The sequence below is a fragment of the Rhipicephalus sanguineus genome, chromosome 4 (genome assembly GCF_013339695.2).
Source record: "Rhipicephalus sanguineus isolate Rsan-2018 chromosome 4, BIME_Rsan_1.4, whole genome shotgun sequence".
Lineage (NCBI taxonomy): Eukaryota > Metazoa > Arthropoda > Arachnida > Ixodida > Ixodidae > Rhipicephalus > Rhipicephalus sanguineus.
Genome location: NC_051179.1, coordinates 59,692,154 through 60,188,960, shown reverse-complemented (window position 1 = coordinate 60,188,960; position 496,807 = coordinate 59,692,154). Strand labels below are relative to the sequence as shown.

The 496,807-nt window shown below is 46.0% G+C and overlaps 5 protein-coding genes across 7 annotated transcripts; 1 reads left to right on the top strand and 4 right to left on the bottom strand.

The window, feature by feature from the left end:
- The first annotated feature begins 13,092 nt into the window (after nt 1-13,092).
- Nucleotides 13,093-234,003, top strand: LOC119390066 (uncharacterized). Of its 3 annotated transcripts, XR_007415763.1 has the most exons (10): nt 63,218-64,123; nt 173,406-174,776; nt 187,248-187,704; nt 205,049-205,296; nt 210,291-210,445; nt 212,904-212,932; nt 213,394-216,230; nt 218,834-218,953; nt 228,170-233,253; nt 233,286-234,003. XR_007415763.1 is itself a non-coding variant. In XM_049414630.1 (9 exons), exons 2-9 carry the CDS (start codon nt 173,496-173,498, stop codon nt 228,218-228,220), a joined length of 5,178 nt encoding a protein of 1,725 aa, XP_049270587.1. In that variant the 5' UTR covers nt 13,093-13,135; nt 173,406-173,495; the 3' UTR covers nt 228,221-234,003. The 3 variants fall into 3 exon arrangements, 2 of the variants coding, with proteins under 2 accessions (XP_049270587.1, XP_037513528.1); XM_049414630.1 differs by lacking the exon at nt 63,218-64,123 and adding an exon at nt 13,093-13,135 and having other exon boundaries at nt 228,170-234,003; XM_037657600.2 differs by having other exon boundaries at nt 228,170-234,003.
- Nucleotides 234,004-235,000: 997 nt separating this feature from the next.
- On the bottom strand, nt 235,001-278,153 carry LOC119391235 (cytochrome P450 3A41). Its single transcript, XM_049414632.1, has 14 exons — nt 278,029-278,153; nt 276,544-276,640; nt 264,602-264,654; nt 261,548-261,644; nt 260,091-260,210; nt 257,472-257,560; nt 252,915-253,060; nt 251,645-251,760; nt 250,650-250,725; nt 246,706-246,863; nt 238,814-238,902; nt 237,607-237,744; nt 236,631-236,793; nt 235,001-235,129 (listed from the first exon to the last, which is right to left on the bottom strand). Exons 1-14 carry the CDS (start codon nt 278,079-278,081, stop codon nt 235,034-235,036), a joined length of 1,491 nt encoding a protein of 496 aa, XP_049270589.1. The 5' UTR covers nt 278,082-278,153; the 3' UTR covers nt 235,001-235,033.
- A 20,834-nt stretch (nt 278,154-298,987) lies between these two features.
- On the bottom strand, nt 298,988-324,418 carry LOC119390063 (cytochrome P450 3A41). Its single transcript, XM_049415202.1, has 14 exons — nt 324,286-324,418; nt 321,532-321,628; nt 321,014-321,066; nt 319,576-319,672; nt 317,980-318,099; nt 317,793-317,881; nt 317,299-317,444; nt 312,486-312,601; nt 310,511-310,586; nt 309,138-309,418; nt 308,063-308,151; nt 305,926-306,063; nt 304,836-304,998; nt 298,988-299,164 (listed from the first exon to the last, which is right to left on the bottom strand). Exons 1-14 carry the CDS (start codon nt 324,336-324,338, stop codon nt 299,039-299,041), a joined length of 1,644 nt encoding a protein of 547 aa, XP_049271159.1. The 5' UTR covers nt 324,339-324,418; the 3' UTR covers nt 298,988-299,038.
- Nucleotides 324,419-362,598: 38,180 nt separating this feature from the next.
- Nucleotides 362,599-419,575, bottom strand: LOC119391234 (uncharacterized). The gene is made up of 28 exons (XM_049415201.1): nt 419,478-419,575; nt 415,690-415,786; nt 414,559-414,611; nt 413,295-413,391; nt 410,945-411,064; nt 410,007-410,095; nt 409,034-409,179; nt 407,584-407,699; nt 405,818-405,908; nt 404,920-405,077; nt 403,512-403,600; nt 401,293-401,430; nt 400,422-400,584; nt 399,029-399,101; nt 395,124-395,298; nt 390,755-390,851; nt 389,934-389,986; nt 387,827-387,923; nt 386,746-386,865; nt 385,256-385,344; nt 382,198-382,343; nt 379,604-379,719; nt 378,384-378,474; nt 377,152-377,309; nt 375,859-375,947; nt 375,113-375,250; nt 367,471-367,633; nt 362,599-362,770 (listed from the first exon to the last, which is right to left on the bottom strand). Exons 1-28 carry the CDS (start codon nt 419,528-419,530, stop codon nt 362,669-362,671), a joined length of 3,117 nt encoding a protein of 1,038 aa, XP_049271158.1. The 5' UTR covers nt 419,531-419,575; the 3' UTR covers nt 362,599-362,668.
- Nucleotides 419,576-424,433: 4,858 nt separating this feature from the next.
- On the bottom strand, nt 424,434-450,174 carry LOC119390062 (cytochrome P450 3A41). The gene is made up of 14 exons (XM_037657593.2): nt 449,911-450,174; nt 447,572-447,668; nt 447,143-447,195; nt 446,496-446,592; nt 446,061-446,180; nt 443,178-443,266; nt 438,130-438,275; nt 434,270-434,385; nt 433,573-433,663; nt 432,250-432,407; nt 430,569-430,657; nt 429,353-429,490; nt 428,066-428,228; nt 424,434-424,810 (listed from the first exon to the last, which is right to left on the bottom strand). Exons 1-14 carry the CDS (start codon nt 449,961-449,963, stop codon nt 424,709-424,711), a joined length of 1,512 nt encoding a protein of 503 aa, XP_037513521.1. The 5' UTR covers nt 449,964-450,174; the 3' UTR covers nt 424,434-424,708.
- Nucleotides 450,175-496,807: the final 46,633 nt, after the last annotated feature.

The window sequence follows — 496,807 nt, the reverse complement described above, 5'->3', positions numbered from 1 at the left end:
CGTCAGAAGGTGACGTCTCGCATGGTGATGATTTTTAGTGTTGCCCCGGCGCCGCGGGACGCCGATGGTTAATTTTCGCATTTAATGAAGCATCTAAGGCTTTCGCCTTAATAATTATTGGAAGAATTGCATCTGCGAAACCGCAACTGTGCAGCATTCTTTGCGTCATACCAGGCGCCTCGCAGCAGGTAGGTTTTCGTCGGGTCATTTTCCTTAAAAATTATGGGTGTGCCAATATTTGAGTTTCGAATTCGAATCGAATAATACCTAATCGAATAATTCAATTCGACTTTCGAATAGCCAGTATTCGAAGTTTCGAATAATTCGACAGGACGAATATCTAAAGCGCGACGCAAGTCAAAGGTGGAACATAGTTAGGGTGGGGTGGCTAAAACTAACGCAAACGTCGTTACAGTAGGTCTTTCGTTGAAACTTTCACCGATATCCTGGTTCAAAAGCGAGCGCATGTTTATGTTAAAGGAGATTATGTCATCACCGCACGTAAAAAAAAAAGACACATGAGAAAACTGCCAAACGCTTCACAACTTCCCTTCAGAAACGAAGGCACGGAGTTCTTGCGATGCAGTTCGGTCGCGTAAGCCGCAAGCGCCGTAAAACATCCCGACTTTGGCCTACGAAACCCTCGGTGACTGGTTTCACTTGCGAAAACTAGTTCATGCTGTGCAATCACCACGCCCGCACCACACCACTCGCTCAGAAAATCCCATCGTTCTGGTGCGCAGTTAAAACGCTGCTGGGAATTGGCACCCGAAGATTTTTGGTCCCGGATCACCCATGATGATGAAGCACAACATTACCGTTGTCAGATGAGCTGTGTTGCGCGAGCGCTGGAAAAAAAAAATCACAGCATGTCCACGGGGTGAATGATAATGAGTGGGGCGAAGCTCCGGAGAGAGTCATCGGTAAACCGTGAAACTCTTCCGTGAAATTCGCCCAGTACATCATATAAAGAGTGCGAAACATCGTGTATATATTAAACATCAAACTTTTATTGTACTGTTGGTTTACGTGGTCCCTTCATTATCACCGCTTTGTGATCGGTGAAATGCAGAGAAAGTGTCCTCTCCCGAGCGAAAGAGCGCGCCAAGAGCGAGCGCCTTTTACGATCGCAGGCATCCAATGACATGCGCCATTCGCATTATACAAGCGCCATCTGTCATCTTTAAACATTAACTCTAAGAAATAGATGAAACGCCATCTAGTAAGCAATTCATTAAACTAGAGCTCTAAGAAGTACATGAAACGCCATCTAGTGAGCAATTCATTAAACTAGAGCTGGCTACACACATACATACATACATACTACTACTACAGAGTAGGGAACGGCCCACACTCTTCGCCCCTAAAAAAAACCTAGCTACCGTGCTCCCCTCTGTTAGCCGTTAGAAGGACAGGAGTTCCGCTGTTGACTGGAATGGTGGCTCTTATATCAACATGTATGCGCGCCGGGCCCGTAGGCGGGGGGGGGGGGGGGGGGGGGGCGAAATTTTGGTGAAGTATGTGTTTTTACGAAAAATAAATAATAAAAATAGGTGTTTTTCTCAAAAAGTCGAGGTTTTGAGCAAGTGCCCCCCCCCCCCCCGAAAAAAATTCCTGGCTACGGGCCTGATGCGCGCCCGTTAAAGCTGAAAAAAACAAAACTCCCAAACAAGTGCGTAATGCAGCTGCCACCGTCTATCTTATTTACACGTTTGGTGTAAATAAGTTCCGGGCACTGCTACCGTTTTCAACTGCAGGAAATACCGTAACATCACATCGAGAGAGCCTGCAGCCAGGACATGTGGCGTTTCTTGCAGCTTGTGTTTCTGCATGACAGTTGTGTTTCGGTAGCAGTCACTCGAGTCACGGTAGCGTTATGTACTCGAGGACATCAGATTTCATCTCTTTGTTCTTTCTTTTAATTGTCAATAAAATCTTCTGTATTCGATTCGATATTCAACATTTTTGGCCACCATTCGGCACTATTCGATTCGAATTCGATTCGAGATGAAATTTCATTATTCGCACACCCCTATTAAAAATGATTGGGTTCACGTGATGGAATCTAGCAGCGTATGCTTTCCGGCGCGATATGTAAATGATCTACCCATTGGTCCATAGGCATATTGTTCTATGCTTTCATTTTTAAATATCCGTTCATTTTTTGGCGTTGTGTCTCTCGTCACAACGCCAGCTATAGTGCTTTGAAACTATGGGCGACTCTGTCATACGTGAACGAACAGCAAAATTAAGTTATTTATGCAAAAGCGAGAGAACCTGTCTTCTTAATTTTCTATACCGTTCCCCAATGGCATGTAGCTGGAGCAATGATTGCTATGTGACAATACATTGCCTTCGGGATTGGCCTACATTAACCAGGCCTTCCCCGGCGGCAGCTGAAGTTCAGGATCAGTTGAAGTCGTGACGAGGCATACTGTAACGTTATGCTTAGAAGCATATTAAGTCATACGGAACACTGTGGCAGACGCCGTCATATATGCTGTCCTCATATCCTTGCTGCTGTCGTCACACACGCGCTCGCAATGCATACAAAATTGCCAGTTTAAGACAAATTCATTCATTCATTAATTAATTAATTAATTCATTCATTCATTCATTCATTCATTCATTCATTCATTCAAACAAGCACGAAGCAGACACATAAAGTTATACGAAGACGTAATCTTTATATGTCAGTTTCGTCCTGGTTTTTGATCCGCGCTGCCATAAGCTCACCAGTTCGTCTTAAGCGTTCATTCATAGTCTTCCTTTTGCGTGGCTCTGTGCTTGTGGTCACCGTTATTACCATTAAATTTGCGATGACCCCTAAAGGTGCCATGGAGGCATTCGAATGGAAGTTGGTGTACTCTGGACGCCCAGGCTGCCGCAGGGACAAAGGAGCACCGATGTCCGCAGCACCGACTTCGAGCTCAGCTGCTTCTGCAGAGGATGCGTTGGGATGCGCACTCAAAGCGACGAGCGGGCGGCCGTAAATGAGCTCGCGGCGTGCGCCGCGTGTCCGGTGACCCATTCTTTTCCTCAACAAGTTTCCGATGCCCGTATGGCGGGGCAAACAATTAACGACCGGAAGTAATCAGGACTGAGAAGAAGCCAGAAGAAAAGAACAGCACGTACGTACACATATATTCGAGATGGGAAGGGGACAGTGGCCGTCGTCCGAGATGACAAGCAGAGGGAGACGCTATCTTCTGTCTTGCGTTCCCCTTCCCTCCAATGACAGTTGCTAAAGCATCGATTTCCGCATTCCGAGTGGTCCGAGTACTGTTAGTCAATCCTTTCTTGCATCCGTCATGCGGAACGAGGATGGATGGATGAACAACTTTATTGTAGTCCTTCGGTACGCGCGATGAGCGCGCAGCGGGCAGGAAAATTTTGAAGAGTTGTGGCTGGAGTTGTACACATGTTTCAAACACCTGGAGAGACACTAAACTAAAACAACAAATCAATTTAGATTGACAAATAATCATTTGGGAACACTACTATCGCTAATTTCATCATCGTATGTTTATAAAGCAAGACAAAATGAAATTTAGACTTCCATATTTGAATTTCGCACCAAAACCTCTGCACATGACTCTCAGCGTGAGGTCACGAATTTCAATGTTCTTTTTTAATTTAATTTAGCCACATTGGCTCAACAAAATATTTTAAAACTTTTCTGGTCCCCTTACACGTTGGTGGTCGTGGTGGCGGTGGTGATGTTGCAGCGGGCGAGGTTAGCCTGGCATACGCAGCCGGCAATTTTTTCCGCCTAAGCCTCTCATGACTTGATAGTTGTGTCACCAGAACAATGTAATACTTTCATTTTTATAGATTAAAGGGGTGGTGCCATCAAATTTCGAGGCTATAACAAGCCTGTTGCGGGTTTCCTCTGTATGCAAGGACACTCCACACGAAGGGCCGGACAGAGCAAACGTTTAGAATATATTTTAATTCACTTCCAAAGTTTACCTAAATGCTCATTCTCCCGATCGAAACCCATCGCTAGCGCGCCAACTCTGACGTAGATCTATAGGAGGGACAACGAAAGTTGTAGTGACGTCACGCCAGATCTGCTGTAGTTACGTGAGTGACCTCCGGGCCTCCGCCAGCTCCGCAACGTACGTACCGGCTGTAGCGAACTAGAATATATTCTAGTTCACTATAGTACCGGAAAGGCATCGGTTGCTACATCACTCGCCGAGTTTCGATCACTTCCTGGCTAAGTGCATCAGAACCTTGTGTGGTCACGTGACCAAGCCTCCTACACTTCTACGTCACTGCCCAACCTCGGCGCCCAGAAACCGAAAGCGAAAGTTGTCGACATCCAAAGGTGGTATTAAATTATTTAGCGAGAATACATGAATCTTGATGCGTGCGTCATGCTTCCTGGAGCTATAGGAAACGCTTACAGCAAAGAACGCGCAAGCGACAAATTTTGTGGCACCACCCCTTTAAGAACTATGTTTAGGCCCTAGCAGACACAGTCAAGGTCTATAACGTCACAGCGAGATTATGCGGGAACTTCAAGGTGGCGACGTCGCCACTTGCATTTCTTTCTTTAGCGTGTTCTCGCTTTTGGTATTGTGAAAAAGTAATTAATTGTTGTTATATTTAGTCTGTTTTTAAGTATTTTTCAGTATACTTCGGTCCTCTTGAAAAGGCGAGAGAGGACAATTTTTGTTGTAGCCTAATTACATTTCGGAGTATATTGTACGTATTATTTGAAATACATGGAGCAAAAAAATGTAATCCCCTAGCAAGAGTGCACGAGATCGACCCACCTCGCTGTTACAGGCACAGTTCTTATTGGCACTATTTAGGCATGAGTCGGTTGTAACGATGCATAGACTCATACGCGTGCCTAGGTTTTCGTATGCATACGAGATAGCTTGAGAACGTCCCCACTGCCTAACGCTTTAGTACAACTAATTTTTAGGACCCGGCTGCTTGTTGGTACAGTGGTTACGGTGCTCGGCTACTGACCCGAACGTCGCGGGTTCGATCCCGGCCGCGTCCATCGGATTATCGATTAAGGCGGAAACGCTAGAGGCCCGTCTATTTATATTTAGGTGCAGGTTAAGGGACCCTGCAGCGCTCTTTCAGCATAATCAGAAAACGCTGCCGATCGGTAGTCGAGGCTCCTTAGAACACGAGTTTTAGTTTAGCGCGCGCAACGGCCTTGCGCACGCAACGGGTGAGAGAGAGCAAGACTGCGCATGCGCTGAACCTAAGAGAGATGCGTGCGTTAGCGCGCGCAAGAAATGCGCACGCTAGATCTCGGCGCTTACGTTGCGTCCGCTACGGCCGTTGCGTACCTTACGGGCGCTTCTCTCGCGAGATCTCGACCGGTCGAGACAAGCAAAATGGCTGCGTCCGACAGCAGCACAGAGGAGGTCGTGCACAAGCGGCACGGCGGTCATGGCAGCGAATAAATCCCGCGTCCATTTCGGAATTGCCCTCGATTTGGAGCTCCTTGCCTACGTGAGTAGCTTGAATCCGTTCGCGGACCCAGTGCAGTGGACAGTGATCGCTGCAAAGATGTAGGAGATATTCGATGTCGTCGAGACTGCAGTCGCCCTTCAAAAGCCACCGCTCTCGGTTTGTGAGCATCAAATCGTCTATCTCTTCCCATGAAATAGTGGCCAAAAGGCGCTGATTCGAAAGGATGCTGGAAGGCATTTTTCCTCCCTCGCTGCTGCTCGCCTCGTAGAAGTCGTACCAACCGTCACCGTTCACCACAGATCACCTCAACAAAATTTGCGCCATCGTAAAATCTTGCCTTGTCTCGTGCCTTGACTTGTGTCAACTATGATCGGATATTGTACTTTATTTCTTAGCCACTAGATGGCGCAGAAAAATACGCCGAAACGAAGGCGCTGACGCCTAGACGCAGTCCACGTTTCGGTTGTTGCGTACGGTAAACTAAAAATGTAGGAGACAGCCTCAACTCTAACGTACGCAGCGCGCAGGCCGTTGCGTACGTACAGGTTTGCGCGCGCTAAACTAAAACTCTCTATTATAGCGAAGCCCGCTGCCTGGAATTTAAACTTAATGCTGAAAGTGAGCTAAAAATCGCTCCCTCTACAAATGATGCCATATACTCAAATGACCGCGCCATATACCGAAATTCACGGCCATTGGCTGATTTGAGCATCGTTGGCTGCATAGTTACTGCGCCCGCCGCGGGAGGCCGCTCCGTGCCCACGCGCGCTCTCGCGTTCTCACTGATTGTTAGCCGCGCGTTCAAAGAAAAAAGAAGTGCTCAAGGCAATGACACGCGCGTCACGTCACTTCTTTCCCCCGTTCCATCCCTCCCTGCTTAGCTTCCAGCGTGTTCGTCGGGACGAGAGAAGAGAGAAAGCAATTAAACCATGCGACAAATCTCTGTAACTCCACACGTACTTGACGGATTCTTAAATTGTCTCAGGGATTCGTGAGACAATCAACTTTTTTCGTGAATTCATTCGATGGTTACTTGGAAAAGGGTTGTAGGCCCCTTTAAAGGGCCTCGGCCGGGTGGTCGAAATTTCCGGAGCCGTCCACTACGGCGTGCCTCATAACCATATCGTGGTTTTGGCACACAAAACCCCAGACGTTGTTATGAGTCTGAGTTGCGGGAACCCCGGCTCGCCGCCTGAGACCGTGATGACCAGTCAGGCGGGGGACGCATGCAGCCGGGGCAAACCTCCACGCGGAACACAACGAGGCCGCCCGCCTTGGGCAAAGAAGGAACTATATTCATCGTTAACTATACAGAAATAAATATTTATTCCGCTTTCCTCTCGCTTTATCTTATCATGTCCTTGCGAACGCATGCCTGTGCTACTCCCGGAGGTCTCTGATAGTTCGGTGTCACGTTTTTTTTTCTTTTTTTTTTCTCTTTTCTTCGTATATCCGATACCTCAGTACCTGACACCCTACTGTAGTTCCTTGACGCAAAGAATGCGCAAACGTGCTGGAAGTCTTTCAAGTAAAAAACAGTGAAGTCTCCTAATTGTCTACTCACTGCCGGCGCGGAAGAACGCAAAGTGTTTAGTGCCAAGGCTCTGTCGCTATGCGTGCGTCCGCCACGGAGGCTTGTTCCGGCTCTCCCTCTCTCTCTCTCTCCCCCCCCCCCTCTCTCTCTCTCTCCCTGTCTTTGTGAAATGCATATAGCGGTGATTGATGGAGAAGCCCTCCTTCCGCGTTCACCCGTCACCACGCGCGTGTGTAACTCCGGTCGGTGTGGCGACGCTAGCAATTTCACTCATAATTGCCCTCGAAGAACAAAAGCTGCCGTGTACCTTCTCTGTAACCCTGCGAGCATCGCCTCTCGCACATTTCAGCTGATTCCTGGGCTTTCTGTGTAGAAGCAGAAATGCTTTTCTTTTTCTTTTGTAATTTTTCTTCAAACATCGGGGTAGGTTTCATTTTCACGCTAACTGGGCGCATTCATTTCACAGCGGGTGTAATCTTGGCTTTTATGTTCGCACTAGCTGTGGGGAGCCGTGTGCGTTAACGAGCTGCACAGCCTGAAAGAGCGCGCACGTCCGAGATGTCTGAAGTTGGCCGAGATGTATAGTTAGTGCAGGTATAACCGTTTTTTTTTTGTTTGTTTGTTTTTACTGAACTGACAGTATTTGAAAGATAGTAAGTGCAAAAGGCACGGGAGGTCAATCAGTACAAAATGATAACATCTGTCAGGCCGCAGATTAAAGAACAACTGCTCTTATGCTAGAGTGAACGAAAAAAGGGATTTTTAAAGGCTCGTTTATCATTGTTAGACACAACATTAAAGGGACACTAAAGAGAAACAATGAATCGGTTTAGATCGATAAATTGTGCTCTAAGAACTCTAATGTCGTTAATTTCGCCATTATAGGTTTACTAATACAGGATAAAATCAAGTTCAATGTTTCATCTTTAAATTGCACGCCGAAATCTCCCCGCGTGACGCCACCGATTTCAAAGTGTATTTATCGTATCTTGGTGCCACTGGCTCAACAAAATTACCCCAAACTTGGCATGTTAAGTCTGTGGCCCCCTCAGAGGACGATGTACTTCATTTTTGCCGATTAGGAGCTACGTAGTCCTTAGTAGGCGCCGTCAAAACATGTGACGTCACGGCGAATGGTGCGGAAACTTCAAGGTGGCGTCGCCGCCCACATTTTGTTTTTGCTTGTTTTCTCGCTCACTAAGCGTCTTCTCGCAGCAAGCGTGGTGTTTTTGGTATCGTGAAAGAGTACTTTACTAATATGAGAAAATATCGTTTTGCTCTTTGGTGTCCCTTTAAGGAGAACTAACAGACAGTCAAGCCAATGAAAATATGGCGGATGTTATTGTAGTAATTGATTGGTATATAAATGAGAAGAAATGAAAGAGGACGAAAAAATAACTTGCGCCCGGCAGGGACCGAACCTGCGACCTTCAAATAACGCGTCTGATGCTCAACCACTTGAGCTGTGGTAACGGTCATCCTCACGCCCACTTTATGGGGTATATGTGTGCATTCAAACCTGGGAGTGTTCACCAGCGCCGCTCGTGGCAATGAGCCTTGGCTTGATTGTCGGTTAGTTGTCTAACAAAAAAGAACGAGCCTTTAAAATTCCCCTTGTTTCGTTCATTCATAGCAAGGGCATGGCCGCTACATAAAAAAACAGGTGCGGCCTGCTGCGTGGCGCCGAAACGGCGTCCGGGGCCTAGTTCTCCTTGCGCCCGCTCTGGCGCCACCACACCGGTCCAGCTGTTCACGGAGAGCCGCGTTTGTACGCGCGATACTTAGTCCAATCAGGCCGTAGATTACGCGTTTTATAGCTGCACATTACAGGTTGAATATTGAAGTCGTTATTAGAAATGCCGATTACCCCACATACGTGAACAGTTTGCCCTAGGACTACCAATATTTGTAGAGTGGGCCTCAGTACTCTTCATGAAGGTTGCCCGCTTTACTCACCTGAAATTAAAAGAAGTTCTCGTTATTACGAATTATGCTGAGTATATTTACGCGTTTCTTCAAGACGAAGTAGTGCGTGATGCAGGCACTCAGGAGGGTGGCCGCCTTTTCTTCCGAAATTTGACTTTTCCTCTGTCTCTCTATAACAAGCGCGGCAGGTTAGTAAAGGTGCATGACATGAAATCAGTAGCACGTAAAGAAACGGCGGCAAAATAAGATACACAGAACTGATAAGCGCTTGTTCTGTGTACGCTTCTTCCTTTTGTCTTCCGTTTTTTTTTTCTTGCGCAAGATCTAATGTGGTTTGGCAGGCCTGATCTACAGGAAAGCTACGTTCTGTGCTCGGTTCTGAGGCCGACTGTGGAACGAACGCTTCGATCTCGTCTATCACAGGGTGCGAGGAACTTTTGATCTTAGGGCTTTCTCCTGAGCTTTCACAGTCACCTGCCCCAACTATTGCGTCATCAGCTGCATTCATTCGCCGTCGTTTTCTGGGCTGCGCGTTCTTTTTTTGCATGTAGTGCGGATAACCGGGAAACACAGTCGGGAACGCAGTCGGAAGCTAAATCCTAATCTTCGTGTTCTTTTTATAGTCATCCTCAGTGAAATTTAATGAACATACCAGTGACCTGTCGCTTGGCTCCCACTTACTTGCTTTTTCTGGTGGCCCTTGGCGAGAAATATTCTTCAGCCACGCTTCGCGACGCTGCAGATCGCTAGGGAATTCGTGGTACTTCATAGTAGCGTCTCTTCTCGCGTTTGAATTGCACAGCGGCACACAACAGCTTCGCGGCATCTCACCGCTGAAAAAAACCGTCCGCCACAGACGCGCACACCAAATAAACGCACTCAGGCGTAAGAAACATGAGGAAAGCTACTCACACACACGATCACACAAAAAAGCACACGAACAACGCATAAATTCCGAGCCGACCACGTTGTAGCACCACGGCCGCTCCATAATGGTAGCACCATGGTAGCACGAACTGGCCTCTGCTTTGCGGACCGCGCTAGTGGCGTCCTCACCAAAAACTGCGGCCGCAACTGTGAACTCGACCGGGACGCGCTTGCCCATTGACGGCGACGCGACACAGCAGGCCGCACCTGTTTTTTTTATGTAGCGGCCGTGGCAAGGGTCTCGTTCAGGCAGACTTAATGCCTTCAGGTAGTATGCGAGATATTATTGGTCAGCTGCCCGCTAGTAAAAGTTACACCCTTTCCCGCTAAAGGGGACCATGAGGCGATGCGAAGCCGGAGCACTTGCACGATCGCGTTCCGTTGGCGTTCTTTGGGCATGCCACCGACCTCGCGTCGTGGAACACGAAGAGGAACGCTACGCGCGTCTTGTCTTCACTCTAGCATGGCCGTTAATTCTCACAGGGCGAGCGGGGAACGCGGTCGGCAGGCGTGCGAGGGGGGCAGCGTAGTAGAGGAGAGAGAGAGGGGGAGGGGAAGTGGAGAGGGGGAAATGGGGAGGGGAATTGGAGAGGGAAGTGGAGAGGGTACGCGCATGCGCAGTAAGGGTGGTCACGCCGCACACCACCACCACCACCACCGGATTGAACTCCGCGATAAGATACTTCGCATCTAAAAGATCACGTGCTACGTGACGCCAGCAGGCAGAAAAAAGGGGGTTCCACACTCGCCGTCAAGGCTACGAGCGGCGCTGATTAACACTCCCACGTTGAAATGCACGTATATGCCCAATAATGTGGACGGAGGTATGACCGCAGCCGTAGCTCAATTGTTATATAGAGCATAGGACGAGTTATTCGAAGGTTGTAGGTTCGGTTCCTGCTGGCGGCAACTTATGTTTTCGTCCACTTTAGTTTCTTCTCATTTATATCACAATCACTACAAATAACATCCCCTATACATTCCTTGGCTTAATTGTCTGTTATTTCTCCTTAAGCTAGAGCGGTTTCACGTGTAAGTCGATGCATATGACTACTGTATAACCATTGTATGACTGTAGACTGTGGCTGGTAAATTTTCTGTAGCACTAATAAGCAAGCACCCTAATAATGGTTGTCAAAACCATTCATGTAAATAAGTGGCTTAAGGTGCTGTTCACGGTGTTCCTTCTGTGACTAGTCTTCTGGGAGGGCGGAGGGGATCCATGCACTAAAATTTATCGGAGAACCACCGAATGACATCGGCGTCCCCTGAGAAGTAAGTATCCGCAAGAATGTTGAAATTTTCAGCGAACCAGAAAAATATCGGCTATCACTGATAGGCTTAAACATACGGAGAGAAAAACATTGATCAGTGCATAAAAGAAAATAGAACGGAGACAGTTTATGGGGCTTAACGTCGCAGAGCGACTCAGGCTATGAGAGAGAGGAGAGAGAGGAGAGGTTGAGGAAAGGAAAAGGCGCAACTTCTGCAACCCTAATTGGGAGCACGGAGAAACGACGCATTGGAGGTCACCGGACAATTTCGACCACCTGGTGTCCTTTAAAGTGCACTGAAATCGCACAGTACACGTGGGCCTCTAGCAAAAGTAAATACAACGGAAAATAAACAGAGCACGACACGTGGTTCTATGCCTTATTATTCGCCATCTTTGCGGCGGTTTCTTATTAATCGCACAGCGGCAGTTTCTCCGGCTACTGGGAGAGAAGGAACCTGGTATGTTGTTCGCAGCAGAAAACACAAGCATGAAAGTGAACATTTTCCCGTCCGTCGCAATGCGAGCGGTCCGACCCAGCCGGAACGTCCTTCTGAAAGTAAAGGCCAGCGCCCTCTCATACGCGATAGCTTTGCCAATCGTTTTGCTACGACCATGACACTGAGCAGCACCTCATCCACTGCCTCTGCGTCATTTTGTATCTCCTTTTAGCTTCACGTCGCTTTTCTTCCTTTATTTACACACATGCTCACAGGGCTTTCAAAAAAACGAAGTTCTTCATTGCCCCCCCCCCCCTTCTTTTTTTGTCCCGCCTCTGCACCGTACCGGCAGGCATCTCTTCCGGCATGGAGCTGGCATGCGTGGCTCGTGCCTGGCGTTCCGCGGGTCTGAGCACAAAAGTGACAGACGCCCCCCTAGCAGCGTGGTTGTCGGCGTGCACAGTGTTTTTCAACACGCCGCGCGGCTATTTAGGAGGCCGGGCGGTGGGTCGCCTTGACATTGCGGTTGTGGGCCCTTCCATACACACGAGGCGGGCAGGGCGTCGCCAGACGCCCACGTAGGTTTCGAAAGGCGAAGTTAGGGGAAAAAAAAAGTCCTTCTTTTTTTCCTTTTCTTTCTTTCTCTTCCGTCACAAGTGGCGATGGTGCTTCAAGCGTCGCTCCTCGCAGATGTATCGCGCTCGCGGCGTGTTCTTTTAGGAAAGCCGTGCTTGTAACGGAACAGGCATCCCTGTACACCCGCTATCTTTTTTTTTTTTTCTCGCGAACAAAAGTGGCTAGAGAGTCAAATAAATTTAAACAAACGACGACCATCTGCACTCGGCACAATGCGAGCGATAAACAGAGCGGCTGCCTTCGACCACGCTGGGAGCTGCGGAAACCCAAGAAGACAGTGAGTGAAAGTAAACCTAGAAATAGAGGACCGAAAGATATATTACTACCCTATTTCGCTTTCCCTCTTTTTCTTACTACTCTACTCTTCTTCCGTAGTGGCCTTGTAAACTGGAAGCGCTGTACGCTCAGGACTTCTACTTTCGGCAGCCGTCCAGCCGCGAAGATGCCTATGTACCGCTCGCCTAGCCCCCGCTGCTGACCTCGTACGTGTGTGATGCGCTCGGAAGAGTCTTTTACGCAGGCCAAGCGGGCGTGCTGGTCGTGTGCGGCCCTCACGGTTTCCCACCATCACGGCCAGGATTCCTGGAAGTAACGTAACACCGAGGCGTCCACCCTAAACCCCGCGTGCTCGCAAGGGCGAATGAAACCGACATACGAGAGCGCAGCCTCGCGTAGGCTGACGCGCTTGCGTATTGGTTTGTTTTGAACACGTGACGGTTTCCACGCCTTCTGAAGGAAGCATCGGTGGCGCGAAGACGAGGATCTGCGCAGTGGAGCCGTAAACAGTGAGAGGAGACCAACTCAGGCCGGTGCAGGATCTTGTCAAGGACGGCGGTAAACCGACGGCTTAGTTTTGAGTTCCTGGCCTAGTGTTGTCAAACTGGTGTTGACGTGCGGACCGGCTGTGTTCCAAAGTTCCAACCCGTTACTCCCACGTTCGTCGCGAGAGAAATGGTGAGTTGATAACTGCTATGCGCATACGCAATGCTCAGTCGTTACGGTTGTTTGAATTTAGCGAGTGTCCCCGCAGCGACGTCTTGGTAGTGCTAAATTAGACACGGTCACGCGTTAAAGTGCCGTGTGACCACAGTAAGAGCAGTCCGCGCAGAAGTAGATTTGTTGTACTGTGTTCAGGAAAATGGCTTGATCATGCTCACGAATAACCTTTAGCTTTACACTGAATAACTTAGCCCAATGAGGTGGCAGCTCGTGTTAGCAATTGGCCCTGCATCGTAGGCTAAGGGCAACGGATTAAAAAAAGTAGTGTAAACCCGAACATTTATTTTCAGGCACATTATGCTGACAGCAGACTTGTCTTTTTTTTTTTTGTCAGAAGCGCTGCAAACAGCATATATTAAATACGTATGTTTCTTTACAGAATTGACGACTACATAGGCTACATAGACTACACATTAAAACCTATGTACATTTTTTTCTTTTTTTGCAGAATAAAGCAACAACTCAGACACGCACATTTTCAGTGGCACATGTGATATTAATCGAATCCCTGTATATGACTGTCTCAAAGTAATGACAAAATATAAAAGAAACCGAGCCGAAGTTAGTGTGCACGCCAAAATACTTATGGGCAAGATTTTGTTTCTTGGAAAGGCTCCTGGGTTCATTCACTTGTCAGGCTACTCGGGTAAACTCGCAATCACACCGTTCGTTTTTTGTGATTTTTATTCTAATCTAGGTCATTATTTATCTATTGTGATTAATTTTGCAGTTCCTTGTTCCCACATAAGCATGCGTATCGCACAACTTCACTACAAGCGCGCTTCATGCAATATCTCTCGTTCGACGAATCGTGGATATGCAGTGTCTAGCGTTACGAGTCCCCACGGCGGTATGCCTTGGTTGGATGTTTAGCACTTAGGTTAATCCTAAGTTAAAATTAATCCATGTAGAGTCCCCAACAAAGGCGTGCCTCATAGTAATACCACTTTACCGAGAACCAAAGCTCCATAAATGTGCGTGTGTGTGTGTGTGCGCGCGCGCGCGCGCGTTTGTGTGTATCCCACCCAGTGTGGGTACGTTCGATTCAGTCTTGCAAAGCTCTAGCGTGAACTAAGAATACACAGCTCAATTCTGGAGGGGGTCCAGACCTTCAAGCTAAGCATGTCGAAAGAATCGCCTCAAGGGTGCGAAGTTTGAGCGTAGAAAAAAAAATTAGGTAACCTTAATGTTCCATTAAGCGTCGTTACATGCGCTAGTTTTAGTCGACATGGGTAGCCTTCACGATAACATTTAATCGTTGACTTCCATAGTTTCAGTGTACTCCTAGCTGCTCATCCCCCTGCGTGGCCTTCGCAATCAACTCCGAGAGCGCGACACAGTCAGCATCTGTTAGTACCGTAAAACTTTAGTACTCCGATTGTGTCATCAAATCGAACCACCGTGTGCTCTAATTTTTGATTAAACAACGCGTAGGTGAACGAAGGACGAAAAAAGGAGTGCACAGGATATTCACAGGACATGCGGTGTTCTCCGGCCCGCGGCGAGAGGTAACATGTTCGTCTTGAACCGTGAGTGGTTGATGCTAAGCTCACAACCTCCTCGGCTTGAGCAGCTTGCGACAGCCACTAAGCCAACGTGGTTGGTCAGAAAACACAGATAAATTACCAGAAGAAGAGGCGGAAGATGATATAGATGAACGACGAGGAAGAGGGTGAGAACGAGTCACATTAGATGACGGAGTCAACAGGCTCGGCAGGTGTGGCCGCGTGACGACGCGCAACGACAGCGAATAGCGAGGCGCGCGGTGGCGCGGCGGGTGCTTTTTGCGTCGCATCTCGCGCACCACAATAGGTCGCGTACAGTTCCGTGCTGGCTCTTTTATAGTGTAAAGTTTCACCTGCTCCTCTTGCGAAATACCGGGCGCGATAAACAAGCTCCCGGCAGCCCGTGGAGGCTCCGTTCGGTTAGCGCTCCCACGACCAAACAACAGCGCCACTTTATACCGTGTGCCAGCCTGCAGCTATGCACCTGTGGCGGAAGTTTCGCTTTACAAGAAGATCGGGTTCACAGGTGCAGTACTGCTCTTTTCTGTATGTCTTTCCTCCTCCACCCGACTGACGGCGTGAGCGTTACTGGTTGAAATGATGCACCTACGCCACTGTGAGAACGATCTCGACTTATCGCCACGGATGAATGAGCTGACGTGCGAACAACGACACGACGTTACTCGAATTGCGGCACGCCATATGGTTGCGCGGTTAAAATTGGACACCTAGTTATAGTAAGCGTCAAAGCTGGACGTGTGAGTCTGGCAGTGAAATGTATACGTTGCTTTGTCTATAGCTTTGGAAGCGTGGAGGTGTACGGAAAAGGAGAGAGAGGCAGAGAACATGACGTCAGGCCACCAGCGCGCGTCGGTAAGTTGAAGGGACACTAAAGAGCAAAACGATTTTTCTCGTATTAGTAAAGAAGTCTTTCACGATGCCAAAAACACCACGCTTGCTGCGAGAAGACGCTCAGTGAGCGAGAAAATGCGCAAGAACAAAATGTGTGTGGCGACGCCACCTAAAAGTCTCCGCAGCATTCACCGTGACGTCACATGTTTTGACGGCGCCTACTAGGGACTACATAGTTCTCAATCGGTGAAAATGAAGTGCATTCTCCTCTGAGGGGACCATAGATGTACCATGCCAAGTTTGGGGTAATTTTGTTGAGCCAGTGGCACCAAAATACGATAAATACACTTTGAAATCGGTGGCGTCACGCGGGGAGATTTCAGCGCGAAATTTAAAAATGAATCTTTGAACTTGATGTCCTCCTGTATTAATAAACCTATGATGGCGAAATCAACGACATTAGAGTTCTCAGAATATAATTTATTGATGTAAACCAATTCGTTTTTTCTCTTTAGTGTCCCTTTAATCCGCAATCCTTCCGGCCCATCGGCGCCCGCCTGAGCCACCCCGATCGGCATTCTCCTCTCCCTTTATGCTCTCTCAACGCTTGCTGGGCAACTAGACACTACCGCTGTCCGACCACGTGGCGAAGGCTTACTTACCGCGATCCTTTCCCTTTTTTTTCTACCAACTGTTTTAATAGATATGCTTGCAAGGTAGCAAGGCAGTAACCCCCTCCCACCTCCTTCCTGTATCACCGTTCATCCATGGGCAGAAGCCTATGCTAACCTAGTTCACCTCCCTGCATTTCCCTCATTCTTATCTCCCCCTCTCTCTCTCACGGCATTGGCGTCATGTTGGCTACATTGATGATGATAATGATCTTTATTCGCACCTTCTGATGTAGTCGGAGGTTCCCATACGACCGGGAACCAGCCAGGCCTGCAGAGAGAATGTTACTAACAGCGCAAAAAAGGACGAAGGACCAGGAAGAATCACAGACAAGCGCTGTTTGCGCTTGTCCTTTTTTGCGCTGTTAGTGACATTATGGATCACCAACTTGCCCAACGAATCGCTCTCAGAGAAGTAGAGATCAGGAGCCGGAGCTGATAACAAGAACGTTTATTTACATGACTATTTGGTAGCGTGTTTTTGGAGCGTCTCGACGCTCGCGTTGTAAAGCCTTGGTCTTCCCCAGATTCCTTGTTAGAGAAAACTATTGAGTCCAGGACAGTACAATCAACACGTTGTCTTAATCTCCGACCCCAAAGGGGAAAGGTCAACCACCATCCCCTTCCCACCTCAGGAAAGAGGAAAGCGGAGCGCCCGGCTCGACGAGCGGCGCACACAAGACACAATAGGGTACCACACACACAGTGAAGGGGTCGCGGCAGCGTAAATTCGTGAAAACTGGATGTGCAGTCAGGGGCAGTCGTTCCTTTCCTTGATAGCGTGCCGGCGCAGCCGATGGCCAGCTCCCGGCCGGGTCACAAACCCACAAAAGCACCGCGGAGTGTGGGAAAGGTTCCCGATGAGGGATTTCAGACGCTCGGCTAATTGTCCGGTGCATCTCGCAGAACGTTCGACAAAGCAGTGCACAAGTGACCGCTTCTTCCGAGCACCCTTGACAGCAAATAGTTCACTTCCAGGCCGTAAAACCGTCAAACTTGGCCGAGTGTGTCCAAGGCGCTTGACGAGGTGCACTGACAGCCTTGAAGGGTTCAGGACACGACTGCTGTGTTGTCGCCGCATCAGGTGCTCTTCGGGGAACGTTGACGATGAAGAACGCAGAGAAGGTGCCGCCAAATCATTCCCACGGCCCAGCGGCGCCAAGCCGTGAAAGCCGATCATAACACTCCTTTGAAACGGGATGTCGCCCAGTAGTCATCGAGCCGTTTCGTTGCAATCATGTATTTCTCCATCGTGGAACAATACAGGTGCACATAATAATATAGGTCTTTAGAAGTGTTACTCCTGCAAGAAATTAAAATATAAAGATCCTTTTCTTTTCGGAAAATCAAGTAAGAGTATTCGCAAATAAAGCTGCAGTCACTATATACTATATAGAATACATTTAGACTCTATAAAAAAAAGGTGACTTTCGTAGAACTTTCTGCATCCAATTGCGCGATTATGTGATATAGACAGGACATTAATATGGCTCATTAACATACTCAGACAGAATGCAGTTTGGACATAGTTGAACGTTTTGTAATACTAAAATGTGCACTAAATTTGGAAAACGACGCCGATTACCTATGTCTTAGTGTTCCAACAGCACATGTTTAAAAGCCATGCTAATCATTGAGAACTTTTGCCTGGGGATTCCCTGATTTTGCGTCGTTCCAAGCGTTATGTCTTTGTATACTCGTTTAGAGATATTACTATATAAGTGCCTTCTCATAATATATAATATAGTTTTAAGGGGTGTAGTCTACGTTTACTTTTCGTTCAGCTCTACTTTTGAAAAATAAGTTCATAAATTTTGTGCGGAAGTGCATTTGATATTAATGTTTATATTTTCAAATCTCCACTTCGAAACAGTGTCGATAAGTGCAAGCTAGCGCGTCAGTAGAAGTACGGACGCTATTGCACAAGTCTTGACACATTAGATGTAACACGGTTGCGAACGCTCTCCAGCTGAAGTAGAAAATGTGATGTCGTGAAATTGCTTTCGAGTATATGTAGTCTTGCGCAAAGGAGCAGTGGTTCTTTCTATAACACATTGTTTATGATATGCATGATGCGCCAGCAGGAGCCCTTTTGTTTATCGCTACTTCATCTTAAAGGGGTACTGACACGTTTTTTCGAAGGCGAGTTTACTCTGCCATACAAATCTCCTGTATGCAGAGACGGCTCTGAGCAAGTGTGAAGCTCAGCAAATGCTGATAAGATATTTTATTTTGATATTAAAGTCAATTTTTAATATGGCTCACCCACCGACATCGGCACTAGGTTGGCGTCAGGCTACAGTACTAATTCTGGTCACTGCACGCGGCAGTCCGGCTAGTTGTGATGACGTCAGATGCCAAAAATTCCAAGATGTATCCACTTGTGCGTCACCAAAACATTCAAAATGGCTGCTTGTGAGTCACCAACGGAGCCGCGGACGGTGCGGAGCTGCCGTGCAAACGCCACTATATATTGTGCGAGCACGTGACGAGAAGCTCATACCGTGCTGTGACGTCAGGGTACAGTTGGAACCGAAACTAGCTTTTACAAACATACTGCAATTACTTTTTCAGGGTGCGCTCGCGCTTAGCAGTACCTTTTCTAGGCTCTTGAGGTCTTTGCGTTTCATTTGACGCAAAAAAAAAAAAAAACTGAAAATGTTTGTGTCAGTACTCCTTTAAAAGCCCTAAGCAATAGTGCTTCACGATCCTGCAATCTTTCGCGAGACTACAATCAGCAGTAGCTGCATTTTACGATACAAACATGAAATGCGAGAAGTGTGATGTGACTCGAGAATATTTGTTCCATAGAAAATGATAATGATCTGGGATCTTGCCTGTCAAAAGCACGATATCATTATGAGACACACCGTAGCGTAGATGTCCGGAAATTTAGACCACCTGAGGTCCCTTAATGGGCACCTTAATAAAAGTGCACGGGCCTCTAGCATTTTCGCCTCCATCGAAAATGCGAACGCCGCGGCCGGAATCGAACTTCTTCCGTAGAACGACGCGTTGGAAGGGTAGACATTAGGACAATACTAGAACTGCTATAAATTTTTCGGATATAGTTGTTCTAGGGAAGCTTAAGACTAAGCAGTGTGATTGGCAAGGAAAATTTATTTACGTAACATTAAGAAAAAAAAGTCAGTTTCGCCGCAACGGCCAAGCAATGAATACGATAGCAACAAATTGGAATGTAACGAGAAGAACGGGAAGAAGCTCTAAATTTCTAGCGCGTCGCTCAAGTGCTAAGGACGCTAGAAAACAACACACACAGAACGAGCGCGAACTATCAAGCGTCACAGCTCGACACTTAAAGCGCGCTGCTCAAACATAAAGAAGGACGCGTGAAACGAACGCACAGGTATACAAAGGACGAGCGCGAACTAACAACTGTCACAGTTGTTACTTATTTCTGTTTGAACAGAGCGATCCTTTCGCAAACGCGGCCGCTGCAGCGAGCGAAGTGACCTTCGTACGCTCTGCAACTTCCGCGTGGACATCGCGGTGAAAGCACAAGACATACAATCCCAGAGGACTGCATACGGTTAGTTAGGGTGATGCCATCGAATTAGGAAACATGCAGGCGTACTATGGAGCCGCATCGCGCAGCACGAGCTAAGTGGAAATCTTTGGGAGAGGCCGTTTGTGCTGCATTGTACCTAAATATAGGTTGATTATGATTCTAATGGCAATGATTAAGTGTAGTTTTACGAATATAGTTCTGACGCAGACTCAGGGGTGGCGCCAGGATTATTTTACTGGGGGGGAGGGGGGAGCATTCACGACAAGTGAGTTCCTTCAGGGGGGCAGGGAGGCTGGGAACATATTGGGGGGGGGGGGGGGGGGGGGGCAGGCGGGAATTTTGGGGGGGCTCCAGCCCCCCCATACCCCCTACTGGCGCCGCACCTGCGCTCTGCGCAGACTTGTTTCTCGCTTAACCAGGAGGACTACGTGATATCGAGAGGTTTTCAGTGGCACGAGCATTGTGTGACACTGTCGTTTCCGGCTTTCTGAATATTGAGAAAAAGTCTTTAAGAATAGAGAGCTATCGTTCTAATCTCGTTCAAGTTAGCAGATATGTTGGATACATATGATATCGGAGCGTGAGTTTAGTTAAGATAAGCGCTTATTAAGTGCGAGGATAAGAAATTAAAATTCGTTGATTGAGTTCATTGAAAGATCGTAAGCAGCTGGGATCGTTGCTACGTCTGGCGCAGTGTTGGCGGTAACGCGTTACAGGTAACGGCGTTACCGGTAACGCGTTACTTTTTTCAGTAACTTAGTAACGTACTCGTTACTATTTCGGAACCGTAACGGGTAACGTACTTTCGTTACCATTTTTTGGTAACGTGAGGTGTGACGTTACTCGTTACTTTTCATTCCAATTATCCTCGCAGTCTTACACAAAATTCATTCGTGTTGTAGGAGCGCCTTTCTCGGAGCTCGCCCCGACGTGATTTTGTTGCTGCTGCGGACTGCTGTCGGCCCGCCAAGCGTTGGCAAATCGACCCCGCGCGTGGTCCTTTTCTTGCGCAGGGTAAATTGCAGTGGGGAGCAAATTCCCGAAATTTATTAAATAGATCTGCTACAGTTTCGGCTACCTTGGTATCGAGGTTCAAGCTGTCGTTGATTATCAATGAAGCAAAGCGTATAATGCGGTCCTCGTAACCGTCAAAACCGAACTGTCGAGATCTGCTCGGCTTGTGGACATCAAGACTCAGTGCGAGCTCCAGCACAAAGGAGGATGGCTTCTTCGGAAATGCCTTCTGAACGTAATCGCCAACTAAAGATGAGCGACTGTCTCCGTACCTTTGATGCCGCATGGCATCGTTATGAGCGGGCTCAAGGAAAACTTTTCGCGCGCTCACCAGCTCTTCCTTAAAGTGAATACAGGAGTACCACATAGTGCACCCGTCGAGCTCCTATTTAGCGTAGGTGCGGACGTATTCGCTAATATACGAGTCAAGCTGTCCGACTAAAGCTTTGAAACGCAACAGTTGCTTATATTCAGCAGTTTTTCAATACAATAGGAAACTGTTCCTGCAATACTCTAGCACTGCTTACAAACTTCGTATTCAAAATTAGCTTTGCTTCTTGCTACTTGCAACTGCGCTTACGTTTCTGGTTATTGAAATCCTGAGCCAGCGAGGCTGACATTGAACACTTTCACATACGCAGTCGCAATATTTGAGGCAATTATACAGGTCATATGGGAACAAAAATCTTGTTTATGTGCGGAAATATTTTGCCCCAGATTTATTCCATTTAAGCATTCCTATGCTACAAAACCTGCGCATTTTTTTTCGCAGTAGAAGCAAGCCGTCATAATTACTGCAGCCTTGTTCAGTGGAGTTTTCATTGCGGAGACCATTGATGATGAAGTCGATCCCTTTGTGTCTAATGAACCATTCCGAAAAATAGCTTCCCCGTGTGCCACAGGGTTAGAAGCCACCACATGTGACAGGTAACTTTAGGCCATTATAGTATACTGCGAAGAATCGGCAGATTTGTGCAAATTGTTCTCGTTTAATCAGTATTGCGGGTAAAATTTTGCTTGGGCGACAGCTTTAATGTTACATGTGAATAGGACTTTTATAAAGTTGCTATTTTAGGTTATTGAGGCGATGACGCACTGATTAATATTTCTGACTATGGTGTAACGACAGAAGTAACGTCCGTTACTTTTTTTCGGTAACGGTAACGGTAACGCGTTAATTTTTTTATGGGTAACGCAGGTCGGTAACGCGTTCCTTTTTCTTTAGCGTAACGAGTAACGTATTTAGTTACTTTTTTTCGGTAACGCATACAACACTGGCCTGGCGGAGCAGATCTCCACCACGCGCTTTTTTCTGCCTGGCCTCTGAGATCAGCTTCGGCAGTGCGACGTGCGAGTGCCACTACCAGACACCTTAGCCATGAATTAGGGCTCCCTCCAGATTTTTTGCTTGTTTTTGAACAAAGAGAAATCCGGAAGCCTTTTGGTGCGACGTGGTACGAAATACTCACTTAAGGAATCACGGAAGCAGTGTAAATGCTGCGACGTTGCGGTAAATGTACAGATATGCGTTTTCTGAAGTACCTACGCAATCGGCAGGAAATTAGGGCAGCGGTTTCAACTACGCGCCCGTGCGAGCGTTTTCGCTTTTCCACGTACCTTCCATAGCATAAATACTCTACGTATTTTTTTTTCTGACTGACTCAGGCAATTAGTCTTTCTTCTTCACTCTCACTATGCGCTTATAGCACAATAACAAGCAGGGTTTTCAGCAGTGCGCAAGATTTCTAACCGTAAACGAACCGGTATCGAGCGCAGACGCCGCGCACAAGTTTCAGGTGTAAACAAAAGCTAAATAAAGCTGCGGAGTGCTTGAAAAAAAAAAGAAAAAGAGCGCAACAGCTGTTATGGTGTAGCATGATATTCGAGCCAGCCATTCTGATGACTAACCAATGGAAAAGATTTGCATTTCGATATTTTTCTTCCTCTCGGCGCTCGGGGTCCTTGTTTACGACCTCTTTATTTATTTATTTATTTTCCGCGAACGGAGCCAGCGTTTGATATAGATTTATGCCTCATACGCGGCCCCGCTGCGCAAACAGCGAAGCCGAGCGCAGTTGTTGCAAAACGCGTCTGCTGGTCGCGAAGAAGCGCGAATGATCAGACGCAGCTGCTGTTGGCACGAACAATGGCCATCTTCGGTGCACAGCTCGTTGGGAGGGGAATAACAGACGGCAAAACAAGCGAAGAAGAAAATGCGTTGGGAAGGAAGAAATATTACGCGCCTCGTAACCTTTACCCGGGCGCACCTCCTCCACTCTTCGCCGAAGAAGTATTGTTGACGTGTATATAGCGGCACATGCTCTAGTGCGCCGCAAAGCCGCCTAGGGTGCCGACTTGTTGCGACTGCCATCCATGGGAGCGGTAGCCATTGAAAAGCTCACCGCTGGTCCACGTGAGGCGAGGTCTCCGCGTTCGACGGTGTATACAGTGATCTCTTTCCCGGGAATACGGAATGTACGGAGCTTTGTTTATCATTTGGTGCGAGGGGCGGCCGTCTCTTGCCCTCATTATGTGGGAATGTATGCATAGGCCACCGAACGTAACCTCGCCTCTGCATGGAACTGGCCTTGCTCGGTCAGCCTTGAGAGGCCGTCCTCGCTCGAGGTGACTTGTAGACCCAGAAGGGTCTGGATCAGGCTGAGCGTACAGCAACTGCCACTGGAACCCTGGACTAGGGGGCCTCCCTTGCCGCTTCCTTATCAGTCCTATTTATTAAATAAAGATTTTCACTCAATCAGTCGCAGACTGATTTGGTCCTTTCTGCGCATCCACGGACCCACCAGTCATTCCATAGTCTTAAATATCCTTTGGTGAGGACAGCCCAAGGTCAGATTCTCATATTACTCTTTGTAATAAAGCTTGTTATGCATTGTGCCTCCTCATACCTTATAAAGACGACTCCTATTCGCCACATAAGAAATGCTTGACTCCAGAGAAGCTTTCCATATGGAGGTCGCAGTTGCAGTCTGCAAGGATGGCGCAGCTAAAGAAGGTCCAGTGTGCCTTGTTATCTGCGCATATATTGAGCATATGGTCACGGGGTCGTGACGTGGACGAAGGCAGCAGTCAGTCGGCTTGTTCAAGACTAAACTTTTCATTTGGGCGAACATATGTCCGGTAAACGAGAAGTAAAACCACAAGCGATACACGCTTACACTGATAGCGGAGGACAGAGCGTCGGCCGTCGACAGTCTGATCTGCAGTAAGGCGCGTCGGCATTTATACATGCGGTATCGAAAATTCAAGCCTCATCGCTGGTAGCCGCGTTAGTTCCAGAATAATCTCAGCTGTTCGCGTTTGCGCGCTCAAGCCTGTACGAAGATTCTAAAATAAGCTTGAAGGTTCCCAGACATGGCGCGATTTGTGCAAGGCAGCGGCTACGCTTGCAAGGGACTAGTTGCATAAAGAGAAGCGCACGTGCAATATCGTCCTTACCGACCATGACATACACAAGACAATCAACGCACTTTCGTGGTCCCTCGGAATAATATGAGCCGCGCAGTTGACATGGTCTTCTTTCTTGCACGTGTTGACGTCCTCTCGCCATCCTGTCTGCGTCAAGTCCATTCCAACAGGCTCCATGCCTGTATGGTGGCCAAATGGCTGTGCCGTGCAGAAAACTTTGTTAAATAGAAGGCCTTAAGTGTCTCGTCATTAATGATGTCACAGTAAACACGATATCATTGATGACATACGTCACTAATGATGTCGTGCTGTGACGTCACAGTGTTACGTAATAATGATGTCACAGATTGCAGAAATTTATGACGTCATCACATGGCATATCGTCGCTTGGTAAAAAGTGGGGCGATGCCGAGGGTCACGTAGCGCCACGTGAAGTGCAGAAAGCTTGCAATGCGCATCCGTAGCCAGCTGGATGTTGTATGCGCTTGGACAGTGGGAATGTGCACGCAGTAGGCCAGCGGCGATACAGTAGCAGCATCATACGACTGGTATAGCCATTAGTGTTTTTTTGAAAAAACAAAAAAAGAACACGAAATAACAAGAGCGACGGGCCGTAGCAAGCGCCTCACCTGTGGGCGGAAAACTCAGCTGTATGAAATACGTTTGGGCTTGCATAACGTGCTACAACAAAGTGCAATTTTAAGACATCGTTTGTGCGGTCTTGCCTATTGTGTCAGGGGCGTAGCCAGGGGGGGGGGTTGGGGGGTTCAAACCCCCCCCGAAATTTTTCAGTTTTGCTTGCGTATATGTACTCGCACACATACAAACGCACGCACGAACATACATAAAGTATGGTTGAACCCCCCCCCCCCCCCCGAAAAAAATTTCTGGCTACGCCCCTGTATTGTGTACACGTGTTGATTTAGCGATTTCCTCATTCTCCGCTATGTTTCGACTGCAAGGGCGCCGGGTCATCGCATCACTAAACTATAGGGAATTCGCCAGAGGTAATCTTTATCCGTGTCTGCAATAGTGCGGCGACTGAACTAGGTTTTTGTTGCCGTAGCAAGTACATGAGCGTTCGTGGCACACTTCGGCCGTCGACGCTGGCGTCGGCGTTGCCGTGATGCCCTGCTATCGACGGAGCATTCGTGGCCACAGTGCTAAGGACTAGAAAGTGTCCAGTGACGCGAGAGCATTGCAGTTCAACAGGGACGAGATGAGCATACCATCACTTTGCTCTCTGATAGGCTTCACCGAAGTCATGGCAACGCTGTTGTTTCCTTTGCCGGACATGAGCGTTGTGCGCACACACACTATGGTCCTGCTGATGAGCGGGCATCTGAATACCGCACCGGGCTCAGAGTCGACGTAAGTATATATGATCGTTCCTTTTCGCACCGAACAACTCTCATCTCGGAATATTCTGGCTGCGACACTTCTAAAGACGCTACTATGACTACTTCGCCGTTTTAGCGTTCTGAATCTCGTTCCACGCAAAGCTCAACCTTGCTATCCCTCTCAGAGTTTCGCCGACAGGTGATATTGAGTATTCTTTGAAAGCTGTGGGCATCATAACGCATAGGCTGTAGGCTTTCTGAATTGAATTTAAATTTATTTCGCTACATAAGTACACTGATGTACATAAGCAGTGAGGATGGCTGTACACAAACTGCATAGCGGCAGCTTGACTGGTCCCACTTCCCAGTGAACAACGGGCAGCAACAGGCAAGCACTGTGATTAGCAAGAGAACTGTACTGTAAGTCACGTTAAGCGCCTCAGCTTGGTGCGTTCCCCCATTTTCTTTATTTGTACCTTATAATGAGAAGTGCAGCCTTTAATGCATAATTAATTTGTACATGGCTGCAAAAGCGAACCTTTCTCCTAGCCAGCGCAGTGTGTGTGCGTGTGTTCATAATTTGTCCTTATCGCTTCGTTCGTCCGAATCCAGGAGCTTGTAGCAATAACAAATTTATCTATATAACGTCACATCGCGCACAAATGGATGCACTCACAATAGCGACACATCCCTGACCAGCACAACAACATTTTCTTGCACACCTATGCAGATAAAAGCAATGTAGTACCTGTATTTAATAACGGTGCCATAATACCGCTTCGAGCAGAGAAGAATTCCTGGAGATCAACGAAAAACACTTCTGCTGCGAAGCACTACTTAAAATAGATAAGTCATTCCAAGGTGATGCTGAAGGCCGAATCCATTACATAGATTTATCCGATGCCGTTTACCCTTACAAGTCCTTCAATGCAGCACGCTAAACACGGTGTTTTTGTTTAAAGCATTTAGAAGCTATAAAAATAGACCAATATGTGTCTTGCTGTATGCAAAATTCAGTTCATGTCAGTAAGGTACACTTTATAGGTGGCGTCCTGAGCGATAGTTCATCGCCTACTATTTGCGTTCCTATTGTAAGAGACACCGAAAAAGTGTCATTATGCGACTGCATGTGTTCCAGCTGCGTTCGTGCGCCTGCTCTTGTTTAAGGATGTGCTTTCAACGATGCCTATAGTTTGCCGCCTGACGACTTTCCATTACGACAGCCATGAGAGAACAAGCCAACCGGCGCATAATACGCATTGTTCAATTTTGTGCTAGCTGATTTGCAACAGTCCTTGTCATGTGATACCAAAAAGCAGCGTGCAGCTGCATTTTACCGCCTTGCGACAAAATAGCATCTGTGGTAACTGCATAGTTCCATAAGCCGGTTGCTGAAATCTCTTGCGTATTTCCGGAGTGTATTTACCTAAAAGCATTGTGCGGCCATAGGCTTGCAATATAATTCCTGAGGAAGAATAATAGAAATTGCCCCCCCCCCCCCTCTGTTTTTTTTTTGAGGGGCCACGGCGTCCGACAGCTGTGAACAGTGTCGGGAGAACTGCGCATAGTCATGCTTCTTTGTATCACAGCTGTGTGACGTCAGCAGCCCTATTCGCTACTAATATGAACAATGCGGGCTAGGAGAAAAAGGAAAACATCTAGGCGGTGTTATCACTGACATGACAAATTAGGGGCAGGAAAGGGAGTTTTGGCTTAACGTATACAACAAGTGGACGGAACGCACAGAAACGATTCACTCGTAACAGAGCGCTCTGTTGCGTATGGAGTCGAAATTTGTGTCGAGTCGAATCGTTGTGCTATCCAACTACAGTTATGCTATATCAACGCGACCAGTCTTCAACCTAAGCGAGTTTTGGTTGTTCTGGCATGGATCGGCATCCACGTAAGGGTAGAAACCTGTCGTCATTAAACAAACAATATAACATATAGTTTCTTTTAGTACACTATAGGGCAATGATATGCAATTATCTAATGAGGGACCGAGCTACCGCCCGGGGCAGCCTGCAGTAACGACTGCATCAGCTGCTCAACTGCAGGTCACGGACTCGGTCCCTTCTTGCTATTTACTGCTTCATAAAATGCAAAAAAAGTAAGATTCGCTGAAACTAGGGCTGACTATGGTGGTCTAGTGGTTATATGCTCGACTGCTGACCCGAAGATCGTGGGATCGAATCACGGCCTCGGCGGCCGCATTTTCGATGGCGGTGAAAATGCTTGAGGTCCGTGTACTTAGAGTTACATACACGTTAAAGGACCCCAGGTGTTGAAATATCCGGAGCCCTCCACGACGGCGTCCCTCATCATCATATCGTGGTTTTGGGAGATTAAACCCCAACAATTATGATTCTTTCTTTCTTTCTTTCTTTCTTTCCTTCTTTCTTTCTTTCTTTCTTTCTTTCTTTCTTTCTTTCTTTCTTTCTTTCTTTCTTTCTTTCTTTCTTTCTTTCTTTCTTTCGCATTGAGCAATGCATCCTGCAAACTGTTTCCTTCCTCCATGCCGAGAAGTGAACCTTCATGTGCTTATGGCAGCGCCACACTTCAGTTGCTACTGGCAACAACGACTGTCATGCGTTCATATCCAGGCAACAATTAAACGTGGCGACGTGAAACGACAGGTTACCTTTATAGACAGTCAGATTGCCATATCCGAAAGGGCGGATCACCGACAAGCCTACGATCAAGAGATAATCAATTATTGGTAAACGGCGCATACAAAACACGTATGTGACCGGCGCACCTTAGACGGCCGCATCTTTGTATGCTGGCCGGCGCCGGGATTTTCGCATATGACGCCGAACCCCGTGAGTTCTAAAATATTCACTTCAAACTCCAATTTTGCGGAATCAGGAGCTCGTTAAATAACCCCAGGTGGTCGAATTTAACCTGCAGTCCCCTTCTATATCATCGCGTGATCAGATTCCACTGTTAGCTTCGTGCTAATCAACTGTTGACACTTCTGGCTGCTAGAATTGTCGCCATAATGTGCGATCGGCGAATGAAAAACTTACTTTGAAAAATATGTATAGAAAGCTTTACAACAGCCTCCATTAAAATAAAAAGCAAGAAACAGGCAAATGACGCACCCTCCGCAGGTTTCGGAGAGTGACTGCATATACGTGGCACGACAGGCATGTGCGCAATCCTGGCTTAAATATTTAAGCTCCGGGCTACTGTTCCTCACGACAGATGTTGGATCCCACGAGCGGTCGTGCACTTCTTTGTTTCACTACTGGCGGACTTCGCCCTCTTGTATAGGGATCAAGCTCAAAACTCGAGGTGTGTTGTAGTCAAAGCTCTAGGTGATGAGATTGCGTCAAAGCGTGCAAGTTTGTAAGAGATATGTAGTGTAAAACTTCACTATGATAAATGAGTAAGTGTAAAGTCTTTGGTGCCGTACGGCGCGAGCAGCTGGGGAGACTTTACAATCCAAGTGCAGTTGTCACGTTTAGAGACTTGGTGCTAAGTTCAGACCTAGTTTTTTACGACAGTGCATTGTTCGAACTATGTCCTGCCTTTGTCCCAATCTGCTCTAAAATCTGCGGCCGGTGTTGGTTCATTGTTGCAGTTGTTACGAAGAATAGATGAACCTTGGACGCGAGTATACAATACGTGCGTGCTACAGAGGTCTCGAGAAGATGCTTGTTCTATATACCAAGCCAAAAGATGGAAACGAACCTTCGAACGTATACGGGCCCAATAATAACCGGGTGCTATTCCGCCTAGGTGGTACAGTGCATGGTTAGGGTGCTCGGCTGCTGACCCGAATGTCGCGGTATATATCGAAGCCCGGCCGGGGTGGGCGCATTTCGATATAGGCGAAATGCTACAGGCCCGTGTACTGTGTGATGTCAGTGCACGTTAGCGAACACGAGATGGTCGAAATTTCCGGAGCCCTCCACTACGGCGTGCCTTATAACCATATAGTGGTTTCGGCACGTAAAACCCCAGAAATTAATTTTATTACGGGGTACTTAACTAGCACTTGCATGGGGAGGCCTTTCGTGTAATAGTTCACAGCCTCGCTCACGTGACCCTGGATTGTAGACAAAGCACATGCATGAGCATGTGTGAGGATGGAGAAATGACCCGAACGCTGGCCTGAGTGTTTGTTCGAAACACGCGGACAAAAAGAGCGTCAGGGGGGAGCCTGTCCAAACAATGCACCAGAAGAATAAGCCTTCAGTTTACGGGAAACAACTTGTTCCGGCACTTCTTTTGTCTTGTCTCTGTTGTTTCCGAGCGTTATAGCGCCGTGAATACATTGCAGGCCGTTCAATTGACCGTACTCTTGCGCAGTTATGTCCCCGCACACTTCGCAAAGGTAAGGTGCAGGCTCAAGGGTATAGGTGGATGACGCGCAGTTTGGAAGTGTGTCCAATCCCATGTTGCGGCGTGGTCCAGAACAAGAATTTGATTCCGGCATGAAAATGTGCCTCGCTGCGCCAAGAATCACGGTAAACAATTTGTTCATTCCCGTTTATTTCTCCTTCTTTTTGTTGTTCTTTTTTTTTTCAGCAAAGGTGTTCCTCGTTCGCTTGTATCTGCATTACAATGGCCAATGTAAAGGGCGTTAGGCAGACAGCAGAGCTTTTTTTTTCTCATTACTCATTATAGCATTTAATATCTTCTGATAGATATACGATTTTGAAGCGATTTTCAAGCGCCGTTTCATCAAATGGACTGACAGCCGATTGTTACGATGGCCGCTCATCTAGTGGGTCGGAGAGCTTACCGGGTAGTGTCCACTCATACAGTTGCAACGCAAGAGAGATAAACCATCGAACAATTAATTTTCCGAATAGAGGAAACCCGTGAGTTTAACATGTTCAGCAGATTAACGCTTGTGAAACTACATTCTGATCGGTGACTGTCATAATAGACTATCCAGGAAGTTATTCTCACAATCGATTGGATTCCGGGTCACCACTCAGCGCGACGCAACACAACTGTCCACGAAGTGGCTCAGCAGGCATCTAAACAGAACATTTAAGGCGATGTTATCCTCATGGACACCACACCCTAACAGCATTGTAGAGAGAAAGAAGAGATCGACCTCCTCGTTGCCCTGGTAGAACACTTTTTTTTATTATTGCGATAGCAATTATATGGACAGTCTCGGCTGAAAAATGTCCGTCCCCGTCGCCGTCATTCACCGTATATGTATATGTATGTATATATTGTAAGCACATTTATCGTACTTCATCGTTCTCACTTGTACATCAATTCCGACAATATATAGAAATGCCACAAAGAAAAATAACTAAGAAATTCTTTCCGACGCGCGGAATCGAACGGGCGACCTCTCGCTTTGCAGCCCGCCGCGTTAGACGTTAGGCCACGACAGCACCGTCTCTCAGCCTGCTAACGGCGAGCTATTTATATACACCATGTAATTCAGCACGCTTTCTTAGTGGCCACATAGATGTCACGACGTGTGCGCGTGTGGTGCGCTTTAAGGATCGTCGCCCCGCCCCTGCGAACGCAGTTGCTGTTCGCTCTACAGGGCGTCGTCGCTTTCGTGCGCTTATCGGCGGCCGGTGGGGTGCTTCGCTTCGCTCGCTGCAGCGGCAGCGTTTGCGAAAGGAGCGCGCTGTTCAAACAGAAATAAGTAACAACTGTGACAATTAGTTCGCGCTTGTCTTGTGTGTACCTGTTCGTTCGTTTCGTGCGTCCTGCTTTATGTTTGAGCAGTGCGCTTCAAGTGTCAAGCTGTGACGCGTTAGTTCGCGCTCGTCCTGTGTGCGTTCTTTTCGTGCGTCCTTTGGGCTCGAGCGACGCGCTGGCAATTTCGAACTGCTTTCCGTTCTTCGCGTTACATTACAATTTATTGCTATCGCAATCATTGCTTCGCCGTTGCGGCGAAACACTGACTTTTTTTGTTACGTGCTCACGAGCAGCCGCGCCTTACGCCAGCTTTTTCGCGCGTCTTGTGCGCGGCATTGCATGTCCCGCGGCAGATTCAAAATCCTCCCGGGGACACGGTGTGGTCGCTTGCCTCCAGTAGGTACAGCCGATGAGCCGTGCGCCGGGCTTGTTGGCCGTTTGGGTAGGAGAGTTCGAAATCTCTCTCCATGCCGTCCTTGCCTGGATACGATCTGTTGACACTCTGCTGAGTTTTACTACGATCACAACAAGGGCCGTTTTTGGCGCCGTAGTTGTCCGCCGCCGCCGCCGGTGTCCGTAACTGCTATCGAGCGAAATAAGAAAAAAAGAAACGAAATTAGAACAAATATGCAGGATGGAAAGGAGTTCGAGCCTGGGCCAGTATTCTATCTCAGAGACATGCCGGTGCTTGAAACTGCTTTGCAAAAAGACCCTATACAGGCTCCATGTCCGGAAGGAACCACATTAACATATGTAATGTAGCGTGGTATAAGAGTAAAATGGCGTCACACAACGCGAATTCTGTAACCAGGCGTCACAAAATACGAATTGCGCAACGAGTGGGTTGTAGAATGCTTCCAACCCATTACAAAGGGCTCTGAAATAATTCTTCTTCGTCATCAGCCACAGCATCAACAACGTGCACATAATGCGTTACAGTGTTTAGCGGGTGCCACGGTTCTCCGCAGATTGACGAAAAATGGCATAGTGGCTGATTCCCTATTTCACAAAAATTATGATGATTTATAGCGCAAGTTCCTCGCAACTGCACTTGTATTGGTTGCCAAGGAAGCCCACAAGGCCCCCATGATCTACTCTCTCTCTCTCACGTTAACGTATCTTATGTACCTTGGTGGGAGAGTGAAGTAACGACCGGGCGTCACACAATGCGAATTACGTAACTATCGTTTAAAGCTTGCAACCCATTACAAAGGGATCAGCCATAATTCATTGTCATCAGCTGTCGCATCAATAAAGTGCACATTATGCCTTACGGATGGTACCGCGCTTCTCCGCAGAATGACGAATAATGGCGTAGTGGGTGCTTCCCGACTTCACAAAAATTATGATTTGTGGCGTATTGGGTACGTTGCTAGTGTAGTTGTATTAGTAGCCACAAGAGGGTTTATAACAGGCTCTAGAAATGCTGCTCATCCAGCTTTCACTGTGACTGTACTGCGTCTTCCGCGCAGGCCTGGCGGTTTTTTTTTTTTTTTTTATTGCAGTACCGGCACGCTGTCATTCTGGAGAATCATAATGTCGCCAACGTGCAGTCGGAACGAAGATGGATGGCACTGATGAGCGGAGCACAGGCGAAGCAAATATTCTGTCTTCCTGATTTTCCACAATCGTAGCAGAAGCTCGTGGTCGCACTCCACACGCCTTCTCAGTTATTAGGTGCGATGGTGTCAGCGCCCGTGCACCCTCGGTGTCCTCGCAGAGTTGCGTTAGAGGGCGGTCATGTACTGTCACGCCTCGATGATCTGCAGATGTCGATGAGAGGCAACGTGTAACACGAAGTGCAGAAAGCACAAGAAGTTCTGATGCCGTCTTCCATACGTCGTCGACGTCGGGTGGAAGAGGCTGCTCCCAATAGATGCCTTTATCGAGCATGTCGTCCAAAGACGGTTCACCGTATTCGTGCGATGAGGCATCGAACACGGCGCGGACCTTTGTAGTCACGACCTCACCTCTGACTACCGCATGACGAGGCAGGTAGTAGACGGTCTGTCCAAGGGGTGCAGAACGGCACTACTCGCTCTGCATGGCCTTCATTAAAGCACTCGCTCATGGTGGCATGTTACTCCTTCAGAACTTCTGGATGATGCTCGAATCGCTGAAGCTGACGCTTGAGCCTGGTTTCAGCCTCGGCTGGTTGGCTTCGATGACGGCAGAACCAACCGGTGCACGCGCGTTCATCGCGGACCGAAGCCTGCGGATGGCTTTCACCATCTTCCCGTGGTAATTCAGAGCGCCCATAATTTCTTCGTCAAACTCCTCACCGTCAAGGGCGTCGGCGATCTGTTGCGAAGTCTGTCGCGAAGCCCGTCAATGAGGTCCTGCAAGTCGGCGGAGGACGGTAAAGTGCTTTGCAGGAGGATCTCGCTGGCCTCGGAAAGGAGTCGGGTAGTTGTACCTAAGTGCGCCTCGATGCCTATGCGTAACTTGTCCATCCTCGGTACGGTAACGGTGCGGAGGATGTCGGCCTTCTCCCGGGTTTTCGGCACCAATAATGTAGACAGAGAAGAGTTTGTTTGTTTGTTTTTCCTTCAGCACTATGGCACATACCCATTCCGTGGGATTGGCCAAGGAATCGTAGTTTAAAATTTAGAAGTTAATTTGAACAATGTTGAATCATAAAAAAGATTAAGAAAAAAGGAAATATTAGGTAATATATCAAATAAATACTGCAATTACATTACTATGCAATTTTGCTAGTAGACCAGACTGCCGTATTAATCTGATCAGAAAATTTTCGCATAAATTTGATAGATTTTAGCGCATTTTTATTTGCGAATAGTTGACGTCACGATTAAAACGGCGTACGTTTAGTAGCTTGGATGAAATTACACACCGCTCTAAAAGCATCCCTGTGGCAATATCCCAAACCGGAGGCACCGAAGATTAGCACAATTTCTGCAGTTAAGTTTAGGTCTATCTTTACCGACACCGTCCTTGTGCTGGTAGAACACTTTCTTTTCTTTTATTGCGTGCTCACGAGCAGCCCCGCCTTACGCCCGCTTCTTCGTGCGTCTTGTGCGCGGCATTGCATTTCCTGCCAACGGTTTCCCGCGGCATATTCGACAAGCACTACTAGCCGCGAGGACGAGTATCACGGAAAGCCTTGCGATCTTTATTTGCATCATGCGCTGTATGTTTGTCAATATCCCTGTCTGCTCTGGAAGAAACGTGGCCGTTCAGTTAGCTGTATTGGTTTAATATACGCTAAAATACAGAGTGATTACAAAGTTGCTTGCTAGTGGTTCGAAGTAATGTGTACTTATGTATCAAGCTGTCCTAATTACTCGGTGTCTTCAGTTACCTCTTCCCCAGTGCAGCGTAGCAAACCGGATATTTATCTTCTGGTTAACATGCCTGCCTTTCCTCCTCATATTTATCTCATTTTTCTCTCCCTCTACACTTCGGATGGGTGACACACGCGTTTTACTATGTTATAGTGTTTGTGAAATCGATGGCTATAAAGCGTGCATAGGGAGAATGCTCCAGATTCGACAATCAGCGATTCCTCACGGAGGCATTGAATGCGACATTGACATTTTTGTGATCCCGCACGATTAACGCTCATTGCATCGTGGAGCAAAAAATAAACTAAACAACAAAAGCTCGCTCCACATCATCAGACCTTCCTCAGGGAGGCCGAACGGTCACCCCGGAGATGGACCTGCGTATGTCCCCTTGATGTTCTAAATGGCGAAGTGCACGAGATAGCAGGGCCTTTTAGTACGTCGCGTTCGGTGCTTGAGCCGGTAGTGAATACAAGGCAGGTATTCGTGCCGCTCACGAATGTTCGCGCTCCAACTCCCGAGATAGTCGGACTCTGTTGATGGCTGCTATCTGCTTATCTAATCGACTATTTCCTGTTGCTCTTCGCTGACTTTCTCTACGAAGATCTGTAAGGTGTTCAACGTACCTCGAGTGCGCGCTATCGCTTATGCTTATAAGAATGTGAACGTCTATAGAATGTACGCAAGAGACAAAGTATGGAAACATGGCCGCACAGGTTTACTTTGCCTTGTTCGTTTTGTCTGATGCACAGAAAATTAAGGTGATAGTGATTGTTATGTACCGAACCGTTGCACACCTGGGCCAGTACTCGCCAAACGTTCTTGAGCCTGCTAAATTTTGGTAAGGCAAAAAAGCAACCAATCAGAAAACGTTTGTAATTCTTGCAATTTTTCCATGCGGTATGCTTTGATTTGTAAGTAGCTCATATTAGAACGCAGCTCTTAGGCGCCCGTTCCTGCGTGGAGCGGCGTCGCCGTCGCCGTCACCATCACCGTTGCCGTCGTTGGCGTAACCGATAAACATGAAGAATAACCAGGATCGAATGCGATTTGAATCCGGGTCCTCTTCGTGGCGTTCAAGTATTCCACCACAGAGCCACGCTGGTGCTTGAAACTCACTTGCAAAAAGACCCTATACAGGTGTCATGTCGGGCAAGGAATCGCGTTAACTTATGTAATGTAGCGTGGCACAAGAGTAAAATAACAACCAGTCATCACGCAATGCGAATTGCGCAACGAGTGTGTGGTTTAATGCATCCCAACTACTGGAAAGTGCCATAATTCTTCATCATCGTCAGCCACATGCAGCATCAATAAAGTGCACATAACACCTTACAGATGTGTAGCGCTTACCTCGCTTATCCGGAGAAAGACGAATAATGGCGTAGTGTGTGCTGTCCTACTTCACAAAAACTATGATTTATGGCGTAGTCGATGCCTTGCGTACAGCCGAAACTTCAGACACAGTTGGCCTTGCCCCAACACGAAGCTGCGCTCAGAATTCGCGTTAGGCAGTATCGTGATCGTCGGTGAATTTGTTCTCTTTCTCTTCTGGATGTGTGTGTATTGTTTTGTGAATATGCTTCCTTTTATTTTCAAGTTGCGCCTTCTGCAATAATGCCCTCGTGGCGCTGCAGGCACCACTATAAATTTGCATGAATAAATAAACGACCAAAAACCATCGTGAATTTGGCGTGGAATTCTGCGCATGGAACTTTATTTAGAAGATGCTCACAGTTTGACTCATAATGCCTGTAAGTATATAGCGTCACCTGCGGTATAGCTTGACTGAACAGGCTGGAAAAAAACTATGGGAATCGAAACTGTATGTCGAACGCAACTCCACTTCAACGCTGTTGTGGACTCAAGCGTAGCGGGCACCCTCGAGTCCACAAGTGTGCGGCTCAAGTGACAAGTATCACACAACATTTGGCTTGGCGAGTGGTTTTCACTCGTTGGCTATGAGAGGCAGACTCCCCTGGAAGACCGGCAAGGTGCTCACCACATCGAAAGCCAATGTGTTCACAGGCATGCTTTACAAAGATGCCAAACACGAAGAACATATCTTTCAGGTTCTGGTTGCCGTGTTCTTGTGACCATCCCAGTTTAGGGTCGTTAATCCTTTGAAGTTAAGGCACCAGCCTACTACGCGAAGTTAACAAAAGTAACTACTCCATCAATGTAGAGATATTTCGTTTTCTGTCCTTATACTATTTGCTTACATAAAGCAGAGATGGTCAAACCGTCAAGCTTATAGATCTCTCTGTAGAGCAGAAACGAAGAACGCTATGCGTTAACGGCCATGGAGTCTCTGCAGCAGGGGTGCAACCATAAATTCTTTCGGGAAATGGATGGGCGAGGGGGTGTTCAACCATTTCCTATGAATGTTTGTGCGTGCGTTGTATGTGTGTGTATATATACACATGCAACATTTTGAAAAAATGCGGGAGATTTCACCCCCCCCCCCTCCGAAAGTTGGCAGCACAGCACTTGTTGTAAGCAGCACTCATGTCCTGCCATTTATCGTTTAATTAAAATAAGCAAGATATGTCATTAAAGTGTGAAATTCCACGCCGCTGCTCTCTTGCTTAACGCGTGCATCTATTCTGTTCCCGTTTCTGGTTTCCATTTGGATTGAAAATGAGGCCACTATTTTTTTTTGTTCTTTATACTTTAGTGGGCGCCCTTTTAGCGGCGATCTGCTCACCTACTCAAAACCAGCGGCGCTCGGCTGTCGAGCCTATATGCCATGCGCCGCATGAATTTCAAGTTGCGAACATGCTTGGCAATTGCGAAAGCGGACATTACATGGAATGTTAGTTTGCCGGCTCATGGAATGTTAGTTTGCCGGCTCACAATTCTAGGCAGCTGCCCTGTTTTGTTTGAGGCTGTCTCCGGGAGCATTTGCCCTTTTCAAAACCCTGGTTGTTCCCTACTCCGAACGCTGTAGCATATGTCGCCTCGGTCCTGGAATGTCATCTCGCGTGAGTAGAGGCTGCCGGTGGCTACGTATAAATGCTTTGAACAATAAAGCAACAAATATATCTGGTCTAATATATTGTTACGAGTCAGAAACGCCGCCCTCCAAGCTATATTCCGATTAAATGTTCCGTAACGCTGTTGTGAAACAACGCATTAGTATCGTTTATGACTCCACGTGTACGTTTTTTTTTCTGTCAGCAGACAGCGCTGCTTTCTCTTGAAAGGTTATTTCGAAAGTCGCCCGTTTCGCACACTTATACGGCATATTGCCCGACGCCTTCTCAACTCTGACATTTGTACATGTTGTCGACTCGGCAATTTTCGAAGTGGCGTTATGAAAACTGTCGCAATTTCCGTACTTGGAAGTTTGCTGCATGGGAGGGTGTGTTCTTTGCTGGGCTTCGCACACTGGGAAAAGACACACCCCCTATGTATGAGCGTGCCGCCTTTCATGTCGTTTTTCTAGGCACTTCAATCTAGCCTGAAGTAGTAGCGGAATGTTACTGCTGCTGTTCGTGTCTGAAGTGGCATGCTTTGAATGGATGTCACCCCTAAATATGGTCTTCACAAGACCCGACTTACGAATAGGTCAGCGTGCACGACGTCACCGTTAAGGATATTCGCGGTAATATCACAGATCGCGTTTGACACTCTTAATTTTCATGTCACCCGGCTTCGTTAGCCTGCGCAGAGTATGCGAGGCACTCCTGTTCACAGCGTCAACGGTTGGGACGAGCTTTCATATCGCTCATTTCATACAGCGCATGCTTTCTACAAATAAAGAGACGGCTTGCCTGTTGAGGACGCGCAGATTGTTGGCAGGCTCATGCGACATGTACAAGGGTCAGCGCTCAAACAAGAGTTTTAGGGTGTACACTCTCGCGGTGGAAGACGCCTTTGCATTCTCAATTAGGCCTTACGACCCAAGAATGTATTCAATACGGCATTCGAGGAATGTTCACCTGAGGCGACGTACAATGCTGTATCCTCGCTGTCACTGGAAGCGCGCGCCAATTTCGTTGAAGCGCTGCCGGTGGAACACTGCGAGCCGGGAGTGTTGTTGGATGACTCTGGCTCTATCACTTCAAGACGGGCTCTGCTGATTCTCGTGTCTTGCCACGACGAAATGTGAAAGAAAAAGTGCGTGAGGTCTAAGGCATGTTGTTGTTTCAGTCGTTAACCTATGAGACTAAGCATCATTCTATAGTGATCGTCGTCCTCCGGAACTCACTTGGTACTCACAACAACTGGTACTTTCAGGAATCAGTTTCTGAAAGCAGCATTGATACAGAAGCGCCAGACACAATTCACGGCTCTGGCCTTCCTAGTAACTAGCTATCAATTAGATATCCGCTTATGAGATTGCGAAACAATTGGAAGGGATGAGCCCGCCAGACAAGCCTTTCAGACCTGATGAACTTAGCTGTCATATCCGACGCCTGTCATCCAGTATTTGCAATGGGCTTCGAATTTCACTATGTCTGCAGCTTTCGCCCACAAACTTCCTAAAACAATTGTTGAAGGAGGGCGTGCCAAGCTACCTTCTTGAAACAAAATTTTCGTACCCAGCGATATATATATTTAGTGAATTTACTTTAGTTTGAAAGTTTAGGGGAGTTGGCGGAGCTACCTCACGTTCCGTCGCGCCGAACACCCTAGGAGGGAATAAAAAATGCTAAAGGACATATATGCGAGTGTTTCATTGTATTTATACGCACACTCTCCTCTCCTGCTTGTCACGTCACGCACACTGCCACCTGCTAGTACCACCAGCTGTCAAAGAAGTCGGTGATGAGAGCGAAGTGTACGGAGGCGCCTCTTTCCAAACTCTGGCGCCGATGCTTTTGATCTGTGCTGAAGGTCAGGGGACTCGAACTCAACGCCTTCATTGACTAAAGGTCGACGGTCCTTGCAGAACGGGACAATATGTCGCCGCTTTGAGTGATGACCGTCTGACTGATAAAAATAGAAAGCTCAAGATACAATAATATTTTTGTTCTTCTGGCCAAGCTTAAGGGCATGCAGTGCAGTCGTTAACATAAACGCGACAATCGGTATCGCTGTTTTGGTTCATCGCTGTTTTGTTTTGTCGAATAATCTAAGTGATGTAACTTTTTAAAAATATAATTTGCGTTGAGAGACCAGCACCAAAAGCTCTTAATTCCGTTTTAGATGACAATGCGAGGCAGCGCAGGGATCGATCAAACACACAACAAATAAGCAAGCAAGCCAAATAAAGCTTACCGAAATACAAAAAAAGACTCGTACAATCGAGGAAGAATTTAAGACAGAACAAAAAAGGGCGTCACTCGCAAATTACTTTATTCTCAGAACACCAGCGACACATATCAGCGACAGCTTTCCGTAAAAAATAAACTTTTCAGCACATTTTTCCGCGCAATGCGGTTCCAGCAAGTGTGAGCCTGGGTTTTCCGGTGTATCCGTTCTTGGAAAGAGTAATGATACCCTTGCGCGTGAAACCATGGAAGCATACTACAGTGAAAAGAAGAGAGATATCTGTGTTAGTGACACATCTGTTCTGCGTGGTGGTGAATTTAGTTTCTTCGAATTTTTTTCGATTAAGTCGTTTTTGTCATTCTTATCGCGTGCATTTTGACGAGCATGTGAGGAGACGTGCGCGCGCATGGTTGCTACGGCTATATATGCCGCTGATGTTCTGAGAATAAAGTCAGTTACGAGTGACGCCCTTTGCTGTTCTGCCTTAAATTCTTCCTCGATGGTACACGTCTTTTTTGTATTTCAGTAAGCATGTACCAACTAGCCCAACAACAAGTTTTACTAAGCAAATAAGGAAAGTCCCCCCTCCCTCCACCCCCCGCCACAAAAGAAAGAAGAAGAAAGGGAACGCAAAGTACGTGCAATGCAAGTAAACAAAGTAAAAATGAGGGTAATACAGGGCGCCCAGTTATATTCAAAGGAATCGCGGCAGCAACAGAAGAGAAACAAATACAGAGACGTGCTAGTGATTTCAACACATCTTGACAGTTGCACAAACATAACACGAAGCTTGCTTCGCAAAACTTCGTATTATGTTTGCTCAGCAAAGCCTTGCTGGTATCTGTATACAGAGCACAAGCTGTGAAGCCGCGGCGCCCCCGGCGACGTAGATATGTCTCGCTACGCGCTGCAAAGAAGCATAACTGGTTGCGAACACAAACATATAACACATGCAATGACAGTATAAAGGCCCTGAGCATGAAACACACTGACAATAGAACTTGACGGTAGCGAGTGACGTTTGTATAGAACAGGTATCAGTGTGACCGCACAGCTAACATTATAGAATGTATACGAGCTTCATGTTGTTATGCAATGGGCCTTGACCCGCTGTTGTGCAAGCTGTATTCACACGACACACAAAATCGCGATCTGAGACCGCGTATTGCGTGTCACGTGACCATACGTCACCCGTTCCCGCGGCGCTCCTTCGGTCCGGACGAAGAGATTCGCGAAGCGACGAAGACCAAAATCACAGTTGGAATCTTTGGCGAGAAATACCGAAATCGTCCTCTGGCGCGTGAATTCTCCGCTGTCCGTGTGAATTAGAGTTGTAGAGCGATCCGAATCACGTCGCATATCACGTGACTCATTCGTCCGTGATCACGTTCGTCGGGTGAACACAACTATAGCGGGTCAAATGCGGTTGCAGCGGCCGCATTTTCATGGGGGCCAGATGCAACAAGCGTCCAAGTACGGTGCATTGGGTGGACGTTAAATGACACCTAGCGGTCAAAGTTAAACCGATAATATTATTGTGTTTTAGGCGCCATAATCACGTCATGATTATGAGGCACGCTGTAGTGGATGGCTCCGGAAATGCATCTGGTGTTCTTGCATGTGTACCGACTTCGCACAGTGCTCGGGTCTCTAGTATTTCGCCTTCATTGAAATGCGACCGCTGCGGCCGGGACCGAACCCGCGACCTTCGGGTCAGGAGCCGAGCACCGTAACCACTGTGCCACCAAGTCGGGCCACAAAAAAAAAAAAAAAGAGAAAGAAATGTAACGCGAAGTCCTCGATATGGTGTGTGTCATACTGATAACGCCATTCTGCCTCGTAAAACCCGATAATTAATTTTGATAAACAAAAAAAAAAAAAGCGGGCGGCACGGTAGAAGGTATCAGAACCAGAGCTCGAGGACAAATTAATATTAAGGAGGAAATGTAGCAATGAGGTCAGTGTGTCAGGGCAGGTAGCCTCACTTTTCTCTTCAATTCGAAAGCCTGTGAAGAAGGGTGAGGCAGCTGATACCTTGACAACGCTGCGAGACAGCCTTTTTACGTGTTATTGAAACATTTTGAGTCAACCCTCCCGCAAGGCGAGCCCGCTGACTTTTGTCACGAGGCACATATCTGCGAAAATAGCCCGTAAAAAAAGCAGTAAAGCAAAATTGCGCATACATTGGGTAAGGAGGCCGCACATCAACGCTAACAAATCACTCGTTCCTCCTGCATTAAAACACCACGCTAACATACAGAATGAATCCATCGCGCCTGGCACATCCCACAGTTTCCAAATTTCTTTTTTAAGACGAAAGAAAACGCCAGACTGGTGGGGTGGGAGGGGGGGATATGTTATTATCAGACACAGTGAGCTTACATAGGAACGCATTGGGATGATAATCATTCGGGAATAAGAGATGAGCAAGTCGGTGTTGAAAGGTAATGGCTCGGATTGATGTTCGCATTTTGAAAATGAGACTTCTGCAAGAGTTTGCGAAATTATTCGAAAGCGTTTTCGCCTGTAAGTTTATACCGATCAGAAGAAAAAAACGTCTTTTATAACTAAATGAAATACACCAGAGTTTCACAAACAGGACAATATGATCTTGCTTATGAAACGAGAGGTAGAATAGTCTCATTTATTTCCACACGATCCTACATTAGCTTACACTCTGACATAGAGTCGGCGTCGAAAGGTTAGAGAAGGCTTGGTCGGATAAAAACTTTGAATTACCCAGCGAATTGCGACTGTGTTCGGTCGAACGGTCCAGCACATGTCAGCGCCTTTTATAACAGTCCGGAAATCGGCGGTGGTATACAGGGACGATGGCGACATCATCACCGGCATCGAGGAGAAGAATTTCTAAATTTCCGCTTACTCTAAACGCCGGCTTTTTGGACAATTCCGGGCAGTGGGAGGGCACGATTAACAAGGAGCAAGGACGCAAAAAGAAAAAAAAATATCATGGGAGCTTCGCCCTCGCGGTGCCAAGCCTGAAGGAAGAGGCTGCAGCTGGATGGCCTTCCTTGTTCCTCTTTATTTTTTCCTTTCTTTCTTCTCTTTCTTTCTCTTTCTCTCTGTTCCTTGTATCTCTTTTTTGTATCTGTTTCTTTCTATTTCTTTCTATTTCTTTCTTTCTCTATCTATCTATTTCTTTCTTTCTGTCATGCTCTCTGTTTTTTTCTATCTCCTTTTCGTGTCTGTTTCTTTGTATCTCTTCCTCTTTCTTTCTAACGCTTTATTTCTCTCTCTCTCTCTCCCTCTGTCTATGTTTTTTGGTCTTTTTGTCTTTTTATGTTTTTATCCCCCATATTTCTCTCTACTTTTCTCTTCCTCTTTATTTCTGTCGTTTTCTTTTTCTCTTTCTTTCTCTCCCTCTTTTTCGCGTGTTCGTTTTCGTTTAACGATCGCACCTGCTGTACACGGTAGTGGGGCTTGCCCAACCCCTGTGGCGCATACCCACCTGGTGAGTTTTGCACGACGGAGCACAAGTTACTGACAGCTTAAACAGCTTCCATGTTAAAACGTACTGAAAGCAGCATTTAGTCGAATTCGATTGCATCTATATATTTCAAATATTATGTCTTTGGAGCGTGCTCATTAGAAAATTGTGTTGGGGATGCTCGCTCCGCTGTTGAAAAAATTCTGATTCAACCCAGACGGTTTCGATCTAAATTATAAAGTAACCATTACTAGTTTACATGAAGTATTCAATTTTTCTTTTCAAGAGCCATTCAATTCACCTAAGTCAGTTTTTGTCAAACTCCGTTTCTCCGGTGTGGGTGTGAACCAGTCACGTAGGATTTCAACTCCAACTTCAACAGGAACCAGCGAAGGTAGTGCGTAGGAAATGCTTCCCTTGAAAAGAAAATAACTACATCATCACTACACATGCGCTGTGCGCCTGTACACCTGTAGCGGTACACAACCAGCACAACTCTTTAGTAGAATTCACAGCAGAGAGCCTTATGTGGTCTTCAGCGTATTGCGAGTTCATTCCACGACCTGTCTCATCGGTGCGTTCACCGAGCGTTGCATTCGCCCGTCGACAGCGAGACAGTATGTTTACGCCATCGCGCCCATGTTATGACAGCTACGAGATGGGGCACGGTGCCACGAATCTGACGACAGCAGCCAGGCTTCGGATGTTCTGCGTACTTAACATATTCATTTGAATGGAGGGTAGCCGCGCGTTCAGCTATGTGCGCTGCCGGTCCCTGTGCCTTCCGCGCGGTGTGTCGTAGGATGCTCGCTGAATGCAGACGAGTTATTCGAAATGCGGACTGTGTTGTGCGATTGGAACGTGTCGCCGTGGCGGAAAATGTGCTTTCCGCATCTGAGTAATATTATCGCGACGATGGCGACAAGATAATGACGATCCTCGTCCATCATGTATAGCTTGCATTCACACCAGAATGCGTCCTATGTACGCAAAAACTCCTAGCGCGTATGAGCTGCAGGAATTGGGCAAGCCCCACTGGTCACCGCTGGCCTGCTAAAAATGAAAAAAGTCACGCGCGGGCAAAAACTTACGGGCAACGGAAATTGGGCAAATCCCAGCACTCAGTAGTACTCCACTAAAACATGAATAAGGTAACAGTGACATTGGCAGAGGGTTCATGAACACCCCACTCCAATCCCGGTATAAAATCCCAGCTGCATCCCCGCTCCGCTGGGCTGTTGTAACATCGCATTTCCTTACCTCCTTCTCATTTCCTTACCTCCGTGGTCGCCGCTGTTTCCTTTTAAGGTCTTAAGAGGCGACGGCGGCGGCAGCACCAGAACAGTGCTCTGTGACTGACGAATGTGTTTCCATTGACAGATTTATGGGACGGGGAGGCGGAGACTCGGTGGAGAGGGGCAGGGGAGGGGGCCGTCTTTTCGGGGCGCGAACATGAGGCGAAGATGCACCCGGGATGGAGCCAGTTGCGATCAGATGATTCAAAACGCAAGGCTGGGTTTTTCTTGAACGCTGCAGCCCCCTTTGTATTCCCCACCTAAGCAGTTTTAGAGCGCCTCTTTCTTTTGTTCTTTACATTAATAAACAGTTTACCATCGAAGACGTTCCACTTCTGTTTTTACGCGACAGGACTGTTTCTATGGTACACTAATACAACGTGCAGAGCAGCTTCTCTTCTGGGAAGATACTCCCAGACTGTGTGGCTGCTCGTGCAGAAAAGCAGAACGAGGAAGTTTAAGGAATACTCATGGAACATTTATGGTATATTATTTATAAAGGAAAAAAAAAACCATCTGCAGTGAACAGACTGGCAAGCCAAAGGAAGCGTAAAGGGAATTACTTGTAGATATTCACTGAAGTGAAGTGACTTATGAGATTGAGAAAGAGGGAAATTAAACTGAGAAGCAACAAGCTACCGGTGAGAGGCGAATCCGCAACCTGCTCGTGCGGTGCAATACATGCACGGCGGCGGCTGCTGCTTGCTCGTCTGCTTTCACGGGTTTTTATATTCGCGCAACCCTAAATGTGTCAGCCAACGCCACTTGTGGCCATCGCGGTGAATGTGGAACATCCATTCTTTCCCGATAGCGACGCGGAGTACATATTCAGGAGCAGGCATCTGACTTATAGGCCCTCACATACAGTCCTAGAAAGGCATCAAATTTGTCTAACTTGCCGCATTTAAGCGAACAGAACTTTCCCCATGATAAAAAGCCGGCAGATCCCACGCATTGTGGAATCGATGTAATGCGAAGCAGCCAGCAAAGAGCTGCATACATCATCTTGTATGTCATTGAGGAAAATGCGTGTCATGGTTTTCATGTTAACTCCTATTATTTATGTTCGTCACACAGTAACGTCGCGCAATACCAACTTCGGGGTCGATCAAGCTAGAGAAACGGCCGCCAGCGCACCATGAGCGTGGCACGTGTCATGATTTTCATGTTAACTCGTGTTATTTATGTTCGTCACACAGTCACGTCGCAAGATACCAATTTTGGTGTATATCAAGCTAGCGAAACGGCCGACAGCGCTCCATGAGCGTGGCACGCAAGTCATGCTGTACATGACATACGTGTCATGACTTTCATGTTAACTCGTGTTTTTATGTTCGTCACACAGTCACGTCGCGCAAAACCAATTCCCGGGTAGATCAAGCTAGCGAAACGGCCGCCAGCGCGCCATGATCGTGGCACGTAAGTCATGCTGTACATGACATGCGTGTCATTATTTTCATGTTCACTCGTGTTATTATGTTCGTCACATAGTCACGTCACGCAATACCAATTTCGGGGTAGATCAAGCTAGCGAAACTGCCGCCAGCGCCCCATGAGCGTGGCACGTAAGTCATGCTGTACGTGACATGCGTGTCATGATTTCCATGTTAACTCGTGTTTTCATGTTCACCACACAGTCACGTCGCGCAATACCAATTTAGGGGTAGAGCAAGCTAGCGAAATGGCCGCCAGAGCTCCATGAGCGTGGCACGTAAGTCATGCTGTACATGACATGCGTGTCATGATTTTCATGTTAACTCGTGTTATTTATGTTCGTTACACAGTCACGTCACAAGATACCAATTTTGGTGTATATAAATCTAGCGAAACCGCCGCCAGCGCCCCATGAGCGTGGCACGTAAGTCATGCTGTACATGACATGCGTGTCATGATTTTCATGTTAACTCGTGTTATTTATGTTCGTTACTCAGTCACGTCGCGTAATACCAATTTCGGGGTAGATCAAGCTAGCGAAGCCGCCGCCAGCGCCCCATGAGCGTGGCACGTAAGTCATGCTGTGCATGACATGCGAGTCATGATTGTCAAGTTAACTCGTGTTATTTGTGTTCGTTACACAGTCACGTCACGCAATACCAATTTCGGGGTAGGTCAAGCTAGCGAAACCGCCGCCAGCGCCCCATGAGCGTGGCACGTAAGTCATGCTGTACATGACATCTGTGTCATGATTTTCATGTTAACTCGTGTTATTTATGTTCGTTAAACAGTCACGTCACAAGATACCAATTTTGGTGCATATAAATCTAGCGAAACTGCCGCCAGCGCCCCATGAGCGTGGCACGTAAGTCATGCTGTACGTGACATGCGTGTCATGATTTTCATGTTAACTCGTATTTTCATGTTCGCCACACAGTCACGTCGCGCAATACCAATTTAGGGGTAGAGCAAGCTAGCGGAATGGCCGCCAGAGCTCCATGAGCGTGGCACGTAAGTCATGCTGTACATGACATGCGTGTCATGATTTTCATGTTAACTCGTGTTATTTATGTTCGTTACACAGTCACGTCACAAGATACCAATTTTGGTGTATATAAATCTAGCGAAACCGCCGCCAGCGCCCCATGAGCGTGGCACGTAAGTCATGCTGTACATGACATGCGTGTCATGATTTTCATGTTAACTCGTGTTATTTATGTTCGTTACACAGTCACGTCGCGTAATACCAATTTCGGGGTAGATCAAGCTAGCGAAGCCGCCGCCAGCGCCCCATGAGCGTGGCACGTAAGTCATGCTGTGCATGACATGCGAGTCATGATTGTCAAGTTAACTCGTGTTATTTGTGTTCGTTACACAGTCACGTCACGCAATACCGATTTCGGGGTAGGTCAAGCTAGCGAAACCGCCGCCAGCGCCCCATGAGCGTGGCACGTAAGTCATGCTGTACATGACATGCGTGTCATGATTTTCATGTTAACTCGTGTTATTTATGTTCGTTAAACAGTCACGTCACAAGATACCAATTTTGGTGCATATAAATCTAGCGAAACCGCCGCCAGCGCCCCATGAGCGTGGCACAGAAGTCATGCTGTACATGACATGCGTGTCATGATTTTCATGTTAACTCGAGTTTTTATGTTCGTCACACAGTCACGTCGCGCAATACCAATTTCGGGGTAGATCAAGCTAGCGAAACTGCCGCCAGCGCTTCATGAGCGTGGCACGTAAGTCATGCTGTACATGACATGCGTGTCATGATTTTCATGTTAACTCGTGTTATTTATGTTCGTCACACAGTCACGTCGCGAGATACCAATTTTGGTGTATATCAAACTAGCGAAACGGCCGCCAGCGCACCATGAGCGTGGCATGTAAATCATGCTGTACATGACATGCGTGTCATGATTTTCATGTTATGACTCGTCATTTATGTTCGTCATACAGTCATGTTACGCCATACCGATTTTGGTGCACATTGGAGGAACCAAGCGACCAGGAGAGCACAAAGTCGTAGGCGGCTAGATAGATAGATAGATAGATAGATAGATAGATAGATAGATAGATAGATAGATAGATAGATAGATAGATAGATAGATACGCTCAAAGTCGCAGAAGTTCGCTAAGCAATGCTTCGCATTTAATACCCCAGAGGCGCTGGCAGACACTACAAAGTTACATACACGTAAACATTCCATAACGTGGACGGGGGAGGTAGCCGTCACAGTTGCATCGAACGCTTAATGCGTACGTTGTGTCTTAGGCTACCGCCAATGCAAGTTTCTTCTGTAGAGAGAAAGCTCTACCACTCCATGTCTCTCAATGTCATTCATCGCGTCGCAATGACCTTGTGCCGCCGGAGCGCAAGTGTGGCAGGCGTGACGTCACGCCACGTGATCCGCTGCTGGAGAGTCGTCTCATCTGCGCTTGCTCGGAGCCTTGCCGCTGTGGTACCACGTGACCAAGCGAAAGTTTAAGGGGCCTCTGAACCACCCAGAGGCCGAAATTCAGTTGTGACGTTACAGCTGCGCACGAATCTACAGAGAACGATAGCGGAGTTACACGCGTTCCATAATCTAAACGCGGTCCTTGCTCGTTTCGCTCTTTCCTTCGCTACTCTGCTTTCGTCGGCTCGTCTCTCCACCTCTCCGAGTGCACCTCCTCGCCGTGCGAGAGGAAAAAGGAGAGAGCACGCACACACCCGAGGCTTGTGATAAGTAGGTCTGGAATCCATTTTTTCTTCTTTCACTTTCGGTGCCCCTTCATCTTACAACTACTGAACGTCAATTAAAAACAACAAATGAGGCTTCCTGCTCCTCCCATGGCTTCGCTTTGCGTTGGCTTCGGACGATTGTGTAACGGAAACGAGCGCCTATATCGATTCTCCCTCTTCTCGGATGTATGTGAAAGAAACTGGACACTGTGATGACGTCAGTTTTACGCATTACCAGACTAGGCAGGCGTAAACTTTTAACAATGTTGGTAGACAGCTATAGCTTTACAAAGAACATGTCTGCCCACTGGTGCTTGAGCAATCGAGAGAACGAATTCGCAGCTGCGGACGCAGAAATCAGCGTTGAGCTTTGTGGCTAAACCTTTGTTGCTACAGGTTAAACCTAAATGAATTCCGTGCGTTGGTTGCGTATTGTTCCGCGGCATTGCCCGAATGCTGTCCATATGTGTATATTGCGCAGTCGCAGTGACATCACTGTACGTGTGATTTCGCAAGCATATATGCCTTGCTGCCAGCGTGGAGATTTATGAACTGGTTTTGAAATCGTAACTGTGCAGCTGCCATCGGGCGTCTGTTTATGGCAGCGCCATTTTGCCAGCGAGTGTAAAGCTTCTCGGGCTTGGTTGATGTGCTTTTCGGCGGCCGCCATGATTCAACAACAGTTGGCGCTTCATCGCTGAGAGTGGTATAGACGGGGCCGGATACTTGCGTTCTCGCAGCTAAAAGGAAAGTACAAGGACCGAGATGCCGCGAAAAAATAATTATATAAAGGATGACCGCAGAAATAAGCGATAGTATATGCTGATGCAGAATACGAGTTCACTTCGCAGAACGAGGATCAATTTTCTCTTTTTATAAAAATATTTTTCCTTTCTTTTTTTGCTTCGAGCCTTTCTTTATTCCCGTCACTGTTCGTTCTATAAATCGCAAAACTAAATCATGTTAGCTTCATCAGAGTGACTGAAAGTGATGGCGCAGTCATTATTTTTTCAAGTTGCCGCATCATATTTTAATTTTTTAATTATTCAGTTTTGATCCTTAAATTAAGTATAAAGATTTTTAGAGTTATCTTTAATTTCTGATCATTCATTCTCATTCCTTGATAAAAGCAAATGTGAATTACAGACCGGAAGTGCATTAAGAGAACGGAAGTGGAAACCGGAAGTTAGCTTATGACCAGGAGTGCCTTACCGAAAGTCGACTGTGTTGGCAACCTCACGAATTTTGTAGTCTCCTTTATTTATCGTTTGTTCGTGTAGTTTTCGTGCTAATTATTTCGTCAGAAATGGGGCATGACCATCATCACAGCCCGTTGCAGAGTGTTGGTGGAAGGGACACAGCAAGACAACTACAAAAAAAAAAAAGGAAAGGAAATACTCATCAGGGAAATACATTGGCGTAACCTACAAGTTAAACAACCGCAAATGAGGTTTACAAGACTCAATAGTGTCGGTGGCTGCAAAGGCGTTTCTTTAGGCATACTAGTAATTTATTTTCCCGTGCGGCAAGCCGAACGCCGCCGTTCTGCAGAACGCACGTCATTTCTCGTTAGGAAGAGTAACGCGGTCAAGCACGAGCTACTGTTTTGTCCCGCCGTTGCAGTATAATAATTAATGTCGGGGTTTTACGTCCCAAAACCACAATATGGTGGGTGGAAACGTAAGCATGTTGGTAGCACATAATGAATGTAAGAACAGCGCAACACACGACGACTGGCGAATGAAACACACACAGCGCTGTGTGTGCGTGTTATTCGCCAGTCCTTGTCTGTTGCGCTCTTCTCACATTCACCGTATGGTTTTGATAGACGCCGTAGTGGAGGGCTCCGGCAATTTCGACCACCTGGGGTTCTTAACGGGCACCTAAATCAAAGCTCACTGACGTCTAACACTTCGACTCCTTCGAAATGCGGCCCCCGCGGCCGGGATTCGATCCTGCGACCTGGGGGTCATCCGTGAAACTCCATAACCACTATAGGCCACCGCGGCGGGTTATCCCGCCGTCGTAGCAGCAATAGCGCTACCATTGTACGGCAATATTATCACCACCACCATCATCAGCCTCTTTTATGACAGGAGAGAGAGATACAACTTTATTCAGTGAAAATTGATTTCTCGCGGAAGAGGTGATATTGAGGCGGTGTCTGACGGCCACCTCTTCAGCTCTTTTCACTGCCCTGAGTTGTCTCTCTCCAGGCTGGCGTTGCGGAGGATCTCGCGTTCCAAGGCGTTGCGTGAGGGAGTGGTCACATCTTTAAGTGGCAGGACGAACGCCAGTCTCCCAGTCGTGATGGTAGAGTGCTACTAAGAACCATAGGTCGGCAAACTCACTCTTGAGTCGACTCACTCAGACTTACATTGAGCCGTGGGTCAGAGTCTGAGTGAGTCCGGTGAGTAATGTTTTCGTGAGTTTGAGTCCGAGTGAGTCCTCTTGAGAAAAATTTTAGTGACTGTGAGTCCTAGTGAGTCCGGATGAGGTAAATTTTGGCGAGTCTGAGTCCGAGTGAACCCTAAGGGCAAAATTATTTCATGAGTGAGTTTGAGTGAGCTCCACATTTTTTTGCCAATTTATGCTAATAAGTCAGACTTTAGAAGAACACAGGACAAGGCGCCTCTCCCAATCTTCTTCCGGCCACCCTGTCGTCCTGCGCTGAAGAAGCTGATTTCATTTTATGCCTGCAAATTCGATTAATTTTATCACAGCGTTAAACCCTCTGCCATCCTCGGTTACGTCTCCCATCTCTTGGTATTCATTCCTTCGCCCTAACTGACCATCGGTCATTTGTCCTTTCGTGCTGCCACGTACATTTCTCCTGTCGTGGCCTCATTTCTAACTTCATTCCCAAGGCACAAGTAGCCCAGAAAAATGCGACCTACGGCCTACGAACTCTATTATTTAAGCTCTCTAGTCTCCGGACACAAGAAGCAATAAAAAATAAAGATAAACGTAAGAACGGCAGGTGTCTACCAACGGAAACACGGAACATTAATGGAGAGTGCTCATTTTGCCTTGTCTACCAGGAGTCCATCGTGAACGAGTGTGCGTTTTTTTTTTCGCTTTTTTTTTCTTACTGCAGCCATTTATTTTTTAATCTTTCTCTTTTCTCCGTTAAAAACGCTGGGGTGAGCAAGCAACTGTAGTCGTGTTTCTCGGGTCCTCTAGAAAAAAGAACGGAAGATTGATCTTGCCAGTAGCGTGCAGTGTCTAGGGAACGTGTTCTTTGGATCGAGGAAGGAGGGGGTAACTATCGCGAGCCCCTTCGCACGCAACAACATCCAACAGCAATTACTACAAGTTAAAGGAAAAAGCCATACAATTTGGAGCGGAGTATTTTTGATGAAGGTGGCGCGGCACCACCGGATTACCAGGGCGAGCTCTTTAAACGTATTTGGCGTGTTCCTTTCGCGTTGCATGACTAGGCACGCCCACCTGAGAAATGACGTCGCGCGTGCCGTTGCTAGTCTAAAGCCCCAACCACTGGCACGCGTATGCACGCGTATGCACGCGCCTAGGCGTCAAATGCGCCTCTCGGCGTCGGTCGCGGAGGGCTGTACGCGTCCATACGCCTCGAGGCGCGCGGGGTCAAGACGACTTTGATATTTACGGCTACGTCACCACGCGTACGGCGCGCCAACCAATCAGAGGCCGGCATGGGCCGGCGGCGCCAACCAATCAGAGGCCGCGATACCTCTGAGTGCTATGCCTAATGGCCGCCGCTTCGAAGGCACCTCCGAGTGCAGGGCAAGCACGGAAACTACGGTCGCAAACGCTCCTGAGTGACCGCGTCGTCATCCAGTACGTCGACGACACAGCGAACGACCGCGAGTGCTACCAGTGGGACGCTGTTTCGTGCCGAGTTCGAGCGACACCGACAAATCCAGCGAATGCTTCCCGGCTGCCCTTGCCCCGGTTTTGAGTGCCATCGTCGACCGAGTGAAAACGTCGTACCTACTACTGCGGCATGTCGCTGCTCCTGTGCTCTGATCTGTGTGTATCTGCGCTCGGACACTCGGAACGGGTGTAAACATGCTTCGGAGGTTTGAAGTCCTCAGCGTGAGCCCTCGCCTACCACGAAGTCAATTCAGAGCGGTCTTGAGTGCGATCGTCGACCGAGTGAAAACATCGTACCAACTACTGCAGCATGTCGCTGCTCCTGTGCTCTGATCTGTGTGTATCTGCGCTCGGAACGGGTGTAAACATGCTTCGGAGGTTTGAAGTCCTCAGCGTGAGCCCTCGCCTACCGCGAAGTCAATTCAGAGCGGTGTCGTCTGCATCAGCGTAGGCCTCTACCGTCGAGTTCGTGTGAACCAGTTCATGTGAGGAAGTTTGGTTGAAGGAAATTGATGTTAGTTGTTTCCGTCGACACATAGACGCTATATATGACGCTAAGGACTTCGCGTGGCGCTTACGCAGGAGTTTTTAACCGCAGTGTGTTTGTTTTCAACATCGCCATTCGCCTCATCATTGCCGAAAGCGAACATCGCACTTGCCAACGCATTTCGGTGATGTGACAACGTACATGAGGAGGATTTGCGGATTTTACGACGCTGAAACATTGGTTGACTTCGGCGCAAATCGTTTGCGTGTGTTGCCAAGCTAACAACAAGCGTGCGCTTGTTGGTAGCAGTGTGACGTGTTTTCGTGCCGGGTACCAGCGACGCCGACACATTAAGCTGTCAGCGGTCTCATTTACATTCATGTATAAAATAGAAGCTCGAACGTGAGCGAGTGGGGTGATCGAAAAAGAAAGTTGCATGATTAAGTGCTGCTTGTGTTGCCTGCTATTTCACATCTTGAATCTTGGTCTGCTTCTCTGCCGTGCAACTACACCTTAGCACATGCCCAGTTGCACATGCCTTGTTTTGCAGGTTGTCTATTCTGACACACATTCTTCCTAGTCTAGTCTGATACTCATAGACGGAAGAATGTGAACAATGGCGCTTCTCCATCGTTTTACAGTTTACTTAAATATAACACATGTTTTGTTTACAGCTGGACAGCTAATTTGCTAAAAAGCTTGTAAGTGACAAGCACCTCCATTGAAATCTGAGGTGCACAATGACACGATAGTAAGAAGAGAAGAGCATGACATCACACGTATGTGCAGAAGGAATGAAAGTGCAATATTACTGTGCTGCTCTTTGTTTAGAAGGAATTCAAACGGTGCCTCACTGGAACCTCACACACTTGTGACACCATTCTAAACTGCGCACATATTTATCTCTTCCTCCAGACTGAATCCAGCTGAAATAATTATTTGATGGTTTCAAATGCAAAATCCTTGGATGTATTGCAAGGACTATTTCATTTCTGTTCAGTTCTTTGTATATGCACTAACTTAGACTATGCATGCACTTAAGCATAATTGAAATATGAAGACATTCATTCAGTTTAGCTATGTTAGACAACTTGCCAAAGACATTTATACAGTGCTCTGGTGCAATCCTATGAGCGAAATCTGTTGTATCATGAAGTTTCAGGCACAATTTATTATGTTAGAGGGTATTTTGACTACTGATGACGTGCAAAGGCCTTCTACGCAGTGCTTGGTTCCAATCTTATGACCGATATCTGTCGCATCGTGAAGTTTCAGGCATGATTTATTATATTAGAGGGTGCTTTGACTACTGACGACTTCCAAAGGCCTTCTACACAGTGCTTGGTTCCAATCTTATGACCGATATCTGTCGCATCGTGAAGTTTCAGGCACGGTTTATTATATTAGAGGGTATTTGACTACTGACGACGTCCAAAGGCCTTCTACACAGTGCTTGGTTCCAATCTTATGACCGATATCTGTCGCATCGTGAAGTTTCAGGCACTATTTATTCTATTAGAGGGTATTTTGACTACTGATGACGTCCAAAGGCCTTCTACACAGTGCTTGGTTCCAATCTTATGACCGATATCTGTCGCATCGTGAAGTTTCAGGCATGATTTATTATATTAGAGGGTATTTTGACTACTGACGACGTCCAAAGGCCTTCTACACAGTGCTTGGTTCCAATCTTATTACCGATATCTGTCGCATCATGAAGTTTCAGGCACGATTTATTATGTTAGAGGGTATTTTGACTACTGACGACGTCCAAAGGACTTCTACACAGTGCTTGGTTCCAATCTTATGACTGATATCTGTCACATCATGAAGTTTCAGGCACGATTTATTATGTTAGAGGGTATTTTGACTACTGACGACGTCCAAAGGCCTTCTACACAGTGCTTGGTTCCAATCTTATGACCGATATCTGTCACATCATGAAGTACCAGGTGTGGTTTGTTGCGCTAGAGGATATTTCGACTACACACAACGTGCAAAAACCAGTGCTCGGTTCCAATCTTATGGCCGATATCTGTCGCATCGTGAAGTTTCAGGCATGATTTATTATATTAGAGGGTATTTTGACTACTGACGACGTCCAAAGGCCTTCTACACAGTGCTTGGTTCCAATCTTATGACCGATATCTGTCACATCATGAAGTACCAGGTGTGGTTTGTTGCGCTAGAGGATATTTCGACTACACACAACGTGCAAAAACCAGTGCTCGGTTCCAATCTTATGGCCGATATCTGTCGCATCGTGAAGTTTCAGGCACGGTTTATTATATTAGAGGGTATTTTGACTACTGACGACGTCCAAAGGCCTTCTACACAGTGCTTGGTTCCAATCTTATTACCGATATCTGTCGCATCATGAAGTTTCAGGCATGATTTATTATGTTAGAGGGTATTTTGACTACTGACGACGTCCAAAGGACTACTACACAGTGCTTGGTTCCAATCTTATGACCGATATCTGTCGCATCATGAAGTTTCAGGCACGATTTATTATGTTAGAGGGTATTTTGACTACTGACGACGTCCAAAGGACTTCTACACAGTGCTTGGTTCCAATCTTATGACTGATATCTGTCACATCATGAAGTTTCAGGCACGATTTATTATGTTAGAGGGTATTTTGACTACTGACGACGTCCAAAGGCCTTCTACACAGTGCTTGGTTCCAATCTTATGACCGATATCTGTCACATCATGAAGTACCAGGTGTGGTTTGTTGCGCTAGAGGATATTTCGACTACACACAACGTGCAAAAACCAGTGCTCGGTTCCAATCTTATGGCCGATATCTGTCGCATCGTGAAGTTTCAGGCATGATTTATTATATTAGAGGGTATTTTGACTACTGACGACGTCCAAAGGCCTTCTACACAGTGCTTGGTTCCAATCTTATGACCGATATCTGTCACATCATGAAGTACCAGGTGTGGTTTGTTGCGCTAGAGGATATTTCGACTACACACAACGTGCAAAAACCAGTGCTCGGTTCCAATCTTATGGCCGATATCTGTCGCATCGTGAAGTTTCAGGCACGGTTTATTATATTAGAGGGTATTTTGACTACTGACGACGTCCAAAGGCCTTCTACACAGTGCTTGGTTCCAATCTTATTACCGATATCTGTCGCATCATGAAGTTTCAGGCATGATTTATTATGTTAGAGGGTATTTTGACTACTGACGACGTCCAAAGGACTACTACACAGTGCTTGGTTCCAATCTTATGACCGATATCTGTCACATCATGAAGTTTCAGGCACGATTTATTATGTTAGAGGGTATTTTGACTACTGACGACGTCCAAAGGACTTCTACACAGTGCTTGGTTCCAATCTTATGACCGATATCTGTCACATCATGAAGTTTCAGGCACGATTTATTATGTTAGAGGGTATTTTGACTACTGACGACGTCCAAAGGCCTTCTACACAGTGCTTGGTTCCAATCTTATGACCGATATCTGTCACATCATGAAGTACCAGGTGTGGTTTGTTGCGCTAGAGGATATTTCGACTACACACAACGTGCAAAAACCAGTGCTCGGTTCCAATCTTATGGCCGATATCTGTCGCATCGTGAAGTTTCAGGCATGATTTATTATATTAGAGGGTATTTTGACTACTGACGACGTCCAAAGGCCTTCTACACAGTGCTTGGTTCCAATCTTATGACAGATATTTGTCGCATCATGAAGTACCAGGTGTGGTTTGTTGCGCTAGAGGATATTTCGACTACACACAACGTGCAAAAACCAGTGCTCGGTTCCAATGTTATGGCCGATATCTGTCACATCATGAAATGTCAGGTGTGGTTTGTTGCGATATTTAGACTACAGACAACGTCCAAAAGCCTTCTACACAGTGCACAGCTGCAATCACAATCTTGACATAACCCATTTTTTTGTGCACACTAACATGTTCAAATACAGTTTTTTCTGATATTTACGAACACTGAAATGATGTACCTGGTTCCGCTCGTGAAATGAATGTATCTTATTTTTGGAGGCACTTGTATGATATTAGTGTTCTATTTCTCTCATTTTTTACCCAGTTGCACTCAACAGGTGGCGATATCTGCTTTTGTTGAAGCAGTTATTGCGATATTACTGTATACATTCTTTCCTTTTGTATTCATGTACACCACTCCTGCAGTAGCCCTGCATTGGGCTGCAATATTTGAAAATAAATAAATAGACTGTTTAATTATGAACTCGATGCATATTTTGTGGTGAACAGTGCATATTCATTTATTAGAAAACAAGAAAGTCAGGCCATACTTGCAGTGCTACAGTTTACATGCATTTTGTTGCTAGACGGGACATAAGTAACTGTGAGTTTCCAGTAATGTTGGTTTCTTGTTTCCATGCTACTGAAAAAAATTTGAGTTAGTATGTATGCTTGCTCCAGGATTCGAACTTCTCAATGTTGGCCCATGTAAATAAACTGTAACTCATATTAGGCAGCTAGAATATTAGTCACGGTGACACCCGTGGTACGCGGCAGGGGCGTAGCCAAGGGGGGGGGGGGGGTTCAACCTCCCCCCCCCCGAAATTTTTGAATTTTGCTTGCGCATATATACACGCACACATACAAACGCACGCACGAACATACATAATGTATAGTTGAACACACCCCGCCGAAAAAAATTTCTGGCTACGCCCCTGGTACGCGGGAAAGCCGTCTTTTTGTTAATATGAAAAGTATTAGTCGTTATGCGGCGAATTTTTAGGGCACCTCGTTTGGACTTTGCAGCAAACGTCTATTTCCTTTTTTTTTCGTAACTAAAGTACGTGCCAAGAAACGACGTCAAGCCCACCGACGGTGCGGGCGACGCCGCTCCCGTCTGCTTCTTGGAGCAGAACCATTTTCATGAACAGGATGATTATATTCGTGTTGGGCACTAATAGCATGGCCGTGAACAGGCGTCAAGAAGGCGATCGCACAAGCGTTGGCGATCTCGCAAGCATCGTTGGCTGCGTCCCGTGATGCAGACGTGAACTTAGCAGCGCACGCGCCGATGTCGATTACTTGTGCATACCGTGGTTGTTACTTTGGTCATTGCGATATTAATTACTTCTTAAATAGTCAAAACAGTGGTGGGTGAAGCACAATCAATATTTTAACGACAGTCTAATTCGCTTCGATTGACAACGCACCGTTCTAGGCTGTACATGGACAGTTTTAAACAAAAAGATCAGGCAACACTGTGCCTCTGCCGAAAGCGAGCGTCGGCCGGCGCGGTCGACGCTTGCCAGTGGTTGCGCGCCCTTTTCCTCCACGGGGCGCGCCGCGACGCATTTGGCGCGTAGGCGCGTGGAACGCGTGCCGGCGCTTGCCAGTGGTTGGTACTTAACAGCGAAGAGTGCGCGTGTGTGATAGCCCTGTGAAATTGGAAGCATACGCACAATTTTCCACGCCATAGCCAGCCCAGCATGACACCTGCGTAATACTCACGGATTGAAATGTGAAAATGTAGCGCTAATTAATGCGTGGGCTTTCGTTTCCAGCGCCGACAGTTCGTGTCCTGTCGACTTAGTTTAGACCGGAACACTTACATCGCTGCCAACATTATGTTTAGAGGTCAGATTTTCAGCGATGTCGCGTGGTTATCACAAGCGAATGCTTATAGCAGTCGTTATACTGAAAAAAAAAAAAACAAGGATGTCGCGCTTCAATTCGTGAGTACTGTACGCTATCCGCAATGGCAGAAACTTGAGCGAGCATTAAAAAAAAAAAAAAGGAAGATTGGGGCAGCTAAGCACTAGCGGTGCGAAGACTGAGGAAACAATGGATCTGGCGGCCTTCCCCGCCTCCTCATCCTCACATAACTCCTTCTCACCCTCACTTTCCTTTTCTACCCTTCTGCTATACTATACTGTACTATACTATACTATACTATACTATACTATACTATACTATACCATACTATACTATACTATACTATACTATACTATACGTGACTATGCTGCACTTTACCACCTCCCCTCCTCGTTTCCGACCTCCTCACCCTATCATCAGTCCTCCCCGTCCTCACTTCCCTTTCCCATTCCCTTGCTAAACTATACCATACAAGGCTATGCAATGCTTCACCTTCCCCCTCCTTCTTTCCTTCCTACTCACACTCACTACCCTTTCCCACACCTGTGCTATACTATACTATGCATGGCTATGCTATGCTAGGAGCTGCTTGGCACATAGCCGATTTCTGTGGCGCGTACCCGCCCACTTTTGTGCGAAAGCACGCGAGGGTTTGGCAAGCTTAAACAGCTCCGCTGTCAAAGGCCCTGCCACACTTCTTCAGCGTGGTCAGCAAGCGCTGCCGATCGGTAGTCGAGGCTCCTGAAAACATGTGAGCTTAACGTTATAGCGCAGAACACGGCTTGGGATTTGCAATTAAATCTCAAAGTCAGCTAGAAATCCCTTGCCGTTCTCTCGACAGATGATGGCATAAACACAAAGTCCACGGCCATTGACTGATTTCAGTGTCGAGAGCTGCAAAGTTACCGCGACCGCCGCGGGATGCCGCGACGTGCCCCCGCGCACGCTCGTGATTATACTGAAAGTAAGCCGCGAGGTCGGAGAAAAAAAAACAAAAAAAAACTACTGAAGGTCATGACGCGCGCTGGACGAACGGGTCCATCTTCTTGTCCCCTTGTCACCCCCCCCCCCCCCTGTGTAGCTTTCAACGCGCCTGCTGATACGAAAGGAGAGAGAGAGGTTATAGCATGCGACAAATCTCTGCAGTTCCGCTCGTACTTAACGGATTCTAAAAGTTTTTGCACAGTCGATTCGTGAGGCAATAGGCTCTTTTAATGAAGCCATTCGATGAATACTTGGAAAAGGTGACGTGGTGCTAGAGGCCTAGTCAGGTGACGTTTTTTTTAAAGTCACCTTTTGCTGCAAGCACCATGACAATCTTGTATTGTTGCACAAATAAAAAAGAAAGCGTTGCAGCGTCCCTTTAATATAGGATAATGAAATACGGCTCTATAGTCGTGTCTCCGGCGTTGCTGAAACCAGTAACTCGAATTAATTAAGTCAATGATTTCGCGAAAACTTTGCCCTTCTCGTTTCGAACAGCTCCTTGAATTTTGTTTTGTATGAATGAGCCTTCAACATCTTCAATGTGCATTCGTCATGCGAAATTGTTGTATGGTGATAACTGGAAAGTCTCATTTACAGTACGCTATACTGTTAGTATAGCGTAAATATATAGTCAGGACGTGAGGGATAGGAACAGCTCAAAATATCGAAGGAAAGCGCGTCGTGGTCCTGCTGACGGGAGTGCGGGTACGTCGTTTTTTATCTATGAATGAGTCTGCACCAATGCTTGCACACTCGTGGGAAACCTCTAAGTTGTGCCATTAGGGCCATCATGTCGTCATGCTTTGGCGGGGTGCGGTATACTGCAAGGAAGACACTGACGTTTAAGCGTTTTCACTTGTTCTTTTTTCCTTTTTTGGTGTTCCTATATTTTTATGGGAGAGGGATTGTACTGTCGATATTGATGAGCATGCCCGACACGGTACTTACCCTTGGGTCCAAAGCGGACTATAGTCGAATGCAACTTTAGAAGCCCGCAACATTTCCTCCTCAAAGGCGGAAGTCACACAAACCTACACCAATGGGCGCGCACTCTAGACTGACGTCATGAGCCGGACGGCCGGTGACTCCGCCTTAGGAGAACATATCCGAGTGCATGAGCGGGACTACTTCTTTAGTCGCGGAGGCGGTCGGCTGCCGCGCTTCGATCATCTGGGCTTCTCCGGAAGTTGTATCTGACTATAGTCACCATCTCTTGGAATCCAGTCAGTTACCCTTAATGACCACCGGTTATCCTACCGACGTGCTACGTGCCCGGCCCATATCCATTTCTTCTTCTTGATTTCAACTATGATATCCTTAACCCCCGTTTGCTCCCTCACCCACTCTGCTCTCTTCCTGTCTCTTAAGGTTACACCTATCATTTTCCTTTCCATCGCTCGCTGCGTCGTCCTCAATTAAAGTTGAACCCTCTTTGTGAGTCTCCAGGTTTCTGCTCCGTAGGTAAGTACCGGTAAGATGCAGCTGTTATATACCTTCCTCTTGAGGGACAGTGGTAGACTACCATTATGATTTGATAATGCTTGCCGAATGAGCCCCATCCCATCCTTATTCTTCTAGTTATTTCAGTCTCATGGTTCGGCTCCGCGGTTACTACCTGTCCTAAGTAGACGTACTCCTTTACAACTTCCAGTGTCTCGCCACCTATCGCAAAGCGTTGTTCTCTGCCAAGATTGTTCCACATTACTTTAGTTTTATTCCACATTACTTCCACATTACGTTACTTCCACATTCCACATTACTTTAGTCTCCCAAGAGATGGCAAACGCGTGAGGGGGAGACAGAAAATTAGGTGGGTAGATGAGATTAAGAAGTTTGTAGGTATAACGTGGCAGCAGAAAGCACAGGACAGGGTTGATTGGCGGAACATGGGAGAGGCCTTTGCCCTGCAGTGGGCGTACACTGGCTGATGATGATGATGATAGTCACCATCAAGTGTGGTTGCTGTTGGTTATTTGCACAGTCATTAATACTCCACCTGTACCCTTGTCCAGGGTTCTGATCTAAAGCTAGCCGCTATGTATCGTGGGATAAAAACCGAGTGGGCAGTGTTCCCAGCGCTATCCTTGTCCAAGTCCTGTGAATGTGAATGTTTGTTTTGTCAAGTGCTCTATATAAAGCTGCGTTATTTTCGCATTTTGTGGTGCAGTCCCGCACGCGACCCTGACTTCACGCATTTCTTTCGCTTCCCCCTTTCTCTCTCTCGTCCTTCTATTCCCATTGCCCAATCCATCCCCATACTGTAGAGAAGCCAACCGGAAGCACTTCAGGTCAACCTCCCTGCCTTCTACCTTTATGTTTCTGTTTCCTTCCTTTATAGCACCATCTCCAGTCTTCACCGTTACTTATTCGCCAAGCACGAAAATCCATCGTTAAGGCGGGAGCCAACGGATGGAAACGCAATGTGAGGACATGTCGAACAGGGGAAATCGCTTCAGACAGGCTGGCCAACCTGTCTGAGGCACCTTCCCCCGTTTGTTCAACCTGTCCGTGCTTACCCATACACCTCATTTCGGTAGAGCGCACCAGTGGAGCAACTAGCTTAGTCTTTAGTTCGACCTGGTATTGAACGTACTTCAACGAAGAAGCGGAGGAGAAGCAACTACGAACGAGAGCCAACAAAATTTTAATTGCGAAGTCGGAGACCAGTTCTCATGTGCATTGCTTGCAACGCAGACTGATTTGGCGAGTGATGAGGGCAGTCTTGGGGCTTTTTAACTAATTGGCGAGCCCTCGGATCATATATATGTTGTCAGGGTCAGAAGCTCTATCAAGGTTCGAAGTCTTGCTCTTATTAATTAAAAATGTTGGTGAAAGCTTTCATACAACCACGCTTTATTTTAGTGCGCCCGAACCCTTTCTAATTAAAATCACCTCCTTTCCTCCTGTAATGAGATGCCCGTAACATCCAGCGAACTCAGCATTCCCTCACCGTCAATAATTAAAGCAGCAAATGCACGAGGCGCTATGTTGCGCATTTGATTTGTTCAAGGTATTTACAGCAAAGCTCTTTTGGTTGCGCTACCTCTCTTCATTAGAGCCCTAGTTCAGGTGGCCGACTCTTTTTTATGCCTACCGTTTTCTTTTCTCTCTACGGTTCGTGCCATTATCGCCTCATTACAACTGAAGCGCGTAGTCTCGCATTTCTTTGTTTACGTTCATTATCCATACAAGAAGTGGGCGCCCACTCTATATTGCGCGAGCGAGAAAGAGAGGAGAGAGAAACAACCTTTATTGAAATGAGGTCCCTTCGAGGACCTCAGGGGACGAACTCCGCGCGTTGATTTCTCCGTCCGACTCGGTTCCCGACTCTGCCTCGGCGGCTTGTCCCCACGGGCACCAAAATACCTGCCGCAACTCGGTCCACGCAGCCGTTCGATTATTCCTTTCCCTTCGTCGCCGAGTGGCACGTGCTTTTTTCCCCCTCGCGTACCGACGCTGGCGGCGGCGCTCCGCGGCGCGACCCGCTGAACCTCGGGCCGAGCGCGAAGAGCGAGGAGCGCGCGCGCTGACGCCGAGCGAACTGCGGAACGCCGACAGGGGCCGATCGGCTTTTAAACCCACGGGGCAGAGCCGCATTGGCTGGCGCCGGAGCTGACGTCGACGCGACGGCAGCCCGAGCGGCCCGAGCGCGAGCGCACGCACGCACGTACACACCTTGCTCGCATCGCCTGCCGCCGGCGCGTTGGCTGTCGCGTCTGCTGGTTCCGCGCGCGCGAGCCGCGCGACGCAGCACAGCCTCCCAGTGCGTGTGATACATGCCGTAGCCATAGCCGACGGCGCGGGCTGTACCGTTTTCTTTTTCTCCTCACCGCCGACCTCTCGCGCCGTTATCTTGCAAGAAGGAACAAGAGGAGGAGAGGAGGCGCGGGGCCCGAACCTTCCCTTCCCCCTTTGTGTGCGCCGCTCGTTGCTGCTGCATCGCGTCATCGTCGCCGCATCGACGTGGAACGAACGAGTCGGACCGCCGAGCCGTCCACCGGCCGACTTTTTATCCCCCTTGCTAGCGAACGAAACCAAGGCGACGAGGATTCTTTTTTCTTTTTTCTACGACGACACGCACGATCTTCGAGACAAGACTCGAGTCGTTTCCGCTCCGCAGCATATCCACGTGCTTGTGTCGCGTCGCGTCGCATTCGACCTCGTCGTCGATTCGACACGCCTCGACGCCTTCTCGTCGGTGCTGACTCCGAGACCGAACCATCGGCGATTGTGTGAGCCGGCGAGTATTCTGCAAAACGGTGGTTTGGGTTGTGCGTGGCTTCGTCGGCGTGTATACGTCTCAAGAAGACGCACCGAGTGATTATTGTGTTTTGCAACGACTTCGAAGACACGGCTCTGTGCGACGCAAGTGCGCGTGTGCGTTTGTGCGTGCGAATCGTGATATTTGCATATGCTTTCGGCGTTGTGTTGTTACCGCACTGGTGACTAGACGCGTGATAACGCAAGAGTCGGCAGTGAACTCCATGTGTTGTGAGCCGTTTCGGGAGGGATTGGCTGATAGAAAGAACCAGGACAAGCACGTCATTGGCAAGAAGAGCAAGAAACCAGCAAAAAAAGAGAAGAGGCCGAAGGAAGCACGTCCAGGTATGCGCACTCAGTGATGTTACACGCGCAGAAAACGCGCCGTTTGCTGTTTCCACAACGTGTAGCCTGTATGCGGCGTGAAACACGACGCGCAGCGCCTTTGGGTCGGCTGTATCTTCATTACAACGCACGATGCCTTGCTTGCAAGCTAGCAAGCGGCAGCAGCAGCAAGGCTTGTTCGCATCTTCGCGAGCCCAGCTGTTGCTGCATTGTCTCTTTTTCTCCGCCATCTGTCTTACTCGTCTTTATTTCTCTCTCTATGTTACTCTTTCTCTTGTTTTTTCTCGCGCGCCCTGTTTTTCTTTCCGTTGTCTTGTTCCGGGAATGCGGCAAAGCGAGTACTGCCGGCATTTCGCTCGGGTCAGCCAGTGCGCCGATAAAAGCATCGTCGCGATCGGCGCTGGCTGCGCATTATAAGATGCATACCCTCGACTCTCACACTTCTAGGGGCGTCTGAAGCCAAGACGTGTTTTCTTCTTTCTTCTATATATAGACGGCGTTTGTGACACAGCTGCGTCTCCTATCGCAACGAGCTCGACTAGGCAGACGCTTAACACTCGCTTAGTCGGAAAACTTGACGCGTGTTCGCGGGCCGCCCAGTTTATACAAGCATGCGCTGTTTCTTTTAGAGCCAGCGTGCCGATAGCAAGCCGCGTTTGCTCTCCGTTCAACTCGTCTCGTTCGTGTGACCCTGGTATATAGACCTGTGCCAACCTATCATTATAGGCTAAATAACAACGTTATGATTCAGTTTCAGTTGATACCCCTAGTTTCTGTGTGTTCCTTATGAACTTACTTTGCGATTGCCGTGAACGTCGGCTTTTGGCAGCCGTCGGCTACTCCGTGAAAGCTTGTTTCACCGCAGTGATTCAGCCGTCGCTGGCGCTCCGTATAGTTCCACGTACTCTCAACGATGGCGCCATGCTTCTCGTGATAAGGAGGGTGAGATGTCGAAGTGCATTGGCTACTCGGACGAGTGTTGGCCGATTACATTGTCGCAGGCCACACGCATTTGAAAATCTGCCACCACCGTTCGCGGTCAATCCCGCCACGAACGCATACCGCGCGCGTGAAGGAAAGAGAAAACGCGTCGCGGGAGCGACAGAAGATAGGAAACATGGCGCTTTCCTACTTGCCGACTGACCGTCCTTTCAGGGCCAAAGCACTATGTCGTCGATATACTTTTATACTTACGTATACTCGTTTTTTTTTTCTTCTTTCCCTCCTCCTGTTACGATGCTCGAGGCAATCGCGCGTAGGCTCTTCAGAGTGCGGCCCCTCGAAAAGGGCGCAAATGCGCGCGGCGGCGGAACACTGCTATCGGCGCCAGTTGTTTTCCGTCCCGAGTACACGGTTCGAGTGGCTGCCACGATTGCTCTTTCTCGTGGCTGCGATTGGGACGTTCCCGTTATTTTCTCTCGCAATCTCTGCTGCACGCAGATAAGCCGCGCTTATCGATTCCTTCCCCGCAGTGACTGCCTGCACTCCGTGGCGCGTCCTCGGGGCTTGTACTCTGGATAGGGAAGGGGGGGAAGGGGCTGCGATATTTAAGAAGCACGAACCGCACCGACACAGATTGTGGAGAGCGTCCATACCTTCAAGAAGGGTTTCGAGTTCCTCCTGCGACACTCGGATTCGGAATTTTCTTCATCAGCGCCTCCTTCGTGATGTTATCACGTTGTGATTCATCCAGTCCCTACCTGTTCGTTGCTGCATTTCTTTGTATCTCTTTGAAAACGGCAGTCTTCGTTATTTTAATGACGCCAGGAGGACATCAGCCAACCTTTAAGCCGCCGTGGTAGCTTGGAACGAATGAACGGTTTTACTTCTGATAAACTATGCAGAAAATCGGAGCGAAGCTAAAGGCCGAACGTCCTGACGACTATTCGCTACGAGGTGACATCAGTGACGCAGACACAAGGAAAAAAAAATCGAATTCGGGAAACAGTGCTATTCAGTGCACCTTGGTACAAATAAAGGATCAGCAAAACTATATAAACATACCCAAATGAATATGTGTCGGCAACAACGACATGTAAGGTGTGCAGCTAACATCGAGGGCGCGGGTTCGACTCTCAGCCTCAGCGGCCGCATTTCGATGGGAGGCAAAATGCATAAACACCCGCGTACTTAGACTTAAGCGCACGTTGAAGAACCCCAGGTGGTTAGATTGAATCCTGAGTCCCACACTAATGGCGTACCTCCCGATCATATCTTTGTTTCTGCGCGTGAAATCCCATAATTACACTTGCAGCGGTGTTTTCTGTATGCGTGTGTGCAGACGAAAATGTGATGACGAAGATTGCCATTACTCCTTAGCATGCAATCGCTCTCGCCATCAGTGCTCAGCGAAAAAAAACAGCATCGGTTATTGCTCAGTGGTTAGCGCTTACAGTAGCACTGGTTGTAGCCACTATTACTTAGGGGTCATTAGCCGGGTGGTTATGGCTAGAGTTACTGTATATGCTACCTTTAGGTAGCAGAGTTGCGCATCTGTCTTCCAAACGCCGCTAGCGACCATGCGTTGCGGAGAAGCTGACGCTCAGGCCAATTTTGGTATTTCTCGATGGCGCCGCTGCAGCGAACTGGATTGACAGTAGTCATTCACAGTAATGTTAATCACCGGTCTTCCACACGTCAACATGTCGAACGGTGACCCCGTAGGCATGTCGCCTGCAAAAACGGAGCGCGTGTTCACCGCATAGCTGTGGTTGCTAGCCAGACCTATGCGCAAATCTGCTACCTAAAGGTAGCATATACAGTGACTCTAGTTATGGCCTATAAGCAATACAGTCGCTGTACTCAACTAGTGGCTGTATGACCTCTTTCCTTGAACGATAGTTTGTCGATTCGTTTTTCTACGGTGGCGGTGGCCACATACTTGTGCAAAGGGCAATGAAAAAAGCGTTCGTGTACAGTACTCGCGTATTGAAACGCGATGATTTAGGGCTATAAGTAAGGCGCGTACTTTAGTTTCCAGCGTCTGCAGTTCGTGTCATATCGCTGTAATTTTTACTCGGAACACTTACGTCAGAGCCAACATTAACTTTAGCGATCAAATTTGCAGCAGCATGACGCGGTTACCACGATAAATTGCTAAGAAGAAAAGAGAAGCAACGATGTGGCGTTTCAGTCCGTGAGTACTGTATACATTACTGTGCAGTGGCAGCACATTGAACAAAGCTTAGTAATCGAAGTGAAATGGGACCCCTGCAGTATGGAATATTTTAGAGCGTTTACTATACTTCTCCAGGTTAGATCAGTGAATCGCCAAATCGTTGTCGTGGTTAGGCCCAGTGGCTCATCGTTCACTATAATGATGGGTCTCTGACCTTCTTATTATTTTTCTTTGTTTTTTTTTCGATCAGAACTTGCGATCTTCTGGAATTGGTATATGTGAAGTGTAGTGCTTAGAATGTTATATTGATTTCGGACGACATCACATATGTTCGGTCTTTATTTTTTTTCTCTTGTTCTGAATCCCTGTGCTTATTCTGGGCCGTGTTTGTACAAGACGGTGCCGGCCGTGCGGGCGTGTTTTGAAATCGTTATCGGAGCGCCGGCCCGGGTTCTCCGTTTCCTCCGAAGCATTTCGCAAGGCCCTTCAAAAACATAACTCGCAGAATCTCGATGAATGCCCTCTTCTCCTGCTTTCGGCGACGTCGTGCGTGGCCGCTACTTGCATAAAGAACCCATACGAGAAAATTGAAAAATGGCAATGAAACAGGTCAACAAAAAAATACAAAGGGCGAGAAGGATAGAGGGCAGAGATGGCAAAATCATACTTAAAAGTAGTTAGCTTACATTACTAATTACATTTACCTGAATTTCTTTAAATGTAAGTACCGTCCGGTACCTTTTATTGCATTTAGAACACTTCAGGCAGGCAGCCTGGTCACGAGCTGAGAGTCCTCGGCGGTGCAACTTCGCTCTCCTCGTCTTCGCTCGCTCGAGTAAAAAGCTGATATGTAATACTTCCCCCCTCTGGTGACTCTTATTAACACTTCTAAGTCAATTCCATGTTGACACGATCAAATGTTAGCCACACTGGCGCTTTCAGAATACGACCATAGCGACTGCATGCCACCCGTTCAAAAATGTATGTAGACAATCTATAGACTGTCTAAAAGTGGGTTTTGGTTATCTATAGATTGTTTAACTCCATTTTGTAAGGGCGTACAGTCTGGAACGGATTGTGACCCTTGTGTGGGCTGCGTTTTTTTTCCGGCCTCCTTTCTTCAATGGGCGAATCTGCGTACACATAGGAGACGAGTCAAGGGCTTTCTCGTTACAGCACCGTTACTTTAGAAAAGTAATGAAATTACTATGAAGTTACTTTAACAAAAGTTATTCGAGCAACGTCATTCAAGGCTTCGAGTTGGAATGCTACGCGGCTTTTCTGTGGGCTTGCCTCGCTCCCACGCTTGAGGTTCGGCACTCAGATTAACTTGTCTTTGTTACTTTTCTTTCATTCGTTTGTTCAATGTTTTATTCCATAAGTGAAGCCGACACGCTGCACTTTAGTCAAATGTAATTGTAAACGTATAAGTAATTTTCTTTAAATTACTCGCTTGAAGTGATTGATTACATTACTATATTACCAGCCTACGAAAGTACCCCGTGTTATCACTAATTTCAGCAGAATAACTTAATTACTGTGATGTCATTACTGTAATTTCATTACTAACAAGTCTGTTAGAGAGTATGCTCTTCATGTTTCTTACACTATAAAACGGTTTCGCGCCCTTTAGCGAATCATCTATAGCGAATAACGACAATTTTCTGGCTTGCTTGCGCTTCCTTTCTTGAAAGCTCTGTGCTCGCCACGTTTCTGTCACGAACACTACGCCACGCTGATAGCGAGCACGACCTTCGTGACCTGGAAGTGCGGGACGCGTGGCGATAACGTTGGGAAAGTGCACGCGAGATTGTTACCGCGATTATTGTTGTGTGACAGAAAAACGGTCGCAGATACGCCGTTTAAGCATGTAGCTGCATAATACGAAAAATATATTACCGTTTCGTAACATATTTTCATAGTCTTCGGTAATAAGAACACACAAAATTAAGAATTTAATTAAACTACAAAACAGTATCTCGAAAAAGTTTATAACTAAACGCTTCACTATAAAAAAGACCATGGATCACGAAACAAACAAGACAATGTAAATATCGTTCTGAAGAAGGTGCACCAACACGGAAGTTTCCCATGAGTATATTGCTAATATTCAGGAACGACGGGCTTCGGATGTCGAGTGATCTACTGAAGGTTTTCGCATTTATAAACAAATGGCGTGGTGAATATTAAGTGGAGCCAGTTTCGTAAAGATGCGAGACCCTTTACATTGTTTTACACAGGCATGCAATATATGCCATTCTAAAATAGACGTCTGGTGCACTACGGAGCTTGTAAATTGCGAAACAGTTGCCATTCCACTTCTCGAGCGCACGATCGGGATAACATCAATAAAACAAAGAAAAGAAAACTAGCGTACTCTTAGCGACGTAATTTCCGTGACGGAAATGACGTCGGCAACTTTCATGGAGCCTGAGCGCGGAGCTTCAGCGCAAATTCTTTCAAAAGCATGCAAGCATGAATATATTCCCGAGTAACGTACTTCAACTAGGCAACAATTTGTTTAATAGCTTGTCTAAAGAAATGAATTTTATTAGATGACGGAGTGAGGACTATGGTCATCGCTAAGGAATTGTGTGTTTGCTCAAGTGCGGCTTATGCGGCGCTCATGCGGCTGACTGGTTCGGAACACTCCTCAGGTCCGACGTGGGCAAATTTCTATGGAGACTCTAATAAAGTATGTTTGAAGTTTGCTATAGACTTTTTCAAGATACTCTGCCACCTGTTTTTTTTTTTTTTGCACTTCACCTACATCGCCGTAAGCATTGCGTAGGGGAGGTACACATGGGTAATAACACAGTTAACAATCGATGTAATAGTTTACCACAACGACAACGATACACAAGATCTTTTTAAGAAAAAAACACTCGAATAACAGTGAATTACACAGATTATAAAACAATGACACGTCATACCTTTTAAACACCTAAACGCTTCGAGGCAACAATCATTCTTATTGGCATTGGTATTGTGGGCATTGTTAGAGGGAAGAAAAAAGGTTTCATTATCAGTTTCATTAACGATGTCAGGCAATTTTTGTATTTCTCGATGGCGCCGCTGCAGCGAAACTGGATTGACAGTAGTCATTCACAGTAATGTTAATCACCGGTTCCCTCACCGTATTCACCGGTTATTCGAACAGAAACAGTTAACAAGTTATTAACTAGAATAGTATAAATTCGCGCACAAAACAAAGCGACTTACGCGGCACTGTCAAATCATGCGGACCCTGCGTAGCCGGAGGAATCGGGAAACGGAAGCAGTGAAGTATGGAGTGAAGGAGGAGGGGCGCCTCTAAGCGGACGTCAGTTTGTGTGTGCCAGTGTCCTATGCGCCTCTGTTTCGGCACTGCTCTAGTCGTGGAAGCGTTGTGCGCAGTCCTTGCCCTTTCGGTCGTCATGTAATGCGTACGAAGGCTACAGATGCCTGAAGATGTCGTCACGACCGCGAGGCCTGTCGACCGTTGCGTACGGAAAGACGAGTACAAGCTTTTAACTACACTCCATTGAACCGCATTCGCACATGCACTGTTCAGGGTGTACGCCTGAAGGAAATAATCTGTACAAATATATTGTGAAGGCAACGTCTATGGTCGTCAGAGCCCTTTTTATTCTAATGAGCCTGAGTCCCACTACCCAGGCCCAAGCGGTGATGATGAGTAATTATAGATGAGAAGATCAAGCGCGTGAATAATGCTGCACGTTGAAAAATTAATGTGCCTGTTCTCGAAATCTTTTGGGTATTTACAGTTTAAAGAACCGTGCATTTCCTTATAACAGTGTACGCTTAGTCACTGCGGTGCTTTTTTTTTTTTTTCGCATCGCGCGCGGAACTGAAAAAAAATGTTTGAAATATCTGTCTCCTGTGCTTCGCAATGATATTTGAATCTACCTTCAGTCCCGTTTAGAGGACGAAAAGATGAGCAGGGGATGTCGCTGAAGCCAACGTTTCGGCAAGTGGTCTTGTCTTCAGGGCAGCAAGGCAGTTGATGCCTTGAAGAAGACGAGACCGCTTGTCAAAACGTTGGTTTCAGTGACGCCCCGTGTTCAAAGATTTTTTCATCTCTTCAAGGCTTCATTTTATCCTAAACTTCTACCTTCTTTAGTTCTTTTGTCACGAGACGAATAGTACAGCCGGTGCCAGTGTAGACGTAAAATACATCTCTCTTAAACATATCGGTAATAAGATAGGTTCTACATTATCGAAGATTTTTGCGCAAACGTTACAAAAAGTGACTGGGAACAGAGCAAGAGCACACAAACGGCCCATATGAGCGCAAATATGAGTGTTCCCAGTCACTTTTTGTAAAGTTTGCGCAAAAATCTTCGATAATGTTTAACCAACTAGCCCACTGCCAAGTTTTTCTTAAGATAGGCTCTCCGATTTTTCATATTTATGGGCTTTGGGCAAAAGAAACGATAACGTGATCCAAAAGAGCCAGATCTGTCGGTGGGCTCTCATTCATATACGAATCTCCGCCAAATCCTGCCGTCACACTTCGGGCTAGCCCTGCTCGAGTCCCAGCTCGCTCACTTTGCGTGTTGATGGAGACGCGCACAAGCATTGACGTTCAATAACTCACATCCCGTTCACATAGGTATTCACCGCCCTCGCGAATGAAAAGGCGTATTCTCGCGCGTCACGCTTTTTCTCGGTGCCGTTGCTCCCAGTGACGTCTGCTTTGCTGCCATGTCGACAACCTGCAAAGCTTTTGTCCATGGAATTCCTACGCATTCATCTTCCCTAGAGACTGCACTCCACCTCGGGATGAAGAATATTCCGAGAATGAATGATGCTCGTGTTGGCATGTTGCTAACTTCCGGCAGTTAGAGGAAAACGCGCTCGTTTTTAGTGGTGGCTGGAACAGCACACAACTCCGGCGCTTTCTTGACCACGTTGTAGGATACTGACGTTTTCAATATTCGGTCATGCATAACATTTCTGTGCTGTTCCAATCACGCAATGGATTATGGAAGAACGGCAAAAAAGAAAGAAAAAGAATGAGAGGTCTTTCATTTTGTGAAATAGAAGACTAGCGAAGCTGTTTGTTTTCTTTAAGTATTTTTAAATTTTTTTCTCGTGCTAGGCCATTTCCCATACCAACGTCATACGGCACCCCCTTGATATTATACTGGCCACTGGCCATGAGTCAAGTGGCGTATGCACATGCATAAGCGTGCGCAGGGTTCCCCTTCAGGGGGGGGCGAAGGTTCGTCGCAGCGCCCCCCTCCCTATTATGTCAATGTATGCGGCTGCCTTGCGCCCTCTTCTCGCCCCCCCTACAATGTATAGGGCTGACTTGCGCCCCCCCTTCTCGCCCCCTTGCCCCCCCCCCCCCCCCCTGCGCACGCCTATGTGCAACATGACGGAAGGCTTGGCGACACCAGACTTTCGTCGACATTAATTTTTTGGGAGGCCGCGTCGGTACAGGTAAATACGCGTAGCCGTTCGTTGGTGAAATCGATGCACACTCTATAAGCAACGAGTCGCCACTTGTACCGCACACCGGCAGTTGCTCGGGGCAGTCCGATGACTTCACGATTACAGTCAAGCTGAAATATGGAAGTCGCCGATCACGCACGCCGGAGATGGTGGAAATGGTTGTCCGGCGAACCAGAGGACGATCACAGACACCGACATGGGTAGTCAAACGGATTCCCAACCAACTGCCGCTGAAATCTGGCCGAGGCTTCCCGGGTAGCGCTTTGCCGACGGGCATTTTCGGCTTCGTGATACTGAGGATCCTGGCGGGCAAAGGGTTTTGCGCTTAGCGTTGTTGGCCCGACCTTGGTTAGTCATTGTAGCCCGGGGGCGCGGGCACGCCATGGGGACAATTGTTTGTCGACGCAGTCGCACAATATCATAGATCCTAGCCATTCACAGATTCGCTGTAAAATTAATAGCTACCAACTCCGAGCTTCACGCTTGCGAGCTGGTTTGATTGATTGATTGATTTGAATTGTGGTTCCTGATGCCCCGTTTGTAATGGCGGTCCTAAACCTTACAACGCCGCTAAGAGGACAACGAAGCTTTTTAAGCACAACACTGCAGTCGACTCTGCAACCTGTGGCCGGTGTTGCGTCAGCGGTGTACAAAGGCACCGTCGATGTCTTGAAGCACGTTATGCCTGCTTCACAGTGCCGTCTGAGGGGCGCGCTTTCTAGGCCAGCAAATACGAACCAGCCAGCTCAGCAACGCGTTAGATTAGGTTCACGTGACATAACACTGCTTGCTTAGGTTAGGCGGTTCACTGGTTCACTTGACATAAGAAAAAACATGCTTGCTTAGGCTAAGCATTCTTTTTCGACGAACGAAATTCAACAGCTGGCGCGTTCCTCTGTGCAGCTGAAAGATACACACAAGAATCTAAGCATTATGGTCTTAAAGTCTGCCACAACGCTATACGCCTGTATGATTTCTTTTTTTACGTACCAGGAACAGCGTGACGATGTGTTGGCTTACTTGACATAATGAGAGCGCTGACCTAAACGCGCAATAAAACCCGGGAATACTGCTCACGGATGGGGGCTTACGTTATCGACAACATGACCAGCACACAACAATTGACCCATAGGGACACGATAAGCGGTGGCCGATGAGAATCACAAAAGCTTATCGTATGAAGTGGTGACGCTTGTTCGTCTCTCGTACTGTAGCGCAGCATGAAGCCGCCCTTGCTGCGACCAGCGAGAGCATGAATAGTGTCTGTGCGGGTGATACGCGTAACATTTTATTAGCTGATAAGACTTATCTCGGGCCCTATGGATCCGCATAGACCTCGAGTTGATGTCACCTCTTCGGAAAGCAGTGGCGTTGCGAGATTAGAGCGACCGGGCAGCCCTTTGACTTGTGCCATGTATTTCGAGTACTGTACTTGTGGTGGTCGCTGGTACACACGCACAGACACACCTAGTGGTAAGAGAGTGAAATTTTCTTGTAGTTTCAAGAGGGCTCTTGTTCTCTGGAAATGACGTCGTCCTCTGTTGGCTCGCTGGTGCTTCATTTTCCAATAACTTGGAGAAACCACTGCAAAGGCAAAAGATGAAAAACGATTCCTTCGGCTTTTGGTTACATTTTTGCATTTTCATTCCGATTACAATTAAACGGACAGTCCAGACAAATTGTCGCAGTCGCCGTGCTGTTCCGTTTAAAGTCCAACACGATGGTATTCGAACGCGATGCGCGAGCCCTTGTGCTGCTGTGGGTGGCAGGTGACTTCATGTGCGCTCTGTTCCAGTATGTGGAGTGTTGAAAGAAGAGAGATGTAAAGTTTTTTGAAACCCCCTTGGTTTGCAAACATTGTTGGTTACAAGGAAGGTGGGGGCAGGGGGTGGGGGCAACGGGGGTATTCAAAGATGAAAGGTTCCCTATCCTGTAGCAGAAAAAGATGCGTTCCCATTCAAAACACACTTCTCGCGCATTCCAGAATGTTGGGCGCGAGACAACTTGTCGACGCAACTTCCTTAAACGAATAATTGGAGGTACACTGTCGCATTATTATTCTAAACATCACCACCATTCAGGCAGCTAGGCATTTCTGGGATTGTTTGTCACATGACTACGATCGCTGACTCATAATGCGATCAAGGAGCTTTACGCACTGCATTCCTTACACGGAGTGAGGTGTCCCCGCCTTAAATGAGAAATCAGGATCAGAGAAGCATTCTGATCATTGCCTAAACAATGCATACCTTCATAGTTCACCCACGCTCTCCACACCCGGACGTCAATAAACAAGCTACGCACGCTACGCCACGGGGTAGAGAACACTCGAAAACTAGGAAGAGGTGTTTGGCGGTAGTAACGGTGCTGCTACCGAATAGTGACAAGGATTTAGGCTGCTAGTCTGCGGCGTAGAGTATCTTGGTAGAGAAATAATTTTTCCCGCGCATGCGCAGCACATTTCCGCAAACGACACGTTTACTTGCGTGAACACAAGAAGGAAGTTCTCCCTCCTGGCATAGCCCCATTTCCGGAAGGCATTTGAGAACTCTTCGCCTCTTTCGCTGCGGAAACGCAGGTACTAGCGTACTGAGCTACTGGCCTTCTTTCCCACCGCGAACTACATTGACAGGGATGGCGACGACATCCAATGCGGTAAGTATATAAACGTAGTTATCTATTTTTTTGGCACTGCGGGGCCCATTGATTTCTCAGCGCGACGGCTTTCGCGATATGTGGGCTATATAACGTGAACTACAAGAAATGTTCACCTGACCGACCGCGAGGCTATTACGTCGAACTCCAGCCAGAATACCGTCAAGTTGGTCAGCGAGTCACCTACAGTGAGTGAAATTTGCATCCCGTGCTGCTATCGAAGTTCTGGCGCGAACCTTATGGTTACGGTATTTTAAATGTAAATTGTTATTATCCTCCTCGCCATTTGAATAGAAAAGAATACTCGACAGCTTTAGTGGCATATTCTGGAGTCGAATAGCAGTATTCGACCCCTAAAATAATAATAATAATAAGGTGGAAAAAAGAATAGCGCGTTTAACTGAAATTCATTCTTCCTTGCTGACGCCTCGAGGCCCCCGTGGAAAGCTGGGTACTGTTTAAATCAGTACCGGGATACTAAGGTTTTCGTTTATGCCACTAGCGTTTTAGTTTAGAGCAACTAGACTGTTAACCTCGGTTGCGCTTTGTAGTTTTCGGAGTATTCGTAGTTTCTGCTTGTCAGTTTTTGTTGTTTAAGTTGTTTTATTATTAACGATATTTTGGCCGAATCGAAAGCGACCTTTGGATAAAGGATGGGCGCGGAGGCGACTGTACTTTGTCGCGGAAAAAGCGCCCTCACAGAGATAGTTAATAACGTTGAAACATGAAAGCGTCGCAGGGGAATTAGCTCCGCGACTGCTGCGGGGATTGCTACAAATAATCTGATGGGGTTTCCGAGACCGTTAATTGCGGGCGTGCTCTATCCTTCTCTGGGTGCGCGCTTTTCTGGAAGACACGTACGCTTCATCAGTGTACTAAGCATTACATTGGTGCTCGTGTTCTTGCAGACATTGAACTACCGCCTATGCAACTTTCCAACGAAGTCTCCATGGATGCCGCCGTGATCCCCTCTGGGCTGTAGTAAATATGCGTTACCACCCAGAAGTGCACTGCGTAGGCAGCGATGTCTGTCTTTGTACTCTCGCGCAACGTCCAGAAAGGAGGGGCTCCCACTCTCATTGAAACGTTCTATATGGAGTTCGCGTACTCCAATAACTTATCAGGAGGCCGCCACTGAAATCGACAGCAAGATAACTATGCGATTTTGCAGCCGCACACGCTATGCAAAACACGCTGTGCAAGCGAGATCGAAGCAGTTCATTGTCATGGACAGGCAAACGAGGGCGACGTCATATGGCAGGGCTCCAGACTGCGTACTCTAGGAGGACTAATAATAATAACAAACTGCTGGCGTTTTACCTGCCAGAATCGCGATAGGATTATAAGGCACGACGTATTGAGGGACTCCGAATTAATTTCGACCATCCGGGGTTCTTTAACATGCATCTAAATCTCAGCACATGTGTGTTCTAAGCATATTGCCCCCATCGAAACGCGGCCGCCATGCTCGGGGTTCGAACCCACGTACATGAGCGCTATACAAGATGGAGCTTTTAGCTATTGTACAGATGACAAATGTCGTAACCACTGAGCAAGATAGCGCCGCTTTCACTCAACGTTAGAGCCCTCGACAACTGATGTGCCCGTGTGTGGACCAGTCGCCAGCTCTTATTCTAGCCTGCTGGCGTCACGCGCGCGCTTGTCCTCTTGGTATCATGAGCGAGTTAAAAAGGGCCAGGAAAAGCTGCACAGGAGCATGCGGTTGTTTTCTGTATTATCTGACGTAGTTTAGGGGCAAAGGAAGAAATTCTTTTACGTACGAAAATGTGTAATTCGTATGATGTCTGCGTAAAAAGCTGAATGATCTCAAAAAGCTATGTTTGGCAAATAGTTTTGCTTACTTCATGAACAACGGTGGTCGCTAGTCGACGTGCGTATTTTTATTTATTATTCATTTATTTATTTATCTTGCGACCTTCGTCTGCACTGAAGCAATCCACGTGAATCGAGAAAAGGGCTGTGGTTTCTGTATTATGAAGGGTAGTCTAGGGGTTGAAAAAAAATTCTTTTGTATACGGGAATAGCTCGTATGAAGTCTGCGTAAAAGGCTGAATGATCTCAAAAAGCTATATTTGGGAGATAGTTTCTTCATGAAGGTTGCTAGTCGAGGTGACCATTTTTATTATTTATTTCCCGACTTCCGTGGTCACTGAAGCAATCCGCGTGCATCGAGAAACGGGCTGTGGTGTCAGTATTATCAAGGGTAGTTAAGGGGCGAAGAAATTCTTTTATATACAGGAATATGAAGCTCGTGTGAACTTTGCGGAAAAAGGCTGAATGATCTCAAATAGCAACGTGTCGGAGAGAGTTCTCTTTGCTTTATAAACTACGGCGGTTGCGAGCTCGTCGACGTTTATTTATTTATTTATTTATTTTTATTATTTTTTTTTGCGGACGTGGTCTGCAGTGTCGCGAGGTTCGTGAAATCACAAAACGGCCTGCTTACGCCAGTGACGGACCGAAATTCGGAGAACGTCGCGTAGCGTATGTGTACGAACACTGAAAATGAGGAATTTCTGGGGTGTTGCACCCGTTTTATTTCTTATTTTGCACCTTGCGACAGGCGTCATTCATACCGTCCCTTGTACTCTTCACGCTCTGCGCGTCGTTCGCAGCGGTCCTTCTTCGCCCGACTGTGTCAGTCAGTGCTACTTCATGATAGTTACTTGGCGTATTCATTGAAGAAGCCGCCCTAAATGGCACCGAAAACAGAGAAGTGCACACGATTCTAACATTTATTCGTCGAAAGTTAAAGTCATAAAGCTTGAATGAGCACATGTATGGAGGATAAAAGTTGACATGGGTTCCAGAAAATTGCTGGCGAAATCTTTTTTTTTCCGTGGAAAATATTGTAAAAATATATTGGACTGACGCACAGATGGACGGACGGATCATCATCTAGATTAGAAAGGCGAACAGTGTTATGCTGGGCCATTCATCATCCACGCTTAAAGTTCCCCTAAACAACTTTGAGTTCACAGACGGGAGAGCGCACTTTCTTTCTTGGTATTACTACCCTTCCTACAGGCGCTATATTTTCCTCGCCAGTAATTTCTTCATAAAACACGCTGAATTTGCCACTGATATCCGTCGTATGTGGACTAGTCGAGAGCTTATTTTCTCATAAGGTCACGTAAACAGACCGTTGGCGTCACGAATTCTGTCGAAAAGACGAGAAACGTTCGGAAAAAAAGCAGCGCGCTCGCTCTTTGCGTTTTAGAAGGTTGTTTAGGGGCCCTTTAAGGAAGCGTAATGTTGAAGTTATGAGGCGGCGCGCTGACCTGAGGGATTGACTGCTTTGTCAAATTTAAATAAACTTTTGTTCAACTCAAGTTAGAACAATATGGTGCAAAATAATATGAGGCATGCTTGCCTTGACAACCACCTTAAATGGTTAACAACGTCCCTTAAAATCTTGTTTCGTGCTCCACGTGGTTATCTATGTTGCAATTGCGGGTGGCGGCACATATTTGCAATGACAGACTGCTCAAACAAGCGAGAACTGCGAACATGAGAGATCTTTTCGAACTAAGTTTCTTCAGTACGAATAGAAAATACACAGTCAAGAAGCACGAAGAAGCCAACAAAAAGCCAAGGGGTAAACAAGTGCCACAACACAAAGCCGCGATTTTGTTTCAATGGAGTCCAACAACTGAATAAAGAAAAAAGCCATTACTACACTGAAAGATCTTCGGAAACGGTCACACTTTCTTCTGCGTGCATCGTGTCATCTAGCCGCCGGTGAAATCTCGGCCGAAGACCTTCCGCGAATGGGGACATTCACGTGGAGAGCACCAACACTACGAGCGTGCAGTGAACATTTCTTCTGAGTCCTTACCAGTCTGTTGCGCGTGGCCTGTGCCGACTACTCCAGCGGAGGGGACCACGCTGTCCTATCGAATCATCTCTCCACAGGAAAACGAAGTTAGACTGACTAGTAAACTGTACGTCTGGATCATACAATTTGTCAGCCTTATCGCATGCTGGGAAGTTCGTAGAATCGGCAAGTACACAGAAATGGAGCTGTGGTAGCGACGGTGACATGTCGGAGTTTTCTTACGAGATCTGTGCGGCCGTGACTGTCGATGGTCTCCTAAGCCCTAACCACACGTACTCATCACAACGCGTCAGCGCGTGGCGTGTAGACTCGGCGCCGCGTCGCGTTTCTATGTTGGGAGAGGGCGCGCATAGCGTGAGGGTAGGCCACGCGCTGATGCGTTGTAACGTGTGGTTAGGGCTTGTAGTACGCATGGTTTGCATAGGCGTGGGCGCGCAGGGTTCTCCATTAGGGGTAGCGAAGTCTCTCCGCGGAGCACCCCCTCCCCACCCACATTGGTCGTGTCCGAAAGAACAAAAGCTTCGCATTGGAAGCAAGCATTGCCAGAAGTGTACAGTGAGAAGCTCGTTTGCTTCTTCAGGAAATTATTCACTTATCATTATCATTAACAGAACGGATCAGAACCATGCACGCCTCGCGCTTCGCAAGGCGTGCATTAGTTCTGATAGCTTGTGTTGTTGCCCTTGAAGCGTATTAATACTTTCACGACTCTGTGCCGCAACACTTGCACCCTGCCCACCAGGGATTTGCTGACCTTCGGCTCGCTGTCGTGGTTGGCGACTCCGGCAAGCAATGATAACGCATGCCACGCAGTCTTTCTACACGGAAGATGTCCGCGTACACGCGTGATGGTTTTCCCATGAAACTCGTTATCAGCGGCCGCGCCGTTCCGTCCTTCGCTTATATATAGTCACGCGAAAGTTATAGCCTGCGGAAACGGAAGAGTGGCGTTCGGTACGTCGGAGTCACCAGTGCACACTGTATGTCGCTGTTATTCTGCCTTACCGGGAGACATAGTTTCCCACATATTTACTAAAGGGAACTGTGATGCTGCAATCGTTCAGCCACCATGGGAATGATGGGTAGTACATGAATTTGCATAGTCTACGTGCTTGCGGCTTGGAACTCACTTGTGTGTTTGTTTATGCTTGTGTTAATTGGCTTTTGTTTCGGATAAAAGAATGACTCGTTGTGAAACTCGTGAGCTGATTTGAATTAGTCAGCCTGAAAGCTGTCAAGGTGGTGAAGTGAGACTGCTGAACATTCGGTGAACTCCGTCTTGCGACAAGGCGGCTGCAGGCACGGAGAGCCACACGGAGCCGAAAGAACGGAGCTTAGGCAAATCCATGTACTACCCATCATCTTCATGCTGACTGAAGCGCCATGCGCCGCAGCTCCCATAGACATAGAGCCAGATTTCCTTCCAGTGTATTATTATGAAACTCAGTGCCGGGAGAGTCCGAAGGTGTCAGCATAATTCGGCTTCGTGTTGTAGTGGCTATATTATGTGCGTGCCCCGGTTTGGTTCCTTAATGCAGTCGGACCGCAACAGGGCCATAAGTTAGTTCGTTATATACGATATTCGTTGTAACAGTATACATAGAAATCGGCTATAACTCATCGGTGCTCTTGCTCGCCCAATTATCCTAGATACAAAAAGGCATTATTATAGGCTTCAAACCCACTATAAACGAAGTAATCCTTACCCGACTCCTTGTGCCATTTCAAACCAATAGATTTTAGGTGGCGCAACCAGTCAAATGCAGTTTTCTTAGCTGCATGGCCAGTTTCCAGAAATTCTAACCACATTCCGACTAAATGAATACCACATTATCACATTAAAACCACAATACAACCACATTAAAACGACCACATTAAAATTAATGTGGTCACGCGCGGGCATGCGCATGCGCACACACACACACACACACACACCACACCACACACACACGCACACACACGCGCACACACACGCGCACACACACACACACACACACACACACACACACACACACACACACACACACACACACACACACACACACACACACACACACACACACACACACACACACACACACACACACACACACACACACACACACACACACACACACACACAAGCGCGCGCACGTAGCACAAGCGTACTCATTACTCACCGCAGGGGTGCTGGTACGCATAATTGTGTTCTCGTATGTACAAGTTTGCATCCTCACATAGCTTGTTGTCTGGAGGGTGGGAAGAACGCAATACTGATGTAGGCACTACACGAGAGATGGTCAGCTGTGCCCGTTCCCACCGCTGGGAATTAAGTGCGTATAGTTCAACCTTTCGAACGCCATTTAAGCGACTCACGCAGCGCATCTCTTTATACGCCAGCCGCGGGTAACGAGTTCCGTCGTCAAAATTTCCGTGAGAGGACTGAGATGGGAGCTTCGTTCTGGCGAGGCAACTTACATTTAAATAGATGCAAATGCGGCTTTTGGAGCCGCCATCTCAACGCTGGGCACTTTAGCTCGCCATGTATAAGCACCCTTGTGCATCTCGTTTGAATTTCTTTATTCAATATTAAATATTCATCTGTACACTCTGCGGCTGCCACTGAAGAAGGCGCGGTCGATGCAGTGGCGAAATTGCAAAGTTTGTCGTGCTGTTGAAAGTGCTTTTGTCGTGTACCTGTAGGTACGCGACGAATTTAATAGCAGTCTTTGGCATTAGTTGTGCTGCTGTTGCGAAGCAAGACGGTAGTCTGCGACAGCATTAGCTTGTCTTGACTCGTCTGAAAAAGCACTTGCCTTATCGCGAAAATTGCGACAAGCGAAGGTTGGCGTGTCTGACGGCACTACCCTTCTTTCTTCTTTCTTTCTTTCTTTCTTTCTTTCTTTCTTTCTTTCTTTCTTTCTTGAACACGTCTGTGTACTGTGCGTATTGGATGCAATAGTGAATTATTGTAGGTGATGATAATTCGTCCAGTGCCTGACACTGTGTCCTTGCATCTCTGGGCGCCAGTATTAAGGCCGCCAGTGTCCTGGCGCCTTAACTCCTGAGTTTACGTTAACGTTCACGCCAGAAGTTACACAAACGGGGCGTCTCCTCAGCTCAAAAATTTGCATAGATTTTTCACAATTTGTTTATTCTCCCATCATGGACAGCACAATCCGAGCCGTTTATGAAAACACAGCACGAAGCTCATCCAAGCTGTTCTCCATAACCCACTTAACTGTGACACTTTTTTAGGTGTTGCGTATGCATATCTTTGTGCAACTCGAGATATATGATCGTTAGAAAATAAACACGCTATCTCTATGTGCATCGTCCGCCTTCCACCGGACATAATGCAAGTGCACAGCTAGATCGGACATTTGTGTTGACCCATGTTTTTCTTTGCAATGATCATTTCATTCGCTAACCAACAAAGTCCTTTCCGATGACAAGGACCGTATGTCGGTCTTTGTCGTTGTGTTCAGTGCATACTACATCGACTGAGAAGGAAAAATAATGGGACACGCCTTTCAGCCGTCTTAAGCGAATGCATTAGGGACCCTGTGAGTTTTGATGTGAGCACACAGTACGTCACCGTTATGGTCACATGAGCGGACCCGGTTTCGTTGCAAAAAGCACTCGAGGATTCACATTGAACGACCGCATCGTTTCCTCCTTGACCGCGCCTTTCGCTCTCGCGTGTGATAGCATCGGAGAAATTGCAAATGCGCTGAACAACAAGATGGCTTGCCAGACTGCTGTTTTGATAAAATAGATCGGTGGATTGGAGAGGGGGAGGGGGAGTGGAGGTGTGTGGAGAGGGTTTGCGCATGCGCAGTAAGGGTGGTCACGCCGCACACCACCGGTTGAACTCCGCCATAAGATGCTTCGCATCTAAAAAAAAAAAACATGGCTGATCCCTCTATCATAGGAAACGGTATAACACGAAAGCAAAACGTGTCTTCACAGACGTAGTTGAGCGTTTGTTGTATACATTGTTTCGCCCCGAGGGCGAAGCAAGTGAATGCTACAGCAACAAATTGTCACGCGAAGAACGGCAAGCAGCTCGAAACTTGTAACGCGCTGCTCAAGCAGAAAGGACGCACGGAATGAACATACACAGGATGAGCGCGAACTAATTGTCACGGCTCGACAGTTAAAGCGCGCTGGTCAAATACAAAGGAGGACGCACGAAACGAGCGCACAATTATACACAGGATGAGCACGAACTGTGACAGTTGTACCTTATTTGTTTGTGAGCAGCGCGCTCCTTTCGCAAAAAGCGGCCGCTGCAGTGAGCGAAGTGACATTCGTGCTCTCTGTAACTTCAACGCACGCTTGCCGTGAGAGCGCAAGACGTACATACCATCGCCATCTCAAATAAGCGCGCGCGCTCCAGCGACCACGCCCTGTAGACGCGGACGCTCATCTCAACGCGTGGAGCGACGACCTTTAAAGCGCGCCCTTCGAGCCCTTTGCGCCATCTCGCTAGTGATAATGAAAACACGCTGATGTACCACCGATCTCTGAGTACCGCTACCGGCAAATGGTGTATATAAATAGCACGCAGTTAGTATGACGAAATCGTTTCGCGCTGCGCGCTGGGGATCAAGGGGTCGTGAGTTCGACTCTCGGTGACGGAACTTTTCCTTCTAGTTTTTTCTTTGCCATATGTTAGTCTTTATATTTTACAACGTCATATCCGTGACGGAAATGTGTCAGCGGAGCCGTGGTGGACCCCGGCATAAAACACTTTCGTGTTAAAAAGAAATGTGTTGCACCTAGTGCTTGACGTCTAGCAAGCCGGGACCTCAGGTTAGTGTTGTGGGTATCGAAGTTATTGTTTACTCAGCAAGATAGGTGCGCATGCAAAGTTTATTTTGGAATCAAGAGATATGACGCGTCGCATCACGCCAGGCCGCTCAGATGCCATTTTGTCCTATATCTGCGCAGTCATTTATTATTCAAACATGTTTCCGTGTCTCTTTCTTGCAAGCTTTTTTTTTTTTCTTCGTTAAGTTTCTGTACGGGCCCACGGAAAGCAAATTAAGAACTGCATAAAATCCCCTAAGAAGGAGGACAGCTCGGACAGCTCTTACGAAACCATATAAACATGTTCCTCGGGAATATGTTACCGTTTCTTTTTTGTTTTGTTTTTCCCCCGCTTCCAAAAAGATTATCTCATCATGGCTGAAAAAATATCGCGAAGAAGAGAATAATGCCCTGTACGTGCGGTTGAAATTTCAAAAATTTACTTTTATTTCTAGGCTTTATATCTTCTTCGAATGTCGCGAAGCTAGCTGGAACAAGCAGCTGCCTTATTTTGACCTTTACGCGCATTGTACTTACAGGTGTTCTTTGGCGTCAATATAGTAATAGAAAAAGCTAACCGAGAAATTTTCTTAGAAACAATGCAATGTATAGCGTCATTGCATTGACGTATCTATGTTGCTCATTAGCATTTGATATAGCTTGCTGACGCTTTGGTGAACAAAAAATTTAAGTAAAAAAAAAAAACAGGGAAGTTTCGTTGCCACGTGGCTCTGGTGTGGTTGAACGCCACGAATGAGAAACTGATATAGTGATACAGTGACTGACAGCGTCACTCGAATGGCGGCCCGTGTAGCAACAAATATAGCGCACTTTTAAGAGACGGCGTGGCGGAAAGCTGCAGATCAGCGTTAACCATCTGATGTATTTACTTTCTATTTAAAGCACAAACAAAGGTTCATATATCAGCATTTGTGGGTCGTGGGGCAACTAACGGTGTTGTGACTGATATCTTTTTAGAGGGAGATTCGACGGTATGACCTATGCGTGAGTCACCTGTATTTGCAAGCGCGATATCGTGTGAGGGACGGCATTCGCTTCTTTTGTTGGAACGGCGTTACTGCATAATTTATTGCCGCGACGGACAAGTAGACTTCGACTCACGAATGCAGATCCGTGCACTACGTATACGTGTCTTACAAAGAAGCGGGCCTTTGCACGTGCTTATCATTAACGCTTTCTTTGTCTACAGCGGCCGCATCCTTCTTCGGCCTAATATGCAGTCGTAGAAGTGATTCTAGACAGTAAGGAGTCTCAGGAAGCTTCATAAGTACTACTCAGATGATCTACAGGATGGTTGCGAGGTATATAAGGAGCTAAGACTTGAAGACTTTATTGATGTTGTTTACAATAAAGTTCATGTAAATTAACGACACTGATTAGACCCATAGCCATAGGCCAGTAGGCGGTAACGGATTAGCGACGATCGAATAATAACAAATGCGCCTGAAGAGCTAAATTCTCTTGAACAGCTAAATACTTGCTGGAGCCAACGTTTCCGATAAGTGGTCTTGTCTCCTTCGAGGCAGCAAGAAGACAAGGCCACTTGCCGAAACGTCGGCTCCAGGGACACCACCGGTTCAAGAATATTAGTATCTTCGAGTATCCATCTTCTAAACTGTAGCCTTGTTGAAATAAGCCTCATAGGATATCCTTACGAGGTCGTACAGTATCGCAGAAGAACCACATGCGCCGCACTCCGTGATCGTCATCTCTCGGCGTTTCACTTTAAAATGTTCGTTATCTGTCAATTTATTCCTCCCATTCCCCTATTTCGCGCGTTGATTGATTCTTTTATTAGTTCGCCGTCCCTTCTTTTCCATGTTTATTTCTACTTGCATATGCGTTGACTATAATATCATTGGTCTAGGAGTGCGAATGTTCTCTTACTCTCGTACGTTTAGCGTCAAAAGTCTATTCCGCCGGGAACTGGACGGCGAAGCGTGGAACCGGAAAAAAAATCTCTCTACCCTCGCGAAGCAAGAATCGACGTCGCGGCGACATCGGCAAACTATATATCCGCTCGCTGCGCTCTCTGAGTCACGCGACACAGCTTGAATTCGTTGCCTCTGCTCGCAGACGTCATCGCAGAGATTGACGCAGATCTGGCGTTTACAGCTGAAGTCCAAGGACGCGCTCTGAGAAGCTTCGCGGAGAAAACGGCAACGCGAATGCCGCGAACGGCCGTTAAGGGAGAACACGAAAACATTGGCGAAACGTGGCAGTTTTCGCGTGGAGGCATCCTATCAATAAACCAGTTTTGCTTCACACAGTGAGCTTTATACGACTAGGAGGTGGGAAAACGTGGCGGTCCGTGAGTGCGCAGAAACTATCGTCATCAGGAACGGGTATGTGCCGCAGAAAATGGGCAAGCCCCACTAGTGACCACTGGTCCACTAAAAATGAAGAAGCAGTGCTAGCATACACTACCTCGAAGGGTCTCCGCGCTTGCGCTACTTTCTCGCCAGGTTTTGCCAGCACATATAGCTGGGGATGATACCCGCTGCAGCATGATCCTTTAGGTGTTCCTAATATCCTTTAGCACTTTCGTGACCGCGGAAAAATCGGTAGTTTTTAGCTAGTCTAGGAAATATTTTTTCCCTGCCAAAGAATTATAATTGATCCTAAAGTGTAAGGTATCAAATGATGGAGGAAGAATGGGTCTTTCCAACAGTATTAATTTCAAGCAACGGTTTTATTTCTAATAAAATAAAAAAAATTATCAAACAAGGAAAAATGCATCAAAAAGAAGGAAGATTCATAAAAACATCAATGCTACTCTGCAAAGGGTTAAACATTTAAAAAAATCGAAATATACGTTTTGAACGCATAGCCCTCGTAGAATAATAGTGGCAATATAAGCTCTGTAAGTACAAAGATTATTTACATAAATACAAGAATATAGGCACTAGTGCCAATCATGCCACCGCGCGATGCAGGTTCTCGACGCGGTGAAACAAAGGCTGGCTGCGCATGTTTTGGGAAAAAAAAATTTTTTTGTTCAGCTTTCCTATCATAGTTTGCAGTTCTGGTATTTTTCAATTTTCCTGTGTATTTGTTGAAATGAACAGTGTAGCCTGTTCCAAATCTGCAAAAATCCATAATTGTACTATCATTTGACCTCTTTCTCGCTCATATACTGCCGAATACCATACCGACCTTCACATTTCACCATTTTCTCATTCACTGAAAGGTTCCGACGGGGTTAAAAGATAGCGTAGAAAAATGTTCATGTGTTGCAATAGAGAAGACACGTGGTGAAGATTCTCGTGGGATGCGACGGTCGTCTTCTTCAGATCAGAGACACTCAAGAACCCTTGAACCTTTTCCGTGGCATCACTGACGGTTGACGAAGGCTTGGAAATACGTGTCGTCGACCCCCAACACCAATGCAAGCGCGGGACTTCAACTATTACCATGTACACATGGAGCGAGACGAACTTGCTCATCTTCTCTTCAGTAACCTCCCTCCAGGATCCGTCCCTCTCACTGTATGTGGCTTTTCGAAAGTATGCATTCACGCATACTTATCTGTGTGGTTGCATGTCTTTCTGACGACTTCTGCGGTAAAAAACAACATGAAGACGCCGCCGCGCAGCGCACCGGAGCGTTTGGGTCAAAGTCCGCTCCGCGCCGTCCTTCGCGAAGAGAACTGCGCTCTTTCTGCAGCCGGCGCCAAATGCTCCCGCCCGAATGAAGTTAACACCTTGCAGATAAGAGCTGTTAGGTTTAGAACACGCCGGATACGTTTACATCGACGCGCGGCAGCGATAAACGACCCGAGGAGAAGACGACACTTACCGGCGGATAGCTGCCTGATGTTCCGGGGAGGTTTTGACGCACTTTCGCCGTCCGTACGACTTCGCCTGGCGAATCGAAGTCGTCTTCGTGTCTGTGCTGCTACCATCATCCAGAGATTCCCGCTCATATTAATCGGAATCCGTCGAAATTCGCCGTTTCTGTCGAGCACCCGCGAGCGGCGTCGACGCGAAGTCTGAAACAACGAGGCGCTCACCTACCCGACTGCGAACGAGCTTTAAAAATCTCCCCGCGGTGGAAAAAACAAACTCGCAAACAAAACTGATAAAAAACATGTTATTTTATGCTTTGTATTGCGTTAGCTGTCCAGAACCGCTCAGAGAGTGCCAAAACTTCATCTGAAGTCATCGATAACATACTATCGATGGGAATAGGCGCGGTCACGAAAGTGTTAGGCTAACGTCACCAAAGGCAACGGTATCTCTTAAATGCGGTGATAGAGAAATAAAGAGCTACAACGAAAGACACTTACTCTCTAGATCCCAGTTCGTGGTAAACACTACGGTCGCACGTTTCACTTTCGCTGGCTAACCGCGTGTACGGCTTGCTTGGGCGGTGATTTCTTGTTTCTGTTTTTTTTTTTACCTTCTTGTGAGGGTGTTCTATTGGCCAGAATTGGCTCGAATCAAATACGACTGCCCAAAGAAAAATGACCTTTGAATACGTAATATTTTTTAAGCCTTTCCTAATATGTAAAAAAAAAAAAGAACATACACGTATGCTTTGCGCAACACATTTATTAGAACAATGGAGTTCTGCATCGTTTCCGGCATGCATGTAATTATAGACGCAACTACGCTCTTATCTTTATCCCGACGCACATTTGTCCCGAGGACAATGCATGGCATGCACGTATCTATTGCGCACGGGCTGTGAGGCCTCTGTTGCGTCCTGTACGGAAGGCGTTGTTTCGTGATTTCTCCTCGTCATGCACACACTGATCACGCCTGGGCGTCGCTTTGGTTGCGGACAACGGCTTGCAGTAGGAGACGGCAGCGTTTCCGACTGCAAGCCTGGGTGTGCCCATCGTGACTACATAAGCGCGGCAGCACGTGATGCCCTTGAAAGCGCACAAGGCCTCTCGGACTTGCATATGCTCACTGTCAGGCGTACTTATCAGTCACATTCCCAACACGCTGAAAATGCGTACATGTTCACTCAGAGACCGCACCTACTCAAGCTCGCTTAGTTTCAGACCGACGCTGAGGGCCTGCTTGAGTATGAGCCCGAGGCAATCGACTCTTGGTTGACACAGCCACATGCATTCTAGAGAGAGAGAGAAAAGAGAGAGAGAGAGAAGTGGCAAAACGCGTAAAACAGGCTATGCATGCCTTGAGGAAGCTGCGTGCGTCTGAGCGTGGCGTGAGTGTGATAAGGCACGAAGCGGCGTTAGCTGATATTCCGACGTGCGGGCTGATGTAAACATACGTTCTTTCAATGCTTGTACGCTAGGACACGGTAGCTCTCTCTTCTTTTAGCCGCTCTCGCATTGCCTAACGTGCTCGATCGGCAGCATGGCTATACAGTATTAAGGGCCAACGATTCGTCACCTCGCGTTGAGATATGTAACGAATGGACTGCTGCCAACAGAGATTCTTTTTACCTCACAGGAATCCTCCGAAGAAAGCATTCAGGGGGCGATGTGTTGCAGCTCTCGGGTGGCAAACGACAGCAAAGGTCGCACGATACGGGCTTTGCCTCCTTGCACACGTGTGGGGACAACACAACGGCGATGTCTACTTCCTCGTGCGGCGTGCGACTTGACTTTACGGACGATAATCGCCGGCGTTAGCTCTTGCAGCGTTGGCAAGCCGGGCAATGCGCGAGCGTTTCGATGCGCGCGCTCGCGGGCGTTCAAGGGTGGCTAGGTGGGCCTTCCCGCCCCCTGTTAGATATCTAGATTTCGTTGCATGTACGTGTTACGGTTGTGGAGCCTCAGACACATGCGCTCGTAAATGTGCGAAGAAAAACTGTTAACTGTAAGGCGCTGCTACAGTGCCCTATAATACCGCGGAGTTGGTTTACTTGGCGCGATATCTACTCATTTCTTGAAGCTTGCGAAAACGACCGTTAGTAAGTTAAAGGGACCCTGAAACAGCCGGACAATTTTTTCACGAACCCACTAAGCCGATAGCGTGGGCCCTTCGGCCACTGACAGACCTATGCAAGCGTTCCGCGTAAAGTGCGTACGCATAAAATTTATTACGTGTTACATTTTAAACGTGCGCGTCGCTTGCAATCACAGTGCGGAGTTTGCAGCCGCTCGTGTTTCGGGACGTCACTCGTGTAACCAATCTGGTTGGCTCGTTGACATTTGTACGCGAGAGAAGAGAGGAAATAAACTTTATTGAAACGAAATGGGAGTGGGAATGGAGGTAATGGTGTGCTAGAGTTTTGGCTCCCTGGGTCCCCAGCCTAGTCCCCCCGTCCAGCATGGCTACAGTGCATGGCTACCGGCGGAGAACACATAAACGGCCGGAGTTGACGCGGCACATGGCGGCGCAGAGATCAACTAGACAAACACTGAGCTGGCCTTCGCGAATTACGGCGCGCCGGCCGAGGATCGCGGAAGGCTGAGATACAGTGAGCTGAAATTTCTAGCTCACTTTAGCTGTGCGTAGCGCCGACCGCTCGACGAAAAAATTCGAGCAGAAAAAGCAAGGCTTGAGAGGAAGGGAACCTTTAATCGCCCGTGGCTTCATCGATACAAGGTGATTACATTACGGCGCGAATGTGTTGCTCTAGTTGTTGCCTAACTACATCACGAAGTCCAAGTACCTACATCGTAGCCTACTACATATATAATTTCCAAAAACTGTACCAACCCTTTAATATGTTTCCCTTTGCTCTTAAACCTTCATGTTCTGGCCATGCCCGAGTTGAATGCGAACGGCGAGGGTAATAATCTCGAAATCAAATCTTAAAGGTACTTCATCAGTAGTGCGTATTTTGTTACGTTCCATTTTTCATCCCATTGCTTTCATATCATGGCTCGCTGCGATTGGTCATTGACAGAGAATTAAAGGCGATGCCGGTGCCTAGAGCCATTCACGAAAGGCGAAAAAGCACGTCAAGGGTGATAGGTCGCTGCTGAGCACGGCCTCAGAGCACTTATGATTCGAGACACATGGATAGCTTGTGGTTTGAATTCAGCATGCTGATTGGCCCGCGGCAACAGGCGACACGACAAGGCTAAGGATACATGCGTACATGTTTGGGAACTCTTCATAAGTCATACGCTTTCTTATGCCTTCACCTAAGACGACTAGAAGGCGAATGCAATCTTTCCTATCAGTCTTTTTCCTATCAGTCGACTAGTCGCTTTTCAGTGCTCTGGCGACGCGCCTTGCATTTGCTTTGTACAGGGCTAACGGCGTGACACACATTCGCGCGTTTATGTCTGAGTGCTGAGCTTTTAGCCCTGAAAGCGATCAAAGGACATTTCCCACCTTCGTGCAGGAATCCCGACGGATATCCGACTTCAATTCCGCTCACGCGGCTGCTGCAACTTCCGTTGTTGACTTGCAGCTCTCTGTCTTTTCTCTTCCTACCTTTCTCTCAGGAGCTTCACGTGGCAGGCCACATGTGTCCGCTCCGTCTGTTTACAACGGACGGAGTGCCAAGGTATTTCTTTCAGCTTCTCTCTATAAATTGCTCCGGCTTCAGGCAGCCCAAAGTTAGGCTTGGGTGGTCTTGTTCTTAAATCAATATCCTGCGTTCTATACATATGCTTCGTTTCAGCCTGGGTTTGTATTCACGTAAAGAAAAAAAAAACGAATCATTTACGCCGTAGATGTTCGTAACACCAAACTTCATTAAGTCATTGTACAAATAGTCTACTTATGAACGAACCGGCTTTGTGAGTACGCAGGGCCGCAGTGCCCTCTAATACACGCAGATTTCTTGAATTCACAAACATCATTGCTTCTAAGCGCTCTTTTCTATTCTGTAGTCGACTTCGCTAACAATAAATGGTCAATATGTAAGCCAATGTTCCCCTGAACTAAATTCTATTTCGTACTTGCGCGCCATCCACTGAATACGGTCGAGTTTATCCATTTACAGTTTAACGCTCAGTACAGTATAGATGACATCCTTGGCAAGGAATGGTCATTACCGCTAACAGAACTCACAATGCACATACGTCGATGACGCACTGAGTCGTGTTTACATAGCCGCGCTGAAGTTTTGGACAGATTCTATGCACTTGGTACACACAGTATGGCAGACATGCGGACGTCTGTGCATCTCTTGCTGTAGATTATCTGCTAAGGCGTTGAGCCGCTGAGCTGGAGGACGCGAGTTCGATTCCCAGCCACGCCGGCCGCATTTCGATGGGGGCGAAATGCAGAAAGTATTCAGGTGCTTAGATTTAGGTCCACGTTAATAATAATAATAATAATAATAATAATAATAATAATAATAATAATAAAATAATAATAATAATAATAATAATATAATAATAATAATAATAATAATAATATATAAATAATAATAATAATAATAATAATCCTATTCTATGTCCGCAGCACGAAGGCTGCGGACATAGGGGGGCCTGTGATCTCCAGTTTACTATATCTTGTGCGAGTTGATTCCGGCTCTTTCCTGCGAATTTCCTGATTTCATCACCACCCTAACTGGCTGCCGCCGTTGGCTGCGTTTCCATTCCTTGGTATCCATTCTGTCGCTTTGAGCACCGGTTGTCAATACTGCGCATAAGGCCCAGGTCCACTTCTCTCACTTAATATCAACTCGAATATCGGCCACCTCCGTTTCTTTTCTGAATCATTCTGTGTTCTTCCGATCTCCTAATGTTGCGCCAATCATTTTCAGTTACATTTAGCGCTGCGCTGCCCTGAACTTATTCTCGAGTTTCTTTGTTATTCCTCAGGTTTCAAGCCAGAATTTTAGTACTGGCAATATGAAGTGGCTGTGTACTCTAAGTTGGCGGTAATGAGTGGGGAATGTCTACCGTATGCGCACCAGCCTCCCTTATACTTCGGTGAACATCCTTTACATGAGTAGGCTGTTGCGTAATTAATTGACCTACAACAAACTTGCACATAAATTATAAATACTGGTTGCTAATATTGAACTCTTGTTCTTTCGCCAGGCTCTTCAGCTGCACGTTAATAATCCCCAAATGGTCAGATTTAATCCGGAGACCCTGACTACAGCGTGCTTCGCAATCACATCGTAGTTTGGGCACGTAAAACCCCAGAAATTAATTAATTAGTTTTCACAGTCTGCGTGGCTACGAATCGCACATGTTATGCTGCAGTTTGCCTCCTGCTTTTAAAAGTAGGAAGCCCAGCTGGGGGAGGGGGTAAGTTGAGGGGAGGGGGTGGCAGAGGGTCCGATCGTCAATCTGCCCAACGGTGCTATTTTGGACATTGTCAAATTCCGCCATGGTGTCGAATTTCGCCATTGGTCAAGTATGATTGGCCTGGAGGGCTGCTGCGACCTCTCCGATTGGCTTAAAGTGCCGCCATTACGAAGTTTGACAAGATGGCGAAATTCAGCAGTGTCTTGTCCAGGATGGCACCCCCTTACCTTTACTCAGTCGTACTTGTCCTGTGATTGTATTAAGTGCAGGGTTATGACCACGCTAGGATTTTGACGATAACGGCGGCCGAGAATGCCTAATGTTGCATTCCAAGAACTGTTTACTCCTCACCGTTGTCCCCGGAAAGTCGGGTACTAAAGGCAGGCCGTTGTGAGATGCACGTCATCGCTCCATTTTCATTTCTGCGCTTATTGCGAAGCTTGTAGCTTGTTTCCTTTCGGAGACAACCAACTGGAGGGGGGAGGGGGGTAGCGCTGCGGTGAAATATGGCTCTCTCTGGTGCCATTTACCGACTTATCCGTTGATAAACGTCACAAAAAAAAAAAAGAAAACAGCGCGCCATTGGAAACATGAATGCAGCCGAATGCAGCCGTTGAAACCCTATCGAATCTTGTTTTTCGTGCGACTGCGACAGGTGGGCGATCGAATGAACTTCACTTCTTCTTTTCTTTTTCTTTAGAGTGCTATCGCATTCCGTGCTGTAAGTATAAAACGTCAACCCATGCGGAGACCGTGGATGGTGATTCGAAAAATATGGTTTCTCAGCCTCTTGAAAACTGCTTGAAAGTTTTTTGTTTGACTACTTGAACGCTTATTCGTGCAGGCAATAGGGCCTGTCGTTCCGGTCTTAAGCGGCACACTTAACCGTAGAAGCGTGCCGTAGAAACGAAAATTTAGAAAAAGAACGGGTGGAACCAGGGTAACGCACACGTGCACAATGTAAAAAAAAAGACAAGAAAAGAAAAAAAACGACCTGCCACAATTTATATCCTGCTGTCCATCTCTACAGTCTCCTTCTTTTTTTTTTTTTTTTTCTTGCGTTGAGAGTAGTAGTGAGTCGAATAATAAAAGAAAATCATCGTGAACAAAAACCGATGCTATAAGATTATTTGCTCTAGAAGCTACACGGGCACGAACGATGAACGGGTTATGATATAATTATTAATCTGTGGCGTTTTACGTCCCAAAACCACGATATGATTATGAGAGACGCCGTATAGTAGAGGGCTCCGGAAATTTCGACCACCTGGCGAGTTCTTTAAGGTGAATCTAAATCTAAGCACACGGGCCTCTAGCAGTTTGCCTCCATCGAAATGCAGCCGCCACGGCCGGGATTCGATTCCGCGACCTTCTGGTCTGCAGTCGAGCACCATGACCACTACACCACCGCGGCGGGTGAACGGAATATAGTGAAAGAAAACACGATAAAATGTTGAAGGAAATACTTCGGAATAGGATATAGTAAAACGAAGGTGGTGTATAAGAGAAAAGTGTGTAACTTTGTTGAGGGCGCAAAAAAGAAATGCACAAACACAAACAATGCGGAAGAGAGAGAGTTGTCTCATTGAAACAAAGTAATCATGATAAAAGACGGTAGGCATGCAAACACGGACGAAAGAGAGAAGTCTGGACAACTTCTTCTCCTGACTTCTCTCTTTTGTCCGTGTTTGCATGCCTACCGTCTTTTGTCGTGAATCTCTACCAACTAGCTCAGTTTTTTGTCATTCTAAACGTACCATTCAGAGGCGGCATTCCATTATTCCCTCGAAAGAGCAAATGGGTTTTGGCAGAAAGAGTTGCGGCACCGGTTTACCGCTCCTCCGTGCTGCGACATTTAATTGTGCCTACTGGACGGACCGAAACAAATAATAGCTGAAGGCGCGCTTGTGCGCGTGAAAATATCACGCGTGCTAGTAAAAGGTTTACATAGGTTTACACTGTTTGCAAAAGGTAGGAGTAGACGACCGAGGCACATAGATAATTGTTGCTGCAGTCAAAACAGAGCTAATTACCGGAGTCATCCTTGATAAGTGCAGCATGTAATGATAGTTTCTTTAACAAAGAGAACGTCCATATTTGCGGTGTCGAGATGCGAACAATCTAAATGTCATTCCTGTTGAATGAAGACAACGCCTTGCGAAAAAGAAAGAAAGAAAGAGAGAAGGAAGGAAAGAAAAAAAAGAAAGAAAGAAATAAATACAGCTTTTGTTTGTCCGTCTTCAAAAGGTAGACAGACGGACAGCTTAAGTATACATACACTGATTCTACGAAGAGTCCCAGCTGACAAGCTTACGCATTTACGAAGGTATTAACAAAAACACGGCGTAAATGTCATTCACGACCTCTACTCATTACCAATTCTTAAGACAAGGAACTAAACGACGACGGAGAGTGAATAAGCTGTTTCGGTAATGGTGTGTCATCTGGTGGCTTTTCTTTCCGCTCTTGTCCTCTTGAACCGTGCTCACAAAAATCGGGTATTGTCTGTGTAAGCTATGGGAGCGGGCTAGTTCGTAGTTCTTATTTAAATGGTCCAGCGTGAGAATCGGACACGGTGTACAACGAAGCGTCTTTGTCCTTGTCGCTTCTTTATAACCCTGTCCGATTTTTGCGCTGATTAACCTTTTGAACTCGTGCTCGCCAACATTGACGGGGAGTTTTCGTTGTTAGCCGTACAGTGACACAGAAGACACAGCGACGCGGCGCATCGATTGAGTATGCGGAGAGCATGGTCAACCTGGGAAGTCCGTTTGGCGGTGCTCTGCTAACTGTCAAAGAGAAGTCTCGCATCAACTCTTTTGTAGCACAAAGCTACAATTATATCCATGCAGATTTCTCAGAAAGAAAAAGCTTCTTGGTTGACGAAAAATTCGTCCTAGCCCGCGGTTCGAACCCGGGACCAAGGTCTTTCTTTCTCGATGCGGTTCTCTCCCAATTGAGCTAACCAAGGGGCCAGCAATTGGCAGCGCGATAGCGAAGTAATCGAGAAGTACCAATCAGAGCGCGTTTATCTGTCTAGAAGTCTACTCTATCGTGCATTAAATACTTAAGGGACACTTCATATGACTTTAGGTCGATATTGTTATTCTCTAAGAACTCGATTGTCATGAGTCGGTAAAAAAATCGCGTATGCTGTAACATACGCCGTCAAAGTATTAGACATAGCGATCAGTTGGTAAGCATACCTGAAGGAGGTGCGGTCGCCTTGAGGTTGCATTGATTTTTTTCGTTATCACTCACGTGTTCAAGTGATAAAGGATATAATTAAGGGAATCTCTCACAGTGACCAGTACAGTGATTGTAAATATAGGCTTCTTCACTAACACACTGCGTTGTTTTAGATGACTTGAATCCTAATCTCGTCAGCTTCAGCAGCCACTCATCGAAGCAGTATAGGCTGCTACGAATTGCGCGCGGCACTAGCGCTTTAAAATAGGTTTACTTGAAGCGCATCGAGAAGAATGTGCATCCGTTGTCCCAGTCCTTGTATGTGAAATGACATGCGTAACGTGAAGAGAGAAGGCCGCGCTGATTATTACGCGCTAAGTGAGTCTACTTAATTGTCGAGCTGAGATCGAGGAGAAACTGAGTCATGGAGGTTGTTAAATGCACAGCTGAAACAAAAGATGATTCATTATTTAACAGAATGAATTCCAAATAAGGATGTCAGTAGACCAGGTGGCGTGATGACATTGGTAAATTAGCATGCATAGCTTGGATTGTGCTGACATAGAGAGAACGATAATTAGAAATAACTTGAAATAACTTTCGTGTTGCGTGGAGCGTAGAATATAGTTATGACCATGCTAATGATGATGTAAGTGGCATCAATCACGTTCGACATTTGAGTCGAAGCTTTGTTTCACTGGATTGATATCCAGGCGTGCTACAGCTCGACTGCCGAAAGCGGCTGTACTTGCTGCGTACACGACACTGGCGGCCAATGGTATTAAATCAGCTTATTGTCGAACGAGGCAGTTATTCGGCTAATGTTTCAATAGCGACTTACAGTATGAGCGCCTGCAAATAGCACGGGGAAATAACGCATGAACTTATGCGAAAGTCTTGCATGGCACACTCGATGCGTGGACTATATACTTAAGATAAGGGCGACAAAAAGGATTCATACAAACACTCATCGTTTCGGTTAAACAAACTAGCGACCTTCAACATCGCCCCGTATAATGCGAGTTGACAGCCATCTCCGTTGTTCAAGTGAGTGTTCAATTTATTTATTTATTTTCGTGCGTACGCCTCATGGCATAGGTAGCGCTGATTGCTGTTCTCATCATCAACGGCCTGGCTATACGCCCACTGCAGGGCAAAGGCCTCTCCCATGTTCCACCAGTAAACCCGGTTCTGTGCTTTCTGCTGCCGCGTTATACCCGCAAACTTCTTAATCTCATCTGTCCATCTAATTTTTTGTCTCCCCCTCGCGCGTTTGCCTTCTCTTGGAATCCAGTCAGTTACTCTTAATCATCAGCGGTTATGGTGCCTACGGGCTACATGCCCTGCCCATGTCGATTTCTTATTGATTCCGACTAAGATGTTCTTTTTACACGTTTGTTTCCTGACCCACTCTGCTCTCTTCTTGTCCCTTAAGGTTACACCTATCATTTTCTTTTCCATCGCTCGCTGCGTCGTCAGTTTATGTTGAACCCTGTTTGTAAGCCTCCAGGTTTTTACGCCGTAGGTAAGTACCGGTAAGATGCAGCTGTTATATTCCTTCCTCTCGAGCAGGGCTGGGCAAAGATACTTTGAAATTGTATCGCGATACGATACAAGATACTCAGGCGAGAAGTATTGGAGATACAGATTCAAGATACTGCCACAATAATTGTATCCGATGCGATACTTGGCAATTGTATCTTAAGATACTTCGATACATTCTCAAATTTGTTATTATAGATCCATATAATGTATCAGCAAACGCCTATACACGAAAATGTCTTGTTGTAAATTTCTTGAATGTGACCTATTTTGTTTCACATGAATGAAATGTCTGTTAGTATCTCAAAACTTTTGCCCTTCTTGCTCGAAGTGCATTAGTTGCCTTCCAAAACAACTTGTTGGGGCTTGTTTTAGCTTCTTCTCAGGACAACTCTTTCATACACTTCGCTGTTAGCGGTTCTTGCTTTTCATTTTTGCAATTGATGGAAGTCGCTGCTCAACTTGCCGCCCAGCTAGCGGGTTGCCATATAATCACAATAACGTCAGTAAGAAGCCTTCGCACGACGGCGCAGATACCGGTGTGGACGTTTACCTTGTTTGCACAATACCGTATATTCGGACAGGTGTACAGCAGCAACAACGCTGGTAGACTTTTTTTTTTTGGGGGGGGGGGCGCATGGCGTATACGGGGTTTGAGACCATACGCTAGGGGCCCGGCCGGCACACATGACCGTCTCCGTCCCATTTTTTTATTGCGATAGCAATTATATGGACAGTCTCGGCTGGATTTTGCCGCCGCCGTCGCCGCCGTCATGCACCGAACATGTATATGTATATATATATATATATATATATATATATATATATATATATATATAAAAGCCCCAAAGAAAAATAATTCAGAAAAATGCTTCCGAAGCGCGGAATCGAACCAGGGACCTCTTCCCCCGCAGCGAGTGGCGCGAGCCACTACGCCACGAAACGCAGATCCTCCACGTAGGTAACGGCGAGCGTTATATACACACCCTTTACCGCTGGACGGACTCAGAGACGGCTGCGCTTATAAGCGTTTTTCATTACCAGCGAGATGGCGTTAGGAGCGCGACAGGCGCGTTTAAAAGTCGTCGGCGAGCTCGCTCGCTTCTTATACTTGCGCAGGGAGAACCTTGCCCTTCCGCTGTCTGCTCGCGCGGTTTTCTTGTGCTGAGGGAAGAGGGATGTTTCACGCTTTCACCGTGATGTCCGCGCTCTTGTTACGGAGCGTACGAAAGCCACTCGAGCTCAAGGGACGCCGCTAAACGAACAAACAGAAGATGAGCACGAACTATCAAGTGTCACAGCTCGACACTTGAAGCACGCTAGTTTCCTTCGCTGCTTCGGCCGCCTTTGCAACAGGAGCGCTGTTCAAACTGAGAGTATCCATTGGTGAGCCTCACTTCATATAGCATTAGTTTCTTGCTATCGCATTCGTTGCTTCGGCCTTGAGGCGAAACTGTGACTTTTTTATTTTCTAAATAAGTATGTCAGTGAGCTACACATAAGGATTTGTTTAATGAGGAACATGTGTTCACCATGTGCTGAAACATAACCATGAAGCAAAAGCTCTATGTTTCCATCCGCGTCCAGATTTCACTCGTTGTATACATCGGCATCGATGTTTCTCGAATCCCGACTCCAAATCCCCTTCAGAAATGACCTTTATATGAGATACGGGAGAGGCTTCCTTTCAAATGGCAACGTCATTTTGTTCAAACTCTCTCCGACCCCACCATCTTCACTGTCCCAGCCCTTGGAGATAAATTTCGTGACTGCGGCCCACCGGCTATAGGCTGAGTTTGAGACCCCTGGTGTATACGTAGATGACGTAAAACAGCAATGAATTTTCATGTTCTACTCAGCTGCTAGTGTAAGGGATTCTTTGTTTATACACTCACTCACGTGCAATCTTTTAGCATTTTTTCTTCAACGAGAGAACATGTGCAACACAGAAATGTCTCAGACGTATTGTATAGTTGCACAAAGCGTCGCAGGAAACCGCCGCTATTCGCGCTATTGCCACTTACAGCTCCCATTACGTGGCGATTAGTAATAAGAAAAATATTTATGGCCTAAAACAGGAAAATAAATATAAGTAAAATATAGAGGTGGCTGTGTATCAAACATTCACATTGAATGAGTACAGACGGCGTCCTTAATAGCTATGAGCATGAAGTATTGTCAGCTTACCTGTTGAGACCATAGAAAACTCATTGCCTATGGAACATTGCCTGAAACGGCTCGTTGAGACGCTGATGAGCAAAACGGAGCATTCAGTAAAACAACGTTTCTCGAATCCCCTAACATCTTTAAGATGGCTCCTTATGATTTCCATTATTATAATGCAAACTCAATTTCGCTATTTTCTTAAGCGGTAAGCAGAATATTTTGTACTCTAAACTCAAGGCACGCCTACGTAATTATATAATTGCTTACAAGATCGCCTTGGCAACGTGTAAATGTGTAAAGAGTAGTAGAAATAAAGCAGACAGAAGAATAAAGCAGAAATCTTATTTTGGGAGCGCGTTACAAAAGACATATACTGCAGTGACCAGACCGGAAAAACAGTGCACAGCCCTAGGTAATCTATGTGATGCAAAATGACAGCTAAGGAAGCACTTGTGCTAATAATCAAATTATGATGTCATAAATTTTTGAATAAATGTAGGTGGAAGTGAAAAATATGGTACGCCAAGTTATTTTCTGTTAGGTAAACGCTTGCTCTATTAGATCTAGCATCAGTACCAGTGGTGCTAAAGTTGTTGGAATCTTATTTGCATATATGTTAATTCATTGCATGCAAGTCAAACTTACATGCACGAGACCCTTCTAATCGCTGATATGTAAAATCCATGCGACACAAAGCAACCCCCTTCTCGCACGCATCACATTTCATTACGGAGCAAGACTCAAGAGAATCTTCAATGACGACACTGTAACAACATCAGAATTTGCGCGATAGACGCCGCACGCAGTGGAGTACGTGGCGCAGGACAGTGGCTAAGAGCAAGTGTCGCGGCATTGGCGCAACTAAAAAGAAAATAAATCGAGAAAACGAAAGGTAGGTGGGCTGGGCGTAGACGTTCGCGCGCTTGTCTTCTGATCTTCTACCCTCACTGGATGACTCTGGCGTAAATAAAATAACGTCACTGCCCTTAGACTTATCTTATTCAGATGGCTTAGTGGCACCAGTACCAGCTTGAGAAGCGGAGCTCTGCCAGTGATTATTGTGTCGCATGGTTGTGTTGCGATAGAAGTATCTTGTATCTTAAGATACACGATACATTGTCGAATGTATCGAAAATACAGATACAGATACTCGTCTTTCGAGACGTATCGCGATACAGATACAAGATACCCAAAAAGTATCTAAGATAGTATCTAAGATACATGTATCTTCGATACTGCCCAGCACTGCTCTCGAGTGATAGTGGTAAAATACCATTCATAAATTGAGACTGCTTGCCGAATGTGCTCCATACCATCCTTATTCTCCTAGTTACTTCGGTCTCATGGTTCGGCTCTCAGGCACGTAGGCAAAGGAGGGCCAGCCCCCCCCCCCCCCCCCCGAAATTCCTCCAGCCTTCTATATTCCCGGGCAACTTCTTTTTTTCTTTTTGCCATGGAAAGACTTTCTTTCAAAAAATTAGGCCTTTTTCCCCCTCCCCGAAAAAAAATCCTGGCTACGTGCATGGTTCGGCTTTGCGGTTACTACCTGTCCTAAGTAGTCGTATTCTTTTACAAATTCCAGTGCCTCGCTGCCTATCGCAAGGCGCTGTTCTCTTCCGAGGCTGTTGAACATTACTTTAGTCTTGTGTATATTAATTTTCAGACCTACCGTTCTGCTTTCCCCGTTCAATTCCGTAATCATGAGTTTTTTTTTTTATTCGCGTTAGTTTGCCCTGCGGCATCAATAAGTTGGAATTCGTCCCCTGAGTTACCCATCAATGCAATGTCATCAGCGAATTGCAGGTTACTAAGGTACTCTCCATTAACACGTATTACTAAGTCTTCCCAGTCTAGGGCCGTGAAAATCTCCTGTAAGCACGCGGTGAATAGCATTGGGGAGATCGTGTCTCCCTGCCTTACACTCTTCTTTATTGGGATTTTGTCGCTTTCTTTATCGGGGGACTATGGTGGCTGTGGTGGCTCATGAAACAAAACAAAACAAAAATTCTCATGAAACTCTAAATCTTCGAAACCTCCGGTCGTTAGCTTCTCCAGGATGCAACGCTTATTAATACTATCGTATCGAAGACGTCATCCGAAATAAGGTGGTTGCAGTGCCAATACTATTCAATGTGAAAGACCGAAGTGCATCCGGAACGCAAGCTATGTTTTGCTATTAGACAAAGTACACAAGATTACTTCGTTTTTTGTTCTCAGTTCGTATATCCTATAACTCTGTTACGTGTCTTCCGGCATTATGAAAGTGTGTGAATCAGCATAACGCCAAGCCTTGTATCCCCACACGGTGATGCGTTTGACTATTGTAAAGAGATAAACCTCCTAGGTCGATTCCACGAAAGATAAAAAAAACGGTGTATATTTGATGTTTCCGATTTTCCTGATAATTTTGTATGTTGTGCACATATGACTGCACAGCACGAAATTGCAGTTCGTTTTCAAATAAAAATTTTTGTCATCACAGGAAAATTCGACAAGGGTCGCCGGTTGACGACGACCATTTTACGAAGAGTGCGTTTTCGTAAATTCGCGATCATGCTGGCAGCTACTGAAGCTATATATTACAAATATCTTTCTTTTTAGCGGAAGTAGAAGTAAAGAGGAAATAGCTGGTATGATTTCATGGAATTCTGAGCAAATTATGTATTTTTAAAAATTCACGAAAAACGCTGCGTTTTTGAAAATCAGTCAAATTTGGGACGCTATGGCTACTTCTGTGAACATCTCAGCTTGTTCATATTTGCAGTATGAATAGGCCTTTATGTGAATAATGAACCTCTGCATTTGTATTTCTCTAATAATTTTCAAAGTAGTATATTTTCATGCTCGAAACACCAAAAAGAGAAAAGTGCTCCTCGATTAAAAAATCTATAATAAAAAAAAACCCAATCTCAATTTTGTTCAGTCCCCCAAAATGTTCTCAAAGGACTGCAGAATGATATGAAAAAACATGTTGCATCATTTTTATTAGCACAAAAGCAGAAAATGTCAAACATTGTGTTTCCAGAGCGTTGTGGACTGCGTGAAGGACATCTCTAGTAACAAGAAAATACAGTAACACGTCTTTTTTCTTCTCTGAGCTTCGCTAAACAACAGTAATGATCTATTGTCGGAAAGTGGGAACTGTTTTGTAAAGAAAAAAAGATCGTTCCAATTAAATGCATTTGCGTGGTTTGCGACTTCACGCCAGTGTTAGACATCCCTCAGTCCACAGTAGGCACTTTCAGTTGTAGCCTCCTTTTCTTTCATCTGTTTCAGTTGAGTATAATTCATATCTTGAGTGCTAAAGAACGCATTCCCTCCATGCGTCTCTAATGATGATGTGCTGTGCCAGAATTGAGAGATTGGTATAAAAGCCAAGGTCTCTTCATGAATGGAAATGAATTTCTGGAGAGCGGTCGCCAAGACGTGTGGTTTTTGTTGGCCCAAATGTGTACGTTGTCAAACCTTATGTGATCAATGCAGAGTTTAAAAAGAATCGATTACGTGAAGATTGCTGGCAGCAGTTTTGGCCACGTACAAAACACGTTTTGTTTGTATTGCATCTGCTTTGTTTTGCATCTCCTTGTATCTCTTGAAGGAGTGCTGGCAGATCTGGTCTCCCTCTTGAATTGAGCGCGCATCCTACTTCATGACCCTCCGCAAAAGAGACTCGATACGATATCTTCTACATAACGAAAATTCCGCTGCGGCGGAATTTTCTTTTTGTGCACCATGAGGCAGTCCGTACAAAATCTCGGTCATGGCTATAACGCCTACCCGTAGCCACCTTCAGAGCGTAGGACAGTGATCGCATCAAGGTGAAGCACAATTTGGATGCTTAACTTCTATCTCAGGTGGTGTTTGGCTGACTGGCACAGCCGTGCTCGTTGCTGTCGTCTGCTCAGGCGGGCGTCTACGCGCCGCCCTTTGCACCTGTCCGCCTAACGCATGATACTCCGTTTACACGAGTGCTTGTAGCGCGGGCCACTCGATCCGCCACACGATCCGCACGGTGCGGATCCAGAGACCGGGCGGGAGAGTGACGAGCGGTGAAAAATGTATCGTGTAACCAACGCAATCGACACCCCAGCATTTTCTCGTGCAGAGCGACAAAGCCTGGCAAACAATGTGTGGCTGCTGTGCTTAGGTTGCACTGCGGTACTCGCCGTTCACCACTGTCGCTATTTGCGATTTCTCACATTCTTACAATGCATGATCGACTCAGCTACACAAATTTCGCGTTTAGCTTCGTTGCTTTTATATAGGTAAGCGCATTTACTTAAAAAAATTATCCAGAGGAATGAAAATGTCCGTGCTGCCCGTCGACGAGGAATATAAGTGGTGTCGCAAATGCATTTAATCGAAACGATCTTTTTTTCTTTACAAAACAGTTCCCACTTTCCGACAATAGATCATTACTGTTGTTTAGCGAAGCACAGACAAGAAAAAAGACGTGTTACTGTATTTTCTTGTTACTAGAGATGTCCTTCACGCAGTAGCCACCACGCTCTGGAAACACAATGTTTGACATTTTCTGCTTTTGTCCTAATAAAAATGATGCAACATGTTTTTTCATAATATCATTCTGCAGTCCTTTGAGAACATTTTGGGGGACTTTGAACAAAATTGAAATTGGTTTTTTTTTATTATAGATTTTTGAATCGAGGAGCACTTTTCTCTTTTTGGTGTTTCGAGCATGAAAATTTACTACTTTGAAAATTATTAAAGAAATACAAATGCAGAGGTTCATTATTCACATAGAGGCCTATTCATGCTGCAAATATGAACAAGCTGAGATGTTCACAGAAGTAGCCATAGCGTCCCAAATTTGACTGATCTTCAAAAACGCAGCGTTTTTCGTGAATTTTTAAAAATACATAATTTACTCAGAATTCCATGAAATGATAAGAGCTATTTCCTCTTTACTTCTACTTCCGCTAAAAAGAAAGATATTTGTAATATATAGCTTCAGTAGCTGCCAGCATGATCGCGAATTTACGAAAACGCACTCTTCGTAAACTGGTCGTCGTCAACCGTCGACACTTGTCGAATTTTCCTGTTATGAAAAAAATTTTTATTTGAAAACGAACAGCGATTCGTGCTGTGCAGTCATATGTGCACAACATACAAAATTATCAGGAAAATCGGAAACATCAAATATACACACTTTTTTGATCTTTCGTGGAATCGACCCCTATTGAATAGGGAAAGAGACTGATGTGCTGTTCTTTATCAAAGCTAAAGATATTTTTGCCTTGCTTACGGCTTGTCATACCACTACATGTGTTCAGTGAGAGAGAGAGAGAGAGCGAAGAGAGGTATGCCTGTCGGTGCACCAGGCATGCATTACCAGATGGGTATGACGAACATTGAAGTCATATAGACAGTGCTCAACAAATGCAGAACATGTACGATACACACCGCAACACTGAACATACTGAAGTATCTCAGTGAGAAGAGTGTCTCTAAGGATCCGCGAAAATTCCTTCATTGCGTGAGATGCACAGACAGTGGCAGTTCATGAGCCCAGAACGTGTCTTAGCTTACAAGGTGACTTTTCTTGGGGAATTTTCCGTTGCGACATTATGAGGGGCTCTTCCTAGAATTTAAATTATGTTCCACAAGAGCGGACTAAGTCGCCCATGTGTTCCGGTACGTTACACACGGGACACAGTGGCGACCTATATTTTGTTTGGTTTCAAATAGAGACAGGGTGTTCAGTGCTGGCGCCAAGTAGCCTCATGAGGTGTAGGCATGTGCGATCGCGCCTGTCTGAGGCCGCGCAGCATGAAACACTTGTAGTGTCGATCATTTTATTGCTTTCGATAGAAGAATACCGTAAAGGTGATGAGATATTTGTAATTGAGAATCACATTTGCTAAAGTTCGTTTCATTATGTTGCGTAAGCACTGTGTGTAACGTTCCTTTGCGCTATCCGTCACACTGATTCCACGCAGTTTGAACACACGTTTAATTTCTTCTGTTTCACTCACGGCGAAGAATAGGTGATTTATATATGTATGTCAGCCTTGTTACCATAGTTCCCAAAATCTAATATCGCGTGATATGAACTACAAGCCACACGACATATTCCTGGCAGTTTATTATGCACGTGGGCGATGTTCTACATATATGCAAGGAGGATGCGCGGTTACTTTGATCATGAACACGGGACTACATCGTCTAAATTACACCGTAGTCTAATATAGATGAAAGCGAAAGTGCAATGCCATCTCGACCGCTGATACGGAAGCACTACTTCACCGTTTGTTGGCATACACACAAACCCACATACGCGAAAATCGATTTACCGGGAGCTCGCCACGTGTCGCTAATGCTCGCAAGGACCGCATTTGCGTTTCCGCTCAACTTCCGTCCTCAGGTCACGCCACTGGCGATTGATTACATTCTGTATTGTGTTCTTTAGGGTTCTGGTCGGTGTTTACGTAAAGTTATGGACAGGATGGACTTTCTCCTGTAGCTCACGTTGTCAACAGACCATTTCATTGTATGGTCTGTGGACAACGAACATGTACGAACTCTACAATGAACATGTAGAGTCAGTGTCCGAAGTTCAGTGTCCTCGAGGCACACACACAAAAAAGGCTTAATATTCCCGCTGCTTCATTTCATTTCCGGCCTTTTCTCAAACGGGCTAGCACCGTTTACTGGGCAGTTCGACCGAATGCACTCACAAATTGCTGGAAAATTCAAGGTTTTTTTCGGACTTAGTGGCCTCTAAGCTTTTGACGCCGACTGCACGTTGAACTTACGTGATCACGAGCAACACACAAGGGTCGCCGCCATGACGGACACGCCCGAACGGTCGCGTGCGCAGCGAGGCCGAACTCGCGTTGCACAAACGCATTCCTTCTGCATGCGCATAACGGCGATTTGTTTACCCCTGGCGGGCGGCCTCGGTGCGAGTTAGTTGCGATGCTATAGCTTCAGGTGTGATCCGCAAGGGTGCTAAGCGCTCTACTACATCACTGGCACGGCTCTTTCCGAAGTACGACGCGGCAGCCGCGAGTGCCAGTGGAAAATCTCTGACCTTTCCCGCAAGCTGCACGCCACTGCGATCGTGTTACTGACACCGGAAGTTGGCGAAGTGAGGCGACAACGATCGGAACAATGTTGCAAGAGCACCTCTAGATATGCACGCAAATGACTGCGGTAAACGATTTGAAGTGACGCCTCCCGTTCGTGAGAAAGCGCTAATCGGTGTAGTACCTCTTGGTAGCCGATGCTATCGCTTGTTAATTTAGGGACTTTCTGGTGTACTAATTCACGAAATTACTGCGCTGTATTTAATAACGTGATTGTTATAGAATATAGGGGTAGACTATCTGTGTCAGGCACGTAGCCAGGATTTTTTTTCGAGGGGGGGGGGGGAGGGGGGCATGGCCTAATTATTCGAAAGAAAGTATTTTCATGGCAAAAAGAAAAAAAATTGCCCGGGAACATAAAAGGCTGGACGAATTTCGGGGGGGGGGGGTCCTTGCCTACGTGCCTAATCTGTGTATTAAAGTGAATTGGTAGGAAAATGAATGACGTTTTTTCTTTCTTTTCGGGGGAGACGACTCCATGCATGGCAGTTACTTTCCCTCGTCGCGAAATAAAGCAGAGCAAAAATCACATCTGCGTATGATACGCGTTTGCGCATTTCTATCGAAGTTCTACAAAATTAATTTATTGCTTTCTTGTGCCACTTTCAAAGTTTAAGTGGACCACTCTCTTGTTGCCGCACAGCAAAAATAGTCGATGGATGGGACTGCGCAGAAACTATTTGCTATGAGAAACTTCCCCGTAGAATAGTAAAACTTATTTACGCTTTTCAGTGGCCCATTAATAGAATATATTTACTACACGCTATAACGAGAGGGAATACCTACCGGTGAACTGCGGAGGGCGTATCCGACTATCGTGTAACGTGAACGCAGTACACCTGGGATAACGTTATACACGCTATGCTTAAGGAGACCCGGAAAGAACATTTTCAACACAGTAAACAAGTCTGCTTGGTCTTTGCACAAAGCAGTGAAGGACGTGTGTGCGAAACCGTCTACCTCTGCAGATGACATAGAGTCTTCTGCATATCACAAAGACGGGAAAGTACTTAGCCGATTTATTACAAACTGCTACGTATATGTAAACATGACTATGTCCAGATCATTAGTATTTTACACGTTCCGACTGAAGTTTTTGCTTCTCGTGGACGACGTTATCTCACCATTGATCCGGTGGTTCGGAGCAATGCGATTACGCTTTACTAACGATGCCCGAGATCTGGCGGCGCAGAGCAAGAATCACGTCTCCAAATCTCGGAGGCCATACCATTAGCATGGTTCATTTCGGATAAACCTTCCTGCCTTTCTCATCTCATGCAGCTTTCTATATTTGAACGCAATAGTGAGGGCACCGTGTTTTTAACCGTTCAGCCTGGGGCATGGTGACAGAGCTTGGATCTTGCGAAGAACGGTCGAGGCGTGGTCAATCAAGCCGTAAAGTTCACCAATGTGACAATCCGGCCATGTTGGTAGTCGCTTTTTAAGAAAGGCCAAAGCGCAAGGAAAATTCTAAAAAGACAGGGTGTGCAAACACGGACACAAGGAAGAAGTCAGGACACCACAAAGGCGTTTGTGGTGTCCTGACTTCTTTCTTGTGTCCGTGTTTGCACGCCCTGTCTTTTTAGAATGAATACTTACCAACTAGCTCAGCTCTCTGTTATTCTACGCAAGGAAAATACGGACGAAAAAAAAAGCACACATACACAAACACGCACATGCAATCAAGCAGCCTCGACAGAGCAGGGCCAAGAGAGCGTTAGAAAGCTTTATGTTGCCAAGTTGCTTTTCCTTGCAGATTAGAGAGCAGTTATTGTGTCTTCCCTATTAGCGGTTCACTATCACTTGTTGCAATTATCAACTGGACGTGGGGCGTCGCCGTATTTTCTCGAACGATCGCACCACTCCTGCAGCCCTGCATTTACGCGATTATATCTCCTATGTAATAGGAATTTTGCTTACACAAAACTCGTCTGATAATACGTAGACATAATCCTAACGTATTAGTGTTCTGATAATACTTTCAGAGGGCGGTCACGTCACCAATCGATCGCATGCGCGCCTACCTTGGCTAGATGAACTGCGTATTAATAACCCGCATGTTTCTCGGCTGTGCAGCGGTAGTCATCTACGTAGATTTACTACGGACTTCCCCGTGACTCAGGGTGAACTCAGATCTAGGCGGTGATACATAAGTTACTTGCGCGCTCATAAATATATTTATTGCTCTGCCATTCATCCACGATATTTCTCGTCTTTCCTGATCGCTCGGTTATATTTCGCAATTGAAATGTTAATTTCTGACTTTCATTTATCGAACGCTTCGCAGTCTCCTTGTGCGATTTGTAATGACATGAAATAATAGAAGTAATACGATAAAAAAATATTCTAGTCTACAACAATCTTTAAAACTTATTGATTGTATTCATTGCTTTAATGGTGCAGCAGATAGTGATGCAACTAATCGATTCTAAATGCGCTGGGATGCACATCTGGCAGCTAAAGGATAAACAGCTGAATTTAAACCCAGCTGCGTCCTGGTCGCTTAGCTGTCACGCTTTAACCGTGCCCTATTTAAGACTAGTTATGTCATGCAGTGAGCAACAATATAAAGATTTATGAAGGCGGGGCAGATAGAAAAAAAAATCTGGCATAATCCATCTGCAATGGCTGCCGATTTTAGGCGACAGTAAGATATTATTTCAAGTACAGCGAGTGCCAACGACTGAGCGACTCCAAGGAGATTATTATGTTACTGGGCCTCCACAGTACGTAGAGGTCTAGAATGGCGACGCGCTATGTGCTGATACTAATGCACGTCCCGTTTGAGAGTACTTCTTCTAAGCTATGTGTTCATTGGTGGAAGCACAAGGGGTCCAACGAAACGTACCTAATTGGCTTCAAGTAGAAAGCCTTTCACAGATGAAGCAGTTTTAGAAAGCCTGCAGTTACTCTCGCGTAGAGTTTGTTCTTTTCGTTGTACTTATGTTTGTCATTGTAACAAGAATGTACATAGGCAATAAAGAGAGAAGAAAACGCATTCCTGGCCCCCGAGTAAGCATGCTTGCCCGGCACGCGGAGTGCACGGTTTCGATTTGGTTGGTTGGTTGGTTTGTGGAATCTAACGTCCCAAAGCGACTCAGCCTATGAGAGACGCCGCAGTGTAGTGCTCTATATAATTTTGACCAGCTGAGGATTTTTAACATGCACTGAAATCGCACAGTACGTTGGCCTCTATCATTTCGCCTCCATCGAATTTCGACCGCCGCGACCCGGGTTCGATTTGCGTTGTGGCCAACGGTTGTTTTTCCCGTTTTTCTCATGCTGCGGACGTTTACCGTTTCCTGATCATGACTTGTGCCGTAGCCAGAGTGGAAATGTAGAAGGGGGGGGGGGGTTGAACTCCCCCCTTTCTTTTTCCCAACGAAATAAATTACTGGCAACCTCCCTTATTCAGACAGAGAAGTACAATTGACGACCGAGTACTCGGCGATGTAGCCCAAGCATGTTGTCGCATAAAAAAAAAAAAGAGCTTGAAGGTATTGATGGGAGATATAATTAATTTATCTTTCTTTCTGCAGCTCGCAGTGAGAGTTAAGGGGCCGTTAGTCGCTGCTTTATGTTGTCATGTGTGATATTGTTTCATAAACTCCTCATCTCCTTTTGTATGGCATCAATAATGCTAAACATAGGTAACTACAGGAATGAGTCAGCGTAGCATCACGTGCCCCGGCTTTACATTAGTAACTTAAACGTCGTGCTCGTTCTGTTAAACTCTTTCCTGTGTTCTTTGTAGTTTGCCCTTCGTAGCTTCTTACTACCGTAAGTGCATCGCCAAGCCAACATGAACCAACTAGCCTTTTTCTTCGCATTACTAACTTAAAACCCACTGCCAAATTGATCACTGACTCAAGGAGATGTATTGGGTGTACCTTTCTGGAACTTCTTTGCATTGCTGACGCCTGTCGCGCCATCGACTTTCAGTGGCTCGATTAGGTTGATGTCTGCTGGATGTCTGGGACGCGCGTGCGGTTTAGGTTTATAAACACGTCCATTAAGCTTTGCCTCGGGGAACCCTTTGCCCGATAGAACAACACATTATCGCGAATAAACCCCGCGGCGGTTTACCGTTCCGTTCGCGAGGCTGAAAGCCATTTCACAACGCAAATAGGCCCACTGCTTTCGCCTCGACTGTTGGATGCTGGAGCGCCGTTGTAGTGAAATCAATGCGTTTTGAGCGTTGGTACATTTATGATGCACGAAACCATCACTGCTTTATCGCGTGGGCCTATCTTTCGAGTAATTTCCTCGGTGGATTCGTACGGTGAACGGCGTTAGCGCAAGAATACGACCTTCCCCCTCGTCAATTTTCGATGACAAAGCAGCGCGACGCATTTGGCCTGATACATTAGTTATACACGGTAAGCCTCTACCCGTCGTAACGCCGCTTCTGCATCATTAACGTCGATATCTTCGCTGGATTCCACGGTGCTTGCACGGTGAGTCGCTAACGCCTATACTCCTTATGAAAACGAAATGGTTTTGAGAACAGAGATAAATATGCAGACATATATTAGCGCACTTTCTGACGGTCTTGTGTCGGCGCACCGTTTTAGGTTCTTGTAGTATTCTTGTAGCTAAGTGCACCGCCTTAGATACAGTGAAAAAAGAAAAATTAAGGCAACTTCGGACTAGTGTTGCCAAGCCTGAAGGAAGTGCGAAGCTGGGCAGCCTTCTTTGTTTCTCGTCGGTTTTCTCTTTCTTTCCTACTTTCTTTCTTTTTCTCTTTTTCCGTTTTTTTCTGTCTTTGTTTCTCTCCTTATTTCTATTTATTTCAATTTTCCTTCCTATTTTTTTCATTTCTTTCTCCCTCTTTCTATTTCTCGCTTTCTTCCTCTTTTTCTTCTATTTTTATACGTGGCTTTGCCTGCGTTACGCCAGGCGACGACAGCATACGACAGCCCATGCCCCTAAAGTGCTCCGCGCTTAAAATGACTTCCACCAATAATAGATGGCAAAGTTAACTGCGGTGAGGCGCTCGACACTGCACGCGGTATTGAAAGGAAATCAGACGGTTGTCGCTTCGGATATGTGTCCCACTATGAGAAGGAATTATAAAGGATGTATCCGGAGAGGAATTATAAGCGCCTCAAACTGAGAGGAAACCCACTGTTTCCTCTGTGGTTGAGCCGCGATCGTCGGCAGTCCTCGCACGATTTCATCCGCACTTAGAACATACGACGCCCGAAGCGATGTTATCGATTTTGGATTTTATACGGAACCTCACGGCGACTCCGACGGCGACGGCGGGAATGCGGCCGATGTGTCCGTTCAGTTGCTACAGCAAATCGCGTTTTCTCATAGACGAATGATGCCATTCGCTAACGTAGCAGTTTTGTCGACCTGGACGTTCTGATTATTCTTCACGTGGCTAAACACTCACCGCTTCTCGCAGTAGTTCTTGCCCAGTGAACACGTTTTCGGAAAGAAGAAACAGCGGTCGGCTTGGTTCCTAGCAGTGCGTTTAGCTCCGTTAGTCTACACAAACTTCTCTGTGAATGTGACTTGAGAGCTTTTCCCGCTGAGCGAAGATGTAGTGGACATACTGGATCTACCTAAAAAACAAAGAAAGAAAGCTGCCGCGCTGTCTGCATTTTTTTTTTCATATATATGCTGCGCCGAAGTTGCATTTTCTCACGGTGAGCGAAACAATGTATTGCGAACAACCACGCGCGCTGTTAATCGAATGCTAGCTGGAAAACACGACGTTCAGGAAAAGTAATGAAGGTGCGTGTATGCTGTGTACAGAGGGGACCACATATTCGCTCCCCAACTTAGTACATTACATCTCTTTGTTGCTCAGTATGAGCCTCGCCGGAAAAGTGAACTGCCCAAGAATAACTGTCAACCCCAAGCCACGAGTTTCTATTTGCTCCACATAAAAGCGTGGGCTTATGAACACTACACTAATACCCCTTCTTTTCATTTGTAACGTCCACGTGCGTCAAGTTCCAGTCGATATGCTCTGGGTATATTCATTCCGTGACCTAGTTTTACGGTCAGGTTTATCATATGCGCATATATTAACGAAGGCAGTCGATATGTTTTTCCGGTACAGCGAAAAACCTTCATCCCGGTGCAGTAATGTTTGTTGCCGGAAATAGAAATGTCTCGAGTTTCCTACAGATGAAAGCGATGAAACACGCCACATAATCAACCGGTATCTTCTCGCACCTGTTGTTTTGTGTTTAGACGAAAAGGCGATTCCTCGACTCGGATCGCATTGGCCTCACCGGTGGGGACAGCTATATTTCACCTGCAAGAAGACCTGTAACATCTGAAAACAGATGCATAGAAGTCTTGCTCAGTGCATGGCATCGTCTTTGCTGCAGGAGTCACACGCTGACGTGTCAACCATTCCGATGCGGAATGAGTATTGCTTCGTGTATGCAACCCCCAACGAGAGGCGGCGTAGCAACGTCTCAGTGGAACAAGAAATTTGTGATGGCAGTTGCAGCTTGAAAGAAGGATCAAGTTTATATAGGCGACACTTTCAAAATCTTCGAGATGACCGACAAGCGTTTGCTATGATCGAATCGGAACATATAGTTGTCTTGCAATGTCATTTCTTGACAGTGGGATCGGAACCATGAACTCGAGTATGTTCATGAGCGAACCGGGCAGCCTCATCGGTGACGTCACTACAGTATATGACCAATAATACCGTCATATGGTAGTGTCAACTGAAACATTACGGCACGGTCTTTCTCGCAGGCCTCATATTAACAATTTCTTATCTACTGTACCAATGCATTCTTATCCGCTTCGATCGCGAGCCCTGTTGCATAGGGCAAACTGCAAAAATCAGATGGGCTGCCTTTGAGCCGCAGATTATGATCTGTTGCTTGTTGTGTTTCGTGATAGCTTCGACAGTAGCAAGCTTTGTAGCCACAGACGTATGCTAACAATGAACTTTAATTATGTCTGGCACACCCGATACAACAACAGAACCTGCCGAGATAGTAGACGAGACCAATCCATGAGCATAATAGATGTGCCCCTGAGGCATAGCAAACATGTGCGAGTGGTGCCATGGTTACGCAGTGTAACATTCACTGAATGACAAATCGCATTAGATCCCTTGAAATCAGTTATTCTTGTCAGTATCGCTGCGAAGCTTTGCCTCAGCTGAGGAACACATTGAAACTTGTGGTACTTAGTCCAATTCAGGAAAGCATGTACGTGAATCTTCAATGCGGTGTTCCTCCGTGAATATTATCTTTCTGGACGAAAGTCGTAGAATAATGCTGCTTATATCCTTCAACACGTTCACACTAACAACATGTTCACAATGTATTGCTGTACCGCGACATGGAGAGGAAAGACAAAAGAGAGGGAATACATGTGTTATAGTAAGACATAACAAGGGAGGCCAGGGATAGGGGCGGCGCCAAGGGGGGCGGGGGGTGGCCACCCCCTAAAATTGTCGTCTGCCCCCCTCCCCTCTCCCCCTTCTTTTGAGCAGACAGCTAAAACACAACGCATAAGACCTCCGCCCCCCCCCACCCCCCATTTTCTCGAGGGAAGTGACTTATCATGTGTACACTCCCAGTAAAAAAATCCTGGCGCCGCCCTTTTGCAGGGATGCTAACTTGAAGCAAAAGGAGAGCTTTAGTACCTTGCAACGGGCGAGGAGCACAGGAAAATAAATATGAAGGAAGAGGGCAAGAGCAAAGGGAGATGCGCTGTGGGCGTACAACACGCAGACAGCGCGACAGAGCGAATTACATTAGCGCAGGGCCGCAGTTTTTGAGGCTTGCATTCGTCTCCAAGCGCGCTTTAGAGCTTCGATCCAAAAACGGCCACCCACATCTTTGAGGGATGCATCTACTCGCTCCTTTTGCCGAGCTCGCCGTATCTATCGATCGTGGCATTTAAGTGTGATGCACGGTCGGGACAAGGAAAACATTCGCGCGCGCAGCTCCCTTATGCGCAGTTGATGGCACAATGCGGACGCGTAAAATTAATTCTCGGCAAAGAACCGCTCCGCCACCGTGGGCGCCTAGGGTTTATAGACACGAGCCCGCATGTATACGCGATGCTCCGAGTGCAAAGTAAACGCCGCGAGCCGGTTGGCAAACGCATTCCGGCTCGTCGGAGATCTAATGCATAAACATTATGCCCTCCGGTGGGATTCGGCATTGACAAACACGATGGGTCGAGCGGACGCATTAATTGCATTGTGCGGGTGCGCTGCATGCAGTTCGAGGAGTGTGCTTCGATCGCGCGCAACATAGCCGAGGTGTCATCATCGCTTGACAAAAAGGCTGTATGGAACGGTGGACCCGATTGATCCCCCGACACGTTCTCGTGAAAAGACGAGAACCAGTGGGCCGTGTGCAGCTTAAAAAAAAAGGTCGAAGGGTTTGCAGCCAATATGTTCTTCGTAAAAGGTCTTCCCAGAAGGTCTCTCGGTGACCGCTCCTTCGCACGTCGCAATTCTATCGCAATGCGTCCGTCCGTCCGCTCCTTTGTCGCGTCGAAATCCCTTCTTTTGAGGCAGCAGCAAATGTCGTGCATGAGAAAGATCGCTGCGCTGTCGCAAGGATTCTGTCGAAAAGTAGGGAATGAACAATCTGTAGAGGTGGAGGACTTAGCTTGAGATTAGTATTGCTGAACGCGTGAAACTGTGTGCTGGTCGAGCATTTCAAGGCACGAGTGCGAATTTACACGAGTCCGAGCAGCGGGGTTGTTGCGTGGTCTCCGACCACTTAGATGCCAATGGCCGAGCATTTCTTTCTTTCTTTCTTTCTTTCTTTCTTTCTTTCTTTCTTTCTTTCTTTCTTTCTTTCTTTCTTTCTTTCTTTCTTTCTTTCTTTCTTTCTTTCTTTCTTTCTTTCTTTCTTTCTTTCTTTCTTTCTTTCTTTCTTTCTTTCTGTTGACACTGACTGTGTAAAGCCTGGAAGCTTGCCATTACAAACTCGGTCCCGAAACGTCGGGCTCTCTATGAACTTGGCTGGAGCCATTTAAACCTCCTAAATCTTCCACCTAAGCCAGACATGTTTCTGTCGAAATGTTTACATTTAAGTTAAGAAAACAATGTCAGCTCCGCCCGCATCCACCGAGGCCCCTCCCACAGAGAATTTGCATAAATGCTCCATCCAATAGCGCTTACTCATTTTCGTCACGTCAAGCAGTCCTAGAGCGATTCAGATAATTGACTTTCCCATACAGACGTTTGCGTCGCTGGTTTTAGGTCGGCAACTTGAACGTTCTGGTAAATTTCATCAAGAATTCTGACATCACTGCTCTGCAGTACGTATTGCTTTAGGCAGCAACGACGAACCTTTAACTACTGATATGCATCTTATTCACATTAACTTTGATATAGTACTTACGGTCTGAGTGGAAACCAGCTAGCACGACTGTCTTTCACATGTGTAGGGCGCAGGCGCGCCACGGTTCGGTGGATGGAGCTGCCATTTTTTTCTTAGGCTGTAACGTAGCCAGGATTTTTTTTTTTTTCGCGGGGTTAAAGGCCTAATTGTTCGGAAGAAAGTTTAGCACCGTCATCCCAGAATAATGCGCTTCCATTGATGAGAGGTAGATGATTTATTTACCGGAGAGGTAGATAAATCACTCGGACATGGAGTGCTGTGTGCGAATATTCACCTCGCGAAAGTCATCGTAGAAATCTCGTGTTTAGATTTTCTTTCCGTTGCCTTCAGTGCACTTGCCGCCGAGATTCAATTGAAGTGAAGGATGAACTTCACAAGGACTCTGATGTGAAAGAGAGGAAGGGGCGCGTGAGGAATTCTGGGTGATTATAATGAGGACTAACGAAACCGCGTATGCGTCCGTAACGCAATTGAGATACATGAGGAGTACCCACATAACACCGTGTAGTGTATTCATACATCTTTATTTAGCACACCCCGGCACAGTGGCTTCACTAATAAGTGGTTGTTCTAGTCCACCGCCAGGGTTCGTCTTTGTTATTAAAAGATAAGGGTGCATTTCATTGTTTCTAATAAAGCAGTTGGGAACTTGCGCCCGGCGTGTCCATTTCTTTCTTTGTTCGTGTGTGTGCTGCGCAGCCAGTCATGACTTCATTCGTAGCTTTCGTTGTGCCGCTCTAGATGAGTGAGTTTAGGTAACGCGCGGTTTTTCACTGCGCTAGTTTTACAACGATATAGTGACCACGATCACGTCTGCGTTCAGTCGCATACGTCATCGTGGTCACTAGGCTACATTCATTTAACTCATGCACCCGCGCTCTGAAGCAAGCATAAATAGTCCTGGACACAATTGTCTCCGGGGCGGCGCAGCCAGCGCAGGGGCTGCGGATTTGATTACGACAGAGCTGATGCCGATCCAGCAATGGCGGCAAGCATGCGATAAGGACAGGCCGGGCGCTGTATTCGTGGTTGTTCGGTGCACGCCACGACTGCAGCCCCCAGCTAAAGACGGCTGTCCCACTACAAGCGATGAACATTCTGGTTTATAACATACTCTTCCGCAGTCCGCCGCGGTGGTATTAGTGGTTACGGTGCTCGGCTGCTACCCGAAAGTCGTGGGTTTGATCCCGGCCGCGGCGCTCGCATTTCGATTGCGGCGAAATGCTTGAGGACCGTGTACTGAGCGATCCGCTATACGGCGTGCCTCATTATCATATTCTGGTTTAGGCACGTAAATGCTAACATATTATGAATGCCTCTCCCAGATCGACGTCTCAAGCCCCGCCCTTTGAGAAAATACCCTTTCGCACTGTTCCACTGTATAGCATTCGCCGCTCAGCGCTTACCCTACCCCCTTCGGCGCCATGTTCCTTTGTGTGTGGGTAATTGGATTGTGAAAGCGCGTTGAAGGCGCTTTTGACGCCACGTTTACCCAGTGGGAGAGGGCGCTAAGGACACGTGGTCTTGCGAAAGATTGGGCAACGCTGCCGATAAAACTGGTGCCATACTCGCCCTAGGTAGATTTCGTAAAAAAGGAAGCATGTTTGTTCTCCTGTGGTCTGGGACAAGAGGCGCGCATCGAGTGCCTCGATAAATTTAATCTTCTTGAAACAAAGGGCGCTTATCGGTGCGTCCCTTATCTGCGCGCGTACAACGAGCAAGAACGTTTAGTTTTATCGGGTCGGTTTATCTGCGGTACATAGACTTTGCTCGCCCGACCTAGAACAAGGCTATCAGTGTTGGAAGCGGATTTCGCCACGAGTCGTCCGCTCATTCGTACACGACAAGCGACGTATATAACATGCGGCTCCTGTGCCGTCGACGCACTCTTCGGTCCTAGATTCTGTAAATGGAAACTACTCGTACAGGCAAAATAAACTCTCTATTTTTATTTCAACAGGAGTATCAGGTTGCAATACGAATTCAACTGTGTAGTAGGAACGTCCTATACTTTATAGAAAGCAAAAAAAAAAAGAAAAAAAAAAGATAAGACACATTCAGTTTTCGATTTCGGTCGATATATGCCGAGAAAAACCTTTATTATAGAGTGCTCGATACATAGAGCTACGCCCATCGCGGCTGCTTCGGCGACGTCTTTGGAAAGCACTCGAATAAATTGTGCGAGATTTCGTGCGAGCCGCGTTTCCTCAAGGACTTTTTTCTTTTCTTTCCCTCCTCTGTAACTCATGCATGAAGGGACGTTATCGGACAGCACTTGGCTCGACAGTCTTTCCCCATGGCTCTTTAGCAGTCGCTGGTACAGAAGGCGTCGTCAACTGTTTGCCGGCCACTTGCATGATGAACGCGCAATGTATCACGCGTCCGAATCGTCTCGTCCGCGAAAGTCAAAATACGGATGACCAATGCCGAAAAAGAAAATGCATGCGCAGGCGCGTTGCGTGCAGTGTTCCCCGTGTAGCTTATCTTCCACCTTTGGCTCTTATCGAAAGAATCAGATCAAGTGATGACGCACGTGTCGGATATACTCCCGATAGCGCGACGACGCGTGTATATACCTCTTGGAGTGATGTCCTCGAAGTTCTCGTTTTACTTGCCGATATATATATATATATATATATATATATATATATATATATATATATATATATATATATATATATATATATAAGAAAAAAAACTCACAGGGTCACTTATGCATTTGCCTAAGACGACTCGAAGGCGAAAGCCATCTTCTTCCTTTTCTTTTCAGTCAATGTATTGCTCCTCATCCAACCCCCTACGAAAGCTTTCTGCAACTAACATCATAGTTACGTCATGATGACGTCTTAAATTTTATCGATATAAGACGCAATGGTGACGTCATCAGGTGATGATGATTTTCTTTTTTTTTTGCATCACGATCGTGTTAACGCCGCCGATGCCGATTTTTGCGTTTGATGAAGCATCTAAGGCTTTCGCCTTATGAACCTTACTTACATGCCCGGCTTCAAGACACTAGCTGAAAGCCGCTCTTGCACGGAACAATACCTGGATGCTTCCACCTTCCCCCACCCCCCACCCCGTTGAAACCATCCCACACGCATCAATAGAGACGTCATGGCGTCAGTGCTGATTGCAGCACAGCAGTGCCGCCTTTGTCTGCAGTACAGTGACACCCAACTCAACTACTGCCGGCATTTCCACCGGTGCGACGCTTTGAAAAACAAAGCCGTACAACGTCGCTTCAGTTTCACTCTCAATAGTCGCTGACAATTTAGACAGTCACGTAACGGTTGCTTCTACGCAGTTACGTTTTGTTATGGCACTGAGTTTTCCCTGTCGAGCTTAACCCTCGTCCGCTACCGCTGCGTGGCAGGAACAGTGCATTTTCCCGGTGTCGAGTGAAAGTAGCCATCAGGGCATTGTAACTGCTGCGTGGGTTTCGCTGCGCTTGAAAAAGGCCACTGTTCCTGCGCTCACAGTAGTCCCCAGTGAACAAACGTTTCCGAGCAAAAACCTTCGGGAAAAGTCACCGTGAAAAGGTGACTTGCATTTAATATAACGTAACGCTTGTTGTAAGACGAACGCGCAATTCTTCCAAGTTAATTCACGCGTGTTCGTGGCGCAGCTAGTACGCATTGTCGTTTGAGAGAAATTGCAACTAGAAGAGGTTCGAGCAGTGTGCATTTAATACTTAGCGGTTTGAAATAAACAACTTTTTGTCGAGAACGCGATACGATCGAATAGCCTGTTATTTGAATTTTGTTTTTTGTCTTGCTAGCGTAATTGGAAGAAAGAAGGTGGTGCAGTTTTCTTGTGTCTCTGGATCTTGAATGTAGTTTTCTCTAGGTAATGTATATTGCCGTTCACTCTGCCACGACAATGATATTCTTCGTGCCAGATATCCTCATGCAGTGATTCCACTCCTGCGCCAACTGCGCCAAAGTTCGCCAAATTGTATTTACTGCGCCATCCTGATAATATCGACAAAAATTGCGCCAAACTGCGCCAAAGTCTCGGGTTTGGTGGCATCTGTCACCGGCAATCGCACCGCCGGCGCGTCAGAACATGTGCAGCTTGATCTTGGGGCTTCCAAAGTCGCAACCATGGACCAAGAATTATTCCGCTGAATAAATAGCGCTCGCGCGTGCGTCCCGAGTAAGCCACGATGCCATGCACGGTGCCGACGCAGCTTCTGTTCTGCAAGTCGGCTCGACAGTATTGTCGAGCCGACAAGTCGGCTCGACAAATTCGAATTTTTCGCTTGCTTTTATAAAAATGTCATCTCATTAATAACAGCATATCTCCTGGTCGGAGCAGCCGCAAATGCGCAGCTGTCAGTAACGGGCCCGTCGCTGACGGCCCACAGTGAAGGGGCTACGCCATGTTACTCGTCCGCCCCTCGCTTTCGAGGTTCAATAGCTGACGGTTAAAAAAACTCAGTTTCGCTTAAGGGCGAAGCAATGAAGGCGATACCAACAAATTGTATTGTTAAACGAAGTAAGGCAAGTAGCTAACTCTTTTGGATCCGTTCTCGCGTAACTCAACAAAACGCTGGTTTAAGGAAAAAATGGCCGCTCCAGGAACCGAAGCGTTTTCGTGCTCTCAGTTCTCTAAACGCAAGGTAAGCGTTGAGAGCACAGCAAATTTACGAGGCGTCTCCTGATGCCTCGAGATAGCGCGCGCGCAAGCGACTACGCCCTTCGAACGATGCGCCCCCCCCCCCGCTCCCCTGGCGTCCCTTCATGCTCCTTACGAAAGACGGGCGGGGCGTCTCCTCTCTGTTTGATGAGCAATAGACGGCAGGCCCGCATGCGGGAAGATGTTATCTCACGCGCTCTCCGTGCAACGGAGAGAGACGGCCGGCTAGTTTAATCTCCGCTTCAGCCGCGCTCGTCGCCAGCGCTCGCGAGCTTTTACTTGCGGCTAGAATGAGCATGGTGATGTTATTAATTTGGACTTTACACGGAAAATTACGGCAACGGTGACGGCAAAAATCCGCCGAGAGTGTCCATATAATTGCTATCACAATAATTTTTTTTTTAATTGAGGAGCTGTGAAGTGGATGATAAGCGAAGTTGCTTCGCGCATGGCACAGAGGTGACATGGTGGAGGACAGTTTGGTATGTAAGGCCAGCTTGTTAACGGCCAGGCTGTTAACGTTCAATCCGCAATATTAATGCGAAAGCCTTAGATGCTTTATCAAACACAAAAATTGACCGTCGGCGGCGCTCGATTGATGCAAAAAATAATCATCATGTGATGTCATCATCACGTCATAGATCGTCAAAACTTGTGACGTCATCATGGCGTCATATATCGTGATGTCACATGACGATGTCATCACATGGCATCGCCGTTTTACACTGCTTCCGTGATCGGTGCGCCGATCATGGAGCTAGCGCAAAACCAGGTGAGGTGCAGAAAGCTTGCAGAGAGGGAGGGGGAGGATCAACACAACGATCGAGAAGAAAAAGAACCTGGCTTTCGCCTTTGAGTCGTCTTAGGGGAATGCATTAGGGACAGTGTGACTCTGGCATTGAGGCACTGTTGTACGTCACGGCGTTTCTCTACCACGTCTTCTGATAACCACGTAGATGTGTTTAGAGTGTTATTTCATAAATTGCAATTTTATTGATCATGTAGTTTGTTTATTTGCTAGTGTCGAAAATAATCGCCGAAGAGGTTAATTCAGAACACTCAACTGCATGAGCCCTCTTAATTTCATTAGCGAGTAAAGTATGGAGTTCTCCTGAGATGATTTTTTCCATCAGATTTGCGATGAATCGAAATATTTCTAGCCTTCGTAAGAGCCCCATAACAATATTCAGCTGCTTGAATGTTAATGCAATACACTTCTGTAGTACACTCCAGGATGTAAAATTTGCTGCTCCAGAGTGTTCCCAGATGCAGAATTATCTGCTCCAAAGTGCTCCAAGATGAAAACTTTTGCTGCTCCAAAGTGCTCCAAAACGGAAATTTTGCTGCTCCAAAAATTGCTCCAGATCAGAAGTCCTCGGTAGCATCACTGGTGAGTATAAATGCAGTTAGCAAATGGCTCGTCGCGGAAGCACTCATAGGTGATGACGCATGCTGTCGACGTCTTTCGTAGTCTCCTATAAGCGGTTATCACACGACCTGCGAAGATGAAAAAGGTATTATTATAGGAAATGCCGCAGAACATTCTATCAACATTGTAAAATTACTTCTGCGCTTGCAAAAGGAAACAGGTGATTCAGTTTAAGAAGACGTCTACAGGCTTTATTTTGTTGCAATCAAGAATGCAGCACACAAGTACTCCACGAATAGTTCCGTGGAACGTATCTAAAGCCCTTGCGCCACCCGCTTGCGGGAAGGGAAGCGCTTTAAAACTAAAGCGCTAAAAACGCATTAGAACTAAATGCGTTTTAAAACAATTTTGATAAACGAATGACACAAAGTGACGGTTTGCTAGAGCAATTATACGGAAGTATAATGTACGACCTTCCATTTCAGCATTTTGGATGTCAAGGAAACATATTAATGTCAATGAGCTGTAGTCATGAAAATATCTGAGCCTGAGGCGCGAACCACGCATTCACGCGGAGAAGTGCCACGAAACGCAGCGACGCGTGTTTCCTGGTGCTTTTTTCTCCTGGTTTGCGCCAGCCGTTCAAATAATAAAGAGGATTCTTTTTTCACTTTGATAAGACCAGCTGTAATTTAGATATGCATTCACTCTGCTCCGTGTTTGCGGGACCGACTTGAAAAAGAAGCCATAACGAAGACGCGACTTCGGTTTAATAACTTGGGTTTATAACACGACGTTGCTGACGTTTATGAAGGCCCAAGAATAACCGACGATCATACAGCTTTGTTCTAAACAACTACTAAAATGGAGCATCGCAAATTTTTTCATGAAATCGTAATGACGCTCTGTATAACATTTTCGTGCGACTATCTCTGGTCGTTAGCGATGCGCCACACGTGGAATAATAAGCACTCGTCGCCCCTTTTTATTCCAGCCGAATTGAATTGTCCGCGCTCCGTTCCGCTGCTCCTCGTTAGCATGTTGAGTCTCTCAAGCTGCAGCAAGAACTGGTGGATGCTTGAACGCATAGAGTGAGCCAATTTGTTATTTTGCCTTTAGTATATAGAGGTATCACCAAACATGGTAGCAGCGTATGAGAGTGAGCTTCCACGAAGGGTGTATGGTGTCTGGACACTTTGAAATTTAAAACACCGTTCTTATCGCCCGGTACAGCGATAGAAGTTCCTAATGGCACTTTGTGATACGACTGTAGAAAGGTCAGTATATAAATGGCAGCATTTTGATTTCGTGATCCGAGTGCACAGTTGAAATACTGATGGCTGTTTCCCATCAGGAAGCAATATGTGACATTAGTTCTCCTGGTGCACCTAATGTATCTCATTTTGTTGTAACTTATGTGCTCTTTATGCGCATCACTTGAGTTCTTATGTGGGAACAAGGTTCTCTGTATGGAAATTGCGTGTATACAGCTTCCCTGTTCGACGAATTCAGGACGTCTGTCTGATACAGCGAACACAGTTGATGAGGTACTCACGAACTATTGGTGTACCCTGTGATATCTACGGTCGATCTGCCGACGATGTTTTTGCCGATGAAAACATTCATGATAATGACCCTCAGCTGATGCAGCGAACGTTGACATCCCTTTTAGTGCTAGCCGTTCGTTTCAGCAGCGGCCTCGCACGAAACGATGTGGCCCCCTTTATCAACATGTTCAAACTGTAAGGCAATCACTTTTTGCATGTTGTAGCTAGATCTATCTACTACGTTATGGATATGAACTTTACTAGAACCAACTTTGGTTCAAGTTCGGTTCTAGTAACGTTGATGAAGAACGACACTTGCCTGGATTGGATCGTTGCAGAAATTTGCGCGTGAATATGGACGCAAGAGGCTCACGCGACGCCCGGCGCGCTGCGCTTACGAAGCTACTTTACGAACACTCCCACGCGCTTCAAGATGGCTCCTAATGGTCAACATATCATCACGTTCTGCATTGAGAGACCGTAAAAATTGCAGGCGTGTATAAGCAGCGGCGAGCATTTTGCGCTCTGCGTTTGCTGCACGCTATCTATCATGGCGCTCTATCGGCAATTATCTCGTGAAGCACGGTCATCACTTCCAGCGTGGCTATTGTTTTCCTCAGGTCGCCAGTTTCGCGAAGATATCCTATCGTTCGCATTGTTAGGAGCGTGATTTACTCAGACACGCTGTGCTTACCTGACCGAGATAACTAACGATAACTCCTCCGCCCGCGTAGGAGGGCTGTGCTGATTGGAGCAAATGTTGACAGGCAGAAAGGAAACACCTTTTTTTTATCACTTGTTAGCTCTAGATATCACGTGCGTGATTGTTCAATCACGTACTGATTGGATTGTGGGCGTTATGAGTTTCTGCGGCTGAGTCAGAACGCAGTTGTTGCACACCCCCTCAACTTGATAAACATCGTTGAGGGCAGATAACATTGTTGTACTGCGTACCACTTATACCTAATGCTTCCTGCTGTTGTTTCTCTCATTCAATATACTAAGTACGAAATGAATGTCCCTGTTGTCGCCACTCGCTGGTGACAACATATTGATTATACTCTGCCATTATGTAAGATAAATTAAGAAGAGAGCTACGGGAATCATACATAGTTCGCCCTTGCTAAGTGTCAGTATTTCAGGCATGACATGGAGGGGGGTGGGCACGTGCCTCTTTATAAATATTGCGCTTCCGTAAGGAGGAGGAGGAGACGGGCACGAGAGATGGTGAAGGGCCGCGGCCACCTGGAATAAGGAGGCCGCCCACCTTGGGCGCACAGTGCGCTTGCTATATCAATAAGTGTTTATTCTGTCTCTCTATCTGCCGAAAGGGGCCTAACATAAAACGACACTCGAAAATACCCGGCTGCCAAACCTGCAATTTTAAGGCCAAAGGCGTACCTCTCCCAAATCATCGACAACAGCAACGAAAGAAATATACTGCTGGCTACGTCACTGGTCAGTATTGCTTTGTGTTTAGTATTGCTGTAATCGTGCGCCCATTGTAGCGGAACTAGCACTTTCCGTGGGGCGTAGCGTAAGCACGGAATATTAACACATGAGGAGACAGATTACGTGACCGATAGGTTAGCCATGCTGTCGTATGTGTAGCCTCCGATATTTTTTGTAAGGACGCGACTGGATGTGACGGGCTGTAAAAGGGTTCGGAATCTTTGAAATAAGAGTACTCGGTTTGTGCCCAGTGTTATTTCCTCTTGAAAATTGTTTTTCTTTCCGTTTGCCGGTTGGTTGGTCTAGGTCGGTGTTACTAGAGGAAAGAGCGATAATGAGTTTATTTTTATTTGCCCTGGCTCTACGCTTCAAGTGAAAAAAAATAATAAAAAATCCGTGAACATCAAAAACCTGTAATGATGTTCTATTCGGTGTGCCCTCTTTGTTATGTTTCAGAGTGTCCTTCCCTGACTTGTCCTTATTGATGTATATGTTATGCATTCTGTGTGATGTTAGGGCCATCTTGACGGCGTTTCTAGGCTGTCTGATGCCCAGACATTGTGTATGTGTCGGAGAGAAGGCCGCTTGGCGATCATCCACGTGACCCTAATGATAATGACGACGATCGAGAAAGTGTCCGTGACGATGGTGGAAAGAATGATGGGTGTTATGGTGGCGATGATGCTGTGATGCATTAATAGCGATAATCATGCTTATGATGTTGTGATCTCTTCGAGCGTGTCTTCATTCAGACGTCCTCGCATTGTCATTCAAAGTTTTCGACAGGTGGTCTGCACCGAGCTGTTTTCGCATTTAGGTTCAGTCGACGGTGCCATTCTTGAAATGATGTGGGATATGTGACTTCCAAGAATACAGGCTTTTGGGCTAATTGGCTCGGTACATTCAATAGAGCCATAGCGCTGAAAACACAGGGACTAACTAAGAGGACAGGACGCGTCCTGTCCTCTTCCTTGGTCCCTGTGTATTCTGCGCTAGGGCTTCATTGGATATGTGAAGTCTTACCTCCGGAAATTCGCGTTCTCGCTCACATCGGATAAACTTAGTTGGTAAGTAGGCGCGGAGAGTCTTTGATGTCTTGCTCGCGAGCACTACAGGACACATGTTTAAATACCGGTCGCGGTGACCTCATTCCAGTGGGGGCGCTGCAACTCATCATCACACGTGCGCCCTGCTTTGAGTACAGTTATAGTAAATAAACTTGAGACGATGCCAAATAATACCGAACAATAAACCAGGTGTTGCAGTCGTAAAGTGCGCGACACTTGCCAAATGGCGAAGAACCGAGGTCGTTATTTTTTTTATATCGCGCGCTGTTTCGGTCAACGCACAGTGCCCTGCATCTGTGTTCATATTTATTCGTGACTTTTCGGCATTAACGATGCGGGAGTCGTCGGCGCTGTCATCTTTATTCGTTCTTTTTTCTGTGACACTAAGCGCGCAAGAACGAACAAAGGTATAAGAGGGCGGCTTGACTTCTTGCGCTATATACAGGTGCGAATCAAAACGTGACTCAGACCCCGCGAGTTCAAATATATAGGCTGAGTTTGGGTACACACGCGTTCTACGCTATGCTGTTTCTTTAGAATGCACGCGCGGATTAGTCACCACTGTACTCATCAGGCATGATTGTGTTCGGCTAAGGTAACGCAGCCCTCCCTGTTGGTCGGGCGCTGAAACAAAGGCTACGTTCTCGTCAAACAATAGAGTTTTCTATGAAAGAATAACGGATCTGTCTCCTTACGCGGGAATGATGACACGTCATACTGTGCCGACGCAGTTGATGTCTCTGCTGAAGCGGAAGAGGTTATGCTCGTTTGCGAGAGTGCCTTTCAAACATCTTTTTATTCATCGAGCTTAGAGTATTACTGATTGATTGATGCCGTGCGTCGCATAGACAGTCCGTTACAGTTTATTCGTGCTGTCTGTATTGAAAAAATTAGGGCAGCTAGGCACTAGTCGTGCGATAACTGAGGAAACAGCGAAGATGGTGACGTTCCCCTGCTGCTTTCCCTCCTCCTAACCCTTACTTCTCTTTCTCACTCCTTGATGTCAGTGGCGAAGGCAGAAACATTTTTTTTAAAATGCGAAGCATTTCTTAGCGAACTTCTGCGACTTTGAGCGTATCTATCTATCTATCTATCTATCTATCTATCTATCTATCTATCTATCTATCTATCTATCTATCTATCTATCTATCTATCTATCTATCTATCTATCTATCTATCTATCTATCTATCTATCTATCTATCTATCTATCTATCTATCTATCTATCTATCTATCTATCTATCTATCTATCTATCTAGCCGCCTACGACTTTATGCTCTCCTGGTCGCTTGGTTCATCGAATGTGCACCAAAATTGGTATGGTGTAACATGACTGTATGACGAACATAAATGACAAGTCATAACATGAAAATCATGACACGCATATCATGTACAGCATGATTTACATGCTACGCTCATGGTGCGCTGGCGGCCGTTTCGCTTGTTTGATATACACCAAAATTGGTATCCTGCGACGTGACCGTGTAACGAACATAAATAACACGAGATAACATGAAAATCACGACACGCATGTCATGTACAGCATGACTTACGTGGCACGCTCATGAGGCGCTGTCGGCGGTTTCGCTAGCTTGATCTACCCCGAAATTGGTATTGCGTGACGTTACTGTGTAACGAACACAAATAACACGAGTTAACATGAAAATCATGACACGCATGTCATGTACAGCATGACTTACGCGCCACGCTCATGGGGCGCTGGCGGCGGTTTCGCTAGCTTGATCTACCCCGAAATTGGTATTGCGTGACGTTACTGTGTAACGAACACAAATAATACGAGTTAACATGAAAATCATGACACGCATGTCATGTACAGCATGACTTACGTGCCACGCTCATGGGGCGCTGGCGGCGGTTTCGCTAGCTTGATCTACCCCGAAATTGGTATTGCGTGACGTTACTGTGTAACGAACACAAATAATACGAGTTAACATGAAAATCATGACACGCATGTAATGTACAGCATGACTTACGTGCCACGCTCATGGGGCGCTGGCGGCGGTTTCGCTAGCTTGATCTACCCCGAAATTGGTATCTTGCGACGTGACCGTGTAGCGAACATAAATAACACGAGATAACATGAAAATCATGACACGCGTGTCATGTACAGCATGACTTACGTGGCACGCTCAAGAGGCACTGGCGGCGGTTTCGATAGCTTGATCTACCCCGAAATTGGTATTGCGTGACGTTACTGTATAACGAACACAAATAACACGAGTTAACATGAAAATCATGACACGCATGTCATGTACAGCATGACTTACGTGCCACGCTCATGGGGCGCTGGCGGCGGTTTCGCTAGCTTGATCTACCCCGAAATTGGTATTGCGTGACGTTACTGTGTAACGAACACAAATAATACGAGTTAACATGAAAATCATGACACGCATGTCATGTACAGCATGACTTACTTGCCACGCTCATGGGGCGCTGGCGGCGGTTTCGATAGCTTGATCTACCCCGAAATTGGTATTGCGTGACGTTACTGTGTAACGAACACAAATAACACGAGTTAACATGAAAATCATGACACGCATGTCATGTACAGCATGACTTACGTGGCACGCTCATGAGGCGCTGGCGGCCGTTTCGCTAGATTTATATACACCAAAATTGGTATCTTGTGACGTGACTGTGTAACGAACATAAATAACACGAGTTAACATGAAAATCATGACACGCATGTCATGTACAGCATGACTTACGTGCCACGCTCATGGGGCGCTGGCGGCGGGTTCGATAGCTTGATCTACCCCGAAATTGGTATTGCGTGACGTTACTGTGTAACGAACACAAATAACACGAGTTAACATGAAAATCATGACACGCATGTCATGTACACCATGACTTACGTGCCACGCTCATGGGGCGCTGGCGGCGGTTTCGCTAGATTTATATACACCAAAATTGGTATCTTGTGGCGTGACTGTGTGACGAACATAAAAACACGAGTTAACATGACAATCATGACTCGCATGTCATGTACAGCATGACTTACGTGCCACGCTCATGGGGCGCTGGCGGTGGCTTCGCTAGCTTGATCTACCCCGAAATTGGTATTACGCGACGTGACTGTGTAACGAACAGAAATAACACAAGTTAATATGAAAATCATGACACGCATGTCATGTACAGCATGACTTACGTGCCACGCTCATGGGGCGCTGGCGGCGGTTTCGCTAGATTTATATACACCAAAATTGGTATCTTGTGACGTGACTGTGTGACGAACATAAAAACACGAGTTAACATGACAATCATGACTCGCATGTCATGTACAGCATGACTTACGTGCCACGCTCATGGGGCGCTGGCGGCGGCTTCGCTAGCTTGCTCTACCCCGAAATTGGTATTGCGCGACGTGACTGTGTGACGAACATAAAAGCACGAGTTAACATGAAAATCATGACACGCATGTCACGTACAGCATGACTTATGTGCCACGCTCATGGGGCGCTGGCGGCCGTTTCCCTTGCTTGATCTACCCCGAAATTGGTATTGCGTGGCGTGACTATGTGACGAACATAATAACACGAGTTAACATGAGAATAATGACACGCATGTCATGCACAGCATGACTTACGTGCCACGATCATGGCGCGCTGGCGGCCATTTCGCTAGCTTGATCTACCCCGGAATTGGTTTTGCTCGACATGACTATGTGACGAACATAAAAACACGAGTTAACATGAAAATCATGACACGCATGTCATGTACAGCATGACTTACGTGCCACGCTCATGGGGTGCTGGCGGCCGTTTCGCTAGCTTGATATACACTAAAATTGGTATCTTGCGACGTGACCGTGTGAGGAACATAAATAACACGAGTTAACATGAAAGTCATGACACGTATGTCATGTATAGCATGACTTACGTGCCACGCTCATGGGGTGCTGGCGGCCGTTTCTCTAGCTTGATTGACCCCGAAGCTGGTATTGCGCGACGTTACTGTGTGACGAACATAAATAATAGGAATTAACACGAAAACCATGACACGCATTTTCCTCAATGACATACAAGACGATGTATGCAGCTCTTTGCTGGCTGCTTCGCATTACATCGATTCCCACAATGCGTGGGATCTGCCGGCTTTTTTCTATTGGGGGCGGAGGGCGGGACCTGCTTGATCCGACAGGGGGGTCTTTGCAGATGTGTGGTCGAGTGTCATTTAGATGTGAAGTATCTAAATCGGAGTTCAATCCGGTGGTGGTGGTGTGCGGCGTGACCACCCTTACTGCGCGTGCGCATACCCTCTGCCTTCCCCTTTCCTCTCCCCCTCTTCGCTTCCCCTCCTCTCTCCCCTTTCCCTCTCCGCCTCACCTCTTCCCCCCTTTCACTTCCCCTCTCCCCTCCCCCTTTCCACTCTTCCTCTGAAACGCGGGCTAGACGTGCCGAAATTCTCTCCTGCGCAACGCCGCGATGAGCACCAGCGCATGCGCGTCCCCTCCCCCCCTCTCGCACGCCTGCCGACTGCGTTCCGCGCTCGCCCTGTGAGAATTAACGCCAACGGAACGCGATCGTGCAAGTGCTCCGGCTTCGCATCTCCTCATGGTCCCCTTTAGCTGGAAATGGTGTAATTTTTGTGCTCTCTATCTTACGGGAAAAAAAAAAATTCAGGGAGGGGGGGGTGCACGGGCCCGGTGTGCCACCCCCTGCCTACGCCATTGCTGGATATACTATACTATACAAGACTATGCTATGCTTTACCCTCTCCGCTCCTCCTTTCTCTCCTCCTCGCCCTCAATTCCCTTTCCAACCCCCTTGCTATACTGTATATGCATGGCTATGTAGTGTAGGAACTTTTTTGTTTAGTTTTTTTGCGAACACTATGCATGTAAGGCCCAGCTAAAACAGCTCCACTGCATGGTAATATACACTGTCATGGCAGCGATATATTTTACCGTGCACCTAGACGACCAGTCCTTGCGCGATTCCCTACCCGTGATGCGACCGCGGCAATGTCTAGAGTGTGCATAGGCGTAGCCAGAGGAGGGGCTGAAAGCCCCCGCCCTACCCCCTCCCTCCCTTGCACACACACACATTTGCATACGTGTAGGCGGGTGGGACCAGTCCCCCACTTCTGCCGAAATAAAATCCTGGCTACGCTCCTGGCCTAGAAGAACCATATCCACTTGGTTAGCCGCTTATGCTATCGACAGCGACACCTTGGATGAATGATGTAGTCGTACCCAAGCGTGTTATTGAATTGTCTTAATTCTTAGAATAACATTGTGGCCAGATTACGCTATCGTGTTGATACCCCAACCTCTAGTACGTGACGTTTACATCACTGACTTTCGAATGTATTTATATCGCTCGCTTCTATGAATAAACGCTTTTCGTTACCAGACTGCCGGCCCGCTCACATTGTAGCAGCGGTGCCCAGTTGAAATGTGGACGACGCCGTCCCCGAAGACGCCGCTATCACTGACAATGCTACCAGCTCCATCGACACTGCTGCCGGCGCCGAATCCCATGGATACATCATACGACGCCCGGCTTGGCTGGAGAAGGTGGAAGAGTGATTTTGAACTGTTTGCCACAGCTACTCTGTTGACCAGGCAGCTAAGTGATGTGCAGGCCGTAACATACCTGTTGAGCATAGGCGAAGAAGGCAGTGACTCTTTCATTTGATGCTAGTCAGTCGGGCGTAGGGGCTATGCTCATGCAAGTAAAGGGACTTTACATGCAAGATGACCATCCCGCTCCCTTTTCGTCCAGATCTCGCACAGAAGCACAGCAACGCTATGCGCAGATTGAGAAGGAGACGCTGGCAATAGTTCATGGATGAACAAAGTTTCATATGTTTTCAGCCAGGCAGACGTGATCGTCGAAAAAGATCACCGGCCCTTAATAACAGTATTGAGCAAGCCCCTGCATTAATGCCCACTTCGTTTGCAATGCATGCGCCTCAGTTTGCAACGTTATGCTGAACTAAATGAAGAAATCGAAATATTTCAAGTGAGTGCTCTTGACCATGTTTCAGCGCCGGAGCAACGCCTGAAAACCCTGCGTACCGCTACAAACGAGGATCAGGCACTAGTTATTATCCGCGAATACGCAGAAACAGTGTGGCCGGACAACAAGCAGAGAATTCCCGAGCCGGCAAGACCGTATTCCGTATTGGACCAACAAGGAAGAAGTTCACGCTCAAGGCGGGCTAGTCTTCTGCAGCAACAAGGTAATTGTGCCGAAATCGAAACGGGCAGAGATAATGCACCTCCTTCACGCGGCACACGCTGGAGCAGAGAAGACGAATGCAAGATCCAGCAGCGTAATGTTTTGGCCAAGTACGTCTGCAGATATCAAACAGTTTTCCATGTCCTGCAAAATATGCAGAATACACCAAACGCGGAACCAGAAGATGCCCCTTCTGAGCCATGAAGTTCCGGCCCAACCGTGGGAGAGTGTAGGCGTGGATCTTTTTCACTACGGTGGCCGAGAGTTTGCTGTTATGGTTGGCCTCTATTCCTTTTTTTTTCTAAACCCGAGAGCTTCGCCACACGACAGCTAATGCACTGAAAAACTTGGTCTGCACAAGTGTTTTCTGTGCGTGGGCTGCCACAAGAACTGTACAGTGACAACGGACCGCCCTTCAGTAGCAGCGAGTTTAAAGAATTTTTAAGCAAGCTAGACATTTGTACATATCACACCAAGCCTGTACCACCTGCGTTATAACGGCATGACAGAAAGAGCGGTTCAGGAGGCAAAGAAACGGCTAAAGTGCTCCCTCCGAACGCCTGATTTTCAAACTGCGTTGCTTGAATGGCGTAATACCCTCAGAGATCATGTTCTGAGGTCTCCTGTGCAGGGGCTGATTGGACGACAGACGCGAACCCTGCTGCCGGTACCAACAGAGCACCTGCAACCGGAAGCAGTACCAAGCAAGGATGTTCACGACCGGCTTCAGGTGATCCGGCGTCAGCAAAAGGCTTCCTACGACCGGTGACGCCAGGACAACATGTAACGACGTACGAACCCTCCAGAGGACCTGGAGTCCAGCTATGGTACTAAGGCCAGCCGAGACGCTTATAGGTCTCTGATTGTTAAAGACCCAAGACGGCCGCGAAATGCGTTGCACGCGAGAGCACCTGCGGGAAGCAGCACCTGAGCCAGGGCCTGAATCAACATTACCGCGTTCTCCCGAATTCAGTGGCTTCCCTAAGCCGGGTGCGCTACTTCGTCGCGCCCTGCTGGACCTAATAAAAGTTGTTTTCATTCATTCATTCATTCATTCATTCATTCATTCATTCATTCATTCATTCATTCATTCATTCATTCATTCATTCATTCATTCCATGTGGGACAACAGCAGCTACGCCGAAGTACAACACCACGTCACGAACCCTGTCGATACCCGTTGCCAGATCGAACTTCTAGACTGTGTCAACATTAAAGGGGAGATGTGGCCAGATTACTCTATCATCCTGGTGTCCCAACCACTAACACGTGACGTTCACGTCACTGACTTTGTAACGTATTTGTATTGCTCGCTTCTATGAATAAATTCTTTTCGTTACCGAACTGCCAGACCGCTCTCAAGCAGAAAGCTGAGCTAGATGGTACGTATTTATGTTAAAATACTATGCTTGCAAACACGGACAAGTGAGGTCAACACCGCAAATGGCGTTTGTGGTGTCTTAACTTCTCTCTTGTGTCCATGTTGGCACGCCCAGTCTTGTAACATGAATTGTCCTAGTTCGTCAGCAGATTCTTATATAGGTGGAGTAATGTAATGAAGAATTTCATTCGTCCGTTTTCTGGTCAAACGGTCGGTTTAACCGGTTGGTGATGGTAGTGACGTGGCAACATCACAACCTGGTGGTGAGTCAGTTAGCCATTGACTCACTTAGTTGAGCGCACCTTTGTTAAAATACATTTTTTCTAGAAAATATTCGCACCTTCATATATCGCCGACTACCCATTTTCACAGAAAATTTCGAAAAAGTCAAGCCCATGTATGCAAAAAAAAAGTCGCATAATACCGCAGTTAGGGTGATCTCGTGTAATTCAACGAATAAAGAAACTCCGCCCCCCCCCCCACCCCCTCGCCACGGTGGTCTAGTGGTTATGGCGTTCGACTGCTCACCCGAAGGTCGCGGGATCGAATACCGGCCGCGGCGGCTGCATTTTCGATGGAGGCTAAAATGTTTGAGGCCCGTGTACTTAGATTTAGGTGCACGTTAAAGAACCCAAGGTGGTCGAAATTTCCGGAGCCCTCCACTATGGCGTCTCTCACAATCATATTGTGGTTTTGGGACGTTAAACTCCAGATATTATTATTATTAAGAAACACCCACCAGCACGAAATCCAAAGCAACATTAAAATTGAGAAGAGAGAGAGAGAAAGGTTAAGTGAAAGACAAGAAGTACATTCACACGGGCAGGGGATATTTTGACACACAATTCTGCAAGTGCAAGGTTAAGTTACATTGTACGCACAAAGCTTTCACTATAGTGAAAGAGCCTTGATTTACTGTAACGATGGTGGGCATGCAATCCTGGTAACTTGTTCTCATGTTGTTACAATGCACATTCTGTCGCTGTGTAAGGAAGTTATGCGGCAAATGAATGTGTTGTCTGTAGGTTACGCTGTCCCTGGTGAAGCCATGATGAACGGCGTACTTCGATAGCGCAGCTGACTTTCAACTGGATAGCTTGAAAGATCGTCTTACAAAAGAACAACGATCTGTCTGCTCTCTGGCTACAGATAATGCGCCGTGGAGGACAGCAAAAGAAACGAGATCTGTGCTGTCTTCGTGTATGGAGACACCGAGATCGATAACGTTCCTTGAGCGCGCATTTGTGCAAATTTGCCTTTGTGCAGGTGAGGAAGCCGAGCGACAGGTTTAGGCAAGAGAGTGATGAAAGTTATGGCTCATCGCCGAATTGTCATCGCTCATCACTGAGCTTCGAGCCCGCGTAGTAATGTCAGCTGCCTCTCACTAAAAAGTTTCTCGCGGCGCAGAGTTGCACTGACCAAACATATGAAGTTGACCATAATTCTTCGTCGCATAACTTTTTTGCCGCTTGAGGAAAGATAAGAACAATTGAGACAGGCGCTGATCAAACATGTTTAGTGAGACGTCAGCTCCATGTATAGGTGAACTATCATCCCAACCATTGCCTTCGTATGGCTGTGTAGCGGCCTTCTGCGAAAAACGAGCACCTTTGGGGATTATGACACTGGAGTGACGGTGGATCCTCGAAAGCCTGGGTCCGTGAGTTTCTCCGTTTCACATTTTTTGTTCGTATTTAATAAAGAATTAATTCGCTCGCAACATGATCTGACTAAGCTGCCGTTTACGTGTTTCCATAATCACGCGAGGACTTCTGACCCTCGGTAAAGTTCCTTATGCATATTAACGAGATTGAGCGATCTAAACCCATATCGTTTTTCTATTTGCTGTTTCACGATCTTTTATGTATTGTGCAATATCGAACGCGTGCCAGACAACGAATCGTGTGCCTCTAGCGAGGAAAATTATTCTGGCGTTCCATCGATTCTGAAATGGACACAAATGAGGGATCCGAAACATTTACTTCGAGAACTAATGTTCAATTTATGCTTTGCTCGTCGGCATAATAGCTTCATTCTTTGCCTGTACTTCTTTCATTTCAGGCCTTAATTCTAAGGTGGTGGTTTTATGTGCTACAAAAGTGCCCCGTTTTATTATGCTGGCCGTCGTAATGCTTCTAACATTGCTTGGTCACCGAAAGCACCGCGCTCGATAACTCTATTTTTAGCTTACAGCCATCTGATTGATTGCCAGGAGTGCCTTCGAATGAGACATCGAAATGGCTTTCTACTCGTCAGCCACTGCGCGTGCTTATCGCCAATCCCGTGAGCACGTATTCATTACCTCAGAGGTACTCCTAACTGGTAATCCATATTTTCTGGGTCGACTCTTTAGAGAAAAAAAGATAATGACCTGCATATTTGTTTACGTCTAGTGCGTATGTAGACGTATTAGTAAGGGCACTGAGAAACAACTCGCTGTATGCATGACATTACTGTTATAATACTAGGAATCCTTTCATTGGTTACCTTCCTGAATACATTAAAGATCATATTAGAAAGCTCACGTTTCCGGAATCGATCGCGTGCAACCAGCTGAAAGTCACTCGAAAGCTGGTGGTATTTATCAAGGAATGGAACAATCATATTTGAATGCCATATACGGGATTACAAGAGATCTTTAACCAGAGCGTTGTGGTTGTGGTTGGGATTGTTGTCGTTGTCGTTGGTGGTGATATATATGATTGATATGCAGGCCTACACGCACCGTTTTGTTCCTCAAAGCAGTCCTTATTATTGAGTTAGCAGCTATATGGACAGTCTCGGTGGATTTTTGCCGCCGCCGTCATGTTACGTATAAAGCGCGAATCGATAACATCGCCCCGTGCATCGTATGTTCTACGCATGAGTGCTAGGAACGAACGCAGCTGAAGTAGAGATGAAACTAGCGAAACTAGCCGGCCATCTCCGTCGCACGAAGGGCGCATTCGATAATATCGCTCGACGTGCAAGACTTGCCGTCGATTCCTCCTCAAGCAGAGAGGGAACGCCCTGCCCTTCTTTCGTTGGGTGAAGGAGCATGAAAGAAGTGGGGGCGGGGTAGCGAGATAGCGCGCTCGCGTCTGGCGAGCGCGCTATCTCGACAGACATCACTAAACGCCTGGCATACCCTTAGAAGAGCGTTTTGTAGAGTTACGCGATATCGGATCAAGAAGAGTTAGCTGCTAGCCTTACTTCGTATAACATTTCAATTTGTTCTATCGCATTCATTGCTTCGCCCTTGCGGCGACACTGTGATTTATTATTATTATTATTATTATTATTATTATTATTATTATTATTATTATTATTATTATTATTATTATTATTATTATTATTATTATTATTATTATTATTATTGTTATTATTATTATTTACGTGCCCTTGGTTTTCCACGAGTTTGTCGCTCGAGTTTTGCAAAATTAGGTGGAGCAGGGATTCAGCAGAAGCTGTCGCTTGATTAAAAAAAAATACTGAATTGTGTGTCAGATGGTTGTATACGAAGTGCCCACGTGACGTGCGCTACGTTATATAACCATTGAGCCACACGTACTTGCTTCTAATCCACAATAAGTTTTTAACGTCAACCTTATTTTTTTTTCTCACGTTTATGTCTCCCCTTAATCCTTCCCCAGTGCGGCTAGCAAACAGAATACAGGCAACCCCTTCGCCTTTCGCGTCTCATTGATTTCCCTCTCTCCCTCCTTCTTTGATCTTACCACTTCTTCGTTCGTGACGTTTAGCTTAATCAATTAATGAAACGCGTGTTTGCGTCAGTTAACCGATAACTTGCAACTAGATTATCGTCACCATGGAACCAACTGCTGCTCGGATTACACTGGTTCCCACAACTCGTGGTAGCTACACTTTTTTAAAATAAATGTCTTTGTCACTCGGGGCTTAAACTGCGCGAGACAGTGAAATAAAAGAAAATGCCTTTTTGCCGAGGAATGGCTGTTTTTATTCTTATTACCATTACCGTTTCTGCGTGGTTCCTTATTATGAATGTATGGGACTGGCAAAACGTCATAGTAAAGAAAGAAAGACAGGTAACGTTAATAATTTCGCGAAGTAAATGGGCCGAATTATCGATCATTAGCGATGTCGGTTTCCGCATTATCATTTATGCACCAGGAAGTTATTCAAATTTCCTATTGCCTAAAAAAAAAGACAGGTTGTGAATATCGTAAAAGAAAGAAAAATCAGTAACGTTGTGCGGGAGTGCACCTGCGAAGCCGTGCCACGCATGCGTTCGAGCCAAAGCGGCTCTTGTGGTTCAGTAACTGCACCTGCGGTTAGGACATCCATAACAGCTGCTGGTGCTGCTGGAGTTAGTGTCGCTTGCCCCGTTCGCTATGTAATGTCGAAGCTTTCGAAGCTGGTATCGCTAGTGCCGCCAGACAGCGACACTCACGCCATCTGCTGTAGGTTATAAATAGAAGTCTGTTTTGCTGTTAGGGGGAAGTCGGTTTGCTCGTACTCGCCGGCGCCCCCTCCCATGAGCATCTCTGCAAAGATGTCGCACGCATATGCATGGCTGTCCAGGTTGACCACCAAGCGCAGAGGGTCATTGGGGCCAGCTGTGCATTTTGTCACGAAAAATATTGGTTGCGTGTGTAGAAACACGAGCTTTTTTTGGTAAACTGACCTGCGCTGGACGATTACAGTGATGATACTGAAAATTAGAGCGAAATCGCGGTCGTGTGACGTCAGGTTTTATCGGGTCGAATCGCGTTGCGCCGGGTGGAATCGGGTCGGGTCGGTCGGTCTTATCGTGCCAATTGGAAGGAAGGAAGGAAGGAAGGAAGGAAGGAAGGAAGGAAGGAAGGAGGAAGGAAGGAAGGAAGGAAGAAGAAGGAAGGAAGGAAGGAAGGAGGAGGAAGGAAGGAAGGAAGGAAGGAAGGAAGGAAGGAAGGAAGGAAGGAAGGAAGAAGGAAGGAAGGAAGGAAGAAGGAAGGAAGGAAGGAAGGAAGGAAGGAAGGAAGGAAGGAAGGAAGGAAGGAAGTAAGGAAGGAAAGGAAGGAAGGAAGGGAAGGAAGGAAGGAAGGAAGGAAGAGGAAGGAAGGAAGGAAGGAAGGCGGAAGGAAGAAGGACGGAGGAAGGAAGGAAGGAAGGAGGAAGGAAGGAAGGAAGGAAGGAAACGAGTAAGGAAGGAAGGAAGGAAGGAGGAAGGAAGGAAGGAAGGAAGGAAGGAAGGAAGGAAGGAAGGAAGAGGAAGGAAGGAAGAAGGAAGGAAGAGGAAACGGAAGGAAGGAGGAAGGAAGGAAGGAAGGAAGGAAGGAAGGCAGGAAGGAAGGAAGGAAGGAAGATAGGAAGGAAGGAAGGAAGGAAGGAAGGAAGGAAGGAAGGAAGGAAGGAAGGAAGGAAGGAAGGAGAAAAGGAAGGAAGGAAGGGAAGGAAGGAAGGAAGGAAGGAAGAAGGAAGAAGAAGGAAAGGAAGGAAGGAAGGAAGGAAGGAAGGAAGGAAGGAATGAAGGAAGGAAGGAAGGAAGGAAGGAACAAGCGGAAAGACAGGGAGGTTACCCAGTTCTTATACCGGCAGGCGTGTCAATTGGTGTTGTCGCGTTAGTAACGATATCGAAGGAAATTCATAAAATGTTGACATCGTATTTGACCACTATCAGTGCTTTACGCGAGAAGTTAAGTGGAGTATGACGAGTCAGTTTACTGTATCAGCTTCGAGCATTCTGTGATTGAACGTTTTGTCACCAGATGCCGCGATCACACATCCCTTCAAGAACCGCCTTAGCTGAAGATCTAAACTCTGCATTTCTTGTGGTACGTAATGGTGATTTCGAGCGGGTTGGCCAAAAGGCTGAAACGTTTTAAAAAGACTTTCAGCTAGTTCTTCCTTCTTAGCTCTCACAAGAGTTGCGGCCCGAATAAAACTTGACTGACCAATGACACTTTGAGGGTGCCGTTTGGGTGGAGCAATAGGCGGCAACCCTTCTCGGAATAGTGTCAATTGCAGCCTTTCAACCACCTCGTTTCGAGGCGTGAAGTTGCAGCCGAGAAAAGAAGTAACATAACTGCACGTGTAGAATGACTGTTTTATTTGTATGCCGCCACAATGGATCCCTGACATTTAATTGCTTTCGTACACGACGTCTTGTTTTCTCTCGGACTCATTTACTACGATCGATTGAGAGAGCGTGTGCCAGTGTCTTCAAAGCCGCTTACTGCTTTCTAGCAAGAATTATGTCCACGCCTAATGGTGTGAGCCTGTTATAAAGCTCTGCGCTAACGGGTCACGTCTCGCAGAAAAGTATTCCGTACCACCGCATTCGCACGCCTCTCGCTACTAAATTGTGGCCTGTACAATACATCCACGAGACCTTTCGTATAAAACTGTTCATTAAGGTTCGTGTACGGATGTTGGAATGCGAGCCACTAATGCCTAGTATACTTACATGTCTTGCATTACGGCATTCGTCTATGGACCACGCAGGAAAGGTTTGTTTGCCGCCTGTCTCGGTATTGAACGTGTGTCCCTAAAACGCCCGAAAGAAAAAAGAGAAGAACTAAAAATAGGTGCTGACAAGCAGTGTATTGGCACAGGTTATGTGCGAGCTGAAAGGGCTCATGTTTGCAAACGGTCATAGTGATGACACTACTTCTGTTACGGCTGTGGAACGCAGAATGAGCGTACGAAAGGCATATCTTTAAAAAAAAAATTGGGAGGCTTTCCTCTATCGGGAAAAAAGAAAGGCAGGAAAAGCTTGGCGTTTGTGTGCCCCACGTACTACTTAGAGTAACGGAGAGCTGAGCTAGTTGGTAAGCATTCATTCTAAAAAGACAATGCGTGCAAACACGGACACAAGAAAGAAGTCACGACACCGCACATGTTGTTAGTCCGCGTTTATGGTGTCGTGACTTCTTTCTTGTGTCCGTGTTTGCACGCCCTGTCTTTTTAGAATCTCCTGCTACTTATCTATCTATCTATCTATCTATCTATCTATCTATCTATCTATCTATCTATCTATCTATCTATCTATCTATCTATCTATCTATCTATCTATCTATCTATCTATCTATCTATCTATCTATCTATCTATCTATCTATCTATCTATCTATCTATCTATCTATCTATCTATCTATCACTGGCGGTAGCGAAACGGCTCTAATTGGTTGTGGGCGTGTGTGGGCGTGGCGCGAGGGCGCGCCTACGCAGTTGGCACCACGTCTAATGACTCACGTTCCGGCGCCGGCACCGGAACGTAAGGTCCTGTGTTCATATCCAGGCAACACTGAACTGTGGCTACGTGAAATAACAAGTGACGTCGATAAAAGATCAGATTGCCATATCAGAAACGACTGATCGCCGACAAGCCCAGGAGTGAGACAACATCAATTAGTGGAAAACGACGCATACAAATACATTTGTGGCCGGCGCACTCTCGTGAACCGCATTCCTGTACGCTCAAGGCGTCGAGTGTTTTCGCGTACAACGCCGTCACCGAAATCTGCAACTCATAACAAGCTTCGCTTGAAAGAGAGAGAGAGAGAAACACCTACTGCTAAAGTCAAAGGGAACGGTGCACATTTAGTACTTCAGGTTGTAAAGCAACGACCCACCTCCCCCCCCCCCCTCCTCCCTTTGTACGCACACACCCATTCTTCCGACCACAATGAGTAATCAGTTAAAATAAGAAACGTAGCACGTGCGAAACGGCATAACAAAAAGAAAGTGGGGGCGAGTTCTTGACGCCACTGCACCTTGGCGACTATTTCAATTGATGCACTTGTCGCACCTGAAGCGAATCAATTTTTACGAGGACAAAGGGAGGCGCGGCTCATAGATCACGCGTGATTTTTATATGTATATATATATATATATATATATATATATATATATATATATATATATATATATATATATATATATATATATATATATATATATATATAGTAGGCGTTTCTTTTTGCCTGGTGACGCAGCAAGCACACCGGTGGCTAAGAGAAGCTGGCACATTGATCGCGCATGGAGAAAGCGTCCTTGTCCGTCGAGAAGGGGGTCATTTGAAGAAAAAAAAGAAAACCATATATCGACCGGAGGTGCGTCATGTACGCGCACCATATTCTGTTCTCCTCTCGCATTCGCAAGTTCGTTCTGTTTGTGCACCGTCCACTAGCGGCGTGAGGCAAGGCAATGACTCGTCACTTCGCGAGGTTCGCACGCAGAGGTGTCGCGCGCTGGTGTCCGGACCACGCACCCGTGAAGTGGCTGCGGTGTTGAATCGATTGCGGGGTTTTTTGCGTGATGGCGTGCCGTCACTTGGTTGGTGCTCGTTGAGGAAGAGCTGAGTCGTTCGTCCAAACTTGGGTGCTGCGTTGGCACGCCAGCGAACTAAAGCGAAACAAGAAGCGGCTTGTACATTTCCTTTCTCCTCGCAACCGCTCAACGGGTTCTCGTATTCCATTTCATTTGTCGACGCGTGTGAAGAATTTAATTTCCGTATTTATACAGCTGTGGCGTCGCTAATGCGAATGTGCCCAGTATGCATTCTCGTGTGTAAGTTATTTCGGCACCACCACGCCTTATAAACAGGAACTGTGTTGATCCTCGAATCAGTACAAGTCAGGAGAAGTTCTCTCTTTTTTTTTTTAAAATTCTTGTCCGCTTGTTCATCGTTTGTTCGCAACAATGAGAGACAGAAACGTAGGCCGTCCCGCGAAACTTAATTTGCGAGTGAGTCATTCATCGTTCTTAATGTATGCTAACGAGCAGATGAGCTCTGCGCTTATTTTCTCGGTGCTAGTCGGAACTATTCTGCATAAAAACAATACCAGTTCATTCGTGATAATTAAAGTGCGTGTGCTGTCAAACGCGTGAAAATTCCTTGTTATTCCTTGTCCCTTGTTATTTTGTCGTTCCAATAGCGTTCGAAATATCGAACGAGCATTTCACAACGTTCCTCTTTAGCGTGTTTGTGAAATGTTTCGTGGAGTTCTCGTTGCATGTGAAAAAATGGTTACATTTGTAGGTTTCCAGATGTAGGCATTGTGAAACTTTAAGGAGTCGGCGATGAGGCTTGGAATATACAAATGAAAGCTGCGGTCGAAAAAATGCGCATGCATTAAACATTATTCTGAGTCCTGTCGTCTTAGTATATTCGTAACGTGTTCAAATGGTCGAAAGCATGGTGTTGTAAATATGTTTCTGGTATACTGTGCAGCGGATATATTTAAACTGTGTATTAAAATCCAGTAACGCCTAGGTAATCAGCGCTAACGACAGAATATGGTCTCTTTTTATGGGGAGTGCTTGTATCGCGTTCTGCTTGTTGGTAGTGCAGAAAAAAAAAAAAAAAAACTGATTTAGTCACAGGACAATTTTAAATGCGAAGCATTTCTTAGCGAACCTTTGACACTTCAAGCGTTTCTATCTACGTATCTATCTATCTATCTAGTCGCCTGCGTCTGGGTGCTCTCACGATCGCCTCCTTAACTTGGTGTAGACCAAAGTTGGCACGGGAGGGTTAGAGGATTTGACGAATATGACTGTCGGGTCATGACCTGATTAACGTGAAAATCCTGTCGCGTAAGTCGTCAAAGCCTTTTCTCCAGACACGCGTGGCACATACCCGTTTACCACGGTCCTTGGTGTACGGGTATGCGCCACAGGTGATTGACAGTTTATATCTACCCAGGAACGGCGAGAACAGACATTGGTAATTTAAATGCGAGAGCGTTAAGAAAAACCGACATCGGCAGCGTTGCCCCAACGAATGGAAAGAATGAAAATTACTACCTAGCAGGAATCGAACCCAAGTATTCTGCGTGGCAATCGGGTATTCTACCACTGAGCCACACCAGGTCTATAAACTAGTTTGGAAAAACAGCCTATGCAGGCGTGATGTCGGTGCAACGTCAATTGTGGTTGTGGTGCTGGCTATCTAATTTCACAAGAAAACAATTAACACTACATACCAGGGGCTTAGCCAAGGGGGGGTTGGGGGGTTCAAACCCCCCCCCCCCCCCCCGAAATCTTTTAATTTGGCTTGCGTATATAGGCACGCACACATACAAACGCACGCACGAACATACATAAAGTATGGTTGAACCCCCCCACAAAAAAATTTCTGGCTACGCCCCTGCTACATACGTACTCCTACGATACAGGCGTCATATCAGATTAACATCTGTGGTTCCAGCGTTGGTTCTGCTTTTATAGCAGTCTAATAAACATTACATTTGTATTCCTATGATTCAGCAAGCTATATTGAACCATTGCTCGACCCGGAGGAATACATTAACGAAAGTTACTTATGATATTCACATGATTGCACCATAAAGTGCACTTAGTTTCGATAATACTGACGTGTTTACTCTAACGTCAGGGCTCATGTTACGTCGCACTATAAGTACCCTCTAAACGTCGATGTGCCTGGGAAGCTCACGATGTGCACACGGCTACTACACTTACAAAAACACGTCGATCCACCTCGTACGGTTGGGTCAAAGCTAAAAAATACATCATAGAAGCACTCGCTGACTGCTTCGCATGTAACCGATTCCTAGAACGCGTGGGATCTGCCGATTTTTTTTTCACAAAGCGTACATTAAGGGCATGCTCTTCAGGAAATATTAGCTGGCCTGCTCTTTTCTGCGCGCTTGCCTTTTAGCATGTAGTGTTCTGAATTTCTATGGGACTACTTGTAGGGAACCGCACCGGCTCTGCTTCCTGAAAGAAGCGCCGCATTAACGAAACATGAGAAGGCACAGAAGCAGAGGACAGGTTAATGGCGCTACCCCCTTCTGAATGAATTTCCAAGAAGCCCACTTTTATGCAGCAGTGAATGGGACACGCGACGAAGGGCGGCCTCGTTTCGTCACGCAGTTCACAGCGAGTCGTTTTGTATAGTCCGCTCCGTCTGAGCAATGTTCCGCTACGTGTACGGTAGCGAATTCTGAATTGCTTGATGCGGCTGCGCTTTCGCAGGTACGAGGATATACAATCTCACATTCGCTTCGTTTCGTCTTTCCTATACAGTCGCGCTTATATTGAGCGAGATAGCAGCTGACCTGCAGAAGCTGCTATCTCGCTCAAGTATTCCAGAGGGCAAGAACGGCTCCGCTCAAGTATTCCAGGGGGCAAGAATGCCGCAGAAAAGCCCCCCGGCTACTCTAAAGTAACCTTGACCCCTCCCCAATGCGACTGCGCGGCACAGCAGGTTGCTCAGGAACAATAGGCTGTACAACGGCTGTCTATTCCTAATCATGCTTCTGAGCAGGAGCAGGCCATCGCGTTTCGCTTCTGCGTTTGAAGAAGCTTCACGGCTTCGTTGTTTGTTCAACGGACGTCGCGGACGTACTACGAACTGCCTCTCCATGTGCCAATTCTTGTTCCAATTCCAATGTTCCAATTACATTATTCCAATTCTACTGTGCACCTAGAACGTCGTCCTCACGTCTTAAATATTTGAAGCTGGGTGTGCGTGTTTGGGGGGGTTTACGTTTCCTCTGCGCGGCACCGGTGAGGCAATGGACGTACTGCGCGTGTTTTGCCCGCTCTCAGCCTCATAAGTTCTGCAGGGTTTCAATCCTGACAAATTCTTTCCTTCATTTATTCATTCATTTCATCTCTCTTTCTCTTATTGCATTCTACACCCATCTCAGTGACGCTTAGCCACGATCCCTCATGGATTGCAGAAAGTAGCGTCGTTTTTCTGTCACGGTAATTACCAATAACCACGCGAAGCTTCATGCATTTCCGCTATTGGAGTAGTATTCGGGCAAGCTAGGGGATGACCTGCATTCTGAAAATGGCCCACCTTGACATCTGCAATTCATTGTGTTATGTAACCTTGGTACAGCACAATATTCCGATGCGGAAAACATCTGCAGTGACAGCTTCGTGCGTGTCCATGGATGAAATGAGTATTATCGAATCAGCTTGAATGTGGCTTCGTCAATGTCATCGATAATGGCGTTGACAACAAAGTGCCTTTGTTGATGAAAGTTCTGTCTTTCAGCTTTCGATTATTCAGCATTTCGTTTTAGAACGTACAGACGCGGCCACTGCTAGAGGCAGGGTTGCCAATGGTGGCTACTTTTCGCCAAATTGGCGAATTTGGGAGGCCCGTGGCGACGTAAAATTATGAATGGCGACATGGCGAACTTTTGGCGATTTTCGGCTTAGGTCTCCACTGAGTTATGCATCCTAAGCTCAGTGTCTCCCCAACGAATGAGTGGCAACATTCTCTGTATTTTTTCTTGGTTTTAGACCCACGAGTAGAATGTGCACATTACGCGTCATTCGGTATGTCCGTCCTGTAACTCGTGGGAATCTCCTCAATTCTTTTAGATGCAGGAGGTACTGGAACGCCCGCCAGCGACATTCTAGCAAAGTGTAAGTCAGAGGGCTGGCTGCCTTGCGTACCGCGAGGCGGCGGTGTTTGACTATAAGTTTATGGCTTTCGGTGCTTTCAGCTTATCTAAAGTTTCGCTTCTGAAGGGGCTAGGCGATGGGTCGGCCGCGTGTTCCGACCATTTGTTCCGCCAAAGCTCCAACTTTTCTGAATAGCTTGGTGACTCATTCACTGCTGCAGTACCCCCAATTCAGCTCGTAAAGACTATTTTGGAATAGCGAAGAGAGACGGATACGCGGCTATTTGTGCAATAAAAAATGTGAGCGTGTGCAATGAAAACAATGGCTATATGACATTTTGCAGTGTCTACCTGTTCATTATTAACGCATCGGACGCGTGTAGATATAAGTGACTATAAGAAAGGGTCGGTGGCGTCCGGTATCATATTAGTTCACAATGAAAAGGTGTAAGGCTCACTAACGATCGGTTCCTGTAAGATTCTGTCGTGTTACCTTCAATAAACCTTTTAATCCTTTTAATTCATTTAAGGGTGCGTAAAGCTGTCTACAAACAACGCTTTCACGGTTTTCGCCCAAGGTTTACCACGCTTTTACCTTTGAAACGAGCGGACAGGTATGGAAGGATGTCATGAGCTCTTCATTCGTTCACGCTTGCGTCACCACGCACATCTTGCGGCTAGTAGGAGAAGTAGCACCATGCACTCCCATGGTGAAGCGGGCGATACGACTGGCATTGAGAAACGTCAATATAATTTAAGGTTTTTGGGTGGTACTGTATTCTACGGGGCTATACGTGAGTGGAACATTTTATTACTAGGTATGCCGCACATATCTAGAATGGCGACTTTCTTGGCGAAATTTGTAAAAAAATGGCGACTTTTGGCGACTTTTGGCTTGTCGTTTGGCGACATTTACTCGAAAGACAGTGGCAACCCTGGCTAGAGGTAACACGGTGCGCGTGGCCGCGCTCCTCGGACCACCAAGCGGGCGCCGCGCGAAGTTTTGCGGCGCAAGCGCAATCAGCGCCAGAGGCGGAGTCAGCTAACTCCGCCTCTGGCGCTGATTGCGCGCCGCAGTACTTCGCGCGGCGCCTGTCGTGGTGCTCGGCGCAGCGCGCCACCCGCTCCGAGTTACCTCTAAGAATGGCCGCGCCTGTACATTCACTTTGATTGTATCCCATGGTAGGGCAGTCCCACAGGAAATGTCTGCGGCGGCCGCCTTTTGGTGCTCCAGGTTGCGAATTGGTTCACAGTTTTTGCAATAATAGATCGTGTTTTGGGCGCAAGGAAAACAAAAGATGATATTGTCGGAATCAAATAAGATTACCGTAGGAGCTGTGCCCGCTGATGTCCATAGGAACACGTACGTCAGACGAGACAGTATATATTAGCGGAGGAACGCCCCGCAGTGCCACCACCGACTACAATATATAAACCTTCACACTCCACAGAGCTTTTGCGACACACGAAAGAGCTTGAAGTTCAGTGACGATCTAATGTGTGCGTACGATGAAAACAAACAAACAAACAAACAAACAAACAAACAAACAAACAAACAAACAAACAAACAAACAAACACGAACGAACGAGTTAATAAATATCATGTTCTTTTAAACGGCAGAAAGGGATAAAAATTGAACTTATTTACGGCATGCTCTTGAAGGCTTATATTCGTTGCAGTTAACATATTTAGGCATCATGTAGTTCCGTCGTTCCTTAATTCCCCAATGAAGGAAGTAGGTAGCCGGCACACTTCAAAAGAATAGTACAGATCAGTATGCGCACATGCCGACTCGTCATATTGGTGGTTTTCTGTGTTTAATTAAGAGTGCCATTTCTGCTAGATTTGTGTTGCGAAAACGCCTCCCGACATCATAATGAGCCAAGTCGAGCGATGTCTTAGTTTTCGTGAAACGGCAATCTGAAATAGGCCTCGAGAGAAAAAAAAATTGATTATCCGGTATTAAAAAGCAAATAAACGAACAAGAAGTACGTGCTGTGTAGCGTGCAGAGGATCATATTGCGCCGCGACTATGAAAGCGTACTTTTTTTTCGCTCAACTCCTCGCAAACCACAAATTAAATTGACTGCAAAAAGTGGTTGATTGCGCCTTGCGTCGCACGCCAGCTGCAGTTGCGCTGCAGCGATCCGGCCATACAGGTCCCATTTTCTTGTTTGTCTTCCCTCTCAAAGATGGCGCCACGCGACCCACCAAATCTGTCTATTCAGGTTATGTGCTGCCCACAGCGCCATCTGCTGCTTAGCGACGCGGTTCCGACCAATGCGCGGCAGCTGGATGCGCGCGCCTGATTCCATTGCGTAGAGCACGTGTGAAACAGCGGGAGGCTGCGAATCAAAACACAATTCGATCACGGATATACGTGTAAAAGGTAAGCCGATAAACCATAATCATCGAGAGACGGCTAAAGGATTTTATAATCCTTATAATTCACCTCGGAAGCGCTGTCTCACAGCAGCTCTAACGCTGGATTAGGTTCGCGGGTAATCCCGCTTGTACTGCTCTCTCTCTCCACCTATCTCCTTACCAGAAGCGTAGCGCTTTAAATTTTTTTTTTCTTTTTTGAGAGGGGGGGGTCCAACCATAATTTATGTATGTTCGTGCTTGTATGTACACACATTCAAAATTGAAAATTTTCGGGGGGGGGGAGGGGTTTAAACCCCCTCGCCCACCCTGGCTACGCCTGTGCCCCTTCCCCTTTCCCATGTCCAGCGTAACCAACCAGAACTACTACTTGTTAGCGTACCTGTCTTTCTGTACGTCTCTTATGTATCTCTATTGCCTTCACCGCAGTGCGTTGTGCACATGACTTATTCTAACGCCGCACGATTTTCCTTTCATTGTAATTTCAAGTAACGCTAGTACTGCGGCGTTGCTTAAGTGCTACGAGACGAGGGAGAAGGAGAAAGGAAGCCCGTTGGTATAAACATTTGTGAACAAGAAATGATCACTATTCTTCTTCTCTCCTTATTCGCTTATTTCTCAGGCAACATGACTGTATACTAGCGCCATATTTTGCAATGTAAACGGGATTCCAATAGCACTATGTAAGTGGGGCGCGTAGTAGTGTTCATACGCCGACGCAGCTTAACAGTCAAAGATTTCATAGGAATTGAATGGCGTACAGTTGTGACCCTCAAGAAGATAATTACGTTATAAACTACGCAATTGGCCGTGAAATCGTATTGAAAAGAACTTACGATGAGCGACTTACGGACAATTTGGTGAAGAAATACTGATACGTTCGCACATAATCTTTCGTCTTGCTTCTGTTTTGTCGCTGTACTGATCGTACAATTTTTCAAATTTCTTCAATTCTTGCGTACCGCGATTTCCATCACCACCATTTTCAACGCACTTCGAAAAGTACCTCTTTCCCGCGAGAAAAAAAAAAAAAGCTATCAACAATGCTTTGTAAAAGGAAAGCGCATGGGTAAAAAAAGAAACAAACACAAAGAGACAACAGAGAACGTCGACTGATTTGCTGCGGCATAACGTAGCGGATGCAGGGACGCCGTAGAGGAAACCAGAACGCTCAACCTGCGTTAACTCCGCCTATAGCACAGATGTCGAGTATGGGCACCGCACATGTATATCGTGCTTACGTGGCCAGCGAGTATAGTGTACAGGTAGAGATTTGTTTTCTGGAGCGCCAGTTTTGCGAATGTGGCTGTGACAGCTGCAGTGGGGACGTGGACGAATCGCACCGGAAGTGGTGATAATTAAACGTCTCTCTCTCTCTCTCTCTCGCGCTATTTTTATGCGCACAGACTAGGATTTAAAAAAAAAGAAAGGAGGGAGGGAGGAGGAGTTTTTGGATTGTGGGGGAGGAGGTTGCTGCGAATGGTGGAGAGAGAAGCTACATAACGGCGACTGAACACGCTCGCACGAAGCGATCGGCCTGTGATACGCGTGCCGTTGTAGGCCACTGTGAAAAACATGGAAGGCGAAAAAACGGCGACCGTATTCGGAGGCGATGGTCTTGCTTTTACAGAATTGTTAATAATAATAATAAACGTAATTATTATTATTTATGGAGTTTTACGTACCAAAGTCACCGTATGATTACAATTTCATGTTCTTGGAAGTGCACCTAAAACGAAGCACACGGGCCTCTAGCATATTGCCTACATCAAAATGCGACCGCCGCGACTGGGATCGAACCCGTGCCTTTGGGGGTCAGTACACGAGCACCGTAACCAGTATGCGACCACGGAGGCCACTCGTATAGAATTTTTCATAAGAGCACGCCAGCCAACCCTGATGCTTGAAATAATAGTGTCAAAAGATGCTACTCATTAGCATGAATACACTTCCGAACGAAAAGCTTCGTGAACATTACCCTACCGGTGGTGCAGCGCGAATTCTTTGTGTTTGAAGAAAACATAAAAAAAAGGATTCGTTTCATTTTCTTAGCCTCGGTGCAAGCTCTCGAAAAGATATTGGCTGCAAAGTATGACGCGTTCTAATCTCAGGCACACCGTTAATTAGCATTGTTGCCAAATCGCTTGCTCTTCCACGGATGCTCTCTCGTTACATGCTGTTCCTACGTATGAAATGGAGAGGAGGATACAGAGGATAATTTCTGAAACCCTTGGTTCGTAAACGCTCTTCGCCAATGGTTGCCTGCCTCCTTTAATAACATTCTGACGTAGCGAGAAAATAGACTGCAGAAGACGATGACGGTGGTCTCTCGGCCGAGAGGCAAAGCTTCAGCCACATATTTCTGGTCAATCACTTCTACTACATTTCACCTGGACATAAGCACCGATGCAGTGTGACAGTCTTGGTGGAAATGCCCCGTCGCTGACGACGCAACACGGCTATTTACCAGCTACTTCATCGCTGACACCGGTGGCCATCAGCTGCCTACCGCTAATGACGGAAGCCTCCAATGATGAAGACGAAACCTGGACTATAGCAGCTTCAACACGAACCCTTTGGTATCAGTTCCGGCAGCGGCCAGTTCCCGGCGGCGCTAGAACCTCGCACTTTCAGGGGCAGAATCGCTGAACCATGAACAAATGGCACTGCCACCAATACGTGTACATGACCAGCTACTATACCACTAAGACGGAGTAACAGAGCATTTTCATTGTCGTGTTTCTGTTGACCGACATGGCGCTCGTGTGGTTTAACTATGAGGATGTCCTCAGAATTTAAGATCGCTATGTCCGCAATCAAAATGTCTCGACAACCTCTTAGCATGAAAGAGCTCAAGGTCAAAGTGACACGTGTAGTAGCACAGCCGGAACTCTGAAAAATGCATGGTTAATCTTCGCATGTTGTAGGAAGGAATCGTTGGTCGCAAGCTGCACGAATTCATGGAGGGCGTTCAAAGATTATTCTTCGACAAGGAGTGCAACAGCTGCCGGCGTAATACCGTGCGTCACGGCTACACTTTTAAACCTAATTTCTGCCAGGTTACGAACGTAGCCACTGCTGCAAGCATACAGGACTGCCCATTGATTCAGTGCCACATCGGCTGTGGACATGTCGCGCGAAGTAAGCTTAGCCATGCGTCCATCCTCAGTCGACACGCAAAAATACCAACGGCCTGGAATATGTCGAGGGCGCACAGCATCTTTACTGTATTACGCCAGCTCCTCATTCCATAGCTGCGACTAGTGTCGAGCACCACCTCGCCTGGACGCCACGGAGGATGCAACGTAATTACCGCAAGGAAACTAGTCACGGCCACACTGCCGGATATCCGCGCAGTTGCTCCACAACATTCGCGGTATCAAAGACAAGATCTTATCGCCGCCATGCAGCATCACAGTAAGCCCGTGTGAGGCTGCGATGCCGGGCAAAAGCCTCCGCTAGGTTACTTCTGCGTTGCCACAGGGCCATATTTTTTTTTCTATTCGTGTGTTTCACGGCTTACAGGTGGCGCTGCGCGTCTTACAACATGACGCCCAACTAGATTACCACGCCGAGCCGTGCTTCTGCGGAAGCTGAAAACTCGCTGCCGCTGGAGCGTTCTTGTTTTCCCCTGAGCTGTAGATGCCACTTCGCGACACGATGAGAGCACTGAACCCCTTATCCATCGTGGCTGTCTTCTCCTATGTCGGCGACAGAAAGCGCTCACTGCCCGATGCGAAATCGCAGTGCAGTTATTTACACGCCACTAAAGCCGATCCGATCATTATGAAACGGCGCCACAGAAATACACTCTAAACGGCGAGACAGACGGTGCGATTTTCCATGCGATGCGACGTCCGACACGGCGGTGGGGATACCGGAATGGTGACCTTTCATAGCATCGGACAGCCACCATTCCCTCTCCCCCACTGCCACGTCGGCCGGCACATCGCATGGAAAATCGTACCGTCTGTCTCGCGCTTAAGAGAATGATGAGAAGAACGACCACGCTCAAGAAACGCCGCACGCGTCCACTGCCAGCATGGAGGATATGGCTGCCAACGATAATCGAGATGGTGCTTCCGCTTTGCGCCGCATGGGGGCCAGGGGCGTAGTCAGGGGGGGGGGGGTTGGGGGATCAAATTCTCGCCCCCCCCCCCGAAAATTTTTAGTTTTGCTTGCGTATATATACACGCGCACATAAAACGCACGCACGAACATACATAAAGTATGGTTGAACCCCCCCCCCCCCCCGAAAAAAATTTCTGGCTACGCCCCTGATGGGGGCGCGTCAATCTGTGAAACACGCGTATATTTGTTGGTGCCGGCAGAAAGGTTTGTGAAGTTCGCGTGCGGGGCTTAAACCAGTTCTGAAAAGTGGGCGCCAAGGTAGCACTGAGCTCGGTTTTGTTTTCATTGACTGGCGCGAACTCCTATATTAACGCGCTTACGCGCACCCTATTCCTCTTAAAGGGGCCCTGCAACACTTTTCCAGCACGGTCAGGAAACGCTGCCGATAGGTAGTCGTGGCTCCCGAGAACACGAGAGTCAAACGTTATAGCGCAGCACGCGGCCTGAGATTTACAATAAATTCTCAACGTCAGCTAAAAATTGCTTCCTCTTCTCTCGACAAATGATGCTATATACTCAAAATCACTGCGTCATTGACTCAAGTTGCACGCCATTGGCTGATTTGAACATGGCGCACTCGGTAGTTACTTCGGCTGCCGCGGGAGGCCGCCACTTGCCCGCGCGCACGCGCGATCGCAAGAAAAAAAAATTCCTCACAGTCACGAGGCGCGCGCGGCGTACCTTCTTTCCCCGTGCCATCCCTCCCTGCTTAGCTTCCAGCGCTTTCATGACCAGGATTTGGGGACATATGCACCTACCGCCATCCCTCGTCGGTGACTGCGGTGGCCTGGCGTAACTGAATGGGAAATATGCGAAAAAAATTCTATATGACGAAAAAGTTAGTTGTCAAAAACGACTCCCGGTTCTATACAGTAGAGACTTATTGAGCATTCTGTTAAAATTACAGTGTCGCACCACATACCGCGTGGCTTCCCGGAGTGTTTAAAATTTTACAATGGGGCCCCATGTGTTTCCAATGGGCAGGTGTTCAATTGTACTGGGAAGCCACGCGTTATGTAGTGCAATACTGCAATTTTACTAAAACGTTCTAGTAGGTCTCTACTGTATAGAACCCCGAGTCGTTTTCGATAGCTTACTTTTTTCAAGAGATATGATCTTTTTTCGCCCATTTCCCATTCACTTATGGCAGGACGCCGTTGCTACCGCCAAGAGATGGCGCCACGCATAAATGTCCCCAAATCCTGGGAATGTGTCGGGACGAGAGAAGAGAGAAAGCAATTACAGCGAGCGACAAATCTTTAACTCCGCTCGTACTGGACGGATTCTACAATTTTTTGCGGCGGTCGATTCTTGAGGCAGTAAGCCCCTTTAGGGATGCCATGGCTACTTGGAAAAGTGTTTCAGGGCCCCTTTAAAAAGACAGTGAAGAAAGAAAGACTGTCAGGGTGCTTTCGGTACTGAGGCGTGACCAGAATCTGCTCTTTGAGAACAAAATCTTCGTCTTAATAATACTCAGGCTTTTTATCACTACAAGATAAAGTACCGAGGACAAGTAGTTGCATGTACAACAGCTGGAAAACTTTTAATCACGATAGTGGGCACCAATCGATTGTCTTCACCTGTTGTGGGCAAAAGAACCACAGACCCTGTTTAGTGCTCTTTCCGTATAATGAACTTGGCTGATGGGGATTTCTATTAATTACTCGAAAATGAAGGCTACTTGCTGCGTTATGAAAGAGATAATGTGCCGTATATTTCCTTTCTGCAGCTTAAACCGATGCTTCATTTTGATGGAGCCGTATTCTGCAGTTTCACTTTCCGGTTGGATCTGTGACAAGGCTGTGCTCTATTTATACCTAGCGCACTGCTTTGTTTTCTTATTTTTGTTTCTCTGGCTCTTGGACCAGTCGCTATATGAAGCACGCTGTAATAAGTGCGTGCGTCACATGTGTCCCAGTGCCAGCATACAATGCACAACTACCGGCATATACTATCAATGCAATGCAGTCTGCTACGCTATAGGCGTGATGCCTTTTGTTTGTGCGTTCGGTTCAGTTTTAATTCATACCCATTGACACGAAGGAAAGATTGGTAATAATAAATATACGATGATATACGACGCAAGTTGTTTTGTCGGACTTCCACGAATCAGAGCCGGTCGCAGCTTGAAAACGTCCGTAATTGTTTCAGCTTCGCAGGTGTTTGAAGAGGAATGTCACTTTTGCCTGATAGCGGCTGTCACCTGACTGAACGTATTTACGGACCGACTCCGCGGCGCAGAAATGTGAACAGCACAAATGAAACTCGAGGAATTACGCGTCGGATGCGCCGTTCCAAGGTTGACTCGCGCGTGCTAAAATGCGCCATAGTTTGGTGCAGCGTGTACCGAAATGGCTCATGCATGCCGAAGTACTGTGGTCGTACATTGTCGGAGTTCACATGAATATATGTTTCTCGGCGCTCGCGTAGGGTTGGAACGCCGTTGGTTGAATAAGACTACACAGAATGCTACCGAAATGCGAAGCTATAGAAACAATGCAGGCGACCAGGCAACGGTACTTGGACCGACTATGGTATTTTCCGTCATAGCAGGGGGTGTTTAGCAGCATGTGCTCATTCATTCAGTCCCAACCCCGTCGACATTGATCGGAGATTGCACTTGGCATGAATGACGTGCCTTATCGTGATCTTGAGAAAGTAACATGCATCTACGCGTGATGTAAAGAAGTGAAAAGGTCGTTACTAGTGTTGTCCATTTCGTTTGTCGCTCCAAGAAGTTCACATGCTGTCCGTATAATTCTCGCGGGAAGTAGGCCTATATGGATTTCATATATAATTCTCTAATTCATATATATGATCCGAGATGGGTGCGGAACGTTTGAGTATGTAGGGATGGAAAGCCCTTCATCCATCGGCTGCTCACAAGAGGGAGGGAGATGCGGAGTATCGAGAAATGGTGCGCCTGCGTGCTTGGTGACTGGACTGCGCAGGCAAATAACTGCTCCTCTTCAATGACTGGGGAGCAAGAACGTGAGAGGCATCGCCTTTAGTGCCGCACGCCCTAGAAATAGTCGCCCATGCGCCGTTGGGTGTTGGTAAACAACTTGCGCATGCAGATTACCAGCTCCTTAAGAGATGTTAATGTGCACGCCCGTTTATATAGACGAGCCATTGTCTTTGGCGGCGGGATTCGTCTGCTCCGCGGGCACTTGGTGGCATTCGCATGCACATGTTCGCCGCATGAGACTCGAGGCGCTCGCGAGCATGATGATGAACCCGCGTTCCCGGCATGCACGCACTATCTCGCTGGCGGCAGCTGCGCATGCTGCGCGCGCTCGACGCGGTCTGTGGCACAGCTGTCGCAGAATGCCGCCGTTTCCTATGACCTGATGGACGGAGCAGCTGCAACATGGCTTCTATCGTTCGGTGATGTGCGCCAGTGCACTAGGTCTGGCGGCGCTGCCAAGGGAACAACTGGTACTGCCGTTTTTGCGCGCTCGTGGCGCGCGAACTAGCCAAGTGCGCCGCCGCATCTGCTGCGCCGAGCTCATCGTCACCGGTGCCTCCGACGCCAACAAGGCTTCCGCGCCGATGGCGAAGTCTCGGGCCTGTTTTGTAGTAGCAGCACCACAGCAGTCAAAGCAGTATCAGTGAGGGGAAAGTAGCATCAGTGACACCCGTCGTTTGCGATGTTGGTCTTCCCCTGCGAGTGTTTGGCGAGCGTCGAGAACCGAGCGGTGAGCCGTTCTTCTTCGCTAGCACGTGAACACGTGTGCCGGCCATCTTTCGCGGTTTGTGAAAAGCTTCAGAACGGCGTTCTTTTCGTTCAAACGCGTCGGCTAGGTTGATTAAGCTCTTGCAAGGCTGCAGGTCTTTACAGAGATCGTTGTCATGTCGGTGGGCATGATCGAAGGATGTTTTATCGAGGTTAGTCAGCAATATAACCTTCAAACGAACGTTTTTTTGTCGAAGGGGCTGCCATTTTTGGATGACACACTAGGTTGTAGCCAGGTCAGCGATCCTTTGAACCGTTTCTGTTACGTCCTTGTTATGTTGAAAGATTGGTGCGCATAAACTAGTTGTGTAAGGATAAATCGAAGCACGTGGTCGTCCCACTGTATGTATAGAGGCTTTATAATGAATGGTTTGTGGCTGTCTGCAGAGGCATTACATGCGTAGTGCATTTCATTACAGCAAGTGCGATAGGTGGTCTGTGTACCTACATTGTAGCAACACTGTACTGGGAGGCTAATATTGCAAAAGAAGGAAAAATCCTGTCTTGTAGAATTTATCCGATTGTTTACGTTTTGAGAAAGCCTATTATGAAATCGTCGGTCGTATTGTTGAAGCACGCGGTTTCTGTGCTGTCTGACGTGTGCCGCATTTCAGCTCACAGGGACTGTACAGAAGGCAAGCGCAATGAGGTCGTTCATGATGCGGCTTGTGTGCGATGGTTAAGTCGAATTGTGTTGAAAATTATGAACCGAGGAAGTGTATGAAGTGTGTTCGTATATAGAGAGAAATTCCGCATCGGCATGTAGGCTCATTCAGAATATGAATGCATTTCGTGGCATAATGCTGTGGCACGCTTTGGCTTACAGCATTCCACAGCATTGTGGCGCATGCGTGGTGGGTTGCCGTGTCGTCGGGTGTCGTATTAGGGTTAAATCCTGGCTGCGTTCTAGATTTAACCCCTAATGTTCCGCTGCTACCGGCTGCGACCGTCGAATACAGAGCATGGTTTTCCACATCATGACGCAACGGCCGCATGCGTTCGCGATGAGCGGGAGTTTGGGTAAATAGCGCTGTGCATATCTTATTGGGTGCGTTGTCGACTAGAGCGCAGGAGAATAAAAAGTCGCAGTTTCGCCGCAAGCGTGAAGTAAGGAATGCGATAGCAGCGTATTGGAATGTTATGCGAAGTAAGGCTAGCACCTCACACCTTTAGCATGAAACCAGCCGTAACTCAAAACACTGGCGTAAGGAAACGCGCCCGCTATAGTGAGCGAAGCGATCTTCGTGCTGTACGTGGCTTCAACGCAAACTCTGCGATAAGTGTACGACACGTACTACAAAGGTATCAGGCGTCTGCTGATCCCCTGTAAAGATGCTGCGCGCGCGAGACCGTGGGTGGCCACGTCCGGCCCGTCAAAGTAGGCATTTGCTGACGGAGCCACGCAGCCAGGGTTGCCAATGGTGGCTACTTTTCGCCAAATTGGCGAATTTGAGAGGCCCGGGGCGACCTAAAATTATGAATGGCGACATGGCGAATTTTTGGCGATTTTCGGCTTAGGTCTCCACTGAGTAATGCATCCTAAGTTCAGTGTCTTTCCAATGAATGAGCGGCAACATTCCCGGTATTTTTCTTGGTTTTAGAACCACGAGTAGAACGTGCACATTACGCGTCATTCGGTATGTCCGTCCTGTAACTCTTGTGTATCTCCTCAATTCATCTAAATGCAGCAGGTACTCGAATGTTCCCAGTGACATTTTAGCAAAATGTAAGTCAGCGGACTGCCCCGCAAACCACGAGGGGGCAGTGTTTGACTATAAGTATATAGCTTTAGGAGCTTTAAGCTTCTCTAAAGTTTAGCTTCTGAAGGGGCTAGACGACGGGTTGGCCGCGTGTTCCGACCATTTGTTCCGCCAAAGCTCCAACTGTTCTGAATAGCTTGGCGACTTATTCACTGTTGCAGTACCCCCAATTTAGCTTATTTGCTATATAACAATAACATATAACAATAATAACAATAATATAACAATTGCTATAAACATTCTACATTGTCTACCTGTTCATTATTAATGCATCGGATTGACACGTGTAGATATAAGTGACTATAAGAAAGGGTCGGTGGCATCCTTTATCATATCAGTTCACACTTAAAAAGTGTAAGTCTCACTAATGATCGGTTCCTGCAAGAATTCTGTCGTGTTACCGTCAATGAACCTTTTAATCCTTTTAATTCATATAAAGGTACGTAAAGCTGTCTACAAACAGCGCTTTCACGGTTTTCGCCCGTGGTTTACCACACTTTTACCTTTGAAACGAGCCGACAGGGATGGAAGGATATGAGCGCTTCATTCATTCACCCTTGCCCCACCACGCACATCTTGCGGCTAGTCGGAGAAGCAGCACCATGCACTCCCATGGTGAAGCGGGCGATACAACTGGCATTGAGAAACGTCAATATAATTTCAGGGTCTTGGATGGTACTGTATTCTACGGGGCTATACGTGAGTGGAAAATTTTATTACTATGTATGCCACACATATCTAGGATGGCGACTTTTTTGGCGAAATTTGTAAAAAAATGGCGACTTTTGGCGACTTTTTGCTCGTCGTTTGGCGACATTTTCTCGAACATCAGTGGCAACCCTGCACGCAGCCCCCCTCTAGCACCCCTTCAAGCGCCTTTCGTGCGACGGAGATGGCCGGCGCGTTTCACCTCTTTGAGCCGCGATCGTCGGCAGCTCTCGCGCGCTTTCATTCGCACATAAAACATACCACGCGCGTGGCGATGTTATCGATTTGGATTTTATACGGAACGTCACGGCGACGGCAAAAGTGAGTCTGGATTGCTCACATAATTGCTATCGCAATAATCGCAGCAGCTGGGCATAAACAAGAGCGCTGAAGGTGGTGATTTTCATATCCACTTCACATATATAGACATCGCTGGCATTAAGGCTGAACAATTTCTTTACTTTTATTTATCGCCAGCAGTCTGTGTGGCACAAGTGTGTTGTGAAACACCGGCATGAGTAATCCTCCGTTTTCTGAAAACATATTGATATACGCGTTTCGCAGACGAGGCTGACTTAGTAAATAACTCTGACGTCCGCGATAATCGTTCTATTTCCTCCGCTCTGACGACACTTACCCGATAAACAGCACCTGTGCGATCAGAGCTGTCTTCTTCCGCAATATTTGACTGTCACGCAGCGAAGCCCACACGCGCGGGGAATGCGTAGCACCAATGTTTTGTTTCCCATGTCGTGCTTGTTTTCGCCCCTACTGCAGGCTTCGCATTCCCTCGTAAGGTTTGCGAGTACTGTCACGTGTCGTCGATGCTCGGGCATAGATGTTTTGTTTTTCTTCCTTTAACGTCTGTATGTTCACCTTTTATCTGGTTACCTGCTACCTGGTTTCTGTTATCCAGTACACACACGCACACACGCGCGCACGTGCGCGCGGGCATTCACGATGCCACAGGAGCGCATAAACATGCATAAAGAATGTTGAATATGTTCCTAGGGCAGGGTTTCAGCCCTGGTCCTCTAGTACTGAAGCCCGATGCTCCGAGCGCTGCGCTATCCTTTCTGTATTGCGTGTTCACCACGCCACAGGCGCACGCCTCATCAGGCGGAATAGAACGTCTTTCGGAGCACCTCGCGCGCAAGTAAGCGTGTTTTACACAACGCTGATGGCTGCCTCGAGAATTTCCTTCGTGCAAAAAGCCATCGCGTTCACACGCTTTGTTCGTTCTCACGACGCTAACGAAGTGTCCTATAGGGTTGCCGTTATGTTATTCGCATCAACTGTGACAATTCACATCGAGTCATTTTATGCTGTAATTGTCTTTTATCGGGAACGGGGAGATGCATCTGCAAGAATTCATCACAGTACAGATTTTACAAGAGTAGACCGACGCACGAGAGATGCATCTCTCTCGCACGTCGTTTACTTTTGCGAAACTGCGCGAGAGATGTTCGTCGTCGGTGTGCTGGATTCCGTCTAAGCGCGTGTTTTCACATCTGCTGAAGAGATTCGAGAGCAAGCGCAGATGTTCCATTGTGCTTCAGTGAATGATGCACGACTGAGTGATTAGCATTCTAATCAAAGGTTAGGCGCGCGCAATATGAGCTTTCAAAGGTTTCTTTTTTTCGAATAATAGGGTTCTACAGCGTTTGTTTTGCGAGTTATTCGGCTTGTGTTTTCCACCTGTTATTGTCGATCGCTCGTAAAGCCGTTTTGAGGAGAGTCTATTAATTAAGCCTGAAGAATCGGGAGGTGACGTTCCATAGGCGGTATGGTTTTCTTTTTTTTTTTAGTGTTTCAAGAAGGATTTTAATGAACGTGAGTCTTATTTTGGCGCCCTAAGACGCCTCGCCGACGCTCAGTACACCCAGTAAGTATTATTTAGATCACCGTGGACAATTAAGCGATCAAACATTGTTGCTTTACCTCGTGTAGATCAGTGTGGGCTCTGTGAAACGTGATACTAAGCGGCCGACGTTACTGATTATTTTCTGGCGAAAATTGACCGGCGAGTTTGCTCTCGGAGAATTTTGCAATCGTACACAAGCGGCGGGGAGTGCGGAATAATGGATTGAGCACTGACTCGGTTCGCGTTGTCGCGTCTGATGACATGGAGCAGTTAGGTGTCGTTCCAGTGGCAGTTATTTTGCTTATTCAGGTTAATTTTGTGACAGATAGAAATTCGAATGCACGTGTACTTTTGTCAGTGTCCCAATTAACTTTGTTTGTGGACGCCCTCGAAAGAGCGCGGCTCATACGTCGTTGCTTCTTTAACGTAAGTGGCGCCATCTAGTAAGAGAGTGCTCCACCACTTCGCGGCTTCCGAGATTCTGGTTAAAAGATTGCGCGGATGTCAGCGGGTAGGAGGCGACACGGTGATCGGCGCCACTTTCTTGTTGGGCGTTCGTACTCCGTGGCTTACGCTGTAAGGCTTTATTGATTTCGTGGCCAGGCAATGTCACGAACGCCTATGAAAACGAATCGAAAAACTGAAGTTTCGAAATAATAGTTTAGCATTTCAAACCGATCAAGGTGCTGGCTGTGATGTTGCAGCAGGCGGGGTTCTTTAAACCAACCGAGTTTGTATAATTGTAGTTTAATGTTGCTTAGGTGCTGCGGGATGAAGGGGCCAGTATAATCAAGTGTTTATCATTGCAGTGTCTTCTCCCCTTGAGCCCATAAAGCCCGAGCAATATATCATATCAAGGAACGTCAGAGCGACTTGCTCACTTTTACTCCTGGCTCCAGTCAGTACATTCATGGAACAACTCTGATAAATTGCATTTAGCAGGTGAACAAATATTTTACGGTTGATTAATTAGTGCTGCTTTCCTGAACCGCCCATATATTCTTTGTTGTAGCATATATATATATATATATATAAAGGAACGCCCTTTGCGGGCTTTTCATTCATTTTTCACAAGACTAATTCAGTAATAATCCGGAGCCGTCAAATTTAACCTATCAGAGTGATACATTGGGCTACGTTGGATTAAGGGTCAGGTGACGGAAATACCACGTAAGTGTGGGCGTTGAAGACGGGCATCGTTAAGCAAGCTCGTGCAACGTAATAAGGGTGCAGTCAGATGCACAGCCGTATGAAGTCTCCTTGAATTGCAATAGATGCACATATGGTAACAACCACAACGATAGCAACCACTAAAAACAGCGACAACAACAACAAAAAAAAAGCAAGGGAAAGAGCTGCAAGAAGCGCACGGGCGTTCTCTTAAGTCAGCTCATAATGACCTCAGTACTATGATAAATATACAAGAGCTACGAAAAGCGTATTGTTGGTGCAACCGCATTGACGTCATGGCGTTAGCGCAGTTCCAGAGTCTGACAGTGCGCGAAGAATTCTCGATCACTGAAGTCAGCGTTGACATTTCCCACTGCGTCATTCACGGTGTCAGGCCGATGGACGAAATGTCGTTGGCATTAACGTAAAAGGCCAGACGAGAGGAACGCCGCACAACGGATTCTGCCTTCTAGGCTAAAAGAACAGCGGTAAGTCATATGGGGAATGTGAGCACTCTCGTATGCATGTAGTGAGCTCTTGGCGGTGTGGACAGATGGAAATGGCGAGCTAACCATGCGTACTTGAACTTACTTACTGCAATAAAGGATAACCAAGCGAAAAAGCTTTAGGTTGCAGCTCGAAGGAAAAATTATTCCGGAGTCCCCCACTGCGGATTCCATACCCATATCCCATATCAAAATCTTGGTTTTTTGGCACGTAAGGCCGCGACAATAATTGTGAATTATTATCGAGCTTAGCGATTAGGGTGGGACCTATCGATTAAACAAACACTGACGACACGAGAGATGCCTTAGAAACCACTGTATGAATCATTGACAGCACGAGATATGGGGGATATCGAAAGACGTCAGCGTATATTTCTTCATGAAAGTTATCCAGCGCCAAATCTTGAAACGCACACTGAAAGGCATGACAGGACGGGCGCTGTCATGTCTTTCTGTGTGTGTTTGAAAATTTAGCGCTGGATAACTTTCGTGAAAAAAAAAAAAAAAAACATGCGTCACCAACTAGCCCCGCAACGTTTTTTACAGCGAAGGTGTATACCTCTCGTTGGTCTAAAAATATCGCGGCGTCAGCACAAAACTCCTACAGCGCGTGTGTGCCACAGAAATTCGGTGAATCCCACTATTCACCGCAGACGCTCGCTTACTCCTCTGCTAGTAGATGCGTGCGATCCTTGTGTTTTCACCTCGGACGCTCAGGAAGAGCATTCGGAGAGGTGGACAGACGAGCCGACGAACGCAGCGTGGCGAAGGAAAGAGCGAAACGAGCAAACGCGCGTAACTCCGCTAGCGTTCGCTGTAAACTCGTACACGATTGCAACGCTACAACTAAATTTCAATCTCTCGATGGTTTAGGGGCCCTTTATCAATTGAAGGGAAACGTCATGTCTTCCTTTGCAATCAGGCATGCAGCATAAAGCTCAGTATTCGTTTCAATAAAGAAAACCACAAAACAAGCATAAAAAACCGCATGCTCGATGATAAGGCGCCTGTGAACAGTGGGAACACCCTCCCACGCGTTCCCGGTGAAGATTAGGTTGCAGGTGCTTTGCACTTCACACGAGGGCTTCGAATGACATCAAACGGCCCTTCCTTCTCCCCGCGTGTGTTTCCCGCTTTCATATATAAAAGGGAGGCCCGTCTAGTAATTCATTCAGTTCATTCTAAGACTGCCATGGGTAGACCACGGAAATTAAAGACGCCAGAAGAACAGCGTGAATGCAATTGTCGACCATAGGAACAAATTTATCTTTCCGAAGATGGTCGCGGATGCAATTACGGTCTACCACAGCACCCACAAAGAGATTATCACCACCATTACTCTAAAGTTATAATGAAGCATACCCCCATCAGCATGTGTGGTGTTTGATACAGCTTCGCTGGACATTCACGTTCGCAGGGCAGGATGGCGGCCAATTTTTGTTAAACTACTGCACACGTCAAGCATCATGGCGTTACGTTCTCTGCCCGGCCCTGTTTCAGTACACCACCACGTGTTTACGAGCATAGGAAACTCGAACGTGACATTTCGTAAAGACACCTGAGCGAATTGGGGTGCCTCGATGCCAGCGCCTCCGGAGGACGCGCACACATCGAGGCAACCTAGAGCGAATTACTAGTTGCGCTTTTCGATCGAGCTTTCTCACCTAACCAGAAACCACACGAACGTCTTTCCTTTACGTTTCTCTCTCCGGGGTGGTACTCTGCAAGAGTCCGCTAATACTGACCATTTCAGCATGCTCTGATTGGCTGTAACTTAGAGTCTACAGGGTTGCCACTGCCTTTCGAGTAAATGTCGCCAAACGACGAGCAGAGAGTCGCCAAAAGTCGCCATTTTTTTACAAATTTCGCCAAAAAAGTCGCCATTCTAGATATGTGCGGCATATCCTAGTAATAAGAACTTCCACTGATGTATAGCCCAGTAGAATACAATGCCATTCAAAGACCTTAAAGTATATTGACATTTCTCAATGCCAGGCGCATCGCCCCTTCAACATGGGAGTGCTTGGTGCACCTGGTTCTCCGACTAGCCGCAAGATGTGCGCGGAGGCGCAAGTATGAAAGGATAAAACGCTCATGATATCCTTCCATCCCTGTCCGCTCGTTTCAAAGGTAAATGTGTGGTAAACCTTAGGCGAAAGCCGCGAAGGCGTTGTTTGTAGACAGCTTTACATCCCCTCATATGAAAAAAAAAGGATTAACAGGTTTATTGAAAGTAGTAAGACTTCTTACAGGTATCGTTCATTAGTGAGTCTTATGCCTTTCAGTGTTAACTAATATGACGGACGCCACTGTCCCTTTCATATATAATCACTTATCTACCCGTGTCAATCCAGTGCGTTATAATTTAACAGGTAGACATTGTAAAATGTTATATAGCAATTGTTTTCATTGCACACGCTCACCGAGAACAGTAGAAAATGCCTGAATAAATAATTTTTTATTGCACGAACACCCGCGTATCCGCCCATCTTCGCTATACGAGCTCGATTAGGGGATACTGCAGCGGTGAATAGGTCGCCAAGCTATTCAGAATAGTTGGAGCTTTGGCGGAACAAATGGCCGGAACACACGACCAACCCGTCATCTAGCCCCTTCAGAAGCGAAACTTTAGCGAAGCTCTGAAGCATCTAGATGAATCTAGATGCATTGAGTTAGAAGCATCAAGGTGAATTGAAGAGATACACACGAGTTACAGGACGGACATACAGAACGGCGCGCAATGTGCACCTCAAAACCCAGAAAAATACAGAGAATAGTGGCCTTATTCGTTGGGAAGGCACTGAGCTTACACTCTAAGCCAAAAAGGACTAAAATGGGGTATGTCATTGGTCCTTCAGGGGTCTAAATGGGCTGCCACAGATTTCGAACCATTTTTGGACCAACTGCGGGAGTAACTACAGGGGTTCAACTTTTACTCTCTAGCACTTACTCCAGTTGGTTTAAATGTTGGTCCTCGTAGGATGCTCCCGAGGGTCTAACAGTTGAACCGTCGGGACTAACCGAGAAAAAAAAAAGATGGCGATTCTTCGCTATGTCGGCGTAATTCTTGTTATTTCCAACTGAATCAGCATTGAATGATGCATTATTTGCGGCACAGACATACACCACACAGACATACAACCACACACAACCATTGCAATCTAAACACCACACATACCTACCGCCCGCGCTACACAGCTGAAAACCAACCATCGGCTATATATAGGCACAGTATCTTGACCTCCCATGTGGTGCTGGTGGCAGACTTCTGTTCGAAGTGATAAAACAATAAACATTCGCAGCGTAAGTGTAAACTTTCGTGGGCTCAATAGTAGCACCGCAACACACCGATCTTTTAATATGAACCCGCCGGACGTTTAACCCTCCTTTCAGTCAGCGAATTCGAATTATCAGCTGGTACTCTATCGTGTCGCCCGAACCAGCGTTAGCAATGCTGGTGCACAAGTCCGTAAAATGCACTTATTCACACACAAACATAGAAGCGGCACTTATGCAGGAACGCCGGCGAAGCAGTGAGGCGTACCGCCAATGCCGGCTTCTTGCCGACAACGTCACTAGGCCTTTACGAGGAGCACGGCTATGATTTAAACGACCGCTGGCGATCACAACATGCGTCTCCTGTGCAATTTTCGTTGTCGTTATTTTACATACAACCGAAAAATAGATGTCCGCTGTCGGCGGCGTCTTACAGAGTGATGTAGATGTATGTATACCTACAACGACGAGACGGCGCGCAGGCACGGTTCTTTCACCGTGCTCGTAAGTCGCTCGCTGTACACCGCCGGCCGCACGTTGATTCGTATCGGCGCTCGCCTTCACGCTAGATGTTTGACAACAGTTGTCGCATGGAGAGAAAGACACATATTGAACTGTACTTTATTCCAGAAGACATCATTCTCCGTGAAACAAATTCTACGCAACGTTTCTTTCACCTGCACCGGCAACGAACTCTCACCGGCCGCCGGCCGGCTTGGTGCCGACGACGTAGCGAAGCCTACTTCGTATCGCTTCGTAGTTGTAGCCGCTGACTCTGCGGGAATACAATCTCTGTCGAACAGCTTACTTTTGTTAGCGCTGGCAGTGTTATTCGTAGTTCTTCCCAATTCGGTACATTGAAGCGAGTTATCCTCGGTGTCCGGGCTCAAAGGCTTGCACTTGTTTGGGTCCGGCAGCTCGTAGAGAAGAAACGTGGGTGAGCGCTCTCGCTCGCTGTGTGCGCCGGCGCGAGTTGAACTTGACTCTCATAACTGCTTCTATTCGTTGTAATAGTGCTTCGCTTTCACTCTGGCGTGTAAGCCATATAACTCGTGATCGTGCTAGCCGACAGGCCCGGGAAGTGCAGGGCGGCAGCAGGCGATCGGCGCGCAGTTACACCCCCCGTTGGTCCCCTTCTTGCCGGGCGTTTGCGCACGACACGCACTGTCTCGCATTTACACCCTGTTGGACGAACCGTTGATCCTTTGGTTTAACGACTGCCGTTAGTCCAATTTTGCCCAGTTTCGGCTTAGAGTGTAGGATGCATAACTCAGTGGAGACCTAAGCTGAAAATCGCCAAAAATTCGCCATGTCGCCATTCATAATTTCAGGTCGCCACGGGCCTCTCAAATTCGCCAATTTGGCGAAAAGTAGCCACCATTGGCAACCCTGCTTAGAGAGCCAGTGGGCCAGCACCAGTCGTGACTGCCGGCTGCAATGTCTGTTCAGTCAACTCATGCTGAAATGGACGGTGCACTAAGGGGACAATAAGTGGGTAGGTCACTGTTGTAGTACTAAACGGATATGTAACTGTAACAATCGATCAAATGGTGTTCGTTTTTGCAGTCACTCAGTCTCCGATGTGGCAAATCCCTATTACTGTCCTCTCCTTTGAATAACACTGAGTCGATTTCGTCCTTAAAATTCCTGGTCTCGTGCTTTATTTTTTTGCCATTCCAATTTTCGCTTGATTGCGGCGTCGTCGTCGTCATTATCGTCAACAACAACTACTACTACAATAATAATAATAATAATAATAATAATAATAATAATAATAATAATAATAATAATAATAATAATAATAATAATAATAATAATAATAATAATAATAAATAAATAAATAAATCAAACGTTTATTTAACGTGCCCAGGAACAACCGTAAGGTCTTTGTACTGGCGCACGAAAACAAACAAACAAAGGGCAATAATAATAATAATAATAATAATAATATTAATAATAATAATAATAATAATAATAATAATAATAATAATAATAATAATAATGATAATAATAATAACAACAACAACACGCGCAGAACTATGTATCTCGCAGCTGTAGGCCTTCCGGTAAAACATCACGTCAAACCTTAGCGCATCGAAGACTCCTGTTCGGCAGCTGTAGGTTCATAAGACGAGAAAGATATTTTTTAACGACGATAGTCTTTCTTGGAGAACTTAAACGCAGAAATTTTGGTCTGTCATTCTGTTTGTCGGCACGTCACCCGATTCAGTCACCCGGCCAAAGTTGAACCACTTGCTTACCGCCCACCCATCTTGAACTGGTACGGCTGTTCATACTTGTGGATCAAAAAGTAAATATTACGCATATCTGAGGCGCAACATCATTAGGCAAGTATTAGGTGGTGCGTTCCTTTAATAGAAAATACATAGATACGCAATTTTAAAGACCCTAGTTTCTTAAGCTGCGCTGAAAATGCGACTGCGCTGAAACTTGTCTTCCTCCGTGCCCTCTGCACAAGCTCATGTTGTGTTTCGGTTTCGGTTCAGTATTGAATTGTACGAATGACAGGAAGCGCCGCTCTGGCATTCCTGTTTTACCCAGTGGACGTGTAAATAAGAGAGTTTGTGGAGAGTAGTCGTTGAGTGGGGACGTTTCTTCTCCTTCGGCGCATCGCGCCAAACAGCGTGTTCGGGCTGGACGGCGTCCCCACCGGTCGCGTTGGTCACCGCCGGTCTTCGCCTGCCGCTGCGCAGGGACCAGCCCGCAACACAGCTCTCATGTTTCCCGATGTATTGCCAGACGGCGTCCATATCTCACGCAGCGCTCCTCTATCTATCTTTAGACGACATTTGCAGCGAATCACGCAGATACGCGGCCAATTTTTTTTTTTTGTAGTTGTCATGTTCGTTGGTGTTCGTATCAAGCACTGACGTGTGAGACTCGAAGATTAAAATCTACTTCGTCAATACTTTGTGAGAAATATCGCATGAGTGTATGACTAAGCTTTTTTTTGCGTGTGTTTGTGTGTGTGTATTGGGGGGATGGGAAGGGGGCGCTGTCGAACCCACTTTTAAGTAAGTTGTAGCACCTTTCGGCGCGGACGGGTGAGGAGAATCGCTGTTTTATGTGACGTGCAGCTGATGGCAAATGAACAGTGGTGGCAAACATGCGATACGAGTGTTACATGGAACAGTGCCACACGGGACGAGCAAAGGAACACAGGAGAGGGCTCTTTCCTGTGTTCCCTTACTCCTCCCATTTTAACGATGAGTTACTAACGAGCCCCAAACGAGCACACTGTTGATGCGATAAGAACAGGATGCATGCTATGGTGTCATTCCGTCTCACGAACACCACCTCAAAAAAAAAAGTGGGGGGGGGGGGGGCGAGCTATCCCCTTACAATCGATTGATATTCTGGTGTATAGTGTTCGCCGACAGCGAATGCGATGGCGGATGGCAATTTCTTTTTTCGTGGACAGCCCTCTTGCTGTGTCGCTGTTGACATGCCGTTCTCAACTGAAATATTACGTACTTTCATCAAGCAACTCTTCAAGTACTCAAGGACAGTAGCTTTCGTGTGTTTCATTCATCGGCTAGTTTTCTCAACGGCTTTGACCACTTTTCTGTGTGTATTGTCTGTCTGTCTGTCTGTCTGTCTGTCTGTCTGTCTGTCTGTCTGTCTGTCTGTCTGTCTGTCTGTCTGTCTGTCTGTCTGTCTGTCTGTCTGTCTGTCTGTCTGTCTGTCTGTCTGTCTGTCTGTCTGTCTGTCTGTCTGTCTGTCTGTCTGTCCGTCCGTCCGTCCGTCCGTCCGTCCGTCCCGTGTATACTACGGATTGTGGCGTTCCTTGTCGCATCACCTGCAAAGTAACCTGCGGACGAAGACACGTGCGTTGGCTACGCCAAATAGAGGAGGCGCTGGCTACACGCAACGCCTGCTGTCGGGCTAGTTTATTCATAGCCAGGAAAGCAAACCTTGGGCGCAAGGCAGGCATCACAAATTAGAGTGGGGCAATTAATACGCAATTTCAAAGTGCCTAATCATCTGCTGTGAGAACATCTTGGCGAACTTTTACTGTATGTGTGGACATTATGTCTGTGCGAATATTTGTGTTTTTGTGAATTTTTCTGTTCAGTTAACATTTTTTTTTTGCATTGAAGCACTGGGACTGATTGCTTGAGTGTTCGTTAATATGTCTATTTGTATTGTTTTGTCATCACCCACTACTTGCCGACGTCAACTAATATATATGCAAGAGTAGAGGAGTAACCTGCGCCACTAATAGGCAATACACTTCATAAAAAAAAACGGTTTTATCGTCTGTAACCAGCTATATGGTGCCCCCGTGTTTGTGTTAATAATGATGGTATCATTAGTGTTGCTATTATACACCTTTCTCGCGGGCGTGGTTCGTACAGGAGAGACAGGAAAAATGACCGTACTCGGCACCCATTAGTTGGAGCGTTCTCAGGGGATCCACAATTTATTATTGCGCATTCAACAAATTTCTCTCTCCACCTTCGCTCGTCTCATTATCCTCAGCTCCAGCTAAGGTTTCTTTGTGAATGTTTGTCGGTCGACAGTTTCCCTCAGTTTTTCTCGTCGCCGGGTTCTTTCTCAACGTATTAATGACACGAAATGTACCGATAAATTATTCCCTTCTTTTTTTTTTCTTTTTTTTTCTTGCGGAGAGGCCATCACGCCAGAGCAATTTATGACGAAACTCGACAAAGGTCCGCTATAACACGTGCGTGTGCAAACGAACGCGGTCTTTTGAAAGTATAAATTTTTCTGACAAAAAACAAAAACAAAATCAAAGGCAGCTGTTTTAATGCGATCGCCTAAGTGCTGTTATCAATAAGAATAGCTGCTATAGAGAAGTGCGCCCTGTACGCCTATAGTTGATTGCGAAAGTGCTGCGAAGTGTTTCTGCTGGAGCAACCTTGATGTGTAGGCGACAGGAGTCGGGATTGGCGTGTTAGTTCCAGCATGAAGCGTTTTACGATGTTTGTTTGGTTTTTCCGATACACCGGTTTTCGGAAAAGCCGACTTGGAAACGAACGTCACTCTGATGATTCCATCTGTGCTCGCCGGAACGTAGTTTTGTGGAATCTTTTCTACAATTCTACATTTCTTCTACATTTTTTTTACAGCAGCCGGATTATCTCAAAGTACAGTTATCTGCAAATTCTCTAGAGTGAACGTTTAGAGCTCTTAACAGGTCCGCTATGCTGCGGCTGCAACTTTTTTTGTAATTTGTAATTGTGTTCTTGCGCATGTGCTTTATTGTGTTTACTCGTACTGATAGGCTCAATGAAGCGAACGGAACTTTCTCGTTAGCTAGTTTAGGTCAGCCATTAATAAGGAGCCGCATAATGTTTGAATATTGATCCGATTTCGAAAGTGCGATTCAGAAAACATGCATCACTTGGAATCGGAGTGATTTTCGAAAGGCGCTGACATAAACCGAAAGCTGCAGTTATATGCCTGGTTTATTGCCTGGCATGGTTCAGGCGTTGAGATGTTCAATGTCCTTTGTCTTTTGCGTGTATTTCTGTGTGTGTGAAGCCATACAGAGCATGGGATTTTGTACGTGTACATTTCAACTCATTTCACTTGATCTCGTGCTCGAAATTTGTGACCCATGTGCTGTTGGATTGTACTGTGCTTGCAGATCTTGTGTTCTACTGTACGACAGATTTCGTGCCCCCCTTTTTTATTATTGTATATTTTTCGTTTGCTACGTGAGAAGGAGCAGCCAGTGCTGCCATAAAGGCACCAACCTCACCTATTCATCATTTCAATAAAACAATTATGAGGGGAGGTAAAAATTGTAGCTGGCGCCATAGATAGGCACCAGCCGCTCCTTGAGTGCATTGATAATTTTAAATTTTAACAAAGCCTTGCTGGCTTATGCCCTACCCACTCTCGGTGCATGCAGGATTTCTGGCGACCATAAGGTAGATTTTCTACTGCGTCAGCTTAGCGGATGCACCGTACTTGTTGACGAAGCATTCGGTACAGAACCACACGTCGGCGAAATTAGCTGTCGTCAACTTTTCGCATTACAGCGTCGTCCAGATTCCCACCACAGTCGTAATTCCACGGTCATGGCTGTATCACTTACAATCCGCTAAAGTGAACTATGCTTGTTATTGTTGTCGCGTCTTTATCGATTTTCGCGTGTTTTTGTTGCACAAATGCGTCTCATGTGCATGTCTGCAACCGCAGGGCCACTACCCACCTGGCAACATTCATGTCCCTTTGCACTCTGTACAACTATTTGAGAACTAAATGTGCTGTTGCGTTGTGCATCATTGCAGACCATTGTGCTAGTGTTAGAGACGTGTCCGTCATTTCATCGACCATGCATGCCCAGGGTTAAGGGAGACTTTATGAATACAATATGGTAAAATTGTTTCTGGATGTATGTTTACGTGGAGTTTGCAGGCTATGTCAGCGTTTGCTGCGTGTCCTCTTTCCTAGAACTTTTTACAACATGGTCATGGCGGTCACCTTAATTGCTTAAAGGGGCCCTGTAACCGTTTTCCAAATAACCATCGAATGACTTCATTAAATGAGTTTATTGCCTCACTAATCGGCCGCCGCAAGAATTTTTAGAATCCACCAAGTACGAGTGGAGTTACAGAAATTTTTCGCACGTTGTAATTGCTTTCTCCTCTCTCCCCGACGAGCGCCCTGGAAACAAAGCAGGGACAGATGGCACGGGGATAGAAGTTACGTCACGCGCGCGTCATGTCCTTGAGCACTTTTGCTTTTTTTTTTCTTCGAACGTGCGGCTTACTTTAACTGTGATCGCGAGTGTGCACGCGGGCACGTGGCGGCCGCCGTAATTATGCAGCTTTCGATGCTCAGATCAGCCAATGGCGCGAATTTGGGTATATGGCGCGGTCATTTGGGTATATGGCATCATTTGTAGGAAGAAGAGGGAACGATTTCTAGCTGTCTTTGGGAATTGATTGTAAATTCCAGGCCGCGTGCTGCGCTGTAATGTTTTGTTTGCGCGTTCTCAGGCGCCTTGACTACCGATCGGCAGCGTTTTCTGACCATGATCAAAAACTGTTGCAGGTCCCCTTTAAGTTTTTTCATCGCAACCTGAAAGTGAGTTACAACAACGCAGTTTCTGCGAGTGGGTAACGGGCGTTACTCACTCTAGCATATTCAGCATGTAGTGACAGCTTGCTGCCATACTTTCACGAATAATGAACTACGTGCTACATTGTCTTTGATGAATGCCAGCCAGGTCGAGTCACCTTTGTTTGCGGTAGCCTGATATATATGTATATGCCGTGTCTTTGGCGATTCCTTTCGTTTTGTACGCGTGAAATAACGTGTCCTTTTCTTCTTTCTCGGCACTTATCATTCGCAGGTCTGCCGTGCCCCGAGCGGTGGCGCGAACGCGCGGGAAACCGGGGGGCTGTTCCGATGACTGGAGCAGCGGTCGTGGCGGCGCGCCTACATGCCCTGGCGGCGTGAGGCGGCCATGCAGCAGATCGGTCAGCTGCCGCCCATGACCCAGGAGCAAGAAGTTCGCACGGCACAGACGCCCCCCTGTGCGAACGGCCCCAATGGTTCTGCCAGGCAAGATGGCTCGGGCCCACCGCCGCTGCAGCAGCGCAAGACGCCGGGTGATAAGCCACTCTCCAGCGAGCTGCTGGAGACCCTCCGGCGAGAGTGCCTCGAACGCAGTGTATGTACCAGGGTGGCGCGGCTGCCCAGCATGATTGAGAAGGCGCCGCAGCCCATCAAGCTGGAGTCTCCTTTCTTCAAGACGGAGGAGCCGTCGGAAGTCCCTGTTCCCAAGAACCCCGCAATAACCTCGTCCAGAACGGACAAGTCACATCTAAGGTCTCCGTCCCGGACACTGCAGCAGAGTCTGCACCAACAAAACCGCCATCAGCACCACAACCAACTCGTCAGGATCCCTTCGAGCAGCGTTAAGCAGGAGAGCGTTCGGGGTCACGAGAGTTCCGAATCGGAACTTCGAGGGCCGAGGTCGTCGCCGGCGTCAGTGGAGCGTTCCCAGCGTCGACCCAGCACGGAACTTTCGTCCCCGCCTCCACTGCAAAGCGCGGTGCAGTCCTCGCAGCAGCAGCAGCAGAGGCATCACCAGCAGCCGCAGCGACACCGGGCTGCGGAGGAACGACGTCAGGGAGAAGGCGACATGGTGTGCAAGAAAGACGACAGTCAAATGCGCGCTGGCGTTGCCAAGTGCAATTACGTGCTCAGTGACAACTACGAAAACTTGTCCGGTGACGAGAGTCCCGCGTCGCGCTCCCTGGAGGCATCCAACGTGGACCACAAGGCCATTGAACTTTTCCTACCTCTCGTAGATGCCATGGAAGGCCAGGGACAAAACGATGGCTCCGCCGGTTCCACGGTTGTTGCTTCGGAAGAGTTTTCCGAAAGCGCTTGTGATGCTACCGACGACTACGACGACCTGCCGGAGGAAGGCAGCCTGGTCATTGATGACGAAGGCGTCGATGGCGAAGCGAGCGCACCTAGTGGCGCTGCCGTTGCGAACACCGCAGGTTCCAAAAAGGTTGTGTCAGGAACAAGGTTAAAATGGCCACACGAGTCGCCTACGTCCATGACGCCGGATTCACCGCGGGAAACGTCTTCTCCCGCGCCGAGGGCTGACCACATATCCACGTCCAGGAGCCAGGTCGTCGATGACGCAGCCAACGCCGCCTCCAGGTGGCAACTACTGAAAGACCTAAAGAACAAAAAGTCCAAGTTGGTGAGCGAATCATGACTATGCGTTGTGTGCAAGGTGTATTGATGTGTTTAACATGTTCAAACGTAGGATCATGTCACTGTATCATTTATTGAGCGAACAGTGTTTACTTGAGGTGACGGTGGTCGTGCAGCATTGTTGTCAATATAGATTCCTTTATAGAAACATGTTCATACTGGCGATTGGGGTGGTAAAACACTCCATGAGAATGTCTCCAGTGTCACTTTGTAGAGCCTCTCTGTGTATGTCTTAACGCTCCAACGCGCTGACGGAAGAGGACTCTGCTTTTCTGCCTGCAGAGCTTTGGACCTCTCACAGAGCTTTGTGCGAAATTGGACACGATATTTTGCTAAAACTTGAGGAAAGGGCATAGTCTTCTCCTGTGCGTCAGCTAAAGCGCGTAAATATTGTTTATTTATTATCTACAGCCATCAATATTTTGTGGCTACATTTATGCTGAGATAAAAAAAAACTGATCTTAAGCACGGTCGGGCACTATCTTACCCTTTAGCTAAATAGAAGTGTATGTTGGTTCTTTTTTCAAAAAAGTGATGGCGCCGTGAAACTTCGTTTCCGTTGTTCATGGATAAATTATTCTTCAAACTTGAGAAGTTTGACCCTTAATTTGTCAACAAGTGCTGACGAGGAGAACAAAAGCTGACAAACACAAAAATTGACTAGTGCTAGAGGAACCTAAGTAACTACTATCTGCTTCAACGAACCAGCATAGTTTTCGATTCTCAAAAAGTGGGTTCGTTTTGACGTCATGGTTTTGCGATCACTGTGGCCGCCACGTGCGAGCGTAGCCAGGTCAAGCTAGCGTCCGCGAAAAACAAAGAGAGCGGGCGTCCGAGCTACGCTCGCTGTCTTTGTTTATGAGGATGCATTGACGCTTAGAATTTCGTCAGCAAATTTTACTCTGCGTCGTGACGACACCGTAATGTCATTGACGCCAGGCCTGGCATTTACGGTGGATCTTAGAGAGTCTAAAGGTTGTTTTTTTTCTTATACGTGTTTCTTCACCTTTATTGTTGTTAAGCGTCATTCCTTGAGCTATGTGTGTCAGAGAGAGAGAGAGAGCAAACACATTTAGTTTTTCGAAAGAAACTACTTTGTGCGAGAAATCCTCTAAGTTAGAAAATGCATGTCAGTACACCATTGAAATGCTGATGTTCGTCTATGGTGTCGCTCATTTTCCTTACACAGTGTCTTGTCAGAAATGCGCACAAACCTACAGTAAGCTATACGCAGTAACCTAAACTCAAGAACATCGTTTAAAGGGGTCATGAAGCACATTTCCAAGTAATCATCGAATGAACTAAGTATGGGAGTTTATTACATCACGAATCGATTACCGCAAACATTTTTGAATCCACCAAGAACGAGCTGGGTTAGAGAGATCTGTCGCAGGCTTCAAGCGCTTTTTCTCTTCTCTCGGCCCGACGAGCGCGCTACAGAAGAAATGATGACGGGGAAAGAAGTTCAGCGCGTGTAATGAAACGTGATCGCTGTCTGCCGTTGCGATTCCCGCTCGCGCTAGTGTGGCTACTGTGTGGTGTTGGCGGACTATGGAGCTCGCTGCCGGCGCGTGGCGGCAACCCGTGTGAAGAAGCGCATGTGACCCAAACGTCGCTCTTGATTTATGTCGGCTGTTGGCCAATAACATGCTATCACTTTTGAGACGTCAAACAGCAGGCGCCGGCAGCTCCGAAGAGAGTGAGCACATCAAACTTCTGTAAGAAAAGTGGGTGCCTGAGAAAATGGCAATTTCGCGTTTTCCTTCTTAACTCTGCTTGCCGCGCACGTCTGCAATATTTGGTGGAGGTGTCCATGGCAGTGTCGGCTTTCCACATAATGTGTTCCTCCACCAGGATTGAGGGATGGTTCAGGACTCCTTTGAAAAAGTCATATGACTGCCACCATCTGAGTCGCCGTCCAGTGTAAATCGTAGCAAAGCCTCTATTCTTCGTTTTGAAAACGGAAAATATTGAAGAAAACGACAAAACAAAATGCGAGGGAAAGCATAAATGAAAAATGTCCTAAGGGGATATATCCTACCGTTTGCTACATATCCGTGATTACATTGAATGTAGTGCACCCCACAATATCCTATGAGAAACAGAGGAATCTGATCTTATGACACCTAGCTATGTTCATGCCGTAGTGTATCTTGCGTAAATTCTTGCTTTCTTTGTTCCGTTCCTCTTTGTCGGAGATTAACGGCGAGAGTATTGGAAGTTCTCTTTCTCACCAGCTCGTACTAAACTGTAAAAAAAAAAGGGGGGGGGGGCAGGAAAAACTAGAGAACAGTGTCTGTGGGAATAAATGCAGCATAAGTTTCCTCAGGATTACTGTAGACATCAAAGTGAATAGCAAGGAAGCAACGTAACGATACACCGCATTGCCACTGCCGAAACATTTCCTGTGTGGACGTGCTGCTAAGCTTGAGGACGCGGGTTCAATTCCCGGGCACGGCGGCCACTTTCGACGGGGGCGAAATGCAAAGAACTTCAGTGGGGCTTAGATTTAGATGTGCATTAAAGAACCCCAGGTGTTCGAAATTAGTCTGAAGTCATTCACTATGGCGTGCCTCATAATCATAACCAGAATCATAATCGGGGTTTTGGCACCTATAACCGCAGCAGTTATTATTACTTGTACTTGCTGTATGAGGCGTGTACTGCATCTTAAATGCTCTCTCACGCTTCCATCTGGAAACGCTGCGCTCCATGCTTGCTACGGACGACCATGCCAACGCAGCGCATGGACTCGACTGACCTGGGGAAACACGTACCAGCGGGTTTTTATCACTTTAATACATTAGTTATTACTATAGTGTACTAGAATAATTTCCTAGTGACGCGTCTGAGAAGGAGCGCGCGTGCCCGTTTGTGTAGACGCCACCAGGCGCCGCCACTGCGCCTTTTTCTAGTGGTCTGCTAGCGTTACTGCCGCAGACCGGCGGATTCATTGCAGTTCGGGACATCGCCTGCAGCAGTATCTATTCGCATTTTTTTATCATCTATTTGCACAAACCCATCATATGAGTAACTCTGCATGTTTTGCTTCTATTGCGCAATACCTAGCACAACAATTAAATCGCATGCTCATCGCAAACTACACAAAAGTGCTCAGCAACGTATACGCTGCGTTGCTATGCCAGACGGCGTACGATGAAATAACGGCCTCGACGACGCATATTGATGGTGGCAAACTTTTCGTGATTTATTCTCGGTTACAGAAACGCAGCTAAACAAGATTATTCCTGCGTTTCCTTACCTCATTTTACGGCGTGCAATCGAGAGTGATTCGTGAAGGAAATGAAAAGGGGCGCTATTTTCGTACTACATGGAAGCATCCCACATGTAAGCGTCCGGAGAAAAAAAAAAGTCATCCACCATTTCTTTTTTTTTTTTTTTAAAGAACTGCGACGTTGAACGTAGCGTCGCAGGGGACGCGCACGAGGCAAGCAGCTGCAAAGCGCGTCTGAACCGGCCCAAACCGGCGCGAACTGGCTCCGCGACTAGGATGGATGGATGGATGCTATGAGCGTCCCCTTTAAAACGGGGCGGTGACATGTCTGCCCCACCAGGCTCGAAGAAAAAAAAAAAAAAAGAAGCTTCCTTGTTTCATGTTGGCCTAGTACCTTATCTACATTGATTAAATCTATGTTATTATACCAAAAAATATAAATTCACGGTCCATCTCTCTGCCTCTTAAGGCAGAATGACCTTATTTTTCCCCCATTATTTATTTTTGTTCTTTATCTCTACTTTTCTGCCACCAATACTCTAACCGTCTCTTACTTATTTCTATCGCGGACGTGTTCAGCTTTCCATTGTTGTCCCTAAAACCCAAGGCTTCATGTAGACTCGTGCCCACACGTATACCTGGGTGAATATCGCCACATTCAATCAGTACATGTTCCATCGTTTCCTTAGTTCCCCCGCAGCATGTACATTGTTCTTCTTCGTTACTAAATCTCGCTTTATAACTACGCGTTCTAAGGCAGCCCGACCTTGCTTCAAACAGTAAAGCGCTTCCCCTTGAATTATCATAAAACCTTTCCCTCCTTATTTCGTTTTTTCCTTTTCGGTAGTTACTCAGAGCCGGCTTCTTTTCCATCGCTGTCATCCAATAAGTCCTCTCCGCCTCTCTGACCTTCCGCTTAATGCTCCTTGTTGCCATATCGCCCGCACTGCCAGCCGTATATTTACTGGTGAGCCTCCTAGTTCTTTTTCTCCACTGCGTGTCAACGCTTTTTCTATACAAATACCTGAAAACCTTCTCTGCCCATCTACTCTCCTTCATTTTCCTCAGCCTCTCTTCGAATCTCATTTTGCTCTGCGCTTCCCTCACTTCAAAGCCTGTCCATCCCATATCACCCTTTACCGCCTCATTTGTCGTCTTCCCGTGAGCGCCCAACGCGAGGCGGCCCACCGTCCTTTGATTTACATCCATTCCTGATTGCACCTCTGACTTCATGCACACCACTGAGTTCCCAAATGTAAGCCCCGGAACCATCACACCCTTCCACAGCCCTCGAAGCACCTCGTACCTATTGTATCCCCATAAAGCTCTGTGCTTCATAATTGCAGCATTCCTCTTTCCCTTTGCTACCGATGCTTTCTCTTGTACCTCCATATATCTATCCCACTCATTTACCCATACTCCGAGGTACTTGTACTCGCTTACCCTCGGTATTTTTTGGCCCTGTATTAATACCGTATGGTCTCCGTGATCATTGAATACCATCAATCCACATTTTGTTGCACTAAATCCTAGTCCTAGAGCCTCACACTCCCTTCCGCATATATCTGCCAGTCGCTGTATATCATCTTGACTGTCCGCAAATAAGACAATATCATCAGCATAAAATAGACCTGGAAGCTTCTGCTCAACCATCGCTCCGACCTGTTTGTGTGACAAATTAAATCCAATGTTGCTACCTTCTAGCGCTTTTTCCATCCTCGCCATGTACAGCATGAATAACAGCGGGGACAAAGGGCATCCCTGTCTCAGCCCCTTGCTAATTTCAACGCTGTCCTTGCTACTTATTCCTTCCCATTCTATACAAACTGTATTTCCTCGGTATATTTCCCTCAAAAGCTGTACACAGTCGTCACCTATGCCCACTTCCTTCAATATATCCCACAAAATTTCCTGATTAACGTTGTCATACGCCCCGGTGATATCTAGATAAGCTACGTATAAGGGCCTGTTTTCTATTTTAGATATTTCTATACACTGGGTAAGAACACACAGATTATCGTCTAACCGCCTGTCGATTCGAAATCCATTCTGAAGTTCTCCCAAAATATCATTTTGTTCTACCCACGCTTCTATTTTTAATTTTACTGCCTGCATCGCCAACCTGTATAGCACCGATGTAATTGTTAGCGGTCTATACGAGCGAATGTTATCTTTTTCTCCCTTGCCTTTATAGATTAAGTTCATTCTACTTTTTCTCCAACTGTCTGGTATTTCCCTCTCCTGTAAGCACTTTTCTACGGCTTTCAGCAGTGCTTCTTTAGTGTTATGCCCGAGTTCGTTAATGAGGCTGACGGGAACCCCATCTAAGCCCGGAGTAGTGCGCTTAGGAATTTTTCCTTCGGCCTTCTTCCAATTGAAATTCTCTAGTACTACATCTTCGTCGGTTGCACTCCTTTGCGTACTTTTACTCACCGGGGGAATCCCCTGGGGGACCTTTTTAAACGAATCGGCTGTTATCTTTCGGATGTAACCTAGCGCTTCATATCCTTCCAATTTATTTCCTCCTTCATCTACCATATGTTGTTGCATTGTGACAGACTTCCTACCCAGCGCTTTTAGGTGGCTCCAAAATATCCTAGGCGCGGCCTTCTTCTTTTCGCGAATCTCTGTCATCCAGCGTTCACTTTCACCTTTAATTTTTGCCTCGACTAATTTCTGCACAATGGATTTTTGCTCTAAATATATTTCCCATATTTGGTTGACTTCGTCCTGTGGCCGCTTCTCCTTTTTTGCCTGTCTGTGCTCCCGTGATGCCTGACGTCGCATATCGATCGCTTCCCGGATTTCTTTGTTCCACCAACTTTTTGGCTTTTTCTTTCCTTTCCAACAAATAGTTTTCTTCTCTATTTCCATTTCTTTCGTGATTACATGTAGCAGCTCACTATACTTCCAGTCTTTGCCTGGTAGTTCGTCTACTTTATCCTCGACTCTTGCGGCTATATTTGTTATTTGTTTGTCATTTAGATACGAGCTGCCAAACTTTGATTCTATGTTCTTATTTTCAGTTTTATATCCCATTTGTAATATTATGCGTTTATGATCACTACCCAAGCTGTTAATGCCTTCTTCGTCTATTCTCATCTCTCTAAGTTTGTCATATATTCCTTCTGTCATGAGACAGTAATCAATGCTCGATTGCCTGTTTCTGACTTCCCACGTGATCTGCCCCTCACACTTAGGCCCCACGTTAACTATCTCAAGACTATGTTGCTCGCAGAGATCTAGCAATAACTTGCCATTGGTGTCTGAATATCCGTCAAGGTCATGAATGTGAGCGTTCATGTCCCCTAGAAGGATTATCTCGGCATCATGACCAAATTCTTTAATATCGGTGCTTATGCATTTCACTATCTCCAGATTCTTTTCTCTGCAGTTATTGCCTGTCCACAAGTAAGCTACACCTAGCCACGTTTTCTTTCCACCTACTGTGCCCGAAACCCACATGTGCTCTGAACACGTTTGTTTCACTCTCTCCCATTTTGTTCTGCTATGAATTAGCATTCCAACCCCCCCACCTCTCCTTTCTGATGTGATCCTGTTACATCCTTCCCAAACATAATTTTCAATATGTGGTGGCTCTTCCAAGTCTCTAAGGTGTGTTTCTGTAACCGCATAAACACCTATCTGTTCCTTGTTTAACTGTCCCTCAATCTCTAACCATTTTGCCTTTTTTCTGCCACCCTGCTATCTAGAAAAAAGCGCAGCAACGCCACCAGTGGCGTCTACTGGCGTTTGCTTCAACCGGCCTATTGTCTCTGCCTCCTGGACGCGTCACTAGGAGATTATTCTAGTACACTATAGTTATTACACTACTCCCTAGAGGCAAGCAGGGGTTCTATCAGTTCGATGCTTGAAATACGCGTTTGAAGAATCCAAGGGATAAAACCCCTGGTGCCCTCAAGGGAGCGATGTAATAACTAATCTGTTATAGTTCTACCACTGCTTCCTAGATGGCACTAGGAGTTTTTGCATACGCACAGTGACACGAAGATATCACGGAGGTGGGCTATTACAGCTCGGTTGTAAAATAAGAGAGCGTGGTGTTAGCGACAAAAGTTTGTTGCGAGAGAAAACTGTGATGCTGTATCATCGCGCATTGCAAGCAAGGTGCGATTCGAATAGGCTCGTATTTGGATAAGCTCGCGCAGGGCGTTGCAAAGAGCGTGCCTTTGTTTGGGAATGTATAGCAAGGCATAAATAGAAGCTGTCCTATGTCTGCGTATACTGACGCTTTTGCACGACAGGTACGCCTGCCCTGGGGCAAAGCCATTCATAAGTGCCTTCATATTCGAGATTGCACTATGTCTCGACGAAGTCTGATTTGTCATTCTGTACCTTTGCACGGAATCGTTGAGATTAGCTAAATAGGCGTTGCTCTTTCTTTCACAATCGCGCCATGTCTGCTTTTTAAATGCGAAACATTTCTTAGCGAACTTCTGCGAGTTTGAGCGTATCTATCTATCTATCTATCTATCTATCTATCTATCTATCTATCTATCTATCTATCTATCTATCTATCTATCTATCTATCTATCTATCTATCTATCTGTCTGTCTGTCTGTCTGTCTGTCTGTCTGTCTGTCTGTCTGTCTGTCTGTCTGTCTGTCTGTCTGTCTGTCTGTCTGTCTATCTATCTATCTATCTATCTATCTATCTATCTATCTATCTATCTATCTATCTATCTATCTATCTATCTATCTATCTATCTATCTATCTATCTATCTATCTATCTATCTATCTATCTATCTATCTATCTATCTATCTATCTATCTATCTATCTATCTATCTATCTATCTATCTATCTATCTATCTATCTATCTATCTATCTATCTATCTATCTATCTATCTATCTATCTATCTATCTATCTATCTATCTATCTATCTATCTATCTATCTATCTATCTATCTATCTATCTATCTATCTATCTATCTATCTATCTATCTATCTATCTATCTATCTATCTATCTATCTATCTATCTATCTATCTATCTATCTATCTATCTATCTATCTATCTATCTATCTATCTATCTATCTATCTATCTATCTATCTATCTATCTATCTATCTATCTATCTATCTATCTATCTATCTATCTATCTATCTATCTATCTATCTATCTATCTATCTATCTAGCCGCCTACGACTTTGTGCTCTCCTGGTCGCTTGGTTCATCGAATGTGCACCAAAACTGGTATGGCGTAACATGACTGTATGACGAACATAAATGACAAGTCATAACATGAAAATCATGACACGCGTGTCATGTACAGCATGATTTACATGCTACGCTCATGTTGCGCTGGCGGCCGTTTCGCTCGTTTGATATACACCAAAATTGGTATCTTGCGACGTGACTGTGTGACGAACATAAATAACACGAGTTAACATGAAAATCACGACACGCATGTCATGTACAGCATGACTTACGTGCCACGCTCATGGGGCGCTGGCGGCCGTTTGGCTAGCTTGATCTACCCCGAAATTGGCATTACGCGACGTGACTGTGTAACGAACATAAATAACACGAGTTAACATGAAAATCATGACACGCATGTCATGCACAGCATGACTTACTTGCCACGCTCATGGGGCGCTGGCGGCGGTTTCGTTATATTTATATACACCAAAATTGGTATCTTGTGACGTGACTGTGTAACGAACATAAATAACACGAGTTAACATGAAAATCACGACACGCATGTCATGTACAGCATGACTTACGTGCCACGCTCATGGAACGCTGGCGGCCATTTCGCTAGCTTGCTCTGCCCCAAAATTGGTATTGCGCGACCTGACTGTGTGGCGAACATAAACACACGAGTTAACATGAAAATCATGACACGCATGTCACGTACAGCATGACTTACGTGCCACGCTCATGGGGCGCTGGCGGCCGTTTCGCTAGCTTGATCTACCCCGAAATTGGTATTGCGCAACGTGACTATGTGACGAACATAATAACACGAGTTAACATGAAAATAATGACACGCATGTCATGTACAGCATGACTTACGTGCCACGATCATGGCGCGCTGGCGGCTGTTTCGCTAGCTTGATCTACCCCGGAATTGGTTTTGCGCGACGTGACTGTGTGACGAACATAAAAACACGAGTTAACATGAAAGTCACGACACGTATGTCATGTACAGCATGACTTGCGTGCCACGCTCATGGGGTGCTGGCGGCCGTTTCGCTAGCTTGATATACACCAAAATTGGTATCTTACGACGTGACTGTGTGAGGAACATAACACGAGTTAACATGAAAGTCATGACACGTATGTCATGTACAGCATGACGTGCGTGCCACGCTCATGGGGCGCTGGCGGCCGTTTCTCTAGCTTGAGCGACCCCGAAGTGGGTATTGCGCGACGTTACAGTGTGACGAACATAAATAATAGGAGTTAACTTGAAAGCCATGACACGCATTTCCCTCAATGACATACAAGACGATGTATGCAGCTCTTTGGTGGCTGCTTCGCATTACATCGATTCCCACAATGCGTGGGATCTGCCGGCTTTTTCACGGGGGCAATGCCGCCCCCGAGATCCGCCGGCGTTTTGTCAAGCGACTATGCCGTGTGATAACGTCGTCTTGTGAGGTCACGGTGACGTCATAATGACGTCATCAATTTCGTCGACCTGTGGCGTCGTAAGAATGATTTTTTGCATCACCTCGTTTCGACGTCGCCGCCACTGCCACCGGCTGTCATTTTTCCTGTTTGGTAAGGCATCTGCAAGGGTTTCGCCTTAATATCATTGTTGATGCTGCTGCGACATGTGATAGGGATTTCTTCTATGCGCAGATTTAAATTTCATGTACCCTCAGGAACATTCCTTCTTGAGTCCAGTAGGCCTTTTGTAATGCGCTTTCGCTTGGGAGCTCCCCACGGATTCCGCATATACTTACATACGAACGTCATCCTTGCGATCTCATATAGTGCTGACGCAGCCGGAGACGTCAGGTAGCAAGCACGAAAGAAAATAAACAGGAAGAACTAAGAGAGTGTTCAGTAATAATGAATTTCAGTGAGGCGTAATGAACTTTAAATTGATATACTAAGAAACAGGTATGTTCTCGAAAGCGAAGCGTTTATGTTCGGCATGAGAAATTATAAGCACCTGTGCTGACGTCGGCAGCCAGACGTACCGGCATATTAAGATGAAGCCCTGGCTCGTTTGTCTTGTCTGACGGCGCGCACTTCGTTTGTTCGGCGTTGAGGAATGTGACTGGGTGAAGCGTGAACAGTGAAGCCGGCAGATTTCATCGAACCAAAGGCGCTTGCGTCGTGTTCGCATATGCAGCACAGTACTCGTAACATCAAAGAGATTGCGCGACTAAAACACGGAGACGGACCTGTCTTCTTATGTCCGTGTTTTCGTCGCGCAATTTCTTTGATGACATGGATCACCAACTAGCCCAAAATGCTGCACTCGTAACATGCTGGCTTAAAGCTGAAGGACACAAAAGTGTTACGTGGTAGCAAGAAGATATAAGTGAGCAGTGGGGGCTTGAGAAACGACCAATCTAAAGACTTAGTATGGCTGATCGGTTACATATTTCGTGAGTGCCCATGCACAATATATGTCGCACGGGAAAAAAAAATCTGTCCTCGGAGATTTCGGGCTGGGTGACCTTTTCACCAGCCATTGGGGTAAACCGTATAGGATCCCTACTAAGGCCAGTGTTTGGGGTAACGAACTCCTGCGTATGCGTCGAGTGCCTGGGACAACGACAGTCTTCGAAAGTGTTATCAAGGTTCATTTGAAAAGTTATTCACGTTAAGACGGTGAACGATGCCTGAAGGACGAAAAAAATTATTAGCTTTCGCATTGTCTTTATTAAGGGAGACTACATGTTCATATTTAAATTCATTTTGTCGTATGCCAGTTGAATGTGACAATAGAAGAAAGGCGGTACACATATTATTTCGGTATCTATACCTTGATAGCTGAGCCCCAGCACGCATCGTGCCTTCAGAAAATTTCTGATTAAGAATCGCAAATTCAGTGCGTCCGTGTTTTGACCTTCATCGCTCTGTAGATCTACCTATAGAACTATATCCGCTTACTGTGGAAAGTGACTGACTTTGGTCTAGAAGAGGCGCTACCTCTGGTTAATCTTCTTGCATTCCTTTGCAATCTCTTTCTCCCTCTTTCTCTTTATTGGGCTTATCAATGCAATGGACAAATTGCCTTTTAGCATAAGAACATTGCTATGGTGTAGTATTATCACCTGTCTAAAAGGTCTCTAGTAAGCAGCGTGCCGAGGCAGTGTGGGCCGCTGCCACATCTTCTTCTGAATTTATGGTGTCAACGAATACGGGCACTTCTCTCGTTAACACATCACACCAACTCTGGCGGCTCCATAGCTCCATCGACTTAATTCTACAGCGAGTTGCTATTGTGTTGTAAAACTGAGTGACACGTATCCGGCCTTTTCACTGCATGTATGTTTCCAATTGGTTAAGGAAGAATTTGCAGTGAACTCATTGAAGCAACTCCTACCGCGTGCGGTTGTATCATTGTCGAGGAAATTCGAACACCTTGCGGTCAGCTGCTCGACAACCTTGCCGAAATTTCAGTTGATCCCGTTCGTGGCGGGTATAATCTGGACACTCTTACCGCTAGGATTGCTTCCGGTATCGATAAAATGGAAGCATTGACTTCATGCCTCTGTCGACGGAGGTTCCTTGAAAACGCAACATCGTCTCCTCACGCGATGGCAAGCCACCCTCCGGGATGACCCTTTTTCACCTCTTCTTTCAATCTCCCCCATCCCTTCCCCATGTGGCGGGTAGCATACCGGTTATGCTAAACTGGTTAACCTCCCTGCCATTCCCCTCTTTCTCGCTCGTTTTCGTTTTCCCTCCCTAACTACAAATGCTAAATCTTTTTTATTGATAGCGATCACAGGCAGGCTGACATTCGCCGTCGCCGTGATGTCCTTCACTAGTGAACTACGCATTGTACCTGCACACGAACTACTGAGGCAAACCTTTCTAGCAGCGAAGCACGCATGCAGAAGAGTGTTATTAACTAGCGCTTGTCCCAACCTAAACAGTGCTAAAGTTATATTTATCTTCAGGCTCGTTATTGTGGCAATTTAGCCTAAAGACCTGGGCTATGCAAACACCTCTCACCGCTAATCATGTCCCTGGGGTGCGTGCAGAGTAACACTGCGGATCTCCTTCGTCGCAGGGCCTACTTAGAAAGTCGACGTCCGCGGACTCCTCGAGAGGCGACGACTCGGGCGTGGCTCAGCCATCTCCGCTGACGCCACGTCAGGGCGACTCGCCGCCACCCGGCGCCCGGAGGCCGGGCAGGCGACCCCACCCACGGCCTGGGAACGCCGTGGCGCCCAGCGCCGGGGACACTAACCAAGAAGACAGGTCTGGCGGTGCCTCGAGGTTGGGTCCCGGGCGCCTCTCTGCCGACGACCAAGGTGACGGTGCGTCAACGCCCCCGCTTCGCAACGGTCCGCGTAGACGCTCCCGCTGGAAGGGATCCGCTTCGCAAGACGACGAAGACGCCGGCGGTGCCGAGAGTGGAAGCAACGCGGACTACCAGCTCAGCTCGGACGAGGAGACGTCCAAGAGTTGCTCGGACCAGCCGACGCCTCCGCCTCTGCCGCCACCCGCACAGGCGTCTCACTTAGGTAAGAAGATGTGACATTGCTTAGAAAGGACTGAAAGTGTCTTGTATTATTGATCTATGAAAGAAAAAAAAAACATAGTAAGGTAGGCTACATTCGGGCCGGCTATCGCATGAGCATGATAGTAGTATTGAAGAAACACACAAAAACAAGAAAAAACCAGAAGGAATAAAAGAATAAGAAAACAGAAAAATAATCAGAAGCATTATGTACATATACGATATGTGGCGTATAGAGAATGAGCAGAGTCTAAGGGCTTAGTCCAATACATACAGGGTGGCCACATAGATTACTGCGGATGGATTGCGTACAGATAGTTTTCTAGGCACTTAGGTATGACATGACTATGATGCATATTCATTAATAACACAATACTATGAAAGGGAGCAACAATGACATTTATAAGCAGTTCATTGAGTTTGTGTCCATTTAATAATTCCGAAGAGCGCTCAATGAGCGTCTTTGATTGTCAGGATGTGGCCACGGTCCAAGCACTTTGCTAACTGAGAGTGGTCGTTTATCAAGGCTGCTCAGCTCATCACTCACTTGAAAGCACCGTTCTTCGTATTGCGGGCATTCTGGTGAGATGCTCCACTGATGCTTCGGGATTATCCAGTGGACTGAAAGTTGCGCAGGAGTGTCTTGCGGAATTTGTTATCTGTGTCCAGCTGTCATAGCGGTCGTGTCAATGTAACGAAGGCCGGCTTGCAGTAATAGATGGAAATGGGGCGGTTATAATCACTGACATGTCATTATAAGATAGTATGCATCTGCTTGCATCACTGGAAAAGGGGCAGTACGGACACGCAGCACACACAGCCGGTACGCAACACCGGTCTTACGGCACACATATAAAACACATAGAAATAGAGTCTTATTCCTTAAAGGCACGTTTATATCGCAAAAAAAAAAATGTTGAGCAAGTTCGCAGAGATTGCGTTCGCTGAAAGGCACAAGTGCATACGACAAAAGAAGTAGGAGTAAAAAGAAAACAGAGAGCAAGCCTGATGCTGTTTCAAACATACTTCCCCGGATGCAAAAAGAAGTACAGGAAAAGAACGACACTTCGCCTATAAAAAACACCCCATTCTCTCGCTTATATAATGTTCCAGCTGGGACAATATCACAGCTAAAAGCAAACAGAGAGAACTAAACGAAAGGAGAACATAAAACTCGAAAATAAATAAAAAACTAAGGTTGTCGCAATCGCTTGAAGAGTATAGAAAACATGCCAGATACCAAGCACAGGACATTGTTTCAAATATATGCATATCACGCGTAAAGCAGATGGTGCGCGTTTGCTTGGAATGATTCATTAGTGAAGTTGTTTACGCATGCTGCTGATCTATAATACACGTGGCGAAATAATGAACAATCGATTTTTCTCGATGAACAACAAGAAATTAAAATTGTGCCAAAGCCTCCTGCAAAATAGTGCTGGGTAGATCTATAATAAATGAGTTTCTCGTGCGCCAAGTCAGGAAGCTCGTTGTTTAGGATGTTTCGACGTCCGTGGTTTCTGAGAAACACATTTTTACTTGGAAATAATTCTGACTTGAAGTCAAAACAACACGATATACGAATGATAATGCGCGATCAGTATTTTGAGTACAGCGGAATAGGACATGCGTGCCCGTGTGATTGTGTTCTCGTCTTTGGGAAGTCGTCGGTGGACCTGTGGTTGCCGTGTTTGAAGGTATGCGTAAACGTCGGCATGCAGAAGAAGAAGGAAAAGATAAAATACGTGCGTACAACACTGAACGCGTATCCTCCAGCGTATTTTCATGACAGTGAGGTGAAGAGTCTAATTACCGTTTTTATAGTGGGGTTAATTTAAAAGAACAGAAATAAAACTAGCCCGGCCTGCCATGTCCAATTATGGTCAGGCCATAGACTCCAGCGCAGCTTAGTCAAGCAGAATCACCTACGGTCGACCTCCTAGCTTTTCCGGTCTTCGTGATTCTCCGCTAGTCTCGCTTTAACTACTTAAGTGGTTAATTGCCTGCGTGTTTCGTTAACGGACGAACGAGAAGAAGGGGAGTGCTGAATTGTAGCCGAGAAAGCCACGAAGCTAATGAAAGTGTTTGGAGAGTTAACCAGAGTTTAATTTGCGTGCAGTAGGAATAAGCGCAGGGGCAGTGAACGTGCGAGTTGTCATTCATTAGCGCTACTATCTGCTGTATCCTCCTGCTTAGTTCAGATGGTGGAGCGACCACGCCGTAAAGGTGTTGGTCCCCAGTTCGAATCCTGGTACAGTATGAAGTTTTCCTCAAGTGCGAAGCTTTCTTTCAGAGAAATATGCTATTGTGCTACCAATAGGTGTCGAGGACAATCTTTCCCTTTCATGAACATTATTCCACCTTACGGACTTCCGCGGAAATGAACTGCTATTTCAAGGCTAGTTAGAGACGAAAGGAGTACACTATAACGAAAGTACAACTTGTCCGTCAATGGGAACCGAACCCCTGTGCTTTTACGTATTACGCCTCCGATGCTGCTCCAACAGAGCTACAGCGGCGTCTGTCCTCCCGTTCAAGCTGTTTTCTTTTTTAGAGCGATAGCTCCGCTTCTCCCGCTACAGACCCAGAAAACGTCACTATGCATGCCTTTGACCTTGAAGCTCAGGTAATGTCAACTTGCTCCTCTTCCTCCTCGCACAAGCGTCGTCATAGCAACGGACATGCGCAGTGTCCGTTTGTTCTCCCCTCACGCGGACCCCTCTCCGTCAGCTGGCGACAGCCGCGAGCTGAAGAGCGCGCGTTCCTTGAGACCTCAAGTCCTGTCACGTGACTCCCATTCCGGTAATACGAAGAGAAGTGTGGACAGCGTGTATCTGCTTGCCCAGCTAGGTGGCGTTGGCTTGCCGCGCGGGGACGCCGACGCGGCATGCTTTCCGCGCTAGTTGTTGCTACATCAAATCAAATGATTTTTATTTCCCAGAAAAAAATACAGATTATGTAGACTGTCCTTGGCTAAAAACTGTTATGTACAGCTTCACTAGGCACAACAAGCGTCGCTTGACAAGAAGGGTGTAACTGCGTTCATGAACGTTTTTTTTTGCGTTTGCTTAATTGTACAGCATTTGGTCCTGTGAACTTCACGCAGCGCCACTGACGCCAATGGTGGCGGGCGTGGAACATCCTCCCCGAACCACTTGCAGACGTCACGTATAGAATGTTCCTGATCCCAACGCCAGACAACTGGCGATATTGTTGTGGTTTCTTACATGTGGCATTATTATACACTGCAGCAGCAATTGCCGACGCTCCTATTTTCCTAGTCTTCAACTCTGAGGTTCAGATACAGTGTTTTAAGCGCAGAGCTATTGAAATGCCTGTCTTCCAGTTCCCTTTCGGAACTGCATTGCTAATGCCTTAAAATGCAGTGCCCTTTTTCCTTCTCTTTGACTTTTTCAAAACTTCGGGGACAGCGAAGCCACGTGTATTGCTTGCCGAATGCTCAGCGTGAAGTTGAGATTTCGAAAGCGCTAAAGCGACGCGGTGGGAAAGTAGGTGTTGATGCGAATGACGTCATTCACCGGCTGCCACACGCTGAGCACGATTTAATGCCTCTAACTATGCCTGACACCGCGGGGTCGTGATCGATCTTCGTCTGACGTCTTCAGTTGTGCAACCGGAAGACTAGAAAGCTCGTGCCGCATTGCCAACACGTAGGTTTCCCTTCTTATTGTTCTTTTTTTTCTTTTTTTCCGCGTCAGTTCAGCGTTCAAAGAGGAGCTAGACAAACGACAAAATCTCTATGTCGGTACCGTAGCAGTCGTGCTGAGACGTCTGTTTGTGCGGTGTATGCGTGTACTAAGCGCTGGGCGCTTGGACTGCAAGCGGGAATGCTCCAGAGAACTTGGATTATCCTGGAAGTCTCCGAGGTTGGTAGGGGACAGATATTGTGCCGCTTTAGTTGTGTTTCTTGTTGGCTACGAGTGCGCGAAAGATATGAGGGTTCTCTGTCGTGTGACTGTAAAGTCAAACCTGAATATAACGAAGTACAATCTCACACGAAAATGGCTTCGTTATACTATCCGAAAATTCGTTAAAAAACGTATGTTCGCAACACTGTATTCATTCCAAGACTATTTTCTGGAGCATCGTTATAACCGGTTTTTTCGTTATATTCGAATTACTTATATCCAGGCACGACTGTATCTCTGATTTCGAAAGGAGATGACGCAAGTGTAGTGCTTCGTTCGCAGGCGCCGTCCGGTGGCTCCATTAAAATCCCAGATGGCGATCTTGTCTCCCAACGTTGTACACTGGACGTGCTAGATGGCATCAGCAGGCGACCCGCGCTTAGCTGCAAACAGGAAACGCGACAGGACTGTTCCTGGTCGATTCCACGAAAGATAAAAAAAAAAAAGCTGTATACTTGATGTTTCTGATTTTTCTGATAATATTGTATGTTGTAAGCATATGACTGCAAAGCACGAAATCGCAATTCGTTTTCAAATAAAAAAGTTTTTCAACACAGGAAAATTCGACAAGCGTCGCCGATTGACGACGACCATTTTACGGAGAGTGCGTTTTCGTAAATTCGCAACGATGCTGGCAGCTACTGAAGCTATATATTACAAATATCTTTCCTTTTAGCGCAAGTATAAGTAAAGAGGAAATAGCTCTTATCATTTCATGGAATTCTGAGCAAATTATGTATTTTTAAAAATTCACGAAAAACGCTGCGTTTTTTAAAATTAGTCAAATTTCGCACGCTATGGCTACTTCTGTGAACATGTTAGCTTGTTCATATTTGCAGGATGAATAAGTCTTTATGTGAGTAATGAACCTCTGCGTTTATTTTCTCTAATAATTTTCAAAGTAATAAAGTTTCATGCTCGAAACATCAGAAAGACAAAAGTGCTCCTCGATTAAAAAATCTATAATAAAAGAACCCCAATCTCAATTTTGTTCAAAGTTCCCCAATATGTCCTCAAAGCACTGCAGAATGATATTATAAAAAAACATGCTGCATTATTTTTATTAGAACAACAGCAGAAAAGATCAAACATTGTGTTTCCAGAGCTTGGTGGCTACTGCGTACAGGACATCTCTTGTGACAAGAAAATACTGTAACACCTCTTGTTTCTTCTCTGAGCTTGGCTAAACAAGAGTAACGATGTATTTTCGGTAAGTGGGAACTGTTTCGTAACGAAAAATATCGTTCCAACCAAATGCATTTGCGACACCACTTATATACCTCGTCGACGGGCACCACGGACATTTTTATTCCTCTGGATTATTTTGGGGGTAAATGCGCTTATGTAAAAGCAACGAAGCTAAACGCGAAAATCGTGTAGCTGAGTCGATCATGCATTGTAAGAATGTGAGAAATCGCAAATGGCGACAGTGGCGAACGGCGAGTACCGCAGTGCAACCTGATTGGACAACAGCCCCACATGGTTTGCCAGGCTTTGTCGCTCTGCACGAGAAAATGCTGGGATGTCGATTGCGTATGTCACACGATACATTTTTCACCGCTCGTCGCTCTCCCGCCCGCACTCTGGATCCGCACCGTGCGCATCGTGTGGCGGATCGAGTGGCCCGCGCTCCACGCCTTCGTGTAAACGGAGTAGCGTGCGTTGCGTGGACGGGTGCAGTGGGAGGCTCGATAGACGCCCGCACGAGCAGACGATAGCAACGAGCACGGCTGTGCCTGTCAGCCAAATACCACCAGAGATAGAAGTTACGCTTCCAAATTGTGCTTCACTTTCGTGCGATCCTTGTCCTACGCTCTGACGGTGGCCATGCTTAGGCGTTATAGCCATGACCGAGTTTTTTGTGCGGACTACCTCATGGTGCACAAGAAGAAAATCCCGCTGCAGCGGAATTTTCGTTGTGTAGAAAACATCGGAGTCTCTCTCTTGCGGAGGGTCTTGAAGCAGGATGCGCGCTCAATTCAAGAGGGAGACCAGATCTGCCAGCACTGCTTCAAGAGATACAAGGACATGGTTTCATCTTACCCGGACTCCGGCGCTGCTGGTGACGCCTTTGTCCCTGAAGAAGAGACAGTCGGTGAGATGAACAAGTTGATTGAGTTTTCTACCATTTGACCACTGAGGCTCCGCGCTCGTATTCCTCAAATGCGAAGAAGAGCTTATGCAGAAAGAAAACAGAAAGAAATTGAAAGCGCCCTTTCAACGAAAATTCAATCGGGAGTCAGCGCCATATTTGGGAAAGCCGACAGTCCTGGGCCAACAAGCAAGAATTGTAGTGACTGTAATGAATGGCTGGCAAACTTGGGAAAAGCCTACTGGGGTGTCTCCAGGACTCGATTGCTCTAGTCGTGAAACAGCAAAGGTGAAACAAAGCCGGTGATTAAAACAAAACGAACTTATTTACTGATAAACCAAAATAGGTCGATTCCACGAAAGATCGAAAAAGGGTGTATATTTGATGTTTCCGATTTTCCTGATAATTTTGTATGTTGTGCACATATGACTGCACAGCACGAACTCGCAGTTCGTTTTCAAATAAAAATTTTTTTCAACACAGGAAAATTCGGCAAGTGTCGCCGGTTGACGACGACCATTTTACGAAGAGTGCGTTTTCGTAACTTCGGAACCATGCTGGCAGCCACTGAAGCTATATATTACAAATATCTTTCTTTTTAGCGGAAGTAGAAGTAAAGAGGAAATAGCTCTTATCATTTCATGGAATTCTGAGTAAATTATGTATTTTTAAAAATTCACGAAAAACGCTGCGTTTTTGAAAATCAGTCAAATTTGGGACGCTATGGCTACTTCTGTGAACACCTTAGCTCATTCATATTTGCAGTATGAATAGGCCTTTATGTGAATAATGAACCTCTGCATTTGTATTTCTCTAATAATATTCAAAGTAGTAAATTTTCATGCTCGAAACACCAAAAACAGAAAAGTGCTCCTCCATTCAAAAATCTATAATAAAAAAAACCCAATCTCAATTTTGTTCAAAGTCCCCCAAAATGTTCTCAAAGGACTGCAGAATGATATTATGAAAAAACATGTTGCATCATTTTTATTACAACAAAAGCAGAAAATGTCAAACATTGTGTTTCCAGAGCGTGGTGGCCACTGCGTAAAGGACATCTCTAGTAACAAGAAAATACAGTAACAAGTCTTTTCTTTTCTGAGCTTCGCTAAACAACAGTAATGATCTATGGTCGGAATTTGGAAACTGTTTTGTAAAGAAAAAGACCGTTCCAATTAAACGCATTCGCGTGGTTTGCGACTTCACGCTAGTGTTAGACATCCCTCAGTCCACAGTTGGCACTTTCAGGTGTAGCCTCTTTTCTTTTCATCTATTTCAGTTGAGTATAATTCATATCTTAAGTGCTAAAGAACGCATTCCCTCCATGCGTCTCTTATGATGATGTGCTGTGCCAGAATTGAGAGATTGGTATAAAAGCCAAGGTCTCTTCATGAATGGAAATGAATTTCTGGAGAGCGGTCGCCAAGAGGTGTGGTTTTTTGTTGGCCCAAATGTGTACGTTGTCAGACCTTATGTGATCAATGCAGAGTTTAAAAAGAATCGATTACGTGAAGATTGGTGGCAGCAGGTCTGGCCACGGACAAAACACGTTTTGTTTGCATTGCATCTGCTTTGTTTTGCATATCCTTCTTTCTCTTGAAGGAGTGCTGGCAGATCTGGTTTCCCTCTTGAATTGAGCGCGCATCCTGCTTCATGACCCTCCGCAAAAGTGTCTCGATCCGATATCTTCTACGTAACAAAAATTCTGCTGCAGCGGAATTTTCTTTTTGTGCACCATGAGGCAGTCCGTACAAAATCTCGGCCATGGCTATAACGCCTACCCATAGCCACCTTCAGAGCGTAGGATAGTGATCACATCAAAGTGAAGCACAATTTGGATGCTTGACTTCTATCTCAGGTGGTGTTTGGCTGACTGGCACAGCCGTACTCGTTGCTGTCGTCTGCTCAGGCGGGCGTCCATCGCGCCGCCCTTTGCACCTGTCCGCCTAACGCATGATACTCCGTTTACACGAGTGCTTGTAGCGCGGGCCACACGATCCGCACTGTGCGGATACAGAGGCCGGGCGGGAGAGCGACGAGCGGTGAAAAATGTATCGTGTAACCAACGCAATCGACACCCCAGCTTTTTCTCGTGCATAGCGACAAAGCCTGGCAAACAATGTGTGGCTGTTGTCCAATTAGGTTGCACTGCGGTACTCGCCGTTCACCACTGCCGCCATTTGCGATTTCTCACATTCTTACAATGCATGATCGACTCAGCTACACATATTTCGCGTTTAGCTTCGTTACTTTTATATAAGCGCATTTACTAAAAAAAAATTATCCAGAGGAATGAAAATGTCCGTGCTGCCCGTCGACGAGGAATGCAAGTGGTGTCGCAAATGCATTTAATTGGAACGATCTTGTTTTTTTTCTTTACAAAACAGTTCCCACTTTCCAACAGTAGATTATTACTGCTGTTTAGCGAAGCTCAGAGAAGAAAAAAGACTTGTTACTGTATTTTCTTGTTACTAGAGATGTCCTTTACGCAGTGGCCACCACGCTCTGGAAACACAATGTTTGACATTTTCTGCTTTTGTTCTAATAAAAATGATGCAACATGTTTTTTTCATAATATTGTAGCGAAACGTCGGGGTTGTTAAAAGCTGAGAGCATCGGAAGACCAGGAGACGAAGAAGTGTGGGAGCAAGTCCGCACAGGCAAGCGACGAGGAGTCAACACGATGATTCCGGAGAGCACTCATTGGGGGGTTTATTTGTCTAACACAACTTATATTTACAAAATACACTGGGCAATGAATACAAGACATAGAAAATGATGGCATACCCCGTCGACTTGCATGATTGTTCCTGGTGGTGCGATGCTTGTGGGCCCCGAGTCCGCTCTGCCAAAAATGGGCCCGAGTCGCTGCTTAAATTGAGTTTGGCAGCATCCACGGGTACGCGAACCTTGGGGTTTTCCACCAATCGGCAATCGGCTTGTTAGGACCAATCAGGCAAGCCGAAGGTAACCAATCCCCACGCGAGTTTACGTGGTCGCGTGAATCCTGCTTCGGAACAAAACTGGTGCACTTTCTGAAAACGGCACATTCCAGCAAGCAGCAACGACGCGCACACACGTGCTCGGGTTTCGGCGGCCGGTCGTCTAGCAGCCCCCTGCTGGGCGCTCACTCGTTCGGGCACGGGGCGCGAACGAAACGACCGGATGTAGCTTCTTCCCCCCGTCGGCTGGAATTCTCTTCCGAGGGTCCCTCTCAAAAGAGCAGTCGAAAAAGAACGTCTCTAACTACATTTGAAAAGAAAAACCTTCTGCTTAACTCTGCGTTTCGCGACAATATCATTCTGCAGTCCTTTGAGAACATTTGGGGGGACTTTGAACAAAATTGAGATTGGTTTTTTTTTATTATAGATTTTTGAATGGAGGAGCACTTTTCTGTTTTTGGTGTTTCGAGCATGAAAATTTACTACTTTGAATATTATTAGAGAAATACAAATGCAGAGGTTCATTATTCACATAAAGGCCTATTCATACTGCAAATATGAATGAGCTAAGGTGTTCACAGAAGTAGCCATAGCGTCCCAAATTTGACTGATTTTCAAAAACGCAGCGTTTTTCGTGAATTTTTAAAAATACATAACTTACTCAGAATTCCATGAAATGATAAGAGCTATTTCCTCTTTACTTCTACTTCCGCTAAAAAGAAAGGTATTTGTAATATATCGCTTCAGTGGCTGCCAGCATGGTTCCGAAGTTACGAAAACGCATTCTTCGTAAAATGGTCGTCGTCAACCGGCGATACTTGTCGAATTTTGCTGTGTTGAAAAAAAAATTATTTGAAAACGAACTGCGATTTCGTGCTGTGCAATCATATGTGCACAACATACAAAATTATCAGGAAAATCGGAAACATCAAATATACACCCTTTTTCGATCTTTCGTGGAATCGACCAATAGATAACGTCCACGCAGCTCAAAAGGTTCGCTGGCGACTGATGGTTTCCCGAGTCCGCCGGTCTCTCCTCCTCGCATCACACACACACACACACACACACACACACACACACACACACACACACACACACACACACACACACACACACACACACACACACACACACACACACACACACACACACACACACACACACACACACACACACACACACACACCACACACACACACACACACACACACAGACACACAAACACACACACACAAACACACACACACACACACACACCACACACCACACACACACACACACACACACACACACACACACACACACACACACACACACACACACACACACACACACATTGGCCGCGTATCTGCGTGCTTCGCTGCAAATGTCGTGTAAAGACGATAGAAGAGGCGCTGTGTGAGATATGGACGCCATCTGGCAATACGTCGGGAAACATGAGTGCTGTGTTGCGTGCTGGTAGTCCCGGCGCAGCAGCAGGCGAAGACCGGCGGCGACCAACGCGAGCGGCGGGGACGCCAGCCAGCCCGAAAACGCGGTTTGGCGCGAAGCGCTGAAGCAGAGAAACGTTCGCACTCAACGAGTACTCTCCACACACACGTCGCCTGGGTAAAACAGGAACGCCAGAGCGGGGCCCACAACCAGCAGCCTGAAGGCCGCCCACAACGCTGCTTTTTCATTTTTTTAATCTTTTTTTTAACCTTCTTGGCCTTCTCAAAACTTAAAGTTTTTCAACACCAACCCATGGCATTCGTACAGTGCAATACAGAACCGAAACCGAAACACAACAATGAGCTCGTGCGAAGGGCACGGAGGAAGGCAAATGTCAGCGCAGTCGCATTTTCAGCTTTGTTGAAACAGCGCTCACTAGACGACGACGAAGTAAAAGAAGGCACAGGACAGGCGCTGCCTGTCCTGTGCCTTCTTTTACTTCGTCGTCGTCTAGTGAGCGCTGTTTCAACAAAGATGAACGCATACCAACTCGCTCAAGCTTCCATTCTTATGCATTTTCAGTTCAGCTTAAGAAACTAGGGTCCTTAAAATTACGTATGTATGCATTTTCTATTAAAGGAACACGCCACCTAATACGTACCTAGTGATGTTGCACCTCAGATATGCATGATATTTACTTTTTGATCGACAACGTTCACAAGTATGGACAGCCGCACCAGTTCAAGACGGCTGGCCCTTGGGCAAGTGGTTCAACTTTGGCCGAGTGGCTGAATCGAGGGACGTGCCGACAAACAGAAAGACAGAAAGACAGACCAAAATTTCTGCGTTTAAGTTCCCCAAGAAAGACTATCGTCTTTAAAAACCACTGACACTGGTGCACGTGTCCCCCATTTCGGAGTTGAGAACAGTAGCAGTTTCAGTCAGGCGCGCTTTCAGTGTGCCAAGGCCACGGACACGGGGGCCGTATGCTAGACGCGTGGCTCTTCCCTGCACTCAAAACTAAAAAAAAACTGTCCGCGACACACTCCCCGCCGCAATGACACGATCATTTTCTTCGTTAAGTTTAGTTCCAGCGAGCAAAGCAGCTGAATCGGCCTACGAAGAGTCGATCTGCCGGGCATACGCACTTCAAAGGCCATCTGCCTCTCTGCCATCTCTGCCAGTGAGTCCCCTTTCTACTGTGCCCATTTTCCACCGCTGTGTTGGCAGGGCGGTCTCTTTCAGTAGCACCACGTCGCTGATGTTTATTTGCTTGAGGCGTTGGTTCCGCTTCGTGCGAGTCGCCTGTAGCTCGTGCAAGTACTCTCTTGCCCATCGGCGCCAGAAACCCGCCAGGAACTTGTCTCTTCTCGAAATCGTTTGTTTCAAGTTCATAGAGGATAAGTCGCCGATTTCTCGTGGCAGCAGTGCAGGGAGTGCCGTCAATCGCCTTCTCGTGAGATACTGGACAGAGCGGTTCGGGCTCGTCGGGCTCTGCGTGAACATGAGGGAGGGGCCGAGAATTCATGACAGCCTCAACCTCTGTCAACAAAGTGGCCATTTCCACAAAACTAACGAAGCTAGTTCCAAGTGTCTTCTTCAATGCTTGCTTCGTCAGTCCTTCGAGGCGCTCATAAAACCCGCCCCACCATGGCGCACTCTCAACAATGAACTTCCATTTAACACGGGAAATCGCGATGTAGTCACGTACTTCCTCGCTTCGGACTGCCGACCGAAGAGGGGCCAAATCCTTGTTGGCCTTCTTAAAGGTTGGTGCACTGTCGCTGTAAATTGTGCTCAGAATGCCGCGTCTTGCTATGAATCTCCTGAAGGCAAGAAGAAATGAGGTTTTTGACATCTCGTTCACTAATTCCAAATGAACCGCTCGAGTTAATCCGTAAGTGAACAACGTGATGTAGCATTTCGCAGCAGATGCCCCCTTAAAGGGGCCCTGCAACACTTTTCGAGCATGCTCGAAAAGCGCTGCCGATCGGTAGTCGAGGCTCCCGAGAACACGCGAGCCAAATATTACAGCGATGCGCACAGCCTGGAATTTACAATAAATTCTCAAAGTCAGCTGAATATCGCTCCCTCTTCTCTCGACAAATGATGTATTAGTCCGCAAAATATGACGCGATTGTCGGCAGTTCTACCATTGGCTGATGTTATAATCACGATAACACCCTCATTATTACTTTCGTTGTTAATTTTGAGTTCAATAAGTAGATAATATGTATGTTTATATTCTGTTATCGCGTTAAAAACACCGAACAAACATTAATATTAGCACTTCCGGTCTCACCGACAGCTCGTCTGCTCGTAGTTGCGGGGTTCCGTTTTCTTCGCCATGCGCAGTGCCGAAAACGTGAATATTTCTGTGCTTTTGACCATCGCCGGTTGCCGTTGAGAGTGGCAGCCGTTCGAGTGTTGCCTCGTCAGCTGAGAACTGCATCGTCGGCACGTTCTCACGACCGACCGAGGCACGGGCGCAGCGTGTCTCCGATAACAATGCTGGCGTCCGGTAATGGCAGCGCTTCGGGGTCGTCTGCCAGTGCCGTCTTACGAGGCGATGTATCGGAGTATGGGCCGAAACCGATCTCAGCTGTCATTCGTTCCAAACGAGCGCGCAGGTTTGCTTCCATGGTTGGCAGAGCGATGAAAACACTACGGCGTTCGAGGTGCACACCCAACATTACTAAACCGACGCGCAGTTTTCAAGCACGCGCGATACACAGTGCGATCGACTCCGCTCGACGAGAACGACGCAAGCCGACCGGAAGTGGCGGCACAGACCACGTGGTTGCGCCCAGACGTCAGAGAGAAAAAAATGAAGAAAAGAACTCCGCCGGCGCTCTTGGGCGGAGCCTCGCTCCTCTGCGCTGCCTCCCTCGAGTCTCGACTCGGTGCCTAGCTTTCCGCGCGCTCGCGGCGTTGAGTTGAGAGAGAAAGCTGCGGAACGTGATCTCTATAATTTGGTAACACCACTTAGACTTGACGGATTCGAAAAATTTTTGCGGCATGTGACTCGTGAAGAGTCATACGTCAATAATGAGACTATTCCAATATAACTAAGAAAGGTGTTGCAGGGTCCGTTTAATGAGAAGAGGTTCGGCGAAATCTAGACCGGTTACCACAAAAGGCTGAGCCTCCGTTATTCGGTCCTTCGCTAGCGGAGCGAGTACCTCGTCGGCAGGTAGTGCATGAAAGCGCTGACACTTTACGCGTTCTCTCAGGGATTATTGACGAGTTGTCTAGCTCCAACCACCCAGTACTTCTCTTTAAGTTGCGCTAAATTGTCGGGTATCCCTCATAGACTACCTGGTGATGACAATGCCTAATTAGGACATTTGCTATGCTGCTTTTCTTGGGTAGCACGCTAGGGTGTTTGGCCTCATGGCTCATGTTGCTATGTTGCAGTCTTCCACTGATTCTCAGTACTCCCATTTCATCAATCATGAGTGACGTGTTTCTCAGTGGTGAATCTACTGGGAGCTGCCGTTCTTCTTGAACACTCTTAAACTCCCTTAGTAACAACCGTAACAGTTTTTAGTTCGGGCTCGTCCTGTGTGTACCTGTGCGTTCTTTTCGAGTGTCCTTCCTTGTGTATGAGCAGCGTGCTGCAGGTGTCCTGCAGTGACCGTTGTTAGTTCGCGGTCGTCTTGTGTTTGTTCTTTTCGTCAGTCCATTGCGCTCGAGCGGCGCGTTGCAAGGATCGAGCAGCTTGCCGTTCTTCGTGTGACATTCTAATTTGTTGCTATCGCATTCATTGCTTCGCCGTTGCGGCGAAACTATGACTTTTTTATCCGTTTGGCCAGATATGGCGTAAGAGAAATTGGATTGAGGTTGGCAGGCATTATTGTGGGCTCACCTGGCTTCGTTTATTATATTATTATTCCAGATTCCTTCAAGGTAAAGGGCAGAATTCTGGTACCTCCAAATGTCGTTTGTGGTTGTTAGTAGTTCCTGTTTATATGCCTCCAACACGTTCTTGAGCATGGTATAGACTACGTTGTCTGGCCCTAGTGCACTCATATTCTTACAGACGTAAGTGGAGCAAGCAGCTCTGTCCTAGTGAAATTCGAACAAATTACACCCGGTTCGTTAAAAGCGTTTACTCTTGTTGACAAGCGCTCTTCATAGTAGAAATCAAGAGATTGGCGAGGAAAAAATAAGGTACCGATACTCGTAAACAAAGTTCTTGCACGTTCACATTCGTGAAAAGAACGGCACCTTATGCAACAGTGAGACACTTTCTACGTTGTTACGTACCACTGAATTTCAACCAGTCTTTTCGATTAGAGATACGGCTATCAGATCGCTCACAATGTGCGTGACACTCGATCTTCACGAGATAGTTAAGTGGTGTATTTCGGCTAGCTATATGGTTGGATTAGAACTTCGGCTGAGAAGAAAAAGAAGGCGGTGGCTTTCGCATTCGAATCTTCTTAGGCAAATGCATAGCGGACCCTGTGAGTTTTTGTTCGGTTAGCATAGACGCACCCCAAGTGGTCTCAGAGCGTACTCTTGTGCACTGGCGGTCTTTCGTTCCCGACAGTTCATCTCCGTTATAATAGACGTATCTATATCACATAAGCTTCGCAATACAGCATTTGCAGGTGTCGCACAGCGAAGCTAAACAAAAGCGTAGCCACGATGAACGGTAACCCGACGCATGCGTGTCGCGTTGATCCTCTCTTCCGGGACAGTCGACGCCGGCGAGTCGAGTGAAATGAGCGCACCGGTGGCACGACGTGCCGAAGCGGTCACCCAAGTAGCCTGGGAATCCGGAGGCCGAATGCTCGCTCCTCTCGATCAGGAGGAAGAGGAGTACCCTTTCAAAGCGGGACGCGCAAAATCCGGCGTATCTGGACCCCGAATCGTACTCACCGCCTCACCGACAAGCGCCAGATGGCAGTGTTTTGCAGCCATACGTATATAGTAGCATCGATGCTCCCCTCTGACGGAGGAATCAATCAGTCTTGTCTCGTGCATCAGTCTGGTCTTATACATCACCAGTGCTGCTTCGCCATCAACTCGGTTTGATGTTCACGCTTGGAGTTCCCTTTCGCGACGCGAGAGAAGCCTCTGGATTTACTGCGAAATCCCGCCTGGTCTACACGTCTGCTTTGGTAAAGTGAAGGGTCCTATTGACTCAAAGCCATATATATGTCGCGTCGAGTATTTCTCAACTTATCCGTCATATTCATGGCTTGTACTTACAGGCCACTTGTGATGTGCTGCTTATGTTATGACATTAGTTTTATAGCTGTGCCATGCACTTGGTAATCAGTGTGGCGAAATGCTGGAAAACGCGACAACTGTGAAAATGCGTTCCATAAAGTCGCAGTTAGAGGGCACGACAGAGATCACGTGCTTTCACGATAGTACTGCAGAGGAGCGTGAGTGGTATTTCGTGCCTCCGATATTTTCGCTGCCTCTGCAGCGGAGCGCTGGATGTACTTTCTTCGTAAGTTAAGCGCCGCTCTCAGAACAATTTCAGCCGTGGTAATGGCCTATGAAATATAACTTGGTGGAACGTGTCGTCGCACGATCACGTTCGATCAACGTGGAAAATGACGGGCTTTCATACTTACAATGCGAAAAAAGCGAGTAATATCCGGTGTAAGCAAAAGCATATTGCTGCGTGTCTGCGGTGGCGATTACAATGACGATACGTATATTCTTTAGATTTTAAAGAATGCACAAAAGAGACGATGATATATAAGATGTCGCCAGACCGATCTGCTGCTGTTCCTCTCGACCAGTGCTTTACGCCCACACATTGCCACAATATGCAAGCAAAAATGTTTTCTGTGCCTCGAAAAAAGAAAAGAAACTCTAACGCGCTCATTCCACTGCCCTCTTAAAGCTCACTGTCGTTCGAAAGCTGGTATCTCATTGCTATCTACACAACTGCAGTCTTGCAGAACAGCGAAAATGCACTTGGTTGATCGATAGCTTAATATCCATACAAGGTCAACAGTGATTGTATCGCGCACACTTCTTTTTCATCTCATGATCAGCACTGTCAATAAACTGTTGAAATATTACTAGCAATCGCCGTATCTTCTCTCTGATAGTAAATTACATTAGCGCGTTTCACATTTGTTTCTTTATATATGGCAACATGGTTGGCGAACAAAAGGTATTCGAACACCGATGCCAGGCGGGTACAGGAGGGTATGACAAAATCGTGAAAATATGCACGTGGGCCTCTTCCTACCTGTTGTGCTCCCGCAGTGCTTTTCTCCTTTAGCCCCGCCCCCCTTCTCCTCGCGAGATACACAACCTTGCAAAACATTAGTCAAATAAAGAAATTCATTTGAAGTGCAAACAGTAATCATTGAGGGAAACACCATAAAAACCAACCTAAATTTCTGTCACGTGTGCCTGTGCCTTCAGTTTCGTATGCTTCCCCTAAGGAGTTTGATAATACTAGAAAAGGAAAAACTGATAATATTAGAGAAGTTGAAAATGTCGTGGCTTTAGGTACTCCGCAATTGACCTTCGGCAACTGACTCAACAATCTAAACTGCCTCCCTGGTGTGTATTTTTTGCTTTCTATGCTTACTATTACCTTATGAAGACACAATGTACAGTACCGTTCACTCTTAAACGATACACTCGATACACTTCATAGTGCTGGCCCCCTCACCGCAAGTGGATGTGATAACATTGTTCGTGCATGGCAGTAGTCTGTCTAAGACAGTCTGAGCCGTCAACCACCAGTAGTAGTCTTATGCAAATCTAATCCACTATGCTTTTGCAAGAGAGCGAAATCTGCAAGTGCCCTACACGCAAGTGTCTGCTTAAACAGTGTACCCGTCTGTACATGTAGTAAATTATGCAAAAGAAGTATGATCGTCATGTCATAAGCCATGCCGGTATTGTGATTATTGTGCGCAGACTGTAATATGAAGCTTTGGCGGTAATCTCCCCTCGCATGATCAGGCGGCAAGAAGCAGCGCAAGAACTCGGAAGACAACCACCGGCGAGGCAGCAGCAGCTCTCTTAGCGGCGAGCAGCATGGCGATGAGTCCCGCTACAAGCGGCTCGCCCAGGAGCTGCCGGGCTTCAACTGGTTAGAGCAGAAGATCATGGGCCACGGTGGCGGTAACTTCGCCGATGCGTCGCCGTCCATTCCCAAGCACGTGACCCGGGAGGCGCCCGTGGTGGTCGCCGCTGCCCCTACACCTGAGGTGAGGCGGGTTACATTTAGCGTCTTTGTACTGGCTTTCATGATTGCATTGCGTTTTGTATTTAATTGACTGTAGAACTAAAAAGAAAACGACATAACATGATAACCCAGGAGCCTTGCCCCTACTACGAAAATGGGGGGGAGAGAAGCTTGGCGTGCGCGTGGCTGACCTACTTCTTTCTTTCTTTCTTTCTTTCTTTCTTTCTTTCTTTCTTTCTTTCTTTCTTTCTTTCTTTCTTTCTTTCTTTCTTTCTTTCTTTCTTTCTTTCTTTCTTTCTTTCTTTCTTTCTTTCTCATCGCGCATTGCTCCCTCTAACTGTTTTCTTCCTCCATGCCGGGAATTGGACCTTCATCCACGTGCTTAACAGCGCTACACTTCAGTTGCTGCAGGAAACAGCGACGGTCGTGCGTTCATATCCAGGCAGCAATGAAATGCGGCAACATGAATTGGCAAGCGAACTCGATAGAAGATCAGGTTACCACATCAAAAACGGCTCATCACCGACAAGCCCACGAGCGAGGGGGCATCCGCTATTGGACAACGGCGCATACAAATGTGACCGACGCACCTTCGAGGGCCGAATTTCTGTGCACTCGCCGGCGCCGGGTTTTTCGCTTAGAACGTCGCCGCCGCCGGCGAAATCTCATAACCAGCCTCGCTTGAAAAAGTGGACGTACGTGCTCCCACGTAAGCCCACCTCTGTTCTTTTATGTTCGCTCTGTAGTTCTTGAGTCAGTTTGACACTTTGATACTAAGCGCAACAGAGTTGTAAACGTGAGCCAGCTAGCCCCTTTCGTTGGCTAACTGATAAATACTGACGTGTTAAGGCGGCTATTCCAGAGCGTCCTGGCAGCTTTCTACAGTTCATGTAAAAGAACAACTAGCTGTTACCCGCTATGGTAGCTGAGAACGTAAGATATCTCGCTGTTAAGCTCGAGGGGGCGGGTTCGGTTCCAGTCCGCCTTAGCAAGCGTAACGGGACTCCGCTGATGATAAGGAAGCACCACTAAGCACGCAGGTGTGGGTTATATTCTCGGCCACTGCGGCCGCATATGTGTGGGGATGAAATAATAATAAAAGAAAAACCCGTGTACTTTGATATAACGTGCACGCCAAAGGAAACCAGGTATTCAAGTTTAATCCGTTGTTCCCCTTCTACGGAAGGCGTGTCTCGCAGTGATGTCGTGGTTTTGGCACTGAAGACCCTTATATCTTTTATGAACCTAAATAAGCAGCGTGATCCGTTTTATATCTTTTTTTATCGTATCCTACCAGGGGCGTATCCAAGGGGGCGGGGGGGGGTTCAAACCCCCCCGCTATTTTTCAATTTTGCATGTGTATAAATACACGCACACATACAAACGCACGCACGAACATACATAATGTATGGTTGAACCCCCCCCCCCCCCCCCGAAAAAAATTTCTGGCTACGCCTCTGTATCGTACAGACTTTAATGTTCTTTTTTACCACCTTCGTAGCGCGACGAAAGGACAATCCGAATACGTCATAAGTAAAGCTTGCAGCCTTTGCGGCTTATCTTATCGCGAGACAATGTATCCGTCATCTTGCGTACATTCGTACCTCTTTAACACGATGCACTTGCTACTTTATTGTCAAGAACGTTGTGTCGACGCTGATACGCGCGTGCCGTTGGTGACCTGAATGTGTAGGGTGCGCAGCGTCGAAAGAATAAAATGATACGAAGGACGACGATTATTGCTGGATGATAAGATTAGATAAGGGTGCAGACTTTTCACAGGGTGCATTATGATACCTGCAGTAGAAGCTCGTTGGTAACATCGACGTGGCAGGCCAGTGAAAAAGCCACAGGAAGTAGCGCTGAGTAACACGCGGCGTTGCTGCGCCTAAAGTGGCTTGATTGATCCCGATATACCTGTTGATGAGACACATCGGACGCGACAACCGACAGCACGTTGATACAGAATTAGAGCCCGGTTTCAGCTGCCAGCGCGTGGTATATAGACGGAATGCCTGCTTTGTTTGCTACGTTACGTTGCCGACGATATCTGTGACTGAAGATTTCACGAAGAGCTGAGACCTCTCGCTCCACAATACCTCAGTGCAGCATGGCCAAATTGTGAATGCGTTCGCGTAAGCCGTGCGCAGTGGTGAACTTACTTCATCGCACGTGATCGCAATTACGCCGCCTTTGCTGAGAAGTCAACCGTCGTTCACTACGCTTCTAGTGAAGGTGTGTGTCACTGGTGGGTGTTACTTCCCATTGAAGGTCTCATAAGCCACTCCGAGTTCAAAGACGAGAGAGTAGTCTTTTTCTCGCCTTCAGTACTCTTTCTACAGGCGCTGTCTCCTCCTCGCCACTTATTTCTTCAGAATACACGCGGTCAATGGCTTGAGCCTATCAGGATTTCGCGCTTTTCTGCTATACACACTAAGCAAAAAAAAGCCGAGATGGGAGTAAATGGACTTGTCCTCTAGCGCACGCCCCGATGGGGGTTTTTATATACCCCCTCCAGGGGAGTAAAAAATTTACCCCCCTTAAGGACGGAGGTTTTGGATGGACTGATGGGAGTATTTGTTTACATCCATAGGGGAGCTTTTCCAGGTAAGTATGGGAGTAAATTTTTTAACCATCGAAAAAAAAAATGCTTTTCGCTGTCGCACCATGCACCAAAGAATCTTTAATTAAATTAGCATCGAAGCACGCAAACTCGATCACACGTACACAAACATGCACACAACATTCGCAAAGTAATACAACACTCACACTGACAACCGCTCGCCACCCGCGCTTCACAACCAAACTTTGGTCACCGAGTATATATAGGCACCACATCTTGACCTCCAATGTAGCTCGGATGGGACACTCCTTTTCCGCGTAATTATGCACCAAACATTCATGGCGTACGTGTATATTTGCGGTGGGCTTATAGATACTACTGAGGTAGACCCGTCTTTTACTATAAACCCGCCTAACATTCAACGCCACGTATACCGCGTTGTTGCCGACAGCGTCGCTAGGCCTCTCGCAGGAGTACGGCACGGCTATACGACGAACGGCGGCTCGCGATCACAAAATGCTTGCTGCTGTGCAGTTTTCGTCGCCGTTATTTTACACACACAATAAAAAAACAGGTGTCCGCTATCCGCGTTAAGCTACGGAGCGATGCACTTACAACGAACGAGACGGCTCGTAGTCGCGGTTCCTGTTGCTCGCAGTGCAGCGGCGGCCGCATGTTGGTTCAATCTATCTCGTATCGGCGCTCGCCTTCTCGCTATACGTTTGACAACGGTGGTTGCATGGCACAAAGAGACAATTTAAACTTACTCATTCCAGCAGCTTTTATTTTCTGTGAAACATATTCTTTGCTTCACCGGTGGCCGGTCATGGCGACCGGTGTGGCTGTGCGAGTTCGCTACGCGCCGCCGGCTTGGTACCGACGACGTAGCGAAGCCTTCTTACCGCTTAGAAGTTGCAGCCGGTGAAACATCGGTTCGGTGACACTCCGAGAAGCAAGCGTTGCCGGTGGTCGGGGCGAGCGCGTCGCCGGCGCAGCTCTCACACCGGCCGCCGGCCGGCTTGATGCCGACGACGTAGCGAAGCCTACTTCTTACTGCTTCGAAGTTTTAGCCAGTGAAACTCCAGAAACAACCCGCTGACGATCGCAACAGCTTACTTTTGTTACCGATGAAATTATTCTTCGCAGTTCTTCGTAACTCGGCACGTTGAAGCGAGGTATCCGTGGCGTGTCGGAGGCTTGCACTCGTGTGCATGGGCATTGCCGCTTGACGGGAGAATAAACACAGGACAGCCAGCTCGATGTGTTCGCGGTCGGACGCTGGCGCGAGTTGAACTTGTCTCTGACCAGAACGGTTCAGTGGAGAAAATAGTCCTACACGTCTACACAAACCAACCGGCCGTTGCAAATCCTCGCTGCGAATCGTCGCTGCAAACAGATGCCCGTACACACACGCACATTCACACACGCACGCACATCACGACCAAAAATGGTTTCTAAAACTCCCATAGGGAGTTTCTGACCTCGTGACACGCACGTCACGACCAAAAATACTTTTTAAACCTCCCATAGGGAGTTTCTAACCACGTGATCTAAAACTCCGTGGGGAGTTTAACAAGGTCATGTCGTTCATAAACTCCCTCATTAAGCAAGGGGCGTTTTACGACGACATGTGCCGACTTCACCCCGCTACCACGGAGTAAATGATTGGGGCATGGGGGTTTTAGGGGCTCATATGCTGGAAAAGCTCCCATCTCGGCTAATTTTCGTTTACAGTGTACGCTGTTATCTACGCTTGCGCAGTCGAAAACGTACAAAACGAAGTGAGATCAGTTGATCGCACGCTATAGTCATGCGAGACAAGGCAGAACAAGCGTGCGACTGCATGGCAATTGCAGGGTAGGACACAATTCAACACTGATATCCCTCGTATATGGGCCAATAGAGAGCTTATTTCCTGATGACGTCAAGTGAAACAGACTACTGGCGTCACAAATTGTGCCCGAGAAGGCGGGAAATGCCCCGCCACGGTGGTCTAGTGGTTATGGCACTCGACTGCTGACCCGAAGGTCGCGGTATCGAATCCCGGCCGCGGCGGCTGCATTTTCGGTGGAGGCGAAAATGCTTGAGGCCCGTGTACTTAGATTTAGGTGCACGTTAAAGAACCCCAGGTGGTCGAAATTTCCGGAGCCCTCCACTACGGCGTCTCTCATAATCATATGGTGGTTTTGGGACGTTAAAACCCCAGATATTATTATTATTATTATGAGAAGACGGGAAACACCAGGAGAGGATAACACGCTGGTTTGTTGTATTAGATGTTGTTTAGGAGCCCTTTAAGAGTTCATCAATGCATGTCAGCTCATTTTGTGTAGTCATCGTTGCTGAAGAAAGAATGTATGGGAATATATGTTTGGAGGCCTTACAAAAGAAAGAAAATGAGTAACACACATGAACTATGTTTGGGATTGGTGATAACGTAACCACGCTTGCAGAGGACGGAACAGAAAGCGCCTACGTCTCCTCAGGAGCCGAAGCGTGTCTATCCTCCGGGCACAGACATCCTCACCCGTTCCATGTCCGAGATACAAGACGACTGCATTGACGAGGATGTGGGCGAGGAGGCACCTGTTATGGAAGCTGCTGTAATGTAAGTGATTATCCAAGCGTGTGCCGGAACCGTTTTCATTTGCCTGCGTTTGTCCAGCGATTATAGCTCACTTGACAACAATCTATGCTGCTATATGAAGCAGCATTGTGTAACATTGGGTGAGTTGGTGCATAACTTAACGAAAGAATCGGGGCGCTAAATGCTAACAAGAATAAAAAAAAAAAGCGAGAGAAGACAGGATAGTACGTAGGACCTTAAGCGAGTTTATTTTCCGGACATCACCCAAACGTGTCTATATATATATATATATATATATATATATATATATATATATATATATATATATATATATATATATATATATATATATATATATATATATATATATATATATATATATATATATATATATATATTCAGAAATGCTCACGCAGAGAGGGCGCAGCTCATATAAACTACCGCAAAGCAGTATCCACGAAAACTATCGCCCAGCGCTACCTATAAATAAGCATTCACTCTTGTACAGAGCTACCGAAGGAACAGTGATACAGCCATCCCCCTTCTTCCGTATGTGATGCGCCCTCTCTTCGTGAGCATTTCTGAAAATCTATAAGTTTGGGTGGTGTGCGGGCAACAAACCAGTTGAAAGTCCAGCGCCCTATCCTGTCGTCTCTCGCTTTGTCCTCGTTCTCAGTTTGCGCCACAATTTTTTCATTATGTCATATGCAGCCTAGCGAATAGATGATAGGATATTCAGGAGCATACGTTGAGAACAGCCGTCAGCACTACTGGCTGTCCTTAGTACCATCATATGCCCATCTTCAGAGCTGACTGACCAACGTCAAGTTGGAACGTGGGAGCGCATGCGCTCCTGGCAAATCACATGGTCATCGACAAAGCTGAGGCTGGATGCGTTTAGCTAAAGCCAACGTTGATACAGGCGCGGGTCTGTTATCTGTCATTGTGCCGTGCCATTTTCATGGCGTCCCTTTTTGTCGCGGAATATTTTCATGGCCTTACCATGCTCAGCAGATTTTAGTTGCACACACAACGATGATGGTGTTTATTGGCATCTCCTTTGAAAAGGGGAGAACAAAAATAGCTTTTTAGCCTGTTTGTTGAGAACTAGAGTTATTCGATGAACAGTGACCAACGTATTTGTGTGTTAATCGGATGTTGGCATTGTAACAGAGACCTTGTGTTGCCTTCAGCTTCCTGTTTCTTTTATATCCGTTTCATTTCCCATGTTTAATAAGGTAATTAACTGGATATTTTCATCGGTTATCCTCCTTGTCTTTCCTTTCCTTTTCTTTCTCTCTCTGTTTCGAGTCAGCTTTGTGCTCATAATTTATTTAGCTTTGTTACCTCGTAATACTTCAAGGTGACATGGCAATGTGCAACGCATGCCTTGATTGTTTGTTTACGCGTAACTTATATCTTGTGAAATAAAGATTACCTTTCCAAAATATATCTTGTATCCTAACCATTAAAAAAATCACACCATCTCCGCTAAAGGGGACCATGAGGCGATGCGAAGCAGCGTTTCGGCATGTCGAGCCCGCGTTTCAGAGGGGAAGTGGAGAGGGGCAGAAAGTGGGTGAGGGGAAGGGAGAGGGAAGTGGGAGAGGGGAAGCGGGAGAGGAGGTGTGTGGAGAGGGTTCGCCATGAGCAGTAAGGGTGGTCACGCCGCACACCACCACAACCACCACCGGTTTGAACTCCGCCATAAGATGCCTGGCATCTAAAAAGGAATACATCTATTTTCAATATGCCTTTAACTAGCACTGCAATCGCTGCTGCGGATGTTTATTTCAATGGAAGGGCTCCCTTAGACGTGTGTTCGGAAAGACCATTGATCTTTGAGCTGGTCTTTGGTAAAGCACTTCTTGCGAAAGTTTCAGGGATGAAACAAGCCGGCATCATACTGGGGGAAATATGTATACTCCCCTCTGTCCTGGTGTTCGACCGTGAAATTTTGCGTTGTAAGGCCATTGCGCTATTTCTTCGCGATTGCAACCTGCTGCTGACTGGGACATGCAAATTGTCTATCTGACTCCTAAATTTCTAAGCGAGACAGAAGTTCAGAAGTGTTGAAAAATCGCAGGGCAGGGAATGTCGCTGGACGCAACGTTTCAATAAGTGGTCTTGTCTTCCTAAGGGCAGCAACTGCCCCATGACCCTTCAAAGGCTTGTACGCGTCAGCATTGCTTGACAACAGCCTGGCTGCCTCACCTAGGCACGGTGAATCGAGCAGTCATATTCGACCACTTATATGTGGCCGAATTTACAAAGTTTTTTGTTTGTAAGACCTATTTGGTATCTGTCCGCCGGCTTGATAAAAAGTACTTACCGTTCTTGCCAGGCACTTGGTCTATATATATGTCCGGCGTAAGGACATCTCTGTGTGTGCATGCGCCCTATATTTCTAGACACGCATTTTTATAGCATACGTAGTAGGACTGTGTTGTGATTGAAGCATTTTTACCCTGCTTTTCAGAGCTGCGCAAGAGGAGGACAAAGCTGAAGGTAAAGCAAACCGAAACATGTTTTGTATACACTGAATTTAGGATCACTTTATTGAGAGGGGAGGATCGCTGAGAGCATGATGTCACAGAGAGTAACACTATTTTATTATTCGCCTGCAAGTTTGATTGGACCTGTTACATTACATCTCAATCGAGTGAAGTGCTTATATGTAATCAAACCGGAAGTAATTAGTTGTGTATATAATGGTTACGTGTTCATAAAAGAAGCTTCTTCGCGTTTTGTTATGTCATTGGTTGTGCAAAAGCGAAGTGTGTCGACATTGTCGCATATGCCAGGTACGTGTGCATTGCACACTCCATCTCGGATATCCTAAATTTAGCTTCGAGAGATAATGAGCTTTTGTCTATTGCTACGTCTAATTTACTCCCAACGTCCCTATGCGGAAATGACTTCTTCATGAGTGGGGATATTGACATGTGTGCACCCTTTGGCCGTTACAGGGGACGAGCAACCGCAGGAGATGGTGCAACAGGAAATTCCAAGACAGATTCTTGTCACCGCGCTTCCTGACACTTACACGAGCGATCCTCGTATTTCACAAATGATAACGTCTACGGCCCTTATTCGACCGCAGTATCCTATGGAAGTTCATGTGGCTGGCCAAAATGCGGCACTTGAGCTACCAATGGGTGCCTCTGGACTAGCCTCTGCGCCGATGTTGACGTGCGTTCCTCAGGGCATGCAGGATGTAGAAGGCGAGCCTAGGCCTTCTTCCAAATCCCAAGCCGACGCCATTCAGCAGGCGAGGGCGGCTCCGGAAGAGCAGTCGAGCGACTCCGACGTGCTCTATCTTGGAGTGTCTAGGAAGAGCTTGTCACCAGGATCCGAACACAGCGGAGGGGACCACAGAACTTCGGCGTTGTCCGAAGCCAGCAAAGTATCGGAGATGTCGAGGTCTGCGGACAACAACGTTACGCAGGCAGCAGTTGCTCAGAAACACCGTGCGGGGGTGCCAGAACCAATAAACTTGAGCGATGCGGCCAGGCGGGGCGAAGTTTATGGTTCACCAAGGGAGCACTATTCCTTCTTTCAGCCTCATCCATTTGCCGTCGCTGAACATCAGAGATGGCTAGATGAGCGTCGCTACCACGAAATGATGAACGCTCGTGGACCTGTCGTTCAGCAGAGACACCTCCCTCCGTCACAGATTTCACCCGAGTTGAGTCAGAGAAGGCATTCCGGAGGATCGCTGATCATGCCGAATCGCATGGAGACGCAGCAGCAGTATAGGCCTCCGGTACCTGAGCGCTCGCCGACGCTGCGACAAGTTCCGCCTCCCCACCAAGGCCCGTCACCCCATCAAGCACTATCGCAGCACCAACCAACGTCGTCACATCAGCCGCACCTGTCGCATCAGCCATCGCATCAAGCCCAGCTTACGCAACAGGCGGCTCACTCTCAGCAGCCACCGCCTTCGCACCAGGCACATTACTCACACCCGGTGCAGCCATCCCATCCACCGCCGCCTTCCCACCAGGGACAGCTTTTACACCAGGCGCCACTATCGCGTCAGATACCGATTTCGCGTCCACCTCAGCAGATGCATCCAACGGGTTCGTATTACCCTTTGCCTCGAGCACATCAAGCGCCGCCAGGCGGTCAGCATCTTCAACCACTTCCAGCACTGACTCGTGACACCCCGCCTCGCAACGGCAGGCCAGAACTCTATCAAGCTCAGCAGCGCTACAAAAGCATGGAACAAACGTACGGAGTGAGTCCCCACGCCCAACAAATGGGCCCGTACGCCATGCCTCAAATGCCAAAGCAAAATCTTGACCCCGCTGCTAAAAACGTGTCCCCGCCGACAGGAAGCCTTTACATGAAAGACGGTAAGACAGAAGCTTCGTACAAAGAAATCGGAGCTTCCCGATCAGAAAGACTGGGGCCTGGGGCACCGCCGACAGCTCCAAGTAATGCGAAGCCTCCACCGAGTTCACCCCACACACAACGTCCTGAATCAGCCGGCCATTCTTCACAGACGAGCAGTCTGAAAACAGAAATGGAAGGGCTGAAGGACGAGTTGAAATACTTGGACGCCTTAGCCGCTCAAAAGGAGGCTGAATACGAGAAAGTGGTGCAAACGAGAGCCGAAAAGCTAAAGACCTTAACGCAACTCGAAGCTAGGTATAAGCGTTCGCTCGAACAGCCACAGCCGCAGCCGTATCCGAAGGACGACGGTCGGTATCCTGGTACGGCTGTTGACGTTCGGCAGGGACAAAGCCCAGCTTCTTCGCAATCAGAGAAGGCAGCTTCTCTTGTGGATGACCCGAAAGGCATTCCGAGGCAAAGGCCATCACCAGTCGGTGGAGGTGGCCAGCAAAAGGCGTCACCTCCAGCTCTGTCCTCTCCGCTTGCGAAAACCTCTCCTGGGCATCAGGCAGTACCTGGACTCATTCCTTATCCGCTTTCACATCCTCCGCAGCACACCAGACCACCACTGTCGCTTGCTTCGCACGTCAACATTCCTTTAAACATGCCGATTATGGGGGCCGGTATGTTCAACATGCGAAATATGGAGCTACAACGAGAATTCGCGCCTATGTTGGCGTCCCAGCCGCTCAACTCGCCACTGATGCCAGGGTACGGCCGGCCGTACTACCCACTCGACAGGAGCAAGCAGCCAAGCCTTCACCCTATGGAAGCGCCAAAGCCGGCGGTCAAGCGAAAATACTCGCCTGGTAGCGCCCCCAGCCTTCCGCAATCTAACGGTGAAATGCGCAGTACGACGTCCCAGCGTCCCACCATGGCGCCGACGGGACAACGCCAGAGGGAGCCCGAGAAGATTACCGCGTCGTTGAGCCAAGAGCACGCGCAATGGCTTCACGCCATGAAGTCCCGCGAGGCTCAGGGCGCGCCACCGGGCTATCCCGTCGGCGTTCAGAGCGCCTTTCAAACGTACGGCTCATTTCCCAACAGGCGCCTCTTACCGGAAGACCTGCCCTTAAATCCCGCGATGAGCAACGCCGCCTGGAGCAACTACACGGAAGGTCTCCACGAACAGTATGCTCTTCAGATGGCGAAGCACGGTTTTTATCCGGGACAACCTGCGTGGAGTGGCTCCGAGAAGCAGCAGCAGCAGCAGCAACGTGGCGGCGAGGCTGCAAGTGCTGCTATGCTCGGGAGGGAGCCTCCTGCCAAGAGACCGTCCCGCGAGGAACCAGCCATGCATCAAATGTCGAAAGAAAGGCACATGATGCAACCCGGTGACAAGCCTGTTACCCATGCAGCGTCGTTGACAAATCAAGCGCCGCCACAGGAACAGGCTCTGTCTGCGCAGGTACTTGTTTTACTATATTAAGTAGCAGCGGAAACGTTTCTCGAAATTGCAAAAAGTGTCCTGGTGCACAATGCTAAATCGTTGCCTCGTTGATTTTTACGTGTTACTTGTTATCGTTATGCTTGCGTCAACTGTTCTCGTTAGCAGCTTAGGACTTCGAGACTGAAACTTCTATAGATACAGAAATGGATACTTAAAAGCGAGGAATTTGAATCGGCACTTAGTAGTTCAATACATTCTGTGTCAACGGTGCAACGGAGAATATTATTACTATAGTATTGAGAAGTCCGCTATGTCCAGGACACTTTCTTATGGCGAGGACGCTGGTATACTCCAGGAGTAATAGTAAAACACAAATTGACTAATCTCACTTTTTTTACAGATTCAGATGATCTTGCTCACTTCAGTTTCTCATTCTAATGAGAATATGTTGAATGGAAATCCGGAATCGATTATCCGCGTTTTAGTTAAGGCCTGAACAGTGATCTGCGCACTTGTGCAACGGGGTAAGCCAGTTGTAGAGGTTAGGCTGATAATAACGTAATCCATTCAAGCCAACAAGGCGTTCGAGCCAGCAGAAAGTGTAGATGCTAATCCTAATGACTTTTTAAGCGAACTGAAAATCACTGTCACTTGACAGAGAAACTGCCATGAGCTCATTAGCCTCATTAAACGCTCAATACATTAGCTTAATATCATCAGGTCACTCGGAATGATGGAAATGCAATTCAGTTTAGAACTACCTGGTGATCTGTAAAATTTTATGTCGTGTGAGTCAGTCGTATGGTTTGGTTTACATGGCTGCATGTGCTTATTCCACCTCTTCGATAACCTCAGTTGTCATTAAGTGTGCCAGGCTAAATAATTAAGGTCACTCTGCAAGGTACAAGTGTAACTTGTTGTTTGGTATTACACGCTCAATTTATTTCAATTAGCAATGAACTAATGTTAGTTCGGTTGTATGCCGACAGAAGTATTACTTAATTAGTTGTGCGCTTCGTATTTAAGCATGGCAGGTAACTAACGGAGCTTTCTTTTACAGAGAAAGCTGTTACCAAGATCACAACAACGGCCGTTTTTGGCGCCGTAGTTGTCCGCCGCCGCCGCCGGTGTCCGTAACCACTATCGCGCGAAATAAAAAAAAAACGAAGTAAGATCCAATGTCCAGGATGGAACTAGGTTCGAACCTGGGCCCCCTGCGTGGGAGCCCAGTAATCTACCTCAGAGCCATGCCGGTGCATGAAAATGCTTTGCAAAAAGACCCTATACAGGCTTCATGTCGGGAAGAAACCACATTAACATATGTGATATAGCGTGATAGAAGAGTAAAATAACAACCAGGCGTCACACAACGCACATTCTGTAGCCAGGCGTCACACAATGCGGAATGCGCAACGAGTGCGTTGCTGAATGCTTCCAACCCATTACAAAGGGCTCAGCCATGATTATTCATCGTCATCGGGCAACGAATGGACGAAGAGCACATAATGCCGTACAGGTGTTTAGCAGGTACCACGGTTCTCCGCAGAATGACGAATAATGACGTAGTCGGGGCTCGGTGCTAGTCAGTGCTCAGGGTCTCAATAAAGCTCAGTGTCTGAACAAAGGGCTCAGCCATAATTCTTCATCGTCATCAGCCGCCGCATCAAAAAAGTGCACGTACTGCCTCACAGATGTGTAGCGGGTACCTCGCTTCTCCACAAGATTACGAATAATGAATAATGGCGTAGTCGGTGCTTCCCAACTTCTATATATATGTATATATATATATGTATATATATATATATATATATATATATATATATATATATATATATATATATATATATATATATATATATATATATATATATATATATATATATATATATATATATGGCGTAATGGGTACCTTGCAAATATATGCTTGTATTAGTAGCCTCAGGAGAGTTTACAACAGTCTCTAGAAATGCCGCTCTTCCAGCTTTCGCTGTGACTGTGCTGCGCTTTCCGCGCAGGCCTGGCGTTTTTTTTTCTTCGACTAGGTGAATCATTTAGGATAGCCTGCTGGATTTATGTGGTTCGAAACGAGGCTTTTATTTGAGCTTTGTTCGCCTGACTATTACAAATGACTCATACTGTACGTGTCGCGCGAGGAGTTTGCGCTGTGGCTACACTGGCTGTGGTTCTCAATGGGCAAGTTTGAGCATTGTGATTGCAGATACGTTGGACATAAGTTAAGTTTGGACATTCCGGCGTTATAGTAAAGGCGAGCAAGCCCAGATAAAAGAAGAGCGTTTAGTAGCTAAACGAATTAACGGGCAATTAAATGTAGTGAACGAAGTAATTGCATGAATAAGTGTGGCGCGTTATCTTATATAACTAAATCAATAAATAAGTAAATTTCCCTGAGGCTGGTTTAACCACTTATCTTTGTATATTAATAGTACCAACTGCGTGCTCGTTGTAGTGTGATGGTTCCCTGAGGACTTGTTCTCGTTTGTCTCCCAATGTGCGCAGGCGTTTCATTTACCAGCCCCATTCGTACGTAACTCTTATCTTGCCTGAACACTTCGGCTTCAATGTGACGCTTACTTCCTCCAATTTATTTTCTCTACTTGCAGGCACTTCAGGCACCACAGAACCCGCAGAGCAAGAACAACACTTGTGTCATGTGTGGCCAGCATGCTCAGTTCATGTGCTCCGGCTGCCAGAACATATGGTACTGCGGGCCTCAGTGTCAGGTGAGCAACTCTTCCTGCTATCATGGTACTGTATAAGCGTGGTGCGAGCGCGTACGCTGCGGGAAAAAAAGGAGCAGAGAAACGCGTTTCGAGCTTTGCCCTACAACCAGATTCTCGCAGTTTGCTACACTATACCCCAAAGCACTTTCACTATGTCATTTCTCTTAAATACGACGGGCCGGGCTAAAGTGCAGCCATGCAAGGAAATTTATTTCTGTGACTTTTTCCTAATATTATTAACACGAAAGTGTTTTATGCCGGGGTCCACCGAGACTTCACGGGCGTATTTCCGTCACGGATATCACGTTTCCAAACGCAAACTAACGGATGACAAAGTGCTTTTAACGAGTACAAGTGCTTTTATGTTCTTGGTGATGCCATATTTGCGCGGGATTCGCCATGTGCTGCATCCCGGAATATGTGAACAGCTACAGCTACAAAAAGCGTTAAATCATGGTCACAGGCGTTAGTCGTCGGGGAGGATATATGTGCCACCAGGTTTCAACGTGGGCGCATCCGCGTCAGAAGGCGCTATAGCTAGCTAACAAACGCCAATAGACAATGTAGAAACTCTTATATATCAATGCGCAATAAACAATCAACTACTTCTGTGAAGACACGTTTCACTGTCGTGTTATACAGATTCCTATGACGGAGGGATCAGCCATATTTTTTCAGATATATTCACTTTGAGCAAGCATGTGTGTGTAGAACATTGGAAAACTTACTTTGTTTTATTCATTTATTTCGGAGATTTCCTGTCTGCGGACACAAAGAAGTCCCAGCACCAAGCGTTTTACTACTTCGCTGTACGACACAGTGCTACCAAGCATCGGTTGACTCATACTTGCCAGCTGTGCCGATTGGCCCGAGAGACTCTCGAATTTCGACCAATCCAGCCGATTGTACGGGCACTGCCATAAATCTCCCGAAAAAGAGCCCTAACCTCACCGTGAAAAGAAAACAAAGGAAAGTGGTTCTAAAATTTTCCGACCATGGTCTATCGCGTGTGGAATGCGTAGCTCACTTTCGCCGCAGTACACTGGTGTCATGCGGAAACGCATTCTAACATTGGGAAGGAGCTATCAGCCGCACGGAAAGCGGCACATTTTCTCCCTTAATTACACACGCGTGTGCGCGGTGTATAACTAGGATCATCAGTGAGATCGCTTACGTCTAAAAACTTTACTGGCAATCATTCAGAGCTGTCCTTGACGTTACTGAGATCCTGAGAAGAATAAATGAAAATTTACGCCAGTTTCCTATCATGGCAAGGATCAGCAGACGACTAATTCCTTTGTGTATGTGTTGTGTTCTCATTGCAAAGTTTGCGTTGAAGCCATAGACAGCAGGACGGTCGCTTCGCTCGCTTCAGCGTCCGCGATTCCTTACGCCAGCGTTTTGTTCAGTTGCGCCAGGTTGCATGCTAAAGGAGTGAGCTGCTAGCCTTACTTCGTGTAACATTCCAATTTGCTGCTGTCGCGTTCATTGCTTCGCCCTTGTGGCGTGTGACGTGCCGTTGTGGCCGTCGGATAATATGGGTTCCGAGGCGGCGTAAGAAAGACGACCCACATTGGAGACCAGGAAGGGACTGCCAGGCCCTTTTCTTTATTCCTCGAAGCTGCCCGAGCGCGCGCGAGCTCGGCGTCGATCTTCTTCGTTTTCTTGGCGCGAAAGCGCGGTACACAAATAGAGCGTCGTCTGCTATCGCTCGTGACATGCCCGGGTTTTGAAAGTAGTCGTCCCGACGTAATACATCACCTAACACAAACAGAAGATTGGTGAAACAGAACTAAACTAACCTAAACAGTCCGATTTATAAATATTTACAACAGTCAATCAAAGTCTTTCCACTTTCGCACACACAAAAGTACACACAAACGCCAACGATTATTTACACTTCACGGCCCACATGTACGCACTAGTCCGAAGCATGAGGTTGCTCCATGTGAGCAATGGGGCTCAGATAGGGTCTCTGAGGAGCACCAGTTGCCCTCTCTCAAACACATCGTCCTTGGGGTGCTAGTTGAAGTGCTCTTTTTGTTTTCTAGAGCCAGCCTGATGAACGTGGCAACGAGCTTTGTGGCTTTATGTAGTCATTGACGCGCTACCGCGAAATAACTTGATTCTTCTTTGAGCTCTTTGTGTTTGTGGCGGCTGTAAACAACGTCTAGTGGCAGCACTGGATCCCTACCGATCACCAGGAGGAACGGAGTTTGACGAACCGTGTCTTGGTACCGGTGTTATAGCCGAATGTAACTTATGGGAGAATATCGGCCCACTTTTCTCCCCCGGCGGTAGTCATAGCAGTCATTTGCTTGATTGCACACTGGCCCTTTCGCACAAGCAGTTTGTGGTAGGGTGATATGTGGTCGCACAAGAGCTTCGTCCCTGTGATGACCATTACGCAATTTTCGTCTTCCGATATGCGATGCCAGGCCACGGGAACTAACTTCTGTGATAAAATTGGCAGTGCTTGCTCCCTAACCGGGTAGACCTTGCGTAGCCTTTGAGGAACAGATACCGCAAAGCTCTCCGAGTCCCATTCGACGACGGCTCTTGAGGCCCGCAAGAAGTCGTCGCTTAGAAGGATTCCATCGTGAGGCAACCGGGAACAATGACAAAGGCATGCTGCAGTGCTTAGTCATCCACTATTACTAGTACGGCTCTGACTTGACGCAAGTATTGCAGGTGATGGCCGCTTGCTCCTACCGAACGTAGGGACGAAGGCTCAATGCTTAGTTTGAATTTTTGAACTAGTGGTGCCGTAATCTAACTTTTCACAGCTCCAGAGTCCAAAATGCCGTTAACTGTTTGGCCGTTGATGGTGACAGGAACGCAAAAGGTACCCGCTTCTGTAGCACACGACACCAGCTCAATTACTGGTGACTGCTCGAGGGTATTGGCGTCACCAGCTGTTCGTTTCCCCGCTGTTTTGGACTGGAAGACTCAAACTCTTCCTGCCACTTCAGAAATTCGGCAGTTAGCGGCAAGTGACACTGCGTGACAATGTTACCGCTTCTGGAGCAGTTCAAACACAGCTTACGGATTTTGGAGGCGTTTGCATGTGTTCTTTCAGCAACACGCGTTGCTGAACGAGTCGAATGCCACGACGGAGACCGGTTGCCCTTTGTGTCTTCTTTTTTAGGCGCGTTTGTTTGAGCTGTTTGATCATGTGAGGAACCACTCGACTGTATACTACTCGTGCGCTGACGATTGCGCAGAAGCTTTCGAGGCGAACGCTTCGAGTCAACGCGGCGTTTGGCGGACTGCGTTCCGGACGGACTCTCGTATCCTTGCGCAACCACAGTCTGAACACTTTCCTCAGAATTTCTGATCTGGTCAAAGCGCAGAAAGGAACTTATCATGTCGTCTAACTGCCTAAAAGTCTTATCGAAGAAATGTTTCTTTGCTTTAGGTGATAACGTAGCCATGATGGCTTGACACTTCTCTTGTTGTATTACAGGATAATTGCATTGTTCCATGAGGTCCAACTTGCGGTATGCAAAGTCTGTGCAGGACTCTCCAGCGCGTTGCGTTGCTCCGAACATTCGCTGCTTAGACGTTACATCGCAATCCATGCTATAACGTCGGCGGAACGCTGCTTTCATATCAGCCCAAGTAGTGATAGCAGCCACCTTTGTGTGGTGACGCATCCATGTAAAGTCTTTAGCTGGGAGCCTCGAAATAATGAACGGTATAGCGACCTCCTCAGGAACGCTGAAGGTTTTGAACCAGTAATCAACTTGGTGAAACCGGGCGTTTAGATCTTTCCCGAGATGCGGTAAGGAGCTCGCCGCGAAACTTGAAAGTCGGTCGCGAGCGTCTTCACCGTTAGACACGCATTTGATATTATCGCTTCTGGCTTTGCTTTGTTGATTCCGCGAACGGCGCTTAAAACTCATCGACGCATTACTCTCCTCCGCACTCGTGCATGATGCGGCGTCAGAATCCTCATGCGTTCTCGACTCCAAGCGCTCGATGCGCTCTACAAGTGGAGCAAGCAGGTTGCAAAAGAAGTCGCGACTTGCCTGCAGCTGCGGATCAAGAGGTGGCTGTGGTGCGTCATCGGCTTTAGCGGCGTCGCGGTCCTTCGAAATCATGGTTTTGAGTCCCTCCAATTCGCGCCGGAGCTGATCCACCTCGGTCTTCAGGGCATCGGCTTCGGACACAGCTGACCTGTAGGCTTCCACCCGGGCGGCGTCATCCAGCTGTTCGAACACGTCTATGGAACACGGGGCGGTCGCCATCTTGGGTTCACGGAGCCGACGTAGTCCTGAAGTCAGTGGTTCAGCCAACGGAGCGCGTAGAGAGCGACGTCCCCACATAGAAAATATGAACGTCTTCTTAGCTCACCCCGAGCCGTTGGGCGCCAAATGTGACGTGCTGTTGTGGCCGTCGGATAATATGGGTTCCGAGGCGGCGTGAGAAAGGCGACCCACATTGGAGACCAGGAAGGGACTGCCAGGCCCTTTTCTTTATTCCTCGAAGCTGCCCGAGCGCGCGCGAGCTCGGCGTCGATCTTCTTCGTTTTCTTCGCGCGAAAGCGCGGTACACAAACAGAGCGTCGTCTGCTATCGCTCGTGACATGGCGAAACTGTGACTATTCTTGCTGGGATGACGACTCTTCGGTCGCACTTGCTAGAGTGAACGTGGGAACTCGCGAGTCATCCACCGAAGCAGTAAGAGATAACAACATATGCATCATTGAAATAGGTCGTTTGATACATCTGATTCTGGGAAATATGAGTTGAATAATGTTTATTTAATTAATCTCATAAATGATAGTGAAAATTTTGCAGACATGCACATGCCTGTGAATAAATAAAACACTCCCGACATGCTGTATAGAGCACCCTCTTTACAAAATAAGCAGATCGTGTTGACTTGTTTTCTTTATTAACGCGTTCCGCAGAAATTCTGGCGGCGGTGGCGGCGGCGTCTTTGGCTGTGATCCAAAAATCAGCTGTGTCCGTGAGCGAAAATTTGAGGCAGATGCAAATAAAGATAGGAGCCGGATAGCGTTCGCACTTTGGCTTTCCTTGCGACACGGTTTAGTCTCTACCGAGAAGGCGATTGGGAAGGCGATACGAACACGGTCCGATTACGCTATCGCGTTCTACTCTTGTTCCCGCCGCCTCCGAGAGTGACGGGCGCGCGTTGTGGCCACACCATCTCTTAGAGGCGTTGCGATGATGTGGCGCCTCCAAGATATGATGCGACGTAAGAGGGACGACAGCTTGTAAGCATTTACGAATAGACGTGTCATGCCAACGTGCAGTCTAAAATACAGGACCATGTGATTATATCACTGCAGTAGAGTTTCATGAAACTCCTGTACAAGTCACAAGAAACCTTTCGTCCGGTAGCTCAAGGAAAGACATACAACTGCAGCAGTTCGCGATGACATTCAAGTAAGAGTAACAAGTAAGAGTAAAGTTGGGGACAAGAGTAAAATGTCGACTGCATAAAAAAGCAATGCGAAAGCATGAAACCGAATCGAAGAGTACAATGTCGACTGCATAAAAAAGCAGTGCGAAAGCATGAAACCGAACCGGTAGCCGGTAATTGACAGGATAAGTGGAAAGAAGTCGTCGGAAGTGGTTGCCGATGAACATTTGGCAAGGAACTTAGAAAGAGAAAAGGAAAAGTCTTATACTTCCATTGTCAGAACGAAGCAACAAGCTGTATGTGGCGTAGCATGTTTGTACAGCGGAAATGTCAATGAAAGAGCTAAACGCGAACCCTATTTTCCAAATGAGCCAAAGTCACAGCCACGGCCTTCTCGAAACATAATAATTTTTACCTATAATAATAGAGCCACAGACCGACAGGCATGATGCACAAGCACCATGTGTTAGAACCTGCTAACACGCACGTAAGCTTAGAAACAATAAAATAAATAAATATGCGGAGAGCTGTGGTGCACAGAAATTATTGTGCTGGCAAACAATTTTTTTCCATGACGGTCTATTCGCTTCATAATGCATTCAAAATGTTTTCGGTAGTGAAACGTTCGGTACTTCTACATTCTGAAGTAAAATAATTAGCGAGATTTCAGCTGAATGAAGCATGTAATTGGAAAGAAGTCTCCGTTTCCTACCGCGTATTAGTATTGTAAACGATTTCACTGTATTTAGGAGGATTTTCGATTGAGTTTCATCTGTATGTTTGGTTCTGCACCTACTCTGCACATGCACTGAATGTATGCGACACGGACCTAAGAACTATTTTGCTTTTTTTTTTTCTTACATACCATCTCATTCAGGCTGTGCAGGTAGGTTCTTATTCACTTATGTTCTTCTACACGTTTTCCCTCTAGTGCATTTTTGTTTCTTTCTTGTTCTTTTTTTGTCTCTTACATAATTTTTTAACGGCGACACCTTTAACAGAATGTTTTTGAAGGTGCAACCTTACTTAGTAACATTTAAAGCAAAACAGAAACGCGAGCTGGTTGGTACTGATTCATTCTTGTATAACAGAAGCGCAAAAAAGGCAAGGACAAGAAAGTGCACAATACGAGCGCTTTGTGCGCTCGTGTTGTGCACTTTTTTGCACACTGTTTCGTGCACCCTGTTATACAAGAATGTATTAGTAACACTTGTGTTCTTAGTCTGCAGCAGTGGGCATGCTTTTTGTTTGGATTGAATTATTTTGTTGTTTTTAACCCTTCGAGCATCTATACGTTCTATAGACATTGTATTACATTTACAGCGGTACGCGTAATGTAAATTAGTGAAAAAAAAAAAGTTCATTCCGAAATAAAGCGCCGTCTTTTTGTAACGAATGGAAACTGCAAAATTAACAGCCTCACAATGTGGCCTGAGCAATAGGTGGTTGTAGGACCTAAAAATAACACGCTACTGGCATTAGTTGTTAATCAGGTTTGGTATCGTCGAGAGAACATCTCAATTGATGCAATGACTTGTAGCATAGCGCAACAGGAAGCTAGGACACAAGAAGAAACTACAAACGGTGTGTTTTGTTTTTTCTTGTTACTGTTTTTGTTGCCATTCCATGATCACAAACCCGCAAGGAACTTTATATACCACTGATTCCGGTATATTTTGCACATTCTCTTTAATAGCGGACATTGCTTAATTCTAATCCTAGTGTCTAAATTAAACTATTGTCATATGGCTTCCGAGCGCACTTGGTTACTAACAGAGTGTTTCATGTAATATTGCCAGTACCCTGTGTATCCTAAATAGTGGGACTATTATCAGTGTCAACGTGCCTTGATGGTGTTGCCAGTCACTTCTTGCTGTGTGATGTTGTCGCTGGATTTCAAGTTTATGGGTGAATAGCTAAATAGCTTGCTAGAGCCATATCGAGTTAAGCGTAGTGATACAGTTAGTGATACAGCGCTTGGTGCTGTCTATTCTTCCTATGTCTTCGTTTTTCGCGCTGTTTTGCAGTCATGAAATCATACCAGCAGGCTCAGTCCTAGACCCTTTTATGGTGATAGATTAACCTTTGCACTACGCTCTCTGACGTCCGTTTAACTTCGTCTGACTTTGTTGCTGGTACATTTGGTTAGCACCGAAGAAAAAAAATCTTGTTTCGTTAAATGCTGTAGATATAGTAATATTTGTTGGGATTCTACGTCCCAAAAACCGCGATATGATTATGAGAGACGCCGCACTGGAAGGCTCCGGAAATTTCGACCACCTGGGGCTCTTTAACGTGCACCTAAATCTAAGCACATGGGCCTCTTGCATTTAGCCTCCATCTAAATGCTGCTGCCGCGGTCGGGATTCGATACCGCGACCTTCGGGTCGGCAGTCAAGTACCATACCTGCTAGACCACCGTGGCGGTGCTTTACTTGCGGGCACTTTAAATGTTCGTTTCAGCGTTTAACGATGCTATTAAAGCAGAAGATACGGTGAGACGTGGTGTTGACCAGCCTATTTTTTTCGTTCTTTTGGTCTTCTGAGAGGACGCATCACGTAGGTGAAGGTCGAGATTTTCTGAGAATTTTAGATAGCTCGCAGGCGTTGAAACTGCGTGTAAATAATATGCTTGTGCTATTTTAAGTCCATGTACACGTTGTCTTGTACGTCCAGCTACGTATATTGCGTAGTTTGATTGAAGCTGCACACTGGAAGTACCGTGTCATATCATCAATATAAACGCCACTAACCTGCTGTGGCGCAGTGCTGGGCAATGGTTTACTAAAAAAATTGGCCGCGTGTCTGCGTGCTCCGCTGCAAATGCCGTGTAAAGACGATAGAGGCGGCGCTGCATTACGCTGCGTGAGATATGGACGCCATCTGGCAATATGTCGGGAAACATGAGCTTGTGCAGAGGGTTTCCTTCTTGCGTGGCAGAGGACGTTCATCGGCGCGCATAGGCATTTTCAGCGCAACCACATTTTCAGCGCAACTTAAGAAACTAGGGTGTTTAGAATTACGTATCTATGTATTTTCTATTAAAGGAACACACCCCTAATACTTGCCTAGTGATGTTGCGCCTCAGATATGGGTAATATTTACTTTTTGATCGACAACGTTCACAAGTATGAACAGCCGTACCAGTTCAAGATGGGTGGGCGGTAAGCAAGTGGTTCAACTTTGGCCAGGTGGCTGAATCGGTCGACAGACAGACAAACAGAAAGACAGAGAGACCAAAATTTCTGCGTTTAAGTTCCCTAAGAAAAACTATCGTCTTTAAAAGCGGTTAGTGAGTGCAAATGCTCGCTACGATTTGATCAACGTTGTATCTGCTACATATTGAGTACAGCAGCGTGAATCATGCACGGGCAGTGGAAGGACACGACACATTACTCGTCTTCTCGCCGTGATAGGTTGTCGCGCTGCGCAGCTCGGCGACGCGGTTTCGATTGCCGGCCACATGCCATCATGACCTCATGTCGATGGTGCGAAATGCGCGTGCACCCGGTTTACATGGATTAACACACATGGTAAAGAACCCTGCTGGTCAAAACTGATGCGGAGTCCCTCACCACGGCGTACGTCCTAATCGTGGTTTTGGCACGTAAAACTCCAAAAATCAGTCATATCGAAATCAACTATAGTGTGCCGCATTTTTTGTTGTGTCTTTCGGTTTTCCAAGTTTTCTGCCACACGCCATGTGCCACATTCGACAAGACTGCGGCACATGTGGTTTGTAAAAAAGTAATACGTGAAATGCTTTAGGCGCGCAAACTACAAGACGACTCTGATTCATTTTTGTCTGACCGTTTTATTTTTCAGAGGAACCACTGGGTTAACCATTCCAGCGTCTGCATGGGGAGCAAGCGTTGAGTGTCGTGTCGCTGTGGCTCTCCGCGGTCTAACGCTCAAGAAAAGTGATACGGAGATGCGAAATGCATGTATATTGCTGTGATGCAGCAATATTGTGCGCTCTGCTTCGTTGAGCGAGCAGAACTGATCTCGTGCTGGGCACGCCAAACTCATCAGGCTGATTCTTTTGTACAGCTCAAGCAAGACCTCGGCTGGGAGAAAGCTGCGCGGCGCTTGATGGAACACGCGGAGAATCTCCTTGAAGAAGTGATTGATGCGGGACCCAGGAGTGTTAGCGATCTGTGTGTGCCGTGCCATATGTTTGCGTGCTGTGTTGCGTGTACCGCGATCGTGTTTGTGTGTTTTTTTTTCACACTATACCGCGTCTGCGACTCCTCCGACAACTGCTACATCGTGACTGGTTGAGAAGATGCCGCTACACCGTCAACTCCACGTTTACTGCCGTGCTCTAGTCAAAACTCTTTGCTTTCCTACTACACTACGTTTCAATTATGGCCGCGAGAAAAAAAAAAGAACTTGTTCGCGACATCACGAACTCTATTGTCAAGCTTTCGACGATGCATTGAGGTTGCGAACAGTTTACCCATGAGGAAGAATGGCACGAGCAGTGTTAGCACCATTTTCCTTCGTTTTGTTCTTGTTTTTTTCTCTGGAATTTCGCGAGCTTGGTTGGAATGATATCTGGTGAGATATGGTCTTTATTCAACGCCGTGACCAAAGACATTGGGAATTGTATTGTTTTCGCCAGTGACCAACTAGTGACACACGTGACAGGTATACAGCGAGATTCAAAGTTTTGTTATGTTTGTTTGTTTTTTTACCAGATTCACGCGCATCATTTTTATCCTTTCCTCAGGTGTGTTTAACGATGAACATTATTTATGATGGCATGCCTGTTGCGTACCGCATAACACTCATATTCACCACACTCCCATTACCTTTTTTGTGTGTTTCTCCTTGTTCGGTTTGTACGCGAGAAAACTTGAATCATACGCGTGCATAATGGCGGTTAAGGAATTTCAGTTAACTTGTTGTACATTCTTTTGGGTCATTCCATCATTGTTCGTTTTTGAGGCATTCCCAGAATAGTTCTTTTTTTTACTCTATGAATGAATTTGCTGTTGACAATGTTGACTGCAGGATGTTTAAAGTGGTGCTGTCCGAAGCCATATTTACAAGCACTATTTTGATAGGTGAAAGAGATACATATCAAACTGTGGTCTTCTTTGCGACACCGAGTCTTATTTTATGCCGCATCGTGGTCTTCATTGCGACACCGAGTTTTATTCTTTGTAAAGAATGATATAGCCATACAAGTATAAATGAAAACACTGATGTATCACTCAACAACTTTTCTCCTAATAAGTCGCCAAATGTGCCATATTGAAGAAAAAAAAGTGTATTAATGACTATAGTCTAAAATGATTGCACACTGCCACGTAGTTACAGGTATTGACAAAGTTTTTGGAGAGAAAGCATGGTTGGGCAGTGCCTTACGCCGCAATGTTCGATTCACTTGATACGGTTATAATACTGCAGCGGTATTCTTTTATTGGACAGATCCAATCGAGTCAGCGTCTATAGATAAACTATGAAAACGAAAGGAACGATGTACGAGTTTCAGTACTTTTAGTAACCTTTGAGTAATGTGGAAACACTTTATACTATAATATATTTGTGGTATAAGAGTTACTGCAAGTTGTGGTGCCAGGTTTTTTTTGTTTTGTTTTGTTTTTCCCTTTCACTCCAGCTCTACAAACCAAGCCTAGTCTTTTGGGCCACAGAGGGCGTTGTTCTATATAGGAAATCTATATTAAGAAAAATAAAAGTCCATGTTACGTGCTCAAGTCACAGGATGATGTTGGTGAGTTCTCGATGTAATCAGCCCGGTACGCTTTATATATACATATACAGTTTCTCAGTATGGTAACCTGGTTCCTCAGAAGCTCGCGAGGTAGACAAGGCTTATGAAATGAAATATACACCCCACTGCGGCAACAAAACGACAGAGAAACGTACGTAGGTTTCTCCGAAGGAAAGCCTCGCAGTCCAAGAAAAATTCGAAGGAATATTCGGGTTGAACAATCGTTAGTTCATAAGGCAAGCGTAAGAGTTTACACCTATGAGAGTGCACATTCCTAAAACGGCTCGTCTGGGTTGTATGTCCCTCGTCTGTGGTAAGGCTTCTGCGTAGCCACTGTATTCCTCGTGTTTTATCACAGAGTCCGATGTCCGTTTACGCGAATGTCCAGCAGACTCGTCAGTCCGGAGCCTAGATGCCCCGAGTAGTGGCGATTTTCGGTGTCTCAGGAGTGAATTAACAGAGCATAAAATAGGTTTATTGTAACTGCCCAGAAAAGACACGTATTACGATGTGAACATGTACCGCATTGGTCAACTTTTGCAATGTCGGGAGTATCCGAACAGCTTTACAGCGTCAGTGTTGCGGCATGGGTGCCACAATGCGGTAACCCCGCCGGTGTGAGGCTGTGTAAAGGGTGAAGTTTATTCTCACGCTCAAATTCGTGCTACCGTCAGTCGAAAGAAGCTGACTTGCGCGTATTCTATTGGCCTTATCTGAGAGATGGTGCCAAAGGTTAGAGCGAAACAAGCAGGTTTGTTCGAGGGGCTCGTTTCTTAGTTATACAGAACCAAATAATTTCTATAGACCAACAGCCAAGAAAAGCATGGGGGACATTATTTGTTGTTTTTAACTACAGTATAGTAATTATAATATAAACTGAAGCGAAATAAAAGGGACAAAAAAATAACCCTTTTCGTCGGTGGGGCCGGAACGAATAATTCTCGAATTACGCAGGTTGTCAGTCTTATGCAGGGCTCGGACTCGCGACGCTACGCTTTGAGCTTGAAGGGACATTAAATGCAAATATCAAGTGAAACTAAAGGAACACATTAGCTCTCCCTCACGTCTTAAGCGTCAAATATAACTTTTTCGAATAAAAAAGTTACAAATTGGCCAAAGTTGGTGGAATCACAGTGAGTGCAGGGTGTCTCACGCAGCTTTTGCGTACTTTATAACGAAATCTGAGGGCGTGATGGGAATAAAACACACTCAGCACCCTTGAGCTACGAAACTTTTTTGTTACTTTGGAGCATCGTAATTGATAATTACATGATAGAACGGTAGCTTGGGCTAGTTGGTGATCTAGAGTCGACATATTTGCACAGTACGAAATGAACGAGGACGCATGAAATGACACAACACAGCGCCTCTGTTGTGTCATTTCGATGTCGACTCATAATTATAGATACTGCTCTACTTCTGAAATATTAAGTTCCATAGGAGAACTTCAGAACTTGCGGAGTATATTAAAAACTATCCTATGGATGAGTTCCTGCTAGAACAGCTGTTGTCAATCCAGTTCGAAAGTCGAAAGAAAGCGTGCGAGACTTGCAAGAACATCAAGTGGTTACGCTGGCTTACAATGATTTCCCTGGCTGACCGATTAGAATTTACAAGTCCGCACTTCGTTTGGTCTACTAAGTCAGGAGCTAATTCAATCTCCTGACATTAGTAGACCAAGATAGGTTTCTGAAGGTATGATTTAAATATCTAGACTGATTCGTTCTCCATCTGCAGTTACTCCTTAAGCGACGGTAATTCGCTAACTGCCGAGAGTAAATCCATAGAACAGATATCAGCAATGACATGGCGTTGTAGGAAACGCTGAAGTTCACCGGTATGGAGTACTTTCTCTGCAATCATTTCTCGGACAATCAGAGGCTCTTTTTTGAGAGCTCCTCGTGCTTTTTGGTTTCATGTTCCCGTGCGCATGTTCAGTGCACATTCAATGCGCATTGTGCCATGTGCTCCTCACATATGCCAAAATAAAGCGCGGTATCGACACAATAAGGTGCCGCGGCTGTTACCTGGAGAACAGTCATTGTTTAGGACTGCAAGTTAACTAGGTAGGGGTATCGTAACTACGCTGCAGTAACTTAACTTTCTCGACTGTGAAGTCATGGTGCCCTTTCAGTGAGTAATGAGGCTTCGTACTTCTCCAGTACGCGCAGAGTTTGCTCACAGCTGCGTTACAGCGCATTGTATTTCATATTGGCTTACGTAAAAAGGGCTTTGTGGACCAGCCTTTCATTAATGAGTACGAAAAGGCACTATCGGTACGGTTGAAGTTGACTAGTAAAAGAATGTGCTGGGCTCGTAAGGTGTTCATAAAGTTAATAGATGAAAATGATCTCATTTAATTCCACATTGTTCATCATGTGACAACATGTGTTGTATCTAGCGGAAAGAAAGTACAAATGTGGCGCTGTTTAGAAGAAACTCTTGTCTGTATAGGCACGGTTTTTTGTGGGGCATTTTCTTTTATCGTTATCACTACCCGATTGTTTGAAATACGTACTTCTGTGGCCTATGTACCTACCAGAAAACTAGAGAAAGACTGATTAGCACCGCGCGTTCCCGGTGTCAGAAAACAGGCTACTGGAATTTGTCAACGAGAACATTCAATATGGCTGCAGTGGTACATTGTAAATTGAGCGTTTTCTGGGTTTTTCGTTGTGTATTTACATTGTTTCGATGGTGACGCTACGTGGTGTGCCATAGAGATATCTAAGCTTTTACAGAACATTGTGTCTTTACGAGGCATGTACGGTACAGTGCAATATGACATTCCTAATAAGTGCAAACAGGCTTCATTGCTGCTCAACTCTACTATCTGCATTATGGCTCCAGCACTCCCTCCATCAACCACACACGGATGGGAATACCACACAGTCACAAATGCACTCATTGTGTTTATCAAGAGTGCTAATGAAGTAACTATGACTACTGCTGATTCGTTTATCAACAAATGTTGGCTCTTATACAGTTGGATGCAAGAGCCTTTTTTGGAAAGCTTTCGTGGTCCAACACCCGTAAGCTTCTCAGAATTCAGATTCTGTCGTTTTCTTAGCTTCTTTTCGCAAACATCGCTTCTCCTATTCGGTCTAAAGTTAACGCGGCTCCGAATTTCTGAGATCGACTTTCTGACATGTGGATTTTCTCGTCATTCGTCCAATGGAGCGTCTATTTTTCGCTTCTGAGGCAGGCGCTGCGGCGTTGTCCATTGCGGCTGCCCCGACTTTTCGAAACGCGTTGTCGCGTTGCCTGCTTTCAAACTCAAGATCACGCAATACATATGAGATGCCTGGACAGGGAACCTTGCTCAAACAGTTTGCCCTCCACACTGCTTATGGACCAAACAATAAGGGCTGGCTCGAAGAAGGTTTTGGCAGGCCTTGGCAATAATTGTCTCGCGGTTTGTCCAAACACTTACTACAATGTAATATGCGACACACTTTTTAGCTGGCCATCCATAACGCTGTGATCTCTTGTACTGTATTGGAAAGGGACATATGGAGTTGGGTCGCTTGGCGTTGGGCTATTAGTTATCTTGCCTTGTGACGGCTTCAAACATTAGCCTGAGTAGATTCTTTTTTTTTTTTTGCAGGAGTTTAAGGTTGAAGCGAGTAATAGTACATCACGAAGTTATTATTTAAGCATGCCATCACGATTCTTTTATTTATTACCACCGGAGGTGTCGCAGTGTTTGACGTTGATGTTTTATGCTGAAGCCTCCGTGCCTATTTTGTTTATTTGCTCTTGTAACTTAATCATGTACAGTGGTTGTGTGATTTGTGGCGCAAGCTTGTGCTCATTTTCACGAATTTTCGCATATACTGTTGTGTGGTTGACTGTGTAAAGAGATGTTTCAATGCGCATTTGATGTTCATTAAAGTGGCTGATATTTCCTTCGTTTCAATCACTTGGTATTGATTCTTTAAAAATAAATTAGGCAACATTGCTTTTCAACATTGCCAAATCGCAACACTTACAGATCGCTCGTAATAAGTCTGCCTATTTCATTGGATTTTTGCACCGTGTAGTTTGATTCATTGCCCCAGCGTGTCATGTCCACTTCTCTTAGAAAATCGAGGCAGATATTTACATAATCTTCTCTGAATAGACATTTTGCAACATCTGGGGCAGTTCTATCATATCTGAAGAGATGACGATGTGAGACAATCCCGTTTACACCAAGGTATTATTTAATTTGTTGGTATGCAGTAACACATATGGTCTAACAACGTTCGTAGTCATTCACAAATTAACAAGTTATTAACAAACTCATTAACAGCTGGCCGTGATCTCCTTTGCGGTGTCTCACTTACAAGATATAGTGCAACCTAAGGACCTCGTGCAATATCCAAAAGATTTTTTTTTTATTTAGTACATACTGCAGTCCGTAGACCAAGCAGGACGGAGGAAACCAGATAAGAGACGCAATGAAAACAAACGCTGAAGCAAGGTTTCTTTTTTGCGTAACATATCTGGTCTCCTTCATTACTCGGTATGACTTACACTTCACTCATACCTTCGATTATCTGGAGTTAACCACAGCTAGGTTATACATGGAACAGTAAATGTTGATTGGCACAATTCATGAGCGCAGTGTATGTACCTGATGTACCACGTATCTGCCTAAGCAAAATTTCAATGCTTACTATGTTGTTGACAAGAAAATACGGACTATCATCCATGTGTGTAAACTTTTGAGTTGGAAAATGAATACCATTCAAGGTTACCTTTAGCATTGGCGTGTTCATTCATAAAATGCATATTTGAAAAACATTTTACAAAGTCCTATTATAGTGAGAGATACGAGCTCATGCGCTTGTTGACACTGTTGAAGAACTTTATACATTACTAATGGCATGCATCAGGTACGAAGTCAGTGGCAACTACAGCTTGAGTACTTTTCAGCAAATGCTGGTGCATTTACTAAAGCAGGACTATTCTTGCACGGTTGAGCGACGTGGTACGACACGTAGCTTCACCGCTGGATTTGGTTCCAAAAGAAGGCGTTGGGGAACAAACTTCACGGGAACCTGTAATAAGGAGAGTGACATTTACGCTGTGTACTTGTTAATCACAATTCAAGCAAAACTTGTCTATGAATTCAGTGGTTCAGAAATTACAGGCATCAGTTGCAGTGTAGATGTCTTAGATAAAAACATTTTTTTAGATAAACAAGAAACTTACTCGTATTAACGATAATATAACTCCAACTGCCTCCTGTCGGGAGTGAGTTGGAATCCTGCAACCTGCTCCTTTAAGATTGGAATTACTTTTGAAAAGCCGTATTAAATTTAATAGCGCTTACTTAATCGTTTAAAGAGGCGCAACGCATCTTATTTTTACAAATGTACTAAAAAGTAGACAAAAAATACATTCGCATGCATATTGTCAAGAATTTGAAAACGTGTGCGTTGCACCGTGTTGAGAAACCTCGCGCATGTTACACAGATGAAGCGTCTTGAGAATAACAGTTTTGTTGGCCTTCCCTACAAATTTAGGCGCTGAAAAAACAAAGGCTACCTAAATATTACTGTGAAAAGTTTCGGCCCGTCAAACGCGTCATTTTTTTTAATAAAGCAAATGGCTTTCTAGAAGCGCTCAGCTACTCGCTTATGGTGATAATCTTAATCGATAGTAGGTGCGGAATACTTCTACATTGAATGCAGGATGTCGCTACATTGGAGATCACGTCACTTGCCACACCCAGACCTCTAACGTAGAATTAAACATCACCCCTCCTCCAAATCAACTATGATTGACTTCATTGCACGGTAGTTCATATAAGTCAGCATGTGCAGTGTGGCAGTAACAAGTCAGTAATCATTGAACAGGAAATGTTGCTGGAGCGAATGTTTCAACAGAGGGACGTGTCGAAGTCTCCTTCCGGACAGCTGGCTCCAACAAGGTTCATTGCTCAATGATTTCTCATCTATTCTAGCCTCTATCTTCCCCTGAACTTCTATCTTGTCTGGTAGCAGCAAGTAATATGTGCTCCCTTTCAATGGCTTCCTGATTCCATATCCTCTTGTATGCATTGATATTCAGTGTTCAGCATGCGAGCATGCGATGAAGATTAGCTGAAAGCCAGCGCTGCTGTTTGTGTGCCTCGCTGCCCTGACTATGGCGCTGTTTAGACTTGGATGCGCACCACGTAGCCCCAGTCAATTCTAGTAGTTTTAGCAGCATAACCTATCCAGGCCGCGGCGGCTGCATTTTCGATGGAGGCGAAAGTGTTTGAGGCCCGCGTACTTAGATTTAGGTGCACGTTAAAGAACCTCAGGTGGTCAAAATTTCCGGAGGCCTCCACTACGGCGTCTCTCATAATCATATCCTGGTTTTGGGACGTTAAACCCCAGATATTATTATTATTATTAGCAGCATAACCTTTGCAAGAATCGTGTGTCAATTCGATATCTGTGGTTCCGAAAGTTTTTAACTCTGACGATCATCTTCAATGGCTAGTGAAACAACATTGCTTTTCGTTTGGTTGTCGCGCACCGAAAGGGTGGTGGTACTGTGCGCAGAACTTACAGCAGTGTCGTTGCACCGCTCGAAGCGGACGTCCCTCAATAAACAGGCGAGCACACTCTTGGCCTGAACGAGGGCAACGCGCAATCCTATACAATTTCGGGGTCCCGCGCCGAAAGCCAAGAAAGTGTACGGCTTGAGCAAGTCCTTGTTCTCCGGCAAGAACCTGCAATGACATAAGATTCAAAACTAGCAGCCGACTTATGCTGCTGGTGGGTCTATGGCAAAAATTAACGCGGATGATAGAAAAGAAGGACCGAGCTGAACCACACGATAGCTGCCTTAAATTTTTATTGCCAAGGGACGGCGTGGCGCACTCCCATTCCTTCGGTCTATATTGCCTTAAAAAAAAAAAACGTTATTTAATATTACAAAGTCTAAATATTTAGGAAAATATTCTAGCAATACTGTTTCGACAATTGGGATGAAATTTCGCAATCCTGGAAACTTATTTTCTGGGAACCTTCTCTATTGAGCACTCCTATGGATGCTCGCTCTGCTGTGAATAAATTTCTACTGTGTGTCAGACAATTTTAGCAATAAATTCTCAAGATATTAGAAGTACCCTTCCTGTTCCTTTTTATATACCGCAGCTATGTGAAGCGGCCTTTTATTATAAAAATAGCATTAGCCTAGATCGAAGTAGAGTCAAAGATTTCGTCAGCAGCTTCGCAACTGGAAAAATGGAATGCCGCTAACGCGAGCATCGGAATCCGCTGCTTTCACTGCAAGGCACCATATACTAGTGTAATGGTGCGCCGTTTAGAACACGTAGAACGCATGCAGTGGCGTTGCCAACGATTTTTGTAAAGAATAGAAAAGGTCTAGAATAAGAGGCAGTGGGGCGGTATATGAAACAGAAAACATTTGTACTAAAACAAAAAAAAAATGCGGAAAAGTGATAAACTTCGTTGGTTTCTCCGAACACGCTTCAATTGTTTACCATTTAGCATTCTCAGAATAATAGAAGACAACCTACCTTTCCGGCTTAAAAGTGTAAGGATCAGGAAAGAATTCTGGATTGTAATGAACGCCTGTCAACGGTATCTCGATGCACATTCCGGGTTTGAAATCTATCCCGTACAGTGTCGTTTCCTGGTTACAGCGTCTCGTCAGGCTGGAGAAGAAAAGGAGAAAACAGCCGTTGATCATTTTCTTTCACTTAACGTGAGATGCAAAGCTCAATAAGTTCATCCACCACCGATGGCGCACTTTAAGACTAACTGCAAACACGCTGAGGAATAGCACAAGGAGCAAACACGTACGCTGGATAAAACGACTGTTCCATAACGTGGTTTCATCCACTGTGGATGAGGGAAGTAATTCAGTTTTCATCGTTTCTCAACGCTCCATGCGTCTATAAGTCCCTTGCGAAAGTCTTTTGGTTTATTTTTATGGTGGAAAACTAAGACTGAAGCGAACTTATGAGGAGCAATTTTGTCTAGCTTGGTGAAGCGACTGCCTAGGCAGACAGTCTTGAGTTACTTTCGTGTATTTAAAAAAATATTTTGCTTGGACTTTCGTAGTTCTTTGCCTAGAGAACAGGTGGGAAAAAATGCAGTAGTACGGCGATGTTTGACCAACGTTAAGGAACCATACAACCGAGAAGCTATGTTATCCTGACAGTTCGCGCTGGTTGGTACGCTACTGTAAGTAAACATTTTTAGTGCTACAAGTGAATAGTGTGTCTTTTCGTATTTCTTCCCAATCCGCGTTTTTGACGATACCACTGCGCATGCGCCCTTCCCCTAGCGGAAAAGTCGCGAAACGTCTCATAATCTCGGAGGCTTTTCTTCTGGCGATACTGGTTGTCCCGGCCCCAACCAAAACCCTACCAAGGCGGCAGAGGGCAGCACAAAAAATGTAGAAGGTGAATTACTTGCGCTATCAAAAACTTTATTTACAAAAGCATCAGATATTCTGAAAAGTAAATTTTTTTTTCTGTGCAATGAGGTGTAAAGCTAGCTGTGCCTGAGAATTAATTTAAGGGAACCTTCTGCTTGTTAGATCTCTAGGTTTGGAATGCACAATGTCATGATTTATAGCGTTTAGAAACTGACAGTTGTTGTAGGGAGTAAGGAGTAAAGCATGCTGGAACGCACTCGTTCTTAGGTAGGTAGGTAAAAACTTTTTTTTTTTTGAAAGGAAGGAAGCAAAGGGATAGAGATGTTAAACTTCGTACTTACAATGAGTCTGGCGTATACATGCGGAGGGATTCCTTCACGGTAGCCTCGAGGAGGGGCATGTGATTCATGGCCTCGAACGTCATCCCGTGCTGCAAAACGAGTTGAAAATACTGTCATGTTCTCTCGCACTCTAGGTGCACGCGTCAAGTTTGTGCATGACTGCAAATTTCAGGCTTAAAACACACATTAAAAATTATGACGTTACCTGGCGTTCCAGTTTCACCTGTAACGTTGCTGCCTGAATGTAGCTTTAACGCTTGCGATACAAAAGTATTTTCGCCTGATAATCTTATTTTATGCTTCATGCCAACAGATCTCGGATCTTTACAAGTTTTTGCATCAATATTGCCGGTCCTTAGCTGCCACATCATTTACCGAATCTATTAAATGTTACCGTTAGCTAATATCAGTACGCCTTTATGTAAGCGAGTAGTAGTTAGACATCAAAAGCCGCGGCTCTATCAGCCTTATTTTTCACTTTTATATGCCCTCGAAATACTGGGTCATTCAAGGACATTATTAAAATAACAGGAACATTGAGCGTTGCACACTGTTGCGTCGTTATGGTTCAGTCAGTGCTGCTTATGTGTACTTTTTGCACACGCATACGCTATCCTGCATAAGTGCTTGATGCACTGACTTTATCCACCTCTTTAGCCGACGTCACAACAGATCATCTGACGAGGGCTGCTCCGAACTGATAATACACTGCGCATGCAGCTGCAGCAGCGCCATCCTTGGCGCCATGATATTTAGTCACAAAATGCCTGCACATGACACAGACGCCGATACAATGATTGCAAGCTTTCTGCCGGCTCAAGTGGTATACGTCTTGACTTTGCTGCTTTTTTTATGGTAAGCGTTAATTATTTCTTTTGCGTGCTACGTTGCTACGTATGGCACTGCTGTCAAGCCTAAGGGCATGATTTCTTAGAATATATTTAACACGTTTTACGTTTCCTGTGCGAAAATTTCCTCTGTAGCCTTGGTGTTGCGCTAACGAAAAAAAAAAAAAGAAACTGAAGAGGAAAGTATCTTTCAGGTGTGTTTATTGTGAACGCAATAGCCATATATGTGGTGGTGCTCATTCAGATTCGTTATCGAAAATATTGGTAAATATTTGTTTAACGGTGTGTAATTATCAAGTTATCTGGTGATATTCTTATCGTGTGATTGGTTTGAACGGTGAATATAGGATCAAAAAGTGGCAATAGAAACGCACCACGTACTAGCCGTTTTCTCAAACATATATCCTGTCGCGCTTCTCCGCGGGAACTCAGTACCGTCCAAATTTACAGGAACGCGCAATAGATTCCCCCATCATGTTAGCTCTCCGCCAAGATTGCGTACTAACGTTCAAAATTAAACCATCGTTGCCCAACCCGTGATAGCGGCTCAGCGAACACAGCCTTAGGCTGCTGGGCTTGATGAGTCGGATTGGATCAAAGCGGTTCTCATCAGTGACATTTTTCTGTAACCACGTGCTGCGGAACGTGCAAGGTTGGTATTGCGATAGAGCATCTGAGCAAGTTTCTGAGTCTCGCGTGCAAAGAGCTAACGTCGCCACTGTTTTACCGCTTTTTGGGCGAACGAGCAACTTTCCGTGGGCGACATGGAAGTTGCATGCCACGTACCAATTCGGACGCTGGCGTCAATGATTATGGAGACGGTGGATACGCGTTATCTATGAGGCAGCAAAGTGTGACGTCTGTATTTCCACCTATACACGGATAGGTTAGACCACAATCACTTCACTTATTTTTTCGGTGACACATATTGTTACCAACAAATACAGCGCCTGTTAGTAAAAAGACCTATTTATTCAAGGCGAACTTGTGCCGTGAACTTAAGGGCAACACTCAAGCCAAAAAATGTTCCACGCTCGCTAGCTCGACTTCGTCGACCTCTTCTGTTCGCCTCTAGTCGCGAGCCGCTCATACCATGAGCCGCCAGTCTTCTTTTTCCCACGTGGTGCGTTGACACGCGCAGTCCGCCGTTGCACTGGGCGCTTTGCTTGACATTTGTTTGGCGGCATTTACAAACGCAGGAAGCGGCGTGCCTCTTCGGAAGATGTTGAACAGCTTGTGGCATTAATCCCCCTCCTAAAACGCATCGTCCCGATGCGTCCAGAAGGGTAACAGTTTGGAATGGTAGGGCTTGTCTTGATGTTTGAGCACGTGTGTCGATGATGTTGTTCAGTGCCTTTCGTAGTAGGGTTTCATTCGTACTACATTCGGGGTGATTTCTTCGTCGTGTCGAGCACACTTGGCCTTCAGGGATGACCTCGTAGTTTAAGGTACTTATCCGGCGAAGTACCTTGTAAGGGCCGAAATAGCGCCGCATCAGCTTTTCAGAAAAGCCACGTGCACGTACAGGCGTCCACACCCACACTTTGTCTCCGGGATTGTACAGGACATCCCTTCGCCTTAGATTATACCGATTTGCGTCGACGCCCTGCTGTTGAATTATGCGGTGCCTTGCCAACTGTCGGGCCTCTTCTGCCCTTTCTATGTATTCGCTGATGTCAGCGTCATCCTCGTTCGTATTGCTTACAGGTAACATCGCGTCTAGGGTCGTTGTCACTGTCCTACCGTAAACAAGTTGGAATGGTGTGAAGTGCGTCGTCTCTTGTACTGCGGTATTGTACGCAAATGTAGCATACGGTAAAATGCTGTCCCACGTTCGATGTTCGACGTCCACATACATGGCGATCATGTCAGCGAGCGTTCTATTGAGCCTTTCAGTTAAGCCGTTTGTTTGCGGATGGTAAGCTGTAGTTCTTCTGTGGTCGGTATGCGTGAGTTTCATTATAGACTGCATCAAACGGGCAGTAAACGCCGTTCCTTTGTCGGTTATGACAGCCTTAGGTGCGCCATGTCGTAATACTATCTGGCTGACGAAAAACTGAGCCACTTCATTCGCGGTTCCTTTTGTGAGAGACGACGTCTCAGCATATCGGGTCATGTAGTCTGTCGCTACAATGATCCACCGCTTTCCCGTCGATGAGACAGGAAAGGGTCCAAGTAAATCCATTCCCACCTGCTCAAATGGTACTTTCGGGGGCTCTATCGGTTTCAACAGGCCTGCTGGCTTTAATGGCGGTATTTTGCGCCTTTGGCATTCTCGGCATGACTTCACATAGTGCTGTACAGAATCCATTAACTTTGGCCAATAATATCTCTGGCGGATTCTTGCTAAAGTCCGAGTAATACCCAAATGTCCAGCCGACGGGTCATCATGACACGCTTCTAATATTTCCGCTCGCAGGGATGAAGGTACAAGAAGCAGAAACGTCTCACCACTGTGTTCGAAGTTTCTCTTGTAGAGGACGTCATTCCGGAGTACGTAGGAACACAATCCGCGGACGAAAACTCGCGGTACCTTTACTTGCTGACCCTCCAAGTACTGAATAAGCAGGAGCAGGTCCGGGTCCATTCGCTGATGACGGGCCATCTCGGACACGTTGAGAGCTCCGAGAAATGGAAAATCTTCTCCATGATCAGAAGATGAAGACTCGACTGGTCCACGTGACAGGCAATCCGCGTCATTGTGCTTGTGGCCGGACTTGTAGACGACGGTGATGTCATATTCCTGCAGACGCAGGCTCCATCTAGCAAGTCTTCCTGAAGGGTCCTTGAGATTTGCCAGCCAACACAATGAATGATGGTCGCTGATCGCTCGGAATGGCCTGCCGTATAGATATGGACGGAACTTGCTGATGGCCCATATAACTGCGAGGCACTCTTTCTCTGTAGCTGAGTAATTGGACTCAGCATTCGATAGAGTGCGGCTTGCGTATGCAATAACCTTTTCTTCTCCATTCTGCCACTGAATAAGGATGGCGCCGAGACCCACGTCACTGGCGTCGGTATGGATGTCCGTTTCCGCGTCTTCATCAAAGTGAGCCAAAATAGGAGGAGACTGCAAACGGCGTCGCAGCTCAGAAAAAGCGTCTTCTTGTTCTGCGTGCCAGATAAATGGTACACCTTCTTTTGTAAGCCGTGTCAATGGTTCAGCGATCTTGGAAAAGTTTTCAACGAAGCGTCTATAGTAGGCACAGAGGCCCAAGAATCGTCTCATGGCCTTTTTGTCTCGTGGCTTCGGAAAGTTTTCTACTGCTGTGATCTTTTCAGGATCTGGGCGGACACCTTCAGCACTAACAATGTGCCCGAGGAAGCGAAGTTCGCGAAATCCGAAGTGACATTTTTCCGGTTTTATAGTCAGAGCTGCCGCGCGAATAGCACCCAGTACTGTTCTCAATCGCTGCACGTGCTGCTCGAAGGTAGAGGAAAAAACCACTACATCATCAAGATAGACGAGGCACGATTGCCATTTAAGTCCGGAGAGGACAGTGTCCATCATCCTCTGGAAGGTAGCGGCAGAGCATAAACCAAAAGGGAGCACTTTGAACTCATATAGTCCATCGGGTGTCACAAATGCCGTCTTCTCGCGATCTCGTTCGTCCACTTCAATTTGCCAGTATCCGCTCTTTAAATCCAATGACGAAAAGAATTGAGCATTGCGTAACTTATCCAAAGTATCGTCAATTCGTGGAAGTGGATAATGATCACGCTTCGTGACGAGGTTCAGTTTCCTGTAGTCAACACAAAACCGCAGGGTGTTGTCTTTCTTTTTGACCAGCACTACCGGCGACGCCCACGGACTATTGGATGGTTGTATCACGTCATCCTTAAGCATTTCTTGTACTTGCTGCTTGATGGCTTCCCTTTCTTTTGGCGCTACTCGGTACGGACGTTGGTGTACAGGTCTAACGTGTTCTTCGACCACGATTCGGTGCTTTGCGACGGGAGTGCGTCCGACTTTCGACGAAGTGGAAAAGCACTCTGCGAATTCCTTAATCAGGTTCACAATCTGCCCTTTCTGCGGTGATGACAGCTCTCTGTCAATGTCTATTGATTGGAGGACACTGTCTACTGTCGCAGAGGCTGGCGGTGCTTCATCAAGTGTACAAACATCCGCAACTTGCACATAATCATGCAGGGATGCTATGGCGGTTCCCTTCGCCACATTTCCAAAGTTGGTCAATAGGACATCCGCACATCCGTCACGAAGGTTCACGAGGCCTCTTGCCACGCATAGTCCCTTTTCTAGTAGCAGTCCGATGTTTCCATCTGCTAGTCCATCACAATCACGTAAAACTTCACTTTTGACAAGAACTGTCACACTGCAACGGGGCGGCACGGTGACACCTTCGTCCACAATACGGAGGGGTGAAGCGATGGGTTGCTCCGTATGACACATGGCGACGGCATTCTCTGTAGAAAACGAAACTTGAGATTCTTGCAAGTCGATGATTGCGTTGTTTGCTTGCAAGAAGTCCATGCCTAGGATCAGCTCACACGAACATTCAGGAAGAACAATAAAGCTGCCGACGTACATGTATCCTCTTATCCCTATCCTTGCGGTGCACAGTCCCACGGGGCTGACTAAGTGCCCTCCGGCAGTACGTATCTGAGGTCCGGTCCATTCAGTCAGCACCTTCTTCAACTTCTTTGCGAGCACGCTACTGACCGCTGAGTAGTCTGCACCAGTGTCTAGCAGCGCAATAGCCTCGAGGTCGTCTATGGTGACTAGCAGTTCGGAGTTAACGTCGCCATTACTGCACTTGTCTGTCGTTGCGCCACTGCCGTTGTCCGGTCGGGTTAGCGGTGGAAGGTCTTCAGTTCTCCGAGTATCAGCGGCCTTGCCTCCACAGGTCGCTGGCTCTAGTTTTCCCGTCGTGGGCTAGGGGAACGACGCCTCGGGAAAGTTGATGACGGACGAGGACTGGGCGACCGATAGCGCATCGATGCTGCCGACCTGGGTTCACGTTGGTGGGTTTCCTGAATCGTATGGCGCGAAGATAAAAATTCTTCGATTTCGTAAGGCCGCTCACCGTTCCGAGGACATGGTGCATTAACTGGGAAGCCACGCAGTCCCACTCGACGATACTGACAAGCCCGATAGAGGTGACCTGCCTCCCCACAGTGGTAGCATAGGGGCCGCCGGTCTGCAGTACGCCATATATCGCTCTTACGGGGTCTTGCTTCCGGCATGGGCGGCGGCGTATTGCGGGGAAACGTCGAGGGCGTAACGGCAGCTTGGGCAAAGTTCGTGCGTCCGAGGTCCTGTCGTACAACTTGTGCGTACGACAACTGAGGTTGAGGTTCCGGTTGTGCACAGTGCAGTACCTGAGGCTGGGGTTGAATTGCTTGCCTTACTTCTTCACGCACAACGTCCGCAAGTGAGGGCATCGCTGGAGCACCTTGGGTCAGTTGCATTTTCTGCAGCTCCTCCCTTACGACAGCCCTCACCACTTCCCGCAGGACGTCGATGTTGCTGGTGAGGGTTGCCGACGCCGCGCTAACCGAAGAGACGCTCACGTCCCTGTTGTACTGTCGTGCACGCTGTTGTAGTGCCTTCTCCATCGTCGCTGCCTCGGATCTAAACTCTGCCACGGTGCGCGGCGGATTACGCACCAAGCCTGCAAAAATCTCCTCCTTTACTCCGCGCATCAGGTGTCGCAACTTCTTCTCCTCGGCCGTGTTTGGATCGGCTCGGCGGAAGAGCCGCGACATGTCTTCAATGTACATGGTCACGCTCTCATTGTTCCGTTGGTTCCTCCCCTGAAGAGCAGCCTCTGCCTTCTCTCTGCGGTCCGTGTTCGGGTAGGTAACCAGCAGCTCCCTTCGGAAGTCATCCCATGTCAACAAGGACGCTTCGTGGTTTTCAAACCACGTACGTGCCGAATCCTGCAGTGCCACATAGACGTAACGAAGTTTCCTGGCTTCGTCCCAACCGTTCAAACTGGCGACGCGTTCGAAGCCCTCGAGCCAGTCCTCGGCATCTTCGAAAGTATCGCCGTGGAAGACCTCCGGTGTTCGGGGAGAATCCACGATGATATGGGATGGAGATGGTGTAGCTTGAGCAGCCATCGCAGTGTCGTCTGAGCTCACAGTCTCCGCTGGTCTCAATGAATCGAAGAGAGGGCCAAACTCGGGCTGCTCACCACGTAGGCGGCGACTCGTGCGTTGATGGACAGGCGTTAATTCTCCTGGCTCCAGTCGTCGGGGATCTGGACTACGCTCCCTAGCCTGTTGTGGGCTTGGAATCATACCCCGCACCTCCACCAGAATGTTACCAACAAATACAGCGCCTGTTAGTAAAAAGACCTATTTATTCAAGGCGAACTTGTGCCGTGAACTTAAGGGCAACACTCAAGCCAAAAAAATGTTCCACGCTCGCTAGCTCGACTTCGTCGACCTCTTCTCTTCGCCTCTAGTCGCGAGCCGCTCATACCATGAGCCGCCAGTCTTCTTTTTCCCACGTGGTGCGTTGACACGCGCAGTCCGCCGTTGCACTGGGCGCTTTGCTTGACATTTGTTTGGCGGCATTTACAAACGCAGGAAGCGGCGTGCCTCTTCGGAAGATGTTGAACAGCTTGTGGCAATATAATGTTCAGGTATATAGTGTCTGCCAAACAAGTGTTCGCAATTCCTACAACCACAGAACCTTTAGTCGGGCTTTGCTTTAGCTCCCAGTGCCTCACAACTGTTTCAGTAGTCAACGAACAAGGTGCGTAAGCGCCATGATACCCACTTTCTACCACCACTGGAGAACGTCGCTCAGACAACAGAGTCTGCACGAGCAACGCGACTGAATTTTCGCCTGATGTCTGTTGCACTCCGAAGTTCAAGTTTAGAGTGCTCAGAGACCTTTTAGGTGAAGCATGGCGATCCCAAAAGGCTGTGCTGAGTGTGCTCCGAGCGCTCGATTACTACCAGCCGAAATTAAGTGCGCGCCGCCAGAGCGCTCTAGAGCCCTCGGCAAAGACCAGCCGAATCTACCAATAGTGTGCACGCGATCGTGTTCGTACGTGAGCTCGTACTTACCTTGCTGATGGCTTCGTCAATTTCTTTGACCAGCCTGTCCTGGTATTCGGGAGAGAGTGCTAAGTTGTACGCTGTGAATGTCAGCGCAATGGCTACGCCGTCACTGCCGGCGATGAAAAACACCATGATCTCGGCCGCCACGTCCTTCATCTCAGATTCTACAAGGCAGGAGAAAAACAACAGTTATACCAGTGTCCCGCGGGCACTTTTGATCGCGATCAAGGTCGATGGAGATCAGGCTCAGGTGCTACTGCACAGCCAGTCCTGGGTACTGACAAGGAAATCTCTTATCTATCTTCTAATCATACTAGACCCACCGTACTTTTGTATTTTGTTTTATTTGCCTCTCTTTGTTTTCGTTCCTTTGTGGCTACGAAATTTTACCTATTTAATGTATTCTTTCGCACAATAAACCCGAGTTGACTAGCGCCTTGTCCAGTTTTGTAATCTGCGTCCTGCGTGGTAGCGCTGTAACCAAGAATGAATCACCAACTGGCCCAAGCATATACCTTAGTACACGGTCATATTCAATCACGATCAGAGACGATCGAGATCAAGACGACTGCGACCTGCTCATCGCGATTTGGTTCTGGAGATTTTCCTGACGTACGTGCCAAACTCCATTCGAATTAGTTTGGGCCGTGTAGTATTAGGAAACGTTGCACATGTCGATCAAGAAACCCGATCCGGATCGGCCCAGATCGCGATCACAAGTGCCCACGTGACAGCGGTATAACAATGGTTGCGTGCGCTCGGTCAACGTCGCAGTGGATTCGGGAAACTGTTTACCGACGATATACGTGTCTTATGTTTCTAGAAAATATCGATACATACCAACGCCTGAACCGGCAATAGTGAAACGTACAGTTTTGGTGCATGAGCCAGAATTCACGGAAATGTCTTAATTTAAAATCACTTCAACTGTAAAAACAAATTCTACCGCTTCTAACACTGTACCGCATATTATCCGAGAAGGCGCATGTAGATAATGGCATAGGGCACTTAAAAAAAAAAGGTTAAAATGGTAGATTTGACCTCTATTTCCTGGAGACGTCAGTGTAAAGTGGCGTGGGCAGCTTCAAGAAGGGTTCGCCTTTTATATGTGCATTACTGATGGTGCAAGGATCGCATGCACGTTTTTTGTGAATTGCCGACGAAGGCAAATACAAAAAAAGATTTGCGCAGCTTGCCCCGAGTCGCGCAAGGCTGGATAACAGCAGAGCTGGTCGGCACTCGACTGGTCCTGACTTGACTAGTCTGAGTGCACTCACAACCCGATGCGCGAAGTGTTCACGTAATCACAATGTAAATAACATTGTGTAAATCACGAGTATTGGTTAGCCATCGATCTGGTTCGATTATAAGCGTCTCCGTTACTTTCTATTTCTCTCCTTCTCTCTCTATCTATTTCTTTCTGCCTCTTTATCGCTCCTTCTATATTTCTTCTATTTCTTCCCTTCTTTCCTCTCTCTCTATTTCTTTCTCTTTCTCTATTGATCTCTCTTTTTCTGTCTTCTATGTGTCTGCTTCTTTCTATTTATTTCTTTCTTTGCCTATTTCTTTGTCTTTTTATCGTTTTTCTCTTTCTTCCCTTTCTTTCTCTCTCCCTTTACTCGTTATCTCGCCCATTCGAGTTATTACATCCCACGACGAACAAATCAGCGCAGCGGGAGAGCGCGCGGCGGGCGCACGTGTTGGGGTAGCGAAGCAGAAGATGACGAAACGAGTGCGCGCCGGCATGATGATCACCGTTTTATTGCGATAGCAATTATATGGACAGTCTCGGCTGAATTTTGCCGTCGCCGTCGCCGTCATGCACCGTATATGTATAAGTATGTATATATATAAAAGGCCCAAAGAAAAATAATTCAGAAAAATGCTTCCGAAGCGCGGAATCGAACCAGGGACCTCCTGCTCCGCAGCGAGCGGCGCTAGCTACTACGACACGGAACGCAGATCCTCCACGTAGCTAGCGGCGAGCGTTATATACACACCCTTTGCCGCTGGACGGACTCAGAGATGGCCGGCGCTTATAATCGTTTCTTCATTACCAGCGAGATGGCGCTATGAGCGCGACGGGCGCTTTTAAAAGTCGTCGGCGAGCTCGCTCGCTTCTTCTGATATTTGCGCAAGGAGAACCTTGGCCTTCCGCTGTCTGCTCGCGCGGTTGTCTCGTGGTGAGGGCAAGAGGGATGTTTCAAGCTTTCAACGTGATGTCCGCGCTCATGTTACGGAGCGCCACTAAACGACGCCGCTAAACGAACAAACAGATGATGAGCGCGAACTATCAAGTGTCACAGCTCGACACTTGAAGCACGCTAGTTTCCTTCGCTGCTTCGGCCGCCTTTGCAACAGGAGCGCTGTTCAAACTGAGAGTATCCATTGGCGAGCCTCACTTCGTATAGCATTAGTTTCTTGCTATCGCATTCATTGCTTCGCCCTTGCGGCGAAACTGTGATTTTTTTTTCTACATCTCGCGCAGGACAAACGGCGGGCATGTCAACTCCGCTGTAGAACGAGAATCAAGTATACTGTCTAGTGTACTGACTTTCCTAAGTCCTAAATCTCGTAAAACTATCAGCAAGCTGAAAAAGCACTGGCGTTTTCCATTGCGACGCAAGTGCCCCGCCATCAAGTGGGAATATTCTGCTCTAGGTTTTAACTGCGTAGCGTTTTAGCGGCCCGGCTTGTGTCGTCCATTCATCGATCTCATATGGCGTGGTCACGCTTACTGTAAAGCGCTCAATGCAGGCCACAACAAAGCTATCGATGCTAAAAACCGAACAAGGTATAAAATCACATAATTAACAGAAATAACCAAGAAGTAACCGAAATAATTAATTTAATATTGCTAAAAATGTTTCGGGAACATCCAGCTGACTCCAGCGCCGCGCGAGAGAGGGCGCCACCTCCTCGCAGAGCATTTGATTTCTGCTCTCACCGGCTCTCTGCGGCGTGACATCTGAAGGGGGAAACAACCTGACGGAACTCGCTGCAGACGACGCGTATCTCAACTGCCGTAACAAGCAGGAAGTCGATAAAGCGCAGCAAAAAGTGGCGTACATGTCCCACACCGAGCTTCCGGATCTCCCTAGGAGGCTACGCGTGCTAGGGAAACCCTACATGCTTACCTCTAACATTGACGTCATCGACGATTCGGTAAACGGAGCAGTGGGAGCTCTGCGAACGGGAATCGATGGGTGCCCGTGCTACGCACTTTCTCAAATTTCACAGTAGTTGAGCTGCACTTCGTTTTTTTTTTAATGCAGCTTGTTTTGCTAACCTTACGAGATTGCTCAAAGCTTGTTATATAGGCTGGAAAATAAAGTCACGGGGCGTGAGGATCGGAGGGTGTCACTGTGAATATGGAAAGTTGGCAACAATATCTCGCGCTATTTCTGTCAGATCGTTGGACACCGTAGCATTGGGGAAGGCAGTATTGATGAATGATTGATATATTGACCCATGAACAGTCTTCCGCGAAACGATTAATCGCCATCGATGTCCACATTTCCTTTAATTGACTTGATCGATTAAGGCTTTTCGATTAATCGATTCACAGGCCTTGAACTTTGCTCCGATAATTATATGGAGCAATTTCTTGCTCACTCCGAGTGTTCACTCAAAAGCCACTCATGTGCAGTGTACTTGCAGCACATGAGTTAAGAAAGCCATGCTATTGTGTTGTGCAGGAGCGCAGGTGCTAGTCATGAAGTGAATAGTCGTAAACATGCCACACTCGTGCATTATATATGTCTTTCTCTCTCTGTGTCTGGGGGGGGGGGGGGAGGGAGGACCTCCCTGCCTTTTCGTTTCCCTCATCTCTATCTTTCATTCTTGTATGCGTCAAGATCGATACGGACACGAGCCGCCCGGTGTGCCCAAATGCTCTTTGTAGCAGCTTACAAATTCCAGACGCAAGAATTGATCGCCAATTGACTTACCTGTTAGCTTTTTACCACCTGCTTTTTTCATTTCCATTACGGTGTCTAAACACAGTTGAAGGACATCGTTGTGTCGCTGCAACAAATGTCAGGCGTGAGGTCGTCAAAATGGAAAAGCGGAAGCAATAAGAACGCCTTAATTTCATGTCTTTGTCTAGGATTGAAATTTGAGTTGGTGCTTTTCATCACAATTTTGACTTACACTCAGAGTGATAGCTTGAAGCTTCAACATGTTAAATGCATTGTTTTTACTTACAAGAGGGCTTTAGCTTGCAGGAAAGTGAACGGAAGACTGCGCAGCTGTCGCCACCGTGAATGCATAGCAGGACCTCCTATGGTCGTAACATATCCCTTGCGAAGTTCGAGTTTTGTACTTAACCACCGATCACAACAAAAAATGTATTTACGGTGTTCGTGAATATAGGATGAAACACGGTACCTCTCGTTTTTGTGCCTTTTGTATCGTATTGCTTTAATTTATCTAAGTTTATTCCCTCTTCAAAGTTTATTGTGTGGGATGCATGCGGTCTGCGCGCGCTGTTTGGCGGCAGTTTTTCTTTTTTTCCTTTTTGCTGAGATGGGGCACCATATAACTGCGACTTTGGCACCGGGCAAAACCAGCTAGTAACTCCAGACTGAGCGCGACCATGGAGATGACGAGCGCTGTAAGCAACACACATTATTGAATCGTGGTGACTGCAGTCTTGAAAACTGTCACAGCACTTTCCTCACTAAATGTATCGGTCGGCAGGCATGAAGTCGCCGTGCACCTAAACAGTAACCTCATGGTATATATCGACTGGTCTCTTAGTATAATTTCGTATATTTAATCAGAATACAATTACATCTGACGTACGCATCCTTCAAAAAGCGTAGAAAGTATCTATTAGGCGCGTGCGGATATTTTGTGTCTATAAAATTAAAATATTTCCGAAATCTACAGGTACTGACCACCATCCCTGCTTATGAGTTTAAGTTAATAAATAGCTAATTACCTCATTCGAAGCCAGTCTTTTCTCGACCATGACTTTTGCGAAATTAAGCACTTGCTGAGAACCGTAAGTGCTCGGGAACTCTATAGGCAGCATCTTAAAAACCCTCGACATAGCATCTGAAATTGAAAAAAGAAAGTAAGATACATATCAAAAAGAATACCATATCAAAACAACGTAAGGATTCCATTGCCTAGCAAACTCCAAAAGAAAGTGTGTTTTCAGCTTGTGTGGAAACTTGAAGCTGGTACACTGTTCGACTTGTCAAACTTGACAGTTAGGTTACCGCTAGTTAAGCTTATTTTTTTAGCAAGAACTTTCGTGGTTTAATGTTTTCTTGTGAGAAAGTCCGCAAAAACAGAGACTATTACGGTACGTTCGCCGCAGATCTATTTGGAAAAATTATAAGGCAACAACGCCGGCCACAATCCACAAAACTGGAACCTGTTCCTCAAAGCCATTACTTTCGTATGTAATCATCGAGATTTTGTGAACTAAAACGCCATTCGTGTATATATATATATATATATATATATATATATATATATATATATATATATATATATATATATATATATATATATATATATATATATATATATATATATATATATATATATATATATGTCCGGCATATCCTGCATGTCGGCGGAGGACACTGCATCTCCATGCTGCGTTACATGCAGGTGATCAAATAGTGCATCTTTAACGGCGAAGTTGTTCTTAGTCGAAGCTTCACCGACCGTTGGCGTAGTGCTGGTCACGGTGTCTTGCGGCGTAGCGAGAGTGGGACTCGGTAGGAGAGAAAGGAGCTGCGCCGCGCCAAGGTGGGCGAGGGTAGGTGCAAAGGGTGAACCAATGGGAGCAATATCTTCTAGACTCTAAGCAGAAACTAGAGGGTGTTGGTGGGAGGCGCACAAATATGGGTAAGGGTTTGCGCAGTGGAGCTGGCCGCACTTTTTCCACATCATTCTGTAGTTTAATCATCAGTGGTATAACATACGTAACACTCTCAACAAGCACCGTGTTCCTAACTCGAAATAGTGCGGCGAGATTTCAGCATGGGAGTGAGAAACACGCATCAAAAACAAGCGATGAAATCGGGTTAGTTGGTACCGATCCAGAGCTTCTGAAAGCTAAAGAAACGCCAACCACTGAAGACCACGGGACAAGCGCTTGTCCCGCAATCTTCTTCCTTGGTTCGTGTTTTTTGCGCTTTCGGAAGCTAGCCATCAAAAGCAGCTACACAATTGACTGTAGGGTTGTGGCGCACATAACATGACGACTTTCCATCCGCCAATCGCGCTGAAAAAGCCATTGCAGCAGGTCACCAGCGGGTGGTCCGTTGACTGGCGTGTGCAGAGATCAAGGCTGAACAGAAACGCGGCCATGCCGTCCATCGAGCACTTCTCAAACAGCCTGAAAATGCGAAAACGTCAAAAGAAGGTGCACGTGAGGGGAGAGAGAAAGAGGGAGAAGCGAAATTAAGCAGTCAAGTCATGTAATCAGATACAGGGGCCGTTTGCTGCTCTACATGGGTGAAAGGCAGTTGGGGCGACGGCGGGAAGCGAGGCAGACAAAATTTGTGCAGTCGCGAGCAATATGAGATGGAGCACTGAAATTATCTTCTAAAGGTCATAGCGGCTAAACGCAGTTGGCAAGGGCAGAAGTGTTAATTACGCTAAATACTCAAGCGGAAAGGTATCGTTGGCAATTCAATACGATGTAGTCATATGGCTACATTACAAGTAGTCGTTGATTAACTATGAATTCGGTGTTCCAGCTCATAGTGGTCATTATAGTACGTCCTAGACCAATCTCATACTATCCAATACCAGTGTTCATCGACATATTTCGCATCTGGCTATTCAACATCATTAGGCTATACACCAAGCTTATTGTTCACCAAGATCTGCTGCGTGCAGGTCTCCTTTGTAGCCTCCTGCTGTGCCCAGGGGATGGCAATTTTTCCTTTTAGAAACTGCAGTAATGAACATGTTGATTTCTGAGTTTCTGAGACATATGACCATGTACGAACCACTTTTGTCAACGTGAACCATCTTGAATCTAGGTTCTTAAGCGGTGTGCGGATCAAAACGCCAGTTGTCCTAGCGGGGACAGATGCAGAGTATATGTTCCATAAATAGATGCGGGTATGAGATGCTCAAGACACGCTTCTGTATAAACAATATACATGGTGAGCCCGGCAAGCCGGTCTTTTATGCTTCCAGAATTTTCAAATCCACAGAATAAGCCGAAATTAGACCCATTTGCACAAAACAAGACGGCCTCGTTGACTAAAGTGAATCATATATTAGTTACTAAAACTGGGGCACAGAAATACACAAGGTACGATAGAAGCCTGTTGAAGGTGCTTCTATTATATTTTTATGCGACACAGTATCGTTAACTATTGACGCCCCAACTAACCCAGAAGCATTTATTAACGGACAACATGGATGGCACTAACAACTTTATTTTCTAAAAGTGGTTTGGGACTTATATATTATCTACAGTGCAAGTTCATCACGCTAATATCGAAAGTTCATATAGAGTCACATTGAACACATTACCTAGACGCTCTCAAACAGACACAAAAATTAAATTATTCTGTCACTTTCGTTTTGTTTTGGCTTAATGAGATATTTAGCATAAATGCATCTTATGTAGCATGAGGGGTATAAATGTTTAAGCGCAGAATAATATCTTTGTGTGCTCCTGAAGTGTGGTATCTCGGAAATATTTTGTTAGTTTTCAGTTTCTTTTCAGTTGAGGTCGAGCAATATTTTCAGTGGAGAAACGTTTTGAGCATTGGTATGCATTGCACTGCTTTGCCAAGGACTTACACGTGATGTTATTATGCTTTTAGTTCCGCAATATGTTTACCAATTTTGTGAATGTGTAATGTTTTGCAGTGTGTTGCAATGTTTTGCCCGCGACGTTTTCAGCAACAGCATAAAAATTAAGCAACATTTTTCGTTTCAACAGTGGCGTGTATGATTGGGTAGCCATGCCGCGAATTTTTTTCCTGACTTCAGAGAGCAAATATGTTAGTGGCAGCTGTATTTTTTGTCAGTTCCGTGTAACACTAATTTTTGCCTTTTGCACTGAGACATATCTCAGCCGCCAAGAAGTGTTACTGCATAAAAAGTTGCAGTAAGTTTTATCACAATAAAATATACCGCAGAGACTGATACTAGATAAGGGGTGCTATGCAGGATGGCTCGAGTTTGGCGAAACTCGGGATCTTTCCGAGCTCTGACGACACTCCCTTTTGAACGAGCTAGAAGGTGAAATCCATCCCTCAGCGCGCGCTCCATTCCATTGGTTACGATGGAACGCGGCGTCTCGTCAAGGGCGGTCGAGAAGGTTAGGTGGTGTCGTCAAACTTCTTTCATTTGTTTGTCGTTCCACTGAGTGCAGAAGTGCACCCATGCAAGAAAAGTGGCAGAAAGCTCTACTAACTATATTTTTTATGTGTCTTCGGGCCGTTTGAATTCATTTTCAAGCGTCTAATGTCTGCACTAAATATCCTTTAGGATAATCAGCACCGTGTCCTGTGAGGTAAGTTCCGACCGAGCGCCCTATAACACGGCGGCTAGAGCTAATCGCCGAGGCCACGTGTATAATCACCATGGTCGGCCTGTACATTCTAGCGCGTTCATCGGCCGGCGTGCGCCCTCGTTCTCTTCTTCATCGTCTGCTCGCTCCCAGAGCACGTGCGCCCAGCTGACTAGCTAATTGGCTGGGCGGTATACCTAGCCAAGTCAGGACGTGCTATGACGAAGCTGATTAGGCCAAATCATGCGAAGGCCGAGCTAACTAAGCCACGTCTTACTAAGATCATGCTAATCAAGTCGTGTAAAGCTAGGAACAAGGTAATTAAGATCATGCTAATAACACGCCGCTAATTGGGAGCATGTAGTTAAAACAAGATGATCAAGACCTTACTAACCGAGATCGTGTTAATTAGGATCGTTCTAATTAGAATTATGCTAATTACCTCTGTACTATTCAGAACCTTGCGAATTAAACCTGAGTAATTAATGCCGTGGTAATTAAGACAATATAAATTAATGTTACTAACACGACGCTAATTAGGAGCGTGTTAATTAGAATCGTGCTAATTAGTATTATGCTAATTACCTCTGTACTATTCAGGACCTTGCGAAATCAACCTGAGTCAATAATGCCGCTGTAATTAAAACATGAACAATTAGTGCGAATTTACACGACTCTAATTAGGAGCAGGTACTTAAACCAATATAATGAAGACCTTACTCACTGAAGTCGTGGTAATTAGGGTCGTGCTAATTAGTATTATGCTAATTACTTCTGTGCTATTCAGGACCTTGCGAATTAAACCTGGGTAATTAATGTCGTGGTAATTAAAACATTAACAATTAAGAAAGGACATTCAATATCATGTTAGTAAAGACCTTCCTAATCAATAGCACCAATATTGAAACCGAACTGACACGGTCATTACTCCGAAGCAGACCAAGCATACTGAGTAGACGAGCCGCGTAAAAAGCTGAAAGAAGCTAGGTGATCACAAGCTCCTCCGATGGCTCCAGCCTTCGCACAAGTAGAGCAAGCTGACCAAATTATTTTATATGCAAAGAAGCTGCTGAGTAGCGTCCACCGCATAAAACACTTGACAAGCACACCGGCACTATGACAGTTACGAGTTGAACTGGGGCATTTTCAGAATCAACGAGTTTGTGCCCGAGTTCGCGCGTCAATCAATTTGATTGACAGACGCCCGCGGCGAAGAGCGGGTCCGCCCACCGCGTTTCCTCTTGCCGAGGAACAGTGCTCACGACGCAACGCCAGCGAGCGGCACGATTCATCTATGAGCCTAATCGCACAGACTATGCACACAGGCACGAAGAACTAAAGGTTATATCATCACGTGGGTACGATGACTCGCATTCACTTTCACCGCTCTCATGACGTACCACTCACAGCTATGAAGCAAGCGCCCCTGGTGGGATTTTCGGCTATAACTATTTATTTGTTTACTATTTACTTGTTTGTGGAGGCATTGTTTCTACCGATTCGCTTCTGCAGAAAAATCTTCAGACGTGTTATGTAAGTATAGCAGTAACCTGTCCGTTTATTTAGCTGTAATATTCCAGAGAAGCGAAACAAGCTGCACCAGAGTGTTGCGCGTGCGCCCTTGTTGCCTTCGAGAGTGGAAATTTCCATGCTGCAGGTGGAACGAAAGAATTTTCCGAAAAAGGACAAACGCCTACGAACACGCCCGTGGGAGGCGCTATGATCAGTTGGCAAAAAGATAGCGCGACAATCACGCTGACGTCGCTGCACTGTTGAAATGTTGACTGAGTGGCGGCGCTGACGCGTTCGCACGCGGTGTTCCCTTGAAAACCGCCGCAAATGCTGCACATGCGTACGTGACGCCATGCTCGTTCTTGTAGCCGTTTTTATCAACGCTGCTATCGCGTGCTCCGCACTGTCTTCCTGTCATGATCGCCGTAATGCAAGCTCGGAGCAAATTCGTGTGCCCGAGAAGCTCGGGCCATCCTGCATAGCACCCAAGGACTAGTTACTTTACCGCAGTTTTCTTCCTGAGGCTTTGCAACATTGTTACCGGTTAGGCGAAACATTCCTCGCCTGTATTTTCCGTATTACAGCTTCTCAGTCTTTGCTTCATTTTTTAAACGACATATTCAGTATTCATTTCGATGTTCAAAACCGACATGCCTTCTATTTCTCGCGATTGATTTCAAAATGTCCCCATTCATTCAATATCCTGTAATACTGCTAATATGACAGCACTTGGGGACAATCCTCACGAGAAGCTTACCTTTGAACTTCTACGACGTTTCCTTGTTTAGCTTCTTCTACGAACTGAAGCCGCAACCGTTCTGCGAATTCAACGAACCGCGGAAATATCTGCAGCAAAAAACGAAAGGAAACATGAATGCAACTTCGGCTTATTGCTCAAGGAATAGGCAAGCAAGCGACTGCCATCTTTGGAAATGATGTGATTATCGACCGCATTGGCACGATATAAGAATGACTGGCTGGGTGTATTGGTTCAGCATATTTTGAAGTGTAAGGCACGTTCTCTCTCTCTCTCTCTCTGTACGTATCTCCCTCTGTCCGCTGTAGTCGTCGCACCTTACACTTAAAAAAATTGGCACGATAATTTAGTGGATATGGGGCCATGGCAAAACATAGCCTAATGGTTATTCTGTTCAGTTGGCCGAATGCGGGATTATGGTATACGATTCCCGGCCAGCGTTCAAATGGGGCAGAAAGCAAGAATGCTGATGAATCATGCCTTAGGTGCACGTTGATTAAGATCCGCTGGTCAAAATGAGTTACTCTGCAATACGGTGGTTAGCGGGCCTGTTGGTACGTACACACAATTATTCCACAACAGCGCACAAACGGGACAAGAAAGATGCTACACTACAGTGTAGTATAATATCTTTCTTGTCCCGTTTGTGCGCTGTTTTTGGAATAATTGTGAGTTACTCTGGAATCCCCCCCCCCACTCCCGCTTCCCGACATACGCGCTTTTTCATGCGTATTATAACAGGACATGCATTAAGCTTATATCTTCTACCTGCTTTTTCTACCTATTGTCTACTTCCAAATCACTGCCACTCGACCTGTGTTCGGTTTTCTGCCGAGGTTCGCACCATCCTCATTTAATTACTGCTTGACGGTACCTGAATTAACGGTTCCGTCGTGTGTCTACGTTGGGTTAGTCGTTTTAAAGAACGTTGGTGCAAGAGATGTGCATTGTAAAGTGACTGAAAAATAGGTTCGAGCTAAGCGCCTCGAAATTAAACAGCAGCTGTATTGGTGCCGCCGATAAAATCTTCCCAAATATGCCGTTTATCCTCGCGGACTCTTTGAGGAAACATAACATTAGAGCGCAGGCTTCGTTAGATTCTGTCCTCGATGGTAAGCGGCGCACTCTGCCGGTAATAAATTCTAGACCCTGTGTTAAGTAGCCCGACGCTACAGCCGGTCTGGTTTTATGTTCGGTGCCAAATGGCTGCGTTATTTTCAGTGCATTAAAACATCACCTTTCCTTCATTGTAAATTAGGTTTTCTATCAGACTTCAATATAGGCTATTGCTCTACGTTTCTGCAGATGTGGTGTTGCTCCGTACAAATATTATGGACTGCCATAGTTTTACTGAGAAACTGCGTTAGCATCTGTCAAAACTGTAATATAAAGCGCGATGACCCGCATACCTTCTTGAATGAGAGGTCACATGTGCTACGCTAAAACTTTTGGGCTGCGTAATAACAATACTGAGCATTTGTCTAGTGTGCTGTGTCTATTTGACTGTTTGATTTCAGTCTCGAAATCGGTCAAACACAGAAAGCCTTTTTTTTTTTTTACATAAGTTTGTGAGTGATGTTCCATGTATTCTTGTATGAGTCTGCGCGATTACACAGGGTGTTTCAAGAAATGTGTCCGAAAATCCTCTAAAATCAGGGAAATGCGATATTTGCTCGCTGCCTTTACAATTGCTCCTTCTGTAGCGACAGCTATCTTAAGATGGTTAAAGGCATCATTTGGGACAGTAATTAGGAAATATATATTAATTAACTTTTAAAAAAATGGAGTTAGGCGGTTATGTCAAATGGGAGAATTCAAGTTGTTTATGCGAAGAACCCATCGCAGCTTTGAGATAAAGAAAGATAAAGAAAAAGCGACCTCTATTAATTGTTGCAGCGTAATAAAATTCAACAAATTTCAACGGCGAAACCGAAACCGAAGCACCGATGAGCGCAACAAGCAGATGACCAGAATGACGTCACTGTTCGAGACAACGAGTACAGATGTGTAGTTCTTCAGCGTTCGTTAGTGTATGTGCGCCATGCGTGCTATAATAGCAAGCGCAGCCCGCACACCAGCACAAAGTCGGTTGATGCTCGATATAACGACGCTCACTCATCTCAAAGCTGCAATGGGTTCTTCGCATGAAGGACTTGAATTCTCATTTGACTTAACCACCTACCTCCACTAATTAGAAAAGTTAATTAATCTAACTTTCATAATTAGTGTCCCAAATGATGTCTTTAGCTATCTTAAGATGCCTGCGGCTACAAAAGAAGTAATTGTGAAGGCGTCGAGCAAATATCGCATCTTCCTGGTGTTTGAGTATTTCCGGACGCATTTCTTGAAACACCCTGTATTTTTGTGAGCATGGTTGCCTGCCTTCCGCCGCAAGCATGCTCATCGGATCCTAGATTCAATTCACGGTGGAGTGCAACAGTTATCCCTTATATTCATCTGGGTCCACATTAGTTCCCTCACAAGTGCCAACGCATCGCTGTACCAATGATCTATTGAGCTGCTGTGACAAAGCTATCATTTAGACGTGTTTTAAACGCATTACTTTCTATTGCAGAAATGTTGCTTTCTTGACAGTACCACTTTTGACAATGGACCAACCAGTTTTAGCTTGCTCGGAGTAAATGCGGGTGATAGAGCCATCCGTTCGTCCTTCCACATATCCGAAGACATGTTGAGTAGCATGTTGTCCCACAAAGCATTTCCAGTCACTTCACTTTCCTGAAACACAAGAAGAAAGAACACTGCAATCAAGAAATTCGGAAAACCGCTATTTGTCTTCTGCGAATGTCGTCGGCAACCACGTTTCATGGTAAACCGTCACATTTGTGAACAGCAATAAAACTTCGGTTGGGCCTAGTTGGCACTTAGCTTTTGAGGTGAACACTTCAGAACAACCAGGACGGACCCCAAAAAAGAGATTAGACAAGCACTGGCGCTGACTAACAACTGTTCTATTTTTGGAACATGCATACCAATGTCAGGACCGCAATGACTGTGCCTGCGCACGCATAAGACCGCGTAGTGCATAAGTGACCCCAGAGATAGTTAACGAAGATGTGCGCGCACGACTTCTTATTGAGATGGGTACAAGGTCAAGGAAGCATCCCTGATACAGCCACCTGCTTTTTATTGAAGTGGTACGTTTCCAATGCCTATTCTTGCTTTTGCCGAGAATAACGTCTCTAAAAATAGCGGGTCACAGTTGCAGCATTTGTTAAGATGAGCAACGAGATGTGCTCCTTTGTCAACATTAGTAGTTACTTATTGCGCATGCTCGCCAAGTCACTCATTAACGCAGAATGCAGTTTGCCCGAAGTAGGTCTTACCACAAGATAGAGGTATGGCGTAAACCACACAGGTGGTGCAATTAAGGGATGTTGCAGTTCATGGCTAGCCGCCCACAACGACACGAGCAAAAAAGGAAGAGGACGACACAAACACTTATTGAATCGTTATTAGCAAGGTTATTCAGGGCAGAAAGCACCAGGAAGACACCATGCCTCCAGCATGGCACGGGGGTGGGGACACCATGCCTCCAGAATGGTGTCTCCGTGCCTCCTAGCAAACCTCTTGAGTTGATGGGTGACCTTATGAAGGTATGGCACCTCTGCAGGATGAATGTTTCATTCGCACACCTTCCTCTTACTGGCTTTTATTTTCTCAATCAGGACCTCGGCAACAAATATATAGAGAAAAACTCTGAGTAAATAGGAAGTGTAAGGTCAAAACGTGAAAGAGTGGCCTGCAAGTAAACATCAATAAGAAGAAGCCACTTTACGTATTCATAGATGCTTAATTTTTTCTCTAGCCACTTCGCGTAATCATAGATGCTAATTACATCATTTTTTCGCCTGTTTCTCAACGTCGCATGTGTCGCAGTTGCGGTCACGCATATGCCCGGACCAGCAAAAGCAGGGCATCAGGGAAGAGTAAGCAAAAAAAAAAAGCGACGTCATGTTGTTTCAGTGCACTCCTTGACTCCTTGGTAGCAGTTGACTTGCTTGACACGTTTTCAGAGCAGGCGTAACTGTGGCATAATTACTCCTGGTGCTCACCGTTCTGTCAACGAATGATTTGAAATCCTTGGCACACACGATGCGCAGCACATCCGGGTCTCCAACCACAAGGCAAGGAACGAAGCCTTGATAAGATCTGAATTTTAAAGGAGAGATTGGGATATGTTATACGACGAATTCGATCTTTTTAGATCAATATGCAGATTCTAGTTCTAAGAAGGAAGCGAGGAGTCACATACGAAAAGAACACGCAACAATTTGTTGCCGACACGATATCTTCAAAGCCATTCTTTCTAAGCACTTCTTATAGACCTAGAGATAAAAATATTCCGGGAGATCCCACGCATTGTGGAAATCAATTTCATGCGAAGCAGTGGGAGAGTAGCTGGTACGCCTATATTTTCTGGCTTTGAGCCAAGTCTTACGAGGTGGGTCAACGTCGTTAGGTAAATTCAGTAGTTGTGTGCAAATCGGGGGCCTACCAGGTACGTCGACTACCCTAGCGCGTAAAGGGTAGCTTATAGTGCGACGTAACATCGCCACAAGACGCGTTCGTAGGCGTATTCCTGCGGGCACGAGCAACGCTAGACCCTAGTTTGGACTCACAGGGGTACTTATGTAATGTTTATTACTTTATGATAAAGCTTATAACCAGCACTGCAACCACAATGCAGGTTATACATGCACCACTTCCACAACTTATGTTGAGCAACCGTTGATGTAATACATTCACTTACGATCTGTACCGCGCGCTGGTGGCTGAAGCCCTTTGCAGCCCATTTGCCAGCGTTTTTCTGCTATATATTAATGTCGCCAACTTTAACAAACGGCCCGTATTTATCTTGTGTAGCCCTCGCAAGGTGTCTCACAAAATGTCTAATGTCTATTTTCGCCGTTCCTGGGTTGAAATACTGCGAATCACCTGTGGCACATACCCTCATACCTTAGGCCGTAGTATGCGGGTATGCGCCACACGTGTGGGAAGAGAGTTTCGTGATATATGCGGCAGCCACATCAGGTTATCCATCTCGTTATCCATGTTGAGGCCTGTGAATCGTGTTCGCCATCCACTCTTGTCCTTCTATACCAATTTTGGTATGTAGAAAGTTGAGGAGACGACCACGAGAGGCCACGAGACCACGTAGGCGGCTATAGATAGAAACTGTCGAAGTGCCCTAGCTTGGTTGAATAAGAATCACTTCTAATTTAAAACCATTACTGCTGCTCTTCGGTACGGTCGGTCTTGTACAGCATATATACGCAGGCGTTAATTTCATGAAGCCAAAATTTATTAAGAAACATTTCACAAGCTCATAGTTGTTCACGGAAAAGCGATGTTTGATAGACGACGTGAGAATCCTGCAGTGAAATCGATCTATCTTCAGAATGAGTTTAACGAACATAAAATTTAGGAGATTCTGATCAATGTTGCCCCTGAGATTGCTTTATTATGCGTTATGTGGCGGGAAGTGGGCCCCAGTGCATTCCCCTTCGTTTCGACCGACGCACAGGTGGGCCACTGTTTCACTACTTCAATTAACTTGTTTATAAGAAACTATCACGCCCGGTCATGTCGTGACATTGGGTCATCTTTCGCCAAGTCTTTACGTGTGCTGGCCATAGGTCGGCAATAACAGGTGGCGCTCACTCAGACTCACTCAAGAAATATAGTTTGCTCTGTGGGCTCACTCGGACTCAGACTCACCAAAATTATCCTCAACCGGACTCACTCGGACTCAGACTCACTGAACTTTTTCTCAACCGAACTCCCTCGGACTCAAACTCACTAGCACATTACTCAGCCGCACTCACTCAGACTCAGACTCACGGCGACTCACGGCTTGACCCGAGTCTGAGTGAGCCTGAGTGAGTCGACTCATGAGTGAGTTTGCCGACCTATGGTGCTGGCTGCAGATAAGTGACGTCAAGAGCATCGATACGATGTACGCTCGTCTGACCCGCGGGACCGCACTTTTCCAGTTAGGAGAGCTCAACCTTGAACCTAATAGCTCTACGTCACAATACTGCAATCTAAATGAATAAGCAAAATGTGTCATGCGTTTTACTTATCTATGAAAGCAGCTTGCTCAGTTACACAATAGAAGGAATTGTATTTTTCGGTCGAAATCGCACAGGTTTCACAATATCAGGCTTTGCCTTTGTGATACTATTGTTTGCAGGCCTATCAATACGAACGTGACGGAAACAGTTATGTGGCATCAACCGCATACCTTCCTATGAAATCGCAATGTTTTTTGTTATTTTATGTGCAATCGTCCGTCGAGGTGGTACAGAGGTTATGGTTCTCGGCTGCTGACCCGAGAGTTGCGGGTTCGACCCCGGCCGCGGTTGTCGCAAGGAGGCGGAATGCTAGAGGCCCGCGCACTGTGCGATGTCAGAATACGTTAACGAAAAACAGATGGTCGAAATTTCGCGAGCCCTCAACTACGGCGTGCCTCAGGAAGTCATATCGTAGTTACGGTACGTAAAACCCTAGAAATTATTATTATTACTAGTATAGCTTCTGTGGAAGATGTGTATAGCTCAGACCATGTGAAAAAAAAAATGCCAGTTTGTAGAAAAACAGTTAAGGCAAGTATGTCTAGAACCGCAAGAACACGAACAAGCACCCTTTGTGCGGCGTGAAACTTGCCCGATTTGAGTCCAGAATTAAAGTGCACTCTGCCCATGCGGAACACTCGGACTTACTTATGTTTGAATTGCCGGGCAATATAATGTTCCACCTCTTGTGATGATTGGCACGCATATTTACGCGTGCTTCGAAGGAACAACTTTCATGTTCTTCTAGTGGCACGTTGGGGCTGGTATTGTGCCCCAATTACAATCGCCCGGTAAGACTTACCCTTCTTTCAACGCTTGCTCGCCCTGCGCGTTCATTGTCATATTCCGCATGCACATAGAAATGAGACATAATGTTCATGTTAGGAAGGCAGTGGATGCCGGATATTCGAGAGGTTTTGAGACGAAATCGTTTCTAGAGAGCGTAAACTGCATTTAAGGGGCTCGCACATGGGCATCGCGTAAGCAAAATGTGGCAGACGAGATGTGCAAATATTTGTTTCATGTTCTTACCCGTACAGCTTTCCGTACTTCAAGTGATTGCTCCGCACAACGTCCGGTAATGGCTGCAGCAAAGGAAATGGAGGCGTTATCTACATCTCTTTAAATACGTTTGTACGAGAAAGTAATCTATTATTGCACAGCCACATACCATAATTCGTCAAAATATTTCGCGAGGCGAAGTTATGTAAGCCATCAATTTTTTATTTGAAAATTATGTTTGAATGCTTGGGTGCAGCATACAATGTAGTTGAAACTGCTGTATAATTAGATATGTAGTATAACAAATACTTCAGTTTTATTTAATTATGCACGTCTTGCAGGAACAAGATATTTTTTCTATCACCCCTGAGGACTTGAATAAAGTTCATTGTCTGTCTGTCTGACTGCGTATAAAACTCAAAACTTTGACTTGACTTCATGGTGCACATGGGCGTATATACTATACACGGTGCGGCCTGTTGCGTGTAGCTGCCGAGCGTTGGCGAGGAGGGGAGAGCGCTGTTGACAGTTCCGGCCGCAACTTTCGAGGGGGCGCTAGCAGTGGGGGATCCTCCGACGAAGCGCGGTATTGTGAGCGCGCCTTTTTTGCACAGCGGAGTGAGGTTACGAGCTTGTAACAACGATAATCGCGTTGACTCTAATGTGTTGTGCCTCCCACAAACCGAAACGCAGTTCAGCTGCGTAGTTACAGCGGCAGCATGCCGAAGAACTGCTCCGTTCCACTGTGCACGTCGAATGCAAAGAAAAATCCCGATTTGGCCTACCATGAATTTCCATCAGATGCTGAACGCCGACAAGTTTGGCTCAGAAACATCTCCAGGCAGGGTTCTGGAGGAAAGGAAACGAGGTGGGTACCCAGCGACCATTCTTTGGTTTGTTCCCTGCACTTCACCGAAAATGACTACAAGAAAGGCGCGAAACTGCGAATGCTCTTGCCAAGTGCTATACCAACGGTGTTCCCCAATTACCCGTCATATATGCAAAAGGTAAGCACTCCGAGGATAAGGAAGCGGCCTCGAAGAGAACTATTCGATGACAGTGCATCAGTTCGCGCGAACAATAGTGACCCAGAGGAAAGAATGCATGGAGATGTCGGTCGTGATCTCTTCAGCGAACAAGAACATGTTGCATCTGTTGAATTATCGGAGGAAACATCTGACTCTGCGCTGCCTGCTGATAGCGAGCACCAGCCAAGGTCAACTACAGATAAAACGTTTCAAACAGATCTTGATTTGAAGCGGACGATGGAAGAGGCGAAAATAACAACGAATCGCCTGCAGCGGAAAACTTCCCGTCTAAAGAACTCACTGCAGACACTGCAAAGCCAACACGACACGGTTCGTGAACGGCTACAAGCTTTCGAAAGTAACAAAGAAATCGCCTGTTTTTTGAGTTTACTAAAAGCTGCAAACGAAGGCCACAAAACTGCAGAATTTATCAAAACTCAGGTCTCGAATTTCTTTTCCAAAAAGCCAGTCTACAGTGAAGGAATTCTGCGCGATGCGCTGAACAAGTTAGACGACAGACCCGTTTTCCGAAGAGAAGATCCTCGGATCGTGGCCCTACGCATCGCAGGCCAGCAAAGCGACGCGAGCATTACTGCTGTTTTTAAAATCGACCGGCTTAAACGACCGCTTGTAGGCATTCAATGGACTGGTGCATATGTACCCTGACAGTGCCTTCTTCCCTCTTCTTTCTTTCTTTTAATCCCTTCATCCCTTCCCCCCAGCGTAGTGTAGCAAACCGGACGCGCCTCTGGTTAACCTCCCTGCCTTTCCTTCATTTCCTTCCTCCTCCTCCTCCTGAGAGAGTGCGTGCTCTGGAAAGCGTGCTCCAACAAAGGATACGAACATGTCAGGACGAGACGCCTGTTTAAGTTGCCTTGTCGTGCCACGCTACAAAAGTACGTCGGGCACTCGACATGCGAAATAGGTGTCACATCGCTGATAACAGGACGCCTCCGCGCAGAGTTTCAGGTGTTGCAAGTTGAACAAGAAATCTTCCAAGGGTTTCGGCCTTGTTGACATGGGCCCTGAACAGCGATCGTCGACAACACCTCAAGTGGCGAACAGGTTGTTGTGCTTCGTCCTACGAGGGCTATCGACTGTTTATGTGATACCAGTTGGGTACTTCTTTACCCGTTGCTTGAGAAGTGAGCAACTTCTTTGTATGACAAAAACTGTTATAAAGGCAGTCGAAGAGGTGGGCTTCCGTGTGACAAGGATTGTTACCGACACTCACCAGTCAAATGTTGCCCTATTCAAGGGCCTTTCGGAGGAAGGCACGCTTGTGCATGTTGTGCCACACCCATTCAGACATGCTGATCCTCTTTTTTTGTCTTTTGATCCGAATCATCTGATCAAGAACCTCAGAAAGAATTTTGTGGAAAGAGAGATGACCGATGGAGATAATCTCATTCAAGGTGGCTTCTACTTAAAGAAGCCACTCGGCATTCAGTCACAGCTGCTCGTAAAGCCAGTGAGGTTTCTAACACAGTCACACGTTGAGCCGAACAACCTAGATAAGATGAAGGTGTCGAGGGCTACGCAAGTGTCCTCTCCTGTCGTGATAGCGACGCTTGAGTTCCTACAAGAAAACCCGCAATGTCACCCCGATGCGACAGAATTTCAAGACTGTTTGCCCACCATCACCTTCATGAAAATGGTGTCGAAATGGTACGACCTTCACAATATTGGCGGTGTGCAGCCACACGGTCAGGGTGAAGAACCCTACTTTAGCGACGACGACCGCCTTTCGTTGCTAGAAGTAGACTTCATCACGTACATCGAAGAGATCCAGCATTCTGGCGGCAACACAAAAAAGAAAATGACCAAAGAAACGTGCGAAGCAACAATAATGACTACAAGGTTAACTGTAGCGTTGATACAACACCTCTTAGACAACAAGTAAGTTCTTTTTTTCCTAAATCCACCTTCACAATTTGTATCGTCGTTACGCTTATGTATACTGACTAAGTATCGAACAAATTCCTTTTCAGCTTTCGCTACGTCTTGACCCGGGCTTTGAACAGCGACCCTGTGGAATCCCTCTTCAGTTGCTTTCGGTAGTTTAATGGAGGAAATGACAAAGTCGACGCCAGAACCACCGTCTTCACAGCCGAAAAGCTTCTAAAGGTATGTAACTGTGCAGCTGCTGGGGGTCCTTGTAACTTGCCACTTTTTTTTACCAGGTTGGAATTCTCCAAGCTGCTAAGAGCGGAAATGCTCCTCATAGCTCAGAAACGAATGCACCTCTCAAGCCGAAAGTCAGAGACGGCGACACCACCGCTATGCCACTTGCGGTAGTGCTTGGTGCTAAACGGCTTTCCCATGAGCTGGAGTTCCTAAACGTCTCGTTTGCTACACCGGATGATATCGAGCTAGCTCCCCTAGCATACCTGGCCGGATACCTCGCACGTGCATGTGAGGAGAAGGTACGGACGAATACATTTTGCACTGTTTGTTGTCCTCCTTCGAACGCTGCGCTAGCGCATCGTTCACGCCGAGGCCCACTCACTGCTATTTCGCATTCTTTGAAATGCTATTCGCAGTATGTGAACTAGAAATTGCTCATATTTCGCAACTTTTCGTTCCCTTCGCCTGTCTTTTAAAGAATGAAAACCAAGGATAGGGTCCGGGGCTGACTTGTACTGAAGCCTAGTACAGCCCGGAGAAAAAACTCACAGCGTCCCTTATGCATTCACTTAGGACGACTCGAAGGTGACAGCCATCTTTTTCTTCTCAGTCGATGTGTTGATCCTGCCGCGCCACCCTTCGAAAGCGTTCCGCAGCTAACGTGGTTTTGCATTGCCTTCGTGATCAGACCCCCTTTGACCATGCTAGGATGTCATGTGATGACGCCATTATATGACGTTACGTCACTGGGCGTCGCAATGACGTCACATGTTTTGGCGATTTGTGACGTCATATGGTGATGTCATGTGATGATTTTTTGCATCACTCGTCCCTGACGCCGCGGAACGCCGACACCTGCCTCACCACCCTTCGAAAGCTTTCTGCACCTAACGTGGTTTTGCATTGCCTCCAAGATCGGAGGCACCTCACCTTGTTTTCCCATTGCCTCCGTGATCGGACCACCTCTGACCACGCTGCAATATCATGTGATGACGTCATTATATGACGCTACGTCGCGACGTCAGATATTTTGGCGATCTCTGGCGTCTATGACAACGTCGTCACGTGACAATGATTTTTTGCATCACTCGTCCGCGACGTTGACGGTCGAATTTCACGTTTAATGCGGCATCTAAGGCTTCGGTCTTAAATGTTTAAGCCCGGATCAAGACCGGGGTTTCGCCATGATGAGGGGCGGTCACTATAACTTTCTTCACCAGATATACGTCTATGCCACTGTTCTTTCCCCATGATGTCCATCTGCCCGCTGTAAAAAATATAGATAATATTTTTGCTTAGCAAGGCCAAGTGAGCAAGGTATCCTATGCACTGTTCGTTGCATTGTGCTTTTGATGCAAATTTTTCTTTTGCTTGATTTTATTATTTTGCAGTTGACCAGTGAAGCGTGCAAGGCTCTCCTACAAGAACCAAAGCCGTGTGGGGGCATGTACGATTTCATAAAGAAGATTGAGAATGGACAACTTCGGTATCCCAAAATGGAGATAGTGCAAATTTGCAAGCTCGCATGTGGCTTTGTCAGTGAAGTGATGAAGGACATCGAAGTCCGGAGAAGTGGAAATCTGTGTAAAGTTCTTCACTCAGCCCTCCTCCCACATTTTGTAACGTGCAGTGCACTACGGTGTGGTTCGGGCAGCCCTCACCACACAAACCAGCTCTGTGATGTTTTTCTAAAACGGCTGCTTCGACCACTGCTAGCCAACTGGGCAGGGAACATCAGCGCAACTGTGCAGCGTCTGGTAAGGCTGGCACACAAGCCCCTCTCCAGAAAAGTATTGCGCCTTTGAGGTCATGACGGCATTTCACCAACTGCAATTTGCAATCCAACATTATTCTGCTTTGTTAGAAAATACATGCATACTGGAGGTTCAGTGAATGGCGGTTATTGGTTAATAAAAATATGATTATTTTACGCACAGAACCTTCCATTTTTACTTTTCCTGCATGCACGTGGTGCAATATTTAAATAAAACAAAAAAATGTTTTGCTATTCAAATTGCTGAAAACATTGTGCAACATTCAAATAGCCCAAAAGCGCGCAATATCGCTTTCAGGTTATTTTGTAGAATTTCAAACCTGTATTAATCCTGTGACGCGAAGACGGGAGAGGCTTTGTCATTAACGCTTTCCATTTTCAAACATGAGGTCAAACTTGGCTGTCGCCGAGACGGGCATGCTTAGTTCCGTCGCCCGCGGAAAAAAGAAAACCGTTTGCATGGGAGAAAAGGTCCTGTAGCGGCGTAAAAGAATGCATTGAGCTGGCACCAAACTCGACGTGTCCGCTTTCAGCACTGCGAAGCGGACACAGCGCGCCTGCGCGCGCCAAACACGCACCGCTTCCCCGGCGCAAACTCTCCTTGACCGGTGGTGCTGCGGTAGCAGTCAAGTGAACTAGGCCTCTCCCGCTGTTTTCGGCGCACGCAACAGGCCGCACCTTGTGCTCTTTGATCCAGCGGCCGTGATACTATATAGACGACAGGTGGGTAGAGATGGTCGCCGGGGAGAATGTGTGGCTTACACTTTCCCCGAAATTTCCATTTTTACAGTTCATATATATATCTAAAGTACAGTTTAAGTTTATATGAGGGAATGCAGGTGTGTATTCACCACACACATATATATATATATATATATATATATATATATATATATATATATATATATATATATATATATATATATATATATATATATATATATATATATATATATATATATATATATATATATATATATATATTGTAAAGTTTTTATGCAGACCATGCGACTGCATCGGTTTATTGAGACATTCTTAACCTCGTCGTCCTCTTCTTCCTTGGCCCCCTCCTTGCTGGCGTTAGCGATGTGGATCGCTACACTCTCCCGGCCGGCTGTCATTCTCCTTGCGCTGGTAATATGGTACCACGTTTCCTACGGACGCCTCTTCCGTCCTTCCATTTGGTCCAGTATAATACAATGTCTTCAGAAGTCCTTGTTGCTTAGCCGTTTTAACAACTAAGTACGGACCAGTGAATGGAACTTTTGAGTCCAACCCTTTCCTAACCAATATCATAGACCCGGGATCGATCTCTGGCACCTTTGTGCTATGGCGACGGTCAAAATTCTTCTTCATGGTACTTCTGTATTTCTTTTGCTGTAGTTGGCTCTTTGGGTGTTCCTTCAAAGCAATCCTGCCAACTAAGCCCAGCTCTTCGTCAGCTGGTAACCAAGGAACCGTACCAAAGGCGGCAAAATGTGGGCTGCACCCGATGCCAGCGGTGTAGGACCTGTTATGATGATACACTGCCGCCTCCAAAGCGCTCTTCCAGCCTCCCTTGAATTCCGGGTATAACTTGAGGTACATTTTCAGGTCTCTTATCAAGCGTTCGGCGAGAGAGTTAGCCTCAGGATGATAAGGTGCTGGATATCGAAGCATAATATTTCTTTCATTGGCCCAATTGCGCAACTTTTCACTTGTAAACGCTGGTCCATTGTCCGCAACAATGATCTTGGTGTTCTTGAAGATCTCTCTCTCTAAAAGTGCTATAACGCAGTTGGCGTCTTCTCTCCCCGCTTTGGCGGCCGCAAAGCGCGTGCACTCATCCACGGCGACCAGGAAAGCTTGGGTTCGTTTGACACCTTCACTTTTCTTCTTAAGTTCAGCGAAATCAAGGTGAACGACTTCGAGTGGTATAGCTGAGTATTCTGGCATGACCATTCTGTTTCCGCGTGGTTTGTATTTTGATTTCACCATCTGACACTCATGACACGTCTTGATATAACTGGCAACATCTGCTTTCATGTTGTTCCATGTAAATCTCTGGGTGAGCTTGTGGTAGGTCTTTGAGAATCCATCGTGACCTCCTGAATGTGGACTGCTGTGATATAACTTCAGGACTTGTGGCACTTTTGTTTCTGGGACGCACATTTTCCCATTTCGCAGTTCCATTTCTTGAGTACCCTCCCAAAGCTTCATCAAGTTAATGCTTTGTTTAGGAATTTCTTGCGGTACGTGGAGACGTGATAGTGCGTCAGCATACTGGTGCTTCTGGCCTGGTCTATGCATTATATCGAAACTAAATTGCTGAATTTCGCTCACCCATCGAGCTATTCTGCCTTTTGGCTGTGTAAGTTGCAATAAGTACGTCAACGCCTGGTTATCAGTGAACAGGTTAAAATGTTTACCTTCCAGTTAACTTCTGAAGTACCTGAGTGACATTACGACGGCTAAAGCTTTCTTTTCTGTCGTCGTGTAGTTTTCCTGCGTTTTCGTGAACGTATAGGAATAGTAGCCGATGACCTTAAGCTCTCTCCCAGGTTGCTCGTTTTCGTCCCGTTGATAAAGAATGGCGCCTGCAGCATAGTGAGATGCGTCGGTGTATAGTTCGAACGGTAAATCAAAGTCAGGCAGTGCCAATACAGGGTCGGATGAGATGACTTTGACAAGTTCCAGGTAGCTCTTCTCACATTCGTTGGACCAGACAAATGGAATTCCTTTCTGGGTCAGTGCGGTCAAACATTTTGTTTTTCTTGCATAGTCTTCTATGAACGCGCGGAAGTGACCGGCGAGTCCAAGAAACACTCGTAAAGAATGCACGTCAAAGGGCTTTGTCAGCTTCTTGATACGTTGCACGCTCTCCTCTTTTGTGCTCTTGGTTCGGCCGTCGAAAGTTCTTCCCAGAAAGACTACTTTCCTGCAAAAGAACTCTCTTCTTTATGTTGATTTTTAGTCTAGCAGCGCTAAGTGCCTCAAGGACTTTCTCTAGGTGGTCTCCATGATCTTCCCGTGTTCTTGAGTATACGATGATATCATCCACATACACGTTACAAAATATACCGATGAAGTTCTTGAGGACTCCATTCATCATCTTCTGAAACCATGCTCCAGAGTTTTTCCATCCGAAGGGTAGTCTGTTGTATTCATAGATATCGAAAGGGGTGACAAATGCAGTAAACTTTTTCGTATCTTCTTTCAGCGGCACCTGCCAGTATCCTTTACACAAGTCAATGCGGGAAAACCATTGACATCCCCCAGTCTCGTCAATGATTTCATCAATTCTTGGCATTGGGTAGGGGAAAAGATCAGTTTGTTTATTTATTAGTCTGTAATCCGTGCATAGACGAAATGACCCATCTTCTTTCGGGACAATTGTAATGGGCGAAGCAAAGGATGAAGTTGAAGGTCTGATGATTCCCGCTTCCAGCATCCCTTGGAGTTCCTGCTTCAACCAGATTTTAACGCGATAGCGTTAAAGAGCTCGTATCGCAGAAATTCCGTCGTCGGCGTCGGCACCGTTGGTTGTGAGCGAAAAATCATCATCTTGTCCGTGACCGAAAAATCGAAAAAGCTGCAAATAAAATAAATAATAAAAATGTTGGGTTCGAGTGAGAATCGAACCCAGGTCGTCTGCGTGGCAAGCAGGTGTTCTACCACACAGCCATGCCTCTGCTTGGAGCTGCACTGAAAGTAACTTTGATGCTTCCCAAAAATACGCGTCCTGTATACAGGTGTCACAGTACGAGATGTAATATCGCAGTAACATTGCGTGGTACAAGCGTACATTGCCATTGGGCGTCACACCACGTCAATATCATAACGACTTGGTGGTTTAAAGACAGCCACCCATTACAAAAGGCACACACATTACTGTGCGTATTCCCTTAAGACCACGTAGTGGGTGCATCGCAGCTTTGAAAAAGGTTCTCGCGCTCCTGGTTTAAGGCATGCTACCAATTACATAAGGCACACGCCTTATTGCACGCATTCTGTTAAACACTCGTAGTGTTAGAAATGCGCACTAGGGGCAGGATATTGCTATCGCGTTGAACTCTTAAAGGCGAAGCTTAAGCGTCCCCCAATTTTTTCTTGTCGTGATTGAGGCTATATGGCTTTCTCTTGACGATAGTGCTGTCGCGTAATAAGAAGGGTACCTCAATGACCGTTGTGGCTTCCGGGTAAGAACCAATGCACAGAAGCTCTGGAAACATCAACGGCACATCTTCTCCGGAAGATGGCTTACGATCAGCCCTATCAGCGATATGAAGTTTACCGCACTCCGTCCCAATCGTCACCACATCGTTCCAGAGGGTATTAACTTTCATCCGTGTCATATCAGGCCTTGATAAGATAAAATCAAAGTTGACTTTGGGAACTACCATAGCTTCAACCTTGAATTTCTCGCCTTCATACTCTAGGTAAACTTCTGTCCATTTATAATATTCTCTACAAGAGCCGTCGTAGCCGCACACACGAATATATTTTCCATGCACAATGTTGCTAGCCTTGACTAGGCTCTCGTTGATTAAACTGACAGAAGCGCCAGTGCCAATCAAAACTGATAGAATTCGGCCATTGACTAACATCGGGACACTCAGTATTCCAGTCTTCGTGAGAAATACTGTTTCCTCAACAGTGCACCTTTCTCGAGTCAAGTCTTGACACCGCTCACATGATTCCATACTGGGATGATGGCTACATTGAGTGACATTATCAGCTGCCTTCCATGACGATGTGTTCTCGACACGGTAATCATCTCTGCTTATATTTGTCGCCTTATCAGGTGTGCTATATTCTGGGGCTGTTGTATATTTCAATGCCAAGAGTAGCTCGTCCATAGAGGCGATCGACCTTGCTTGCATCTGCCTTTGGTAATACCTTGTCATACCATGCATGACAAGAGCAACGATTGACGAGTCCGCCAATGTTGGGTCAGCTACACGAAGTAACCGCCACTTTTCTAAAACATACTCCCTGATGTTAGTGCATCCCTGTCTGTAGATAAGGGCACTATTCCAAAGCTCTACAGGATTCATCTCGAAAGCACTTGCAAAGCTTTTCCTCCATACTGCCCAAGAAGTGCTTGCATGAGATATTATTTGCAAGTCAAACCACTTCCGTGCGTTCCCACAGAGAAAATGCCTCATATTAAATATGCGGTCTTCATCGCTTGTCCACTGGTTTCTGGTACATGCATATTCGTAAAAATCCAGCCATACAGTGGCGCTTGACGAATTGCCGTCAAACACCTCAGGCCTCACATAAACGTCCTTCTTGTCCCTCGTATTTGCAGCTTTAACAAGAAGTCGTAAAAGCTGCTCCTGCTGTGTCATATATAGCTTCTGCATTTCTAGTAATGCGTTAATGACACCTGAAGTGTTGCAATGAGTGCCGCTTGTTGGTGTTCGTATTTCAAACGCCGGCGGAGCATTTAGCAAGTGAGGCGCCAAATCTTCAAGAGGCATGCTCACAGTCACACTACCTTGAGTGACGAGGCCATCAACGGTAGCTCCGGCGAGATTGGCAATCGTCTGCAGAAGACTCGGAGTTGTAGTGCCCTCCTGCAACTCGACGTATCGCTGGCCATCTGCCTGGAATCCCACGATGAGAGGCCGCTCCTGATGGCGAGTGAAGTCGAACTTGATCTTCATTTGCAGGTTCTTGACCTCGGCTGCGCCAATGTAAAGTTTTTATGCAGACCATACGACTGCATCGGTTTATTGAGACATTCTTAACCTCGTCGTCCTCTTCTTCTTCCTTGGCCCCTCCTTGCTGGCGTTAGCGATGTGGATCGCTACATATATATATAATGGCAGGGTGGGCGGGCCCCCTTGCAAAATAAACAAAATATGGCGGTGCAGTTTGATCGGCAACATGACGCACGTTTGAGTGAATTTTTGTGGAACAGAGAAACAGAATGGCAATGTGCACACAGTCCCGTTATCAGATAGCAGACAAAAGAACACTGCGAGATTGCAGGAAGACCCTCAAAGCAACAATTCCAAGAACAATATCAGTAGAAGGGCTGCGGGATGAAGAAAACAGTGAAAGTAAAAAAAAAAAAAACACATGCTAGGAACAATAATATCTCGCCGCATGAGTGTAAGCACGAGTCCGTTATATTGTTTTTGTTGGCTGTGTTCCAGGACTTGTGTACCATAGTGCTCTATTAAGCACTTGCACTGATCTTTTTGCCTGTGACAATTGTGTTGGGCTTCAGGCTAACTCTGCACCACCCCTCTTATTAATGCGCCTGTTGGTCCTTAGAGTATTTAAATTTAAATATAAGTAGGTAAAAAATAAGGAAGAGTCTTGTGAACAAAACATTCACTATTACTGTTGTTATAATTGTTCCTGTCCTGTTTTTAACGAGTAACGATACCACATTCTTCAATAAATATTTGTACGTGCTGTTGCAAGGGATGTTTCATCACAGTTCTAGCAATAATATATATATATATATATATATATATATATATATATATATATATATATATATATATATATATATATATATATATATATATACACTGTCAATACTTTTCTGGGTGGCATGTCTCGTACGTAGTCTAAAGAACAGTGACACCTCTCCACTAACTCGCAATCGGTACTGCAAATACACATGTCGTCGAACGAACAAGTGCTCTGAAGTAGATGAGCGTTAAACAATATATTATACCTTGCCAGGAGGTATGAACCCTAATAGGTGCGGAAGTACGAAATCTACTAGTAGGTACGAGCCTAATATCACGAGGCCCGCCTAAGGGATTGCATACTCTTGTGTAGATGAAACACTTTTTTTTAGCGTTTTATTCTCGATCTGTGAGAATGCAGTCTTTAAGGAGGTGAAACGAGCCTCACTCATCACCCTCGAGAAAGCGGCGTCTACGCGACACTCAGTCAATACAATATCGGCAACAACATTTTACAAATTAGCATTAGGAAGCTACATGATGAAACAAAAAAAGCCGGCTTCGTAGTGAATATATTGCTCATTTCCCTTCATGCGGTCATGCTATTGAAAAAAAAGGGAAATATCTCACCTTTGTAAAGGTATCGTAAAGCACACCAACGTACTGTGTCAGAGACAAGTGCGGCACACCTTTCGTCTCCCAGAAGCTGAAGGTCCGCTTAACCGTCCTTCGTCGTGTTCAAAAGAAAGAAAAACAACAACAAAACATTGTAAAGTGGTCTGTGAAGCGTACTTACATAAAACGTGCACCTTAAACAGTTGTACGTAGGAGAGCAGTGCTGTGCTTATAACGATAGAAAGTTCATCCAGTTAGTACGGATTCACGATAAGCGAAGGTAGGCGTGCGAACACGGACACAGGAGAAGATATCCAGACAGCGCAAACAGCGCGTTTGTGTAGTCGGCGAGACAACAGCGCAAGATCGCAAGTGCCAAAACAAACGTTCGCTCTGACTGTTTCTCTCATAAATACCCACGACCGTGTTCACTGCAAAGGTATTCAGCATTTAAAAAAAGATCGGGAGGAAATTTAGCGCTGCAAAAGTGATGCAACGTGAAGATGCCACAGGCGCAACAAATTTCAGCTATATCTTCAGGCAGAACTTTCGCACTCAGCCTACCCGCCACGGTGGTGTAGTGGTTATGGTACTCGACTGCTGACCCGAAGGTCGCGGGATCGGATCCTGGCCGCGGCGGAAGCACTTTCGATGTAGGAGAAAATGGTCGAGGCCCGTGTACTTAGATTTAGGTGCATGTTAGAAGCCCAGGTGGTCGAAATTTCTGGAGCCCTCCACTACGGCGTCCCTCATAATCATATCGTGGTTTTGAGATGTTAAACCCCAACAATTATTATTATTTGCATTGAGCCTGTTTGTTGAAAGGTAAATAAATTTTTATGCCAAGTAATTTTTCATTTGCTCATGAGGCCGAGCACAATGCTTGATGGCGGGCAATGTTTGCCAGCCAGGAAATTATTTTGACATCCAATGATTGTCCATATTATGTTCACTTAAGAAAGGTTTATCGCTACGTTAAGGCAGATGATGCATGGCAATGCAGACGTCTGAATGTGTACGCATAACTAGAACGCTACCGGTGCATTGTGTACTGCAGTGCAAGGTCTGGTTGTAGTGCCAATAAGGAGTTAGGAAAGTTAGACTGCAGGTACCAGCTAGCCTGCACTGACACCCTTGTTCAACATAATGCAATGTTTGTTGCTCAGGACGTCGCACCTACATTGGGGCAATATAGTGCGAATACATAGTGTGAATACATAGTGTGAATACACAGTGTGAATACATAGTGCGAATACAAAGAACGAATACTAATAATGCGAATACTAATAGTAGTGAATACCAGTGCGAGTAGATGTGCTGCCAATGAAAAAAATAGTGTGGAAGTTACTTCGGGTACCTGTTGTTGAAATTAGCAGCACGCTAAGTTCTATGAGACATTAATTCTGTGGAAATGTTTATGCCCCCGGCTCTCTGTTAGCACAAATGACACAAACGTTCTCCTCCACGTGTTTAGATAGAAACAAAGCCAACGTCACTCACCTGAAGAGGTAAAGGAGAACAACGGCAACGAGAAGGATCGCGGCCAGATACATGTCTTAGGTAGTGAACACCAAAGTTCACGTTGTACTCCAAACCAGTGTACTGCGGTGATAGTTCTATAGGACGACACTCGGAAAGTTGCGAAGTGCGAAATTACTGCGCACTCTGCTACCGTCCGCCAGGCTCCGAGGCGGCGTTTCTGCCAGTGGCAGCTTGCTTCCGATAGTGCGACGGAGGAAAGATCAACCCGTTCTATCGTTATCTATTGAAGAGGAACAAAGTGTGACACGAAACATCAGATAAACACCTTGCTTTCGATATATATATCAAGGCGCTCATTGTTCAGGGAAGAGATGAACACCGGTACAGCTCCTTCAGGCGCGAATTGTGACGGAATCTGTGTAAATGTGTGAAACTTACAGATTTATTCCAAGCTGGATATTCTTGTTGCAAGAACGAAAAGGTGATAATATGTTGATTTGTGTATTTCTCAGTAATTAATGATTATTCGACTTTGGTTATTACCTGTTTATTCAGAAGTCAGTGGTGTCATATTTCTGTATAAATATATTCAAGCGTAAGGCTCGGAATGCTTGGGGAAATTTTTCATGGGTTATATTCATTCCGAGCAGACATAGATTACATTTTTGGCACAGCTCTCGGAACGCGGCACGTCGAACGGCTTCGCGAACATGCTTTCCTCGCAGCACGGTTGAGGTGCTTACCGAGAAGAGAAGCCTGGCTAGCGAATGAGAAGGCGATGCGAACGGGGCCGATTACGCTACCTCGTGTCTAGTTCTGTGAAGAATATTGCGAGACAACACGGCGAATACTATGCGATCAAAAGAAGACAATGCTGCTGTTATAACAGCAGGTGCTTAGAGTAGAGATCAGTATAGGCGTCATTTACCAACGCTAGACGTCCAATTTATTCAATACAGGCATGAATTAGCAATTACTTAGTCATATCTATAGTCGACATAAGTAGGCCAGCAGTAACGAGGATTAGCCGTCAGTTATCGAATATCGGCCAACGCTTGCCGACGTAAGTCAGTGCGACAAAACGCTGGTGGTAGTGCTCGAGTATGTAGAGTAGTATATATTACGTCAGAAATAATCATACTGCTATATTACAGAATGGTATGGAAGAAGCGTACGAAGACGTGTTAAAAGTGAAGAAAAATCACAGGGTGCAATACGGAGCGTGTGGCGCATTGGGGTCGACGAAGGAAACGTTGCACAATGGGCAAATGTCCTTCACTGTAGACGTACATAGACACTGGATTGAAAATACACGGAAGCGCAGAATACAGCCATCCACTGACCAGACAGCTAAGGGGGCACGAGCTAAGAGCACTCCTAGATATCATTCTGCAAGTGCAGCCCATATTGCAAAATAAGATTGCAGAATCTGACAGTCTCGACGTCGTTATCGCAGGCCACAGTGTCACGTCAGCCGAAGCAATATGTTTTGCCTAATACCGGAGGCGCTTCTCAGCGCTTCGCATCCCCTTCTTGTGTCCTTCTCGCGTCGTTGGGGACATATGGGTCCCGTAACTAGGGAACCACCCCGTCTAGGGCCTGCGTGCACCACGGATGTAGTTTGGGCTCAAAAAAAGAAAAGTTGATTCATCATCATCATCCAGAGCAGATAGTTTCCTTGCACATGTGCACAACACCCCCCTCCCCCCCCCAAAAAAAAAGTCTGCTTCTGCTCTGTGGTTCTTACATTGCCAGATAAGCGTTTAGTCGGAACGTGTTTCGATAATCGATATGCTTATACGAGTACAGATACTAATATTTTTACCACAAAGTACACAAACACTTTAAAACCATTGCAGGCCGTTGGTTGCCGTTGCAAGCTGCGCTTTTTTTTTTTCAGTGCGGCAGTTTTCCATTCATGCGCTCCTATTTTCACTTGAGTTTTATAGACACATAAAACCACAGCCTCCTCGTAGCTATCACAAAGCGATATCTAATTTAATATACGTAGCAGGACAGCATATCCGAAACATCAACAGTAGCTACGGTTGCCTATTTAAAGCGGTGACGACGAGGATGCTGCTGTCTTGCATGGTGTCCACAATTGCTTGCTGTTTAAATACCAAAGTATATAATCCAAGTATTCAGAGTGTTGTATATGTGTCTCAGCCGGAAACGATGGGAGCAATATCCGTACGGTGTCTTTAGGTGTTATGTCATCGATACTATGCAGAAGTGCATTTGAATGGAGCGGCGCTTTAGTCTCGGCTGTGCACATAGGGAATGTGAATACGCAACAGTAAATGCGAAGCATCTCTTTGCTGACCAAAGACACATTGACCGTTTCTATCTACGTATCTATCTAGCCGCCTACGTCTGGGTGCTCTCGAGGTCGTCTCCTTAGCTTGGCACACACCAAAACTAGCATGGGAGGACATCGCCGTACGACAAACACGAATAGCAGGTCATTACATTAATAGCATTATATACTTATCGCGTACGTCATGAAACCCTTTCCCTTAGTCACGTGTGGCGCATACCTGCATACCACGGTCCATGGAATATGGGTATGAACCGCAGGTGATAGCACAGGTAATATCAACACAGGAACGGCGATAACCAACTTTCGACAGCTTCGAAACATCATTAAGGAACTTGTGTCACAGAAAATCCAGTGCTGGCGTCGGCAGTGTTGTCGAGGAAAAAAATCAGAGGGACGGAAAGAATGAAAATCAGCGTTAGAGCCGGAATCGAACCAAGGAATTCCGCGTGGCAGTGAAGTATTCTACTGCAGAGCCACTATAGGGCTTGAAACTGGTTCTGAAGAAGACCCTGTACACTCGTCATGTCGGGGCAACGTCAGTCGTGTTTACAGTGTTGGCTATCCGCTTTCATAAAAATGTAATAAGCATTACATATGCACTCCTGTTACTCGCCAAGCTATAGTCAACCATCGCGCAATCCGGATAAATACGGTGAAAGCCACTGCTCATGATATGCACATCAACGTACCGTAGCGTGCAGTTTGTTTCGATAAAACTGACATCTGCTCTAACCTAAGTGTCAACGTTACGTCAGACCATGGGCTGCCTTTTGGATGACATCGACCCCCAGAATGTGCGGGATCTGGCGGAATATTTTTTTTTTCCGTAACAGCTTTGACGATGTATGGATGGTCTTGCTTTTGCACAGTGACAAGTAGTTAAAGGCACGTGCCATTGCAGTAACTGATACGGTGACTAATAAAAAACTTGTTGAACCCTGCAGATCATTACTTTAAAAGTCTTTACTGATTAATTTTGAGCCGAAAAGAAGAAACCAATCACTCCATTGGAAGCAGACATTCTTTTAAAAAACAACACGAAATTAGTAGTCACGGAAGTCGTTAATAGTCAGGTCGTCCTCAGTGCTTCTGGTTGACATAGCAGCACTCTTCCTGGAGAACAAGGGCTTAGTTTTGGAGGTTGCCGGCTTGGACCTCGGAGACAACGTGCGCGTTGTCGTAACCTTAGGTGACTGAGCGGGCGATGGTGTCGGTGAGCGCGTACGTGAAGGCACCAGCGAGGCTTTCCGCAGTGTCCGTAGTGTCATGTTGCCTTTGGTCGACTTACCAAGCGTACTGCGTTTCACGGATGAGCCCCGTGTCTGCCGAGTGCGGACAGAAGACGCCATTGAAACCGATCGTCCACGCGCCTTGAGTGTGCTGGACCGAGGCCGCAGTGGTTGCTTGGTGGCTGCAGAGGTTGTTGCGGCAGGGGTTGAGGCGGAAGAGTTTAATGCGGTAGAGGTGGAGGCAGCAGAAGAACTATTTTTTTCGACGCCGTTCTGTGGCACCACGCGCCTCACCCATACCGTCGTCAATGTCGTGTCGGTGGTAAGATCGCGACTAGCGTCTGTGGTGGTGCGTTTGCGTTTGTCCCTAGCCTGCGAAGCCGGTTTTTCCTTCTTCCCGTTCGATTTCCTGACGCCGTGCCTCGGTCGGCTTCTAGTCGTGGCAGCCGCCGTAGTCATTGTTTCGGACGACTCCTCGCTGATGTCCCCTGCAGAACTCCTGGCACCCGCGGACTCCGCTTCTGTCTCCGCTGGCCAGTTTGACGTCACGACTGCGATAACAAGAGTGATGACTTCCTTTATAAGTGCAATAATATAATGCCGGTTTGCGCTTACGTAGTTCAGGGCCACTAAGTACACCGCATAGAAAAGCCAGCTTCTTTTTGTTGTAATGTGGAGAAGAGACAGTATGTATTGAGGATGCGCTTAGCAATAAGGCTGTAGCCACGGTGGTCGACCATCGTCTTCGCGAAATCACCAGTGCATCAATCCGCTGCTCTTCCATTACGGAGGCTGAAGAAACGGCCATCGCTTTGGCCATTGCCACCGGCAACCACCAAAGGCGGTCACTAGATATCCTCACGGACTCTCAAGCGGCCTGTAGAAATTTCTTGAATGGGCGAGTTGGTCAAGCGGCGATTAGCATTCTCCGTGGTGCACCAGATCCCAACGACACCCTTGACACACGAAACCCCATCATCCGGCACAGGATAATATGGACGCCTGGTCACATGGGGCTGGAGGGGAACCAGGAGGCAGACAGGGTGGCTCGAGGGTACACAACAGACCGAGCACCTCATGACCCGGCCTCCGAGGAGCCTATCCCGGTCCCGTGTGAGTATGCGGCCATCCTAAATCACTACAAGGGACTCAGACGTGTCTACTCCCTCCCCCATAAGAAGCTCACAAAGGAGGAAGCTACCAGCTGGCGCTTAATCCAGACCGGAACGTATCCGAACTTACATTTTCTCAATAAAGTGCACCCAACAGAATACCCTGCGCGCTGCCCATGGTGCTCTGAGAAACCCACATTAATACACATTACATGGACTTGCCGGGCCATCCCCGGTCTGCCCCCCATTGACCAAGCTAGTGTGGAGCGGTGGGAGGAGTTGCTGGCCAGCGATAACCTTGATGATCAGATCAGTTTGATCGACAGGGCACGCAGGGCGGCAACTGCCTGTGGCGTCCTGGACTGAGGGCAGCCAGCACTGCTAGATGGTACTTGCGGACCAAGCATCACAAACCCCTTTCTGTTAATAAATGTTTTTTTCCTCCTCCTTCCTCCTTCGTGAAGACGAAAATGAAAATAAGCACAGAAGCTGCCTATTTGGGAAAGAGAAAGCCCAGCACGTGCACCACAGCTGCTAGAACAAAACTGTGATGAAACATTTTCTCTAAGGTCAATAGCTAAATTTCTCGGCGTAATTGTTACACACACACACACACACACACACACACACACACACACACACACACACACACACACACACACACACACACACACATATATATATATATATATATATATATATATATATATATATATATATATATATATATATATATATATATATATATATATATATATATATATATATATATATATATATAATATATATTGTACCGGAGCATATCGGTGTCAGCTCTGTGCCAGCGTGAAAGAAGACGTTGACGTTCGTGTGGTTCGTGCTCGCCGGGCTTCTGCCTGAACCAGCTAGGTTGACTCACGCCTTCTGCATAATAATAAGTGTTTGTGGGAGAACACGCTTGTTGCATTTGGTGGAGTCGCTGGGTAGTCCCCTACCACGCCCTGGAGCTCCGCAGCCGTACGCTACCATCCGATTCCAGAATGACCGAGCGCGTCGATCCCTCACAAGCCTCTTCCACCCCCCCCGTCTGTCATGTGCTCTGGTGTGTTTCGTCTGCGCGACCCTCCAGTCTACAGCGGCACTGAAGATCGTGATGTCGAGGACTGGCTGGCAGACTACGAACGTGCCAGCGCGATTAACAAGTGGGATGACCCTGCGAAGCTGACTCACGTCATCTTCTACTTGAATGATTTGGCCAACCTATGGTTCATCAACCACCAAGCCGATATCCCCACTTGGTCTGCTTTTAAAGAGACCGTGACGTCGTTTTTCGGTCGCCCAGCTATGCGGAAACTTCGCGCTGAACACGGCCTGCGGGGACGATCTCAACAAATTGGTGAGAGCTTTACGAGCTACATTGAGGATGTCATCGGCCTCTGCAGGCGTGTGGATGCGAGTATGTCGGAGCCTGACAGAATCCGACATATAATGAAGGGCATTGACGATGACGCCTTTCATATGCTTGTGGCCAAAAACCCACAGACCGTGACCGATGTAATTTAGCTCTGCCAAAGTTTTGATGAGCTGCGCAAGCAGCAAATTTCTACACGTCGCGCTAACACACAAACAGCGGACCTTTCAGCTCTGGGGTCCAGGAGTATTGGTGCTGACTACACCGCATTGCTGTCACAAATTCAGCAATACATCCGTGAGGAAGTTGCTCGTTAGCTCTCCCTTGTGGCGACCATCAACGAGCCCCCCACTGCACTGGACCACTCACTTCGTCGTGCTATCCAGACACAAGTTGCTGAGGCTCTCCCTTCGCCGGTGCCGCCAGCACAAGTTGCTGCGCCGCTTACTTATGCCGAAGCCGTCACCCGAGCTCGTGCCCAACCGACGCCCTCTTCATTCGGCCCAACCACCAACTACTACAGGTCGCCACTTCCGGTATATATATATATATATATATATATATTTGTGCAAAGCCTCCCCCTTGCGTTGCAATGATGAGAATGCGACAATTCTATAAACGGATCTCCTGCGGACTAGCCGGCTCGTTCTGAACAAGTACATGCATAGGGAAGGATTCAAAGACAGGGCACTACTGTACTATGTCACCTCTTTCTACCTGCTCTTGCAAAAATATGCGCACTACGTCACTAGGGCGAGTTTGGATTGCATTGTGGCGTTAAAATGACGTCGTTCTGTCATAAGTCCTAGAGTATTTTTGTGCAAGCTTTCTTACGCGTACGTTGTAGGTGGTGTTAAGGCAGCTGTATCGACGTTTTTTTTAACACGAAAGTATTTTATGCCGGAATTCTTGTTCATTAAGAATTGGCTCCCGCCATTTGCGTCACGGAACTGACGTCAAGAAAAGGGCGTGCGGGGAGGTCAGAAAGAAATTCAGGAAAAAAAAAAAACTTCTAGAGTAATAATGTCAGCGCAGTTGATGAAAGAAAAGTGCACTTCGTGGTGTGCTTTTCTATTGCCTTACTTGCTTTCTACTGCCTTCTTGCCCAATGACGGCCTGCAAAATACAACATTTTAGACCTGCTTTTAGCTACAAAGTGCCCGTTAACGTAAATACCTTGAGTAGCTTATAATGTGCACACAGTAATCCTAAACTTTAATTAGCAAATTAGTACCAAAGAATTGTTTCAACCTGAGAGAATTAGATTAACTAATGCATCACTACGTTTGAGCTAATTCATAGGCACCATACCGTCGATGAAATCCGATGGTTCAACTGCTCTAACAACACCGTGCTTGTGTAAGAATAAAGTTTAGGATGGGCAGTTTCGCCAGCCAGAATGAAACGCATCCCGACGCGTTCATTAAGTTTGATTTTAGCAGCGTAGCGCGTAATGCCTTTCAGCCAGGGCGTCCAAAAAGTGCCCGAGAAAAATGTCGCGACTTCCAATCTCACTGTTGCAATTTTACCGAGCACTTGCACGGTGCACTGGTCAATATGTTTACTTCAACTTAAATTGGGTCTCTCTGGTCTTGGGCACCGAAAATAGGTGGACTTGAAGAGAGCCCGTGCAGCTAAAATCATTTGCAGGTTGTATGCGATTTGTCTCATTCGCCTGAATTGTTACTTTTATTTTGCTTGTAACCCCAAGTTGGAGTTCCGAGCGGCGCGATTTATAATAAGCACGAAAGTTCGCTTTATAGAATTTTGTAGTAAATCACCCTCGTAATGATTATTAAGCGAGGAAACATTTCCGAAAACAATATCACCCAACCCTAACCCCTTAAAACTACGAGCCAAGGATGACAAGGCGCCTTTGACAAAGATAGGTCCTCGTACCGAAACGTCGGCCAGCCTGTCTGAGGCACTTTGTCCTGTTTGTTCAACCTATCCCACTTCGTGTTTCCATCTGTCTGCTCCCATCTTGACTGCGGGACAGAGCAATTTAGTCGCACTCTCATCTCGTGACATATGGGACAGCAAAAAAAGAAAAAAGTCCTTAAATCCTGAGTTCTTGCACAAACCGCCACCGTATTATGAGAAACCGATATTGATTGATGTTTCTATTTCGCCATATATAAGTACCCGGATGCGTCACGGATAATCAACGTTCCTTGGTGAAACTACTGATGGTTACTAAGAAACTTCCTCTCGAAAACTTCAGCTGCAGTTTCAACAACTGCTTATTCTTTAAAGACACCATGCTTAATAGCATCAACATTCGCACATACTTTAAGAGAAGTGACAGTCTGAACGCCTTATATACAGTCCGCCTTCGTGCCATTGTACCGTACCCGCCCCGTTCTTTAATCGCTACTATCTGTCGAACAACACACTCAAAAGTCTCAACACGTGCAAGCGATACGTGAAACACAAATCGACACCAAGTCGCACACCCATGTTCGAATCAGAAACGTGTCAGTGGAACACCAACCACGCCACCTGCTGTGGATGGCAGTGGTCGTGGTCCGTTAACAGTACACTCTATTACCCACAGCTGGCGCGAGTAGTACATGTCCAATAATTCATCGCCAGCTGATACGAATTACGAAATGGCGTTTGGAAGAGTGTATATAGGAGAGGCAATACATAAACGCGAATACTATAGACATTCTGAAAAACTTCATTCAAATAAATTAGCTCAAAAATACTGTTTTTCCCCCCTGATGTTTGGCTTCTGGAAAATCCGTCTGGAATATGTTACCATACTAGCGGGGCTTCCAAGAAGGATCTAACGACAACTATTTTACGGAATGACAAAAAATGCTTCAGTTTCTCGCTAGTTCACATTCGGCAGTAATGGAACACTATTTACTGTCACTAAGAAAATAATCAGCAGGGCGCAAGGCTGCGGCAATGCGAGACCAATAGACTTGTGAATAATGTTTTTTCTCTGTCATTGGTAACCCGCGAAATGTAACCTTTTTGAATAGGCATACTTTCTTTGTAAGTTATGTCACAACGTTGGAGGTTATTGTTGCGCCCTTGTGTTTACTGTGTGGTAGTGGTTACGAAAGACTGTTATAGGCACTCCTCTCGTCATCCATCCTCCTGCTATGGTTGAGGCGCGCTTGATTTCGAGTGAATTAGAGAAATAGCTCGCTCAAGGCGCAACGTCAGTAGCATAATAATTAGGAAACAGGTGCTGTCTTTTTTTATATAACTGATGGCATTAAAGTGGCTGCTAACACACCGAACTGTAAGTTTAAAACGTTACACTAATGCAGAAATGTAGTTGGTTTTGCACCACTATATTTTCAACACAGTAAGAAGTACACATGAGGTAAATCTAGTCAGAAATTACAAAAATTGAGATGCTACCTTGGGAGGTGCAGTGCGAGTCGGCGAGGCGCTTTAACCCCGAAATAATTGCAAAATAAAATTAAAAAAAAAATGTTCCAGAATGTGCGGACGAGGGCCGACTTTAGCGTTTTTCGCTAGCCCACGTTTGACACGCTATTGAGCTGCGCGCACAGTTTCGCAATGGATGCAATTTTGCGAAAACATTCGGTATTACGCGATCGATCATCATATTTCTCGAGTACGTGTATCATATGTCCTATAGTTACAAATATTCGTTATTCGTACAAGAGAAAGAGTACTCTATGGGCTACACTCTAAGAAAAAAGGGTGTCTTTTGACTCTTTTTTGCTATGCATGCGACTCTAAAATGTATAACTGTCTTTAGAGAGTCACGTTCGCTTTCTTTAGGAGAGCCGTGGGTCGTATGACTCTCCACAAAAGGGTTAGCGTGCCTTTTTTTAAGGAGAGTCTTAAGTCTCACGACTCTCCTAAAGAAAGTCAACGTGCCTCTCTAGAGAGAGTTATACATTTTAGAGCCACATGCGTAGCAAAGAAAAATCAAAGAACGCCTTTTTTTTCCTTAGAGTGTATGGTGTGCAGCACGGAAACCATATGCGATGATCGCGAGCTGCATTTTTGCTAAGCAAGTGCGCAACGTAGCGTGTGGTTGAAGTCGTCCGTCATGGGCATCGCCGATTACAAATGTTTCTTTTTTTTCCGAGACGTTCATCTGTTGAAAAACCAGATCTGAATGAAAAAAAAGAACCAGGTTTACTGACGAGAGAGCCGCGCGGAATTCATGTCTAATAAACGCAGCTCGCTGAACAACATGTCCTATTGCTTCTCCCTTTTTTTCTTCAGTTGTGAAGATGGTTTCCATGCGAACACAGATGTCGCCATAAGCAATTTACAATTCCAGTGTGTGTAGAATATTGACATTAAGAAACAAATCAAAATTAGGAGAAATTACAATATGTGGACAGCCTCGTCTATTCCACATATTGTTATAGTTAAAGTTACGAGTCCCACACTTGCCGCTGACTGCATTTCCCCATTCCATCCTTTCCAAATATCTATATATTCGCTCCCCCTGAGTGAAGATGAACGTTGGATAAACCCCAGATTGTTTCTGAAACCTGAGAAGTGGAAATTGTGCAACACGCATAAATCGTAGCAATGGTACAGCTGAATTAAAGGGGCCCTGCAACACTATTCCAAGTAGTCACGGAATGGCTTCACTAAACGAATTTAGTGCCTCACGAATCGAAAGCCGCAAAAATTTTTAGAATCTGTTCAGTACGAGCGGAGTTACAAAGATTTGTGGCACGGTGTAATTGCTTTCTCTCTTCCCTTGCCCCGACGAAAGCGCTGGAAGCTAAGCAGTGGGGTGATGGCACGAGGGAAGACGGTACGTCACGCGCCTGCTGACCTTGAGAACATTGTCTTTTTTTTTGAACCAGTGGCGTGCTTTCAGTTAGATCGCGCTCGCGCGTGGGGCGGGGGGGGGGGGGGAGGTGCGAGTGGCGGCCTCTCGCGGCGGCCGCAGTAACTGCCGAGCGCGCAATGTTCAAATTCGCCAATAGTGTGGAACCTGCCTGTGACGCCGTAGGCATCATTCTTTTTTCGAGAAAAGAGGAAGCACTTTTTAGCTGACTTTGCCACTTTATTGTAAATCCCAGGCCGCGTGCTGTGCTATGATGTTTGGCTCGCGTGTTCTCGGGAGTCTCGACTACCGATCGGCAGCTTTTTCTGACCCTGCTGAAAAAGTATTTCAGGGCCACTGTAAGATCTATGAACTAAAATAACTGAGAAGTAATGAGGCATGTTCATCCAACAAGCTTACACATCAAATAGGCATCAATCAGCTCCAGAATTTTCATTACCACCAGAGTAGGTGTGTACATGAGCAATTATGAACTCACGCGCGCCCGTCACCAGGATGAAGCCTATTATGCCAAGGACGGCCACGACTCCTATAACAGCCATCTTGTTCCGAGTCGACCACCTTAGAGAGACATATAGATGACAAAAAAGACAATGCATGAATTCAGGAGATGATGGAAGCTCGAAGAGATGAAAAATCCTTCGACGGGGATGTCACCGCAGCCAAAGTTTCGACAGATACTTGTCTTCGCGAAGGCGGGCTTGACGAGAACGAGTCCACTTGTAAAAACGTTGGCTCCAGCGACAATCCCGTCGAAGGATTTTTATCTCATTGGAAAACAACAACAACAACAAAATGAAGCCACATAGGCGCGTGTTGTAGCCATCGCTCAGGAAAAATAAAACGTGATCGCAGTTTAAACAAACAGATCTACTATCATATCATATTGATATCGATAATGGCAGTGACAGCGGATAAATACGAGATTTACTGTTATTCGCCTCGGCACGTCTGCATTTTTTAACCGCGACTGAAAGCGATAAATCTTCCGCGATTCTCAAATGGGCAAAACGTGAAGAACATTTATATTAGATCTTTACTTCGGATGCCTCTGCATTGTTTAAAATTAATCCCAAGAACTGTTCGGTAAACGAGAAATACTTAGGCTGTGACATTGAGCGAGCACGCGCGAGAAAGCGTGATCGCCCCTCGTTATTAACAATTACTACTTACACAGCGTACTTGTAAACCACGTGCGTGGAGAGAGCGAGATAGCATTGCTGAATAAAGTTCTATCTAAGGCCTGTTGTGTTTGGGTCCCCAGCACAGTGCTCCTGTGGCGCCAGCTGCCCAGTAAACCCTGTCGATCAGCCATAGGTTCATAGCAGAAGAGTAGGTGGCACACTGCTAGGTGGCACACTGCTAGGTGGCGCCGACAGGCAGTTTAGCACGCGTTCGCATGGTCCATAACCTTTTGCGGCTGACTGTACATAATTGCACAGCCTGTCTCGAAAAAGAATATAGAGAGAATGTAATCAAATTTTAACACGAAAGTGTTTTATGCCGGGGTCCACCAAAACTTCAGTGACGTATTTCCGTCACGGAAATGACGTCGCAAAAATATACACGATCAGATGGCAAAGAAAAAAGTTCCATCAACGGGCATCGAACCCACGACCGCGCGGTCAGCAACAACAAATGCCCGGCATGCTATCCACTGCGCCTCGGTTACAGACTGCAGAAGCTTTACAAACGCGCCTTTTATATCTACCACTCTCCCGGTCGGCAGCGTGGTGTTGCCCTCTGGGAGCGGTAAGGTAAAGTAATTCGTCATTACTATGGCCTCCGCGATTAGCACGTGCAACGCATTACACGTCCGTTCTATTCGGCGCGTTTTCAATAGAAGTTCAATTTTGTCAATGCCTTAACACACCGTGAGGTGGCGACATTGGCCCAAGCGTGGTAAAAGCGTCGGCATCGCTAATAGCATCACGCTAATCCAAACCAAAAATAGCTCTGCGACGCGCGCCTGCCACACCTGGCTTTAACACCGCGTTCCCCGCTCACGCGCTCGCCCCGAGAAAAGTCGCGGCCGGGCTACCGGGGCGGCACGACGCGCTTTGCGTTTCCCTCTAGTCCAGCCGTGGTGTTCAATCACATTTTAACATGCCGCGGGATGGCGACCAAGTTCTGCGTCCAATATGCGACGCTCTTCTGGCTATCGCACCTCCTTGTTTGATTACGCTTTCACCGCTGACCACTACAGCTACCACAAGGGTTTGTTTAATCATGGAGTTGTTTAATCATGGAGATGTACCACCAATCATCAAAGTGGGTGCATACACGTTAAACGGTGCCATTAGCTGCCAGACATCAATATACATTTTACAAGCTCCCCTTATGCCCCGCCACGGTGGTCTAGTGGCTATGGCGCTCGACTGCTGACCCGAAGGTCGCGGGATCGAATCCCGGCCGCGGCGGCTGCATTTTCGATGGAGGCGAAAATGTTTGAGGCCCGTGTACTTAGATTTAGGTGCACGTTAAAGAACCCCAGATGGTCCAAATTTCCGGAGCCCTCCACTACGGCGTCTCTCATAATCATATCGTGGTTTTGGGACGTTAAACCCCAGATATTATTATATTACAAGCTCCCCTTATATCAATGTACTTACAGTAAACATTCAGTTACTTCTGTAAGGGCACGCTTTACTTTCGTGTTATTCCGATTCCTATGACGGAGGGATCAACTATGTTTTTTTTATATCAGATGTTGTATAGCCTTAGCCACGTGGTATGTAGTGCCAGGCGGTTAGGAGAAACAATATCTTCATGTATGTACAGTGCTTCATATTTCCTAGTCTATATTTCGCAGAAATTTCGTAGCATTTTAGGAATTATTCATTTTAGGGCTAATCTATTCTAGAAACCGCTACAAGCTAGTTGCACAACGGTGTTGTCATGCTCAGGGCTAATAACTCGTTTTAGATAATGTGTCCATTTGTCGTTCAGTTTTTGTTTGTTTGTTGTTTGCGTGAATTTCGAGTGCACATCGGTTGTTGGACGCACATGGATGATCGGAATATATTTTATATCCGCGTGCAGATGGAAATATATGTTTCTATACTTACGTGCTTGCTAGAAAGAAGATTAATATGTGCGTTCAGTATATTTTTGGGTTGCACAATAAATTGGTAATTATCGCGAAGAAGTGAAATATTGAAATGAGACGCACTTTTCTCATCCGTGCCTTCCATGACAGGCGTCCCTGACGTAGTTGTGGCTGTGCGGAACAATGAAACATTCATATTTTGCTCCTCGAAGAGGTCTAAGCGTTATAGGACTTAAATCAACAAAGTCAAGTGAGGCAGTCATGATTAAAGAATTATGCAGATATTTGAAGTAGGATATAAACACAAAAAACAGCAATCAGGCGTTGTTAGCCCCAAACGAGGCGAAATGTTGACTGCATCCTTTGCAGCAAAGCTCATCATGGCGAGTAGGATTTATGTGGACTCATATAGTAATCAATCAGGTAAATTTCGATTGCGAAACCGCGAAACATGCTTTTTGGTTTGTGGAGAATATCGTGGCAAATCGCGAATACGAAAAGTACAAGGAAGAAAGCGCGTGTCTTTCGTGCTTCTTTCTTGTCTTGAAGTATCTAGTCTTCGCTGTCCACCGCACATTTACGAAGGTGGAGTTAACGGATCTCATTATTTACACGAAAATCAATTTTTTTACCGCGAGACATATTATGGGAAGTAATACGCGATTTCCCTGGACCGAATCTGTTGATCACCGTCAAAAACGCCATTTCTTAAGCTTTTGTAAAAAAAAGCGTTGCTAATTTGAACTGTTGCGTAGAAAATATTATATAAAATTACAAGCAATATAAAATATGTACAAGAACGTTAAATGTGCACGTGTTCGGTTGAAGGCTGTTGCGTGAAGCACATACTCGCATAATACCAGCACTTGCTATGTTGGCTCCTTATAAGAGTATATATGAATAACGTCGGCTAATAGATTACATGTGTTGTCTGACAGTTGGTTAATGTTTTCCACGTTTCCACACACTCCAACCCTTAGCGCAGACGTCAACAGGGCTATTGATAAAATTATTCGTAAACACGAGAACTTCTCTTACGAAACTTTGCTGCACCCGTTGCGAGCAAGGAATTCTATCGCCACACCTCGACCGCACGCGACTGCATCGACGCTACGCTTCCCGCAATACCCGTGGGACGTAAGTGAAAATACACAAAGATTTTCACCAATATGCACCCTCAACAGCCTTGCCGTATGCATTCCCTCAGAACCGCGTGGTGCTTATTTGCCGTTTTTTTTTCCAGCCAGAACACACTTACTCGCGGTAAAGGCTTCGTTGCTGTCGTCAGAATCATCGTCGTCAGCTTTACATAGACAAGAAAAAAGTTGATGTAATTAGAAGACTTGCGGGATAAAAACAGTCGAGCAAGTAGATCGCTTATTTTCATTTAAAAATGTGCCTAGGAATAGAGAAACGGTTGTCCGGAACGGGCTTCCCAAAATTGTTATGACCTCAGCCAAAGGGGAACAGCGCGCAAAGACGTTGGACGAATAGGAGGCAGAAACGACGCTACGCTGCTTCCGTCTTACATATATTTGCTCCCTGTTCCCCTCCCAAGTACGCAGCGAATAGCCCGAGTCCTCACTGTGATGGTTGAATGTAAGAACGGCGCAACAGACAAGGACTGACGAAGAAAACGCCACCACATCTGTCCTTGTCTGTTGCGCTGTTCTTATATTCAGTTATGTCCTACCAACTTTCCCAAGTTTCCACGCTTCATAGCTTCACTGTGATTATTACAGTTACGCTGAAAGGGTACACCTTAAAAGAAGCATGATCATTGGTATGCCAATCACATTTTCGTCTGTTCTTATTATTATTATTATTATTATTATTATTATTATTATTATTATTATTATTATTATTATTATTATTATTATTATTATTATTATTAAGGCGAAAGCCTTAGATGCCTCATCAAGCGCGAAAATTGACTGTCGGCGTCGGCGACAACACGAGTGATGCAAAAAATCACCGCGTGATGACGTCACCACACGACGTCATCATGGCGTCACAGATCGCCAAAATTTGTGACGTCATTGTGACGTCCAAATTTTGGCATGACGTAACGTCACATGATGCCGTCATCACATGGCATCGTAGCTTGGTTTAAAGTGGGCCGATCACTGAGGCAGTGCAAAATTTGGCGGGGTACCTCCGATCCTGGAGGCAATGCAAAACCACGCTAGGTTCACAAAGATTTCGGAGGGCGGCGGGGCAGGATAAGTACATCGACTGAGAATAAAAAGATGGGTTTCGCCTTCGAATCGTCTTATAGGCGAACGCATAAGGGACCCTGTGAGTTTTTATATTTGTTAATGTAACTGCTGCATATTAGCAGACCAGTAGCTGGAACTTGCAAAACGCTACCTCTAACAAGACCGGTTTGCAAGTAGTGCTGCTAGACCGGCTCATCACCATCTTTTTCTTCGTAAGCCAATAATATGTAGACTGCAGTACGAAGGCTTCTCCCAATATTCTCCAGCCCGCCAGTACCGCACTTGCTGATTCCATCTTATGCTCGAAAATGTCTCCAATTTCGTCGCTCCATCTAACCCTTTGCCGGCCGCGGCGGCCCTTCCTATCTCTTGGTATCCATTCAGTAAGCACTTCGCACAAGTGCCGCAAATTATCCAGGTACAGTGAACTAGAAATGACCGGTCTGACACGGCAATCTACAAATGGCGTAATTACGGGAACGACACCAGCGTTGCGGTAAGTGCTGCCACCGGATGTGAATCGCTCGTGTTTTTAGTGAAGCATACGATATGAATTAAACTTCAACCAGCAGTGAATTTGTACGGCAGAAGCTGGGTTCGATCGACTGCTACTCTTTAACATATGCATGAGTTTTGCCAAACCGCCGGCCCATTTCGTACTCTTGTTATAGTAAACATCTATCGTGAGCCTTCCGATGTCCTTCTTATAGCTACCGTTCAGTATGAAAGAGGCTGGTACCCAAGAAGAGTGCATCGCGATCAAAGACCAATATCATAGGGCGCTAAATAATATAAATGGCGATGGCGCAGATACTTACACACATATGAGCTAGACATCTCGACACTTCGATGAGACGTTGAAGCGAAAAGCACGCAGGCAGGATCTCTTCTTTCTCATCTGCTATTGGTAAACTCACGCGGTTGCGTGAGTGTGATAGAAAATTAAACCAGTGCATCTTCCTTTGAAGGTTTCAAGAGGCTAGTTCACTAAATCTCGTGTTCTAATAGTGCATAATCAGGACAGCAATTTTTATTGAGCCACAAGTTATAAGCATTCATTCCTCGTAAAGAAAAAAGAATAAATTTTTCTATACTTTTTGGCTTACGGTTTCCCTGCTCTTGATTGGTTAAACTTAATTAAGCCAACTACTGGGCGCTTTTTATATCTCTTATCACATACGTGATCTCTATGTCAGTATGTATGTCTCTTGGTTTGCTTTTTGTTTGTTATTAAAGATGGCACTGAGCAACAACAACGACGACAAGAACAACCACAACAATAAAGACATGAAGGAAGGGAATTTTTGAGGGCTTGCTTCTTTGACACAACTTGAATGAAAACTAGCAGATAATGACGCCAAGGAAAGTATAGAAGACGTTAATTGTACTGTTTTACGTGTATTGTAACAATTGTGATATAGATGTGAGGAAAGTAAAGTGGAAGAAAAGACAACTTACCACTGGCAGACACCGAACCTGCGACCTTCGGATTACGCACCCGATGCTCTTACCTTTCCTTGGCTTCATTATCTGCTGGTCTTCATTAACAATAAATACATTCTCACCACGGGATTCAAATATGCTCTAAATAATTTATGCAAACCTGATGACACCAGCCTGTTGACAGCGAACGACAATGTTCGAGTTATGCCAAATGGACGATGATAGAAAATCATTACCTCGTCGGTACAAATAAATCAACTTTAGTTTTTCTTCATTGTGTGTGTGTGTTTGTGTGTGTGTGTGTGTGTGTGTGTGTGTGTGAGTGTGTGTGTGTGTGTGTGTGCACGCGATGTATGACCACTGCGAACTTCTTTACTGCTCGTAGAATAATAAAATACTGATACTGTCTTACCTCCTGCAGTATTTAACGCGGTAGCGTTGAAGAGCTCGTATGGCAGAAATTCCGGTGCGTGTCGGCATCGGCGGCAAAAAGCGAAAAATGGCGTGGTCCATGAGCGAAAATTCGAGATAGATGCAAATAAATAACAAAACAGTCAGTGTGAGTGAGAATCGAACCCAGACCTTCTGCGTGGCAAGCAGGTATTCTACTACGGGGCCATGCCAGTGCTTGAAACTGCTTCGCAAAAAAAAAAAAAAAACGGTACAAGATTGTCATGTAGTGAGGCGCATGTAATATTGCGTGGCAGAATCGTAGAATCGCAACAGGGGGCCAAAACATGGGAATTGCGCAACCAGTGGGTAGTTTAAAGCTGCCCACCCATTACGAAGTGTGCGTGGAACCTTACGGACGCGTAGTGGGTACTTCGACAATGTGCTAAAGGTATAATTATGGCGTAGCGGGTACTTCGCAACAGTCTTTGCAGTAGGCATTCTAAGGTAGTTTGAAACCGACATGAAAATGAAAATTATATTAGCTCAACTGCGCTCTTGTAGAATAGCCACTGAAATACGTTTGTTGGGCACACAAAGAACCCAAACATGAAGGACCAAGTTTTAGCCACCACCACGTGTTCGATGCCCCTAGAGGTTTTTGGCAGCAACACAGCGTGCGTGATTACGATTCCTATCTCTATTAATATTCTTATCATTGTAAATTTTTTACGTGGTATGTTTCGCAATAAGTATACAAATATTCTGATTAACGGTTCGCCTCGACATACCTGGTCTGACTGCCCAATTGCTCATCACACATACCCGTTATGCTTTTTTTTTATTTCATCGTTGGTGTAGTTATTATATTTCTATGAAACTATCAATTGAAAGTTCCACGACCCAATTATTGAGCCATCCTCCATTGTGGGTACGTCCCATGTGGTGTAACAAAATCATCAATATCGTCATCACTGTTGTCAAGACAAAGCATGTGCTGTGACAGCACTGATCTTCTATGTTGGCGTCCCTCGCCATCGTCTTCTGTTTGTGCTGGTTAAATTGCAGTAGGCGACACTAACGTGCCTGAACCGGTCTTCCTTACCTATTTCCCTGCAGGAGATTAAAGGCAGGCGTGTGCAAGTGTAAAGCTCCTTTACCAGCTTTGTACCTATGTTATTTACCTGTGAAGGACAGCAGTAAACGCAAGTACACAACATCCAGCACGAAAAAAAACTTCATCACACGTCCAATTCACAGTAGTTGTTTATTGAAATGTAACAGTTGATGTCTTTGGTAATTAAACACTTTACTCACTTGTTGCGAGTCAGGTTACCAGATAACACTAGACAACCTGGTACCCTTCTTTACGATGTGAATGAAGATGCTAACAAAAAAAAAGTCTTTAAACAGTGCCACAAAAATAATTACGACGGATTGACGATGACTGAGCTATAACTTTGCACAATACGAGAAAACTCAAGATCTGACGAAGAAATGCGGCGGGAAGACATGGTGAGAGAAAAAACAAGAACTCAAATACGGTAAAACAGCACAGAGATACAAACTAAGGTCACGCCTAAAATACCAGAGCATTTCGGGCTGGTCAATAAATACACAAACTATAATCAACTGGGGGACATTGTTTCAGTTTGCGCAGGACATTTTCACAATAGCGTCATTTAAATGCAGCACTTGTACTTAATTACCTGACGCCACACAGTCAAAGAAGCCCGCTATTCTATTAGCTTAAATAAGCTATCAAACTTTTTTCCTTCCTGTAGAAGTTGGCGGTCCCAGTTCAAACTAAGTGTTTGTAGCAAATAGAAAGCGATGCTTACGATTCGCGCCAACGTTGGTCAAGTCTTTTCACATATTTTTTGTGAATTTACACGCGAACTTTTTTCGATTTCTAGTGATATGTGAAGGAAATTCTCCTAGTTGTGGTGCTGAACAAACAAGCGTACTGGCCTTATGGGTACCCCGGTGTGATTATTACACCGAAATCCTTACCTCAAACGCCTTTAAACATATTTATGTTGCTGTAAACTTCCGTTAGTGCTTTCCATAGCATTCAACGCTTCGACACACATGAGCACTTTATGGGAAATTGATGTGACCCCATGTTGTGGACCCATGATGTGAATTCACGTTGCTGAACGCACAATATTGCGTGCTTTGCGCAGTCAGTAAAATACTTGGGGACTGTTGTTTCATTGCAATTCGCAATGAAACACTGCAGCATTACCTTTATCTCTAGGACCATGTTCCTTGGACTTACGATTAAATTGTCTCGGAATTTCTCTATCAGATACACTGCGTGTTCACACGTCTTTAATATACCGGCTTTGATTCATGCTGGAGTCTGGAGTGTCTATACCTAGAGTATTTCTAACCTGGAGTGCTGTAGTGTCTGTACCGAAGAATCATTTAAATCAACTAAAACAGAAAGCGTATTTTTTCCGGGCAACCATGCAGTGTCTGCCATTTGCACTAAAATTGTAGTCCCTCACTGACACAACATCCTGTTACTTCACACGTAGTTAAACTGATCTGCGCCCTCATTGTACTTCATTACGCAAATATATAGAGTTAAATACTAGTTTAATCCAAGTATCATGAAATATACTATTCAATTTTATAGAGCTATTGGGTCCTTGTTGCGCCCTTTGAAATGCACGAAGTTCGTCTGTTAAACAAATTTCATTTTTCTTTGAGAAGTTTACATCACATAAAGGACGAACAAATAAATTCGATGACGTTGAAATATCGATGCAATGAAGGGCGTTATTCACAACACATATAGTTTCGAAAAAAAATATCTAGCTTCAACATTAGATGTACAGCAGTTGGCAGAAAACATTTCCTTTCAACAAAACAAACACGCTTCATGAACACCAGCAAGTAACAAACCTTAAGGCGAGCACAAACATCGTTTAAGTAATGAAGATGACGAGCGTTCACTCCGCGGAGACATTCAGGAGTAGAGTACAACCAAAATTTTCTTATCTCTACACTCTGCAAGACCATATAAGTTCTTTGATTGCCGTGAAGGCATCCTCCACATCAGCCTTGCGCCGTCGGAGTGTTTGACGAGCCTGAGGATTGGCGCCGGGCTCGTGGCACAATCTTCAGCTGGATCGGTGGGTTGGGCTCCAGAAGGACCTTGCCTTTGGCGAAAGAAAGGGGAACCTGCAAGAAGCACGTGGTTGGCATACGTCACAATATTAGAAAAAAAAGCCGGCAGATCCCACGCATTGTGGGAATCGATGTAATGCGAAGCAGCCAACAACGAGCTGCATACATCGTCTTGTATGTCATTGAGGAAAATACGTGTCATGGTTTTCATGTTAACTCGTGTTACTTATGTTCGTCACACAGTCACGTCGCAAGATACCGATTTCGGTGTATATCAAGCTAGCGAAACGGCCGCCAGCGCGCCATGAGCGTGGCACGTAAGTCATGCTGTACATGACATGCGCGTCATGACTTTCATGTTAACTCGTGTTACTTATATTCGTCACAGTCACGTCGCAAGATACCGATTTCGGTGTATATCAAGCTAGCGAACGGCCGCCAGCGCGCCATGAGCGTGGCACGTAAGTCATGCTGTACATGACATGTGTGTCATGACTTTCATGTTAACACGTGTTACTTATGTTCGTCACACAGTCACGTCGCAAGATACCGATTTCGGTGTATATCAAGCTAGCGAAACGGCCGCCAGCGCGCCATGAGCGTGGCACGTAAGTCATGCTGTACATGACATGTGCGTCATGACTTTCATGTTAACTCGTGTTACTTATATTCGTCACAGTCACGTCGCAAGATGCCGATTTCGGTGTATATCAAGCTAGCGAAACGGCCGCCAGCGCGCCATGAGCGTGGCACGTAAGTCATGCTGTACATGACATGTGCGTCATGACTTTCATGTTAACTCGTGTTACTTATATTCGTCACAGTCACGTCGCAAGATACCGATTTCGGTGTATATCAAGCTAGCGAAACGGCCGCCAGCGCGCCATGAGCGTGGCACGTAAGTCATGCTGTACATGACATGTGCGTCATGACTTTCATGTTAACTCGTGTTACTTATATTCGTCACAGTCACGTCGCAAGATGCCGATTTCGGTGTATATCAAGCTAGCGAAACGGCCGCCAGCGCGCCATGAGCGTGGCACGTAAGTCATGCTGTACATGACATGTGCGTCATGACTTTCATGTTAACTCGTGTTACTTATATTCGTCACAGTCACGTCGCAAGATACCGATTTCGGTGTATATCAAGCTAGCGAAACGGCCGCCAGCGCGCCATGAGCGTGGCACGTAAGTCATGCTGTACATGACATGCGCGTCATGACTTTCATGTTAACTCGTGTTACTTATATTCGTCACAGTCACGTCGCAAGATACCGATTTCGGTGTATATCAAGCTAGCGAAACGGCCGCCAGCGCGCCATGAGCGTGGCACGTGTCATGCTGTAGATGACATATGTGTCATGACTTTCATGTTAACTCGTGTTACTTATGTTCGTCACACAGTCACGTCGCAAGATACCGATTTCGGTGTATATCAAGCTAGCGAAACGGCCGCCAGCGCGCCATGAGCGTGGCACGTAAGTCATGCTGTACATGACATGCGCGTCATGACTTTCATGTTAACTCGTGTTACTTATATTCGTCACAGTCACGTCGCAAGATACCGATTTCGGTGTATATCAAGCTAGCGAAACGGCCGCCAGCGCGCCATGAGCGTGGCACGTAAGTCATGCTGTACATGACATGTGTGTCATGACTTTCATGTTAACACGTGTTACTTATGTTCGTCACACAGTCACGTCGCAAGATACCGATTTCGGTGTATATCAAGCTAGCGAAACGGCCGCCAGCGCGCCATGAGCGTGGCACGTAAGTCATGCTGTACATGACATGTGCGTCATGACTTTCATGTTAACTCGTGTTACTTATATTCGTCACAGTCACGTCGCAAGATGCCGATTTCGGTGTATATCAAGCTAGCGAAACGGCCGCCAGCGCGCCATGAGCGTGGCACGTAAGTCATGCTGTACATGACATGTGCGTCATGACTTTCATGTTAACTCGTGTTACTTATATTCGTCACAGTCACGTCGCAAGATACCGATTTCGGTGTATATCAAGCTAGCGAAACGGCCGCCAGCGCGCCATGAGCGTGGCACGTAAGTCATGCTGTACATGACATGCGCGTCATGACTTTCATGTTAACTCGTGTTACTTATATTCGTCACAGTCACGTCGCAAGATACCGATTTCGGTGTATATCAAGCTAGCGAAACGGCCGCCAGCGCGCCATGAGCGTGGCACGTGTCATGCTGTACATGACATATGTGTCATGACTTTCATGTTAACTCGTGTTACTTATGTTCGTCACACAGTCACGTCGCAAGATACCGATTTCGGTGTATATCAAGCTAGCGAAACGGCCGCCAGCGCGCCATGAGCGTGGCACGTAAGTCATGCTGTACATGACATGTGCGTCATGACTTTCATGTTAACTCGTGTTACTTATATTCGTCACAGTCACGTCGCAAGATACCGATTTCGGTGTATATCAAGCTAGCGAAACGGCCGCCAGTGCGCCATGAGCGTGGCACGTAAGTCATGCTGTAGATGACATGCGCGTCATGACTTTCATGTTAACTCGTGTTACTTATATTCGTCACAGTCACGTCGCAAGATACCGATTTCGGTGTATATCAAGCTAGCGAAACGGCCGCCAGCGCGCCATGAGCGTGGCAGGTAAGTCATGCTGTACATGACATGTGTGTCATGACTTTCATGTTAACTCGTGTTACTTATGTTCGTCACACAGTCACGTCGCAAGATACCGATTTCGGTGTATATCAAGCTAGCGAAACGGCCGCCAGCGCGCCATGAGCGTGGCAGGTAAGTCATGCTGTACATGACATGTGTGTCATGACTTTCATGTTAACTCGTGTTACTTATGTTCGTCACACAGTCACGTCGCAAGATACCGATTTCGGTGTATATCAAGCTAGCGAAACGGCCGCCAGCGCACCATGAGCGTGGCAGGTAAGTCATGCTGTACATGACATGTGTGTCATGACTTTCATGTTAACTCGCGTTTTTATGTTCGTCACACAGTCACGTCGCGCAATACCAATTTCGGGGTAGATCAAGCTAGCGAACGGACGCCAGCGCTCCATGAGCGTGGCACCTAAGTCATGCTGTACATGACATGCGTGTCATGATTTTCATGTTAACTCGTGTTATTTATGCCCGTTACATAGTCACGTCGTAAGATGCCAATTTTGGTGTATAGAAAGCTAGCGAAACGGCCGCCAGCGCCCCATGAGCGTGGCACGTAAGTCATGCTGTACATGACATGCGTGTCATGATTTTCATGTTAACTCGTGTTATTTATGTTCGTCACACAGTCACGTCGCAAGATACCAATTTTGGTGTATATCAAGCTAGCGAAACGGCCGCCAGCGCACCATGAGCGCGGGATGTAAATCATGCTGTACATGACATGCGTGTCATGATTTTCATGTTATGACTAGTCATTTATGTTCGTCATACAGTCATGTTACGCCATACCAATTTTGGTGCACATTCGATGAACCAAGCGCCCAGGAGAGCACGAAGTCGTAGCCGTCTAGATAGATAGATAGATAGATAGATAGATAGATAGATAGATAGATAGATAGATAGATAGATAGATAGATAGATAGATAGATAGATAGATAGATAGATAGATAGATAGATAGATAGATAGATAGATAGATAGATAGATAGATACGCTCAAAGTCGCAGAAGTTCGCTAAGAAATGCTTCGCATTTAAAAGAGAAAAATCTGCCACAAAGACACCACTTGGAATCTGCTGTTATACAAGCAACAGATAATACACTGAACCGTAACGACGGAATCCTTCCTCATATGTACACTCGCCGCTTACGTGACGTTTTGTAGCCTACATAAACATCGCATAACATTCCCTCGATTCCATCATGAACAGGACTTACATCGTGAGAGCCGAAACGTCATTTTCTTATTCTTTTGGTGTTCCTCTTTTAGTTTCTAAAATGTTACTTCCCGACCGGACGTGTTTCCGAGAAAACCTACACTTCGAGACGAAAGTGCGTTCTACAATAAAAGAAGACTGTCGCGACAGTTTTATATGAAGATAGCGCGCTCAGGGTTAAGTTGTACATGGAAACGTATTTATAAATTCTAAATTGTGTTACATCGAGTATACTGCACTAGGCGATATTTTTTTCTTTTTTGTGGTTTTCTAGCCGGTAATGCATAGATTTTCGTTTTTTATGCTGCCTTTACCGTTCACCGCTTGGAAGTCAGCTACAATGAAGTATGTGCGGTTGCAGCTGTCAAATTCAGATAATGAGAGGGCCCAGCAAAGTAATCTCTATGGGAACCCTGAAAAGGCCGTGTCACGGCGTCTGCGATCATTCATCACTAAGGAAAAAAAAAGTTCACCGACAATTACGATACTGCCTAATGTGAATTCTGAGCGCAGCTTCGTATTGGGGCAACGCCAACTGTGTTTGAAGTTTTGGCTATCCGCAGTCGTAGCAATGTAACATTCGTTACACATTGCCACAGAAACTGCCAGAGCTCGAGTGCTACGCACACCGCTCTGTGCATTGCAGGTGTCGCGAACCAAGCGAAACGCCGACAGCCCCGTTACGACAAGCGAATTCAGCCGCAGTGCACGTGAAAGCTCTGCATGGGCACGAGCTCCGACTGAGGGGCCAGCGCGCCTGACGGAGGAAGAAAGCGAGGTTAGAGGACAGTGGCTCGCGATATCGACAGACTCCGCGTTCGCTTTCTTTCGTTCTCGTTCACTCTATGGGTAACGCCGCCGACGACAACGGCGAGGCCGTTCTACGCAGGAATGGGCGCCTAAGAGCTGCGCTGTAAAACGGCATGCATATATCTCTCTATATCTGAAGTATGACCAGAGTACTCGTCTATACAGCTTGGCTGTCTAACATGTACCCGTTGCTTATCTCCACAGGTCTGATTTATTACACGGAGAAGATATTCTCTGCTTTATTATATATAATACGATAACGAAAGTATGTTAAGGTGAACGTTTCTGGGCTTGTATTTAAAGCATAATCGTTGCTGAAGAAATATAGATGCTCATAATTCCCTTGGAAATACAAACTCATGTGAAGTGAGTGAAACTGATGTGACCTCAAGTGGTTTGTAGATTAATAATTATATTTGCCCACAAACATCTTTTTCTACACAGAAATGTCAAATGAACGCTTTACGATTAAGCGCTAAAATGGAGCACATTTTCATGTTTAACTCGAAAAAAATAAAGTGTGCTAGAATGAACATTTAATTAGAACCTAGTGCTTCCAAGCGGCACACCGACACAGGTATTTATGCAAAAACATACTGAGGCTATTTTCATGGTCAGCCAGAGATGGAATCGAAGACAACGTGACGAGCCCAAACACGACGTCACGTACGCGCATGAAAATCTAAACTTGTACATCCTATGAAGAATGAAATGGTTTGGAAACTGGCGTCCTTGGTGCGTAGGAATGAGGCTTAGTATGAAACTCTACATTCCTTTATGCACTCGTAACGAATTTCGCTTACGAGAAAGTTGGCGTGCCGTGTAGCATGTATGTAGGTACTTTTTTGCCTGGCCGTGGCTAAGCCTTATTAGGTGAGTTGTCAAATACCGCTGATGTTATGTTAACATGTGGGCACCTCTAAATAACGGTTGCAAGGTCTAACACGTGCAAGTGCTTCTTTAAGAGGAATATAGAATGCAAGCTTCTCATGCTACCGACTCCGAGATATCCTGCTCATTGAACTTGCCTGTGTTTCTGCGCAGGGTTCGAAAGTAACGTTCTGCAGGAGGCGGTAGAGAATGTACTTCACTTGCACCATGCCCATGCGCATGCCTATGCAACTTCGTGGACCCACTCCGAAGGGAAGATACGTGTAAGTGTTGATCGAATCCTTGTGCTCCGGCAAGAACCTGCAGGAATATAAATCACACATTTTGACTACGTGCTCCCGCTATCAACTGTCAGTCAACTCAAACGGAACAAGGCCATTTAAAATTTCTTTCGTGGCTCGAAGGTTGTTCGTTTAATATTTTGACATTAATTGTTTCTGCCTTGTCGCTATTTCGGTTTTGGGGATATTTTGCGACATTCATAAAACATCTGCATAATCGTTCAAGGAATGACGTGTTGCACAGCTGTTGGGATGTTGCAGCCGTTGGGATGTTACAGCTGTTGGGATGTTGCAACATCCCACAACTGTTGGGATGTTGCGAAATGTGTACGGTGAAAAGAAGAAAAAAAAAGAAATTATTTCCGCAGCAGAATTCACGAATTGTTTTGGCTGAACTAATTATATTTCTGTTATTGTAATTTCTTCATTCTACGAAATAGTCACCGTCCTCTGTGGCCGAATTCGCTCAATAGCTTAATACACGTATGTAACGCATCAAATAAAGAAAACCTGGAAAAACGCGTTCGCAGAAAGTACGGGTTAATGGCGGTAATGTTGCTGACCTCAGGCGTGTTAGCCGAAAATGCATGGATCTTAAGGAAAAACGCTCGTCAGCTATGATTGCGAAGCTACATTATCAGACATATATATCGCTTAATGCCAAAGCGCTGTTGCGTGATTTTATACCGTAGTCGTGAACAAGTTATCAATTCTAACAGTTCACAGCTACAGCACTTTCGATTTGCTGTATGAATTAACAAAAACTACAAAATAGTGCACTAGGTCCTCCAGCGGCATGTCATTTCCTAAGAACTAGCTTCGTGCGTGTTAGGCGTTAGTGCATTTTCCCGAAACAGTTGCACAGCTGAAAACCTTATTGAAATGACTTGACGGTTTTTCGTTTGAAGACTGCTTTTGCATCTCGTTCAACCACAGCCTTTCTTACCTTTCTGGCTTGAAGCTTTCTGGTTCGGGGAAAAATTCAGGGTCGTAATGCATCGCGTGTGCAGGAATCTCAACACGCATCCCTGGCGTGAAGCGGACTCCGGCAATCGTTGTGCTTCGCGAGCATATCCTTGTCAGCCTGAAATTTAAACAAAAAAAGCGTAATGGAGTTCGCTTCAGACATGTCCACATGCAGAAAGAATTTGGTAACCTTTTTTGTTTTACTTTGTCGCCACTCTGCTGGACATCACACGTGGCGAGGAGTATTGTACCGACTAGAAGATGCCTGCACTTTCTATATTGGCTTGTGGCAAATAAAGTGCATTAGGTTTCCTCTGAGAAATTCTGCGCAAACAAGCGGCTCATATCGACGCCCACCGCAGCACGGGCACCACATCACATAAGACACGACGACTACAACCCTGATCTGCTGGTATCCAAGGACAATGTCAATAATAATAACACACACACACACACACACACACACACACACACACACCACACACACACACACACACACACACACACACACACACACACACACACACACACACACACACACACACACACACACACACACACACACACACACACACACACACACACACACACACACACACACACACCACACACACACACACACACACACACACACACACACACACACACACACACACACCACACACACACACACACACACACACACACACACACACACACACACACACACACACACACACACACACACACACACACACACACACACACACACACACACACACACACACACACACACACACACACACACACACACACACACACCACACACACACACACACACCACACACACACACACACACACCACACACACACACACACACACACACACACACACACACACACACACACACACACACACACACACACACACACACACACACACACACACACACACACACACACACACACACACACACACACACACACACACACACACACACACACACACACACACACACACACACACACACACACACACACACACACACACACACACACACACACACACACACACACACACACACACACACACACACACACACACACACACACACACACACACACACACACACAGCATATGCAGTAAGAAAGCAGTAACTGTCAAGATATTAATGCGGTTAGTTGAATGTAAAGCTGAGTATTTGCTTTCACCAAAAGCGAAGAGAATACTGATGATTTCAGCTTCTTAAAATTCGTACCAAGTCCACAACTCGCTAAGAAAAGTTTTTGTAAATGAGGAACTAAGAAGCATGGGCCTTATTCATTACTCACTTATTGCCATAACTCTATTAGTATTTTTCTTTCACGCGACCGTGCCGCCACGTGACATATGTTGTTTAAAAACCCATATTTGTTCCGGAATAAAATTTCTGATTTATCATTCACCTGCATTATGCACCACTGCACTGCGTCTCTCTTAATGGTGTAAAGGCATGGCTTCGGTGTTAAAAAAAGTTATCATGTGACACAACGAATAGCATAGTTTCATTGAAAAGATTTTGAAATTGACACGAAAGCAATATTTACATGAGTATTTGGCGTTGTAAGTCAGCAATATTTGTTAGCACATTTATATCTGTTCTTAGCGCATCGTAAACCTTGATTATGATGGGTGGTTCTCTGCTGTGGATTTCTGTTAGTTCTCGCACGAAGCATTAATTTACTGCTGAGCTGACGACCCTGTCAAATTGACATAAGTTAACCAGCATTCTTATCGCAGTTTTGCTTGCTTGCGTCTACATATTCGCATTCAGCGTTTGAACATTCTGAATGTCTCTCAGAATTTAACGAGCCGCGGCGGCTGCATTTTCGATGGAGGCGAAAATGTTTGAGGCCCGTGTACTTAGATTTAGGTGCACGTTAAAGAACCCCAGGTGGTCGAAATTTCCGGAGCCCTCCGCTACGGCGTCTCTCATAATCATATCGTGGTTTTGGGACGTTAAACCCCAGATATTATTGTTATTATATCAGAATTTAACGAAAGAAACAGCGTGATAAGGCTGAAAAAAATGCCAGCGCTAATGACGAGAACACTGTATGCTGACGTCACTTTACATGGTTGCATAAGGTTAACTTACACTGACGTCGGCGAGTACATCCTCAGCGTTTCACTGACCACAGCATCGAGCAGCACCATTGACCGCAGAGACTCGTACGTTGCCTCGTCCTATTAGAAAAAAAGCAGAATGAAAAAAATGCATTATTTTAAAGCTATGAAGCGTGAGCGGTGAATAGACAATTATTAAAAATTTCGCTTATTTTACGCGCCCCAGGGCTTAATTGTGCATACAGAATCACAGTATGGCGAATTTCAGAAAACTTCCAGTATTATCGAGCAGTTTTTGCCCCTAGCAAGGAGAATGCTGCATAATCATTCACCTGAAACGCTCAGCTTTTTCTTTGATTTGTACATTCAGCAGCCATTGTGTTCGATTAAGGTACGCCTGAAAGGGGTGTCCATTTTTTTCTACGCACAAAACAGTTTGCTCATGACAACTTGAAAGTCGAAAGTGAAAGAGGTATATCCTGACAGCCCCTACACGCTCAGACAGCGTAACATTCAGGCTACGGAAACCTCTCACAGCTCAAACAATTAGAACTTGTGGATGCTGTAACGGTTTTTACAAATGAAGTCATCCTAGAAAATATTCTTGGGGGGCTATATGGAACTATGCATGTAGCCCAATACATGGATAGTAGAAAGTGTCCCACTGCACTTGTTTCTTATTTCAACGTCTGATGGAACACCTTCAACCTAATAATGTATGATAACACTTTATATCAATAAGCTTTATGCATTGTATATACACTATTTTTTGTATTTAGTATCTTTATATCATGTGTAATGTAACCACGCCTTATGTACTACCCTTACAGGTGTCTTTAAGGTAATGAAATAAACAGAAGATAGCTTGACCGCTTACGAATTAAATGTACTGCAGCAGATCAAGGAACCAATTTTTTTAACTGATATGAACATTTAAGTCCCTTCTCGTGGGAACGTGCATTTTTCGCCGATTTCAATTACTGGTGATACCCATTGCTACCGATGGACAGCGTCGGCTGACTTCCAGCAGGTCGACTATAACGTTTCCATTCATGCTGCTTGCCGTCGTCTCTCCGCGAAATGTGTTGCCGTCGCGACAGAATCGCCGGCTTCGGATAAAGGCGTTGGGATAAAAAAGGGCGCAGATAAGAGAGCCTTTTGTGATCCGGCGCTGTTCTTCCCGTGAAAAAGAAAAGCAGTCGTGCTCTCGTGTGTTTGACGTATATAAATATACTTGCCGCAGCGTCAACTTCATTTATCACCGCCTCTTGAATGTCTGGGTGCAGAGCCAGCGAATACGCCGCACAGGTCACAGTCAGAGCTATAGAGTCGCTCCCAGCGATAAACAGGCACATGCACTGAGCCGAGATGTCGTTCATTGCAGATTCTACAAACAAACGTTCGTAGGACGTCAAACAGTGATCGGGAACACTCTATGGGTAATGGAGAGAAATTGTGACGCGTGGCCTTGTCTTTTTGTATTTTTTACATGTATGGCAAGACAGACATGATGATAACGTTTGTAAGAGAGAAGCAAATTTTGTTAGAGCTTGTTTCTTTTATTGCTTCTTTTTATGTGTTTCATTTATTGTAATAATTTATGATCATATTCACAGGCAGCCAAATTCTTAAACTTAGAGGCAAGAAAGTATGCGCGCACTTTTTATTTATATATGAAAATACACGGGAAGGTCGGCTACGTTAGAGCCGACTGTCCCATCAAGATAATCATTAGTATTGAAGAAATCGCACAAAAGCTAGAAAAAAACTAGAGAAGATGAAAGAAGAAAAAAATAAAGAATAATTTGAAGCAAATTACACAAAGGCAACGTCGAAAGCAAGTGGATTCATTGTTCCTGCGCCAAGCAAATACAGCACGTAAGTAACAGCTACATTTGAAATGTTGATTTTTTACGAGAACGCAAACTTCGTTTTACTAACTTTCATATTAATGAAAAGAAATGATCCAAATAGCACATATTTTGAGAGAAATTAGCTGACGTAGCGAGCAACTTAGTTGTTAGTCGATTAGCGCGCTTTATCAGGGCAAATAACTCTGTAATTTGTGCACAGGCGTATAGGCTGCGCTTATCACCGGCCGAAGCTGTGGTACCAGAAAATGAGTGTATTGCGAAAACTTGCTTACCTACCCCTGTGCCTGAACCACCTCTTTCTTATGGGAGGGTATGGCCAAGAAGCCTTAAAGGCGCGTAAGCATACCTGACTTAATCGCAGCTAGAGCTCTCTCTATTTGCTGTAGTTACATCAGACAGAAATTGGGGCATCAACAACAGTCAAATGAGCGCGAACGAACTTCATTATCAAGTGCACGAGGATGGCTAAGAAAACTAAGCAAGGGTGAGCGCCTATATACGGTGGATATTTACAAATGTCGGAATGTTGCAGAAAGTAAAGCTTCACGCATTGTTCTAGTTGACAGAAACAACACAGGGGCTGTTCTACGAAAATGGGAAACTACCTGAAAGTTGGACACCTCCTTTCCCATTCTGCTGCATCTTAGTGTCCATGTACATTTGGAGTGCGTCATCATGTTTCTGCGCAAAGAAACACGTGGATATGCCATGATGAAGTAGCCCAAGAAAGAAGAGACAAGCAAAGTGCTACACATAAGGAGATAATTGTTGAAAAAAGGTCTATAATAAAAACTGCATCTACAATATTGCCACAGTCATTGTGGCGGTGGAAGAGGAGAATATTAAACATGTAGAGGATGCACATATGTGCTAATTTCCAACGATTTTATTGATAACACTAGTCCATTTCGACTCTGCCTAAATTAAGTGACCATCACTTCGTTAAGAGATCACTAATGACTTGAGCTACTGCTTTTCAGCTCAATCTAGACTCCTTTGAATTTTATTTCTCCCACTTTGTTCGGCGTACAAACAAAATACATCACTATCAGGGTTGCCAATGGTAGCTACTTTTCGCCAACTTGGCGAATTTGAGAGGCCCGTGGCGACCTAAAAGTATGAATGGCGACATGGCGAATTTTTGGCGATTTTCGGCATAGGTCTCCACTGAGTTATGCATCCTATGCTCAGTGTCTTCCCAACGAATGAGCGGCAACATTCTCTGTATTTTTCTTGGTTTTAGACCAACGAGTAGAATGTGCACATTACGCGTCATTCGGTATGTCCGTCCTGTAACTCGTGTGTGTCTCCTCAATTCATCTAGATGCCGGAGGTACTGGAAAGTCCCCCCAGCGACATTCTAGCAAAATGTAAGTCAGCGGACTGCCTTGCAAACCGCGAGGGGGCAGTGTTTGACTATCAGTTTATGCCTTTAGGTGCTTTAAGCTTCTCTAAAGTTTCGCTTCAGTAGGGGCTAGACGATGGGTTGGCCGCGTGTTCCGACCATTTGTTCCGCCAAAGCTCAAACTGTTTTGAATAGCTTGGCGACTTATTCACTGTTGCAGTACCCACAATTCAGCTCGTAAAGATTGTTTTGGAATAGCGAAGAGAGGCGGATACGCGGCTATTCGTGCAATAACAAAATATTTATTGAGGCATTTTCCACTTTCTCGGTGAGCTTGTGCAATGAAAACAATTGTTATATAATATTTTACATCGTCTACCTGCTCATTAATAACGCATCGGATTCACGCGTGTAGATATAGGTGACTTTAAGAAAGGGTCGGTGGCGTCCGGTATCATATTAGTTCACAATGAAAAGCTGTAAGACTCACTAATGATCGGTTCCTGTAAGAATTCTGTCGTGTTACCTTCAATAAACCTTTTAATAGTTTTAATTCATATAAGGGTACGTAAAGCTGCCTACAAACAACGCTTTCACGGTTTTCGCCCAAGGTTTACCACAATTTTACCTTTGAAACGAGCGGACAGGGATGGAACGATATCATGAGCGTTTCATTCATTCACCCTTGCGCCACGACACACATCTTGCGGCTAGTCGGAGAAGCAGCACCATGCACTCCCATGATGAAGCGGGCGATACGACTGGCATCGAGAAACGTCAATATAATTTCAGGGTCTTGGATGGTACTGTATTCTACGGGGCTATACGTGAGTGGAAATTTTTATTACTGGGTATGCCGCACATATCTAGAATGGCGACTTTTTTGGCGAAATTTGTACAAGAGCGGAACTTGTACAACGAAATTTGTACAAGAGTGTCCTCTAGCGGAACTCTCCGCCTTAATTGTCTAAGAAATTTTCTGCCCAAATTGATTCCCACGGCCTGTGAGTTCCCAAAAATGTGTGTTCCAGCAGGCCGGGGTTACCGCCAGAGCCCAAGGGCTTCTGGCCGCCATCCAGGCGTGGTTGCAACCCCCTACCTCCCCCCCCCCCGCCAGTCTGCCAGTAACTGAAATAAAAGTTATTTCTCTCTTGTTCTTTCGATTTGACGAGCGATAGAGTGCTTAAATATATTTAATTAAATGAACTGTAATAGACCTCGCTATCGAAACTTACCTCATTTTCTCGTAGTCTCCGTTCTATTAAGTGTTTAGTGAAATCCAGCGCATACTGAGAGTCCCCCTTGTTAGGAAATTCCACCCTAAACGCCTTGAAAAGTCTGGGGAGAGTGGCTGAAACAGAGAAAATAGGACAAAATGAAAAAAAAACAGCCTGGACAGAAAATAAGATGTCTGCACTTCAACTGCACAATAAACAGTAATAAAGCACAATGCTGATTCTTCACGGAGGCTCTCTGGAGACGCTCTGACAACAAAAGATTGCATGATGGACAGCGTCCAAGTTCTCAGGTTACTATACGTTTCCAGTTAGATATCTGACACAGAAGCAATTTGTCTAAATAAATGCCAGCAATGAATGCTTCCTACACAAGTGAACCACTGTTTTAGCGATATGCAGAGTTCAAAGGTGAACACTCTTCATCCACGAAAACATTCGTCGACGCCTTCAGCGATTGTATCTTAATTTAGCGCTGTTCGTCGCGGCACAGTAACTACAGTAAGCAAAAAGAGGTCAATGGCTACGTTCGTGTCAAGTGTGCTTCCTAGTGGCATGAGAATGATAACATTCTCAAGCGCAGACAGACGCTGTCGTCGACTGCGAGATTCTTTCATTGTCGTAAAGCCCGGTAGCTCGTTTATCTACTTATTTCAAATACTAACAAGGCCCGAAGAATTTGCAGAGAGGAGTGGCAAAATTTACAAGGGCATCTCATTGAACAAAAAGCGCGTAAAACATTAGATTTCAAGTTGTTAGAATCCGGGACGTGAGATAGAAGTAACAAGGTGGTTCCAGTCGACACTTGTTCTAGGGATGAAAACATTATTGAGTAAATTTGTATAGCAAGCAGGCACTGCTAGCAGTGGTCTGACATAGGTGACGTATACGTACGTGGATATAAGACTCCCAAAAAAACGCCAGGCCTGCGCTAAACCCGCAGCACAGTCACAGCGAAAGCTGGAAGAGCGGCGTTTCTAGAGTAGAGTAGAGTAGAGTAGAGCCTGGAAGCTGTGGCTCATACCCACACTGGGGGATTGGCCAAGAACCGGTTAGTTTTTAAAGGAAAAATTGAAATTGAAGTTCAAACTTTGTTTAATTAATACGAAAGAAGTATAAATGAATTAGAGTTAGAATTATACTACTAATAATAATATAGAATAGAATTGAATCAATAAAACCGATAATTTTGGGGAAAAATAGAAATAATATTTTGGGAAGGTAAAGTTTACAATCTAAATCTTTTTGAACCTTCAAGAAACTCCTGCAATGCATCAGCAATCTTCCCGTCACTGTGGCCCAGAGAAAAAGCCCCGAAAGACAGTATATTTTGTTCATTTAATTCTAATCTAAGCAGACGGAAAACAACACCTAAGGTATTTTTGCGCAAGGTAGAGTACCTCTTGCAGGAAATGAGAAAGTGCTTCGTTGTCTCATGTATTCCACAAAAAGGGCAATTAGGCGATGCTGCCAGACCAGCTCTGTGTAGATAAAAATTTAGATAGGGAGTTTGACAACGTAGTCTTGTGATTGCGACTTCTATTGCTCGTGATTGACATACTTTACTATTCCACTGATGATTTAAATGCTGGAATTCTAATATGGTCGTTAATGACGGTGCGGAAAATTCTTCTAACATCATTTTCCTCCTAAATCTAGCACCTGTAATGAATTTGGACGCGGGCAATACCTGAATTACCGGGCCATTCAATGATGACCTGGCTAGCGCGTCTGCCATTTCATTCATAAATATGCCCTTATGCCCGGGAACCCACACTAATTTGATGAACTTTATGTGCAGTGGAACTAATGATTTGAACGCATCCAAAACATACCAGTCCTCGTTTGCAGTGAGGGAGGAACATACTGATAGTGAGTCCGTCAAAATTATTGCGGAGCTTATTGATGCTTCTAATTTACGTAAGGCTAGACTGATGGCTAAAAATTCTTCTACAAAGATGGGCACAAAATCTGGAAGGCGAAGTGAAAACGACCAGTCTAGAGTAGGAGAGAAAATCCCAATTCCACATTTTTCTTCATTTTGGGAAGCATCCGTCGCTATCACTGTCTTAATTGGCATATCCTCCAGGTAATCACTTAATATATCGTTTAATAATCGGTATGACATTAGTTTTGCATTTTTTGGAAAAATGTCATCAAACTGTATTTTAATAGAGTTGTTACTATTACTGATTATACACAGATCATTAATTTGAACGTTTATTTTGTCAAGAAGGCTTTCTATAACTAAAATTTGGGGCTTATGAAATCGCGGCCAATATAATCCAAAATACAAGTCAGGACGTGCAATAAAAACTGTTTCGGAACGTCTAACGGAGGATTCATACAGCCTTAGAAATGCCTGTACTGCTAACAATTTAAACCGGGTAGCAAGTGAGGGGAGTCTAGCTTCCATATACAGGACCTTTATTGCAACAAATTTAGGAAGACCTAGGCATAATCTAGAGCCCGTTAAGCTCTCTTGGGGCTACAATGCAAGTACACTAGAAAGGTACCCACTACGCCATAAATCACAATTTTTGTGAAGTTTGGAAGCACCTACTAAGCCATTATTCGTCATTCTGCGGAGAAGCGAGGCACCAGCTACACGTCTGTAAGGAATTATGTGCACTTTGTTCACGCGACGACTCATGACGATGAAGAATTATGGCTCAGCCCTTTGTAATGGGTTGGCATCTTCAAACGGCCCACCAGTTATGCAATTTGCATTGGGTGACGCCCGGTCGCTATTTCCCACTCCCGTCATGCTGTATAACATACGTTGACGTGGGAAAGAGACGGGGGGGGGGGAGCGAAGAACTTTACTGAGACCCCGAGGAAATGGATCATGCGCTTATGGGCTTCTTTGGCAACCAATACAAATGCCCTTGCGAGGAACCCACTACGCTATAAATCATTGTAATTTTACTGAGACCCCGAGGAAGTGGATCATGCGCTTATGGGCTTCCTTGGCAACCAATACAAGTGCCCTTGCGAGGAACCCACTACGCTATAAATCATTGTAATTTTTGAGAAGTAGGGCAGCAGGCACTCTGCCATTTTTCGTCATTCTACGGAGAGCGTTGGTACCTGCTAAACCCATGTAAGGCATTACGCGCAATTTGTTGATGCTGTGCCTGATGACGATGTAGAATTATGGCAGGGTCCTTTGTAATGGATTGGAAGCATTCAACAACATACTCGTTGCGCATTTCGCAGTGTGTGACGCCTGGTTACATAATTCGCGTTGTGCGACGCTTGGTGCTTATTTTACTCTTCTACCACGCCATATTGCATATGCTAATGTGGTTCCTTCCCGACATGAAGCCTGTATAAGACCTTTTAGCAAAGCATTTTCAAGCACCGGCATGGCTCAGAGGTTGAATACTGGGCTCCCACGCAGAGGACCCAGGTTCGAACCTCATTCCATCGTGGAATTTTTTTCTTAGTTTTTTTTCTTATTTCGAGCGATACTGGTTACGGACACCGGCGGCGGCGGCGGCGGCAGCGGCGGCGGCGGCGGCGGACAACTACGGCGCCAAAAACGGCCGGTGAAATGATCTCATAACAGCTTTCGCTGTAAAACTGGGTTATGATAACTTTTACGAAAGTCATAAGCGGAACCCTTTCGGCGCTTTCAAAGATTGGACGGGTTTCAACTGGACCTTATCGATGTGATATATATGTATGGCGTAACTGGAAAGGCCAAGAGGAGTGACTCGATTTTGAGTGCTTTCGTGAGGGTTAACTAGGTACACTGTCCGTTGGCCAGAGTGACAAATGAAGCTTTAGTCTAGCGAGTGTTTTGTAATGGGTGATCCTAGGGTAAGTCCACGCAGAGCTGAAGTTAAGGCGCAGGTAGCCAAGCGTGTGGTTATCGTTGTTGGAAAGACAGTCGACATGGGTGTTTCAGGATAGGTATTTAGTAACTTGAAGACGAAGGTACTTCAAGAATGTCACAGGATACAAAAAAATGAAGGCATTAGCGTAAGTAGAAATAATGTTACAGTTAGTCATGTCATGTCATAGATAACCACTTTCTCTACACTGATATAGAACTGAAGTATTACAGTAATCAATGAAGAATGCAGTTGCACTAGACACCCTTGTCGAAAACGTGATAATGGATGAACTTTAATGGATGCATGAAAAATGTACTGATGCTTTAAGGTCGCTTATATTGCGCGCATTTCTTTATCACCTGATTGACAATGTAAATGTGGTCTATTTTAGAGCAGCCTGCACGAAATCCTGCTTGGTCCTTCGGTTGAGTGATTTTTATGGTGGTGCTAATTCTATCAGCAATTACTTTGGTAAATGCCTTGTAGGCAACGGACAGCAAGCTGATGGGCCTGTAGTTCAAGTCCCCTTTCTTACGGATTAAAATGACGTTGGTATTCTTCCGAAATTCTGGTAAGCTCACACTCAAGAGACACTGCGTATACAGAATGGTCAGTTTTCCTAGAACAATCTGTCCACCGTCTTTCGACAGATCTGCTGTTACCTGAGCCTCACCAGCTACTTCGCCCCTCTGAATTCCTTCAAAAGCTTTCTTTACTTCCGCTGGCGTTACTGGTGGGGTGTCTGATTCTTTTGGACTATTACTTCTTCCATTACCATCCTGGTTGTCCGGCTATCATACATATCTCTGTAGAAATCTTCCGCTACTGGATAAATAAGAAGTTTGCGGTGTCATGTGGTCGCAGCAAGCGCAGGACCGGGTTTACTGAAGAGACGTGGGAGAGAAGTTTCACCAGCAGTAGGCGTAGTAACAATGATGACAATGATGATGACGAAGGTTGCCAGCACTCACTCATCATGAGTAGTCTCCAGCCTCCAGGAGCACTCAGGAAGCCGCTGTAGCATTTGAGCATTGGATGCTCAGTGTCGACGTGGCTGTCAATGTCCAGGTCAAAGATGAGTGATGTGTACAAGTCCATGGCCGACTTTTCCAGCAATCTGGTGAAGACAGATTTGTACAAATGTGGGCTCTGGAGCTTGTCATCTTACGTACTTATTATATTCAAATAGCAACAGGCTTGTCTAGCACGTTTCGAACGTGGGGCTTTTAGTGGAGTGCGTCAGGTTTACACCTTTAACAAGTAAAGCTGACAAACACATAGGAGAGGAGCAGCATAAATAAAATTCCTTAGTACTGCGAAGTAACGAAAGGGTTGCTGCTTAAATACAAAGTCAGCTTCTGGCATTCAGACAACAGCCGAAGTATGGAGCTTGTCATGTATTAATTGCTCTAGCAGTTTCAGCACTCAGTTGGGCTGTATTAAAATTCAAAAGAACATTACTCACTGACAGAGATTTGCTGGCTGCCGTGTATTAAGCTTCGTCAGCAGCAATTTCGTAAACCTGTCCATTGTCTTCGTCATCTTTGGCACCATCTAAAAATTTGCGATAAAGACAAAATAACTTGTTTTGCAGGGGTCAAAAAAATCTCGAATGTTAATGCACGTTGGCTGGCCACTCTAGCCGAACCTACCGATTTCAATTTGGCCGTGGTGAACATCGGAGACAGCGAACTACGTGTATTTTTCCACTCTTCGTTTTGCTGGTGCAAGACCATTTGATCCCAAAGGGTATTTCCCGATACTTTGTCATCCTGGTGGTGTCGAATAACAAGGTAGAAAGCAAATGAACTCAATTTTTTGTAATCAAAACCACGAGGTCAAAATACAATCAAACCAAAGAGAACACAATGAAAAATAAGTTAAATAACTGTGTTTTCAACTAACATACAGAAGCAAGAGGAAAAAAATCGAAGTGCAAGAATAGAAAACAGGCGACGTGAAGTAAAGTCACATTCGGACATTATGCACACATAATAAGAAAAAAGTAACTGATGGTAATTCGCTCGTTGTATTTTTACATTTACATGAAAAGTTTTTCCCTGTTTGAACTTTTGCGCTATAATTTCAAGTGCAGGTTGTTTTTTGTCAGTATCATCTATGTATCTATCTATTACTAGTATCATCTTTACAGCTGTCTATCCATGCATATTATGTATCCATTCTACTTTTCTAGGAGATTGAAACAGATTTAGAGGGGCCCCAAAATTTTCGGGCGCTATGAGTGAGCCGGAGCAAAGAATACAGCGAGAGTGCATAAGAACGCAAAAGGCGTACGAAGGAGCTGAAATTTTGGGGACTCAAAAATATTTTTGGACTATTTGCTTCAGACTTGCAATTAAGGACGTTGACGAGTTCCAATAGAGGCGACATCACTATTGGTTTTTAAACAATTTTGCTGCGAAAACTAGTAATAAATCTCGCAAACATATGAAGTTCCGTAATATGTATAAATAATATTGTTTACTTCTTTTTTTTTCCTCAGTTTGCATTTGCATTGATCGCTCTTTGTAAAACAAAACAAAATGTATCCCCCCCCCCTCACTAAATGTTCCCCCGTGGAACCCGTGAGGTACTTGTATAAATAAATAAATAAATATCACCCCGCCTAACTTGTGTGGAATTGTCTTTTTTGGACAACGTTGCAACTTTTGGGCCCTAGATGTCTTCAGCATGTCTAAATAGAGTAATCAATGTAATTGAATGTATGTCTCTCTGTTTAGTATTTTCATGATTGATATGACCCAAATGTCCTGTGAATTTTCTTAACTCACTCTCTTTACCTCATTATCTAGATTCGTGCATTGTCCGCGTGCTTAAATGTTGCATACATAATACCTGACATTTCGTAGAGTCATGAAGTCAAGTGAACGGAGTCAAGCAAACCTTAGAAACTGTTGAATATGCGAAATACATCGTTAGAAAATTAGGGGCCTCTTTTTCTGCTGTAGTGCTAGGGAACCAGTTGTGTGCATCTACTTTATTATTTCACAAGTCCGCATTTCCCTGATACTCGCTGCTATAAGTTTTCATCCGCAGATTTGTCAGGCAAAAAGTGGGTTTGAAAGGTCGTTTCTCAAACATACAAGACAGTTTCCGCAGCAGAAACTCTCGTAATTGAACACCAATCGTTCAATTTATCGGGCGCATTTAAAGTAGTGCTCACGTAGCGATATACCATCTTCAACATCAAACCTCATGGGCAAAAGGAGGTGAAAACCAATACGCACCGACTTGTTGACAAATGACTTAAAATCTTTGACGCAAATTTCTCTCAGCACATCTGGGTCAGAGACAACGAGGCTTGGTATGAGGCCCTGGTATGACCTGGAATGTTATAGCGTATGTTCGTTCTTTTTCGTTGGAATATTCAATTTGTCGTCACAGGTAAACATCTTGCGGCAGAGCAAATAAGAATTGAAGACAAGTGACCATCGAAGTAGCGTGATACACTACATAAAATGCAAATTTATGAATAAGCTTTTCAAAATTAAGTGTGCATTTCGTTAAACACCCCGGTGGTAAGCGTCTATCTATAGATATAAATATAACACATATCCTACGCGAGGCGTTTATTTAATTGCTTTAGTTCAAGCTCCTCACGTATGAATGAAAATGCGTTGTGTTAGCATGCTTGTAATTTGACATTAATCATGCTTTCACACTGCAACAAAGGCGTAAGGGAAAGTTCTGTTCGCGGATGTTATTTTAACAAGCTTAATTGTCATTCATGCTAAGACGACAAATGGAGGAAGGTGGCCGAGAATTTGTTGATACAGTTGTTGAACCGGACCTGTTACTTGTACCAAGAATACAATGCCGCCTCGAGAACACCTTATCAATATCAATGAAGCCCACGTTGCAAAGTGTTTAAATTAAAGGTTTCAATAGGCAGTCCTTTTGCTTCCTTCTCAGGATTTCGATTTCATCACATGAACTTCCTTTACATGATTGCTAGAAAATAAAAACACCGGGATGTTTCAGTAGCAACGAATAAGATAGCCTTAACGGACCACATACTGCTCACTTGGAAAATTTCAGTATCCCAGAATAGGGGGTTTCGCTGCAGCCGATGTTTCGACAAGCAGGCTTGTATTTTTCAAGGCAGCAAATTGACAAGGACAAGTCTGCTTTTCGAAACGTCGGCTCCAGCGATACCCACTGTTGAAAGATTTTTTATGTCTTCAAGCTTTCATCTTCCCCTGAACTCGTGCCTTATTTGGATTGGAACATTTATAGATACGATATACAGGATACCTGCATTGTCACCTTATTCAAGGGAAAGTGGAGCAGAATAGTGTTCTCTTTTTACTCTTCAGGCAATGTGAGCTGAGGCGTGCAATCGGCAGAGAACCAGAAAGTGACTCGCCACGGTGGGCTAGTGATTATGATGCTCGACTGCTGTCCCGAAAGTCACTGGATCGAATCCCGACCGCGGCGGAAGCATTTTCGATGGAGACGAAAATGCTTGAGGCCCGTGTACTTAGATTTAGGTGCAAGTTAAAGAACCCCAGGTGGTTGAGATTCCCGGAGCCCTCCACCACGGCGTCCGTCGTAATCATATCGCGGTTTTGGGACGTCAAACCCCAACAATTATTGTTAGAACCCGAAGACGCTAAAACGTCTTCGCCCTAATTTCAAGCTACCTTGAGTCGAGAATGTACGAACCCGTATATCCGGCCATAACGCTTGTAATTTCGGAGTGCAACTTTATTGAGCTCCTGTAAAAGGAAACAAGACAGTAAGTTTTATCACTACGCGATCTTTTGCTTAAGGCTTAAAAAAAGTAATACAAGAAAACATGTTGCCACGGATACCAGATAAAATAATTTTCTGTAAGCAGCTGCTACAAACATGCTGTTCCTTCCAAGACGCATTACTGTCACATCATAATTACGTTTTATTAAACAATTTCATTTTAATCTACAAAGTGAATTGCCCAAGAGCATGTTTGCAATATACGTTGGCTACATCGAGAAGCGAATACTATTGCAGTAAGTTTCAAATTCAGCATTGCTCTTTGTCAAGCATCGTCATTCCATAAGACCGAAAAAATATTGCGCGAAATTAACAGGCATCGTCGGTGACAGCGTAGGCGCTTATATTATGCGTTTCCTGACTATATTAAAAATCAAAGACTAATTGCGCTAACTTCGGTGTTAGTTACAGGCAAGATATATACTTACTCCCGTGAAGTTGTCGCGAACTGCTCGGATGTACTCAAAGAAAGACAAGTAAGGAATGCCCTTCCCTTTCCAAAATGTAAAGGTCTTTGCGAGAATTCTGGAACGTAAAAAGAAAAAGATGATGGTTAGTGCAGCTAAAAATCTGTGTGAATCGCAGGCATTGTCAGCAGAGTGCTGCACCTGTCTTCTATTTTGTGTTTGTCTTTTTCTTGCACTTTTAAAGAATTGTAGGATGTAGTCTAGTTTCACGTGACGAAAAAGGCCCCGCCACGTAAAAGGGAGTTGAGAGCCATTTTCTGTTAAGGGATACCCAAAGTGGCATACAAATTTTGACAAATGCTCAGAAACGTTGAATCATATACGCACGACTTCAATGCTTGGGTAGGCATACGTTTGAGATTTCTGGGGTCGAATGATAAGGAACGAACTTTCGTTTGCTGGAATTTGCATGTATGTGTGTGCGATCAATCATGATGACATTTCAGTGTCTATATTTCAAGAGCAATAATTAGCGACGGAAAAGCAATTGGCGCCAAATTCAAATTAGCCCCAATGTATGACCGCGCTTACGTTTCATTCTTGTTCCCGTTATTAAATCAGGACACCTCCTTGCTTCTGTAGGAAAGCACTTGTTGAGGAGGAGCTCGCTTTTGACGTAGTTGTTTCCGGATCTTGAATAGCTATCTACTTCACTTATATTCAGTTAAAAAGAACTTTAGCTGCCATGTTATCTAGTATTTCAACAGATAAGTTGTGAATCAAAGAAATCAGAACACGATCCTCCTACTAACACCAACTCGACCGATTGCACGAACTTCATCTTGTCAGTGCCAATTGATGTGATGCCATGTGCAATCATGTCCAACATGTGAATGTTGGGTATATTGAGTATACAGCTTCCTCTGTCCTGATTCGATTAAATTCACATTGCATACTATTCCCTATGCCAGCAGTAGTCCATCAAGTATTTACTCTGCTCGGTATAGTATAAAAACGTGAAGTAAAATATTTGTACGTTCGTATAACATGAGGATGAATACTGTTTGCCTTTTTTCCTGATATGTGCGCTGTGAATAATTCAATTATCAATAAAATTTCGTCCAAGAGAAAAGTGTCTCTCAGAAATTAGCTGTACCTTGTCCTGCGTTAAATGTAGGAAATCTGCTGCAGCCAAATATGTTCGATGCTTCTATGCCTGCACTAATACACCAATGACCACTATTTTCGATTTGAGTGGTTGGGTCATTGTAATTCATTTTGCCGTGTATCATACCAATCAATAATAGAGTAATCAGTAATGTGAGAGGAGTTTCAAAGTGGCCCAGTGTACGAGCTTACACGAAGATCTATCTTACGTTTCGGTATCGCTCAGAGTGTTTTGTTTACTTTTCAACAACGCCTGCAGTCCCGCAAGATGTTTGCCTGTGTCCCGTGGCACAGTATCATATCGTCAATGTCCAATGTCGTCTATCGCCTTCATTTTTTGTTTTACAGCGAAAGCTGTTATGAGATCATTTCACCGGCCGTTTTTGGCGCCGTAGTTGTCCGCCGCCGCCGCCGCCGGTGTTCGTAACCAGTATCGCTCGAAATAAGAAAAAAAACGAAATAAGAAAAAAACTCCAGGATGGAACGAGGTTCGAACCTGGGCCCTCTGCGTGGAAGCCCAGTATTCAACCTCTGAGCCATGCCGGTGCTTGAAACTGCTTTGCAAAAAGGTCCTATACAGGCTTCATGTCGGAAAGGAACCACATTAGCATATGCAATATAGCGTGGTAGAAGAGTAAAATAAGCACCAAGTGTCGCACAACGCGAATTCTGTAACCAGGCGTCACACAATGCGAATTGCGCAACGAGTAGGTTGTTGAATGCTTCCAACCCATTACAAAGGACTCTGCCATAATTCTTCATCGTCATCAGGCACAGCATCAACAAAGTGCGCATAATGCCTTACATGCGTATAGTAGGTACCAACGCTCTCCGTAGAATGACGAAAAATGGCACAGTGCCTGCTGCCCTACTTCTCAGAAATTACAATGATTTATAGCGTAGTATGTTCCTCACAAGTGCACTTGTATTGGTTGCCAAGGAAGCCGATAAGCGCATGATCCACTTCCTCGGGGTCTCAGTAAAATTACACTGATTTATAGCGTAGTGGGTTCCTCGCAAGTGCACTTGTATTGGTTGCCAAGGAAGCCCATAAGCGCATGATCCATTTCCTCGGGGTCTCAGTAAAGTTCTTCGCCCCCCCCCCCGTCTCTCTCCCACGTCAGCGTATGTTATACAGCATGACGGGAGAGGGAAATAGTGACCGGGCGTCACCCAATGCCAATTACATAACTGGTGGGCCGTTTAAAGATTCCAACCCATTACAAAGGGCTGAGCCATAATTCTTCATCGTCATCAGTCGTCGCGTCAACAAAGTGCACATGATGCCTTACTGACGTGTAGCTGGTGCCTCGCTTCTCCGCAGAATGACGAATAATGGCTTAGTAGGTGCTTCCCAACTTCACAAAAATTGTGATTTATGGCTTAGTGGGTACCTTTCTAGTGTACTTGTTTTGTAGCCCCAAGAGAGCTTAACGGGCTCTAGAAACGCTGCTCTTCCAGCTTTCGCTGTGACTGTGCTGCGGTTTCAGCGCAGGCCTGGCGTTTTGTTTTCTTCTTTGCTGTTACTTCGACACGTGCGAAGATGTTTCTGGGAATCGCTACAAATCAGTGTCCCTAATCGCGTGCGATTCAAGGTGCGATGCTTACCCGACTATGAGAAAGACGATGCTGAGGAGGACGAGCAGGATGGCGTGCAACATGGTGGCTCCTGGGGCCGTACTCTCGGCTCGGCGAGTTTGACAGTTCTGTGCGCCCGAGAGAGCAAGGAGGGGGATGTCCCCTGAAAGCCCCGAGGGAAACAAAATAAAAGATTAGGCGCGTGCGATTCTTTTGCGCTTTTTGCATTCTCTTCGATAAACGAGCCGGTCATCGCGATAAGCAACCGGCGGAGAAGCCGAGTCGGAGAGATAAGCGAGTCCCGAGCGCGTCCTTGCAGCACGTGCGGTGAATGACGCGGCAAATTGTCCGAGCTATACACAAGAGCAGCGTCTGCGATGTGTTGCGCAACCTGTTTTCATGAGACGTCACAGATAGCGAAGAAGGGTTTTCCGTGTTTTCACTCGGCCTCCAATCAGGCATGCCACGTGCCACCTTCTGAGGGCTCGTAACACTACTTCAGGTCAACATCGCACGCCTTACCTACAGCCCTGGTCTGGACAAGTGCACTGCGTACGTCGATAATGTTTCAATGGCAGTGTATAGTAACGGCTGAGAAACACTTCAAAGGGAGAGAAGGGAGAACAAAGGCAGGACTATTTATTAGATGTCGTTTATTGTTTTTTCCCCCCTGGATCATGTTTGTCTGAAAAAGATTGTTTTGTAAGGCCTCTAATCGCTAACAATGCAGTACCGCATGAAAAGCATTTTTCCACGTCGTATTTTCAGCGCTCTTACTTCGTGCAGGTCTGTACGAGATGGGCCGGTGTGCGCCTTCAATATACGGTGACATGCTAACACAGGAATTGTTGTGACCAGTAGGCGTCGCAATATCATTGAAATTTTTAGCGAAAAGACGCAGACCCTGACAACTAAGCATGACTGGAGCAATATAAACAGCGCGAACTCAGAACGTTTAGGTGAGTCTTCAAACTCAAGGTAAAAATGGAGCGTTGCTCATGCATGGTCGCATTATGGAGGTGGAGGCACATTGCGGCATAGAACGAATTCGCCTAAAAAAATTCGCCCTTTCGTGGTTCTGTTCCAAACGTTTCTTAAAATCCATAAACACAAAAAATACCCGCTTGCATAAGGAAACGGTGCGAAATACGACACAGAGGTGACAGGCCTCAAAATGGGACGAGAGCTTGAGCTGCTTACAATTTCGCCTTTTGTGTGCTCTTTCGCGCTGTTTACTTATGTGCGTATGTCAATTTCTACCTTAATGAAATAACTTTTTACCTTATTGAAATATATTCATCTCTCTCATTTGCGGCGCCATGTGCTATGTACTTTGACTTTGATATCAGGTTCACGTTAATATTCGACGTCTTTGTAATTTTGTCTCACCCAGTTGAGTACCACACTTAGAAAATAATTGCAGTGGGTGTCCGCTCAGCATGCATGCGAATTACTAAATACTAATGAACGACAAATTTGTGTACTCGTGGTTACCCCTGACGGTGTTCAACCCATGGTTTCATTTTCAGTGGTAGAACTCCAGCACACAATATGTTTAGGCAGCGAGGTGATTCGGACCATTCGTCTCCACTCAATAAATATGAACACTTTCACTAACAAGCTTTGCAATATATTCATACCCCGCTCGTTGAGTGATCTGCCAGAGTACCTTTCTGCCTACCAGCCACCCAGGCTAAGAAGGAGGAATAATCCACGCTTACTCACAAGTTTTTTCCAGTAATAATCCTGGCCAATGTCGTTGATGCGACCTGCCTTTTTAACACATTGACAGATGAGGGCACGCAGCACGAACGGCCAACACGCACGGACGAGAAGCTCTGCTACACTACTTCACCGTGTCAACGCTATGAGGCTCCGCGTAGTTAAGCGCCAGAGTACCCTTTATGTCCAAAATCAGTATCTTACTGACGGGGTGGCAACTTCGACTGAATGAGCCGTCCCTCGCAATTATTGTGCGTTTCACGCAAGGAAACAGGATTTTGGAACGCTAACAACCGCCAGATGTTGTCGGACAACCTTGAACGATGTCCTGAACTTGCGCCAAAGGCTGGAAACACCCTTCTCTCGGAAGTTAAGATTAGCGGCTCATTCAATAGCCTTCTGTATCGAGTTCTAGCTGTTGCGAGAAATAATTGCTGGTTATAATGAGGCCTGCAACGCCTGCGCTGACCCAGTTCAGGTACGAGCTGCCAAAAAAGAAAATAAACAGCAGCAGCCAACACCTGTACTCGAAAGGAAGGACATGGTTGCGTGTGTCATCATCAGAAAAGTTGAGATTTACAGCGAAGAGCTTAAAGAAACCTGCTTATAATGCCACTGCATTTTCACGTGGCCGAATATGACTGGCATACGTATTACTGAGCATGCGTAGACTAGCGTGTGCGTACACTTGGTATACAGAATGTACCGAAAGCCAAACAAACTTAAAAAGGACGTGGTATGTTTGTTACTTCATGCGTCTGCTTCTCGAGGTACGAACCCAGTTTCTGAAGAAAAAAGGTTCAGGTACCTCCAACGTGGAATAATTTCCCAACAGTTTCCTACGCATTTGAAAAAATAACCGTGCAAGTGTAACTGCTATGTTGGCGGAAGATGTTAACGCAAAAAAGTGCCACTAAAATAATACATCTTCACGACAAACAAGCGCCGCCTTAGAAGGAATGAGTGACCGAAACATTGCGTATATCGTTTTGACACTTTCATTCTGCTACGCATCGTTCAGGTGGGAATATTACTATTTCAAAATAGTTGGAGCCCGATTTTACGAGTTTAACAGTTCCTGAAAAAATTCAAGTTCCTCAGATATTTTCTATTGATATGATTTATTTATTAATGAAATATTACGAATTAGAATGGACCATCACTATTAATATTACGAAGCCAGGCTGTAGAAAAGGGGGAGGAATAGAAACTAAAGATGTCACCCAGGATAATTTACTCGCAGAAGTTTCATCATGTCCGTGGCAGATTTCTACGACCACACGTGCCATCAGAGGAGGAAATGGCGCGTCGTATTGGAACTGCTCGGCGCATTGTGTAACCGATGCTCATTTGATAGATGTTGAACTAGTCCCCTCCTGACGCAAAATCTGTCATTGAACCGCTAGACAAGGCAGTTATGAATAGTGTGACAGGCTCTTCCAAGACAGCGCGTTCTAAACACGAGTGCTCAGAAGACACCATGTTCTGAGAAGAGTCAACGGTAGTCAATAAAATTAACGACAAAGTTGTGCTACTGCTGCCTTTCCATTCTTCGAGTCACGGGGCAGATGAATGCCTACGGGTTGTACGCTTTAGAAAAACGCCTGTCATGCTGAGCTATTACAGTTCCTGTATTACATTGCTGGCTGTGTACGCCAGGTTAACCCCTTCTACTATACCAACACTCCCCCCCCCCCCCCCCACCCTCCCCGATCCCCGCTTCAATTGAAAAGCTCTTCTTGAAGTTGGAAATGCACCGGGAAAATATGTTGGACGTTCTTGTGTCGATATAGAAGGTTGTCCGACGCCTGATGTGGAACACAGCTCCGAGAAGCAGATCGAACTGCCTGCATCCAGTTCCTGAAAAACGACACAGTCGGCTTGACGATATACCGCTACATATACTCGAAAAATTTGCCCACTTAGGCAAACGCTGATACCAGAACAGACATTAACGCGAAAAAAAAAATGTTTGACGAGTATCTTTTGAAGCCAGTGATTGACTGAGCAACAGTGTCGGACGATGACCAGACAGGCGGACGCTGACGCATAAGATCTGTGCCGACAGTTAGCGAAGTCCCAGACACTGTCTACCTTTCCATACAATTTGGTGAGTCTCGAAAAAAAGGAGTTCTTATAAAAGGAGTACAGGAGAGCTTATATAACCGGCGTTTTCGGTAGAAATTAATTTGGTCATTTGACACATGCTCTGGAGGTACCCCGTGTTGCGAGGTGACGAAGACAATACGTCGTCCAAGTGGGATGCTCCGCTACGCAGTCCGGATTTGGAAGCACAACCATGGGCAGTCAAACGGGCCCGCGACGTGGCGGAGAGGCTAGGCCTGCCCAAGGAGGTTGAAAAATTTTTAAACCTCCTTGGGCCAGCCTGTCCCGACGTGGGAGCGGCCCGCTATATGCGTGCTAGTTCACGCCCCGAAGGACCTAAATAAAGTTTTTTTATTCCATTGGACCTCGGCATCCTGGTATTTTTCTACTCTGCAGAACTAGTAGCTTGCTTTGTTCCCGATGTTGTTACTGCCAATAAAGAATAACTACGATAACTAAATGCTAGAACTCGCAGTAAAGTGAAGTCACAGGCAATTCCAAAAAGAAAACCCGCAGGAACTATATAAGGCACCAAGCTCTTCTGGACATCACTTCAAGAAAAAAAAGAAAAGAAAAACAAGTACACCGAGGAATCTGCGTGATTCAAACAGTTTACTGTTCTTTGTTTTTTTTTTTTTTGCGTGACGAACAATCAACTTGCCAGAAAGTACACTCAGACCTACCTTTACAGAGCGCAAAAAGTTCTCGTCTCACTGTTGGTCAGACACGTCGAAATGTGTTCACTGTTGTAGTGCTCCTCCGCCGTTGCTTCCTTCACAAGCAGGCTGAGTGCTAGAAAGTGTCACGTTGGGTTTAACATAATTCTAGTTACGCTACGTATCCGACGCGAAGGTCTGCTAACCAAGGCTATCTTTTTATTGCTTCTCTTTTCACGCCCACCACGCGCGCCCCTACGTACCGTAATTAATGGAGCTACTCTTTCTCCTTTCACCCGTTTACAGCCAACTAACGGACTCGCATGTCGACATGTGAATGCTTATGTGCCTGCGTGTGCCTTTCTTTATTTCCTTTTGATATCGCGAATTCGCTTGTTGCGGGTGCCAGCTACACTCTGCAACATTTCACCTCGAGCTAAACAGGTACAGGTAGTCCGTGAAAAAGCGAAAGTCTAAGATATTTTTTGCAATAAGTGGCTCGGAGCAAAGGGTGGATACGCTGCCGTCGCTTGCTCCGTCCTTGCTAGCTGTTTTCACTAATGATGGGTACGATTACTGCCTCTCCCGGGAAATGTATTAGTGACCTTTCATTCCTGTGCACACGAACGTGTTTATAGAGAAGCAAAAATATGAAAACAAAGTGTTTTCGAAGAAGGGAATGAAGAACGATGGGAACAAACAGGAAAAAAGAACCCTGGTGCGCCGTCGAATACAAGGACAAAAAAATTCGGCAGATCCCACGGTACGTGGGAGTCGATGGTAGGCGAAGCATGCGGCGGGAAGGTGACTGTGGCGTAATTTTTTTGCTGAGCGAAACGTTACAAAATGACGCTAGAGGTTAGTACAAATTTCATACGTACATATATATGTTGGAGAGCCGCATATGTGTTATATAAGCAGTTGTTCACAGTTGGGTAACGCTGCCAGCGGCAACGTGGATATTACCAACACCAGAAGCGGTAAGCTGAAGTGCTTATACTTATCCCTTATGACGGAGAACGCACGCACGTTTAGCGAACCCGTGGGCATGTGTGGAAGAGGTTCTTGGCAGTTCTTGAACAAGGTCATCATCATCGTGATCAGTGAGCACCAGCAGCTGGTCATGACTTGTTATCGGATCTGGTCGTGATCGCGGTGACAAGGGGTCCATGTGTAGTGAAGTATGAGGTACAGCTGTTGGAAATCGTGGATGCCTCGATCATTTCGTCGACAAATTGTCTGTCGATAGAGCCGGCGACATGTGGGAACATGAAGTCACCCTTCGCGTTGGTGAGGTATAGGCCGCCGAGGCTGATAGGCCTGGATAGTGCTACGTAGACCAACATTAGTGGATGGCGCTTGTCGTATTCGTAGACTACCTGTTGCGTATGTGACCTACGTAGCCTAGTCTACAAAGCGGCTATCAATCAATCTGGCATCATCCTCGGTCAGCATGAGGCCATCGCCCAGCCTCGTAAGAAATGAAGGGTACACTGCGTTGTTCAGGTGGACTAAGCGCACTTTACGATGCGATGATGTGAATATCATACGTAAATTTCGTTAATATATTCCTCCGGGGTCGAGTAATGCTTCAATATAGCTTAGTGAAGCATAGGAATACAAACGTAATGTTTATTAGACTGCTATAAAAGCGGAGCCAACACTGAAACCACAGACGTTAATCTGATATGACGCATATATCGTAGGACTACATATGTAGTGTTTATTGCTTTCTTGTAAAATTAGATAGCCACCACCACAAACACGACTGACGTTGCACTGGCATTACGCCTGCACAGGCTGTTTATCCAAACCAGTTTATAGATCTGGCGTGGCTCTGTGGTAGAATACTTGATCGCCACGCGGAATGCTTGGGTTCGATTCCTGCTGGCATCCAAATTTTCATTCTTTCCATTCGTCGGGTCAACGCTGCCTATGTCGGTTTTTCTTAACGCCCTCACATTTGAGTTACCAATGTCTGTTCTCGCCGTTCCTGGGTAGATATAAAGTGTTAATCACCTGTGGCGCATACCCGTATACCGTGGCCCGTGGTAAACGGGTATGTGCCACACGTGCCTAGAGGAAACGGTTTGACGACGTTTGCGACAGGACTTTCACGTTATTCATGTCATGACCAGACAGTCATATTTGTCAAATCCTCTTACCCTCCCATGCCAATTTTCGTCTATCCAAAGTTACGAAGGCGATCATGAGAGCACCCAGACGTAGGCGGCTAGATAGATAGATAGATAGATACGTAGATAGAAACGCTCAAAGTGCCAAAGGTTTGCTCAGAAATGCTTCGCATTTAAAATACCTGTTCTCGGGCTTATTCACTGCCGGTTCCGCCAAACCAGCGAGAAAGCACACACTCACAAACAAAGGCAAAAGCGCGCGTCATATCACCTAAAGGAAACAGAGTACCATCTGTATTAGTGCAGTTATTCTTTGTTTCTCGGACTCTTCCGTACGCACACGTTACGCACCAGGTGAATTCGGTTCAGTAGTTATGGGTGCGGGTACGACTTCCTGAATCTGCCAGTTTGCTAATCGTTGCTCCAATGCTAACTACTGTGTCTGTGACTACTCTGTGACTCGGGGAAGGCTCCGTCTGTAGTGCCTCGTGTGTCAGGCGTAGGATCACTCTAACACGTGATAGCAAAATGCAGATTCAGCAAACACCATCATCCGCCATCATTCACTGATTACGATCCCTTCCCTGCGCGATGTTAAAGTGGTTCTACAGGCATGGAGGTGGAAATCTCAGTGTTCTATTGTTGTGCTACGTATGCGCAAATCACTTCGGTTGTGCTTTGCTCACAGTTCGTTTTTCTGCGTTCCTACTTATTCATGTCACATTTTCCGTCTTCTGTATTTATTTCATTTCCTCCTTCTCTCCTCCTATTTTTATTTACTCTATCTCATCACTCTTTGCGAAATAGTGTCCCCTCGAAAGTGAAATTCTGGCTACGCCCCTGACTCTGTACAACGTGCTTTCCACGCGATTTTAATTGTCCTTGAACTATACTGCGCCGATCCTGCCACTTCCAGGCATGTGCTGTAGCTTGGCGACTGATCTTTGTTTTTGCCGCATTGTCGAGTACCTGTGCACAGTACGCGTATCTGCAATGTTGCACATTTGCCACACTTGCTCGGTAAGGCTCCACGTGATGAGCGCAGCTGTTGCAGTATCTGCAATATCCGTTTTCCCGGGCTACGTGCAGCGCTCACGATTGCATCAGGTATACAACATGCCTTACAGGTAAGTGGTAGACTGCCGTTAAAGTGTCGGGAAAACTGGAGCTTTATAAACTGCAGAGTTGTTGCACAGTCCTGCGCAACAGGCAGGGTAGTGGAGCGCAAGAGTTCATGAATAATATCGCGCCACCACCTGGAAAACAGCTATATTAATGCTGTTGCGAATACCAGAGCGCTCGTATAGCTGTCTCCGTGGCATATGAAAAGAAAAGACAACTTTTCGGTTACACCTGCATATCTCGCTTTTTGACGCTAGTCCGTAGGTGCGCCCTGTGCATCCTTTGTCTCACTATGGAACTTAGCATGTGAAGCTTTCGTAGAGAAGCATCACATACGATGTATACTTTCCCCATGTATGGGTAAAATAGCAAACAGCAGTAATGACTTTCCTAGTTGGCATTATCACGGAGAACTGAAGTGGTAAGCCATGCGCAGTCATGCGCAGACAACTGGATGTCTATCGGTTACAGAATCACTGCTAAAGAAAGAAAACAGAAGCTTAATCGAAGGCGGCTTGACATGATGCGATGAGATGATGTTGAGAGAACCCAGCTTGCACGAGACAGAGGTAAACGGAAGTCAAGCAGCAAACAGTAGCAGTGACCATTTTAGTTGGCTTGAGAGACTTGTCCTGCTTTGAAATATAGCATATAAACTCATGAGTAATGATATACTTGCTTAAGTTGTTGTTGTATGTTTGTAATTTTTAGCGCTGAACAATGAAGCCAACTGCGAAACGGTGCGATCATTAGGCACCTGCAGCCGATATTGAATTCTGTACACGGTGTAACAGGGAAATGGCACTCGTGAGCGCCGATATGCGTTGTTTTCTTGCCTTGCGTTTGGTCACACAGCGTATCGCACACTATGATTGTTTTTCGTAATAAAAATCCATATTTCTCACTGTAACTCTGTGTCAATACGCAAAATATGTTTCCCTTCGCACGTGTTGGTTTATTTACCGTTAGAATATTGGTTTCTTTTCATGGCTATAATTACATGCAGTCATATTTAGAGAGATAAATAGAAGAGACGCACAACGTTTTTCCCTGCCACCATCACCGTAAGCTTAAAAAGCAAGAACATGACTATCCCGCATTTACTCCTCCACTGTCTAATATATTTATGCAAACCACCCGGCTGTTCGTCAATCTCGCTGTTTCAGTAGATGCCTCTGACTTTAGGGTCATCACCGTCATCGTAATCCCAATTACCATCGTCATTATGACCATCAAAATCATAATCCTTCACCCGAATGCGCTATTGGGTACTGCGTGTAAAGATCAGAAGCCCATGCTCGTGCTCCTCCACCGAACGTAGATGTATATACCTCACAAAGATCTGCCGCTCCATGGTTTTACACATCGCCACTGATTATTCATGCTAGTGTATCTGCAAGAAAATACGAGATGTGTGTCTCTAGCCACTGACAACGAATGGAGTGATGCGTATGCAAATGTTCTCGAGTAAACAGAGCAGCGTATACTATCCACAACACTTGGCGGGGAATCACGGTGGTATACGTACAGGCGTCTTCCGCGCACGTGCCTTCAACGTTTATCTTCGTGTTTTGCGGCCGCGAGATAAGGCGCGCATCATTGTGGCGTGAGCTGACAACGCTCCCGTTACGCCATGGGACAAGAGCCTAAACAACGAGCGTAAAGACTGTCACAGTCGCGAAAAGGAACGGGTTTCAGCCAGTTCAAAAGGGGCAGAATCACTGCTAGTTTGACGTTCCTCTACGCCGACCACACGCGACCTTCTTTGTCAGGATGTAGGGTCGAACACCTTTCGCAAAGCTTGTCGACGCGTGGCTGACCTTCTTGGTGCCTATACTATAGCATCTTGTTTAGGACACTAGTATCTGCCCTTGAACTTCTTCCGCCACGAGAAGAGGCTTTTGGACAGACAGCATTAGTCCGCCTACTCGCGTTTTCTTTACATCTATATTGCATAGAGTGATTACTTTGTAAACGGTGCTGTCCTCGCTGCTACGGTCGAGATGTTATGGCTACGTCCAGACGCGTCGGTTATGGTCATTAATGGCTGCTTCGCCGTGACCCGGCACTTCAATGAATGCATTCAAGAAGGAAGTTTTCGAGTCCCTAAAGATCATTTAAGCGCACCTGTCCTGGCTTGATCTATTACACTTAGGGACTCGAGAACTTCATTCGTGAGCGTATTATTAAGTGCATTAAACTTCATTCTTGAGTGTGGTTCGTAGTCGTGCAGCCACTTTTTTTTTTTCAGTGCTGTCTGGTCAGGAGACATTTAGAGACCTCACTTTTACGGTTAGTCCCCGTGATCACATGGAAGGCCATGATATGCTTAACCCTCTCCTCCCTCCTTACCCTCCTCCTCATCCTCCCATCACTCGTCCTCACCCTCCATTTCCTTTCCCACCTCCTTGCTGTACTACAGAATACTGTATGCTTTTCTCTCTCTCCTCCACCTTTTCCTCCTCCTCACTCTCACTTCCCTTTTCCACCCCGTGCTATGCTATACTATTCATGGCTATGCTATGCTTTACCCTTTCACCTCCCCATTTTCCTCCTCATCAGCCTTACATCCGTCCTCCTCACAATCACTTCCCTTTCGCATCCCCTTGCTAAACTATACTACCTATACAAGGCTATATGCCATGCCTTGCCCTTTACCCTCCTCCTTTCCTTCCTCCTCACATTCGCATGACTCTTCCACGCCCTCACTTCCTTTTCCCACCTCCTTGCTGTACTATACCATGCTCCTTTCTTGGCTTTGCATGCCTTGGCCTAGCTAGGATGGGCTCCCCCTCTCCGAACACGGCTCCTCCTCGCTCAGCCAGTTAAAGCGGGAGGACAACGGAGTTTCACCAAGCTTAAGCAGCTCCGCTGTTAAAAATAATGTCATTTCTCAAGTTTTCCGTTTATTTCACCCCTTTGGAGATGCGTGCCCACCCTTCGGGTACAATCTTTCGATACGTGGGTGGCGAGTGCTTGCCCGTGAAGAGTCCTATTGTGCAATAACACGGCAGCGATGGGTTATGCGGCAGTGTGCGAATGTAGTAAACAACAACACAGATAAGAACAAGGACAAACACGTCGCCGCCGACAAGATTTGGAAAATGCCGTCGTGTAACGAGCACAGAACACAACGTAGCCTTGTGGTGCGTGGAAGGATAGTGAGCTGCTTTATCCACCAAGTTGTTCGGTTGCGTTTTGCATAGCTTTCCGGGATACGTAATTTTTTATTTTTTTGCTCAGGTGAGTGCGTTTCTGTTTGTGGTGGTTTTTGTGCGCTACATACGGTGGAAATGATTGTGCTCGCACACTCCCTTTATACCTATAACTCTTTCATTCAATGCCTCCATTTGTCTCCTTTATCTAACTTCTTCATATAATTCATATAGGTTTTTTACACAACTACTTACACATCGATCGTGTAACTCCTTTCGTAAATGCATCAGGCTGTACACTCTGGCTTTGAATACTTCCGTGGTATATTTAGTTATTCTCGAGTGCCTATGCTACTGGTTCCTTCTTTGATTCCTGTTTTGCAAGCCCGTCTTTCCGATTGAAGGCATGGATTTTAACGCGGCAAACGATTGTGGCCTACGCTTTCCGACATCACTGTAAGGAAATGCCCCACTTTACTGTCGCGGCTGTTCGTAACAATCTGGCCCTTTACAACATCCGCTATGCATTTTAGCTCCTCATAAATAACTGGTAATTCCCCTGATGTTGAAGACGCTACGGGACTGATGTGAAACATTTGCTTAGACCACTTGAAGGCGTCGCTATTAATAGTCTTGCGAAAGCATGCGTGTCGGTGCAGCCCTTAAGGACAAACAGCGAGCGTCACCGAAGTTTTCTTCGGGGAAAGCGAAAGTTATTATTAAATCAGTTCTGTGAGCAGTCGGATTGGAGAAAAGAAGGCATGAGCAATTTACCATAGAGATACATTTGTTATTCGAGGAAGCGCATCAGAAGGGCCGCGTCATACTGCTTCAGTAGGAACTCAGACATCACGGAATCGTGAGCAATGAGTCAGCAGATCCTGTAGCAAAAGCCTTGGTCGTACCCACGGTGTTAGAAGTACAGGTGGAACGACGCAGCACCGGCGCCATGCTCTCGCTGCGTCGAACTTCGGTTCCTCCGCGCCGTCACGCCGCGAGATGGCAGGAGCAGTCAAGAGGCTCACAGCGGCGCGCGCCGGCCTCTCTTCCGACAAAGCCACGGTGACGAAGCAGTTGTCGCCACATTGCTTCCTCGTTTAATTCTTTTTGTGCGATGGAAGGTCATGCTATTCGAGTGAGAAAGCCGTGAAATGGGCAAAAAGTGTTTGGTGCCGCGGTGCAACTCTGTGTACAAGACCTGCACTGAAAAGTCGATTTTTCTGCACCCCGAGATGCGGAACGCCTGAATGTTTGGCGCCATGCGATTCCGCGCAAGGACCGCGTGCTGCAGTCGACTGATTACGTGTGCGAGAAGCACTTCGAGCCGAGGTACATAACGAAGACGTGGGAAGCAGTGTACAAAGGGCACGTTCTTGTGAGTACATCACGAAAGGCGGCTCTGACTAATGACGCCGTGCCGACGAAGTATTGAGTTCGTTTTGAGTTCATCGTATTGAGTTCATCCACGCCGTGAGCTGGCCCGTTTTTTAACACCTACGTGCGTGTGCAGTCTTTCTCTCTACGTGCGAAAGCTACGCTTGTTAACAATGAGAATATCTGGGGTTTTACGTGCTGAAACCACGTTAAGATTATGAGGCACGCCGTAGCAGAGGTCCACAAATTTCGGCAATGTGGTGTTATTTAACATTCACTGACATCGTAGAGTACACGGGTCTCTAGCATGCCGCCTCCATCAAAATGCGACCGCCGCGGCTGGGATCGAACTAGGGAACTTCAGTCAGCAGCCGAGTACCGTAACCGGTGTACCATCGCGGTTGACTGGCTACGCTCGTAAAGACTGCGCACACCGCGATCGACGTGTTCCTTGAAAGGCGAAGTAGTAACGCTGTCTTCGGGTGACTATGCGAGACATAAACAGTGAAATATATTCCTCAGTTGGCAACAGAGAAGAATCGGAAACACATATCCACCATTCATAATGTCTCCCCTTCTCGCAGTGCCAAACCAGGATGCTTTTTCATATCCTTCGTCAGTGCCTCAAACTTAGCTGCTGGCATTCGCTAAAATTCAATATTTTATGCACGACCACCTAAAAAGTCGTATTCGTGACACATTTTTTTATCCGCGATCAACGACCGCAAATTACTTCGAATGTTCGCGACAGCAAAGACAGTGTGCATTTTCTGTTGTAATACTACGGCTAATGCGGTATTTTTTCCAACTATCTAAACTATACTTCTACAAATAGAACTAATTTTTGTCATATTTCAGCGTGACGTCACTGTCATATCTTTAATTGTCCGAATGAGGAAAGCATATGTTGAATTTGCCACCGCCAACCTTCGCGGTGGCAAATTCAACATATTCAACAGGTAGCGGCTGTATCGTCCAAATTTCGATTTATTCGAAGCTATTATTTATTTATTTATTTTTGCGCTAGTTATAGCGCGAACGCACAGTTTTTTATCCATTTCGAGGGGCGGTCGCGGCTCCGAAGCGACCACGCCTGATACCGCTCTTGAGCCACCAGTAGTGTAGCGCCATCTAGGGCCCTGTGGACAAGACGCCACAAACCGCGGACAGAAGTTCGCCGCTTCCGGAGGCGCCGTCGGTCCACCTATAATACTTCTAACACCGTGGTCGTACCGATGCCAGCATAGAGTTTCCTAAAATTAACTAGAGGGAACTCTGGCGCTGCGATCGTTCAGCTACCATGGGAATGATGGGTAGTACACAAATTTGCCTAGTCTTCGTGCTTGCGGCTTCAAACGCACTTGTGGCTTTGTTTATTGCTGTATTTTAGTGTTCTTTCGGGTAAAAGAATAGACCGTTGTGAACTTCGTGACCAGATTTAAATTGGTGAGCCTAAAAAAGTTAAAGTGGTGAAGTGGAACTGCTGACCTTTGCTGAACTTCGTTTTGCGACAAAGTGAATGCAGGCGACCCGCAGCCAAACGGAGCCGAAAGAACGAAGTTTAGACAAATTTGTGTACTACCCATCATTCCCATGCTGGCTGAAGCATCATGCGTTGCAGCTCCCATAGACACTAGCGCCAGAGTTCCCTCTAGTAAGTGTTGTAGGAAACTCTATGGATGCCAGATCAGAAATCACTGCTTTCTCAATACACTACTTTACGGCGCTGCTCTTCTGTACAACGCAAAGCGCCTGCAGTTTCGATTGGTATAATCGCAACGGTCACCAAAAGATAGAAATGAAGTTCAGCAAAGCGGCTGTTTTTCCTAGTTGGAAATGGTTCATTATTTAAGAAGCGCACAATGACATGGGGACGAAGCATAGACACACACAGGACAAGCGCTTTCTAACAACTGATTTTATTATCGAAACAACTCAGACTTTTAATCCATACGGAACTGCGCAAATCACATCTGCTAATGCCTCAGCGCACATCGCTAAAACAACAAAAAAAGGCGTTCACAAAAAAGCAGAAAGCTGGTGTATCTCTTTGTCTGATAGGGCTATTGAAGGATGACTAATGCAATTGTCCTTGTGTTGTGAAATAAAAAAAAAGCGTCAGCAATTTCTCTGTCTTATAGATTAAAAAAGGTGGCTGGTAATTTTGGTGTTAAAGTAATATTTTCGGCAAAAAACAAAATTGGCAGTGTGTGCTCTAGAGTGAATCGAAAATATGATAGCGTAAAAAATGGTGAAGTGTGCACCATATCGCACAAGAACAAGTTTGTTGACTGCGCGAACAAGGTCGTATACAGATTACCTATGACGTGTGGGCATGTTTATGTGGGCCAAACTGGCAGATGTGTGAACACAAGATTAAGGGAACACATGAATAGCCTAAAAGGACGTCCCTACACACACCTAGCATTGCACTGCAATAAATGTGAGTGCAACCCTAACATAGATAATACCGTCACCTTGTTCACTCATCAGAACTAGACATCTAGAGAAATTGCTGAGGCTTTTTTCATTTCCCAACACAAGGACAATTGCATTAGTCATCCTTCAAAAGCCCTATCAGACAAAGAGATACACCTGCTTTCTGCTTTTTTGTGAACGTCTTTTTATGTTGCTTTAGCGATGTGCGCTAAAACATTAGCAGATGTGATTTGCGCAGTTCCGTATGGATTAAAAGTCTGAGTTGTTTCGATAATAAAATAAGTTGTTAGAAAGCGCTTGTCCTGTGTGTGTCTATGCTTCGTCCCCGTGTCATTGTGTGCTTCTTAAATAATAGATAGAAGTTCGCTCTGTTGCGACGGGCTTACCGCTAGCATGGTTCGGGCTACATGTGACTACGCCATTATGCTGTATGTATCGCGCGCATACAATAGAGTATACAACCGTAGCAAAGATGATAATACACCTTTACTACACAGGTACTAAACTGTGATATTGCTTGTCGTTACAAAGTACAGGCCTTTAAAATCGCGCGAAATGTCGTTCACGTCGTACTACATCAAATACTTCAAAGCCTCTGCGACTGCCCTGACCACCACACCAAACATTAGACCCTTAACGCCGGAATTTTCAGTTTGGACGACAAGCACATTTCTTAAGAGTAGATTCTGGCGCTGTGGAGGAGCATGATATGATCCATGCAAACAAAGAGACGAATCCTGACATTTTTAACGGAGGGCCGTGTTCCCTCCATTTTTTTTAGAGTCACAATGTCGTGAGGAGCGCCTGCCCATTGTCACTTGTGTGCGCGCAAAATATCACTGCATTTCGCAGGCGTATTTAGTTTACGATGCACTATGATCGTCATCATCACGATTCTCACTTGTTTTCTGCTGCTTTAATTCCGTAACTGAGCACAGCACCAGGCCATGCACAAAGTTCCTCCAGCTGAGCTTTCTGCATTCCTCGCATGAGTATATCCTCTACTGTAACGTCGAAAATCACCCGCAAGTTACACTACGTGGGTAGGAAAGAAAAACTAAACAACAAAAAAAACTCTCTCTTCTGATGACAGCGTTTTACCGCTACTGTGGAGTAATATATGCGCCGACTCGCCTGATAAAGCGTTCCAACTAGGGCGTACACGCTCCAGGTGCTTTGTGACGCATATTGAAGGTGACGCGGAAGCTATAACTTATTTACTAACTCCTGGGTGGCAGTTGCTTGGCGTGTCGAGGTGCTCAATGAGTCATAGTATATGTATTTTTCTTTGTCTGCCTGCTCGCTTGAAAACCTGTGCGTTCACTTCAGCTGTTTCCACTGCGGGGCTCAATACGCACGCACGCTAACGCGTGCCACTTGTCGCCTGTGAATGTTCCAGGGATAGCTCGCCATTTTTAAATGTATGAAATACAAATTACAATACAGTCTATTATCATGGTAGCGGCTGGCCAACGAACGGTTTTGTACGTCGCTTTGTGTTTATTAACGTCATATATTTGATAATGATGAACTCCGTTATAAAGTTGAAAATAGTCGCGTGCGAGAGAGCGCGCGCGTTAGTGTGTGCGTTTGTGTGCCATGGAGACAGACATGCAGCTCTAAAAGTAGTTAATATTGCGCTGCAGCTCAACCTGCCCTTTGTCAAGGAATTCACATGTTGCACATGTTGCCTATATAAAATTGTCACTAAGGGTACGTACACGCTGCAGCAAAACACCCGCACGGCAAAAGCTGCAAAAATTGGGAGTTTCACGGCGTGCCGCGTGAAATGGGTCCAGACCCAATTATTTAGCGAATTCCGCGTGCCGCGAGTCGAATGACCAATCAGGAGCTACGAGGGTGACGTCACGGAGCCATGGTGACCGAGCCAACACCACTACGCGTCGAGTTCTCAATCGAGACAGCCTGCAGCGCAACTAAATTCCGGCTGACAGAAGCCATCTTCGACAAATTGCACCGGTGTGCACCGGGGCACCCAGGCGCTACGACGATTGGACGAAACGGCGCACCAGGGCGCCCCGGTGCGCACCTGTGCGAGTAGCCGAAGATGCCAAAAGATAACGCACGCCCTCGATATTGCTCGCACGTTCCGAGAGCGCACGAGATCACGTTGCACTGCCGGGCAGCGAGACGCTTGCCCCGGTGGTCTTCGCGGCATGTAGCTGACACGCAGAAACTTGCCGCACGCGGCATGACGCGTGCGTTTTTGCAGCTTGCGTGACCGTACATTAATTACAACGTAATAGTCTACGTCTTTAGCGGTTTCAGACATCACGAATGTGCGGTCCTGTCGGTCACCCAGCCTAAGCATCTTTTCTCATCTCCGTGGAGAAATGAGCGGCGTTGGGGTATATTATTATTTTGAATCTGTAATACTCGTTGCTGGGCTAGTTGGTACATGCGTACTGGAATACAAAAAGACGCGTAACCAGCATAGAGAGAACACGAAACAGACGCCACTTTCTTATTCGTTTCCTTCGTATAGTGGTTACGCTTTTTGTATGCGAGTATAGGTATATTATCCACGGGGAAGCCCATAGCTGTTCCTAGTCCTGCCCGTGTTTACAAACCACTCCGTTCGCAAGAGGCGAGATCTCCATTCTTTCTTATCGGGCAGTAGGTCCCCTAGCCCCTCGCGGCAACTCAAACCACCGTGGAGTCGACTGTTCCGGGCTTGTCGCGTAGTTTCGCGAACTTCCCCTTGCTTCGACCATTGCAGGTTCTCTCGAGGTACTCCAGAGAGAGCGGATAAGGTGTCGTACGACTTGCCTCTCAAGTGCCGGCTGGGCCCTTTGTGGAGGACCTCGGCTCAAGTGCCGAGAAACAAAAGATCGACAAGCCGTGGTTCTGTTTCGACCCTCGGAAACTCCAAGGACCGCGGCAAATTGAGCGTTAGCTGCGTGTGCCTGCGCATGGTGCACTCGCTGCTCGTAGTGAACAGCCGTCTCGCAAGCGGCCCTCTGGCGCCTTAGAAGCCCACTGCCACGATAGCTAGAGGGGAGGTCCTTGCGGATTGTTGTTACTCCGCAGTTGTTAGTTTGTCCTTCGTATGTTTTTGTCAAGTAGGCGCGATGACATTGACGTATAGGCTGTCCAGCGTTGCTGTACACGCTAGATTTGAACGTCAGCCAGCCCCACACGTCCTTTGCCTCCGATTGGTTTCCGAGTGTTTGAGACTCTCGCGTGATATGACTGTGGGCTAGCGAATCATCGTTTAAGTGTCCACTATCTGCTAGCGATGTGTTTACACCACGCTCTCTAGAATAGAGAGCGACTGAAGGACCTGGTTTTCAAGACGTTTGCCTTTATCGTAGCTATGCTTTTACTGCCGCGTTGCTTGTCTAATATGAGTGTACAAATAGATTACTTTTGTTAGTGTCCGAGATATCGCAGATTTAAAGTAAGATTCTGAATGGTGAGCGTGAAAATTAATTTCTAGAACCTATCGCTTAAAATATATGCATTCAACTGCGTAAACCAGCGATCAAAAGCAAATAATACGTTGATTGTATCGTATTACGCCCCGGACAGTGAACGTATTGAGGTGTACATGGAACTAAAGTTAACGCAAGTGCGTAAACCAGCGATCAAAAGCAAATAATACGTTGATTGTATCGTATTACGCCCCGGACAGTGAACGTATTGAGGTGTACATGGAACTAAAGTTAACGCAAGTACATAGGGGTCTCTTCCTTTGGTTTCGTTTGTTTGTGTTTTCCATTGTTCGTAGTTAATCGGTAAACTTTCTCTACTACTGTAACGAACACAGAAACGGGATACAGAATAAGTGAACACACGACACATGCGCTGACTTCCAGCATGTTTTACTGAGCGAACGCGAAAGCCCTGATAACCACCATACTGAAACTTTGCCCATTTGCTTGCTGGCATGTGTGCCGGTATATTTTCTGGAAATGCATAGTTGAAACGTGTCAACTGTATACTTGTATAAAGGGCTGCAAAGGAGCTTACTGTTTTGTATGCGCAAAATTATTAAACAATGGCGGAATAGTAGACACTTAATCATTCAATTGAGATTCCATGAGGACGATGTTGCCGTTATACCAACGAATATCATATTAGCAGTGAGCATCAACATTAGCCTATTCTAATCAGCATTACCCGCCACACAACCAACACCGGGAAACATTCGACTAAATAAGCTTTGAGCGGGCGTGATGAATCCGCACTCAACGCTCTCGTTATCATTTGTCGCCACCTCGTGGACGCCTACAAAAGAGTCGTACTTTCCATCCCTGAATCTAGATGGCGGTGACGACCCGCTCGCCAGCCCTCGAGCCCTCTATTACGACGGCGAGACAAGACAAGAAAAACGTGACTTTGCTATGGAAAGAGGCTTCACATCCAAATAACCCAAGATGACAGGCCGACTGAAGCAACGCACGTGTTACCGTATATGCGGCGGCAGCATATGCCGGGGCACCAGGCTATGCTCATCCTTTTCAACGGGTGCAATCCTAATGCCGCTCTGCGGATCGAAATTCGCTATTCGCAGCGTAAAATGGCCACCACTACCATCATTATCACTGTCATCACGAAACGCGTTACCGAACCTGATGGCTACTTTTTGCTTTCTTTATTATTGTTCTTTCTTTGTGTATGCATATGTTTCCCTTACATGTTCTGTTGTAAGCATCTGCACGATGCTTCTTCAGAGGGGGGAATTGCCACGCGCGCTCCTTTTTGAATTTCTATGTAACCGGTCCGACAAGCGTATAACCAAAGCCTTTCGCAAACCGCGCCCGAATGTCTGGACCTTTGGACAGTTGAGATTATTGTGGAACTAACGCAGCCACCAGTGACCAGCGATAAGACTCGAATATTCGATGCGGCATGTATAAATGCCGACGCGCCCAACCGCAGATCAGATTATCGACGGCCGATGCTCTGTTCGCCCCTATCAGTGTACAGCGTCTACTGTTTGTAGTTTGACTTTTCGTTTCCCGGGCACAGGTTCGCCCCAACAAAGAGTTCGGTCTTGAACACCCCGACTGCGACCTTCGTCAAAGTCACGACCACGTGACAATATGGGGACGTCATCACGTAGTGATAATTTTTAGCGTCAGTCGTGTTAATGCCGCCGACGTGGGATGCCGACGCGGGACGCCGGTCAATTTTCGCGTTTGATGAGGCACCTAAGGCTTTCGCCTTAAAGGGACACTAAAGGCAAATAATTTATGCCAGAGTGATAGCTCAATGTATGACAATGTCTAAAACGGCAATATTATCAACAGCAGCGCCCTACTTACCGAGAAATCAAGCTAAATGTATCATACGATGAGCGCCACGAGCCGGACATTTTGGAAATGATCCCGATGACATGAGAGAGTCCGACTACAATTAATCACTCGTAATCAAACTAGCTGCAATAAAAAAAATCGCAGCATATCCACGGAGTGAATGATAATGAGTGGGCGAAGCTGCGGAGGTTCATCGGTAAAACGTGAATCTTCCGTGAATTCTGCCCAGTACATGATCACCGACGTGAGATCGGGCGCGTTTATACTAAAGGTTCGATGAGTTATGACGACTTGCAGCTCACTTTAATTTTACATGTACGCTGTGAATTTTCATTGTTTAGAAAACCATTGCTTTAGAAAACATCTGGCGTCTTTCGTTAAGCAGCTGGCGTCTTTTCGTTTTGCTTTAGAAACATCTGGCGTTCTTTCGTTTTGCTTTTACAAAACATCTGGCGTCTTTCGTTGGTTTATTTCATCAATCAACGGCGTTTTGAACAAAATTTTTATTGTTTAATCACGCACAGGAGAAATCTCACCAGGCACTACCTTGGAGGTAAACAATGGCTGCTAATGGGAATGAGAGACAGAAGTCGGCTTTTAGCTAACACTTACACTTCTACTTCTACTAACGTTTCCTACTGGAACATGCCAATGGCTGCTAATGGGGAATGAGAGACAGAAGAATTTGGCTTTTAGTTAACGCGCACGCTGCGAATTTTTTGTTGTTCAACAACGCACAGGAAAAATCTCCCACCGGCACCACCTTGGAGGTCAAAACGTAAGACTGGTTACGCACTACGACTACTACGACTACGACTACGAGGGACGAACGGGTGCCGCCTTAAGGAGCTTCGCCCCTAAAAAAATCACAGTGGGGGCGATCGGAGATCTGTTCGTTCCGCTTGTTCGTTCTCCTGGGGAAGAACAAGCGCGCTGATTGGCTGAAGCGGGAGATGCCACTCAAGACCTGGGGGTGTCGCCATTTCTTTTTTTGCTTGATCTTTTCTTTTTTGGTGACGTCATATCGCGTCATAACGAGTGGGGTGATCGGAGATCTCTGTTCTGCGCCGTTCGTTCTGCGCCCATTCTGGCGGCGCACGCGATTAGCCGAAGCCGGAAAAAACCACGTCTCTGAGGGGCGTAGCCATTTTTCTTTTTGCTTGATCTTTTATTTTTTTTGTGACGTCATACCGCGTCATAACGAGCATGTCGTCTGCTACAAACGAACGGATCGCGAGGCCGTTCGCACGCGTTTTCTCGAGCAAACAAACGGCTTCGCACGGCATGATGCGGTGGTTGCGGCTGCCGCAACAGTTGATTTTCAGAAAATGGCGCTTGCGACGTGTGCTTCTCTTGCGGTTGGAGGTGCGAGATGCGTTTGAAGCCATGAGCGAGTGCGGCGTCGCTTTCAGTTCTCGAAACGAACAGTGCGAACGAAATGAACGGGACTGCCACTGGGCTGTGGTCTTACGCGCAGGGACTTATTAGTTCAAAAGCGCTACCAGCTCTTGCCACGTGTCGTCCCGGTCCTCACTCGTGAACGACGGCCCCAGCGGGCGCGACGGCGTAGCTATCTGTGGGTGCTCTTTCATAAAGTCCAGCAGAAGCTCCCTTTGACGATCCGACACCCGGGAGCCAAACCAGACATTCTGGTGGGACGACATTTTGAAAAACTGCGCCAACCGCTACTTTTCTTTTTTTTTTTCGCGTGCGCGACTTAACATAGCAAGCACGTCAGAAAAACTAACACCAATAAATATCAGCACTGAAAGCTATTGCTGATTCAGAAACTGCTTGAGCTTGAAAAGAAAAACAATATCTTTTCGTATAACAACTGTATTTATTAGAAGGCGAGAAACACTTCGTATTGAAATATTCGGTCCCTTTGCCGAGGACAAACGATGCGCGTCTACTTCCGGAAAGCTCGCCGCTCACCGCTCACCGCTTGACGATTGGCTGTCCTCTTCCTCTCGGCGGAAGAGAGCTGCGGACCGCCCACTTTTGTGACGTAACACCGCCAGAACGAATGCGGAACGAACAGAGATCTCCGATCCCCCCCACTGTTTCGCCGCAAGGGCAAAGCAATGAATGCGATAGCAAGAAACTAATGCTATACGAAGTGAGACTCGCCAATGGATACTCTCAGTTTGAACAGCGCTCCTGTTACAAAGGCGGCCGAAGCAGCGAAGGAAACTAGCGTGCTTCAAGTGTCGAGCTGTGACACTTGATAGTTCGCGCTCATCTTCTGTTTGTTCGTTTAGCGGCGTCGTTTAGCGGCGCTCCGTAACATGAGCGCGGACATCACGGTGAAAGCGTGAAACATCCCTCTTGTCCTCACCACGAGAAAACCGCGCGAGCAGACAGCGGAAGGCCAAGGTTCTCCTTGCGCAAATATAAGAAGCGAGCTAGCTCGCCGACGACATTTAAATGCGCCCGTTGCGCTACTAGCGCCACTCGCTGCGGAGCAAGAGGTCCCTGGTTCGATTCCGCGCTTCGGAAGCATTTTTCTGAATTATTTTTCTTTGGGGCTTTTATATATATATACATACTTATACATATACGGTGCATGACGGCGACGGGGACGGACATTTTCCAGCAATAAAATAAAAAGTCACAGCTTCGCCGCAAGGCCGAAGCAATGAATGCGATAGCAAGAAACTAATGCTATATGAAGTGAGGCTCGCCAATGGATACTCTCAGTTCGGACAGCGCTCCTGTTGCAAAGGCGGCCGAAGCAGCGAAGGAAACTAGCGTGCTTCAAGTATCGAGCTGTGACACTTGATAGTTCGCGCTCATCTTCTGTTTCTTAGTTTAGCGGCGTCCCTTGAGCTCGAGTGGCTTTCGTACGCTCCGTAACATGAGCGCGGACATCACGGTGAAAGCGTGAAACATCCCTCTTCCCCCCAGCTCAAGAAAACCGCGCGAGCAGACAGCGGAAGGGCAAGGTTCTCCCTGCGCCAGTATAAGAAGAAGCGAGCGAGCTCGCCGACGACTTTTAAATGCGCCTGTCGCGCTCCTAACGCCATCTCGCTGGTAATGAAGAAACGCTTATATGCGCAGCCGTCTCTGAGTCCGTCCAGCGGTAAAGGGTGTGTATATAACGCTCGCCGTTACCTACGTGGAGGATCTGCGTTTCGTGGCGTAGTGGATAGCGCCACTCACTGCGGAGGAAGACGTCCCTGGTTCGATTCCGCGCTTCGGAAGCATTTTTCTGAATTATTTTTCTTTGGGGCTTTTATATATATATATATATATATATATATATATATATATATATATATATATATATATATACATACTGTAAGGAAGACAGCGGCGTTCGGGCACGGGCGCGAGATCGGCTGGCGGAAAAGAGGAGAACGACGAAGAACAGAATAGAACGAACCGCGGCCGCGCTACCTGTCCTGCCTGTCCTGGTGTTGACGGTTTCCAGGGTTGCGGTCAAGTAGCCGGCGGTTATTTTTATCTGATTTCCCTCTCCTTTCACATTTGTCTTGAGTGCACGCCTCATTTAAGTGTAACTTCCCGTTTTCTTTGATGTCTGTCTCTTCTCCGGGCCAGAGGGCTTCCCTCTGGTCTGCATCTATTTCCCCTCAGGATCTGCCCTTGGAATTGTTTCTCCGCGATGGAAACCGCAGCGTTCCTGTTGCTTTGGTACCAACCAATGGTGGATTCATCCGTATGAAGAACCCCAAGGCCATTCAGACAGAACTTCGTGAGATCACTCCTCATTCCCTACTGATAACCGAAGTTCGTCAGTTTGGACGCGGGGGGATCCTATGCTGTTCACCAGACCAGGCTTGTATTCAAGACCTACTGAAGTGCACTACTTTTGCCTCACATCCGGTGAGCTGTTTTATCCCACCTCATCTAGCATGTTGCAAAGGTTTAGTCCGCGGAGTAGACACAAGCCTAAGTCCAGCAGAAGTCTTGGACATTTTTTCCCCTGCAGGAGTAATTTCTGTGTACCGGTGTACCAGACACGTAGACAATACGAAAGTCCCTACTGAAACAGTGATCGCCACATTTGCTGGGACAAATCGCCCTTCGGAGATCAAGGCATGGCCGCTTATCTACAGGGTCGAAGCTCTAGCTCCTCGTCCTTTACAGTGCTCCAAATGCTGGCGTTATGGACACAGTGTCAACGGTTGTCGTTCTGATACTCGATGCCGCATCTGTGGGGCCGAACATAGTGCTGATGAGTGCCAGTCAGGCAATGAGTCATGTTGCTTATGTAAAGCAAATCACTCTGCTGACGATCCTAGCTGTCCTGCGAGATCGAAAGAACTTCAGGTGCTAGAAATTATTGAAAGGAGACGATGCTCTCGTCGAAAAGCGCTAGCAGAAGTTCAAAGCAGGACACAGGGATATGCCGGTGTAGCAGCCCGTCAGCCTCTCGGCATGGACGCCACATTCTTCCACTCCATTTCAGCTGTGGTAGAGAAGGCGGTAGAAAAGGTTCTTGAAAAATTTCTACTAAATCTGTCCGACTCATTGACTCAGGTTATATCTTCCCAGTTGGCTGGTGTTTCTGAGGCGATCACAAAGCGCTTACAAACTCCTATCGCTCCAATCAATAAGCCTGCTGAACATCAGATTGTTGCCCCCACCAATTATGGAGCAGGGCCGTCGTCCTCTCAGAAGACTGATCAAGATTACATCTCTGATTCAGATTCAATGGGCAACTGGGACGTTGATATGGATGCCCGTAATCTCAAACGCACCAGATCGCCTACTAACAAGATCAATAATTCTTCGAATCCAAAAACAAAGAAGTGTGTGAAGGAATCCGTGACTAGGACTGACCTGTTGAAAGAAAGTATTTTAGAGCAGGCCGTTTCCGCTGCTCGTCTATCATCATAGGGTGTCTTAGGGTGCTTCAGTGGAACTGCCGTTCAATTCTCTCTGCAGTTACAGATTTATTATACCTTACTTCTCAGCAATCTCCCGACGTTGTACTTTTACAAGAAACTTGGTTGTCGGCTGATCAAAACTTTTATTTAAAAAATTATCAATGCTTTCGATTGGATAGAAACTCACGTGGTGGAGGTCTAACTGTTTTCATTTCTTCAAAATTTTGCCATAGAGCGAAGATAACTTATAAAGCAATGTCGTCTGACTATGAAGTTTTGGTAGTGGAATTAAACCTTCCTGGCTGCGCTCCACTATCCATAGTTAATAACTATTTTCCGACTGGGATACAGGATGAAAGCGCTCTTGATGTCACTCTGAGCTTCTGCAAAAAGAACATTCTGTTTGCGGGAGACTTCAACTCCCATCATGTGTCGTGGGGTTTCCGCACAGACACATCGGGAAAACGGTTATTTGACTGGACTAACTCAAACCACATTATGTGTCTAAATTCCAAAGTTGCCACTTTTGTTCGATGTACCTCGAGATCCGTCCTAGATTTAACATTCGCTAGCTCAAACGTTTTAATCTCGTCTTGGACTGTGCTTGATGCTGCTACAAGTAGTGATCACCGTCCACTTGTATTTGAAGTCAAGATCCCAGTATTATCGGTAGACTACCAGGCGCAAAATTTTGTAAACTACTCCAAATTTAAAAAGAATTTACAGTCAACTTTGTCATCATTGTCCAGTATGGAGAGAAATGTTAAAGCTATGAGTCTTTGCTCAGTTTTAAAACGTACCATAACAAAATCACAGTTCACTATATCGTCAGCAAAAGGAAATTCCGTGTGTGCATGGTGGAATTCGGATTGTGCAAGAGATTATAGACGCCGAAAAGCGGCCTGGAAGAAACTTCTTATAAACCAAAGTCCTACTAATTGGCGAAATTATTTGTACGCTAAAGCTATGTTCAAAAGAACAGTATCATTAGCGAAAGATGAATATGACGAAAAACGATATAATTTTCTATCCAAGAGTGGTAATAAAAAAGCTCTGTTTAGATTTCTTCGTAGTCGTAAGGCTATTGCAGCGCCCGTAAACATTGACTCGGTTATTCTTTCACCTAAGGAATTGGCAGATTTATTAACCGAAATTGCATCGGGCCTTGAAAAGCGATTTACATCACAGTTACAACTAAAGTTTGTAAAGCATTCCTGTGTGAACGATTTTATCGAAGTAAATATGGAAGAACTTGCGCGTGTCATTCGCCTTCTCCCTAATTCAGCTCCAGGCCCAGATGGAGTTACGTCAGAAATGTTAAAGATATTATTTGATATCTCTCCAGACGATCTTCTTAACGTCGTCAACCACTCCCTTAGAAATGGCTGGATTCCTCCTGACTGGAGGCTTGCAAAAATTGTTCCCCTTCTTAAAAAACAGGGAGCGGGAATGCAGATAGACAACATTAGGCCAATCGCTCTAACGTCCCATGTCGTTAAATTAATAGAAAGAATTTTATACATAAGAATTATGAAGTTTATCACAGATAATGCAATACTGAGCTCATGCCAGATTGGATTTCGACCCGGTTGCTCGATATGGTGTGCACATGTCGATTTAGAGGCTCGTATAAAACTTGCCCGGCACAGAAGACAATTATCGGCTTTAGTAACCCTAGATTTAGCCAAGGCATATGATAGCGTTGATCATATCATTCTCCTTAATGCCCTCAACGAATTAAATTTTCCGCAATATATTACAAATTGGCTGTACGAATTTTTAAAAGATAGAAAATTTTATTTCTCCCAACGAGGCGTTTCTACGTCTAAGTATAGTCAAACGAGAGGTGTTCCCCAGGGCTCTGTTCTTTCACCTGTTTTATTTAATATCTTGTTAAGTTCGATTCCACTGTGTGATAAGGTACAAGTGTATGTATACGCAGATGACATTGCGTTTTTCGCATCTGATTATGACATACATTTACTCCATTCAACGTTGCAATCATATTTAGCAACATTAGACTCCTGGTTTGAAGATATTCGAATGCAACTAAATGTTACCAAAAGTGCCATAATTGTTTTTCCTTTACATATGCCTGTTAATATTTCTCTTCACTATCGGCAAGAAAGAATTCCCCAAGTGGACTGTATTAAATATCTGGGAGTAATATATGATGAAAAACTGAGCTGGCGTAGCCACATTGAACATGTTAAAGCTAAGGCTACACGCGCTGTCGGAATGATAACTAAACTTGGTCGGCTCCGTTCCGGGCTACGCAGAGATACTCTGATCATGATTTACCGTATGTACGTTCGCCCGATTCTTGAATTTGGTTGCGTGCTTTTTTCTGGTGGGCCAGCATACAAGATTAATCCTTTGGTTCTCTTAGAGCGCCAAGCTCTTCGGAGTTGTCTTGGTGTTCCTAAATTTACAGCTAATAGCGTGTTGTATCAAGAAGCTCGGGTACCCACTCTTGCTTGCAGATTCCGTATTTTGACAGTTAAAACATATTTAAAATTATATGAAGCTACTCCAAGACGGTTGCAATTCGTATTTTTGGCTGAATCGAATGCTTTTTTCAATGAGCACTGGTCCCGTCTTCATAAACCTCAGATTTTGTTTGTTCAAACACTGCTGGAACCTCTAAATGTTAATATCTCCGAAATCATTCCATTAGATAAATCAATATCCAATGTAAAAATAGAATTCGACGACATATTCCCAGCGAATGCGAAACTCTTGCCCTCTAAATACTTAATTGGCGTATTCGAAGATCACCTCTTACAATTAGGAATTAATAATGTAATTGCAACAGATGCATCCATGAATGATAAGAGAGCAGGTGTGGGTATCTTCTCCCAGTCATTATCCTGGTCATATTCTTTACGCCTTCCAGATTATACTCCTATATTTGAAGCGGAGTTAATGGCAGTTATTTTAACCCTTCAAAAACTTCCCGCAAATCATTCGACAGCTGTTATAGTGACCGATTCATTATCTGTGTGTTCGTCCCTCACTACAACTTCGGAGTCAGTTATTCTAAACACATTCAGGTCATTAATCCCCATAAACATTCGCCTAGTGAGGCTCATATGGGTTCCAGGTCATCGTGGAATATTTGTAAACGAGATGGCTGACTCACTGGCGAGAGTATCCCTTGAAGGCCCAGTTTTGTCAGTTATGCCTCCTACAGCTTATGTCACAGCGGCGAGGTTCAGAAAATTTTCTCTTATTGAAGATTCAGAAAAGATTAAAATACCGAATTCAGAATATTCACACTTGCAATTTCCGTGGGATAATAAATGGTGTCCCACGCGTAAATTGGAAGTATCCATCACTAAATTAAGATGTCGTATTCCACCGCTTAATTTCTACTTAAACAGGTCTGGTCTGCTCCCATCCCCTTTGTGTCCCAACTGTAACGAACCCGAAAATATCGACCATTATCTACTAAGATGCCACCGTTTTAAAAACCAAAGGAAAAAATGCTTTGAAATTTTATTTAAAAAATTAGGAATACCACTAAGTACTCTAAATATCCTCTCCTTTGGGGCTGCTTCATTGGAATTCAGTAAAAGGAACGTCTGCGGGGCCCTCTGCGAATTCCTGATTGACACGATGAGATTACCTTGCTAATCCTTTGTTTATCAATTTATTGTTTCCCATCCCCTTTCCCCGAAAACAAAATCTTATTTATTTCGTTATTTCCTTTTCTTGTGTCACGAAAATCACCTTATTCTACTTGAAAAATGCCACCTTTCCCTTTCCCTGAATTTCTTTGTTAACCCAATGTTCCAATTCACTGTAACCGCCGGCTTCTTGGCCAATCCCCCGGTGTGGGTGTGAGCCAAATGCAAGGAACAAGCAAGCAAGCAAACAGCCGGCCTAGCGAACAGGCGTTGTGTCTATTTCTCTCGTCATTACAATGGCGCAGTCGTCGAAAACGAAGTCTTAAGCCAGACATCACTTGTGCTCGTGCGTCATGGAACCTGCCTACCTGCCGCCGCAACAAGCGCCGTTCCGGGACGGCGTCCATGCCTTCCCGTTACCTGTCAACCTGCCGGCGCTGAAAGCACCGTCTGGGGACGGCGTCCAGGCCTCCTCGGTGGCTTTACTTCAGTTTACAGACGCCTCGCTACCGGTTCACGACCTCTTGGCGCACGCGCTGTGTTCGGGGAAAGTAGTTCACGCTTCCAAAGGCGTGGATGGAGTACCAAAGACTCTACCAACATCTGAGCCGCCAAGAGACGCCGTTCACGCTCCCTTGGCCGTGGATCTCTCCGGCGTGAGTACTGCGACAGCCGCATACTCTGCGGACGTGATTTCCTGCACATCAGGCGCCTCACCCGACAGAGTCGCGGAGGTCTTCCATGCCCTCACGCAGCTGTCGAAGCAGCTCGATGTCTTGGCATCGACCAACTCCGTATTCTCATCCACCGCTGTTTCGTCTCATCCATCGGCTGTTTCGGCAGTGCCGGAGTTCCGAGGCTTCCAGGATGACGCTGCCCTGTGGATTGAGGCCATCAATTCTTTCGGCTCTCGCCATGCCTGGCACGACAACCATAAATGGCTGGTGGCTATAGACCGCCTTCGTGGTGGTGCCGAGGCATGGAATAAATATGAAGGCGTCAAGCAGCACTCCTGGCTGCAATGGAGTGCGAGGCTCATCGCTGTTTTCGGACGGATTTCCCATGAAAACTGTGACGATCTGGCACCACCACCACATGCACTACGTCGCGCCACCCAATACCGAACACAGCCGCTTCCAACGGTACAGGTTCGCGTCGACGGAATCGGGGAGCTTACTGCTGTTGTCCAAACGGGAGCTCCACGTACTGCGCTGCATCGACGCCACGCCACAGTCGCCCTCCAGCCTTGGTCCGAGGCACCCCTGCGCGGCCTCGGCGGGAGCGCATCGCCAGTCGGTGCGCTGGATTTGAAGATACAAACCGAAGCCGGGAGCAAGTTCCTTGCCGCCGTTCCCGTCTTCGAGGACTTGCACGCTGACATGGTTTTGGGAGCTGACTACCTCTTGTCTGGTGAAGTTCAGCTCATTATAGATGGCGGCCGAGTAAAGCTCCGCTGTTTCACTCCGAACACTTTCTCGGCCCCAAATTCCGAAGTTAAAAGACCGCAGCCACAGATGTCCAGCAGCGAGAGCATCCTCATTGACCAGCCGCAGGCACATCTGCCGACTTCACGGCAGTCATTGGCCGAGTGTGTCGCGAGTGCTTCGCGCAAGAAATCTATGGCTGCCGAGGGCACATTTATCGAGGTTTTGCCTGTTTTGTCGGGATCTGCAAGCCGGAGCATGGCCTAGGTTATCGATGCGCCGCCGGAAGATGGAGCCACCATCGGCCCTTCCGGTCACCTGGCGTGCGATTCTGCAGACGACGACGGGCAGTTCATTCTGACCGCCAGCGTACAACATGAATGCCGTACGGGTCACAACAAGGCGGTCTGTGTCTACGGGGAACCTGACGCTCATCGGTCGGATGGCCGCGTGCGGAGTGGCCCACCAAGGATCTCGAGTTCCGCGACGTTACCAGAGACAATGAACACCCTTACGCAGGTGCCAGTACCTGTCGTGTATGACCCGCCTTTCGCGAAGGTACCGGAAGAGCCCATGGCACACATCACTGTGCTTCCAGAGCCACTGGAGCCGCTTCTGCTACTTCAAGGGCATTCGGTGACCGAATGCGCACCCGATGAACTCACGCTGAGCGACAAGGTTCTCGGGGACAAGCGCAAGAAACTTGCCCTGTCGCTCATGAGAGAGCCCGTTGACGTACCATCTTCTTTCCCGAAGAAGCGTCAACCTTGTTCGAGCGTGCTGCGTCCGCCGCTTACTCCACTACACAGCCGAAGTCGGCTACCGGATGTATGGTTGGCAGCGGCCGACAAAAAGTCGCTTCGTGGCCGAGACCAGCCTCCGCGATGCAGCCAGTCTCGCCCTCCAGATACCCTTCTGGCAGATCCCAAAACCGAATCGCAGCGTGGCCGAGAACTGCGGCCACAACGAGGCAGCCAACGTCGACCGCCTGAGTATTCGGCATTTCTGCAAGACACGTCGTGGCGTGCAAAAGAACGCCCACCCAGGCACAGCCAGTACCGCCCGCCAGAGACGTTTTCACTTCAGCGTCTAGGGCCTGTGGGCCTGCGGCTACCAGCGCGGCACAGCCAATCTCGTCCACCCGAAAACATTTCTACAGCTCGCCGTGTAATGTCGCAGCGTGGCCGAGTGTAAGGAAGACAGCGGCGTTCGGGCACGGGCGCGAGATCGGCTGGCGGAAAAGAGGAGAACGACGAGGAACAGAATAGAACAGCCGGCCTAGCGAACAGGCGTTGTGTCTATTTCTCTCGTCATTACAATACTTATACATATACGGTGCATGACGGCGGCGACGGCGACGGCAAAATCCAGCCGAGACTGTCCATATAATTGCTATCGCAATAAAAGAACCTTCCGTGCATCAAGAAACGTAATAAAATGCTGCTTGTTCGTTTCTGTTTGATTCATGGAAAAGAGAACCTCTTTGGCGTTGCCGTGGGGAACGGCGCGCGTGGTACAAAGGTTCCGTTTTCGCCGAACTGCGCTTCGCCCGGCGCCCTGCTTCGCTCCCGCGGTCGCGTCTCAGTGGTAGTTTCGTGCCGCGTGTGTTTTGCGCGCTCATGAAAGTCGCTCTGAGAGAAAGTTCGACAAAATGCCGCATGCATGTGATGTTGCCGGATGCCCGAATGGTGCACGCCGCCAGTGCACGCCGCCGCGCAGTAACGGCGGGCAACGTTGAGCACGGCAACAATGACGTGAGAAAGACCGCTTTCAGGCGGGTGATTTGAAGTGCGCTAACGCGATGCGGACCACTAAAACGTGATTTTATTTCAAAATAAGCTCTTTCCTGGCACAAAAGTAGCACTACGAGGTTTCTGAACCGTTATTTCAACAATAAACGGCGACTTGATATTTGCCTTTAGTGTCCCTTTAATATAACACACACAAGGTAAACGAATGCGGAATGCGACTCACCACGGTGGTCCACGAGAACGAGCCGCAGAATCGCCCACACGGACCTCATCACTAGAGACGTCCGTCGACAAGCAGCGCGAAACCCCAAAGAAAGTGAGTGCTGTTCCACATGGGCCCCCGTAACCTCGCCGCCATCCCGCGCGCGGCGGGGACTACACTAAGTATGCCGACATAGGCCTGTCCCGCTGTGAAGCCGGCCCACAGGACGCACGTGCGCATGAGGCGAAATAAAATTACACGGGATGCTAGCACCCCCCCAAAGCAAAAGTATTTAATACACCCCTGTAATATGCTTCGACACGAAACAAAGCCACTACTATCAGCATAAAAATAGTCAATATATTTTCTACACGTTACTGATCAAGAGCCTGGGAAGCATTCGACGCCGCTCGTTTTTGTCGTCACCGACGAAATCAAACGTTTGGCGTCGTCGCTGTGAACCATGCGGCTAGCTGACTTTTTCGTAAGCTTAGTGTGCGTGCAGCCGACACATCCTCAAACAAAGTGGCCAGATGCAACTGAACTCAAAGCGTTGCTGAACAATAATAATAAAGTCTGAAGTGCGAGACACCTTCGAAGATATTCGGATCCCTTGTCGAGGGATGGATGGTCACCCTAAATATAATGTACAGAACATTGTGCAGTACATGCGGGACTCGGTGTTTACAGTGATAGACAGGGTTGGCAGGTTTGGCTACTTCGCGCAAATTTGGCGACTTTTTCAGGCTGGTGGCGGCAGAAAAAACGTCTCGGCTACTCGGATACTTTATTTATTTTATTTATTTATTTTCAATACTGCCAGTCTCACTTGGAGACCAAGGCAGGTGGGCATACAAATAACAACGTGAGCATGAACATATTACACATTCTACTTTCTCATCGCCTCGATTTGAACTAGAGTGTACTAGAACAAGGGAGTACTCTGAACGAGCTTCGAAAAGTGAAGCCCAAACAGGGTCAATCCGCTTGCGGCGCTGCGATCGGTAGTCTGCAATGTGTCGTCATTTAAGAGTTTCGCGCGTCTCCGCCGAAGTGGTGCAGGGGTAGAATGCCCGCTTCGCACTCAAGAGGCCCGGGTTCGAATCGCGGCTTCAGATGGTGGCTTTTTATTCTTAGTATCACGTTTTAAAGCTGTATTGGTTTTCCTTTGTTTCTCAATACTAGCTTCAGTTGCTACGTGTTTCAAAAAGTAGCGCAAAATGTGAAGCAAAATAGAAGAAATTTGACAGTGAGCGCAGTTATTTGCAGCGCCGCCGCCCGGGATTGAACAAAAACGTAAAGCATGGCCTCCGAGATTTTCGCTAATACGAGACTGGAAATGAGATTTTGCATTTTACGCTACTTTCTGTAGCAATGCGTAACAACTGAAGCTAGTTTTAAGAAACACAGGAAGACCAATACAGCTATAAAAGGTGACACTAAGAATAAAAACCCACCATCTACAGCTGCGACTCGAACCCGGGCCTTTTGTGTGGGAACCGGGCATTTTACCCCTGCACCATTTTGGCGGAGCCGCGCGCAACTCTTAAATGACGACACATTGCAGACTAGCGATCGCAGCGCCACAGGCGGATTGACCCTGTTTGGGTTTCACTTTCGGGTCATTGGTGCTGCGGCCGTTCCGAACACTTCCCTGTTCTAGTGCACTCTAATTTGAACTAAATTGTGAATATCGTATGATGTCGCAGCCGCTGCCGTTCGATATTGCGGTGTCAAACAAAGCGCCTAAGGCATGTTTCGTGCTCCCAAAGTTTAATTTGGCACTTGCATTGCGTAAAAGAACAGACTTTTGGATATGTGGCGGCGACTTGGAGAAAGCTGTCGCAGGCAGCCTCATTTCACAGGCCACCGATATTCCTGAACGTGACTTTAAACCGTAATTGCATGTGAACAAAAGCGCGCTCCACATCGAGGGCGCTCTGCACTGCCATTAAAAATAGGACATCGGACGAACTGCTTCTGTCGTTTCTCCATATTAAGTACAGACTGCGACTTAGGAATATAGACTGCGCGCACTTCGGCACCACGCCAAAAATAATTGCGAAAATGACTACAACTTTACTTAAAACCCCGCTACTGAGATTTTGTGTACACTCATCCCCTTCTCATTTTTATTGCCGCCACGTGGCTGTTGCTTCTAGTCCTTTTGGGAAAGGTCACGCAAAACGCGCTAAGAGCGTGATTTCTGCAAGAGCGTAAGAAACTTCGTCGTCCTCAACGAAATGTTCGCTAAAGTAAACAATTTATGCTTGCATTTCAGAAATTCTGATTTTAAGAGGTTCAGGCTGTACTTAAATTTTTGCCAAGAAGCTTGTCCAGTTATTTCATTCATTCATTTAAATAAAAACGTCACAGTAGTTTTCGCACACGCGTGGCTACTTTTGCAGCCTTTGGCTAAAGTTAGCTACTTTTTGGCTAATTTTTCAAATTTTTTTTTACTACTTTTGTCTTTTAGACCTGGCAACCCTGGTGAGATAGGCTTTTTGAACACTAAAACACGCGTAACTACGAGATGCCCAAATGGCATCCGAACCTACATATGGACTCCACATTCAGCAATCGGCATTTCACTTATGTGTCCGTCATTGCCGCATTTATTCGAGCAATTGTCCCGCCTTTTTCTTCCCCACCTTATCAAACTAAGTGAAAAATCAATTCACGACTTACTTTCTCATGATCTCGAAACTACGTTCCACAGCAAAGACTTCAATACCCTAACCAGGCATGCCCACTCAGAACTTGCGTATGCAGCGAGTTGTGAAGGCGATCGATTGATCGGTATGGAAGTTCAACATGTAACGCCACGCCTCGGATAACACGTGAAATAACGCTCATAACCAGAAGTGGCAGGTCAGTGCTACGATATGGTGCTGTACTAATGAGCACGACATTGCGGATTCGATCAGAGCTACGGCGACTGCATCCTGCCGGGGGCGATATGAAAGAAGGCTCGTTTACTGCATATCGGAGAGCGCCCGCGCTCGTGAACATACATCCGGTATCTAACTTTTTGTTTAGAGAATAGAACTTCCTTGCTGATGACACGCCTAGTCAGTTTTTAAATGAGGACGGAAAACGGGGCGCGTTTGTTAAGCACATTTTGATGTAAAAGACGCCTAGGCAACGACAAACATAAGATAAACACTCACAAGGCGCCACTTTAAACATTTTGAAAGACCGGTGCCCTTTAACGTAGAGCGCGGTCACAGTTCAAGTTCAGACTTCTATACGTTACAGAAAATAAGCGACCGATTCTAATTACAATTATTTCCTTTAAGATGTAATTGATTACAGTGTTCAATAACAGCCCCAGAATAGTAACTGAGCAACTAGAAAATTGTGATCGATTAGTTTTGCTTTACTTTCCTTGAAATATTTATTACCGTAACACAATAACACAAGTTAACTCAAACTGCAACGAACTACTGTCTCTTGCATGGTAGAGAGAAGGCTGGATGGAGGTTTGCATGAAGGCTTAGTGTGGCTTCTCTGATGAGGTGTTGCACGTTGTTAACTTCCGACAGGAGTTGTCTTTCAAAGCTGCCCCGCCACGATGGTCTAGTGGTTATGACGCTCGACTGCTGACCCGAAGGTCGCGGGATTGAATCCCGGCCGCGGCGGCTGCATTTTCGATGGAGGCGAAAATGCTTGAGGCCCGTGTACTTAGGCTTAGGTGCACGATAAAGAACCCCAGGTGGTCGAAATTTCCGGAGCCCTCCACTACGGGGTCTCTCAGAATCATATGGTGGTTTTCGGACGTTAAACCCCAGATATTATTATTATTATTATTATTATTATTATTATTATTATTATTATTATTATTATTATTATTATTATTATTATTATTATTATTATTATTATTATTAGGTCTTTCAAAGCTGTCATCGCTGATTCTTCGTTTCCTCGTTAAGAGGTCAGCTGCTACATTGACCACTATCTCATTGCATGCGCTGGAGGGAAGGGTGGTATTATAACGTAGGAACACCCCGCGCACCAGCTCGTAGTTGTGCAGTGCTTCGATACTAGTGTCCATGTACTCAGTGAAGCGTCGCCTTTCGCTGTTGCTGGCGCTCGGGTAACACGTTGCAGGTAAGGGTCGCATATTTTTCGGGACGAGAACTGCCGTAGAAGACTGGTTACTACTTGTTTGAAAAAAAACGTTGATGATTACCGGTAATCAATTACACGAAAATGTAATTGAATTACACTGAACGTTACACTTGCGATAAAGTAATCGATTATATTACAAAATTACAAGAAAATAGAACTGATTACAAGTAACGCGTTACGTAGAGCTCTGATTAAGGTGCAGTCGCATTCAAGTACTGAGCTGTGACAGCGTTCTGTGCATAAATAGCGTACATTTTCCAGATTAAAATTTCTTGGAAGCAAAATTTGATTACGTTTTGTTGAAATTTTGTTGTGTGTGTTGGTATCTCTTATACCTGTTGTCGTATGCTCGCCTTTCACCTCAAAGTAGCTTTTAAAGTATCTTATCAGCATCCGCACGGCCAGAGGAGTGGGCGTATCAAGTGTGCGAACTGCGATAGAGCTGTTGTGATAAGGCTTCGATAGAGCCACCCTGCTCCAAGATTGGAGGCACGTCAGAAGGAAACGAAGCGACTGTCTTATCTAAAATGACGTTGAGCGTTTCGAATAACCCAAAATTCCCTGATACTGCATGCTGTGTTTCCAATACGAAGGGCACCAAGTCTGTCGCCATTTGTTCTTGTAACAAGAAGACAGAGAAATTGCTGGCCTCTTTAATTTCCAAGGATTTTAAATACAGCGGGCGTCTTACAGCTGAATGATCGCCTTTACTAAGCTAATCATTACATTTTTGCGTTATATTTCGTTCTGTTCACCCATCATTGCTGGTTAAAACGCTCAACATTGTTTTCTGATATTGGCAGTCGGCGCCATGCATTCAAATAAATTAATTTCAATGAAATCTATCATTACCACACACGGCTACACACTAATAATTGAGAAAATATGTATCATGCCAAAGTCGTACTTACCAAAACAGAACCGTCGGTTACAGCGCGAAAAATGCAACGAGCGTGGACGTCACGGTATACATTTCTCTGGCACCTCTGAGCACAGAACGATTCCCCGCTGTAAAAGCAGCGGGGAAATTCCGGTGCCACGATTATGTTTTTTCACGCACTCCCACCAACCTTCACGCCCGCAGAAACGTTAAAAATGACCGGACTTCGTTTTAAGCTTCTGTCTCCCGCGGTTCACGAACGCACAAGCGTGTCGTCGGCAAAATATCAAGAAAAAAAGAAAGCACGTCAAAAGATGGCGCTAGTGTCGCGAAGGGCAACTGATAGAAAGTTGCGCCACAAAACACCTAAAACGATCCCTACATGCTTTATGCAAAAAATGACGTGGTATCTATGCTTCTAACATTCTTTGGATACATTCTGAGATTTTTTCTTCGACCACGCTGAGCACTCCTATCAGCGAAACCGAACACCGAACTACGTTGTACGACGGCTGAACGAGGAGTTAGTAGCTCCACTATACATGCATCTCGATGGAACTCGCCGCGGGGGATTTTTGTTTTTTTCGCTCTCGGCGGCGATCGCTGCAACTTAAGAGTTTCCGGGGCCTGGTCGTACAACGATCTTCATATAACTCCGGCGATACTGTTGCGCAGTACGCCCTTCGGAGGCTGTTCAAAAGGCAGCACGACTCCGGATGTGTTGAAAAAGCAACACAGTGACGCGATACATTGGCTGAGCTACGCTAGGTTTGTGGGAAGACGGGAGGCGTTTGTTTTCCCACATATTGTATTTATCGTTGCTCCAACGTGGACCACACATGCTGTCGCTCTTGCCGAAATCTTCTTCTCTCAAGCTCGGCTCGAACGTGCGGAGCAGCTGAGGCGCAACTTCGTCGTCTTCTCCCAGACGCTGACGGCTCGCCATAGGTTCATCGCAGTGCAGATAATCTTACTGTCCGAGTAGTCTAAAGATGTTAATAAATATCAAGTACGTGCGAACAAATCCAAAAGAATCTGCATAAACATAATGCAAAAGTAAAGATCTCGTTTCTGTCCCCTGATATTCGAATGTTAAGCGTCTCTTAACTCAAATTTAGTTCAATTGTGACATCCATTTCAGGCGTATTGTTTTTACTTCAGGAAGTTGCAAACAAACACTTAATATCACGGCATATTGCTTCACCGTATCTCACCGACTGAGCACTCGTACATCTGCAAGTACTGTGATCATCCCGGACACTCTATGCCATATGGTATGGGGATGCATACAAAACCCTAGTACCGCTGCACAAACCGGAGAGCAGTGGGAGGCCAAGCTATCGGAGCCAGACCTGAAGAATCAGCGAAGCCTGGTTCAACGGGCGCGAGAGATGGCGTAGGCCCGCGGCTACCTGGAATAAGGAGGCCGCCCACTTTGGGCGCACAGTGCGCTTGCTCAGAATAAAGTTTATTCTCTCTCTCTCTCTCTTGGGATCTTTAAAAAAAGGAAATGGCTTGCTCTGCGCAGATTACTAGGATAAACACTTGATGATTAGGAAACGTTGCTTGCAGGTTGCTGACGGGCTACTGGCTGAAGCAGCAATGGACCGTCGAAGTAGAGTATCAGTTGTCCCGGCTTGTACTTCAGCGGTACCTGTAGATTGAAAGAAGCGAAGAAACGTTTGCGCAATCAACACGCGGAATTTATTTTTACGCACTTCTGCCCACGACCAGGCAAAGAGAGAGAGAGAGAGAAATACATGAAAAGGAAACGAAGGGAGGTTAACCTGGAGCGAGTGACCGGTTTGCTACCCTGCACAGGGGTGGGGAAACAGGGGTAAGAAAGAGGACAGAGAGAGAGACATATATATAAAATGAAAACGAAAAAAAGACACTCACACGCACATGCGCGCACACACACACGCGCACACATGCACATACACACACGGCGTTCCAGTCAGAACCATTCTGAGAGACCGGTTGAACGCAGAAAGCGCAGTACCGCTTGCACAGCCTTTTTCTGTGACGTTGGGTCCGGTCAATGGCGCAGGATTCTTCCTTCCGACAGAGTGCGGTCGTCAAATTTGTCGAGCGCGTTGCGAAGTGACTGTCTCTGTGAACAGTACTGTGGGAAGTCGCACAGAACGTGTTGAATAGTTTCATCACTGCCTCAGTGGTCACATGGAATGGCCGACACGACCAGGCAAAAAAAGCTAAGAGTCTTAGGAACTCACAGACACGACCGCTTCATTTTCCATTGAAAACGTCCAAATCCAAACAGTTTCTCGCAAAACCTCAGCTGGCTAAATTCTTTAAACCGGTATTTAAGAAAAGAAAGAAATCATGCGATTGCCCTGCCTACTCAACCAACTAAGCTTTTCTTTGTTAGATTCTGCACACATTAAAAACAAGATGATACAATTTTGCGGTGGCCGCAAGGCAGTGACTACATAGCCAACTGCGAAGCAGTTGGCTAGTGACTGCCTATGCCGAATTTTAATGCTTTGAGCCAAGTTTTACCAGGCGGATGGACGTCTTTGTGTAAATTCAGCAGTTGTGCGCACAGCGTGGGCTTCGAACGCACATCGAGTACATTGGCGCCTGAAGGGTAGCTAGTGCTTTTACTCCACATTGCACCATATAGGTGACCTTTATCGAAACGTAATTTAAGCAGCGTTCCTTGGCGTATTTCTGTGGGGACCAGCAACGCTAGATTATTGCTCGCTAAGTCATTGGAGCACATACGTGATGTTTATTACAATAACCGGGATAGCAAACCCTGCAACCGCAATTGACTGTAGACAAGCACCACCACCACAACTCATGCAATGCAAGCATTGATGTAATACATTTATTTACAAGCGGCTTCATAAATGGGACCCAGAAATGAAGTTCCGCATGCCTCACAAGCTGAAGCGAAAGATGGCATGCATGATTCACCGCATTCGTCTTGGTGTGGCATTCACAAGACGCTATGCCCACTTGATCGGCTGCAGTGACACAGGTCCCGATTGTGGTCATTGTCAGTTACCAGAGACACGTGAACATATATTTTGCGCCTGTCCAGCGTACGCACGAGTGCGACAGAAACTGATCTAATCGATTGGGCAATATCATAGTAGGCCATTAACCGATGAAGGTTTGTTAGGTCCTTGGCCTGACGTCAGCAGCACAAGTGTGGTCATAGAAGCAGTCGTAGCTGTCTTACAAGTCACTAACCTGGATGCACGTCTTTAGATTTGCCCCAGCGTCACGATATTCTCATCTCCCTACCTTACCATCGTCATTCATCACTCTTTCGCTCCCCTGTCCCCCCTCCCCAATGTAGAGTAGCAGGCCAGAGCAAACTATAGCTCAGGCCGACCTCTCTGCCTTTCTGTAAATAAGTTCTCTCTCTCTCTCTCTCTACAATCTGTGCCGCATAACTTCTGCCTGAGGGTCGTTGCAGCAAGCCTGTCAGCGTATGTATGCCACATGAAAATCTCCAACTGTAATAAACGGTGTGTCTTTCTCTTGTTTAACTCACGCAAAGTGTCTTATAAAGTTCGCACTGTCAATTTTCACTGTTACTAGGTTCATATAGACTGTGAATCACGTGTGATGCATACCCCACGCCACAGGCCGTGGCATGTGGGTATGCGCCCCACGTGACTGGGGAAAAGGGTTTCATGACCTACACAGCAGGCATGTCACGTTATTCACGTCATGACGTATTAATCGTGTTCTTCATACGCCCATGTCCTCTTTTCCAAAATAGATAGATAGATAGATAGATAGATAGATAGATAGATAGATAGATAGATAGATAGATAGATAGATAGATAGATAGATAGATAGATAGATAGATAGATAGATAGATAGATAGATAGATAGATAGATAGATAGATAGATAGATAGATAGATAGATAGATAGATAGATAGATAGATAGATAGAAACGCTCAAAGATAGATACGTAGAAGAAACGCTCAAACGCTAATACGTGGGTATTACCAACACCAGAAGTGGTAAGCTGATATGCAGTGCTTATATTGTCCCTTATGATGGAGAACACACGCGCGTTTCACGAACCCGTGTGCATGTGTGCAAGAAGTTCTTGAGAGTTGTTGAACTATGTCATCATCTCCGTGGTCAGTGAGCACCAGCAGGTGGGCATGACTTGTTCATATTGAAACAGCGCAAAAGACGTAGGACACAGAAAGACTTGACAACACGAGCGCTGAGTGTTGTCAAGTCTTTCTGTGTCCTATGTATTTTGCGCTGTTTCAATGTGAACGCAAACCAACTAGCCCAACTCTCTCTTTTGCTGCATGACTTGTTAGATTCAGTCGTGATCGCGGTGACGAAGGGTCCATGTGTAGTGAAGTATGAGGTATAGTATATATGTTGAAAATAGTGGATGCCTCGGTCATTTCATCGACAAATTATCTGTCGATAAAGCCTGCGAAATGTCGCAACCTGAAGTCACCCTTCGCGTTGGTGAGGTATACGCCGTCGACGCTGGTAGGCCTGGATAGTGCTAAGTAGACCAACATCAGTGGATGGCGCTTTTCGTATTTGTAGACTATCTGGGCGTGTGTGGCATACCTAGCCTAGTCTACAAAGCGACTGTCAGTCAATCTGGCATCATTCTCGGTCAGCGTGAGGACATCGCCCAGCCTCGTAAGAAATGAAGACGACACTGCGTCGTTCTGGCGGACTAAGTGCACTATGCGGTGCGTTGATGTGAATATCATACAACACTTTCGTTAATAAATTCCAGAGAGCGGACGCTTTAGCTCGAGATTTGACGAACCGAGCGGAGCATCAGCCCCCCGCAATCGAGCCCCATTTAATGGCCCCAAAAGACATTCTCGCTTACCAGCGGAGCACACGGCAAAAATATAGTGCCCCCCATAAATCGCTTGAAGGGGAAGACGCTACGGATCTCCGCAAGGTGCAGACGGGGCTCTTTTCAAATTTATCGCGGCTCAGTAAAATACATCCCACGTTGTACCGTAACACTTGTCCGTGGTGCGGCGGTTTGCCAACTTTATACCATATCTCGTGGGAGTGTGACCGAAAGCCAGCGAATTTAAACTCATTTTTAGGCAGCAACATTGTAGGACGTTCGGAGCAGTGGGAGGCACAACTTGCCAGCTCGGACCCAGAGGTGCAATTAGCGCTTCTGAGTCAAGTTAGGCGAGCGGCGCAAGCCAGTGGGGCCCTGGACTTGGGGCCCCAACCAACAGGCTCCTGAGTACCCCCTTTTCTACCCATTCCCTCAAAATAAAGTATTGTTCCTCTTCTTCTTCTTCCTCCGGGTTCGAGTAATGCTTCGATATAGCTTGCTGAATCACAGGAATACAAATGTAATGCTTATTGGACTGCTATAAAAGCGGAGCCAACACTGGAACCACAGACGTTACTCTGATATGACTCCTGTATCGTATGAGTACATATATAGTGTTTCTTTCTTTCTTGCAAAATTAGATAACCAGCAACACAACGACAATTGACGTCGCACCGGCATTACGCCTGCGAAGGCTCTTTTTCCAAACCAGTTTATAGACCCGGCGTGGCTCTGTGGTAGAATGCCTGATTTCCACGCAGAATGCTTGAGTTCGATTCCTGCTGGGATCCTAATTTTCATTCTTTAAATTCGTCGGGTCAACGCTGCCGATGTCCGTTTTTCCTAACGCTCTCGCATTTAGGTTATCTATGTCTGTTCTCGCCGTTCCTGGGTAGATATAAACTGACAATCACCTGTGGCGCATACCCGTACACCGCGACCCGTGGTAAACGGGTATGTGCCGCACGTGTCTGGAGGAAAGGGTTTGACGACGTACGCGACAGGATTTTCTCGTTATTCATGTCATGACATTGAGAGTCATATTCGTCAAATGCTATTGCCCCCCCGTGTCAATTTTGGTCTACACCAAGTAAAGGAGGCGATCATGAGAGCACCCAGACGTAGGCGGCTAGATAGATAGATAGATAGATAGATAGATAGATAGATAGATAGATAGATAGATAGATAGATAGATAGATAGATAGATAGATAGAAACAGTGCAAGTGTCTTTGGTTCGCTAAGAAATGCTTCGCATTTAAAATGATGTGATCGTCTAAAACGCATCTCATCGACACCGTCAAGTGCACAAGTATGCATTAATAATGCCTCAAAAATGCGAATATGGTGAGCGAGGATGCCGTAACATTGCTGCTCGATGCGCGTTCGCATTAATCACCTGAAGGTGGGAGCATCGTAGACATTCTAGGAGCAACTCGATACAGAATTATTTTACGAAGAAAGTGGTGCCCTCAAGTCAACTGTCATAGCAAGGCGTGGGTTTTTTTCTTGAACTGTTGTACTTACCATTGTTCCTGGGCAAGTCTCGAACATGACATGCTGAAGGAGACAAACGAGAGTTGTCTTTGCTTGGATCAAGGCGAGACGCATGCCGACACAATTGCGCGGTCCAGCCCCGAAAGGCATGTAAGTGAATGGCCTCACGGCATCCTTGTTCTCCGGCATGAACCTGTTAGTAAATATCAAGAACAAGAATGCAGGAGCAGTGTCATTACGCCGCGAAAAAGTATACTTCGTTGAGCCAAATTAAACGTTTAAAAGTGGTACCACAAGTGAACAACCTTGCAAACAACTTAGGAAAAGGAAAAAAAAAAGATCCATTTGAACGCAGCTTGTCAGAGCTCGAGCGCTCACGAACCGAGCGGAGCACTAACCCCCCTCCCAGTTACCACCACACCACACTACACACGATGGCCTTCGCGTGGAGGAAGACAGTGACCCCGCTCGGATGGCTCCGCGAGAGCTTCTTGCTCATCAGCGATGCGCACGGCAGAAATATGGCGTCCCCCGCAAATCTCTTAAAGGGGAAGACGCAATGGACCTCCGTAGAGTTCGAACAGGGGTTTATCCAAATTTGTTGCGATTACACAAAATTTTTCCGACGTTGTATGGGCGCGATTGTCCGTGGTGTCGCGACTCGCCACCAATCCTCTACCATATGTCATGGGGTTGCAGTAAAAGACCAAATAACCTCAACTGCCTACAGCATAAGTACAGCATACAAAACTCTTTGGAGCAATGGGAGGCACTCTTCGCTAGCTCGGACCCAAAGGTGCAACTGGCGCTTCTGGACCATGTCCAGCTGGCGGCACAAGCCAGTGGAGCCTTGGACATAGGGCCCCACCCATCTATAGCTCCTAGACCCCTTTCCTTTCCCTCAATAAAGGTTATTCTTCTTCTGTCAGACAGTACGTCGGCAAAATTTAGCAGCAAAAGGAAAAAAAAAAACAATGTTATGCACTCGCCTAAGACGACTCGAACGCGATAGCTATCTGGTGTGGCTTTATTGCCGTGCACTTAACATCACGCGAGCGGCGCTTTCTTTCTTTTTTTTTTTTCGAGTCACGCGAATGCTGCCTCTTTAAAATTTTTTTTTTCAGTCGCGCATACGACACAATGATAAAGTGAACGTGCAGCACTCGAGCTCCCGCAGTCACGTGATATTTTTCGGCTTCATCTCGCTCACGCCGGCTTTTCGTTCAAGGTCACCCTTGCGTGAGACATATAAGGCTTTCGCCTTAGAGAAAAAATTGAAGGACACTTCGTAAATTCCACAGTGCGTTCGGCGAAAGCCTGTGGCCATTCGACTCCGCCGACGGACGCCGCCGCTGGACGCGCCGCCGCGTTGCGCAACAGTTGCGCAAGTCGCGTTGGAAGGAGCAACGCGCAACTGTGCCATCATGTGATTGCTGAGAGAGTGTGAGGGGAGAGGCCACAGCTGGCACCATGCCAGCGCACGATCGGACGGACGGACACCGCGAGTATGAGACATATAAGGCTTTCGTCTTAGAGAAAGGAGGTGTGGCTCCTACCGAATGAGCTTTGTGCAAAAGGCGGACTCGCTTTGAGGCGGAATTGTGCGCGTATTCAATTACACTTAAGTCGCGCTTGAACTTTCTGTACGCCCAGTTATTGCCATTTGAGGAATATTTTTTTTTTACTTGAAGTAATATTAGCTAGCAGTAAAAAGTTTCGAATGAGCAGACCATGCAAGCTCTCTGTCACACCCTTAGCCCGCAGACTTACTACACACGGTTACAACATAAAAAAAAAGTCAGCTCCGCCCACAAAACTGCGGCGCTCCTGCCCTTCATCTGTGAAAGACAGAGTAAGCGCAAGTGGTTAGAGCATTTATGCTCATTATCTGTGGGAGGGACCACAACCCAGGAAGCACACATGGTCTAGAAAACGTTTGTTTAGGGATAAATGAGATAAAACGGATTCTATGCCAATTTCGACGTTTTAAAAACATCACAGAAAATCCGTATTATATCCGTTTTCGATAACATCTAGTAAACGCATTTTTTAAGACCATTTTGGTCTGGAACGTATATTTCGAGACGTTTGTTCGATTCTAAACCAATTTCGACATTTTAAAAACGTCTTGTTTGTGATGTCTAGAAGACGCACTTTATAAGACGTTTTCTCGCCCAGCAGCGGATGGCGCGCCACTTGGCCCATGCATGCATGGGCATGCATGAACCACCGCGAATTGAAATTTGAACTAGAGCCCGCGCACGCCATCTCGCATTGCGATAAATGAAGTAACGCGTAAAAGGATACAGGCGTGTGGTGTCTACATTGCGTCAGCAATAATGAAGACTTCAAAGTTCGTTAACCAGTAAACTTTACGTAATTTACTGTAATTTACTCGCAGCGATAACCGTCTCACTTCCTCACGAAGGTCTTAGCGCTGACTGTATCCATCCGCGCGGCTGTTGTTTCCGCAATGTCAGCTAAGCTCGCCGATTTCGCATGGGCGGTCGAGCTCACAGGTCATGCACTCTTTTGCTATATATCGTACTTGTGTCGGGATTCATGGAGGCTATAAACGCAGCTGTGAAGAAACTATACTTCGCTGCGTGTTAAACTTGTTGACCCAAATGCAAGTATATCTCTGTGGAGCGACTGCTACGCTGACTGACGGTTAGAGTCCCGTAAGATTCTCTGCAGAAAAAGTCACTCATCAGCTTGCGCGCGGGACGCTCTCGCAATTTCGTTTCTTCTATCCTCGAGGGACGGGTGTGCTTTCTTTGATGTGCGATTAGTTTTCTGTGTATTTGCGGATACTGTAAACCACGGGCTTCTGTCATTTTTGAAGGTGAGTTCATTTTTATTGCATTTGCGCTCAGTATTTGAGAACTATATGACAAATGGAAAAGCGTGTTCCATTGCATCACGCGCTGCATGTACGACATGTTTCAGCAGTACGTGATTGCGGAATTTATTCAGCATACATGATAAAGATGTCGAAACGTAAATGCAGGTCATGGTTTCCGTTCATGTTCGAACGAACATGAGCGAAAACCGTATTTATATTGGTTAACCTAATTTCAGTACAATGACTATGTTTTTTCTTGGCCGCTTGATGAGGTAGTTTCAAGATATACATTAGTTTAAGCTACGTGTGCCACGTAAGAGGCAGTTTTAGAATAGGGTACGCAAAGATAGCGTTCGTTGGGTGCATATGCTATTTCCGCCACTTAACGTGAGTACACAAGAGGATGGCGTACGACGCATACGCAGTAGCCAGTTTTACAATGGGATACGCAAAGATAGCGTTTGTTGCGTACGTAGCGTATAACGCATGTGCAATGGCGATGAACGCTAACGCAAAGCTTTGCGCACCCAATTTTAAAACTGCATTGTTGGAAGTTACGGCATGTGTCATCTGTTTTATTGTGTCACTGAAGTTTGTGGATGAGAGAATCTTTGCAGCGACAGCGTACTGGTTCATGGTTTCTTCCACAGTACTATCTGCATGTAACGAGAGGCTGGGCACGCTTTTCTGCGAATTTCTGAGGGCATGAGAGTCAAAGACGTGTTTCACGGGGACGAGTTCGGCATTTTTTCTCAGTGCTGCCTTGACTATCTCGACGCGATTTATGTCTCCCCTACTCTGTTAACCTCCTCCTTTCTCGGTAAAGCCAGCAGCTCTGAGCAGAACCAAAAGGTTCTTTTGCGCGTCTCTTGTGCCTGGTTAAATATAGCAGGCTCGCTCTCTATCGCCGTACGGTGTTATCGAGTTTTCAACTTTTCACACCGTCCTATTTTAGGTATAATAGCAAATAATGAAATGATCTTTTCTCCTATTTATTGCAGGTGGTACTTGCCACAGATGTTTAGAAACAAAGGCTACACCAGCTAAATTATTACTTTCTTCTTTTTGATGGGCTGACTAACAGGTTTTAGTATGAAAAAAGATGGATGTCAAGAGACTGATATTTTTCTCTTTTCCTTGGGAACTTTAAAACACAAAAGGTCACAGTTTGTAAAGCAGTTAACTTTTTGTGAGCGTCTGTGTTTGTCGGCATCTTCAAGAAACCGCACTAGGGCTATTGTGCTAAAATATGTTTGACGTGGGACGCTGCCCCATGCTGCTAATGGCACAACAACTTTCGTGTGTATGCCATTCGTAGTGTTCTTAGCAGGCTTCCGGAAGTGCCTAGTGATTTCCATCAAGTACCTGTTATGAAGCCATGTGTTCAGACTGACTTGCCACACATTGTGATATTTTGACACTGAGCAATGTGATGTACGAAGTGCAATACCCTGACCTGCCTCTGACAATACTGAGTTTATAGCTGTGTGCTTATTAAGTAAAAAATGGGGAAAAGTCACGATTTCTTTAGCTGATATGTCATCGTTATATTTGTTCTTTTAGCCTGACATTTTTTAATGCTGCACATCATAAAAGAAAGTTGTTTTTTTTTTATCAGGCTGGTATTTTCATATTCCTAAATTTTATTTATTCATTTTAGTAAGTGGCCCATTCATTTTAATTTTTCTGGTCATTTCCATTACTTTTCTGTTCATACATTTTGTTTTCGCGCTAAAGTTGGTTTAGTCGTACTTTTTGTTATATGTGGCTGTAATTTACAGTGTTCATATTTTCTGCTAGCCATGGCACATTTAAAGTTAACTGTGTGCTCTCTAGGAATTTCAGACCATAATTCCTGTGATAAGTTTTGTACGCTGCATTTCGAAGCCTGACCGTTACTTCTTTAGTGGGCGCAGTTTGAAACATGGATGCTGCATTCACAAATATTTTCAGCTAACGTCTAAAATGGCGCCTTTTTCTCCGGACGTCTAGTCTTACTTCCGTAATGATGCCAGAGTTCTTTGCCAACATTTTTTCATTGAGCATTGTTCTAACAGACGCGTATGTTGTAAGAAAGTTTCTAAAAGTTCCATTTTGTGAGCAATACACTTCAGCAACAGTGATTTCGTAAGCAATTTACGTTCTTTTTTTTGTTACGGATTCTTGGCTGGGTGGGCCAAATATATTATTTGGCAGTTTTGTTTTGTTATTAGTGATTTCAACACATTGGAGTCGGTTTCCGCTAACTGTCGTCTTAAGAAGCGCTACTGAAGGATTGTTTTGAAACGAAGGGAGTCACACACCAGGTGCTTGATGCATGCCTCCTTTCCTGCTTAGAATGCTGTGTTGGAGCAAGATGGCGAGTTGGGCCTGTTGGTTTACGTTCATGTTTGGAAAATTAGGCTGAAGCACACTGAAAAAAAAACGTGGGCAGTAGAAGTGGACAGGAGTAAGCGCTGTCTTGTCCACTTCGACTGTCCACGTCTTTTTGTTGTGTTGCTGTGTTGGTTGTGGCTCGGTGTAGCGTCTTCGAACTCATTCACCTATCGGATTGGTAGGGCAGATTCGTCAATGTGCGATAACCGCAACTATGTAGAGACTATCCATCATTTGTGCCCCTGTTCGCAATTTCAAACACATCGCCGGACTCTCCAGTGTGCCAATGTGCCTTCAGTAGACTTGATGGTCAGCCTTTTACTGAAGGAAAGATTTTGGGAGTCTGTCATCATAGCACATCAGTCGAATAAACCAGACGAGCCCTCCTGCAGTACTTCAAGGCAACAAAATTGAGTGACCGCCTGTGATACGCTCCTCTGTGTTTGTGTGTTGTGTAATATGTCTCTTTCTATTTTTACTCCCTCATTCTCCTCCCATGAGTAGGGTAACAAACTGGACGCTAGTTAACCTGCCTGTCTATCCTCTATTCCTTCTCTCTCTCTCTCCTTCCTACAAGAAAAAAGTTCAGCGGAAGATGAAGCGTTGAGGGAACGTGTCATCATGGACGCTTGTCTTGATCAGGGCCGTGACGGAAACTAGTCCCCTTGTCGAGTCGTTGGCTTCAGCGACATTCCTTTTTCGACAGTTTCTCTTCACTTCATCCTTGCGTTTCATTCAGTAAAGCTAATTGAGACGACGCTTACATATTGCAGAATGGCTGCGCCAGATCCTACATTTTGTCATATTGCATTGTTAGTTGTTTCATAACAATTTTGCTAATGATGAATCATGCAACAAAAATTGTTCTTGAAGGTTGGATATATAGGTGCATTTTAATTACCGCGATATTTTGCGTTCTTTTGCCGCCTCTGAATAACGTTATCTAGTCGCATGCTATATCTCATTTTGTGGGTTTACGTATCTATGCTGTACAGGAATCGTTGCTGTTTTACATAATAAATTATGACATGACCACTTTTGCCACTTTTGTCTGTGAATCTACCGATCTCTCACTCTGTAGTAGTAATTACAGAATAAAGTGTACTGTAACTACTATAAGAGAGAGGGCTTCCTAAAAACGTTTACTATTATAATTGCATGCACAAAAACAAAACAGCTAAAAGAAAAGAGATCCTGCATGACGACTTAAAAACGTTTAGAAAACGTCTTTTCAAAGACAATGCAATGGAATATTTTAATCCGTTTTATAAAATTGGACTTTTTGTGACGTTTTTAAAACGTTTTCTAGATGGTCTTAAAAACGGATTCTAGCCGGACATTAGGCGAGATATAAGACGTTTTCTAGACCTTTAGCTTCTATTCCGTGACGTTTTCTAAACGTTTTTATCGCCTCGGTTAAACGTTTATCAAACGTCAATTATCCGTTTTGTGCTACCTGGGAATGGCTGGGGGCGGAGCTGCCATTTTTTCTTAGGTTGTAACCGAGTACAGACTATATTTACTTAGCTGGTTCATATCCTCAAGTTGGAGAAGTATCAGCTTGAAAGCAAATGACAGTTTAACGTGACGTACAGCTCATTGTCGACACCTTCTATACGCCTTTACAAGCGCACATTATGCTTTGCCATAATAGAAGATTGCCACGAGACAGGCAGGTGGACGTTAACATTTGAGGGCCCATAAAGCTTTTTTAGGGGCGAAGCTCCTTAAGGCGGCACCCGTTCGTCCCTCGTAGTCGTAGTCGTAGTGCGTAACCAGTCTTACGCTTTGACCTTAAAGGTGGTGCCGGTGGGAGATTTTTCCTGTGCGTTGTTGAACAATAAAAAATTCGCAGCGTGCGCGTTAACTAAAAGCCGAATTCTTCTGTCTCTCATTCCCCATTAGCAGCCATTGGCATGTTCCAGTAGGAAACGTTAGTAGAAGAAGAAGTGTAAGTGTTAGCTAAAAGCCGACTTCTTCTGTCTCTCATTCCCATTAGCAGCCATTGTTTGCCTCCAAGGTAGTGCCTGGTGAGATTTCTCCTGTGCGTGATTAAACAATAAAAATTTTGTTCAAAACGCCGTTGATTGATGAAATAAACCAACGAAAGACGCCAGATGTTTTGTAAAAGCAAAACGAAAGAACGCCAGATGTTTCTAAAGCAAAACGAAAAGACGCCAGCTGCTTGACGAAAGACGCCAGATGTTTTCTAAAGCAATGGTTTACTAAACAATGAAAATTCACAGCGTACATGTAAAATTAAAGTGCGCTGCAAGTCGTCATAGCTCATCGAACCTTTAGTATAAACGCGCCCGATCTCACGTCGGTGATGATGTACTGGGGAGAATTCACGGAAGATTCACGGTTTACCGATGAACCTCCGCAGCTTCGCCCACTCATCATCATTCACTCCGTGGATATGCTGTTTTTCTTTTCACAATAACAACGCACCTCTCTGGGTTGAACTTGTCAGGTTCAGGAAAATATTCCGGGTCATAGTGCATTCCGGCCAAAGGAATGTCGATGCACATGCCTGGCTTAAAGTGGATTCCAGCCACCGTAGTCTCCTCCGTACAGACTCTCAAACTCCTGCGGCGCAATGTTGAAATAAGAAGAGAGGTGAACAGATCGCTATGAGCGCATTCATCACTATGAAACATTCTGAAAAAATCGATGATGTTGCTCGCTGCGAAAAGTTATTGTATTGCATAAAGAAGCAGGCGTAATAAAAACATGGGCACGAAACAATTGAGCATGGACCACCTAATGACTGTTAATTGACGAAAGCGAATGTGGTCGTATGGTTCAAACATGTTAATCACAATATGAAAGGAATGTTGCACATGATTGTCCCCATTTGTTGCAGTTAGGGTGCTTACTTTGTTAGAATGTGTTGTTTCATTGTGTAAATATGTAGTGTACGGATAGCACGTCGGTAGCAGTAGTAAAGGCAGGAATCATGTCCGTCTCAAATACTTGCAACAGTTTGCGTTTGATGATGAACGCGCCTCTGAAGAAGCCTCAGCTTGTGCAAAGTCTGCTTGTCAAAATAGTTGACAAATAAATATGTCATACTGTGTCCGGAATCATAGTTTGCCATGACATGGGCTGTAGGACCGGCACACCGTATATTGTTCGTCAACCCTGCAGATCGTACAATACTGAACTGGCACGGGCGAGATTGTTCAAGAACTTACAGTGAATCGGGAGTGCAAAGTCTCGCCGCCTCCTTCACGCAAGCATCGAGATACTGCATCTCTTGCAGAGCATCGTATGTGAGTTCACCCTGAAAGCAAAAGAAAGGCTAACCAGTCCATAGCTTAGTTTCATAGTCGCTATGCTTGAAACAGTGAGGGCATGTACTTTTTTCACTTTAACCATTTGTTTTGAACATAGAACTCTAATGTGAAAGCTCGATACAGAGAATACGCATATAACGAGCCGTCGGTTATAATTAAGTGAATGAGAAGTATTCTTATCATCGATAAAGTGTAATGAATATAAGTTTATAACTAACTTTCGAGTACAGCAAAGTCATTTTCGTGTCAGATGCGACTTGTATTTCTATGTTATATCATATGCAGCTGAAATGCTATGTATTATTGCATCTCACTATATTATGTAACATGCACTTTAGCATTGTGCTGACACCAACTTCACCTTTGTCTGCCTGGAGAACTGGAGTTTTGTAAAGCCGGGGAACTTTAGAATTTTTCTCCAGTTCACCCTTTTCCCCCCTTATCTACGTAATGGTGAAAATAAAATAATGGTAAAAAAAGAATGACAGAAGACATAAATGTCGATCAGATCTCATCACCGGTGACAGGGTTGCCATTTTCATCACGTCAAATTGCACTAGCCGTTTTCACGTGTTCTCCGTGACTGACAGCCGCAGTCAAAAATGCTCCTTTCGCTAAACGCAGTCCACAACGAACTGTTTAGTGGTGCCTCCCAAAAAAGAAAAAAAAACTTGGAGTGTTTCCCAAAATACGCAGCTATACCTGATGCTGTGGCTGACTTGTCTAATATCACCACTAGGCTTCGCTTATCCATATGAGCGGTTCAATATTTTATTGCACTCGATAAATAGTACCTTTATAAAAGAAAGAGAGAAAGAAGGTAGGGAAGTTAACTAGACTACATCCAGTTTGCTGCCCTACACATGGAGAGGGGAATACAGGAGTAAAAGAGAGAGAGATAGATACACCTTTCACAACACACACACAGGCAGCGTATTACAGGTGGTCGCTCAATTCTGTTGCCTTCAAGTACTGCTGTAGGGCTCGTGTGGCTTTTTTGGTTTATGTGCTGTGAGGCCAGGCTCCCAAGATCAGTAAAAGGCTGATCAGCGAGTCTGCTCAAGACACAATGGAGAATCCGGGGATGTTCTTCAAAATTGGGACAGCGGTGCAACAGATGATTTATAAAATAACAGCCGTATCTCCTATACATGGTCAGTGATGGTAAAGAACATTGTACTCATTCCGTACCTTTCCGAGTGCCTTGTCTATTTCGGCAATGACCCGGTCTTGACAATCAGGATTAAGGGCCAGGTAATAAGTAGTAGCGGTGACGAGCAACGAGACGCCCTCCACTCCAGCAACGAAGAACGTTATCCCCTGGGCTGTTATCTCGTCTAGGGACATTTCTGAAACAACAAGTTCACAAACGCTTTCCGTGATTTGCTGTTCATTTTCTTTAATTTTATTTTACAGCACGAGACGCCCCTGTTTGATTTAATCGTATGGTGAGGAAGCTTGCACAACATAAAAATAAAAATAAAAGTGGTAAGCAATGAGCCTTCTCAGAACTGCAGTTAGCTTGCATTTGGTAGAAGTGCAATGAGCCAGAAAGTAATCTCCAACAAGAACACGTGCAGCTAACAAGTCTTATCCTGTCAAATCCCATATGCTTAAAGGGAGTATGTAGACACAAATGTCATTGTAAAAAATAGGTATAAAACTATTTTGAACATTTGCTTAGACATTTTATCGGTCTTGTATGCACAACACTATTTGATAAGTCTACAGCATAATTTGCTGTTTTACTGCTTTCTTTATTACAAGGGAGTAAAACGAAACAGACGAGTGGCATGTCTTTTGAAAAATAGCTCCATGTATTCCTGCATAATTATAACAGGATGTAATGTTACCGCGCTTCCATAGAGGCTGTAGTCATAGCTGCTACATTTGTTTTAAATAAAGCATACAGAGAGATATATTTATTTACAGCAAGGCAGAGAGGTCGGCCTGAGCGATAGCTTGCTCTGGCCTTCAACTCTACACCGGGCAAGAGGTCAGAGAAGCAATAAGAGTGATGAATTACGATGAGAAGTTAAGGGGATGAGTAGATACAGCCCCGTCGTACGCAGTAGCTACCTGATGTCATTTTTTATAGCGGTATATTTTCGACTCGTGTTCCGTATTTAGTAAGTCATACGATTGACATAATTGAATGTAATTAATAAATACGAAGCATAATCATTTTTGAATGATTTCTGCAGCATCTCTTGGGAGTTCACCACATTTCCGTAGGGTCACAAGTGAAATTTTATGTTCTTGGAAACGTTACGCGATGGGGGAAACTACGAGCACCACAACAAGCAATACTGAGGATATCTATTAGCTGGGATTTTCACAGACAGACAACATGCCCCTCAAGTCCATGGCATCTTTTCTACAAATCTTGCTACGAGTAATATACACAGACTGACAATGCTTACTCTTAGCTTCAGCGTTCTCGGATTTTTTCTCTGCGCCATTTTCCCAGGTGTACTCAGCGTTCATAAACACTTGAAGGAAGTCATCTTCTTCCTGCAATCCAGTAAGATGAAGTCATGAAGGAGCATTATTCTTTGCATTTTCGAGATGTCATGCTGGAGTGTCATGGTGTTATTCAAATTTTATGTTGTATGTGCGGCGTATTATGTTCTGTTTTCACTGTGAGAACGCTGTTTCACATGTATTTTTTGGCCCTATAGGCTCGACTCCCTAGAGCTAAGGAGTACCAGGCGCCTTATTTGTGCGCCAACACCTCTTTATATAATATTAATAAAAGAAGGAGCATAACATTTCATCACATTCTAGTCTGACGTCGCATTCTAGTCTGACATTCCAGTCGGACATTCACGAAAAACCAACTCTTGAAAGCTTTTAATTCCTAAATATTTTCGCCAATCCGCGGGAATGTAGGAAGGTCTCACATTACATTGAAGCGAACTCTCTACACCATAAAAATGCCGCTGTCACTTGAGTATTGTCCGAAGAAAACGAAAGTCACCGACGATTACGATACTGCCTAATGCGAGTTATGAGCGCAGCTTCGGGTTGGGGCAGCGCCAACTGTGTTTGAAGTTATGGCTATCCCAGTTATAGGAATGCAACATTCGTTACATAATGCCGCAGAAACTGCCAGCGCTCGAGTGCTACGCGCACCACTCTGTGCATTGCAGGTGCTGCGAACCAAGCGAAAGGCAGACCGCCCCGCTACAAGTGAAGCCAAGCGCAGTGCACATGCGCACGGGCTCCTACCGGGGGACAAGTGCGCGTGACGGAGGAAGAAAGCGAGGTTAGAGGCCAGTGGCTCGTGATATCGACAGACTACGCATTCGCTCTCTTTCCTCCTAGTTCGCTCTATCGGTTACGCCGCCTACGCCAACGGCGACGCCGCTCAACGCAGGAACGGGCGCCTAAGCGCTGCGCTCTAAAATTTACGAATATTTAGGCTTTACACGATGTGAAGGCGGTTTCATGCGTAGCTTTTCGGCGGCATCGCAGATGTAAATCTGGGAGGTCTCGCCTAACTTTACTCAATCACACTCTCAAATTTTGACAAAACTTTTAAGTTTCTGTAACAAATGCAGCTGTAATTGGTAGGCAAAAAGTGTGCGTTGCAGAAATTGACGGAATATAAGAACTTCCATTCGGTGTTTTTCCACTTTACCTTGTTCTTTGACCTTCTTTCTTCAATTAGATGAGAAACGAATGCCTTGAATACATCAGTGCTTGACTTCTGAGGATAATCAGGTAGCAGGGCCTTGTACAACTTGGGCATGAGGACTGGAAGAGGTCGAAGAAAATGTGCCAAACTTATTCATTCGTTGTTTTTCGCGGCGCGATACAGGTAGTTTAAATAAGGGCAAAGCTCCAATACTCTTGAGTTTGACGCACTTAAATGCCGGCTGGTGAATAATTATGTAATGCAAGATGAAGCTCCCAAAGTGGACTTCCGGCACGGAATTATCGTACATGCCTCTCTGTAGGCATTTTTCTAAAGAACTAAGTATGAGTAAACGAAAGGAGGGGAACCTTCGCATTTGTATATTAACCACTGCAAGTAACGTCCGCTATATACTATCCTCTGCTTGATTGTCTGTTAGTTTTCATGAATGTGAAGTATAATTAAAGCAACTTATTCTCCAAGCAATGTGTCCTTACAAAAGATATTTATTTTTACGATTTGGAGAACTTCAGTGTAACATTGACAAGCAGAAAGTAAAAGCCCCGAAATTGTCTAGTATTTCTAAACAAGTACGTGTATTGCGCCAAGTACGAGCGCATATTCTAGAAATAAAGAGAGGGAGAGAAAGAAAGACAACTTTCTTGAAGTAAATGCTACTTGATCACTGCGTGTGGAGCTCCTCATCCAGTGCCCCACAGGCTATTGAGGCTTGCCGCTTATGATCGAGGGTCGCCGATGGCCTTGCCAAGTCCGATTCGGAGTGTCGCGCCTTTCACGACCAATTGTATGTCGTTAACTAGCGGCGAGACGGCGTCTGCCGCACGATGCGTGGACTGAGTCGAACCACGGGCACTTGTCTCTGTGTTCGGGAAAAATTTTGTGAAGCCTATGTAAGCGGAGTAGGTGTTTGTTTGCATAAGACGACAATGCATGAATTGTTCCCTGTTGAGCATGGGGTGAGGTGAGGTTTTTGTTCGTCTTCTCGATCGTTGACCTCGAGCATGTCCGTCGGTGTGCCGCCGGGTGTCGAAGAATGGTCCGTTCGAGCGATGTGTACGTCTAAGGGACCATTGCTTCTAGTGGCAATGTTCACAAAGGGGAATTTTTATATGTTGCACCACATAGCAACACACGACCATTTCCAGGTGCTCGAGGAAGCTTTACAAAAATATTATAAACGGTTTCTCGGTCCGTCGGTCGGTTTAGATGTTTTTCATAGGCGGAGTTAGCCTGGAAATCTCGGATGACAACATCGAACCTGTAACATTACTTAACTTTGAACGCAAGTTCACAGCACAGTTTGTCTTCAGATGTTTGGCTCTGATGCTAAGGTATCAGCCCAGTCTAGTTAGTTAGTGGTCTTTGGACATGTGCTTTGAAGGCCGCATGGTGTAATGCCTGAGGTGGTTACCGGATCAGAATAGGCTATACCAGGCAGCACTACGTTCACAGAAATTCGAAGTTTTGAGAACATCGTTACAACTGCATCCAATCTAGGAAAAAAATCTCTCCTTCAGCACTTTGAGGAGCACGCATATATATTGCCGTCACAGAATGACAGCACATAGTGTCGCATTCAACTATATCTTAAACTGCAGGCCAAAGAAGTTTCGCTGGACAGAAAAATATTATAAACGGCTATTTACAGAACGAACCATAAACTTCGCTGTTCAGTTATTATGCATCTTATGTAGCAGTGATTCTCCAAGTGAGACTTAGATGTCTGAGCGATGCAAAATTATACAGATCCAGGCAGCACGCCGGCATTGGACCAATCTCGGCCAAAGGTTGGCAACATTGGCAGAAATATTGGTCCTACGTTGGCTTTTGGGCTATTGCTACACCGACATCTGCATTGGTTCAATATTGGAAGGTAATGATGGCCCAATGTTTGCAAAGATGGCTCTAGCCAATATTGTCCGTCGAACATATCGCCAATAATGGCAAAGATGTCTTTAGCCAACATTGTCCGTCATACGCATCGCCAACATTGTATAAATATTGGTAGCTCCAATATTTTTTTCCAGCCTTTTTTCGTTGGCTGCGCCATCGTTCTTTCTCTTACAGCGTTTAACGCTGGTTTTTGCCAGCGTGTTTCATTGACTATGTCAATATCTTTTGGACGTTTTCCACTGAATGTGTAGTTTGACATGAGGTAGTTTTTTTGTAAATAAATAACGTCGCCCGCGGTTTTGCTTTTAGGCAAGCATGCAGCAGCATTTTCTGGCAAGCTTTTCGTGCCTAACCCAATCAGCACCAGGGGCGTAGCCAGAAATTTTTTTCGGAGGGGGGGGGGGGGGGGGGGGGGGGTTCAACCATACTTTATGTACGTTCGTGCGTGCGTTTGTATGTGTGCGTGCATATATACGCAAGCAAAATTGAAAAATTTCGGGGGGGGGGGTGTTTGAACCCCCCAACCCCCCCCTTGGCTACGCCCCTGATCAGCACCCCACAGCTCGCACGTGTGAATACCTTGGTGAAGACCTTCCTGGTCGATCAAGTTAACTATCGTTATGTTCATACAAATCCGGTGATGCGTGCACCTCATTTCTAGTAAAAAAAAACGAGTTACTCACACAACATCACGACTCTCCAACCACCTGTGCCCATATAAATAGCGTCAAGACATTTCATAAAGGGGTGGTCTTTGTCCTTCTCGCTGTCTATATCCACACTGTAGTTCAAAGCAGTTGTTATGTCAAGCGCCGTATTATTGGACAATCTGCAAAGAAAGGTATTTATGCCTTAAAATTGATTGAGCTCTGCTTGATGGATTACATATAGAGTTGAAATTCAAGTTAACAAAGGTCGGATGATTTTTGTTAAATCGGGAACTTCGTAAAATCGAGAAAGGTATGTTTTGGTTCTTCGAAATCTAAAATTGTAACGTAGCGACGCTCAACAGCTACTGCGGCATTGTATTTGCCGCTAACTCACACCTGTGCGTGTGTAAAGTCTGGAAGGCGGCCCGAACATGGAGCCTTCCGTGTATCGGGGGTGCAAGCTCGGTAGACGGTCACATGAAGCTTTCACAAGCTGCTGATATTCAAAGACGGGGCGAACGAATTCAAGGATTGTGCGAGCAGCAGAAGAAGAAAGTTGCGAGGAAGTTATTAGTGCAATTTGCCGTATAAACATGAAATAACGAAAGCAACAACCCTAGTGCTCCTGTGGGATCTGGAGCCATCTGGTGTGACCCATCTGGTGCCATCTGGTGCGTAAGAGCGTTTTACCAATTGTTCAGTTCGTTTTTCCATGCAAACTACAAACTACGCGCGCGGTAGGCTTGTTCCTTCACTCTAGGACTTTCGCAGGGACTCGGTGCAGTGTTACAGTACTCTAATGCTGTGCATCGCTGCTGTCCGTCCTCAAAACCGTCATACGGGCGCAAAAAAAAAGTCACAGTTTCGCCGCAACGGCGAACCAATGATTGCGATAGCAATAAATTGTAATGTAGCGCGAAGAACGGAAAGCAGCTCGAAATTGCCAGCGCATCGCTCGAGCCCAAAGGACGCACGAAAAGAACGCACACAGGACGAGCGCGAACAAATGCGTCACAGCTCGACACTTGAAGCGCACTGCTCAAACATAAAGCAGGACGCACGAAACAAACGAACAGGTACACACAAGACGAGCGCGAACTAATTGTCACAGTTGTTACTTATTTCTATTTGAACAGCGCGCTCCTTTCGCAAACGCTGCCGCTGCAGCGAGCGAAGCGAAGCACCCACCGGCCGCCCCTTCTTTCCTTGAGATAAGCGCACGAAAGCGACGACGCCCTGTAGAGCGAACAGCAACGGCGTTCGCAGGGGCGGGGCGACTATCTTTAAAGCGCGCAACACGCGCGCACGTCGCGCCATCTATGTGGTCACTAAGAAAGCATGCTGAATTACATGGTGTATATAAATAGCTCGCCGTTAGCAGGCTGAGAGACGGTGCTGTCGTGGCCTAACGTCTAACGCGGCGGGCTGCAAAGCGAGAGGTCGCCCGTTCGATTCCGCGCGTCGGAAAGAATTTCTTAATTATTTTTCATTGTGGCCTTTCTATATATACACATACGTATACATATACGGTGAATGACGGCGACGGGGACGGACATTTTCCAGCCGAGACTGTCCATATAATTGCTATCAAAAGAAAAGAAAAAAAATAAGAAGGCGAACCGCACAACAGACTGCCCTGCCACAGGAAGGAGATCGCGATGGGCGTAGCTACGAAAGGATGGCTCTAGTCGGTACTTGAAGTCCTCGGCAGTTGTCCCACAGTTCCTTAAGCACGAAATGCAGCGTGCATTCCGCAGCTTAGCTGAATGTCTCGGTACACGCCCAATGCCTCGGAAGGTTAAGCAGCAGATTCCAATGCACAGCATCTGCAAGAACTACACCGAAACTCAACCACTCAGCCCACTTACGCTATACAAATTCTCGCTCAGCTCTAAGCATTCACTGCTGCGGACCGATTTCACCCCCCTTTGTAACAACTGGTTGGCAAGCAATGGGAGATGAAACTACGAGCCTCATTTACCGAGTAGTGACTGGCATAAGCGGATGCAGTGGTACACGTGAGATTCGTCGACGCAAGTTCGCGAATGGGAACTTTTCTCTTCCGAGTTTTGCCAGGATTTTGTTTGAATGTTAGAACAAGGCGGGCAATTCACGCCATCGCTGTCACCAAGTTAGGCCGCGCCAAGGTAGCTTTGTACAGTAGACGAAGCTGCACTGCAAACAGCCACAAATTCGATGACTTTACGCAAATGTGAGTTTTTGAAGACTGTAATACAATTGCTAATGGACGTTTCCAACGGATTCTCTAAAATCAGGGTTGATTGATGGTAACTTATCTGCTATCTCAATAGGTCGGTGGTGGGGAGCTTACAAAAATGCAGGCGGAAGAGCTTAAGCGTGAACGTAAAGAACAGAAAGAGTGTGAACAGCGTGAGCACGCACTTTGTGAATAACATGAACATGTGTGTTGCAGGTGTAGCGACTGCATTTTGAAATAGAGCTCTGAGAAAAGTGATGCTAGAGAAGTGAGTGCAGAGAGAGAAGCAAGATGTGATGCAAACAGTGCTGGATAATGGTTATCGTTTAACGTGACTGAGTTAATGTGGTCTTACAAGCTCGACAAGAACGTTGATTCGTTCTTGGCGAACCTCGAGAGACCAAGGAAGAAGCCCCCTCGCGAATGATGGCCACAGTGCCTGTTAACCGACGAGGTAACGAAAGTATACTCGCTCGCTTAACTATAGTGCTTGTAGATGATTACGATAAGGTAATGTTCAGCTTGTTAAATAAGTACAGTCATATTAGGGCACTGTGTTTACATTGTGCCAAATGTCTGTTTGTTTTACGCTGCCTCGTATTCCTTGCCGAACCAGGACCTGGCTTGATACCCTCGTAACACATCAGATGCTGATCAGTGCGGCGTGCAGGTCTGCCCTTGCAACTGTTATTCGTCTCTCACTTTTCTCACCCTTATCTATCTCATTTATACTGCTAAAGATGTACAAAAGAGCCCAATTGCATCGCATATGATGGCTGGGGCATTCAGACACTACAAGAGAGTGCGTTTTTCCATGAGGCGTGTAAGGACGGACAGAACAATGGCGTGCATGCGTCGCTCAAGTAAACTTACTCGAAGAAGTCTACGGGCTTCTTCTTAGTTGCCGCATCCATGAGTCGTGATGTCATCCTTCCGGAAATGGTTTTCACCTTGGCCATTATCTGAAATTGAAAATCATTGTCCTGAAAGACTTCCAAATAAAGAGCACACTATGTCATATTCCTAGAAAGGGTAATTTTCACCGGTTAAGGCATTGCATGTTCTCATTAGCATAAAACCTACGAAGCGTGCGATTTAATTTCTAGACAACGCTGTTCAAGAAGGTTAGTAATCTTAGGCACACCATCCTACAGCGTGTCATGAAAAGAGGAATTTTAAATAGTGAAACGGAGTAAAGCAACATATCAAGCTGTTACCAGCTGGCATGACAAGTTGAGCGAGTTGAGTTGGCATGACAAGTTGAGTTGGTGATATATCAAGAATAAAAAAATTGGCAGCGTATTTGCGTGCTCCGCTGCAAATGCCATATAAAGACGATAGAGGAGGCACTGCGCGAGATATGGACGCCATGTGGCAAAACGTCGGGAAACATGACCTTGTGCAGAGGGTTTCCTTCCTCCGTGGCAGAGGGCGTTCGTCGGCGCGTATATGGCATTTTCAGCGCAGCTTAAGAAACTAGGGTCTTTAGAATTACGTATCTTTGTACTTTCTATTAAAGGAACACACCGCCTAATACTTACCTAGTGATGTTGCGCATCAGGTATGCGTAATATTTACTTTTTGTTCGACAACGTTCACAAGTATGAACAGCCGTACCACTTCAATATGGGTGGGCAGTAAGCAAGTGGTTCAACTTTGGCCGGGTCGCTGAATCGGGTGACAGACAGACAAACAGAAAGATAGACAGACAGATAGACAGACAGACAGACCAAAATTTCTGCGTTTAGGTTCCGCAAGAAAGACTGTCGTCTATAAAAATTTATGCAGTTGCACTCAACATGAAATGTGGGAAGTGCGGAGCAGTCACTCGCTTGCTCTTCGGCGACGCTGGCGTTCACGGGCATGCGCGCTGGCGTTGCAGACGTGCAGCCTGCTCGTCATCCATGGCGGGAAAGGAAACCTTCATTCGTGATGCAGTGGCGCCCTCTTCTCTGCTCCTTTTCCTCACACTCACACCACTCTTCCTCGCCTTTACTTCCCTTTTCAACCCGCTTGCTAGGTTATAATATACATGGCTGCGCTACACATGGTTTTGCCTGCGTGAAGCTATAACAGGAGATGGCAGCTGATGACTGGAGATGACAGCAGAGGACATGACACGACCGGCGGGACTCCTAAATTGCTTCGCGCTTACAACGTGATGAAAAAGAGAGTGAATTTTTTGCTTTAGCGGGATCTGACATAGCAAGACGATGTCGACAAACATGCTCACAGCATAGCCTTCGCCTGTTAGGTTCTTTTTTGTCATGTGCCCAATATGCCACACCAAGAATGCGAAGAAGTGCTTATGTATTGTGGTAGTGCTCTGGTGTGTGATAGATTTTAGCATTTCGCACACTTACCGTCCTCAACCTGGTTGTGGTGAGTGCTGGGGTAAAGACTGTTCGCACCTTCTTCCATTCCTCACCATGAAGGTTCATCATGGCCTTCTTCCAAACATCGCTTCCCACTGTTTGGGACAACTGGACGAGGTAGAGTGCGTATCACAACGATGTGAAATATTTTTTTTAATGCATCGTTTCGAAACGACCACGTCGTCTGTTCGTTAGGCGCTTAAACAAAGAGGCAAATAAATGTGAGAATAGAGCTTTTTTAAGCCAAAGGGCTATTCCTTATCACGCTTTCGTTGGTTTTGCAATATATTCCCAAAGGTGCCTTGTGTTTACATTGCAAACTTAAGCTGACTTGAAGCGAAGACATATACAGAATTCATATGCATTTAGTACTAATTTAAGGGTACCGCCCTACTTTCAGCTTCGAAATTTCAGCGTTACGTAAGACAAGAACAAGAAAATCGTTTACGCACGTTTTCTGTTAACGTTCATGTGTTCTAAAGATTGCAGTCCGGCGCATTTTAGTTCACTGTAACGCGAGTCCTTACAGTTGAATTGTTGGAGTGTCAGTAGTGCTGTTGCGATGGATGTTCAACACCTGCCACCGTGGCCGTGAGTGGCTAACGCTAACCATTTTACGTTAATCTTGAAAACATAAGCACGTATCGAGGAAATCTAGATATGTGAGCGGCCTCCTCAGCTATATATTAAAGCACCGGGAATTATGCGCAAAATGTGGGTAGCAGAAGTTATAAAAAATATCGCGCGTACTAAGGCCACAATTATGGAGTAAGGCTACTGTTCTATTGATTAAAATTGATGAAGAGGGCTGTGCTTAAGGCGGTAATCATTTTCTTAATTTCATATGATTCTCAACGCTAGTGCCCATACTTCCTAAGTGCACCAATCGCAGAACGCAGGCTCGTCTCGAATTAGAGTGGATGAAACCCTGTTAGATATGCTCCAATACAACTCCGTACAGAGTCAGGGTGCAGTGTCTTCTGTCGACAACGATATCCTCAGATTAATATAACCATTAAATGACCCCGGTTTCTCTTAAACACGTTCGACTGCTCTGTGGGCCACTTACCGATCTGTCCGCAAAGTGCTTGAATTTTGTTATGAGGATCTCGCGCAAGATGTCCGGTTCGCCAACCACTAGAGTTGGCACTGTGCCCTGGTAGGAGCTGTAAAAATCACTTTTTTTCTTTTCTATGTAAATCATAAGTAGGAAAAAGTTGATTTACATGAACTGTGTCATTATGGGACTATCGAATGTCAGGTCAAAGGTTCCTTGAACAGCCCCGAAGCCGTTCGCAGGGATTTTGTCGAAAAGCCCGACCGCATTAAGATCACAATTTTTCAAGTGTAGACAGCCATACGGAAATCAAATGTTGCATTCACTACGGCGCTTATGGGCTCCCCGCACGCCAGAGTGAATGACATGATGTTTCCGCGAGGAGACTGGCCAGGAGGGAAGTGTCCCGACTTGTTCCTAAGTTTTCAATGGATATGAACGTAGTCTAAGAATGATAACGGTTTACATATTCATTTGACAGCGCTGTCTACGGCGTTATATGGTCCGGCGCGTCACCATTTGCTGGATGACTGACTGACATGCTGTCAGCTTTCCGATTGCTCCGTCTAGCTGCTCAATTGTCCGAGCTGCGCTTTCGAACAGAGATTCCTAAATTTTCTTGAAAGTAGGCGCTATGTTGGGACGATTCCCGACACGCCTTGCAAGACACAAATTTGCCTGCCTCCATACTACTCCTCCTCCTTCGGCCGAGTTAAGTCAATCATTGAATAGGCAGTTTTTGTCAGCCCTCATTCCCGCGACGTTTTTAAATACGTATTTATATGCCCATAATAAATGCTAAATAGACATATACCCCTTTGCGACATGGCGTTCACTTTTGGAGGCGCGACTTTTGTCATTTCTGTGCGCTATTGGCAAGCAAGAGGCCGCAAGTACTGAGCTAGTGGTAAATTAAGCACTCATAATGTCTGAAGTTCTTTTATATCACCTGTGGTTGAAATATTTTGCTACACACTATCGCTTTCGTGAAGGCAGTGCCATTTTTAACGGGACGTTCGACGTGGGGCATTTCCGCAGGAATTTAAAAAATATTTCTTTTTTACCTTTTTAGGAATGCTCGCTGCAAGCGGTTAACTATCGTATGTAATTTGAGTGGGTCGTTGAATTAGTTTATGAAGGAATATAGCACGACTGTCTGTACAATAATTAGATAATTATTTACGTTGTGATTAGAATTCATTCCTGTACGAGATAATGCTACACTAGAATTGTAATACAAGTGATGTAGATAGTGCTTCACTGTAATTCATTTGAACACTTCCACTTGCTTTAAATTTGTACTCCAGAACCTTGGCATCAAATTATGTAAATTTTACGCATTTACAGACGGTCTTTTGTAATGCGTGCCGCAAAGAAATATAAATCAAGGGAGGGGGGGGGGAATGGTTACGGTTTTCTGTCCCAATCGTAAAATGGTGTGGTTTCACTAGCACCAAAGCCCACAGCTCCTTACATGCCGCAACGGCACGGGTGGGATGCGATTACGTGCCCTAGTCGGCATGCTAAAGCATGTAAGAAATCTGGAAACATTGGGGCTCTGGCGTGTGTCGCAGAAGCGTACATTTGGGACACCGTCCGTTCTATTCGATTGCAATGCAAAATCTTGCTATCGCTGCAAGTGCTTTCCCAAAATCGGTAGGGAAATTTGAGCAATAGAGAGACAAAGAGACGAAAAGGAAAAGCAGGGAGGCCAACCTGGTACTATAGTAACCGGTTTGCTACACTGCACAAGCGTGGGGAAAATAGGGTTTGTAAACTTCACATAGAGAGACATAAAAAAAATTTAAGTCAAAGGGGAAGAAAACGCGCGCGCGCACACGCACAGGAAGGGCGTTCCAGTCAGAGTCGTTCACTTAGCAAAGCGTATACATTGAACATATATACTGCAGCATGAGTGGCACTCTGTCAGCGTGAAAACGTCTCGGCGTTATGTTGGACCACGGTACGACATTACTGCTAATATAATACCACTTCAGGAAAACACGCCAGTACCACCGCCATAGCTGAAGGACACGTCATTAATATACTGGCCCAAAGGCAACGTGGTACTTCGGCCAGAGCGTCAAAAGCACAAGGAAACATCGTGACGTTTACTTACCCGTATACACGACCATATCTTGTATAGGCCCGAGCAACTACGTCGTTCAGCGGCTGCAAGCAAGACGCGATACGCATTGCATACACGGTGACACTTCCCGCATTGATGGGGACGCGACCGAATAATTTACCAAGTAATGCGGCCGATCTACTAGACATACGTACAATATGAGCTTCAAACATTCTGTATTATTAATAGAAAGAAGTATGCATGGCGTTTTATATGTTAGAGCGTATCTTGGCGTTCCTTTAAACAAAGACCACATCTCGAACTTCAAGACACCTTATAGGCTGTAAACGGAGATGTTTGCGCTGTCTAAAAATATCTTTATTAACGACAACACTTCTATAGTACAAATAATCAATACTGTAAATATTTTTCACTGCGTCGTCTTTGTCGCGTGATCATTTGATGCTACCGCATTTTTTTTTTCAATGTATTTCGAACTGTAAGAAGAATCATTTTAACGCTTTGAATCTGCCCGGTAGCTGACGTTATTTGGCCTTTTGAAACGTCCAAACCCAACAATTATTATTACTTTATTTGCCATGTACAAACTAATACTACCGTTTGGTCCTAGCGAGTTCCTGGCTATTGATTACGGTAATTTTTCGCCTTTATTATTGAGTACAAGAGTGGGGTTAAGTCCAGGAGTACTCGGTAAAAAGACTAAGCTTAAATTTTTCTTTAAACATTAGCATTATTTACAGGGGGTGAGCTTGAATTAGGGATAAACTAGTATTTTTTTTTTCGAAAACATAACGATGTGGCACTTAGTAAGTTTGATTTGACATCCTAGACATCGGTAGTGGTTCACCTACCTTGGTGTAGATGTCGTAGGCGAAGCGCATGTACTGCCAGAAAGTAAGATATGTGATTCCTTTGCCCTTCCAAAAGGTAAACATCCGTCGTACCCACCTATAAAGACGAGTAAACAAAAAGTGATAAGATATGTGAGCTGCACGACATGTATACAATGTTTTTGTGCGGCTCTTTCAGTGCCCGGCCACAATATACAGGGTGCCCCAGCTAACTGCAACCAGAGTATAAAAATATGCTCACACACTCGATGACGACGAAACCAAATGCATGTTGCTGGCTATTGCACGGAGTAAGTTCCACTATTAGATGCGAAGTATCTTAAGGCGGAGCTCAATCCGGTGGTGGTGGTGTGCGGCGTGACCACCCTTACTGCGCATGCGCATACCCTCCACACACACCTCCTCTCCACTCCCCTCACCATTCCCCCTCTCCCCTCCCCCTCTCCACTTCCCCTCTTCCCTCCCCCTTTCCACTCTTCCTCTGAAACATGCCGAAATTCTGAGACATGCCGAAATTCTCTCCTGCGCAACGCCGCGATGAGCTCATGCACATGCGCGTCCCCTCCCCTTCTCTCTCCTCTCCTACCCTGCCCCCCTCTCGCCCGCCTGTCGACCGCGTTCCCCGCTCACCCTGTGAGAACTAACGGCCAGGCTAGATGGAAGATACGACGCGCGTAGCGTGCCTCTTCACGTTCCACGACGCGAGGTGCCCAACGAACGCCAACGGAACGCGATCGTGCAAGTGCTCCGGCTTCGCATCGGTTCATGGTCCCCTTTAGCGGGAGATGGTGTACTTATTTTTGTGTCCGGCTTCATTTGCCTAATTAGGCAATAATAATTAACCAATCTAGGAATTAGTGCTTTTCTGCTTACATCAGATTGCCCGCGAAATACCGAATTACAAAAATATATCATACTACATGCCCGCTTGAGCGCCGTGATTGCAATGCCCCCTAACGTTCCGCGTACAAGGCAATGCTTCTATCGCGGCGGTTCATGACTGCCATAAACAGGAGCAGCCGTTATCGCTTCTACTGCCGCGTGCAACAGATGCGTTATCGCACAGACCCCGCAGACACCCCCATCGTCGCTGCCTTTGTTGTATTTCTCGCATATTGGGGGGGGGGGGGGCAGCCCCCGCTCCTGAGAAGCGTTATTTGCAACAACCCTGTTGCATTTTTAAGGGGCAGCAAACCCGGCGAAATGCTGGGATCGTTTGCACGCTGATCGTGAGGGAGCACTGCTATCAGGGCGCGCAGGCGGGCATGTCCCGTGGTATTTTTCTGCATTCCGTGGCATCTGTAGTAAGCAGGAAAACACTGTCATATAATAGATGAAATGTTAGAAACTGTCCAATCGGACGTTTTGCAAAGTGGCCTACAACTTTCTCATTGGAATTTTTTGTCGAGCTTCGTTGTTTCAAAGGTTGGTTAATTAATCTCGCCGAAGTAAGCACTTAAGCAGAACACGAAAAATAGTGTGACTTACTCCATGCAATAGTTGCTGAATATTGCATCGGCTATTGCAAGAGTGGGTCGGCATATATTTTTAAACTCTGCCTATAGAGTCAGCTGAGGCTCCTTGCATATGGTTACGATCGTGCCGCAACATCTAGCTGTCTTGGCTACAATTGTTCCGGCAAATCTGCCTGCGCCATAAGGCCAACTATTGAAGAAAAATATTTGACGGCTTCTCGCGACGAAATTGCAGTGGTATTAAGTGCGCCGCGAGATAATTGTTCGTTTTACAGTGAAGGTTACGTGGTTATATGGCTAGGCGAAAGGAGAATTCGTCCATCCTATGTAAGCAAAATCTTCTAGCATGCATGTGTCACAGAAATTGAGCAAGCCCCATTACTGATCGCTGGTCGACTAAAAATAAGGAAGACGTCCGCGGGTAAAAAACGTATATGCCATAAAAATGGGGCAAATGCCAATGCTCACCGCTGTTCGACTGAAGATGGAAAAGGGAACACACGGGCGGCAAACACCAATTAAGATTCCTGAACAGACGTAACCAATAATTGAGAAAGACTTTAATGAGCCGTATGGATTAACCCACTGCTAAACACCGGGGCCTCAGGTTTCGGGTTGGCTGGTTGACCATGTGTACGTATAATGCATAGGCGGTAATATTTTGAAGTATTTTCCTAACTTCCTTCCGCAGTTATCCGCTTTAGAAACTTCACCACGAGTGTAGCTGACAAAATTGAACCGCCCCCCCCCTCCCCCCACTATCCCCGTCCAGCGTCTCCAAGGGCAAGCATCAACGAAACTGGCGTAGCCAGGCCCCCATGGCTACGCCGGTTTCTTCTTTTTTTTAGGAGGGGGGATTCAGACCCTCGTAAACTTTCAATTTTATATGTATATGTACACAAGCACACGTTCAAACGCACGCACGAACACACATAAAGTATGGTTGAAACCACCCCTTGAAAGAATTTCAGGCTACGTGCCTGATCAACAACACGGTTAATCAGCACGTAAGACGAAAACATAAGAAAGCACGCACACACAGCAAAACTTCCTTACAGACTAGTTGGGACATACTTGAACATTAGAGGTGCTGCGCAAGCAGAAAGAAAGAGCAGGAACACAGAAGAGAGCTCAGACTACCGACTGTTCATTTCGTGAATCGAGAAGCCAATATACAGGCGTATATCAATCACAAACGACATCCGGTTTCTCGAATCACGAAACATTTCGTAGTCGGCGCTCTGTTCGGTTTTCCTGCTTTTTCTCTCAGCTGGCGCAGCCGTATAAAGCTCAAGAACGCACTCAAAGGGCCACTGCTGAACACCCTGTGTGCGCGTATTTTGTAGAGTTAGCTACGCTTGCCTAGCCGGAGCCGATTTCGCGTGGAGGGTCATGAGCCGTGCTGCGCATGCGCGAGGATCAGTGATGTCACACAGCTGGGTCAACTGGGTCACCGGAGCTGGCATCTCACGCGCTCTCCGACATCGCCGCTGCTGGTCTGCGCGTTCGGGATGAGTGGCGTCGTAGGCGCGGCAGACACGCTGGCGCCGGCGCGCGCGCAGACTCCGCCCCCGCCGCGCGCGGCTCGCCGCTGCTGGTCTGCGCCGCATTCGAGAGGAGTGACGTCGTAGCCATAGCCAGAGTGGCGCCGGCGCGCGCACAGCTATTCGCTTTCGCTGTGCAGTCGCCGTCTGACGCTGCGCTGGGGCCGCTTGATAGCGTCTCTGACTGGCGTTTGCAGGTGGGTAACGCCATGGAGAAGGAGAGCGCAAATGCTGCTCGACGGTGCAGAAGAGCCGAGAAGCTCATCTCATCGGATCCCGAAGTAGTTGCCTGGCAATTAGCGGTTCAGCGTACGAAGAATGAACAGAAGAAGGCTAATAATCCTAGACAATCGGAAAGCTACGAATAATCAGCTGGACCTTTGCTAACGCTACGTATATCCTGGCATAGCCGAGCTAAGCCACTGCAAATTTTTTTTTCTTATGTCTTCGTCTTTTCTGCTGATTAACTTTGCAAATATGTCGCAGCAACTTGCCCAGACCAAAACACTCCTTAATCAACAATACGGGCCGTGTTCTGTTGCCGCCAGATTCCGAGAATAGACGTCGGAAAGAGGAAAACGAAGATACTATCTTATCTGAACAAACGCTCAGCGTCCCAGATACGCAAATGTCACAGATGCTATGTTATGCTGCCCTTGCGAAAGACTCCATCACTGGGGCCACATATTATTGGAAGGTAGCCACTGAGAATTGAAAATGGCTATTTAACTTAGGGCTAAGACTTTCCTATCTCCTTTCCTCTTTTTCTCCTCCTAACTTCCTTTCCTCTGTCTCTTCCCTCCTCCCGAAAGAGCAGGCAGGCGTTGTGCCCCTCTTGGTGACGGTTGCCAGCTTGCTCTCTCCCTCTTTTCTCTGTGTCCTTGTGCTTGCATGTATACAAATCAAATAAATAAATAACTTAGGGCTATTTCTTACAACAAGAGTTCTCAGATTATTGTACCGCCATCATCGCCGCAAGCCGCCGCGGTTTTCTAGTGGTTATGGTGCTCGACTGCTGACCTGAAGGTTGCAGGATCGAACCCCGCCCGCGGCGGCCGCATTTAGATGCACGGAGGCAAATGCCTGAGGCACGTGTGCTTATATTTAGGCGCACTTACAAGAATTCCAGATGGTCGAAATTTCCGGAACCCTCCAATACAGAGTCTTTCATATTCATATCATAGTTTTGGGTCGTTAAACCCCAACAGTTATTATAAATAATCATTACCTGCTGCGACACTCAGGCGAAACGGATAGCGAGAAACTAATGTAAATGAGATACAGCGTTGTAAAATATGACCCCGTGAGTATTGATTCACGCAATGATGGCGATAACGAAATGGTACCTACCAAAGGACACCCGTCAATAAGAGCGCGAAAAGTGCGACGAAGGCGGCCAACATGGTGCGTATTCCTCCGAAGTCTCTGAGCACAGAACAATTCCTCGCTGAGCGGTGCGTAAAGTTTGTCGTTGCACGTACTCTTACGCCACGTTCGTGTTTGCGCAGACGTTGAAACGATCGGACTTGCTTGAAGCTTCAATCCCTTTCTGACCGTCAGTGCGTCGGGGCGTCGGCAGCGAGCTATAAATAAAACAACGACAAAAGAGGCCGTTCGTATCGCGGAGGGCAACTGATTGAAGCCTGCGCTTCTCCCTCCACGTGCATCGCCGGCGAGACTCTTGCGCAGTACGCCCTTCGCGGGGTATCAAGAAGGTTAACGCAACTCGGGAAGTGAGAGACGGGCATAGAGGAAGGACGGAAGACCAGGAGGGAACGTCACGTGACAATTTCGAAGCCTAGTCACAAAAAATTCAAGGTTGAAATTGGCCCCAGTCACGTGGTAGACTCCCTTTGTTTACTTCTGCTGCTGGGGCCTAATCATGCCCAAGAGGCACAGCGCATATGGTTGCCGGAGAGCGGGAGGGGTGGTATCAGAGGAGGTTGGCTTGCCGCGACTAGTGGAATCACGTGACGCTCCCTCCTGGTCTCTTTTTTTTTTGCTTCTCCCATGGAGATGGCCACAAGGGTAAAGTGATACGACACTCGTGCTGATAAAGCCGCATTAGTTCCATCAAAAAAATTGCTTATCTTTTTGGACCAAGTTGGCGATATTTATCGCGCGTAGTGTACGGTATGCCTTTTGGAAGTGATGTCGCTCTAATTGGGAACGAACTCAGCTGCCAGTGCAGAATAGAGCTGACAACTCAGCGCGCAGCCTGTATTTAATCTGGGAGCGCGCAACGGCAAGCTGGTCCTTGTGTAGATAACGATACCTTATAAAGAAAAAAAAAACTGACCTGAAAGAAAAAAAAGACCAAACGAAACGAGTACTTTGGTTATCAGAAACTGCAACTGGGAGGATGGGTAAAATGATAGGCGCCTCTACAGAATAAAAGCTTATATTAATAATTGTTGGGGCTTAACGTCCCAAAACCACGACATGATATAGTGGAGCGCTCCGGAAATTTTGACCACCTGGGTTTCTTTAACGTGCCCCTAAATTTAAGTGCACGGGCCTTCTACATTTTCACCTCCATCGAAAATGCGGCCGCCGCGGCCGGGATTCGATCCCATGACCTGCGGGTCAGCAGTCGAGCACCTTAACCACTAGACCACCGTGGCGGGTATGAAAGCTTATATTAAGGCACGTATTAAATGTAAACTACAAATCGAAACAATGAAATGTATGCAGTGTATATAGTGCGCTATTTTCGTAGTAATACTCACAACTTTCGCATTCACTGGGCCTTTCCGGCGCAACTGGCTACGTCAGAAGACGGCGCAGAGTGAGGTAGATTTGACAGTTGCAGTTCTCTCACAAGAAGCCTTCTTGGAAACTTTCTTCAACAGGAGTACAACACCCGTGTACTTCTGTTCTCCGTTGTACTCCGAAAGTGAACAGGAGAGAAGTTAAGGGGAAGATGGAGGCATGAAGTGCTCAGAACTCGTAGAAAGAAGGATGTCGCTGGAACCAACACTTCAACAAGGGGACCTGCCTTTCTGCTGTTTTTTTTTATTGGCGTCACTATTTTCTACGGCATAAATTAAGTAAAACGATACAATTCTGGAAGGGTTGAAAGGCGAACTAGTTAATATAGGTTCATACTGGAATATTGGCAGCGCGAAGTAACGGGACACACACTTTTTTTTGTGTTTCCCTTCTGTGTCTCGTTATTTTGCGCTGCCAATATTACAGTATAAGATACAATTCTGTTTCCTGGATGAGATGCAGGAGCGGCCGGTGCAAAGGACCGTGCGTCTAGTGTGTTAGGTCACATGGTCGACCTGGGTGGTAACCAAGGGTAGGCAAGTGGTGGGTGCGAGCCTCGTGAAGGCCCGGACACGTTTTCAGAAGGTGATGCAACGTTACTTCTGTGGCTGGGGCAACGCAGAAGTGGCATGCCAGTGGTGGAGGCTCTTCACCGGATGTCGAAATTGTCCGGATGGCCACAGTAAAGGCGGCACCCATGCAGATCCTTCTGAGTACAACCCCATCTCTGTGAGTTAAGCTGCCGGGAAGTTCCGATCTACGTGGAGGGATGGGTGCAAACGTAGAGCGCCGGAATGATTCTATGTACAGAAACAAGCTGTCCTTTGCAAGGCGACAAGGAAGAGGCTATACCCCTTTCAAGGTCTGATGCTGCTGCCATGCTTCAAAGGATCGCAAAGAATATTTCGCACTCAACACTGAATACCTCAAGAAGCCAAAACTATCGGCAACACCACCTCAACGAGATGTGGCGAATCAACTACCATCTGGACTCCGCCGAAGAGAGGCCACTCTGCTATGCCGCTTGTGGCTAAGAGTGGCTTTCACGAAGTCATATTCGTTTCGAATAGGGATGGCCGACAACGCTCTTTGCGACGCCTGCGGCACCGAGGAGACCTTGCAGCATATCTTCTGCGACTGTCCTCGCTACGATGCGCAAAGACAATCCCTCATATTCGCTCTCGCTCGTCTTCACAACAGACCGTTGACACTAGAAACAGTTCTACAATGTCATCCTGATAAGTCATCGAGAATTCAAGCAACCAAGGTATTGCCCAAATTCCTAAGGACAACAGACTTACACGAGCGGCTGTAGACCTTTTAATGATGCCGCATACCGCACAAGACTGCCGCTCTGCGCTGTGAAGTTGTGTGTACGCGTGTGTGTTCCCCTCTCTTTCTTTACTCTTCTTTCAATCTCCCCCATCCCTTCCCCCTGTACAGGGTAGCATACCGGTTATGCCAAACTGGTTAACATCCCTGTCTTTCCTCTCTCCCGTTTTCCTTCCTGTAAGGGGTGCTCACACGAAGGAGAAATCTGCGGGGTGCACGGGGGGATTGCGGATCAGGTGACCGTGACGTTACGGATTAGTGAGTGGGCGCGACCCCCCCCCCCCCCCCCCCCACGCCTCCTCGGAGGACATGGGGACCTTTTCACCGACAGGACAAACGATCCCTCGACGGTGGGAGATATAGTGGAATTTCGGGCACTTGTTTGACCACATTGTTGCATTTACTCCTGCAGAGAGCGGCAGTGGGCGTCCAATCTGCAGCTCGTCGTCTGCATCTGATGAAACGGGTGGTACAAGCCACCAGAGTAGTCTGGTAACACTGGTCTCACCCTCCGTTCGCCTCGTCCGTGTGATTGGGGGACATTTGTGGGGAATTCTTCTTGCGAGCTGACGTCACTAGGCTCCGCATTTATCCCCCGAGGATTTGTCCCCCGTGTGCATACCGTTTTAGGGAGAGACGAAGTAGAGGCAGCGGGGGTTGTACTTACGCTGGATGGGAGCTGCAAACCGACTGGTCTACAGTATCCTGACAGGTAAGGAGCAGGAGTCGATAAGGCAGTGCGCCTTTGAGGCTGTATCTATCGAGCCGTCTTTAATCTCCTTGAGGACAAGTTGCTCACTGCGTGCATGACTTCTCCAGGAGAAATTTGTTGGCTTCATGCAATGTAGTATTAGTTTACGCTCGTGAGGGCTAGCCGTCATAACAGAATGACGTATGATATAAGTTTCATGTAACCTAAATATTAGGCCACGAAAGATTATGTGAAATGAAGTACTTTATTTCCGTCCTGCGACTAAAGAGCATCAACTGTATCCTAATAGAACTTTCATTTCTAGCTTCCAATAGTTGATTTTCATTCTTGGAGCCGTTTATTGGTTTCATTTATACTTTGACAGGATTTCTCTTGCGGATTGCACATCACGTAAAACGAATAGTTGATCGTTAGGAAACATTCTTTCCAGATGACTGACGGGGCACTGCCTGAAGAAGCAATGGACCGTCGAAGTTAGGAAGAAGTTGTCCCGGCTTGAACTTTAGAGGTATCTGGATAGTGAAAAAAAAAGCACACGCATGCACAAAAATTAGCGGAATCAACAAGCTAAATTTTATTTTCGCAAGCTGTATAGTATACGAGCATAGAAGCTACGGGCCGTTGACATTAAGTAGCCCGAACGCTTCTCATGCGGTCTTGGCAAAAATTCACATTTACTTGGGATCCTTTAACTAGCTTTCAAGAGACGAAGCAAATTATATGATTTCCTCAGCCACCGTTCATTGAACGTTTATTTGTAAGCTTCACCAGTTGGCTTGAGCTTTAGTCATGTAGTTATGAACACCGTTTCCTTGCCCATTAAGTCAATCGTTAACTCATGTCGATACAATGATGTGCTCATTTAAAAACAACCAACTGCAGTGAAAAGATATTCTTGTTAATAAGTAATATTTCTGAATAGGACGAGCTATGGTTGAGCTTGCTTAGCACCCAATAAACCCAGCGCTTTCGAGCAGCTGGTTACACCTGACTTCCGGGGCCGTCCAGCATTTGCTACTCGCCGGTGAGCGGTAGTATTACATAGGCAAAGTTGTAGAAGGCAACACTGCTAACACACTCAAATAGTACTTTTGTAAACCTAAGCATGTAGGTGTGTGTCGACAATAACGAGAAAATCTGCAGGGATCACATCATGAACCAATATTCGTGGAAGTTTTTGATGCGTCTCTAGAAGCCAATAATACGGGAGGACACTGCCCGGAAGCCACCGGCTTCACACGTGACCGAATGCACTAGGGGTACTTTGATGCGGAACAACGCTAGAAGCGAGACCAAGACGAGAAAAGACAAGCATGGCGATGGTACACGTCTTCGTCTCGTTCCTATTGCTCTTATTTCTTCAAGTTCAGTAGTGTACCAACCAGTTAGACTCAACATGCTAATTTATATGCCTTCAATTATTTTGTTAAATACAAAGTACTGATTAATGTTTCAGTAACGCGTAATCTCAACCTTTTCGACAGTGCGTAAGCTTGCGCAGTGCCGGCAACTAGCAAATGCCCCTCATCTTAAAATGACTTCGTAAAATGCCACATTTTACATTGTGTATAACAAATAATGTGTCTCCTTGCGTGTGCTCTCAAATTTTAGCGCGTTCTTATGCTATTTCTGTCATTAATTGGTATCCTACAGATATGAATTGGTACCTTAATGTTCATTGTATACATTGATCTGAAAATAGTGATTTGAAATTAGGAGTGTTGTAGACTCTCCAGAATCACTAAAGCACAATATTACTTTCCGTAGGCAGTAGGGCCCCGAAGTGAGCTGTCGATGCAAGTCGTGTATATTTATAACAATTAATTACTCACCATTGTTTCAGAGCAAGTCTCGAACCTTACGTGCTGAAGTAGACAAGCGAGAGTTGTCTTAACCTGAAGCAAGCCGAGGCGCATGCCGACGCAGTTACGTGGTCCTGCCCCGAAAGGCATGTAAGTGAACGGTCTCACGACATCTTTGTTTTCCGGCATGAACCTGTTGGCAAATGTGAAGTACAACAAGCATACGGAGGCATTGTAAACACATAACAGGCGATTAAGAACAGCGGCACCGCCGAGCAAAAAAAAAAAAAAAACTTCACAAACAACCATAAAACATCAAAAAATACAACATCGATTTGACGACAGCTTGTACCAGACTACGTAACTGAGATTTAGCGGCAAAACAAAAACAACATAAATTTACTATGTGTAGCAGCTATAACGAATTAGTAATTGCCAAAACACGTATTATGCTTCGGTTATAGTCTGATCTCACCGATTTGCGCGAATAATTTCACCCTTGTCGTCTTACAACTTTCTGTATGGCCACTTGTAATCACTCGAGAGAAACATATTAAACATAGGTAACAATCGCCGGTAGTAAAAGCTTTCATACGACTAGCCCTTTCGGGTTCGCTGGTAAAGTTACCTCACTGACTTCTGCCTGTCTTTTGCTTTATTATTATTAAGAGGTTCCTATTTTTTGAATGTATGTTTGAGACATAACAATATTAGAGCGAAAGGCCATGTGACCTAACGCGTAACTCTATATAGACACCTTTCCTTCTTATTCATTTCAGCACGCTTTGAATTTTGCGATCACATAGAAAACTGGCACAGAGGAGATGGCGGACGTTAACATTTGAGCGTCCATATTGTGTTTCGCTTGTTTTTTTTTTATTCTTTCACAATGACGACCTACCTCTCTGGATTGAACCTCTCCGGTTCAGGAAAATATTCTGGATCATGGTGGATTCCGACCAAAGGAATGTCGACGCACATGCCTGGCTTGAAGTGGATGCCAGCCACCGTAGTTTCCTCCGTACAGACCCTCAAGCTTCTGCGGTACAATGTTGAAACACGAAAATATGAGAACGGAATGCCATGGGTCTATTTTTTATTACGAGTCATTCAGTCATCCAGGTCATTCGAAGACATTTATTGCTACGAAACACCTATTTTATTGTGTATAAGGTAGGCGTACAGAAGAGACCCACAGAAAGAATAAGGATCCTCGTAAAAAGGACAGTGTCTGTGTGGTCCTTTTTGTACTTGTCTTGGTGTTTGCTGCAGCTGCTTTTCTGTGTCGTCTATTTCTCAAACTTGCTTAGCTTTCTATTCTTCAAAATTGGCAAGGACTACGAAGGAACACAGATGTACAGGACAGGCGCTATCTGTGTTCCTTTGTAGTCCTTGTCGATTTCGCGCTAGCCAATTTTGAAGATTATGAACAAACTAGCCCAGCAACATATACTATTTAGCTTTCTATCATTGGAATCTACTTGATGATGCCAAAGAAGCGCTGTTTTCTAACTCTTCCTGCTTACGCATGATCGGATGGGATGGGAAGTGCTGTTAGGACCGTGATGGACAAGTCCGAACATAGGTGTGAGTGATCAAACGCAAATCACAGCAAATAATATACATATCGAAGGCTATCTCAATGGGTCGCATCGGCCGGGATACATTTCACTAATATTGGAAGTAAATTAGACAGTGATGTCCCAGGTATCGATGGAGATCGAAATGAAATAGTTCCCGCATAAAAAGACTCCGTGTTCTGCTTAAGAAAGAGACAGAAAGCTCCTTACTGAAGTACAGGGAATTCTGCTGGTGTACAGTTTATGACGCCTACATGCTACTCTGTATGGGGAAGGGCACTGAGGACAGAAAGGCCCTAGGAGCAGGAGGGCAGAAAGGGAAAAGAAAATACACGGCCGTGGCATGTACAGGCGAGATATGCGAGGTGTACGATTGAGTTGTAAGTGAGTTTGCCATTTATCAACCAAGTCCATGTCTTCCAGGAACATGAAAGGCATTCTAACAACACATGTTCCACATTTCTTAATGCACCATGGTTATCACTGTATGGGTTAGTGGTCAAACCAAGGAGGCGCATATATCAGTTGGTGAATGCGGCGTTGAGACGAAGTCGACGATAGAGTGTCTTGAGGTGGTGAGGAAGATGATGATGATGATGCAAACTTTATTTTGGTCCAGAGAAGACGCAGGGGAGAACCCGCGCCACCCGACTAGGAAGATGATGCGGAAATTTTAGGTCAGGGTATACTGAGCGGAGAAACCGATCTAATACAGGTTATGGACTGTACTGAGTAGTATACATTTGAAAACTTTTTACAGAAGGATTGCTTAAGCAAGGAGAACCCACACAACTTGTGACACGCAGCTTTAACAAACTCTGTATTTGTACCGCAGGAGTTAGGGTAACGGCGAGTGCCTGCAACTGAAAAGGGTGAAGAAGTTAAACAGTGCTTAAATACAGATATCCGTTTTAAATGACTATGCATTATAAAGGCTTGCCTCACCAACTTCGGAAGTATCCTTCACTTCACATGAATTGCCTGATCACCCCCTCTCGCCTTTTTCTTTATAAATATAGATCAGACCCCTGCTGTCTCAATTGCCCATCTACATATGTAGACCTGTCACATTGCCTTTTCTACTGCCCAACTGCTCAGCATTCCAGCTTTTATCCTCCCTCTTTCCTTTCCATCACCACCTGGATAGACTGGGTCGGCACCGAAGGGGAAGAAGAACAGCGTCGACTGATCGCGCAGGGGGTCGAAATGCTCGGCTTATGAATTTGGCTGAATAAAAGTCTGTTAGGTACTACTACTACTACAGTATGAGCAACAGAGCAAGCCCCATGGCATGCGCGAATCACGTACCAAAAGAACAAATGCCAAAGGCCACTAAAACACGCGCGTAGGTGAGCGTGTCTTAGTGGCCTCCCATCACCTCCCATAACTTTCTTTTTTTTTTTCTAAGACGCCTGTTATATTCTGTCCGAGGTCATATACTTTGGCACACCTTGACATAATTACACATTCTCTTCTTCTGTTACTTTGCGTTGTGAATCCATGTAAACATACTGACATACAGCTTAGTGATGCCGCTTACATTGAATCGGGAGTGCAAAGTCTCATAGCCTCCTTGATGCAAGCATCGAGATACTGCATCTCTTGCAGATAATCGTATGTGAGTTCACCCTGAAAGTGAAAGAGATGCGAGTTAGTCATTAGCTATTTAAGTTCGATAGATGGCAGGCTTTCGGCAGTTTTAACTCGCCCGTATTTCCTATTGTTCGTATATAAGTTTGATTAAAACCTCATTATCATATACCGGCCCTACTTTTTAGCGAATATTTTGCAGGCCAATGGAAGCTTGAAAAAGGTGCTTGAAAAATGACAATATATCCCCCCCCCCCTCCTCAAGCACTCCAGAAGCTACGGCTGGCCTTTCAAAAGTGACACCTACATGCAAGTTGCAATTGTGCGAATGAAAGGCTACAATAAAAAAAAAAACTACCACATGTCTGCCATTTTAAAGGGACACTAAAGAGCAAAACGATTTTTCTCATATTAGTAAAGTACTCTTTCACGATACCAAAAACACCACGCTTGCTGTTGCTGCGAGAAGACGCTTAGTAAGCGAGAAAACAGTCAAAAACAAAATGTGGGTGGCGACGCCACCTTGAAGTTTCCGCACCATTCGCCGTGACGTCACATGTTTTGACGGCGCCTACTACGGACTACGTAGTTCTTAATCGGTAATGATGAAGTGCATTGTCCTCTGAGGGGGCCATATACTTAACATACCAAGTTTGGGGTAATATTGTAGAGCCAATGGCGCCAAAGTACGATAAAAAAATTACAGCATATCCACGGGTGAATGATGAAGAGCTTGGGCGAAGCTCCTGAAGCAATCATAGTTATACCGTGAAATGTTCAGTGGTTTCGCCCAGCAGTAATCAAAGCGATACGCCGCTTTGATTATTTTCCTTTTCTTCTTTTTTATTTTATTTTTTAATTTTTATCATTTTTATTTTTATTTTATTTTATTTTTTTCTATCTATGGGACAGCGCCATCTAGTATATAGTCACCCAACTGCAGTTTGCATGCATCTCTATGGGACAGCGCCATCTATTGAATGATACGGGAGACGCCACGGCGGGGACACGCCGGATGGAGCGACGACCGACCAGGTGATGCTATAAGGAGCTCCGCTCCTAATACACTTAGAAATCCGTGACGTCACGCGGAGAGATTTCGGCGCGAAATTTAAAAATGAAACTTTGAACTTTGTTTTCTCGTGTATTAATAAACCTATGATGGCCAAATTAGCAACATTAGAGTTCTCAGAGCACAATTTATCGATCTAAACCGATTCATTGTTTCTCTTTAGTGTCCCTTTAACTGTGAGGGCGATGATAGCTTGCAGGAATTATCAAACTTATCAAACAGCCGTATCTGCCATACAGTCCGTACTTGTCTGTTGCAGGGCATCAGCATTGCATTCATTTCATACCTTTGCGAGTGCCTTGTCTACCTCTGCAATGACTCTGTCTTGACAGTCAGGATTAAGGGCCAGGTAGTAAGTGGTAGCAGCGAGGGTGGTCGAGACGCTCTCTACTCCAGCAACGAAGAACACTATACCCTGGGCTGTTATTTCATCCAACGACATTTCTGAAAAACGTGTTTCCAATCACATTGAGTGCTTTGTTTTTCTTTTTACTTCCCATACAGCAAGCAACTGTATGCTTTAACAATACTATACAATCAGGAGTAGAAGTGCATAAGCATAAATGAACAACCTAAAGTAAAAGGTACCACTTGCTAACTACCCACTTCCTTGAAAAGACATGAGCGCCGATACAATGTTGCGCTTTAGCGCAGCTCAAGGGGAAAAAAGGCATCCTAGTAGAATGAAGGGCAAGCGAGAAAAGGCGGAGCGATAAAGAAAAACCAGTATAGGACTGGTGCCACCGCGCTTTTGAACTCTGCTTACAGAAACGCAAGTCCTATCGAATCTCACGATGAACTGTTTATTCAAAGATTACAGTCTTACTGGGGCAAAAAAAGAAAAACCTGAAGCTGGGTATTCCTATCTTGAAAACAAATCCCGCACATTGTAGTACATTTGAGCCACAATACATTCATTAGACTTCATGTGCACTATGCATAATTATTCAGGACTTATGCCTGTAGCACGTACTAAGCTTCAGCATACTTCAACAGCGTTACGATTGTTATTCACCAGCCCTGGAAATTGTTAATCTGAAGAAGACACTACGGGCAGGACAATGAACGACGGTCGCTATTTCAAGAGACTGGGATTTTTCAAGCCTACTGCAGGTTTCCATGGGACATCGCCTCCTTTATGCAAATGCTGCTGCGTGCAATATGTAGAGGCAGACAACACTTACTCTTTATTTCAGATCTGTCAGATTTGTTCTCTGTTTCGTATTCCCAGTTGTAGTCGGCGTTCATAAACACCTGAAGAAAGTCGTCTTCTTCCTGCAAAGTGATAGGCTAGATAGTTAAGAGACCATGCCGATGTGTCCACTTATGATCAGACAAGACAAACAAACTTCCCGTATCACACTAGCGCACTCATGCAAAAAAAGAAAGACCTATTGGAGGCTATGTGCTTGAAATTGCGCACCTGTGCCTAGACGTAAATGCCGCGGTGCTTTACATACTGTCCCAACCTATCCCAACCTACGGGGACTGTCCCAACCTATCAACAAGTTTTCCTGAGGCCCTGCGGGAGTAGTGGTGGCTAGCACTGCTCAGCTCGCAGGTCGAATACCGAAAATGGGCTATCTAGCAGGCCAGGGAGGCTATATGGAGACAAGGTCGCCTCGCATCTACCTGTGCGGTTTAGCCCGGACCACAAACATGCCGGATCTTGTAATAAAGTATATTCACTCACTCACTCACTCACTCACTCACTCACTCACTCACTCACTCACTCACTCACTCACTCACTCACTCACTCACTCACTCACTCACTCACTCACTCACTCACTCACTCACTCACTCACTCACTCACTCACTCACTCACTCACTCACTCACTCACTCACTCACTCACTCGTATTTTTTATCTCCTTTTCCTTCTCTTTCCATTGCCCATTACCTTATCCCCAGTGCATGGCAGCAAGCAGGACGCTCGTCTGTTTAACCTTCATGCTTTTCCTCTTCTTTCTCTCTCTCCCATCGAAGAAAAACGTGTTGTCTGCGATGGGAGAGAGACCTGATATGTTTCTGACACGACAGTTATTAAGTGCAGCGTCTGTGTATCGCGTCGAGAAATATTTCGGTGCGAGACAGTTAAGTATTTTTCATAGACTGATCCATGCGTTAAAGGGGCCCTGGAACAGTTTTTCGGCATGGTCAAAAAACGCTGCCGATTGGTAGTCGAGGCTCCCGAGAAATACGCTAGCCTAGCATTATAGCGCAGCACGCGGCCTGGAATTTACAATTAGTTCTCAAAGTCAGCTAAAAATCGTTCCCACTGCTCTCGACAAACGATGCCATAAACGGAAAGTCCACGGCCATTGGCTTATTTGAGCATGGTGAGCTGCATGGTTACCGCAGCCGCCGCGGGATGCCGCCATGTGCCCTCGCGAGCGCTCGCGATCTCTCTGAAAGTGAGCCGCGCGTTCGAAGAACCAAAAAAAGAAAAGAAAGTTCTCAAGGTCATGACGCGTGCTGACGAATGGACGCATTTTCTTGCCCCCTGGTCATTCCCCTCCCCCTGCGTAGCTCGCTCGTATGAGAGGAGAGAGAAAAGCGCTTGAAGTCTGCGACAAATCCCTGTAACGCTTTTCGTACTTGATGGATTCAAAAAAAATTTTTGCGGCAGTCGATTCGTGTTTTAATTCGTGTTTTCATAAGCCGTTTTGATGAAGGCATTCGGCAGTTACTTCGAAAAGTGTTGCAGGGTCCCTTTAAATAGAACGTTTCTACATAATAGTGGTCATTCAATCTACCCTATAGAGGGCTTCGTTAAAACTTCAAAAATGCTCGACTTCATATTTTTTGTCGCTAAGCTTGATGTACAATATCATGAACAGTTTACAAACAATTAAGGTTTTCTGTGAGGAGCGCTGTCGTTATAAGTCGGGCGAAAGTGCGCCAAAGGTGACGCATCATAGAGAATTTTTACTCAGTGGTTTTCAACTTTACCTTGTTCTTCGACTTCCTCTCTTCGATTAAGTGTGACACGAATGCCTTGAATACATCGGTGCTTGACTTCGGAGGATAATCAGGTTGTAGAGCCTTGTACAAAGTCGTCATGAGAACTGTGAAGAAGTTTCAGGTGAAGTTCCGACATTTTTATTGGTTCAGTGGACGATTCAGTATACCGAGCCTGTATAGTACAAGCCCGAAAATATTACTTTCTGTTTTTGCGAACCTGGTGAACTGCTGTGCAACAAACATACAATTCAAAAGTCTAGTCGGAAGTGCTTATCGAGGCACGAAGCTGCCATGCACACATGTATCTGTACTGTATATGACATGTGTTGAGAATAACCCGACTCTCAATCTAAACAATCCATTTCGAATCAAAGAAATATTGCCTTACATGATTTCTAAGAATTTTAGCGCCACTTCGACAGCCAGTAAGTAAAATGCTAGGAAGCGTTTAGTGATTGCGAACATGTTCTTTTTGCTACATCAATGCATATATTACAGCCTTAGACGAGTCATGGCCACGAGCGGCGCTGAGTAACACTACCAGTTTTAAAGGCACAGATATACCCGATAAAGTGGACGGGAGGATGACCGCCGCCGTAGCTCAATTGGTAGAGCACCGGACGCGTTATTCGAAGGTTGTAGGTTCGGTCCCTGCCGGTGCCAAGTTATCTTTGCATCCGCTTTAATTTCTTCACATTTATATCACACATACTACAAATAACATCCCCTATACTTTGCTTGGGTTGATTGTCTGTTAGTTCTCAACTCCGTCATTATTGGGACATAATGACATCAGTAGAAAATCTGACGGATGGATAGATGAAAGAACGCTATTAAGGTCTAATACGTCACGCTAGTTTCCTAGCCCGAAGACGGCCGCTCCCACCTTGGGACCGAAAGACCTAGCCGTGCCCTGAGAATATTCGATGCACTCACATAATAATTAGCAAAAACTGCCTTTCGATGTATACAGGAACATGCGTATATTTTACATTCGTCGGATAACAATGCATCGGGGCGGGTGCACGATATTTTCCTTTGCAAGCACAGACGTACGGTCTCATAGTAGGAAAAGATTAAGCTCTTATTTCTACCCTGAAATGCTAACTGCGATGTTCAGTCATGCCACCCTCTCAGCGTTGTCGATGATTCTGTAAAATGATTCTGTAAAAATGGGGTCGATTTCTTCCAGCGATGCAGGATTATACAAAAACGCTATGCGCGATAAATATCCACATACTGTGGCAGCGGTTTGGCGCCATTCTCGGTGATCGATAAGATCATTGTGCGCCAACCAGTGCGGATCACGGAGTTTGTATACGAAAACAAAGTGTCTAAAAATGTGTTTCGTGCTGTCGAGTTAGCGATAGTTGTGTTGATACTTATCTGGTAGTACATGCGCCTGTGTTAGAGTGTAAAAAAAAAAGCTGTAACTCACACAACATCACGACTCTCCAGCCACTGGGACCCATATAGATAGCTTCAAGACATTTCATAAGGGGATGGTCCCGGTCGTTCTCGCTATCCATGTCGACACTGTAGTTCAGAGCAGCTGTGATGTCGAGGGACGTGTTGCTGGCGAGCCTGTAAACAAAGATCCTTCATGACTCTTTATGAAAAATTTGTCGGCTCAAATGTCGCGTCTCTTTTGCATCGCGATTCTTGTTTTTTTTTTTTTGCGCACTTGCGTAGTAGCGTTGATCTGCCTGTGGCGTTTACTTATGTGTACGTTTTCCGAAATAAATTTTAATCCGTGTTTTCCGGAATAATTTTTAGTTGTAAATCAGCGCTTGTCTGTGTCTCCACTTCGTACATCGTTAATATTTTGTTCGCACTGTTAATCTCTTGGGCAGTGGGGTGCCAACCAGCCGAAACCTTCACATTCAAACCAGAGTGTTTTCAAAGACTAAAGAGATCCTCACAATTCGGACAAGCACGCGTTTCATCGTGCGTGTAAAATGCCTTTACTCTCTTAATATGAACCTGATACGAGTTTCAAACAGGGAAATACTTTGTTCGCAGTGCGCTTACTGAACTCGAACAATATACGTTAGTAAACTGAAGGTGGAATACGTTTGTGTAACTGTAAACCTCAATGGGCACGCAGAAAATTGCTAATCCTATACAGTATATAAAGGGCCACATGACGCTGAGCATCTTTATTTAGCTGTATTATGCTATAAAGTGCTGATTTTGGCAGCTGTGGACTATTAGATACTTCTCAATGTCATACACAGATCAGCCGTTCTACGCGTGATTCAGCTCTCATTTCACATTTATTTCAAGAAATTACTTGTTTGCTTTGCTGACATGATGACTTGTTTATTCGAATACCAGGGAAATGAATTCCCTTTTCTAAGAGGCATGTACACCAGAGTAACGAAGGCTCGCACAGAAAGCTGAAAACTCACTCGAAGAAGTCTACAGGTTTGTTTTTGGTTGCCGCATCCACGATTCGTGATGTCATCCTTCCAGCAATGGGTTTCATCTTGGCCAAAATCTGTGATTGTGATTGAAGAAGGCGTAGAGAAACATAGCTCCAAATCAACAGAACAAGGCAACGTCTTGAGATAGAGGGACGACAATTATTATTATTATTATTATTATTATTATTATTATTATTATTATTATTATTATTATTATTATTATTATTATTATTATTATTATTATTATTATTATCGTTGCTGTTGTTGTTTGGTGTATAAGCTGTCGTGTGTTGAAACCTGATATATTGTAGTTCAAGTCAACGCAGTTTAAGGCGATGAATATTTATAAGTGCGCGCCGCGCTAAGGTGTGTCATGAAACCGTAAATATGGACGCGCACTCTCAAAAACGTCTTACGCTAGACTTATTTGTAAGACCAAATAACTTGCAATCCCGAAGAGCGCACGCGCGCGCACGCACGCACGCAGGCACGCGCACACACACGCACGCACACACACACACACACACACACACACACACACACACACACACACACACACACACACACACACACACACACACACACACACACACACACACACACACACACACACACACACACACACACACACACACACACACTTTCACTCACTCACACACACACACTTACACGAAGAAATTTATTTGTGAAATTGGCCCCTATTATTCATAACAAGCAGCTAGCCGCACGCAGAACGTGGCAAAGGCGCACGCTATTTTAAGCGTTAGCCCTCACACCAGGAACAAATCGATTTGCGAGTCGAAACCGTAACCTCTGTTAGGCTACTCTCCGGAATGCGCACAATGTACAGAAACATCAAAGTAATGAAATGTTTGAGCAATGCCCTACCATGTGGAAAATTTTAGCCTTGCATATCTACTTACCGTCTTCAACCTGGTTGCGGTGAGAGCAGGCGTGAAGATTGCTCGCGCTTTCTTCCATTCATCCCCAGAAAGGTTCAGGATGGACTTCTTCCACACGTCACTTCCCACGGTCTGAGACAGCTGCAGCGAGTAAAGGGCGCACCATACATAGTCCGAAAGAATGAATTATTATTACATTCTCAGACGAACAGGTTGCATTTGAACTTTTTTTTTTATCAGAATGGGGTGGTGGTGGTGGTGCTGGTGTTGAAGCAAGCGGCGTTAGACTGACATACATAGCTGGCAATTGTTTCACCCGAGCATCTCTTGCTTAAGAGGTGTGTGCGACCAAATAATGCGGGCATATTACTCTTTAAACCAACACTCTTGCCGTGTATCTAATGTATATGTAATAGATTTATAAAGCAGCATTGTTTTTACGTTGCACATGCACGCTGACACTTCTCTTTAAAATACAGACGCGTCGGTGAAGGAGTACATTCTTGTTTACTGACTATTCAAGTGTAATGTGCTGCTTTATATGTTGCTGTTGAATCACAATGTATCGAAACCGGAATCCAAAACAGTTCAATTTCTTCGAGGTCCCCTCCAGATGTTTCCCTACACTCTCACTGTTACGCTGCTTACCTGTGCAAGACGTACACGTGGTATCTGAAGCCGAGTATTTTTTCTTCGTGATTTGTTTAGCGGCGTTTGAGTGATTATTATTATTATTATTTATTGATTGATTGATTTATTTGATTTCGATAAGCAAGCACACAAGGACACAGAGGAAATATAGATAGAGCAGGCTGACAACTGCCACCTAGTGGGTCACAACGCCTGCCTACGCCTTCGGAAAGGGGCAGGATAGAGGAAAGGAAGTTAGGAGGAAAGAATGAGACGAAGACTTTCAGCACTTGACGACGACACGTTTACTTCTCGTTTTTAGGCAACCTTTTAAACTAACGATTTCTTCTAGTTTTCTTCTCTCCCAGCGCTTTGAAATCGGAAGTCTTCATCACCACAATTCGCTCTCTCACAAGCGCCCTCTAGCAAAAAACAAAATCTTAGGGCACTGGCCCACCTGGTCTTCAATGCGAGTCGTTCTGGGGGCATTGTTGGGGATTCTTCAAAAAACCCAACTGAATTATAAATTGTGACTGCTCACTGACAATGTTAGTGTGTCGTACTTGGACGGTGCTATTGTCAGGACTTTGCAGTGTCGTCACATACTCTTCTTGTCTTCGATTTTTTTACACCACTTTCCCCTTCCAAAATACAGGGTAGCAAACCGTAGGCTTCGTCTGGGTAACTTTTCTGTCTATCCTTTATCAGTTTCTCTCTCTCTGTCTTGAACGCACAGGTAAATACCAAGAAAATCTGACAGCTGCCCACCACGGTACCCTAATGGCTAACAGATGATACAAATATGACCACGTGTACGGAAGCAGCCGTGACACGGCAAAGCTGAATTTCCATGTTCAGTGTCTGAAGTGGTCGGCGCTTGATGTGATTATATTTCTTTTAGTGAGGTTCATTAAGGCTGGTATTGTCTTCCTGAATGCATCGCTCAGAGCTCACACATACGCCTTGGCTTAAATTGCATGGGCTCCGGAGTAAATGTGCACTGCAGCGGTGCGTGCAGTCTGTTTTGTCGACAACAAAATATTTAGCTGAATATAAGTACTAAATTATTTTTTACAGCGACGATGTATAGTCCCCCTGGGCAGAAAAAAAAACGCGCGGGCAATAAATGCGTGGGCAAAAAAAAAGGCGTCGTGCTCAGACGCTCTGTTTCGTGGGTGCAGCTAGATTCTAAATTTAATAGACGTTCTCGACGCCGCTCCTTGTATGCGCTCAGCGTAAGCGACGAAGGTACAATGCTCTCAACCGTTTCAAGGGTGTAGATCGTAAATTTAGTAGAAGTTCTTCCCCAGAGTCCGCTCTAAAGTTCAACAATATTCGCTTCAACCCACGGACTTTCGAACGTCTCCCGGACGAGGGGGAGATAGACGAAGACAACGTCGAGAGGTTGATGGACGTCGACGGCTTGAATGACCCAAAGCAATGCGTCATGGCTATAAACTCGTCGAGTCAGACGGTTGTGTACAATGAAATATGCATGGCCTGTCAGCAAAATCGGACGCACTTCTTAGCCATCGCTCCCGGTAAATGTCAGACGCCAATCTCACTTATGTACGATTCTAATGCGGAAAACCATTCAAGCGACGTGGCAATGGGTCGATTCAAGTGACGTCGTTCTGGGTGCCGTTTACAACTTCGCTGTCCAACCACCTTCACAGCGTGGATTGGGGCCATAATGTTTTTAGAGCGGGAAACAACATTCAACTGTTTCTTCAGCACTTACCGATCTGTCCGAAAAGTTCCTGAATTTCGTCACCAGGATCTCGCGCAAGATATCTGCATCACCAACCACTAGAGTTGGCACTGTGCCCTGGTAGGAGCTGCAAGAAATCGGTCATATTGTTTTCCTCATTCTCTTACAGTGTACATAAGCAAATAGTGAATAGCATAAATTTTGTTTACCTGAACTCTAAAGGAATGCGGTGTATGAGAAGGCAACGTAAGCATACATTCGCTACGGCACCTGCGCAAATTTTGTCGAATGGTTTGACCATGCACGTTACGTCACTCCTTGTAGGCGAGCTGCCACTAACCGTATTTTACGATTCCTTCGCATTCATTAGCATTTACGGAAATTCGACGACTTCTTTCCTGCCCTACTAAGTGAAACTTCGTATCAATATTGCAGTTATGCTTCTCGAAACTATCGTGACACTAGTTTTTATTGCAATAGCAATTATGTGAACACTCCGGGCAAATATTTGTCATTGTCGTCCCCGTGGTGTTCCTGACATACTTATGCATATACATAGTATTTCTATATGCGTGTCATATACGCGCAACTTAGAAGCTATATTATTAACGAGAAAGTTCCATGCACAGACTATGTTTTTTTGTGGCTCTCACTGAACTGCTCTTCAGGAGTGTCAACAATTCCAGTGCGCGGAGAATAATCATTCAATGATTCATTTACACTGTGCGCACTTGACCGTAGATCTCATCAGACAATTTAAAATTGAAAAATTATAAAAATGGCCCCATCCCTCCCCCCACCCCCTTAGAATAAGAAAGGAACGAAATTTCAATAACGCCAGTTCCACAGCTTTTCCCTAGGCAGTGCAGCGGCACCATCGCTGTCAATAAGGCATCGACCCGGCGCCCTAAATCTTCCAAACACATCAGAAATTTTGACGCATGTTGGGATACTGTTCCAGCAGTTCAAGTTCTGTGTTGTCTCGTTCCCTTGTCATGGGCCCGTGCGCGCACGCCTTACTTCTACATTCAAGTACAACGCTGAAACTCGCTTTCGCTGTCAAAGCCTTTGTTTTATGCCGAATTCTTGATAAGTGTAAAACGTTCGTGAAATATGTATTGAAAGTTAAGCGAAAAATATACGTTGAGTGTGGTTAGAATAACAGTTCTGGAAAACAACGCCTTTCCCTCGATCGAAGACGATAGAAGCGTACTTGAAACGTTTACACAGAGGGTCACATGTTACTGTGACGACAGCGCTGGCAACGATAGAAAACATCGTTACACCTACTTACGCGTACACACGACCATGTCGCCTATAGGCACTGCGGAGTACCTCGTTGAGTGGCTGCAACAAAGGCGCAATAAACGCTGCATACAAAGTGATATCGCATTGACGTGGACGCGACAAACTAATTTACTGGTTAATGCTGGTGAGCTATACTGGAAGTACAGCATAAGCTCTTATGCTGTAGGTACCATGATAATAGGGAAGAATGTTTATGTAGTTCTTTTTATGAAGAGTATACACGATCGTTTCCTTTTTTTTTTTGCGTGCTTATGAAGATGCAACATACGGCTTTATGACAATGGCGCGATGTGCATGGCACATCACGCTATTGTCGTTCTAAAACCGTGTATGCGAAACGTACTTGTACAAAGAACTTCAAGAAGCTGTTTTCTTTCCCTACATACGGCACAATACCGGAACGACGTTCCCGCCTACATCGCTATGTTAGCACCGTAATGAGCCATTGCTTATCATGTTAACTGTGAACTGCTGCTTCTTTCTGCCCATCCCCATGCAATAGCCTTCTGAGACCCTTGAGCTAATGAATACATAAATACGAGTGGTGTAAATGTATCTTCGAATGTGCTGTCCTACTTGATCACAAGACCTTTATTTTGAATTACTGTGCGTCATTTCAACCTAGTTATATTAAACACAAATGTCTCCCAGCGTCTCACAGTAATTACCCTGCACACAATACCGCCAGTAGTTTGTGTCAAGTGATTGATTATTGACAAAAATTATTTATCATCTTGACCAGTGAGTGGAAAACAGTAGACATATGAGCTAGTACTGCAGCAATATATCACAATTGTCTATAAGCTGTTATCTTCGTAACACAGCACTTAAGTGGGGTGTTTTGTTATGGCGTATTGTCAATTATTTGTTATAGCTAGGTCGCATGCCGTAAAATTAGACTTTATCCTTTAAATTGAATGAATATACAGATACAGGCACGTAGCCAGGATTTTTTTTCGGGGGGGGGGGGGGGGGGGCAAGGCCTAATTGTTCGAAAGAAAGCCTTTCCATGGCAAAAAGAAAAAAAAAGTTGCCGGGAAGAAAGCTGGACGAATTTCGGGGGGGGGGGGCCGGGCCCCCCCCCCCCCCCCCCTTGCCTACGTGCCTGTACAGATACCTTGGTGTAGATGTCGTAGGCGAAGCGCATGTACTGCCAGAAGGTAAGATGTGCTATTCCCTTGCCATGCCAGAACGTGAAGATCCGTCGTGCCCACCTAAAACAGGCAGAAAAAAGAAAATGACTTTAAAAAAAGTACGCGAGCGCGACACAACGCATGAAATGTTCTTTTAGCATACCACGCCTTCGAATGGTAGACTAGTATTATGGGCGAACGCTGAAGTACCGAAGGGACAGCAAAGGACGCACCGTGCATAACCAATCCCTCTCTGAGCACTAGATTTTTGTTCTGTGCATTTTTAACTTCTGTTTCGATCTTGTGGCGGTCACTACGGTAACAGCGGGTCCATCTATGCCTAGCATAAATTGCCAGTAACATTGAGTCAGCTGCGTAGAACTACTCCAAGAGTTATTCAAAACATGCGGACAACGTTACCGTGTGCGGCGTGAGGTAAATGTGGGAAAGTTGATTGCGTACTTTTGTGAACCTGATTCTTCAGTTACCAATTTCACGTACATCGCCATTAAGGAAATTGCTGAGAAAGAAGAGAATTGTTCTAAAAGCAGCGAAATATTGCTTCTTAGAGCACCGTATCGTATGTCAAGAAAACAATTACATGCCTGCTCAGTGTGGGTGGCCCAATATGCAATACTATGCAACACATTTTGCCTGTGTATTTCGTGTGTAGCATAAGAAACATATCTCGCCATGTATTTATCGGAGAATAAATGAGGCGTACATCTGTAGTGATTCCAAGAGATGGCAAACGCGTGAGGGGGAGACAGAAAATTAGGTGGGTAGATGAGATTAAGAAGTTTGTAGGTATAACGTGGCAGCAGAAAGCACAGGACCGGGTTGATTGGCGGAACATGGGAGAGGCCTTTGCCCTGCAGTGGGCGTAGACAGGCTGATGATGATGATGATATCTGTAGTGAAGCGTAGGAGGTGATTAACTTATTTCCATGCCCTTTGAGACGCCGATTTGTAAAAGAGATATTAAACATACTTGGTGCGTAACATGAAGCGGCTATATGACGCTATCAGGCCACATGCTTCTCAGAACTCGAAAGTGAGAATTATCGACGCTTAATGGAAGCAGCACTGAGTGCTTAAAGAATTACACTGAGATCCCGCACCGAGTCCTGCAATCTTCAGCGTGAACATTGTCTTGTGCGCCACTGTAAATGGGCAACTACTCCACTATACAACAGTGTGCTTTGACGCAAATGGCAAGCTTAACCAGGCAGGTTACCTGGTTGTAACCTGATGTCATTGAGGAGAGAGAGAGAAATGTTTTAATGAAAAGCTAGAGATGTTTGCCTGGCTATTCGCCTGCCATGCTACTCCAGGTGCTCCAGGGTGATGATTATGATATATACACTGATAACCACACACACATACGTGGACTACACTGTTTACAAAGTTTCGGTCAGGCTTGTGGCCCGCAAGAAAGTCAGCAGCGCTTTCGTGGCGCGTAACGCACAGGTGCTGTTTTGCCATGGGCCCAGAATGTGCCGCAGTTCTAAACACGAGTCCTGTTGAAGGTGCAAGGCCGCCTTCAGAGATCGTCTTTCTGTTGCGTATCGCCTGCATTCGCAGAGAACGTATTTCAGGTCTTCTAGGACGTTACATTGAGAGGAGTTATATGACATACCGAGCATTGTCGCAGCAGTAATTCACCAGCAGTGCCGTTTCATGTACCATGTAGGGGACACTGGCTTTGATGGGTGCTTGTGATGACCAGCTGTGTGTTGTTATATACGAACTGATGTGCGAGTCCGTGTGCTGTGGCTAGAACTTGGGCAGTGTGTCTGTGAACCTTCTATTGCAAAGTCAACTCCTGCAAGCGAAGTGTCCATCGCCATGTCATTTTCCTTTTTGTCTCAGTCTGTTGTATGTTCTTTCCTTACTTGTTAAATTCTGGTATTCGGTAACCACCTTTTATCATTTTTCTTGCGCTGCAGAACTTGTAGAAATGGAGTAGCCGAGGTAATATAAACATGTACCTCTAAAGCCACTTGGAGCAGTACAAAACATAATAGAGCAGACTAGATTATGTACTCTGCGTTTCCAGATGTTTTGGAATATGGCGAATGTCAACAGGTAAAGCTCCTCTTAGTGCGTTCCTCGATATCATAGTTTGCGCCACTATAGTGCGGCACACCCAAAGCTGCTAGCGGTGGTTCTTGTCATTGAAACTTTCCGGTATACGTTGTAGAAACCAGCGTGAAATTTCAGCTGTGCTACAACATTTGACTAGCGTGCTGAGCGGTACCAACATATCATCCCTTCTTTTAAACACTTCTTGTTTAAACCTTTCTATCTATTTTATTTCTGTGTCCTTCACGTGCACTTGTGTTTCTTTCATTTGCTGCGCGTACTTTTGTCTCGAATACCGCAACCATGTCCCCAATATCCAGATGCCAGAGGCCTAACTAAGTTTCCATGTAACAAGAGCGGTGCATCAAAGTTTGTTGACGCAACACAATGAAGACGGCGCCGGTTCTGGTTTCCCCTTTCATGCCGTGGCTCGCAAAGCAGCGCCATAGTAGGGCGAGAAAGCTACCCTTCTTCTCATACTGAACCTCGGCTGCATCATTCGGGTCGTCTGGCCTTGAGACGCAATTCCTGGGACGTCTACTTGTCGCCAACGTTACAGCGACCGCAGGCGCTTTAGCAACCCTTCAGTATCTGCCCATGTCCTTGACTTCCCGATTCGGTTTTAGTTATTCCTTTAGTTGAATTATCACAGCAGTGGATGATTTTTTGCGATAAAATTTTGAAAGCAAAGTCCCTTTTAGAGTACTTATTGATCTGTTTGTCTATCTAGACCGAGCCTCCTGCGCCGTGCTTTCGTTCTGGTCGTTTTAATAACGATTTGATTAGTTAGGTACACATCGGAACGTGCATGCATGCAAGAACATTTCGATGCATGCATGTGCGACATTTCATGACATTTCATGACATGATGAGCGACATTTCATGACATGAATGACATAGTGTGCATGAATCTATATCATGACATGAATAGCATACGTAGTGAAGTAGCCATGGTCGTGGTCGAAGCCGCCGTGGTCCTGATCGGGGCGGTATGCACGAAGCTCACGTGCCGTGTGTAATGCGCACGTCAAAGAACTCAGAATCGTCGACACGTCTCCGGTCTAACTTACTACGACGTGCTAGATCGTGATTCCATCGCACAGAACCCGGCAACGTAATTTCGCCAGAGAATTTATTTTGAGAGTGGTCTTACTTTCCAGCTTAAGGAGAGTCCTGTTAGTAAGTTTCTAAGGGATTTTATCAGCGATCGCATGGTCGTAGAAGCAAGAATCTGGAGCTGTGCCCAGCTCGCTCCAAAAATAAACGTTTTAACGGGGGATATGACGAGAGTATCTTATCGGAACAGACGTTCAACGTCCTAGATAAGCAAAAGTCGCCGTCGCTATTATACTGCCCATGCATTATTATTCAACCGATTCTGGCGCAAAATATTATATCCCCAAGGTATATTCCAACAGGCTCTGTAATATCCGAAGATTTAGACTTACAGAAAGCGTTCTACTAAATAACAAATACTTTTAATTTGGTAATCATCTTGTTTTAGTACGGAAATCATTACCTTACGACATCATTTTTCGCTATGTTTACTCGTCATCGCTGGCTCAAAAGCAAGGCGTCGTTTTGCATAGCGTGATATATGGCTACAAGTGCATACAAGTATATTTTTTTGCCAGGAATTTGTCACCAGAGCAGCCATTAATGATAATGACAACGAAATTGTACATACCAAAACAGTAGCGTGGACAGGATCGCGAGAAGCGCGACGAATGTGGACAGCATTGTATAGTTGACCTCCGAAGCCCTTGAGCACGGAACAATGCCTCGTTTAAACGTAATGATCAAAATCTAGTTTTTCTACGTCGTTGCACGCTGTCTCACGAAATTCTGTCTCTTGCTGTTCGCACTTACGTGATCGGCGTCGTTGGCAAGATAAATACAAAGGGTGGCGTTCGTGTCGCGGAGCGCCACTGATTGAGCGCTGCGTTTCTCCTTCCACATGAATCGCCGGCGAGGCTGCTGCGCGGCAGGCCCTTTGTGGGGCGTTGCAACGAAACTCGCCAAGTGATAGATGATAATGCGAGTGACGCGATATACGGCTGTGGGCTTCTGCATTTATATTAATTTTATCCCAAAGTAGCTTATCGGAACGACCAAGTTTCCATATAAATGCAGCAAATCTGGTGATATGTCTCACGTGTAGCATTGTGCGATATCAGTCTTATTGCGAACTAACGTAGCTTCGTATATATACGAAGCTACGTGCACTTCGTATATTGCCACGCCCACTTCTTGTTTTATTTTGATGTATTCGGGTTTGACCAGCAAGGACGGTTATCAACGCTCGACGCTGTCCGCGAAGCAGTGTTCGAGAAGCTTCGCGATTGTAGTAGATCGTTTAGTTAAGATTGCGCGCCGCACGCGAATATTCCAGCTTTGTCGAGAGATAACGCCGCCACCAGCGATATCGCTGGAAAGTTCTATAGCGCCTGTATAAAAGCCAACGCGCTTGACCGCTTGTCAGTTGATCGACGGTCGACGCTCTGTTCGCCGCTATCAGTGTATTGCTGTAGTTGACCTTCAGTTTCCCGGCCACATGTTCGGCCAAATAAAGAGTTTCATCTCCGACGTGCTGACTGCTGCCCTCGTCGACGTCACGACCACGTGACAATATATACAAAGTGCACACTTTTTTTTTAAAACGATAATCTTTCTTGGAATAGTTGAACGCAGAAATTTTGGTCTGTCCGTCTGTCTGTCTGTCACACTATTCAGCCACCCGGCCAAAGTTTTAGCACTTGCTGAACGCCCAGCCATCTTGAACTGGTAGCTGCGTTCATACTTGTGAATATTGTCGATCAAAAAGCAAATATTACGCATATCTGAGGCGCAACATCAATACCTAAATATTTGGTGGTGTGTTCCTTTACTGAAAATACATAGATACGTAATTCTAAAGACCCTAGTGTTTCTTAGGCTGCGCTGAAAATGCGACGCTATGCACGAAAAAACCCACTGCCGATGATATGGTGCTGCCATCTGGCAGTGGCCCTGGGAACAGCATCACGGATGGCCGCGGGTGAGACCAGGACTCATGGAGTACGCACGGCCGGTAGAAGACTATCATCTTTTGACGACATTTGCAGCGAAGCACGCAGATACGCGGCCAATTTTTTTAGGAACATGCAGGGGCATGCCAGTTCATTCCCATAATGTCATTTATATAACGTTTTGGACCTCTACAGATGTAAGCTAAAGTTCCTCAATAAGCACATCGGCGTTAACCTTTCATTCAGCAGATCCTACGCACGTCGCTCTTGTCACTGTTGCGTAGCATCAATAATTTTACTTGATGCTTGTTTACAGAAGCGTCCATAAATTTTGCCCTTACATTTGATTCATGTTATTGTTTAGAAACTTAGGTTACTGTTTAGGAATATATACTCAAATTGCATTTTAAATTCGTTTGATATACAATCTTACTCCCATCATGTATTGTGCATTACTGTTGGCCTGTCGTTCCACATACAAGTTTCATATACCTAGTTTAAAACATATACATAAAGAGAAATATTAATGCTAATGTGCATTTGATGGTGCAGAGATATAATCATTATGTACAGGTGTATGAATATAAAATTAGGCCTTGTTTCATGTATTACATGCGGTCGATTCCACGAAAGATCGAAATAGGGTGCATATTTGATGTTTCCGATTTTCCTGATAATTTTGTATGTTATGCAAATATGACTGCACAGCACGAAATCGCAGTTCGTTTTCAAATAAATTTTTTTTTCAACACAGGAAAATTCGACAAGTGTCGCCGGTTGACGACGACCATTTTACGAAGAGTGCGTTTTCGTAAATTCGCAATCATGCTGGCAGCCACTGAAGCTATATATTACAAATATCTTTCTTTTTGGCGGAAGTAGAAGTAAAGAGGAAATAGCTCTTATCATTTCATGGAATTCTGAGTAAATTATGTATTTTTAAAAATTCACGAAAAACGCTACGTTTTTGAAAATCAGTCAAATTTGGGACGCTATGGCTACTTCTGTGAACATCTTAGCTTGTTCATATTTGCAGTATGAATAGGCCTTTATGTGAATAATGAATCTCTGCATTTGTATTTCTCTAATAATTTTCAAAGAAGTAAATTCTCATACTCGAAACATCAAAAAGAGAAAAGTGCTCCTCCATTCAAAAATCTATAATAAAAAAAACCCAATCTCAATTTTGTTCAAAGTCCCCCAAAATGTTCTCAAAGGACTGCAGAATGATATTATGAAAAAACATGTTGCATCATTTTTATTACAACAAAAGCAGAAAATGTCAAACATTGTGTTTCCAGAGCGTGGTGGCTTCTGCGCAAAGGACATCTCTAGTAACAAGAAAATACAGTAACACGTCTTTTTTCTCTTCTGAGCTTCGCCAAACAACAGTAATGATCTATGGTCGGAAATTGGGAACTGTTTTGTAAAGAAAAAGACCGTTCCAATTAAATGCATTCGCGTGGTTTGCGACTTCACGCCAGTGTTAGACATCCCTCAGTCCACAGTATGCACTTTCAGTTGTAGCCTCCTTTTCTTTCATCTATTTCAGTTGAGTATAATTCATATCTTGAGTGCTAAAGAACGCATTGCCTCCATGCGTCTCTTATGATGATGTGCTGTGCCAGGATTGAGAGATTGGTATAAAAGCCAAGGTCTCTTCATGAATGGAAATGACTTTCTGGAGAGCGGTCGCCAAGAGGTGTGGTTTTTGTTGGCCCAAATGTGTACGTTGTCAAACCTTATGTGATCAATGCAGAGTTTAAAAAGAATCGATTACGTGAAGATTGGTGGCAGCAGTTCTGGCCACGGACAAAACACGTTTTGTTTGCATTGCATCTGCTTTGTTTTGCATATCCTTCTTTCTCTTGAAGGAGTGCTGGCAGATCTGGTTTCCCTCTTGAATTGAGCGCGCATCCTGCTTCATGACCCTCCGCAAAAGAGTCTCGATCCGATATCTTCTACGTAACGAAAATTCTGCTGCAGCGGAATTTTCTTTTTGTGCACCATGAGGCAGTCCGTACAAAATCTCGGCCATGGCTATAACGCCTACCCATAGCCACCTTCAGAGCGTAGGATAGTGATCGCATCAAAGTGAAGCACAATTTGGATGCTTAACTTCTATCTCAGGTGGTGTTTGGCTGACTGGCACAGCCGTACTCGTTGCTGTGGTCTGCTCAGGCGGGCGTCCATCGCGCCGCCCTTTGCACCTGTCCGCCTAACGCATGCTGCTCCGTTTACACGAGTGCTTGTAGCGCGGGCCACACGATCCGCACTGTGCGGATCCAGAGACCGGGCGGGAGAGCGACGAGCGATGAAAAATGTATCGTGTAACCAACGCAATCGACACCCCAGCTTTTTCTCGTGCATAGCGACAAAGCCTGGCAAACAATGTGTGGCTGCTGTGCTTAGGTTGCACTGCGGTACTCGCCGTTCACTACTGCCGCCATTTGCGATTTCTCACATTCTTACAATGCATGATCGACTCAGCTACACATATTTCGCGTTTAGCTTCGTTACTTTTATATAAGCGCATTTACTAAAAAAAAAAGATTATCTAGAGGAATGAAAGTGTCCGTGCTGCCCGTCGACGAGGAATGTAAGTGGTGTCGCAAATGCATTTAATTGGAACGATCTTTTTTTTTCTTTACAAAACAGTTCCCACTTTCCAACAATAGATCATTACTGCTGTTTAGCGAAGCTCAGAGAAGAAAAAAGACGCGTTACTGTATTTTCTTGTTACTAGAGATGTCCTTTACGCAGTGGCCACCACGCTCTGGAAACACAATGTTTGACATTTTCTGCTTTTGTTCTAATAAAAATGATGCAACATGTTTTTTCATAATATCATTCTGCAGTCCTTTGAGAACATTTTGAGGGACTTTGAACAAAATTGAGATTGGGTTTTTTTTTATTATAGATTTTTAAATGGAGGAGCACTTTTCTCTTTTTGGTGTTTCGAGCATGAAAATTCACTACTTTGAATATTATTAGAGAAATACAAATGCAGAGGTTCATTACTCACATAAAGGCCTATTCATGCTGCAAATATGAACAAGCTAAGATGTTCACAGAAGTAGCCATAGCGTCCCAAATTTGACTGATTTTCAAAAACGCAGCGTTTTTCGTGAATTTTTAAAAATACATAATTTACTCAGAATTCCATGAAATGATAAGATCTATTTCCTCTTTACTTCTACTTCCGCCAAAAAGAAATATATTTGTAATATATAGCTTGAGTAGCTGTCAGCGTGGTTCCGAAGTTACGAAAACGCATTCTTCGTAAAATGGTCGTCGTCAACCGGCGACACTTGCCGAATTTTCCTGTGTTGAAACAAATTTTTATTTGAAAACGAACTGCGATTTCGTGCGGTGCAATCATATGTGCACAACATAGAAAATTATCAGGAAAATCGGAAACATCAAATATACACCCTTTTTCGATCTTTCGTGGAATCGACCATGCGGAGCACATACTTTTTTACTCGCACGTTCTTCGTATGCTATGATTTAGAGCAAGCGTATGGTGCGGAGAGTTGAGGAGCTGTTAGAAGCATACTATTTATATCTCTAAAAACGCTTGCTTGTGTTCTAGACCCGTCGGTCTCCTTGTTTTCTAGAAATAAATTTGTTTTTATTTCATGATTTTTCTTACCAGCTGCGAACGCAGCAAACAAAAGAAAAGCGGGTAACGATGCCTTAAATGTCGAGCAATCTTATTCATTCTTCTGAGAGCCTTGTTTCATTATACACTTGGTAGTGGCGCTTCTGTGTTTCACGTTTTGTGTATGCTGGTGGTTTTTCACGGCGTTCGAAATGATCAGTTGCAAAAGGACCAGGTTGTCCAGCAACAAGTCCTTTTTTTTTTGTGCGCAAATCGCGCTACTTATATGAAACTCATCCCAGTCCATTAGGAAACACCGCTTGATGATTTCTGACGGGGCACTGGCCGTAAGAACAATGGCCCATCGAAGAATGGTAGTATCTGTCCAGGCTTCAGCTTCAGTGGAATCTGTTGACCAGTAGGAAAAACAAAAGTTAGTGCTATCAACAGGCACTTGAACGCGCTACTTTTTTTTTAACAAAAAGCACATCTATTATTTATGCAATGCGAGCTACTGACTCTAGGAGAGAAGCGATAGTGTTAATGCTGTATCAAACTATAGTAATGTCTTGTGTATGAAACTCACTAAAGAATAAACTCTTTTACTGAACATGAATAACAAGAACAGGTTGCTCTTTTGAGCAGCAATATTACGCAGACAACATGCAATTCAACATTTGAAACTGACAGCTTAATTTAACCAGTTATTGAAAAATCTAGGTGATTAGGGAACCTTGCTCATGCATTTCAACAAAACTATTCCCACACGCTCCGCTATCATTACTAATAAATAATTTTAATAATGCAACGGTCAAAAAGCTTCGTTTCACCCATCCTGAACACTGTTATGTGCAGCTTTAACTAAGTCAGATATCTGATTTCGTTGAGCAATTACATAGTTGTGAGAGGAAGCCGTGACTGTCGAAGTTTTAGAGCTCGATGTCCACCTTAAATCAACATTCCTTAAGTTTGATTTTATATCGATAAACCGACGCCAAGCTATGAATCCTATTGACTTAAGTTCCGTCAGTAGGCGGTAATTGATGCCTTTACTTTAAGTAATAAATTTTAATTATTCACATGATTAGGGCTGGCAGCTCCGATACCAGCATTTCTTTGATATCGGAACATCAGCGTGGAATATCAGGACATCGCGTCAAATTGTGTTCAACACAATGCTCTGTTCAACACAATGACCTGTGTAGAGCTGACGACCGGTGTGAGGAAGAATACGAGACTGTAAGTTAAGCCCAAGAAGAAAAGATAACGGGAAACCGGCACAAGAGAATAAATATCTTTTTGCTCGGATAAGCTGTAGATATGATGACGTGTTTTGAAAGGTGACCACCAAGCTTGATTCTACTCACATTCCAATAAGAGTTACACCGATGCCAGAGGCCATTGCTTACATTGGGCATGTTCGCGAAATGAGAACGGGGTGACGTACGTTGCCACTATATACCAGAATTTTCGTCGCTTGTAGGGCATAGATATTTTTGGTGGGGTGCTGCTGATTAATTGGAACGGAGGACTACGATAATGCCCGACCTGTCCTTATCTCACGCTGGCTGTGCTGTCCACGAGTGTTGGTTCACCATCGGTTATGACGTAGCAAAGCCCGCAACAGCTCTGGCAGCGCCGACTGATGATAGCTGGGGTCAAGATTATATATGCTTGCTCTGAACGTGGGTGCGAGAGTAGAAATAATCTGGTATATATTACATGATGAGCACGCGCATTATTTCTGCACGCGTCTAGAAACCGAGGCCGTGACTTCGTAGCGACGAGTTGTGCTTTGTCATATGTTAGTGTTATTGAAGATCAGTTCTGCGGAATCCCGCAAGGTGGCGGAAGGGTTAAGAAAGAGAAAATACACAACCACCCATTTGTAGCACGAAGCCACAAGGAAATCCATTACGGATTTCTCAGAAATAAAGCCTCTAGTCGCCGAAAAGGTTAGTCTTATCATCTGTCGCTCACAACGGGCTGACCTCATTGAGGAGGCCTGACCGGACCGTCCCCACTGTTATCAGTTATAACCAATCGTATTGTCGCTGTGGGGTGCGTGCATATCCTCCTAAATAATCAATTCTCACTTGCCGCATAGCCGAGTGGATAACAGATACGGCTTGAAGACCAGTTAACGTGCTAGAAGCACGTGGCTTTCCCAACTCTATTTTAACTTATGTATGGGCTTAGATATGTGACAAGTATTTACAGAGAAAATGTATATAGTTACACAAGAAGGATCATATTAAAGGAGCAAATCGTAGGTGGTATGATGACACGCCTAATTCGGTGCAAGCTTGGAAAAAACAAAAACAACTAATATAACGTCTAATAAAGCCCATCTTTGCGAACATCTTCCTATAGTCGGACACAGATTTAGAAGTCCGCGGCATTTCCTCCTTTAAAGGCGGATGCATACGAGACTGCCCCAGTGGGCACGCAATCCAGACTGGCCTCATGAGCCTGGCTGCTGGTGACTCCGCCTTCGGAGAACAGTGCCGAGAGCTTGAGTGGGACTACTTCGTAAGTCGCGGAGGTGATCGGCTGCCGCGCTTCGGCCGTCTGGACTGGGCCTCTCCTGACTTCTTGAGTTGTATCCAACGGATTGGTATAAAAATTCGCCGACGATTACGATACTACCTAATGCGAATTCTGAGCGCAGCTGTTTAAGTGTTTCGATTTTGCGATAAGATGAGGCGCGACTACCTCGCTAACCGGGATACCTCGGCAGCGCGTGGGCGCGTTTCACAACAGCCGCCCAGACAGGCCACCGTTCATGCAACGCTTTCTTTCAATATATCGCATCGGTGGACGCCCTCGCCGCGTACTTTAGTGATGACGTCATGGGCGACCACGCGATGGCGCGCACAATCTTGGGCGCGCACTGCTGCCGCTACTGCGGCGCCGCGGAATCGTCTCGTCCCTGTCGCTCACTTCCCCTCACGTTCTGCTCGCTATCGCCGTTCATTATCCTCCACTGCGCTCCGCGTTCAATCTCTGTCGTCCTCGTTCACTTTGTTATTACGCCGACGCCGACGGCGCTCAACGCAGGAACGGGCATTTAAGAAAGCAAAATCTAAGATTCCGCTCTAGCGGAATCTTAGATTCTGCGTGTAGTTTTCCGGGCGCAAGTTCGCCCATAACAAGCACTATTTAGAATGCAGCTCTTAAGTGAGTAACAACTTAATAAAGTTGTTACTCACTTAAGAGCTACATTCTAAATATTGCTTATTATGGGCGAATTTGCGCCCGGAAAACTACACGCAGAATCTGAGATTCCGTAAAGTGCGTTCCGCACACAAAGTGTCCCTTCGACCAACGCATGCCTTCTCCCAAAGGCGCTGAGCCGTGCTCCCAATTAGGGTTGCAGAAGTTGCGCCTTTTCCTTTCCTCAACCTCTCCTCCTCCTCCTCCTCCCAAACCTCGCAGGTCAACCCACTTCCTCGTGCCCGTGCGCGAGAGGCATGCGTTGCGCTGTCACAAGAAGCGCGAGCAGACACGAGACCTTGCAGACGCTAACACAGCAGCTCGCTGCGCTCCGCGTTCGCTCTCTTTCGTCCTCGTTCGTTCTATCGGTTACGACAAAGACGCCGCTCAACGCAGCGACGAGCGCCTAGGAGCTGCGCTTCAAAGAGATCATGATCTAATTCTTACCATTGTTTCGGGGCCCGTTTCTAACCTGACGTGCTGGAGCAGGCAGGCGAGAGTTGTCTTTGCTTGAACCATGCCGAGGCGCATGCCGACGCAATTGCGCGGTCCGGCACCGAAAGGCATGTAAGTGAATGGCTTTATGGAGTCCTTGTTCTCCGGCATGAACCTGTTAACAAGCGTTATTCAGAGTGCGTGATATGTTTCAATCACGCTAGAAACGAGCTAAAAACACATTATTTCAAACACCAGATCCATCGAGAAATTGTCCTAGGAGAGGAAAACATATATGTGAATGCCAACAACCATGATGATGAATGAAATACATCTCAACGACACAGAATCAACTAAGCATTATTATGCGCATTGTTATTAGCGAGTACTCTTGGTTACATGCTTATTATATTGTGTTTGTGTAGCATTTGTGCCTCCATATATGACTATTGTACTTAAATTTCACAGAGCAGAAATATTGCTACTTTTATGCTGTGTGAATTTGCCTGTTGCACATGAACATTTCAGCTTTGTAAACAATTACGCTCTGAAAAGTCTCCTGTCGCAAGAGCATTTACACTGCAATTCTGAGACGGCATGTGAATGTTTGTCCATGTTTATATGTTGAATCTTGTGCTTGTTGATAACTTTACGGTGGCGACTATCTCGTTGTAGCCGGCGTCACACACAAGCGCTAGCATCCCCTTAAATGCATTTATTTTAAAACATTACTAACAAGTGAAACCTTTGTTTAATCCTTTCTCATCAAATGCGGGCAAACACATATGCCAGCCATCAGATGATGTGGGGACTGAACATGCATTCGCTCTTTAAGTTTTGCAATTGAACGACCGTAACAGCTGGGCGATGTCCCCTGAAGAAATCCCGTGGTAGATTACATAACATTCTGAATATTCTTCCTTTCTCTAAATACAACCTTCTCTGAATACACTTCATTCTCTTCCTTTGAAAAAAAAAACTTTTGCAATGCACGATTTGATTGGAAGCCGCACCTTCTAATACGTTAAACTAGCTTACTGGCGTATTGGCTGACTTGCAGACCATTGCTTACGGGTGCGTTGCTTGCTTATTTCACTGGTGAGGTATGTAATAATTCAGGCGCTACATGGCCGCACATATTCGATCACACTCAAATGAGGGCGTCTTCGATCCGTATTTGAATTTGTATGCATTGAACTTTGTGCAAGCGATAAGAGCAAGCATGCTGTGAAAAAGATTGCGAAGACTAAAACATTATCTCGCACGCTGTTTCTTTGAATATACGCGAGTGTAGCGTACCTCTCTGGATTGAACTTCTCCGGCTCAGGGAAATTCTCCGGATCGTGGTGGATTCCTGCCAACGGAATGTCGACGGACATCCCTGGTTTGAATTGGATACCAGCCACTGTGGTTTCTTCCGTGCAGAGGCGCATGATTCTGTGGTGCGAGGATCATATTAGAAAAGTGGACACTTTAACAATACAAACTTTTTCAACATCTTTTTTCAGACCACCTTGATGTATATCATGCTTCATAATGGAGCTTCATAGTATCATATAGCAATAGTTATACATTCTATTTCGCCTACTACATTTCCTATGAATTAGGATGCCTTGTGAGATTAGCAGGCGTTGTTTTCTTTATCTCTTTGGTTTTGTCTCTGAGTAAACTGTAAGTTTTCGCGATCGCCGTCACTTAATAGTTGTAGTACGCAATATGGCCATCTCATTCTGGCTTCAGTGTTCATAGTCGCATTATAATATTTAAAAAAAAAACGATGATGGCAGATGATGTACACGAAAGACAATACCCGAAACTGATCGTTGTAGGGTTATGAAAAACAGACACTCCGAGCGTGACATAAACTCCATAGTATCCGCATACGCACTCCACTTACAATATACACACATGCTGAAATGCAAGGGGCCGACATTGAACAGGGTCCGAGTTCGCAAAACTTTTGAGTTAGCAAGTGCTCTTTGCCAATGGACAGACGGCTTCGCGAGTGATAATCACGGTTGTGGATGCGCAAAAACATTGTTGTATGAACAAATCTAGCCTAAGATGTTATTGTGAATACAGGCACTGAAACGGCAGTCGCGAACAACTTTGCTTTTTGTGAGATAACCTGTCTGACCAGGAACATAATTGTCATGGTTACCTTCCTATTCATTGTATGTAGGACACAATTGTTGTATGTAGGACACAATTCATTGTATGTAGGACACAACGAATATGTAGGACACAATTCATATTTTTTTTATTTTACGCGCCACAAGCTGCATATGATTATGAGGCACGCCGTAGTGAAGGGCTAGGAAATTTCGACCACCTGGGATTATTTAACGTGCTGCTGAATCTAAGTACACGGGCCTCTAGCATTTGGCCTCTATGAAAATCGCATATGCATGTCTTTAGCACCGCTATGCGCTGAGCATGTAATGCTACTCCTCTAGTTTCATTGAAAGCGGATAAATATGGTTACGACAGAAATAGTACATGTTATGATGCTTACATCGAGTCGGGAGTGCAAAGCCTCATCGCCTCCTTAAAGCAGGCTTCGAGGTAAGGCATCTCCTGCAGGGAATCGTACGTCATTTCCCCCTGAAACAAAGGTGCACATAGTAACAGTTAACCCTATAGTCTGCTCCTTTAAATAGAGGGTAACAGAGAGAGAGAGAGAGTAAAGCTAATGCGGAAAGTCGGGGAGGTTAACAAAAAGATTAATATCCGGTTTGCTACCTTGCACCGAGGAAAGGGTAAGGGGAGACAGAAGTAAGGAAGAGAAGAATGAGAGATGGAAGGGGATTCGTAGAAACACACGGACACACGGGAATGCCATAATGTTCAACCGATTAATTCCTTTTCCTTTGCGTAAATTCTAAATTCCTCCCTTACATTAACCGCCGGTTTCATGGCCAATCCTCTACGGTGGGTGAGAGCCAAAATTAAAGGATCAAGCAAGCTGCCGGCTTCTTGGGTACGAGCCGTTGTGGGTACGAGCCAAATATAGGCAAGCAAGCAAGCAAGCAAGCAAGCAAGCAAGCGAGCGAGCGAGCTTCCGCGGAGCGGCGCCGGCCAATTGTAGCGCATGAAAAAAGCGGTGGATGGCTTTCGCCTTCCAGTCGTCTTAGACTAATGCATCAGTTTTCTTTTTTTTTAGCGCGCCCGGAATCGGGTTCCGCGTTAAGTAAAGCTGCCCCCCATTTTTCTTACAGGCTCTGTTGTCTTGAAGATGTTAAGCAACACAATTGAGGCTTTATATTATTGAGGATGGTTTTGCAAGCGGCGATCGTTCATGCTATACAGTGCAATTGAGAATACTATTGTTGGCAGATCGTAACACTGGCATTCACAGAGGATATGCCTGACTGTGCCCTCTGAGCCAATGTTGTTGTCCTACGCGTGGTTGGTCTCTTCTAATATGAAATGTCTATAGACATTCGGGAAATGCAAGCCGATCTACAAGCTGCGCAGAACCGTTGCGGCACCTCATGATATTTCAGGCGGCGATCTGAGCGGCATGCGAATTGAAGCTTTGGAGGGGAGTGTTGGTAGATGTGATGTAGCTCTACTGGGCCAATGTACGAGTATAAGCTCGGCCGTGGAGTGCTCTATCTGAATCAATTGACGACTCCGGTATTTCCGATAGCGGACTCTATCGCGGGCAAACAGGTCGAGTGATTGATGTATAGCGCGCACAGCTTTTAGTGTTGCCGCAACGCCCCGGTATTCACTGATAACGACGTCCTGTTCCCAAATGTTTGTACAGTGAGGGACTGGTCTTATCTGCGGAAGTTATTCTGGATGTTTTTTTTTTTTTCGTGAAACGGTGACAGAAAGCACTGGAAATCTGTCTTAGAGTAAAATAAAGGAAATGGGGTGGGGCTGGGTGCCATCGACACAGTCTCCAAGATGCTTTTTAGTGCAGTCACATTAACACTCGAGAAACATGTTCGACAAAGGTGCCGACTGAAATAACGTGAAAATACGTTGCATCTCCTCAGAGCTCATACTAAACATCGCTGATCTATGCGGAAATCCAAAAATAAATACGTTGTTAATGACGCGTTCACGTCACGTTTAACGTAACCAAGTGCATCCATCCTCGCAGTCTTATACAAAAAAAGTGGGTCTCTTGTTTGTTAAGTACAATATTTATACAAGGCAAAGAGTGTGCAGCATAATTACCACACCTCCGATGATGCCTTGTCCACTTCAGCAATGACCCTGTCTTGGCATTCGGGATTGAGGGCCAGGTGGTACGCGGTAGTGCTGAGGGCTGTGGATACCGTCTCAACGCCAGCCACGAAAAACACCAGCAATTGGGCAGTTATCTCATCGAGTGTCATTTCTGGAAAAAAAAGGAGAAAAACATGTTTCTAAGTGAAACGTTCTTGGAGATCACCCAAAGACATAGAGCTAGCTTCTTCACGTTGATGTTGATGGTTTGATATAGATCAAGAGACGTGATTGCGTCAATGAAAAACGAACAGATACGTTTTGAAGGAGGACTATAATAACGCACAAGTACAAATGATGCTGTGGTCCTTGTGCCCCTTTTTTTCGTCCAGTCTATTACTCCCGCACTTTAGAGGAAGGTGCTGACCACAGATAACTTTTTTCTTATGGACGCTAGACTAGGAAGCTAGCGTGCGTAGTAAGCGACGAAATGGCATCGTTGCATCGGTATTTGTTTTTTCATTATTATCGTGTTTGAATCGATACCGGCAGGACCAACATCGGATGCTTCCCATATTCCAAATTACGCTCAGTAGAACGTGACACAAACAATGCATTGTATATAACTAATGTAGAAGCACAGCAATCCATTTATATAGAAGAGTCCACTCCGTACTTATTCATTCGATCTCCTGTAAGCCAACTGAATCTCCTCGCAGAAAAACAAAACACATAAATGTTCACCGAAAAAGCGTCTGGTTGGCTGTTAAGGATGAGAGCAGTGAATTTGCGCGTGCTCGCGGAACAACTACGTGTGGAATCTTTGGGGGGGGGGGGGGGGGGAGTGTCGCGCGAGGAGCAACTTTGAACTTTGAATCTAAAGGCGCGGTCGCGATCGCTCGCGCGCGCGCTATCTCGAACGGCATCACAGCGGGCGGCTCGTATACCCTTCTACGTTCTGCGCTCTCAATGCGAAGTGACTATGTCGAGAGCATCGCTCCTTGGAGCGGCCGTATTCTCTTACAGCAGCGTTTTGTAGTTACACGAGATCGGATACAAAACAGTTAGCTGCCAGCCTCACTTCAATTTGTTGCTATCGCATTCATTGCTTCGCCTTTGTTGTGAAACTGTGACATTTTTTTTACGTCTCAAGCCACAATACCTAAAAATTCTTCAGCGGAATACTAAATATTTGCGAAATATCACCTAAAGCTTATAACTCCATGCGCGGCCCTTCCTCTCAGCAATTCGCGGTAAATTTGTGTCCTTGCTCAGAGAGCTGGCCCTCACTGAAACCTTGCTCCTGTTGCCAAGTACCACAAGCTGGCGACACTTACTTCTCACTTGAGCATTTTCCGGTTTTCTCTGCTCATTGTCTTCCCAGTTGTAATCAGCGTTCATGAAAATTTGAAGGAAGTCGTCTTGTTCCTGCAAATAAAAAGGAAGGGAACTTGACCCAGGTAACTACTGCATTCATTTACATTTCGACTGTGTAAACAGATGCTTCTTCCTGAAACTTGTCCGAGTTGAAAAAAAAAATGACAAAGTAAAACATTTATACATCTAATTTTCGTTCAGGAACAGTATTAATCATATCAAATAATCTGACAAAATAGCATTCGTTCCCTATTTCTTGCAACGGCTGAAATGCTTGGTTTTATATTTCTATGCGAGTTACGAGAAATGAAATACGAGCCTTCCTATGCTAATTTATGGTAATTTCTAATACTTACGTGTATGTACTGCATGTTCTTTTTTCTTTAATTATGCTTTCCGATACCATGCTGAGAATAATGCATGTCCATAGTGTGAAAAAGCACGCGAAATATTTAAATAATAATTAGAGGATCACAGACCTAACTACTGTTTGTGTATTGTGCACTGTTCGCTTACATTACAAAACCGCAGCAACTATGGCCCAGCTCTCAGACATGATGGCAGCGTCCTTTTGAACTTGTTGCTGGCGTGTGCACCGAAAGTACGTCCCTATTCTCAGTGCATAACCACCTTCATCAATATAGTTTATACCTTTACCTGGTTCTTTGACTTCCGTTCTTCCATCAAGAGTGAAACGAACGCCTTGAATAAATCGGTGGATGACTTCGGGGGATAGTCAGGTTTCACGATCTTGCACAGGGTAGGCATCAGAACTGTAATAAATCGGGAGTAAATTGCAATAATTCTCATTGCTTTTCATGCATGGCCGAGCCCTTTTCTTAATAATAATTTCTGGGATTTTACGTGCCATAACCTCGATGCGATTGTGAGGCACGCCGTAGTAGAGGGCTCTGCAAATTTTCGCCACCCGGGGCTCTTTAGGGGTCCCTGCAACACTTTTTCAGAATGGTCAGACAACGCTGCTGATCGGTAGTCGAGGCTCCCGAGAACACGAGAGACAAAAATTACAGTGCAGCACGCGACCTGGAATTTAGAATTAATTCTCAAAGTCAGCTAGAAATCGTTCCCTCTTCTCTCGACAAATGGTGCCATAAATTCAAATGACTGCGCCATAAACCGAAACTACACGACCATTGGCCGATTTGAGCATCGTGAGCTGCATAGTTACCGTGTCGGCCGCGGGATGCCGCCGCGTGCCCGCGCGCGCGTTCGTGATCACACTGAATGTAAGCCGCGCGTTACGAGTGTAAGCCAGCAAATTAGGGTTGCGTATGCGGAAACATTTCCTGGGCCTTTTTTAGGGGCGAAGCACTTTAAGCCCTCAAAATGTCCGTCCGTCCGCCGTAGTATACAGCCGAAGCGCAGGTGCTAGGCAGCTGTGCATAAACCGTTTACAGAGCGAGCGTAGCGCGCATATGGTTTAAAAAATAGACCGAACTCGGAGTGGCGCCGCTCGAAAGCTGCTCGAAAACAAGCGCATCGATTAACAGGTGACAACATGCGGAAAACCGTCTACAGAGCGCGCGTAGCGCGCACATGGTCCCAAAATAGACCGTTCTCGGGCTCGGAGACGCGCGACCTCGTCTTTGCCAACTTCAGGCTAGATCCGATCGAAGAAAATTTGGCTCTACATTTCACGGACCGCAAAGCAGTAATAATGAAGGCAAAACGGAATCCACAACTGAACACGACATACGAGTTATGACCAATAAAACACATTGTATATAACTGTACATACGCGTTGTCACTCATTTACATGCGCGAGTGGGCAATGTCACGGGAGATTCACGGTTACCGAACGATCTCCAGTGCTTCGCCCACTCATCATCGCTCACTTCGTGGATATGCGTAGATTTTTTTTATACAAATCACTGTACAGAGCACTATAGGGTGTCTGCTTAGGCATGTTGATGAGACATGATGGAAACAAAGCGCGAAAGACGAATGCAGAGGAGAGGCTTGAGACGTGCAGGCGACATTGCCACAAAGCCGCATTTTCAAGCTATTAAGTCCCTACAATAAACCAGTTGAGAAGTTTCATTCAACATTCGTAGACGTAAGCTTTCCACAGCTGTCGTCTTATGAGAATCTTTATTACATTGTCTAATGTTGGCAATTGCACAAAAACTGCGGTTTCATAGTGTGTGTGAGTAACCTACCTCCTTATGCTTTAACTGGTTTTGTAAGATTTATTTATTTATTTATTTATTTATTTATTTATTTATTTATTTATTTATTTATTTATTTTATTTAACGTACCCTCAGGGCCAACACGACATAATAGAGAGGAGTGGTTACAAGCAAAACTAGCAAAAGCTACATGGTCCTAGCTATCTGCATACTAGGGTTTCGCGTATTGTGACGTTTTTTCTGCACACTACATTAGCTTTTGCGATAGTGGTACGAAGCTATGCAGCAATAATACGTTACATAAATGGACATGTTGATCTATCATTGGGTACAGTAACCTGATGCTATTCCTTTTAACAGCAAAGCTGTTTAGCAAATCCTTCCTTGTCAGACGAACCAAAAAAACGCCAGGCCTGCGCTGAAACCGCAGCACAGTCACAGCGAAAGCTGGAAGAGCGGCGTTTCTAGAGCCCGTTAAGCTCTCTTGGGGCTACCATACAAGTACACTAGAAAGGTACCCACTACGCCATAAATTACAATTTTTGTGAAGTTGGGAAGCACCTACTAAGCCACTATTCGTCATTCCGCGGAGAAGCGCGGCACCAGCTACATGTCTGTAAGGCATTATGTGCACTTTGTTGACGCGACGACTGATGACGATGAAGAATTATGGCTCAGCCCTTTGTAATGGGTTGGAATCTTTAAACGGGCCACCAGTTATGTAATTTGCATTGGGTGACGCCCGGTCGCTATTTCCCTCTCCCGTCATGCTGTATAACATACGTTTACGTGGGAGAGAGACGGGGGGGGGACGGAGAACTTTAATGAGACCCCGAGGAAATGGATCATGCGCTTATGGGCTTCCTTGGCAACCAATACAAGTGCACTTGCGAGGAACCCACTACGCTATATATCATTGTAATTTTTTGAGAAGTAGGGCAGCAGGCACTGTGCCATTTTTCGTCATTCTACGGAGAGCGTTGGTACCTGCTATACGCATGTAAGGCATTATGCGCACTTTGTTGATGCTGTGCCTGATGACGATGAAGAATTATGGCAGAGTCCTTTGTAATGGGTTGGAAGCATTCAACAACCTACTCGTTGCGCAATTCGCATTGTGTGACGCCTGGTTACAGAATTCGCGTTGTACGACGCTTGGTGCTTATTTTACTCTTCTACCACGCTATATTGCATATGCTAATGTGGTTCCTTCCCGACATGAAGCCTGTATAGGACCTTTTTGCAAAGCAGTTTCAAGCACCGGCATGCCTCAGAGGTTGAATACTGGGCTCCCACGCAGAAAGCCCACGTTCGAACCTCATTCCATTCTGGAATTTTTTTTTCTTATTTCGTTTTTTCTTTTCTTATTTCGAGCGATACTGGTTACGGACACCGGCGGCGGCGGCGGCGGCGGCGGACAACTACGGCGCCAAAAACGGCCAGTGAAATGATCTCATAACAGCTTTCGCTGTAAAAGTTATCGTCATCATAAACGGGTATGTGCCAAAAAATGGGGTAAATCCCACTACTCCCCTCTGGTCCACTAAAAATGAAGGATTCAAGAGCCATCACAATCATAAACGGGTATGTGCCAAAGAAATTGGTTAAATCCCATTGTTCATCACTGGTCCACTGAAAATGAAGAAGGCCACAGTTGGCCCAAAAACAAATGGCTGCGAAGCAACGGCGGCGAGCCGAAGACCCCGAGTGCGTACAACGAGGGAATACTAGGTAACGGGAAAGGCAAGGGCGGCTGCGAGAAGACCCAGAAGCGATGGAAGGCCTACGCCAACGACGTCGTGCCCGTAGATCTATGAGAGGTGCGAACGCTTAGCTTCAGCGCAAATTTCTGTCTGGAGTTTGGACATCCGCGTCGTTTCTGTGACTGTCCTTCGTTTAACTCGAACCTCTCTGCGCTGAGAATCAACGTAGAAGCAACCTAGCACCACCTAGCTAAAGCCTAGAGGCAACCTAGAACCTGCATCACCTAGCTAAGGTCTAGAAACAATTTAGTAGCAACCGGATTAGACTTCACAATCGTCCAGTTTTGCTGTTTCAAGCCTTGCGCGGCTTAGTGCAAGCTTCGCCTTTTTCTTTTGAGAACAAAAATGGTGCAAATGAAGTGGCAGTCAATTCCACGTTGCTTCTATGATTAATTAAAGAACCCAATATTTCTTGTGGCGCGTCGCGAGTAAAGTACTGTTTAAAATTTATGTGTGAAAGCGTTAGTAGACAGCGTTAGAACCGGCTGCAATGACATCATGAAATTGATGTGGAACGACTGTCGTCAATGTTACTAACCAATCGTCATAGTGCGTTGAAAGTGTCACTCATCTCCTCATGCAGGAAAAAGTGCCAATACTTACACAGCATCACGACTCTCCAGCCGCCTGTGCTCATATAAATAGATTCAAGAGATTTTATGATGGGGTGGCTCGTGTCATTCTCGCTGTCGATATCGATACTGTAGTTCAAAGCAGCTGTGATGTCGAGTGCCGTGTTGGTGGCGAGCCTGCAAAGAATAAAATTGCGCTTTCATTGCGAAGACTTAACCAATGTGTATCGTCGTCGAGATGTGCCACTCAACGAAAGCCCTTGCTCGTTTCCCGGAATGCTTGCTGGGATTCAAAAATTGAATTCCATATCGCGAAATGTGATGGTACGTACACAGGCTAATTTTTGGAAGTTAACTGCGCAGGTGCTATGCACCGAGATTCATGCACGCCAATCATTAAAACAAAACAGAACACATTTAATGAAATACGAAATACTGTTATGAGGGGCGTGCCTTAGTCGAGGGCCCCACAAGTCCTATAGCCGCCCGTTCAGCATGGTCGATCAGCCGTATCAGGTCAGTGGTCGGCCAGGTCAGAGCTGGACGGTCGCGCCTCTCACTGCTGTAACGTGTGTGTTGGTCTCATTTCTGTGTCTAACACGTGGATGATTGAAGCAGAGCCGGGTCATGTGTTATAGTGTACGACTTCCTCTGCACCAGGGGCAGGAACGTCGATAGGACGTCGGGAACATGGCGTGTAATCTTTTTAGGTGGGAATAAACCCAGCTTTGAATTTTTCTTCAATTTATGGCCTCCTCTCCTGCTAGATGTTTGTGGGGAGGGGCGTATACTTGTCGGGTAAAACCATAATGCGCAAGCAGGTCCCTTGCGGTTGTAGGGTTATCAGTTCGATATGGCGTTGTTATTTGGAAGCCTGAGAGAAGCCGCTTGATAATATCTAGGGTTTAACGTCCCAAAACCAAGATATGATTAGGAGAAACGCCGTAGTGAAGGGCTCCGGAAATTTCGACCACCTGGGGTTCTTTAACGTGCACCTAAATCTAAGCACACGGGCCTCAAACGTTTTCGCCTTCATCGAAAATGCAGCCGCCGCAGCCGGGATTCGATCCCGCGACCTTCGGGTCAGCAGTCGATCGCCATAACCACTAGACCACCGTGGCGGGGCGAGAGAAGCCGCTTGCCGTTTGCAGAAAAGTGCGCGCGACTGGCTTCGAGCTGTTGTAGTGCGAAGCCCCAAAAGTCGATAGAGCTATCAAATAGATATTTTATTTGGCAAGACAGCAGCACTGTGGAAATACCACTACATTATGCCGGTAAATATTGAACCGCCGTTGTAATAAAGCGGAATGAAAAAGCCGGCAGATCCCACGCATTGTGGGAATCGATGTAATGCGAAGCAGCCAGCAAAGAGCTGCATACATCGTCTTGTATGTCATTGAGGAAAATGCGTGTCATGGTTTTCATGTTAACTCCTATTATTTATGTTCGTCACACAGTAACGTCGCGCAATACCAACTTGGGGGTCGATCAACCTAGAGAAACGGCCGCCAGGGCACCATGAGCGTGGCACGTAAGTCATGCTGTACATGACATGCGTGTCATGACTTTCATGTTAACTCGTGTTATTTATGTTCGTCACACAGTCACGTCGCAAGATACCAATTTTGGTGTATATCAAGCTAGCGAAACGGCCGCCAGCGCACCATGAGCGTGGCACGTAAGTCATGCTGTACATGACATGCGTGTCATGATTTTCATGTTAACTCGTGTTATTTATGTTCGTCACACGGTCACGTCGCAAGATACCAATTTTGGTGTATATCAATCTAGCGAAACGGTCGCCAGCGCCCCATGAGCGTGGCAAGTAAGTCATGCTGTACATGACATGCGTGTCATGATTTTCATGATAACTCGTGTTATTTATGTTCGTCACACGGTCACGTCGGAAGAGACGAATATTGGTGTATATCAAGCTAGCGAAACGGCCGCCAGCGCACCATGAGCGTGGCACGTAAGTCATGCTGTACATGACATGCGTGTCATGATTTTCATGATAACTCGTGTTATTTATGTTCGTCACACGGTCACGTCGCAAGATACCAATTCCGGTGCATATCAATCTAGCGAAACAGCCGCCAGCGCCCCATGAGCGTGGCACGTAAGTCATGCTGTACATGACATGCGTGTCATGATTTTCATGATAACTCGTGTTATTTATGTTCGTCACACGGTCACGTCGGAAGAGACCAATATTGGTGTATATCAAGCTAGCGAAATGGCTGCCAGCGCACCATGAGCGTGGCACGTAAGTCATGCTGTACATGACAGGCGTGTCAAGATTTTCATGATAACTCGTGTTATTTATGTTCGTCACACGGTCACGTCGCAAGATACCAATTTCGGTGCATATCAATCTAGCGAAACGGCCGCCAGCGCCCCATGAGCGTGGCACGTAAGTCATGCTGTACATGACATGCGTGTCATGATTTTCAGGATAACTCGTCTTATTTATGTTCGTCACACGGTCACGTCGCTAGATACCAATTTCGGTGCATATCAATCTAGCGAAACGGCCGCCAGCGCCCCATGAGCGTCGCACGTAAGTCATGCTGTACATGACATGCGTGTCATGATTTTCATGATAACTCGTGTTATTTATCTTCGTCACACGGTCACATCGCAAGATGCCAATTTTGGTGTATATAAAGCTAGCGAAACGGCCGCCAGCGCACCATGAGCGTGGCACGTAAGTCATGCTGTACATGACATGCGTGTCATGATTTTCATATTAACTCGTGTTATTCATGTTCGTCACACGGTCACGTCGCAAGATACCAATTTTGGCGTATATCAATCTAGCGAAACGGCCGCCAGCGCCCCATGAGCGTGGCACGTAAGTCATGCTGTACATGTCATGCGTGTCATGATTTTCATGATAACTCGTGTTATTTATGTTCGTCACACGGTCACGTCGGAAGAGACCAATATTGGTGTATATCAAGCTAGCGAAACGGCGGCCGGCGCACCATGAGCGTGGCACGTAAGTCATGCTGTACATGACATGCGTGTCATGATTTTCATGATAACTCGTGTTATTTATGTTCGTCACACGGTCACGTCGCAAGATACCAATTTCGGTGCATATCAATCTAGCGAAACGGCCGCCAGCGCCCCATGAGCGTGGCACGTAAGTCATGCTGTACATGACATGCGTGTCATGATTTTCATGATAACTCGTGTTATTTATGTTCGTCACACGGTCACGTCGGAAGAGACCAATATTGGTGTATATCAAGCTAGCGAAACGGCTGCCAGCGCACCATGAGCGTGGCACTTAAGTCATGCTGTACATGACATGCGTGTCATGATTTTCATGATAACTCGTGTTAATTATGTTCGTCACACGGTCACGTCGCAAGATACCAATTTCGGTGCATATCAATTTAGCGAAACGGCCGCCAGCGCCCCATGAGCGTGGCACGTAAGTCATGCTGTATATGACATGCGTGTCATGATTTTCATGATAACTCGTGTTATTTATGTTCGTCACACGGTCACGTCGCAAGATACCAATTTTGGTGCATATCAGTCTAGCGAAACGGCCGCCAGCGCCCCATGAGCATCGCGCGTAAGTCATGCTGTACATGACATGCGTGTCATGATTTTCATGATAACTCGTGTTATTTATGTTCGTCACACGGTCACGTCGCAAGATACCAATTTCGGTGCATATCAATCTAGCGAAACGGCCGCCAGCGCCCCATGAGCGTCGCACGTAAGTCATGCTGTACACGACATGCGTGTCATGATTTTCATGATAACTTGTGTTATTTATGTTCGTCAAACGGTCACATCGCAAGATGCCAATTTTGGTGTACATAAACCTAGCGAAACGACCGCCAGCGCAGCATGAGCGTAGCATGTAAATCATGCTGTACATGACATTCGTGTCATGATTTTCATGTTATGACTTGTTATTTATGTTCGTCATACAGTCATGTTACGCCATACCAATTTTGGTGCACATTCGATTAACCAAGCGACCAGGAGAGCACGAAGTCGTAGGCGGCTAGATAGATAGATAGATAGACAGATAGATAGATAGATAGATAGATAGATAGATAGATAGATAGATAGATAGATAGATAGATAGATAGATAGATAGATAGATAGATAGATAGATAGATAGATAGATAGATAGATAGATACGGTCAAAGTCGCAGAAGTTCGCTAAGAAATGCTTCGCATTTAATAATACTAGTTCATTTTGATTTTCGCCGGGTATATTTTTGTTGAGAGGGCTGGCAATTCCTTGTCTCTACAAATGTGAGCGTAGAGTGTTTTTTACTGTAGCAACATGCGAGCCTCAAGCGTTGTTGCTGAAAACTTGATATCGCCGCTTAGTGTATTTGGGTTCGCCGTTGGCCAGTTGTAAAATCCGCTTGTGTGGAACACAAGTAAATATTTATATGAGGCAAAAAACTTTCTTTTGTCACGTAAAACTGCCATATCTCATCGCCTGATCACATTTTTTTTTATTATCTGAGGGAACCGTTCTTTCATATTTAAGATGAATCCCACGTGAGCTAAAGACCTTAAGAGGAACTGCACCCTTTAACTTGAATTTCGACATTGATATGCCTGCAAACTGCAAGTCATGTTTTTTTAATGATCACTTTTTGGGAAGGCTAAGATATCTATCTGCCTTTCAGAGGATTCATTATGCGGCACTTTATTGGTAATCAGACATTATGAAAATGCATTCAGCACTGAATGTGTTTAGTCTATAGACCAAAAAAATTACAAACGACAGACAAACCGTAGTTTAGCTGTCATGTCTGCCCTCTCTTTTAAAGTAAGGAAGCCCATCAAGCTAAAAAATTTTACACGCACTCAGCATGATGTTGCCTTAATTTACACCAAAGTTTATCTTTCTAGCCGTTTTCGTTCACGTACAAAATGCATGTCCGACGTGCCACAATTGCCCCTAAATGGAAGTTTCGAAAGATTGTGAGGGCTTCTTAAGATTGACAGGTTGGTACAACTGAGGAATCAACCCTCCTTAGCAGGAGGCATCTACCGAATTAAGAATAAACTGGAGCACTGGCACTAACTCACCCGCTGAAATTCACGAGCTCATCCTTAGCCGCCGCTTCCTTGACTCGTGACGTCATCTTTCCAGCAACAGTTTTTACTTTCGCCAAGATCTGAAATTGAAAAATATAGGTAAGCAAAAGAGCGTTCTAAATAAAGAGTAGGTGCCATTTACTTTTACAGAAAAAACTCGGAGCGCGAGCATAGAAGCCATAGAAAAAGACGCTACATTCGCGTCGTCCTGAAGAAAATCTGAGAACTCACCGACATAATGTTCAAATCATGGTGATAATGCATGGATTTTTATGGCGCAAGGGCAGAAGGTGGCCCGAGTGCATGCCATTACATTTAGACGAAGCGTGGAATACGTTGGAGGCAGAAAGGTGTGAAAGCTTCCTGCGTTGGGCGCAGGAAGGCGTGAAAGCTGTAGGTTTCTTAGGATCTGAGGTTAAAGAGAAATATCTAAACCGTCGCTATCTATATAGCTGTTTGTAGGTGTTACACGAAACGCTCTTTTGTGCATTAAATAAAATGATGCAGAGAGAGAGAAAGAGAAGAGGAAAGGCAGGGAGGTTAACCAGACGAACGTCCGGTTTGCTACCCTGCACTGGGGATAAGGGAACGGGGAATAGAAAGAGGAAGAGATAGAGAGAGGAGGAGAGCACTGCACGTGCAAAGGGGGTACAATCAGTCACTCAGGCTGGAGCCTACATGACATCAGCGTTCTGAAATTGGGGAATCGCGGCATTTGAGAGGGCCGTGGGCGAGCCGTTGTGATTACTGCAGCGCTGAAAACACTGGATCAAGAATTTCCAGCACTTGCAGGGCAGTTCGGGCTGACGGAATGTTTAGCTTATTCAAGAGCATGAATATGGTGTTCAGAAGAGAGCGAAGCATCGCAGCAATGTCCTTGTCTTTCTCCGTTAACTCGTGGGAAACCAGCGCTGTCGTTGACCCGGTCTGTGTCTGCTGCGACCATTGGAGTCGCTGTGTATGGTGCTGTGGCTTTGGCTGTGACTGTGGTTCGGGCTGTGGCTCTGGCTGCAGCTTTGGCAATGCCGGCCATGCTTCAGTGTCCATGTGCTCTGGTGGGGTCTTGTCCTCAAAAATCGACTCGGGCGTGTCTAGTCTAGGAAGCAGAGTATGAGGTGTCACCTGTGAACTGCGCTTCACAGAGTTCCTTGACCCTCTACGGCGTCGGGAGCGTCGCTTTGTGACCAGAGCAACAGCTTCCTGACGAGATGAGCGGTCTCGTACCATCTGCTTTAGGATCTCGTTTTCCTTCTGTTTCTTGGGGGACTCATTTGACGAAGCGTCATGGGACCCGACGCAATTGCGGCACTTGAGGATCGTGGCATCACAGGAGTCTGCAGCATGCGGTTCGGCGCAGCGCGAGCAAATGATCGTGCTCTGACACACGGCGCTCACGTGTCCAAACCTCATACACTTGCGGCATTGGAGTGGCCTTGGAATGAACGGTCGTACAGGATGCCGAAAGTGGCCTACCTTGACATGCGAGGGCAGAGATTCACCCTAGAATGTTAGTTTTACACAGCGAGATGTGCCCATGCGCGACATGTGTATGATAGGGATGCCATCTACTATTGGCTTCACCAGACTGGGCAAGTCTGTGTTGGAAACAGAGACGTCCACATCGTAGATGACACCAGTAGTGGTATCACTGGCCAATGGGATGTACGAGCGAACTTTTATGCCATCAAGTTCCGTAATTTTGGTCAATGTGCTCAGTGCAGTCTCGTGTGCAACGTCGACAGCCAGGACATTTTTTCATGTGTTGATTCTAACGTCCCTGACTTCATTTGGCACCGCCGCTTCGAGAAGCACCGAGACCGACTGTCTGTTGAGTTGTCTCAGGTTGTCGGTAGCGAGTTCTGGTAGGAATATAATGATGCAGGATAAAATGATGCAGGATAGCTGTTTACCAGATTCTAGATGATTGTATGATGCAGGATGATGCAAGTGTTGAGCAGGTTTAAGGTGGGTTGAGACTTCCTTTGCAATCACCTGATAGAAAATTTCTTTATCTTTCAGCAAATATATCCTACATGGGCACTCGTGGTTTCAAAAATAATTTTGGTCCTTTTTTTTGACACGTTCGCAGGAAATATGGATGTACCCCTAGGAAATTTTTGCGTTTTTCTCAAAACATCATTTTTGAAGTTTGCGTACCTTTTTCTCAGGAACTATACGCATAAGCAAACAAAAAACTTCTCACATATGTTAACTAGTGGCACTTACATAACTAGAACTACATCAGTGCCCTAGGTGCATTTGTATTTTTTTACTACAAAAAAAGACATTCATAAGTGGCAATTTTCATGTATCGACAAACGTAAAAAAAAAACATAACAAAGCAAATTTTTGTTTTAAGCTCACAATTTTAGTTCCACCTCTGTAAAGCGTTAGTGGATACCTGTGCGCAAAATTGCAGTGCTCTGCAGATAGCATATCATAATAAAGAAAGTACATATCTTGAAAAACGAAAAAAACTGAAATAACAAACACTAAACACAATTTGAAACAAATTTTGAGCTCCAATGCAACTGGCGTCTGCCTTTAAAATACCTTGCAAATTTTATAGGTGTTATCTTTTATTACCACTGCTGTAGAGCCAAATTTTGGAACTCACTAAAGTGCTTATTTGGGCCGGTTGGTACATTTTCAACGATACGAGAAACAGCACGAAACATGGGACAGGGAATGAGACGGACCAAGCGCTTGGTTCATCTCATTCACTGTCCCGTGTTTCGCGCTGTTTCTCGTATCTTTGAAACTCACTTTCAAACTCTCACCCTACCTTAAGAATGTGATGTCTCTCAGAAATGTGTAATGAAAATGTTTATCTAGTAATCTGCTTCACGGGACATTGTCTTGTATTATGCTTACCGTCTTAAGTCTCGTTGCAGTGAGCGCCGGCGTAAAGATTGTTCTTGCTTTCTTCCATTCCTCACCGGACAGGTTCATGATGGACTTCTTCCAAACTTCAGTCCCCAAGGACTGAGATAACTGCAGGGAATAAAAAACGTGCAGACAAACATAACCAGAATTTCTTAATTATTTTATTCTAGTGCTCATTATAGGGCATTATTTTAGGTGATTTTGGCGTTTATTTATAGCTTGTGAATAAAGGGAAAAGTTAATCAATGAAAGTTCATTACAGTTATAACAAAAACAACGTTATCGCCTCATATTTTTAGTGATCTTAGGCTATTTCCAGTCAATGCATAGAATCCTTCAACAGAATGCTTAGTTCAAATGAACCATTGGTTTCCGCGGCTTCCTAGACAAAAAAATATCCTCAACCAAAATCTCTATACTCACCGATCTGTCTGAGAAGTTCTTGAATTTAGTGACCATGACCTCTCGCAAGATGTCTGGATCTCCAACCACAAGGGTAGGCGCCAGGCCTTGGTAGGAACTGTAAAAAAAATTATTTTCTCACTGCTCACGAAAAATGTATTTTTGACGCGAAAAAGACAGAGTGAAAAGTCAAGCTGACCTGAAGAAACACGGCAGCATTTCATTTGCATGCATGTCGTCATACTTCATACAAGCAGGTTCGCCAAAGCGCACTGACACCCCCCCGACTCGGCATATTAGTGTTTTAATGGGACTGACGACTCGATCTTGTGCCACTAAACCAACTCGTAGTAGGGGTCACCTGAATTTCGCTAGTGCAAAAGAACAGAGCCCGAATTCTCCAGACGTTATTAAGTTAAAATTTTTCGTAAGAGCGAATTTTAACCAATCCTGGTACTTGACATATCATTCGCGAAGACGGTTGGCCTATACTTAATAGCACTTAAGAACGGAAACATTTTTGAGTGCGGTCCCATGTATATTGGATAGTTGACATTCGATTACCTGAGGTGTAGTACAAGTGGGGCACGCAAAACAACAAAGAATACAGAGGCACGGCTGTACAACGATTCTCAATCAAGCATCTTAAAGCGAGATTGCGCACTTACCCGTACACGCGACCGTATTGATTATAGGCTTGGATGATCACCTTGTTCACGGGCTGCAAAGAGACGATACACATTCACATAACGCCATATCTCGAGTTCATACGGATACAGCAAATCAATTGACAGGGTAATGTTTGTCGATGTACCTAACATGCCATATCAGGAACTCGTTACAAACTTTCTATTTTACAATTGTAACTTGAAAAGCGGCGTGGCCTGGATGTCCTTATGCTGCAGTCCATGTATTATCATATAGCTTCACTAGAACACACACCAGGCACGTTTGGTCGTTGACATGATGACAGTTTTCTCTAATCCTGTGTAAAAATGCAGCATGAGTTCCAGAGAACGCTTAATGTTGTGGAACCTACAAACGCAATTGCAAGGTTTTTACGATAATTGGGCTCATGTGAAAATACAACCACCCACCTTTGTGTACAGGTCGTAGAGGAACCGCATGTACTGGCGGAATGTAAGGTGCGTTATTCCTTTGTCATTCCAAAAGGTGAATGCTCTTCGCAGCCACCTATAGAGAACAGGGTGAAAAGTTTACGTTCGGTTGCGCGAAACAGGTAAAGCTTCCACCGTCCTACTCTAATTCCAATAACGTACCACGGGGGAGACCTGCAAGTCGATGAGACGCGTTGTCCATAATTAAGATATTTGCTTACTCCCAATCACTCCATTCCTTTTTGCTGCAGAAGCCGTGCTGCACCCACCTCCACCTTCCCAATTATATAAATTAATTATTCTGTATTGACGCATGTATTTTATGAGTTGCTACTTTTTCTGAAATAAATATACAGTTTTACTCAGCGTTGACTACGTAGCTCACAGAATATATGTTCTATTCTAAAAAGTAAATTATTAGCGATGCTGCTTCAGAATAACCTTCTCGGTATAGCAGTTTTAAAGTTAAACGAAACAGAGCTTTGTTGACTTCAGCAATGTTTCATCTTGTCCCACGTGAATGAATGGGGGCATCGTGGCACAACTACGGTGTCGGATTTATCTCTGCCTGCTATCTCGAAGACGTAGTGGAGATCCCGGCTACCGAGAGTGACGGCAGTTGTTCTGGCAAACTGCCAGAGCTTTTCTTCGGCTTAATCCAGACACAACACGTCAAGGCTACACGGTCTGTCTGAAGCGCACACGCCTCCATAATGACTCCTCCTTATATAACCTAGACGGCTTCACAATGTCAATCAAGCATATTTCTTGAACCTTCTTAAAGCATAACGAGTTTCTTCGGTGCGCTAACGTAAAACTATATTCCCAGTAATGCCACCCAACAAATATTGAGTCAAAACTAAAGCACTGAGCATGATATTTAGCAAAATTAAACAGGCACGTGAGCTGTATATATAATGTATCTCAACCGGCCTCGTTGAGCTACTATGAACCTCCAGTGTTTGAGTGTTTGTGTTTTTCGATTTTCTTTAAAATATTTTTAAGCCTTTCTCACCTTCTTTTCTTTCTTAACGGTCTCTCTCCCTTCACCAGTGCAAGGTAGCAAGCTGGACATGTTCTGGGTAATTCCTCCCTACCATTCGCTTTGCCTTTATTTATATATACAGGGGAGCCCTTTGGAGCACGGTTATCTTTTTCAGGGAGCAATAAGTAATGTAACCTCTTCTCAGCTAACATATGTGAGATGATAGATAATGGCCTAGACGATAACTTGGTGTTGATGGCTAAAGAGCCATATAAGGCCAAGGAGCTCGATACAAAAGTCAGTTGCGAGACAACGGTCTGACAGCCTTCGTCCACCGTTCCCGGATCACGAGAATGATTAGTAGCACTAACACAAGGAAACTAGAACTGAATACACCTACACGTATCGAGCGTTTTTTTTTTTTCGCAGCAGTCGGCGAATTACGAAAAGCTACCCTCCATACCAAGGTAAACTCGTTCCCATCGCGAATGTAGCATTTAACGCGCGCGTATACTTGCCGTGGACGTACCCTATAGTTAATTTCGACGAGTCCGTGTGGTTAGAAAGGGCCTCGTGTATATGTTATAAGAAATCAGCACATGCTAGCAGAAAAGTGAAGGGATGCCTTGACTTTGAAGCCTAATCATCTTATATGGTTCTTATCACTGTCAGCGCGGTTGCAGAAGCAGACACGAAGAGCACTAAAATCACTGGCGTAGCCAGAAATTTTTTTCAGGGGGGGGGGGGTGGTTCAACCACACCTTATGTATGTTCGAGCGAGCGTTTGTATGTGTGCGTGTATATATACGTAAGCAAAACTGAAAAATTTCGGGGGGGAGGTTGAACCCCCCCCAACTCCCTCCTTGGCTACGCCCCTGCTAAAAACAGTTGCCATTTATATATATAGCTCAGGGAATTGCCATCTTGGCAACAACGGCCCGTAAACGGCGACATATTCTGCGCCCAAAAGCGGCGCGGAGTCTGACGTATATGTAGGCGTTGCCAACTTCACCATGCCGTCTCCACTGACAATGCCAGGCTCTGGATGTGTTGCTATTCAGGCATGCGCGGGAGTATGCACCGATTGTCTCGTTTGCTCTTTCCGAAATCTCGGCTGACGGAAGCGTTTCATTAAGTCGCGAAGTGCCTGTATTGTCAATAATCTGTTCGTTGATCTTTTTGGCATTGACTCGTACCACGGCCACCACGCTCCAACTGTCAGCGGCATCGGGAAGTCATATGGTGATAGATAAAAGAAATACAAGAATCCTTCTGAAGTACACTTCCGTTCCGGCCATCACTATAGCGATGAGGGTAAAGAAACTGTACATACCAGAACAGCAGCGTCGCTACGAGGGCGAGGACTGCGACGAACGCGGAAAGCATGGCGTGTGCCTCCCAAGTCTCTGGTCTTAGAACAAGTTCTTGTTAAAGACAGTACTCTGTGCTTGAGTTCCCTCTAGTTTCTCGTAGTGTGAACTCTCACGTAACGTTCATGCCATATGATGCGTACGCATCGGCCTTGGTTTTCAGAATCGGTCTCTCTGTTGCAGTTTGGGAGCGGCTCTGCCCACGCCAACGCGTGTGTGTATACGTCTGGGCGTTGTTGGCAGGATGCATAGAGAAGGAGAGAGAGCACCGGTTCTGTCGGGCGTTCAGACAAGCCGGGTGAACGCGAGCCTCTCTCCTCCTTCCCTTTCTCCACCTCTCTCCCTTTCTACCTCTCTCTCTCTTCGAAACCCCGTACAGACTATTGCTTAATGTGACCTTGGCGGAACGGCAACAAAGCGGCGCGACTCGGAAAACGGAGAGGGAATAAAAGAGGGAGAGGGAAACGGCGACGCGTGCCCCCTCTGCTCAATCTCGAAGCAGAACGGTACATTGACCGAAAGGCCGGAAGAAGGTAAAAAAAGACTGCGAAAGATAAATTGAGTCTAGCAAAAGGCCGTGCAGTAAAAACATAATATGCCAGATCTCGGGCACAGAGAGGCGATAGCAGTCTTGGTTGGAAAGAAGACAGCACAGCCATGTGTAGAGGAACATGTAATTCGATAAAGTGTAGCTGCATGCTCGTTGTCGCGTGGGCTATTTTCTAAACGAGTGTAATAATATCTGGGGTTTAACGTCGCAAAACCACGATATGATCATGAGGGACGCCGTAGTGGAGGGCTCCGGAAATTTCGACCATCTGAGATTCTTTAACGTGCACCTAAATCTAAGTACATGGGCCTCAAACATTTTCGCGTCCATCGAGAATGCAGCCACCGTGGGCCGGGATTGGATCCCGCGACCTTCGGGTCAGCATTCAAGTGCCATAACCACTAGACCACCGCAGCGGGTGTATGCACATTTTAGTTTTATCACATTGTAGCTAATCAGACTGACCGATTTGGTGATGACCGTCGTGAACATGGCGACATATATAGCTTTAGACGGTCTCACTACTTTTGCGAACTTAAATACCTTACATAACGTGGGCTCCTTCATATACACAAAGTAGCTCACGTCTGCGTGTGCACAGTTTATTCGATCAAGGAACACGCAGTAGCACGCTAGTTCGTACGCACGTCAACGTACTTAAAGAAAAGTAGGCTGGGCCTGAAGAAAGTAAAGCGCGGATTATCATAAACTGCTCCTGCTAGGCTTGATAGATAAAGCGAGTAAGGGCTTTTACAGAGTAGGACATCGTAGTAAGAAGATGACAAATGAGCCGCATAACACAACTCAAATACCCTTCAAGCACAAAACAAGTGTTCTTCTTCACGTTCTTCTGAACAGGGTAACTCTGTAACTCACGTCCACGGTGAAGTATCACTGACCCAATAGCTGAATGTTTAGCTGCTGAAAGTGTGCCGTATATACCGTAGTTTCTGGAAAGGGGCATAGGGGGGCGAATCTGCAGCTTTTAACAAAGACAGTGTGAGAAATCAAGGTATTTAATTGAACAAGCGAACAATTGTAGATAACAAATCTGTGATATTTCGCGTCGGTTGTTTCTCAATGACGATGTAGAGGTCTGCATCATGGTTTTCCATGGGCACGACCCCGTGACACGCGTCCGGCCTGACCCGTGAGGCAGCACTGCCTAGAGGTGGCATTTGCAGCCCAGAGCGTGGTCTCCGAGATTTGGCTCCAGCAACGCACCGTCTCGGAGGTCATGCCCACCATTTCCTCAATGCACGAATTGCAGTCGGGGGGCGCTACTGGCGCAAAGGGCTGCCGGTAGCAAACAATGTAGTATAAACGACGTTGCAAGTGGTAAATATATACCGTACGCAGTTCTTCGGGAAAATTAAATCGATAAGTTCGCGGAATGGTTATTGTTGCAACGTGAACTTTAGTAATATTTGCGTTTTGAAGAACCGATCATGACCAGGCCGCATTATTAAAATGAGGGCTTTGCGCAGTGATTCTTGATAACTATGACATGTATACCATCTGGCACCTCAAGGTCATAGCCAAAGTTACTGAAGAAGGGTATGAGCATTAACCTTTGTTTCTGTCGATTTTACATGCGTCGATCTTCTCCCAAGTTGTTACAGCTTCAGTAATGACCTTCAATGCCTCTTTGCAGAAAACGTCCGTAACTTCAGCACCTGCGTTTAACTCAATCTATACTTTGGAAACGTGGGTTAGTGTTTAGAAATGTGCGCTTAGATAGCACTTTCAGTTCGTTTAATATACAACCTTACATACTTTTCACAACCTACAAGCGCGGTTGGTCTCTCGTTATTTCATATACCAATGTCATACACCTATAGATACACGTATCAAGTTGCTGTCTTGACGAAGCCAAGTCGACTTGTCGAAGTGTTGGCTCTAGCGACACCCGTTCGAGAATTTTTCATCTCTGTAGCGACTCTAAGTCAGCCATTAAGAACTATGACATGGGCAGGATCTCTGCTGCAGCCGCATCAAGTTGCTGTCTTGACGAAGCCAAGTCGACTTGTGGAAGCGTTGCCTCCAGCGACACCCGCTCGAGAATTTTTCATCTCTGTAAGCGACTCTAAGTCAGCCATTCAGCCGTATGGGTAGGATCTCTGCTGCAGCCGCCAAAGTTCTGAGACAAGGACCAGTACCCGCAGAGCAAATCTCACTGATATGGTCCCCGGCCCATCAGGGTCTGAAGGGGAATGAGAAGGCGCACACGATCGCCCGAGGGCTCACTTTCCGGTCGATCGCCGCTGACTCGCCTCCTCCATTCGAGCAAACCCTCTTAGCAGGAGACGAACTAAGAAAGTTCCATGAAATCACCTCGCATTATTAATCCCACAGTAAGATCTCTCCAGAGGCAGCTCGACAGCTGAACAAAACAGAGGAAATTATATGGCGGAAATTGCAAAGCGGGGTGTTTCCAAACCCTCACTTGTACAGTAAATGGCACCGGGAAGTGTTTAATTTCCGATGTGCGCACTGTAATAGCACTGCAGGTCTAGCGCACATGGTATGGACAACAATCCCTTCCTACAACGATTCAAGCAGAAACTTAGAATCCTGGGAGGCCTTATTATGCAGCCAAGACGCCGAAGGACAACTTAAATTCATCGGTTTCGCCCTGACCGCCGCCAAGTCCCAAGGGATTCCGGCCGACGGCTAGGAGGATGAACGGGGGTAGAGGCCAGCGCCTCCTCCCCCGTCATTCTCGACAGGCATAAACGAATGTTATCTCTCTCTCTCTCTCTCATCTCTTCAAGCAGCTATCTTCACCTGAACTTCAACCTCATTAGGTTCAATATATACCTTGAAGGAAATCTTAATGCTAACACACTTGTGTGGGTGATAATCAGTCCGTTGAATTGCCCGACTATGATATTAGCCCTTGTTTAGTATGCTAGTTACACAATATATATATATATATATATATATATATACACTGAAGAAGCTTTTTCAATGAGCCAAACGTACTTGGGAAAAGAAGAGACACAAGTAAGCGGTTATCTTGATTTTATTTGCCAATGGTTTCGACCGGTGGACCGGTCTTCGTCAGGGCTTATGAGCAAATACAGCGCTATATATATATATATATATATATATATATATATATATATATATATATATATATATATATATATATATATATATACGCTTCTAAAGGTATACGCTTCTAAAAAACTGTTTATTTGTCTCCGATCGAAACGTCGACAAATAAACAGTTTTTTAGAAGCGTATACCTTTTTCCTATATATATATATATATATATATATATATATATATATATATATATATATATATATATGGGGTTATGGTAAGTATCACGCAGGCCCTGGTACTGTAGGAAGGTATTGGAGACACGACGTACGACGGAGCACAGTTTATTTCGACGTTTCGGCCGTGAGACCGGCCTTCGTTTAGGACCGGTCCCACGGCCGAAACGTCGAAATAAACTGTGCTCCGTACGTCGTGTCTCCAATATATATATATATATATATATATATATATATATATATATATATATATATATATATATATATATATATATATATATATATTAGAGAGAGAGAGAGGATTCCTGCTGGCGCGCGTGTGCTATGATTTCGGGAAAGAGCAGGAAACGAAGAGCAGGAGAGCTGTTAGAAGTATACTTTATTTTTCCCCGCCACGGTGGTCTAGTGGTTATGGCGCTCGACTGCTGACCCGAAGGTCGCGGGATCTAATCCCGGCCGCTGCGGCTGCATTTTCGATGGAGGCGAAAATGTTTGAGGGCCGTGTACTTAGATTTAGGTGCATGCTAAAGAACCCCAGGCAGCCGAAATTTCCGGAGACCTCCACTACGGCGTCTCTCGTAATCATATCGTAGTTCTGGGACGTTAAACCCCAGATATTAAGTATTTTATTTAGTATTTAGATGGAGGCGTGCTTGTGTAGTATTAGACAGAAGAACGTCTCTTTGCATTCTTTGTATAATGGAAAACTAGTTAATTTTATTTCATATCATGTCTTACTCAAGCAAGACTGATTAGGCTGCTTTGGTTGACGGTTCACAGGGTAAAAGCCGCGCAAAAAGACAAGTACGAAGAAGACACGGTGCACTGGACGAGCACTGAACTTGCAAATGAATCTTTATCGCAGCAACGACGCTTTGTTATTGTGCACAATGAAAGATTCATACGTCAGCGTATGAATGTTTCGAGATATTCAGTCTCAGCGTCAGTGAGTAAAACAGATGACTTGCTGTTGCAACTGTGACTGCTTGTGAATATCGCGAACAAAAAGAAGAAGGGGCAACAACGTCTTAACTGTCGGTGAATTGCACATGAGCATAATCGTCTTCGTTATTCTCGGTGCCTTGTATCAGATAACAGGGGATAGTGGCGCTTATGTGCGTGGTGTTCTCTGTGCGCTTGCTGTTTTTCACCGCGTTAAAAGTAATCCGTATTAAACCTTACCAGCTTCTCTAGCAACAAGTCATTCTTTGTGCTTAAACAGCTCTGCTTGTATGTAACACATCCCGGTCCATTATGAAGCGCTGCTTGACTGGTGTTGACGGGGCAGTGCCCGCAAGAGTAATGGGCCATCGAAGAAAGGAACAATTTGTCGAGCTTTCAGCTTCAGTGGGATCTGTCGACCAGAAGGAAGATCAAATATTAGTGAATTTCATGAAGTCAACAGGCATTTGAACGCGTTGCCCTTCATAAAAAAAAATCCAAAAGCTAAGATATTTTTGCGTCACACCAGCGCTTCACATTTAGAAGGGAAGCGATAGTCCGCCATAGGAAGATAGAGTAGTGTTTTGTGTTTGAAACTCAATAAAGAAGGAATTCGTTCACTGAACGCAAGTGAAAAACCTATTGCTCAGGCGACATCTCAATATTTGAAAACCATAGATTTTTTACCCAGGCATTGGAATTTCTATCTGACTATGTAACCTGGTTTTACGCATTTCAAGAATTCCTGCGTGCTCTATTATGAACATAATTGAATAGCTTTGAGAATGAAATGGTCGCGAAGCTTTGTTTTACCTGCTGTGAACACTACAGATATCTACTTTTGTTGTAGAATTGTGTGTTTATAAGTAGGAAGCCGTCACGCTCATTTATTAAGAGGAAACTGACGCTGTCTTTGAATGCAAATGATTGTATTCATATGGTAAGGGCTGGACGCTCCCAATAAGAACATTTTCTTTATTTGACATCAGAAAATCAGTGCCCAATATATGGACATAGTGTCAACTTCTTTAACACAATGTTCTGTTGAAATCGACGGTCCGTGTGAAGCTGACCGCTCGTGTGAGCAAAAGCCGCGTATTCTTGAGGTACGACGTAAGCACCACGACGGGAGATTGCCCCGATAGATTACTCAGAAACCAACACAAGCGAAATATTTTTATTGCGATAGCAATTATATGGTCAGTCTCGATGGGTTTTTGCCGTCGCAGTCGCCGTCATGTCCCTCCCGTATGAAGTCGAAATTGATAAGATCCCTCCGCGCATCGTATGTTCTACCGCCGGTGAAAGCGCGCGAGGGGGGTCGACGAAAGTGGCCGAAGCAGAGATCAAACGAGCCGGCCCATTTCCGTCGCTCGGAGAGTGCATGCGATAACATCACCCCGCTCGGGAGGCCCGGATTCGAAGCAGGCAGGAAACGCCCCTTCCATCTTTAACGAGCATGAAAAGACGCGAGAGACGCGAGGGGGGGGGGGGGGAGGTGTCACGCGAGCACCAGCCTTGAACTTCGAATCTAAGGGCGCGGTCGCGGTCGTTGGCGCGCGCGCTATCTCGACAGCCGTCACAGCGGGCGGCTCGTATACCCTTCTACGTGCTGCGCTCTAAATGCGAAGTGACTATGCGGAGAGCATCTCTCCCTGGAGCGGCCGTATTCTCTTACACCAGCCTTTTGTAGTTACGCGAGATCGGATACAAAAGTTAGCTACCAGCCTGACTTCGTATAACACCACAATTTGTTGTTATCGCGTTCATTGCTTCGCCCTTGCGGTGAGACTGTGACTTTTTTCTCTCAAATGAGCAGTACATACGACGAAAGTTTGAGAGGTGACTACCAATCTTCATCGCACCTACATTTACGCCAGCGCTAAACCGATGCCGAGGGCTCTTAATAATTAAGCTGGGAAAGTTTGCGAAATGAGAACTTGGTGAATTATGCTGTTACTATATTATTCAATGAGCACTCCCATTGGTGTTGCACACGTCTTAAAATTAACATTTTATTGTAATATATGGCTGGAACTTGTATGCGATCATGCTGTTTCTGTGTGGTGCGCATGTTTCCTTCAACAGGTTCAACACGACCTCGCATAGCCTCCTGGATAGCAGATAGAGCTAGAGGGTCAGTCAGTGGGTTAGAAGCATGTGCCTGTATCATCCCAATTTAACTTATATATTGGCTAAGATATATGACCAAGATAGCGCAGAAAGTTTATAGATTAACAAAGGAAATAGGTTATTAAAGAACTGAAAGGTGGATGCTGTGATGACATCATGATGTGTGACGTTGGAAGAAGCAAAAAATGGCAATAAAGCACCCAGTAAAGCCCATCTTCGAAGACGTCTGCAGTTAGGAATAACAAAGCTCATTATTCAACACTTACCATTGTTTCAGGGCACGTTACAAACCTAACGTGCTGAAGCATACAAGCGAGAGTTGTCTTCGCTTGGACTAAGGCGAGGCGCATGCCGACGCAATTGCGTGGTCCGGCACCGAAAGGCAGGTACGTGAATGGCTTTATCGAGTCCTTGTTCTCCGGCATGAACCTGTTGACAAGTGTTTTCCACAGTGCGTGAGCAATTTTACTTACGCTAGAAACAAGAGCTGTGCATAGCATAAAACACACCATTTCATACACCAAAACCAACGAGAAATGATTCGAAAAGTGATAAACGCGTAACGTGTATGAACACCAACCACAACAACAACAACAGCGAGGACAGAAAAATGCCACAAAGATAATGATTAAGACAAACGTTATCGCTCGCATTGTCATAATCGCTCTCAGGTGTACTCTACGCTGCACGTTTATTCTATTGTATTTATGCAGCATATATGAATGCAAAGATGACTCTTGCATTCAAAGCGCGGCAGTCAATCGATACCCAAGTAGCAAGTGTCCAACATCTCTCGTCTGAACATCTCGGTTTTGTGAACATTTATTCATTGGGAAGATAACAGCGCGAAAGACGGGGCACCAGAAAAAAGGAGGACATGCTTTTTTTTTATTTCCCCTATGTCGTACGAACACGCCCAAGCATCCACTTTAGGTGTCTTTATTTGTGCTGTGCGAACTCTTCTGTTGTAGGATGTATTTTCGCACTGATACTAGGTAGGTGAATGGGAATGTTCTTCCGTGTGTCTATTTGCTGAACTGTGTGGTTGTTGACAACTTTAGGACTGCTGATACCACGTAAGAAAAGAGTAGCCGGCACTACACACAGGCACCAACCTACTGCGAAATATATTTCTCTTCAAAAAGAAAAAAGCATGACCTTTGATTCAGCTTAACTTGTCAAGCGCGGGCGAGCACAGCAGATACGTGTGCCAACCACCAAAGAATGTACTTACGGAACAAGCGCCCGCGCTTCAGTGTAACTACTACTGCAGTTTTCGCGAAGCAAGATTACTTTTTACAGCTGAACGACTGTAACTACAGGGCGATATCACCTGAAGAAATGCCGTAGTAGATTACACATTCCTTTCTTTTAAACACAATGCGCTCCAGCGGCACCTTGCTCTCATTCTTATTTTGTAAAACTTTCAGAGTATACGGTGCTGGTCGCGACCACCCTTGTCATCTTATATTAGCTTGATAGCTATTGACTGAATTATTGACGCGCACCTCCTACCTGTACCACCTCTACTTAGACCTACAGGGCGTGGTCGCCCGTGCGCGCGCTTTTATCTCGTGAGGGGGGCGGTTTGTATCTCGTGGTTTCACCGCAAAGTTTGCGTTGAAGTTAAAGAGCGCACGATGGTCACTTCGCTGTGGCCGCGTTTGCGAAAGGAGTGAGCCGCTAGCTAGAAGAGCCAAGGTAGGGGCTAGATGAGTGCGCATAGTTGACACTTGCAGCGCGCTGCTCAAACACAAAGAAGTAACAACTCTGAAAGTTGTTAGTTCGCGCTCATCCTGTGCATACGTGTGCGTTCCTTCAGTGTGCCCTTTTTTTGTTTGAGCAGCGCGCTGCAAGTGTCGAGCTGTGACAGTTGTCATTTCGCGCTCGTCCTGCGTGTGTTCTTTTTGTGCGTCCTTTGTGCTGGAGCAGCGCGCTGCAAGTTTTGAGCTGCTTGCCGTCATTCTCTGTGTGACATTCCAATTTCTTGTTATCGCATTCACTGCTTCGCCCTTGCGGCGAAACTGCGACTTTTTTTAATTTCACGTGTGTGTCACTATTCTCTTTTCGAGTATGTGTTTTTACGCGCAGAAATACGCATAAAGAAAGAGTGGTTGACCTTATGTTTAGGTCTGGCCGCCAATTTCTCACAGGGTGGGTGCTCTCCCAAGCGACTACATAATTCGTTCTGCCAAGCACTAGGCTCATGCGTGCTTGTAACTATTTCACTGGTAGGTACCCAGCGGCAGCAATTGCCTGCCTCCCACAGCAGCGACGGAGGACCCACTATTTCACCAAGGCTGTAGTGGGTTACGGTGCGCCCAGGGGCCTTTACAGAACCTTATGCGGTCACCCGTGAACAACCGAGCGCCAGGTCGGTGTACTCCTCTACCCCTTAGGGAAAAACCGCTGGGTTTCCGGTTGGCGCTGGGAATCGAACCCGGTGCCTACCGCACCGGAAGCGGACGCTCAACGATGTAGCCACCGCTGTGGCGCCTACATCGCTGTGTGTATGTGTATTGTTGGCTGACATTGCTCATGGGCGCATTGCTTGTTTATTTCGTAGGTGAAAGATGCACTAATTAAGTAGAAATAAGGTCATACACGTAAGGTAATCCTCAAATGAGAGCATCTTTTTATTCATATTTAGAGTTTTATGCACTGAACTGTGTTCCAGTGATAAGCGTATGCACACTGTGAAGGTGATTGCGAAAACGAAACCTTAGCTTGCAAGCTGTTTTCTTGACAACGTAACTGTAGCGTACCTGTCTGGATTGAACTTCTCCGGTTCAGGGAAATTCTCCGGATCGTGGTGGATCCCTGCCAACGCAATGTCGATGCCCATGCCTGGCTCAAAGTGGATGCCGGCCACTGTGGTTTCCTCTGTGCAGAGGCGCGTGATTCTGGGGAGTATTAGAAAATCGGGCACTTAAACATTACAAACACTGATAGTTTTTTATCACAATTCACGATTCATGATGCTGCTTCATAGCAGCGCACTACGCTATATAGACATTCTATTTCGCTAACTCGATGTGCTTCGGATTGTCGTCGTTATATCTTTTAGTGCTGTTTCAGATCCCACTGTAAACGTTCGTGATCGCCGTCGCTTAGTAGCTGAAGTTCGTATTGTCGCCATCTAATTGAAGCTTGAGTCTTCACATGCATAGTTATCCTATCAGATTTAAAGAAGAAAGAACACGTGAGACGATGGATAGGTAAACAATACCTGAAACTGATCCTTGTAGGTTTATGACAAATAGGCTCTCCTATAAGGCACAAACTCCATATATCGGCACATGCACTCCGCTGCCCATGCAGATATGCAAGATGTTGATCTTGAACATAAACTATAGTCGCAAGCAACTTTGTCATTGTAAAATGGCTCTTGAGATCGGGAACACAATTTTCAGTTACCTCCCTTGTTAACAGTTTAATCACATCTTTCTCTTTCCTCTATGTTTTGCAGACTGATCCTCCCGTGTAAAGCGTCTATGTTTGGAACTCTAGAGAAACAGTACTCTAGTTATACGTGATGTTGGCCCGGTACTTTGCGAGAGAAATAATACAGCATATTCTCACACTGATTCGGGAGTGCAAAGTCTCATCGCCTCCTTAAAGCAAGCTTCGAGGTAAGGCATCTCCTGTAGAGAGTCGTATGTTATTTGATCCTGAAAGAAACGCACAGATCAACAAATATATACAACCGTTTTGCATGATTCTTCACATCTATATTCGGTAGCATAGAGGGAATAAGAGCATATGGTTCTCTTTCCCTTTGTCTGCAGTATTTTTGCAGCCCTAAAAGAACGTCAGCAGGTGCTTCACGTTGTGAGCTGATGCATTTAATCCTCATTTAACTCATTTTTTTTTGCACAGCAGGAACCAGCGCGCACGGTTAATAAGCCACGGCTTGTCTTCTTCAGAAACGCAAGTAGTTCCTCCCCATTTCGACGATTGAAACATTTTAACTCTGGCTGACAAGTAAGTGCAATGTTTTGGCGTACCCGGAGTGGAGTTTTGCTTTAAGCAGTGTTGTCCCTCTTTTATTCTTAGAGACTCCGCTGTCTTGAAAATGTCAAGTAACATGATTGAGGCTTTATATAGTACTGAGAACGGCATTACAATCGGTGATCGTCCACGATATACAACGCATTTGAGAATACTTTTCTCGGCACATTGTAAAGAGGGCATTCGTACCGGATATGCCTGACTGTGTTAGCGTCTATCATTGGGCTGGCTGGTACATACTGCTTTTGAACGAAGATACAGCACTAGAACAAGACGAAGAAAAGAGAACACAAACACGGCGCTGACTGAGTCAGCACCGTGCTTGAGTCCTCTTGTCTTAGTCTTGTTCTATCTCTGTTTCTTCGTTAAATATGCCAGACTGTGTCCTCTCAGCCACTGTTGTCGCATGTACGGCTGGGTTTTACTAATACAAAATGCCTAGCTATTCGAGAAAAGCTCGCCAATCTACAGACGCTGCAGAGGCGTTGCTTCGCCTCATGGTATTTCGGGTGGCTAAATGAGCGGCAGATGCGCACTAAAGCTCTGGAGAGCGGTTTTGGTAAGTTTGATAGAGCTACACTGTGTCATTGTATAAGCTCGCACGTGGATTCTTCCACGTTAATCAATTTACGACTGCGATGTCTTCGATAGTGGAGATATTCCGAGCAGATCGGTTCTTACGCGTGTGTGTTTTAATGATGCTGCGAGGCCCCGGTATTCACTGAAAACCACGTCGTGTTCTATATTTCTTGCACGGTTAGGAAGCAGTCTCACCTGTACGACTTGCTCAGTAAGTGTTTCATGGAAAGGTCACAACACAAAGCAGTGGAAAGCTGTCATACAGCAAACAAAGAAAAGAGTGGAGGAAACGGGGGGGGGGGGGGTGTTGACGTGATAGTAAAGCCATACTGTTTAGTGAGATCGAATTAACAAACGATAAACGTGCTGGACAGATGTGCCAAATAGCATAATGTGAAAATTAATCGCTTCTCCACAAGGCTTTTACTGAGGATCGGAAACTAAATACCTAACCCGTGACGTGTTCATCACCCATTTTAACGTATCCATATTTGCATCCATCCGACGCTTCTAAGAATCTCAAGGTATACAGAAAAACAATGTTATGCTGAATACAATATTTGTTCAAGAGAAAGAGAGTGCAGCGTAATTAACGTACCTTCGACGTTGCCTTGTCCACTTCAGCGATGACCCTGTCTTGACATTCGGGGTTAAGCGCTAGATAGTAAGTTGTGGTACTGAGCACTGTTGATACCGACTCAACGCCAGCAACGAAAAACGTCAGCATTTGTGCAGTTATCTCATCCAGGGTCATTCCTGAAAAAGAAAACGTAATTCCAAGGGAATCTTTATTGCGGATTACTCAAGTGACGGAAAAGATATTCTTCGTGCCAACATTGACGGTTTGATGTGTACGCAAAACGAATAGATCAGGTTTAAAAGAGGGCCATTTGAACGCACCCAAATAAAGCAGTATACACTTCAAAAGAAATTAACCTTTGCCAAAAGGTAGGTGTATAAAAAAATCGGGCAGTTTGTAAGAAGTCACGCAAAGCTTGGCGCAGCGAAGCACGGGCCCGTCGCCGTTCGTACTCCCTGTCGACCGACACGTCTAGCTTCGAGATGCACGGCTTCCTCCTCGGGAGAACGCAGCCATGCTGCACCCGATATCTCCGTCAGTGGGAGTGGCCTAGCTACTGCGCATGCGCGGCTTGGACAGGTGTGGGATGTCTGGTTGCTAGACGACGCGATGCTGGCTTCCTCTTTCCTTCTCTTTTTTGTAGCGTTAGCTACACTTGCCTAGCCGGAGCCTATTTCGCGTGGAGCGTCATGAGCCGTGCTGCGCATGCGCGAGGATCAGTGATGTGACACAGCTGGGTCACCGGAGCTGGCATCTCACGCGCTCTCCGACACCGCCGCGCGCGGCTCGCCGCTGCTGGTCTGCGCGTTCGGGAGGAGTGGCGTCGTAGGCGCGGAAGACACGCTGGCGCCGGTGCGCGCGCAGACTCCGCCACCGCCGCGCGCGGCTCGCCGCTGCTGGTCTGCGCCGCATTCGAGAGGAATGACGTCGTAGACACAGTGGCTCCGGCGCGCGCGCAGCTATTCGCCTTCGCTGTGCAGTCGCCGTCTGACACTGCGCTGGGGCCGCTTGATAGCGCCTCTGACTGGCGTTTGCAGGTAGGTAACGCCATGGAGAAGGAGAGCGCAAATGCTGCTCGACGGTGCAGAAGAGCCGAGAAGCTTATCTCATCGGATCTCGAACTAGTTGCCTGGAAATTAGCGGTTCAGCGTACGAAGAATGAACAGAAGAAGGCTAATAATTCTAGACAATCTGGAAAGCTAAGAATAATCAGCTGAACCTTTGCTAACGCTACGTGTATCCTGGCATAGCCGAGCTAAGCCAGTGCAATTTTTTTTCTATCTCTAATTCTTTCTTTCGTTTATGTTCCATCTGTCTCTCTTTCTTTTTTATTCGGCATTTCTTTTTTCTCTATTTCTCTCTTTCTCGTTCTTTCTATGCTACGCTTTATTCTCTCCCCTCCTCCTCTCCCTCTTCCTCGCCATCATAATTCTCCTCACGCTCACTGCCCTTTCCCACCTCCTTGCTACACTACCAAGCAAGGCTATGCTATGCCCTGCTAGCGTGCCTGGATAGCCGCGTGGTTAGGACGCTTGCCTTCGGATCGAGAGTACGCGGGTTCGAATCCCACCTAGTGAACACTTTTATCGGCAAGAATTTTTCTTTTTCTCTTTCTTCATATCTTTCTTTCTGTCTCTCTGTTTCTTTCTATCTCTCTCTCTCTGTACTCCTTCTCAGGGTTATCACAGGCCACGCCGTAGCGGTGAGTCGTGGGGTCTAACCAAATTCTGTGGCACACACGCGTTCATGGTGATGATAATTTTCGGGCACGGTTACACACTTTACGCCAAGCTAGATCAGCTTCGCTGTTAAAAACAATTTCTATACGCGGATTTTCTTCATGCCCTGCTTAATACATCTTAGTTCATGAATTACAATATTGGCAACGCATTGTAAACAGGTTTTCCGCAGCGCGATTAAAACACGGGACGAGCAAAGACACACAAAGACACACACGATGCTGTAAGTCCATGAGTGTCTTATTTCGCAGTCGTTTACTCACGCACTTCGATCAAAAGCTCTAGCCGCGGACAATCGTTTCTTGCCGCACGATAAGACTAAGAAATTGGTGTGGTCAGCAACAATATGGAATTGTTGCATCGGCATTTCTTCATTATCATCATGTATGAACAGATACAGGTTCAACCTACATCGGATGTTCGCTTGTACCAAATCATGCCGAGTAATATGTAACGCAAACAGCGTAATGCATATAACAAGGGACAAAGTAAGGCAACACGTTTACATAGACAGCTTATTCCGTGCCAACACATTTGGTACTTTAAAAGATAACTATAGATTAGCAAAGAAAAGAGATTAGTTAGATGGAAGAAATGTCAATAAGAAAATCATCCCGTTGGCTATTGAGAATGGGCGGAGGGAATTCGAGCATACGCACAGGGAACCCTCATTGGAACCTTGCTCATAAATTCTTTCATAGTACGTACATCTATTCACTTATGTCGTGTTCCAAATTCTACTGGCTATATTCGCTATATCATAAAATGCCCTAACATTTTAATGTTTTGTCTTATTTTGATGTTGTTGATACCACCCTCTACTGCACAGCTTCCTAGAAGCTTGTGCGAGTAACTGTCATTGTAGTGATAACGAACTATAGGCAGAAAAAAAATAGGAACGGGCTTTCCCTGCATTATTTTATCTGCGTTTGCGCATCTTTACGCTCTTTTACGTTTTCCTTAATCTCAAGCAAAGGATAAAACATTATTGTTTCAGCTATATTATTCATTTCAAGTTTTTGAAGTTAAAAGAGGTGCTAAATTTTTCGCAGCTGCCGCAGATACCAGCTACATTTTCTGTCATATGTCGCATGAACTGACAACAGACGGAAGCTGGAGTCGCAAGCAGCACACTGTAAATCCGTGTGCTGAAATCAATGAACAAGCCTGACTGAGACGATCGCGCATGTGAAACTATTTGTAACTAGAAAAGGAACGGTCTTTTCTGTAACTTCGCTGTACGTCTCAAGTCACAAGACAAATTTTATAAACAACGCTACTTATCTACGAAGGTTCCGCTGAAGCTTATCAAGCCATGCGTAGCCCTTGTCCTCAACGATTCGCGGTGACGTTATGTCTTTGATCTAGAGAACTGGCTTCGTCGACACCTTGCTGCTGTTTCTCTCATATAGTACAACGGTACAACAATGGAAGAACACTTACTGCTCTTTTGGGCGTTTTCCAGCTTTTTCTTTTCGTCGTCTTCCCAGTTGTAGTCAGCGTTCATGAAAACATGAAGGAAGTCGTCATTTTCCTGCAAATCAAGAGGCCAGAAAGTCGATGCACACTAATTGCTGGGGTTTAAGTCCCAAAACCGATATATGGATATAGAAGATGCCGGGGTTCTTTAACGTGCACCTAAACCTCAGCACACGGGTCTTTAGGAGTTTGACTCCATCAATATGCGGCCGCCACGGCCGGGATTCGATCCCGTGAACTTCGGTTCTGCACTGGTGGCAATGACACTTGTGGCAACGGGCACTGGTGGCAATGATTTCGACAACTACCTTGCCGCAATCTCCTCAGACTTCCTCAATTACTCTTCACTAAGACCAGTCATTGATGTGGCTCAGTGATCTGAACGTACAACGCCATTCGTGATTCAATGTGGTCTTCTGTACCACAACTATTACTCAGGCAATGGTTCCACTGCTCCTCGTCGTGCCCGAATTCCTGCGCATTGCGGCATTCCGGGCCACGCAGGGCACTACGTGCGAACACCTTGGATTTGCTCGGAGACTTCATCGCATCCGACAGCGTTTCCACGGCTAAGACAGCGGCAAACACAAAAAACGTTACGGTGAACACAGCGCTATTTTAAGTCGTCTTCTAACCAATGTCTGCGTATTGTACACTGCTTCTTTACTTTATACAGTCGCAGCAACTACAGCCAATCTTTTAGATATGACGAAATGGGAGTGTACTTCTAGGAAGTACTTCTTGAGGGGGTAGTTGGTGAAGCATCTTGAAAGGAAAGGCGCAAATTTGGGACAGCACGAAAGTGAGGTAACAGGACGAGCGCCTCACTTTCAACAGGTGCTCGTCCTGTTGCCTCACTTTCGTGTTGTCCCAATTTGCGCCTTTGCTTTCAAGAACTGTATTTCTAGAACTTCGGTGCTCACATGTGCGCCGAAAGTACGCTAATAGTGCCCGATCCATAAGCACCTCTATCTATAGTTCATCACTTTACCTGGTTCCTTGACTTCCGTTCTTCGATCAAGACTGAAAGGAACGCCTGGAATAAATCGGTGGATGACTTTGGGGGATAGCCGGGTTGCACAATCTTGCATAAAGTCGGCATGAGAACTGTAAGAAATCGGGAGTAAATTGCGATAAAATCTCATTAGTTTTCGTGCATTCTCGAGCACGTTTGTGTCGCAGAAATTGGCATTAGTCCCATCAGTCAACACGAGTGTGAACGGAGACCCGCACACGCAAAAAAGGTTTCAGTTGTTCTAAAGAAAATTCATCTTTCCCTCTGAACTTCAAGAAATCGTTTCCCAAGTTCTTTTTCGGATCAGCTCTTCGTACAGCACCTTGAAAACCCTTCAGAGTATTAAAGTATTTAAGCACCCCCTTCGCAGCTAGCAAACGATCGGTGCGAAATCGTTCACTGAGCAGCATAATAATCTAGTACTGCGCGTTGTCGCACCTGCCCATACGATCTTTACGAGCATCATCCATTAGTATGGTGACGGTTTGCAGTACAGATATTAGCATATATTTATAACTCAATCTTATGTCGGAAATAGCGCGCACTAATAAGACCTTCCCCACAATCAGATACGAACATCTTACTTGCGAAACTGTAGAACATGTTTCAGAAGGGGTGTAGCGACGCTAGATATTTTTTGAAGAAATCAAAATCATGACTGTACTCTTTCTAAGTACGCAATACAAGTCTAATGTTCCATTTTTATTTTGGAATGTGCATGTGGGTCTCAAAGGTAACCCAGTAACTGCAAGTTGCATATGCAGCTGCGTGTTGCAACAAATTATGTTTTATTAGGAAGAAAAGGTGGGCAATTTGTTGACCGATGCGCGTATGAATAAATGAGGTCCGCAATCTCAACGGGTACTAAATAATGAGCACATTCCTCGATAGCCACATTTTGAAGGTATTCATGCGGCTCCATTAACACCATTTAGGACTTTTGTTCAGCAATCGACAGAACACGGAAGTTTTCTACCGTCATGATCTCCTAATAATTTCTCTCGACTGCGTCTTGGCTGTTAGTTGCTGAAAAACCGTGATTTTATAAGTTGGTAAAATATCCTGTCAATTTAGAAGCTTCCACATCAGAATCAGAGTCAGAAATGTTTTTATTTTTCAACAAATTTGTTGGGGGTCCTTCAGGCGAAAAGCTGCGCTGTACAGTTTGAAGGTGCCTGAAGGCTCTCCCATGGCAGCAGTAAAACTACAATCAGCATACAAACATATATTCAATATATATCCATTATTATGCACTATTTCAGTGCAACTAAAAAAGTGCGACATGTAAAAAATGTGTTTTCACTTAAACACATAGTATTTATAAACAAAATACAAATGCATTTCATTTAGTATGAGCAGATACCTAAATACATTGGTATACATCAGAAGGTTGGTGTTTACACTGCTAAAAAAACACTACAATAAACATGGCTATGATGCACAATATGATGATACTGTATAATTAAACACTGAGCGCTAAATAGATATTACACACAACAATGCGGAATGTAAGAACGGTTTCGTTTATGTAATGTGTGTTCGTTCAGATTTACAAAAGTGCTCTCTAATTTGTTCGCGAGTCAAAGTACTTAGAGCGAATCTTTCCCCTGCCAAGTTATTTAACATTGAAGGTACCTGCGTCTTAGCGATTGCATGAGATATTTTGTGCGCCTGTATGGTACTGAACACACGGCTTAAAGTCAGTGCCCCCCCCCTCCGTATCTTGAGGAGGGTCTGTGCCTCCTCTCGGAATGTCAAATGTAGCACTGCAGCACCCATTCGAAAAGCGCTGGCGTTGAATTTTTTGGAAGTAGTGCCTTGTGTGGGGATATTCTATCTCTGCAATTTTCCGAATAACGACTTAAAATCGATTATTCTGTTTATGTGGCGCGAGCGAAACAGGAAAACAGCTATCGACGTACTGCTGCATGCATTTATCCGAGACACTGCAGATGACAGGCAACCACCCTGTTAGACTAAGCTTCCTGGCATAGCATACTGTTTCACGCGGCCCCTGAGCGTAAAACTACCTGCTCATGAATTAGTGAACGTTTACCGTGGTCTCCTTACTTTGACAGTAAATTTTCATTGTTGCGAGCCTGATGTAACGCCAAAGACGTATGCTTTTCGCCTACTTTTTTGGGCAAGTAAGCATGAAAATAAAATCCAGCGTTATCGTGCCTGAGGTTCTCAATTTAGTGAATAAATTAATGTTCTGTATTGCAGCTAGAGTTATTTGATTCAAACTCGCATATCTGTGACTCTTCGCATCTGCAGATGTTTTTCAAAAATCGTTTACAAAATTTCTTAGTGCCTGAGTGGACCGGCACATTAAAGAAATTCCCTAAATACACTCAGAATAAAATATTCGTTTGTATAACATTCATAAGCATGTGTTCAGTTGTAGAGCCAGTTGGCTTCACTACACTGTGATCGTCCCAAACACGACTTCCGTGGCTTGTGAAAGTTGCGATGTAACTGTGTGTGTGTGTGTGTGTGTGTGTGTGTGTGTGTGTGTGTGTGTGTGTGTGTGTGTGTGTGTGTGTGTGTGTGTGTGTGTGTGTGTGTGTGTGTGTGTGTGTGTGTGTGTGTGTGTGTGTGTGTGTGTGTGTGTGTGTGTGTGTGTGTGTGTGTGTGTGTGTGTGTGTGTGTGTGTGTGTGTGTGTGTGTGTGTGTGTGTGTGTGTGTGTGTGTGTGTGTGTGTGTGTGTGTGTGTGTGTGTGTGTGTGTGTGTGTGTGTGTGTGTGTGTGTGTGTGTGTGTGTGTGTGTGTGTGTGTGTGTGTGTGTGTGTGTGTGTGTGTGTGTGTGTGTGTGTGTGTGTGTGTGTATATATATATATATATGAGGGCCCCCCTTCCAATAAAGGGAGACGTTAAGACCTGACTGAACCTGTGTTTTCTACGAGTGCCCGAGTCCCACTTCTGTATTCCAGTCGTGATGTATGTCGCGACACAGTGGGGATATATTCTCATAAGCTTAAGAATTGTTCTTTTCTGCATTTAAGGAACTCCCATATAGTGAAAACATATTAACTGTTCCGCAACCGGAACGGAGCAGTGCAGGAAAAATGTTACAGAAATGACAGGAATACATATGACTTTACATCTTCGATGCGGTCACGTGATGCTCTTTGCCGTCGAGAGCAGAAACGGTGTAAGAAGAGCACCTGTAAATCCGGCATTGCTTATACGAATAAAAAAACTAAGGAATATCTTTGTTGTTTTCCGACTTAACTTCTATAGCAAATGTCATTGAACCGATCATGACAACGCACTGGTGTGTGTCACTCGCCTTTTCTTGCCGGAAAATATGCAATACTTACACAGCATCACTAATTTCCAGCCACCAGAACCCATATAAAGAGATTCGAGAGATTTTATGAGGGGATGGTTCGCGTCATTCTCGCAGTCAATGTCGATACCGTAGTTCAAAGCAGCAGTAATGTCTAGAGCCGTGTTGGTGGCGAGCCTGCAAATAGTAAATTTACGTTTGTATTGTAAAGGCATATTGGAGCTTAATGTTTTTTATGTAAAATTGTCAATATCTATCATTCAATAAAAGCGCTTTCCCAACATGCTTGCGTTGAATCACGTAGTCAATGGATCACATAGTCCAGAATGTGATAGACAGGCGTGCCTCGTGAAGTCAAAGCTATGACAAGAAACCCTTTGGCCATCACTGGCACCATTAATCACCATGTATCATCATTGTCATCATAATCATCATCATCATTATAGCAGGGAACCACTTGCCGTTTACAGAAAAATAATTACAGCGGATGCCTAGATCTTTCTACGAATGTGAAGGCCAAAGCCTAGTTGTTACCCATAGCGATGTGGAATGAAGTTCTGAGCCCACGCGGCGACGGATAGGCACCGAGCAATGGAGTGTTCGAGGTGTGACAGCAGCGCAAGAACCCACAGCCTCACGAGCACAAGCGTACCCCGACGGCGGTTACAACGAGAGGAATTTCGAGCAGGTCTAGCCTCTTCCGCCGTAGAGTACTTTCGAAGTCTCCCCCCCCCCCTCCCCCGGCTAGGACCTGATGCGTCGTCACCCATAGTAAGCTTCAACACACATCAGCATGGCGTTCATCACAAAGTTTTGCACCGTTTAAAATAACAACTCACCTGCTGAAGTTTACGGGCTCACCCTTGGCTGCTGCTTCCTTTACTCGTAACGTCATCTTTCCAGTAACGGTTCTTATCTTGACCAAAATCTGAAGTTAAATAAGAAAGTAGCAGGCTCGCCGCAATGGCGAAGCAATGAATGTGACAGCAACAAATTGGAATGTTATACGAAGAAAGGCTAGCAGCTGACTCCCTTGGGAAACGTGGCCGCTGCATCACTTTGGCTTCAGCGCAAACTTTGCGATGAGAGCACAAGTACAAAGGTTTTGGCACTCAACGCATTGTGCTCTCATCGTTAGTAAACGGCTGTTCGCAGGCACAATATAAAACATTGTTTTGCAGACTATATAAATAAAATACTGCAGAATAGGTGCTTTCCAGAAAAAGGGTGCCGTGATGTAAGTCCCGAGCACGAATTACGTATAAGAATTCGATGTCCTTTAGAAACGTGAAATTAAAATTATCCTTTTGTGTACTGTGCTTTACAGGGTATTTTCTTGCGCTATCGCTTACCGTTCTGAGTCTGGTGGTGGTGAACTCCCGTGAATAGATCGCTCTTGCTTTTTTCCATTCCTGACCGGACAGGTTCATGAGTAACTTCTTCCATACTTCACTCCCCAAGTACTGAGATAACTGTATCAAAGAAAAATGGCCGGATTGGCATAAACAGAAGTTTCGTAATTCTTTCATTCTAGTGAATAATTAAGGCTTTTTTTACTTTTCCTCTTAGCTCTTCGCAGAAGGGATTGAGAATTAAAAGAAAGTTGACCATGGTTCATAGAAAAGGTTTTTTTATCAACCCCATGCTTACGACATCCTTAGCTATTTGCACTGTCAGCATAGAGTGCTTAGTACAACTGACCACTGAGTGCTTAGTTCAGAGTGCTTAGTTCAAACTCACCACTGGCTTACAACGACTGAAATATCTGCAAGATGGAGGGGATCCATCGTTACAGAAGTTATGGCGCGCAGACGCAGACACAAGAAAAACCAACAAGACAACATGGCGTTTGTGTCGTCTCATCTCTTGTATCCGCGTTTATAGCCATTACATCCTTTCGGGATGACAAATGGTCGAACATGGCTTCGGAGAAAAAGAAGTTGAGCCAGAATCCGCCTACGCACCGATCTGTCCGAGAAGTTCCTGAATTTCGTGACCATGACCTCTCGCAAGACGTCCGGATCTCCAACCACGAGAGTTGGTGCCAGGCCTTGGTAGGAACTGCAACGAATGATTTCGTGACTACTCAAGCGAAACATATTTTCGCTAATAGATAACGCCAGTGTCGTACGCGTCAATTCGATGCTAGCAGCTGAAGAGAAAATTCGAGCGGACTCCATCCAACGCGACAGCGTTTCGGTGCGTTCCATCGTTCTTCTTGGCTGTTCTCATCCACTCCTTTAGAAAGGAGGCTGGTCAAACCATTTTGGCGCTCAACCGACTCTGTATCTAAGCGTTCTTAGTATATCTCCCTTTGCATCCAATTTACGGCCTCTGTGTCTTTGACTTTCCTTTCGGTGACTTCCCGTTTTCTATTAGCACATTTAATTATTTATCCTATTCAGGTTATCAACTTTCCTGACCCCTTTCTAGCCTTCGAACCTTCGAAGTTCTTTGAACCTATGAAGTACTCGCATTGAATGTATGAAGCACTTGTATGTACTTACGCCGCCAGTTTATTTTCATCTGTATATTCTTAAGTTTCTGTGCAAAACGTATTTTCTCTGCAGTTCTGGGATGTTCGTTTTGTCCGTTGCTACGTTGTCCGAATTTTTTTGCACGTGCGTCAATTTATGAATGCCCGACACTTCTTTACGACAGCAACGGCCTCCTAAAATGCGCATGCTGTGGAACTGTCTCTTGCACAACACTTTGGTACAACATCTGTATCGCAAAGCGATGACGCTATGAAAAGACATAGAAGGCCAGGCTGTTTGCTTACCCGTACACACGGCCGTACTGATTGTAGGCACGGATGGTTACTTTGTTGACGGGCTGCAACAAATGATGTCATACAAATTGAACATAAGGCGATCTCTATGAACACCTTCGCAGGGGTATTGTTTGTCAGTGTAGCTGTCATGCCAAATCATGAACTTGCTTGAATAGGCGCCATGTAATGGATGTCTGAATGCAACAGTAAATACAATTTTCTCATTCTCTTTTGAGTTACGAGGCTCTAAGCGCGTGTGTGTGTGTGTGTGTGTGTGTGTGTGTGTGTGTGTGTGTGTGTGTGTGTGTGTGTGTGTGTGTGTGTGTGTGTGTGTGTGTGTGTGTGTGTGTGTGTGTGTGTGTGTGTGTGTGTGTGTGTGTGTGTGTGTGTGTGTGTGTGTGTGTGTGTGTGTGTGTGTGTGTGTGTGTGTACGACTTTAACTATACCACAACGGAAAGTGGTGCTGCCGCATGGCATGGTCTGTCGTCTGCCAACCAGCGAAGTTCCTTTGTTGAGGGCCTGCAACACTTTTCCACTTATTCATCGAATGATTCATTAAAGGAGTTTATTGCCTCACGAATCGACTGCCATAAACAAAATTAGAATCCGTGGAGTACCAGCGGAATTGCAGGGATCGTCTCACCCTGTAAGCGCTGTCGCTCTCCTTTCGTACCAGCGAGCGCGCTGAAAGCTACGCAGTAAGGAGGGGGGAGGAGGTGAATACAACAGGGGGGTGGGGTGACAAGCTACATCCGTTCGACAGCGCGCGTCACGGCCTTGAGCACTATTCTTTTTCTTTTTCTTCGAACACGTGGCTTACTTTCTGTGTGATCGCGAGCGTGCGCGCGGGCACGTGGCGGCATCCCGCGGCGGCCGCGGTAACTGTGCAGCTCACGATGCTCAAGTCAGCCAACGGCCGTGGACTTCCGGTTTTCGGTTCGGCCATTTGGGTTTATCGGATTGTCAAGAGAGGAGCGAGTGATTTCTAGCTGACTTTGAGAATTTATTGTAGATTCCAGGCTGCGTGCTGCGCTTGGCTCACTGTTCGTAGGAGCCTCGATTACCGATCGGCAGCGTTTTCTGACCATGCTGAATAGTGTTGCAGGGCCCATTTAACTATTGATTCTGTAACACTCAGTGATGGAAATAAAAATACAGCATGAGTTCCAGAAAGAAGACACTTAACGTCGTGGTAACCTTAGGCGCTGTTACAAGCTTTTTACGCTTATTGGGTTCAAATAAATAACACCACCTACCTTTGTGTAGAGGTCGTAGAGGAAGCGCATGTACTGGCAGAATGTAAGGTGTGTTATTCCCTTGCCGTCCCAAAAGGTAAATACCCTCCGCAGCCACCTAAATAATAAGGCGAAAAATTTTTGCTTCTTTGCGTGAACTGCAAACGAGCTGCACGACCGCTCGCTAATTCAAATAACATATCACGGTGACATACGGCACGGCAGATACGTACAGTCGCGCTCAATATGACTTGCAACACGGGAGCGCGTGGCCTCACGAGCTAAAATGTTGCGCATAACTTCAACTTGCCTTCATTTACCCAGCCAAATGATATTTACTTATTTCGTATCGTCCCCAAGTGAGAACACAGCATTTTTTTGGCGATATAAAGACTAGAGGAAGCCATGGATGATCATAGATCTTGAAATAGATCTTGAAGCCATGGGTGATCTTCGACCAAGTCATGTTGAATGCGCCTGTACATACACCAGCAGGGGAAAAGTAGGGGGAGGGGGGGCGAGGTCACGCTCTTCTCCGAAATGAGGAAAGTCGGACATTTTCGCAAGCGAGTCTTTGCATCCACAATAGGCGTGAAAGTATTCCTATATACGTAACATTATTTTGGGTTATGAGGGCAACTCACCCTTCTAGGCGGTGTCATTAACCTGAATGTCTTTCTCGGTTCATGCTCTGATGTTCTGAGACCGATTTGTTCTTTTTATGTTTCTTAAACCGAGCATTCTTCTTGTCGTGCGCTACGCTGATCCAATCATTTCAAGAATTCAGGAAGAGTTTCAGTGCATCAAGCCGAGCTCACACAATTCTAATTTTGATCTTGAGTCAGTCACGTTTTGGGAGAGTTTGCTTACTTCATGCCTCAGTGACTTACCCCTAACTTCGATTGCTGCTGCAGATATCAGCCTAGTTGTTCTTGTTGTTTTAGCCTAGTTATGGTTTATTGATCCCTTCTATATCGGCACTTTCTTCTTTTCAAGCTTCACATTTGTTCTCGAGGGTAATTTTAAGCTCGCCTGCTTTTATTCTGATTGCATCTCGGTGGGTCTGTTTTTTATAGTGTTTAATTTAATAATTTTTCTCTTGCTTTGCTCAAGTTAAGGCATACTCGTGCACTCAATAATCTATGATCTCTACATTTTACTTTGCTTGTCATGTCTACGTCCTGTACCATGCCTGCATCACTGTATAGTAAAAAATCTATTTTGTTGTTTGTTTGTCCATTAGCAACAATTTAAAAACCAGTATATTCTCGTAGAAATGTGAAAGAATTCATTAACTTTCATGCTTAATTTGCTTCCATGGGGTCCTTACCAATGTCCGCGCGGGTCAGAGCCGTAGACAGCAAGCACTAAATAGAGTCGCCCTCTATATCGTTCAAGGAATAGGCATCTTTGCAACGACGGAGCATAAACGGCTATATCGTTTATCGAAAAGTGGCGCGCAGCCTATCGCATGCGCAAGCCCCAACATAGCACTAGGCCGTCTGGGCTAGTTGTTAACGATGCCTGGGCAAGTTGTTATTGAAGCCATGCTACATGCTACAAGAGCATCCGCTAGAATTGTCTCTCTTTTTGTTTCTCGATAATCTCAGCTAACGTAAAGCGTTTAATTAAGTGATGAGGTACCTGTACCGTGGATAATCCGTTTACTCGCTATTCTTTGCGTTTTTCGGCATGAACTCGTGGCACACGACGCTACAATTGTCTCCGGCATCGGCAAGTCAGAGGACATGAGAGATTTAAGAAGGACAGAAAATCAAAAGCGATCCCTGAAAAGTAAATTCCCGTATCGTAGACAGATAGATAATTTTTTTAGTGAGCACCCAGAGATGTTAGGTGTCGGGTGTTGAATATCGTATATGCAATGATCAACATATACACACAAATAACACGTACAGTCACGCACACATATATGCACAATAGAGTTATTCATAAAGTTTCGGTAAGGTATGCAGTCCTCAAAAACACCAACAGCGCTTGTGTACTAGCCGTTATGATAACGATGAGTGTAAAAAAATTGTACCTACCAGAAGAGAAGTGTCACTGTGAGGGCGAGTACTGCGGAGAATGTGGATATCATGGTGTATGTTCTCTCTGACCTTGTAACGAAGTTGTTAAAAATACGACGATGCCAACTCAGTTACTTCTAGTGTCTCGTAGCGCTAACACTTGTAAAACGTTCATGCCCTATGAGGCGTACGCATTGGCCTTCATATCAGCATCGGTCTCTGGTAGCTGTTTGCGGGCGGTTCTGCCCAAGCTAGTGCATGTGTACATCTGGACGCTGGTGACAGGATGTGCAGAGAAGGGAAAAGAGCGATGGCTTTGTCAGAAGTTTATACAAGCTGAGTAAAGGTGAGCCTCTCTCCTCTTTTCCTCTCCCCCACTCTCTTTTCAAAGCGACGTACATACTACTGCGTTTTGTGCACCTGGCGGAATTGTGATAAAACGGCGCGACTTGGACACTGAGAGGGAAAGAAGAATGTGAAAGAAGAATGGCGACATGTGCCCCGCTGCTCAATATTGAAGCAGAATGACAAAATCACCAAAACAGCGGAACAAGAGAAATATGAATGCAAAAGATAAAATGAATCTAACGAAAGACTGTGCGTATAGATGACGTGCCGGATTTATGGCACAGGTGGGCGATAGAAGTTTAGGTTCGAAAGAATGCAGCACAACGATGTCTAGAAAAAGCAGAAAATTCAATCGAATGTAGCGGCAGGTTCGTTGGCGTGTGAGCGATTTTCTAAGCAAGCGTGTCTTGGCATGAAAGAAAGACTCGTGTGATAAAAATACAGTAGCTTGATCACTTCTTAAGAAAGGACACGAGATATCTTAGTGAGAGCAACGCAATTTAATGAGAATATGCTTTTTAAATTTCTCAAAAAAAAAGCTCTTCATGAATTACGCCACCCTACATTTTTTTAATGTTAACAGCTGCCCTCAAGTTCGTATAAAAGTTGGTTGACCAGTCTTTGTTAGTTGTTCTTTACAACGTAACTTTCGTAGCAGCAAGGTATTTCCACCTGTACATAGACCGGTTGCCATGGAGATCGACAGGGGCCTTGCCATATGCCTCATTTACGTCCTAACTAAACGTCCTTTTTTTAATTAGAGGACGCTGAAGCTGCACATTAGGTGTTGAATGCTATAGAGAGGCCCCGTTCGCATAGCTTTCGAATTCGCTTGCGATGTTACACTCGCTACACTGGCCTGTGAACTGCAGGCGGTGATGTGTACCCGTTGGAAGGAACAGCAGAGCTCATACTGTAACTCCGTCTGTCGTATACCCAAAGACGACAGACATTATTTGTACCCTTCATATCTCTCTCACACAGCCTCTAAGAGACAAGCACTATTCTTTGGAGTAGGGGAGGTGTTGTGTGCCAATAACGCATCATTATTCACTTCCAGCCGGCCATGTCGCCGATTAAGGACCCCACACACTTCAACAGCGGGTTGCCCTTGTTGTTTGCGCTGTCGATATCGACGCTGTAATTCAGAGCAGCCATGGTGTACAGCGATGGCTTTTCAATAACCCTGCAACAGGCAGAATGTGATTTTCTCTCTCTCTCTCTCTCTCTCTGAGTGCATGTGTTTATCAGGGGCTGAAGTGTTTAGCTTGAGGTTAGATGACTGCCACGAGGTAAGCAATTAAGTCTTTATCATGCAGCCCGCATCGCGTGGCAAGAACTATAGACGCGATAACGTTGTGCTCGTAGTCATCATCATCATCATCAGCCTGTCTACGCCCACTGCAGGGCAAAGGCCTCTCCCGTGTTCCGCCAATCAACCCGGTTCTGTGCTTTCTGCTGCCGCGTTATACCTACAAACTTCTTAATCTCATCTACCCACCTAATTTTCTGTCTCCCCCTCACGCGTTTGCCATCTCTTGGAATCCAGTCAGTGACCCTTAATGACCACCGGTTATCCTGCCGACGTGCTACGTGCTCTGCCCATATCCATTTCTTCTTCTTGATTTCAACTATGATGTCCTTAACCCCCGTTTATTCCCTGACCCACTCTGCTCTCTTCCTGTCTCTTAAGGTTACACCTATCATTTTCCTTTCCATCGCTCTCTGCGTCGTCCTCAATTTAAATTGAACCCTCTTTGTAAGTATCCAGGTTTCTGCTCCATAGGTAAGTACCGGTAAGATGGAGCTGTTATATACCTTCTTCTTGAGGGATAGTGGTAGATTACCATTCATGATTTGATAATGCTTGCCGAATGAGCCCCATCCCATCCTTATTCTTTTAGTTATTTCATTCTCCAATAAAGTACGGCAGGGAGACACAATCTCTCCAATGCTATTCACCGCGCGTTTACAGGAGGTTTTCAGGGCCCTAGATTGCGAAGAATTAGGGATAAGAGTTAATGGAGAATATCTCAGTAACCTGCGATTCACTGATGACATTGCATTGATGAGTAACACGGGAGACGAATTACAGCTCATGATTACTGAACTGGATACGGAAAGTAGAAGAGTAGGTCTGAAAATTAATATGCATAAAACTAAAGTAATGTGGAACAATCTTGCCACAGAACAGCGCTTTGCGATAGGTGGCAAGACACTGGAAGTTGTAAAGGAGTACGTCTTCTTAGGACAGGTAGTAACCGCGGAGCCGAACCGTGCTCGTAGTAACCATTAGTAACCGTTGCAATGCAACTATTAGATGGGCATACAGATTGTACAGCTCACAGCTCACATCCTTGATGGCCGGCTACCTTAACCGATGACATTGAACCTAAACAGGATTCCTTGAGGTGTTTACATGCACTCAGCACAGCTTCTTGGAATATATCGCAGTTGCAGTAGTCCCAATGTTCTTTTCCAGCATATTAAACTACATCCGGGCACCGTACAACGATTTGCAGCAATCATTCACACGCCCTGAATAAACACTATGTTAAGATTTAGCCTCAGTGCACTCTAAAGCAAAAAAATAACGCATGTAATACTAACCAAACTTATTATGAGACGCTCACAGAAATTCGTAATACGATATCGGACTCAACAAAAGAACTCAGCTCTGTGCCTTCGATACTGCGAGGTATTTCTGACGACAACACCACTGGGGGCTCCAACAAGGACGCATAGAACACTTCATCATCATCATCATCATCATTATCACAATCGCCATTGTTATCATAATCTTCACTACAGGACTAAGGCTTCTCCCAATTTGATATCCAACTTAATCCGTAGTGGGCCAGTTGATTCTGTTTCATGCCTGCGAACTTTTGTAGCGTTAGCTACACTGGCCTAGCCCAGCCAGTTTCGTGCGCCTCCTCAAGAGCCGTGCTGCTCATGCGCGAGGATCAGTGATGCCACACAGCTGGCGCACCGGAGCCGGCACCTCCCGCGCACTCCGCCGCCGCCGGTCTGCGCATTCCAGAGACAGTGACGTCTTCGCCGTGGCAGACGCACTGACGCCGGCGCGCGCTCAGCTGTTCGCCTTCGCTGTGCAGTCGCCGTCTGACACTGCGCTGGAGCCGCTTGATAGCGCCTCTGGCTGGAGTTTGCCAGTGTGGTATAGCCATGGAGAAGGAGAGCGCAAATGCTGCTCAACGGCGCAGAAGAGCGGAGAAGCTTAACTCATCGGATCCCGAAGTAGTTGCTTGGCAATTAGCGGTTGAGCTTAGGAAGAATGAACAGAAGGAGGCTAAACGTGCTGCGGAGACACGAAAAGCTAAGAATAATCAGCTGAACCTTTGCTAACGCTACGTATATCCTGGCAAAGCAGAGATAAGCCACTGCAACATTTTTTTTTTTAATTTTGCCATGCCATCTAACCCTCCGTCGCCATTGGCTGTGTTTCCCATCCCTTGGCATCTCTTCCCATCTGCGGTACAAGCTGTATCTTAATAGAAATGCTGCCTAACTGATATATTGGATCGTCCATTACATCGCCCAACGCATGAATTTTATAATTCGTTTATGCAGTAGTGTGATACAAAATGTCGCTTGTGCGGAATTTGTCCCTATTTAAATTTGTATGTGAAACCAATTCAATCTGTTATTTTTAACACAAAAATGGTGGCAGTTCTCGTAATACTACTATTAGGTGCAAGGAACGTGCGCCTTCATCAGCAACGTGTGTTGATTCAACTTGGTACAGGCTCGACCACATTTAAGAGAAACGCCTGATTAGCATTGAAGAAGTAAGTGCACCTTATTAAGAAATAATATCATTATCAACGTTGTCATTAGACGTGCGTACAAGGCACGTTCCTGCCACGAAGTACCTGAAACGTTGAGACCAACCAGGTTGAATACTATAGTCAGGTTGACCAACCAGGTTGAATACTATACAACCTGAGAATAAATGTAAGCTCCGCCCACAGCCGTCGCTGTCCCACCCACAGATAATTTGCATAAGTGCCCTATCCAGTCACATTTGTTCATTTCCATGACGTCAAGCACTTTTCGCTTATTTCTGGTAGGTGATTTTTCCATACAGACACATGTTATTATCTCTGGTTTTCACTTGAAAGCTAGAACTTCGCGCAAAATTTCAGCGAAGACTTCGACGTCACTGCTCAGCCAAACGCAATATTTTAGGTAGGGACGACGCACTTTCAATCCTTAGAAAGTGTTGTAGTTACAGTAGCAGCCAGAAAGTATTCAAGGTGTGGACGGAAACCACGAAGCACGACTTTTGCACAGATGACTGGCAGACGCACCGCACTTCTGGGGGCGGAGCTTGTATTTATTCTCATGCTGGAACCGACTACAGTAAAGTACCACTTCGACGGACGTCATTAAACGAACTATTCAGTTGTACGAACTATTTTTTCAATCCTCCACCGAAGCGCCATTGAACGCAATGCTAACGTACCTCAGTTTAACGAAATATAGTGCAGAGCGCATTTCAATTCTACGAACATATTCCGTGAACCATCCAATGCCTCCCAAGTCATATTGATCACAAGTACAACCATACTTTTTTGCAGCACAGTTTTATTACCGTTGACTCCCTGACCAGCTCCGCCAATGTCACACTACCGCAGCTAACCGCGTAATTGTTGGAAAGACTAGGCACAGACAGCTATTTGAATTTTGAGGACGTGCAACCTGTGACTCCCAGGTTGAGGCATGCGACACGCTGACTACAGAATAGATTGTCGCGAGCGTACTCAAAAAGAACAGGAGCAGGAAGAAGTAACCGTTGAAAATGAACCACCAAAAATTTCAGGTAAATATGCACTGAAGTGCTTGTAGAAACTAAAGTCCTTTGCTGCCCAGTCCTTTGCTGCCAGTAAGCACACGAGCACACAGGACAAGGTTCATGATATCTTGGACACAGTGACTCATTTCATGGCCACTGTAGACCTCCATCATGTTCATGATGGACTTGCGCCATACTTCACCTTTTGCTGACGCGCTGCGCTTCCTGCAAAACGTCATATCATGTGAACTACTAACACATAGCACTACCCATTAACACATAGCCCTACATAGCACGCACACTTCGAAATGAAGATTTGACTATTTCCTTTCGGTATGTGAGTTTATACAAGTTCTTCGTGCGATCACACCTTTCTAGATGGTGCTATTTACTCTTTTTGTGTTCTTAATGCTTCCTTATAACCTTCATCGAGCAGGGCACTCCCCTACCAATGCATAGGCTCGCATATCTTATCTCAGCAGCGCCGGCTTACCGTTCTGACCAAAAAGTTCTTGAACTTGGACACCACGACCTCGCGTAGAATATCTGGATCGGAGACCACAAGTGTTGGCCCGGCCCCTTGATAAGAAATGCGGAGGAGAAATATTTGCCCCGTGAATCTTCTCAGTCCATCTACATTACACCTAAATCAGGCCAGTAGCCTGGGAGTGTTTTTCTCAAATAGTCAAGGTTTTCAGCAAGAGCTACCCCCCCCCCCCGAAAAAAATGCCTGGCTACGGGCCTGACTTACATAATTCTTTTCAGTGCCCGTTTATGAACTAATTTATCAGCGCTCATGCATTCGCGAGTTCTTTAAAGCAAAGAGTGTTGTAGACAAAATATTAATACTCTAAAGGAAAGACAAAGATCAGAAATAAGGAAAAAGAGCTCACAACAGAGAAATGCAGAAGTCAGCACATACCCATACATCCGTCCATATCGCTGGTATTTGCTGATTACCACACTGCTCAGGGGCTAAGTACAGTGACGGTATAACTCGTAAAATCTGCATTTTTTTAGTGAAAACAGGTAGTGTACAGCCGCGCTCAATATGACTTACAACACGGTAGCGTGTGGCCTCTCGAGTTTAACGATTGCGCACAGCTTCAACTTGCTTCATTTCCGTGATCTAATATTATTTTCTTATTTGGGAACATCCCCCAGTGAGAGAACAGCGTTTAGTTGTATAAATAGGCAGTGGCGTACCAACTTGTCAGGGAACAAACGGGGATTAAGGACATCATAGTTGAAATCAAGAAGAAGAAATGGATATGGGCCGGGCACGTAGCACGTCGGCAGGATAACCGGTGGTCATTAAGGGTAACTGACTAGGATTCCAAGGGATGGAAGACGCGTGAGGGGTAGACAGAAAATTAGGTGAGTAGATGAGATTAAGAAGTTTGCAGGTATAACGTGGCAGCAGAAAGCACAGGACCGAGTTGATTGGCGGAACATGGGAGAGGCCTTTGCCCTGCAGTGGGCGTAGACAGGCTGATGATATATATATATATATATATATATATATATATATATATATATATATATATATATATATATATATATATATATATATATATATATATATATATATATTGTAAAGAATGAGACACAGAGACAGCACCCGTTCCTGGGCCAGCTGTTCTATATTCTGTCCTCGTCTTTCTCCACCTCGCTCTAGCTGCCCGCGCGCCAGGGCCTCGGTGCCGCTCTTCGTCATCACACTCGGCCATGACTGCGAGCGCGCAACAGTCGACAATGTCTTTGGTGGGCGGTGTTGGGTGCATCGCGGTGGTCGGTCCCGACCACGCTGCAAGTTGGTTGGGAGACTTGCAAGAAGTGCCTCTGGTGGGCGACACTCGTCGAATAGCGGTGGTCGCTCCCGGCCACGCTGCGACTTGGCGTGTGGATGAGTCATAAATATCTTAGTTCGGCGACACTGGCTGCATGGCGGTGGTCGGTCCAGGCCCCGCGGCGACTTGGCTTGAGAAGGTGCCTCAGCGTGCTCTGGCGGGCGACGCTGGTTGATATAATGTGGTCGTATGTAGTTCGCACGTTTATCCCGTCGCAGTTGGCAGAACAGGGCAGGACGTGGTGGGCCCTGTAACGCCACTTGCTGCACCGAACGAGGCCATCTGCGTTTTTTGCAGTGGTTCGAGGGGCGTCTAGGTCTCTTACTAGACGTCTGTGGCAACGGGAAGCTCAGTTCACGCGTTGACCTGTGACGCCGCTTCTGCTTTTGCAGCGTTGTCGCTGTGGAGCACCATCCCGCTGTTCCGAAGCCAGCTTTTCTTGAAGACGCGCTGCGCGCAGCCGGAGCATCCTCGCAAGAAGCCGTTCCAACAGAAGAAGACTTGTGCTGCACAGGCAGGTTGACCTCCGCCGTGTCAGACACATTGACGGCTTCTGGAGAGACGTCTCGCAGCAAGTTGGAAGCATTCTCGCGTTCTGTCAGTGCATGCTGTGAGGTACGCAGATCCGCCTTCGTCTGGTCAGAGAGGATCTCGTTTGAACCGACGGAAAAGCACGGCTCGTTGCATGGTAGAGCATCCAGTACTGTAAGTGTCGGTGCCTCCAAATGGTCAAGCGACGAAGAGCATGGGGGTGGCTTTTCCGACAGATGTGGACGGACAACGCTCTCGGCCACCGGCAGGGATGTTATGGCGTTGGATACCGACGCCGAGTCCGTGACTTGAGGTGGTAGGCCTGGTCTAAGTTGTGTGCTTGTCCCAGGGCAGGTTGAGGCACTGTCTGTAGGTGAGCTGCAATGCACAGTTGCAGCCTCCTCGAGGTGGTGCCCCTTCAGAGCTCCATCCTCGGTAGCAGTGAGGTTCGACTGGGTGGTGGTACTGAGGTGGTGATCAATCGGTCCAAAGGCAGCTATGAGCCTGGTGCTCCACTCGGCCCAGGATTGCTGCCTCACGCCTTCGTACCTGTGCCACGCCGCGGCACCGTCCCGAAGGCGGTCTATGGCCACGGACCACTTCTGTTGATCCGTCCAGCACTCGCGAGCTCCGATCGCGTTCACGGTCGCCACCCAGTTGTTGGCGTCGTTCTGGAAGCCGCAGAACTCCGGCAACTCACAGATAGCCGGCGATGGTGGGGCAGCAGACGAAAATCTGGAGTATGCCGACGCCAAGGAGCCCAGCTGAGATACGAGATGCGTCAGGGCACACCGGAGCTCTCTACGGTTCTGGACTGAGCAGGATTCAAGGCCTTGTGAGGCAGCTGCAGCAAACAGAGCATTCATTGTGCACAATGATGGTATAGCGGCAGGATACAGCTCAGAGCACCGCGCTATCCAGGTGTTAATCTCGACGCGGAGTTGTGCGATGGTACGCAACAGCTCCGCGGCGCTGTCGGATGAGGTGCACAAGGAGCGAGGACTCAGGTCCCCGGAATATGCTGTGGTAGCGGTACTCCCCATGGCAACATCCACGTCCAAGGAAGCCTGAACGGCGTCCCTTGGGTGCTCACGCGTTGAAAGAGTCACGCGTTGGAAGGGCACGGGATGCGTGCCACGAGATGTGTACGCGACGTTGCCAGACGACAGGAGCCCGTGCACATTCTCAGGCGAAAGTGGTAGCACGGTTCCTGGAACGTCGTACCCTGGAGCACCCGAAGAGGCATGGACGCCGTCCGCGGATGATTGGATGCGTGGTGGCAGCAGCGGTCGAGTCGTGGAGTCCATGATCGAGGAAGCGTGGACGGCGTTCCTTGGATGGATAGACCCGCGCTGCTGACGACCCTCGAGGACACGTGGCTTCCGCTTCAAGGTTCGATTGACGTCGGAGCTTCAAGCTCATTGCTGCGTTTGGCAGAAATCCCTACCACCTCTCTGCCACCACCCAGTCCATCCTGACCGCCACCACCGACGGAGCTGAGGAGAGATTTCACCTCGATGCCTCAGCTGTGCGCTGCAGTTCACCACTTGAGCATTCAGGCTCCGCGTCGGTATCCGACACGCGTTCATCACAGCCAGAGACCACTACCGAATACGGACCTCGGGAAGGGCGTCACTCCGACCACGCATCAGCCGGGAACCTTCCCGACTGTGCAGCTGTGCCCTGCAATACCTCCAGGGAGTGCTTGGCGTTCCGCCGAGCGGGAGGCACAGAAACATGCTGCAAGGTGGGCTTCGCGGTTCGGATCTCACATTCCGCATCGGGATCCAACTCACGAACATCCTTGCAAGCGACCAATACCACCTCAAAGTCGGAACTGTCGGAGTCGCGGTCCCCCAGTTTATCTTCGCTCGTAGACATGGAGCTCCGACCGCCTGTACAACTACGATTACAGAGATCAGACTTCGCAATGAATTTCCATAACCGCGTGGACGTTCCAACACCACAACCTGACCTGCACTCAGATAGCAGGAACATCCTCTCTGAACAGTTGGCGCCACATCCGCAGACTTCGCGGCAGTCACTGGCCGAGTGTGGGAGCGTTTCGGCAGACGGAGCCGGCACCGACCATTCCAGCTACATGGTGTGCGAGCTTCCTGAAGATGACAAGCGCGCCATTCTGACTCCCGGAGTACCGCCTGAACGCCGCATTGAAGACCACGAAGGTATTCTCGTCGCCATAGAACTAACCACTCGTCGTTCGGAGAGCGACCAACTCAGCCAAAGCATCGTGGTTCCGGCGAACAACTGCAACGACTGCGGCGTGGGATCTAGTAATGATTGCGTTCACACGTACAAATGTGGTACGGAGCCACCAAACATCATCTTTCGTTGTGGTGACCGCAGAACAAAGAAGGGCGAGGACAGCAAGGAAGAGAGAGCTGCGTCGCATCACGATCATCACATCCTGCAGTCTCTCCGTGCTTACACGCATTCTGTGTTGCGCAAGTATTTTCCGGCTTGGCATGCAAGCATGGATAAACACCACGCAACCAAACTGAGACGGTATAATCGTCTGCTAGGCGTGCGACGACCACTGCATCACACCCAGTGTCGCCCACCCGTGACACTTCTGGCCGATCCCCAAACCGAGTTCCAGCATGGTTGGGACCGTCCACCGCGATGCAGCCAACACCGTCCACCAGAGGCACCGTCAACAGCTCCGCGCGCTCGCAGTCATGGCCGAGTGTGATGACAAAGAACGACACTGGGGTCCGGGCGCGCGGGGAGCTGAGCGAGGCAGAGGAAGAAGAGGTTCAGATTAGAACAGCTTGCCCGAGAAACGGGTGTTGTCTCTGTCTGGTTCATCACAATATATATATATATATATATATATATATATATATATATATATATATATATATATATATATATATATATATATATATATATATATATATATATATATATATATATTATACCGAAGCATTAGAACGCTGTAATGGGCCGTCCTCTTGAGCGCCTTCTAGTGGGTCGCCCTCTTCGCCTCTTCTCGGAGAACACGCCCCTCGTGCTCATGCTCGTGAGAGTCTGCGAGTCTGCGCTCTGTCGTTACTGTCGTCGCTGCGCATCGTCGCCGTCGATCCCGCCGTCAATAAACGCCTTTACAATATATATATATATATATATATATATATATATATATATATATATATTGAGACGAGGTTTATTGGCGATGCGTTCCTGTGGTGACGCTCTGAACAAACACAGCGAGTCGGGGCAGAGCACCGTCCAGAAAGATGCCAGCGACCAGCAGCGCGCGGCGAGCGTTCGCGATACTGCTGACCGGCGGCGCGTCTTCTTCTTCACAATTCGCCCCAGCCGAAAAAGAGCCATCCTGGCGACCTAGGAGTCTGGAGGCAGAGGGCTGTGGTATGGCTTGAGACGTGCCACGTGGACGAGGTCACGTCCACGCCGGCGCATGTCGTCAGATGGGGAAACTGGCTCAATGATAAAATTCACCGGGGATGTTTGCTCCAAAACACGGTAAGGCCCTTCGTACTTTGGGACGAGTTTTGAGGAAAGCCCAGGAGTTTGGTAGGGAACAGCCAGCCATACAAGAGATCCAGAGGAATAGCTGGGACTTCGAAGTGAGTCGGCGTTGTTTTCCTTCTGGCGCTGTTGTTCTTGGGATGTAAAGGTGCGCGCGAGTTGGCGGCACTCTTCCGCTTGTCGGGCAGCTTCGGACACAGGTGGGCATTCGGAAGCGTCCGGACGATATGGTAGGAGAGTGTCGATGGTGTGCGAAGGTTCGCGGCCATACAGGAGGAAGAAAGGTGAGAATCCCGTGGTAGACTGTGTCGCGGTGTTGTATGCGAACGTTATGAATGGAAGAACGCGGTCCCAGTTACAATGATCAGATGTCACGTACATCGCGAGCATGTCACCGAGGGTGCGGTTGAATCGTTCGGTGAGCCCGTTAGTCTGCGGATAGTATGCCGTGGTCCGTCGATGAACAACGTGGCATTCGGAAAGCAGAGCTTCGACGACTTCCGAGAGGAAGGCTCGACCTCTGTCACTAAGGAGTTCCCGAGGTGCGCCATGTCGAAGGATGAATCGGCGTAGGACGAAAGACGCTATGTCCCGCGCTGTGGCACTTGGCAGCGCAGCAGTTTCGGCGTAGCGTGTCAAATGGTCCACAGCGACTATGATCCACCGATTGCCATCCGGTGTCATCGGCAGTAGGCCGTAGAGATCTATGCCGACGCGGTCGAAGGGGTTGGCAGGGCACGGAAGTGGCTGCAAGGCTCCAGACGCGCGTGAAGGCGGTGATTTGCGACGCTGACAGTCAGGGCAGCACTGAACAAATTTTCGTACAAAGTTGTACATGCCGCGCCAGTAGTAGCGATGGCGAATACGTTCATAGGTTTTGAAAACTCCGGCATGGCCACATTGTGGATCGTCGTGGAAGGCGGCACATATTTGTGATCTTAAGCTGCGGGGAGTGACCAAGAGCCATTTACGGCCTGCGGGAGCGTAGTTCCGTCGGTGTAGCAGCCGATCACGAATGGCGAAATGGGCAGCTTGGCGTCGGAGAGATCGGGATGCAGGAGTGGTCGATGCTCCAGAAATATAGCCGAAAAGAGAAGCGATCCATGGGTCACGGCGTTGTTCAGTAGCAACGGAGTCAATGTCGAGAGATGTGACTGAGTTTGTGCAGTTCGTTGCGCAGGCCGAGTCTGGAGGTAGAGGCGAGCGGGACAAGGCGTCCGCGTCAGAGTGCTTGCGTCCGCTGCAATAGATGACGCGAATATCGTACTCCTGAATTCGGAGGGCCCAACGGGCTAGTCGGCCAGACGGATCTTTCAACGTGGCGAGCAAACAAAGGGCATGGTGATCCGTTACCAGATCGAACGGGCGACCGTACAGATACGGGCGGAACTTGGTAAGCGCCCATTCCTGGCCAGGAGCATCTGAAATGCGCCATCGTCGATCCCTTTGAGGATGTGCTGAATCTTGTCAGACTCAGGCATGGCGGCGTTGACACGGTTACAGAGATCGATGATGTCTTCAATGTAACTCGTGAACGTTTCGGCCGTCTTCTGTGCTCGAGTGCGCAAGCGTTGTTCGGCGCGAAATTTGCGGACAGCGGGTCGGCCAAACACTTCAGCGAAAGACGTCTTGAATACTGACCATGTCGGGATGTCGCTTTTGTGGTTGTGATACCACATTTCGGCAACGTCAGTGAGATAAAATACGACATGGGTCAACTTGTCGGCGTCATCCCACTTGTTGTGCGCGCTCACCAGTTCGTAGTTAGTGAACCAGTCTTCTACGTCGGTCTCATCGGCACCGCTGAAAACCTTGGGGTCCCTCAGCCGAGGAACTCCGGTGCCGCTGCCGGACTGGGCGGACGGGGCCGTTTGGTCGACGTTGGTTGTCATGACGGGCGGAAGTGTTCTGCTTCGCAGCTCCAGGTTCAGTTGACGGGGACCCTCAGCACCCTCCACCAATTGAGACGAGGTTTATTGGCGATGCGTTCCTGTGGTGACGCTCTGAACAAACACAGCGAGTCGGGACAGAGCACCGTCCAGAAAGATGCCAGCGACCAGCAGCGCGCGGCGAGTGTTCGCGATACTGCTGACCGGCGGCGCGTCTTCTTCTTCACAATATATATATATATATATATATATATATATATATATATATATATATATATATATATATATATATATGTGTGTGTGAAATAATTCAAAAGACAGTTCTGAAGGTCCGGTGCACATGTAGTTGAAGAAATGAAGGAGCACACTTTCGAAAATTGCATATTTTTACTCATTTACGTTTCGGCCGTGCTTCGTCAGAATGACGAAGGCCGTGCCATGGCCTTATATATATATATATATATATATATATATATATATATATATATATATATATATATATATATATATATATATATATACGCCCCGCCACGGTGGTCTAGTGGTTATGGCGCTCGACAGCTGACCCGAAGGTCGCGGGATCGAATCCCGGCCGCGGCGGCTGCATTTTCGATGGAGGCGAAAATGTTTGAGGCCCGTGTACTTAGATTTAGGTGCACGTTAAAGAACCCCAGGTGGACGAAATTTCCGGAGCCCTCCACTACGGCGTCTCTCAAAATCATATGGTGGTTTTGGGACGTTAAACCCAAGATATTATATATATATATATATATATATATATATATATATATATATATATATATATATATATATATATATATATATATATATATATATATGCGAGTCTTCATATACAGAGATAGAATTTGGTTAGTCGTGTTCAATAACATTACAGAAAAAGTAGTCAGTTCTACGTAGCATACACTGGGACAACCTTACATATACGTGCTCTGCGTGCAATAGTATTGCAAGCAACACGTTTTATACATTACCCACACAGTTTTATGCTTGATGAAAACTTCAGCGCAAACCAGAACGGACCACAAAAGAAATACATGAGACAAGCACAGCGCCAGTGCTTGTTTCATCGAGAACGTCTAGGAGCTGCCCACTAATAATTGCGTTTTTTTAATGTAGGCAACAATGACTGCGCATTTTCGTTTCCGTAATTAGTAGTACACTCTTTTTTTTGCAGATATTTAGGTCTGCGTATCTTATATTTTGCCTTGTTTGCTCCTAGTGGAAGTAGCGTTTCTGGCGCATTGTTAATATTACAATTATTATATAACTATTATTGTTCACATGTCAATCAGAAGTTCTTTTTACGTAAGAATTCGTGGTATTTGGGGCGCAGTACATTCTTTATACTCATCGTATTTGTATTTGCAACTTTGCTTGCAGCGTACGAACTTCAAGTAGAAAATAGCGCAATAATAGAAGACAAGGAAGACCAAACAGAACAATACAAAAAACAAAACAGCGCTGGTCATGTTTGGTCTTTGTCTTCATTATATTGCGCTGTTCTCTACTTTTTGGAAGGCCCTCCGGCCTCTAAAAGTAAGTACGCCTATGCAAACCGTGTAAGCACAAGTTTTCTTTGGAAAAAATATGGCTGTTTATAATATGAAAAAATATGACTATTTCTTCCCTTCCGCATTGGTCGTTAGCTGTTTATGATTGGTCAAAATTTTCTGGGTGATACACACGGTACCAACTCGTAACGCGATGCAACAAATGACCCCAAAATTTTCCATTGCTTAATGACCACTCATGCACGATTACATTAAAAAAATAAGAAAGTAGGCTATTTTCAATACAGCATATTTGTGGTCATTGGTTCATCGCCGTTCGTCAAAAGTGTTCGCTGTGCCTTACAATCGCTTGCTTGTTAAGCGACGTCACGAATCTGTGCAATCTTGCGGTGTTAAAATTACGTGCGCACACTAAACAGCGCATTACTGTGCTCAACAATACCTAAACGTTTTTTGGAATAGCCGGACAGTGTCTAATTCTGAATGTAATTCAAGAAGGCTACCCGCCGATCACATCGGCAGCGGCTACTTATAGCAGCTGGCGAGATGTATTCATATGAGTATAATAAATATTTTCAATTGTAGTATAACGATGTTGACGTGTTTGTGCGCGTGTGCAACTCTGTGAACTCATCTTCGCTGAAACAGAGGGAGAGAAATAAACAGCGCTGCGTGTGTGTGCTTCTTTGCGGTCCGAGTTGTATTTTGCTTTGTATGTACAACAAGGGCGTCGGCAGAAATTTTTTTCGGGGGGGGAGGGGGGGTCCAACCATACTTTATGTATGTTCGCGCGCGTGCGTTTGTATGTGCGCGTGTATATATACGCAAGTAAAACTGAAAAATTTCGAAGGGGGGTGGGGGGCTACGCCCCAGAAGAACAGGCTACGCCCTTTACGCTAGGCTTTAGGAACAGGCTACGCCCCTTAGCTACGCCCCTGATGTACAAGTACAACCCAGATGTACAACCCAGATGGCGGGATCGAATCCCGGCTGCGGGTGCCGCACTTTCGATGGAGGTGAAAATGTTTTAGACACGTGTAGAGAACCTACAGTGCGTAGGTTCTTTTCCACGCACCGTAGAGAACCTACAGTGCGCGGTCGTGATACACGGGAGGCATTCTCCACAGTAGAAGCGCAGGACAAATTTCGTTATATAATTAAGTGATTGCTGTGTAGAAGTAAAAGTTCGCCTCAGTTCATGGTTTCCCAGTGCGCAGCCGACAATGACCACTGTCGAAAGTCGGGGGGCTCCGCCCCCCTAACTTTTCTCAGTGGGGGTGCTCGCGCCCCCCTTGCCCCCCCGGTAGATACGCCTATGTAAATAGGGGCTAGTGGAAGGCATGCGAAGTGTTTAAACTCCTAAGGCCACGCGCTCCCGTGTTGCAAGTCATATTGAGCGCGACTGTACAATTCAGCGGTCTAAGCGTTCTGCAAGCATAAATGAACACGAATCCGGACATTCATTTTATTTTTCCAAATTATAAAAAATGTTTGAGCTGTGATATACCGCCGTTGTCTGAACGAGATTAAGTGCCTCAGACAGAAACTTATTCCTCGCGAGGCCTGTTCTTCTGGGTCGGAGCTAAGCAGTGTGGCCTCCCACTGTTGCATCGCGATTATTTGCAAGCCCTATAGGCTACCATGGATACGTATACTGGGAAAGCCCCATAATATGTGAAAGGGGTCGGCCTGGGGGCCTCAGCACATCTTGCACTGAGGTGTAAAGGCAGTAGGATAGCTCTAGAGTACAGAATTGGGGTTGGAAAGGGACCCATCTGGAGTTGCCTGCATACGAGCTCCTGCCGTTTAGTTAGCGATTCGTGCCCGGTGAGATAGTGAAGTCTGGCCAATCTATAATGTTGCATAACTTCATGACATGCCACCATACGGTCGCGCACGGGGCTGGCAGCGGCAGCCGCCAAAGAGCAGGGACTCCTAGCCGACTATCCGTCGTCGCCCCCCTCAATCGAAAAAACCATTTTCATTGGTTTTCAGTAAGAGCTATTTTTTTAAACAAGTGTATGTTTACATGCCAAAAAACTACACTGATGCGATGGAAGAACTGCGAGCTTGAACGCTTCCCAAAAAACGCACAAGTGAGAGCAACGCAACTTAATGAAAATGTGTGACTTTTAGAATTTCCAAAAAGTTGGCTTTCCATAAGTTATACCACCCTACAACTTTTGCATATTAACAACTGCGCTGAAGCTGATAGAAAAGTTAGTGAAAAATTATTTATTATATGTTCTCCACAAGGTAACTTTCGCAGCGGGAAAGTTGTTTCACACTGACGTAGAGCTGGTTTGTCAAGTCGACAAGTACGATGCTGTCGTGCCTTATGTCTTAAGTACTTCTTTAAAAATTTAGATGACGCATAACCTCCGCATTTAAGGCTGGAACACGACAACGTTTATAGCCGCGTTCGCATAACATTATCATTCGCTTGCCACGCTGCGTTTGTCGGTTAACACTTCAGCCATTCCGCAAGGAGACGAACGTCTGCGAGCGTGATATGCGCCGTTATAAACTCTTGTAGGGCGCCTACTGCAAGTAGAGTTGCGAAGTACCCACTACGTGTCGGTAAGGAAATTCGTACAGCTACGTAGCTGTGCATTTTTTTGGTGTTGTGGCTCATAATGATGACGATAAATTATGGTCTACCCTTTGTTACGGGTAGACAGCTTGAAACCACTCACTCGTTTCGCAGTTCACATGGTGCGACGCCCGGTGCGATTCAACGCTGCTGCCACGGAGTATCACGTCTGTTAACGTTTCTGCTCGCCCGACATGACGCCCGTATGGGTATTTTTTTTGCAAAGCGGTTCAAGCACTGGCGTCACTCTATGATAGAACAATTGACTTGCACGCAGAATGCCTGAGTTCAAGTACGACTCGTACCCTGATTTTCTATTCTTTGCATCCATCGGTATTTTTCGCTCAGAACCAACGTTGCCGACACCGACAGCTACACCGCATTTTGTGCGACACGAGCTGTTCAACGCTGTTGCGTTAAAATCGCATATAAAAGCACGAGAAGTGTCTGCAGCATAGCTTATGCTCCCGAATAGCTTGCGACTTCTGGCAGCAAAGCGCGTTTGTGGTAAGTAAGAAATCAAAATTTCAGATTAAAAAAATCATTTCAAAATCAGCTTTATTTTTGTTACGCATAACGTCTTTTTTTTTCATAAACAGGAAAATTCGGAACCACTCAGTGCACACAAAACCACGTCGCGGTTAGAAAGTCCATCCAAGAATGCCGCAGCGAATGAAGCAAGCAGCTTGGGAATCTCCTGAACAAAACAACGAGAGAACAAAAAAAAAATGAAGAGAAGTTTCATGTCACAGAAGATTGACATTTCGGTTTCCTAGCAACTATCTGCCATTGAAAAGACAGGGCGTGCAAACACAGACACAAGAAAGAAGTCAGGACACCACAAACGCCGACTTCTTTCTTGTGTCCGTGTTTGCACGCCCTGTCTTTTTAGAATGAATACTTACCAACTAGCTCAGCTCTCTGTTATTCTATCTGCCATTGCCTAGCTTACAGTACAAACGTATGCTTCTGGAGCGCGTTTGCGAAATTCAGAAATGAGGGGTAGTTAATTTACTAAGTCGAAAGCCTTAAATGTTTAACCAAACGCGAGAAGTGATGACGTCGCCTTGTGTCGTCATCATGACATAAGAGATAGCCAAAATTTGTGACTTCTTTACGACGCCGTCATGGCATCGCTAAGACGTCACATGATGATGACCTCATATCACACGACACCATCGCTTAGTCAACGGTGGGCCGATGCCGGAGACAGTGCATATAAACATGTGAAGTGCAGAAAACTTGCAAGGCATTGAGGGGTAGTATGAATACAATGCACTGAGAATAAAAACGATAAAATCGCTTTCGCCTTCGATTCGTTTTAGGCTAGCGAATAAGGGACCACATTTATTTATTTATTTATTTATTTATTTATTTATTTATTTATTTATTTATTTATTTATTTATTTATTTATTATCGAGGCACACACTACAGCCTGTACAAGTAGTTTCGCGAGCTAATATATTCCACATGCAGGGCTCGAAAAGCAACTGACAAAGTGCGCTTGTATGAACAGTGGCTCCAGCTACGTTCGCTTGGCAACAATTTCTCGTCACTTCGAGCATCCACCTTCCGTCGAACTTCTGTTATTTTTGCTTCTTACATTCAAACAGAGCCAACGAATTTTTTTGTCGAGTCGCGACGTAGAACCGGGCGAATAACAACTGGGTCGTTGATGCTGTGAAGGAGCACGCAGGGCTTATATTTCAAGGGCACCTGCAAAAAAATTGAAAAAAAAAGTTAACTACGTGGTTTGTGGCATCGAAGCATTTCGAAGCCAATTTATTTTTCGATTAGCCAGAGCTGTTCACAACAAAAGAGCTGAAGCTTAAATTTATTAGAACTTCGAGGATCTTGGGTGCGGCTTTTAGCTTTTCTAGTATACTATAGTGTTGCGGACAAAGGCCATCGAGTGTTCGAGACTATTTCCCCTAGCTTTTATTGTTGCCACAGTGCAACAGCTCTCGATCTGTCTGCCCATATAATATTCTTGGCGTATTACCTGTAAACCATTTCTATAAAATGATTGGTTTTAACATCCTAAGCTAAGTCACAGCTTATGAAAGCGGCATAAATGAGGCGCATATTCGATTGATTGATGTGAATTTGGATTTTCACTACAAGAGGTGTAGTTGATTTACAATACACACGAAGCATGATGTGGTTGGGCTACACACAACAGATCTTCTGTAGACAAGACCTGGATAACCCTTTGATGTGAAGATAGGTGGGGTTGTGATCACTTCCGCGTGTCTCATATCTGAAAACCACTTAACACATCTGGTGAAGGAGCTGGAGACGAAAGCAAGATCAAGGCAGCCACCGTTTGTCACACCTAGAAGAAAAGGGGAGCTTCCATCGTTCAGGAGGGAAAGGTCACGATTACTGGCGAAACTTGCCAATCTTTGTCCTCTTGCGTTTTTTTCTTGTGCTTCCCCATAACAGATGATGTGCATTAAGATCCCCTATGCTGGCCCATGAAGCAGGACTTATGGTTCTAATCTTCTTGAATGAAAAGTACTTGAAGGCGATATATAAAGGCCTATTAGAGTGAACATTAGTGTGTTCTTTTTAACTGTCAGGCACACATATTCATTGTCATCATCAGGCACGATTTGCTGAAGCAGATAAGTGAGTTCACACCCGCAAGGCGTTTCGCTTGTGTGGGTAATTCGGTGGCACTACGCAATGTCGTGCTGATAGAGCAATACGTTTATGTATTATTATGCACTGGTTCAAGTGTCTAAATAAGTACACACCCTTTTAGTACAGCATCTTTTATACAGAAGGTCATTGGTCGCATTCGCCTGTCATCAGCTTTACGAATTTTACAGCTGCAAATTTACAGAAACCAGGATGTGTGGACACTGGTCTCAGCCGTTCTCTCGGTCCAAATTGATCTAAAGGCATTAGTGGGCTATGCAACAACGAAACAATGAAAGTGCTTCAGTGTATTTTTTCTTGTTTTCTTTTTAAATACACTAATATCTTTTAATAATATTGAGCGGACAATATTGAAAGTGTGCACTGCGATGGCGTGTGTGCTCTGTTAAAACGAGTTTTGAACTTACCAAATTCAGGACTGTATGTACGTATACATATTGTTTTTGTTTCTTAATTTTTTATTTACTTTTTTATACTAACAACAAAGTGGAAAGGGGTAGCCATCGCCAAGAAATGGCGACAGTTCTTTCATTTTTCTTATTCCAATAACGACACATTTTGTCCAGTCAGACTTGTGCTTGCTCTTCCTTCCTTGTCATAATTTATTTCTTTCACAATTTCGCGCGGTCGCGAGTAACTGTTTCGGTGCTCTGTATGGAGGACCAGTCACACTACAGCGTTCACCGACCTTCTCGCGACCACAGTGCTCACAACCAACCTCACCACCCACAAGTGACACAAAGAAATGAGTTTAAGGATTCGATTGGTTCTGATGGGGTGAGCTATAAAATTTGCTTTTTAAGGATTTTCTGACCTCAGCATCCTCTGGTTTATTGCACTGTTTCTTTCTCGCTTCAGTCATAGATGCGCCAACCGCTAAGGGTTCGATTCGCTCTTGGAGCACGAAAAGACATACCAACGATTACACAATGACCAGATCTGCTGTTACAACAAATTCCTACGATACCCAGATTATCTCTTTTATCAGTTATGAACTGTGGCGCTGCGGTCGTTCATCCACCATGGGAAATACGGTAGTACATGGATTTGCCCAGTCTTCGTGCTTGCGGCTTGTGGCTTTGTTTATTGTTCTGTTTTGGCTTTTGTTTCGGATAAAAGAATGGCTCGTTGGGAACCTCGTGAGTTGATTTGAATTGGAGAGCCTAGAAGGGTCAAGGTATTTAAGTGAGACTGCTGAGCTTTTGCTTAACTTCGTCTTGCCAAAAAGCGGCTGCAGGCCACACGGAGCCACACAGAGCCACACAGAGCCACAAGGCGCCGAAAGAACGAAGCTTAGGCAAATTCATGTACTCTCCGCCATTCCCCTGCTGGCTGAGGCGCCATGTCTCGCAGCTCCCATGTATACTACAGCGCAAGTACTCCCTCTAGTGCACTATTATGAAACTCTATGGCTGTTTGTACATCATTACTTCGTATTTTATCGTTACTTTTATCTGCCCCTACTTTAGGACGTTTTTCTCCAT

Excerpts from the sequence above, each read along its gene's own strand:
- LOC119390066 (XM_049414630.1), top strand. The coding sequence starts at position 173,496 with ATGCCCTGGCGGCGTGAGGCGGCCATGCAGCAGATCGGTCAGCTGCCG. Across the intron at positions 187,705-205,048 it reads CGCACAGGCGTCTCACTTAG|GCGGCAAGAAGCAGCGCAAG; the intron begins GTAAGAAGATGT and ends TCGCATGATCAG. Across the intron at positions 210,446-212,903 it reads GTTATGGAAGCTGCTGTAAT|AGCTGCGCAAGAGGAGGACA; the intron begins GTAAGTGATTAT and ends CCTGCTTTTCAG.
- LOC119391235 (XM_049414632.1), bottom strand. The coding sequence starts at position 278,081 with ATGTATCTGGCCGCGATCCTTCTCGTTGCCGTTGTTCTCCTTTACCTC. Across the intron at positions 251,761-252,914 it reads ATGGAAAGTCGTCATGTTAT|ATGCTATGTCGAGGGTTTTT; the intron begins GTGCGCCACAAC and ends TTTCAATTTCAG. Across the intron at positions 238,903-246,705 it reads TTGACGAAGCCATCAGCAAG|CACGGGATGACGTTCGAGGC; the intron begins GTAAGTACGAGC and ends CTCGTTTTGCAG.
- LOC119390063 (XM_049415202.1), bottom strand. The coding sequence starts at position 324,338 with ATGTTGCACGCCATCCTGCTCGTCCTCCTCAGCATCGTCTTTCTCATA. Across the intron at positions 321,629-324,285 it reads ATCGTCTTTCTCATAGTCGG|AATTCTCGCAAAGACCTTTA; the intron begins GTAAGCATCGCA and ends TTTACGTTCCAG. Across the intron at positions 304,999-305,925 it reads GAAAGCTTCAAGCCAGAAAG|GTTCTTGCCGGAGCACAAGG; the intron begins GTAAGAAAGGCT and ends ATATTCCTGCAG.
- LOC119391234 (XM_049415201.1), bottom strand. The coding sequence starts at position 419,530 with ATGCTGTCCACATTCGTCGCGCTTCTCGCGATCCTGTCCACGCTACTG. Across the intron at positions 389,987-390,754 it reads CCTACGACATCTACACCAAG|CCGCTGAACGACGTAGTTGC; the intron begins GTAGGTGAACCA and ends TCTTGCTTGCAG. Across the intron at positions 377,310-378,383 it reads CGAGAACGCTGAAGCTAAGA|AAATGTCCCTAGACGAGATA; the intron begins GTAAGCATTGTC and ends TTGTTGTTTCAG.
- LOC119390062 (XM_037657593.2), bottom strand. The coding sequence starts at position 449,963 with ATGCTTTCCGCGTTCGTCGCAGTCCTCGCCCTCGTAGCGACGCTGCTG. Across the intron at positions 446,593-447,142 it reads CAATACGGTCGCGTGTACGG|TTCCTACCAAGGCCTGGCGC; the intron begins GTAAGTGCGCAA and ends TTTTTTTTACAG. Across the intron at positions 433,664-434,269 it reads AACGGAAGTCAAAGAACCAG|GAACAAGACGACTTCCTTCA; the intron begins GTAAAGGTATAA and ends TTTTATTTGCAG.